The sequence below is a fragment of the Lithobates pipiens genome, unplaced genomic scaffold (assembly GCF_037356315.1).
Source record: "Lithobates pipiens isolate NorthernLeopardFrog02 unplaced genomic scaffold, aLitPip1_a1.2 Scaffold_18, whole genome shotgun sequence".
NCBI lineage: Eukaryota > Metazoa > Chordata > Amphibia > Anura > Ranidae > Lithobates > Lithobates pipiens.
The window spans coordinates 215,870,224-216,446,939 of NW_027507758.1; the positions used below are offsets into that span (position 1 = coordinate 215,870,224).

General features: G+C 45.4%; 2 protein-coding genes across 3 annotated transcripts; both read left to right on the forward strand.

The window, feature by feature from the left end:
* The first annotated feature begins 141,240 nt into the window (after positions 1-141,240).
* On the forward strand, positions 141,241-398,747 carry AGT (angiotensinogen). Of its 2 annotated transcripts, XM_077486567.1 has the most exons (6): positions 141,275-141,389; positions 142,311-142,369; positions 260,196-260,987; positions 338,640-338,913; positions 338,990-339,134; positions 398,436-398,747. In XM_077486567.1, exons 3-6 carry the CDS (start codon positions 260,210-260,212, stop codon positions 398,625-398,627), a joined length of 1,389 nt encoding a protein of 462 aa, XP_077342693.1. In that variant the 5' UTR covers positions 141,275-141,389; positions 142,311-142,369; positions 260,196-260,209; the 3' UTR covers positions 398,628-398,747. The 2 variants fall into 2 exon arrangements, with proteins under 2 accessions (XP_077342692.1, XP_077342693.1); XM_077486566.1 differs by lacking the exon at positions 142,311-142,369 and having other exon boundaries at positions 141,241-141,389.
* On the forward strand, positions 352,255-354,129 carry LOC143987668 (uncharacterized). Its single transcript, XM_077486568.1, has 3 exons — positions 352,255-352,965; positions 353,256-353,396; positions 353,492-354,129. The coding sequence occupies exons 1-3, from the start codon at positions 352,545-352,547 to the stop codon at positions 353,647-353,649; spliced, it is 720 nt and encodes a 239-aa protein (XP_077342694.1). The 5' UTR covers positions 352,255-352,544; the 3' UTR covers positions 353,650-354,129.
* Positions 398,748-576,716: the final 177,969 nt, after the last annotated feature.

A 576,716-nucleotide genomic window follows, 5' to 3' on the forward strand; every position in this document is an offset into this window, starting at 1 on the left:
AAACGTGTTTTTTTTCTCACAATTTTTCGGTCTTTTTTTCTTTGTTGCGCAAAAAATAAAAATCACAGAGGTGATCAAATACCACCAAAAGAAATCTCTATTTGTGGGAACAAAATGATAAAAAATATGTCTGGGTACAGTGTTGTATGACTGCGCAATTGTCATTCAAATTGCTACAGCGCTGAAAGCTGAAAATTGGCTTGGGTAGGAAAGTGTCTAAGTGCTGGTATTGAAGTGATTAAGCAGCCCCAAGACTGTTAAAACCTTTCCGGTATACTACCTTTTTGAAGTCATATGTATGGAGACTGAAAAATGATTCACTTCTCCCAAGCACTTATAGCTGCTGAGGATGCACCAGTGTTAAGAGCCCATTGACAAATGTTTCAAAGCCCTTTCCAAATCATTGCTTCCTTTAGCGGGATCTGCTTTGCAATCTGCCATCAACTGTGATGTCAGTCTGACAAACCTGAAGGAATTGGACTAAACTAAAGCCGCGCACACACGGGCGGACTGTCTGGCCAACTAAGTCCGTCAGACAATCCGACGGACAGTCCGTCCTACTTTTGAATGAACGGACTTGACCACACACGATGAACAGACAGTCCGCTGAAAGCTTGCGCTAAGACGTGTACAGCACGTACGACGGGACTAGAAATACGACGTCCAATACACTGCAATGCAACCTTCGGCCGTGTAAATCCTTTCTGAGCATGCGCCATACTTAGTCCGTCCAACTTGCCTACTCACGAGCGGACTGTCCGCTGAAACCAAAGTTGGACGGACTGTATTACGGAAATTCCGAAAGACTTAGTCCGCCAGACTGTCCGCTGAAAAAGTCCGCTGAAGCCCACACACGAGCGGACTGTCCGCTGAAATGTGTTTCAGCGGACTAAGTTGGACAGACAGTCCGCCCGTGTGTACGCGGCTTTAGGCTGGTCATACATTATACAATTTTTTCTTTTTTTTTTTTCAATTTGTATGCAATCAGGCAGGCCCTTGCACTACATAGTTAAAGGTAAATCTGAGACCCCTTTCACACTGTGCGCACCATAGCGTTGATGGGAAAAACACTGCCATTTTTAGTGAACTTTTACCGTTGGATATTTCGGCCACTAGCGGGGAGCTTTTAACCCCCACTTGCATCCAAGAAAGGGTTAAAACCACCCGCAATAGTGACGTTTTGCCGGCAGTATAGCTCCACTGCCCCATTGATTTACATAGTTACATAGTAATGAGTGAGAAGAAAGGGGGGTAAAGGTGCGCTAAGGACCCTGGACTGTTTTAATAGAACAAAAACAGTATGCGAATAAATAATACCAAAGATAAAGTGTAAACGAGCTATGTGTTATGGTGAAAGGGGCTGCCACTACCTAATATATTCACCTAAAAGGTGAAAGACATAAATGAATACTAGGGTGGTAGTTACGGCGCACACCTGTTGTTCTTTATATTTGCGGGCAAACCCGCCTACTGATCCTTGTGTCTAATTATTTGCAGGAGTGAATATAAAGATAGAAATAAATTAAAAATAAAAGTGAAACGTGGAAAAACACATACAAAATGTGTATGAAGTATGCAAAAAATACTCAAACAAAACCCCTTGTTTCAATAATTAATAATTAAAGTGCTTCTGTAAATATAAATGTGCAAATATGCAAAAAGGATGCTCAAACGAACCTCTTCTAGCAATATTAAAGTGCTTATATAAGTTGTGCAAACCATACAAAAAAGTGCTGCGTGCTTAACAAAGTGCCATAATAACAATGTCAGCTATGCAAAAAAGTGTCACTTGCTCCTAAAGTTGCCACAGTACATAAATCCAGTCTATTTAATTCATACATTGGCTAAATTGAGGCATGCGATTATTTCAAAATCGCTAAAAGGAAATATGCGGTTAATTGCACGTTTAAAGTTGGTAAAAATCTCGGCAAAAAAAACAGTAATGTCTAAACTGAAAAATTCTGCTAAAGGCAGGTGCCAATATGCTTCCGTGTCAGTGAATTCCTGAGTTACAACCGGTGCGACTTCCGTGTGTAAGACAAATGACCGCACTCACCAGCTCCCTCTCCCCATAAGGGGTTAATGCGCCTTCACAGTGTGAGCCCCTGTGCCGCTTTGCAGAGCTGATCTGGCTGACATCCAGTACTTTCAACAGTTTATCCTCATTGGAAGCAAAAAAGGGCAAACATAGTGTGATCCCGTTTATAATTGCGTTTTTATTAAATGCATAAAAAACTACTCACACAATAGAAGGTAAAAACCAGCGTGTCTGTTTATCCAGGTCACAGCTATTTTGAGCGTGTCTGTTATCCAGGTCACAGCTATTTTGAATCCACTGCCCCAGCCGCTGTACGAGAGTGTATCCACCTTAGGCCACGCCCTACGTGTTTCGTCATTGGATGTCCTCTGGAGCGGCCATCTTGGTGCTACACTCTCTTTATATAGGGTGTACTGTCATTACGGCGCATGTAACTTTTTTGTATTCACCTCCGCTGGATGAAAAAATAACAAGCCGCCCTTCAAATATGACACACCGGATGCTTTTATTTTCATTTATGCCTTCCTCTCTTCATAGAGGAGGATGGTTTGTGGTTTGCGCAAGCGCCACTCAATTATCAGTCCATTGTGGCATTAAAACTTCCTATTCCAGTAAGGAAAATGGCGTCTATGTGCTCACGCATGCGCCGTAATGACAGTACACCCTATATAAAGAGAGTGGAGCACCAAGATGGCCGCTCCAGACGATGTCCAATGACAAACCGCGTAGGGCGTGGCCTAAGGTGAATACACTCTCGGCAGCGGCGGTGGATTCAAAATAGCTGTGACCTGGATAACAGACACGCTCAAAATAGCTGTGACCTGGATAAACAGACACGCTGGTTTTTACCTTCTATTGTGTGAGTAGTTTTTTATGCATTTAATAAAAACGCAATTATAAACGGGATCACACTATGTTTGCCCTTTTTTTGCTTCCAATGAGGATAAACTGTTGAAAGTACTGGATGTCAGCCAGATCAGCTCTGCAAAGCGGCACAGGGGCTCACACTGTGAAGGCGCATTAACCCCTTATGGGGAGAGGGAGCTGGTGAGTGCGGTCATTTGTCTTACACACGGAAGTCGCACTGGTTGTAACCCAGGAATTCACTGACACGGAAGCATATTGGCACCTGCCTTTAGCAGAATTTTTCAGTTTAGACATTACTGTTTTTTTTGCCGAGATTTTTACCAACTTTAAACGTGCAATTAACCGCATATTTCCTTTTAGCGATTTTGAAATAATCGCATGCCTCAATTTAGCCAATGTATGAATTAAATAGACTGGATTTATGTACTGTGGCAACTTTAGGAGCAAGTGACACTTTTTTGCATAGCTGACATTGTTATTATGGCACTTTGTTAAGCACGCAGCACTTTTTTGTATGGTTTGCGCAACTTACATAAGCACTTTAATATTGCTAGAAGAGGTTCGTTTGAGCATCCTTTTTGCATATTTGCACATTTATATTTACAGAAGCACTTTAATTATTAATTATTGAAACAAGGGGTTTTGTTTGAGTATTTTTTACATACTTCATACACATTTTGTATGTGTTTGTCCACCTTTCACTTTTATTTTTAATTTATTTCTATCTTTATATTCACTCCTGAATAATTAGACACAAGGATCAGTAGGCGGGTTTGCCCGCAAATATAAAGAACAACAGGTGTGCGCCGTAACTACCACCCTAGTATTCATTTATAGTTACATAGTAAGTCAGGTTGAAAATAGACACAAGTCTATCCTGTTCAAACACAAAACATAAATAAAAATCATACAATCCCATATACCCAATTCTATACCCACAGTTGATCCAGAGGAAGGCAAAAACCCCAGCAGAACGTGATCCAATTTGCTAAAGCAGGGAAAAAATTCCTTCCTGATCCCCCGAGAGGCAATCGGATTTTCCCCGGATCAACTTTACCATTAAAAGGTTAGTACCCAGTTATATTATTTACACTTAGGAAATAATCCAGGCCCTTCTTAAAGCAATCCACTGAACAGGCCAGAACCACCTCTGCAGGGAGTCTATTCCACATGTTCACAGCTCTTACTGTGAAGAAACCTTTCTGTATTTGGAGATGAAATCTCTTTTCCTCTAGACGTAGAGAGTGCCCCATTGTCCTCTTTGTTGACAGTAAAGTGAATAACTCAACACCAAGTTCTCTATATGGACCCCTTATATATTTGTACATGTTGATCTCCTCTTATCAAGAGTGAATAAATTCAGTTCCTCTAATCTTTCCTCATAGCTGAGTTCCTCCATGCCTCTTATCAGTTTGGTTGCCCTTCTCTGCACTTTCTCCAGTTCCCCGAGATCCTTTTTGAGAACTGGTGCCCAAAACTGAACTGCATATTCCAGATGAGGTCTTACTAATGATTTGATCAGGGGCACAATTATATCTCTCTCTCTGGAGTCCATACCTCTCTTACTACAGGAAAGGACTTTGCTTGCTTTGGAAACTGCAGCTTGGCATTGCATGCTATTATTGAGCTTATGATCTACCAAAACCCCCAGATCCTTCTCCACTATGGATTCCCCCAGTTGCACTCCCCCATAAATGTTTGATGCATGCATATTCTTAGCCTCCAAGTGCATAACTTTACATTTCTCAACATTAAACCTCATCTGCCACATAGTCGCCCAATTAGAAAGAGCATTGAGGTCGGCTTGTAAATTGGAGGCATCCTATAAGGACGTTAATCTACTGCATAGCTTGGTGTCATCTGCAAAGATGGAAATGTTACTTTTGATCCCAGACCCAATATCATTTATAAAGATATTAAAAAGTAAGGGTCCTAGCACTGAACCTTGGGGTACACCACTAATAACCTTAGACCATTCAGAGTAAAAATCACTATTCTCCGAATTCTGTCTTTTAGCCAGTTTTCTATCCATTTACAAACTGATATTTCCAAACCTGTAGACTTTACCTCACGCATGAGGAACTTTATCGAACGCTTTTGCAAATTCCAAGTATACCACGTCCACCCCCACCCCTCTGTCCAAGGTTTTACTTACCACCTCATAGAAAGAAATCAGGTTTGTCTGACAACTTCTGTCTTTCATGAATCCATGCTGTCTGTTGCTTAAAAAATTTTTTTTCCTGCAAGAACTTGTCTATGTGGTCTTTTAATAATCCCTCCAGTATCTTCCCAACTATAGAAGTTAAACTAACAGGTCTATAGTTACTTGGTAAAGACTTTGTTCCCTTTTTAAATATAGGCACCACATTGGCCCTGTGCCAGTCTAGTGGTACTATTCCTGTTATTAATGAGTCCCTAAAAATTAGATACAATGGCTTTGAAATTACAGAGCTCAATTCTTTTAGGATCTGTGGGTGGATGCCATCAGGTCCAGGTGCTTTATCCACCTTTATTCTGTCCAAATATTTCTGGACCATATCACTTTTGAGCCATCGTGGATTTGGGGCTATCACTACCACCCCCATTATGGACATGAGCTCCCCCATGCTCCTTTGTATACACAGAGCTGAAGAAAGTATTTAATATGTGTCAGGAACCATGAAACAGACAGAGACAGAAGTACAATCAAATCACACTTGTTTATTAATAAAAAAAGAAAAAATTGGGGGAAAACACTGCGCTGAGGCCAAAAACTGTGGGTCAGCAGCTAACACCCAAACAAACAAAGTTTAGTGAAAATAAGAGAAAATTGGTGTAGCGCTGGTGAATCGATTAGTGAAAAACTCTAAAGCTGTATATTAAAGGGGTGATAATGAAACCAATACTAAAAAACACACATGTGACAAAATGTGCAAAATATAAGACAAAAATAAATGAAATTAATTATTCACTAAATATGTGGATACAATATATAAATGCGCACAGATCTTGATGGTTATCAGCAGCTGAAATATAAATCGCAGCAAACAGTCCACGTATGTTAGGTAGTGAAAAGTGTCAATATTGGTCTTCCCAGCAATGGAATCAAGCGACCACACAATTCAATTCAACCTGGAACAACGACTTGTCTGGAGTGAGTTAAAGAGAATTAAATACTCTTACCGGAGGAATTGGACACATCTGTCATATGACAGTGGGTCAAATGCGCTTGAAATCCTAGGTGGTATCAATCAGGTGTTATGCCCCGGTTGAAGACCTTTTGCTGTTGAAACGCGTCGGCCTCGCATTTTGTACCCCACATTGCTTTTCTTATGTTCGATTTTAATTTGTGATCACTTGTTGCCTTTATGTCATGATTTTTATGACTTTTTTTAATAAACCTATTGGTTACCGTCTGACCTGCACCATTTGGAGCCCTTCTTCTTTTTGAACCCCTTTTTTTATATGATCTACCATACTTTGGATGGCACCCCAATGTGAATAGTTGGACCTTGTTGATCCTGGAGACGTATGATCCAGCCACTCATATCAGGAGTCCCAGTGAACCGTGAAACCCGGAGACAGTGCGGTGACTAACGGGGACCTGCCAACAACGCATAACACCTGATTGATACCACCTAGGATTTCAAGCGCATTTGACCCACTGTCATATGACAGATGTGTCCAATTCCTCCGGTAAGAGTATTTAATTCTCTTTAACTCACTCCAGACAAGTTGTTGTTCCAGGTTGAATTGAATTGTGTGGTCACTTGATTCCATTGCTGGGAAGACCAACATTGACACTTTTCACTACCTAACATATGTGGACTGTTTGCTGGGATTTATATTTCAGCTGCTGATACCCATCAAGATCTGTGCGCATTTATATATTGTATCCACAGATTTAGTGAATTATTAATTTCATTTATTTTTGTTTTATATTTTTTATTTTTGCACATTTTGTCATGTGTGTTTTTTAGTATTGGTTTCATTATCACCCCTTTAATATACAGCTTTAGAGTTTTTCACTAATCGATTCACCAGCGCTACACCAATTTTCCCTTATTAATAAAAATAAAAAGGTAAATAGCAAAAAGCGTAATCAAGCATAGCCAGAGTCCAGTAGCCAGTTTGGGTAGTCAGCCAGTCCAAAGTTCATAAACCAGATCAGGTAATCAGCCAGTCCAGACGTCAGGGATCCAAGGAGAGCAACTGCAAGCAGGATAGAAGCCAGGAGGGAAGTCGGCAAGCCAGTCTTGAAACAAACAGCAGGAGATGGTTCCTAGTGATGTGACCAATGCAAAGGCAAAGAAAAGAGTGAGCTGGAAGGCTTTAAATAGGCAGGTCAGATGAGCATCATCGGGAACAGCTGGTAACTGGAAAGAGAAGAGAGCTGGCAATTAGCCGACAGCTGAGCGGCCAGCCCAGAGGAGGAAGGGCTAAGCCAGCCCTGACAATATGTTAGCCTTCTCTCTTGTCCCCAGTCACCCACTCCAGACTATTTTGTAAAGGGCCTACATGCTCAGACTTGACCTTTTTACTATTAATATATTTGAAGAATTTTTGGGGGTTTGTCCTACTACTTTTTGCAATCTGTCTTTCATTTAAAATTTTTGCATCCTTGATTTCCTTTTTACATATTATGTTATATTCTTTGTAACATTGAAATGACACTAGCATTCCTTCATTTTTATATTTTTTAAAAGCTCTTTTTTATAGTTTATAGCTTTTTTAACTTTGGCCGTGAGCCATATCAGTTTTATTTTTAGCCTTTTAAACTTATTGCCCATGGGAATATACTTTGCAGTGAGATCACAGTCTTTTTGAAGAATTCACATTTCTGTTCTGTGCCCATTGATGCCAATATTCTCTCCCAGTCTAGGTCCTGGAGAGCAGGAAAATTTGCTCTCTTGAAATTAAGTGTTTTTAACTTTCCCGTATGTAATTTTTGCTTACAGCTAACATCAAATGAAATCATGTTATGGTCACTGCTACCCAGGTGTTCCTTTATCTGAACATTAGTAATATGTTATGCATGGTTTGAGATTACCATGTCCAACAGAGCATCATTCCTATTTGGGGCCTCAATAAACCGGACCATAAAATTGTCCTGTAATAGGTTTATAAATTTTTGCCCTTTTAACTGTCCCAGCTGTGCCATTACTCCAGTCAATTTCTGGGTAGTTAAAATCCCCCATTATTATCACTGTCCCAGCCCTTGCAGCCCTTTCTATCTGTGCAAGGAGCTGAGACTCCACCTCCTCATTAACATTGGGTGGTCTATAACAAACTCCAATGATTAACTTTGAACTACGCACATCTGTATGCAGTTCCAACCATAATGCTTCAGACTCATCACACTCCGTCCACCAGGTCCTCTTTTTCACGCTTTGAGATCACTTCTCACATGCAGACAGACCTCTCCACCTTTTCTTTTTATTCTATCTTTCCAAAAGAGTGCATAGCCAGGAATATTAATAGCCCAGTCATGTGAGGAATGAAGCCAAGTTTCAGCAATACCGATTACATCATAGCTCTCCTGATGCACCAGAGCTTCCAACTCAATGGGATTTCAATGGGGAGCAGCGGTGGAGGAGCGGTAAACACACTGCTCCAAAGAAGCTGCTGGCAGGACTTTTCCTGATGCCCTGCCAGCACACCACTCCAGTGTGAAAAACCTTGGGCTTTCACACTGGAGACAATGGGGCATCTGTTTAAGGGCGTATTGCAGGTGCTATTTTTAACACTGTAGCGCCTGCAAAACGTCCTCAGTGTGAAAGGGGTCTAAAAGAGTTTGAACAAGAAAATTGTATAATGTATGGCCAGCCTTAGGCCGCGTACACACGGGCGGACTGTCTGCCCAACTTAGTTCGCCGAAACACATTTCAGCGGACAGTCCGCTCGTGTGTGGGCTTCAGCTGACTTTTTTAGCGGACAGTCTGGCGGACTAAGTCTTTCGGAATGTTGGAAAGACTGTCCATCGGACTCGCATTTCAGGGGACAGTCCGCCCGTGTGTGTGCCAGTCCGCCCTACTTTTGAAATGAGCGGACTTTTCCCGCCCGGAGAAAAGTCCGCTCATTTCGAGCGGGTATCCAGGTAGGCGGGGCCCGCGACGGAGACGTCGCTGGCCCCGCCGCCTGGTATGGACTTAAAGGGGAACCCCAACGCCGAAAAAAATCGGCGTGGGGGTCCCCCCCAAGTCCACAACAGACCCTTGTCCGAGCACGCTACCCGGCCGGCCAGGAAAGGGGGCGAGCGAGCGCCCCCCCTCCTGAGCCGTACCAGGCCGCGTGCCCTCAACATGGGGGGATGCCTTGGGGAAGGGGGACCGCGCGGCCCCCCCACCCCAAAGCACCTTGTCCCCATGTTGATGAGGACAAGGACCTCTTCCCGACAACCCTGGCCGTTGGTTGTCGGGGGTCTGCGGGCGGGGGGCTTATCGGAATCCGGGAGCCCCCTTTAATAAGGGGGCCCCGGATACCGGCCCCCCACCCTATGTGAATGAGTATGGGGTACAATGTACCCCTACCCATTCACCTGTGAAAAAAAGTACAAAAAAAACACAACACAGGGTTAAAATATTTTATTGCACAGCTCCGGGGGTCTTCCGTCTTCGGGGGTCTTCTCGCCGGACTCCTCCGCTATCTTCTTGTAGCTCTTTTGCTAGCGGAGGAGTCCGGCTTTCTTCCGCGCCGCCGGCCTCTTCTCCCGACTTCGGGGGTCTTGTCCCCCTCTTCGGTTCTTCTGCCGGGCCACCGCGCCTTCTTATAGCTCTTTTACAGGCGGTGGGCCGGTCTTCTGTCGCCGCCGCCGCCTTCCATTCTTCTTCTTCTTCTTCTTCTCCAGGAGATGTTGCCTCGACGATCTCTCCGGCCGGAATGCCAGAGCCGCGCTGCGCGGCCACTTATATAGTGACAATGGGGCGGTGTCACATGGTATATGTCACATGGGCTGGTCACATGGGTTGATGTCACATGGGGACTATGACATCGTAAGGGGGCGGGGTCACCATGTGACACCAACCCATGTGACATAAAGCCATGTGACACCGCCCCATTGTCCCTATATAAGTGGCCGCGCAGCGCGGCTCTGGCATTCTGGCCGGAGAGATCGTCGAGGCAACATCTCCTGGAGAAGAAGAAGAAGAAGAAGAACGGAAGGCGGCGGCGACAGAAGACCGCCTGTAAAAGAGCTATAAGAAGGCGCGGTGGCCCGGCAGAAGAACCGAAGAGGGGGACAAGACCCCCGAAGTCGGGAGAAGAGGCCGGCGGGGAGGAAGAAAGCTGGACTCCTCCGCTAGCAAAAGAGCTACAAGAAGATAGCGGAGGAGTCCGGCGAGAAGACCCCCGAAGACGGAAGACCCCCGGAGCTGTGCAATAAAATATTTTAACCCTGTGTTGTGTTTTTTTTGTACTTTTTTTCACAGGTGAATGGGTAGGGGTACATTGTACCCCATACTCATTCACATAGGGTGGGGGGCCGGTATCCGGGGCCCCCTTATTAAAGGGGGCTCCCGGATTCCGATAAGCCCCCCGCCCGCAGACCCCCGACAACCAACGGCCAGGGTTGTCGGGAAGAGGTCCTTGTCCTCATCAACATGGGGACAAGGTGCTTTGGGGTGGGGGGGCCGTGCAGTCCCCCCTTCCCCAAGGCACCCCCCCATGTTGAGGGCACGCGGCCTGGTACGGCTCAGGAGGGGGGGCGCTCGCTCGCCCCCCCTTTCCTGGCCGGCCGGGTAGCGTGCTTGGACAAGGGTCTGTTGTGGACTTGGGGGGGACCCCCACGCCGATTTTTTTCGGCGTTGGGGTTCCCCTTTAAGTCCATTCCAGGCGGCGGGGCCAGCGACGTCTCCTTCGCGGGCCCCGCCTACCTGGAGACGCGCTCGAAATGAGCGGATTTTCCTCCGCGTGTGTGGGCGAGTCCGTTAATTTCAAAAGTAGGGCAGATTGTATGGCGGACTTAGTCCGCCGTATTAGTCCGCTCAAAAAGTGCCGTGTGTGGGCAAGTCCGTTCATTCGAAAGTATGACGGACTGTCTGTCGGATTGTCTGACGGACTTAGTTGGCCAGACAATCTGCCACGTGTGTACGCGGCCTTAGGCTATACTTACTGCTACTTTATTGTGCATTTAGAACTCATGAATTCAGCCCTACACTGTTCTGTGGATTAGTTAATTGATATTTTAGTGAAATGTTCCCTAATGCCCCATACACACAGTCGGACATTCCGACAACAAAATCCATAGTTTTTTTTTCAGATGGATGTTGGCGTAATCTTGTCTTTCATAAACACGGTCGCACAAAGTTGTCAGAATTTCCGACCGTCAAGAACGCGGTGACGTACAACACATACAATGGGACTATAAAAGGGAAGTTCAGCACCACGTGTGGCACCCTTTGGGCTCCTTCTGCTGATCTCGTGTTCATCGCGTGTTAGTAGAAGTTTGGTTAGAGATGATTCCCGCTTTTCAGACTTGTGCTTCAGATCGTTACTGCTCTTCAGTTTGTGCTTGTGGGTTTGTATCTGCTGTTCAGTGTGTGTATTCAGTTCGCATTTGTTTGTCAGTGCGTGCTATTTATAGTACCATATTTGATTTTCAGTGCGTTCTTGTCCGTGCGTTGCTGATTTTCAGTTCGTTCTTTCAGGCCTTGCTGTTTTTCAGTGCTTTCTGTTATTCCATTCTGACCAGCCGACTGTTGTCAAGCCATATTGCGTGTACGTACTCGTCCCAGAGTTCGTGCTGTGCAGGGGCTTGGTGTTGGGCTTTTAGCTTTGACACAAGCCCAGTCCATGAACAGGGCAAGGAGGAGTTCATGGAGCAAGAATTGGTTGCCCCAGCGTGACCAATTCTCACATGCCTTTACTTCTTGAGATCCAGGAGAATAATCCTGATTTCAGGAATTATCTCAGGATGATGTACCCCGTTTTTCACCGTCTGTTGGCCTTGCTGTCCCCTTATATCAGCAGGCAGGATACGCATGCGCAAGCCATCACTCCGGAGCAGAGGCTAGTTGCCACGTTGCAGTACTTGTTGACTGGGAGAAGCCTGCAGGACCTCAAGTTCTCCACAGGCATCTCCCCCAGGCTCTGGGAATCATTATTCCAGAGACCTGTTCTGCCATTATTCAGGTCCTGCAGAAGGACTATATTAAGGTAAGTTTTCTCCTTTAACATCACATTCTATGTATTTAATGTTTGCTAATGTATTGTATTTCTTTCACCATTCCCTAATTACCATGATTGTAATATGCTGTGCCCCTTTGTCCTCATGCATGCTGGAAGCGTTTAAAGTTCCTTTTTGTGTCCTTCATGCATATTTGCCTTCACTAACCTCCCTGGCATGCTCTCCTGGGCCCATATACACCTATAGCCTAGTCACTAGCAATGTATTTTGTCAGCTCCATAGTAGTGCTTTCCCCCAAACATCCCCTAAAATGTGTACAAATGTTATGTGTGTCCTTAAATTCATGCAGAGTGCCAGAGGTTTTTTTTAAACTCATTTGGAACCCCCCCTCCCCCCAACCGCTAAGTCAGCTGATTTTGCCAACCCATACACTATACCTACCTCTTTTGTGGTCATATTTTATGGATGAATTCACCAAAGCATGCAGTGCAAGGGCCTGTCTGAATACTTTCGAATGCTGCTATTTAAAGTTTGATTCTCCTATTATTATCTTGATAGGTAATAGCAGGATGTAAAAATGTGCTTCCATTTGTTAGGTGTGTATTTTTTTTTATTATGACACTTCTTACCTGTCCAGTGGGCTGCCAATAGTGTAAGTAAGGAGGGGCTGGCCAAAGTATCACACTTTTTTTATGCATTCAGCTGAAGTGGAGAGGGTACCTGTCCAAAACATCCCCCCCCCCCTAAATTTTTGCAATGGGCCATCAGATGGGTTGAGGAATCTGATAAGTGGACCTTATTCTTTTGTCTTTAACCAGTTAACGACCGGCCTATAGTCGAATGACGGCTACAGGGTGGTTGCTTAACTCTGGGAGGGCGTACTATGACGTCCTCCTAGAATTCCGCTCTCGTGTGCCCCCTGGGGCGTGCACTCGAGAGCATCCGTGACCGCCGGGTCCACAGGACACAGCGCATCACAGATCACGGTAAACGGCCATTCACTGACTGACACAGCTCCATTATTCTTGACCATAGGGTTGTTACGCCACCTTCAGGAGAGGACTAGGCAGAACATGTTACACATGTAAAAAAACAGAACTTTCTAGTTCCTCCCAAGGGGCAGCCCTTTCAGTACCAACCCACCAGCCTGCTTCCTGCAGCTTCAGTTTTTTTCTGCTTAGTGAAGGAAATGGACATAGGAACCCGGCGGGACTGTTGGCCCTGGGATTTTTTTGCAGAAGTTTGCCTTTTGCGCAAGATTTGAGATCCTGTGATCTGCTATCAACAGCCGGCTGGGTGACAGGCTGGATACTCTTGTCCTTGTAGTCTCCCCAGCCTGGCCATCGAGCATGCTCTTTGGGTGTGGCTCTGTGATGGAATGTCCCCAGCTCGTCCGGATGGTAAGTACAGCTCTCCCTGCCTCGGCAGGTTTGAGCAGCTGGGCTTTCCTTGGGAGGTCGATTCGGGGGTCCCTCTCCCTCCCTCTCTTCTCTCCCTGTCCCTACCCCCCACGTGGGTGATGCTGCCTGGTGGGCTGCTGAGTGGTGGGTGTGCCTATAGCCAGGGGTCCCCTGGGGGCTCTCACCTTGGATGGGTGGCTGTGTCCCTGGGTGTCTTTGGGCTCCCCGCTGGGTGTCTGGAGGTCTGCACATGCTGATCGCCATAGCGCTGTTCTGCTGCCATTTTTTCTGTCTTTTTTCACTGTCCTTCTCTGTGTACAGTTGTTTGTCGGCCATGTTGGGTGTGACTCAGTGGGAAGCATGGTCGGGAACCATTTTACTGTAGTTCGGCAGCCATTTTCCCTGTGAATATGTCCTTTATACTGGATGCCCGGCGGACATTTTATTGTAGCCCATCGTGGTTTTTAGGCTCAGCGCTGGTCCCTGAGGCTCAGGACAGCGCGTTTTTTTCACTCAGAACACTGGGAGCTGACTCAGGACACAGGCACTAGTAGCTGAATGGCGCCGAACTTGGTCAGGGAGGTGAGTCCTGCGGTGGGGGCCCCTCAGCCTGCAGCAGATAGTGGGGTGGGACTGTGCACCTGTCCTAAGTCCCCAAAGGTGGCAGACAGGGTGGGTCAGCATGGCTTCTTCCCCTGAACTCCCGGCAATTGCAACCGGCTCGTCTGCAAACAGTGCAGTGCCTTTGGACGTTTTGTCAGCGGTCCTTGATACGTTCGTTGCCAGGATGGAGGCGGTGCGTGGAAGCAAAGGTGGTAAAAAGCGGCCCCTGCCCCCCCATCCTCCGGTGAGAATTCTGATGTAGACTCGGGCCCCATTGAGGCTGGTTGCCCCTGCTCTGTTGTTTCAGATGGCGCTGACCAGGACCGATGGGACAGTGAGGATGATTCTCCGTCCAGGTACAAGCGCGACAAATCACTAGTTGGAGCACTTATCACAGCTGTGCATAATACCCTTAAGATTCAGGATACAGCAGACCCTGCTGCTGAAGTAGCGGCCCCTTTTGGGTCCCGTAAGCCAGCCCATACACCTAAGGTGTTTGCGTATCTTACTTATTTAGATAAGTTCATATACAAGGAATGGGGAAGACCGCAACGGACCTTTTCGGTCCCAAAAAGTATGGCGGTGCGTTACCCCTTTGAGTAGAGCCTTCTTAAAATATGGTCGGCTCCTCCAGTCTGGGCCCCTCAGTATCCAGGTTAAATAAAGTAACTACGATCCCGGTCGAGGGGGCTCCTGCGTTTAAGGACCCCACGGACAGAAAGGCCAAGGCAGTGGTCCGTTCCTTGTTTACGGTTGTGTGGTCAGCAATGTGACCAGTACTGGCCTCGGCACTTGTGTCACAGACACTGAGTGGGCAAAACGTTTGCACCATGAATTGAGGGAGCAACAGGCTTCTCCTGTCACGTGGAACTAGCAGACCAGTTAGTGGAAGGCCTTAAGTACGTTTGTGATGGGGCCCTGGATACCCTTCCTATAGTCCCCAAAAAGGAAGGGGTACATCCAATCTTGGACCTAAAAGCCCTTAATTGCTTTGTGAAAGTACAGAGGTTCAGAATAGAATCAGTTTGCTCAGTAGTCTCTGCACTCCATCAAGGGGATTCCTTGGCGTCTTTGGACATCCAGGATGCGTACCTGCACATACCTCTATGCCTCCGGCATCAGAACTTTCTGCGATTCGCAGTTGGGGAAGCCCACAACCAGTTTGTGGCTCTCCCTTTTGGCTTGGCATCAGCACCCTGAGTCTTTACCAAGACATTGGCTCCAATTTTGGCATTGTTGCGGCAATGCAGGATCGCGATCGTAGGTTACCTAGATGATCTCCTCCTGAGAGCATCTTCCGGCTCAGAATTAAGGGAAGATGTGGGGATCACCATGCAAACCCTGCAAGATTTTGGGTGGCTGTTGAACCTAAAAAAGTCGGTGCTTATACAGCGTTTGGAGTACCTAGGCTTTCTGCTGGACTCCAAGGAAGCAAGTGCGTTTCTCCCTTCAGACAAGCTGCAGACTCTCTGAAACTATTGCTGAACCACAGGTGGTTGTCACTACGCTGCTGCATGTGAGTCCTGGGGCTCATGGTGGCCTCCTTCGTGGCAGTGCCGTACGCCCAGTTTCATACCAGAGTCTTGCAGAAAGAGATCTTGACGAAATGGGACAAATCTCTGTTATCCCTGGATCGGCAGATTCAGGTGAGCCAGTCAGTCAGGGACTCCCTGCTCTGGTGGCTGAGATTCCCGGCACTTCAGTCCGGAAAGTCGTTCCTACCTCTACATTGGACAGTGATCACAACGGACGCCAGCCTGACCAGCTGGGGTGGAGTACTGGGAGCACAGTCGACCCAGGGCCTCTGGTCGGGGGAAGAATCCAAGTTGCCAATCAACGTGCTTGAGCTACGAGCGATCAGGCTATGTCTCTCCACATGGTCGATGAGACTACGAGGACGTCCAATCAGGATACAGTCAGACGACGCCACGGTGGTGGCATATGTCAATCATCAAGGAGGAACAAGAAGCTCAGCTGCAGCACGGGAGGTCGCTCACATCCTTCAGTGGAGAGAGGGACATGTACCAGCCCTATCGGCCATTTACATCCCAGAAGGGGAAAACTGGCAGGTGCTGCATCCGAAGGTGTTCAGGCTACTGTGCCTGCGGTGGGGCACACCAGACATGGATCTGCTGGCTTCCAGTCTCAATCGAAAGGTGCCGAGATTCATATCCAGGACAAGAGATCCTTGAGCAGATGCGTCAAATGCGTTGGTGGCTCCATGGGGTCAGTATCGACTGATCTACGCCTTTCCTCCGTCTGCTTCGCAGAGTGGAGACCAAGGGGATTCCAGTAATTCTAATTGCCCCAGATTGGCCTTGGCGTCCCTGGTACGCCGACCTAGTAAGCCTGGTTGTGGATGCTACCTGACGACTACCGTTGTGAGAAGACCTTCGGTCTCAAGGTCCGATTTTCCATCCTGCTTTACCATCGCTGGTTTTAATGGCATGGCTGTTGAGAGCCAAGTACTAAGGAACCAGGGCCTATAGGACTCAGTGATTTCAACTATGTTGAGAGAACGGAAATTTTCTTCTCTGAACATGTATCATCGTACCTGGAAGGCATACATCTCTATGTGTGAGGAGAAAGGACACACCTATTCAGTTTCCAGGATCCTGCTGTTTCTACAGCAGGGAGTAGACCAGAAATTGGCTTTGAGCACCATTAAAGGACAAATATCAGCCTTGGCTGTCTTTTTTCAGCGACCTCTGGCATCTCACTCTCTAGTGAGCACTTTTATTCAGGGGTCCGACATGTAGTTCCTCCAGGGTGTACCCGTGGGATCTGAACCTGTTGTTATCGGCGCTTCAGGAACCGCCGTTCGAGAACATCAGAGAAATTCCCCTGTTGACTCTTTCCCAAAAAGTGGTCTTTCTAGTGGCCATTACACCGGCCAGGAGGGTTTCGGAACTGGCAGCCTTGTCTTGCAAGTCACCTTATCTGGTTATCCATAAGGATAAGGTGGTGTTGCGTCTGCAACCTTCTTTTCTACTGAAGGTGGTTTCGGCATTCCACATCAATGAAGACATTGTGTTAGCATCTCTGTGTCCTTAATCGACACATCCTAAGGAGGTGGCCCTTCATTTCTTGTACGTGGTCCGGGCTCTAAGGGTGCATTTGTCTGCCACAGCTCCTTTTCGTAAGTCAGACTAGTTAGATTTGATAGCTGGTCCGAAAAAAGACTATGGCGCTCTCATCGGCCACCATTTCCGGGTGGATCAGACAGATTGTGGTACAGGCCTATGCCTTGAAGGGGCAGGTGCCCCCTTTTACTGCCACTGCCCAGTCCACCAGGGCAATTGGGACCTCTTGGGCTTTCTGACATCAAGCGTCAGTAGCATAAGTGTGTAAGGCGGCAACTTGGTCGTCCGTTCACACTTTTACCAAATTCTACAAGGTGGATGTAAGCGCATCGTCTGATGCCTGTTTTGGCCACAAAATTTTGCAGGTGGCCGTGTAATGTTGCAATTGCACTTATTTTTTTTCTGTTTTTTGAAAAGAAAATACAGTTACTTTTGAGTATAATGCACTGTTGCATTGTTAGCCGCAAGTTTTGATGCGGCGAGATAAGGTGGTGGCTCCCCTGTTAGGGAGCACTTCTGGTTGTGGGTGAAGTTTTTTATGCTGTTTCCCACCCCTTGTTATGACACTGCTTGGGCACGTCCCTATGATGGAGAAGAAGAATGATGGAGCTGTGTCACTCAGTGAACGAAATAGAAAATATGACTTTTGTACTCACCGTAAAATCCTTTTCTCTGAAGTTCACTGATTGACACAGCACCCTCCCCTCCTGATTACATTATACTGCTTGTTGACGTACTGAAGCTGCAGGAAGCAGGCTGGGGGGTAATTACTGAAGGGACCGCCCCTTGGGCGGAACTAGAAAGTTCTGTTTTTGTACATGTGTAACATGTTCTGACTAGTCCTTCTCCTGAAGGTGGCGTAACAACCCTATGGTCAAGAATAATGGAGCCGTGTCAGTCAGTGAACTTCAGAGAAAAGGATCTTATGGTGAGTACAAAAATTCTATTTTTTTAATCCAATCCACATGGTGGAATATAAGAAAAAGTCCCTTTGGGGTAAGGGTACCAAGAATAGCTGCTTGTACTGATCCTAAAGGTAACTCCCCCCCAAAAAGGGAATTCTTTTGAAAATTGGACTATACCGGTACTATCAAAAAAAAACAAATAACATTTAAAATATCATCCTGTTTAATAAACATATAAAGAGTACAAAAGACAAACAACACCTATATTAAAATTCAGATAATGCATATCACAGTAATAGCGTCTTTAATAACTTCTCTGAAAAGTGGGAAATTCAAAAGCGCATGGGGGTCTCCTCTACTAGTTTCGCGGTATAAAAAAACGCTTCCTCAGGAGGGTATCTATACAGAATATAATGAATTAGTATAAAACAACAACAGCAAAATGTAAATAAACATAGTAATCAATAATAGTCATTCCATAGAAAGGGAACAAAAGAATCAGCTCACACCTGACTTCAGGAGAATGGATCACATACAGCGAGATTCCCATATATATCTCCCCCACCGCGGACATGGGGGATTGGCCCAACGGCCCTAGTGGAGGAGAGGAAAACAGACTTCTTAAAAAAAAAAAAACAACACCTGTGGTGTAAGATTATAAGTTGAATGAACTCACCAGGAAAGGAGAAGATTCAATTTCTTCATGTATTAATTGTATTGGTCTATCAGTTAAAGATCACTGAATTGTGTTTAATAACTGGCTCTGTATTGCGGTTCCATAGGAATATCATATGCAGTCAGGTAGTATAAATGGGTTACCACCAGTATAGGTCTGCAGATAAAATAAGGTACATGCCATAATGAGCCAGGTAAAAACAAGAGCATCTAATGTTAAGCGTATGGAAAATAGTATACCTGGTAGTGAGGACTGCCAACACAAAAGTTTGTAAGAAAGTCTGTTAATCCGTCTGAAGCCTCCAACACAGCCGCGCGGTCTGCCCACTCAGCGGTCAATGCGATCGCTAAATTTTTTAGATCTCAAGAAACAAGGGAACTTGGATTCCTATGTCTAAAAACCAACACTAAACCCATCACAGATCCCCAACCCCACACCAACCACAATGTCATAAATTTAACTACTCATTCCCTGACAGAGGATGAAGTATCAGTGCTCCAATTGGGTTTAGGTTTCTGTCCTCTTGACAGATTAAAAGTAAATGAAACCATAAAAGATTTGTATTTATTTGCACGCAACCTCACATTTAAATTTATGTATGATAAAAACAGCACTAATCTCAATCTTGAACGACAACTTACTGAGCGTACTAAACACTTTACTATGGCAGAATTTAGGGCATTGAGGGACCTTATGCTCCTTTATGATGAAGGTGCTATTGAGGATTCCCCCTCTCCCCCTCCCCCTCCCCCATCTACCACATCCCAATTGACCTTGTCTCGCCAAATGGATATACCTACAAAAAAATTCCGACTACCCTCCCGTAGATTCCCGGATCTTATGACATGCCCTACTATTTGGGCCTTCCTCCAGACCACAATTAAAGACCTGAAACGACAACAATGGCATAAGATTACTCCTAACCTTGATTCTCGACAGTTTCGTGCACTAAAATCTTTACAAAAACGCCCAGACTTGGTCATCAAACAATCAGACAAAGGGGGCAACATTGTCCTAATGACACACCACCAATATCAAGCCATGTGTATGGCCCTCCTCAATAATCGCACTTGGTATCAGCTTATTGATCAATCTGTGACTTCTTCGTTTCATCAGGAACTCTGTGCCCTTTGCACTGAGGCCCTATTAAAGGGCCTTATTGACAAGGACACTTTTGAATTCCTGATTCCCAAATTTCCAATCACCCCTACCTTTTATGCTCTCCCAAAAACCCACAAAAATATACAATTACCCCCGGGCAGACCAATTGTCTCGGGGATGTGCTCATTGACAGACAACGCCAGTAAACTGGTAGATGCCTGTCTGATGCCCCATGTTCGAAGTCTACCCTTGTATACTAAGGATACTGCTGAATTGCTACAACACTTGGAGGGGACCCGATCCCACAAAAATATACAATTACCCCCGGGCAGACCAATTGTCTCGGGGATTGGCTCATTGACAGACAACGCCAGTAAACTGGTAGATGCCTGTCTGATGCCCCATGTTCGAAGTCTACCCTCGTATATTAAGGATACTGCTGAATTGCTACAACACTTGGAGGGGACCCAGATCCCTCCGGACGCCCTACTCGTGGCAATAGATATCGAGGCTCTTTACTCGAGTATCCCCCACGAGTTGGGCATCCTCCGGATGGCTGGATCCTTCCTATATCAACAGGATACGACCACTTGGCCCTTTAATAATTTTATTTTAACACTCTTGCAGTTTATCCTAACTAAAAATTATTTTGTATTTAATGAGCAATTTTATTTGCAGGCCCAGGGCGTCGCTATGGGGACGTCCTGTGCCCATGCATACGCAAACCTTTATTTGGGAGCCTGGGAGAGACAGTTACATTCGAACAAACGATTTGCCCCTTTTTTGGAAGATGCACTTTTGTGGTACCGATATCTGGACGACCTATTTATGGTTTGGACGGGCACACAAGAAAAACTTTTGCAATTTATACAAGAATTGAGCATAAATGACTAATCTTAAATTTACGTTCACCTTCGATTCTGAACGAATTTCTTTTTTAGATCTATTCATCATTAAACAATCTGATGTCACTTTATGCACAGACCTCTATCGTAAACCGACAGCAGGTAATACCCTTCTATTCGCTACCAGTGCCCACCTGGAACCCCTGATACGTAGTATCCCCTTTGCACAGTTCCTGCGTTTACGCAGAAACTGTAGCTTAGATACAGATTTTAAGATTCAGGGTGATGCCCTACGGGACCGATTGTTGGAGAGAGGCTATTCATCCACGAGCCTGAGAAAGGCATATAATAAAATAGTATCGCGTTCTCGTAACACACTACTACATTCACGCCCCAAAAATACTGATAGAGAATCAGTTAGATTCATCACCACTTATTCTGCCCACCATCAAACATTACTTAATATCCTCAGTAAAAATTGGCACCTCCTTACTGACCATTATATCCTGTCTAAATACCTACGCTCCACTCCAGAATTAGTTTTCCGAAGAGCAGTATCTCTTCGAGATAGACTAACATGTAGTCACTATACACCCTTCAATTCTTCAGATAATGCCCCAAGATGTACATTTAAATATAACAACTGTCCCCGTTGCCCATGGGTAATGGAAGGTAAACAATTTACCCTACCCAATGGAGAAATATTTTTTTCATGCACATATTCATATTGTAATACTAGAGGTGTGATCTACATGATGTATTGTAATTGTAAAGCATTTTACATAGGGAAGACGTTTCGGGAATTAAGACAACGTATTGGTGACCACCTTTATTATTCTGAAAGTGGTAAATTGACAACAATTGGGAGACATGTCGGTCTCTGCCATCGTTTTGACACTTGATTCAGTTCTTTATTTTGGAGGTTGTTCCTCCGGGGTGATTGGGACCGTAAGATCCTACAGAAGGAAACTCTATGGATTGAACGGCTCAATGCCACCCATCCCCCGGGCCTGAATGAAACGATCTCCTATAAACCTTTTTTATAAAGCAAGTTTAATTATGAACTCTCCCCCCCTTCCCCCCCCCCCCTCCTTTCCTTTCCCTTCTCTGTGTAAGGTTTGTCCAATTGATAATGAAGTTACTTGTATACCAGGGTATTATAATAACCCGGTTATTTAAATTGTGCATTGTTAAAATCATTTTTTGCAAAAAAAAATCCTTTTTTTGTATGATTTTTACATTTATTTACTATACTTAAGTTTGGCTCACCCTTGACGAACATTGGTGGCTCTCCCCACGGCGAATTGCTTTTCCCCTTTGTTTCCCCCTGGCGGACATGTGTTCCTCCGGGCTGGCTAGGTAAAATTTTCCTTTGCTGGCTTGCAGGGGTTAATGCTGGGACCTACGGGTCCGTCAACGTCTCCCTGCGCATTTCCGCATTTGCGTTAACAGTACCGCATATGCGTAGTGTAGAGGAACTGACCACATGACGTCGGACACCGCCAAACGTTCTGCGACGTCACAACGCATGTGTGTTGGGGAGCCTATTTAAGCAATCGCATTGACCGCTGAGTGGGCAGACCGCGCGGCTGTGTTGGAGGCTTCAGACGGATTAACAGACTTTTGTGTTGGCAGTCCTCACTACCAGGTATACTATTTTCCATACGCTTAACATTAGATGCTCTTGTTTTTACCTGGCTCATTATGGCATGTACCTTATTTTATCTGCAGACCTATACTGGTGGTAACCCATTTATACTACCTGACTGCATATGATATTCCTATGGAACCGCAATACAGAGCCAGTTATTAAACACAATTCAGTGATCTTTAACTGATAGACCAATACAATTAATGCATCAAGAAATTTAATCTTCTCCTTTCCTGGTGAGTTAATTCAACTTATAATCTTACACCACAGGTGTTGTTTTTTTTTTTTTTTTTTTAAGAAGTCTGTTTTCCTCTCCTCCACTAGGGCCGTTGGGCCAATCCCCCATGTCCGCCGTGGGGGAGATATATATGGGAATCTCGCTGTATGTGATCCATTCTCCTGAAGTCAGGTGTGAGCTGATTCTTTTGTTTCCTTTCTATGGAATGACTATTATTGATTACTATGTTTATTTACATTTTGCTGTTGTTGTTTTATACTAATTCATTATATTCTGTATAGATACCCTCCTGAGGAAGCGTTTTTTTATACCGCAAAACTAGTAGAGGAGACCCCCATGCGCTTTTGAATTTCCCACTTTTCGGAGAAGTTATTAAAGATGCTATTACTGTGATATGCATTATCTGTATTTTAATATAGGTGTTGTTTGTCTTTTGTACTCTTTATATGTTTATTAAACAGGATGATATTTTAAATGTTATTTGTTTTTTTTTTGATAGTACCGGTATAGTCCAATTTTCAAAAGAATTCCCTTTTTGGGGGGGAGTTACCTTTAGGATCAGTACAAGCAGCTATTCTTGGTACCCTTACCCCAAAGGGACTTTTTCTTTTTTGCTGGATATAATGACTTGTGGATGATGGTACTGATTATAAACAATACTTATTAGAGGTGACACTCTTAATTTGTGTATGGTGGAATATAAACTGAATTATTGTCAGAAACCATGAAACAGACTGAGACAGAAGTACAATCAAATTACACTTGTTTATTAAAGATTTTTTTGGGGGGAAAAAGACCAAAGGAATTCATACATGGAACATCATAACCATGGTTCGCCTTAAAGTCACCCAATAGAATGATGGACTGTCTTGATACCAAGTTTATATAAAAAATACAAATATTTATTATTACTTATAAAAGAGTTTTGTTACAAAAAAAAGGGAAAATTTATACATACAAAAGTAAATACATATTATGACTATAACATAGACAAAATTTGTTACGACAATATTTTGTGTCCAATACGGTCTTTGGTTTCTCTACTAGTTTCGCGACTACTCTGTCGCTTCTTCAGGAGACCTTTTTTGTCTAGAACGAAATTTATCACATATTACTTAACAAACAACAATATTTATTTCAAAGTATTTGATGTATTGTTTATAGTCAGTTTAATAAGAGAAGGGAAAAGATATGAATACGAAGCATGTAGCTCACCACCATGCAGATATCGGAGGACAACTGGAGTTCGGGTAGTCCTTACCAAGTTAGGCAATTGACCACCCTTTGGGGCGGACACGGGAGGTTCAAAATCAGCTACAAAACAATAGTAGGAAATTTTTAAATAATAGATATATATACGTAAACGACTTCAGCATGGACATTTATGTCACAGTTTGGGTATAAAGATTACATACCAATATAGCCAGGAGCTTTGAAAGAAGCAGCATGGGTAAAAGTGAAGCAGTGCGGCAGTTCCGATGGACATTGAAGTCCGGGTACAATTGTCGGTATGCCAGGAAAGCCCAGAAGGATATATCTATTGGATCTAATGCACGGTGGACATTGTGTCTATGTCAAAGGGAGAGTCCAAATCTTTGCCCAAACTGTCGCCGGTGTGCGGTGTTGACCTAGTAAAAATTTCGTTCGGTCAACCGAGTGTATAGATTTAATTCTGGGGTACATAATGTATAAGGGAATTCATACCGATCGACAGCGTCTCTCCTGCACCTCCTTCGTCCGAACGACGGTTTTGTCCTGAAAGCTCCCCGTTCTTCGTTTCGCACGCTGTAAAGGAGCGCCATAATTGCGCGCCTTTAACCTCCAACCCGGCGGCGTCACGAACACGGCGCGAGCTCCGGGCTATGACGTCGCCGGGTCCGCCGCTCCTACTGCGCATGCGCCAATACGTGGCGACGCATATCAGCCATAGTCACCTAGGAAACCATCGGTGACTACTTGCTGAGGCGGACCTGTTGCCACCCACTGTGTGGGGGCCTATCAGGACCGCCGGAGAGGCGCATGCCCGCCCCTGGGAGTCTCCTCCCATACTCCATACTAGGTCCTACAACAGCATGATTAGAGCATTACATGCCTCGTTTTACACTGTGAATAGACATTAAGAAAGAGGGGGGTAAACAAAAAAGCATTACAACTATTACAATGGCAACATTTTGTTACACCGTGTTCGTGACGCCGCCGGGTTGGAGGTTAAAGGCGCGCAATTATGGCGCTCCTTTACAGCGTGCGAAACGAAGAACGGGGAGCTTTCAGGCCAAAACCGTCGTTTGGACGAAGGAGGTGCAGGAGAGACGCTGTCGATCGGTATGAATTCCCTTATACATTATGTACCCCAGAATTAAATCTATACACTCGGTTGACCGAACAAAATTTTTACTAGGTCAACACCGCACACCGACGACAGTTTAGGCAAAGATTTGGACTCTCCCTTTGACATAGACACAATGTCCACCGTGCATTAGATCCAATAGATATATCCTTCTGGGCTTTCCTGGCATACCGACAATTGTACCCGGACTTCAATGTCCATCGGAACTGCCGCACTGCTTCACTTTTACCCATGCTGCTTCTTTCAAAGCTCCTGGCTATATTGGTATGTAATCTTTATACCCAAACTGTGACATAAATGTGCACGCTGAAGTCGTTTACGTATATATATCTATTATTTAAAAATGTCCTACTATTGTTTTGTAGCTGATTTTGAACCTCCCGTGTCCGCCCCAAAGGGTGGTCAATTGCCTAACTTGGTAAGGACTACCCGAACTCCAGTTGTCCTCCGATATCTGCATGGTGGTGAGCTACATGCTTCGTATTCATATCTTTTCCCTTCTCTTATTAAACTGACTATAAACAATACATCAAATACTTTGAAATAAATATTGTTGTTTGTTAAGTAATATGTGATAAATTTCGTTCTAGACAAAAAAGGTCTCCTGAAGAAGCGACAGAGTAGTCGCGAAACTAGTAGAGAAACCAAAGACCGTATTGGACACAAAATATTGTCGTAACAAATTTTGTCTATGTTATAGTCATAATATGTATTTACTTTTGTATGTATAAATTTTCCCTTTTTTTTTGTAACAAAACTCTTTTATAAGTAATAATAAATATTTGTATTTTTTATATAAACTTGGTATCAAGACAGTCCATCATTCTATTGGGTGACTTTAAGGCGAACCATGGTTATGATGTTCCATGTATGAATTCCTTTGGTCTTTTTCCCCCCAAAAAAATCTTCAATATACAAGGATGAGGATACCATATACCTTTCTTTTATAATTAGGCACAATCTCATAACTATACACTTGTTTATTAATAAAAAATAAAAAGGTAAATAGAAAAAAGCGTAGTCAAGCATAGCCAGAGTCCAGTAGCCAGATCGGGTAGTCAGTCAGGCCAAAGTTCATTAACCAGATCGGGTAATCAGCCAGGCCTGAAGTCAGGGATCCAAGGAGAGCAACTGCAAGCAGGATGAGAAGCCAGGTGGGATGTCAGCAAGCCAGTCTTGAAACAAACAGCAGGAGATGGTTCCGCGAAGGCAAAGGAAAAAGTGAACTGGAAGGCTTTAAATAGGCAGGTCAGACGAGCATCATTGAGAACAGCTGCTAACTGTGGAAAGAGAAGAGAGCTGGCAAATAGCCGACAACTGAGCGGCCAGCCCAGAGGAGGAAGGGCCAAGCCAGCCCTGACAATCATATACTGCTTTCCTGCTGCATTTTGCCCAATTATCTAAAAAAAACTCACCAAACTATGTGGCCTCAGTTGGGCCTGAGGCCAACTTTTCAGAACTTTCCAACCTGATGGCACTTAAAGCTGGCCGTCCTGGCATGCCCCCCCAAAGCGCCCGCAAGGTCAGAAACAGATACACGGAGTATTTTGCGGGTAGGGAGACCATTGCCAGACATGTCTGAGAGACATTTTTTAAATAAATTTATATTTGAAACTGTAATAATATTTATTTTCATTTACTGCTTGGGTTTTATTTTTTTGGCCTTTTTCTTCAACAGTGCAAACCAAATTTCTTTGAGAGATAAGGTGACAGTCTCTTCTTCAGATAATATTATATTGTGGGTCTGCCACACACACCTGTTTTTGTTGTTAATGTATGTAGTGCATTACTGACAAAAATATTCCCAATTTTCAGCACCATGATAGAAATGTGTGGAGTCATGAAAATGAAAAAATTTGATTGGGGCAAATTAAAAAGCACTGTGTGTGTTATTTACTAAAGGCAAATCCACTATGCACTACAAGTGCACTGCAAAAGTGCACTTGAAACTGCACTTGGAGTGCAAAGAAAACACCAAGTTTACTACAAAAAATGCTTTTGAGCATTGAAAGAAGAAGCCACACATTGTTGATGATAATAAAACTTTTTACTCAAAGCACATTCACATGTGCGTTTTATAAAAGGGTTTTTAACAAACCAACATTTGGTGTATACAACATTATTTTTGGTAACATTACTATAACTAGCCATTTTTTTAATAGAACAAGCATGTTTCAAAGCAAAACATACACAACTCAGGAACTTACGAAGTTCAACTTTGAAAAGTGAAGACAATATCAGACATGAGTATGTCCGAACTGTGTTGATATTGCCTTCATCAGATGGGATGAAGTCACCCCTGTAAAAGCCAAATTTGGAAGATGCACACAAATTGTGATTCAAACTGGGCATTTTCCTCCTGATCCAATGCCTAATGTCAACATGTGCTATCTCCCATCATGGGTGATCAATGTACGTATTTTGGGGGTGCAACCCCTTCATCTCAGTCACTTTAGTAGTGAGAAAGGGGTTGCACCCACAAAATGTGTACATTGATCCCCCATGATGGGATATAGCACATGTTGACACACTGTGAGCATCTTCCAAATTTGGCTTTTGAAAAAATATAAAACTGGTTTGTAAAATCGCAAATCAATGCTAGCTAGTTTTGTGTGTTTCAGATTCTCCCTAAAACATCATTGATGTTCTTCATTTTTTGTTGAACATCATTGATATTTTTCTTGAGATTATCTAAATCGCCATTGCACCCCATTATCTCCCGATGAGGATCTGGGCACTTTCACTGGTAAAATTACATTCTTCTTCCACAACATTCACATCACCTAAAAAAAAACAAATAAACACACCATGTATTATAAAAAATGCAGGCATACATCTATTACCTGAAGCTGTGGTCTCAGACACCCGTTGTGGTGACAATTTTGCCAATTTCAACAACCTCTCCTTCCTCCTCCTCCTCTGCTTCTGGTGTTGGGATTTCCCCTTCTTTGGGAGGTGTGGGGCCCCTGGTGTCCTCAGCTGTCCCGAGTCTTCTCTCCCCTATGAGAATTTAAAATAGGGATACTTAGCACACCAATATTTGAGGGCAGAAATAGGAATATGAAACATTGCTTGGAAGTGTCGTACAATTGTGTTTTTTTTGGCAGAGTTCAAAGCTGAAAACATTATTTTTTACACTTTCTAAAGCTGGAATACTTACCTGTTTTGTGCAAGTTTCACAGATGGAGACACCCCTATAGTATCCACTGGAGCACGTGTGTAGGACACCCTAATAAAAAGGGTGTTCTGGTGTCCCACACTAGTGCTCCTGAGTCCAGATGTGTAAACAGCTGCTGAGTGTCCTCTCCTTTACACTGAATCAAGTTTGCATTTCATTCTAGTTACAAACCCCTCTAGACAACAAACTTCTTTGACTAGAAATAGGCCTGAACAAATGTAGTTAACTGCAACTTCCCAAAACATCGTATTTTAGTGGGCGAACTAACAATGTTTACTACTACCGATTGAACCCATGAACATGAAAGTGGCCATTTTAAACTGTACAACTCTAAGGAAAAGCACATGGAACAGTATGCAAGCAATAATAATAATATGAACACATGACAACTACTTACCTTTTTGAAGAACTCGCTTAATCTTTTTGTACTGATTGTGCTCCCTCAGTTTCAGGTCTGACCAGTGTTTCCTCAGTTGATCCTTGGATCGTCATACCCCGAAATTCTTCTGCAGACTCTTCACAACTTTAGTCATGATCTTGGCTTTTCTCATATTTGTGTTTGGGTAAGGTCCATACTTCCCATCATAGTCGTTCCTCTTCAATATGTTTAACATCTCTACAAAAGACATATTTGAGGCCTTAAATCTTCTCCTCCGGGGTCAGGACGTTGTATATAAAACGTAACATGCGTGCATCGTACATACGATCTGTGAGTGGAGGACGGAGTATCGGAAGCGACGATCGTTAGAACAAAGGTACAATTTAAACTTGGAACATCACTGGCCTATACTTCTTATAGTTTGAGGCCAATATTGGGTCAGGATTAGGAGAGTTTAGCCTGACGTTAGGGTTTGTCTTGTGTTGCAGAGAAAATGGAAGGGTTCAAAGACCACAGTTTTCTGCCTATTTTCATAGACAAGTACGGGGAGCTGCCCTATCTATGGCAGGTGAAGCACCCCCATTACAACAATGGATTAAAGAGGCAGGCAGCGCTGGAGAAAATGCTGGAGTTGGTGAAGCCGGTGGTCCCCACGGCAAATATCCCCTATTTAAAAGCCAAAACTGGTTGCCTGAGGAGCACATATCTGAGAGAGCGCAAGAGGGTCCAGGATTCCATGAGATCAGGAGCTGCAGCAGATGACGTTTATGTCCCCAGTCTGTGGTACTATGAAAGACTGTTAGACCAGACTGAAATCTGGGAATCCCTCTCAACTCTTCCTTCCACGCTTCGTTCCACCCCAGCTGAGGCTTCCGATGCCCACCCTGGGCCTTTCCGGCCAGGAAGAAGTGGAGGAGCCTAGTTTGAGCCAGGTATAGTATTGTTCTACATACTTTTTGAGTAAAAATTAATGAGGTTAACTAGATGTGATTATTGATCACTAATTGCTGATTTAATACACTGTTTTACATATCAATTGACAGTAGTAGCCAAAAATAATTGGGACACGAATGAAAAATGCTGGGGTCAGAATGATAGTCTTTTTCTATTTGTTAACATTCAATTTGCAACAGTCATGAGCTGAAAATTGTGTGTGATTGATGAACCAAAAACTAAAAGTATGTCCCTTTTTCATACACAGGAAGACCTCAGCCAGGAGGTGGCTGTGGAATGTGGCAGCGAGGAGGTGGCGTGGAATGTGGCAGCCAGGTTTGGGTAGGGATTGGTGGCAGCAAGGAGGAAGCGGGGGTTAGGGGCAACCAGAGGGTGGACAGGCCTAGGCGCCTCACAGAATCTCAGGTCCTTCTGCCTTCCAACCAAAAGGCCCAGAAAGGGGAGGAACGTGGAGGAGTCAGCACTGATTGAGGAAGCTTCTGTGGCCCTCAAAACCACCCCACTCATCAAGAGGCCTTTGCCTCCTCGGCTGCTTGCAAAGTGGAGAAAATGGAGGAGGGGCAATGCCTCATGTGTGAGGAACTAATTTATCTCACACTAAACAAGGGGTTGAGGGGCGAAATCACCAACAAAAATCACCTGTGTGAGTTGGAACCACCCTCCTCCTCCTTCTGCCACACCTCCAACACCACAGCCACAGCCTGGAAGGAAGTGTAGAAGGAAGACCAGAGTGTGATGGTCTGGGTTCAGTCTGGTCTGACAAAAGATGCAGGCTCTTGTATGACCACAGCCTGGGTACATAGATGTCATGTGCTGCTGTTCCTGATCTCTTGGACTTCTGGACCAGACTGTACTCCCTTATATATGGACTCCTCAGGCCACCAATTTTGCCTTTAAATAACTGATGTGTGCTCTGGGGTCCAAAGACTTCACCAATTTCACCAGTTTCTCCAGCGTTGCCTTCCGCTTTATTTGATTATGACCCCTAATAAATTAATTTTTTGGTTAAAGAAATACTTTCCTATGTGTTTTATTTAAAAAAGGACAGTTTATTTGTGTGTAGGTAAATTAACAAGGGACACCAACACCAACCAACCTCCTCGAGATTAAAAAATAAAACCATAAAATAAAAAGATAATAATGGTGTTGTGGTAAGTTGACACACAAGACACACAAAAACAATTATGGAGATCACCAAAATAAAAAAAGGAGATCTTGAGTAAAAAAAAAAAAACACAACATTTTTATAAATTATAAAAAATTTAAAAATGATTCGGGAAATCTGATGAATAAAAATATTCTATTCATGAAATCAGGAGAAAGAATAAAGAAAGAAGTTTGTGATAGTCTGTGTGAATATGAACAGCAAAACAACTGCATTCTTCTAGCAATAAAACAATTTTAACATTGCAGCGTGACAAATGTGCTATATCCATTACAAACGCTAGTTTTACCAGACTGAGCTCTTCCGTCTCCTAATTTATTCTGAGCATGCGTGGCACTTTGTGCATCAGACTTGTGTACACATGATCGGAATTTACACGATCGGATTTTGTTGTCAGAAAATTTTAGATCCAGCTCTCAAACTTTGTACATCAGAAATTCCAACGGAAAAAGTCTGATGGGGCCCACACACAATCGGATTTTCTGACAAAATTATCCGATCGCACATTTTCCATCGGAAAATACAACCGCGTGTACGGGGCATAAGTGTTTAACACTTATTTTAGTAGCTAATTCGTTTTATTTCTTGGGCTCTTACTGGTGTTGTTTTTTTTTAGTACCTATTCTTGTAGCCAGTTATTCCTGTCAGCAGCTTGATTTCCTAATGACTTTTTTTTTAGTACTTTATTTGCACATTTTCTTTTTGATGCAAATTTAGTATATTTTAACATTTTATATGTGCAGAACGGAAAAAAATTGTTTAGTTTTGGATAGATTTGTTATGTTACTAATCGTGTTTCATTGATTTTTTTTTTCAGAATTTGTTTTGTTAAATTCTGTTTATTAATATTATAACTTTCAGATTTTCGGAACAACATGAATCGATTTTAAAATGATTGACCAATCTGAATTCTGTGTGAAGAGTAGGGATGAGCCGAACACCCCCCGGTTCGCGCCAGAACCTGCGAACGGATCGAAAATTTGTGCGCACTTTAGAACCCCATTAAACTCCAACAATACTGCACCCTATCCTGCATCCATCCCAGCTGTCAGCAGGGTTACCCAGTGCACCGTGAAAGAAAGGTAACGTCACACACATAGGTTAGACTTGATGGACTTGTGTCTTTTTTCAACCTCACCTCCTATGTCCTTGTCCATGCCTGCTGGACCATGAGTCAGCGGTAATATGCACCTTACCACTGACCGCCCTGTCCAACGAGGCCAAGACATTGCCTTCCACATGTCGGTATAGAGCCGGAATAGCCTTCAGAGAAAAAAATTGGCATTTGGGAACCTGCCACATTACACAAATTCTCGAAAGAGGGCAAAGTCTACCAGCTGAAAATGCAGCAGTTGGAGTGCTAGAACTTTCACCAAACTAGCATTCAGCCACTGAGCATGTGGATGGCTGGGACCGAATTTCTTTTGCCGGTTTAGCAACTGAAGTAGGGAAATTTGCCTGCTACAATCGGATGTTGTTATACCGCTAGCAGATTGCCTGCAAGTGCCAATGGACTGCATGGGAGCTTGACATATGTCTGGTCAAGCATGTGGTGCCCAAGCAGCTGCTGTTTTGGACACCAGGAACGGTCTGCAGTGAGATCTAGCTAAACACTGTATACAGTGTGTATGTGTATATATATATATATATATATATATATATATATATATATATATATATATATATATATATACTAGACTGACTGTATAAATATATATATATTTATATATATGAAATACACTGCAGCTAACTGAATCAACTGACTGCCTGAAGTAAATTAGAAACAGTACAGCAGGAACAATCTACAGTGAGATCTAGCTAAACTGGATACAGTGTGTGTGTGTGTGTGTGTGTATAAATATATATATATATATATATATATATATATATATATATATATATATATATATATATATATATATATATATATATATATAAAATACACTGCAGCTAACTGAATCAACTGCCTGCCTGAAATAGATTAGAAAGAGTAGAGCAGGAATGGTCTGCAGTGAGATCTAGCTAAACTGGATACAGTGGAGATATATATATATATATATTGTGATGATCGGGGGTGATTAGGTTCAAGTGGTGCATTTAATTAAGTTTTATTTAAAGGAAACAAAAAAGTTCAAACAAACAGTAATCTTCCCTCGCAGGGGGTTCCACCATCACTGTATAAACAAACGATAGCTTCCTGTCTTACTCACTTTCAGCTTCGTGCCGCTTTAGTTATAGGCTACACCTGCCTGCTTCAGACATACACACATAATGTCACCTGCAGTCTTAAGCCTTGTACACACGGTCGGAGAATCCGTCGGAATGTGTCCTATCGGACTGTGTCGTCGGATAATCCGACTGTGTGTGGTATGCATCGGACTGATTCCCTCCGAATCTCCGTACCCAATTTTCCAACATGTTGGAAATATTTCCAGACCAACTGGACCGGTCGGACCTAATCCGATCATGTGTATAGCATTTTGATCGGACCAAGTGCCACGCATGCTTACATTCAAATTCCGACACGGAAGTGCTCGTTCAGGTAAAACTACTGCTCGTAAGCGATATAGCACATTCGTCACGCTGCAATGTTAAAAATTCTATAATCAAGCGCATTCTCTTGTTCTTTAACAATGCTGCAAGAACGAACTTCTTTTGAGTCTCATAGTCACACACACTTCTCCCGAACTGATTTCATTACTCTTTTTTAACCATTTCAGCAATACAATTTTAGTTTGCCTCACATCTACACAATTTTAGATTTGTTTTTTTATTTTTTGGATGTTTTTGGGGGGGGGGGGGATTCCCTAAAAATCTCCTTTAAAGACACTTTGCTCATTTCTCCTTATTTATTTTTATTTTTTTTGTGTGTAATCTTACAACAACATTATTGTATTTTTTATATTTTCTTTTTCTTTTTTAATCTACAGGAGGTTGTTTAGTGTTGTTACTCCTTGTTATTTAGTTCACTTTGTATTTTTGAAATGTACCTGCATGCTCACAAATAAACTCTACTTTTTGAAGGAAAACACATTACACAAGTATTTCATCAAAGAAAAAAAAACATTATTTTGTTCGCTAGAAACTAAAAATAGGAACGCAGCACTGGAGAAACTTCTTAACTTTGGTGCAGCCTTTGGCCCCCAGGGCAGACATGACTAAATGAGATATTAAAAAATTGGTGGCCTGAGGAGTAGATATCTCAGGGAGAGAAGTCTGGTCCCGAAGTCCTAGAGAGCAGGAAATTCAGATGCCATTTCTGTCCCCAGGATGTGGATCTTCAAGAGGCTGCATCTTCTGGCAGACCAGACTCAACCCAGGCCATCACTCTCTGGTCTTCCTTTGGGACTTCCCACCAGGCATCCTTCCAGGCTGTGGCTGGGCTCCTGTAGCTGGGGCAGGAGAAGGAGGGCGTTGGTCAACCTCCTGGCTGCCACTTGCCACAGCCTCCCCCCGACTGAGGTCATCCTGTGTATGAAAAGGGGACATAGTATTAGTTTTTTGATAATCAATCACACCATTTTGTGCTCCTGGCTTTTGCTAATTGAATGTTACCAAATAGAACAGACTATCATTCTGACACCAGCATTTTTCTTTCCCGTCCCAAACATTTTTGGTCACTACTGTCTCTTGAGATGTAAACCACTTGGAGAAATAATGGGGTGCAATCGGGATTTGGAAATTGTACAACAAAACATCAATGATGTTAAAAATAAAATGAAGAACATCATTGATGTTTTGGGGAGAGTGTGAAAACGAAAAAACTAGATAGGGTTTTATTTTTGCTTTTTAACATAAAAATGTTGTATTTTGCAAAATTCAAAATTTGGAAGATGCACAGAGTGTGTAAACATGCGCTATCTCCCATCATGGGGGATCAATGTGCGTGTTTTGTGTAAAGTGTCTGAGATGAAGGGGTTGCAGCCCCAAAGCATGTACATTGATCCCCCATGATGGGAGATAGCACATGTTGACACACTGTGTGCATCTTCCAAATTTGGATTTTTCAGGGGTCACACCCCATGTGATGAAGGCAATATCAGCCCAGTTTGTACATACTCAGGTCTGATATTGTCTTCACTTTTCAAAGTTGAACTTTGTAAGTTCCTGTGTTCTGTATTTTACGGTTTGATACATGCCTGTTTACACAAAAAAAACAAGTAAAAAAAAATATGATTAAACTCTGTTTTGGATACACAAAATCTCTTGGTTTGTTGTAAAAACCTTTAATAAACGCACATATGAATGTGCTTGTATTAAAAAGTTGAATTCTCAATAATGTGTGGCTTCCTTTTTCATTGGGCATAAAATGTATTTGTAGTCAAATTTGAGTTTGTGCTGAGAAGGAGTGCGATTTACTAAAGGCAACTCCACTTTGCACTCCAAGTGCAGTTTCAGGTGTACTTTTGCAGTGCACTTGTAGTGCATAGTGGATGTGACTTTAGTAAAAAGCACCCACAGTGAGGTGTAAATTTGGACAATCATGCCATTTTCCTGCCATGGTGCTGAAAATGAGCATGATTTTGATCAGTAATGCACTACATAATTCGTGAACATAATAACATTATCTGAAGAAGAGACTGTCCCCTCATCTCGCTCTGAACTTGGGTTTGCACTGTTGGTGAAAAAGGCACAACTTAAATAAAACTGGCAAAGTGGGAGGCCACAGTCTGCCATTCCTGTGGCGTTGAAGGACACTGTGTAGTGACACAAGAACAAAAACTAGTAATTTGACAAATCAACATTGCATGCAGATTAGACACCCACATTTTTTGACAAAATTAGTATAACATTTTTTTAACTGAGTATTTAAAGCCTAAAGTATAAGGTCCCCTTATGAGAGTCATACCCCCCCCCCCCATCTGATAGGCCCTTGCTAAACAATAAGGGGGGATGTTTAGGACAGGTAACCCTCTCCACTTGATTGAGAGCTGAATGCCTAAATAATGTGTGATACTTTGGGAAGCCCCTCCTTAATTACACTATTGGCAGCCCACGGGACAGGTAAGAAGTGTCATAATAACAAAATGGAAGCACATTTTGACATTCTGCTATTACATAGCAAGAAAATTAATGTGTTAAAAAAATCTAAATAGCATTTGAAAGTATTGAGGCAGGCCCTTACACTACATGCTTTGGTGAATTTGTCCATAAATGTGATCATGAAAAAGGTATTTAGAGTGTGTATTGGGTTGGGTCAAGTCATCAGATAGAAGATTGCTATCAGCTGAGGTAGCAGTTGGGGAGAGGGGGGTTACTAATGAGTTTGGCACAACTCCAAAAATCCAAAAAAGGTCACTTTGCATGAATTGAAGCACACACATCACATTTGTAGAGATTTTAGGGGGTGTTTAGGGGAAATCAATACTATGGAGCTGCCAAAAGACATTGCTAAGTGACTAGACTATAGTTTTAGGGGCCAAGAAGAGCATGGTGGGGAAGTTAGTGAGGCAAATATGCATGAGAGCATATGAATTAGAGCATATTGCAATGATGGTAATTAGGGAATGAGGAAAGAAATGCAAGACATTAGCAATCATGAAATACATAGAATGTGATGTTTAAGGATAAAACTTAGCATAATATAGTCCTTCTGCAGGAGCTGAATGATGGCAGAACAGGTCTCTGGAATAATGATCCCCAGAGCCTGGGGGGAGATGCCTGTAGAGAATTTGAGGTCCTGAAGGCTTCTCCCTGTCGCCAAGTAGCGCAACGTGGTGATGAGCCTCTGCTCCGGAGTGATGGCTTGCCACATGCAGGTATCCTGCCTGGTGATATAAGGGGTCAGCAAAGCCAGCAGACGGTGAAAAACGGGGTCCGTCATCCTGAGAAAAATCCAGAAATGATCAGGATTATTCTCGCGGATCTCACGGAGCAAAGGCATGTGGGAGAACTGGTGACGCTGGCGCAACCAATTCTTGGTCCACAAATGCCTCCCCTCCCTGTTCATGGACCGGGCTTGTGTCAAAGTCAAAGTAAGAACCCCAACATGAAGCCCCTGCACAGCACAAACTGTACGATGAGTACGTAGACGAAACATGTTTGGAAAACGGTCGGCTGGTCAGAACGGACACCAGAAAGCACCGATAAACAGCAAAGCCTGAAAGGACAACCTGAATAGCAGAAGCAAGCAGACAATAAAAAATGCCTTTCAAAGCGTACTATACCAAGATATAGTCCACAATGAGAAGCAAATACTTAATGACTGCACACACTGATTATCAGATACGCAAAGACAAGCACAAACTGAAGAGCGGTATCGACCTGAATCACTAATCTGAAAAGCGCGAATCGTCTCTCACCAAACTTCTACTAAAACACGAGATCAGCAGAAGGAGCCCAAAGGGTGCCGGACGTGGTGCTGAACTTCCTTTTTCTTGTCCCGCCGTACACGGCTTATGTCACCGCGTTCTTGGCAACCGCTAAATCAGACAACTTGGCCCGACCGTGTGTATGCAACAGTTTCAGACACAATCCGTCAGACTAAATCCGACGGACAAAATCCGACGGATTTGGTTGGCAAAATCTCCGGCCGTGTGTACAGGGGCTTAGACTCCGAGACCTCCTGTCTTTCTTCTGGAGCCGTCTCCTACTGGAACCCTCCTGGCCAGACTTCCTGTCTGCTGGGCGGAGCTGTCTCCAAGTCTGAGCACTGACTTATTTTCCTGGCATGTTTATGAACCCAGCCCACAGGTGTGTAATTAGTATTCCTGCCAAAATCAGGCATACACTGCTTATATGCACCTGTGACATGGAGTCACATCTCCACTATCTATCTATCTATCTATCTAATATATATATATATAAAAAGGCCAGTATGGTGGCCTAGAATTATGGGAGGAGCCCGGTGGGGTATATAACCAGCCCGTTCGCCTGTCTTCCTTGTCGGTTCCGGTGCGCGATATCTGATACGTCAGAGATCAAGGGCCGACTGTTCGAGACCATTCGCAGTGAGTTGTGTTCGTGAGTTCCCATGTTTGTTAGTCCCGATCGTGTCCGTGTTGTCAATGGTCTCGTCTTTCTAAGCGTTCGTGTGTTTTCCCCGTCTGAGTGTCGCATACTCAAAGGAATTGCCGTTGTCATACAACACATCTGGGCAGGCTGTCGCAGGTAGGGCTTCGGCACCCATTTTTTCATTTCATGTTTTCTATGTCACTTAAACACGATATCCTGAACTCACGAACCTCTCACTTTACATTTCACGAATGTTTTAAATCATGTCACCCTTACTTGTTACCTCATGTCACTACTCCTTCTCCTTTCGAAGAGAAGTCGTTATCACCTATTCGTGACATGTCGGTCATGCCATATCAGGCACTTCATATCGTAGGCTTTACATTTCTAGTCGAAACGACTCCCCAATCATTTCAAAGTATTTAAATCGTTCAAATCATTTCGAAAACACAACCGACTGCTCGTCATGTCAAAATCAAGCAGTCCGGATCAAATTTATTTCGAATCGTCTCATATCGTTACGAGTCGTCTCAAACCCTGTCGGGTCATTCCAAATCATTTCGTATCGTTTCATATAATTTGAATCATTTCAATCTTTTTCGTTTGAATCATTTCGATCATTTCATGTCATTTCGAATCATTTCAATCATTTTCATGTCATTTCGAATCATTTCAAATGATTTCATGTAATTTCCAAATCATTTCAAATCATTTCATATCATTTCGAATCATTCGCTCATTTCTGTCACTTACCGTGCTCCGGTTCGAATCCTGTTGCATCCCCGATGCACCGATTCGCTCCGAAGTGCCCCAGGTTTCAGCCTCATTTCGATACATGCTCCAGAGACGGAGTCACTCGCAGGTTCAGGCACAGACCCTGATTCCAGTCTTTGTCATGGCATATCTTTTCTGTCACTTATTACGCTCCGATTCGAATCCTGTCGCATTCATTGATGCACCGATTTGTTCCGGTGTGCCTAGCTGTTTACGCCTCATTTCAGTACATGCTCCAGAGACGGATTCTTTGTTACAACCATCAGTCCAGTCGTTGATTCTTGTCTCTGTCATGGCAGGTCATTTCTGTCACTTATCACGCTCCGATTCGAATCCTGTTGCATTTATTTAATGCACCGATTTGTTCCGGTGTTCCCAGCTGTTTATGCCTCATTTCAGTACATGCTCCAAAGACAGGATTCATTTTTCATTTCATGGGCTCACCCTCTGATTTTGTCTTTGTCATGGGTATCATTTCATCTCACCTATAATAGTCACACCTGTGTACCAAATTCGTCCCGGCGTGCCCTAGGACAGGCCTCATTTCAGTACATGCTCCAGAACCCGTTTCGTGCTCGGTCACAAGATTGCGGCATGGCGATCCGGACCTCTGTCATGGCAGATTCACTCATTTCACTGTCACGTACCGCTTCCCGGTTTGAATCCAGTTGTTTCTTCAATGTTTTGATTCCGGCCGGGGGGCCTTGCTCATCAGCCTCATTTCACTAAGGTTGCCTCAAATTTCAATACATGCTCCAGAGTTCGGTTCGCTGTCAGTTGCATCTGCGACGCGACCAAATCACATCTCTGTCATGGTAGGCGTTTCATTCAAAAGGCAACATTTCATTTGTTTGTTTGTCTCATTTCATTTATTTCATTTCATTTCCATTTCTAAATCTGACCTCCGTGAAGTCACTATTTAGCTAGCCATCTCTGTTTAGGTATTGAACTCTCAAACAAACTTCACCTTCATGTTCTCAGGTCAGTCGAGTTTCAGTAGGTCCACCCTGCACCTGGTCGGACGGTGCCTCCTTAGGTAAGAAAAAAAAAAAAAAACATCTGTGAAGGAAACGCACATGAGCGGAAGCGTCCTTCTCATCAAGTATGTATTTCTTCAGGAGTCACCAACGAGTCTTGTAATCCATGTCACCCTTATGTAGGTTCCGCTTAGAAGAAAACCCAAACCCGAGGACAAGTAGGCTCGCCTAGACCTGGATTACGCCACCATGTCCCGGGCCGGCAGTAAGGATCTCACAGCCCCATTATCTCCATCTCTAGTCTCAGAGAGTGGCAGCCAGCGGTCCCCCAGAGCATGGACCATTCCCAGACTGACAGCTGAGCTGAGGCGCAGAGGTGTACCCTTTCCGGCAACAGCCAGAAAGGCCGAGCTTTTGAGGCTCCTCTTTCCTCCCCCAGCTGTGGCAGAAGCTAGTACCCAGCAGGCCTCCCTGGGCTCTATCGCCTCCTCAATTTCGCAGCTACATACCCTGGTATCTTCCCTGGCAACCTCAATGTCAGAGGTCCAGAATCGGGTGGCCCTCCTTGAGATCCGCCCGCCCGTTTCTCCTCCAGTACCAGCAGCCCAGGCAGTGACTAGCCCACTCGCAGGTATCACCGGGTGTATGTCAGTTGTGTACCCTTCTCATCTGGTATCGGCTAGCATCAGTAAGGACATCCTAGAGGGCAAGGACGACAATCTGGCTTCTCTACTCATCTCCATCCACGAGCTTGCGGAGAACAAGGCTTATACGTGGGGGGACGTGTCAGTGGTCCTCAAGGCCAAAGACCCCAGGCTGGACAGAAAGCTTTCGGTCACCGAATTTACATTGGCCTTCGGCATGTTGAGGGATATCATCTGCTCAGCCTCCCCCAACAGGAGGGAGGAGCTGGATCGCTACCTCCATGCAATAGTAGATCTAGGTTACAAATACGGCGGTTTTTCATTTTATGACTACCACCGCTCCTTCTCCGCCAAAGCGGCCGCCAGGCTCTTCCAATTCCAGACGCCTACTGACTGGAGCGTCATGGATACCGAGCTATTTTGCCGCCACTTCGTGGGTCTACGGTCTCCCCTCTGTGCAATTTGCCAGTCGGCTACCCATACCGCGACCTGGTGCGCTAACTCAGTGACAGCCCGGCCCTCAGAGAAACCTTCTGCTTCAGGTACTGCTCAGGGCCCACAGGCGCCGGCGCGCCTGCCGCAGACAGATACATTTGGGCGCCCGGTCAAGACCATGGGAGGTGCAGCAATCTGCAACAACTACAATAGCGGGTCATGCAATTTTAGTCAATGCAGGCTGCTCCACATATGCACGCAGTGTCATAGGGCTCATCCCAGGCTTATGTGCGAGGTCAAACAGCTTAAGAAATCTTGACTGAGCCGGATCAACGTCTCATGGCTCAGCATCTACCTTACAGCTCATCCCACTCCCTCACTATCCATCTACCTTGTTCAGGGCTTCACTCAAGGCTTTCACACTGGACTTATCTCTCTCCCTCACCTCACGCACGAATGCCGGAACCTGCGGTCAGCAGCCATGGATGAACGAGCCATTGACCAACTCCTACAGACAGAGTTAGACCAGAACTTTATCATAGGCCCTTTCACACAGCCCCCATTCAACACCTGGAGAGTCAGCCCTATTGGGCTTGTCAAGGGCAAGTTCTCAAATAAACTCAGATTGGTGTACGATTTGTCAGCTCCTCATTCCTCTTCTGTCCCCAGTCTTAATTCCCTTATCCCCTCCGAGGAGTTCTCTTTTAAGTATGCATCCGTAGACACGGCCATCCAGGCCATTCTCGAAACAGGCACGGGCACCTGGCTCTCCAAGGCCGACATCTCGGATGCTTTCAAGCTCCTTCCCATCCATCCATTACTCTGGTGCTGGCATGGCATCAAGTGGAGGGAGCTGTACTATTTTGCCACCAAACTGACATTCGGGTCCAAAAGCAGCCCCTGGCTCTTTGACACTTTCGCGCAGTCACTCACGTGGATCTTGCTGCATGTAGCCCGGTGTCGGGGAGTCATACACTATCTGGATGACTTCCTGCTGATCGAGCCACCCGGCTCACCGCCAGGAGATCTGGATAAGTTAAGGGTGGTTTTCAGAAACCTCAACGTCCCCATTGCCGAGCACAAGGTGGATGGTCCAACGCAGTCCATCACCTTTCTCGGGGTTAACCTAGACACCAATAGTGATGGACGAACGTTTCGCCCGGCGGTCGTTTCGCGGCGAATTTCCGACATTCGCGGTCCGCACGTTCGAACGCCTTTTTCCGTCGTTCGCCGCGGCGGACTTACGTGTTTAATGTATACAAGAACTTTAACCTTTGGTGACACGTTTATCATGTGATACAGGACAGCCAATTGAGACATGACAGCACATGGACACTTGGACATTCCCCCTAACCTATAAATACACCCGATCCGGTGGCCATTTTACATTCTTTCTTCTGTTACGATAGGGACAGGTTCCTGTGTGGAGTAGGGAGAGATAAACCACTAGCTATTTGGTACACAAAAGTTCTTTTCAGGACTGGTATAGGTGTTAGGTGTTGATAGGTTTGCTGTGCTGCTGATTCTTGCAGCAGCCTGAGTGTCTTTTGTTAGTTTAGAGAAAGGGAAAGGACGGTGTATGCTACAGGGACAGCCAGATTAGTCTTTCATCATCATCATCATCATCATCATCATTAGCTGTTACTATCAAGGTCCACAAAAGAGCTGTTCCAGTAACCACTAATCGTTCTCTTTTTTTGCCAATTTGTATAGGGACAGGAAGGAAGCAGTGTTGTCAGGCAGTGAGGGTAATTTTAAAGACTTGCTGTTATTATTAGTTCCACAAAGGTTCTTTTCAGGACTGGTATCAGTGGTACAGTAATAGGCTTGTACATGTATAATATTCTTTCTTCCAAATATAGAAAGGATATTATACTTGACTGCTGCCCTTCTGCTGCAGTCGGCTAAACATTCACAACTCACTTGTTCCACAAAAGTTCTTATAAGGACTGGTAACTTGGTATAGGGTGCTACGGTACATAGGCTTGAGTGCGGTACAGTCTGCTGTTCTGTAAGGACCGCTATCGGTCCACAATAGATAGGGTTGACGTGCACCACTGCTGACCGCTGCCCTATACTGCAGCAGTCCTTCAGCGGTATAGGGACTGACGTACAGTCTGCTAATCACTAACACACAACCTGCTTGTTCCACAAAAGTTCTTATAAGGACTGGTAACTTGGTATAGGGTGCTACGGTACATAGGCTTGAGTGCGGTACAGTCTGCTGTTCTGTAAGGACCGCTATCGGTCCACAATAGATAGGGTTGACGTGCACCACTGCTGACCGCTGCCCTATACTGCAGCAGTCCTTCAGCGGTATAGGGACTGACGTACAGTCTGCTAAACACTAATACACAACCTGCTTGGTCCACAAAAGTTCTTATAAGGACTGGTAACTTGGTATAGGGTGCTACGGTACATAGGCTTGAGTGCGGTACAGTCTGCTGTTCTGTAAGGACCGCTATCGGTCCACAATAGATAGGGTTGACGTGCACCACTGCTGACTGCTGCCCTATACTGCAGCAGTCCTTCATCGGTATAGGGACTAAGAGTTTTGTCACAGGGTCATTTAAAAAATGACAGGCAGAGGAAGAGGCAGGCCCTTCCGCAGGGGTGGTAGGGGTAGGGCAGGAGCAACAGGCTTGAGCCAAAGTGGGAAGTTGCAGAAGGTGCGTTCAATTACTTTAAAGGATGCACCAGACTTGGTTGAGTGGCTCGCTCAGCCTTACTCTTCTGCACCCTCCTCATCCTCTCGATCTGCACCCTCTTCTTCACTCTCTGCTATGTGCACCCCCAAAGACACTACCACCAACAACACGACCACCACCACCACCACCACATACCTTCCGCTTGAGTCACTGGAATTATTTTCCGATCCATATCAAGAGGACATTTCTGATGCGCAGCCACTCTTGGTATTGGATCAGGAAGAGGAGGTAGCAACAAGCGCTACTCAGCAGTCTGATGACAGTACCCAGATCAGCCCAAGGAGGAGGTTGGTCCCCGGTGTTGCTGCCTACTCCGAGATCTCTACTTATAGCGGTGGGGAAGGTGACGTTGATGATGACGTGTCTAGTGATGTCACGTGGGTGCCCACAAGAGAGGAAGAGGAGGGGAGTTCAGAGGGAGATATGGACCAGCAGATAGGGAGGAGAAGCAGCAATGACTTACATTGCACAGCAGGGACAAAGCAGACTGCAAATGTATCAGGAGCGAGTCATCGACCATGTACGGTCACATCTGGCGCTCCCAGGACACCGGCACATGGCTCCGCAGTGTGGGCTTTTTTTAACGTGTCCGCTGCTGACAATAGCGTTGCCATCTGCAATCTTTGCAGTCAACGCGTTAGTCGCGGTAAGCCCAATACTCACCTAGGGACGACCGCCTTAAGAAGGCACATGAGCAGCCATCACCGAGCCCAGTGGGAGCAACGGAACACACAAAGCCACACTGCAGGCTCTCACCGTCCAGCCTCGTCTTCTACTTCTCCTTCTCCTCTCTCCTCACAATTGTCCTCCACTCCACCTTCCATCACGCCAAGCTCACATTTTTCTGCAAAAAGGCAGGCTTCCGTGGGCCTAATGTTTGAGCGTAAAAAAATGATGACGCCGGATAACCCTCTTGCCCAACGGTTGGCGGCTGGCTTGTCAGAACTCATAGCCCGCCAACTACTGCCATATAAACTGGTGGACTCGGAGGCCTTTCGCAAATTTGTGGCCATTGGAACACCACAATGGAAGGTCCCAGGAAGGAAGTATTTCTCAGAGAAGGGCATCCCAGAGCTATATGGCCATGTTCAGCGGCAAGTGAATGTATCTCTGGCACACAGTGTCGGTGCCAAGATACATCTGACCACAGACACGTGGTCTAGCAAACACGGGCAGGGAAGGTATATCAGTTTTACTGCCCACTGGGTGAACCTTCTGACGGCCGTCAAGCATGTAACCCGTGGCACCCGTGTAGATTTGGTTTTACCGCCACGGATTGCATGCAGGCCTGACTCTTCTTCTCCTCCTCCTACTCCATCCTCCTCCCTCTCCTCCTCAGCTGCCTCCTCCTTTTCCGCTGCTAGCGTCTCTTCCGCTGCACCGCCCAAGCTCCCCAGAACCTATTCCACATGCCAGGTGAGACGTTGCCATGCCGTGCTGCGTCTGTTGTGCCTGGAAGCAAAGAGCCACACTGGCCCGGCACTCCTTTCAGCTTTGCGTTCACAGGCAGATGAGTGGCTAACACCGCTCAATTTGACAGTTGGTAAAGTGGTGTGTGACAACGGTGCCAATCTGCTTAGCGCATTGAAACAGGGCAAAATCACGCACGTGCCGTGCATGGCACACGTCTTAAACTTGGTCGTGCAGCGATTCCTTGTCAAATACCCTGGGGTCCAGGACATCTTGCGGCAGGCAAGGAAAATCTCGGCCCATTTCAGAAGATCTTACACGGCCATGGCTCGCCTTGCTGACATTCAGCGGCGACACCATCTGCCGGTCAGACGTCTTATTTGCGATTGCCCGACGCGATGGAACTCAACCTTCTATATGCTTGATAGGCTGCTCCAGCAGAAACGTGCAGTTAACGTCTACCTGTATGAACTCTGCGAAAGAAACGGTTCTGGGGAGCTGGGTTTTTTTTCACCGCGCCAGTGGCTGCTCATGCGCGACACATGCAGACTTCTGCGGCCATTTGAGGAGATCACCAAACTGGTCAGTCGCAGCCATGGCGCCATCAGTGACATGGTACCTTATGCCTTCTTTCTGGAGCGTGCATTGCGTCGTGTCATTGATCAGGCTGTGGAGGAGCAGGAGCGGGAAGATGAGGAAGTCGCAATGCTGGATGAATTCCCAGGGGGGGCTACTCTATCTGAGACAAGTCAACAACAGGAGTCTGATGAGGAGTCAGAGGAGGATGGTGCCGGGGCGGATGAGCAGGAGCAAGAAGAGCATGCTTTAAACCTTTCTGGGATCCCTGTTGTGCGAGGATGGGGAGAGGAGAATGAAGAGGACGACATTATCCTGGATGATGAGCAGGAGCCAGGCCACCACACCGCTTCCACTTTAGTGCAAATGGGGGCCTTCATGCTCCAGTGTTTTAATAGGGACCCCCGTATAAAAAGCATGAGGGTCAAGGACCAGTACTGGGTGGCAACGTACTTAGACCCCCGGTACAAACACAAAATGGCGGAAATGTTACCGCCGTCGCAGAGGGCTGTCAGAATGCAGCACTTCCAGGCCTTGCTTCGAGAAATGCTGCATTCTGCTTTTGCGTGCGCTGGCAGAGGAGCAATTCCCACTCCCAGAGAAGGATTTGCGGGTACCAATCCAACAGCGCCTGCAAGAAGAGGCCGGTTTGAAGATGTGTTGGTGACTTCGGATATGAGGTCATTCTTTCAGCCGACCCATCGACAGGTGTCATCCGGATCCAGCATCAGGGAACGCCTAGACCGTCAGGTGTCCGACTACATTGGGTTAACGGCCGATGTGGACGCTCTGAGGAGTGATGAACCCCTAGACTACTGGGTGGGCAGGCTTGACCTCTGGCCAGAGCTTGCCCAATTTGCAATCGAACTGTTGGCTTGCCCCTCATCCAGTGTCCTGTCCGAAAGGACGTTCAGCGCAGCAGGGGGGATTGTGACCGATAAGCGTACTCGCCTAGCTCACGACAGTGTTAACTACCTCACATTTCTAAAAATGAATGAGGCATGGATCTCGGAGGAATTCAACACATGTGACCAGTAGACCATGTATATGTCTATAAACTATTTTTTTAATCAAGCACACAGACCTTCTTAATTCATTTGGCTCACTTCCTTGACCCAAAAAAGCACACCGTACTATATGCCCCTACCCTCCTCTTTGAAGAGGTTGAGCGGTGTCATATTTCTACTGGGGCTGCTTATGATATCCCTGTGCTGTGCTGACTTCCTCCTGGGGGTTCTTATTATGAAGGGATCACACTATCCCTGTGCTGTGCTGACTTCCTCCTGGGGGTTCTTATTATGAGGGGATCACACCATCCCTGTGCTGTGCTGACTTCCTCCTGGGGCTGCTTACGGTGCTGCTGTCAGTGCTGTATGTCACGGTGCTGCTGTCAGCGCTGTATGTCACGGTGCTGCTGTCAGCGCTGTATGTCACGGTGCTGCTGTCAGCGCTGTATGTCACGGTGCTGCTGTCAGCGCTGTATGTCACGGTGCTGCTGTCAGCGCTGTATGTCACGGTGCTGCTGTCAGCGCTGTATGTCACGGTGCTGCTGTCAGCGCTGTATGTCACGGTGCTGCTGTCAGCGCTGTATGTCACGGTGCTGCTGTCAGCGCTGTATGTCACGGTGCTGCTGTCAGTGCTCTGTATTACGGTGCTGCTGTCAGATGCCTCTATCACGGTGCATGTGTCATTCCGGTATGTCACGCTGCTGGTGATCATCTCCTGCACCCTCTTCTTTGCCTACCCTGGTCCCTGACCTTCCCTCTCCTCCATTGCCTTCATTAGCTCCATAGTCCTGAATTGTTAGAACAATTTCCCAAATAAAATAAAAATGCTTGTAGTTATCGATCCCAAATTCACCTCATACATGTATTATGTCATTGTCCAGATGGTGGGACTACGTTTTACCCCCTAATAATTACCACGTGGCCGCAAATTCGACATGAAGGTTTGCAAAGTTCGCCTCCCATTGAAGTCAATGGGGCCCGCGGCGAACGTGCGGTTTCGCGAACGTTTGGGTCCGTTCGCATTTCGCTTTCGCGAAACGTCCCGTCGGAAGTTCGTCCATCACTAGACACCAACACCATGCAGGCCAGCCTCCCCCCGGATAAACTGGCCCGCATCAGGACGGTCCTGAGGGACTTCACCCGTGCCAGAACTTGCACCAAGAAACAGCTACAGTCCCTACTCGGCATGTTGAATTTCGCCATGCGCATCATCCCTCAGGGTCGCGCCTTTGTGTCACTCCTATTGGTCTTACTGTCCCTCACACAGGACCCGGAGCAAGTCCTCAGCCTTGATCCCGCGGCGATAGCGGACCTCGCTATGTGGGAGGAATTCCTATCGTCTTGGAATGGCGTGTCCCTGTTCATTCCCTCCGTGTCTTCCCTTTCACCCCAGGTGGTGACCGACGCGGCGGCCTCCACAGGCTTTGCTGCAATTTATGGCCACCTCTGGCTCGCAGCTCCCTGGCCTCCCCAGATACTGGCGATACCTGGCTTCTCCGAAACATCCTCCCTGTTTGAATTATACCCCATCGTAGCTGCAGCACACACATGGGGCCGCAGTTGGTCGGGTCAAACTGTGACCTTTTCAACAGATAATTTAGCCACTGCAGAGGTCATTAATAAAGGCAGGTCCAGGTCTCTAGCGATGATGTCCTTCCTACGTCGGCTGGTTCAGCTCTCGTTATTATTTCAGTTCAACATCCACTGTTCCTTTATCCCCGGTAAATTCAATCAGGCAGCGGACGCCCTCTCCCGCTTTAACTTTGTCTCATTTTTCGATCAGGTGCCCGGAGCCGGACCAACATCAGCAGCTATCCCGGACTGGTCTCAGCTGACCCTGGACTAGCCCCACACCTCCTAGCGGCAACCCAGCTCATCGATCTCTCCCTCTCACGTAATACCCTCAAGGCCTACAAAACGGCCTGGAGGGCCTTTAACCACTTTATGACACGTCACAGCACAGAGACGTCCCGTGTCAAGCAAGTCCTGGCCTTCATTTCCTACTGCCACTCGGAGATGGCATTATCCTATAATACGATCCGGCTATACCTGTCCGGTGTACAACATTTCACGTCCCTCCAGGACCCTACCGAACCTTCCTTATTTTCTTACCACACCGTTCGGGCTATCATGCGCGGCGTCCAGAAGCGCCAGCCAGTGGCCAGCACCAGACGGCTGCCTATCACAGGAGATATTTTTAGAAACATGTCGGATATCCTGGCCACATCACCTTTCGGTCTCCGCCCTAGTGTCATCTTACAAGCAGCCATACATCTGGCCTTCTACGGCTTCTTACGGCCAATTGAGTTTACTTGTAACAGCCCCACAGCACGCATGCTGTGCAAACGCCACCTGGTCCGTTACGAAGACCATTTCATGTTACACTTAGCAGTCTCCAAAACGCAGCAGCTTGGCTCGGGTACGGACATACATTTCTATAAGACCAACAACTGCTGGTGCCCGGTCGCCACTCTCACCCGCTTGTTGACCCTTCTGGCCGATCAACCAGAAACTAGCCCGCTTCTGCCATTTCATACTAAACCTCTGAACGCTGCCCGGTTTATGGAACATGTCAGGATACTCCTGAGTATCCTTCAGCTCAATCCTACTCACTACTCCGGACATTCATTCCATATCGGAGCAGCCTCAACAGCCTCCCGCCAAGGGGTCCCGGACCATGTCATCAAGAAGTTGGGCAGATGGAAGTCCACCTGTTTTGCCCGTTACATACCCTATCCACAAGTGGAGATGGCCCAGGCCTTTGTCAAGCTCACCCAGTAACAAACTTGAAACAATAAAGCACAACCCCTACCTGAATGTTTTGCCCCCTTATTTTGGTATACCGTACGTTAGACCAGGGCACACTTTCAGGTCCATTTCAAGTAAGTGAGTTTATGTTAACCTTGTTTGTCATCCTTATCCGTATCTGTCAGAGGGCTCTGAACCATAAATATATATATATATATATATATATATATATATATATATATTATATGAAATACACTGCAGCTAAAGCCGCGTACACACGTAGCGGTATGTCCGACGTACTTAGTCTGGCGGACTTCCCGCCAGACTGTACGTCGGACTTTCCGAACGGGCTACTTGCCCACCCACACGGCACTTTTTGAGCAGACTAATACGGCGTACTAAGTCCGCCGTACTATCCGCCCTACTTTTGAAATGAACGGACTCGCCCACACACGCGGAGGAAAGTCCGCTCATTTCGAGCTCGTCTCCAGGTAGGCGGGGCCCGCGAAGGAGACGTCGCTGGCCCCGCCGCCTGGTATGGACTTAAAGGGGAACCCCAACGACGAAAAAAATCGGCGTGGGGGTCCCCCCAAAGTCCACAACAGACCCTTGTCCGAGCAAGCTACCCGGCCGGCCAGGAAAGGGGGGCGAGCGAGCGCCCCCCTCCTGAGCCGTACCAGGCCGCGTGCCCTCAACATGGGGGGTGCCTTGGGGAAGGGGGGGCTGCGCGGCCCCCCCACCCCAAAGCACATTGTCCCCATGTTGATGAGGACAAGGGCCTCTTCCCGACAACCCTGGCCGTTGGTTGTCGGGGTCTGTGGGCGGGGGGCTTATCGGAATCCGGGAGCCCCCTTTAATAAGGGGCCCCCGGATACCGGCCCCCCACCCTATGTGAATGAGTATGGGGTACAATGTACCCCTACCCATTCACCTGTAAAATAAAAGTACAAAAAAAACACAACACACGAGATAAAATACTTTATTGCACAGCTCCGGGGGTCTTCCGTCTTCGGGGGTCTTCTCGCCGGACTCCTCCGCTATCTTCTTGTAGCTCTTTTGCTAGCGGAGGAGTCCGGCTTTCTTCCTCGCCGCCGGCCTCTTCTTCCGACTTCGGGGGTCTTGTCCCCCTCTTCGGTTCTTCTGCCGGGCCACCGCTTTATGTCACATGGGTTGGTGTCACATGGTGACCCCGCCCCCCTTACGATGTCACAGTCCCCATGTGACATCAACCCATGTGACCAACCCATGTGACATAAAGCCATGTGACACCGCCCCTTGTCCCTATATAAATGGCAGCGCAGCGCGTCCCTGGCATTGCGGCCGGAGAGATCGTCGAGTCAACATCTCCTGGAGAAGAAGAAGAAGAAGAACGGAAGGCAGCGGCGGTGGCGGCGGCAGAAGAACCGAAGAGGGGGACAAGACCCCCGAAGTCGGAAGAAGAGGCCGGCGGCGAGGAAGAAAGCCGGACTCCTCCGCTAGCAAAAGAGCTACAAGAAGACAGCGGAGGAGTCCGGCGAGAAGACCCCCGAAGACGGAAGACCCCCGGAGCTGTGCAATAAAGTATTTTATCTCCTGTGTTGTGTTTTTTTTGTACTTTTATTTTACAGGTGAATGGGTAGGGGTACATTGTACCCCCATACTCATTCACATAGGGTGGGGGGCCGGTATCCGGGGGCACCCTTATTAAAGGGGGCTCCCGGATTCCGATAAGCCCCCCGCCCGCAGACCCCGACAACCAACGGCCAGGGTTGTCGGGAAGAGGCCCTTGTCCTCATCAACATGGGGACGACGTGCTTTGGGGTGGGGGGGCCGCGCGGCCCCCCCTCCCCAAGGCACCCCCCATGTTGAGGGCACGCGGCCTGGTACAGCTCAGGAGGGGGGTAGCGTGGTCGGACAAGGGTCTGTTGTGGACTTGGGGGGGACCCCCACGCCGATTTTTTTCGGCGTTGGGGTTGCCCTTTAAGTCCATACCAGGCGGCGGGGCCAGCGACGTCTCCTTCGCGGGCCCCGCCTACCTGGAGACCCGCTCGAAATGAGCGGACTTTTCTCCGGGCGGGAAAAGTCCGCTCATTTCAAAAGTACGGCGGACTGGCATACACACGGCCGGATTGTCCGCCGAAATGCGAGTCCGGCGGGAAGATTGGTGTGCAACACGGCATTCTAAGTCCGCCGTACTTTCGGGTCAAAAAAGTATGCCGGAGGCTACACACGCGGGGATTGTTTGGCGGACTTGAGTTTGCTGGACTTTTCCACCGGATTGTTTGATCGTGTGTACGCGGCATTACTGAATCAACTGCCTGCCTGAAGTAGATTAGAAACAATACAGCAGGAACGCTCTGCAGTGAGATCTAGCTAAACTGGATTAACTGCCTTTCTGAAGTAGATTAGAAATAGTACAGCAGTAACGTTCTGCAGTGCAATCTAGCTAACTGCATAAACTGCCTGCTCAAAGTAAATGAAATGACACACTCTATCTCTATCTCTCTCTCTCTATAACGCCAGCAACACACTACACAGGGCTGATGTGCAGGCGGCCTTAAATAGTGTGGAGCCCCGATCCATAATTGACCAAAGGCACCCTGTCACTTGATTTTGGCTCGAATGGTCCATAATGTTTGTTTTTCTTTGAACGATAGAACAGCCGATGTTCAAGTCGAACTCCAGTTTGACCCGAACAGGCAGCCCATATCTATCCACCATCAGCTGAAGTTGAGTTATAGTCTGTAGGTGAAGCTGATAGAATGCATCCAGTGCAGCCAGGAGGGATTCTGGCAACTCCTGAGAGTTGTATAGGGCACACACCAAGGAGTCCACATGGAACAATGACTGTGGTACCTGCTCTAACTTATGCAGTTCTCCCTGCGAGCCACCAGGGAATCAATGTCCATATTGAGGTTAGCAAAGAGCTCTCTGATTTCACTGCCGGTGCTTATGAGACTGAGAGTGTAAGGGTTGATGTTTTTTTGTTGACGCTGGGGTGATCTGTAGGCTATGCATTGAGTCTGCAGCAGGAGTGAGAGTGTCCAAGAGAGAGGAATGCAGCCCACAGCTATCTGCCTGCAGAGTGTGAGGCTTGGGGACTAGAGTGGCACCGAGTGGAGGAAAAAAAAGTACTTACCGGAGTGTTCCCACTTGAGTCTATAGGTCTTTCTGCTCTTGAGCATGTGGGGTTAAGGTCAAAGCTGTGTCTCGTAGCCTGTATTAGAGTCCACGGGGACCGGAACTCTCCTATTTGATACACTATAATTAAATGCAAACATTGATGGCCAATGCAATAGTTACCCATCCAAAAATACACAAAAATGGGACAGCTTTCTAAAATGTAGTTTTTTAGTATTAATGGTGCCAGCACAGCACAACCCAACACAAATATACCTGTAGAATATAGGATGTTACTGGCCAAAAAGTTAACATTCTTTGCAACTGTAAACCAGCTAATCTAGAATGATACAGAAAATACTTTAGTGAGAAAAATTCCCAAAAATGTAATCTGCAGAAGGAGCTTGGTAGTTATCACTGATTAATTTTAACAAAAGTCAGCTGCTCAACTGTGTTGGAGGACGGATGGACTTTTTGTTTGTCAGGTCAGCCCAGCAGCTTGTTTGCTTACTGTGCAAGCTCTAACCAGTTAACTGTACTCATTACCTTTCCACTGGAAGGATGTCAGTATATACCCTTGACCCTGTGTAATCTCCCACCATAGGATATAGCTGCTGCTCTGGGTGCTGGGTAAGGAAATTTTTTTGAACACCTCACTTTGGCAGCCACCCCTACTGCTGCTCCAACTCAGTGGTGAAGCTAGACATTCACCCAGGGGGAAAGACTTAATTCAGCCCCCGGGTGCTCAGTCGGGGAGGATAGAGGTCTTGGGGGCTCAGTGGGAGGAGATGGGGGGTCCTGGCACTCAATGGGGTTGAGATAGGGGTCCTGGCACTCAATGGGGTGAGATGAGGAGTCCTGGTGCTCAGTCAGGAAGATGAGGGGTCCTGGCACTCAGTAGGGGGAGATAGGGATATCTGGCGCTCAGTGTGGAGAAATGGGGGGTCCTGGTGCTTAGTAGGGGGCAAAGGGTCACTGGTGGTCAGTCAGGGGAGATGGAGGGGTCCTGGTGCTTAGTGGGGGGACAGGAGGGCACTGCTGCTTAATGGAGGAAGTTTCATATTGTCCTTCCACCCTGTGATACCAGTAAATCGGCATCGGCTCCAGGCTTCCCGGCCAATCAGGACAGGAAGACCCATAACCAGGAAAGAACACCAGGTCACAACAGAAGCCACGACATTGGGCACCAGGGGAGCTGTAACAGCTGGAGGACTCCAGTGTAGAGTGAGTACGGACCTGGAGGGGCCTGCCCACGCCCCCTCAAAATTCACCCACACCAGCAATCACTGGTAGCACGGATTCTTTCAAGGCTGACTCCCCGCCGAGTACTATATAGGGTTGTCACCTCATCCCTTTAACCCAGACCACATATGAATTACACAGGTTCTGAGGCTAATTTAATGCAGATTAGGCAACAAGTGAGTTTAGTTACCACCTTAGTCAGCCACAGAACCTGTGTAATTAACCGCTTGCTGACTGCCTCACGCCGATATACGTTGGCAGAAGGGCTCGTGCAGGCAAACTTTAAGATGCAGCCAGAGGAAGAGGAAGAATGGGAGATGCTAATGTAAACAAGCATCTCCCCGTTCTGGCTAGTGACAGTGTCACTGATCTCTGCTCCCTGTGATCGGGAGTAGAGATCAGTGACGTGTCACAAGTAGCCACGCCCTCCCACAGTTATACTCACTCCCCAGGACATACTTAACCCCTACACTGCCCCTTAGTGGTTAACCCCTTCACTGCCAGTGTCATTTACACAGGAATCAGTGCATTTGTATAGCACTGATTGCTGTATAAATGACAATGGTCCCAAAAATGTCCGATGTGTCCGCCATAATGTTGCAGTCACAATAAAAATCGCTGATCGCCGTTATTACTAGTAAAAATAAAATTATTAATAAAAATGCCATAAAACTATCCCCTATTTTGTAAACACTATAAATTTTGTGCAAACCAATCAATAAATGCTTATTGCAATTTTTTTTACCAAAAATATGTAGAAGAATATGTATCGACCTAAACTGTGGAAAAAAAAAAGTTTTTTTTATATATTTTTGGGTGATATTTATTATAGCACAATGTAAGAAATAATGCGTTTTTTTCAAAACTGTCGCTCTCTTTTTGTTTATAGCGCAAAAAAACAACCTCTTTTTTTGTGGAAAAAAAAAGGAAGTCAATTTTGTTTGGAAGCCACGTTGCACGACCACGCAATTGTCAGTTAAAGCGATGCAGTGTCGAATCGCAAAAAGTGCTCTGGTCAGAAAGGGGGTAAATTCTTCATAGCTGAAGTGGTTAATATGTGTTCGGTTGAGGTGGCAACCCTAGTACTACTGGATCCCTTCTTCAAGTCGAATTCAGACTCGCTTCCACAGGGTCCCGCTGAATCTCTTCAAGACAGCAAGGCAACACAGCAGGCTAAATCCCCTTTTCGGTGTCCATATCCTGTGAACAGTGGCAGTGTGGGCTTACAATGAACATCCATGCTAGGCTAAATTTCTGTCCAGGATCCGAATCATGACTTCCCGCTGCAATCAGCGGCAGTGGCCCAGCAGTACGGCTCACAAGACACTCGGGTCCGCCGTGTGGTGGCGGCATCCTGGCTGAGAGGAGACATGCTGCTGCTAAAGTGGATGGCGGGTCAGACAGAAGGATAGGAGAGGTCCGTGGGTGTTCCCCCTCACCCCCCTCAGGACCTCATATTCTGCTAACCTGATACTCCCTTCAGAAACCTCCAGGTGTGAGCCAACAGAGGGGTGAGTGATATACTTTGTATTTGCTCATATACTATATCTGCGCTGCAGTACTACTGGATGGATTAAAAATACGGATATAGAAAGACTCTTCCACTGGTACAAGGACTAAAACTGTGAAAAGGGATTAATTTCCTTAAAACCGGTAGCTGGGTCTTATGCTAGACTGGACTGTGTTCACAGGGGTGTTTTGTACAACTGTAAAAGTATGGGAAGAAAATAAGCAAGGCAATCCAGTTGAATAAAGGAGGATCTTGGATAATTAGTGGAAGCAGAGACTGGTGATAAGAGTTCCGGGAGAGCAGGGATGGTGGGACCCTCCCCTCACCAGCATACATGAGTTTTACAGCCCACTCTTACACCTGTCTCTAACAAAGGAAATGTGTCTGAATTTAAGATATTAGAACTGTAAGATAATAAGCATTGCGTTTGTAGCACTAACCCCCAAAGGAGCTGCTGGTTATTTTTGGGCTTACCGTTACCTTTCGTTCTCCTTGTGACACATCTAGGGGATGTCCCATGGTAGATGGCTCAGTAACTTGAGACTGACAATAGATCCAGTTGAATGGTTTTTATTTGCAAACGTCAACGATTGAACAGTCTTTTAACTTGGGATCAGAGGGTTGGAAAGGAAAACTCAGGTACTCTCAATGTCAGTCTATAAACATTAAGGAACTTGCTTACTTTGACTGCATCCAGAGAATAGCCATTCGCAGCTGGATGAAAACTCAGGTTGGACAGTCCCTCTCTCACAAGGCCTAGCAGCCAACAAGGTGCTTATTCAGGAACAAAGTCTTTATCACCAACGTTGTAGCAGAACACGTAGGGAAACTAAGCTGTAGAACACTTCTAGGATACCTGGATCTTTCAGCCCACTTGGCGATATCCCCAAGGCCGGATTCTCTCGGTTACTTCAGCCCTTCCAGGCTCTTGTTAAGAAACCTACCTCATGCGTGGTATTCTTCTAAAGAGTCCTCCCCTGGAATGCTCGAAGTATACTGGGTCTCTCCCAGACCGGAGACAGCACCCATCCACCTCAGAGTCCTTCCTCAGTTCCCCTGCCCTGGGATAGCCAGCCCTGAGGCCTCAAAGTTGGGTGGAACACCACCCCAGGCCATAGCCTTCCTGGGTGCTGGTCAGGATGACCAGGACTATATACTCAGCACAGCATACTGGACCGGCACCCCGAACCACGTGACGCCCGTGTCTTAAATAACCTCTCCCAGAGGGCACAGCGGGAGGGCCAGGGCCAGTGCCATTGACCCGACTCTGAGAGGAAATAATTAAAGCGCCTAACCAGACCATAGTTTCACACCTGCCACCAGAGGCAGTGCCCCCTGTGGCCAGGCTGAACATCCCACAGTCCAGTCAGACTGCCACAGAGCCAAATTTAGTCAAATAGGCCCAAACCTAACTGTAGTTTGGGTAAAGCTTTTAATTTTGAAAACATAGCGCATGCTCTTCAGGAGCCCGCCGCTACACGTTGTTCATTTAATTCTTGAATTACCGTTAAGAACACCCTGTATCAACCAGTACCAACCAGTGTGACAGCGGGAAGGTGGACTGGGTCACACACTAATTAAGCAGTCATTCACCATCCTCTCCCCACCTCACCAGACTCGATTGTGGCCAGCAGCTGATTTCTTCAAAATTACTGGGAAATTGTCAAGAGAGCAGGGATGGTGGGAGCCTCCCCTCACCAACATATATGAGTTTCATAGCCCACTCCTACATCTCTCTCTAACAAAGGAAAAGTGTCTGAATTCAATAAATTTGAACTGTAAGCTAATAAGCACTGTGCTGTTCACCTCATAGCAGTGAATCATTGAATTACCATTAAGAACACCTGTATCAATCAGAAAGAACCAGTATGACAGCGGAAAGGTGGATAAGGTTAAACATTAACTAAGCAGTCATCCAACTTCCCCCTTCACCTCACCGGACCCGTTTGTGGACAGCTGCTGATCTCTTCAAAAATTATCGGGAAACTGTCAGGAGAGCAGGGATGGTGGGACCCTCCCCTCACTAAAACATACGAGTTTCTCAGCCCATTCCTATATTTGTCTCTAACAAAGGAATAGTGTCTGAATCCATTATATTAGAACTGTAATAAGCATTGCGCTGTGCATCTGATAGCAGTGAATCATTGAATTACCATCAAGAACACCCCATACCAAACATTATCAATCTGTGTGACAGTGGGTAGGTGGATAAGGTTACACACTAACTAAGCAGCTACTTGCCCCCCCCCCCCCCACCTCACCGGACCTGTTTGTGGCCAGCAACGGATTTCTTTATAAAATTACTATATCGGACTGAGGGAGAAATCCATAAAGGGGGCAAGTGCGAATCCACCCAGAATGAGAGCGAGCCCTGGCTCTATAAAAAAAATATATGACACAGGATGGGGGGACAGCGAGCCCGGGGGAAACCAACAGGGGCTAAGAGTGAAAAACCCCCAGAAGGAGTACAAAAAAATGGACAGAGAAAACAACCAAAGGACCTAGAGACACCTGATATCTTGGTGAGCATCTGTGAGGACAGAAAGGAAGAACTGGCAACTGATCCTAGACAAAAAATAAAGTTGCCAACCAAAGGAGAGATGGCGGAGATGTTCGCAAAATTAGAAATATCTATTAAGGGGGAAATGGCCACCTTACATTAGGATTTGAACCACATCTTAAAGGGGTTGTAAAGGCCTAGGAGAAGGAGGAGGGCCTTGGAACCATGGGTCACAGGAAGGCCAATTATCCCAAAGGAAGGGGGGTGGGGGGAGGGTAGAAGTGAGAGGGGAAAAAGGAGGGGTTCCCAGGTAGCAAAGGATCAAGATTTAGATGAGGGGAGGGGGGTCTCTGCCCACTGTGCTCCCGGAAAAGAGGGAGAAGGGAAGAGATGTCCCAGAGCTTAGTGTGCAGAGAGATGACCACCCTTAACTTCATGATTTACAATGTTCATGATTTAAACGCTCCTATAAAGAGAAATAATGTAATGAGAACTTAAACATTATAAAGCAGACGTAGTCCTATTACAAGAGACACATATATCATATGACTCAAATTTAAAAATATTATCAAGAGACTATCCAGTATGGTATTACGGGACTCTCCAATAAAAAGAGCAAAAGGGATTGCTATAGGGTTTGCCCTGGAGGACAGAGTCACAGACCCGGAAGGGAGATATCTGTTTCTGAAGGGTAAAATTAATGAGGAAGAATACTCTCTGGCAAATATCTATTGCCCCAATAATAATCCATTAAAATATACAATTAAAATCTTAAAAAAGTTTATGGATTTTAAGAAAGGATATACCATCCTGGATGGAGATTTTAATCTTTGTATGACTCCAGGGATCGACAGTACATCAAGTGCATAGAGGACTGGGAATGTTCTGCGGAAGGCTTTAAAAAAGATCTTAAAACAGAACTAGCTGATAGAAGTGTGGCAAATACAAACTACTGAGATTATACATTCCACTCCTCAGTGCACGGGACGTACTCAAGAATAGATTTTTTCTTGGTAGATCATAGATTGCTCGATATAGTTGTTAAGGTAGCCACATTCTTGGATCATGCGCCGGTAATGATGGGAATTAAGCACAAGGAGAAGCCAAATAGAAAACCCCCCTGGAGACTAAATGAAGAGCTATTACAGGATGTAGAGGCAGAAGAGATGATCAGGCAGGAATTAGGGTGGTACTTTAAAACTAATAATAAGAAGAAATATCAGAAGCCACATCATGAGAAGCCCACAAGGCTTATGTTAGAGATATACTGCTCCAGATGGGCAGAGAAAGGAAAAAAGTGAGACTAAGGAGAAAGAATGCTCTGATAAAAGATATCGCAAGGATAGAACAGCAACACAAAAAAAAGGAAAAGCAGAGAATCTGGCGACTCTTATTCATAAATGGGAAGAATTTAAAGAACTAGTCGAGCAAGATACAATAAGATCAAAAAGGAAAGGTATCTGTGGGGCAATAAAATAGGTAAACCCCTGGCAAGGATGTTAAAAAAAGAAAATAGCTGTAAATTACATAGAAAAAATACAAGATAGTACAGGAACTATGATTTACAACACATTAGGGATAGCCAAAATATTTCAAGAATATTATGCCAAACTGTACACGATTAATAAAAATGAATCACCCGAGCAAAAAAATAACAGGATAAAACCAGGGTTTTCTTAGACGAGATAGAGCTAAATAAAATCTCAGAGGAACAAAGGATTGGGTTGGAAGAACCTGTAACAGAGGAAGAGATAAGGAAAACAATGAGAGAGACTCCGGATGGGCTGACAGCATTATATTATAGACAGTTTGGAGATATCCTGATCCCTAATTTATGTTCATACATAAACGGGATTGGAACGAAGTGGGCAATAAGGAAGGAGGCTTTAGAGGCAGTCATAACCATTATACCAAAAGAGGGGAAAGATACTTCTTTATGTTCAAGTTATAGGCCAATTTCCTTGCTGAATGACGATATTAAGCTGTTTGCTAAGGTAATGGAGGGTAGGTTGAAACCTTTAATGCACGAACTAGTACATACCGATCAGGCAGCGTTCATACCTGGTAGAGAATGCCGAGACAATGGAATCAGGACATTGTTGGTGGTGCATGAAATAAAGGAGTCCGGGACCCCCGGTCTACTCCTGTCAATCGACGCTGAAAAAGCTTTTGACAGGGTAGATTGGGGGTTCATGCAGGATGCCCTAGCAGGGCTGGGCATAGGTACTAGATATATGCAGTTGATAGGGGTGCTCTACAACTGTCCCACAACAAGGGTGAAGGTGAACGGATCAGTTTCAGACCGACCCTTTTGAAATGCATAACAGCACTAGACAAGGGTGCCTCCTGTCCCCCCTACTGTTTGTCCTGTCACTTGAACCATTACTGGCGAAAATATGACAGGATGCAGACATTAGGGGGATCAGGGTGGGAGAAGCAGAACATAAGATGGACGCATATGCCGATCATATATTGTTTTATGTTTCATGTCCCAGGATAACTCTGCTAAACTTGATGAAAGAACTGAAACAGTATGGTGATTGTTCAAATTTTAAAATAAACCCAGTTAAGTCAGAGATCCTGAATATAGGTGCCCCTTTTCATGAGGCACTTATATATCAGGAGAAGTTCCCATTTATTTGGAGAGAGAAAGAGAGCTAAAATACTTAGGAGTCAATATTACAAAGTCCACAGACATGCTTTACCAATCAAACTTCCTGCCCTTACTGAATGAAATTTAAAAGGACTTAAGTAAGATAGCGTCTAGACATGTGTCTTGGCTGGGAAGAATCAATATATTTAAAATGAGTCTATTGCCAAAGATCATGTATCAATTTCAGATGCTGCCGATACCACTCCCACAAGCGTATTTTAAAACTTGGAAAACAATACTCCTTTGGTTTATTTGGAAAGGGAAAAAGCCGAGAATAAGTTTACAAGTACTAACTAGAGACAGAAAGCAGGTGGGCCTCGGAGTCCCTGATTGAAAGAACTACTATAAAGCAGTTCTCCTCACGCAGGTTATCGTCTGGGCAAAAAACAATAAAAATAAAAGAAGTGTGTCTTGCCTACAGTCAGGCATGGTGGTGGGATTGACATGATCTGGGGCTGCATGAGTGCTACTAACACTGGTGAGCTACAGTTCATTGAGGGAACCATGAATGCCAACATGTACTGTGACATACTGAAGCAGAGCATAATCCCCTCCCTTCGCAAACTGGGCCGCAGGGCAGTATACCAACATGATAACGACCCCAATCACATTTCCAAGACGACCACTGCCTTGCTAAAGAAGCTGAGGGTAAAGGTGATGGACTGGCCAAGCATGTCTCCAGACCTAAATCCTATTGAGCATCTGTGGGGCATCCTCAGACGGAAGGTGGAGGAACGCAAGGTCTCTAACATCCACCAGCTCCGTGATGTCATGGGGGAGTGGAAGAGGACTCCAGTGGCAACCTGTGAAACTCTGGTGAACTCCATGACCAAGAGAGTTAAGGCAGTGCTGGAAAATCATGTTGGCCACACAAAATATTGACACTTTGGGCCTACCGTATATACTCGAGTATAGGCCGACCCGAATATAAGCCGAGGCCCCCAATTTACCCCCAAAAAAACTGGCAAACTTATTGACTCGTGTATAAGCCGAGGGTGAGACATGCCTGTCCATCCCTGTGTGTGTGTCCGTCCATCCCTGTGTGTCCGTCCATCCCTGTGTGTCCGTCCATCCCTGTGTGTCCGTCCATCCCTGTGTGTCCGTCCATCCATCCCTGTGTGTGTGTGTGTCCATCCATCCATCCATCCCTGTGTGTGTGTGTGTCCATCCATCCATCCATCCCTGTGTGTGTGTGTGTCCATCCATCCATCCATCCCTGTGTGTGTGTGTCTCCATCCATCCATCCATCCCTGTGTGTGTGTGTCTCCATCCATCCATCCCTGTGTGTGTGTGTCTCCATCCATCCATCCCTGTGTGTGTGTGTATCCATCCATCCCTGTGTGTGTGTGTCTCCATCCATCCATCCCTGTGTGTGTGTGTCCATGTGTGTGTGTGTGTGTGTGTGTCCAGCCTACCTGTGTCCCGAGCCTGTGTCCCGAGCCTCCGTCCCGTGCCTTGCCTCCTTGCCTCTGTCCCGTGCCGTGCCTTGCCTCCTTGCCTCCGTACCGTGCCGTGCCTTGCCTCCTTGCCTCCGTCCCGTGTCGTGCCTTGCCTCCGTCCCGTCCCGTGCTGTGCCTTGCCTTGCCTTGCCTTGCCTCCGTCCCGTGCCTTGCCAGGATCGCCGCTCTTCGTCGGCGCCTCGGCGGCCATTCTAAAATTCAAAAGCCGCGCCTCCGCCTTCGCCTGTGATAGGCGGAACACTGAATTTCCCAGCAGCCTGTGTTCCGCCTATCACGGACATCGTCTCATCCTCGTCCGTAGTACGAGGATGAGCGGATGTCCGTGATAGGCGGAACACTGACTGCTGGGAAATTCAGTGTTCCGCCTATCACAGGCGAAGGCGGAGGCGGAGGCGCGGCTTTTGAATTTTAGAATGTCCGCTGTCTGTCTGCTCGACACGCTGATCGAGCAGGCAGACAGCGATGACTCGAGTATAAGCCGAGGGGGGCACTTTCAGCCTCAAAAAAGAGGCTGAAAATCTCGGCTTATACTCGAGTATATACGGTAATTTGAAAATTTTCACTTAGGGGTCTACTCACTTTTGTTGCCAGCGGTTTAGACATTAATGGCTGTGTGTTGAGGTATTTTGAGGGGACAGCAAATGTACACTGTTATACCAGATGTACACTCACTACTTTGTAGCAAAGTGTAATTTCTGCAGTGTTGACACATGAAAAGATAGAATAAAATATTTACAAAAATGTGAGGGGTGTACTCACTTTTGTGAGATACTGTAATTATTCAAAGTCATGTTGCACATTTGTAGGCCTTGCAGGCCGTTTTCAATTAGAGAAGCAGAGACATGTCATAGACGTCATAGGGACTCTGTTGTTCCTGTCCTGCATTCAGCATATTTATGTTAGCCAGTAGTTCTATTGTCGAGAGCGTTCATGGAAGGCTTCCTAGGACCCTGCAAGCCAAGGAGCCACACCTGCAATGGAAATTGGGCCATTGGGGGACAGATTAAAAAAGGGTGATATAAATGCAGAAACATAAAAGAGGTTAATGTCACTTTAATATTCTAAAGTTATCCTATAATCTGGGGTTTGTGTGTTCCCTCTTTGGCATGAGTTGTACACGTGTGCTTCCCTGAAGTTTGGAATCTAAAGAGTGACTACACTGTCCAAAAACTGTATCCCAGGATGGATTATTTTACTATATGAGTAGTAGCAGCCAGAGGCGTAACTAGAACCTTCAGGCACCCGGTGCACCGAATCGTGAAGGGCCCCCCTGACCTCTGGTTCCAGGACCCTCTCCAAAGATCCTGGGATCCTTTTATCCCATTGCAGGGCCCTTGATTATGGTCCTGCAGCAGGACCACTTCCTGGTGTCTTGGGTAGGGTTGCCAGCTTTTCTTCAAGCCATTTTAAAAAGAAAGCTTGAATGGAAATGCCGGGTAGTCGCTCACACCAACCCCATAGGTAGTTCCATCCAGCCATATAATGAATTGGACTATACTGGTACTTGGTAATGGACAAAAACTAATGAAAATTTAAAATCAATATAATTTTAATAAAGACATAAAACAAAACAATGACAAAATATCACTTAAAAAGTACAGTAATATGCACATCACAGTTAGAGTATTCCTGAAAGGTTCTCCACAAGAAGAGTTCAAACATAGAGGTGCACAAAGTTTCCTCGACTAGTTTCGCGGGAAAAGGCCGCTTCTTCAGGAGGATATCTATACAAAAATATCGTAAACATTTTAAAATTGCAATTTCTGGATGATGGTACTTTATATGGTATTATAATGATATAGATCAGAGGCGATACTCATAGTATGTTATTTTCTTCAAGTCAAACGGGAGTATCTCAGATTTTTCGCCAGTGTCTAAGATGTTGGTCACAAGTGAAGATGTGCTTAACTCTCTCCCTCTTCACGAGGCTGAGCATTGAGGGAGAGCTAAAACAATGATCGGTGATGCTGGTTTCTTTCACCGCCCCTACACGGCGGCGGCTTTCAGGTCTCCTCCAGGCCATCCCTCCCTCGCACAGAATCCGATCCTGTCAGATCGGAGGACCGCGCTCGTGTGTGAAAACTCCTTTTTTGAAAGAGAAAGGAGGGGGGCGCGATGTGATGGAGGGTGCTTAGTGTGGCATTGGCGTCCTCCAATGCTGACGCGGGAATGTGGTGTTAAAACTCCATTTGTGCTGGCTGCAAAAATTGTCGGAGGGACACAAGAGTAAAGAGGGGCATGAAAGAGGTTTGTGACACAGGCATTTCTTATTTGACACATTTATTATTTGCATCAGGCTGAGCATTAATAGCAGTGTCTGACTATTGCTCAAGCAGTGGATGTGATTTCTTCTGGTAGTACTAATGCTTTGTGCTTTGGGCTAAGGTCAGAAGGGGGGTTGAAACACCCCCAAAAAAGAGCTCAAGCTCTGGAAAGCCTACTCATCTCTATAAATGGCATCCTCCCCTGAGAGGGGGTGGCTGGTCAGAGTGAGCATCAGGGCCATGAAATGTTTGCAATTGTTTTCAAAACTGCAGCCCCTCTTTATGTTATTAAAAAGATCTTTTTTTCCTCAGCCAGGATAGGATTGAAAAAAAAGGTTAGTGGCTTTAATCGCATCCCAGTCTGGGACTAAATGCAACAAACTCTCTTCCATTACCCAGGACCCTCAAACTGAGGAACTAGGGGCAGGAGAAGATGAATTCAGTCAGGGGACCGTGGTGAGGCTGATGACTCCTCTTCTGTGGTGTCAAATGCAGGAGGATCAGCATTCACAATCTGTAAGATAGATGGTGCAATTTTTTGCTAAATAGTCCGTTCCACATTTATGTACCCTTAACTGAGTGTTTGGGTTCCCTAAAGCCTCCTCAAGATGTGCATACCTTTTCCTGTCCACTCATTGCTGCAATTTTTTTGTATCTGAGTGGATCACTTATCTGTCTTATACCCCCCCCCCCCCCCCTTTCTTTTTGCATTACTGCCCAGGGTGTGATAATGTCTCACCAGCCCCATCAGGACACCCAAATCACACACCTCAGACATGTTTCATAGTTAGTAAGGTTGAATAAAGACACCAGTCCATCCAGTTCAACCTGAGTGTCTACAATTGTGCCTATCCCTGTACATTGCACACTCTCATCGGTCCCTACCCTCAAGGAGCCCACAATCCAAGTTCCCCATTCATATACTAGGGCCAATTTTGGATAGAAGCCAATTAACCTACCTGCATGTCTTTGGATTGTGGGAGGAAACCGGAGTACCTGGAGGAAACCCATGCAAGCACAGGGAGAACATGCAAACTCCAGGCAGGTAGTGTTGTGGTTGGGATTTGAACCAGCAACCCTTCTTACTGCTAGGTGAGAGTGCTAACCACTACACCACTGTGCCGCCTATGTTGTTAACCCAAGAGAACTGGAATACTACCTACCAGCCCCAGGTTTTGTTTCTCTACACAATTTGACTTTTTATATGATCAACTTAAGTTCGTGCCCCTGGCTCAGCCAGGAGACTCCCGAGTTTCCCTATCCTGCTCCGTTGGTGGCATCTTTGCTGCACCCCTGGTGCTGAGGATTATGGTGGGGCCTTTTATTGAAAAAAAATAAAATCACACAAGGAGTTGATTGTAATCTCTTGTTTATTACTGTTTATTCAAAATTTACAATAAACATATTGAAACAGAAAAAAAATAAAATAAAATAATTAAAAATGTAAACATTTGTTGATGTAAAAAATTAAATTAAATAGAGAGAGGGAGGAAGAGAGAGGGAGAAAGGGGATGAGAGAGGGGTGAGGGGTAAGGGAGGGAGGATGAGAGAGAGGGGGGGGGGATTAGAGAGCGAGCAATGGGAATGAGCATGCGTGGAAGTGACGGCAACACAGCCCGGCTAAGGCAAGTGACGAAGGCACAGAACCTGGAAGGAAGACAGGATGAAGATGGAACAAATGTGTGCCCATTCTAGAGCTGGTAACATTGAGGATTTTCAATATCATTTTAAAGAACTGTTTTTGTGTGTAAGAGGCATAGGGGAAGAGTATGGATGTTATAAAAGTGGGAAGTATGTGCAGGTGAGGGAGAGGAATGTGAAGGGTATAACAGTGGGCACTATGTACAGGAGAGGAGTGTGGAGGGTATATCAGTAAGCAGTATGTACAGGAGATGAGTGTGGAGGGTATGACAGTAAGCAGTAAGTACAGGAGAGGAGTGTGGAGGGTATGATAGTGGGCACTATGTATAGGGGAGAAGTGTGGAGGGTATGACAGTGGGCCATATGTACAGGAGAGAAGTGTGGAGGCTATGACAGTAAGCGGTAAGTACAGGAGAGGAATGTGGAGGTTATGACAGTGAGCAGTATGTACAGGAGAGGAGTGCGGAGGGTACTTTATGACAGTAGGCACTATGTATAGGAGAGAAGTGTGAAGAGTATGACAGTGGTCACTATGTACACGTAAGGATGATGTAGAAATCTGGGAAGGAAAAATGGAAATGTTTGTGGAAGGATGTTTAGGGACTGCGTAGTGGTTAAGCGGGCCAAACATGGATTGAAATTAAGCCAATTAAGCGGAGACCAGCTATAATCAATCTATGTATGGGCTAGCTGGTTGTACACAAGTCAATCTATTAATCAACTTGAATACAACCAGCCTGTCAAGTTAAAGGGAGGTGGCTAACATGGAAAGTGGCTTGGGAGTGACCTGGTTGGTGGGGAGTGACCTAGTTGGTGGGGAGTGTGAAATGGATGATGTTTCAAGTTTCTTTCATATTTGCAGTAAAGCTTACTGCCCGCTGAAAAGTGAGAGTCAGTATTTTAATTCATAAATCTCTCCTGTTTATACTCCTGGACCTGCATCTGGACCCTGAGGGCAAATATGTGGTTCTACACGCGAGTATCGATGGCATGCCTTTAAAACTGGTGGGATTGTATAATCCTCCCCCAGCCTCCATTGGACTCCTCCATAAGATAGCACAGATACCGCCATCCCATTCGGTCGCCGCTGTGATATTGGCAGGGGACTTCAATATGGTCCCATGCCCCGATATGGATAGATTGTCTCCTGACTCAGCTAGGGACTCTCCACTCTCCCATTGGGCGGCAACACTAGGCCTCACGGATATTTGGAGATGGAAATACCCAGGGACAAGGAGCTACACATGTAGCTCTGCCACATACATGGCTATGTCACGTATCAACCTTATTTATGTCAGAAGCCCTGTCTTAGCTAAGGTGCAAGAAATCTCTGTTTTACCTAGAGGGATTTCAGACCACACACCTATCCTCCTGAAGCTACACACGAAGGTGGCAACGGGTGACTGCCTGTGGCGCCTATCCAGATAATGGATTTCAGATGAGGGGGTTGAGCCAGTGGTGGAATCGGCCATTACAGAATATTGGGCCCCTGACTCTGGTGGCACGGAGACACCTGCCAGACGGGAAGAATTTAAATGCTATATTAGGCAGAAGTATAGATCGCCCATAGGGTCGGCGCGCTCATATTCCTGGGCTTCGCTTGCCCAGGCTGAAGTCAATGTCCAGAGACTAGAGACTGAATATGTCAGGGATGGGGGAGAGAACCGGAGAAATTACCTGCTTGTGGCCCTGAGGGAGGTTCAGCTCATCAGACTCTCTGCAGCAAACAAGCAGCTACTTTTTCAGTTGCAAAGGGTATTTGAGCAGGGAGAAAGATCGGGACACATGCTTGCCTGGCTCTCTAGAGAGCCTACAGATAATACACACATCGCTAACATTAGAGAAGGGTCGGGGAGGTTGCTATCAGGCCCCGGGGATATAAACACATGCTTTGCAGCATACTACAGGGATTTGTGTTCCTCCAGAGTTGAGTACATACCAGTAGAATTCCAATCCTTTCTGGACAGTATACAATTTGGAGTGGGACTACCTGTGGAATGTACTTCAGAGATTTGGCCTGAGCCCAACCTTTATATCATGGCTCCAGATGCTATACTCCGAACCAACAGCCAGGGTCCGGACAAATTACCTTCTCTCTGCACCATTCCCCCTCCACCGAGGCACAAGGCAAGGGTGCCCTTTCTCCCCGGCCCTATTTGCCCTTGCTATTGAGCCCCTGGCAATCCTCCTCAAGGACGATTGCTGGCATATCAGTACACCCCATTGTCGAGAAAGTGTCTATGTATGCTGATGATACTCTTCTCTACCTTAAAGCGGTAGTAAACCCGCTATTTATTTTTTTTTTTTTTACACCTGCAAAGCAAAAGGCATAATGAGCTAGTATGCACCGCATACTAGCTCATTATGAAATACTTACCTTAGAACGAGGCCCCCACATCTGGCCCGATCCACGCCGAGGGAGCCGACATGCTCCCTCTGCGTTTCTTCCGGGTATCGCGGCTCCGGCCACTCATATCGTCACTCCCGCGCATGCGCATGGGAGATTTCATTCCGGCCGGCCGGACACTGCCGGATTTTCAGGCCGAGAATCCCCTTGTGCGCATGCGCCGCTGCAGTCAGCGGCGCATACCGAGGGGGATATCTCCTAAACCGTACAGGTTTAGGAGATATTTTTTTTACCTACAGGTAAGCCTTATTGTAGGCTTTCCTGTAGGTAAAAGTACCAAAAATGAGTATACAACCACTTTAAAGCTGCCAGATCCTGGGCCTGCTGAGGATAACCTTGAACACATGTTTAAACTGGTCTCACAACGATTAACCAATTACTGTCAGCACAGGCTGAGACACTCAATCTGCCAGAGAAAAAAAGTGTTTTTTTTTTCTTAATAGGAATTCCAACTTTTTATCCGTTGGATCCCTAAGCATTTGAGCATTGCCTGCCGGACAAGTCAAACTCTCTTTTTTTTAACATAGCAGGTGTCGCAGGCTACAGTAATAAACAATAACAATATGGCTTCCCAGAAGATTCATGTTGCAAGACTAAAGAAAAAGAACAAGATACATCTATTAAGCATATTACCTCAAGGTTATATCTCAGGAGGGCCTGAAAAAATTGTAACATCCCAGGTCAAATCCAAGGAATAATTCTTCTCATTTGGTATATTAGTGTACAATTTTCCAATCTAAAGTAAACTAATAGCGGGCGCAGTTGATGCGATCAGTGGAGGAGAAGGGGGTGGGGAGAGGAAGGGGAAAGGGAGGGAACGATTCTAACATTGTCTGAATTTACTAGACAGGAGAGCCCCTAGGGGTAGGGATATGGGTGGTGGGAAGGCATCTCCATCCACAACTACACCGTAAGTCGCCTGGCCTCCACCCATGCTGACCACATTTTATAAAATTTCTTAGGGCAATTACAGCCCACGTACGACAGCTTATAAAGAGGGAGTGCAGCGTTCACCAAGTCTCTTCAGGTGGAAACCCGGGGTGGCTCTGCTGTTTCGTAGCCAGCAGTTGTTCCTGGGAGAATGGTTCCTTCACTCCGATATCTTCCTGTCAATATGTCAAAGATGGGGATCCTAGACCTAGATCTGTTCATGTCCAGGTTCAACAAAGAAATTGACAACTTTGTGTCAAGAACAAAGGATCGACTAGCATGCGGAACAGATGCCTTGCTATTCCTGTGGAATCGGTACTTACTGATTTATGCATTCCCTCCTATTCTGCCTGCATCCATAATGACTTTGCAGGATTAAGCAGGAAGGGGCCCAGGAAATCTTGGTATGCAGAGATCGTAAAGATGGCAGTAGGGGACCCATGGACCCTACCGCCATGGCCAGACCTTCTCTTGCGAGATCCAGTATTACATCCTACTTCACAAACGCTAAATTTAACAGTTTGGCTATTGAGACCCAAACTCTGGGCTGTCAGGTTCAGTGGTTTCTACCTTGGTTAAATATTATGGAGTCTGGGAAGCATATGTCTCCTGGTGTGAAACCAGGGGCTGCACCCCAGGAAATACTGTAAGTCAAAGGTCGAATCCTTGACTTTCTGCAGATGGGGTTAGAAATAAAGCTGGCCTTGAGTGATTTCTAAGGACAGGTCTTGGCCACTTATTTCAATGACCACTTGCTTTTCATGCTTTGGTTCATAACTTGATTCAGGGGGTAACCCGGCTTTTTCTCCAGTTAGGTCACCCCTGAACCCTTGGGACTTGAATTTAGTTTTGACGGCATTACATAACAGTTTTTTTGGGCCGATACGACATATTCCCTTGGTCCTTTTTGACAAGGAAACGATTTTTTTTGGTAACCATATCTGCTGCAAGAAGGGTAGCAGAATTGTCTGGTCTTTCTTGTAAAGAGCCATATTATTATTGTTTTCAGGGATAAGGTAGTATTGCGTCCTCATCCCAACTTTTTACCGAAGGTAGTATCAGGGTTTTATCTAAACCAGGATATTGTTCTACCTTAATTTTTTTCCAAAACCCTGTTCTATGGAAGAAAAATCACTACATTTTCTTGATGTGATGAGAGCAGTCAAAGTCTATTTAAGGGCGATTGCTCAGATTCGGAAAAGGGATGTTTTATTCGTGTTGCCTGAAGGTCCTAAAAGAGTACAGGCAGCATGGAAATGTAATATTTCTAAATGGATTTGACATGTAATCATTCAAGCTTCTGGTTTAAAGAGGTAGTTTCTACCCTCTCAAATCAAAGCGCACTCCTCTAGGGCTGTTAGTGCTTCGTGGGCAGTACATCACCAAGCCTCTTTGGCTCAAACTTGCAAGGCCGTAACTTGGGCTTCAATCCATACGTTTACCAGGTTCTATCAGGTGGATGTAAAAAAACATGAGGATGTCGCCTATTAATTACTATGGCTCTGTGTCCTGTGATGTACGATTAAAGAAAATAGGATTTTTATAACAGCTTACTTGTAAAATAATTTTCTTTTGAAGTACATCACAGGACACAGAGGTCCCGCCCCTCGTTCTAGTATACACGTGTATTGCTTTGCTACAAAACTGAGATACTCCTGGTATGGGAGGAGTTATATAGGGATTCAACTTCCTGTTTAGGGTGTGCCAGTGTCCAGCACCTGAAGGTGGACTATATACAATTCTAATTGTGTATAATTAATCACAATTACATCAGCGTCCACAGAGTTTCCCTTTTACATCTGAATTTACAGAGTTCCCTTATACTGTAAGAGGGTAACGTGCAGACTCTTTATGTGATAGACCAACACAAAGTGGAAGGAAAATGATAAATGGTTTTCAATTTTTTTTACAAATAAATATCTAAAAAGTGTGGCGTGCATTTGTATTCAGCCCCCTGTGTCAATACTTTGTAGAACCAACTTTCGCTGTAATTTCAACTGCAAGTCTTTTTGGGTATGTATCTACCAGCTTTGCACATCTAGAGTGACATTTTTAACCATTCTTCTTTGCAAAATAGCTCAAACTCTATCAGATTGGATGGAGAGCATCTGTGAACAGCAATTTTCAAGTCTTGTCACAGATTCTCAGCTGGATTTAGGTCTGGACTTTGACTGGGCCATTCTAGCACATGAATATGCTCTGATCTAAACCATTCCATTGTATCTCTGGCTGAATGTTCAGGGTCGTTGTCCTGCTGGAAGGTGAACCTCCACTGCAATCTCAAGTCTTTTGCAGACTCTAGCGTTTTGTCGGAAAATGCGTGTGTATGCTTCATCGGAATTTTGCTGGCAGAATTTCTGCCGGCAAAAGATTGAGAGCATGTTCTCAATTTTTCCGACAGAAAATGTTTCTATTGGAAATTCCGATCATGTTTATGCAATTCCGACGTGCAAAAAAACACGCAGCTCAGAATCAAGTATGAGACAGAATCGCTTGGTCTTGCAAAACTAGTGTTCATAATGGCGAAAGCACATTCGTTACACAGATAATTTTTAAATCTTTCAATGCAGCGCATTTTCTTCTTTATAATGCTAGAAGAATGAAGTTGTTTTTTTTTTTTTTTGCCAAATTATTTTATAGTGACCTCCATTTTTTTTGTATGTCACGTTTCCACAACAGCATTATTATCTTGTATTTGTAAATCTCAAGGAGGTTGTTTGGTGTTGTCCCTTGTAAATTTGACATTGTATTTTTGAAATGTACCTGCCTACTCACAAACTGTCCTTTTGAAGAAAAACACATAGGCAAGTATTGCAGAAATCAAAATAGCCATTTATTCTGGGTTATAACAAAATAAAGAGGAAGGCAATGCTGGAGAAACTGGTAAAATTTGCGAAGCCTTTGTACCCCAGGACACACATCAATTATTTTACAGTCAAAATTGGTTGCCCGAGGAGTCCTTATAATAGTGAGCACAATCTGGTCCAGGACTACAAGAGATCAGGAACAGCAGCAGATGATATATCTGTCCCCAGGCTGCGGTTATACCACAGTCTGCATCTTTTGCCAGACCAGACTAAACCCAGGCCATCACTCTCTGGTCTTCCTTAGACGCTTCCTTCCAGGCTGTGGCTCTGGTATTGGAGGTGTGGCAAGAGGAGGAGGAGGACCATGGTTCAACTCACAAATGTGGGTTTGTCTTGTGAGTTGGCCCCTCAACCCCTTATTTAGGGTTTGCAAGATCCCTTCCTCACATAAGAGGCATTGGCCTTTCTCCATTTCCAGCATTTTGCATGCTGTAATGTAGGCAAAGTCCTCTAGAATACTGTGGGGGGTTGTGAGGGCCACAGTAGCCTTTAGAAATAGGCCCATTGCTGCCTCCTTCACGTGACTCCTCTTTCTGACACTTTTTTGTGGAAGGCTGAAGGGAGGGATCTGCGATTCTGGCAGGCTATTGGGCCCAGCCACCTCCTGGCTGCAACTTTCCTCGTCCTGGCTGAGGCTTTCGGTGTCTGTCCCCAGCATTTTTCATTCTTGTCACAATCATTTGTGGCCACTACTGTCTACTGATATGTAAAACGCTTTGTGAAATCAGAAATTAGTGATCAAAACTAACATATATTTCACATCATTAATTTGATAAACAGAAATATTTTGAAGAATGCTATACCTGACTCAAGCTGGGCTCTTCCACATGTTGCTGCCTGGAAGGCCCAGGTTGGGCGTCGGAAGCCACAGCTGGGGGGGAAAGAAGACTGGAGAGTGCTGGCCTGGGTTCAGTCTGGCCTGCCAGAAAATGTAGTCTGTCATAGTATCACAGCCTGGGCACATGTCATCTGCTGCAGCACCTGATCTCAGGGAATCCTGGACCTTCTTGTGCTCCTATTATAAGTGCTCTTTAGGCCACCAATTAGGGATTTTAAATAGGGGATGTGCCGTGGGGATCACTGGCTTCACAAATTCCACCAACTGATTCAGTGCACAAGACAAAACCTAATTTCAGGCGAAACTCTCCTAATCTTGACCCAATATAGGCCTCAATTTATAAGCAGTATAGGCCACTGAGGCATTAACTTCAAATTGTACCTTCATTATAACGATCGTCGCTTCCGTAACGTCATCCTCCGCTCACAGATCGTACGCATGACACATGCGCGTTCTGCTTTATATACACCACACATGCGTGAAACTCCACCCGCAGCACCTGTCCCTGACGTTCTTTCTAGAATATTCCCCGCCCCTTCTCTTTCTTTGCAGTGGGAGATGACATGGCGGAGACACAGCAGGTGCTTAATAGCAGTAATGAGAAGGAAAGCCCGGAGCAAGAAACATCCTGATACCGGAGTAGAAGATTTAAGGCCACAAATATGTCCTTTGAAGAGATGGTGGGCACATTGAAGAGGGCCGACTATGATGAGAAGTATGGACCATACCTAAACCCAAATGTGAGAAAGGCCAAGATCATGAATAAAGTTGTGAAGAGTCTACGGTGGAATTTTGGGGTACGACGATCCAAGGAGCAAGTGAGTAAACACTGGTCAGACCTCAAATTAAGGGAGCAGGATCAGTACAGAAGGATCAAGAAAGTTTTTCTAAAAAGTAAGTAGTTGTCTTGTGTTCCTATTATTATTATTACTTGCATGCTGCGCCATGTGCTTTTCTTTACTGTTTTACAGTTTAAAATGGCACTTTCATGTTTGTGGGCGGCACAGAAATCGTTCGTAGTAAACATTGTTCGCTTGCCAACTAAATACAATGTTTCTCTTATATTCACTGACCGACACAGCTCCTCTCTGTAGCCATTAGGAGAACTAGGCTAAAATTGTAACACAATACACAGAACTTTAGTCTGTGTGTTGTGGCGGACCCTGTGCTAACAACCCTCCCTGCTGCCCAGGCAGAACTCAGTTTTATTTTGCTAGTGAAGGAGAATGACCTAGGAACCCTGTGGGCCCTTTGGTCCATTTTTTTGATGCAGGTTTGATGTTTTTGCGCAAGATGAAAGATCTTGGGATCTTCTATCAACTGCCGGCTGGGTGACAGGCTGGTTAAGTTATCCTTGTAGTCTCCCCAGTCCGGCCATCGAGCGTGTGCAGGCCGCAGCTAAGGCTTGGCAGGCCATGACATACCTCAGCTCCAGAGGTGGTTGGTGAGCTTCGATGCTACTGATGTCTGGACTACTGATGTCTAGGCTACTGATGTCTGGATCACAGTATACCGGGCCAATGGCTACCTTGTAACTGCGCAGGAGTAGGTCTGTGATGGAATGTCTCCCAGCTCTTCAGGACTGGTAAGTATGGCTCTCCCTGCTTCGTTGGGGTAAGCAGCTGGGCATTCCATGGGAGGTCGATTCGGGGGCCACCTCACCTCCTTCTCTTCTCTCCCATGTCCCTATTTCCCCTCCTTCCCCCCTCCGGGGGAGGGGGGTGGCTGCATGTGCTGCGGGTGGTGTGTGTTTGGGGTTTGTTGGGTCTCTCACCTGTAGGGGGCTCTGTGCGGCTAGCGTTGGTCCTGGTCCCGATCTGGGGGGTCCCAAAAGGTGTCTGTGGAGGTGTTCTTGCTGAATGCAGGCAACACTGTTCTGTGATTTTTTTCCTGTCACCTCATGGCGCTGTCCAGCGCCCATTTTGACTGTGGGCAAAGCAGGTTCCCCTTGTGAGTCTCAGCAGCCATTTTCTATTAGTTGTGTTGGCGGCCATTTTTTTGAAGCCTGAGCGCTCTTTTCACCTCAGTTCTCTTGTGACAGCATTACATGTGCTCTCACATGCTGTTTCCTGTGTCCACTGTGTATACAGGACGCTGGATAGCTCTTCACTGAATGCTGGTGCAAGCTCTGCAAATCGTTTCACAGCTATTCTATACAGCTGCTGCCAACACAGTTTCTTCACTCTGAAACTGGGTAACCTCCTGGGGACTACAGGCACGGCTAGTAACAATCACAGAACGCACCAGGGTGGTGAGTCTGGTGCTAGGTACCCCTTCCCCCCACGCAGCGGCAGCAGGAGGGTAGGACCTTCACTGTCCTAAGTCCCCTTGCAGGTGGCAGACAGGGTAGGGTCAGCATGGCTTCAGAAACTGGTGTTTCTTCCCCCGAAATCCAGACTATTGCAACCGGGTCACCTGCGGATAGTGCTGTGCCCATGGACACCCTGACGGTGGTCCTTAACTCTTTTGTTGCTAAAATAGAGGCGGTGCATGGAAGGAAAGGTGCGCGTAAAAGGCCCCTACCCCCCTTCCTCTGGGAAGAGCTCTGATGCAGACTCAGGCCCTGCTGCGGCTGGTGACCCCTGCTCTGACCTATCAGACGAGGCTGACCAGGACCATTCAGACAGTGAGGATTATTCCCCGTCCAGGTCCGGGCACAACAAAGCGCTTGTTGGAGCACTTATCACAGCTGTGCGTGATACCCTGAAGATCCAGGAGCCAGCGGATCCCTCTGCTGATGTATTGGTCCCCTTTGGGTTCCGCAAGCAAGCACGTTCACCTAAGGTGTTCCCGTATTTGGCTTATTTTGACAAGTTCATCTACAGGGAATGGGGTCAGCTGCAAAGGACCTTTTCGGTTCCCAAAAACATGGCGGTGCGTTACCCCTTTGAGGAAATCCTTCTCAAAAAATGGTCGGCTCCTCTGGTCGTGGACCCCCCAGTATCTAGGTTAAATAAAGTAACCACGATCCTGGTTGAGGGGCTCCTGCATTCAAGGACCCCACGGATAGGAAGGCCGAGGCAGTGGCTCATTACTTGTTTATGGTTGTGGGGTCAGCTGTGCGACCAGTCCTGGCATCCGCACTGGTGTCGCAGACACTGAGTGGGCAAAACTTTTGCACCACGAATTGGGAGAGCAAAACGCCTCCCCTGTCTGTGTGGAACTAGCAGACCAACTAGTGCAAGACCTTAAGAGTATGTTTGTGAGGCGGTCCTGGATACTCTCCCTCTGTAATCCAGGGCTTCAGTGTCAGCTGTGGTGCTGAGGCGCCTGATTTGGCTTAAATGCTGGTCTGCTGACCAGGCATCCAAAAAAGCCCTTCCTTGGCGACCGGCTCTTTGGAGCTTCGTTGGATGACATTATTAAAAATGCCATGGGTGGTAAGTGTAAGGGTAGGGAGAGTCACCCTTTAAGTTCAAGCAGAGTCTAAATGTAATAAGACAAGTTTAAACAGATATTTACTGAAGTTTAGTGAAACACCATGCTTTGCAAGTTACTTCTGAAGTCTGCAAGAAACAGGATGCATTTGTGGTCAGAGCTAGCTGTTAGAATTTATAGGAAGTAGGAAATATTCATAAGGTGAAATGACGCTATGTGGTTTAATTATAGATGATTTCTTAAGGTCATTTATATAAATATATGTCTGTATGTCTGGAGACTTTTGATCAGAATTCCCCTAAAAAAGTCCACTAACTGTATGACGCACTAGATGTTAATGTTTCATGATTGGTCAAATGTTTAGAAATGTCTTGTCTAAATCTGATTGGCTGACAATGCAATTTGAAGCACATAAAAAGTAGTATACAGGAAATAAAGAACTCGTAGTCATGATAATCCTCAACTCGTGTGATTGTCTGATTTTACCCAATCGATTGAAAGGGCTTTCCAGTGGTCACTAAAGTCCAGCCCGGGCTAATCAAAGGAAGAGGGGCGCGCCTTACAAGTGGTACCAGAAGTGGGGTGCAGTCATTTGAACGGGTAGGTTTTCTTTGAAATTACTTTTTATAAGTCTTTTTGAGAAACTTGCCTGTTTTAATGCTGTACCTAGAACACTTGATGTACTTGATTGTGGTTTTCAAGACAATGATATAATTTGTCTCTGTCTTTGAAAGAAGGTAGCTCGCTCAGTTAAAGAGTTATAAGTGTTGAGACCCTCGCTAGGCGGGCCGGGGTCAGGAATAAGATAAAGAAAAAATCCTCGCTAGGATGGCTGGGATGAAACATAAGAATATAGACAAATAATTGAAAATTTAAGTTTTCAATTACAAAGGACTGGTCACTGGAAACCTCTAAAATTAATGTCAGGACATTTTCCTGGGTATTTGTTGGCAGGACGCTGCCCTGAGTGTTTAACAGGCTTATTATTTGTATACAAATAATCTCAAACCTATTTGGTTGCTAATGTTGATGATGGTTATTATCACAAGGTGGGAAAAAGGGTCTTTTGTTCCGTGAAGGTGCACCACGGATACAAACATTAAGGTTTAATAATAATAATAATAATGTTGTGTTTCAAGAAGGTTTAACTGTTAAAGGTGTCAGGAATATTATTGAATTCAGAACAAGTGAACAATTTATAGTCTGTCCAAAATCATTAAGAGTGTGTTCTGCAACTAATGTATATAAATAGAAGTCATATTATAAGTTAAAGTATAAGAATTGAACATGGGAAATCAGCTGGGTAAGGGAGGTCCAGGAGGTAAGCTGGAACAGCCTACCCCATTTGATTTAGTGTTGGGAAATTATGGAAAACATTGTACTGAACCCTTTTGGGCAAACATACTATCCAGAGCTCATATTCTTCAAGTTCAAGGTTTAACTACTGACGGCCCTTGTTGCCAAGAGAATTGGGAGGAGGTTACTAAATTTTGTGAGCAACACAAACAGTACAATTTTCCACCATTTCCCCATAATAATGATTACGTGATTGAATGTTATAAAGTATGGTCTAAAACATTGAAGGAATATAGAAAACGGTTTCCTTATCCCCTAGATGCATGCCCCCTGTCCCTTACGTAATGACCCCCATTTTATCACTGAGAACTATACCAAGGGCTGCTCTATGGGAATAAATGGGACTGATGTTACAGAAATACATACATACATAGTTCTAGAAGTCATTCTCGCTCTCTTGTCAGAGCGAGGAAGAAGAAATAGAGGAGTCACAAGATGATGACCTCTCTTTAAAAATGAGTCACCTTAAAATGCCTCTCCAAAAGTCTGTAAATGAAACAGAATTAGTGTCAGAAGATGTAACAGGGGAAGATTTTTATTCCTTTGTGTCACAGTTGTTTAAAATTTAAACATCCTGTGAAATTGATAGCCCACTATTGTTTGTCAGTACAGCCATGAATAATGGAGACCCTGAAGTCACACAAATTATAAAATTTGTTAATTCTGATTGGGCTACACAGAGTCCTAAATATTTTATGGAGGACGTTAAAAAAAAAAAAAAACGAGCATCCTCCGGGGTTTTTCATACAAAAGGGGGATTATTCACACAAACCACACTTGAAATCTCCCCTGGTATTTCTGCCATGTTTCCTGCTCTCAATGACTGACCACGAGGGTCATATCCTCAGCCCTATGACAATCAAGGGTGTTTTAACTGTGGGGATCCTTCCCACTGGAAATCTGATTGTCCTCAAAGGAAGGGCTATAGACCACGGTGAGGTGTCCAAGGAGAGCTGATTTCAGAGGCAGGTATCAGGGAAGGGGTCAACAACACCAACAGGGATATCCGCAAGAACGGAAACCTCCTCACATACAAAGTGAAAGTAGAACTCCCGGTCGTTCTCCAAATCAACCTAATGACAAACACCCCATAGAACCACTTCAGGTGTCAGACTTGCAGGATAGACCCTTAACCAAGCAAAGTTTTGCCATCCTCACTGATTTCCCTTTATGTCTAATGGGACGGGACCTTATGTCCTCATTGAGGATGGCGATAGCCATTAAATTTGACTTACAAGGGGGTATGACAGCTAAAGCAGTTAACTGTGACTTAACTATGCCTAAGCGAAGGGACCTGACATTTTACTTCATGCCCATACCAGCCCCCCCCCCCCCCCCCCCGGAGACTCACCCAATTTGGGCGTAGTCCAAGACAGATGTAGGACATATCAAATGCACTCCATATGTCCCTACTTTCAAGCCCGGCACCTCTTGCATCTTTCAGAAACAATACACACTGAACACTAAAAACTACAGAGTATACAGCCACAAATTGAAGAGTATTTACAAAGGGGAATCCTTAAACCCTGTCAGAAAGGCCAGTGGGGAGTGGAGGATGGTGCAGGACCTGCGGGGATTAAACAAATAGTTTCAGACATTACCGGGATCTTAAAAATTTCTGCCACATCAACCACTTATACGGTACTAGACTTATCCAATGTTTTTTGCTTTAGCATTGATGTACATGAGGATTTTCAGGAAATCTTCCCTTTTTACCTGGGGCCCCTGGCCAACAACTGACCTGGGCACATTGTCTCCCTCAGGGATGTGTGGACAGTCTGGCAGCCTTTTCAATGGTTTTGAAAGTCACCTTGGATGGGTATCACCCCAGGGATCTGTCCTACTACAATATGTAGATGACCTACTGTTGTGTAGTGTGAGCGGGATGCAGTGTGCAGCAGACTTTGAAAAGCCTGATGAATCACCTGTTTCTCAAGGTCCACTTGGCGTCTTGCAAAAAGATCCAGTGGTGCAGGGACAAGGTGGAATACCTAGGATGTATTATCTCAGGCGTGACACGACAGGTGTCACCTGAACAAGTCATAACCCTGACCTGTCTCGGTCCCCTGAAGGATAAGGCAGCGTTCTTTTCCTTCTTCAGCTTTATCATCTACTGTAGGCGATGGATCCCAGACTGTTATTTTTATGACTCAATCCTACGCCCTGCCACTGCATTGACTGCCCCAAAACAGGTCACATATTCTGAGGAAATGACACAAGCTTTTAACTCTTTGTTTCAGTCCTTGGCCAGTGCCCCAGCACTGGGCTTGCCAGATTACAGAAAATCCTTTGTAGTCAGGGACCCTGCATTCGCTGCGGTTCTAGCGCAAATGCCCGGTACTCACTACCGCCCCGTGGCCTACCTTTCAAAAAAAAAAAAAAAAAACTACCAATTCAAGTCCAGGGCCTGCCTGCCTGTCTACAAGCTGTAGCTGCTTTGCAATGACTGTAAAGGAGGCATGTAAAATTACTCTCGGCACTGACACAACTCTGTATACCACACACACTGTAGTGCATCTTCTACAAAACATGTAAACTCAACATCACTCCCACCCATGACTGTTCTAAAGAATTGACTAATACAACTTCACCAAGACTGACACTCTCAACCCTGAATTTTAAGACATTTTTGTTGACGAAAGTTGTTCCAGGCCCTCAGATAGCACGTACAAAACAGGGTATGCAGTAGTTACTTTGCCTGACCAGTTAAGCACAACAAGCTGAGCTACATGCCTTAACTAGAACATGTCAGTTATTTCAGGGACAGGAAGTGAACATTTACACATTTACACTGACACCAAATACGCTTTCAACGTGGCCCATGATTATGGAATGATCTGGACTAATCGGGGGTTTAAAACTGCAGACAACAAACAAATTGCCAACTAAAAATGGGTGGAAAACCTCCTCCAAGCACTCCGTTTACCATCCAAAGTTAATATTATAAGAGTGAAAGGCAATTCTTTTGACAAAACAGAAACTACTAAAGGTAACAATTTATCTGACAGAGCAGCCAACAAGATACCTTGTACAAAGAAAAGCACAACCCAAAGACATGGATTGCTGGGTTCATGCAGGTTTGACACGCAATCCGGATGGATTGTGGTCAAACAAGGAGGGAGTCATAGGGATCCCAGAAGATCATTGGATCAGTAGGTTTGGTTTACCTGCTACTCTGACCAGGGGCCTGCTTTCACAGCAAAACTCACCCAAGAGTTAGTGAAAGTTTTGGGGATATGGAAGTTCCACATTCCTTACCATTCACAGAGTGCAGGAGTAGTGGAAAGGATGAACAGGAACATTAAGGACAAGCTAAGGAAGGCCACACAGGGTACTATGAAGAACTGACTTCATTTCTTGCCAGGGGTACTCTTCCAGATAAGGACCACCCCTCATGCCAGGACAGGTCTCTCTCCCTTTGAAAACCTAATGGGTAGGCCAGCACAAAAGCCCTAAAATAGGTGAGGAGTCTAACTTATTTTCCTTACAGGAAGAGCACGTGAAACATTTGGTAGGTAGCCTTACTGAAAACTATGATAAGGTTGCTGGCACTTTCTCTCCTATTTTCACAGGGCTCAAGCATCCCTTCATACCAGGAGACAAAGTGTTGATCAAACAACTTTCAGTCCGCAAGCAACCGGGTCCTGTCTTCCAAGGTCCATTTGAAGTCTTCAAGGTCTCCAGGACAGCAATTCTGACCGAGCAAAGCCCGCAATGGATCCACGCATCAAGGATAAAGAAAGTGCCACAGCAGCAAGAACCAGAGATGGTCCCAGAACCAGAGATGGACCCAAAGCCAGGACCAAACGGATCTGAAGAGACACTGACCCAACCACTCCCTGCCACCCTCTCCCTCGTATTCGAAGAGACTCTGATCCCATCGCTCCCTGCCCCTCTCCCCTACAGCCCCTTTGTCCCACAGCCAAGCTGCTTTCCTTCTAGGGTCCCCCAAGCCCCAATTCACAAAGCCCAGAAGGTGCAATGTTAAAATTATTCTTATTTTGTCAATTGCATTAACCATGAAGGTATTCTTATTAACTGTTTTTGGGTGCTGGCTTACATCTTCATGCGGAATGAGTAGGAATAACAGTATAGGGGTCATGGGTAGAGCAACATTTACAGAAATGAGTTATAATTATCCCTTCTGTATATAGACAGGAGATATAATGTCAAAAGCACAAATTTCAGCAACAACTGAGTATCACATCCAGAGGAGGGATGGGACATGTAATATAACAGCAATCATATTGTTAGCAACATATAAAGGGACACAATGATGAAACAGCGAAATTGCAGGACCGAATGAGACGTCTGGGAGACTCCTGGAATCCATTCTCTGGTGTGGGAAGTTGGTTTGGTTCGTTCTGGGATAGTATCATGAATTTCTTTAAGAAAGTAGGAATGATCCTCATCATCATACTTATCCTGGGAATTGCAATTTATGCCACCATTAAGATTGTATTTTGTCTAAATGGGTAGAATTACCAAAATCAAACTTTCCACTTCAGACCCAGACACAGCCAGCCATAGGTGGTTCTGAGAATGATCAAGAAAGGACTTCGTCCTTCATGATCAAAGGAGGGATTGTAAGGGTAGGGAGAGTCACCCTTTAAGTTCAAGCAGAGTCTAAATGTAATAAGACAAGTTTAAACAGATATTTACTGAAGTTTAGTGAAACACCATGCTTTGCAAGTTACTTCTGAAGTCTGCAAGAAACAGGATGCATTTGTGGTCAGAGCTAGCTGTTAGAATTTATAGGAAGTAGGAAATATTCATAAGGTGAAATGACGCTATGTGGTTTAATTATAGATGATTTCTTAAGGTCATTTATATAAATATATGTCTGTATGTCTGGAGACTTTTGATCAGAATTCCCCTAAAAAAGTCCACTAACTGTATGACGCACTAGATGTTAATGTTTCATGATTGGTCAAATGTCTTGAATGTCTTGTCTAAATCTGATTGGCTGACAATGCAATTTGAAGCACATAAAAAGTAGTATACAGGAAATAAAGAACTCGTAGTCATGATAATCCTCAACTCGTGTGATTGTCTGATTTTACCCAATCGATTGAAAGGGCTTTCCAGTGGTCACTAAAGTCCAGCCCGGGCTAATCAAAGGAAGAGGGGCGCGCCTTACAGTAAGAGTACCCTACTCCCACAGGCCAGGAAGGCTAAGGAGGCCCTCTTTTTCCGCTCACAATCGACTTTTTCGTCCGCCCGGTGCTTCTACAAAACGTTCCCGGCCCGACAGGATGTCCACGGATGGTCAAAAGCGTCCTTGGAACCACAAGCCTGTGAACAAAAGTGCTACTGCATGAAGGTTTGCCCCAACCCACGTATAGGGAGTTTGCAGCCCGGTGGACATCCCGGTTATCCGACCAATGGGTCTGCGACCTGATTTCCACAGGCTACAAGACAGAGTTTCTCTCTTGGCCGCCAAACACATTCTTCCCCTCCAGCATACCCGCATTCGCCCTGTTAGGGGCAGTAAGGGACTTGCTGAGTTAGGGGATGATTGTACCAGTTCCGGAATCGGAACGCTTCCAGGGGTTCTACTCAAATCTGTTTGTGGTTCCCAAGAAGGAAGGGGTATGTCCAATCTTGGACTTAAAAGCCCTCAATCACTTTGTAAAGGTGCAAAGGTTCAGAATGGAATCAGTTCGCTCAGTAGTCGCTGCACTCCATCAAGGGGACTCCCTGGCATCTTTGGACATCCAGAATGCGTACCTGCACATACCCATATGGCTTCGGCTTCAAAAATTTCTGCATTTGGCAGTCGGGGCTGGCCCATTACCAGTTTGTGGCTCTTCCCTTTGGCCTGGCATCAGCCCCCCAAGTCTTTACCAAAGTACTGGCTCCAGTATTGGCGTTGCTGCGACAACGCAGGATCGCGATCATGGGTTACCTAGACGATCTCCTCCTGAGAGCATCTTCCACCTCAGAATTAGAGGGGGATGTGGCGCTCACCATGCAGACTCTGTGAGAATTTGGGTGGCTGTTGAACCTAAAGAAGTTGTGGTGGTGCATCTGGAGTACCTGGGTTTACTATTGGACTCCAGGGAAGCAAGGGTCTTTCTCCCCCCAGACAAATTGCAGACTCTCGGATCTGCGGTCAAACTAATGATGAACCGCAAGTGGTCATCGCTCCGCTTTTGCATGCGAGTACTGGGGCTCATGGTAGCCTCCTTCAAGGCAGTACCTTATGCCCAGTTCCACACCAGAATCCTTCAGAAGGAGATTTTGACAAAATGGGACAAATCTCCATTGTCCCTGGATCGACAGGTCCAGGTGAGCCAGCCAGTCAGGGACTCTCTGATCTGGTGGTTGAGGTCCCCAGTGATTCAGTCCGGAAAATCGTTCCTTCCTCTGAAATGGACGGTGATCACTACGGACGCCAGTCTCTCAGGCTGGGGTGGAGTGATGGGGATTCAGTCGGCTCAGGGCCTCTGGTCGATGGACGAATCCAAGTTACCGATCAATCTGCTCGATTTGAGAGCGATCAGGCTGTGCCTCCACACATGGTCGACGTGTCTTCAAGGCCATCCGACCAGGATACAGTCAGACAACGCCACAGGGGTAGTGTACATAAATCACCAAGGGGGAACAAGAAGCTCAGCCGCTGCTTGGGAGGTCGCTCACATACTTAGTGGGCAGAGCGACACGTTCCGGCCCTGTCAGCCATTTACATCCCGGGGGTGGAAAATTGGCAGGTGGACTATCTGAGTCGACAGATGCTGGACCTAGGAGAATGAGCGTTGCATCCGGAGATATTTAGGCGGTTGTGCCTGAAATGGAACACACCAGATGTGGATCTATTGGCCTCCCGCCTCAACCAGAAGGTGTCCAGCACAGGCGTGGCAACAGCCGAGGGAATCCCGGTGATCATGTTGGCCCCAGATTGGCCTCAGCGGCCCTGGTACACAGACCTGGTGCGTCTGGTGGCAGACGCTCCCTGGCGACTGCCACTGCGAGAGGACCTCTTGTCTCAAGGTCCAATCTTTCACCCTGCTTTACCATCGCTGGCTTTAATGGCATGGCTGTTGAAAGCCAGGTGTGACCCTCTGTATCCTGAATCATACCGCCCCATTTCCCTCCTGCAATTGGATGTCAAAATTCTAGCCAAAATTCTTGCCCTAAGATTAAATAAGGTAATACTCAGTTTAATCCATGCCAACCAAACTGGCTTCTAGAACACGGCATTTAACCTCAGAAGGTTATCCATGAATCTCCAAGCCCCCCACGACAATGCCGTTGAAAGGGCTGTAGTTAGCCTTTATGCCGCCAAGGCATTTGATTCAGTGGAATGGAGCTACTTATGGGAGTGTCTCCACAGATTTGGCTTTGGCCCCAGGTTCGTCAAGTGGCTCCAGTTCCTCTATCAAGCTCCCGCTGCCCGCATCCAGATAAATGGACTGACATCTGATTCCTTCCCACTGTCCCGAGGGACCCGCCAAGGCTGCCCTATTTCCCCCATGCTCTACGCACTTGCTGTGGAGCCTCTGGCCATTGCTGTTAGGGCTCACCCTGATATTCGGGGCCTCCGCATGGGCTAGGTGACCAAGGTGATCAGCCTTTATGCTAACGATATGCTGCTCTACCTGGAGGACGCAGGTCCCTCCTTGACAGCAGCCCTATATTTAATTCAACGTTTTGTGCTTTCTCGGGACTACAAATTGGTCCAATTCCCAAATTCTCCCCATAGACGTCACTGCCCCCAACGAACAAAGGGCCCTACCTTTAACGCAAACCAGCCAGATCATGTATCTAGGGGTACAATGCTCCCGCTCCCTTACAGACTATATACCACTGAACCTAGAACCACTGTTTGAACTCCTTAAACAAAAAACCCAGGTCTGCTCCAGACTCCCTCTTGGGGTCATGGGCCGACTTAACCTAGTAAAGATGGTTCTCCTCCCTAAACTACTCTACCTCTTCTGGCATGCCCCACTCTATGTTCCAGCCTGCATGTTTAAAAACATGGAATCTATTCTCAACACATTCATTTGAGGCTCCTCTAGGCATAAACTGGCATGGCAAACCCTTAAATGCCCTGTCCACTTGGGTGGTACTGCCCTACCTGACCTGGCACTATATTATCTATATTTTTGCAAGAAACTCTCTTTACTGCTAGAATGCAAATAGCTCAATTATGGCTCAGACCTACCTCTCCCACGGTTCAACAGTGGAAAAGGGCTTTGAATCTCACATTGCCATATAAAAAAGCCCTATACTCCCATCGTGGATGCCCGGGCAAATTTCAGAAGGTCTGGGATAGGTGGATAGAAGATTCTTCTACTTGTGATGATTAGGGTTGAGGGTACACCAATATTAGGATGTAAGGTCCACCTGACACTACCCTTACTGCTTATACCAGAAACACCCCACGCGCACTAATGCTCCTTGCAAGAGTAAGTGGGCTATGAAGACAATATGTCTAGATGCACTTGTCAGACAAATCTTGTATATCCTATTAACATGTATTGGTGCCTGTTGCACCCATTGCTTGTTGCACAATATCCTGTATTGACTTTTATGCTCAATAAACTTTACTTTTGATTTAAAAAAATTGGATGGCAAAGCAATGGTCCCCCTATCCATAAAATATTCTAAATATTTTTGCCCCACTTCACGGTCACTTTGGGGGGACAAGCCAGGGTGGCCTGCTTCCAGGGCCGTCAGTGTTTCATTACCAATAAGTTTGGCCTCAGGCCCAACTGTTGCTACATAATTAGCATTGTTTCTTTTTAAAAACTTGTGCAGGATGCAGCAGCTCAAAATTATATAGTTCAGTTTGTATTCCGCCATATTTATGGCCGTTTGAAACAGGCAGAACCGACTGGCCAGGATCCCAAATGCATTCTCCACAACTCTTCTGACTCTGGCCAGCCGGTAATTAAAAATCCCTCTTCTCCGGGGGGGAAGGCCCTCTGTGTGAATAGCCTCATCATGTGGTCACCCAGACCGAATGCCTCATCTGCGGCAAACACAAATGGCAGTCCTTCGATGTTCTCCTCTGGAGGTGGCAATTCCAAACCACCACTCTCGAGATGTCGGTAGAACCCGGTCCAGGCAAATACTCGTCCATCCGACATCCGTCCTCCCCACATCCACATACAGAAACATGTATGTCACCGTCACCACCGCCATCAACACAATATTATGAAACCCTTTATAGTTAAAATAGTATGACCCTGAATGTGATGGTGGAACAATGTGGACATGCTTCCCATCGATTGCCCCTCCGCAGTTAGGAAAATCCCAGCGCTGGGAAAATTAGGAAGCTACAGTCTGCCATTCCTGTGGTGTTGAAGGAAACTGTGGAGTCAAACAAGAAACATCAAATTAGTCATTTTTTAACACGTAAACATTGCAAGCAGATTAGACACAAACATTCTTGACCAACATCAGTAAAACATTTTTTGGAAGGAGTATTTAAAGGCAAAAATATAAGGCCCACTTATCAGATTCCTCGCCCTCTCTGATGGCCCCTTTGAAATATTTTAGGGGGGGGGGGGTATGTTTTGGACAGGTAACCCTCTCCACTAAAGTAATGGAGTAACAAAGTAATGTGTGTTATTTGGCCAGCCCCTGCTTGATTAAACTATTGGCAGCCCACTGGAAAGCTAAGAAGTGGCATAATACAATGATAAAAAAAAAATGGAAGCACATTTTTATATTCTGCAATTACCTATCATGATAATAGGAGAACAAAACTTTAAACAGTACATAGTTAGATTGAATAAAGACACCAGTCCATCCTGAGTGTCTACAATTGTCCCTATCCTTGTACAATGCACACTCACATTGGCCCATACCCTCAAGGATCCAACAATCCAAGGTCCCCATTCATATACTAGGGCCAATTGGGGACACAAGCCCACATGCAGACTCCAGACGGATAGTGTCATGGTTGGGATTCAAACCAGCGACCCTTTTTACTGCTAGGTGAGAGTGCTACCCACTACACCACTGTGCCGCCCATGATAATAGGAGAACAAAACTTTAAACAGTAGCATTTGAAAGTATTCAGGCAGGCCCTTACACTACATGCTTTGGTAAACTCATCCATAAATATGAACACAAAAGAGGTTGGTATAATGTGTATGGGTATGGCAAAGTTAGCAGGTAGAGGATTAGTATCAGCTGACTTACGGATACGGATACAAATACGGAAAGGTTTCTTCACAGTAAGAGCTGTGAAAATGTAGAATAGACTCCCTGCAGAGGTGGTTATGGCCAGCTCAGTGGATTGCTTTAAGAAAGGCCTGGATTATTTCCTAAGTGTACATAATATAACTGGGTGCTAACATTTATAGGTAAAGTTGATCCGGGGAAAATTTGATTGCCTCTCGGGGGATCAGGAAGGAATTTTTTCCTCTGCTTTAGCAAATTGGATCATGCTCTGCTGGGGTTTTTTACCTTCCTCTGGATAAACTGTGGGTATAGAATTGGGTATATGGGCTGGTATGATATTATTATATATATATATTTTTTTTGGTGGCTGAACTGGATGGACTTGTGTCTTTTTTCAACCTGACTAACTATGTAACTATTAAATACATAGAATGTGATGTTGAAGGCGAAAACTTACCCTAATATAGTCCTTCTGCAGGACCTGAATGATGGCAGGTCTCTGGAATAATGATCCCCAGAGCCTGGGGGGAGATGCCTGTCGAGAACTTGAGGTCCTGCAGACTTCTCCCAGTCGTCAAGTATCACAACGTGGCGACTAGCCTCCGCTCCGGAGTTATGGCTTGCCGCATGCAGGTATCCTGCCTGCTGATATAAGGGGTCAGCAAAGTCAACAGATGGTGAAAAATGGGGTCTGTCATCCTGAGATAATTCCTGAAATCATTAGGGTTATTCTCACGGATCTCACGAAGCAAAGGCATGTGCGAGCATTGGTCACACTGGAGTAACCAATTCTTCATCCATGAACTCCTCCCCACCCTGTTCATGGACTGAGCTTGTGTCAAAGTAAGAACCCCAACACCAAGCCCCCACACAGGACAAGCTCTACGACGAGCACGTATCTGCAACTTGGCTTCAAAGCGGTCGGCTGGTCAGAGCAAACTAAACAGAAAGCACTGAAAGAACGAGCTGAAAACCATAAACGATCAGACCAGAATGCAATGGGGATAAAATACGATACTACTATAAATAGTACGCACTGACAAACAAATGCGAACTGACTACACACACTGAAGAACAGATACGAACCCACAAGCACAAACTGAAGAGCAGCAACAATCTGAAAAGCAAAATCGTCTCTCACCAAACTTCTACTAACATGAGATAAACGCGAGATTAGCAGAAGGAGCCCAAAGGGTGGCACACTGGCTATTGAACCTGCCTTTTCTAGTCCCATCGTATGTGGTGTATGTAACCGCATTCTTGGCGGTCGGAATTTGGTGTGATCATGTGTAGGCTAGACTGCTTGAGTGGAATTCCGGTCGTGTGTACGTGGCATAACAGGTTTTCTTCTAAGATTGCCCTGTATTTGGCTCGATCCATCTTCCCATCAACTCTGACCAGCTTCCCTGTCCCTGCTGAAGAAAAGCATCCCCACAACATGATGCTGCCACCACCATTTTTCCCTGTGAGGATGGTGTGTTCAAAGTCATGTGAAGTGTTATCTTTCTGCCACGCATAGCATTTTACTTTTAGGCCAATTTTGGTTTCTGACCAGAGCACCTTCTTACATGTTTGCTGTGTCTCCCACAAGGCTTCTCGCAAACTGCAAACAGGACTTCTTTTTTTTTTTTACACAAATTTTATTGAAAAGTAACAGAGCATTACAATCAAGATTGAATCGCACAATGACGTTTACATTTCAGCACGTTATCGTAAATGTAAGCAAGGATACATAAGAAATTGCTATATTCACAGGGATTGAACAGCTACAACATGTGATGTTTTAGTCAAAAATGAAAAATTGTATTTATCAGATAAGGCAGAAAGAGAGTCAAAGCGTATATGAGGATAAAATAAGAATGATCTTGTGGAGGAAGGGGGAGGGAGGGGAGAGGAGAGAGAAAAGAAAAAAAAGAAAAAAAAAAAAAGGGGAGTTTATATTTAGGCGTAGTAGCAGGAGGGAAGATTAGGCAGAGAGGTTGGGTGGACAGCGGCCTGCGCTGATTGAACATCTTAAATACGAGAACATAAATCACTGACAGAGAATCGACAACAGATAATACTTAAATGGACGATTTGTATTCCTGAGTATCTTTAAAAGCTAGCCATTTTGACCAGGTTGAGGTGAATTGTAACATTCTTTCTTGCGAAATACTGATAAGCTCTTCAATAGTTTAATAGAGGTGATCCTTCTGAACCATTCTTTTTTCGTTGGGATTGAAGTTGACCTCCAATGGGAGGGGATGCAGTGTCTAGCAGCGTTTGTCATTATCATAATTAGGGATTTCAAATATTTTTTTGAGGGGATTGTGTTGTGGTGCAGTAGAAAGTGGGCTGGATCAAATTCTAACGGTTCTGAGGTTATGAATGTAATGGTTTCATGAACCATTTTCCAAAATGGTTGAATATGCGTGCAGGACCACCATAGGTGGAATAATGATCCCACTTCACCACTGCACCTCCAGCACTTGTTGGAGATCTGGGGGTTGAATTTCTGTATGGTGCTGGGTGTTCTATACCATCTAGTTAGAATCTTAAACCCACACTCCTGAGTAGCGACGTTGAGTGAGCCTTTATGAGCGTACATGAAAATAGTTTCCCAGTTTTTATTAGTGAATGAAAGATTGAGGTCTTTTTCCCAAGCTAGACAGGATGGGAAGGAGAACTCTAAACCCTCGTCAAATAGTGAGTTATAGATAATTGAAATATTGTGTCTTTGAGGGTGCGTTCCTGAGCATAGAGTTTCAATGGTCTTGGGGGATTTGGAACTCAGGCCGCGTACACACGCGGGGACTGTTCGCTCAACTTTGTTCGTCAAACAGTTTCAGCGGACAGTCCGCTCAAAATTAGCATGGACGGACTTGGCCACACACGACGAACGAACAGTTCGCTGAAACCGTGCGCGATGACGTACGTCACGTACGACGGGACTAGAAATAGGAAGTCCAAGACACAGCAAAGCACCCTTTGAGCTCCTTCTGCTGACTTTGCGTTAGTAGAAGTTTGGTTAGAGACGATTCGCGCTTTTCAGACTTCAGCTTAATTTGTCCGTTCACTACAGCGCAGTCTACCTGTGAGGTTTATATCTGTCTTTCGGTACGCATGGATCAGTTGTACCTGTTATTAGGCGCTTCTGGTCCGCTCGTTTCTGGGTTTCAGGTCGTTCTTCATAGGTCTGGCTGTTCTTCAGTGCGTTCAGTTGAGCTTGTCTGTCCATCCGACCGTTTGAAAGCCATGGAGAGTGGACGTACTCGGGAACGAGTTCGTGCTATATTGGGGCTTGGTGTTTTAGTTGTTATGAATTGTTTTTATTTAATGACTATTTACAGTGTCCTTCCACACCACAGGAATGGCAGACTGTGGCTTCCCAATTCGCTGCCCGTTGGGACTTTCCCAACTGCGGAGGGGCGATCGAAGGGAATCATGTGAGGATTGTGCCCCCACCCCATTCGGGGTCCTACTATTGGAATTATAAGGGGTTCCATAGTGTGGTGCTAATGGCGGTGGTGTCGGCACAATGTGACTTTCTTTATGTGGATGTGGGGAAGAACGGCCGGATGTCTGACGGAGGAGTCTTTAGGCAGACCGAGTTCTGCCACCGTCTTATCACTGGTGGCCTGGACTTGCCACCAGATGCCGAGAATGTGGAGGGTCTACCGTTTGTGTTTCTGGCTGATGAAGCGTTCGGTCTGAGTGAACATCTTATGAAACCCTTCCCCCAAAGGACCCTCACCCCGGAGAGGAGGGTTTTTAATTACCGGCTGGCCAGAGCAAGAAGGGTTGTGGAGAGTGCCTTTGACATTATGGCCAGCCGGTTCCGTCTGTTACTGACAGCCATCAACCTTGCAGAATATAAACTGAACTATGTGATTCTGTGCTGCTGCATTCTGCACAATTTTCTAAGGACATTTTCAGGTAACCAGTACCTGCAGCCTATTGGGCCTGAGGCCGGACTCAGGCTTCCAGAACTCACAGGGCTGGATCATGCCCTTCCTGGCTTAGCCCCCCAAACAGCACGTGAGGTGCGTGACCGCTATGTCAGCTATTTTAATGGTAGGGAGGCTATTCCAATGCCAGCTGACCAATAAAAATGTATTTTTCTGGAAATATGTCTTGTCTGTTCAAATTTTGAAGTTTGGTTCTTGTTTGCTTTTCACGTTGCTTGTATCCTACATTCTCCTAATTCAGGGATATGCAATTGGCCAACCTCCGGCTGGTGCAAAACTACAAGTCAATCATGCCTCTGGGTCTCATGCTTGTGGCTGTCAGTCTTGCTATGCTTCATGGGACTTGTAGTTCTGCAACAGCTGGATTTCCACTAATTGCATATTCCGGTCCTAGTGCATTTGTATAGCAAAGTGGTTTTTGACAATAGGAAATAAGGCCCTTTGTGACAGAAAACACAAAATGACTTCCCAAACTGGTATTGAGTATTGAAAGAAGTAGACACACACACACACACACCTTTTTTTTTTGATTTTTTAATAGTGCACATTCCAACCAGTGCCTCTTATTTAGATCTTTTTTTGTTTTTTGTGTCTTTTTTTTTTTTTTTTTTCCTAAATTCTTTTTTTTTTTTTTTTTTGGAATTTGTTTTTTAAAATTTTTTTTTTTTATATATATTTTTTTTTTTATAAATTCTTTTTTGTTGTTTTTTTTTTTTTTCTTTTTTGGTAAACATAGAAATATATAGATATATCAAAAATGCAATTATCACAAAAATAAAAAAAATAAAATCATATTTTTAACTATTTACATAAAACAAGGGGTAAAGCCAAATTTTGAAGATGCACACCAAAAATTGGTAATGTCAACATGTGCTATGTACCATCATGAGTGATCAATGGACGTGTTTGGTGTGTGCAATCCCTTCCTCTCACATACTAGAATGAGGAAGGGTTTGCAAACACCAAATGCGTCCATTGCGATCCTCTGATGGCACATAGCACATGTTGACACACCGTGTGCATCTTCAAAATTTGGCCTCTAAAAATCAAGTAAAAACCTTAAAAACTTTTTGGCAAGGAAATGAAGAACATGATCAATTGTGTTTTAGGGAAAAGGGGCTTAGATTCTCCCTAAAACATCAATCATGTCCTTCATTTCCTGCCTCATAGGGACCAGCTGTTGTTGTATAGCCTGGATTTGGTGTAGCATGGCCTGGATGTTGCTCTCCATCAAATCCATTCTTGCATTCCAGGCCATGACCTGCCCAATCAGCCTGTGGGCACTGTCCGAGGTAAATGGCTCGGCTTGTCCTTCCACAACCAGATCATCACCTAAAAACATGTGTAGATAAAAAATTGGTTAACATATACAGCCATTAATTGTTTACCTTAAGCTGGGTTGTCAGACACTCACTTTGTGGGGTGCGGATCTCCACCACCTCTTCCTCCTCCACATCTAGCCCTGGGCTTGTCTGCTCCAGCTGGGACACGGGGCTGGGAAGCTCCATCACTGACACGGGGCTGGATGGCTACATCACCGACACGGGGCTGGGGCTGGGGCTAATTGCCCAATCAGGCTGGCGAGGTCGGGGGGTCCTGGGCTGCTCTGCCTCTTGTCTGAGTCGTTGTTCCCCTATGAGAATGAAAAAAAAAAAAAAAAAACTTTTAAGCATAGTGATATTTGAGTTCAGAAATTTGAATATGAAACATTGGTTTGAAGTGGTGTACAATTATTAGCTGGTTATTACAATATCCTAGTTTAATACATCCTTAAAATGACTTTTTTTTAGTTAGGCTGTGTTCAGACTGCTGCGATGTGCGAACGCTGCAAATCTACTGTGGTTTCACGCATCGCATGCGCAGTTCGCACTGCCCTATGTGACCTGCTGGGAGTATCAGTGTAAAGTTTTATTGACACCTCCAAATTAGTTCTCATTTCACAGCGCAATCTTTAAACTCGGACAGGAATCGGACCACATGGTGTGAACACCCATGTGATCCGATTCGGCTTGGACTAAAAAAAGGGCCATGTACAAGTTTGGGCCGGATGCGATGCAAATTCAGCCATACTATATACATGGCTGAAATCGCATCACACAGAGATCACATGTGATTTGCACTGCAGTGCGGTGCAAATCACATTTGATCTCGTACATTGCAGCAATGTGAACTTAGCCTTTAACCAAACTGTGATACTGTATATCTTTTGTCCAAGTTTCACAGACGGACACACTCGAATCATCGCCTGGAGTACCTGTGTGTGATTATGTCAAAAATGTTCTATGATGGCCCAAACTACACTTATAAAAGTTTCCTAGTCCAGATGTTGAACCAGCATTTTTTTTTTTGGAAAATCTATTTATTGAATAGATCATAACATACAGCAGAAACAGCAGGTACATAGTATGTGTTACAAACAAGCCAGTACAATCTCAGTAGAAATTCTATTAAAACAACAGTACAAATTATTAAGAAATTCTAGCATATTTCTTCTCTTTGGAGATACAAAGGTTTCCACATCTCACTCCGTTTGATCTGTGACCAGGTCCAAGAAGGTAGCGACCGGAGTGTTCCATACAGTGTTATATGAATGCATTGGAAGAATACCCTAACTGTTCTACTAATTGGTTGCTGTACCTCTAAATTGCGCTATCGTAAGTGTCTGGAATGCTACGTCTAATATATGATGTCCAGCATCAAAACATAGGGGGAGGGAGGGGGGGGTGGAAAAGGAAAAGGGAGGGTAGGTGCACATTAGTATGTTAAGAATATTGCCTAAACCGATCATAACCTGTGGTGACCATAAAAGCGTCAAATAGCAACGACCTTCCGATTAATTCTTTAATCAACCATATACCGTTTATAGTCATCTGTTGTTTGGAAGTGTTTCCAACATGCCCAGGTGTTAGTGAACTTAGGTGATGTGTCAAGGATTCGATGCGTGAGTTCTTCCATGTCCATTATTCTGTTTACTCTACGTAGCCAATCCTTGACACAGGGGGTCGTAGTTGATTTCCAATAAACTGGAATGCACATCCTGGCTGCATTGACTAAGTGTATTATAACTGACTTCCTGTAATGGCGCTGAGACAAGGTCGTATGATGAAGTAAGTATTGGGCCGGTGTGAAATCTAGTGTGAAAGTCGTTATGGTAAAGATAAATTGGTGGATCGTCTGCCAGTATAAACGAAGTGCTGAGCATTCCCACCAGATGTGCAGGAAGGTTCCATTAGCTGTACCACATCTCCAGCATGCTGAAGGAACCGAAGGGTAGAAGGAATGCAGGATATCAGGGGTCCTATACCATCGGGAATAGAGCTTAAAACCATTTTCCTGTACTGATACATTCCTAGAACCTTTGTGAACATTTATTAGTATCCGTTCCCAATCGTCGTGTGTTAGGTCTATACCCGTGTCTGTCACCCATTTAGGGCGTAGTGATGTCACGGAGTCGTTCGTAGTAGGAAAGAAAGCAGTGTAGAGTTCAGAAACCAGATGTCTCTGTGGAGTTGTTTTAGTGCAAAGTTATTCAAACGGGGTCAGGTCCCTGCACCACGTAGTGGCTGGAGACTTCTGGAGTAAAAAATGTCGTATTTGTAAGAAATTAAAGAAAGGTATCTTTCTGTCCGGGAATCTAGTCAGTAGAGATTGGAATGTAATCATTCTACCGTTGTCGAAGAAGGATCCTGCTCGAACGTAATCTCTGGTTGTATCGTCAGTGGAAAATGGTGCTTGAAAACCAGGGGTGAAGTCCGGATTGTGCTCTAAGGAGGTGAGCGGGCCATGTGTGGAGGATATTTTGGTACTCCGGCAAACTGTTTTCCATGTATTAAGTGTGGTGCTAATCAAAGGGTGATCTGAGATCGCTGTCTGTATTGGGGCTGTGCCTATCCAAGGAAGTAAATGTATCGGTGCTTGTACAAATGCCTCTTCGATCGTCACCCAAGCTTTGTTTCGTCTATGTATGTGCCAATCCACGATTCTGGTCAATTGACATGCCCAGTGATATTTGCGTATGTCCGGGATTCCCAGACCCCCCCGTAATTTGGGGAGAGTCAGGGTCTCCCATTTGATGCAAGCTTTTTTGTTAGCCCATACGAATTGGGAGCAGAGAGTTTTGAACGTCGCGAAAAAAGTGGGGGGAAGTGTGATTGGAATCGTTTGTAGAAGATATAAGAACCGTGGGAGAATGTTCATTTTAAGAATCGCTGCTCTCCCAAACCACGAAATAGTAGGTATTTTCCAATTTAGCAAATCAGTCCGAACGGAATTAAGTAGTGGTAAATAGTTGCGAGGATAAAGGTCTGTTAGTTTGGTCGGTAATTGAATTCCCAAATATGTGATAGCATGCTTTTCCCAGCCAAAGGGGAAGTTCGTCTGGCAGTGTGTCAGTACGTCGTCGGGTAGAGTGATGTTGAGGGCCTTCGATTTATGGAAGTTAATTTGCAGGTTCGCTATTGTCTTAAATTGAGCAAAGTCCTTGAGTAAATTGGGTAAGGTGATAAGTGGGTCTGTGAGAAATAAAAGGATATCGTCCGCGTATGCAGCTATTTTATAAGTCTCATCCCGAATTCGGATTCCCTTGACATTGATGTTCGTGCGGAGTTTGTGGAGTAAGGGTTCAATCGTTAAAATGAACAGAAGCGGGGATAGTGGGCAACCCTGCCTCGTGCCGTTGGACAGGGAGAAGGCGTCCGACAAATGCCCATTAACTTTAATTCTGGCTGTGGGGGAAGAGTACAGTGCCGTAATATATTGTAAGGTACGTTCTTTAAAACCCATTTTCCTAAGGGTGGCCAGCATGTAATCCCAAGCCACTCGGTCGAACGCCTTCTCCGCGTCCAACGATAAAAAGAAGCCCGGACTGTGGGAAGCCGATAGCCATTTATGGACATTGATCGCTTTCAGCGTGTTGTCGCGCTCTTCACGGCCCGGAACGAAACCTACTTGGTCCAGGGAAACCAGGGAGGGCAAGAAGGGGAGAATACGATTCGCAATGACTTTCGCGTAGAGCTTCATATCTACATTTATCAACGAAATCGGTCTATAATTAGGGACCAAAGCGCCGTCTTTCCCTGGTTTCGGGATCATTGTAATGTGTGCCTCATGGAGATCTACGTGAAGCGACGGGGAGTCAGGAAGTTTATTAAATAGTTCAGTAACGTGCGGTATAAGTAAGTCCGAAAAGGTTTTGTAATATACAGTGGGGAAGCCATCTGGGCCGGGGCTTTTGCCCGGTTTTAGCTGTTTAAGGGCGGTCAGTATTTCTACGGGCGAAATTGGCTTCTCCAAGTCAGTGGCAAGATCGTCGGAGATATTCCCCGGGCAGTTCTCGGCTAGAAAGTCTGTTATCTGTTGAGTTCTGTCGTGTTGTGTGGCAGTCGAGGAATGTCTAGGGAGATTGTAAAGATTTGAGTAGAATTTTTTAAATTGTTCCACTATGCCAGATGGAGAAGAAATCTTAAGATCTTGCGGATCTAGGATGTGATGAATCGTGGACATTGCTTTTCGTAGTTGGATTGCTCTGGCTAAAAATTTCCCTGATTTGTTGCCAAATTCGTAATAATTGCGTTGCATGAGGGTATACTTCCTCCTGATTGGAATGTTAAGTTCCTCCAGGAGATCTAGTCTGGCCTGTTGTAATGCTGAACCAGCATTTTATCTATCTATCTCATTTTTTTAATTGAGTCTACATTGCACTGAATAAATTTATGAAACTTTAATAAAAATTTATATCCTATAAACTGAGCATGACAATTCAGTTTATCATGAACAATACAAAAAAAAATAATAACTAATTAAAATCTAATCCAACACCAGATAAATTTACACCATACACAAATTCATGCTATTTACGCCCACATATACGAACAACCATATGCGCTCATTACACGAACTATTAACTACACGAACGATCAAATCCGCCAGATTTACATAAACTACCTACACGAACGATTACGATCAAATCCGCCAGTTTCATACACTGCCTACACGAACGATTACGATAACATCCGCCAGATTTACATACACTACCTGCACGAACGACTACGATAAATCCGCCAGATTTACATACACTATCTACACGAACGATTACGATCAAATCCGCCAGTTTTCATACACTACCTACACGAACGATTACGATAAAATCCGCCAGATTTACATACACTATCTACACGAACGATTACGATCAAATCGCGGAGTTTACTCACTTTTTTTCAGGACCTTTTTGATGCGGTAATATTGGTCCGGCTCCCTGGACTTGATGTCGGACCATCGTTTCCGGAGCTGGTCCTTGCCTCTTCGTACCCCAAATTTGGTCTCCAAGGTTGTGACTACCTCATCCAAGATGGCGCTTTTCCGGACATTAGGTTTGGGGTACGGGCCATGTTCCCCATCATAATCCTCCCTTTTTAAGATAGCCACCATCTCCACCGTCTCTTCAAAGGCCATATTGGTGGCCTTATATCTCCTCCTTCCTCCGGAAGCATGGGGCCCATGGCTTTCATCCGCGCTGCTCACGCTGCTCATAGAATTTGCGTCCGCCATTTTCTCCTCTCATTCACCCACAGCGGAACGAGGGTAAAAGGGGCGGGGAAACACGGACGCAAGGAACGTCAGGGGCGGGCGACGCAGGCGGAGCCTGAGCACACCATGCGCTGTATATACAGCGTTACCACGAGGCCGTACGCTTGTCCGAACGGAAGCAGCGAGTGCTACACGCGACGGTAAGATAGTTATCGTTTTATTTTCGTTTAATTTAAAGCCTGCGTTAGGGATGTGCATATTGAATTTTATTCTTATTGATGTTTAATTGATTTTTATGTGGGTTGGTGGTTGAGTGGGGTTGGTGTTTTGTGTGGTAGTGTGGGGGTGGAGGTGGGTGTATAGGGGGGGGGGTAGTGTGTGTGTGGGGGGTAGCGTGTGTAGTAGTGTGTGTCTCGCCTACATTACATTGTCACAATATAGTGTGCATTTGGTCTGACTTTATTTTTTTTTATTTTTTTTATTTTTATTTTTATTTTTTTTTGTGTCTTTTTTTTTTCAGAAAATGCAAAGGTATACTGCAGACCCCTTTAAGGAGGAGGCCTTCCTCTCAACATTTCTCGATTTAGTGGAGTCGCACAGCAATCTTTGGGATACAAAACACCCCCAATATTCAAGCCGTGCTGCCCGGAAGAAGACACTGGAGACAGTTTTGGCGTTTGTGAAAACCCGAGTCCCCCAGGCAGACACTGACTTTGTGAACGCCAAAATTAAGAACCTGCGTAGCGTGTATAGGTAGGAGCAAAGAAAGATCCTAGTGTCCCAAACATCAGGATCAGCAGCAGGTCAGGTCTATGTACCTAAGCTGGGGTATTATGACAGGCTGCGTTTTCTGGATGACACGTCAGAAGCCAGGCCGTCACTTTCGACTCTTCCGTCTACCCATCCCTCCACCCTTCCCTCCGCCTCAGGTGAGCCATCCCTGGAAGATCCAGACCCTTCCTTGCTGGACGAAGTTGATGCGCCCAGCTGGAGCCAGGTATATTTTAGTTTCTAAAGTTTGGATTGCTCAAATATTAATGATGTCAAGTTCAATGTTTGAATTGCTTCCAAATCTAGGATTTCATCACAAATTAAATTACACAAATGTGGCTCAAATCTTGGTGAACTGATGGAAAAATGATGGTGTCAAAATGATAGCCTTTTGTATTTCAAGACAAATGTATTTGCAAGTGAGAACTGTAAAATTGTTAGTGATTGATGATTTCAAAATATAGACATATTTTATTTATTGATTTCTTAGTTTTTTTACACAGGATGAGCTCACCCAGGAGGAGGCCGGGACCAGTGGTATGGAGGAGGAGGCCGGGACCAGCCACACACAAGAGCTAGCTGGGCCCAGCAGGAGTCGGACTGAAAGCCAGGTCCCTCCCCTCCGCCTAGCCAGCAAAAGGCCCAGGAGGATGGGCCGTACAGAGGAGGAGTCCTTGGTGCTTATACGCCAAGCCACACAAATGTTGTCAAAACCCCCCAATCCGGAGGAGGCCTATGCCACTTATCTGGCTAGTAAGCTACAAGAAATGGACAAACCACAGCGAAACTTGTGTGAAGCAATCTTTTTTGATGCCATCCAACGGGGTCTGAAGGGTGAGCTCACACCCACCACTAAGCTTTACAACACAGACCCTACTGCTCCTCCTCCTCCTCCTCCTCCTCCTACCACAACTCCACCACCAGAGGCACAGCCTCCAGCGACGCGTGGAATGGAAGGCTAGACGGAAGAGTCGCAAGTGACTGCCTGGCTTCAGTCTGCTCTGAAAGAAGACGCAGGCTTTTGTAGTACCACAGTCTGGGGACATAGATCTCATCTGCTGCTGTTCCTGGTCTTTGGGATTCTAGGACCTGGTTGTGCTCCCTATGTACATGCTACGCAGGTTCGGAATTTTGGTGTCCACTCACTTGATGTGTGCCTGGGGGACAAAAGGCTTCACAAACGTCAAAATTGTCTCCAGTGTTGCCTCCCTCTTGATTTATTTTTGTTCTGAGGAAAAATAAAAATTTATTATTATCTATCTCTACTTGCATAGTCCTGCTTGGCCAAAAAAAATGTCCATCTTGTTTCAAACCCCCCACAAAAAAAAAAAAAAAAAATGACAATAGTAGTTCCAAAAATATATAGTAATAGATAAATTCCATATTTTTTTTTCAGAAATAAAAATATATATATACATTTTTGGTTTTTTTTTTTATTTTATAATTTTTTTTTTTAAGATAGACACACACAGATATATATATATATATATATATATTTTTTTTTTTTTTAGGTTTTTTTTTTTGTTTTGTTTTTTAATTTGGAATATATTTTTGCTATAATTGGAAGATTAATCATAGGATGAGGATGAATAAAAACATGTAGTATAACTCTGTGTGAATATAAGCAGCAAAGCTACTTCACTTTTCTTGCATTACGAAGAAGAAAAGAACGGGCTATATTAAAAAACCACAAAATTAGCAGCATGACGAATATGCTAGCTTCAATACGAACACTAGTTTTACAAGACCGAGCGCTTCCGCCCTGTAAATTCTTTCTGAGTATGCGCGGAACTTAGTTTGACGAACAAGCCTACACACGAGCGGACTGTCCGCTCAAACCAAGTTTCAGCGGACAGTTTTTCGGGATTTCCGAAAAACTTTGTTCGTCAAACTGTCCGCTGAAACTGTCCGCTGAAGCCCACACACGAGCGGACTGTCCGCTGAAACACTGTTCAGCGGACAAAGTTGGACGAACAGTCCGCCCGTGTGTACGCGGCCTCAGAGTTGCCAATACTACCGTGGAGAGAAAATGTCTTATTTGGAAGTATGTCCAGTGTGAGATTAGTCTAGGGTCATTGTCTTTATTGATTTCCTCGAGGGGAAGAGGTTTCCCATTGCGTAAGAAATGTTTAATCAGTACTGCTTTGTGGGGCCAGTTTGCTAAGAAAGATTTTTGTTTGTTTCCTGGGGGGAAGTCGGGGTTGTCTCTGAGAGGCGTTAGGGAACTGATCCAAGGGGTGGGGTCACTTTTCTTATATGTGTCATGGAATATTGCTAACGTGGGACCAATAAGAGGATGAGATTTGATCTCTTTTGAGTGGTATTTGGGGTTTATCCATGGAAGATGATTGATTGGGAAGGGAAATTGGGCTTGCTCTAGTGATACCCAATCCTTGATGGGCTGGTGTAAATTCCAGTCAACTATTCGTGTGAGTATAGTTGCTTGGTGGTACTTTTTCAGGTCCGGGAGGGCTATTCCACCTTTATTTTTTGGGAGAATTAATCTTGTGTATTTGATTCTAGGAGGTTTACTCCTCCATATAAAGGCGGTACACGCTTTGCGAAAGGCGGCAAAGAAGGAAGATGGTAATCTGATGGGGATCGTTTGCATAGCGTAAAGGAATCTGGGCAGAATAGTCATTTTTATCAATGAGGCCCTACCAAACCATGAAATATTGAGGGAGTTCCATCTTTTAAGGTCTTCCTGTGAGTCTTTTAGTAAGGGTAGAAAATTGAGTTTGAAGAGGTCAGTTAAATTTGAGGGTATTTCTATCCCAAGATAGGTCATTTGTTTAGGAGACCACGTGAATGGGAAATTTTGCTTACATAGTTCAACATCTTTGGAGGGTAAGGATATGTTCAGTGCTACCGATTTGGAGTGGTTAATTTTTAAATTGGATATTGATTGGAACGCTTCAAGTTCTTGAATTATATTAGGCAGTGAGATGAGGGGTTGCGATAGAAAGAGTAGCATGTCATCTGCGAAAGCAGCGATTTTATAGGAATGGTCTTTTATTTCAATGCTTTTTATGTCCGGGTTGGATCTGATTTTATTAAGAAGCGGTTCCAGGGTGAGAACGAATAGTAGCGGGGACAAGGGACAGCCTTGTCGCGTCCCATTTTTAAGGGTGAAGGCATTCGACAGGTGGCCGTTGGTGCGAACGCGAGCAGTTGGATTTGAGTATAGTGCGGCGATGTAGGCTCTCATCTGAGGCAGTATGCCAATGTTTTTAAGGACTGCATCGATAAAGTCCCAGGCCACTCTGTCGAATGCCTTCTCAGCGTCGAGAGAGAGGAAGAATCCCTGTTTCTTTTTGGAAGTCAGCCAATTGTTTATGTTCAGGGCCTTAATGGTATTGTCCCGACCCTCCCTGCCCGGGATGAATCCCACTTGGTCAAGGGAGATTAGAGATGGAAGTAGGGGTAATAATCTATTGGCGAGGATTTTGGCATAAATTTTAATGTCTACGTTTATTAAAGAAATTGGGCGGTAGTTCGTGACGAGGGTTGGGTCTTTTCCTTCTTTGGGAATGACTGCTATGTGCGCTTCCAGGACCTGTTTGGGGGGTTTCGTTCGGAATGGAGTGATTGGAAAGTTTTCAAGAATTTGGGTTTAAGAATGTCGAGAAAAGTTTTGTAATATTGAAGTGGGAGACCATCTGGACCCGGGGCTTTGCCAATTTTCATATCCTTTAAGGCTCTATCAAATTCTTCTCCATTAATGGGAGATTCGAGTTCCTGAGCGATATTGTATGCTATTTTTGGGGGACTGTGTTTGTCCAGATACTCTTGAATGATTTTAGTTCTAGCCTCTGAGTTTGGGGGAAACTTGGGATTGGGAGGGATATTATAAAGTGATTGATAGTACTGCTCGAACTGGGTGGCTATCTCCTTGTTCGAGGAATACGACTCTCCTTTGTTATCTTTTATTTGGTGTATGGTGGAAGCGGCTTTCTTACTCTGAACTGCTCTTGCAAGAAGTTTTCCACTTTTATTGCCTTGTTCGTAGTATATTTTATGTCGTAATATATATTGCCTTTTGGCCTTTAGATTCAGTTCGTCGGTAAGTGAGTCTCTAGCTTTAGTCAACTCCTCAAACGTGGAGACAGCCACATTTTTTTTATGTTGAAGTTCGAGTTTGTGTATGTGATCTACTAGGGATTTGATTCTAGCTTGTTTTTCCTTTTTGAGTTGGGTCAGCTTCCTAATAAATTCGCCTCTGATGACACTTTTGTGGGCTTCCCATTGAATGATGTTGGAGGTATCGTCAGTGTCATTACGAGTAAAATAATCGGTGAGTATGTCTCTAAAGCGGAGAATATCTATAGGGTCCTTAAGTACAGTGGTGTTCATTCTCCAAGTTTTAGTTTTAGTAATTTTTTCCGGGAAAGTCAAAGTTAGTGTAATTGGGTGGTGGTCAGATAAAGTCATTGGCTCTATAGTTGTGTTCGTCAGGAGTGGTAGGTCTGATTGCGTGATGTAGAAGTAGTCGATTCTGGAATATTTTTGATGGATTGTTGAAAAGTAAGTATAATCTCTGGATTGAGGGTTGAGAGTTCTCCACGTGTCGTGTAGCGTTAGCAGCTGCAGCTGTAATTTTATTTGTTTCAGAGCCCTGAAAGGAATGCTCGAAGAGCCATTCGAGGTGTCGGCAATAGGGTTGAGGGGAACATTGAAGTCGCCTCCCAGTATTAGGATACCGGAAGCAAAATTTGTTAAAAGGTCCTTGATCTTAAGAAAAAAAGCTACCTGTTTCGTGTTGGGGGCGTAAATTTTGGCAATCGTGACCGGGCGGGATGACACCTCTCCCTTAAGGAAGATGTATCTTCCCCCCGGGTCAACCATTGTGTCTTGTATCTGCAGTGGAGTGTGTTTCGAGATGAGGATGGAGACTCCTTTCGTCTTCCCCTCAGGGTTGGTGGAGTGGAAAACAGTGGGGAATCGTCCATCCGAGAATTTAGGAATATTGTTAGATTTGAAGTGAGTCTCTTGGATACATACTATGTTGGCTCTGTATTTATGAAACTCAGAAAGGAATTTAGTTCTTTTAGTTGGGATATTGAGCCCTTTGGCATTAATAGATAGTAGTTTGAGAGAAAGGGTTGAGGTATGCGGTCCCTGAGACGGCATCACTGTAAGTATCTGCTGTCAATGTTGGGAAAGAAAAAAGAAGAAAGAAAGTAGTAAAAGAAAAAATAAATAAAATGAGGGGGGGAGGGAAAGAAGGGGGGGATGAAGGGAGTACCTAAAACAGGTAGGTAGAACACACACCGGAGGAAGGATTAGACCAGCTAAGCCAACCTATATGTATATGCCGGTAGGGTCAAGGAGCGATATGGGGGATCACTCCTTGTGTGGGTTCAATGACCAAAAGGGGGGACGAACAAGTGTCAGATGTTGTATCACAAAGTGAGGTGTTAGAGATAAGGTAAGAGGGATCGGCACCCAGGGAGCTCAAATGCGCATTGGTAATTTAAAACTAGACAGGGTTGTGATGCAAGGAGGTGGAAGGGGTGTAGCGTGGCAGTATCGCGTAGTGCGGTCAGAGCCAGCCAAGCCTATGTTGCAGTAAGATGAAGTGTGATTAAGTGATCACCCTTGGGCCGTGGGTGAGCATTTCTCTCTGTAATGACCATCGAGACAAAATCAGTGAGAATGTTTTGTATGTGTTATGTATTGATGCGTCAGGGAGTTGAAACCCTTTCACCCTTAGGAGGGGTTGACTAAATATGTTACTTGGTAGTAGTGTGCGATAAAGGAATCCTCTGAACAACAATCTTGATAACAATACCTTTAACCTTATATAAAGAAGAGAGAGGGCGCACCGAGAATCCCGCCAGGCATCACCAAGTTCGGAGCTAAAAATGAACAACAAATAGTTGTATCAGTTGTATCAGTGAATTTGGAGACTGTTAGCAGAAGGGTTGTGTCTATACAACAAGTAGGATATTTAGGATGAGTTTTTCTTGGACCCAAGGGGGGTGTGCACTAGCGGGGTTCTCCGTGCGCCCAGTTAACATGAGCTTTAGCGAAAGAGAGGAGGGGTTATACCCCTTGCAGAAACCTCTGACTGGTAACAAACAAAAGCTATATTCAAGCACCGACTTAAACTTTATGTATATAATGGTAGAGAAGAAGGAAGAACAAGAAAAAAAAAAAAAATTCTCCTCAATAACCTTAGTGGAATGGGAGTCGAGCCAGACTATGAGAAACCTTTAAACATGGCTGGTATTGGGATAACCCAGTCCCTAGGGACCATAAGAGAGACAAACCTAAAATAATTAGAGCCGTGAGGCTCTTGTATGTTGTCATAAGGAAAAAAAAAGAAAAGAAAACTAGCTAACTTCCATATGGTAGACAGTGAACAAACTGGTTAAAAGAAACAAACTCAAAATTAGACTGCCCCCCTAGTGTATGCATATAATAGCCCATTTCAAGATGGGTATGGGGATAGTGTTCGCCATCTGGTTATGAGTCCACCTGTAAAAAAAACTTTATTATAAGATACTCAGTTCAGTCTTTTCCCCAGAAAACAAGAAAAGAAAAAGAACAAAGAAAGCACGAAAAAAAAAGCATGGTTTGAGTGGGCAACTGTAGATCAATGTGAGTGCAGGCCCAAACGCTGACTAGGTTCCAGCAAAGCCATACAGTATGCATTTTACTCAGAAGCCGGGAAACCCTGAATAAGGGCCCAAAAGAACCCCCTGGAGGGGCTTACCTTTTGGGGCAAACCTGTTTTACCCAGACTTGGATGGGGGTAACGAGCGTTTTCTGGGTATAGTTTCAAGCTGCCAACAAGGTGTGGTCTGGCGGAGTAAGATCATTGGAAGATATGATGGTGGGACAGTTGGAACAACGGAGAGTTGGCGAGGAGGAGGATCAAAAAGGGTCTTGGGGCTTCTACAAGATAACTGTTTCAGGTACTTTCAGCGTGAAGTAGGCGATGGACTGCGGTTTAGGTGTCCATAAGATCTGGTCTGTCGATTCGGTCTCGTCTTCTAGGTGGGGAGATGCCTGGGCTTCCGTGTTCTGCTCCCCTTCCATGGTGCGGCGCTGATGGAGACCTTCGTCTGCGGTCTCTGTTTCTCTGCGCTCTGGGAGTCGAGTTGTTTGTTACTTCGAGCCATGTGTCGTGGATCTGGAAGGAGTTGTAACAGTCCGGTACCTCCGTTACAGGGAGGTTGAGCGATTCACAGAATGAATGCAAGTCGTCAGGAGTGCGTAGAAGCGCTGTGTGACCTCTCCATGTTGCGGACAAGCAGAATGGAAACTTCCATCTATAGGGAATGCCTCTGGTCCGGAGTTGGTCCAGTAGCGGGCGAAGGGCCCTGCGTTGCTGTAGGGTAATGTTGGAGAGGTCTTGGTACAATTTGATTTCGTGACCGTTGAAAAGCACTCTGTTCTTTTCTCTAGCTTTTTTAAGGATGGCTTCCTTTAGTGGAAAATTTACCAAGCAACAGACAATGTCTCTTGGTGGGTCAGTGTCTCTTCCCCTCGGTCTGAGAGCACGGTGAATTCTTTCAAAGTCAATTGGGGAGTCAGGGGGTCTCTCCAGCAGGTCATTAAAAATGGACGTTGCAGTTTGCATTACAGGGGTTTGGTCTGTTGTCTCGGGGACCCCACGGATTCTGATGTTGTGGCGCCTTCCTCTATTGTCGAGGTCCTCGATGTGGCGTTGCATCTCTATAAGGTGACAAAGGTGATTATCAGAGGATCTTTGTATTTGCTTCAGGGCATCAGAGTGACGTGATGCAGTTTGTTCAGCTGCTCCAATTCTTGCTGCCATGTGCTGAATGTCAGATTTCAGATCTGTAATGGCTGCTGACAGTGTAGCCTTAATATCAAGTGCTACAGCCTGGAGATCTGCAAGGCTTAGGGCCTGTGTGGCTGGGGAGGCTTGGGGGGATACAGCCTGGGTCAGTGGGGGGAAACTGTCCTTGTTTAGGCCTAGCGGACCGTTCGCGCCGCCCGCCGCACCTCCGGAGGTGCCGAGCGGGGAGGATGGCTTAGGCGAGGCCGCGGCTTTGAGGCCTTCCCCGTGCGCCGGGCGAAACATCGCCGGAATGCTGGTGAGAGGGGACTGACCTGCTTCAGCAGTTTCCCTGGATCCCGGAGTGCTCCGATCCCCCTTCCCCATGGTCGGATGGCGGCGGATTGGCCCTGTATGATGCTTAAGAGCTCCCTGTACGCCGGAGGAAAGGGCTCAGGCGTCCATCTCTGTCCCCGGTTAGGCCACGCCCCCCAAACAGGACTTCTTATGGCTTTCTTTCAACAATACCTTTCTTCTTGCTTGTCTTCCATAAAGGCCAGATTTGTGGAGTGCATGATTAATAGTTGTCCAGTGGACAGATTCTCCCACCTGAGCTGTGGATCTTTCCAGCTCCTCCCGAATTACCATGGGCCTCTTGGCTGCTTCTCTGATTAATGCTCTCCTTGCCTTGCCTGTCAATTTAGGTGGATGGCCATGTCTTGGCAGGTTTGCAGTTGCTCCATACTCTTTCTATTTTCAGATGATGGATGAAACAGTACTCCATGAGATGTTGAAAGCTTGGGATATTTTTCAAAACCTAACCCTGCTTTAAACTTCTCCACAACGTTATCCCTGACCTGTCTGGTTTGTTCCTTGGCCTTCATGATGCTGTATTTTCATGAAGGTTCACTAACAAACCTCTGAGGGCTTCACAGAACAGCTGTATTTATACTGAGACTATGTGTGTGTGTGGGGGCTTGGGGAGAAAGCAAATTAGAGGCAGATTCTGCATCGCTGTGCCCACTATGTCGGCAAGACACATTTGAACTGATACACTCGCAGGGCCGCTGTTGGGAATCATGGGCCTCCACCCCCTGAGGGGACAAAAGAGGTGGGGGGAGGGAGGTGAGAGAGGAGGAGGTAAGGGGGGTGAGTGAAAGGGGGAGGAGGCAGGAGAGGTGGCTGACATGGGGAGGGGGGTGCTGACAGAGGGGGGTACACTGCTGACAGAGAGGGGGGTGCTGACAGAGAGGGTGTGGTCTGACAGAGGGGGTGCTGACAGAGAGGGGGGTGCACTGCTGATAGAGAGGGGTGGGCTGACAGAGGGGGGTGGGTTGACGGGGGTGGGCTGACAGAGGGGGGGGGGTGTTGACAGAGGGGGTGGTGCTGACAGAGGGGGTGGGCTGACAGAGGAGGGGTGCACTGACAGTGGCTGGTGAAAGGGGAGATAACAGAGAGACCTCAGTCAGGAGGAGACACAGCACGCCAGACAGGGAGGTGGGGCTCCGGATGGCCACGATCACCCACAGTCCAGCCCCGCCTTGCCTCCACATGTGACCAGTCAGCAGCTCCACCGGGCCAATTACAGACCCTTATGTCTGCCGCCTGTACAGCCAATCACAGAGTGCCCTCTGCCCAGCCCAGCGCTTGTACAGGCTGTATGTGACAGTATAACACTGATTGCACGGGAATTGGGATGCGCCACTCTAGATCGGGGCCACTGATCACAGGACGGCTGAACAGTTATGTGCCTGGATTTCAGGGGGCTTGAAAACCTGGCACATGTGGGCTCCTTGAGGGTAGGGACCAAAGTGAGTGCAATGTACAGGGATAGGGACAATTGTACACACTCACTCAGGTTGAACTGGATGGACTGCTGTCTTTATTCAACCTTACTATGTGTGTAACTATGTGTCCAAACCGGACAGGTGGCAACCCTACTGCAGGACCCGGCGCTTAGACACTCAGGGCTATTGGTCCCACATTTGGGGCTCAAGTCTCAATAGCCACCCCTTAACGACGCCTATGGGAAGCTCTGTGGATTGTAATGTGATGTGAGGGGGTCTCGCTCACCTAAGCCTCTACTTATATTAGAGTCCCCCATAAAATTACAGTCCACAGAGCTCTCTCGTACATTAGTGTGCTCAGAGGCTGGGTAAATAAGAGAAGAAGGGAGGGACACTTCACTTACCATAGATGGAAGTTTGGGCCCTGGAGTTCTGTCACTGTGGTCAGCAAAAAGGCCTACTAGCCTGTGCTATACATACACATAGGCTGGCAGAGCATGGTTGGGCGCAGGGCCGGTGCTACCACTAGGCGGATTAGGCAACCGCCTAGGGCGCACTGCTGCCTAGGGCGCCTGGCCGCTGGCTATTTTATTCCCGCACTGTCCTCCATAGAGTCATATCAAGCAGCCCTGACTCTCCGCCCTTATGTGTTCCCAGTCCAGACAGTAATCCCCCCTCTGCTCTTCTATCAGCCAGCGCAGCGAGTGTCATATGTCCAGCAATCCCCAGGGCGCTCTCTGACGTGTGACGTTGGGGAGATGTGGGGGCGGCCGGGCATCCATTGCTACATGCCAGTGAAGAGCGAGGGGCTGGCCGAGGGCAGATAAGCCAGAGAGCCCGGGACTCTGGAGAAGAGCTCCACCGTGGCACCGCCTCCTCTTTGACCTCGCCCCCTGACCCCGCCTCCCCCAGGCGCAGCGTACCCCATGCTTCCCGAGCATGGACTGTTCCAAATTCCTCTCCACTCTCTGATGTGAGGCACGAATCTGGAGGACAGTCTCGCCGCTCACTGGGGGCACAGAGCTGTCACAGACGAGGGGCAGGAGGCACAGGCTGCTGCGGGAGCCACTGGAACTGGACGGATAAAAGCAGGAGACTGGCATCATGTTATGGAAGGTACTGTCCTCATACACACCTGCAGACAAAGACTGGGACAGAGGTGGAACTGCAGGAGCAGGGCTAGGGGTCTCTCATCTCCCCCCAACTCCCCCTCCCTCTCTCTAAGCCCCCCTTCCCCTCTCTCAGCCCTCCCCCTCTCTCTCAGCCCCCCTCCATTCTCTCTCAGCGCCCCCTCCCCCTTCTCTCTCAGCCCTCCCCTTCTCTCTCAGCCCTCCCCTTCTCTCTCAGCCCTCCCCCTCTCTCTCAGCCCTCCTTCCTCTCTCAGCCCCTCCACTCTCAGCCCTCCCCCCCTCTCTCAGCCCTCCCCCCTCTCTCTCAGCCCTCCCCCCTCTCTCAGCCCTCCCCCTCTCTCAGCCCCATCCCTTCTCTCTCAGCTCCCCCTATCTCCAAGCCCCCTACCCCTCTCTCAACCCTCCCCCCTCGCTCTCTTGGCCCTCCCCCTCTCAGCCTCCCTCCCTTCTCTCTCAGCTCCCCCTCTCTCTTAGCCCTCCCCCTCTCTCAGCCCCCCTTCCTTCTCTCTCAGCTCCCCCTCTCTCCAAGTCCCCCTCCCTCTCTCAGCCCTCCCCACTCTCTCAGCCCACCTCCCTTCTCTCTCAGCTCCCCCTCTCTCCAAGCCCCCCCTCTCCCAGCCCCCCTCGCCTTCAGCCCCCCTCCCTTCTCTCTCAGCTCCCTCTTTCTCCAAGCCCCCCTTCCTTCTCTCTCTGCCCCCTCCCTTCTCTCTCTGCCCCCTCCCTACTCTCTCAGTCCCCCCTTTTCTCTCAGCCCCCCTTTCTCCAAGCCCCCTCCCTTCTCTCTCAGCCCCCCTCTCTCCAAGCCCCCTCCCTTCTCTCTTAGCCCCCCTCTCTCCAAGCCCCCTCCCTTCTCTCTTAGCCCCCCTCTCTCCAAGCCCCCCTCCCTTCTCTCTCAGCCCCCTTCTCTCCAAGCCTCCCTTTCTCTAAGCCCCCCTTCCCTCTCTCTAAGTCCCCCTCCCTTCTTTCTCAGCCCCCTCTCTCTCAGCCCCTCCCCTCTCAGTCCTCCCCTCCTCTTAGCCCTCCTCCCTCGATCAGCCCCTCCTTCTCTCTCAGCCACCCCCCTCTCTTAGCCATCCTTATACTCTCAGCCCCCCTCTCTCTCTCTCAGCCATCCCCCTCTCTCAGCCTTCCCTATTCTCTCAGTCCCCTCTCTCTAAGCCCCCCCTTCTCTCCTAGCCCTCCTTTTTCTCTCAGCCCCCCTCTCTCAGCACACCCTATTCTCTCAGCCCCACTTTCTCTAAGCCCCCTCTCTTTTCTCTCAGACCTCCCTATTCTCTCATCCCCCCATTCTCTATCAGCCCCCCTCTCAGCCCCCACTCTCTTAACCCCCCTCTCTCTCAGCCCACTCGTCACTCTCAGCCCACCCATCTCTCTACCCCCCTCTTTCGCCCTCCCTCAATTCTTAGCCAGCACTTCCTCTTTCAGCCCCCACTATCTCAACCCCCCTTCTCTCACAGCATCCCTCTCTTTCAGCCCTCCCTCCTACCCCCCTCTTTTTCAGCCCCCTCTCAGTCCCCCTCTCTCCCATCCCCAAGTCACATGTGTTACAGGGTCACGGGCGGAACCAAAGTGGGGGGGGGGGGGGGCGGCAAAATGAGATTTCGCCTAGGGTGTCAAAAATTCTTGCACCAGCCCTGGTTGGGCGTGGAGTTCACCATACCAGGGAAATACCAGTGGGTTTCTGTGTTGGTAGAGGGGCTCTAGAGGTGACAACTGACAACACACTATCTTCAGTAGGGATGAGCCGAACACCCCCCGGTTCGGTTCGCACCAGAACTTTAGAACGGACCCCAAATTGGAACGAACTTTAGAACCCCATTGAAGTCTATGGGACTCGAACGTTCGAAATGAAAAGTGCTAATTTTAACGGCTAATATGCAAGATACTGTCCTAAAAAGGGTTTGGGGACCTGGCTCCTGCCCCAGGGGACATGGGTCAATGCCTAAAATGTTTTTAAAAATGGCCGTTTTGGCGGGAGCACTGATTTTAATGACGATTAAAGTGGAAAAAAAAAGTGAAATATTCCTTTAAATATGGTGCCTGGGGGGTGTCTGTAGTATGCCTGTGAAGTGCCACATGTTTCCCGTGTTTAGAACAGTCCCTGCACAAAATGACATTAAACGGAAATAACACCATTTAAAACTGCTTGCGGTTTTAATGTTATATCTGGTTCCTGCAATATGGTTGAAAATCATTGAGAAAAATGGCATGGGTAGCCCTCCCTGCCCATTACCAGCCTATTTGGGTCTTGTACGCATATTAAGGGGAACCCTGTACCCATATTAAAAAAAGGAAATGCGTGTGGCCCCCAGGCCCTATATACTCAGAACAGCAGTATACAGGCGGTGCAAACAAGACAGGGACTGTGTAGGTTTGTTGTGTTAAGTTGAATCTGTTTGTAATTTTCAACTGGTACATTTTTAAAGTGTAGCTCCAGTCAAAAAAACTATTTTTAAGCTTTTTGGAAAACATAGGGAAGGGTTATCACCCCTGTATAATTTGTTTTGTCGTCCATCTTTTTTCATCTCACTTGCTGTTGTTTCCTTCCGTTTGCAAGTAGGAGATGTTTGTAAATTGGATGTTTGAAAGTAGGGGCCTGCCCTATATGCTCTGCAGAAATGGCGGAACAAGGTGTTGGTTTTGCCACAACATTGTAAGCCCTCAAAGTGACTCTTGGTGGGAGCTGGAGCGCCCTGCTGTGAACGATTATATCAAGAATTGTAATTACATGCCATTGTTGAACAGTGGTAGAAAAATTGACCTTTGGTGGTTGTGGTGCTGGTGCCACAACACTATAAGTCCTCACCGTTACTCTGGGTGGGCACAGGAAGGGGCCCTCCTGTGAAATATTATATCAAGAATTGTAATTACATGTCCCTGTTAAACAGGGGCAGAAAAATTGGGCCTTAGGCACTGGTGCTGGTGCCACCACACTGCAACCTCTGCCATATACTCTAGTTTTATTGCAGGAATTAGCCTTGCTGCAAAGCATTGCATCAAAAATTGTAATTAAACGCCCCTGTTAAACAGGGGCAGAAAAATTGGGCCTTAGGCACTGGTGCTGGTGCCACCACACTGCAACCTCTGCCATATACTCTAGTTTTATTGCAGGAATTAGCCCTGCTGCAAAGCATTGCATCAAAAATTGTAATTAAACGCCCCTGTTAAACAGGGGCAGAAAAATTGGGCCTTAGGCACTGGTGCTGGTGCCACCACACTGCAACCTCTGCCATATACTCTAGTTTTATTGCAGGAATTAGCCCTGCTGCAAAGCATTGCATCAAAAATTGTAATTAAACGCCCCTGTTAAACAGGGGCAGAAAAATTGGGCCTTAGGCACTGGTGCTGGTGCCACCACACTGCAACCTCTGCCATATACTCTAGTTTTATTGCAGGAATTAGCCCTGCTGCAAAGCATTGCATCAAAAATTGTAATTAAACGCCCCTGTTAAACAGGGGCAGAAAAATTGGGCCTTAGGCACTGGTGCTGGTGCCACCACACTGCAACCTCTCCCATATACTCTTGTTTGATTGCAGGAATTAGCCCTGCTGCAAAGCATTGCATCAAAAATTGTACTTAAACGACCCTGTTAAACAGGGGCAGAAAAATTGGGCTGATGGCATCAACCAGAACCAGAAATGTTCTTCCAACATATCAGCGGAGGAGGAAGAGGATAGACAATCAACATAACAGGACAGTCACTCAGCATCAGCATAGGCAGTCTTGAAGGGATGTGATATTTTAAAAAAAATTATTCGGTTACATCAGCTTCAGGTGCTTGGTAGCTGTGGGTGATCCAAGACTGATTCATCTTGATGAAGGTCAGTCGATCAACTGATTCGGTGGACAGGCGCACCCTGTGATCGGTAACAAAGCCACCAGCAGCACTGAAGGTGCGTTCCGAAAGAACGCTGGATGCAGGACAGGCCAGTAGCTCAATTGCATACTGTGCAAGCTCTGGCCAGTGATCCATCCTCAAGACCCAGTAAGCCAGAGGATTTTCGGTGGGAAAAGTGTCCAAGTCTGACCTTGCCCCTAGGTATTCCTGCACCATGTAAATCAGACGCTGGCGATGGGTGCTGGAACCGATCATACCTTGGGGCTGCGGACTAAAAAATTGTCTGAAAGCATCAGTCAGACGGCCACCTTCTCCACCGCTCCTTCTGACCGATGCCTCAGCAACACGTTGTCCAGGACCAGGAGTTTGTAACCTCCCAGTCTCTGGGAACGCGTTGCACAGACCTTTCTGCAAGGCCTCCCGGAGATGTCTCATCCTCTGCTCCCTCTGCGATGGCAAGATAAGGTCGGCAACCTTACCCTTGTACCGTGGATCAAGGAGAGTGGCCAGCCATTAATGGTCCCTCTCCTTGATCCGAAGAATATGAGGATCCTTCCGCAGGCTTTGCAGGATCAGGGAGGCCATGCAGCGTAGGTTAGCTGAGGCATTCGGTCCGGAGTCCTCTGAGTCACTAAGGACAACATGATCCGCAGCTACCTCCTTCCAGCCACGTACAAGTCCACGTGTTTCTTGGGACTGTAAATCATCCCTACAAGACTGCTGCTGCTGCTGATGCTGATGCTGAGTGCCAGCCTCCACCTCCATGCTGACACAATCATCCTCCTCCTCCTCATCCTCTTCCTGTGTGATGGGTGGCACAGCAGGAACACTGTCTGGATAAAGGGGGCCTTGAGAGGCAAGGAAGTCCTCCTCTTCCTGCCTCTGTTCTGCCTCAAGTGCCCTGTCCATTATTCCATGCAGCGTATGCTCCAAGAGGTGGACAAGAGGTACAGTGTCACTGATGCATGCACTGTCACTGCTCACCATCCTTGTGGCCTCCTCAAACGGTGACAGGACAGTGCATGCATCCCTGATCATGCCCCACTGGCGTGGTGAGAAAAAACCGAGCTCCCCTGACCCTGTCCTGGTGCCGTAGTCATGCAGGTACTCATTGATGGCCCTCTGCTGCGTGTGCAGCCGCTGCAGCATGGCCAATGTTGAGTTCCATCTGGTGGGCATGTCACATATAAGGCGGTTCTTGGGCAGGTTCAACTCCTTCTGGAGCTCAGCCAGCCGAGCACAGGCATTAAATGATCGGCGGAAATGCACACAGACTTTCCTGGCCTGCTTCAGGACATCCTGCAAGCCTGGGTACCTGCCCAAGAACCGCTGCACCACCAGGTTAAGGACGTGAGCTACACAGGGCACATGGGTCAGTTGTCCCTGTCGGAGGGCGGAGAGGAGGTTGGTGCCATTGTCGCAAACCACCATTCCTGGCTTAAGCTGGCGTGGCGTCAACCACCTCTCGGCCTGCCCCTGCAGAGCTGACAAAACATCCGCCCCAGTGTGGCTCCTGTCCCCCAAACAAACCAGCGCAAGCACGGCATGGCATCGTTTTGCCTGCGTACTTGCGTAGCCCCTGGAACGCCTACGGAGCACCGCTGGTTCTGAGGACAGAGCACTGGAAGAGGCCATGGAGGAAGAAAAAGAGGAGGGGGTGGAGGAGAGAGGTGTGTCACAACCAATAGTAGCATTTTGGAGGCGTGGTGGCTGAACAACCTCCAACACTACTGCACCTTGTCCTGCATCCTTCCCAGCTGCCAGAAGAGTGACCCAATGGGCCGTGAAAGACAGGTAACGTCCCTGTCCATGCCTGCTGGACCATGAGTCAGCGGTAATATGCACCTTACCGCTGACCGCCCTGTCCAGCGAGGCAAGGACATTGCCTTCCACATGCCGGTAGAGAGCCGGAATCGCCTTCCGTGAGAAAAAGTGGCGTTTGGGGACCTGCCACTGAGGAACCGCACATTGTACAAACTCACGGAAGGGGGCCGAGTCTACCAACTGAAAAGGCAGCAGTTGAAGTGCTAGCAATTTAGCCAAGCTAGCATTCAACCGCTGGGCATGTGGATGGCTGGGAGTGAACTTCTTTCGCTGGTCCAGCAGCTGGGGCAGGGACATTTGCCTGCTATAATCGGACGTGGGTGTACCGCTAGCAGAGTTCCCGGAAGCACTTGGCTGTGACACACCTAATTCTACACCTTCATTCCTCTCAGAGCAGGTTTCAGAGAGGACTGAAGGTATAGTGGGGTTGGAGATGCCAGCTGATGAGGAGCAAGGAGAGGTCCGCTTTGTTCTTTGGTGTGGGTCTTTGAGGTACGCTTGCCAACGAGCTGCATGGCAGGTCAACATATGTCTGGTCAAGCATGTGGTGCCCAAGCGGCTGATGTTTTGGCCACGTGAGATACGCTTGAGACATATGTTGCAAATAGCAGCGGTGCGATCTGATGCACTCGTCTCAAAAAAGGCCCACACCAAAGAACTTTTAGAATAACGCGCAGAGGCAGCGCTCTGCACAGGCGGAGCTCTGCGGTGTGATTCAGTCGGTGTGCTGCCCCTAAGCTGGCCCCCGGAGGGCATCCTGCCTCGTTGGACATGTGCCTCCTCCTCCTCCTCCTCCTCCTCCTCCTCCTCCTCTCTCCTTCCAGGCACCCACGTGGAGTCAGTGCCCTCATCATCCCTTCCCTCTTCATCGCTGTAGCAAACCTGGCAGTATGCTGCAGCTTGTGGAACATGACTGCCAGATTGCTGTCCTTCTTGAGCATCCCCTCTCTCTGCGCTCACGCTACTGCCTTCCTCTAGCTGAGTGTCATCATCAGAGCCCACAAAACACTGGGCATCCTCCTGGAGCATGTACCCAACACTGTGCTCAAAGAGTTCAGGAGACTCCTCAGGAGGACGTGGTGGGTCTAGGGAAGGAGTCACTGATGATGACATTGAGAGGAGGGAAGACGATGCGTTGGCAGCTGCTTTGCTAGTACCCTGAGACTGGGTGAGAGAGGATGAGGAGGATGAAGAGGGCTTGGTCATCCACTCTACCAAGTCGTTGGCATGTTGCGGTTCAACATGTCCAGCTGCCGAAAAGAAGGACAAGCGTGTCCCATGGCCACGTGCTGATGACAATGCACCGCGTCCACGACCAGCACTGTTGTCTCTAGACACAGAGCCTGCTTGCCCTCTTTTATCGGCTCGCGCCTGTCTGCCTCTCCTTGCTGGCCTTCCAGACATGGTAATGGCCTGAAGGGAGTTGGGTAAAAAAGCAGTTGGGTAGTGTATATTGTGCTAGATGCACACAACACCCACTAACTCCTGCAGATGCCTTTATTATAGAACACCAGATGTATACTGTGCTGTGCTGGAGGCACACACAACTTCCAATAACTCCTGCAGATGGCAAGTGGGCTCAAATAGAGAACAGCTATGTAGGTGGATATAGCGGTATGTACTGGGTACAGAGCACGCAGACAGCACGCACTATCTCCTAACACTACTGACTGCAAGCTCTATTATAAAAGATAGATCACTAGCTATATAGGTGAGGTGAATATAGCAGTGTATACTGTGGTCAGGGCACGCAGACAATAACCACTACACAACAGCAAGATCGAAAATCGGCCGAAAACGATCGGTGTGTACTGTGTTGAAGGTACACAGAACACCCACTGCTTGAGACGCCAACACACTACACAAGGCCGCCGCGCTGGCGGCCTTATATAGTGTGGGGCGTGCACTACACAGCCTGAGCTATGATTGGCCACAGGCATCCTGCCTGTGGCCAATCATGGCTCTCCTCGCTGCTGGCGCTGCGATTGGCCAAGCATGCGGGGTCACAGTGCATGCTTGGCCAATCATGAGCCAGCAATGCACTGCGCCATCGCAGTGCATTGTGGGCCGCGAGCGCCACACGAATTTGGCGCGAACGGACCAAAATGTTCGGACTTCCCCCGAACGGACGAACAGCCAATGTTCGAGTCGAACGTATGTTCGACTCGAACACGAAGCTCATCCCTAATCTTCAGTCCCCTCAATGACTGACCCACCAGTGTGCTACTGAGATATATATTAGGAAGGAAGGCGATTGGCTGTCCTGGAGAGCTGTGGATCCCTTGCGGAGGGTTGCAGCATCCATGGCACATGCTGGCCTTTCCTGCATCTTCCTGCAGGCTATTGGACTTTCCCTTTGCGAGGCAAGGAGCTTCCAGGATTGGAATGTCGGCAGCGCCTCGGGGACACACAGGAGAAGGGGAAGATCCTGCTCTCTCTATCTCTCCTCTCCTGTCCATGCGAGGGGGGGTTGAGGTGCGATGTCAGTGCAGTGTGAGAGAGAGTGTAAGGAGAAACTCTCTGCTCGTAGCTACAGCCAGAAACCCTGGAGCCACACCAGGACTTTTGGGCCCCTCACAGTGGCAGAACTCCAGGGCACAGTCGCAAGAGTAACTGCTGCAACCCTGGTGGTGCCACCATTAGTAGCAGCATTCATAGAAGAAGGCAGGCTGTAGACATTGTTTGACTATCAATGCAGACTGTGATGTTAATCTCTTTAAAGTATATTTAATCTCTTTAAAGTATAGATAAGAAGATATTTTGTCGGCACCCAATGGAGCCATATTCAATAATCCAAATGTTTATTTTAAGGGATCAAAAGATATGGAAAGCTGTGCGTTGCCAGGGGGACATTCACCAATGAAAAAAAAAGAAAACTTTTCAGAGGGGAGCAGCGCTTTTTAGGTCTTTTTAATAAATTAAACTTTAAAAATGGACAATTTCTTTAACCACTTTGCTTCCAGGCTAATTCTGACATTTCTTGCTTGCATGTAAAAATCAGCATTTTTTTGGTAGAAAATGACCACCAAGCATTATATATTTTCTGAAATAAAGGGCCATCGAGAATAAAATGGCAGTTGCAATTTTTTATGTCATACAATATTTGCTCAAACTTTAATGATTTTTGGTGCAAATAAACACAACATAATGCCCAATTTTTGTTAAAATATAAAAGATGATGTTATGCCCAGTAAATAGATGCCTAATATGTCATGCTTTAAAATTGCGCACACAAACCACAGTACCTAAAAATCCCCAGTTTTCAGTTAAACAGCAGGTCTGATGCTAGAATTTTTGCTCTCACTCTGATGTTCGGTTCATGGTGATACCTCACATGTGTGGTCGGATAGAAACATAGAAGAGTGACAGCAGAAAAAAGACCAACTGGTCCATTGAATCTGCCCCATTTTTTTTAAATGTATTCATTTTTTTTTCTGAATATAGATCTATGTTTGTCCCAAGCATGTTTGAATCTACCTACTATTGACTGAAACACTACCTCTGCTGCCTATTTCAAGTCTATTTCAAGCATCAACTGCTCTTTTGGAAAAAGAATACTTTCTAAGATTAGTTTTGAACTTTCCTCTGCTAGTTTGAGGAGACGTCCCTGTATTCTTGATTTTGACTTTATATGAAAAATACTGCCCTCCTGAACCTTATTTGCCCACTTGATGTTTTGAAAGGTATTAATGATGACTCCCCTTTCCCTTTTTTACCTCCAGACTGTATATATTAATTTCCTGTTTCCTGATACGTTTCGTCTGTCAGGCCTTTGTCTCTTTTGACATTTTTGTTGCCTGTCTCTGGACTCTATTCTTATCAGTAGATAGAAATGGCCCTGACACTAAATTAGGGGGAAGGCCGACATGACGAGGGTGGGGGCTGCGAGGATCAGCTGGGTGAAGGAAAATGTATAGGAGGCGGGCCCTTGAGCGGAGGGGATGACGTAAGAAGGGGGCGGAGCCGGCGCGCAGAGTCAGTTCGCGCTGAGGAATAGGAAGCAGGAGAGTTTTTCAGCTCTCCCCTGCGTTTTGATTATAAAGCCCTGCGAACCGGCGTTTTTTTGCTAGGTAAAGCATGGACGTGGATGCGGTGCTGTTGCGGCTGCGGGAGGAGGCGGTGGCCCGTGGTGCTGGCTGGTTGGATGCCTCTGTAGCAGGCTTGCTGCAGGGCCCCCGCCAGGCCTCGTGCGTGGTACTTGGCGGCCCCCCTCCCCCTCTCTCCCCCCTCAGCCTCCCAGCCGCCTCAGGGCCCGCAGATCCCAGCCTCCAGAGCGGTACAGCCCTGAGCTGGCCACTGACAGGGCTGGGGGGAACCCAGATAGGGACACTGCTACCCCGCCGCCTAAGCGTAGGCCGGTGGTGGTTGGGGGAGTGCCAGTTTGCGGCGTGCGTGGGGGGTGGCTATCCAGGGGGCCAGGTTGCTCCAGCCCCGGCGCTGGAGAGGGGTCAGATGGCGGCTGCCTCGGGGGGCCTCTTGCCTGCGGTGAGGGCAGCTCGGCGTGGGAGAGAGGCTTCGGCGGGTGCTGGCCAGTCGCCGGGCACGGCCGGGGCCTGTAATCCTGATGGATGGGGCGGAGCAGGACGGCCGGGACGTCGCGGCTCCATCGGGGGGACCGGTCCGAATTGCGGTCTAGATCTGCGGCTAGGCGGGCTTCCCCGGCCCGGCCCAGGGCTCGTCGTGGTGAAAACTCTGAGCGGGGGGTGAGGACCCCCACGGCACGCAGTGCGGACGGCACTGCAGGGCGCTCTACGCCGGCGAGGAATCCTGACCCACGGCCTGGTGTGGCGGAGCGATCGGAGGCTGGGAGTTCCCAAGACAGCTTGTCGGAGGGGGAGCTGGTCGAGCCGGAGGAGGATGCGGTACCGAGGACGGCACAGGGCACGGGACCTACGACTTGATGTCCCCTTGGGCAGCAGCAGCCAGGTAAGAGACCTTCTACTCTGTCTTCTTCATCTTCTTCTGTCATTCCTGAGGGGGTTCCTTTGGGAGGGGTGGGGGGTGCTGGGGCGTCCGGTGTCCTCGGGGTTGGCCCTGGGGGGTGAATCTGGGGCCGGGTTCCCTGTCCTTGAGGGTAGCGGGTTCTCAGGCTGTGGGGGTAGTTCACACCTTGTTGGCAGGGTTGCGGGAGGTCCTGGCGCGCTGTGATGCTGGTTTGCGGCCGGCGGCGGAGGCATCTCCAGTTGCTGCGTGGGCATTGGGTGCACAGACTGGGGTTCGGGGTTTGCCGTCGGGGGTTCCCCCAGTAGTGGTGGCCGTGGTGGACGGGCCGGCGATCGGCCCGCTCGCAGCTGCTACTGGGCCGGCCGTTTCAGGGGTTGTTACTGCGACTTCGACGGCAGTGGTTGCTGTGCCGACAGCGGTTGGGGAGGCTGCAGTGACCGCTAAGGGGATGGCGGGAGGAGATGGCTTGCGTCTGGCAGACGCGGCAAAATGTGAGGTCTACGTCTGTTTTGAGGGGCCTTTGGGCGCTCACTTGAAGACTGAGGTGAGAGACCGCATTTGGAAGGGGGAATATGTAGAGATTTTTTCCTTGCTACCTCTGGAGAAGTTTAACTTGGACAAAGTTAAGCCGGATGAGAGCAAGAAGGAGGAGGAAGAGAAGCGGGGGTACAGGCTGATCCCGCGCATGTTTGCAAACTGGTTGCAGGCGTTTGCGATTCTGGCAAGTGTTATTGGGGAGAAGGCGCCGGAAAACTGCTCGCCGAGTTTCTGCTACCTCGATTCCATCGGGGAGGTGCAGAGGGTCTACGGGGGGACTGCTTGGTTGCGCTATGATGAGCAATTTAGGCAGAAGAAGGCGGTCCGCCCGTCCTTGCGAAGGACCACAAGGACATTAGTCTTTGGATGAAGCTGATGTTCTCCCCGAGGGGCTCCTTGCCTCCCTTTCAGGGAGGGGCCGGGAGCCCATCGGCCGTCGGAGAACCGGCCGGGAACCGCATGGGTTTCTGTTGGCAATTCAATACTGGCACTTGCAAATTCAGGGCCAAGTGTTGATTCCGGCACGAGTGTTCCACGTGCGGGGGTTCCCATTCCCAGTCCCGGTGCTTCAAGCAGGGATGGGGAAAAGGGGGGGACACTGGAAAAGGGGGTGACGCCGGTGAGGGTAGGAAGGATGGTGCCTTTTCTAAGGCGCTATCCTGATCAGGTTGCGGCCAAGTTGCTGGAGTTGGGGTTTGCGGAGGGTTTTTGGTTGAATAGTCAGTTTCAGGTGGTTCCGCCGGTTGCGAACAATTTGAAGTCGGCTAGGGAGCATGCGGTTGTTGTCACAGACAAGTTGCTCAAAGAAGTTGCATTGGGGCGCATGGCTGGTCCGTTTGGGGATCCACCTATGTCTAATTTAGTGGTCTCCCCGTTGGGCGTAGTTCCTAAGAAGGAGCCAAACAAATTTCGGCTCATTCATCATTTGTCCCATCCCCGGGGGGGATCGGTTAATGATTCCATTGATCCCAGCCTCTGCACGGTGTCTTACACTTCTTTTGATACGGCGGTTGTATGGGTGCAGCGTTTTGGCAAGGGGGCGTTGTTGGCAAAAACGGATATAGAGGCGGCCTTCCGCCTCTTGCCGGTTCATCCGGATTGCTGCCACTTGTTGGGTTGCCAGTGGCAGGGCAAGTTTTATGTTGATCGGTGTTTGCCCATGGGGTGCACAATTTCTTGTTCGTTGTTTGAGCAGTTTAGTTCTTTTTTGGAATGGGCGGTGCGGGATGTTTCGGGTTTATCCTCTGTCATCCATTATTTGGATGACTTTCTGTGTATTGGGCCTGCGGACAGCCGCGTTAGCGCGTCTCTCTTGGCTACTATTCAGCAGTTGTTCGAGGTTTTTGGGGTCCCGTTGGCCCCGGATAAAACAGAAGGTCCAACAACAGAGCTCAGTTTTTTGGGGATTGTCATAGACACCATGGCGATGGAGTGCCGTTTGCCGATGGACAAGTTGGAGGATCTGCAGCGGGAGGTGGCCGGGGCATTGCAGGCGAAGAAGATTCAGCTTCGGGCCCTGCAATCGCTCTTGGGGAAGTTGAATTTCGCCTGCCGCATTATGCCAATGGGGCGTGTTTTCTGCCAGCGATTGGCGGCGGCCACGGCCGGCGTGTGGGCTCCTCATCATTTCATCCGCTTGGGCCAGGAACACAAGGCTGATTTGTTGGTGTGGGATTCTTTCTTGGCCAGTTATAACGGCCGCTCGCTTTGGTTGGATAGGGTGGTTTCTAACTTTGACATGGAACTGTTCACGGACACGGCTGGTTCAGGTGGTTTTGGGGCTTTCTTTCAGGGTAGGAGCGCTGGGGAATGGCCGGTGTCTTGGAGAGAAGCAGGTTTGGTTCGCAATCTGGCGGCACTGGAATTGTTCCCCATTGTACTGGCGGTCGAGTTGTGGGAGGGGGATTTTCGGAATCATCGCATTCGCTTTCATTGTGATAATCTGGGGGTGGTGCAAGCCATTAATAACAACACTGCATCTTCTCCTCCTGTGGTGCGTTTGCTGCGCTATCTGGTTCTTAAGTGTTTGTGTCTTAATTGATTTGTGACTGCTGTGCATGTTCCTGGAGTGCTAAATTCAGTGGCTGATGCGTTATCTCGTTTCCAGTGGGACAGATTTCGTCAATTGGCACCAGAAGCGGAGGCGCACGGGCTTCAGTGCCCTGAGAGGTTATGGAGCATCGCATTACCACTGCACAGCTGTTGATTCATAAGTCAGTATCGGTGGCTACCTGGTCGGCATACAGTAAGGTCTGGAAAGAATGGGGTGCTTTGGTGCAGGAGGTAGGGGATTGCAGTAGCGAGAAGGGTAGGGTTCATTTGCTGCTTTATTTTATTGGTCGGAATTTTGAAAGTGGGGTGTCGGCGTCTTATATGTCGCAAAAGCTGGCCGGGCTGGCTTTTATGTTTCAGTTGGCTGGCCAGAGGGATGTTACTAAGGTTTTTATGGTTCGGCACGCTATGCACGATTACCGCGCAGGTCGCTCGGCGGCTGATACCAGACGATCAGTTTCGTTCCAGCTTTTGGGCGAGGTGGTGAAACAGTTGCAACGTGTTTGCGTTTCACAGTTTGAGAGGGTGTTTGTTCTGGCCTTATTCGGGGGATTTCGGGTGGGGGAGATTGTGAGTAGGATTAAGAGAGGTGATGGGGGTTTAGAGGTGAGCGAGGTGTTTGTGCGGGGTGGGGCATTGGGTGTGTTCTTGCGCAGGTCCAAGACGGATAGGTTGGGCAAGGGTGTGTGGGTGGAATTGCGGTCGATTCCGGGTTCCCCTGTGTGTCCGGTGGCGTCTGTGGGGGAATTTTACTGTATCAGGCCCCAGGGGGAGGGGGTTTTCTTCCGACATGAGGATGGCACGGCCTTGTCTAGATTTCAATTTCAGGCGGTATTTAAAAAGTGTTTGGTGGCTGCGGGGTTGTCGGTAAAAAACGATTCCTCTCACTCTTTCCGCATTGGGGCTGCCACTTAGGCTGTCCGGTGGGGATTGGATGACAAAGCGGTTCAGAGCATTGGGCATTGGGAATCGGCGCGATTTAGGTTGTACGTCCGCCCTCATTTGTTGTAGGTACGGGGGGACGGTGGGTCTAAGCCGGATTGGGGGGTGAGGTTTTTTCGGGGGCGGGCCGGGATGGTACGTTCTTTTCTTCAAAAAAGCGTTGTGCAACCTTGCTCTGCCATTCTATTCCTTTGTGTTTTTTCTTTTCTTTCAGAATCGGAGGCCTGTCTGGTGTGGATCCTCGGACACTCATATGTGTATTGGGGTGCCAGGAGGGCTGAGGTCCGGCGGGATAGGAGGTTGTTGGGTTTGTCTAGGGAGGAAGGCACGGTTCGCTGGTTGGGTATCCCGGGAATGCTGTGGTCTAGGGTGTTGCCAGAAATACACAGGTACGCTCGCTTGGATCGTCCCCCTAATGTGGTTTTGTTACATGTGGGGGGTAATGATCTGGGTTTGCGGTGTGCCCGGGAGTTAATCAGGGATATAAAATTTGATCTGCTACGGTTACAAGCCTCTTTCCCTGATACAATTTTTATTTGGTCCGATATTGTGGCCAGGACTGCTTGGCGTTTGGCGCGCTCTGTTGCGGGCTTAAATAGGGCCAGGGGAAGGTAAACAAGGCGGTGGCCACGTTTTTTGTCCGGAATGGGGGGCTGGCGGTGCGTCATCGGGATTTAGAGGAAGAAACTTGGCGTTTTTTGCGCTCTGATGGCGTGCACTTGAATGCCATTGGGCTTGACCTTTGGCAGCTGGGGGTGCAGGACGGTGTACAATGGGCAGTTAGGATGTGGTGGGCGTCACGCATGTAAGGTGTCACATGCGCATGCTGTGGTGTTCGGTCTATGGGGTCTTTGAAGGTGGTGCTGGAAAAAATAATGGAGGTTTAAGGGGGTTGGGCACAGATGGAGGTATGGATGTCCTTTTTTCTCCCTTAAAATGTTAATGGAATGGAGGAGGTTGTATCTGGAAGGAAGTTGCTGGTTTGTCCCTGAGCTTGCGTAATTACACGGCGGGGGGCCTGTTTATGGTTTACCGATACAACTGGTGGGTTAAAATTCTAATTTACCTTCAAAGACCTCTAGATCAAAAATGGGTTAATGCTGGATGTATATATATTTGGTTTGTATATGTTTTGTTGAAAATGTATTTATATGCATTTAAGTTATGTTTCAGAGTATTTTTGTATTTTTTCATATGTTTGTAATAAAAAATGGGCTGCTATGGCCATTAGACTCCAAAGAGAATAACGTGTCGTCTGGTCATTTGTTAGATAAGTAATTCAGAGTATAAGTGGTTATAGAAGAGCCTCACAAATGAGCACATCCCCTAGTCATGAATGATTACTGTTAACATTTGCATATGGAACCCCTTGTGATAGGAGAACCCGGGAATGGTGGCAAAGGGTGATTTGTACAAGTGATTGGGTGGTTGTAAAACCACTCAGATCACTTCTACAGGAAAGCCCATTGCTGGCTGAAAAAACATATCAGAGCTTGTTCCTGAAGAAGTAGAGGTACATCCTAAGGATAGAAAGTGTTAAATAACATGCTTGGGGTATTCCTTAAACCTGTGAAGTGGCCCGCCCGTAGAAGGTACAAAAAGAAAAGTGACAGCTGTCCAGCTTCATTGTAAACCGTTTTCACCTATTAACGACTATTAGGCAAAGAATTGTCAAAGGGACAAGAGCTGGACAATGCTCTTGTGCAAAAAAATAAAAGTACCATTCGGTGGGGAGCAGCTCTTTAAATCAAATTCAGAGAGAGTGTGTGTGTGTGGGGGGGGTTGAACCCACACATTAAGTGGCGCACCTACTAAAGCAAAAGTGAAATTTTAAGAGAAAAAAACACTATTTAATTGGGCTCCAATATTCCCCCTTCCGCAGACCCCCCACCACATCCACTGGGCCAGGATGTCGGGAAAAGAGGCCCATCTCCCCATCTAGTTGAGGGTAAACCTGATATAGTTTGGGAGGGGAGGGGGGGCATACGCTCTCTGCGCCCTCTTTCCTGGCCAGCCAGATGCTCCTAGCACCTAATGACTCTGTGTGGCTGCATTCATCTTAGCAGTCAAGGACATTTGTTGCCCGCACAGTGGGAAGTGTTAATTTAATGGAGGTAGTAATACTGCCACAAAATAAATGGTTTGTGGTTGCAGTAGCAGCCAAATCTTCTCATTGAGCTTGCCCATTTGAAGGATTGCGACCAAGTTACGTTCGCTGCAACAAGCTTGAACCGCATCCCTGTTAGAAACATTACCCTGCTTCCTGCCAGGTTAAACTGTTCTGACCAGGAGAGTAAGTAAGGAGAAATCTCTAATATACCCCTGGACAGCAGTTCATAGCTGAAATTAATCTTAATCTTTCTCCACACTGCACCTCCAAAAAAAGGTTTTTGTCAGGACATATATTTTAGATGGACTAAAATGTCCAATCATATCAAACTCAATCTTCTTATAAGATTAGATGTACATTTAACATTTAACATTTTAGCCATCAGAACTTTTGGGGCCCCTTACATAGCTTTAGGCCTGGGCCCATCTCAGATCTGACCACCAACATTCCCCAGGGCCCGCCCACTGGCCGCCCCACCGAATCCACCCACTGGCCATCCCACAAAGGCCTATCCCATGTCATCCTCATTTGCCTGCAATCCCATCTCCTCCATCCCATGTAATCCTACTCCAGTCCGATCTCCTCCATCCCACATCCTCCCCCAGTCCTATCTCCTCTATGCCATGTCCTCCTCCACCTCTTCCAGTCCCATCTTCTCCATCCCATTCCTCCTCCAGTGCGGGCAGCAGGACAGGAGGGGGAAGTGTTATGAAAGGGGGCAGCGTCACAGGTGGGGGGCAGTAGAACAGGTTAAGGGGCAGCAGGACAGGTGAGGGGCAGTAGAACAGGTAAAGGGGCAGCAGGACTGGTGGGGGGCAGTTTCAAAGGTAGGAGGCAGTGTCACACACACCTTGGGAAGCTCCAGTACCTCCAGGCTCTCACCTGTCCAGCAGTACCATCAGGGGTAGCTGAACCTGTGTCCCATCTCCACCAGGCTCTCCGGTGGCAGCTGCAAGAAAGAGCAGGAGCTCCTCCTCCTTGACCTCCTCCTCCATGGGGCCCTCCGCTGACTCCAACTGCCCCCCCCCCCCCACATAGAGAGGTGCACGCTGTGTTATGTGACCGGAGTGGAGCCTGTCTGACAGCGGGCCCCATCTGCACACATGTGGAATCCACCCACCTCTCCACCTCCTCTACATCCTGGCAGCTCTGACGGCAGCTGCCATGTGTTAAAGCTGGCACGGGTTGTGACCCGTGGTCGGGCCCCTCGGACGCCCAGCCCCTTACTTGTGTACTGGCTGTTCCCCCCCTGATGGCGGCCCTGTATTTTACATAAGTTATTTACCTGTAGAGTTAGCTACCTTGCATAGACAACCAAAAGTCCTGAGACCACTGCTGGACAATACCATCTTGGTTGTGATGTCACTAACCCCAGCAGAATCACAGATGTTATTCAAATGACATAATGGCCTCATGCACACTGCTGCTGGTAAACAGAATTTAGAGGAAGTTGGCTGCCTTTTTCAACTGCCCCTGAACTTATCCAATGTTATCTTGTGTGTAAATGTACACAGGTTTGTTTAATGTCGTTTTTAGGCAGTTGCGTTTCTAGGCTTTTCCTTGAAGGCAAAAAGTTAGTTCAGACACCGAAGTCTCCGACATTTCAGACATTTCAGATGTTTACAGGCATTTTTAATTTTTGGCTATTTTGAAAAAAAAAAAATATATATAATCCAAACATGGCAAAACGCGGCATGTAAACGCGGCAAAATTTACATTTTAAATGTGAGTTATTATCTGTCAAGTTAAATCGTTCAGGAGAGTTTGTAAAAACGTCCCATGTACATTAAGCCAAAAGGTTATGTAAGAAGAAGGGGTGGAGGAGCTTGGCCAGCACAGACAGTAATTAGACACTTCTAGAAGAGGAGTGTGCTATGGCGTGCAAGGAGAAAGGGAGGCTGTACTTAGGAATTTACTCTTCTTGAAGTAGTCAAGTTAATAATTTCAAAGGTCGATTACAAGTCATTAAAGAATTTTTGTGTAAAGGAAAAATCTGCTTATAAGCATTAAGATATGCTTGATTTTTCTGTGCTTTTACCTGCAATGTATTGAAGTGGTTGTAAACTCCCATACATCATTTTTACCTATAGGTAAGCCTATAATAAAGCTCACCTACAGGTACTATAAATATCTCCTAAACGTGCAGTGTTTAGGAGATATTTACTGTATATACAGCCGATGATGTCATCGGCGCATGCGCTCTGAAGGAATGGCCACCCGTGCTGTTCCTTCAGAGTTTTGTGCCATAAATGGCAGCTCTCCCACCCATGTGTGGGAGTGGCTTTAAGTGGCTCCGGCCAGTGTGACTGGCCAGGGTCCGTGGACCCGGAAGGAAGATGAGTGAAGATCAACGCATCAGTGGAGGGCTCTGTTTGCAGGCCATTTTCACATAATGTGCTAGTATGCAATGCAATGCAATGCTGAACATGTTCAGCAGCATGCCAGAGAATCGGCAGTGGAAACTCCGGAGATTGTCATCCCCAAACCTGAAGTTCTCACAACAGGGCAGAGTTCTGCTAACTTCTGTCCAGCACCAACAGTGGCTTTGGCCTTCTTGAGAGAAGAGGTAGTCGGCCTTTCTCCCACAACAAACAGGGGACAGATTTCCTGTAAAGTTGGATGGGACTTCAGTCTCCACCTGTATACCCCAGGGATTCTGGGCAGTTGGCCCAGATGCCCAACAGAATGGCGGACTGAGCCCAATCACCCTGTCTTCTCTCCAGTGGCTGAAAGGACTCCAGGGAGAAGGGGCGGTCCACACCTCTCCCCAGCATCACGCATGTTCTCTGAGAGAGGCAGAGTTTGGCTGGGTGAAGAATACTCTGTTTGGGACAATTTCTTTGGGGTACTGTGTGGATACCAGCATTAGAGGACTGGAACCCCTGACTTACTTCGGAGTCAACCCGTTTGGGGTCTCCTCCTGTGTTAGTCTCCTGCCGAAAGGGGAGATGTGTGACAGACCTAGCCAGGACACAGTTTTTTTGAGAGGACTGAATGCGAGCCTCTTGCCGACTGATTATGGGCCCTGGATTTTAAGGGGCACAGGGTGAATGAGAACCCCACTATAATCTGTGCTCGTCAGATACAATGCTGTATATATGTATATATAATGTGTGTTGCCTCATGCTGTTGGGACGCACACGGTCAGATGCTAATGTCATGAACTCCAGCCACCTGTCTGTTGGCTTGTATAATGTAAATGAGTCTAATCTGGCTTGTAATAGTATTCCACATATTGTTGTTTGGGCTAATTAACCCTGTATTGATGTTTATCGTAATGTTTATTGAATTGTTAGTGAGCTAGGAGCCGAAAAGTCTTATCCCTCAGTCAACTAGTCTGAGTGTTGATTTAGATAATTAGCTCACGCTAATTAGGTTAGGTTTTAGTCTTCTACTGTATTATAAATATTTGGCATTTTGGTTCTAATAAATCAGTCCATGTTGAGCAGCTAAGCAAGTGTCATCTTGTTTTGCGCTTGTGAGCGGTTGGAATATCTGATATCTATATTCAGAAGCGGTATACTGACGGAAGCACTCAATCGGAGTGTGGGATTGGTTCCGTCACACCACTGATAACCCCCCTGGCACCACCACTACTGCCACTGATAACCCCCCCGGCACCACCACTACTGCCACTGATAACCCCCCCGGCACCATCACTACTGCCCCTGATAACCACCCCTGGCACCACCACTACTCCCACTGATAACCACCCCTGGCACTGCCACTGATACCACCCTGGCACCACCACTACTGCCACTGATGCCACCCCTGGCACCACCACTACTGCCACTGATACCCCCCTGGCACCACCACTACTGCCACTGATACCCCCTGGCACCACCACTACTGCCACTGATACCCCCTGGCACCACCACTATTGCCACTGATACCCCCTGGCACCACCACTATTGCCACTGATACACCCTGGCACCACCGCTACTGCCACTGATACCCCCTGGCTCCACCACTACTGCCACTGATACCCCCCTGGCACCACCACTACTGCCACTGATACCCCCTGGCACCACCACTACTGCCACTGATACCCCCCTGGTACCACCACTACTGCTACTGATCCACCCCCCACGGCACCACCACTACTGCCACTGATCCACCCCCACGGCACCACCACTACTGCCACTGATCCACCCCCCACGGCACCACCACTACTGCCACTGATCCCATCCTGCAACCACCATCCTTGCCACTGATACCATTGCCCTCCCCACCACTCATCCCATCCCAACCCCCAACCACCACCCTCACCACGGATCCTATCCTCCCACCACCACTGCCACTCATCCCATCCCCCTCCAACCATCACCCTTGCCACTGATCCCATTCCCACCACCACATCTGCCACTCATCCCATTCAACCCCCCATCACTGATCCCACCCCCCAACCACAACTCTTGCCACTCATCCCATTCGCCCACCACCACCACTACTACTGATCCCATCCCCATCCAGCCACCACCGCTGCCACTGATCCCATCCTCCCCACTGCTGCCACTCATCTCATCTCTCCCTCACCACTGCCACTCATCCCAGTCAAGTGCCCCCCCTGGAATCCCCAAGGTGTTGCAGCCGCCATGCTGCATTTTTTTTTACACCGGCGGCTGCATCCTCCGCTCTCTCCTCTGGATCACAGAGCGGGCTGCCTCTGTGCTCAGCGGCCGCTCTGTAACATGGCCCGCCCCCCCAGACCTGCTTGTGTGATAGTAGAGAGAATCAATGTTCCGCCTATCACACGGCCGGTCTGGGGGGGCGGGGCCATGTTACAGAGTGGCCGCTGTACACAGCCATTGCTTTTATCCATAGGAGGAGATGCTGCAGGTACAGCCCGCCCTGTGTGCCACAGTGCCTGGATAGGAGGATGGGGGGGGCATGGGCGTCCGCAGAACTTTTTCCAAGGGAGGCATAATTTTAAGGCCGCTCATGCTCTGCCCCTTTTCGACAATCTCATGAAAATCTTTCTACTGGTAATACATATGTGTTATATAAGAGATAATTCATCTTCACTTTGTATTGAAAATTACTCTGGCAGCTGTGTTCCATGCCCATATAGCCTAGAGAATGTACATCTTTTTACATTGCAATATATCTGTTGTGGCCATATTTTGATCTCATACTGTCACTGTATAGGCTGTTTTCATAAAGATAAAAATATGGCAACAACAGATGTATTGCAATGTGAAAAGATGTACATTCTCTAGGCTATATGGGCATGGTACGCAGCCACCTGAGTAACCTTGCGGACGACCATGCTTTCAAAAACCAGCCCTGGAAAAAAATTCATACCAGCCTCACAGCATTATTATACCAGTCCAACAGCATAACGTCATTATTTTCTTGTTCATGAAAGGGAAAACCATACATTTTACCAGTTAATAGTGGTAAGTGATCAATCATCAAGGGGGACCCCAGGAACTCAGAACGTGGGGGGGGGGGGCCACCTTCTGCAGAAAGAATACTCGAAGGTAAGGGGGGTGGGTTACTAATATAAGGAGGAAACCCTTTATATCAGTGCCCCTTACATTATCGTATTCACTCCCCCTTACATCAGTAACCCCCCCCCCCCCCGACTGGCCTGGCGGTGCTTTCACTGACCTCCTCTCAGGTGCACTGTGCAGGGCTCAGTCAGTCGGCTCCAGCTTGGTGGCTCTGGTTTCATCCTAAAGTCTCCTGTCCACAGTTCACACAAGTCTGACTTCTCCCATGACCCCCATCCTGGCGGTGCTCCCACTCTTGACTCCTCTCCAGAATCCCTCAGAGACTGCAGACATGCTACAGGAGATGGTCAGAGACTGCAAACTTGATGCAAGAGCTCAATGCAGCCTCACCAGTGCCCATCAAATGCAGCCTCACTGTGCCCACCAATGCAGCCTCACTGTGTCCATCAAATGCAGCCTCACTGTGTCCATCAAATGCAGCCTCACTGTGTCCATCAAATGCAGCTTTACTGTGCCGTGAATGCAGCCTCACTGTGTCCATCATTGCAGCCCCTCCTCTGCCCCATGTCCCAGTCTGCAGACCCTGTCTGTGGGAAGGTGTGTTGTTGATGCTTGGTACGGTACCGTGCATGCCAGCAGGATATCCATGACGGCCAGCAGCAGGCAGGGTCTGTTCTCGTTTTGGATGGGGACGGTGCTCCTTCCAGAGGATCTGTCTGCTGTGAGATGGAGTGGTCCCTAGCCACCTGCACCTTCAGCCGTCCTCCTTTTCCAGCCCCAGTCAGCCTGTCCTCTGGTCCTGGGGAAGTGGAGAGCACTGGGTGGTAGTTGGAGAGAAGGGGGAGCAAAGAGTACTGGCGGGGTTGAAGAACACATGGTTGGGGGCAAAGAGCGAGGGGGAGTGGAGATCACAGGGATGGGGAGCAGAGAGCGCTGGGGGGAACTTGAGAGCACTGGGGGGACCAATAAGAACAGGGGTAGAGAGCACGGTAGGCTGAGAGCACTGGGGGGGGGGCTAAGAGTGTGGGGTGGTGAAGACCACTGGGGGGGCATAAAAACAGGGGTGGAGAGCACGGGGGCTGGAGAGTACTGGGGGGGTACAAAGGGCAGGGGGGAGTGGAGAGCAATGGGGGGAGTGGAGAGCACTGGGGGAGAGCACTGGGGGGGAGAGGAGAGCATTGGGGGGAGGAGAGCACTTGGAGGGAGAAAGAACAGGGGGGAAGAGCACTGGGGGAGAGCACTGGGGGGAAAGAACAGGGGAGAGCACTGGGGAGGAGAACAGGGGGAGAGCACTGGGGGGAGTGGAGAGCACTGGGGGGAGAGCACTGGGGGGGGGAAAGAGCAGGGGAGAGCACTGGGGGGGGGAGAGCAGGAGGAGTGCACTGGGGGGAGAGGAGAGCACGGGGGGAGAGGAGAGCACTGGGGGGGAGAGCACTGGGGGGAGAAAGAACAGGGGGGAAGAGCACTGGGGGAGAGCACTGGGGGGAGTGGAGGGCACTGGGGGGAAAGAACAGGGGGGAGAGCACTGGGGAGGAGAACAGGGGGAGAGCACGGAGGGGAGAGGACTGGGGGGAGTGGAGAGCACTGGGGGGAGAGCACTGGGGGGGGAAAGAGCAGGGGAGAGCACTGGGGGGGGGGAGAGCAGGAGGAGTGCACTGGGGGAGAGGAGAGCACGGGGGGAGAGGAGAGCACTGGGGGGGAGAGCACTGGGGGGAGAAAGAACAGGGGGGAAGAGCACTGGGGGAGAGCACTGGGGGGAGTGGAGGGCACTGGGGGGAAAGAACAAGGGGGAGAGCACTGGGGAGGAGAACAGGGGGAGAGCACGGAGGGGAGAGGAGTGGGGGGAGGGGAGAGCACTGTGGGGGGGAGCGGGGGGGAGCACTGGGCGCAGTGGAGAGCACTGGGGGAAAAGGGGGGAGAGCATTGGGGGGGACAGGGGGAGAGCACTGGGATGGTGGCTAGAGAAGGATGGGGAGAGCTGGAGAGCAGGGGGGGGCAGCAAGAACAGGGGAGGAGAAAACTGTGGGCGGGCAGGAGAGTGTGGTGGAGAGCACTGGGGGGGACAAGTGGGAGAGCACTGGGGGGAGTGGAGAGCACTGTGTGGGGGGGCACTGGGGGGAGTGGAGAGCACTGGGGCGAGAACAGGGGGGAGCACTGGGAGGTGAACGGGGGGAGTGGAGAGCACTGGGATGGTGGCTAGAAAAGGATGGGGAGAGCAGGGGGGCAGCAAGAACAGGGGAAGAGAGAACTGTGGGGGGGGGCAGGAGAGTGTGGTGGTGGAGGAGAGCACATGGGGGGGGGGGGGCAGGAGAGTGTGGTGGTGGAGGAGAGCACTGGGGAGGCAGGAGAGTGTGATGGTGGAGGAGAGCACTGGGGGGGAAGGAGAGTGTGGTGGAGGAGGAGAGCACTGGGGGGGTGGCAGGAGAGTGTGGTGGTGGAGGAGAGCACTGGGGGGGGGGGCAGGAGAGTGTGGTGGTGGAGGAGAGCACTGGGGGGGGCAGGAGAGTGTGGTGGTGGAGGAGAGCACTGGGGGGATGGAGAGTGTGGTGGTGGAGGAGAGCACTGGGGGGGGAGGAGAGTGTGGTGGTGGAGGAGAGCACTGGAGGGGGGAGGAGAGTATGGTGGAGGAGAGCACTGGGGGGGGGCAGGAGAGTGTGGTAGTGAAGGAGAGCACGGGGGGGGCAGAAGAGTGTGGTGGTGGAGGAGAGCACTGGGGGGAGGGGCAGGAGAGTGTGGTGGTGGAGGAGAGCACTGGAGGGGGGCAGGAGAGTGTGTTGGTGGAGGAGAGCACTGGGGGGGGCAGGAGAGTGTGGTGGTGGAGGAGAGCACTGGGGGGGGGGGGGAGAGTGTGGTGGTGGAGGAGAGCACTGGAGGGGGGAAGCAGAGTGTGGTGGAGGAGAGCACTGGGGGGGGGGGGGGCAGGAGAGTGTGGTAGTGAAGGAGAGCACGGGGGGTGCAGAAGAGTGTGGTGGTGGAGGAGAGCACTGGGGGGGCAGGAGAGTGTGGTGGTGTTGGAGAGCACTGGGGGGGGCAGGAGAGTGTGGTGGTGGAGGAGAGCACTGGGGGGGCAGGAGAGTGTGGTGGTAGAGGAGAGCACTGGGGGGCAGGAGAGTGTGGTGGTGGAGGAGAGCACTGGAGGGGGGGGGCAGGAGAGTGTGGTGGTGGAGGAGAGCACTGAGGGGGGGCAGGAGAGTGTGGTGGTGGAGGAGAGCACTAGGGGGGGCAGGAGAGTGTGGTGGTGGAGGAGAGCACTGGGGGGGGCAGGAGAGTGTGGTGGTGGAGGAGAGCACTGAGGGGGGGGGCAGGAGAGTGTGGTGGTGGAGGAGAGCACTGGGGGGGCAGGAGAGTGTGGTGGTGGAGGAGAGCACTGGGGGGGCAGGAGAGTGTGGTGGTGGAGGAGAGCACTGGGGGGGGGGCAGGAGAGTGTGGTGGTGGAGGAGAGCACTGGGGGGGCAGGAGAGTGTGGTGGTGGAGGAGAGCACTGGGGGGGGCAGGAGAGTGTGGTGGTGCAGGAGAGCACTGAAGGGGGGGCAGGAGAGTGTGGTGGTGGAGGAGAGCACTGGGGGGCAGGAGAGTGTGGTGGTGGAGGAGAGCAATGGGGGGGGGCAGGAGAGTGTGGTGGTGGTGGAGGAGAAGAGCACTGGGGGGGGGCAGGAGAGTGTGGTGGTGGAGGAGAGCACTGGTGGGGGAGTGTGGTGGTGGAGGAAAGCACTGGGGGGCAGGAGAGTGTGGTGGTGGAGGAGAGCACTGGGGGGGGCAGGAGAGTGTGGTGGTGGAGGAGAGCACTGGGGGGGGGGGCAGGAGAGTGTGCTGGTGGAGGAGAGCACTGGGGGGGGGGGAAGGAGAGTGTGGTGGTGGAGGAGAGCACGGGGGGGGAGGATAGTGTGGTGGTGGAGGAGAGCACTGGAGGGGGGGAGGAGAGTGTGGTGGTGGAGGAGAGCACTGAGGGGGGGCAGGAGAGTGTGGTGGTGGAGGAGAGCACTGAGGGGAAGGAGAGTGTGGTGGTGGAGGAGAGCACGGGGGGCAGAAGAGTGTGGTGGTGGAGGAGAGCACTGGGGGGGCAGGAGAGTGTGGTGGTGGAGGAGAGCACTGGGGGGGGGGAGTGTGGTGGTGGAGGAGAGCACTGGGGGGGCAGGAGAGTGTGGTAGTGGAGGAGAGCACTGGGGGGGCAGGAGAGTGTGGTGGTGGAGGAGAGCACTGGGGGGGGCAGGAGAGTGTGGTGGTGGAGGAGAGCACTGGGGGGGAAGGAGAGTGTGGTGGTGGAGGAGAGCACTGGGGGGGGAGTATAGTGTGGTGGTGGAGGAGAGCACTGGAGGGGGGGAGGAGAGTGTGGTGGTGGAGGAGAGCACTGGGGGGCAGGAGAGTGTGGTGGTTGAGGAGAGCACAGGGGGCAGAAGAATGTGGTGGTGGAGGAGAGCACTGGGGGGGCAGGAGAGTGTGGTGGTGGTGGAGGAGGAGAGCACTGGGGGGGGCAGGAGAGTGTGGTGGTGTTGGAGGAGAGCACGGGGGGCAGGAGAGTGAGGTGGTGGTGGAGGTGAGCAATGGGGGGGCAGGAGAGTGTGGTGGAGGAGAGCACCCCCTGCAGCCCCCCCCAGATCCTCCTATCCAGGCACTGTGGCACACAGGGCGGGCTGGTGGTGGAGGAGAGCACTGGAGGGGGGGGGGCAGGAGAGTGTGGTGGTGGAGGAGAGCACTGGGGGGGCAGGAGAGTGTGGTGGTGGAGGAGAGCACTGGGGGGGGGAGAGTGTGGTGGTGGAGGAGAGCACTGGGGGGCAGGAGAGTGTGGTGGTGGAGGAGAGCACTGGGGGGGGGGCAGGAGAGTGTGGTGGTGGAGGAGAGCACTGGGGGGAGGGCAGGAGAGTGTGGTGGTGGAGGAAAGCACTGGGGGGGGGGCAGGAGAGTGTGATGGTGGAGGAGAGCACTGGGGGGGGGCAGGAGAGTGTGGTGGTGGAGGAGAGCACTGGGGGGCAGGAGAGTGTGGTGGTGGAGGAGAGCACTGGGGGGGCAGGAGAGTGTGGTGGTGGAGGAGAGCACTGGGGGGGGAGGAGAGTGTGGTGGTGGAGGAGAGCACTGGGGGGGCAGGAGAGTGTGGTGGTGGAGGAGAGCACTGTGGGGGCAGGAGAGTGTGGTGGTGGAGGAGAGCACTGGGGGGCAGGAGAGTGTGGTGGTGGAGGAGAGCACTGGGGGGTCAGGAGAGTGTGGTGGTGGAGGAGAGCACGGGGGGCAGGAGAGTGTGGTGGTGGAGGAGAGCAGGGGGGGGCAGGAGAGTGTGGTGGTGGTGGAGGAGAGCAATGGGGGGGGCAAGAGAGTGTGGTGGAGGAGAGCACCCCCTGCAGCCCCCCCCCCATCCTCCTATCCAGGCACTGTGGCACACAGGGCGGGCTGTACCTGCAGCATCTTCTCCTATGGATAAAAGCAATGGCTGTGTACAGCGGCCGCTCTGTAACATGGCCCCGCCCCACCAGACCGGCCGTGTGATAGGCGTAACGTTGATTCTCTCTACTATCACACAAGCAGGTCTGGGGGGGCGGGGCCATGTTACAGAGCGGCAGTCGAGCACAGATGCAGCCCGCTCTGTGATCCAGAGGAGAGAGCGGAGGATGCAGCCGCTGGTGGGAAAAAAATGCAGCATGGCGGCGGCTGCAACACCTTGGGGATTCCAGGGGGGGCACTTGACCCCCCTTGCCCCCTGCTGTGGACGCCCATGGGGGGGGCTGCAGGGGGTGCCATCCTCCACCACACTCTCCTGCCCCCCCATTGCTCTCCTCCACCACCACCACACTCTCCTGCCCCCCCTGCTCTCCTCCACCACCACACTCTCCTACCCCCCCAGTGCTCTCCTCCACCACCACACACTCCTGCCCCCCCGTGCTCTCCTCCACCACCACACTCTCCTGCCCCCCAGTGCTCTCCTCCACCACCACACTCTCCTGCCCCCCCCCCAGTGCTCTCCTCCACCACCACACTCTCCTTTTTCATGAGATTGTCAAAAAGGGGCAGAGCATGAGCGGCCTTAAAATGATGCCCCCCTTGGAAAAAGTTCTGCGGACGCCCTTGTGCACGCATATCGTCCTTCTTCAGCAAAGAAGTCCTTACCCACGGACGATACGCATGTAGGAGGGCTACGTGACGTCAGTACAGCACCTACCTGTTTTTTTATGCATGCTACATGATCCGTATCCAAGCACTGGGATTCATTGCCACTTTTGTGAGTAGTATTTTATATTCACATTCATATATATACACTATAAACTAGTGTTTTTTTTACAAATGGAGAGCACTATATATGTTTTATTAAATTTTACATGGATAAAGAATGCTTAAGAAAGTGACCTGTAATTATTGCATGAATGTGGGGATCGATTGAAGGAGCATACAGGAAGTCAGCTCTCTCTACTCTGTCATTACCCTTTAAAAGGGACTGCATGAATGACCTTTCTGTTAGTTCAGAGGTCCATTCATTAAAGTGGTTGTAAACCTTTAAAGCCACTTTAAACTACAGGCCAGCCTATAATTCGGCTGGCCTGTAGCTGCACTGGATATCTCCTAAACCTGCACGTTTTAGGAGATATCCCTGTATTTGCATGTGCCGACGTCATGCGGCACATGCGCACGTAAGCCAAGCAATGGCAGTACGTGCTGTTGCTTCCGTTGTACTGTGCCTTTCGTGGCAGCTCCCGCGCATATGCGTGGGATTTATGTAATCGCAGCTCCAGCCAATCACATCGCCGGAGCCATGATACCTGGAAGCAAGCCCTGGGTGACATGTGGGCAGCCTGTGGGAGAGACAAGGATGGCATGGGGAGGATTCGTTCTCAAGTAAGAAATTCATAGTAAGCTAGTATGCTAGTTTTTTTTTTTTGCAGGAGGGTTTACTTCCTCTTTATCCACTGAAAAGGATGCACAGTGATTAATACCATTTTCAAGCACCCTGTTCAATATCAAGGGATCCTTTTTTCTTCCTGTCTGTGTGTCAGTGGTTGACACTTATTTTATTCAGAACTCCACGATCTGGGACACTTTTTTGCTTTATGTGCTAAAGTAGTTTTATTCAACCACTGCTTTTTTACTTAATCTAGAGTGGGTGACTGGGGACAAAGAGAAAACACATTTCTTAAATACTTTCTTCAGTTCTCTGTATACAAAGAAACCTGGGGGAGCTCAAGTCCATAACAGGGATGATATTGACACAGCCCCAAGCGATCCACAATGGCTCAAAAGTGATATGGTCCAGAAATATTTAGACAGAATAAAGGTGGATAAAGTACCTAGACCAGATGGCATATACCCACGGATCCTAAAAGATATAAGCGCTGTAATTTCAAAGCCATTGTATCTCATTTTTAGGGACTCATTAATGACTGGAATAGTACCACTGGATTGGCATAGGGCCAATGTGGTGCCTATATTTAAAAAAGGAACAAAGTCTTTACCAAGTAACTATAGACCTGTTAGTTTACTTCTATAGTTGGGAAGATACGGGAGAGTTTAATAAAAGACCACATAGATGAGTTCTTGCTGGAAAAAAAAGCAACAGACAGCTTGGGTTCATGAAAAACAGAAGTTGTCAAACAAATCTGATTTCTTTTTATGAAGAGGTAAGTGGCCGTGGTCTACTTGGATTTTCCAAAATCATTCAATACAGTCCCCACACATGGCTAATGTGTAAGGTAGTCTACAGGCTTGGAAATATCAGTTTGTAAATGGATAGAAAACTGTCTAAAAGACAGAATTTAGAGAGTAGTGGTTAATGATTTATACTTTGCATGGTCTAAGGTTATCAGTGGTGTACCCCAAGATTCAGTGGTGCGACCCTTACATTTTAATAACTATTATAAATGATATTTGGTCTGGGATTAAAAGTACCATTTCAGTCTTTACAGATGGCACCAAACTATGCAGTGGAATAACGTCTTTAAAGGATGTCTCCAACTTACAAGCCAACCTCAATGCACTGGTAAATTGGGAGACTATGTAGCACAGTGGCAGATGAGGTTTAATGTAGATAAATATAACGTTATGCACTTGGGCACTAAGAATATGCATGCGTTATACATAATAGGGGCAGTACATCTGGGGTGATCCATAGTGGAGAAAGATCTGGGGGGTTTTGGTAGATTATAAACTCAATAATGGCATGCAATGCCAAGGTGCAGTTTCCAAAGCGAGCAAAATCCTTTCTTGTATTAAGAGAGGTATGGACTCCAGAGAGAGAGAGATATCATTGTGCCCATGTACAAATCATTAGTAAGACCTCATCAGGAATATGCAGTTCAGTTTTGGGCACCAGCTCAGAAAAAGGATATCTGGGAACTGGAGAAAGTGCAGAGAAGGGCAACCAAACTGATAAGAGGCATGGAAGAACTCGGCTATGAGGATAAATTAGAGGAACTGAACTTATTCTCTCTTGAGAAGAGGAGATTAAGGGGGGGGGGGGGGGTATGATCAACATGTACAAATATATAAGGGGTCCATATAGTGAACTTGGTGTTGAGTTATTCACTTTACGGTCAACACAGTGGACAAGGGGGAACTCTTTAAATCTAGAGGAAAAGAGATTTCATCTCCAAATATGGAAATGTTTTTTTACAGCAAGAGCTGTAAAAATGTGGAATGGATTCCCTCCAGAGGTGTTTCTGGCCAGCTCAGTAGATTTCTTTAAGAAAGGCCTTGATTCTTTCCTAAATGTAACTAATAGTTAAAAGTTGACCCCTCTCGGGGGAACAGTAAGGACTTTTTTCCTCTACTGTAGCAAACTGGATCATGCTTTGCTGGGTTTTTTGTCTTCCTCTAGATCAGCTGTGGGTATAGGACTGTGTATATGGGATTGTATAATATTATTTTTTATTTATTTATTGTTGTGGTTGAACTAGATGGACTTGTGTCTTTTTTCAACCTGACTAACTATGTAACTATGTGGCCCTGACACCACCACTGGACTTGCTACAGTGGGGAAAATAATTATGTTATCCCCTGCAGAGTTTGTAAGTTTGCCCACTTACAAAGAAATGGTCTATCATTTTTACCATAGGTGTATTTTAAATGATAGAGACAGAATATCAACCAAAAAGCCCCCCCAAAAAAAAACACATAATACAAATGTTATAAATTCAGTTGCAGTTCAGTGAGTAAACAGAATAACTCCATAAATATTCTATAGAATTAAGGCCTGGAGACTGGCTAGGCCACTCCATGACCTTTAATGTGATTCTTCTTGAGCCACTCCTTTGTTCCCTTGGTGGTATGTTTTGGGTCATTGTAGTGCTGGAAGACCCATCCATGACCCATTTTTAGGGTTCTGGATAAGGGAAGAAGGTTTGTATCCAAGACTTTACAATACATGGCCCCACCCCTTTTTTTCTTCTTCCAAACACTGCAAGTCCCCCTCCTCAAGAAGGCAAATGTATAGTCATGCCAATGGCCATCTAAATAATTCAGAGGATTGGGAGAAAGTGCTGTGGTCAGATTAGACCAAAATTGAGCTCTTTGGCATTAACTTGACTGGAGGAATAAAAATACTGACTATGACCCTAAAAACACCATCCCTACAGTCCAGCATGGAGGTGGAAACCTGATAATTTGGGGCTGTTTCTCCACTAAAGGAATATGCTGACTTTGTCACATTGAGGGGCCAATGGATGGGGCCATGTATTATAAAATCTTGTATGAGAACCTTCGTCCCTCGGCCAGAACACTGAAGATCGGTCGTGGATGGGTCTTCCAGCATTACAATGACCCAAATCATACCGCCAAGGAAACTAAGGAGTGGCTCAAGAAAAATCACATTAAGGTCTAGTCAGGAGTGGCCTATTCAGTCTCCAGACCTTAAATCTATAAAAAAAATTATGGAGGGAGCTGAAACTTCGAGTTGCCAAGCATCAGCCAAGAAACTTTAAGAATTTACAGAAGATCTGTAAAGAAGAGTGGACCAAAATCTCTCCTGAGATGTGTGCAAACCTGTTCATCAACTACAAGAAACGTCTTACCTCTGTGCTTGCTAACAAGAGTTTCTCCACCAAGTACTATGTTATGTTTTGCTTGGGGATTAAATACTTATTTTATTCACTGAACTGCAACTTAATTTATAGCATTTGTTATATGTGTTTTTTTCTGGATTTTTGGTTGATATTCTGTTTCTATCATTTAAAATACACCTATGATAAAAATTATAGACTCTTCATTTCTTTGTAAGTAGGCAAACTTACAAAATCCACAGGGGATCAAATAATTATTTCCCCCACTGTAATTGTGAGGTGAACCATAGAAATATTGTAAATAATTTGGCTTGACAAATTTACTTTTATTAAATGTTCTTTGTGCATAACTGTACTTGTGTTATGAAACTGTACTAAACACCAGAAACAAGTTTTGTGTAAAAAAATGCTTATAACAGACAAGAAGACACATTTTCACTCTTTTTAAACAACTCTGTTTATTTTGTTTTGTGCATCATGCCGAGATAATCTGAAACAAAAGGTTCAACATTTGATGTTTGTTCTCTCTGCAGTTCATGAGGTCAGGCGGATGATGATGCAAAAAAAAAAAAAAAGACATATATAAACAGCAAGTGTTCACAGAACATTCTGAGCACATAGGGGGCCCACTAATCTGGGCTAATAAGTAACTGGAGTTATGCAACTTTTCATATAACATTTGAAGCTAGCACATTTTCCCCAGTTTTCGAGAGAAAGAAAGGACACTTAATTGAAAGGAGAGATTTCTGAAAAGTAAGTAGAAGCATTCATGTTTTCATACTATTACATTTTAGTAGTGTGCAGAGCTAATGAACTCAGAACAAAAGTACATGTTTCAAGGGATGCATCATATGTGAGTCAGTGTAAGAAGATTACAAAAGCATCTTAATCTTGCCGAAATAATTTTTTTACATGAAGAGAGTCTCTCTGATGAATATGATGTATATTAGATACATGTGGTAAGATATTATGTTTCCCTCTCATTCCGTTACCAAAAATGGTTATTTATGTTCATATGGGTGTGAGAAACCAAATAATTGCATTGTATATTTACATGTATAACAATGTACTAGTTCTAAATAGATGCTCTAACATTTCATGTTTTTATATATATTATTTTTGTTACTTTTCTAAATAAACACTTTAAAATTATTCATATTTGTCATTTAAACCTTTTTGATTTAATCTGTACCTTAAAAGTCCACCACACAGGGGATCTCTTTTTAATTTATGTTCATATATGTTGCACTTGTTTTTTAATATATATATATTTTTTTCTATATATACCGTATTTATTGGCGTATGACACGCACTTTTTTCCCTTTAAAATCAGGGGGAAATCGGCTGTTCTCTGCGGCTTTCGGCTATTTTCGGCTGGTTTTGGCTATTTTTGGCCGCACTCGAGCCTGCAAAAGACACTGACAAGGCTACAATGGAAGACTGTAAATGACTGACAAGGCTGCAATGCCAGGCTGCAAATGACACTGACAAGGCTGCATTAATGGGCATTTAAATATAATTTGTTTTCCTTAAACTTCCCTCCTAAAAGTTTTTTTCTTTAAAATTTCCTCCTAAACTTGGGGTGCGTGTTATACGCCGATAAATATGGTATATATAAGGTTATAATTGTGGTTTATTGTTCTTGTTCCTTCATTCTTTTCTTTTTTTTCACAGAAGGAATTTTTATTGAAATATTCAGTCAGTTACATGTTATACATATCAAGTGTTACAAGGTACAGTGATGATCAATGGACAGTATAATTACTCAAAAGAGTCATATATTAGGTCTACATAGAGAGTGTTGCCTCAGGGTTATTTCTCAGAATGGTTCATAATTGTAAGTTCCAAAATCTAGTTCACTGAAACCTGATCACGTTGATAGGGTAGATATTCTACATTATATAACTGTTAAAGCTAAATGACCCAAGTCACAAGAACAAGTATTATAGTTTGCAGGGGAAAAGGGTAAGGTTTAGGGCTGCAACTAACGATTATTTTCATAATCGATTAGTTGGCCGATTATTGTTTCGATTAATCAGTTAATAACCTTTAAAAAAAAAAGTGGGTCAAATTGGCGTTCATTTTCAACCACAGTGACAGGAAAATTTGGAAATAATAGAAAACTTCTTAGTCAAAGGAATTTTCAGACAGTGGATGTGGTTTTCGTTCAGAAATTACATTCATTTTAAAAACAGAATGTTAAAAACAAGTGAAAATCTCAAACAAAATTCTTTCATTCAGCGAAAGTACAAAGATTTTTCATCTGAATATTCTCATCCAAAAATTGATCTGTATGGCCAGCATAAGGCTCGGTACACCTATGCAGTTTGCTTTTGATCTGTTTCTGTCATGCTTTTTGCTGTACGTTTTGATTTTTGCACACGTGACTGCAATTTGTATTTTTGCATTTTTTTGGGCAGATTAAAAAACACAAATTGATGCAAAAATGCATTACATCTTTTCTGCAGCTTCTCCATTGAAATATATTCAACCAATAAAGCACCATTTTGCGTTAAAAGTCCCTGACCCTTTCAGATGTGAACGTGTCCCATAGGAAACCATGTAAATGAACTGTAGTGCATTTCTGCAAAAAGCACCAATAAACACAGATGTGAACCAGGTCTAAGACGTTTACTAACATAATGGGGTTAAAAAAAACTAAAATTAGCCCTTTATAATAGAAAAAAGCAGATAATCACTACTGTAAGGGGTTCATTTTTTTACTGTAGAACAGTGAGTAATATTTACAGTAGCAATTATTTGCTCTTTTTGTACTATAAAGGGCTACATTTTTTTTAACCCATTATGTTACTGGCCGATTAAGCGATTATGAAAATAGTAATCGATTAATTTCATAATCGATTAGTTGTCGATTAATCGATTAGTAAGGTTATGGGGGAAGAAGAGGGGGGGACATTCGTGGCAGCATCTGATTATAGTAAATAGGGGAGCCAGAGGGGGGGAACTCCCATAAGGGTAAGTAGGGAATGGCAAGAAAGAATCTCCTTCTATTTCTATACTGTGAGACCTCTGGCCTCCACCTATGCTGACCATATTTTATGAAAACTTTTAGGGCCGTTATGACCCAGGTAGGTCAGTTTATAAAGAGGGGGAGGGCAGCTTTACCAGGTCTCGCCTGATGGAAACCTGAGTTGATTCGGCTGATTTCCATTGGAGCAAAATAGTTTTCCTAGCATAGAATGCCATATAGAAGATATACAGTTTTTTATGGGTGTTAGTGGGTAGATTGTCTGTGATACCCAGCAGTAGGATCAAGGGATCTAGCCCAACAGATATTCCACTTATTGAAGTGATGTCATCAGCCACCTTTTGCCAGAACTCTTGTATTCATAGACAGAGCCACACCATGTGTATGTAGTTGCCAATATCTCCATCACATTTGGGACATATATCAGATGTGTGATACATTAGTGCCAGCCTTTGGGGCATGTAATATACCCTATGAAGGGATTTTAACTGTACAAATCTGTCCTTTGCGGATATCATAAGAGGAATAAACTGTTGTAAGCCCTCAGACCAGTCCTGCTTGGTCAGTGTTGGGAGGTCAGGTTGCCAGGCCGAAAAGGCCCTAGCCGCCCGTACAGGTAAGTCTAAGATAGAGAGAAGATAGTGTTCTGTCTATGATGCTTGATGTAAGCAGCCTTTCTACTTGGTGTCGTTCGATCTTAATAGAGCCAGGGAACTGTGCCCTGGGGGCGTGTCTTAACTTTAAAAATCTAAAGTACTTCCATGGGAAAAGCCCAAATTTACTTTTCAGTTGTCCGAAAGGGAGCAACCGCCCCTCTGGCATGACATCCCTCACTCCATATCTGGCCCATACCTGTGGGACAGGCACCATCCACAGGTGGGGCAGTGACAGATTGCCCCATAAGGGTATATGGGGAGAGAATGCCTGCGGTTCCTCTATATATTTTGAGATTTTCTTCCATGCTTTTACCGTGGTTCTCATGGGAGTAGTGGTTTTCGTGGTGGATCTAGGCCCTCTGTATACTATATTGCTTAACTCTGAATAAGAACCCAATATAGCCGCCTCAAGGTTAACCAAGGGGTTGGATTGGTCTTGTGTGAACCACTACCACCACACTGATGTAAGGACCACAGCCCAATAATATTTCTTAAAGTTACGGAGAGTGAGGCCACTCTCAGACAGTCCAAGCTGAAGCATGGACCTTGCCACTCTCGGTACCGACCCCTGCCATATAAATGATGTGACAGTTTGCTCTAATTTGGTGAAGAAGGAGTTGGGTATGCTAATGGGGGTGTTCCTAAAAACATATAGAAATTTAGGGAGAAAGGACATTTTGACTAAATTGACTTGGCCTATAGGGGTGAGTGTTAAGTTCTTCCAGACAGAGGTCCTCTGTACAAGCTTTTGAAGGACCGGGTATACATTGGTATCTAAGTACTTAGATACATTTCTATGGATCTGGATACTTAAATATTTAAAACTATCTACCCACTGAAGAGGGGCCGGGAGGCTTGATGGAGGCCCACCTTGGTGTAGAGGGAAGAGGACCAACTTATTCCAGTTAATTCTAATACCTGAAAATTTGCTGAATAAATCAAATAATTCCAGAGCCACCAATAGAGAGTGGTGGGGATCTTTAAGGTAAAGGAGAGTATCGTCAGTATACATAGATACTTTCACCTCTTTCACCTCCACCTCTGCACCTCTCTCAGGGCCACAAGCATATAATTTCTCCAATTCTCCCCTCCGCCTCCGACATGCTCATGCTCCAGCCTCTGGGCAACGGCCTCAGCCTGAGCAAGTGAAGCCCGAGAGGACGAACGTGCTGACCCTATGGCGGATTTGTAATGTTGCCTGATACTAAATTTAAATCTTTCTGTCAGGTCACTATGAGGCGAGGTGACAGGTGCACACCGTAGGATCAGGAGTGCACCGCAAGGTTGTGGACCCTACACCTGACTGCTGCAGACGGGGGACAGATCCCACTGGGGTTAGAGCGTAAGATTCCCTGGGCGCGGAGTCTAAGAGCCAGCAGGTGTTCACCAGCGCCTCTGGTGGTGAGGATGGACTTGGCTGCAACTGGCTCCAGGTCGCGACCCCCAGGGTCCCCCAGCTCACACCCACAGTAGGCAACAGGAGGATAGGGATGGTGAGGGACAAAGCCAAGGTCAGGGCCACAAGCAGACAAGAATAGTCGGGGACATGCCAAAAGGTCAGGATCACAGGCAAACAGGGATAGTCAAAACACGCCAAAGTCGGTAACGGAAAACAGTAGCAGAGCACACGGCAGGAAACAGGAAGCTAACACACAAAGGAATACACAATGGTTGATCAGCCCTCATGGCCTGCAGTGCACAGGTTAATATAGGGCTCCCTGATAGGGCCTGGGGTGGAGCCATGCTTAGAGGAGAGGCTATAAAAACCACCAGGTGGAAGTGGCTGGCCTCTTAGTCTGAAGACATGAGGGGAGGTAAGCAAACACAGGAAGATCACTGCATAACCATGACACTTTCCTGGCTGCGGTCTCTGTACCCTCAGGGTCAGGAGCCCAATACTCCGTAATGGCCGATTCCCCTACAACGCTCATCCAAGATCCAGTATCTGGATAGGTGCCACAGTTGGTTTCGCCCCGGGGCCACTTTTGTGTGTAACTTCAGGAGAATGGGTATGTGGTCAGAAATCCCTCTCGGGAGAGCAGAGACTTCCTGTACCCTAGCCAGGATTGGGCTGCCGACGTAGATCTTTACGGGACGTAGCTGTGTATGTGGCCGAGCTACAAGTGTAGCTCCTAGTTTCTGGGTATTTCCATCTCCAAACATCCGTGAGGCCTAAAGTTGTCTCCCAACGGGAGAGTAGAAATATCGTGGCTGGGTCAGGAGACAGTCTGTCCGTATTGGGGCACGGTACCATATTGATGTCCCCAGCTATAATCACAGCGGCAACCGAATGGGACATCAGTATCTGTGCTATCTTATGGAGGAGTCCAATGGAGGCTAGAGGAGGGTTGTACAATCCCACCAGTAGTAAGGGTAGGCTATCAATACTCGCATGGAGAGCCACATATTTACCCTCAGGATCCAGATGCAGGTCAAGAAGTATAAATGGAAGGGATTTACGGATTAAGATACTAACCCCCCTAGCATGAGTTGAGTGGGTGGCATGGTAGTAGTGACCAACCCATGGTTTCTTAAGGCTAAGGACCCTTGAAAAGTTTCTTGAAAAATGCATATATCAGGGGAATATTGTTTAAGGAACTTAAAGACTAGGGCAAGTTTGATTTTGGAATTCATCCCACGGACATTCCACAAGATTAATCTCAGGGGGGCCATGAAGGAAGGCACAGAAATGTGTGGGAGGACCTCAGTCCTGCATTTGGACCCATGTAGACAACCCCCTGGGGGGACATCCACCACCAGTAACCCATTGACAATTGCAAATGTACCTGTAGCATCTGTCACATACATGTATAATTCACTCCTTCATTAACAAGCATGTAACTAAAAAAAACTTAAGGCAGAAAAAACAACAGAAAAAAAGCAACAGCAGACATAAACCCCAACCCCCCTCCCCACCCCCCCCACCCTGTGCATCCATTCAAACTTGAGTGCACCTGGATCCCTTTAACAAACATGGTCAATGACCAAATGGGGTCGTGAGCATGTAGCAAGCAGGCGAAGGGGCACCTGGTATATAGGGGGGTGCAGCAGAAATGCTGCCAATGGAGCGGAATACAGGAACACATGAGTCTCCTGGCTGAACCAGGGGTACAGTACTTAAATTGGTTGTGTAGATTGTCAGATTGTAGAAATAAACATGTGAGGAACCCTCCTGGGACATGCACTTATCTCTCTTGTGTTAGTGATATACCTGGAGATGTAGGCTGTGTATTCCCAGAGTCAGATACATCAGTGGGGCAGGAGAGAGACTGTCGCGTCTGGCACAGCAGCATGGAGAGGGATATAGAACGATGGGCGATCTTCTCTGGGTCACAAGGGAAGACGTCACTCCAGTAGCTGTCTGTGCAGAGATTCAGTGTGGCAGGTGCATGTGCTAATCAACTCACCCCACCCCCAGACACGTTGAGGAAAGGAGGGGGGAAGTGGAACACTGAAAGCAGGATACAAAGACATCCATTCTTCCCACAATGTCAGCTGCAGTCAAGCGACAAACAGAAAATGAGGGTATGGGACATGCTGCTTATTATTACGTTTCCTAGTCTCCAGGGGCAGAAAGAGGAAGCTAAAGAGTTCACAGAAATAAACTCACGTGGCCCTGAATTCAATCAAAACTCCATGGTCACGGGGTCTCCAGATCACCCATGCAGGAGCGTGTTCACCCATTGTGCTGCATCCTCAGTTGTGTTGAAGAATCAAACCGATTCGGGGTCTCCAGATCACCCATGCGGGAGCGTGTTCACCCATTGTGCTGCATCCTCAGTTGTGTTGAAGAATCAAACCGATTCGCCATCAGCCACCCAATAAACTCACGTGGCCCTGAATTCAATCAAAACTCCATGGTCACGGGGTCTCCAGATCACCCATGCGGGAGCGTGTTCACCCATTGTGCTGCATCCTCAGTTGTGTTGAAGAATCAAACCGATTCGCCATCAGCCACCCTCAGGCGTGCAGGAAACATCATGCTGTATTTGATGTTCTGGGATCTGAGGGATTGTTTGACCGCATCAAATGATTTCCTCCTTTTTTGGGTGTCCACAGAGAAATCCGGATAGAACATAAGGTGGGCGGCTTTGTGGCGGATAGTATCCATCTTCCGTGCCTCGCGGGGTATAAGGTCAAGATCCCTAAAGTTCATCAATTTGAATATAAATGTACGTGGAGGTGCTCTGGGAGGTCTGTGGATTTGAGGCATCCTACGTGCCCTCAACAAAGTGGGGGAGAATGGCGTCTGTGGGAAGTGTGCGGAGGAGGCGTTCGGTGAAGGCCGGAGTGTCAGGTCCCTCAGACCTTTCAGGGATCCGTAAGTTATTGTGCCGGTTAGGGTTCTCGGCGTCTTCTGACTTGGCCTCCAGGTGTTTCAGCCAGATCTGAACTGTGTGTAAGGTGGCTGTATGGTCTCTCACTGCATCCTCCGTGTCCAACCCTCATCCACCCGCCAACGGAGCTTTTCACTATTATTCCGCATCAATCCCATCTCAATCTGTAAAGAGTCAATTTTGCTAGTAAGTGTGGCTTGACAGCCATTAATAGCCTGCATAAGTGCTGAGAATCTATCATCCTCAGTGAGGGCAGGATCGGCTTAAGAGGTTTGCGTCGCCATGTTGGAGGTTCCTTCCACGTGTGCGGCCGCACCACCAGAGGAACAGTGTCGGGAGTCCCTTGGGCTATGACCTTTGAAAATGATCTCCCTTGCTTCTCCGAGACAGGACCATCTACATGAGCCTGTGGATGGATTTAGAGGGGTCCCAAACAGGTCAGGATAAGGTAACAGGATGAATTCCCCTCTGTTGGTGCAGAGCTCTGCTCCTAGACGTCCGACCCGATCGCATCTTGGCCACTCCCCCCTTCATTCTAGCTTTATTGTTTTAGTATAACGTATTTATATTGTAAAAGTATATAGAAGCCCATGTATTAAATGTTCATAAAACTAGGTAATGACCAATAAAAAGGTCCTCTTAAGATTCCAATACAATATAACATTCTGGCTGGACATAAATTATACAATTCTCCTTTAGATTTCCCAAAACCATATAATATGAGATCAAGCCTAAACACTTTCAATTTGCCTGCAATCAGGCAGGCCTTTGCACTACACAAATGAAGGTAAATAAAATTGAATAAGAAAGATGTATAATATATTGCCAGCTTGGGAATATTTTAGATATTTGGATACCATATATTCCTATATTCCTATTTGACTCAAAAGACAAATTTTGGTTCTATGCATAGTTGAGGGGCCTGAGCTATAATTAGTCATCCATCAGCATGTTCATTTAAACAGCATTCACAATGGGTCACCTTTCAGGCCTTTTTAGCGCTATAAATAGTGCCTCTCAAGCCACTCTAGTGTGAAAGCCCAAGTGCTTTCATCATGAGGCGGTGCACTTGCAGAACAGTAAAAAAAAAGTCTAGCAAGCAGCATTTTTGGGACAGTGCGGGAGCGGTGGCACCGCTCCTCCACTGCCCCTGCCTATTGAAATAAATGGACAGAGCTGCTGAAAGGTCCTGCAAAGCACTTCGCCAGTGCCACAAAACGGGGGCTATTAACCCTTTCCTCGGCTTTTAACTCCTGCTAGCGGGCGAAAAGCATCGCTATAACAGCAGTAAAGCACCACTAAAACTAGTGCCGCTTTACCGCTGACGCCCGCACCGCCCAAGTGTGAAAGGGGACTCTCAATTGGGAGGTCCCCCCAAAGCACCTTGTCCCCATGTTGATGAGGACAAGGGCCTCTTCCCCACAACCCTGGCCGATAGTTGTGGGGGTCTGCGGGCGGGGGGCTTATCGGAATCTGGAAGCCCCCTTTAACAAGGGGACCCCCAGATCCCGGCCTCCCCCCTGTGTGAAATGGTAAGAGGGTACAAAAGTACCCCTACCATTTCACCAAAAAAGTGACAAAAGTGTTAAAAAAGACAGGAGACGGTCTTTGACAAGTCCTTTATTAAAGTCTTCTTTCAGCCTTCTTCTGTTCTTCTTCCTTCTTCTTTTCTTCATCCTTCGGTTGCCTCATCTTCTTCCTCCATCTTCTTCTTCCTCTGATCCGCTTCTTCTTGCTCCGGTGTTCTCGTCCGGCATCTTCCTCCACGGCGTCTCTTCTTTGTTCTCGGGCCGCTCCGCGCAATTTGAGGTTCCCGCTGTGTGACTCTTCTCTTCTTCTGACAGTTCTTATATAATGGAGGGTGGGACCGGAGTCACCGGGTGGGCCGTGCAGTCGTGCCATACTTTTTGCATTTTCGGATGATGGATTGAGCAGAGAAAGCTTGGGATATTTTTTTATAACCTAACCCTACTTTAACCACTTACAGACCGGACCATTTTGCTGGTCAAAGACCAGATCACTTTTTGCGATTCAGCACTGCGTCGCTTTAACTGGCAATTGCGCGGTCGTGTGACGTGGCTCCCAAACAAAATTGATGTCCTTTTTTTCCCACAAATAGAGCTTTCTTTTGGTGGTATTTGATCACCCCTGCGGTTTTTATTTTTTGCGCTATAAACAAAAATAGAGCGACAATTTTGAAAAAAACGCATTATTTTTTTACTTTTTGTTATAATAAATATCCCCCCAAAAAAAAAAAAAAAAAAAAAAAATATATATATATATATATATATATATATATATATAAAAAATTTCCCTCAGTTTAGGCCAATACGTATTCTTCTACATATTTTTGGTAAAAAAAATCACAATAAGGGATTATTAGAAAAAACTGGGCATATAGCTCAGAACAACCAAGAGGAAACAGCCTCAAAGAGATGGATTTCCAATTGGTTCAGTGGGAACAGGGACTATTGCGGTATCAGAAAATATTGTGAAACAATCGTTAAAATACAATTACATTTTATTATAATTTAATCCATATAACAGATAATACAAAGACATTGCTGTAGCAGAACCACATTATTAAATCCAATCACAGGACCCAATTGGTTCACATTCTAAACAATTAAATGTTTTACGGAGATACAGGGATGACGCATAAATCCGACCGGTTTCGCGGTACTAAGAACACCGCTTCCTCAGGGAACGTCACTTTTAAACAATCCCTGGAGCTCCCAACCCACAGCACACGAGCGACCTATTTCGAGACACCCTCAGAACAGGGTGCCCCCCCTAAGGGCGGACACGGGGGGCAAGGTGGAGAGACTCAGAGCAGCGCAAACAGGGACCCAAATACATTGGATAGTTAGATCAAAAACTTCTAAGGTGTCACCAAATTTTCTATAAGGGATGTCCAGAAATTCAATTACAGATTTTCCCTGAAGCTCAAAGGTCCTACGCATTGCTCGTCTCCACACAGGCAGCGCTGTGAGCGCTGCCTGTGTGGAGACGAGCAATGCGTAGGACCTTTGAGCTTCAGGGAAAATCTGTAATTGAATTTCTGGACATCCCTTATAGAAAATTTGGTGACACCTTAGAAGTTTTTGATCTAACTATCCAATGTATTTGGGTCCCTGTTTGCGCTGCTCTGAGTCTCTCCACCTTGCCCCCCGTGTCCGCCCTTAGGGGGGGCACCCTGTTCTGAGGGTGTCTCGAAATAGGTCGCTCGTGTGCTGTGGGTTGGGAGCTCCAGGGATTGTTTAAAAGTGACGTTCCCTGAGGAAGCGGTGTTCTTAGTACCGCGAAACCGGTCGGATTTATGCGTCATCCCTGTATCTCCGTAAAACATTTAATTGTTTAGAATGTGAACCAATTGGGTCCTGTGATTGGATTTAATAATGTGGTTCTGCTACAGCAATGTCTTTGTATTATCTGTTATATGGATTAAATTATAATAAAATGTAATTGTATTTTAACGATTGTTTCACAATATTTTCTGATACCGCAATAGTCCCTGTTCCCACTGAACCAATTGGAAATCCATCTCTTTGAGGCTGTTTCCTCTTGGTTGTTCTGAGCTATATGCCCAGTTTTTTCTTATATACGTATTGGGACGATGGTATCCTATCGATTTTGGAGGCTTTTTGACTAACTATCAATAAGGGATTATTGATTGGTTTGCGCAAAAGTTATAGCGTTTACAAAATAGGGATAGTTTTATAGCATTTTTTATTATTTTTTTTTTTACTAGTAATGGCGGCGATCAGCGATTTTTATTGTGACAGCGACATTATGGAGGACACATCGGACATTTTTGACACATTTTTGGGACCATTGTCAGTTATACAGCAATCACTGCTATATAAATGCAGTGATTCCTGTGTAAATGACACTGGCAGTGAAGGGATTAACCAGTGGGTGGCAGTGTAGGGGTTAAGTGTTCCTAGGGGTGTGTTACTAACTGTGGGGGGTTGGGCTTTCATTTAGTCAACAGAGATCAGCGTCACTAGTTGCTAGGCAGAATGGAGAAATGCTGTTTACAACGGCATTTCTCCATTCAGCCATCCCGTGAGACGATCGTGTGTATGCCTGCGGCGATCGAGTCCGCTGGACCCGCGATCGGACTCACGGGGGTCCTGAGCGGGACGCCAGCGCTCCGCCAGCGTGCCGCCAGCGGCGCACTCGCGATGGCAGGGCGGAATTGAAGATTGGACATACCTGTATGCCAATATGCCTGCCCGTGCCATTCTGCCGACGTACATCGGCGTGCGCTGGTCGGGAACTACTACTCCACAACTTTATCCCTGACATGTCTGGTGTGTTCCTTGTCCTTCATAATGCTGTTCAATAAGGTTCTCTAACAAACCTCTGAGGGCTTTACAGAACAGCTGCATTTATACTAAGAATAAATAACACACAGGTGGACTATATTTACTAAATGTGGAAAATTTCAAGGGGTATGAATACTTTTTCAAGGCACTATAGGTAAAACAAAGTGACATATAATCACACACATGGACTTGATGGACTTGTGTCTTTTTTTCAACCTCACCTACTATGTAACTATATATGTAACAGGTGAAAGCCTACTAGTGCAAATCAAAACTTGGTTCAGATGACTATTAGATATTGTGGATATATGGAGAATAGGTAATCTGGGAAAAAAAGGATTATACTTATTATTCCTCAGTACATGATATGTATGTGAGATTGGACTACATATTTGTAGACCATGAAACACTGGAAAGCGTGGTAGACGCGGAGATTGGAAGTCTCACCTCGTCGGACCAGGCACCTATGAAACGGAGGGTAGAAAAGGCACTTGGAGACTTAACGAGGCTCTAATAGAAAATGAGGAAGTAGAGAGAACTATAAAAACAGAGATAAAACAATATTTTAAAACCAATGACACAATAAATGTGTCTAATGCAACACTCTGGGAGGCTCATAAAGCCGCGTACACACGGGCGGACTGTATGGCCTACTTAGTCCGTCGAAACACATTTCAGCGGACAGTCCGCTCGTGTGTGGGCTTCAGCGGACTTTTTCAGCGTGCAGTCTGGCGTACTAAGTATTTCGGAATTTCCGTAATACTGTCCGTCATACTTTGGTTTCAGCGGACAATCCGCTCGTGAGTAGGCTAGTTCGACGGACTAAGAATGGCGCATGCTCAGAAAGGATTTACACAGCGGAAGGTTGCATTGCTGTGTATTGGACTTCCTATTTCTAGTCCCGTCGTACGTGCCGTACACGTCATCGCGCAAGCTTTCGACGGACTGTTTGTGCATCCGTGTGTGGTCAAGTCCGTTCATTCGAAAGTAGGACGGACTGTCCGTCGGATTGTATGACGGACTAAGTAGGCCATACAATCCGCCCGTGTGTACGCGGCCTAAGGCCCTGATACGGGGGAAATTAATCTCCATAGGTGCTGGGGAAAAAAAAGAAAGTGAACAGAAATTGAATAACATAAAAAAGAACTATATGAGTTAGAGCTAAAACATAAGAGACAATTAGATAGAAATATATATATAAGGAGATCATTAAAAAGCGTGTACAATTAAACGATATGATGGAACAAGAGACAAGAACAGATTTTAAGAATGTAGCTAAAGAAAGGTACATGTGAGGAAATAAGACGGGGAAACATCTGGCAAGGTTATCAAGGGAAAAAAAAAACTTTAAACTATATTGAAAGGATCAAAAACGAGTATGGGGAAATGAAATATAGAACATCGGAGATAGCAAATACTTTTAAAACATGGAAAAAAAGGGGGAAAAGAACTGCGCAATCCCTAATATCTCATAATAGGATATAAATATCTCAACAGTGAAGTACAAGAGTGCTCAATATTACATGAAACATACCATAAACACCAAAATTAAATACAATGACTACATGCAAAAATAAATGTATGTATAATGTCAACAATTGGTATAAACATAACCCTATTATCGTAACCACTGAATCTCAGTAATGCTGGTGCTCAAAAGAAAGGACATGCAGAAAGAAGCCTTCAAGAAACACGAATTACATAGATGGTTGATGTGACAACATTATAAAGTCCTTGTGAATAAACTGAAAAAACACCACGTGTCCAAGGTGACTGTCTAATCTCTAAAACATATGTTGACGTGAAGCAAATTAAGGTGCACCACCACCATACGGATAACAATGGCTCCTTACCAGATGCCCCAGTAAGGAGTGCTTGTCTTAAAATCAGGTCAGGCTGTACGTCAATCTTGAGTCATCCAAGACAGAAACCCCTTAGAGCAGGACTCGAATATGTTCCAACAGAGAGGCAAATGGTCCACCATAGGAAGAAAGAACACTCCAAATAGTGTAAAACCATTTATTAAAAGTAAACATAAAAAGAAGTGCACTTACAGGAGTAAATAAACACAGGGCATATCATCAATGGAAAAGCGTCGGCCGATCGCGAACTCCAAACAATATCCTGTTCTGCTATAATTCTGTTGAGGCCAAAAGCGTGTCACGCCACCCAACGCGTTTCGTGAAAAGATCACGTAGTCCTGGGGTGTGGGTGACACGCCATAATGCCTCAGTTTTATAGTGAATTGTGGCCCAAGTCACCTCCTCCATTGGACCACTCCGCTGCACTTCCGGGTATATACCGGAAGTGACGCATGTAGGTCATTGATTACTAACATTAAAAAATACCCTAAACCATCAAGAACGGAGAGCGAAAAAAAGGGAAGCCCATACTTACAATTGGACCCTTAATATAAGGACCCAAAAGTGTAGTTACATTGAGAATTGAGGCCAATTGGCTCCATTTCCATAAAACGGAACCAAGCCTCCATATCAGTGCCAATAGAGTGCAGGGTCAAAGATCAGAGCGACGGAAGTGACGCGCATCAGCGCAGTCACCCGTCCCTCTATAGTAGACTAAATGATAGTCACGCCCCATCCTCTAGTATGATGCTGGGTTGTGTGCGTAAGGCAAACACAATCCGTCACCGCCCACCACGGAGGTGTGAGCGCTCCACCTGGGCCAAGCCTCGTTTTCATTACGTAAGTGGAGCGGTGATATATACATGCGCTCCTCTTCGGCCAGGCCTCGTTTCCACTATATACGTGGAGCAGCGGTGAATACACGGGGCTCCTCCCCTAAATGGCGGAAAAAACAGTCGGCAACCCGACCTATACGGATCTGTCCCCAAATCTTAAAGACACTTTTTTTTTTTATTTTTTTTTATTATTATTTTTTATGTAATTTTCTTTTTGGGTTTATGTGATTTTTATATGAATAAATTTGTGCATATGTAGAGATGGGATAGCCCCAACTAGATTTTGGGAGCATAATATCTATGGAGTTTGATGTATATTAATGAAACATTTGTCAAACTCACTAGTATTCCACCCACTATGTGGCTGTGGGGGGTACTTTAGATGTGCGTTTAGATTTTAATCTGCAATATGTATAGTAAAGTGGGATATGTATATCAATTTAATATTTGATGTTGGATTCATATTCTACTCGTTTTTGGGGATTGTGTTTAACCTGTTCATCATTGTTATTTGCACTGGGACAAGCCCCCTCCTCCCTTTGTTTTTTTTTTTCTTGGGTTATTTGAACATAAGATGCAGAGTTCAGCACCCGAGGCTCTGTCTCTTTAAGATTTGGGGACAGATCCGTATAGGTCGGGTTGCCGACTGTTTTTTCCGCCATTTAGGGGAGGAGCCCCGTGTATTCACCGTTGCTCCACGTATATAGTGGAAACGAGGCCTGGCCGAAGTGGAGCGCATGTATATATCGCCGCTCCACTTACGTAATGAAAACGAGGCTTGGCCCAGGTGGAGTGCTCACACCTCCGTGGTGGGCGGTGACGGATTGTGTTTGCCTTACGCACACAACCCAGCATCATACTAGAGGATGGGGCGTGACTATCATTTAGTCTACTATAGAGGGACGGGTGACTGCGCTGATGCGCGTCACTTCCGTCGCTCTGATCTTTGACCCCGCACTCTATTGGCACTGATATGGAGGCTTGGTTCCGTTTTATGGAAATGGAGCCAATTGGCCTCAATTCTCAATGTAACTACACTTTTGGGTCCTTATATTAACGGTCCAATTGTAAGTATGGGCTTCCCTTTTTTTCGCTCTCCGTTCTTGATGGTTTAGGGTATTTTTTAATGTTAGTAATCAATGACCTACATGCGTCACTTCCGGTATATACCCGGAAGTGCAGCGGAGTGGTCCAATGGAGGAGGTGACTTGGGCCACAATTCACTATAAAACTGAGGCATTATGGCGTGTCACCCACACCCCAGGACGACGTGATCTTTTCACGAAACGCGTTGGGTGGCGTGACACGCTTTTGGCCTCAACAGAATTATAGCAGAACAGGATATTGTTTGGAGTTCGTGATCGGCCGACGCTTTTCCATTGATGATATGCCCTGTGTTTATTTACTCCTGTAAGTGCACTTCTTTTTATGTTTACTTTTAATAAATGGTTTTACACTATTTGGAGTGTTCTTTCTTCCTATGGTGGACCATTTGCCTCTCTGTTGGAACATATTCGAGTCCTGCTCTAAGGGGTTTCTGTCTTGGATGACTCAAGATTGACGTACAGCCTGACCTGATTTTAAGACAAGCACTCCTTACTGGGGCATCTGGTAAGGAGCCATTGTTATCCGTATGGTGGTGGTGCACCTTAATTTGCTTCACGTCAACATATGTTTTAGAGATTGGACAGTCACCTTGGACACGTGGTGTTTTTTCAGTTTATTCACAAGGACTTTATAATGTTGTCACATCAACCATCTATGTAATTCGTGTTTCTTGAAGGCTTCTTTCTGCATGTCCTTTCTTTTGAGCACCAGCATTACTGAGATTCAGTGGTTACGATAATAGGGTTATGTTTATACCAATTGTTGACATTATACATACATTTATTTTTGCATGTAGTCAATGTATTTAATTTTGGTGTTTATGGTATGTTTCATGTAATATTGAGCACTCTTGTACTTCACTGTTGAGATATTTATATCCTATTATGAGATATTAGGGATTGCGCAGTTCTTTTCCCCCTTTTTTTCCATTTTTACACGTATATAGCATTTTTGGTATATATTTGAATTGCTGCATCACATATAATTTTGGTGTTTTTTTCACTGTAGTGCAGATTTTCTTTCTTTTTTTCTTGTTTGTTTTTCCAAAAATAATTTTTGCTGCTTCAGAAGTCAGGTGCAGTCCTGCATTATGGATATTTTTGAATTTAGAACCAACAGGGTGATAGATACCGTTGGAGTTTTTGACTCCTCATCTGGGTCTGTGGGTACGGATATCAAAGGTCTATTTACCAGATTAAAAAATCTTACTACCTCTGAGATTCATGCCAAGTGGGACATTGCTTTTTTCGAGACATATCTCAGAGAAAATATGGTCCCTAGGAGCCTCAGGTGGGAGTTGAGCCCACACAGGGAGGAACCCAATTTAGAGGGCTGGTTCAAATTCTTTAATGACTCAGGGCTCTGTCTATTGCGATTTTTAGCTCAGAGGAAGAGCGAGAAATTAGCCCGCCTTGATGAAGAAATTAAACTGATCAAGGAATCGTTATTACCTTTGAGCACAAGCGAAGAATATAAGGAGTGTTCTAAGAACCTCCTTAAAACTCTTGAGAAAGAGGAAAAAGACCAAAAACTAAAAAAGAAAAACAAGTTTATTAGGGATAAGGAGGATTACCAGTCTGGTATGGTTTTTTTGTGGCAGAAGAAATTGGCCATGGAGAAGGAACAGATGGATACTCTTCCTCACAATGTCCCTAATAACACCCAGAGGGGCCCCTCTGATGATGTCTCAAGGGAGAATATAGTTCGTTATCCCACGGAATGGCTGCAGGGAGCAAGAGATATGCCGAACAATCAAGCCAATTTTGGCAGGTTTCCACGGCAACCATCAGGGGGTACTCCCCTCTGGCCATCCCCAAGACCCACAGGAGGGACTTTGGGTAGGGGACCTAACAATGCTAAAAATAAAAATAGGAATAAGAATAATAAGGGTTCTCATCAGAATAATAATCAGAGACCCACCCCTAGTCAGGGACCAGGTAACCATGGAACATGGGGTTCCATCCAGGGGTTTGACCAAGAGAGATCGGTCTATTTTAATAAAAGGGACCAGGCCTATGATGTCCCGACCCAGAATCGTTTTTTTCCATTGTCCGTTTTCGAAGCCCCCAATACAGGGAGACAGAATGAGGACAATTTCCAGCAAGCATTCTACCCAAATAGACGCCGTGAGGTGGACTATAGCATAGGATCTAGATCCTCCCAGCCAAATTATGACCCCAGGAATAATCGCAGGTGGGATTTTCCCCGGGACAACAGAGGCCTGAAAAGGCCTATAGAACCAAGAGTCAAGTCAAGTCAAGTCAGAGGGGGGAGGCGCGTACAATCAGTTAAAGCGAAAAAGGCCCTAGGTGAGGGTATCTTTAATCTTAGCACACAAGTACTTTCTGATTCCGAAAAACGACTTTTGGATAAAGGTCTGAAATTTGCTCCACCTAGGAGTCTGAGCAAGTTTCAGACCTACATGGATGTGCATAAGTTTGTACGCAGACTTAACATCAAGAGGTATATGTTAGGTAATCCTATCCGAGAGAGCAATGGACCGAGATCAGTTTTTCAACACTCTGGCCTCGCCAATGCATCACTCTTCAATCCCCCAGGGACATTGGCACCCAACATTAAAGTTTTTAAGGACATGGTGTTAAAAGATCTAGAAAAGATGGAGGTGAAGAAACATAAACTACGGGGCGATTTACAAAAGGGTTTGGATACCCTCTGTAATAATAAGTCCCTTGTTATCAGACCTGCCGATAAAGGGGGAGAGATCGCTGTCCTTGATAGGAGTGACTACCTGAAAGAGTTACATCGAATCACTGACGATAGGAAGACCTACACTGTACTCAACAGAGACCCAGTGGTTAAATATAAAAAGGAGTTAATGGGGATAGTAGAAGAGGGCTTCCGTAAGGGGATCCTCACGGAGAAAGAAAAGCTTTTCTTAGTACCCATGGCCCCGAGAACACCAGTCATTTATTATCTCCCCAAATTGCATAAGAGCACCACCTGCCCCCCTGGACGCCCAATAGTCAGCGGTATTGATTCGGTGACGTCCAGGGTGGGCAAGTATATAGATTATTTTCTCCAGCCGCTTGTGCGAAAAATTCCATCATATGTGAAGGATACTAAGCAAATTCTTAATATGCTGGGTACTATCAAACCAAAACAGGACCTGTGGCTTGTGACGGCTGATGTCACATCACTATACACCATTATCCCCCACGGTCTGGGTTTTGAAGCCGTCAGATTCTATTTGGAGCGAGATTCTAACCTGAGTCAGACTCAGATAGATTTTATTTTAGAGCTTTTAGAATTTGCCGCAAGGCACAATTATTTCTGGTTTGATAACCAGTTTTTCCGTCAGGACAAAGGGGTTGCCATGGGGGCTAAGTATGCCCCGTTTGGCCAATCTGTTTATGGCCAAATGGGAGGAGGACGTGGTTGACTCTCCCAGAAGATCGGAGATAGTGCTTTGGGCACGATATATTGATGACGTCCTCCTCCTATGGGATGGCGGTGAACATGAGCTCCGTGGATATATGGAAGAGTTAAATAACAACACTAGAGGCATCAAATTTAGTTATGAAGCCAGTAAGGAAGGGGTGAACTTCTTGGATTTAAATATCAGGGTGAGTGGTGATAGCTTCATTACCTCTACCTTTTTCAAGTCCACGGACAGGAATTCCTACATCCCTTTAGGAAGTTGCCATCAAGATTTTTGGCTAAAGTCGGTTCCTTTAGGACAATATTTACGCCTAAGGAGAAACTGCACGGACATCACCACGTTCGATGAACAGGCCAAAATTTTGTCTCAACGCTTTCGGGAAAAGGGATATGCAGTGGATCTGCTAACCAATGCGTGTCTTAATGCACGAAACAGAGATAGGTCAAGCTTGCTGACGGATAGGGAGAGTAATAAAAATAAGGATCAGATGACATTGCCCTTCGTCACTACCTTCTCAATGCAACATCAGAAGGTCAAACAACTTATTCGTAGACATTGGCATATCTTGACCAGTGATCAGATTCTAGGAACCACCTTACCTGAAGTCCCTAGGGTTATTTTTAAAGGGGCCTCCACATTAGGCAGTAAGGTTGCCCCCAGTGTGCAAAATCCCCCCGAAAAAAATAGGTGTTTTTTTCAGAATCTTAAAGGGTTTTTCAGATGTAAAAACTGTCAAGTTTGTTCTTGCAATGTGAATAAAAACTCTAAGATCCTTAATTTTGTTTCTACTAGTACTCAGAGGAGATATACAGTTGAGCCGTTTATTACCTGCTCTTCGGAAGCAGTTGTATATCTCATTCAATGTCCTTGTGGACTTCAGTATGTAGGGAGAACTAAGAGGGCCCTAAAAGTTAGATTGAATGAGCATATTGCTAATATCAAATGGGGTTTTGACAAGCACCCCCTATCAAGGCATTATGATGAGAAACATGGTAGGGATCCATCTAACACATTGTACATGGGGATAGACAAGTACAAACCGCACTGGAGGGGTGGGGCTCTGGTGAGAGAGATCTCACGGTTAGAAATGTCCTGGATTCATAAGTTAAAAACTTACGCCCCTTTTGGTATGAACATAGACACTGATGTGAATGCGTTCATAAATAACGCCTAATGGGGATTGTAGCGATAAGTTTATCTTGGATTTAAAAAAATAATAATTTTATTTTTTTTTTAATTATTTTTTATGTAATTTTCTTTTTGGGTTTATGTGATTTTTATATGAATAAATTTGTGCATATGTAGAGATGGGATAGCCCCAACTAGATTTTGGGAGCATAATATCTATGGAGTTTGATGTATATTAACGAAACATTTGTCAAACTCACTAGTATTCCACCCACTATGTGGCTGTGGGGGGTACTTTAGATTTGCGTTTAGATTTTAATCTGCAATATGTATAGTAAAGTGGGATATGTATATAAATTTAATATTTGATGTTGGATTCATATTCTACTCGTTTTTGGGGATTGTGTTTAACCTGTTCATCATTGTTATTTGCACTGGGACAAGCCCCCTCCTCCCTTTGTTTGTTTTTTTCTTGGGTTATTTGAACATAAGATGCGGAGTTCGGCACCCGAGGCTCTGTCTCTTTAAGATTTGGGGACAGATCCGTATAGGTCGGGTTGCCGACTGTTTTTTCCGCCATTTAGGGGAGGAGCCCCGTGTATTCACCGTTGCTCCACGTATATAGTGGAAACGAGGCCTGGCCGAAGTGGAGCGCATGTATATATCGCCGCTCCACTTACGTAATGAAAACGAGGCTTGGCCCAGGTGGAGCGCTCACACCTCCGTGGTGGGCGGTGACGGATTGTGTTTGCCTTACGCACACAACCCAGCATCATACTAGAGCATGGGGGGTGACTATCATTTAGTCTACTATAGAGGGACGGGTGACTGCGCTGATGCGCGTCACTTCCGTCGCTCTGATCTTTGACCCCGCACTCTATTAGCACTGATATGGAGGCTTGGTTCCGTTTTATGGAAATGGAGCCAATTGGCCTCAATTCTCAATGTAACTACACTTTTGGGTCCTTATATTAACGGTCCAATTGTAAGTATGGGCTTCCCTTTTTTTCGCTCTCCGTTCTTGATGGTTTAGGGTATTTTTTAATGTTAGTAATCAATGACCTACATGCGTCACTTCCGGTATATACCCGGAAGTGCAGCTGAGTGGTCCAATGGAGGAGGTGATTTGGGCCACAATTCACTATAAAACTGAGGCATTATGGCGTGTCACCCACACCCCAGGATGACGTGATCTTTTCACGAAACGCGTTGGGTGGCGTGACACGCTTTTGGCCTCAACAGAATTATAGCAGAACAGGATATTGTTTGGAGTTCGCGATCGGCCGACGCTTTTCCATTGATGATATGCCCTGTGTTTATTTACTCCTGTAAGTGCACTTCTTTTTATGTTTACTTTTAATAAATGGTTTTACACTATTTGGAGTGTTCTTTCTTCCTATGGTGGACCATTTGCCTCTCTGTTGGAACATATTCGAGTCCTGCTCTAAGGGGTTTCTGTCTTGGATGACTCAAGATTGACGTACAGCCTGACCTGATTTTAAGACAAGCACTCCTTACTGGGGCATCTGGTAAGGAGCCATTGTTATCCGTATGGTGGTGGTGCACCTTAATTTGCTTCACGTCAACATATGTTTTAGAGATTGGACAGTCACCTTGGACACGTGGTGTTTTTTCAGTTTATTCACAAGGACTTTATAATGTTGTCACATCAACCATCTATGTAATTCGTGTTTCTTGAAGGCTTCTTTCTGCATGTCCTTTCTTTTGAGCACCAGCATTACTGAGATTCAGTGGTTACGATAATAGGGTTATGTTTATACCAATTGTTGACATTATACATACATTTATTTTTGCATGTAGTCAATGTATTTAATTTTGGTGTTTATGGTATGTTTCATGTAATATTGAGCACTCTTGTACTTCACTGTTGAGATACTTATATCCTATTATGAGATATTAGGGATTGCGCAGTTCTTTTCCCCCTTTTTTTCCATTTTTACACGTATATAGCATTTTTGGTATATATTTGAATTGCTGCATCACATATAATTTTGGTGTTTTTTTCACTGTAGCGCAGATTTTCTTTCTTTTTTTACTTTTAAAACAAACCATAGAGCACTATATTCAATTAGAAGTACAGAGACAGGAGAAGAGAAGCAGATTAGGAAAGCTAAAATACAAAAATAGCTGCCTGAAATAAATTTACTTAAAATAACAATAGCAACTGCCAAGAGATTAGAAGAGCCTATTACGGTAGATGAAATTTATAAAGCATTAAAGGAAACCCCTAATGGGAAAAGTCCGGGCCCGGATGGCTTTCCAATTAAGTATTATAAAAAATTCAAAGAGCAACTAGCCCCAGAATTGTGTAAATATCTGAATAAAATAGGGGAGAACGAAGATATGAGGAAAGAATCGCTGTGGGCAAACATAACGGTTATACCAAAGCCTGGAAAAGACAAATCAATTTGTTCTAGCTACCGGCCTATAGCGCTGTTGAACACTGACACAAAGCTATATGCGAAGGTCTTGGCAACAAGATTGAAAAATCTTATGCCTGAACTAATAGATGGAGACCAAGTAGGGTTTGTATCAGGCAGAGAGGGGAGAGACAACAGTTTAAGAACTCTGTTACTCATGGGTAAAGATAAGGAAATTAACCTTCCAATGATATTAATATCGATCGATGCCGAAATCCACCAGAACATTTATTTAGGTCTCAAACAACTAAAAAGAGGAAGTCAGCGCTGGAGAAACTTGTTACTTTGGTGCAGCCTTTGGCCCCCAGGGCAGACATGAACTAATTAGGAAAAGAAAAATTGGTGGCCCGAGGAGTACATATCTCAGGGAGAGAATTCTGGTCCAGAAGTTCTAGAGATCAGGAAATCAGATGCCATCTATGTCCCCAGGATGTGGTTCTTCAAGAGGCTGCATCTTCTTTCAGACCAGAATGAACCCAGGCCATCACTCTTTCGTCTTCCTTAGGCACTTCCCTCCAGGCATCCTTCAAGGCTGTGGCTGGGCTCCTGTAGTTGTTGCTAGACATGTGCATTTTGTTTCATTACGAATTGAAATTCGGACGAATTTTCATTATTCGGATGCATCCGAATTACCGAATTGCAATGCTAACGAATTCAAACAAAATTCGAATCAAATTCGAAAAATGAAATTTTGCGACCCGACTTTGGGGCCATGTATCTTGGGGCCACTTATAGCTAGGAACCCCAAATTTGGTATGCAAACACAGTAGAACTAGCACTACAACATATCCAATTTGGGGTTGCTAGATGTAAGTGTCCCCGAGATACGTGGCCCCAAAGTCAGGTCGCAAAATGTCATTCTCTGCTTCAGAAAAGTGCTTGACATTTTGAGACCCGAATTTGGGGCCCCATAACTCTGGGTCACTTGGAGCTAGAAACCCCAAATTTGGTATGCAAACAAATTAGAACTAGCACTGAAACATATCCATTTGGGGTTGCTAGGTATAAGTGGCCCCGAGATACGTGGCCCCAAAGTCGGGTCGCAAAATGTCATTCTCTTCTGCAGAAAAGTAATATAAATGAAATAAGATGTGTGTTTTTTTGCACTGGTACACTGCAAGTATGAGAAGTTGATGTGACAGATGTATATAAGTAACTAACCATCTTCCAAAATGTATAATTCAAATAGAAAAGATTAGAAAAAAATATAATTTAATAGAATAAAATATATATATATAAATTTTTGTCATATATTTATGGTATCAATGAAGTTGTCAGCATGCCTGATTGAAGAAGTCATGGATGTCGATCGCAAGGCAAGTGCATATGCTGTATGTCATTGTCCACTTGCCAAAAGTTGTGTATTGTATGTGTCCACTTGCCACGTCAACTGCCACAAGTTCTGTATTGTCCAGTTGCCACATCACCTGCCACAAGTTGTGTATTGTCCACTTGCCACGACACCTGCCACGAGTGCCACGACACCTGCCACGAGTGCCACGTGACCGGACACGAGTGCCACGTGGCCTGACACGAGTGCCACGTGACCTGACACGAATGCCATGTGACCGGCCACGAGTGCCACGTGACCGGCCACGAGTGCCACGTGACTTGACACGAGTGCCACGTGGCCTGACACGAGTGCCACGTGACCGGCCACGAGTACTATGTGACCGGCCACGAGTGCCACGTGACCAAGTTGTGGATTGTCCACTTGCCACGTCACCTGCCACCAAGCGACCCCAGATATGGGCAATATGAAAGTACTTTTCTGCAGCAGAGAATGACATTTTGTGACCCGAATTTGGGACCACATATCTCGGCGTCACTTATAGCTAGAAACACCAAATTTAGGGTTTCTAGCACCAAGTGACCCCGAGATACATGGCCCTAAAGTCGGGTCGCAAAATATTTTCGAATCCGGTTGAAATAGTTTTGAATGCGGTTGAAATAATTTTGAATCATGTTGAAATCATTTCAAATTCAGTAGAAATATTTTCGAATTTGGTTGAAATATTTTCAAATGTGACCAATTTTTCGAATTCGGCAGAAAACTAAACGAAATACGAAAATGAATTTAAAGAATTTAACGAATATAACTAAACAAAATTAATTAACGAATTAAAACGAAACTAAACTAAACAAATTTTTTCCTTTTGCACATGTCTAGTTGTTGCAGGAGGAGGAGAAGGAGGGCGTTGGTCGACCTCCTGGCTGCCACTTGCCACAGCCTCCCCCGGCTGAGGTCTTCCTGTGTATGAAAATGAGACATAGTTTTCGTTTTTTGCTCATCAATCACACCATTTTTATCTCATGACTTTTGCAAATTGAATGTTACCAAATAGAACAGACTATCATTCTGAGCCCAGCATTTTTCATTCTCGTCCCAATCATTTTTGGTCACTATTGTCTATTGATATGTAAACCACGTTGTTAAATCACAACTTACTGATCAATAAGAACATCTAGTTAACATCATTAAATGTACCACAAGAAATATGTTCAACAATGCAATAACTGTCTCAAGCTGGGCCCCACCACATGTTGCTGCCTGGAAGGCCCAGGTTGGACGTTGGAAGCCTCAGCTGGGGGTGAAGGAAGCCTTGAAGGAAGACTGGAGAGTGGTGGCCTGGGTACCCCCCTGGTCTACCAGAAAATGCAGCCTCTGGAAGTAAACCATCCTGGGGTAATAAATGGCATCTGGATCTCCTGATCTCAAGGACTCCAGGTGCTTCTTTCTCTCCCGAGATATGTACTCTTCATTACACCAATTTTCCTAGTCACATAGGCCATGTCTGCCGTGGGGACCATGATCTGCACCAAAGAAAGAAGTTTCTCCAGCGCTGCGTTCCTCTTTCTTCTGTCGTAATAAAACTGGTTGTTGATCTGCCACAGGCAGGGCATCTCCCTGTACAGTTCCAGGAATAGACCCATAAAATTGTGGTTTTTGAATGGATCCATCTTCTCTGCAAGATACAACACAAGACAAACCTTAAAATACTAATAATGCCATGATAAACCCTTCTAATCTTGTCCCAACATCGGCCTAGATAGAAGCAGTCTAGTGATGTACCAAGTTAAAAATTTTACCTTCATTTGCACGATCATCACGTCAGCTCCTCACTCTGTTCCCAGATCGTACGGATGACACACGCGTGTTTTGCGATTTATATACAGTGCGCATGCGTGAAACTCCGCCCGCCCCTGACGTTCTTTCTAGACTATTCCCCGCCCCTTCGCTTTCGGCGCATTGGGGAGAGCACATGGCGGAGAGAACGCAGGTGCGCAATCAGAGTTCCACTAACGAGGAGGAGGGTGAGGAAAGCCCGGAGCCTGAAACGTCCTGATCCAGGAAGAGAAGATTTAAGGCCTCAAATATGTCTTTTGGAGAGATGTTGGAGATGGTGGACATATTGAACAGGACTGACTATGATGGGAAGTATGGACCTTACCCAAACCCAAATATCAGAAAGGCCAAGATCATGACTAAAGTTGTGAAGAGTCTTCAGAAGAATTTTGGGGTACACCGATCCAAGGATCAACTGAGAAAACGCTGGTCAGACCTGAAACTGAGGGAGCATGATCAGTACAAAAGGATCAAGCGTGTTCTTCAAAAAAGTAAGTAGTTGTCGTGTGTTCATATCATTATTCTTGCTTGCATACTGCTCCATGTGCTTTGATTTCATATTGTGCATTTTAAAATGGCCACTTTCAAGTTCATGGTTTCATTCGTTCGTAAGAAACATCCTTCTGCAGGTAAGTATTCCAGCTTAACAAAGTTTCCACAATAATGTTCTCACCTTGGAACTCAGCCAAAAAACACAATTGTACAACACTTCCAAGCAATGTTTCATATTCCTATATCTGCCCTCTGTGTGCTAATTATTCTTTTTTTACATTCTTATAGGGGAGAGAAGACTCGGCAAGTATGAGGACACCAGGGACCCCACCCCTCCCAAAGAAGGCAAAATTCCAAAACCAGAAGCAGAGGAGCAGGAGAAGGAGGAGGAGGAAGGAGAGATCGTTGAAGTTGGACAAATTGTCACCACAACAGGTGAGTGTCGGAGAACACAGCTTCCGGTAAGCTCATCAATGTATGTCACCATATTTATAATACATGGTGTTTTTTTGCTTTGTTTTGTAGGTGATGTGGAAGAAGAATCCAATTTTACCAGTGAAAGTGCCCAGATCCTGATTGGGGAGATAATGGGGTGCAATCTGAATTTAGAAAATATACAGCAAAACATCAATGATGTTAAAAATAAAATGAAGAACATCACTGATGTTTTGGGGAGAGTGTGAAACAGCCCAAACTAGCTAGGGTTTTATTTTTTGGCTTTTAAACCACAACTTTTGTATTTTTGCAAAATCCAAATTTGGAAGATGCACAGAGTATGTCAACATGCGCTATCTCCCATCATGGGGGATCAATGTACGTTTGTACATACTCATGTCTCATATTGTCTTCACTTTTCAAAGTTGAACAAAGTTGAACTGTAAGTTCCTGTGTTCTGTATGTTACGCTTTGATACATGCCTGTTTACACAAAAACACCAAGTAAACAAAAATTACCTGAAATAATGTTTTTGATACACCCAAGTTGTTGGTTTGTTGTAAAACCCTTTTCTAAACGCACATGCACTCTAAGTACAGTTTCAGGTGCACTTTTGCAGTGCACTTGTAGTGCATAGTGGATGTGCCTTTAGTAAAAAACAACCACAGTGATGTGTTAATTTTGTCAATCATGCCATTTTCCTGCCATGGTGCTGAAAATGAGCACGATTTTGGTCAGTAATGCACTACATACATTAGTTACCAAAAACAAGGTGTGTGTGTAGCAGACCCACAACATAATAAGATTATCTGAAGAAGAGACTGTCCCCTCATCTCACTCAGAACTTGGGTTTGCACTGTTGGTGAAAAAGGCACAACAAGAAAAAAACATACATTTACATAGGAGACACCTAAAAGCAAGCCAAGCAGTAAATGAAGGAGTTTCAAAGAAAAACTTATTCATAAAATGCCGCTCAGACATTGTCTGGCATATCAATGGCCCCCCTACCCACAAAGTAGTCCATGTATTGGGTTCTAACTTCACAGGCACTTTGGGGGGGGGGGGGCAAGCCAGGATGAGCAGCTTCAAGGCCCGTGAGGTTATCATTTTCCAGCAAGTCTGCTTCTTGTTGGACAACTGAGACCGCATAGTTTGCAAAATGTCTTTTTAGAAAATTGTGAAGAACACAGCAGGCCAGCACAATGTGATTTAGTTTGTATTCCGCCATGTGGATAGGCATTAAAAAAAGGCGGAACCGGCTGGCCAGTATTCCAAAGGTGTTCTCCACCACTCTTCGGGCTCTGGACAGGCGGAAATTAAAAATCCTCTGGTCCAGGGTGAGGGTCCTCATCGGGAAAGGCCACATCAGATGGTTCGCCAGGGCAAACGCCTCATCCGCAACGAAGACGAACGGGAGTCCTTCCTGATTCTCCTCTGGGGGTGGCAAGCCCAGACTGCCACTCTGGAGACGCCAGTAGAACTCCGTCCGGGAGAACACTCCACCATCCGACATCCGTACGTTTTGCCCCACGTCCACATACAAAAACTGAAAAACTGAAACCCCTTGTAGTTAAAATAGTACGACCCCGAGTTGGGTGGTGGGACGATGTGGACGTGCTTCCCATCAATTGCACCTCCACAATTGGGAAAGTCCCAACGACTGGCAAAGTAGGAGGCCACAGTCTGCCATTCCTGTTGCATTCAAGGACACTGTGGAGTGAAACAAGACCAAAAATTTGTAATTTTAAAAATCAACATTGCAAGCAGATTAGACACAAACATTTTTGGCCAAGATTAGTATAACATTTTGGGAACTGAGTATTTAAAGCCCAAAGTGTAACGTCCCCTTATCAGAGCCATCACCCCCCCATCCCTCCCCCACCCCCCCATCTGATGGGCCCTTGCTAAAAAATGAGGGGGGGATGTTTTTGACAGGTAACCCTCTCCACTTGATTGAGAGCTGAATGCCTAAATAATGTGTGATACTTTGGGAAGCCCCTCCTTACTTACACTATTGGCAGCCCACCGGACAGGTGATAAGTGTCATAATACCAACAAAAAAAAATGAAAGCACATTTTGACATTCTGCTATTACATATCAAGATAATAATAGGGAAAAAAATAAAAAAATTATAGCATTTGAAAGTATCGAGGCAGGCCCTTGCACTACATGCTTAGGTGAATTTATCCATAAATGTGACCATCAAAAAGGTAGATATAGTGTGTATTGGGTTTGGTAAAGTCAGCAGATAGAGGATTGCTATCAGCTGAGCTAGCAGTTGGGGGGAGGGGGGTTCCTAATGAGTTTGGCACAACCAAAAAAAAAAATGTCACTCTGCATGAATTGAAGCACACACATAACATTTGTAGACATTTTAGGGGGTGTTTAGGGGAAAACAATACTATGGAGCTGACAAAAGACATTGGTAAGTGACTAGACTATAGTTTTATGGGCCAAGAAGAGCATGGTGGGGAAGTTAGTGAGGCAAATATGCATGAGGACAAAGGGGCAGAGCATATGAATTAGAGCATATTGCAATGATGGCAATTAGGGGATGAGGAAAGAAATGCAAGACATTAGCAATCATTAAATACATAGAATATGTAAGGATAAAACTTACCTTCATATAGTCCTTCTGCAGGACCTGAATGATGGCAGAACAGGTCTCTGGAATAATGATTCCCAGAGCCTGGGGGGAGATGCCTGTAGAGAACTTGAGGTCCTGAAGGCTTCTCCCAGTCGCCAAGTAGCGCAACGTGGCGATGAGCCTCTGCTCCGGGGTGATGGCATGCCGCATGCAGGTATCCTGCCTAGTGATATAAGGGGTCAGCAAAGCCAGCAGATGGTGAAAAACGGGGTCCGTCATCCGGAGATAATTCCTGAAATCATCAGGATTATTCTCCCGGATCTTATGGAGCAAAGGCATGTGCGAGAACTGGTCACGCTGGCGCAACCAATTCTTGGTCCACAAACGCCTCCCCTCCCTGTTCATGGACCGGGCTTGTGTCAAAGTAAGAGCCCCAACATGAAGCCCCTGCACAGCACAAACTCTACGATGAGTACGTAGACAAAACATGGTTTCAAAACGGTCGGCTGGTCAGAACAGACAACAAAAAGCACTGATAAACAGCAATGCCTGAAAGAACGAACTGAATAGCAGAAGCAAGCAGACAATAAGCAATGCAAATCAAAGCATACTATACCAAGATATAGTCCACAATGAGAAAAAAATACTTACTGACTACTAGGGATGAGCCGAACACCCCCCTGTTCGGTTCGCACCAGAACCTGCGAACAGACCTAAACTTCGTGTGAACTTTAGAACCCTATTAAAGTCTATGGGACTCGAACGTTCACAATCTAAAGTGCTCATTTTAAAGGGTAATATGCAGGTTACTGTCCTAAAAAGTGTTTGGGGACCTGGGTCCTGCCCCAGGGGACATGGATCAATGCAAAAAAAAGTTTTGAAAACGGCCGTTTTTTCAGGAGCAGTGATTTTAATAATGATTAAAGTGAAACAATAAAAGTGTAATATTCCTTTAAATTTCGTAGCTGGGGGGTATCTATAGTATGCCTGTGAAGGGGCGCATGTTTCTGGGGCTTAGAACTGTCCCTGCACAAAGTGTCATTTGTGCAGGAAAAAAAGTCTTTTAAAATCACTTGCGGCTAAATTGTCGGGTCTCCGTAATACAGAGAACACTCAATGAGTGTTCTCTGTATTAGCCGACAATTCATTCATTCATTGATTAAAAAAAAAAAAAAAAAAAAAAGCGTGGGGGTTCCCCTAAATTCAATTACCAGGCCCTTCAGGTCTGACATGGATATTAAGGGGAACCCCGTGTCAAATTAAAAAAAAAAATTGACGTGGGGGTCCCCCCAAATATCCATACCAGACCCTTCAGGTCTGATATGGATATTAAGGGGAACCCCGCATCAAATTTAAAAAAAATTGACGTGGGGTCCCCCTTAAAATCCATATCAGACCCTTTATCCGAGCACGCAACCTGGAAGGCCGCAGGAAAAGAGGGGGGGACGAGAGAGCGGCCCCCCCTCCCTCCTGAACCGTACCAGGCCACATACCCTCAACATTGGGAGGATGCTTTGGGGGTCTGTGACCCCTCAAAGCACCTTGTCCCCATGTTGATAAGGACAAGGGCCTCATCCTCACAACCCTGGCCGTTGGTTGTGAGGGTCTGCGGGCGGGGGGCTTATCAGAATCTTTTGGTTAAATGGTTAAATAAGACAAACACACTTTTGAAAAATTCCTTATTTAACCATTTTGACACTTTCTTTGTGAAATGGTAGGGGTACTTTTGTACCCCCTTACCATTTCAAACAGGGGGGGCCGGGATCTGGGGGTCCCCTTGTTAAAGGGGGCTTCCAGATTCTGATAAGCCCCCCGCCCGCAGACCCTCACAACCAACGGCCAGGGTTGTGAGGATGAGGCCCTTGTCCTTATCAACAAAGCATCCTCCCAATGTTGAGGGTATGTGGCCTGGTACGGTTCAGGAGGGAGGGGGGGGGCGCTCTCTCGTCCCCCCCTCTTTTCCTGCGGCCTGCTAGGTTGCGTGCTCGGATAAAGGGTCTGATATGGATTTTTAGGGGGACCCCCACGTCAATTTTTTTTAAAATTTGATGCGGGGTTCCCCTTAATATCCATATCAGACCTGAAGGGTCTGGTATGGATATTTGGGGGGACCCCCACGTCAATTTTTTTTTTAAATTTGACACAGGGTTCCCCTTAATATCCATGTCAGACCTGAAGGGCCTGGTAATTGAATTTAGGGGAACCCCCACGCTTTTTTTTTTTTTTTTTTTTTTTAATCAATGAATGAATGAATTGTCGGCTAATACAGAGAAAACTCATTGAGTGTTCTCTGTATTACGGAGACCCGACAATTTAGCCGCAAGTGATTTTAAAAGACTTTTTTTCCTGCACAAATGACACTTTGTGCAGGGACAGTTCTAAGCACCAGAAACATGCGCCCCTTTACAGGCATACTATAGATACCCCCCAGCTACGAAATTTAAAGGAATATTACACTTTTATTGTTTCACTTTAATCATTATTAAAATCACTGCTCCTGAAAAAACGGCCATTTTTAAAACTTTTTTTTGCATTGATCCATGTCCCCTGGGGCAGGACCCGGGTCCCCTAACACTTTTTAGGACAGTAACCTGCATATTACCCTTTAAAATGAGCACTTTAGATTTCTCCCATAGACTTGTATAGGGTGTTCCGGCTTTTCGAATTTGCTGCGAACAGCCCAAATTGTTCACTGTTCGCTGAACAGGCGAACAGGCAATGTTCGAGTAGAACATGAGTTCGACTCGAACTCGAAGCTCATCCCTACTGACTACACGCACTGATTATCAGATACGCAAAGACAAGCAGAAACTGAAGAGCAGTAGCGATCTGAATCACTAATCTGAAAAGCGCGAATCGTCTCTCACCAAACTTCTACTAACACGCGATACACACGAGATCAGCAGAAGGAGCCCAAAGGGTGCCGGACGTGGTGCTGAACTTCCCTTTTCTAGTCCCGCCGTACACGGCTTACGTCACCGCGTTGTTGGCAACCCGAAATTCAAACAACTTGGTCCGACCCTGTGTATGCAACATCACTTCCGGACCTCGTCAGGAATTAATCCGTCAGAATAACTCAGACGAATTTGGTTGTCGGAATCTCCGACCGTGTGTACAAGGGCTAAGAGTTACATTACAGTTTTTTTTGGGCCAGGATTGACTCATAATGAGCTTGGTGTTGAGTTTAATAATAACCTCCGTAAGGTTAGGAGCTTTAGCCGAGTTCCACAATTTAGTTATTGTAAAACTAGCGGCTATAAGTAAGTTGGCCACTAATATTCTGTGATGAGCCAAAAAAATGTCAAGGTTAATACTTAGAAGTGCCATGGCTGGAGAAATGTTCACTAGGTTAGCTGTTAGGGAAACGATGAACACTGATACTGAGTTCCAGGAGCTAAATTCTTACAGCTCCATAAGGTGTGGTACAGGGAAACTATTTGGTTATTACATCCCTAGTATAATGGGGTTAATAAAGGGAACATTTTGGAAAGTTTGTATGGAGTTAAATACCATCTTTTCAGTATTTTTGGGGAATTATCCCAATGATCGATACAAGAAGTTATTGATTATCATAGCTTTATACCAGCATTCTTTAGAGAATGTTTGAGCCAAGTCTTTTCCCCATTTAATCATATTATGGTTTTTCCCATATTCAGGATATTGGAAAAATATCTTATAGAAAAACTGTATACCCTTATGCCGCGTACACACGATCGGAATTCCGGCCAGAAAAAGACAGATGAGAGCTTTTCATCGGAAAATGCGACCGTGTGTATGCTCCGTCGGAATTTAGCTGACCGAATATCCGCCAGCCAAAAATGTATAGTATGTTCTCAATTTTTAAGACGGAAAAACTTTCTATCGGAAATTCCGATCGTGTGTATGCAATTCTGACACGCCAAAAATCACGCATGCTCAGATTCAACTACGAGATGGAAACTATTGGCTACTGGCTATTGAACTTCCTTTTTCTAGTCCCATCGTACGTGTTGTACGTCACTGCATTCTAAACAATCTGAATTTGGTGTGACCGTGTGTAGGTAAGACAGCTTGAGCGGAATTCCGTTGGAATTCTGTTGCGAAAATCATCAGAGCTTTTTCCAACTAGAATTCCGATCGCGTGTACATGGCATTAGACTTCATTTCTTTATTACATATGAGATGTTTCTAAATAGAAGATGGTATGTTAAATCCCTTATTTGGGCTGAATTGCTTCCACTGTTCATATTTGTGAAGTTTTTTAAACCAAAGTTTCTTTATTCTCTGAGGGGAGATTTTCATAGAAGTTAAAATCCTGATTAATCCAGTTATTAATCGAAAGTCGGGCTTTGCTGTAGTCTAAGGTTCTCAAAGAAATAGGTAAGTTATGTACTTCAGATATGATAGATAAATACAATCAGCGCAAGCCTTAATGAATAACATAAAAAATGAAAAAGATAACGCAAGCTGAACACCTGGGAAATTCTGAAACACTAAGTAACATTGTAAAAATAAATGGTGCAGCGCATAAAATACAAAATGTCCATATATAATAAAAAGGACAGATAAGGTACTGTAACTCCTTTGTGAAAAGACTCCCAAGCCAGACAGGACACACCAGATTCCATTGTGCAAATGAGCCCTCCACCGACACTCATATTGCATTGCTCACCTCAATGTATTGACCCCTGTAGTCACAGATAGGTAAAAAAGAAAGCAGTTTTCCCAATCAGGGGGTGGGGATGAAGCCAGTGGATATTGCCCTGTCACAAGATCTTTCAAAGGGTATCCGTCATCCTGGGTTCATGAAACATTAAGAACACACAGACTAAGTGCTCTCTGTCTTAAGCAAAACACTTTATTAGAAATGCACTTGGATAAAGCCTTGTAAAAAGCCGAACGATGCTCGGCGGTACACACTCTATCCAGATGGCAGCGGGTGACACCAGCAGAGCGTGACTCCTCCTCCCATACTGGTTATGTGCACAGCACTTTGTCAGCGGGGTGGAGTCACAACATCACCTGATTCTATATAAAGATAATCGTTACCATAGAAACACTGATGCCTTCTCCACTGCGGCTGCATGATTTCTGTGTCTATTGTTATTGGACAGTTTACCCCGCCCTGAATCCAAGGAAGGGGGGGAATGTCCCTGAGTTGTATGTCTGTTATTACTTGAATAAAGAGTCTGATTTTTTTTCACCCTACACTGAGTTACGGCTAGTGACTGGATGGGCTAAAGGGTCTTGGATCGTTTGGTACCAGACCGAGGAAGCATTTATGGTAGACATAGTCCTGTTGAGGATGGAGGCCCGTTACAGTCACATCGCCTGCGGCCATTCGATAAGTGAAAAAAAGCAAATGTCATCAAATATAAAAATTAAGTAAATACTGAAACATAATAAAAATAATATTTTTCATAAGAAATCAATAAAATATTCAAATATACAGAAAGAGGAGAGTAAATCCTTACTTATTAATTTTAAAAATGAATACAATATGTTTTTTTAATTAAATTACTACCTATCTGAGATGAAACAGTTGAGATCAAACTCAACGTTTGATCCTAAGAACTTTGTCTTGGAGCCCAGTCATCCCTACAGGCCCAGGAGAGGAAGCATACATGCTGGTGTGATTGAGAGAAATATCCTTGGTTTGTGAGTGACACTTCTTTATTTTATGCTTTTAAATTGAATAAACTATATTAAACTAGGGCAGCCATGCACGCTCTCTCCTTTTATATATGTGTTAACAAATATGTACGAAGTCTCAATATAATTTTTTTTTTTGTCTAAACCATTGAGAGATCAGCCCAGATTTTACCAGGGGCTCACTTGAACTTGGGCAATAAATCTGTATTTAACCCTCTCAACCCTGACAATAAACATCTGGATGTTTTTAAAAGAGTGGTCCTCAGTGATGTGAAGGGATTAAAAATCGGAAAGGTTGCAGACCCCCTGTTCTTTAAAAAAAATTGATTGTCTCATTGGAAAGTAAAAAGGAGGCTGTGATTCACCTGCAGATAAGGGAGAGGGACTTGTGATATTAACCAAATCTTTCTATAAGTAATGGGACATCTATTGGGAGTTTTTGAATACAAAGAGGAGTTACATCTTCTTGTTGAAAGAGGAAAGGAGAAGAACATTCTCACAAAAAAGGAAGTTTTATACCTTGATTCCTTGATGTGTCAGACACTGATTATATATCTCTTACCCAAAATTCACAAGGATGCCTTTTTTCCACCTGGCAGGCCCAAGAGATTCTAAGCATATAATACAAAATATAGAAACTCTTAATTGTAGTTCCAGTAATATATTGGTCATGGCGGATGTTGGTTCCCTATACACCATTATAGGACATCAAGATGCTGTATCTTATGTGAAATGGGCCTTAGAGAAACCCCCCCCCCCCCCCCCGTGTCCCGTACACACAAATAGTTTTTGATTCAGTGTTTAGAATATTGCGTCAATTGGAATTATTTCTGGTATGATAAACAATTTTACCTCCAAGTTAAAGGAGTATCAATATGGGCCCGGTTTGCTCCCAGGTGATATGGACAGTCTCCAGCAATTCCAGGATAGCCTTAATTGTAATAATAAAAACATTACTCTTTCCTGAAATGTGAACAGGGATCATATGGTTTTCTGGGCTCTCTAAATTTATAGAGAAGGGGCACATTTCAGAACTTGTACCTAATAGTAATACTAATAGTAATTTTGCAAATTGGGAAGATTCATTCCTCCTTTATATTTAGAGGATGTTAAAATAGTGAACGCTACTCTAGGTTTCTTTACATTTCTAATAAGATTTCCTAATCTAGTGTTTACTTGCGTAAAAAATCATGGTGTTTTTTGAAAGTTTTAAAAAACTTTATTGATCTGATTTAATAGATTAGGATAATTGACATCATATAGTTTATATGTGAGAAAAGTGAGGTTAATACCTAAATATAAAAAGTAAATAAGGAGATGAGTATGTGGGTACTACACGCTGCACAGAGCAAAGCATACAGCCAGGGTCGGTGCTACCACTAGGCAAACTAGGCAGCCGCCTAGGGCGCACTGCTGCCTAGGGGCGCCCGTCTGCTGGTTTCCCTCTGCATCTGCATGCTCTGCAGGCTGCAGCATGTAACTAACTCAGTCTCAGGCAGATGCTCCATCCGACCAGTAGTGTAATTAGAGGTGCAGCACATCACTGGAACCAATGCATCCTGTATAGCAGCGCCTTCTGTCACATGGGCAGGGAAAAGGGGGTGGAGTCAAGGGTGAAGCCAATGGGGGAGGCAAAATTAGGTTTTGCCTAGGGTGCCAAAAATCCTTGCACCAGCCCTGCATACAGCCAAACCGTCTATGGGATTTCCACAAAGTGCATGAAAGCTGCTTTTTAGGGCAGGAGGGGCTCAGTGAAACCCAGACACACATGGTCCTCGTTGGAATTGTCCGATACAATGGAGAAAATGTCTAAGATCACAGATCCAGCTGGAGAGAAGTTCAGAAACCCTTATATCAAATACAGTGCCAATGGGTGATCCTGTGTAGGAGAACATACAGACCCAGAGAAAGGCCTTGGCTGAGCTAAAGCCACAAGCGCAATATGATCCCTTGTAATGAGGGATCAATTGGAGCTGGTAAGTGAGCCTTTCAATTGTTGCTGTAGGCACTGATGTTTTAATGATCACTATAGTGGTGGACGGTGCAGATTTGTATAATATGATGGATTGGCGCAACCTATGTTTTTTTTATGTTTTATCACTGTGTATATGTCTCGCATTTAGTATGTTAGATTATTGCATAGTGCAGTTTTTTACATGTTTTTAATAATACCTAAATATGAAAAAGCCTGGTGCGTCCCAGTTATATTTAAATTGTTCATAGGGAGCTGTAGGGAGCTTAACCTTAGAAAGGAAGGAGAGGTTTAACCAGGACTTGAGTGCCATTGTTATAGGATTTTTCCTGGAGGTGATTTCCTCTGTGGGAGGTCCGCATTAATAGGTAGTAGTTTTCAATAAATTTAGTTCTTCAGCCATTGTGTATATGGAGTGTGATATGTAATTTCAATTGATGAGTAGCTTAGTTGGAAATCCCCAATTTGTAAGTGATATTGTGATTGCGTAAAATTTTTGTAATAGAATTCAGGTTTTCCCATACTAGTAATGTTGCTTTTGAGAGATCTGAATAGAGGTGAATGCCCAAATACGGGTCTGGGAGTGGGGAGTGTTGGTGTGCATATTGCATCAGGAGGTCTTTAACATTGTAGAATTACAATTACAGCTCTTGGTAGGTTTTCTGTAATGTGTGAGGGTTTTAGGCAGCCTGTGTGCTCTGTCAATAGCTATTTCCTGATGAGGAATTGTGGGGAGAAATTGTTTTAAATCCGCATTTTTTAAATTTTCTGGAATTCCTCTGAATTTGATATTATTACATCTGGACCTATCCTCAAGGTCTGCAACGTTTAATATGAGATGTTTTAATGCTTGCTCAACTTCAAAACTAGCATCCACTAGGTTATTGTGAGCTTCTGTGATAGCTTCCATTTTATTTTCTATATAATCCACTCGCTCCCCCAGCTCCTCTATTTCCACATTTTTATGCATATTTGACTGCATGTCTTGCTGAATTGCTCCTCTTCGAGACAGGAGCATTTCTTTAATGTCAGTGTCAATTTTGGGTTGCCCAGATGTAGGAAAGGCAGTTCATTTATCAGCATAAGGATTTTTAGATAATACAGTCATAGTAGATGGATGGCTTACAGTTTTCCCCTGGCAGAGAAATCCTCCTTCTTTGTTTTAGAGGGCTATTGATTTAGTGCACGGCAGGATCAGTAATGTGTGTGATCACTGCAGCCTGACTGCTCTCCCCTTCCCTGAGGAGCGATGCCTGTCTCCCAGCATACGTGTGCTGTGACGATCCGGCGGTCTTTTTTCTCTAGTGTGGTGCCCGGGCTTCTAAATTTAGCCAGTGTGCGCGGTGCTTCCTTTTCCCCATCCTGACCCACCGGATCGCTGGTTCTACAGGAGCAGGTTTGTGTCCTTAGGGGATGCTTTCAGCCTCTATAGGGAGACTCTGAGCTGCAGAGCTCTGCTGAGCACCATCGCTGCCAGCCACACCCCCCCAACATTAAAGATTGTTGATCCTGGGAATATTGAATTGCCTTCAGGGGATTCAGGAATAGAATTGGTCCATGCTTTGGGTTTTTTCCTTTTTCTGGATCAACTGTGGGTATAGGATATTTTTTTTCTATCGGTTTACCGTTTTTTTTCTACCTATACCTGTATACATGACATATCTGCCATTCTCCCTCGTATACATGTTGTTGAATATGAGTGTAATGAGCATTTTTTACACATTGTGATTTATTTACTAAAATTGGAGCGTGCAAAATCTGGTGAGGATGTGCATGGTAGCCAGTTTCTAACTTCAGCTTGTTCAATTAGGCTTTGACAAAACAACCTGGAAGCTGATTGTTTTTTTGCAAAACTTCATTAGATTTTGCACTCTCCAGTTTAAGAAAATCTACTCTATTCTGTTTGTAACAATGGACTTTGACAGCTTTTTTTTTTACAAGATCCAGAGTGAAAATTGAGCACCATGTATCTATGTCAAGTGCAAATACTGCTGCTGAGAGTGTTTTGCCACTCTATATCAAAATGTACTACTAATGATTTCTGAAGATAGGCATAATTGAGCATAATGGGTAGAGCACATGGTTAGAGGCTGGGTTCACACATGCTGCGGCCGCTGCTCACAGCAGGGGTCCGGTATGTCCCTGTTCACTGATTCAGGTGATAATCTGGTCCCAATTTTTGCCTGAATTCACACCTGAATTGGAACCAAAGACGCACAGGACCCTTTCCAAATCTGGACCGAGGCCCCCCTGGAGCTGCATGAACCAGCTCCATTGAGAGCCGGGCACACTCTCCTGTCATGCAAATTTGATGCAGGGAAACCCGCATCCAGTTCGCGTATATGTGAGCCCATCCTAGAAATTCTACGGAGAACACTGTTTTTGTGTTTCTGTCTGGTGTAAAGAAACCTACAGTACCTGTGCCCCTTTCAAGATACCTACTTACATCTTCCAGACATAAAAACATCTGCCTGCATCCATGGGCGTCTGCAAATAGGGGCGGGGGGGCAATTGACCCTCCCCCCGGAATCATCAGTGCAGTTGCACTGTGTCTGTGTGTTGTGTTGGGATGTCCGCCGCGGCCACTGCAGACTTTTTTTTCTTAGGTCTGCTACTCTACCGGCTGTTCTCTCTGCTCTTTCCTGACACTGATACTGTTCCGTCTTCTCCGCTCTGCAGCTCAGCCTTTCTGCCCTCCTCCTCAGTTATTGGCTGCCTGTGTAGTATGTAGGTATGTCTCATGTTGTGTAGATGGATACGCCCACTCAAGTGTGAGGCGCTATAGTTTGCCACTATGTAGATCCGGACCGACCACCAAACACTCAAGTGCAAGCCGCCCAGTGATATGCTACCCACCTGTGCCTAGGCAACATAAGAACCACGAGGAACCACAGGTAACAGCAGTTAGGAGCAGCCATGACTCCCAGGAGGAAGAGCATTTTGATTTATTTATTGCTAATTTGCTGGAAAAATATGTTAATGAGATGCATGTCTTCTTCACTTTGTATTAGAAGTTACTACTCAGGCCAGGCAAACCAGACCAGTCCATGCCCATATAATTTATAGAGCCTAGAGCAGTGATTCTCAACCAGGGTTCCGTGGAACCTTATGGTTCCTCCAGAGGTTGCTAGGGGTTCCCTCAGCATTAGGCCATTTCTGCCTCTCGGATAAGTTCCCACCAACACTATTGATCTTTTTAGCTATCTGTAAGGAGGCAATTCTTCCCAATGACAAAAAGTGTAAGGACCATTATTCCCACTGACCATCACACTAATGTATCATGAGCTGTAGATTTCTCATTTTTAACAGGGGTTCCCCAAGACTGGAGAACTATTTCAAGGGTTCCTCTGTGTTGAAAAGGTTGAGAGGCTGGCCTAGAGAAGGCAATGTACATCTTTTTTTATTGCAATACATCTGTTGTGGCCATATTTTGATCTTGATGAAAACAGCTGTTTTTTTAGCACCTGATTAGAGCCATAGGCATGGGTGTTCATAAAATTATGCCCCCCCCCCTGAAAAAGTTTTGCGGACACCTATGCCTGCATCCCCTAATCCCCTACTCCCTGGACTGATGGCTGCCTGTATGCATCCTGTACTGAATAACACCATTAGTACTCCCAGTGATGATTATCCGCACTCTCTTGTCTCATACTATAACATGTAACCTGTTCCCCAGTCTTATAGTAACTCTATTCCATCCTTCACATATGCCATCTTTCCTGTTAAAAGTACTGACCACTAACCCCAATCTGAAATCTGACAATCAGATCCAAAACTAAACTGGCAACATGCCCTTTACTAAAGGCAACTTCAAACTCTACCTCAAATTGAAAGCCACTTGCACACATGCTCCCTGATGATCACACAACCTTTATGCCCCATACACACAGTTGGACATTCAGACAACAAAATACATTGGATTTTTTTCCAACAGATGTTAGCTCAAACTTGTCTTGCATACACACAAAGTTGTCGGAATTTCCGATCGTCAAGAACGCATTGACGTACAACACGTACCACAGGACTATAAAAGGGAAGTTCAGCACCACGTGTGGCACCCTTTAGGCTCCTTCTGCTGATCCTGTGTTTATCGTGTGTTAGTAGAAGTTTGGTGAGAGACAATTAACGCTTTTCAGACTTGTGCTTCAGATCATTACTGCTCTTCAGTTTGTGCTTGTGGGTTCGTATCTGCTTATCAGTGTGTGTAGTCAATTCGCATTTGTTTGTCATTGTGTGCTATTTATAGTACTGTATTGATTTTCAGTGTGTTAATGTCCGCTCGTTGCTGATTTTCAGTTCGTTCTTTCAGGCCTTGCTATTTTTCAGTACTTTCTGTTAGTCCGTTCTGACCAGCCGACCGTTTTGAAGCCATGTTGCGTGTACGTACTCATCGTAGAGTTCATGCTGTGCAGGGGCTTGTTGTTGGGCTTTTAGCCTTGACCCAAGCCCAGTCCATGAACAGGGCGAGGAGGAGTTCATGGAGCAAGAATTGGTTGCTCCAGCGTGACGCAGTCTCTCACATGCCTTTGCTTGATGAGATCTGGGAAAATAATCCTGATGATTTCAGGAATTATATCAGGATGACGGACCCCATCCACAGACCTGTTCTGCCATAATTCAGGTCCTGCAGAAGGACTATATTAAGGTAAGTTTTCTCCTTTAACATCACATTATATGTATTTAATGTTTGCTAATGTATTGCATTTCTTTCCCTAATTACCATGATTGGAATATGCTGTAATATGCTGTGCCCCTTTGTCCTCATGCATGCTGGAAGCTTTTAAAGTTCTTTTTTTTTGTTCCTTCATGCATATTTGCCTTCACTAACCTCCCCAGCATGCTCTTCTGGGCCCATATACACCTATAGCCTAGTCACTTAGCAATGTATTTTGTCAGCTCCATAGTAGTGCTTTCCCCTAAACACCCCCTAAAATGTGTACAAATTTTATTTGTGTCCTTAAATTCGTGCCAGAGGTTTTTTTTTTTGGTGTTCCAAACTCATTTGGAACCCTCCCTCACCCCAACCGCTAAGCCAGCTGATACCAATCCTCTATCTGCTGACTTTGGCAGCCCATACACACTATAGCTACCTCTTTTGTGGGCATATTTATGCATGAATTCACCAAAGCATGTAGTGCAAGGACCTGCCTGAATACATTCAGATGGTACTGTTTAAAGTTTTTTTCTCATATTATTATCTTAATACCTAATAGCAGAATGTAAAAATGTGCTTCCATTTGTTCAGTGTGTATTTTTATTTTTTGTATTATGACACTTCTTACCTGTCCAGTGGGCTGCCAATAGTGTAACTAAGGAGGGGCTGGCCAAAGTAACACACATAATGTATGCATTCAGCTCTCAATGAAGTGGAGAGGGTTACCTGTCCAAAACACCCCCCCCCCCAAATTTTTGCAATGGGCCATCAGATGGGGTGAGGAATATGATAAGTGGACCTTATACTTTTGTCTTTAAATACACATTTAAAAAAATGTTATACTTATGTTGGACAGAAATGTTTGTGTCTAATCTGATTGCAATGTTGATATGAAAATGACTATTTTTTTTTCTTGTTTGACTCCACAGTTTCCGTCAGTGCCACAGGAATGGCAGACTGTGGCCTCCCACTTTGCCACCTGTTGGGACTTTCCCAATTGTGGAGGTGCAATTGATGGGAAACACATCCCCATCTTCCCACCCCCCAACTTGGGGTCCTACTATTATAATTACAAGGGGTATAATAGTATCGTGATGTTGGCGGTGGTGTCAGCTACTTACAAGTTCCTGTATGTGGACGTGGGGGAAAAAAATGGCCGGATGTCGGATGGTGGAGTGATTGCACAGAAGGAGTTCTACTGGTATCTCCAGAGTGGCAGTTTGTGCTTGCCACCTCCAGAGGAGAATGTGGAAGGACTCCCCTTCGTCTTTGTCACGGATGAAGCATTTGTGCTGGGGGACCATCTTATGCGGCCATTCCCGATGAGGACCCTTAACCCGGACCAGAGGATTTTTAATTACTGGCTGGCCAGAGCCAGAAGAGTGGTGGAAAAGGCTTTTCGGATAATAGCCAGCCGGTTCCGCCTATTTTTGACACCGATCCACATGGCGGAATATAAACAGAACCATATAGTGCTTTCCTGCTGCATTTTGCACAATTTAAAAAAAAAATACTAAACAAACTATGTGGCCTCAGTTTGGCCTGAGGCAGACTTTCCTGAACTTGCCAACCTGACGGCACTTGAAGCAGGCCATCCTGGCTTGCCCCCCCAAAGCACCCACAAGGTCAGAAACCGATACATGGAGTACTTTGCCGGTATGGGGGGGGGGGGGCATTGATATGCCAGACAATGTCTGAGAGGCATTTTTAAATACATTTTTCTTTCAAACTGCAATAATATTTGTTTTCATTTACTGCTTGGGTTTGTTTTAGGTGTCTCCTAGGTTTTTTTTTTTTTTTGGGGCCTTTTTCTTCAAACAAAACCAAATTTCTGGGGAGATGAGGTGACAGTCTCTTCTTCAGATAATATTATTATGTTGTGGGTCTGCTACAGACACCTTGTTTTTGTTGTTAATGTATGTAATGCATTACTGACAAAAATATTCCTCATTTTCAGCACCATGACAGAAATGGAGTCATGAAAATGGCGTGATTGGGGCAAATGAAAAAGCACTGTGGGTGTTATTTACTAAAGGCAAATCCACTATGCACTACAAGTGCACTGCAAAAGTACACTTGAAATTGTTCTTGGAGTGCAAAGTGGATTTGCCTTTAGTAAATAACACCCATTGTCACAGAAACCAACAACTTTACTACAAATACTGCTTTTGCACATTAAAAAAGAAAGCCACACATTGTTGATAATAAAACCTTTTACTCAAAGCACATTCACATGTGCGTTTATAAAAGGGTTTTACGACAAACCAACATATTTGGTGTATACAACATTATTTTTGGTAACATTAATATAACTAGCCATTTTTTAGAAAACAGGCATGTTTCAAAGCATAACATTCACAACTCGGGAACTTACAAAGTTCAACTTTGAAAATTGAAGACAATATCAGACATTAGTATGTCCAAACTGTGTTGATATTGCCTTCAGCAGATGGGGTGTCACCCCTGTAAAAGCCAAATTTGGAAGATGCACACAAATTGTGATTCAAACTTGGCATTTTCCTTCTGATCCCATGCCTAATGTCAACATGTGCTATCTCCCATCATGGGGGATCAATGTACGTGTTTTGGGGGCGCAACCCCTTCATCTCAGCCACTTTAGTAGGAAGGGGTTGCACCCACAAAACACGTACATTGATACCCCATGGAGGGAGATAGCACATGTTGACGCACTGTGTGCATCTTCCAAATTTGGCTTTTGTCAAAATATAAAACTGTTTTTTAAAAGATAAAATCGATGCTAACTAGTTTTGTGTGTTTCAGATTCTCCCTAAAACATCAATGATGTTCTTCATTTTTTGTTGAAAGTCATTGATGTTTTTCTTGACATTATCTAAATCGTAATTGCACCCCATTATCTCTCCGATGAGGATCTGGGCACTGGTAAAATGCGATTCTTCTTCCACAACATCCACATCACCTAAAAATAAACCAAAAAACACACCATGTATTATAAAAATGCAGGCATACATCAATTACCTGAAGCTGTGGTCTCAGACACTCATCTGTTGTGGTGCCAATTTCGCCAATTTCAACAACCTCTCCTTCCGCCTCCTCTGCTTCTGGTTTTGGATTTCCCCTTCTTTGAGAGGTGTGGGGTCCCTGGTGTCCTCAGATGTCCACAGTCTTCTCTCCCCTATTAGAATGTAAAAAAGGGATAATTAGCACACAGATATTTGAGGGCAGAAATAGGAATATCTAACATTGCTTGGAAGTGTCATACAATTGTGTTTTTTTGCAGAGTTCAAAGCTGAAAACATAATTTTTGAGACTTTCTAAAGCTGGAATACTTTACCTGTTGTGTGCAAGTTTCACAGATGGAGACACCCCTATAGTATCCACTGGAGCATGTGTGTGGGACACCCGAATAAAAAGGGTGTTCTGGTGTCCCACACTAGTGCTCCTGAGTCCAGATGTGTAAACAGCTGCTGAATGTCCTCTCCTTTACACTGAATCAAGTTTGCATTTCATTCTAGTTACAAACATATCTACACAACAAACTTTCTTTGACTAGGAAATAGGCATGAACAAATGAATGAATGAATGAATGAATGAAATACTTATATAGCGCACAATGCGAACTGAATCGCCTCTAGTTAACTAGTAATGTAGTTAACTGCAACTTTCCAAAACATTGTATTTGAAGTGGGCGAACAAACAATGTTTACTACGAACGATTGAACCCATGAACATGAAAGTACCCATTTTAAGCTGTACAACACTAAAGAAAAACACATGGAGCAGTATGCTAGCTAATAACACATGACAACTACTTACTTTTTAGAAGAACTCGCTTGATCTTTCTGTACTGATCATGCTCCCTCAGTTTCAAATCTGGCCAGTGTTTCCTCAGTTGATCCTTGGATCGTCGTACCCCAAAATTCTTCTGCAGACTCTTTACAACTTCAGTCATGATCTTGGCCTTTCTGATATTTGTGTTTGGGTAAGGTCCATACTTCCCATCATAGTCGTTCCTCTTCAATATGTCCACCATCTCCAACATCTCTACAAAAGACATATTTGAGGCCTTAAATCTTCTCCTCCGGGATCGGGACGTTTCTGGCTCCGGGCTTTTCTCGTCTTCCTCGTTGCTGTAATAATTAGCATGCATCTGCTGTTTCTCTGCCATGTGCTCTCCCCACTGCGCTGACAGAGAAAGAGTGGGGAATAGACTAGAAAGAACGTCAAGGGTGGGCAGAGTTTCACGTATGCACACTGTATATAAAACGTAACACGCATGCGTCGTACGTATGATCTGTGAGCGGAGGAAGCAGTAGCAGAAGCACCGATCGTTCAAACGAAGGTAGAGTTTTAACTTGGTACATCACTGGCCTATACTGCTTCTAGATTGAGGCTGATATTGGGACAAGATTAGAAGAGTTTAGCCTGACATAAGGGTTTGTCTTGTGTTGTGTCTTGCAGAGAATATGGATCCCTTAAAAGACCATGAATTTGTCCCCATCCTCACTGATCTGTTCAGAGAGCTGCCCTGCTTGTGGCAGGTGAACCACCCCTTTTATAAGGACCTAAGAAAGAGGAAGGCAGCGCTGAGAAACTGCTTGCTTTTGTGAAGCCGATGGTCCCCACAGCAGACATCACCTATTTGAAGTCCAAAATTGGGATCATGAGGAGTACATATCTGAGGAAGCGCAATAAGGTCCAGATTTCATTTTCTGACAGACTAAAGGGAACCCGGGCTAGTACTCTACAGTCTTCTTTCAAGGCTCTCCCAACCCCCCCACCCCCCGCTGAGGCTTCTGACGTTCAACTTGGGCCTTCCAGGCAGCAACATGTGAAGAAGCCCAGCTTGAGTCAGGTATAGCATTGTTCAACATATTTACTGTTGTAAATGTAATGATGTTAACTAGATGTTATTATTGATCAGTAAGTTCTGATTTAACAAAGTGGTTTATATATCAATAGACAGTAGTGACTAAAAATATTTGGGACAAGAAGGAAAAATTCTGGGTTCAGAATGATTGTCTGTTCTATTTATTAACATTCAATTTGCAACAGTCATGAGCTCAAAATCGTGTGATTGATGAACAAAAAACTAAAACTATGTTCCATTTACATACACAGGAAGACCTCAGCTGGGAGGAGACTGTGGCAAGTGGGGGCCAGGAGGTGGCAGGGGTAAGTGGCAGCCAGGAGGTTGATCATCGTCGTCGTCCTCCTCCATCTCCTGCCACAACTACAACAGCCGAGCCACAGCCTGGAAGGAAGTGTCTAAAGAAGACCAGAGAGTGATGGCCTGGGTTCAGTCTGGTCTGACAAAAGATGCAGGCTGTTATATGACCACAGCCTGGGGACATAGATGTCATCTGTTGCTGTTCCTGATCTCTTGGACTTCTGGACCAGACTGTACTCACTTATATATGGACTCCTCAGGCCACCAATTTTGCCTTGAAATAGTTGAGGTGTGCCCTGTGGGCCAAAGGCCTCACCAATTTCACCAGTTTCTCCAGCATTTCCTTCCTCTTTATTTTATTATGACCACCTAATAAAGGTATATTTATTTTTCAGAAATACTTGCCTATGTGTTTTATTATTTCAAAAAGCCCAGTTTATTTGTGAGTAGGCAGGTACATTTCATAAATGCAATGTGAAATTAAGGGACACCAACACCAGCCAATCTCCTTGAGGTTTCAAAATACAAGTGTCATGGTTATGCAGTGATCTTCCTGTGTTTGCTTACCTCCCCTCATGTCTTCAGACTAAGAGGCCAGCCACTTCCACCTGGTGGTTTTTATAACCTCTCCTCTAAGCATGACTCCACCCCAGGCCCTATCAGGGAGCCCTATATTAACCTGTGCACTGCAGGCCATCAGTGCTGATCAACCATTGTGTATTCCTTTGTGTGTTAGCTTCCTGTTTCCTGCCGTGTGCTCTTCTACTGTTTTCCGTTACCGACTTTGGCGTGTTTTGACTAGCCCTGTTTGCCTGTGATCCTGACTTTTTGGCGTGTTCCCGACTATTCTTGTCTGCTTGTGGCCCCGACCTTGGCTTTGTCCCTCACCATCCCTATCCTCCTGTTGCCTACTGTGGGTGTGAGCTGGGGGACCCTGGGGGTCGCGACCTGGAGCCAGTTGCAGCCAAGTCCATCCTCACCACCAGAGGCGCTGGTGAACACCTGCTGGCTCTTAGACTCCGCGCCCCAGGGAATCTTACGCTCTAACCCCAGTGGGATCTGTCCCTCGTCTGCAGCAGTCAGCTGTAAAGTCCACAACCTTGCGGTGCACTCCTGATCCCTACGGTGTGCACCTGTCCCCTCGCCTCAAGGTGACCTGACAACAAGATAATAATGGTGTTGTGGAAACGTGTCACACAAATCCCCCAAAAAATTATGGAGATAATCCCAAAAACAATTTGGAGATCTTGAATAAAAAAAACACACAAAATAATTAAAAATATTAAAAACATAAAACTAAAATAATTATTCGGCAGATCTGTTGAATAAAAATATTCTATTCATGAAATCAGGAGAAAGAATAAAGAAAGAAGTTTGTGAGAAGTCTGTGTAAATATGAGCAGCAAAACAACTTCATTCTTCTAGCATTATAAAGAAAAAGAGAATGCGCTGCATTAAACAATTTTTAATATTGCAGCGTGATGAATGTGTTATATCAATTAGGAACGCTAGTTTTACCAGACCGAGCGCTTCCATCTCGTTAATTTATTCTAAGCACGCGTGGCACTTTGTGCGTCGGACTAAGCTACACACGATCGGTATTTATGCAATCGGATTTTGTTGTCAGAAAATTTTAGATCCAGCTCTCAAACTTTGTGCGTCGGAAATTCCGACGGAAAAAGTCTGATGGAGCCCACACAGTCGGATTTTCTGACAACATGATCCGATCGCACATTTTCCGTCAGAAAATCCGACCGCGCGTATGGGGCATTACACTACCAGTACTAAAAGTCTTACCTTGTGCCTCCCACTTACCCACAAGCATCTTTCTTCTATCGTAAAAAAATAGACATACAATTCCTACAGAACACCCCAGTTCTTTTTTTGTTTGTTTATTATTTATTTTAACTACCGTATATCCACATACAAAAACAAATTCCATAGATTCAACATGACTACATTTAGTGTATATGTTTTACATCCCCCTGAGAATCCTCCCCACAGCGACACCCCCCCCCCCCCCCCCCCACCTCTCTATCTGTCCCCATCCTGTTATCTGAATTTTCTCCCTTTCTTCCAGTTCTCCCATTTTACCCTGTCTTATCCTCCTACAACCTCCACATACCTCATCGTCTTCTTAAACGCCTTCCAATCATTCCATCTATTTTTATTCCCTCTCTTCCCTCTTCTCCAAAATATCTCAGATATTCCATGTTATACAGTATGTCTCTTCTACCCTTCCGAACCAATTATTTATTGTGGGGCTTTCTGTTTCTTGCCAGTGTCTTGGTATCTGACTTTTAGCTGCATTGATTAGGTGAGGTATCTTTATATTGTTTTATTGAACTTTCTATCCCATGAAACAAGTACGCTCAAGGTTCTTCCAATATCTCTCTCTTGGTAATTTATTAACTGTAAATCTCCTTCCAATAACTTTTCATTTTTGGGCAATCCCACCATAAATGTGCCATTGTTCCCTCTACTTTACATCAGCACAAACGATATGATTATTTCCCTGTTTGATATTTACTTATTTTGTCTGGGGTTATATACAACCTTTTAATGCATTTATAGTTCATCTCAGCTGTGTTAGTGTCAACTGCAGAGCTATGTACCAATCTCAAATTTTTTCCTAGTTTTTTTGTTCCCAATTCTCTTTCCCATTTTTTTTTAATGAATGGCGGGGCCTCCAGCTCTTATTCTGCCATTAGAATTTTATAAATCCCTGATATACCATTTTTATATTTGATGCCATACTCAGCAGCTCCAGCAGCCTAAGATCTTCTGCTGATCTTAATGGTTGTGGCAAAGTCATGACAAAGTGTTTCAACTGGAGATACCACCATTCATCAATCACCATCAGATCTGTCTTGTGTTTTAAATCTTGAAATGTGCATATTTTCCCCTTTTCTATTTTATCCTTTAGTCGTGCATATTAAGTTTTTATCTAATCTCCAAATAATTTCCCTTTTACCAGTATAAAATAATTTGTTTCTTTCAGTGGTATTAGTGGGGAGTTATATTTCCATTTACTTTGTTTACTTAGATCCCAAATTCTAAATACATTTTGTGTTTGTACATGTGTATTCTCACCCGGTGCTCTATATTTAGGTGGGATCCAAATAATTCTACCCTACCTTGTATCATGTTCTTGATTTGTACCCATCTTTTTTTTAAAATGTCTCCCTTGTCCACTCCATTAATCGTGAAATTAACACCGCATTATACTAGTCTAGTTCCTTTAGCCCACCTTGCGTTTTATCTCTCCTTAATACCGAGAATTAAATTCTGGGTTTCCCATTCTGCCAAATGAACTTGGTTATTATATTTTTTATTGTTTTCAAATATGTCTGAGGGAGGGGTTTAGGCAATATTTGAAATTTATATATTACTTTCAGTATTATTACCATCTTTATGGTATTTATTTGTCCTATTCATGAGTGAGGCCTTGTTGCTATTATTCTTATTTCAATTTTTAATTCATTTAATAGTGGGATGCAGTTTACCTGGTATAATTTCCCTGGGGATGATGATAATCTTATTCCTAGATATTTTAGTTCTGTCTTCCATATGACTTGAAATAGCTGTAAACACCTTTCTTCCTGTTTATTTACATTTATATTTAAGTTCTCTGTTTTAGAAAAATGTATTTTTAATTTTGATAATTCTCTATAATATTTCAGAGTCTTCATTAGATTGGGCATTTTAATCCTAGGTTTAGAAATATAAAATAATACATCATCAGCGTAAGCTGCTAGTTTATGCTCCTGCTCTTCTATCTTGATTCTTCTTATGTCTGGGTTGTTGTTTATTGTTGCTAGCAGGGGTACTAATGATAGTACAAATAAGAGGGTTGATAGGGGACACCCCTGTCTTGTGCCATTGTACATCCCAAGGGGGAAGATAAAGTCCCGTTGACATTCACATTTGGAGTAGAATGCTTATATAATATTTTAATCCATTGGACCGTCCTTGGGCCCATCCCCATGGCTTCCAAGGTGAAGTCCCCAGTCTACCCTGTCAAAAGCTTTTTTGGTGGCAATCGACAGGAGTAGATCTGGGGTATTTTCCTTTCTAATTTTCTTAAGCAAGAGCAATGTTTTCACCCCATTGTCTCTTCCTTCTTTGCTGGGGATGAAACCCACTTGGTCCGCATGTACCAAATCGATCATCAGCTCTTTCATCCTAGTAGCTAATACTTTTGTGAATAATTTCATGTCTGCATTCAATATAGATATTGGTCTGTAACTTGAACATAGTGTACTATCTTTTCCATCCTTTGGGATGATTGCAATTGAGGCCGACTGGGCTTTTCTTCCCATCTCATAATTCGTTCCCAGTCCGTTAATATATGAACATAATTTAGGTAATAGGGTTTCTTAACCACTACAATACAGGGCACTTTCACCCCCTTCCTTCCCAGCCCAATTTTCAGCTTTCACCGCTCTCGCAGTTTCAATTACAATTGCGCGGTCATGCTACGCTGTACCAAAATTAAATTGTTAGCATTTTGTTCGCACAAATAGAGCTTTATTTTGGTGTTATTTATTAATGACTGTTTTTTATTTTTTGTGATACAAGCGAAAAAAGAGCGGAAATTTTGAAAAAAAACAATATTTTCTATTTTAAAAGAAATCCAATAAAATCAAATTTTGTCATAAATTTAAGCCAAAATGTATTCTGCTACATGTCTTTGGTAAAAAAAATTTGGTTAAGTGTATAATAATTGGTTTGTGTGATCACGGACATATGTACGCAAATGATCATTTACATATGTGTGCAGGTGATCACGGACATATGTGTACAGATAATCATTGGGACATGTGATTTTAGTGGGACATATGTGGGGGACATGTTTTTATTATTTGGGGACATGTATGTTTTGGGGACATGTGTGTTTTGGGGACATATGTGGGGACATTGTGTTTATACTGTGTGGTGTGTTGTGTGTTTACACTAGGCTGGTGATCAGTGAGTAAAAATCTGTAAAAAACAGCTCATACTCACTGATCATCAGCTGGCTGCAGCAATCTGCTCTCTTCTCCTCAGCGATGACTTCTGTGTGAGGAGAGGAGGAGCCGATTGCCTAGCAACCGGCTGTTTGTTTACATCACATGACGGCCGTGATTGGATACGACCATCATGTGATCAGAAGGGCCAATCACAGAGCCCTCCTGCCGATCCGAGATGCGCCTTGTCCGGGTGACACGAGCGCATCGGGTTTGCGCCGCTGCGTGAGCGCGATCCCCCTGCTTCTGAAGAACGTTCCTGAACGTCCTCTCAGAAGTAGAGAGCTCCCACCCGGCCGTATATGTACATTGGCGGGGTGGGAAGTGGTTAAAATTATTTGTAATAGTACGTTGTAAACCCATCAGGCCCTGGACTTGTTCCCGATGCCGATTCCTTTAATGCTATATTGTTCGCCTCTTCTTTTATGGGTTTTTCTAATGTGATTAGCTTATTCTCGGCTACTTGAGGTAGTCTAGCACTTTTTAGGAACTCTTTTATCTTTTCCAATCTTGCTATTTCTTGTTGACCCTTTTGTTTGATTGAGTATAAGGACCCATAATAGTTCTGGAACACTTTTGCTATTTCTGTTGTTGAAAATACCATCTCCCCAGTACTATTCTATATTTTTCTATATAGTTTAATGATTTTTTCTTCTTCAATACTCTTGCCAGATGTTTCCCCATTTTATTTCTCCATACATATCTTTCTTTTGCGATTCTATTGAAGACCTTATCTCCTGATCCAATAGTTCTTTTAGTTTGTTCCTTTTTATTACTAATGCCCTGGAGCCCCGTCCCTTCTCTCTTTTTTTTTATGCCTCTGTTCTAATTCATAGATTTTTTCTTTCTTGATCCTTTCTCTATCAGGATGCCCCTGATATAGGCCTTATGGGCCTTGCAACCAATGGCCTCCATGATCTCTTTTGTGTCATTTAATTTAAGAAAATTCAATTTCTTCTTTTAGTTTATTTTCCTCTTCTATACCCTGTATTAGTTCTTCATTTAACCACTTTCAGACCGGACCATTTTGCTGGTAAATGACCAGAGGTCTTTTTATAATTTGGCACTGCGCTGCTTTAACTGGTAATTGCGCGGTCATGCAATGTTGTACCCAAACAAAATTTGCGTCCTTTTCTTCCCACAAATAGAGCTTTCTTTTGATGGTATTTGATTGCCTCTGCGATTTTAATTTTTTGCGATATAAATGGAAAAAGACCGCAAATTTTGAAAAAAAATGATATTTTCTACTTTTTGTTATTAGAAAAATCCAATAAATTCAATTTTAGTCATACATTTAGGCCAAAATGTATTCAGCCACATGTCTTTGGTAAAAAAAAAGTCAATAACTGTATATTTATTGGTTTGCGCAAAAGTTGTCACATCTACAAACTAAGGTACGTTTTCTGGAATTTACGCAGCTTTTAGTTTACGACTGCCTATCTCAGTTCTTGAGGTGCTAAAATGGCAGGGCAGTACAAAACCCCCCCAAATGACCCCATTTTGGAAAGTAGACCCCCTAAGGAAATTGATAAGTGGCATGTTGAGCCCATCGAATATTTTATTTTTATGCCTCAAGCGATTGAATAATGACAAAAAAATAATTTTTTTTTTTTTTTTTACACAAAGTTGTCACTAAATGATATATTGCTCACACATGCTATGGGCATATGTGAAATGACACCCCAAAATAAATTCTGCTGCTTCTCCTGAGTACGGGGATACCACACGTGTGGGATTTTTTGGGAGCCTAGCCGCGTACGGGGCCCCGAAAGCCAAGAACCGCCTTCAGGTTTTCTAAGGGCGTAAATATTTGACTTCACTCCTCACTACCTATTACAGTTTTGAAGGCCATAAAATGCCAAGATGGCACAAAACCCCCACAAATGACCCCATTTTAGAAAGTAGACACCCCAAGCTATTTGCTGAGAGGCATTTTGAGTCCATGGAATATTTTATATTTTGCCACAAGTTGCGGGAAAATTACAAACTTTAAGTTTTTTTATTTTTTTTTCACAAAGTTGTCACTAAATGATATATTGCTCACACATGCTATGGGCATATGTGAAATGACACCCCAAAATAAATTCTGCTGCTTCTCCTGAGTACGGGGATACCACATATGTGGGACTTTTTGGGAGCCTAGCCACGTACGGGGCCCCGAAAACCAAGAACCGCCTTCAGGTTTTCTAAGGGCGTAAATATTTGACTTCACTCCTCACTACCTATTACAGTTTTGAAGGCCATAAAATGCCAAGATGGCACAAAACCCCCACAAATTACCCCATTTTAGAAAGTACACACCCCAAGCTATTTACTGAGAGGCATGTTGAGTCCATGGAATATTTTATATTTTGCCACAAGTTGCGGGAAAATTACAAACTTTTTTTTTTTTTTTTTCACAAAGTTGTCACTAAATGATATATTGCTCACGCATGCCATAGGCATATGTGAAATGACACCCCAAAATAAATTCTGCTGCTTCTCCTGAGTACGGGGATACCCCATATGTGGGACTTTTTGGGAGCCTAGCCGCGCACGGGGCCCCGAAAACCAAGCACCGCCTTCAGGCTTTCTAAGGGCGTTACAGTTTTGAAGGCCATAAAATGCCAAGATGGCACAAACCCCCCCAAATGACCCCATTTTGGAAAGTAGACACCCCTAAATTTAGGGGTACACTAGTGAGATTAGGTAATAAATGGCGGGTGCCCTGAAACTATAAAAAAAATAACTAACCAACCAGCGTCACCTGTAACAGTTATATGGTGATCACTGGTGAAAGGGTTAACTAGGGGGCAATCAGGGGGCTTTATGCGGTAGTATATGGGGGTCCCTGGCGCTATAAAAAGCTGCGGCGAACCTAAATACCTACCTGCCTAACTAGCGTCACCTGTGACACTAATACAGTGATCAGAAAAACGATCGCTTATTAGGCTGGGTTCACACTGGAGCGATGTGGGAACGCCACGAATGCGCGGCGGGTTCCCGCATCACATGCCTCCCGGCGGCAGTTCACACTGCCCTATGCGAACTGCTGGGAGTGTCAGTGAAATGTTAATGACACCCCCAGATCAGTTCGCATATCGCAGTGCGATCTGCAAACTCGGATCGCATGGTGTGAACACCCATGCGATCTGATTCTGCTGCGGACCAAAAAAAGGGTCCCGTGCGAGTTTGCGGCGGGTGCGGCGGGTGCGACACGAATTCAGCCATACTATCTGTATGGCTGAACTCGAATCGCACAGAGATCGGATGTGATTTGCACTGCAGTGCGGTGCGAATCACATCCGTTCTCATAAACCGCTGCAATGTGAACCCAGCCTTAGTGACACTGGCGACGGGGGGTGATCACGGGGTTAAACCTTTATTGGGGGGGTTAGGGGGGTACCTTAGAACTAAAGGGGGCTAACCCTAACTGCCCTAACAGTTATTACAGTCACAAATGACACCCGCCGGGTGATCAGGGGGTTAAACCTTTATTAGGTAATAAATGGCGGGTGCCCTGAAACTATAAAAAAATAACTAACCAACCAGCGTCACCTGTAACAGTTATATGGTGATCACTGGTGAAAGGGTTAACTAGGGGGCAATCAGGGGGCTTTATGCGGTAGTATATGGGGGTCCCTGGCGCTATAAAAAGTTGCGGCGAACCTAAATACCTACCTGCCTAACTAGCGTCACCTGTGACACTAATACAGCGATCAGAAAAATGATCGCTTATTAGGCTGGGTTCACACTGGAGCGATGTGGGAACGCCACGAATCCGCGGCGGGTTCCCGCATCGCATGCCTCCCGGCGGCAGTTCACACTGCCCTATGCGAACTGCTGGGAGTGTCAGTGAAATGTTAATGACACCCCCAGATCAGTTCGCATATCGCAGTGCGATCTGCAAACTCGGATCGCATGGTGTGAACACCCATGCGATCCGATTCTGCTGCGGACCAAAAAAAGGGTCCCGTGCGAGTTTGCGGCGGGTGCGGCGGGTGCGACACGAATTCAGCCATACTATCTGTATGGCTGAACTCGAATCGCACAGAGATCGCATGTGATTTGCACTGCAGTGCGGCGCGAATCACATTCGTTCTCAAACCGCTGCAATGTGAACCCAGCCTTAGTGACACTGGCGACGGGGGGTGATCACGGGGTTAAACCTTTATTGGGGGGGGGTTAGGGGGGTACCTTAGAACTAAAGGGGGCTAACCCTAACTGCCCTAACAGTTATTACAGTCACAAATGACACCAATGCAAAAAAAAAAAAAAAAGCAATTGGTGTCACTGTGACTGGGGGGGCAGGGGTAATTGGGGGGGTGATCGGGGGGTAAAGGGGGGGTGTGAGTGTGCCTGGCATGTTCTACTGTATGTGGGGTGTGTTGGTGCAACTCACCGAACCTCTCTCCTCGGTGCCGGAACGAAAAATACCGGCACGGAGGAGAGAATACATCACTTCCTCTCCTGTGTTTACATTACAGGAGAGGAAGTGATGTCACGGAGGATTTCCATTCGTCGAGAGCGATCGCGAGGGGGTGGCCATGAATGAATGGCCGCCCCCTCATCCCGGATCGCTCTCGAAGGAATGCCGACCGCCGCAGGCACCGGGGGGGGCCCGATCGGGCCCCCCACCTGCGGGCAGGCAGGGACTTATATATACGCCCATATGCCTGCCCGTGCCATTCTGCCGACGTATATCGTCGTGCGGCGGTCGGCAAGTGGTTAATCTCCATGAATTTAATTGTATTTGGGCACCTGGTATCTTAATTTCCATGCTCACCAGGGAATGGTCTGACAGTGTTGTTATTTCAATATTCGTCTTAGTCACCAACTCTAGTAAGCTATGTTCGACCATTATATAATTCCCCATTGACAACGTCCGGTATGACGAAACGCGTCTGGGAAGGCACGCAGTGACGCCACCACGTTGTAGGAGAGGAGGACGGGCTCCTGTTTGCTGGCTGGCTTTTTACATTTGCTCCTATATGCTGTATTTTATCTACAAACCTGTAAGTGCATTACTTTTATTCATTAAACTGTTCCTACGTTATTACGCTATGTCAGTCCCTTTCTTTTCTGTGGGCCTCTGAGTGCTTCATATCGAGACCACTGAACAGATTATTATCTTGGAAACACCGCTAAGAGATGGAGTGCTGACCCAGCTGAGGAAGGTTAACCTGGACGTCATCCATTTATCATTTATATATGCTCCATTCCATATATTTTCTGGTAAGCGCATTCAACATATGGTGACGGGTATCTCACGCGCCTTGGAAAGTGTTGAACCACTGTGGTGCTGTCATTTAAGAACACTTATGTCCGTTATTTGGATTCACCTGTGAACTTTTCTTAAATTGGACTTTTTATTTTTATTTTACGCCATTTTTGGCTTTTTTGGTCATCTCCACATTTTTTGAAGTCTTTTGCTTAACTGTACTAGTCTTTATTTTTAATTTGAATTTATATTATATATGTAGGGGAGGGGTGGTGCGGCTTTGTATATACTTCATTATATAATGGATTCTTGAGTACATCGCGTGCACAGGGGAGTAGACCATATAATCCTGTGTCTCGGGGTGCTGCACTCTCCATATGTCCATCAATTGACACTGATACATTTTCCTTTTTATTGTTTTCAACTGTACATTCCTAGTCCCCTCTGGCCACGAGGTACTATCAATACTTGGTCCCAAGCAAAAATGTAGGTCTCCTGTCATAAGCACACTTCCCTTTTCAAAGTCTATTAACTTTCCTATAACCTGCCTCAAATAATTTTTTCGGTTCTTATTGGGGCAATAGATGTTTGCCAGTGTACATTCCATTTCATAAAGTTTTCCTTTTAGGAAGAGGTATCGCCCTTCTGGGTCTGTCATCCTTTCCTCCAATATGAGCCACACCCCTCTGGCCACTCCAATGGCTACCCCCTTTGCTCTGCTTTTTGTAGAATCCCCATAAACCATGTTGGGTCTCTCAAGAACAGCTTTACATTGGTCTCATGGGAGATATGCATCTCCTGAAGGAACACTACCCCAGCTTTATATTGTTTGACCTCCTTTAAGATTTTATGCCTCTTTGTTGGTGTATTAAGCCTGCAAACATTATTTGATATATATTTTATTGATGTCATCTTAGATCATAGCATCACAGCACTCTAATTAACCTATCAGGGAGAAAAAACATCTGATTAATGTGGTTCACATAGAAAGGGATCTCCGGACACCCCCCACCCTCTTCCCTCCCCACCTCACCCCTCCTCCTCTCTCACCCCCCTTTGGCCCCTTTCAAGCCTTAGAGCCATGGGTGGAAACGCGATCCGTCTCCACCGATGATTCTCTTATCCCGGGGGAGACTCTGACCACACCTCCCCTCAAACCCCCCCAGAAAAGGGGGGGTGGGCCGGGAGCGCATCAGTGATCCACAAGTACAAACTCTATACACCCCCTTGATCCCACTAATTCCCACCCTCCATTTCTGTTCCTCTTCACGCTTACCCCAACCTATTTTTGCTTGAAACCTTTTCCCCTTTCCGCTTATGTTTCTGCACATTCTGGTTGAGCTCTGACTATCTAATCCCAGTTTCTTTACACCTGTTTCTATTCAGTCTTTAGGGTAATTCTTAAATTTTATCTTTGTTTTAAAGTCTTCCTAGTGTCTGTGCAATTTTTGTCAAAGTTCATATTCCTTCGGTATTAATCTTTCTTCTTCTGCCCATCCTGGGATAACTGGAGCTTGTAAGTCCAATTTATTTTTTTGTTTACAAAAAGTTTTTATTGAGGGATCATAAAAAAGAATACAACAGTTGTGTCAGACCAGATTAGATCTATAGAATGAGACAAGATATTCATGTACAAGGTGGAATACATTGATCTAGTTAGTAAGAAAGTCGACCTGAAGATACAAATAGCAAAACAATTAATAAAGGATGTTAGTTAGGAAAACCTACAGAAGCCTTCAGGGGGTGTCCTATAAATTACGGTAATATTGTGTTCCAGTGTTTCCATTTATTGTCGAAAATCTGCATAGTATCAAATAAAATGTGATGGATGCGTTCAGATAATTTAATAGTTTCCATCCTTGCCATGACCTGAGGCCAGGGGAGAGCTGAAGAACGCCAGTTAAGGGCAATGACCCAATGAATCGCAACAAAAAGTGTGTATATAAGCTTTCTACAGTGTGTTGTGTGGTAGAGCGAGGCTCTGTCCTTATGAAATTGGGGGAAAAAGAGACACAGACACAGAGTTTGCATATCTGCGGACTGCAAGACTACAGAGTGTAGCGTTTAAATGGAGAAAACTGCTCTGTCAGTTTTCTCCAGGTTTTGCTAGCTCCAAATGGGATTCTGTAGTTTGGAGATCCCTGAGAGTCATGGGTGGGACGGGATCTCCAACCCTGTGTTTAGGTCTTGACGATAGCGAGCAGGGTGTGTGCCCAGCTGCACACAGCCCATATAACGAGGGGCTGTTGGGAGGATGGTGGAGTGTGAGCAGCTTGCTGCTGCTTGAAGACAAGCCTGTGTTTGGAGAGTGGTCTGCCCTGTGGGAGACTGTAGTCCGTGTAAGGGACTGGGAAAGGCTGACAGCCTTGAGAGTCAGGAAGACTAAGGAAGTCGGTGAGTCCAGGGGGCTGGAAAGAATTGATAAATCTGTTGGGAGCAAGCAGAGGAACTGCTGACAATTGAGAGCCAGGTGGCTTGGTATGTTTTCATTTGTATGATGAATGAAGTTAACCCCCTGTGTGGGATTCCTGGATGGACTATTGTATGTTTTTCCTTTAATAAACGTGGGCTACCAGGCCCTTAACTATAAATGCCTGTCCGATGTGGACTGAAAATGCATCTAACCACTTGAGCTAAACACCCCAATGTCACAGTTGGTATATCAGGGATGGAGGAGAAGCATAGGCAGATTTGCATCGTGAGAGTAATAGGACGACCTGCTATAGAGGCAACTATGGCAGAGGTCTTCTGCCATATTGGGTTAAGGTGGCTACAGCTCCAAAAAATATTTGATAGTGTGCCTGTTTTTTCATTGCATCCACGAAAACAAAGTGGGGAAACTGCAGGGTATATTGAGTGGATTTTTGTGGGGGTCATATACCATCTCGTGTGAAGTTTCACAGCAGTTTCACATATTGAGTATGATCTTGTGTTCTTAAGCATGTTGGTCAGCATTTCCTGCCATTCAGTTGGATCAAATGATAAGCCTGTATCAATTTCCCATTTAAGCATTGGTTTGGTTTTATCATCTAATGTAGTCTCAATAAGTGAGCGGTAAATATTGGAGATAATACCTCTATCTCTAGGGGAATGGGAGCATAGGCATTCAAAACGAGTGCTTTGCATTCGCATGTCCAGGGAGCCTCTGAGTTGAAAGAAATGTTTGATTTGTGTATAATTATGTAGTTCTGTGGGGGGGGGGGGGGGGCGGGATTGTATTGTGCTTGTAACTGAAGAAAGGTCTTAAAGTGAGGTCCTGTCTTAAAGTCTTGGAATGTGGTTATGTTGGCCTTACGCCATAAGGAGAACTGTGAGATGTCATGGAACGCTTGGGGGAACTCGGGATCTCCTAGGTAGGATAGTAATGGCGAAAAAGAGGAGGCTAGATGGAATTTCTTTCCATAAAGTGACCATAGATAAACAGATTGATATACTATTGTGTTGAGAGAGGTGAAACAATTGGGTTTAATTGATTTTGACCATAGTAATCCCGAAGGTAGAAAGGGATAAATAGAATGGGTTTCAAATATGAGCCATGGAATGTTAGCTGGAGGACTATGCCATTGAGCTGAATGGGCCAGTCTGGCAGATAAATAATAGAGCCAAAGGTTTGGGAGGCCTAGGCCTCCAAGGGGTAGAGGTCTATATAGTATGGATTTATGAAATGTAGGTTTTTTATGGTGACAAATACATTTATTAATGTCTCTTTGGATGGAATCTATGTAGACTTTTGTGATATAAATAGGGAGGGACCTGAAAAAAAAAGTAATTTAGGTAATATAGCCATCTTTATGGCCGTAACTCTGCCAAGGAATGAGATATGGTATTTATCCCAAGTAAGTAGGAGTGATCTGACGTTTGAAACTATAGGGTGGTAATTTGTTTGGAATAAGGTTTTAAATTCAGGGGTAAGTTGTATACCTAAGTAGCGAAATGATTGGGTGCACCAAGCAAAGGAGAAGTGGCTTTGCAGTGATAAGGCTAAGTCGTTCCAGATATTGATGAGCATGGCAGAACATTTAGCTAGATTAACTCCTAGGCCTGAAATAGTATGAAAAGAGTCTAATAAGGTGATTAGGTTGGGTAGTGCAATTAGAGGGTTAGTGATAAATAGGAGTACATCATCTGCAAATAGACTTATTTTGAACTCATCTGGGCCTTTATGATAACCTTGAATGTTTGTGTTTTCTATGATGGCGCGGGCTAGAGGCTCTATTGCAAGAGCAAAGAGGAGGGGGCATAAAGGACACCCTTGCCTGGTGCCTCTCTGCAGTGGGAACAATTGGGAATTATTCCCTGGTAATTTTATTCTGGTTTGGGGACCTCTGTATAATGCATGAAACCCATGTAAAAATTCGCCTGAGATACCAAATTTAGGTAATAGGTGGTCCAGGTAAGACCAGCTGACGCTGTCAAATGCCTTATGGACGTCAAGGCTAAGCAGGAGTGTTTGGCTAGAGTGGAGATTAGCGTCCTGAATTATATTGGTGACCAGGCGAATACTGTTGGTAATTTGTCTGCCTGGGATAAACCCAGTTTGATCTGGTGAGATTAGGGAAGATATAACAGAGGCCAACCTATTGGCTAATAATTTGCCAAAGATTTTTAAATCATTATTTATAACTGAGATAGGGCAAAAGTTTTGGGGAAGGGAATGGTCTTTGTGGGGTTTAGGGATAAGGGACATGTTGGCTAATAACATTTCTGCAGGAAAGTTATTACCTTTTAATATGTGGTTATAGAGAGAAGTCAGTTTGGGCGTTAAGATGTGTGCGAATTTCTTATAGTAGGAGGCTGAATATCCGTCTAGACCTGGTGCGGTGAAAGATTTAAGTGATTTGATAAGCATCAAGATCTCTAGATCCGAACATGGGGCGTTTAAATGTTCCATCTGTTGGGGTGACAGAGATGGCAATGAGAGGTTCGAGAATCAAGATTGGGTGGATGGGTCTTTAGTAGGATGAGGAGCTGCAAACAGCTTTTCATAGTAATCTACAAAGATATTCATTATATCGTTTGGGTGTGAAACCAAAGCACCTGCTGAGTTACGGAGTTTGTAGTTATGGGTCGGTTTGATAGTTTGGTTGAGTTTGCGAGCAAACATTGTAGAAGCTGAGTTGCTGTAAAGCAGGAATTTATCTTTTGCCCACCGCAGGGATTTTTCTGTTTTGTCTGATAGTAAACAGTCGCAGGTTTGCTTTTTGCTAGTTATCTGCTGTAGGAGGTCGGGGGTAGGTGATTGATTATAACAGTTGTATAATTTATCAAGAGTTTTTGTGAGTGTTCTAAGTTCTAATAGCTTAGCTTTGTTCTTCTTGGAAGCTATATTGATGAGATGACCACGCATTACTGCTTTGTGGGCAGTCCATAAGGTGCATGGTTGGGTGTCTGGAAGCTGGTTGTCAGTAAAATAGTTATTAAGGTGTGTTGTAAGAGAGTCTATAGTCGATGAGTCAGTTAACAGAGAGTCATTTAGTCTCCAGGTGAAAGTGGTGGGCTTGAGGCCTAATCTAGAAATGTTAAAGGCCACAATCTGGTGATCTGACCAGGGGCAGACATGTATATCCGCACTGGAGGAATTTGCAAGTACTATGGGGGTGCAGAAAATGTTATCTATACGGGCTGAGCTATCATGAGGGTTTGAATAAAAAGTATATGATTTGCAGCCAATATTATGTGCTCGTCATATGTCTAAAAGTTGATGAGTATTCAGACTGTATGTGAGAGATTTAGGGAAGGCCTTGGAGAAGGGAGTAATTTTACTTCTATCAAGGGTTGGGTGTGCAGTGAGATTAAAATCTCCACCTACTATCATGTGGGGAGATATATACAGTGGTGTGAAAAAGTGTTTGCCCCCTTCCTCATTTCCTGTTCCTTTGCATGTTTGTCACACTTAAGTGTTTCGGAACATCAAACCAATTTAAACAATAGTCAAGGACAACACAAGTAAACACAAAATGCAATTTGTAAATGAAGGTGTTTATTATTAAAGGTGAAAAAAAATCCAAACCATCATGGCCCTGTGTGAAAAAGTGATTGCCCCCTTGTTAAAACATACTATAACTGTGGTTGTCCACACCTGAGTTCAATTTCTCTAGCCACACCCAGGCCTGATTATTGCCACACCTGTTCACAATTAAGGCATCACTTAAATAGGAGCTGCTTGACACAGTAAGGTCCACCAGAAGATCCTTAAAAGCTACACATCATGCCGAGACCCAAAGAAATTCAGGAACAATTGAGAAAGAAAGTTATTGAGATCTATCAGTCTGGAAAGGGTTATAAAGCCATTTCCAAAGCTTTGGGAATCCAGCGAACCACAGTGAGAGCCATTATCCACAAATGGCGAAGACATGGAACAGTGGTGAACCTTCCCAGGAGTGGCCGGCTGCCCAAAATTACCCCAAGAGCGCAGCAACGACTCATCCAAGAGGTCACAAAAGACCCCACAACAACGTCCAAGGAACTGCAGGCCTCACTTGCCTCAGTTAAGGTCAGCGTTCATGCCTCCACCATCAGGAAAAGACTGGGCAAAAATGGCCTGCATGGCAGAGTTCCAAAGAGAAAACCACTGCTGAGCAAAAAGAACATCAAAGCTCGTCTCAATTTCTCCACAACACATCTTGATGATCCCCAAGACTTTTGGGACAACATTCTGTGGACCGATGAGACAAAAGTGGAACTCTTTGGAAGGTGTGTGTCCAAGTATATCTGGCATAGAAGGAACACTGCATTTCATAAAAAGAACATTATACCAACAGTAAAATATGGTGGTGGTAGTGTGATGGTCTGGGGCTGTTTTGCTGCTTCAGGACCTTGAAGACTTGCCGTGATAAAAGGAACTATGAATTCTGCTGTCTACCAAGAGATCCTGAAGGAGAATGTCCGACCATCTGTTCGTGTACTCAAGCTGAAACGAACTTGGGTTCTGCAGCAGGACAATGATCCTAAACACACCAGCAAGTCCACCACCGAATGGCTGAAGAAAAACAAAATGAAGACTTTGGAGTGGCCTAGCCAAAGTCCTGACCTGAATCCTATTGAGATGTTGTGGTATGACCTTAAAAAGGCCGTTCATGCTCGAAAACCCTCTAATGTAACTGAATTAGGACAATTCTGCAAAGATGAGTGGGCCAAAATTCCTCCAGGACGCTGTAAAAGCCTCATTGCACGTTATCGCAAATGCTTGGTTGCAGTTGTTGCTGCTAAGGGTGGCCCAACCAGTTATTAGGTTTAGGGGGCAATCACTTTTTCACACAGGGCCATGATGGTTTGGATTTTTTTTCACCTTTAATAATAAACACCTTCATTTACAAATTGCATTTTGTGTTTACTTGTGTTGTCCTTGACTATTGTTTAAATTGGTTTGATGTTCCGAAACACTTAAGTGTGACAAACATGCAAAGGAACAGGAAATGAGGAAGGGGGCAAACACTTTTTCACACCACTGTATATATCTCCCCACATGATAGTAGGTGGAGATTTTAATCTCACTGCACACCCAACCCTTGATAGAAGTAAAATTACTCCCTTCTCCAAGGCCTTCCCTAAATCTCTCACATACAGTCTGAATACTCATCAACTTTTAGACATATGACGAGCACATAATATTGGCTGCAAATCATATACTTTTTATTCAAACCCTCATGATAGCTCAGCCCGTATAGATAACATTTTCTGCACCCCCATAGTACTTGCAAATTCCTCCAGTGCGGATATACATGTCTGCCCCTGGTCAGATCACCAGATTGTGGCCTTTAACATTTCTAGATTAGGCCTCAAGCCCACCACTTTCACCTGGAGACTAAATGACTCTCTGTTAACTGACTCATCGACTATAGACTCTCTTACAACACACCTTAATAACTATTTTACTGACAACCAGCTTCCAGACACCCAACCATGCACCTTATGGACTGCCCACAAAGCAGTAATGCGTGGTCATCTCATCAATATAGCTTCCAAGAAGAACAAAGCTAAGCTATTAGAACTTAGAACACTCACAAAAACTCTTGATAAATTATACAACTGTTATAATCAATCACCTACCCCCGACCTCCTACAGCAGATAACTAGCAAAAAGCAAACCTGCGACTGTTTACTATCAGACAAAACAGAAAAATCCCTGCGGTGGGCAAAAGATAAATTCCTGCTTTACAGCAACTCAGCTTCTACAATGTTTGCTCGCAAACTCAACCAAACTATCAAACCGACCCATAACTACAAACTCCGTAACTCAGCAGGTGCTTTGGTTTCACACCCAAACGATATAATGAATATCTTTGTAGATTACTATGAAAAGCTGTTTGCAGCTCCTCATCCTACTAAAGACCCATCCACCCAATCTTGATTCTCGAACCTCTCATTGCCATCTCTGTCACCCCAACAGATGGAACATTTAAACGCCCCATGTTCGGATCTAGAGATCTTGATGCTTATCAAATCACTTAAATCTTTCATCACACCACTGTATATCTATCCAAGATAGTAAAAAATTGTTGAAAGAAAGTTGCTTGTGCAGCATTTGGGGCGTAGACAGAAGCAATTGTGGTGGCTTGACCTTGGAGTTTACCTTGAAGGATTAGAAATCTACTACCAGGATCTCTATAAACATGTTCAGGATCAAAAAGTAATGAGTTTTTTATGAATATGGCCACTCCACGGGATTTGGTGGTATAGGAGGTTAAATAGAGTTGTTTGTATGATTTGTCAAAGTATTGAGGGTGGTTATTGGCAGAAAAATGGGTCTCTTGTAATAAGAGGATATCTGCGCCAAGGCTTTTGTATTGATAAAAGGCTTTCTTGTGTTTTTGTGGAAGGTTAAAGCCTTGTACATTATGTGATATAATTTTAAAAAGCCATTGGTAAATTAAAATTTTCTTAAGTGAAAAATTATTATAGGGGTAGAGTGTACGTATGTACCATGGAGTGGCCAAATCCAGATTGCATACATTGTAAGGGAAAAAATAAGGAAATATTTGTCTCAATATTGCAATGATTCCTATCTGACAATCTGAAATATTTAGTGCAAATAAAGACACGTTAACATTATGTGATGACACAACTGACATATGGGGTTTCATTGAAAAAAACTGAGAAAAGTAAAAACCTAAAATAAAAAAGTAGCTCAGTGAGAGGCAGGAAAAAGAATTGTATCTTTCTCTCATTTACTTGTGAGCAATGGGGTCAGAAGAAAAAAAAAGTTCTTAATGACCAAAAAATAGAAAGGGGGGTGGTAAAAAAAAAGGGGGGGGAGATCACAACGTTGGTAAGGGACAAAAGGATTGGTTGCATGGGTTGAGTGGTGAATGATTGGGCCTAAATGGCAAACGGTAAAAGTTCAGCTGAGAGGAAAAGATAAAAGTTTAATTTGAACTAAAGTCTGTGTTGAAAAAGAATGTAGATAATGATGTGATTTAGCCTGGCTTATCCCGGAGAGATTGGCGCCAACTACTTTGACCACGACGAGAAGAGGGTGTGTTCCAAATAGGACTAGGTGCCGGTGTAGAAGGACGGCGGATCAGGGTGTCTGGTTCAAAAAGTCCCAACTTGATCAGTATCTCTTTTCCTTCTGAGGCATTGTACGCTGTATACGTTGAGCCGTTATGTGGTACAGTGAGCTTGAATGGGAATCCCCATCTGTAGCGGATACGGGCAGATTGAAGCACAGATGTGATCTCTTTCATTTTCCGTCTACGGTCTAAGGTAGCCTGGGAGATGTCTGGATAAATTTGAATTTTAACTCCCTCTAACTCAATGTTGGTGGAGTTTCTTGCTGAGCATAGAATATCTTCCTTAGTTAGTCTTTCAGACAAAGTATGATATCACGCGGTGGTTTATCAGCAGGAGGCTTGGGACGATGTGCCCTGTGGATCCTGTCGCATGTAAATGATGAGGAAGGGGTGGTAGGGAGAAGTGATTGAAATATTTTGATGGCTGCTGCAGGGAGGTCAGTAACCGATTCAGGAATGCCACACAATCTGAGATTGTTCCTGCGGTTACGGTTGTCAAGGTCCTCGACCTGTGATTGAACCATTTGGAAATTTTCAGCCAAGGATTCATAATCCTTGCGGATATTAGCGTGTGCTAACGCCAGTTCATCATGTTTCGTCTCTAGGATATCAGTGCGGCTGCCTAGATTAGTGATTTCCGATGATAGAGTATTTGTAGCTTTGTGCAACTCTGATTGGAAAGTCCCAGCTAGCTTCTCATACATAGATGTCAGGCTATCCTCCAAGTCTGCTTTAGTAAGATATGCGGGGCACTCACCATCATCCTGAGCTGGGGTGGAGATTCCTGAGCAGATCTCTGGGGATGAGGCGTCCTGCTGTGTCTGGGCGCCATCTTTAGCCATGCTTGTTCTGGGAGTTGTGCGGAGGAGATAAGTTGTAAGTGACCCTTGCGGCTTGTTGTTCTTCGTTTTTTTGCGGGATGGCATACACCTGGAACTCCCGCAGGGGTGCCTGTTAATTTGTGCTGAGTTCGGTGGGTTTTTAGCCCTGCGGGAAGGCAAACTGTCTCTGTGCCTCTGGAGCTCCTTCTAAAGACGTCCGCTCTCCATCGCTCCGCGCATGCGCCCCTCGTAAGTCCAATTTATTACAGAATTCTATTAGATCTTCTGGAAACCTTAAAGAGGAAGTAAACTCTCCCACTCTGATGCTTCTTTTAATTTCAGTCCATTATAATAAGTAAGTATCAAACTATAGCCACTGTAATCCAGCCCAAATCGCATATTACTTACTGTTTAAAGAAACTTTAAAAAACTTGTTTCCAGGGGTTAGGCAGCACCATCTTAACCACTTGACCACTGGGCACTTAAACACCCTTAATAACCAGACCAATTTTCAGCTTTCGGTGCTCTCACATTTTGAATGACAATTACTCAGTCATGCAACACTGGACCTATATGAAATTTTTGCCTTTTTTTTCACACAAATGGAGCTTTCTTTTGGTGGTATTTAATCACCGCTCATTTTTTTTTGTGCTATAAAAGAAAAAATACAGAAAATTCTGTAAAAAAATGAATTTTTCTTTGTTTCTGTTATAAAATTTAGCAGATTAGTAATTTTTTCTTCATAAATTTTGGCCAAAATTTATACTACTACATATCTTTGGTAAAAATAAGTACAAATTGTTGGATATTATTTGGTCTTTGTGAAAGTTATAGAGTCCACAAGCTATGGTGCCAATATCTGAAAATTGATCACACCTGAAGTACTGGCGGCTTATTTCAATTCTTGAGACCCTAATGCCGGCCATACACGGTTCGAATTTCGAAAGAATTTTCTTTCGAAAATCGTATCTAAGAATTTTCGTATGAATTTCGCACCATTAGTGGGCTGCAGCAACAGCCGATTTTCGTGCAGAAATAAAATTTGAGGAATCGGACATGTTGGAAATTTTTAGAAAAACGAACGATTTTCTAATCAATGATGGGAGAATCGTGCGAGAAACGTAAGAAAATGTACGGAGATAAAAGAAAATGTACGGAGATAAAAGAAAATGTACGGAGAGAAAAGAAGATTCCCAGCCAAGAAAATTCTTTTCTGTAGCAACATGAGGTGAAATTGAAGGCTTGGTCGGCCGAATTTCGAAAATCAATGGTGGCATCATCGGATCACAAAAAAAACGAATTTTCTGATTTTGAAAAGAAAATTCGTTCGAAATTCGACCGTGTATGGCCTGCATTACATGCCAGAAAAGTACAAATGCCCCCCAAATAACCCCTTTTTGGAAAGAAGCCATTCCAAGGTATTTAGTAAGAGGCATGATGAGTTTTTTGAAGTTGTCATTTTTTCCCACAATTCTTTGCAAAATCAAGATTTTTTTTACTTTTTTATTTTCTCAAAAATTGTCATATTATCAGTTTATTTCTCACACACAGCATATGCATACCACAAATTACACCCCAAAACACATTTTGCTATTACTCCCGAGTACAGCGATACCACATGTGTGAGACTTTTACACAGCGTGGCCACATACAGAGGCCCAACATGCAGGGAGCGCCATCAGGCGTTCTGGAGCACCCAGGACAATTCTGACATTTCTCTCCTACATGTAAAAATCATCATTTATTTGCTAGAAAATTACATAAAATCCCAAAACATTATATATGTTTTTTTAGCAAACACCCTGGAGAATACAATGGTGGTCATGCAACTTTCTATCTCGCACGGTATTTGCGCAACAATTTTTCGAATGTTTTTTTTTGGAAAAAAAACAGTTTTGTGCTTAAAGAAAAAAAAAACACATAATGTGAAAGATGAAGTTACACTGAGTAAATAGATACCTAACATGTCACTCTTCAAAATTGCACACGCTCGTGGAATGGCGCCAAACGTCGCTACTTATAAATCCCCATAGGTGACGCTTTAAATTTTTTATACTGGTTATATGTTTTGAGTTACAGAGCAGGTCTAGGGCTAGAATTATTGCTCTCGCTCTAACGTTCGCAGCGATACCTCACATGTGTGGTTTGAACACCGTTTTCATATGTGGGCGGGACTTACGTATGCGTTCGCTTCTGCATGCGAGCACATGAGGACAGGGGCGCTTTAAAAAAAAAATATTTTTTTATTGTTCATTTTACTTTATTTATTTTAGTTTGACATTTTTTTTCCCCAAAAATAAAATTTTTTGATCACTTTTATTCCTATTACAAGGAATGTAAACATCCCTTGTAATAGGAATATAGCATGACAGGTCCTCTTTACAGTGAGATATGGGGTCAATAAGACCCCGCATCTCACCTCTAAGCTGGGAAGCCTGAAAAAAAAAACACAGTAAAGTTAGCCCAATTTTTGCATAATGTGAAAGATGAAGTTACGCTGAGTAAATAGATACCTAACATGTCACTCTTCAAAATTGCACACGCTCGTGGAATGGCGCCAAACGTCACTACTTAAAAATCCCCATAGGCGACGCTTTAATTTTTTTCTTACTGGTTATATGTTTTGAGTTACAGAGGAGCTCTAGGGCTAGAATTATTGCTCTCGCTCTAACGTACGCAGCGATACCTCACATGTGTGATTTGAACACCGTTTTCATATGTGGGCGGGACTTACATATGCATTCGCTTCTGCATGCGAGCACATGGGGACAGGGGTGATCAAAAAAAATAATTTATTGTTCATTTTACTTTATTTATTTTAGTTTGAAATTTTTTTCCCCAAAAATATTTTTTTTATCACTTTTATTCCTATTACAAGGAATGTAAACATCCCTTGTAATAGGAATATGGCATGACAGGTCCTCTTTACAGTGAGATATGGGGTCAATAAGACCCCGCATCTCACCTCTAAGCTGGGAAGCCTGAAAAAAAAAAAGATTCTGGCTTTGATCGTATTGGCGAGTCGGTAGAAGCACCGGAGGGCGGCGGGAGGGGGGGTAATGTCTATGGCTGGGTATTGCAGGGTATCACCGACAATGGCTGGGTATCTCCGAGTATGGCTGGGTATCTCAGAGTATGGCGTTGCAGAGTATTGCGTTGCAGAGCATTGCAGGGTATTGGCGGGTGTTGCAGAGTATTGCAGAGTGTTGGCGGGTGTTGCAGAGCATTTCAGAGTGTTGCAGGGTATTGGTGGGTGTTGCAGAGCATTGCAGAGTGTTGCAGGGTGTTGGCGGGTATTGCAGAGTGTTGCAGGGTATTGGCGGGTGTTGCAGAGCATTGCAGAGTGTTGCAGGGTATTGGCGGGTGTTGCAGAGCATTGCAGAGTGCTGCAGGGTATTGTCGGGTGTTGCAGAGCATTGCAGAGTGTTGCAGGGTATTGGCGGGTGTTGCAGAGCATTGCAGAGTGTTGCAGGGTATTGGCGGGTGTTGCAGGGTATTGCAGGGTATTGCAGAGTGTTACAGGGTATTGGCGGGTGTTGCAGAGCATTGCAGAGTGTTGCAGGGTATTGGCGGGTGTTGCAGGGTATTACAGAGTGTTGCAGGGTATTGCAGAGTGTTGCAGGGTATTGCAGAGTAATGGCAGGGAATTGAGGGGTTAAATTTCGGTGAGCAGCGATGTGGGCACTGCAGATGCAGCCCACAGCGCTGCTGACACTGATCTCTTCCCCCTCCGCTGTACTGATCGGTACAGAGAGGGGGAGGGAGGAACCGGCGTCATAACATGACGCCGGTTTGTTTACAAGTGATCACTCCATCATTTGACGGAGCGATCACGTGGTAAACGGCCATGATGAGCGGCCGTTTACCGTGATCCGTGATGCGCCGGGTCCTGTGGACCCGGCGGTCACGGATGCTCTTGAGTGCAAGCCCCAGGGGGCGCGCGAGAGTGGAATTCTGGGAGGACGTCATATGACGGCCTCCCAGAGTTAAACAACCGCCCTGTAGCCGTCATTCAGCTATGGGCCGGTTGTTAAGTGGTTAAGTATTGTTTTCTGAATCCACAGTGGAGTGTATTTCCGCCCTTACATTGAGCACTTCCTGTACTGTTAACCAAGCCTCCTTCTCAATCCAATGTTTCTATGGCAACCCTGATTCCCTGTTCATAGCTGACTTGTTTTATTTCATAGTATTTACTTGTGCCAATGTCTAATGTTTGCATTTGTGTCAGAAACCATGAACCAGACCGAGACAGAAGTACAATTAAATCACACTTGTTTATTAATAAAAATAAAAGGTAAATAGAAAAAGCGTAGTCAAGTATAGCCAGAGTCCAGTAACCAGATTGGATAGTCAGCCAGGCCAGAAGTCAGGGATCCAAGTAGAGCAACAGCAAGCAAGATAAGGAGCCAGAAGGGATGTCAGCAAGCCAGTCTTTAAACAAACCGCAAGAGATGGTTTCTAGTAATGAGACCAAGGCGAAGGTGGAGGTGAAGTGAGCTGGAAGGCTTTAAGTAGGCAGGTCAGACGAGCATCATCAGGAACAACTGGTAACTGTGGAGAGAGAAGAGAGCTGGCAATTAGCTGACAGCTGAGCGGCCAGCCCAGAGAAGGAAGGGCTAAGCCAGCTCTGACAGTAGCCCCTCCTCAATGACTCCTCTCCCTCGGAAGGGCCACTGGGCTTGAGGGGAAACCATCTATGGAACTCGCGGAGGAGAACAGGGGAATGTATGTCAGAGGATGAAACCCAGGAGCGTTCCTCCGGACCGTACCCCTTCCAATGCACCAGGTACTGTATGCGCCCTACGGGAGTCAACAATGGATTGTACCTCATACTCCTCATGGTTCTCAACCTGAATAGGGTGAGGACGTGGCACCGAGTAGTGATGGCCGAACGGTTCGCCCGGCGGTCGTTTCGCGGCGAATTTCCGACATTCGCGGTCCGCACGTTCGAACGCCTTTTTCCGTCGTTCGCCGCGGCGGACTTACGTGTTTAATGTATACAAGAACTTTAACCTTTGGTGACACGTTTATCATGTGATACAGGACAGCCAATTGAGACATGACAGCACATGGACACTTGTACATTCCCCCTAACCTATAAATACACCCGATCCGGTGGCCATTTTACATTCTTTCTTCTGTTAAGATAGGGACAGGTTCCTGTGTGGAGTAGGGAGAGATAAACCACTAGCTATTTGGTACACAAAAGTTCTTTTCAGGACTGGTATAGGTGTTAGGTGTTGATAGGTTTGCTGTGCTGCTGATTCTTGCAGCAGCCTGAGTGTCTTTTGTTAGTTTAGAGAAAGGGAAAGGACGGTGTATGCTACAGGGACAGCCAGATTAGTCTTTCATCATCATCATCATCATCATCATCATTAGCTGTTACTATCAAGGTCCACAAAAGAGCTGTTCCAGTAACCACTAATCGTTCTCTTTTTTTGCCAATTTGTATAGGGACAGGAAGGAAGCAGTGTTGTCAGGCAGTGAGGGTAATTTTAAAGACTTGCTGTTATTATTAGTTCCACAAAGGTTCTTTTCAGGACTGGTATCAGTGGTACAGTAATAGGCTTGTACATGTATAATATTCTTTCTTCCAAATATAGAAAGGATATTATACTTGACTGCTGCCCTTCTGCTGCAGTCTGCTAAACATTCACAACTCACTTGTTCCACAAAAGTTCTTATAAGGACTGGTAACTTGGTATAGGGTGCTACGGTACATAGGCTTGAGTGCGGTACAGTCTGCTGTTCTGTAAGGACCGCTATCGGTCCACAATAGATAGGGTTGACGTGCACCACTGCTGACCGCTGCCCTATACTGCAGCAGTCCTTCAGCGGTATAGGGACTGACGTACAGTCTGCTAATCACTAACACACAACCTGCTTGTTCCACAAAAGTTCTTATAAGGACTGGTAACTTGGTATAGGGTGCTACGGTACATAGGCTTGAGTGCGGTACAGTCTGCTGTTCTGTAAGGACCGCTATCGGTCCACAATAGATAGGGTTGACGTGCACCACTGCTGACCGCTGCCCTATACTGCAGCAGTCCTTCAGCGGTATAGGGACTGACGTACAGTCTGCTAAACACTAATACACAACCTGCTTGGTCCACAAAAGTTCTTATAAGGACTGGTAACTTGGTATAGGGTGCTACGGTACATAGGCTTGAGTGCGGTACAGTCTGCTGTTCTGTAAGGACCGCTATCGGTCCACAATAGATAGGGTTGACGTGCACCACTGCTGACCGCTCACCTATACTGCAGCAGTCCTTCAGCGGTATAGGGACTGACGTACAGTCTGCTAATCACTAACACACAACCTGCTTGTTCCACAAAAGTTCTTATAAGGACTGGTAACTTGGTATAGGGTGCTACGGTACATAGGCTTGAGTGCGGTACAGTCTGCTGTTCTGTAAGGACCGCTATCGGTCCACAATAGATAGGGTTGACGTGCACCACTGCTGACCGCTGCCCTATACTGCAGCAGTCCTTCAGCGGTATAGGGACTGACGTACAGTCTGCTAAACACTAATACACAACCTGCTTGGTCCACAAAAGTTCTTATAAGGACTGGTAACTTGGTATAGGGTGCTACGGTACATAGGCTTGAGTGCGGTACAGTCTGCTGTTCTGTAAGGACCGCTATCGGTCCACAATAGATAGGGTTGACGTGCACCACTGCTGACCGCTCACCTATACTGCAGCAGTCCTTCAGCGGTATAGGGACTGACGTACAGTCTGCTAATCACTAACACACAACCTGCTTGTTCCACAAAAGTTCTTATAAGGACTGGTAACTTGGTATAGGGTGCTACGGTACATAGGCTTGAGTGCGGTACAGTCTGCTGTTCTGTAAGGACCGCTATCGGTCCACAATAGATAGGGTTGACGTGCACCACTGCTGACCGCTGCCCTATACTGCAGCAGTCCTTCAGCGGTATAGGGACTGACGTACAGTCTGCTAAACACTAATACACAACCTGCTTGGTCCACAAAAGTTCTTATAAGGACTGGTAACTTGGTATAGGGTGCTACGGTACATAGGCTTGAGTGCGGTACAGTCTGCTGTTCTGTAAGGACCGCTATCGGTCCACAATAGATAGGGTTGACGTGCACCACTGCTGACCGCTCACCTATACTGCAGCAGTCCTTCAGCGGTATAGGGACTGACGTACAGTCTGCTAATCACTAACACACAACCTGCTTGTTCCACAAAAGTTCTTATAAGGACTGGTAACTTGGTATAGGGTGCTACGGTACATAGGCTTGAGTGCGGTACAGTCTGCTGTTCTGTAAGGACCGCTATCGGTCCACAATAGATAGGGTTGACGTGCACCACTGCTGACCGCTCACCTATACTGCAGCAGTCCTTCAGCGGTATAGGGACTGACGTACAGTCTGCTAATCACTAACACACAACCTGCTTGTTCCACAAAAGTTCTTATAAGGACTGGTAACTTGGTATAGGGTGCTACGGTACATAGGCTTGAGTGCGGTACAGTCTGCTGTTCTGTAAGGACCGCTATCGGTCCACAATAGATAGGGTTGACGTGCACCACTGCTGACCGCTGCCCTATACTGCAGCAGTCCTTCAGCGGTATAGGGACTGACGTACAGTCTGCTAAACACTAATACACAACCTGCTTGGTCCACAAAAGTTCTTATAAGGACTGGTAACTTGGTATAGGGTGCTACGGTACATAGGCTTGAGTGCGGTACAGTCTGCTGTTCTGTAAGGACCGCTATCGGTCCACAATAGATAGGGTTGACGTGCACCACTGCTGACCGCTCACCTATACTGCAGCAGTCCTTCAGCGGTATAGGGACTGACGTACAGTCTGCTAAACACTAATACACAACCTGCTTGGTCCACAAAAGTTCTTATAAGGACTGGTAACTTGGTATAGGGTGCTACGGTACATAGGCTTGAGTGCGGTACAGTCTGCTGTTCTGTAAGGACCGCTATAGGTCCACAATAGATAGGGTTGACGTGCACCACTGCTGACCGCTCACCTATACTGCAGCAGTCCTTCAGCGGTATAGGGACTAAGAGTTTTGTCACAGGGTCATTTAAAAAATGACATGCAGAGGAAGAGGCAGGCCCTTCCGCAGGGGTGGTAGGGGTAGGGCAGGAGCAACAGGCTTGAGCCAAAGTGGGAAGTTGCAGAAGGTGCGTTCAATTACTTTAAAGGATGCACCAGACTTGGTTGAGTGGCTCGCTCAGCCTTACTCTTCTGCACCCTCCTCATCCTCTCGATCTGCACCCTCTTCTTCACTCTCTGCTATGTGCACCCCCAAAGACACTACCACCAACAACACGACCACCACCACCACCACCACATACCTTCCGCTTGAGTCACTGGAATTATTTTCCGATCCATATCAAGAGGACATTTCTGATGCGCAGCCACTCTTGGTATTGGATCAGGAAGAGGAGGTAGCAACAAGCGCTACTCAGCAGTCTGACGCCAGTACCCAGATCAGCCCAAGGAGGAGGTTGGTCCCCGGTGTTGCTGCCTACTCCGAGATCTCTACTTATAGCGGTGGGGAAGGTGACGTTGATGATGACGTGTCTAGTGATGTCACGTGGGTGCCCACAAGAGAGGAAGAGGAGGGGAGTTCAGAGGGAGATATGGACCAGCAGATAGGGAGGAGAAGCAGCAATGACTTACATTGCACAGCAGGGACAAAGCAGACTGCAAATGTATCAGGAGCGAGTCATCGACCATGTACGGTCACATCTGGCGCTCCCAGGACACCGGCACATGGCTCCGCAGTGTGGGCTTTTTTTAACGTGTCCGCTGCTGACAATAGCGTTGCCATCTGCAATCTTTGCAGTCAACGCGTTAGTCGCGGTAAGCCCAATACTCACCTAGGGACGACCGCCTTAAGAAGGCACATGAGCAGCCATCACCGAGCCCAGTGGGAGCAACGGAACACACAAAGCCACACTGCAGGCTCTCACCGTCCAGCCTCGTCTTCTACTTCTCCTTCTCCTCTCTCCTCACAATTGTCCTCCACTCCACCTTCCATCACGCCAAGCTCACATTTTTCTGCAAAAAGGCAGGCTTCCGTGGGCCTAATGTTTGAGCGTAAAAAAATGATGATGCCGGATAACCCTCTTGCCCAACGGTTGGCGGCTGGCTTGTCAGAACTCATAGCCCGCCAACTACTGCCATATAAACTGGTGGACTCGGAGGCCTTTCGCAAATTTGTGGCCATTGGAACACCACAATGGAAGGTCCCAGGAAGGAAGTATTTCTCAGAGAAGGGCATCCCAGAGCTATATGGCCATGTTCAGCGGCAAGTGAATGTATCTCTGGCACACAGTGTCGGTGCCAAGATACATCTGACCACAGACACGTGGTCTAGCAAACACGGGCAGGGAAGGTATATCAGTTTTACTGCCCACTGGGTGAACCTTCTGACGGCCGTCAAGCATGTAACCCGTGGCACCCGTGTAGATTTGGTTTTACCGCCACGGATTGCATGCAGGCCTGACTCTTCTTCTCCTCCTCCTACTCCATCCTCCTCCCTCTCCTCCTCAGCTGCCTCCTCCTTTTCCGCTGCTAGCGTCTCTTCCACTGCACCGCCCAAGCTCCCCAGAACCTATTCCACATGCCAGGTGAGACGTTGCCATGCCGTGCTGCGTCTGTTGTGCCTGGAAGCAAAGAGCCACACTGGCCCGGCACTCCTTTCAGCTTTGCGTTCACAGGCAGATGAGTGGCTAACACCGCTCAATTTGACAGTTGGTAAAGTGGTGTGTGACAACGGTGCCAATCTGCTTAGCGCATTGAAACAGGGCAAAATCACGCACGTGCCGTGCATGGCACACGTCTTAAACTTGGTCGTGCAGCGATTCCTTGTCAAATACCCTGGGGTCCAGGACATCTTGCGGCAGGCAAGGAAAATCTCGGCCCATTTCAGAAGATCTTACACGGCCATGGCTCGCCTTGCTGACATTCAGCGGCGACACCATCTGCCGGTCAGACGTCTTATTTGCGATTGCCCGACGCGATGGAACTCAACCTTCTATATGCTTGATAGGCTGCTCCAGCAGAAACGTGCAGTTAACGTCTACCTGTATGAACTCTGCGAAAGAAACGGTTCTGGGGAGCTGGGTTTTTTTTCACCGCGCCAGTGGCTGCTCATGCGCGACACATGCAGACTTCTGCGGCCATTTGAGGAGATCACCAAACTGGTCAGTCGCAGCCATGGCGCCATCAGTGACATGGTACCTTATGCCTTCTTTCTGGAGCGTGCATTGCGTCGTGTCATTGATCAGGCTGTGGAGGAGCAGGAGCGGGAAGATGAGGAAGTCGCAATGCTGGATGAATTCCCAGGGGGGGCTACTCTATCTGAGACAAGTCAACAACAGGAGTCTGATGAGGAGTCAGAGGAGGATGGTGCCGGGGCGGATGAGCAGGAGCAAGAAGAGCATGCTTTAAACCTTTCTGGGATCCCTGTTGTGCGAGGATGGGGAGAGGAGAATGAAGAGGACGACATTATCCTGGATGATGAGCAGGAGCCAGGCCACCACACCGCTTCCACTTTAGTGCAAATGGGGGCCTTCATGCTCCAGTGTTTTAATAGGGACCCCCGTATAAAAAGCATGAGGGTCAAGGACCAGTACTGGGTGGCAACGTACTTAGACCCCCGGTACAAACACAAAATGGCGGAAATGTTACCGCCGTCGCAGAGGGCTGTCAGAATGCAGCACTTCCAGGCCTTGCTTCGAGAAATGCTGCATTCTGCTTTTGCGTGCGCTGGCAGAGGAGCAATTCCCACTCCCAGAGAAGGATTTGCGGGTACCAATCCAACAGCGCCTGCAAGAAGAGGCCGGTTTGAAGATGTGTTGGTGACTTCGGATATGAGGTCATTCTTTCAGCCGACCCATCGACAGGTGTCATCCGGATCCAGCATCAGGGAACGCCTAGACCGTCAGGTGTCCGACTACATTGGGTTAACGGCCGATGTGGACGCTCTGAGGAGTGATGAACCCCTAGACTACTGGGTGGGCAGGCTTGACCTCTGGCCAGAGCTTGCCCAATTTGCAATCGAACTGTTGGCTTGCCCCTCATCCAGTGTCCTGTCCGAAAGGACGTTCAGCGCAGCAGGGGGGATTGTGACCGATAAGCGTACTCGCCTAGCTCACCACAGTGTTAACTACCTCACATTTCTAAAAATGAATGAGGCATGGATCTCGGAGGAATTCAACACATGTGACCAGTAGACCATGTATATGTCTATAAACTATTTTTTTAATCAAGCACACAGACCTTCTTAATTCATTTGGCTCACTTCCTTGACCCAAAAAAGCACACCGTACTATATGCCCCTACCCTCCTCTTTGAAGAGGTTGAGCGGTGTCATATTTCTACTGGGGCTGCTTATGATATCCCTGTGCTGTGCTGACTTCCTCCTGGGGGTTCTTATTATGAAGGGATCACACTATCCCTGTGCTGTGCTGACTTCCTCCTGGGGGTTCTTATTATGAGGGGATCACACCATCCCTGTGCTGTGCTGACTTCCTCCTGGGGCTGCTTACGGTGCTGCTGTCAGTGCTGTATGTCACGGTGCTGCTGTCAGCGCTGTATGTCACGGTGCTGCTGTCAGCGCTGTATGTCACGGTGCTGCTGTCAGCGCTGTATGTCACGGTGCTGCTGTCAGCGCTGTATGTCACGGTGCTGCTGTCAGCGCTGTATGTCACGGTGCTGCTGTCAGCGCTGTATGTCACGGTGCTGCTGTCAGCGCTGTATGTCACGGTGCTGCTGTCAGCGCTGTATGTCACGGTGCTGCTGTCAGCGCTGTATGTCACGGTGCTGCTGTCAGTGCTCTGTATTACGGTGCTGCTGTCAGATGCCTCTATCACGGTGCATGTGTCATTCCGGTATGTCACGCTGCTGGTGATCATCTCCTGCACCCTCTTCTTTGCCTACCCTGGTCCCTGACCTTCCCTCTCCTCCATTGCCTTCATTAGCTCCATAGTCCTGAATTGTTAGAACAATTTCCCAAATAAAATAAAAATGCTTGTAGTTATCGATCCCAAATTCACCTCATACATGTATTATGTCATTGTCCAGATGGTGGGACTACGTTTTACCCCCTAATAATTACCACGTGGCCGCAAATTCGACATGAAGGTTTGCAAAGTTCGCCTCCCATTGAAGTCAATGGGGCCCGCGGCGAACGGTCGGTTTCGCGAACGTTTGGGTCCGTTCGCATTTCGCGTTCGCGAAACGTCCCGTCGGAAGTTCGTCCATCACTAGCACCGAGGTGATAAAGCGGTTACAGACCAACTGTTTCAAAAAGGAGGCATGAAACACATTTGATATGCGCATACTAGGAGGAAGATACAACGCGTAAGCCACTGGGTTAATCCTGCAAAGGATATGGAAAGGCCCAATAAACCAAGGTGCAAACTTCAGTGAGGGAACACGAAGCTGGAGGTTGTGAGATGACAGCCAGACCCTGTCCCCAACCTGGTAGGAAGATGCAGGCAGGCGTCTGTGGTCAGCATGGAGTCTGTACCTATCATTAGCATGACACAAAGCCTCCTGGACTTGTACCCAAGTGGAAAGAAGACCACAGAGATGCTCCTCTAATGCAGGAATACTCTGCGGAACAAACGAGTCAGGCAACATGGAAGGTTGAAAACCATAATTCGCCATAAATGGAGACAATGGGGAGGCAGAATTCAAGGCACTGTTGTGAGTAAACTCTGCCCAAGTTAATAGGTCAGACCAGTTGTTATGATGGTCAGAAATATTGCAACGTAGCAATTGCTCCAAGGACTGATTGGCTCCTTCTGCAGCCCCATTATACTGCGGGTGATACGCAGAAGAGAATGCAAGGTGGATTCCCAACTGTGCGCAAAAGGCTAGCCAGAACCGGGAGACAAACTGACTGCCCTTGTCCGAGACAATCACCTTGGGTAGCCCATGTAAGTGAAAGATTTCCCGAGCAAAAATAGAAGCCAGTTCTTTAGAGGTGGGCAACTTCTTAAGTGGAATGCAATGGCACATCTTTGAGAACCGGTCAACCACCATAAGGATAACAGTGTTGCCTTTGGATTTGGGCAACTCCACAATGAAATCCATAGACAGGTGAGTCCACGGCCTCTCTCCATTGGGTATGGGTTGTAGGAGGCCCACTGGAAGGTGTCGTGGAGTCTTACTCTGAGCACACACAGGACAGGCAGCTACGAAGGCAGTAACATCAGCCCGTAGACTAGGCCACCAGAATTGTTGGGAAATGGCCCAAATGTGTTCATTCTTCCCAGGATGGCCAGCTGCCTTGGGAGAATGGTAAGTCTGGAGCACAGCAGTACGGAGACTCTCTGAGACAAAGCAGCAGTCACAAGGTTTATCAGGAGGAGCATGGACCTGAGCAGCAAGAATTTTGTCACCCTAAGGAGAAGTAAGACTGGTGTGAACCGTGGCCAAGATACGATCAGGAGGAATCATAGGAACCGGAACCGACTCCGACTTGGAAGTGGAGGAAATTGTCGTGACAAGGCATTGGCCCTTACATTCTTAGTACCGGGTAAGAATGAGACAATGTAATTAAAGCTCGACAAGAAAAGAGCCCATCGTGCCCTTCTGGGACAGAGTCGCTTAGCCTCAGACAAGAATGTAAGATTCTTATGGTCAGTAAGAATAAGAACAGGCACAGTGGTACCTTCAAGGAGATGCCTCCATTCTTTCAGGGCTAAAATGATCGGCAACAGCTCTCTGTCACCAATCTCATAATTGCACTCAGCAGGTGACAATTTCTTGGAAAAGTAGCCACGCGGATGCATAGCGCTCTCAGAGTTAAGACGTTGAGACAGAAGGGCACCAACTCCAGTCTCAGAAGCATCAACTTCTAGGATAAAAGGCAATGTAGGATCAGGATGTGCCAACACAGGAGCAGAAACAAAGGCAGCCTTGAAAGTCTCAAAGGCCTTAATGGACTCCGGAGACCAACTCTGTGGGTTACCGTCCTTTCTGGTCATATCAGTCAGGGGCTTGACCAGAGACAAGAAGTTACGAATAAACTTCCGATAGTAGTTGGCAAAGCCCAGGAAACGCTGCAAAGGACGTAAACCCATGGGTCGAGGCCACTGTAGGACTGCCAAAAGTTCCTCTGGGTCCATCGAAAAACCAGCAGTGGAAATGACATAGCCAAGGAATGTAATCTGTTCACGATGGAACTCACACTTCTCCAGTTTACAATAGAGATTGTTCTCTCTTAGTTTCTGAAGCACATGACAGACATCTGTGTGGTGGCTCTCCAGGGACTTGGAAAATATGAGGATATCATCGGAATAAACCACCACACACAACTGCAACAAATCTCGGAGGACATTGTTAATAAATTCCTGGAAAACTGCCGGGGCGTTACAAAGGCCAAAAGGCATTACCAGGTATTCATAATGGCCTGTTCTGGTATTAAACGCAGTTTTCCACTCGTCGCCCTCCTCCGGCCATGAGGAGTTATGGCACCAGGTTGAAGGTCAATTGCGCAATCATAAGACCGGGGTGCAGGCAAACTACCGGCTTGACCTTTATTAAAGACATCGCTAAAATCACAGTACTCCTCCAGCAGGGAGGGGAGTGAAGAGGTACACAGGACCTTGGATACCTTCAGGAAGCATGTCTCACTGCATTGTGGTGACCAGGAGAGAACATCAGCACGGAGCCAATCAAAAGAGGGGTTGTGTCTCTGTAACCAAAGATAACCAATAACCAGCGGAAACCTGGGTGAGGAAATAACTTGGATTTGGATTATCTCATGGTGAAGAGCCCCTACAACCATGGATAACGGAACCATCTCATGAGTCACATGGGCAGGCTGTAAAGGTCTCCCGTGAAGAGCCTCAATGGCAAGTGGAGTGTCACACAGCTGCAGCGGAATCGAGTGCTGCGAAACAAATGCAGCATCAATGAACAGGCCTGCATCCCCAGAGCCGATTAGAGCCTGTATCTCGATGGACGACTCAGCTCAAGAAAGGGTGACCAAAACCAGGGGATTATCCTGCTGGATAACTGGGGACGAAACAACGCCACCTAAGGTCTGTCCATGACAGGACCTCAAGGTTCGGGTGTTCCCTGGACGGGTAGGACAAGACTTCAAAAAGTGACCGGCCTGGCCACAAACTGAGGGTAACTCAAGACAGCGGGTCTTTGTGTCTCCCATAGAGGGTTAGCCCAGGCCAAAGCTCTTTCAGAAAGCAAAGATATCATGAAACCTACTTTGCTTCTGTCCGTGGGAAACGCCTGGGGCAGCATCTCAAAGTATATCTCAACCTGATTGAGAAACCCTCTGCATTGAACTGGATCACCCCCAAATCACTGAGGAAGCGGAGCAGAACCAGACATACCTCTTATCGAGGTAATACTCAAGGTGGGTGCCTGCACAGAGACTGGCGCAGCAGCAGGGATGGCTTGCGACTCAGGTTGTACTGGAGCAGCCACCGTGGGGAATTCCAGGTGAGCCGTGTGATTGAGGACCGTTTGTAATGCTATGGCAAACTTATCCATGTGATGATCTTGCTCATCCAATCTGAAAAAAATATTACCAACAAGAGGATTGACTGTATCTTCTGAATTAATGGCCTTTGCCTACTGTCAGAAACCATTAATCAGACTGAGACAGAAGTACAATTAAATCACACTTGTTTATTAATAAAAATAAAAAGGTAAATAGAAAAAGCCTGATAACAGATAGACAAGCACATAGGGAGTGTGCCGTAAATCAGGGGAGATCTGGGCATGTCCAGTGATGTCGTTCTAAAGAACAAAAAGTATTACAACAATACTAAGCAAGTAAGGAGATTTCTTGATCATACATCACGGGACACAGGAGCTTCATTACATAGTGGGTTATATAGGCACCTCTGGTGATTGGACACTGGTTGACCCCAATTAAGGAGAATTCCTCCCCTATATAACCCCTCCCATCTGGGAGGCACCTCAGTTTTTTCGCCAGTGTCTATGGTGATGGTCACGTAAAACTTTAGCTCTATGCAGGTCCCTGTGAGGGCCTAAGGGCTACAACAAACCGGATCCATACCTCGGGCCGATATTTGACTCCCAAGATGGTATGGTACCCGGGCCTCGTCAACCGAAGAAGCGAGGTTTTGCCTGTAAGTCTTCTCCATTGGAAGACTGGGCTCTGGGAAAACTAGACTTGGTGTACTGTTTATACAGAGCGCACAAAAGTTTCTGGCAGAGCTTTCTACATGGCCCAGGTAGGTGGTTTCTTCCGAGAAAGAGCCCCAGATAAACCTGAAGGTTGGCTAACAATTCCCGCCGTGATGGGTGAAGGCTGGAATTTGTCTGGTTCAGCAATTCCTGCAGCGAGGACAGGTAAGGGAAGTTAATCCTGTATATATAAATATATGAATGGATTTCTTCATTGTGAGTAGTTGTATGTCTTACCTGGTTTCCACCACTAGAGGGAGTAAGAGCAGCCTGATGCATACTTACATGCCTTTCAATACACACGCTCAGTGAAGCCTGGTTCTCCAGCTGACTCATGTCTCCATTGCAGTCCCTGCCACAACAAGGTAAAACAGGGGTCCCACGTAGTTCGGGGGTCCCACACAGCTCCGTTTTGGGTTCTCCTCCCCCCCCTGGATCCCGCGGTCCTCGTGCACGCGCGCGGGCGCGTGCACGCGTGCCGGGCACGTTCTCGGCCTATTGGAGGAGGGGGGGGTGTGGTTGCGAGCCGTGCACGTCAGTGTGCACGGCGCTGTACTGCGCAGGCGCCAGGCGGCAATTTTAAAAGCCCAGAGCGTCAGGGGGCTGTAATTGTGAGACACAGGAGCTGTGGGCAGTAAGCATTCGTGGGGATTGGATCCAGGCAAACCTAGACACCTACTCAGCATCAGGTTGTGCAATTTAAGCATATATATTATTGTGAGACTTTAAGCACAACAGTGATTGCACTTGTACTAGTACCTCTGCTTTGTAGCCTAGTACTATGTCTCCTCGTAAGAGGGTCTCAGGGGGAGGTAGCAAAGGCACTGGTAAATCACCGCCTAGGTCCAGGGGTTCCAAAAGTGCCTGTAGGTTACCATCCCCCCCTGCAAGACTGGAGCCAGCCTCTCAAGACGAGTCAGTGCCCCTGTCAGGTTTTGCAGCCTCTCCTAATGTCGCAGCCCCGGTCTATGTCACTGAGGACTCCCTTAGGGCTACATTGGAGGGTTTTGAAGGGAGAATTATGAATTTTATTTCTGCTTCCCTGAAAGATAGCAGGAAATCCCTCTCTCAGATAATTCTTCTGAAAATGAGGAGGGATCCCTATCTTTGGATAGGGATCATGAGCAGTCGGATGAGTCAGAGGAAGAGGAGATAGTCCCCTCCTCCCAGGCGCTCAGAAAACAGGTGCAGTATTATACTGAATTGGTGCGTACCACATTCAGAATGCCTGCTGCTGAAGTCGCTACATCCTCTGTCTCTTCCCTGGGAGTCAGGAAAGCCCCACAGACTGCCTATTCCTTCCCAATTCATCCCTTAATGGATAAATTGGTGTATGAGGATTGGGGACATCCCGATAAACTGTTTGCTCCTCCTAAAAGGTTTTCTATGCATTATCCTATGGAGGAAAGTTTCACCAAGAAGTGGGGGGTCCCATCTGTCGATGCGGCTGTTTCTTGTGTGAATAAAAACCTGACTTGTCCATTGGATAATGCGCAGGTATTCAAGGATCCAACTGATAAAAAGCTGGAAACCTTATTAAAAGCCTCCTTTTCCATGGCTGGCACTGTGGTGCAACCTACAGTCGCAGCCGTGGGGTTGTGTCAGTTCCTCAAGGAACAGGTTAAGCAGATGCTTGGGCTCCTTCCCAGTGAGGAAGTAGAAAATTATGCAGAATTGCCTCACATTCTGTGTTTCATAATTGATGCGATTTTGGATTCCGTCCAACAAGCATCACGTTTGTCTCTCATGTTGGTTCACATGCGAAGGGCCCTATGGCTAAAGAATTGGGCAGCTGAGCTGTCATGCAAGAAGCATTTGACTGGGTTCCCGTTTAAAGGGGAACGGTTGTTTGGAGAAGAATTAGATAAATTCGTCCAAAATATTTCAGGGGGTAAATCTACTCTCCTTCCAGTCAAAAAGAGCAAGCGTCCTTCATTCAGGCATGCTCTCTCTCCCGAAGCATCAAGCTCTAAGCAGTGGCGACGGCCTTCTCAGTCCTCCTCTACTAGAAAGGCTCAAGGCCGAGCCCAGGGGCAGAAAAAGACTTGGGGGCGAAAGCCTGCCAAGCAAAGCCCAAAAACTTCCTTGTGAAGGGGCGCCCCCGCTCGGCAGAGTGGGGGGAAGGCTCCTGCAGTTTGCAGGAGCCTGGCGGGAAGAGATCCAGGACAAGTGGGTGATCTCTTCAGTATCTCTGGGCTACAAGCTAGAGTTTCAGGAGATTCCACCTTCTCGTTTCCTAAGGTCAAGGATCCCCAGGGATCCAGTAAAGCAAAAACCGCTATTTCTGGCCTTAGATCAGTTACTATCCCAGGGGGTGATAGTAGAAGTGAACCCGAAAGATCAGGGTTCAGGATTTTACTCAAATCTCTTCACCGTTCCAAAACCAAATGGAAGTGTCAGACCTATCCTGGATCTGAAGGATCTGAACCGGTTTTTACACATCCGGTCCTTCCGAATGCAGTCAATACGCACTGTGGTCTCCTCCCTGCAAGGGGGAGAATTCATGGCATCAATAGATATCAAGGATGCATATCTCCATGTGCCAATTTTTCCCGCACACCAAAAATTTCTAAGGTTCGCGGTAGAGCGGCGCCATTTTCAATTTGTGGCCTTGCCGTTCGGGCTTGCTACAGCCCCTCGAGTCTTCACAAAGATTCTGGACCCTCTCTTAGCAATCTTAAGAGCTCAGGGCATAGCCGTCATGGCTTATCTAGACGACTTGCTTCTCATGGAGAAAACAGCAGCGTTCCTAAGTCACAGCGTCACCAAAACGCTAGAACACCTAGAACGCCTAGGTTGGATCATAAACCTAGAAAAGTCGTCCCTACAACCGACCACCAGGTTAGAATACCTAGGTATGATCATCGACACCACTCAGGGCAGGGTGTTTCTTCCAAGGCTAAAAGCCTTGGCCATTGGGGATCTGGTGCGCCTGATTCTGGGCAGAAGATCTTCCTCCATTCGGTTGTGCATGAGACTGTTAGGGAAAATGGTCGCCTCCTTCGAGGCTGTCCCATTCGCCCAGTTCCACTCAAGGCCTCTGCAAGGATGCATCCTTGTGGCTTGGAACAGGAAGCCCCAATCTCTGGATCTTCCTATGCGTTTATCCCCAGGGACACGCAAAAGTCTTGTCTGGTGGTTACAAACCAAGAATTTGCTGAAGGGCAAAACTTTTCTTCCTCTCCCATGGAAGATTATCACAACAGATGCCAGCCTGACAGGCTGGGGAGCTGTATTGGAGGAAACATGCTCGCAGGGGAAATGGTCTGCGACCGAGAAACTACTGCCCATAAATATCTTGGAGATCCGGGCAGTTTACATGGCTCTCATAGAGTGGTCTTACAGACTGCGAGGTTTCCCGGTTCGGGTTCAGTCCGACAATGCCACAGCAGTGGCTTATATCAATCACCAGGGCGGTACCAGAAGTCTGGTGGCCCAAAAAGAGGTGAATCGCATACTTGTCTGGGCAGAGAAGCATGTTTCATGTCTTTCTGCAGTCTTCATCCCAGGAGTGGAAAATTGGCAGACGGATTTTCTCAGCCGCCAGCAGTTGTGCCCAGGAGAATGGGCTCTGCACCCCGATGTGTTTCAGAATATATGTCACAAGTGGGGTACTCCAGACGTAGACCTGTTTGCATCCAGGTTCAACAGGAAGCTGGACAAATTTGTATCAAGGACAAGAGATGCACTTGCTCAGGGGTCAGATGCTCTGACAGTTCCCTGGGATCAGTACAATCTGATCTATGCCTTCCCTCCGAACCCGCTTCTGTAGCGGTTCCTGGGAAGAGTCAAGAGGGAGACAAAGTCGGTCCTTTTGGTGGCCTCGGCTTGGCCCAGGCGACCATGGTACGCGGAAATCATGAAGTTGGCAGTAGGCAGGCCATGGACCCTCCCTCTCCGGCCAGATCTGCTCTCACAGGGTCCAATCTACCATCCTGCTTTACACAGTCTGAATTTGACGGTTTGGCTGCTGAGACCCACATTCTGAGAGACCGTGGCCTTTCGGGGCCAGTCCTTTCTACTCTGGTCAATGCCAGAAAGCCGGCCTCCAGGCGTATCTATTACAAGATCTGGAGGACATATGTTTCCTGGTGTGAACTCAGGAAATGGCATCCTAGAAAGTATGTCATTAACAGAATCTTGGCCTTTCTCCAGTCAGGCCTAGAAATGAATTTGGCCATAAGCACTATCAAGGTGCAGATTTCGGCCCTGTCAGTATTTTTTCAAAAGCCGCTTGCATCACATTCCCTAGTACGGGCTTTTATCCAGGGGGCCATGCGGACAAAACCGCCAGTTAAACCTCCGGTATGCCCATGGGATCTGAATTTGGTTCTCTCGGCCTTACAGGGGCAACCATTTGAACCTTTGCATCTGGCTTCTTTAGTTCTCCTGACTAAAAAGCTGGTCTTCTTAGTAGCCATATCTACGGCTAGAAGAGTATCAGAGTTGGCAGCTCTTTCCAGTAAGGAGCCGTATTTAATTATCCATAAGGACCAGGTGGTCATGCGTCCCAACAGGTCCTTTCTACCTAAGGTGGTTTCGGGTTTCCATTTGAATCAGGATGTAATCCTACCATCCTTTTTTCCGGACCCTCAGTCCACAGAGGAACAATCTTTACACACTTTGGATGTGGTTAGAGCAATCAGTATTTATCTTCAGGCAACTACTCAGATAAGGAAAACTGATTGCTTATTTATTCTGCCGGAAGGCCCTAGAAAGGGCCAGGCGGCGTCAAAATCCACTCTCTCAAGGTGGATCAGACAAGTTATTTCTCAGGCCTATGGTTTAAAGGGGAAGATTTCTCCTTTTCGGGTGAAGGCGCACTCTACTAGGGCTGTTAGTGCTTCTTGGGCAGTGCATCACCAGGCCTCCCTGGCTCAGATCTGTAAGGCTGCGACTTGGTCATCAGTCCACACATTCACCAGATTCTATCAGGTGGATGTCAGAGGGCAAGAGGATATCGCCTTCGGGCGCAGTGTACTGCAGGCTGCAGTTTGGGTCCTCCGGTCCCTGGCGGTCTATATTTATGATCTGTGTCTCCCTCCCCTCAATCTGAGCATTGCTATGGGACATCCCACTATGTAATGAAGCTCCTGTGTCCCGTGATGTATGATCAAGAAAATTGGATTTTTATATACAGCTTACCTGTAAAATCCTTTTCTTGAGAGTACATCACGGGACACAGGGCTCCCGCCCCTCTTGGGTTTTACGTGGTTTCTTATTGCTTTGCTACAAAACTGAGGTGCCTCCCAGATGGGAGGGGTTATATAGGGGAGGAATTCTCCTTAATTGGGGTCAACCAGTGTCCAATCACCAGAGGTGCCTATATAACCCACTATGTAATGAAGCTCCTGTGTCCCGTGATGTACTCTCAAGAAAAGGATTTTACAGGTAAGCTGTATATAAAAATCCCATTATCTACAAGCAGTATTCATTAGGGATTTTTATGCTGATTTACATGGGACAAAGTTGTGGCGGAGAGTTTTCAACCACTTTAATCTCATTGATCTTCCGTCCTTCTGTCCTATTAAACATGCTGGAAAACCCCAACTTTATTTAATATTCTTTGTTCACATTTGTTCAAGTAAGGGTGTAAGGAGTCTTCGCCTGCCCAGTGTTTCTGCGCTAGGTCTGTAGAAACTAGAAGGTCTGCTCCATCATATTTTAGTGGTTGTCGTCCTCTGAGTTTTCCACAAATTTGTGCTTTTTCTTCATATAGTTGAAATCTTACTATAATATCTCGGGGTAAGTCTGTTGCTATCTTTTGAGGTTGTCTGATCCTGTGAACTCTTTCCATCTTGAGGCCACCTGCTATCTGCTACATTCTCCAGGAGAGGGTTAAATATTTTGTTTATTACTTTTCTTAGGTCTTCTCCTCTTTCTTCTGGTAAGGCATGGATCCTTAAATTCCTTCTTCTGTTTTGGTTCTCCTGATCCTCTAGTTGTATAACATTCGCCTCTGCTCTAATTTCATATCCTTAACTTGTTCTTTTAGTTTTATTACTTCTTGAGCTTGCTTGTCCATTTTTTCTTCTGTCTCCTCTACCCGTGTCAATAACTGACTTAAATCGGCCTTATGAATATGTCTGTCAGTTTTGTTGGCTTTTAGGCACCTGCTCCTTGTTCCTCCATTTTACATATTTCCAGTTCACTTTCTGTGCTTATATCATCTTTGGATTGGTCTGAGATCTCTCCTTTCTTTTTCCCTGGGTCTTTTTTCCTATCTTTATTTCCATGTTGCTGTTTATCTGATCCTGGACTCTTTGGGCTTCCGTCCTTTGTCAGATATTTCTTGATCGTACTTGTGTTGGCATTTTCTTTTGGAATTTTCGGTTCGTTGCCTTTTATAGATCTGCCTCTCATCATGGTTTTTAAAATTTTTCGTTTCCCCAGGTTGATTTTCAACTTGATGTACTTTCCACACCTTCCTGAGGGATAAATATTTCTCGATCTTGGATGTAAATAATAGAGTTTCAGAGCCGTACTTATAGTAATTCATGGAACCCTTCTTTATCACCGGTCCCTCCCCCTTTTTTTTTTATCCAACTAAATAGTTGCTTATAGCACAGTTCAATAGGGAGGTATATAATGTTATTCGGGAATACCTTTCCCTAAACCCTTTTTTGGCTGTTTACAGGCCGTTCATACACAGTTTCAGATGCGATTCTTAAGCGGTCGTTCACCTGCAGTTTCTGTACGCTGTTCAAATGTTGCTTTGAACGAATGAAAAAACAATATTAACACCATTTAATAAGAAATATATAGGACTATTCATAAATTACCTTATCTCAGACCAATCCTAGACAGTTCATAGACAGATCATCAACAGTTTCATAGGCAGTTCATACGTGGTTTCATGGGTAATTCATGAGCAGTTTTATTGCCGGTTTATAAACCGTTTCAGGCAAAATACATATATGGTTTCCCTTGCCAGTCATGTGCAGTTTCCTACTGCATACCTATGCTCTTTTTTTTCATATGCAATTTATAAGCAATTTCATAAGCAGTTCATATACTATTTTCCTAGGCAATTCAAAAGCAGTTTTATAAGCAGAGCATAGGCATTTTCAGAGTGTTTCAAAGCTGTTTCATAGGCAGTTCATTCCTGAATAAAACTGAGTTTGTCAATTTTAGGTGTAAGTTATCACTCACTCTTTCTTCTCCACTTCCTTCATTCCAGCTTCTCAGGAAACTACGCACGCAGAGGCTTTGCCTCTCTTTTCTCCCCTCTTCAAGATCTTCGGGGAGAGGAGTAGATAGGTTAAAAGAAAATGGGGGGGAGGCAAAAAAAGAAGGAGGAGAGCAGTAAAGAGCAGTGGCACCGATAAAAGCACACCAAGGGTGCAAGGCTGTGTACTTTAGGCTGTTTGCCTTATCATCTTGGCTTCTGAGGTTCCCCCCTCTACTCAGGCTCCACATATATTATGGCTCAGCGCTCACTGTTCTCTATTCTCTCTCAATCACTGACATGCAGGCCAGCTCTGATGTTACCTAACAGTCTATTCACACAGCACTTTACTTTCTCTCCCCCTGACTTTTCCTCCTCTGTCTTCCATCACCACAGAAATCAGCATAAGCTTCGGCGTCTGCAGTCACTGCTCCGCTCTCCCCCACTTACTTGGCTCCTGGGACGCTGACAGAGAGCTCCAGGCTAAATATCTGCTGGATCCCTCCTTTGTATGATTCCCCAGCTCCCCAACTCAGCTCCCTCTCTCCCAGGCAGTCAGTGCCACCCTGTTCAGGCAGGGGAGGGCTTTGCTTTTTACCACTCAGCACGCTTTCCCGCTGAGACAACACAGCTGTGCAGTAGTTTTCAGCCACGAGCCGACATCCAGCATAAGGGAGGTCAGCAGGATCCAGCGAAGGTCAGGACTGTTCCGAGGTGGGGGGCCTGCAGCCTTTCACACCACGGTTCTCCCATTGGTCGTCCTCGTATCACCTTCTCGTGCTCCCCCTCTGCGCCATGTTCAAGGCCCCGCCCCCAGCTGAGGAGCGTTCCATCAAGTCCTTCACAGGTGCTGCTCATTCCAGTTATAATAACAAAGTATACATTCATAGAGCTTACCTTCACCTGCCTACACAAACGCTACAAATTGACAGCTATCATTGTGCACCCCTTTAAAATGCACATTGTTACTAAAGTGCACATTGTTACTAAAATCCAAGTGACTTCATAAACAAGTGAATAGATGTGAAGGTTCAATCTCAAGTGTAGCTCTTTAAGAAAAAGGGTAAAATGCCACCACCACCGTGATAAGAGGGAGGCTTACCAGATGATGTTGACCTGGCGGGGCTGATGTTGACCTGATTAATATATTTGTGTCTTTAAACCATCAACAGCAGGCACCATACAATTCGAGGACTTCAAATAGGAGGTAGAAGCTTGGTATTTCACGCATAAGTCATGCAAACAAAAAACTCACATAGCGTGATCCCATTTAGAAATAATTTTAATAAATAAAGTAGAGTACTCACATTTCTATAAACATATACAGCATGTAAAATGGTAGTAAAGCGATATCTGCTGGCAGGTCCTCCCGACGCGTTTCAACTCACACAGTCGTCATCTGAGGTGTGGACCCCCCCCAGCAGCATCGCTTAAATAGGAATGGTGACCTCAAAATGTTCAAACCACCACAGGACTTCCGTATAGCGTCACTTGCGGTATCAGCCCTGGAAATGAAAAACGTATACTCTATATAGTCATCAAACAAAGTGTCCAAAGCGTCAAAGAATAATTTACATGCTGATTTAGAGATCGCCTGAATCAAAAATGTAAAATTTAAAAGGAAGCCTGAAGAGCTGCAGCGATGTATGTGATGTTAATAAAGGCATTAGCCAAGCCTCGCCACGAAAGAGAGGCTTGGTCATACGATAAATGCGTTGACCGAGCCTCATTGTAAACATGAGGCTAGGTTTAGTGACACCTACGAACCAAGCCTTGCTATGAAAGTGATGACTGGCATGTGAGAGGACGCACTTCTCACAGCTCCTGCCTGATCCGTCCATCGATCCTTCCCCAGCAGCTAAAATCCTGCTTCTTTCGGCTCCCCAGCTGGCTACCGAGCACCAGCACCTCCCGGACCCACCGCTGGCCCTCTGCACCCGTGGGAAGACCCGTCAAGGCCCATTGAAGATGGCAGGACCGGACTCCCAATATGGCGTTGCAGCATCGGCGGCCATGGCAAAGCACACTCTGCGGACTACAGACAAAGTCAGAGAGGGATGCACCAAGAAAGCCCCAAAGACTCAGGGTAAGGAGCAATACATGGACATACTGTACTATGCCCAAAAACTACAGGGCCCTGGGGCTCCCGGTGCAGTGGAGGAGGCGCAGGGGGGAGACAATGATCTGTTTATACAGGCAGATTGGGGACATGATACAGACAGTAACCCTAGCCATTCTATGGAGGATGCAGCACATCCTCCCTCTCCTTCCCCCTCAGAGGATGCAATGGAGCCTCTGGAACAACCCACGCTGGCTACAATACTGAAAGCTGCCCATGTATGCATCGGTTAATGACATGAAGGAGCAGTTTGGGGGGCATGAGGGAAGAAGTCTCACTTCTCAGACAAGACCTGCAAAAACTCAGAGAAAGGGCAGCTGCAGTTGAGAGCAGAGTAAGCGTCATAGAGGATAAGCTATCCCCTCTGGCATGTGAGGCCAGGGCAGCACACCGCATGGCTCAAGACACATACAACAGAGCTGAGGACACAGAAAATCGCTTACACAGGAACAATGTCCACATTGTTGGTCTCCCCAAGAAATCAGAGGGAAAAGACCCCACCCTATTTGTGGAAAATTGGCTTGTTGAACTTTTTGGGCGCGACTCATTCTGTCAATTTTTTACAGTGGAAAGGGCCAACAGAGTGCCTGGCAGGCCTCACCCACAAGGTACGCCCCCCCAGGTCTATGCTGGCCAAAATGCTACACTACAGAGACAGAGAGGAAATACTTCTTTTTTCGAGGGAGCATGCGAATGTTAAATTCAACGGTGTCAGGGTTTCATTCTACCCAGACTTTTCAGCTGAAGTCCAGAAATCCAGAGCAAAATTTGGAGAGGTGAAGAAACGCTTGAGGGCCTTACAGCTACCCTACGCCATTCTTTACCCAGCAAAGCTGCACGTGACAGCGGACGGGCACGCACAGTTTTTCGAGTCAGCCAGGGATGCAGAAGCCTGGCTGGATCACAATGAGTAAGCCCCGCGCCGCCACCGGGCAAATGCAGATGGTGATTGATCATATCACAGAAGTATGGGAACAACAAAAAGGAAATAGCTATCGCCCTCTCCTTTCAATACCTAGGGATACAGGTGACCCCAAGGATCAGAGACTCTAGTGCTTTAAACATTGCCCCGCTGCTGACCAGGTTCCGCTCAAGGACCAAGACTTGGTCCTTGAGTTTAGGTATCCAACTTGTCTTGAAGGGAAGTAGCTTTCCTGAAAACCAATTCAGGAATGGGTCTCACATATTTTCCAATAATGTGGTGTTCTGACAGTAAGTGCCAATGTTCGGATAAGAGATGTCGAACTTGCTGATGGTGTAAAGAGTATTTAGTTACTATTTTTACTGTAGAAGATTGTTGATCACGTGGAGGCCCGTAAAGTAAGGATTGACGACTACGAGAAAAAGCCCTATTGAAGGCCTTTCTCAGGTTGGTACGACTATAGCCTCTAATTAAGAGGCGTTCACGCAATGCATTTGCTTGAACATGAAAATCCCTGTCCTCTGAGCAGTTCCGTCTCAGTCTCAAGTACTGAGCATACGGAATACTGCGAACCAGAGGACGAGGATGTGAACTTGCAGCATGTAAGATAGTATTGCCAGCTGTTGGTTTGCGGAATAGATCGGTGATTAGTTTACCAGATGGGTGTTTAATAATGTTTAAGTCAAGAAATGAAATGTTAGTTTTATCCACCGTAAAAGTGAAGTGTAAATTAAACTGATTCTGATTTAGCACACTAATGAAGGTCTTCAATTCTTGTTTGGTACCAGTCCACAGGACGAACAAGTCGTCTATATATCTGTACCAACAAAGAATCAAGTTTAGGAACTGTTGGAGGGTTTCGTCACCAGAAACCGATCTTTCCCATGCCCCTAAGTAAAGGTTAGCTTATGGCGGGGCACACGAGGTGCCCATAGCCACGCCTTGAACTTGTAAGAACCACTGATCCATAAAGAGGAAATAATTTCTAGTTAAAATAAATTCAAGTAATTTTAAGATAAAGTTGTTCAGGGTCAAGTGGTGTGATCCTGTTCTTTAAGGAATGTCTCTAACATCCGGACGCCCTGCTCGTGGGGGATGATTGAGTAGAGTGCCTCAACATCAACAGCCACGAGAAGGGCATCCGGAGGGATTTGAATATCCTCAATATGTTTAAGAAGGTCAGTAGTGTCTTTAATAAAAGACGGCAATCCCATAACATATGGCATGAGGAAAGTGTCCACAAATCTACTAGCATTCTCGGTAAGAGAACCCATGCCTAAAACGATAGGTCGTCCAGGGGGAGTTAGGAGGTTAAGCACCAGTCACTAGCTGCCGAAATTCCAAAATAAAGGATTCAATCAAAGTGGGCTCAATAGGGGAATACCATAACTTATTGTGCAAAACCGTATTGCACATAGTCTGGTATTGTGAATGTTTAATGACTAAATTCGGATGGTTTTGAAGTTTCTTAATGGCTAGTTTTTGTTTGAAAGTTAGATTCGAAGGTAATTCTGACCATTTATGTTTTTTGAGAGACTTGATGGATTCGTATAAAAAGGCCCAAATAGAGGGGCAGGTCATCAGGTCAGGGAATGAACGAGATTTTAATTTAAATTTCTGTGTGTTTATATGGATGACTTGTGATGTAAGAGGGATAGGGTTTTGGTTCATACCCAAAAAGTCCTGTCCTGTGTCCTCTGACTCAGTGAGATCAGTGGCGCTTTCATCATACAATAGCATTAGGTCTCGCAGTGCCCTGAACTCCTGCATGGTAAAGCTTTTGGTTCGTTCAGCCAGTTCCTTCTCTAAATTACGTTTTTTCCTGTCAGAATCATAAATAAATCTGTAAGTAAGTTTAAGTAATAAACCAATTATTACCTGGTCATCCAGGACGGCGCCTACTATTTGGGCAGAGATTGAAATGAGTATCACTACACCAGTACACATTTGTGCCATGATTTGGACAGATCTCAAATCCTCCATGTGTCCACTTAGAAGCATATGTCTGGCCCCAATGCTGTTTTCTCTGGACATATGGAGGAAATGCTCGCAACAATTTCCCCTTGCCTCTTCAATCCCACCATTGATAAACATATTGTTCAACCCAGATATCCCCGACAGCTTAGCATACGACAGAATGCTCCCTTGTCTCGTGGATGTCAAGATAATGGCAATAGGCAGTATCAGGGCTGTCTAGCGTCCGGAGAGCCAGAAAACCTGAACCGGAAGTGGGTCTCAGCGTGGAGCGCAAGCGCAAGCTCCGTATACCGGAAGTGATGTGTCGACCAATCAGAAGACGCGTTTCACAATATCCATTGTTTCCTCAGTTCTAACTGCCAGAGCAGCAGGGGAAGCATTTATATTGAGAGCAGGATTGTTTCACACAGCACGTTGATAAATATATATACATACATAATTGCATAGATAAATAAGCTGAATTGATTACTAAAATACAGAATGGAAATTAAATAGGAAAAAATAATGAAAAAGATAAATAAATGAGAAAATAAAAAATAGTAAAAAATAAAGAATGAGAAAAAGAAAATAATAAAAAATGAAAAATAATGAATAAAAATGAAAATAAAATAAGGTAAATAAAGGGAGGAAGAGAGAAATATATGGCTAAATAAATGCTAATATAATATAATATAAATGATAATATAATCTAATGATGATAGTAAATTATATATACGAAATATATTGCTAAAGAAGTCTAATAATTACACAGGCCAATATTATTTGTTAGAAGAGATAAATTGGGGATACCACAAGCACCATGGATTTTTAAGATGATTAGTTCATTTGTTATTAATATATAAAGTATAAAATATCAGGCTGATTGACTATTTATGATATATCAGATCAATAGGAAAATTTAGGTAGAGTATTTCAATGTATTTTTGGGGAACAGGATATGGAGTCATTCAGGTGTATATATATGTGGAAATATGGATAAAGAAAGTGAAGATAAAATAAAAAATAATAACAAATAATAATAAAAAATGATAATAATGAATGAATAAAGAAGAAAATAATAATAATAATAATAATAATAAAAATAAAAGATAAAAATAATAATAAATATAAAATAGATAGTATATGATAGTAATGATGATAATAACAAAAAATTATATATCAAATAATAACAAAGATAAGAAAAAAAAATAATAAATAATAATAACAAAAATATAGAAAATTATTAATGAATAATAGTGATAATAATACATAATAAAAACAAAACAAAAAAATGAATAATATAAATAATAGTAAGCAATATATACACATGCTGAACTCAATAAAAAATGTATGAATCTATATGCACATGTGTAAATGCACGTACGCATGCACACATATGCATACACACACGCATACGTGTGTATGAGGACGAAATATATAGGGGTGAACAAGCCCATAATGCTAATGGGATGGAGATAAGGTAGGAAAAGAAAGCACTGAAAATGATAAGAATATTATGAAGATATAGAAGGACTATGGGGGCGTACCAGCACATACGCTCCGAATGGATCCATAGTTCATAGGGGCATATATGTATGAAAATGTGTATGTAAAAAATATATAGATAAAAATCTACCATCTAAATATACCTCAAAATCTAGATTACCGTATTAATTTCTATTTCTTAGTTTAAGCCATGGGGGGACATCGTATTCAAAGAATATATCCAATATGTCTCCTGTTGGCAAAGACGCCTAAACCTCTCAGCTGGGGTGAATTTGTCCGGAATTGATTCAATTATCCAGACATTGAGGTCTGTGATGTTCTTATGATGGTGTGCAGCAAAGTGTCGGGCGTCACTGTACTTAGGATTACCTGCTTGAACGGCGCGGTGATGATCGCCGAACATTGCCCTTAGGGCCCTGATGGTTCTACCTACATACAAGAGACCACATGGGCACGAAATGCAGTACACCACAAATGAAGTGGAGCAATTAAAGAAGGAGCTTAAGGTGTAGGTTTTGCCATTAGTCTTGAAAGATTTTTTTACCATGGGTGACATGCTTACACGTGAGCCAAAGTGATTTTTTACACTGAAACATGCCTAAGAGTGGAATTAATGTGAGCTGTTTCAGGATGCCATTTTTGTGAGAAATAGAAGATTTAATTTTACTAGGGGCGATCTTGCTCTTAATGTTTGGGGCCCTACGATATGCGAACTTGGGTTTATCAGATATGCACTGGGATAAGTGTGGGTCTTGTTTGAGAATAGACCAATGTTTTTTGAAGATTGACTCAATTTTTCTGTAGCTTGAATTATATTGTGTAATGAATCGAGTGGTGGGTGCTGTACTCTGTTTTTTGGGGGAAGGTAAATTTTCATTTTTGTACATAGTGCAGGCCTCGTTTATAAGTTTGGGAGGATAGCCCTTTATTTTTCTTGCAGTGTAGTACTTAGAGAAATATAATCATCCAGTCTGGTACAATTGCATCTTAGTCTGTGAAATTGCCTTTTTGTCACATTGTTTATCCATCTCGGGTGGTGACAGCTGGAATAATGCAGGAATGAATTTCCTGCTGTCGGTTTTGTGTAATTTTTGGCTATGATAGTGTTGTCGGAATGGGATAATTCCAGGTCCAAGAAAGATAATGAGTCGGGATCCATAACAGAGGTAAAAGATAAACCAAAATGGGGGCATGGCCTGACTGAGCATGGGGTAGGACCTGCATGCTAGGAGCTCCACAAATAATCCTGTTTCCAGTGATCCTGCACTCTAAAGATCCCCCCATCCGAACGGGCAGCCTCTCCGGGACCCCTCCACACACCCCACTTATCCTTTTGCCCTCCGGTGATTCGCACGGAGCGGCGTTTTCCCGCGGGCGGCGGCGGAGCTCAGGCGAGTCCCCGGCTTCGGCCTACACACGGAGGCTGCGGCCATCTTGGTACACCCATCCCCGGGACCAGCGCTGAGCCCTGAGCGGACTGACATTCTCCCGCCCTGCCTGACCCCTCGGCGCTGCTAACCTTTCGCCCAGAGACTAGAGGGGTGGCCCTGCTATACGGGCTCTACGCAGAGGCGGCACCCAGGCGAGCTCCTGGCTTCGGCCTGGCCACGGCCATCTTGGAACACCCGTCCTCGGATCCAGCACTAGGCCCTGTGCGGACCGGCGTCCCTATCCCCTGCCTGGACACCCTGCATTACTGGCCATCTGCCCACAGAGTAAAGGGGTAACCCTGTGGACCTGATTCTGCTCCCGGGCAGGGCCACGGCCTGTACATAGAGACCCGCCGCCATCTTGGTGCACCTGACCCGCAGGTAGGCTCTGGGCTCTGTCTCTGCTGCCCTCTGTTCATTCTCCCTGACCTGTGTTGACGTGCCCACACCATCACCGAACCTGATATCATGTCCCCCCCGAAGAGCCTAAAATCATCTGCAGCAAAGCTTGCGCAGTACCGACGGAACGAAGGAGAGGAGACGGAGGAGGATGGCGGTGCTGGGCGGGCAGGAGGGGGGCGTGAGCAGGGAGACACGGATAAACTTCTGGAAGCGTTCACACTCTGCAGGACGTCCCTCACCGCCCAGATTGAGGGGGTTAAGATGGACGTGTCCTTGATTAGACAAGATTTTCAGAAAATCCGCGACCGGGTCACAGAGGCGGAAACCCGCATCAGCACAGTTGAAGATGTCCTCCCACCACTGCAGGCCGGATCTGAACACATGCAAAGACAGATTAACCAGCTGCTCGCCAAACAAGACGACATGGAAAATCGCCTGAGGAGGTGTAATCTCCGCTTCATCGGTCTCCCGGAGGGAGCGGAGGGCAAAGACCCAACTTTGTTCCTGGAACAGCTGCTGGTAGCCACCTACGGTCGGGAGGCCTTCTCCCCTGTGCTGGTGGTGGAGAGGGCGCATAGAATGCCCGCTAAACCCCCTCCTCAGGGGGCTCCCCCCCCGCACACTTATTGCAAAGCTTTTAAACTACAAGGATCGGGATGCCGCGTTGAGACTTGCGAGAGAGAGAGGTAATATCCCAGTGGGAAACGTGAAGGTGGCAATATTTCCTGACTTCTCAGCCGAAATACAGAAGCGACGTCAGAGCTTCATGGAAGCCAAATGCAGACTACGCGACTGTCACCTGAAGTATTCCATGCTTTTCCCTGCACGCCTGAGAGTGGAACATGATGGCCGAGTGTTGTTCTTTGAGGACCCTCGTGAAGTCATCTCGTGGCTGGAACGTGGGCCTGCGCACGACGAGAGAGACCGACGACACATTCAGTGAATGGAATGGTGAGATCACCTTGTTTTATGTTTCCGCCGGCACTCGGCCCTCCTAATTACCCTGGCCACATTTCCACATTGTTTCCCTTTTTTTTCTTTTGGATGTTTAGAGTGGACTTGCTGAATTTCATTGCTCCCCTCATGGGAGTCTTTCTCTTTTTTCTTTTCTATTTTTTTTTTTTTTATATATACCCCTGATCGTATCCGCCGCACGGAGCTTCGGAGATGTGTTGGTCTTACCGGCCGCATGCATAGTGCAGCGAATTTACGCCCCACTAGCCACTGGGAACCATGACTTTGTAGATGAACGTTGGATCTGGGCTTTGCTGCCTGTTTTTTATACCAACCTGCAGGGGCACGTAACTTGGCCCCATTTTCATCCTCCTTCACGGTGGTGGGCCCGGGACCACTGTTTGATCCAGCAACTAAAACTGTTCCTCATCCTCGTTCTAGATGTGCAGTTACTGTTTTTCCCAGCTGACAGTTCGGAGTTGTTAAGGGATGATGCCGACACAAGTTGGGGTGGGTGTACGGCGGGGAGGGGGATGTGGGTTGTTCAACAGTTGATTTTACAATGTTTGCATGTGCATGTGGTGCCTCAGGAAATGCCTATGGGAAAATGTTCAGGGGCTGTGGGGGTGCTAGATGTGGTGAAACATGTGCTTCGGCCCTACTGTATAATATATTTCCCATTGGCCCGTAAGATGCAGCGAGGTTCGGCCTCACTGAACCCTGGAGTTCACCACCACCAAAGTTATGGAAGGACAGTTAGTTTACAACTGTCGGGGGATGAGGCCCGCACATGTGGGGGTAGGTGTAGGGTGGGGGGGGGGGGGAGGGGAACGTTATATTGTTATTTTCTCAATGTCTCAGTGCACATGTGTTGTCGCAGAGGGGGACCACGCCAATAGGTATGTCTCCTCAATGGTTATCACATGTATGGTACGATCTATGCCAGTGTCTGATGTTACTCAAGTTCTGGATACTCCATGCTGCTTTACTAGATGATCCGTGGTGTTATTTTCTACAAGACATGCTATGACAACTATAAAATTCCTGACATGGAATGTGAGGGGCCTGCGTGAGAAGGTTAAACGCTCTGCAGCCCTCTCATTCCTAAAGCAACAGAGAGCGGATGTGGTGGCATTGGTGGAGACCCATATAGAAGGGAGGCTGCAGATGGCCCTCCGACGCCCGTGGGTGGGGTGGGCATACCATTCCACGCACACTACCCACGCCAGAGGTGTCTCAATATTAATTGCTAAATCTGTGCACTTTGAGCTATGTGAAGTAATTACGGACCCTCAGGGCCGATATGTATTTCTTCATGCTAAATTATATGGCGAGCAATTTCTCCTCATGGCCTTTTACATTCCCCCACCATTCAGTATGACTGTGATCCTCGAGGGACTTGCCCTTATGACCCGACATCCCACAATACCAGTGATCTGGATGGGAGACTTCAATACCACCCTGCGGCCGGCATTAGATAGACTCCAGACTACACAGGGGATGGACGCGGCTAACAGGGAGACAAAATTTTAAAAACTGATTCCCACTGTCCACTTAATAGACACTTGGCGCTACAAATTTCCCCTCACAAAAGCCTATTCCTGCTTCTCACCATCCCACAACTCCATGTCCCGCATTGACTTTATTCTTGTATCGAGCTCCCTAACGCCACGAATATTAGAAACAGCCTTTTGCCCAAGACTACTATCTGACCACAGCCCTTACTGGACCTCACTGAGCATCCCCGTGGGTAAACCCCATAAGCCCTGGCGCCTAAACCCATTTTGGTTGTCCCTGTTACCGGATGATGACGAGCTCCCAAAACTATGGCAACAATACTTTGTGGACAACGACCAAACTGCCTCTGTTGCGGCAATTTGGGACTCATTCAAACTGTACGCGCGCGCGACCCTTACCTCCTACATAAATGTAATTAAGACAAAATCCGCAGATATCTTTGACAGGGCGCTAGCAGAACTAAGCTCCACAGAACAGGAGTATGCCATCAATCCTACCCCAGCGATAGCAGCTCGACTCAAGCTGCAATCCAGAGTGGCAACTCAACTTCAGTTTACAAAGGCCAGACAAAAACTGTTTTTCACGAAGCAGAAATTCTTTGAGCATGGAGAAAAGGCAGGCAAGCTGTTGGCTTACCTGGTGCATGGTGAGGATAGACCCCCCGTGGTCATCACGCTACATGGACCAGGGGGCCATCAGATAACAGATCCTCAAAGAGTAACCGCTAGATTTAGAGACTTTTTTGCAGATTTATACAAGACGATGACTACAGACCCAACGGACCAGAGAACGGCCTTCTTACGTAGCATTACCCTCCCTCAACTGACAACAGACCAGCTTGACCTGCTTGAGGCGCCCCTCACTACAGACGAAATAGCCACGGCTATAGCCAGTTTTGCCAGATCCAAATCCCCTGGTTCAGACGGTCTCCCAATCGAGTTTTATTCTCAGTACAGTGAACTGCTTATCCCAAAACTGCTCACGCTATACAACCACCTATTTGAAACCTTTTCCTTACCACCATCCATGAGAGAGGCAGTAATAGTACTCATTCCCAAACCAGGGAAAGACCCGGGATATCCAGAATCATATCGTCCAATCTCCCTACTCCAGGTAGACATAAAAGTTCTCGCCAAGGTACTATCCTTGAGATTGAACAAAGTTATCCTGTCCTTAATACATGTCGACCAGGCGGGATTCATGCCGGGTCGCAACACATCCTTTAACCTGCGCAAATTGTTCATCAACCTACAGGCTACGCACATGGAGGCAGGCTCTAGGGTGGTGGTTTAGATACGGCGAAAGCCTTTGACTCGGTGGAATGGGAGTACTTATGGGAGTGTCTGGAGGGGTACGGCTTCGGCCCTAAATTCATCAAATGGGTACAACTGATGTATCAGTCGCCCACAGCCAGGGTAATGGCGAACGGATGGCCTTCCGAGCAGTTTGACCTCACGAGGGGCACAAGGCAGGGCTGCCCTCTCTCGCCGCTGTTATACGCCCTGGCTGCTGAGCCGCTAGCCATATCCATCCGGAATAATCCAGAAATCAAGGGACTATGCTCAGGTAATCTGATTGAAAAAATTAGTATGTACGCGGATGACACCCTTTTATACCTGGCAGATCCGGGTTCCTCCTTGCGGGTGGCACTACATACAATCGAACAATTTGGGACCTTCTCTGGTTTAAAAATTAACTGGGAAAAATCGCAAATATTACCAATAGACAGTTTCCCACCAACCGAGTCACAGGCCAGTCTGCCACTTCAGAGAGTTAGTACCATCAAATATCTTGGGATCCATGTATCCAGAATGTCGACAGACTTTGTACATCTTAATATTGAACCCCTCACGTCCTATGTAAAAACTAAGCTGAGGACCTGGGCTCACTTGCCACTGGGGGTATGGGGCAGAATAAACTTAATTAAAATGGTTCTACTTCCCAAAGTATTATATGTTATGTGGCACTCCCCAACATACTTACCTTTAAAATACTTCAAGACTCTAGAAGCCCTCCTCAAATCTTTCGTATGGGGTCCTAACAGGCACAAACTGGCATGGCAGACGCTAAAAAACCCACCTGACCTGGGAGGTATGGCACTACCAGATTTCAACCTATACTATATTTCGTCCCAATTATCACAACTATACCATATTGACAAGACAGACAGGGAGCGGTTCCTTAAGCTGATGTGCCCCAAGTGGGCCAGATGCACTAAAGACCCTATTTATGCGATAACAATAAGCACCGGAAATACTGATTTGAGGACTGGTGAGCTGGCCCTGCTGCGTCAATACAGACGCATATGGGACATTGCCTCCACTAAACTAGAGATTCCCCAATATAACGACTTCACCCCGTTATGGCACAACAAGGTCCTACCTGAATTCTTGCTAATTCCTGATGTAGATTGCTGGTCCACCTATGGAATCTTCTATCTCCATCATTTACTTACCAATGGGACTCTAAAAACCTTCCACACACTCCAAGTGGAGTACAATCTTCCCAATCATATGTTCTTTCGATATCTCCAAATCAAGCATGCAATCCGTACACAAAATTCCCATTGTCCCCCCCTAAGCCCACTTCAAATGTCGCTATGGCAATCATCAAAAACACTGATCCTCAAAAACTAATTTCAGCCTTCTACAATCTACTCTCCACCCCCGTAGCAACCAAAATAGCTTATGGACCTAAACCTCGCTGGGAAAGGGCGGTGGGACCTATCGAGGATGGGGAATGGGAGGAAGCTCTGGAATCCTGTAAGACAGTTTCCCCAAAACTGTCGGACAGGCTGACTCAAATTTACATACTCCATCAAGCGTACCTTACCCCCCTCAGGGTTGCCAGGTACAGAGGCTCCCAATCCACCTTGTGCGAAATGTGTGGTAGGGAGACAGGAACATTCATGCACTTACTGTGGTCATGTCCCAAAGTACAGGGACTATGGACACAGATTGTAAGATTCCTCCATGACGACATGGGCTCTCCAGCCACACTGGACCCAAAAATGTGCCTTTTAGGACTCTTGCCAGACTCGACCGACAGGTACATGAAGACATTTCTACACGAGACGTTATTCACAGCACGAAAGACAATAGCTCAAAAATGGATGAGGACTTATCCCCCGAGCACTGCAGAATGGAAAGCTGAAATAAACAACACCCTCCCCTACAAAAAATTTATATACACCAATAGGGGTTGTCCTGAGAAATACTACAAAATCTGGGACAGGTGGCTGCAGGAGTCTAGCACTTGTTCATAGCCGGTCTATGCACCATACATAGTAATGTAAATGACAAATAGATCCTCCGGCCCCTGGGTAGTGAAGGAACTCAAACCACTGACACAAGGTACCTTTTTGCTTTATTTATTTCATGCATAAAACGTGATGTGCCATTGAAGATTTGAGATGGTTATACAATTGTTATTTGAGGAGCTGTACGATCTGTAGCATTTTTGTAAATGTAATCTGTAACATGTTTGCACTGTAAATCGCAATAAACCTGGTTGATTTAAAAAAAAAAAGATAAACCAAAATCATTATTATTGCAATAGGCCACAAAATCGTTAACCAAGCTTTTGGGACCATCCCAAATAACAATAATGTCATCAATGTATCGGCCGTAGAAGACCAGGTGTGCCGCGAAGGGGTTGTCCTTCCCTACACACCTGGCCTCCCACAGCCCCATGGTCAAGTTAGCATAGCTGGGGAAAAAATTTGCCCCCATTGCTGTGCCTTGTTTTGGCAAGTAAAAAACACCTTAGAATGTAAAATAATTATGCTCTAGACAGAAGCAGGTGGCCAAAAGAATAAATTCAATTTGTTGTATATTGAGAGGGGGTCCTTGTCCAAAAAATAAGCTACCGCCTGGAGGCCTACCGTATGGGGTATCGAGGTGTATAGAGAACATACATCTAGAGACACCCACCTGTATGTCGGCTCCCAAGTGTATGGGTTTAACAGATCTATCAAATGGGTCCCATCTCGAATGAAGGATGGGAGACCCTGAGCCAGGGGTTGGAGAAAATGATCTATATAGAGTGAATAATTGGTAGTGATGCTATCCATGGAGGCTACTATAGGACGACCTGGCGGGTTATTGGTGTCTTTGTGTATTTTTGGTAAGTGATATAGATATGGTATTTAAAAAAAAGGTTTCTGGAAGAAGGCAGCCTCAGTTTTATTAAGTATACCTTCAGCAAGAGCGCGTGCAATTATGGTATTAGATTCCTCTATGAATCTCGGTAAGGGGTCTGATTTCAATTTTTCGTAGGTGTTACTATCAGAGAGTAGGCGGAATGCTTCCGTCATATAGTCAGCCTTATTTTGTATTACTATTCCTCCACCTTTATCTGCTGGTTTTATAATGATGTCTTGGTTATCACTCAGCGACCTTAGGGCTTGATATTCCAGAGGACTAAGATTATTACTGAAATGAGAGGACCTGGAGGATTCAGATTTACAGAGATTTTGGAGTTCAGAAAAAAAATAACTTGGTAAAAGGTAGATAAATACGGACCTTTTGATTGGGTGGGGTTAAAAATCAATTTTGGCTTGAAAGTGGTATGTACTGCCATGTCCCCCACGGAGCAGTTCCGATTTCACCAGATAGCTCACTTCTTACGCACTCTTCTGCCCACCAATTCAGATCGCCTCGGGGTTACTCCCTATGAACAGTGGTATGTGTCGGCCATGGACATGAAGGGGAGAATCTCCCTGATCTACTCAGCTCTGTCCACCCCCTCGGAGAAAACAAGTTATATGCAGAGCTGGGAACGAGACCTCGACTTGGAATGGGACATGGACACTTGGCACTCCTATTTTATGAGGGCCTTCGCAGGGATCCTTAATGTCTCTCTCATTGAAGCAGACGTTAAGGTCCTCACTAGGGGGTATTTGGTCCCGACCCGCTTGGCTAAATTCTACCCTCAATCCTCACCTCTATGCTTTCGAGGCTGTGGCCACTTGGGCTCCCTTCTTCATATCCTGTGGGAGTGTCCTCGGGTCAGAAGCTACTGGAACAAGATCTTCTCCTTGATCCGCAAGGTCACTGACGTTGCGGCCCCCCAAATTCCAACTATAGCACTCCTGAACCAGCCAATTCCTAAAATCTCCAAATACCAACAATGTTTGATCCACTACATACTCATAAGTGCCAAGATGACCATAGCCCGGTCTTGGAAGTCCCCAAGGGTCTCGTTCCCGGCAGCTAAACAAAAAATCTCCTGGATTATGTTCCAAGAAAAGACCTCTAGTCTCATCATTGATAAATCTAAAAAATTCAAAAAAATCTGGGAACCCTGGGCTCCTCTAGAACTAGAACTGAACGTAATCTTGACAACTAACACCACAGCGAGATCCCTGTCTTCCCTAGGGAGCTCCCCTTGACATAGGTACCTCCCCGACCCACTCCTCCCCCTTCCCCCCCTTCCTCTTCTTTCCCCTCTACTTCTGTCTTGGCTTTCTCCCCCTCTTTACTCCGTCCCTCCCCTCGAAATCTTTCGTCGGGAGGAGGTGGATATATGGCACAAGATCAGAGCCTAGCCTGAGCAAGGGTACTCGCTCCTACCTATCTGCCTGCCATGGCACTGCTATCTTCTTGCCTGTAGGGCCAATCCCACTCTGCCCCCCCCTTTTTTTGGGGTCCAGAGTCGGACCGCATTAATTACTATGTTATTATTCTCTTAGTTTGTATTGTTGACACTCTTCCTTTCGAGTTGCCCTATGTCAGGTTTGATGCACACGGTAATCCTAGGGGGTTGGGGGTTCGGGGGGCTTGAGTTCCAGGCACAGTCTGAGCCCATTTGGGGTGTCTGGAAGCCGGGCTCCCCGAAGAAACTTGGATATTCCCTCTACTACTAAACTGCACCCCTTCCCCCCTCTCCTTGACTTTTCCTTAGGTAGCGGAATCCCATGTGCATCACTCTCTCACCTCTAGTTTATACGAGCCCTGCACCCATAGCCTTTAACCTCATGGATATTGTTCACAGGTGCTACCCTGCCCCCTTTGTATTGTTTCCTTGGCATACTGTTTCTTACTCCTTAAAATGTGCCTTACTACTGACTCTCCTGCGTGAGAGCGGTCTGTTCCATGTATCATTTTTGTTTCAATAAATACCTTTTAAAACAAGAAAGTGGTATGTACTATGGGGGGAGTAGATGTAAACAAACCAGCGTCATGTTATGACGCCGGTTCCTCCCTCCCCCTCTCTGTACCGATCGGTACAGCGGAGGGGGAAGAGATCGGTGTCAGCAGCGCTGTGGGCTGCATCTGCAGTGCCCACATCGCTGCTCACCGACAATTTAACCCCTCAATTCCCTGCCATTACTCTGCAATACTCTGCAATACCCTGCAATACCCTGCAACACTCTGCAATACCCTGCAACACTCTGCAATGCTCTGAAACACCCGCCAATACCCTGCAACACTCTGCAATACTCTGCAACACCCGCCAATACCCTGCAACACTCTGCAATGCTCTGCAACACCCGCTAATACCCTGCAACACTCTGCAATGCTCTGCAACACCCGCCAATACCCTGCAACACTCTGCAATACCCGCCAACACCCTGCAACACTCTGCAATGCTCTGCAACACCCACCAATACCCTGCAACACTCTGAAATGCTCTCCAACACCCGCCAATACCCTGCAACACTCTGCAATACTCTGAAACACCCGCCAATACCCTGCAATGCTCTGCAACACAATACTCTGCAACGCCATACTCGGAGATACCCTGCCATACTTGGAGATACCCAGCCATAGTCGGTGATACCCTGCAATACCCAGCCATAGACATCCCCCCCTCCCGCCACCCTCCGGTGCTTCTACCGACTCGCCAATACGATCAAAGCCAGAATATTTTTTTTTTTTCAGGCTTCCCAGCTTAGAGGTGAGATGCGGGGTCTTATTGACCCCATAGGGATGTTTACATTCCTTGTAATAGGAATAAAAGTGATCAAAAAATTTTTGGGGGAAAAAATGTCTAACTAAAATAAATAAAGTAAAATGAACAATAAAAAAAAAAAAAATTTTTAAAGCGCCCCTGTCCTCATGTGCTCGCATGCAGAAGCGAACGCATACGTAAGTCCCGCCCACATATGAAAACGGTGTTCAAACCACACATGTGAGGTATCGCTGCGAACGTTAGAGCGAGAGCAATAATTCTAGCCCTAGACCTGCTCTGTAACTCAAAACATATAACCAGTAAAAAAAATGTAAAGCGTCGCCTATGGGGATTTTTAAGTAGCGACGTTTGGCGCCATTCCACGAGCGTGTGCAATTTTGAAGAGTGACATGTTAGGTATCTATGTACTCAGCGTAACTTCATCTTTCACATTATGCAAAAATTGGGCTAACTTTACTGTGGTTTTTTTTCTTTAAGCACAAAACTGTTTTTTTTTTTCAAAAAAAAAACATTCGAAAAATTGCTGCACAAATACCGTGCGTGATAAAAAGTTGCAATGACCACCATTGTATTCTCCAGGGTGTTTGCTAAAAAACATATATAATGTTTTGGGATTCTATGTAATTTTCTAGCAAATAAATGATGGCGCTCCCTGCATGTTGGGCCTCTGTATGTGGCCACGCTGTGTAAAAGTCTCACACATGTGGTATCGCCGTACTCGGGAGTAATAGCAGAATGTGTTTTGGGGTGTAATTTGTGGTATGCATATGCTGTGTGTGAGAAATAAACTGATAATATGACAATTTTGTGAAAAATAAAAAAGTAAAAAAAATCTTGATTTTGCAAAGAATTGTGGGAAAAAATGACAACTTCAAAAAACTCATCATGCCTCTTACTAAATACCTTGGAATGGCTTCTTTCCAAAAAGGGGTCATTTGGGGGGTATTTGTACTTTTCTGGCATGTTAGGGTCTCAAGAATTGAAATAGGCCGTCAGTACTTCAGGTGTGATCTATTATTGGTGTAGTCATCAATGTCCCGTCTGAATTTTCCTAGTTTTCCTTGTATCATTAAATCTTCACTTTTCTTAGTGTTCATTTTAAACACCTTTAACCATTTACTGGGTACAGAAGAATGGGTCGAATATAGCTGGGAAATATTATTGGCAATCTTATTATGGAGAATGTGGTATCTTTGTTCTCTATGACTAATAAGGATTTGAATCCATTTCTGGGTACAGAAATCAGCAATCCCCTGCCACTCTATGCGCAAGTCTGTATCACGAAAGGAACAGTTTTTTAGAATCCGAAGTCCCCGAGGTGAAATTTTAGTTTGAAAGTACTGTTTCAGAAAGAAACAGTCCCACCATTGTTGATTGCCAGATTTTGTTAAGTCTTCTATTTGTTTCATCTGAGTACATGTGTCCCTGTACTTGGCCTCTGGCCACGTTCGGGAATGGACTTTAGAGCAAAAAAAGTTGGATGGGAAGAGGGTGTATATGTCATCTAATATATCATATTTATATTTTTCTATATGATCTATAATTTCCATCTTTAAAAATGCAATCATATATATGTATACATACACAAGATCTGTATGAAACAATATTGTGGTCGCTGTAGCAACAGAAAAATCAATAATATCAAAATTTGTATATATAGAGATATATAATATAGTAAAAAGAGGTAATGCAAGAGATACATGTACAGGGTTGATCTGCAGCACATCAAAAGAACTTTAAAGGGTATCTGAGAAATAGTAATAAGATGGAGCAAAAATCAATCACAGTCAAAAACCTCTATAATAAAAGGGGGGGGGGGGAGAAGGGAAAAGGGATCAAGGGAAATAAAAAAAAATATATATATATATATATATATATATATATATATATATATATATATATATACACACACACACACACACATGCACACACAAAAATACAGATAATGTCCACAAAGTTCCTTAGGTATGGTCCATAAAAGTTCAACTTCCTAACACCAGTGGCAGCAACTGTCTTGAGAGGAGAAGGACAACTCTCTAGGAAATATAATGTAGAAAAGACAAGAAGTGCGCCAAACTAAGTGTAGTATATAAAATTAATAACATTTAATATGATAAAAACCGCCGCCTCGTGGATGTCAAGATGATGGCAATAGGCAGTTTCAGGGCCGTCTAGCGTCCGGAGAGCCAGAAAACTGGAACCGGAAGTGCGTCTCAGCATGGAGCGCAAGCTCCGTATACCGAAAGTCTAGACGCGTTTCACAATATCCATTGTTATTATCATTTATTTATCAATATATTTCTCTCTTCCTCCCTTTATTTACCTTATTTTATTTTCATTTTTTATTATTTTCTATTTCTCATTCTTTATTTTTTATTTTATTTATCTTTTTCATAATTTTTTCCTATTTAATTTCTATTCTTTATTTTAGTAATCAATTCAGCTTATTTATCTATGCAATTGTGTCTATTTATCAACCTGCTGTGTGAAACAATCCTGCTCTCAATATAAATGCTTCCCCTGCTTCTCTGGCCGTTAGAACTGAGGAAACAATGGATATTGTGAAACGCGTCTTCTGATTGGTCGACACGTCACTTCTGGTATACGGAGCTTGCGCTCCACGCTGAGACGCACTTCCGGTTAGGGTTTTCTGGCTCTCCGGACGCTAGACGGCTCTGATACTGCCTATTGCCATCATCTTGAAATCCACGAGACGGCGGTTTTTACAAAACTAAGACTGCTACACTGAAGCCTCTACTGCTTAACATCTTTAACGGCCGTTCCAGCAATTTACCATTTTCGCTCCTCCAGATAGAAGTGGCTGTGATTACCCTCCCCTCCGCTATATTTTATGCCAGACTACTATGTCATTTTGTGAGTAGCCAATTGGCTGTGTGCTTTTATCATATTAAATGTTATTTCTTTTATATACTACACTTAGTTTGGCACACTTCTTGTCTTTTCTACATTATATTTCCTAGAGACAATGATCACCTTTGCTCTAGGTAACCCCCGCCCGATAGCTGAGCAAAAAAGCGCTTGCACTAAATAGCGTGCTTCCTGACTGGGAGCTGTGGAATTTTAGCAGCTGTATTAAAAGGTTTTAAATATAAAAATAAAACCACTACAAACGTCAAAAGAAAATCTACGAGATGAATGAATGAATCAATCCACCCATAGAAAAAACAGCGCGTATTACTCTATTAAAAGAAATGTTGTTCTGGTGCAATCTCATATTCTACGGTAAACATATGTGTATACTCCAATTATATATAAATAAATCATTCATATACAAAATTATTATTGTCCATAATAACTATCCATATGTCCAGTTTATACTATATACTAAAAATCGTCCCAGTGAGAAAAAAACTGAAACAAAGTTTTCTATTACAGTTCATAGGAAGCAAAACTGAAACAAAGTTTTCTGCCACAGTTCATGAGGGGTATACAGTGTAATCCTTCCTTAGCGTGACTAGACTTTCAACCATGAAATACAGTGTTCCCAAATTGCTGGGGGGTAATTAAAAGCCTGAAGCAACCCCCTTTAGTTTTATTCTTACCAGATCTGCCTGGTTTCACAAGCTTTCAGATATCACTCTTCATCGGCTGGATCTCATCCGCATCATAAGCACCAGGTGTTTCAAGATCTCGGAAAAAAGCAATTGCAAAGAGCACACATAGCGTAATTCTGTCTCGTAAAAAAAACTATTTATTTAAATAAAGAATATTGCACTCACAAACAAACAGTCCTTTAAAAACATTGGTTCATTCTACATGCATAGTTCTTTGCGATAGTCAGGAATAGGGAGAATGTTAACATCAGCCGCTACAGGTTGTTGCTATAAGATAGCTCACGGTTTTAGCTGTGCGTCTTTCCTCCCTCCTGTCAGTCTCTCTATGCTGCTATCGTATTCCACTATTCCACTATTAGGGTGGAAGTATACGATAGCAGCATAGAGAGACTGACAGGAGGGAGGAAAGACGCACAGCTAAAACCGTGAGCTATCTTATAGCAACAACCTGTAGCGGCTGATGTTAACATTCTCCCTATTCCTGACTATCGCAAAGAACTATGCATGTAGAATGAACCAATGTTTTTAAAGGACTGTTTGTTTGTGAGTGCAATATTCTTTATTTAAATAAATAGTTTTTTTACGAGACAGAATAAGGGTCCTTTCACACGGGGCGGATCAGTTCTGATCCGCCCCGTGGATGTCCGTTTGCTCAGCGGGGATCACTCCGCCGATCCCCGCTGAGCAGGGAGATGACAGGTCTGTCTCCGCACACTGTGCAGGGACGGACCTGTCACAGCGCCGCTCTCCCCTATGGGAGATCGGATGACGACGGACCGCAGTGCCCGTCGTCATCCGATCCGATCCGCAGACGGATGGAAAAATAGCTTTTTCCTCCGTCACACTTTTTCGGATCGGAGCGGGTCGGATGTCAGCGGACATGTCACCGCTGACATCCGACGCTCCATAGAGCTCTATGGAGCACCCGTTCAGGTCCGCCTGAAAAACTGACAGGCGGGCCTGAACGGGACGTTAGTGTGAAAGGGGCCTTACGCTATGTGTGCTCTTTGCAATTGCTTTTTTCCGAGATCTTGAAACACCTGGTGCTTATGATGCGGATGAGATCCAGCCGATGAAGAGTGATATCTGAAAGCTTGTGAAACCAGGCAGATCTGGTAAGAATAAAACTAAAGGGGGTTGCTTCAGGCTTTTAATTACCCCCCAGCAATTTGGGAACACTGTATTTCATGGTTGGAAGTCTAGTCACGCTAAGGAAGGATTACACTGTATACCCCTCATGAACTGTGGCAGAAAACTTTGTTTCAGTTTTGCTTCCTATGAACTGTAATAGAAAACTTTGTTTCAGTTTTTTTCTCACTGGGACGATTTTTAGTATATAGTATAAACTGGACATATGGATAGTTATTATGGACAATAATAATTTTGTATATGAATGATTTATTTATATATAATTGGAGTATACACATATGTTTACCGTAGAATATGAGATTGCACCAGAACAACATTTCTTTTAATAGAGTAATACGCGCTGTTTTTTCTATGGGTGGATTGATTCATTCATTCATCTCGTAGATTTTCTTTTGATATTTCCTAGAGAGTTGTGCTTCTCCTCTCAAGACAGTTGCTGCCACTGGTGTTAGGAAGTTGAACTTTTATGGACCATACCTAAGGAACTTTGTGGACATTATCTGTATTTTTGTGTGTATATATGTATATATATATATATATATATATATATATATATATATATATATATATATATATTTTTTTTTTTTTTTATTTCCCTTGATCCCTTTTCCCTCCCCCCCTTTTATTATAGAGGTTTTTGACGGTGATTGATTTTTGCGCCATCTTATTACTATTTCTCGGATGAACTTTTATGTGCTCAGGGACCATATCAGGCCCATTTGATCACTGACATCTATAGATTCCTTCATGACTCTACGCCTATTACAGACACATCCCACTCTTATATATGTGAAAATGGTCCCAGGTACTAAAACGTCCCATACTACTCCTGCAGAGGCAGAAAATCTGGGAAACTATTCCCAGGTGGTCGCAATGTGTGAACAGAAAGAGACTATAAGATACTACTTTTCTGGTATAAAATGCCTGAAATTATCCACAAATATGACCCTAAAACCCCTAGGGTGTGTTGGAGATGCCAGGGAGATATAGGTTCCCACTTCCATATTTTTGGGGAATGCCCCTTGATTCACTCATTTTGGTTGATGATTCAGACCTTTATCCAAGATCTGTTCGATATATCCCTCCCATTGGACCCTATGCACTTTTTATTGAGCCTGCCTATCCCTGGACTCTCCAAACATGCCCCAAAACTCGCTATCCTTATCCTACTAGCGGCTAAAAGAGCCATTCCTGTGTGATGGCTCTCTCCTACACCACCCGCTCTTTCCCAAGTCCTACAGGGACTAGAACAAATTTGCCGAATGGAATGTCTCACTGCAATAGTCCACAATACCCTTCCACAGTTCTCTAAAACTTGGGCTCTATGGGACCGTTCTGCACTTAATCCTGGTTCTAATGCCATGTACACACGACCGGACTTTTCGAGGGACAAGGTCCGACAGACTTTCGACGGAGTTCTGACGGAGTTCTGACAGAGTTCTGACGGACTTTCCAAATGAACGGACTTGGCCACACACAATCACACCAAAGTCCGACGGATTTGAACGTGATGACGTACGACTGCACTAGAATAAGGAAGTTCATAGCCAGTAGCCAATAGCTGCCCTCACGTCAGTTTTTGTCCGTCGGACTAGCATACACACGAGCGGATTTCTCGGTAGGAACTGGGTCCGGCGGAGTTCTGTCGGAAAAATTTGAAACATGTTCCATTTCTAAAGTCTGTCAGACTTTTGCAAATCAAAAGTCCGCTGCAGCCCACACACAATCGAATGGTCTGCCGGAATTGTTCCGTCGGACTTTTGATGTTGAAAAGTCTGGTCATGTGTACGCGGCATTACTCTATGCCCTCTAATGATATGTTAACTACCTGAATCTGTGTACCTACCTGCTAAACACTCTTCTACATGATAGCAATGTCCTAATTTCCCACCTCTATTGACATGCGTTTTTGCAGCGAACTGTGATATATGATGCAAGGTTCTACTGTTCCAGTAGTGCGATGACTGTACTGAATTTTTTTTTCTTTTTTTTATCTTTCCTTTTCATTTATGCTTTGTATTGTTTGCAAACCCTAATGTTCAATTGCACACCTTTAAATGTGTATTACTGTTATGCTATTGTTTTCAATAAAAATTATAATTAAAAAAAAAAAGACCTTCAGAATAGTAAACACAATATTCCGCGAGTTAATATGGAAAAGTTGACCCCCTAGGATAAATTTAGAACATTTCCAACGCCAAAAGGTGGAAGGTGACCTTGCGTTGCCAAACCCCTGGCTGTACTATTTGGCTTCTCAGTTGCAGCACTTGATAGGCACCAGGCACCATGGTCCCAGAGGGGAAACACACTAATGGAACCCCCAGCGCCTCAGAGAACATTATGCTGCATACAGTGGGTGGGAAATCTATTCCAACTTCCCTTGAGGCACTGGCCTTCGGTATATGGGCTAACGATTCTTACCCCGAACTAGCAAAACTACCGCATAAGGAGAGGTGGCGGAGGAGTGGCGTGCTCTACCTGACACAAATAATCAGCAATGGTAAACTACTGCCCTTTGATATCTTGAGAGAAAAATATAAGTTGCTGGCGCATATGCATTTTTACTATATGCAACTCAAGCATGCCTTTATAGCCCAATCAAGGGTCTCCAAGTGGCGGGTGGATGTAGCGCCCTTTCTCTCCCAGCTTAAAGCGGCGGAAAACTCTAAAAGGTTCATCTCGCAAAGCTACACCACACTTCTAAGCAAGTTTCTGGTGAAACACCCCTTGACAGTCAAAAGAAAATGGGAATTAGATGTAGGACCCCTGGAGGACGAACAGTGGGCGGAAGTACTACAGTCAGTGGCGCAAAGACTTACACAACTGTACACACTACTGAGCGTATACTACACACCTCACAGGTTGCACTCTATGGGACTAACACCGACACCTATGTATACTAGATGTGAAAGGGACCATGGGGACTTAATACACATGATGTGGCGCTGTCCCAAACTCCATGTATATTGGAGGGGGTGATTGGCACCCTGAGCACAGTGTTCCTGTTGTCAGTCCCCTGGGACCCCAGGTGCTGCATTTTGGATTTGCTGGATGAACTGGAGTGGGAACCCCATACCAGAGAGGCCTTGTCTAGGGAGCACTTCATGGCCCGCAAATTGATAATGCTACACTGGAAATCAGATTCACCTCCGATGGTCAAGGAATGGACCACTACACTAGGCAATATGCTAAGAATGGAAAAAATCATATATCAGCATAGAGGATGTTCACATAAATTTGAAAAACCGTGGGGGCCATGGCTGGATACCCCAGGTCTCGCTCCAGATGACCTTGTCATGGACAGACTTCTTGGTCCTGGTGTGGGCTAACTGCAATACTAAAGCCATATTACCACTTGTATGGATAAGATACAGTGCATTGTTTGGTATACTGGATGAATAACGGTTCAAGGTTGTGGATATTGTGGTGCGGGGGGGGGGGGGGAATTTACATGTACTCAAGAAAACTATATCTTCGGTCTTCGGGTCACTTGGTACTGTATTTCACTGTCATGTGCATTCTGAATATGGATAACTGGACTGTATGCCTTTATTACCGAATAAAGTTACCGAATAAAGTTCATTATATCACCCACCGCGCCTCGATTTCAAAACAAGGCATGGTGGTGTCTATTGGTGTAAACACAATGCATCTCTCATAGGAAGACCGGAACTCAACAGCCTTCACATAGGGAGACTCCACCCACCTCAAAGGATGTCAATAAAGCGCAACCATCTTTCAGATAGACATCACAAAAAATAGGATATCGTAAAAAATATGAATATTAGAACGATAAGAATAAAATGAAAAGAAGCACATTTTACATTGGTAAATGTACTCCAGTTGCGGCCATACTACAAAGAGGGGTCATCATTTCATAGCAAGGCTTAGTTCGTAGATGTCACTAAACCTAGCCTCATGTTTACAATGATGCTCAGTCAGCGCATTTATCATATGACCAAGCCTCGCTTTCGTAGCGAGGCTTCACTAATGCTTTTATTAACATCACATCCGTGAAGCTCTCCAGGCTTCCTTTTAAATTTTAAATTTTTGATTCAGGCGATCTCTAAATCAGTATGTAAATTATTCTTTGACGCTTTGGACACTTTGTTTGATGACTATATGGAGTATACATTTTTCACTTCCAGGGCTGATACCGGAAATTACGCTATACGGAAGTCCTGCGGTGGTTTAAACATTTTGAGGTCACCATTCCTATTTAAGCGATGCTGCTGGGGGATCCACACCCCAGATGACGACTGTGTGAGTCTAAATGCGTCGGGTGGACCTGCCAGCAGATATCGCTTTACTACCATTTTACACGCTGTATATGTTTATGGAAATGTGAATAATCTACGTTATTTATTAAAATCATTTCTAAATGGGATCACGCTATGTGAGTTTTTTATTTGCATGACTTATGCGTGAAATACCAAGCTTCTATCTCCTATTTGAAGTCCTGGAATTGTATGGTGCCTGCCATTGATGGTTTAAAGACACAAATATAGTCATCGGGTTCATTCAATTGACAAGCCTTTTTGACTTGGGTGGTGTAAGCCCCGCCAGGTCAACATCATCTGGTAAGCCTCCCTCTTATCACAGTGGTGGTGGTGTTTTCCCCTTTTTCTTAAAGAGCTATACTTGGGATTGAACCTTCACATCTATTCACTTGTTTATGAAGTCACTTGGATTTTAGTAACAATGTGCATTTTGAAGAATGTGCGTTGAAGGACTATTTGGATATTCCTGATAGACTTTTTTGCATATGTTCACTTTTTTGGTGGATTCACTTGTTATTCTTTGGAGATTCAAATATTGTTTTGTATTTATATGCTTTTTCAATGGTTCACGTTCACATTGTGCCATTATAGAGAATTGTAACATAGCGTTGCACTTTTTTTCACATTTATATTGATGCTTTTGGTCTATAGCAGTGTTGGCTGCTAGGTTAGATAATATAATTTCGTTTTGATTCCACTGTGCAGTATATACACATTTTTTAGTTTTCACAATTATAATGTTTCTTAACCACTTGCCGACCGCATCAAACCGATATACGTAGACATAAGGGCTTGTACAGGTAAACTAACGTACCTGTAAGTGGCCCTTTAAAAGGGGGCCAGTGGACACGTGCATGCCTGCTACAAGCTCCGTGAGTCGGGTCGCAGGTCCCATGGACTCGATCGCCGTGGGGATACCCCCGATTCCCTCATTGAGAGAAAGAACGGGGAGATGCTAATGTAAACCAGCATCTCCCCGTTCTACCTAGTGACAGTGTCACTTATCTCTGCTCCCTGTGATCGGAAGCAGAGATCAGCGACGTGTCCCATGCCCCCCACAGTTAGAAACACTCCCCAGGACACACTTAACCCTTACACTGCCCCCTAGTGGTTTATCCCTTCACTGCCAGTGTCATTTACACAGAAATCAGGGCATTTGCATAGCACTGATTGCTGTATAAATGACAATGGTCCCAAAAATGAGTCAAAAATGTCCAATGTGTCCGCCATAATGTCGCAGTCATGATAAAAATTGCTAATCACCGCCATTACTACTAAAAAAAATCCATAAAATTAATAAAAATGCCATAAAACTATCCCCTATTTTGCACACGGTATAACTGCGCAAACCAATCAATAAACGCTTATTGCAATTTTTTTTTACCAAAAACATGTAGAAGAATACGTACCGGCCTAAACTGAGGAAAAAAATGTTTTTTATATATTTTTGGGGGATATTTATTATAGCAAAATGTAAAAAAAATGCGTTTTCAAAATTGTCGCTTTTTTTATTTATAGAGCAAAAAATTAAAACCGCAGGGGTAATCAAATACCACCAAAAGAAAGCTCTATTTGTGGGAGAAAAAGGGCGTCAATTTTGTTTGGGAGCCACGGCGCATGACTGCGCAATTGTCAGTTAAAGCAACGCAGTGCCGAATCGGTCAGGAAGGGGGTAAATTCTTCTGGGGCCGAAGTGGTTAAGAAATCATTTTAACAACACCAATTTGCAAATGAAATGCTAACACATGTCTGCTTGATATAATGTATATTTTTTAATATATTTACTGTTTTATTTTTACAGATCTGCATTTAGCAATGTATCTCCAAAATATTCTCCTGTGCTTGATTGCGTCCCTTGTCTTATCCACATGCAATCGCGTCTATGTTCATCCGTTCAACCTATTTGCATACAACAAAAGTGAATGTGAACATATACAAACACAAAATGACACAATTGAAAAAACATTCCTGCCAATCCCTATTGAAACAGAGATCACATCTGAAGAAAAAATCTGGAAAGTCAAGACATACCAGGGAAAATATCATTTTGGTTACCTTGAAAGCTTTCTGACTTCACTTATTAATGATTTGGGTCTTCGAGCCTTTGAGGCTTTGAAAGGAATACATACAAGTAACACTATCCTTCTACCCTCAGCAAATTTTTATTGGTCAATGGTGTCCTTTTATCTTGGAGCTTCTGGAGAAACTGCTATCAGTTTGCAGAAACTTCTAGGGTTTGAACATCCATCTGGAAGCACAAGCTGCACTTCTCAAGTAAATGGTTTGAAAATAATATCAAAATTGAAAACCATTGACAGTGCTCTCTTTTCTAAAAATGGCAGCATTTCAGTGTGGAAAACAGTCTCCATTTTTGTCTCTCCAGGGGTTCCTTTGTCTGAAAATTTTATTCATGACTTGGGACCATCTGCTGATCATTTGTATACAAGAGCTGTAAACTTCACAGATTCAGCAACGTCAGTACATTTAGTCAATGAGTTTTTGGATACTCGACTACCCAAAAAAACTAAATCTGGACTGACATCGTTTGATGAAGCATCTAATGTTATGTACATTAGCCATGTTTATTACAAAGGTAGGTAAATCTGTTTCCAAGTTCTGAATAATTAAGACGGATTTTAGCATGGTCAGCACAATGTAAGAATGATAATCAAATCTTGTAATAGTTTATCAATATACATGTATATGAAGAAAACCATTAAAGTGCACATAACCAATGACTTCTTCAACAGACTAGCTACATTTAATACTTGAGTAAATTCTTTGTGTAGAAAGGACTATGATACTCATACCAATAGATCACATCTATGGTATGTCTCAGAAAATATCAGATTTCCTTCCACTGAGATGTTGGCTGTTCAGTCACTGACCAGAGGAGGAGCTGTGAGGAGGGCGCTGCACACCACAGGAGAAGCAGCTAAAGTTTCTGGGCACGGGAGCATGGGCACCGGGGAGCGAGAGGACTGAGGCTCAACTTACTGATTGGTGGAGCAGTGCGGGAGTGGGAGCTGAGGAGGCAAAGGACAGGGGCAGAGACACTAACAGGAAGAGCTGCATACCACGTGAACAGGTGTGCAGTGGGAGCAGGGACACACTGACAGGTAAGTGTGGGGATAGGGACTGAGGAGCAGCCGACAGGAGAATGTGGGTGACTTTGGATAACTTGGAGTACTGAATATCGACTCTGAGTACTTGTTATTGACTTGGAGTACTGGGTACTTACTTGAAGTGCTAAGTAGTGACTCGGAGTACAGACTGATAAGTTGGGTACTAGATAGTGTTTTGGAGTTCTGGGAGTGTCTTAGAATAACATGGAGTATTGGGGGTAACTGTGAGTAATTTGAAACAATGTGGATTACTGGGAGTAACTTAGAGTAGCTGTAGCACAAGGAGTAACTTAGAGTACTGTAGAGCAGTGTTTCTCAACTCCAGTCCTTAAGGCGCCCCAGCAGGTCATGTATTTAGGCTTTCCATTATTTTGCACAGGGGATTTGATCAGTTTCACTGATTAGTAATTACCACAGCTGTTTCATATGAGGGAAATCCTGAAAACATGACCTGTTGGGGCACCTTGAGGACTAGAATTGAGAAACAATGGTGTAAAGTATTGAGAGTAACCATTTAATATCCCCATTAGTGTAGTGGGTAAAATGCCCAACAGGATTGGTGATGTGACCCAGTGCCAGGGGCGGATCCAGAGTCTAGTCTCGGGAGGGGCACTGCTATAAAATATGTTTTTTTGGGGCAATTTATATGGGAAATGGCTGGTATTGGCGCTTTAATCATTACGGCACCATGGTTGTTATGGTGTCAGGATGATTGAAGCGCATTATTTCTATTAATACATTGTAATATAAAATTAAATGGTTCAACTCACCATAATGCAGAATCAGTGGGAGCCCTGAGGGTGTCATTTGCCATGTCGCCTGTCACCAAATGCGGATTGTCACTTGCCACGTCACTTGTCACCAAATGCGGATTGTTACTTGCCACGTCACCTTCCACACATTGCGGATTGCCACTTGCCATGTCACCTGCCACACATTGCGGATTGTCACTTGCCACGTTGCCTGCCACACATTGCGGATTGCCACTTGCCACGTAGCCTGCCACACATTGCGGATTGTCACTTGCCACATCACCTGCCACACATTGCGGATTGTCACTTGCCACGTCGATTGCCACCAGATGCGGATTGCCACGTAGCCTGCCACACATTGCAGATTGTCACTTGCCACGTCGCCTGCCACCAGATGCGGATTGCCACGTAGCCTGCCACACATTGCGGATTGTCACTTGCCACGTCACCTGCCACACATTGCTGATTGTCACTTGCCACGTCGCCTTCCACACATTGCGGATTGTCATTTGCCACGTCGCCTTCCACACATTGCTGATTGTCACTTGCCACGTCGCCTTCCACACATTGCGGATTGTCATTTGCCACGTCGCCTTCCACACATTGCAGATTGTCACTTGCCACGTCACCTGCCACACATTGCGGATTGTCACTTGCCATGTAGCCTGCCACACATTGCAGATTGTCACTTGCCATGTCGCCTGCCACACATTGCGGATTGTCACTTGCCATGTCGCCTTCCACACATTGCAGATTGTCACTTGCCACGTCGCCTTCCACACATTGCGGATTGCCACTTGCCACGTCACCTGCCACACATTGCGGATTGTCACTTGCCATGTAGCCTGCCACACATTGCAGATTGTCACTTGCCACGTCGCCTGCCACACATTGCGGATTGCCACTTGCCACGTAGTCTGCCACACATTGCAGATTGTCACTTGCCACGTAGCCTGCCACACATTGCGGATTGTCACTTGCCCAGTCGCCTTCCACACATTGCGGATTGCCACTTGCCACGTAGTCTGCCACACATTGTGGATTGCCACTTGCCACGTAGCCTGCCACACATTGCGGATTGCCACGTAGCCTGCCACACATTGCGGATTGCCACTTGCCACGTAGCCTGCCACACTTTGCGGATTGTCACCTACTGTGTCACTTTTCTGCTAAGGTGTTCTTTTGTTGAGTCCAGAGGGAAGATAGGCAGCAGAGAGATGATGTAATCTCTCTGCTGCACACAGCTTCCCGCACAGTGAGGGTGGAACTGGAGGGATGCAGGGCGGTGAGAGATGATGTCATCTCCCTGCTCCCCTGCCTGCTGGCTTCCTGATTGGCCAGCAGCCCTCCTAAGCTGCCCAGCTGCCCCCCCCCTCACCCGTCCACTCAGCGCAATCACCCACGGAACCGGCCGCGCTGGCACCTGCGGAACCGGCCACGGAACCGGCCGCGCTGGCACCCGCGGAACCGGCCGCGCTGGCACCCGCGGAACCGGCCGCGCTGGTACCCGCAGAACCGGCCGCGATTGCACCCACGGAACCGGCCACGCTGTCATCAGCTGGCGGTATTCTCGGAGGGGGCAATTGCCCCATTGCCCCCCCTGGATCCGCCCCTGCCCAGTGCACATCTTGCTCCATGTATGCGTTCCTTGAAGAGCCATTTGTTCGAGGGTGAATACTGCTATGCGAGATGTCAGCGAGTTGTTTTTATGGAATCCCAAATCTTGCATCTAGAGAATCACGTGGCAACACTGCGCAGCATCAACAAAAGGAGTTTGGGCATTGCCCAGCAGGTGCTGGTAGAGGCCAGTATAGATCGGGGTGGAGATATGGAGGTACAGTATGTAGCTGGGTGAAAGTTAGAAGGAGGGGTAGAGGGAAGAGCCTTGGGGAGGCCAGTCCTGAGTTGGTATAGCCCAACAAATATGCCAAGTTGCATGATGTTGGGGATATCAGCTCAGGGGTGGCATTGCCAGAGTCAGCGCCCTCCCCTAGCTACCAGGAAAATGACTGCTCAGGTCAGGAGGGGGCCAAGCATACAGGCAAGGTTAGACAGGTACTGGTTATAGGGGACCTAATTATTAAAAGGACAGATAGGTTGCCAGACGGTATGGTGTTTACTGGGCACTCGAGTTTGACACGTCACAGATCGGATGGGCCGATTATTGGGTGGTGCTGGGGAGGACCCAGCTGTCATGGTACACATTGGTACCAATGACAAAGGAAGAGGAAGGTGGAACATCCTTAACACACACAAACCACCATCCTCGTCCTTTATCGATAACTGCTACAATAGATTAAATAAAAACATATCTCCACACATGAGAACACTGAAAATAACTGTCTTTAATTGTACAGACTGAAAATACTCTGTAATGCAGAAAATACCTTTTAAAGATTATAGCAGTAAGAAACTCCCTACAATTTTTTAGTTCTAACTTTTCTTTTGGTAAACTCATCGACAATATCTTTGTAGGACCAAGTATTTAAAAGTTCTGACGCAATGGCAAGTAAAGCTAAACTGTTCAGTCTTTCTTGACCCAAAGATGATCGTAAATAGTTCTTTATGCAAATACATTCATTCATTTTTATGCACCACAGCTCAGTTGCAGTGCATAGAAACAGTATGCATTTTCACCACACTGCTCAGGACGCGGTGGCGCTGTTGCAGTGTGAACAGGACACATAGAAAACAATTGTTTTCTATCGCCATTTCAGAGACCTGTGTTTTGCTAGTGCAAAAATCATAGACCCCCTTTTACATCAGTGTCTTCAGCCGTCCCTTCACGTCACTGACCCCCTTTTACATCAGTGTCATCAGTCCCCCCTTTACATCACATACCCTCCTTTACATCACATACCCCCCTTTACATCACGACCCCCTTTTACATCAGTGTCCTTACCCCCCCTTATGTCACATCCCCCCGCCTCATCACAGACCCCCCATCACAGACCCCCATTACAGACTGACCCATCACAGACCCTCCCATCACAGACTGATCCCTCAAATCACAGACCCCTCATTACAGACTGACCCATCACAGACTGACCCCCATAACTGAGTGACCCATCACAGACCCTCCCATCGCAGACTGACCCCCCAAATCACAGACCCCTCATTACATACTGACCCCCCATCACAGACCACCAGTACAGACTGACCTGACCCATAGCAGACCCCCATCATAGACTGACCCCCCCATCACAGACCCCCCATCACAGACTGACCCCCCATCACAAACTGGTCCTGACCCATCCCAGACTGACCCCTAAAATCACAGACTGACCCCCCACATCACAGACTGAGCCCCCATCACTGTCCTCTCTCAATATCAAACTCCTTTACAGCACAGTACTCCCCTCTCCCCAAAGAACCCTACTTTATTCACACAAGACATGGAGCCTGGCCGCTCTGGACAATGGGTGGGACTTTTCGCGTTAAGTGAGTGATTTATTGCAGGGACCACCCCGCCTACCAACCAATCACCCACTTCTTCATTTAAAAAGTCCTGCCCTTTTTCTAGAGAGGCCGCACTTCATGTTTTGTGTGGATAAGACAGGCAGTGTGGGGAGGGGGCAGTGCAGTGATATTAAAGAAGACACGGATCTGCCACACCTGCCATGCTGCTATGTTAGTGCGGGGGGCAGCCGAGAAGGTGCCGCCACCGCCCCTTTACCACTGCGTCCCCAAGGCCTGGCCTCGGTGGCCTTGTGGGATATCCAGCCCTGAGTGTATATGCTGTGAGTCACATAAAACATAGTTGCCAACATTTCAAAAAAGTTCCAGTGACACCTTTTTTGCTGTGCATTCAACAAGCCATTGTAGTATGTACTTTGTGTTTTTATGAGAGACATTCACTTCACTGCAGAGGGTATGATGGTATGTGTAGGAAAGGATTACGGAGTGTATGACAGCGGGTAGTATGTTTAGAAGAGGACTGATTAGGGTGCAATGGTGACCAGTATTTTCAGGCGTGGAGTGTGGAGGGTATGGTGGCGGGTAGTATATGATGGCAGTTAGAATGTGCAGGTGAAGTGTGCACACCACATGCCTAGGCTCATCCTTGCACCTTAACACCCCCCCCCCCCCCACACACACACACACCTCCTCCTTGCACATGTTTGCACTCCGAACTGTAATCCCTTCACGTTTACCATTGGACATCCCATTTACTCACCTTTTGCAGGACAGGCAGATATCAGACTCAGTGACAGGTAGGGTGTGTTTACATCCCCAATGTTGGCAGCATTCAGCAGAGGTAATGGTAGAGTTTGATATACCTATGAATGCGCCCTTGATTCACATATCAATACCGCCTGCAGCCCGCAATTTACATATCAATGCCTTCTGCTGCCCACAATTTACATATCAATGCTGCCTGCCATATGCAATTTACATATCGATGCTGCCTTCCATCCGTGATTTATATATCAATGCTGTCTGCCGTACGTTATTTGCATATCAATACAGCCAGCGATTTAAATATCAATCATGTGTGCACCCACAGAGCAGGGCAGCATCGGTGGGTAACTGGGCATCTTAAGGTAGGGTCCTGGAGCTACAGCTCCAATAGCCCCTATGTTAATCAGGCCCTGGGGATGGATGGCACCTTAATGGGAAGTGTGCAGCTCAGGTGAGGAAGAGGATGGGCAAGAAGTTGGATGGGTTTTTAAACTAGGGGTTTTAGAAGAAGAGATAGCCGGAAGTGAGCAAAGGACAGAACGTATTAGTGGAGACACTGTGATATTATATATCCATAACATCTAATCCCAGCGTGAATGAGTGGACAAATCAAAAACGTAGCCTCAGAATACCTAAGGGGAAAAATATGCACCCGTACAAAACTCAGGGGCATGTTCACAAATGCCAGGAGCATAGCTAAAAAAAAAAAAATAGAGGAACTGGAGCTTCTGTTACATGAGGAGGATGTGGACTTCGTGGCAATAACATAAACTTGGTTTGATAGCTCATATGACTGGCTGGCAAATATCCATTGGTATTCCTTGTATCAGAGGGACAGGGAGGGTAGAAGAGGGAGAAGGGTATGTCTATATATCAAGATTGATTTACTGGTGGAAGAGAGGAATGACATCAGTGATGGGGTAAGGGGGAGGTAGAGTCCATATGGGTGGAACTCCAAAGAGAAGTAAGTGGGAAATTAATAGAGGCGATATGTTATAGGCCCCCTAACCTGAAGGAATATGAGGAGTTGGATCTCCTTTCACAGTTAGAAACAGTGGTGAGGCAGGGAAATGTCATTGTGATGAGGAACTTCAACTACCCCGATAATGACTGGGCAGAAGGGACAGCCCACTCATTGAAGGCACGTCAATTCTTGAATGTCTTACAGGACAATTTTATGTCCCAATTGAATGAATGGGTGCAAGGAGACAATTCCCAATAAGAGAGTCTCCACGACAAGGGAAAAATAGACTATCGTGGTACCCTGAACAGATATAAATAAAAATCCTTTATTAATATAAATTCAAAATAAAGTATCTAGATATAATAGTAATCGCTGTGAAAAATTGTACAAATTTGATAACATGACACTGGTACTCAAATACACTATATGATGGTGATTGGGAGTTGTATGATTGGCCTCAGTGCACGATCGTCCTCAACATGTTTTGTGGCCATAAACTGCTTCGTCAGGAGGAGCACAATATACAGTCTATAAATAGGATGATAAGATTGACATATTAACCACTTTCAGACCGGACCATTTTGCTGGTAAATGACCAGAGGTCTTTTTACACTTTGGCACTGCGCTGCTTTAACTGGTAATTGCGCGGTCATGCAATGTTGTACCCAAACAAAATTTGCGTCCTTTTCTTCCCACAAATAGAGCTTTCTTTTGATGGTATTTGATTGCCTCTGCGATTTTTATTTTTTGCGATATAAACGTAAAAAGACCGCAAATTTTGAAAAAAAATGATATTTTCTACTTTTTGTTATTAGAAAAATCCAATAAACTCAATTTTAGTCATACATTTAGGCCAAAATGTATTCAGCCACATGTCTTTGGTAAAAAAAAAGTCAATAATTGTATATTTATTGGTTTGCGCAAAAGTTGTCACATCTACAAACTAAGGTACGTTTTCTGGAATTTACGCAGCTTTTAGTTTACGACTGCCTATCTCATTTCTTGAGGTGCTAAAATGGCAGGGCAGTACAAAACCCCCCCAAATGACCCCATTTTGGAAAGTAGACCCCCTAAGGAAATTGATAAGAGGCATGTTGAGCCCATTGAATATTTTATTTTTTTGCCTCAAGCGATTGAATAATGACAAAAAAAAAATTTTTTTTTTTTTTTTACACAAAGTTGTCACTAAATGATATATTGCTCACACATGCTATGGGCGTATGTGAAATGACACCCCAAAATAAATTCTGCTGCTTCTCCTGAGTACGGGGATACCACATATGTGGGACTTTTTGGGAGCCTAGCCGCGTACGGGGCCCCGAAAACCAAGCACCGCCTTCAGGCTTTCTAAGGGCGTAAATTTTTGAGTTCACTTCTCACTACCTATTACAGTTTTGAAGGCCATAAAATGCCAAGATGGCACAAAACCCCCACAAATGACCCCATTTTAGAAAGTAGACACCCCAAGCTATTTGCTGAGAGGCATGTTGAGTTCATGGAATATTTTATATTTTGCCACAAGTTGCGGGAAAATTACAAACTTTTTTTTTTTTTTTTTTTTTTTCACAAAGTTGTCACTAAATGATATATTGCTCACACATGCCATGGGCATATGTGAAATGACACCCCAAAATAAATTCTGCTGCTTCTCCTGAGTACGGGGATACCACATATGTGGGACTTTTTGGGAGCCTAGCCGCGTACGGGGCCCCGAAAACCAAGCACCGCCTTCAGGCTTTCTAAGGGCGTAAATATTTGACTTCACTCCTCACTACCTATTACAGTTTTGAAGGCCATAAAATGCCAAGATGGCACAAAACCCCCACAAATGACCCCATTTTAGAAAGTAGACACCCCAAGCTATTTGCTGAGAGGCATGTTGAGTCCATGGAATATTTTATATTTTGCCACAAGTTGCGGGAAAATTACAAACTTTTTTTTTTTTTTTTTTTTTTTCACAAAGTTGTCACTAAATGATATATTGCTCACGCATGCCATGGGCATATGTGAAATGACACCCCAAAATAAATTCTGCTGCTTCTCCTGAGTACGGGGATACCACATATGTGGGACTTTTTGGGAGCCTAGCCGCGTACGGGGCCCCGAAAACCAAGCACCGCCTTCAGGCTTTCTAAGGGCGTTACAGTTTTGAAGGCCATAAAATGCCAAGATGGCACAAACCCCCCCCCAAATGACCCCATTTTGGAAAGTAGACACCCCTAAATTTAGGGGTACACTAGTGAGACTAGGTAATAAATGGCGGGTGCCCTGAAACTATAAAAAAATAACTAACCAACCAGCGTCACCTGTAACAGTTATATGGTGATCACTGGTGAAAGGGTTAACTAGGGGGCAATCAGGGGGCTTTATGCGGTAGTATATGGGGGTCCCTGGCGCTATAAAAAGCTGCGGCGAACCTAAATACCTACTTGCCTAACTAGCGTCACCTGTGACACTAATACAGCGATCAGAAAAACGATCGCTTATTAGGCTGGGTTCACACTGGAGCGATGCGGGAACGCCACGAATGCGCGGCGGGTTCCCGCATCGCATGCCTCCCGGCGGCAGTTCACACTGCCCTATGCGAACTGCTGGGAGTGTCAGTGAAATGTTACTGACACCCCCAGATCAGTTCGCATATCGCAGTGCGATCTGCAAACTCGGATCGCATGGTGTGAACACCCATGCGATCCGATTCTGCTGCGGGCCAAAAAAAGGGTCCCGTGCGAATTTGCGGCGGGTGCGGCGGGTGTGGCGGGTGCGGCGAATGGCTGAACTCGAATCGCACAGAGATCGGATGTGATTTGCACTGCAGTGCGAATCACATCCGTTCTCAAACCGCTGCAATCTGAACCCAGCCTTAGTGACACTGGCGACGGGGGGTGATCACGGGGTTAAACCTTTATTGGGGGGGTTAGGGGGGTACCTTAGAACTAAAGGGGGCTAACCCTAACTGCCCTAACAGTTATTAGTCACAAATGACACCCGCCGGGTGATCAGGGGGTTAAACCTTTATTAGGTAATAAATGGCGGGTGCCCTGAAACTATAAAAAAATAACTAACCAACCAGCGTCACCTGTAACAGTTATATGGTGATCACTGGTGAAAGGGTTAACTAGGGGGCAATCAGGGGGCTTTATGCGGTAGTATATGGGGGTCCCTGGCGCTATAAAAAGCTGCGGCGAACCTAAATACCTACCTGCCTAACTAGCGTCACCTGGGACACTAATACGGCGATCAGAAAAATGATCGCTTATTAGGCTGGGTTCACACTGGAGCGATGCGGAAACGCCGCGAATCCGCGGCGGGTTCCCGCATCGCATGCCTCCCGGCGGCAGTTCACACTGCCCTATGCGAACTGCTGGGAGTGTCAGTGAAATGTTACTGACACCCCCAGATCAGTTCGCATATCGCAGTGCGATCTGCAAACTCGGATCGCATGGTGTGAACACCCATGCGATCCGATTCTGCTGCGGGCCAAAAAAAGGGTCCCGTGCGAATTTGCGGCGGGTGCGGCGGGTGTGGCGGGTGCGGCGAATGGCTGAACTCGAATCGCACAGAGATCGGATGTGATTTGCACTGCAGTGCGGTGCGAATCACATTCGTTCTCATAAACCGCTGCAATGTGAACCCAGCCTTAGTGACACTGGCGACGGGGGGTGATCACGGGGTTAAACCTTTATTGGGGGGGTTAGGGGGGTACATTAGAACTAAAGGGGGCTAACTCTAACTGCCCTAACAGTTATTACAGTCACAAATGACACCAATGCAAAAAAAAAAAAAAAAAAAAAAAAAATGACATTGGTGTCACTGTGACTGGGGGGCAGGGGTAATTGGGGGGGTGATCGGGGGGTAAAGGGGGGGTGTGAGTGTGCCTGGCATGTTCTACTGTGTGTGGGATGTGTTGGTGCAACTCACTGATCCGCTCTCCTCCGTGTCGGAACGAAAAATACCGACACGGAGGAGAGAATACATCACTTCCTCTCCTGTGTTTACATTACAGGAGAGGAAGTGATGTCACCGGGGATTTCTATTCGTCGGGAGCGATCGCGAGGGGGTGGCCATGAATGAATGGCCGTCCCCTCGTCCGGGATCGCTCCCGAACGAAAACCGACCGCCGCAGGCACCGGGCGGGGGCCCGATCGGGCCCCCGACCCGCGGGAGGCAAATCACGTACATGTACGTGCTTATGCCTGCCCGTGCCATTCTGCCGACGTACATCGGCGTTAGGCGGTCGGCAAGTGGTTAAGCACCAATCTATAATGCTTTTATACATTGAAAAACATTTAGTTGGGGAAATGTAAAGATTACATCGCTTACAAGTGATGTCCCATGGGGGATCAAAGGCCAAACAGCAGAGTCATCAGAATTTCCCAACGGCGGACATGGGGGGACCGGATTGGTGATGACTATAGCTAGGGCTGGTAAGCCACTATAGTAGAGAATTTATACAAAACATCTAAATTAACATATGCACACGCATATATATATATATATATGTATATATATATATATATATATATATATATATATATATATATATATATAGAAAGGCCAGTATGGTGGCCTGGAATTATGGGAGGAGCCCGGTGGGGTATATAAGCAGCCCGTTCGCCTATCTTCCTCGTCGGTTCCGGTGCGCGATATCTGTTACGTCAGAGATCAAGGGCCGACTGTTCGAGACCAAACGTAGTGAGTTGGGTTCGTGAGTTCCTGTGTTTGTCCCGATCGTGTCCGTGTTTGTCAGTCGTCTTGTCTTCGTTAGCGTTCGTGTGTTTCCCCATCCGAGTGTCGCAATACTCAAGGAAATTGCCATTGTCGTACAACGCATCTGGGCCGGCTGTCGCAGGTAGGGCTTCGGCACCCATTTCATTTCATGTGTTACCATGTCACTTAAGCACGATATCCTGAACTCACGAACCTCTCACCTTTTCATTTCACGAACGTTTTAAACCATGTCACCCGAACACATTACCTCATGTCGCTACTCCTTTTCTTTTCGAAGAGAAGTCATTATTACCTATTCGGGACATGTTGGTCGTGCCACATCAGGCACTTCATTTCGTAGGCACTTCATCGTTAGCTGAACGACTCCCCAATCATTTCTTAAATATTCGAATCGATCGAATCATTTTGAAATCACAGCCGGCTGCTCGTTACATCAAGTCAAGCAGTCCGGACCATTTCTAAAAATCATTTCGAATCGTTCAAACCGTTACGAGTCATTTCAAACCGGTCGGACCATTCCAAATCATTTCGAATCATTTCATATAAATAAGTCATGTCAGTCATTTTATATCGTTCGAATCATTTCAATCATTTCATGTCATTTCGAATCATTTCAAGTCATTTCATATAATTTCGAATCATTCGATCATTTCTGTCACTTACTGCGCTCCGGTTCGAATCCTGTCGCATCCCCGATGCACCGATTCGCTTCGAAGTGCCCCAGGGTTCGGTCTCATTTCTGTACATGCTCCAGAGACTGAGTCACTCGCAGGTTCAGGCACAGGCCCTGATTCTAGTCTTTGTCATGGCATATCATTTCTGTCACTTATTACGCTCCGATTCGAATCCTGTCGCATTCATTGATGCACCGATTCGTTCCGGTGCGCCCAGCTGTTACGCCTCATTTCAGTACATGCTCCAGAGACGGATTCTTTGTTATAACCATCAGTCCAGTCGTTGATTCTTGTCTCTGTCATGGCATATCATTTCTGTCACTTATCACGCTCCGATTTGAATCCTGTTGCATTTATTGATGCACCGATTTGTTCCGGTGTGCCCAGCTGTCACGCCTCATTTCAGTACATGCTCCAAAGACAGGATTCATTTATTTCATTCATGGGCGCATCCTCTGATTCTTGTCTTTGTCATGGGTATCATTTCATATCACCTATCACGCTGCGGTATGAATAGTCACACCCGTGTACCGAATTCATCTCGGCGTGCCCTAGGACAGGCCTCATTTCAGTACATGCTCCAGAATCCGTTTAGTGCTCGGTCGCTAGATTGTGGCATGGCGATCCGGACCTCTGTTATGGCAGATTCACTCATTTCACTGTCACGTACCGCTTCCCGGTTTGAGTCCAGTTGATTCTTCAATATTTTGATTCCTACCGGGGGACTTGCTCATCGGCCTCATTTCACTAAAAGTTGCCTCGAAATTCAATACATGCTCCAGAGTTCGGTTTGCTGTCAGTTGCATCGGTGACGCGACCAAATCATATCTCTGTCATGCTAGGCATTTCATAAAAAAAAAAAAAAAAGCAACATTTCATTTGTTTGTTTGTCTCATTTCGTTTGTTTTATTTCATTTCATTTCTAAATCTCACCTCCATGAAGTCACTATTTAGCTAGCCATCTCTGTTCAGGTGTTGAAACTCTCAAACAAACTTCACCTTCATCTCCTCAGGTCAGTCGAGTTTTCAGTAGGTCCACCCTGCACCTGGTCGGACGGTGCCTCCTTAGGTAAGAAAAAAAAAAAAAAACACGTCATCTGGGAAGGAAACGCTCAGGAGCGGGAGCATCCTTCTTGATTAAGCATGTATTTCTTCAGGAGTCTCCAACGAGTCTTGTAATCCATGTCACCCTCATATAGGTTCCGCTTAGGAGAAAACCCGAACCCGAGGACTAGTAGGCTCGCCAGGCCTGGATTACGCAACCATGTCCCGGGCCGGCAGTGAGGACCTCACAGCCCCGTTATCTCCGTCTCTAGTCTCAGAGAGTGGCAGCCAACGGTCCCCCAGAGCGTGGACCATTCCTAGGCTGACAGCTGAGCTGAGGCGCAGAGGTGTACCCTTTCCGGCAACAGCCAGAAAGGCCGAGCTTTTCAGGCTCCTCTTTCCTCCCCCAGCTGCGGCAGAAGCTAGTACCCAGCAGGCCTCCCTGGGCTCTATCGCCTCTTCAATTTCGCAGCTACATACCCTGGTATCTTCCCTGGCGACCTCAATGTCAGAGGTCCAGAATCGGGTGGCCCTCCTCGAGACCCGCCCGTTTCTCTTCCAGTACCAGCATCCCAGGCAGTGACTAGCCCTCTCGCAGGTATCACCGGGTGTACGTCAGTTGTGTACCCTTCTCATCTGGTATCAGCTAGCATCAGAAAGGACATCCTAGAGGGCAAGGACGTCAATCTAGCTTCTCTTCTCATCTCCATTCACGAGCTTGCGGAGAATAAGGCTTATACGTGAGGGGACGTGTCAGTGGTCCTCAAAACCAAGGACCCCAGGCTGGACAGAAAACTTTCAGTCACCGAGTTTACGCTGGCCTTCGGCATGATGAGGGATATCATCTGCTCAGCCTCCCCCGGCAGGAGGGAGGAGCTGGATCGCTACCTCCATGCAGTAGTAGACTTAGGTTATAAATACGGCGGTTTTTCATTTTACGACTACCACCGCTCCTTCTCCGCTGAAGCGGCCGCCAGGCTCTTCCAATTCCAGACGCCTACTGACTGGAGCGTCATGGATACAGAGCTATTCTGCCGCCACTTCGCGGGGCTACGGTCTCCCCTCTGTGCGATTTGCCAGTCGGCTACTCATACCGCGACCTGGTGCGCTAGCTCAGTGACAGCCCCGCCCTCAGACAGTCCTTCTGCCTCAGGTACTGCTCAGGGCCCACAGGCGACGGCACGCCTGCCGCAGACAGATAAGTTTGGGCACCCGGTCAAGACCATGGGAGGGGCAGCAATCTGCAACAATTACAATAGCGGGTCATCCAATTTTAGTCAGTGCAGGCTGCTCCACGTATGCACACAGTGCCATAGGGCTCATCCCAGGCTTATGTGCGAGGTCAAACAGATTAAGAAATCTTGACTAAGCCGGGTCAACGTCTCGTGGCTCAGCATCTACCTTACCGCTCATCCTACTCCCTCACTATCCGTCTACCTTGTCCAGGGCTTCACTCAAGGCTTTCACACTGGACTTATCTCTCTCCCTCACCTCACGCACGAATGCCGGAACCTGCGGTCAGCAGCTATGGAGGAACGAGCCATTGACCAACTACTACAGTCAGAGTTAGACCAGGACTTTATCATAGGCCCTTTCACACAGCCCCCATTCAACACCTGGAGAGTCAGCCCTATTGGGCAAGTTCTCTAATAAACTCAGATTGGTGTACGATTTGTCAGCGCCTCATTCCTCTTCTGTCCCCAGTCTTAATTCCCTTATCCCCTCCGAGGAGTTCTCCCTTAAATATACATCCGTAGACACGGCCATCCAGGCCATCCTCAAAACAGGCACGGGCACCTGGCTCTCCAAGGCCGACATCTCGGATGCCTTCAAGCTCCTTCCCATCCATCCATCTCTCTGGTGCTGGCATGGCATCAAGTGGAGGGAGCTGTACTATTTTGCCACCAAACTGACATTCGGGTCCAAAAGCAGCCCCTGGCTCTTTGACACTTTCGCACAGTCACTCACGTGGATCTTGCTGCACGTAGCCCAGTGTCGGGGAGTCATACACTATCTGGATGACTTCCTGCTGATCGAGCCACCCGGCTCACCGCCAGGAGATCTGGATAAGTTAAGGGTGGTCTTCAGTAACCTCAACGTCCCCATTGCCGAGCACAAGGTGGATGGTCCAACGCAGGCCATCACCTTTCTCGGGGTTAGCCTAGACACCAACACCATGCAGGCCAGCCTCCCCCCGGATAAACTGGCCCGCATCAGGACAGTCCTGAGGGACTTCACCCGCGCCAGAACTTGCACCAAAAGACAGCTACAATCCCTACTCGGCATGTTGAATTTCGCCCTGGGGATCATCCCTCAGGGTCGCGCATTTGTGTCACGCCTGTTGGTCTTACTGTCCCTCTCACAGGACCCGGAGCAAGTCCTCAGCCTGGATCCAGCGGCGATAGCGGACCTTGCTATGTGGGAGGAGTTCCTATCGTCTTGGAATGGCGTGTCCCTGTTCATTCCCTCCGTGTCTTCCCTTTCACCCCAGGTGGTGACCGACGCAGCGGCCTCCACAGGCTTTGGCCACCTCTGGCTCGCAGCTCCCTGGCCTCCCCAGATACTGGCAATTCCTGGCTTCACCGAGACGTCCTCCCTGTTTGAGTTATACCCCATCGTAGCTGCAGCACACACATGGGGCCGTAGTTGGTCGGGTCAAACTGTGACCTTTTCAACAGATAATTTAGCCACTGCGGAGATCATTAATAAAGGCAGGTCCAAGTCTCTAGCGATAATGTCCTTCCTATGTCGACTGGTCCAGCTCTCATTATTATTTCAGTTCAACATCCATTGTTCCTTTATCCCCGGTAAATTCAATCAGGCAGCGGACGCCCTCTCCCGCTTTAACTTTGTCTCATTTTTCGATCAGGTGCCCGGAGCCGGACCAACATCAGCAGCTATCCCGGACTGGTCTCAGCTGACCCTGGATTAACCCCACACCTCCTAGCGGCGACCCAACTCATCGATCACTCCCTCTCACGTAATACCCTCAAGGCCTATCAGTCAGCCTGGAGGGCCTTTAACCGCTTTATGACATATCACAGCACAGAGACGTCCCGTGTCAAGCAAGTCCTGGCCTTCATTTCCTACTGCCACTCGGAATTGGCGTTATCCGTTAATACGATCCGGCTATACCTGGCCGGGGTACAACATTTCACGTCCCTCCAGGACCCTACCGAACCGTCCTTATTTTCTTATCACGCCGTTCGGGCTATTATGCGCGGCGTCCAGAAGCGCCAGCCAACGGCCAGCACCAAACGGCTGCCTATCACAGGAGACGTTTTTAGAAACATGTCAGATATCCTGGCCTCTTCACCTTTCGGTCTCCGCATTAGTGTCATCTTACAAGCAGCCATACATCTGGCCTTCTACGGCTTCTTACGGCCAGGCGAGTTCACTTGTAACAGCCCCACAGCACGCATGCTGTGCAAGCACCACCTGGCCCGATACGAAGACCATTTCGTCTTACACTTAGCAGTCTCCAAAACGCATCAGCTTGGCTCGGGTACGGACATACATTTCTATAAGATCAACAACCGCTGGTGCCCGGTTGCCACTCTCACCCGCTTGTTGACCCTTCTGGCCGATCAACCAGAAACTGGCTTCTGTCATTTCACACTAAACCTCTGAACGCTGCCCGGTTTATGGAACATGTCAGGATACTCCTGCGTATCCTTCACCTCAATCCTACTCACTACTCCAGACATTCCTTCCGTATCGGAGCAGCTTCTACAGCCTCCCGCCAAGGGGTCCCGGACCATGTTATCAAAAAGTTGGGCAGATGGAAGTCCACCTGTTTCGCCCGTTACATACCCAATCCACAAGTGGAGATGGCCCAGGCCTTTGTCAAGCTCACCCAGTAACAAACTTGAAACAATAAAAAATACAACCCCTACCTGAATGTTTTTGCCCCCTTATTTTGGTATACCGTACGTTAGACCAGGGCACACTTTCAGGTCCATTTCAAGTAAGCGAGTTTATGTTAACCTTGTTTGTCATCCTTATCCGTATCGGTCAGAGGGTTCTGAACCATAAATAGAAAGGCCAGTATGGTGGCCTGGAATTATGGGAGGAGCCCGGTGGGGTATATAAGCAGCCCGTTCGCCTATCTTCCTCGTCGGTTCCGGTGCGCGATACCCACCCACCCATCCCCTTTTCAGGGCATTTCTCAAGCATTATACTCCTCATGAGAGTACTCATTTCACTCCATTTCATATTCATCTCATTTAACATCCACTTCTCTATTTAGGGTATGCCCCCTTATTTTGGTATACCGTACGTTAGACCAGGGCACACTTTCAGGTCCATTTCAAGTAAGCGAGTTTATGTTAACCTTGTTTGTCATCCTTATCCGTATCGGTCAGAGGGTTCTGAACCATAAATATATATATATAAACACACACACACACATACGTGTACATACATATATAGTAGGGGTGTGGAATTTAATCAATGCATCGCGATTCCGGGTCCTCAATGCGACATCGATGCATGCAACTCGAAAAATCGATGTCGGGTGACGTTATCCTGACTTGCCCCGCTCCTCCCGGAAGAGCGCTCCGAGGGTTTTTGTCAAAATGCATTTTGATAATACATGCAATGATCATCCATTAAGTGGCCACCGATGTATGTGTTTTTTTTTTTTAAATATATGCAGCTTTATACCTCGTTTTTTAGTGTGTGTATATAACTGTATACACTGCTCATGTGACTGCTGGGTTCAGCCAGCCCCTCTCCTCTCACATCTCTCCTGACACCTCTCTTCTAATCTGATAGCTACAGTCAGTGGGCGGGGCTGAGAACACCCACTGACCTGACAAAAGACTGAGCTGGAGAGACGAGTGAGGCGGGCCAGAACGAGGAGAGCAGAGAGCAGTCACATGAGCGGCTTATACAGTTATACACACACTAAGAAACGAGGTATAAAAAGCTGCATATATTTTAAAATGCACATACAGCGGTGGGCACTTAATGGATTATAATTGCATTTATCACCAGTCTCACCACACAGGCATTTTTTTTAGCAGCAGTATGTAGAGTACAAGTATGTTTGTACTCTACATACACTGGCTCCTACATGTGCTCTGTGATGACATTAACCCGGCCACCCCTCGTTTGCACATTCCACTGTGTTAACTCCTAGTGTGCTGGAAGGTACAAACAAGGGGGGCTAGGTGAATGCCATCACAGAGACAGTACAGGGCTGTTTGTCAGTTGTGGATTTGAATTCTAATCCCTCCTGACCTCCCAGCAGCTGGGTGTGTGTGAATTCCTGTACCCTGTAGTGCACCATATTAGTGCACTTAGTAAATCGGAGTTCCACCCGTTTTTTAGGTTATTAAAAGTCAGCAGCTACAAAAAGTTTAGCTGCTGGCTTTTAATAATCAGACATTCACCTGTCCCACGGTCCATCGATGTGGCCGCACAGAGCATCGCTCCTCTCCCCCTCTCCTCAGCGCTATTATAACATACTGTGGGCAATGACACCTGCCCGTGACAGCTTACGGCTTTACAGCCAGGCGCGCACTGTGCTCTGCCATTGGCCAGCCAATGGTCCCAGAAGATTGCTGGCAGAAAGGGGCCTCCTAGTAATTTTTTTGTTTATTAAAAGTCAGCCGCTACAAAAAGTTTATCTTCTGACTTTTTTTTTTTGCAATAAATTTTTATTGTGGTATGCAAGAGTAAATAAAAAAAATATATATAATGGAACAATAAAATAACAATACAAACTTACAATAAGCATAAATAAAATGGACATGCATTTAAGAAAAATAAATAAATTAAATAGGAACTTTAAATATCAAAATGCAGTATATGACAATAAAGATTCGCTAAATTATCGTAAGGATAATTGCGCATAGTCAGAGGATTTACAAAAGCAATTCCAAGAATCCCAAATCTTCCTAAAGATATCAGTAGTATCATTCGCTTGATGAATCAATTCTTCCATGCATTTAATTTTTTCTATACGATTAAACCAATCCAGAATGGATGGGGGAGTAGTAATGTTCCATAGAGCTGGAATACACATTTTTGCTGCGTTAATTAAGTGTAGAGTAAGAGATTTATGATACATTTTTCTAGGGATATGAGAGTGATGTAAAAGCATCTGTGCTGGCCAGAAATCAATCGGGAATGTGGAAACTAGAGAAGTGATACGGTAGACTTCTTTCCAGAAAGGTTGAATAAGGGGGCAAGATCAAAAGATATGAAGTAAAGAGCCTTCTAAATCCATACATCTACAACAATGAGAAGGTATGGAAGGAGAAAACTTATGTAGGGAAAGTGGAGTTTTGTACCACCTAGAGAAAATGTTAAAACCATTTTCCTGAGTAGAAACATTAATGGAACCTTTATGTATATAGGAATAAATCTTACTCCATTCTTTACTTGAAAGATCGAGAGAGAGATCTTGCTCCCATCGTTGACTGGCAACATTGGATTTGGAGTCAATATCAGAGAAAAAAAAAGAATACATTTTAGAAATAACGTGTTTTTGAGGTTCAGTTTGAGAGCATAGTACTTCAAAGGAGGTTAGTGATTTTGTAAAAGCTATACGTTTGAGAGGGTTATTTAAAAAATGTCTTATTTGAAAGTATAGCCAGAAAGGGAAAGAACAACTTGAAGTCTGTAAATGTAAATCTGATAAATTTAAAAAGGAACCATCATGAAAAAATTGCATGGCCCTAACTATTTTATGGGGCCAATTAGACTTGAAAAAAGAGTTTAAAATACCTGGCGGGAAGTCAGGATTATCACAAATGGGTGTGAAAGGACCCGGAGAAGAAGAAATATTATGTTTTTTACAAGCTTGATTGAATATTTGTATAATATTGTGAATGACAGGATGTAGTCTGCAAGTGTGTGGTATATGAGCGGGAGAAATCCAAGGTAGTTGGTGAAGAGGAATATTAGTAAATGAATGTTCAATGGATACCCAATCTTTAATAGAAGAGTGAATATTCCAGTCAACTATTCTTGATAGGTGACAGGCCCAATAATATTTAGAAAAATTTGGAAGACAAATACCCCCTTTCAATTTAGGCATGGTCAGTCTATCAAAACGAATTTTCGGTCTGAGTTTACCCCACAGAAATAAAGAGCAAGCACTTCGGAGTGAGGCAAAAAAGGCGCGTGGTAGCTTAATGGGTATAGTTTGAAAAAGATAAAGAAGTCTTGGAAGGATGTTCATTTTTATTATAGAAGCTTTACCAAACCAGGAAAATATACCAGTGGACCAAGAATGTAAGTCTTTTTGTATATTTTGAAGGATGGGAACGTAATTTTTAGAGTAGAGTTTAGACAAATGAGAGGGTAATTGTATACCAAGGTAAGTGATTGAATCAGTATTCCATTTAAAAGGAAAATTTGATTTACATCGGGAAATATCATCAGCTTCTAGAGATATATTCAGAGCTTCGGATTTATTGAAATTTATTTGAAGATTAGATAGAAGTTTAAATGTGGCAAAGTCTTTAAGCAAGGATGGAATAGAAATATGAGGATTAGTAAGAAATAACAGAATGTCATCAGCAAAAGCTGCTAGTTTATAAGTGTTGTGGGCGATAGTAATTCCATGGATGTCAGGATTAGAATTGAGACAATGAAGTAAAGGTTCAAGAGTGAGTACAAAAATTAAAGGGGATAGGGGACATCCTTGACGAGTGCCATTGGAAATTGGAAAGGCGTTCGATAGGTGGCCATTAACTCTCACTCTTGCAGTCGGGGAGGAGTATAATGCATGAATAAATTGCAACATGCGTTCGGGGAGACCAAACATTTTGAGAGCTTCAAACATATACCAGGCCACTCTATCGAAAGCCTTCTCCGCATCCAAAGATAAGAAAAAAACACGTTGTTGTGAGGAAGACAACCAATGATGTAGATTAATAGCTTTCGTTGTATTATCTTTTGCTTCTCTACCTGGAATGAAGCCTACTTGGTCTAATGAAATTAATGTGGGCAAGAAGGGTAAAAGACGATTGGCCAAAATTTTTGCATAAATCTTCAGATCCACATTCAGCAATGAAATTGGACGGTAATTAGAAACAAGGGATGGATCTTTATGAGGTTTAGGAATAGCTGTTATATGAGCAGTAAGTAAATCAGGTGTAGGAGATTTGTGTAAAGATAAGAAATTAAAAGCATTTAGAAAATGTGGGCGGAGGATTTCTATAAAAGATTTGTAATAGCCCGAAGTTAGACCATCAGGTCCAGGACTCTTTCCAGGTTTTAACTGTTGAAGAGCCATATCAAGTTCTTTAGAAGAAATAGGTTGTGCTATAGTGAGAGAGTCTTGTTCAGAAAGTTTTCTCGTGGTATATTTAGATAAAAAAATCTTGAATTTTTTTTATTCGGGTGTTTCGTTCAGAGTCTGAAATGGAGGGCAATAAATTGTATAGACGTGTATAATAATTAACAAAGTGATTAGCAATATCAGTATTAGTAACTAATTTGCGTCCCGTGGAAGTGGTGAGGGAATGAACAGTAGAACGTCTCTTCTTGAGTCTCAAAGCATTTGCTAATAGTTTTCCTGCTTTGTTCCCGTATTCATAAAAATGTTTTTGATTTAATATGTAATTGCGTTTATATTGATTGTGCAATTCGGCTAACAAATCTTTTCTAGCTTGAATAAGATCATTTAAAGAGGAAATAGCCTGTGAAGATTTATGTGCCATTTCCAAATGGCGAATACGAGATGTCAAGTTATTGATATATGATTGTTTTTCTTTTTTGCGTTTTGTGGAAAGTGCAATAAAGTAACCTCTTATAACGCATTTGTGCGCTTCCCAGGACACCAAAGGTGAAACATCAAGAGAGGTATTTTCAGCAAAATATTGATTCAGTCTCTCAACAAGGACGGGAGCAAATCTTTTATCTGTGAGAAGGGAGGGATCTAGACGCCAGATAGATGGTGTTGAAAGTACATCAGGGAATGACATGGACATGGAAATAGGGTGATGATCAGATAAAAACATAGGATCAATAGTGGCAGAAGTGAGGAAAGGTAGGTCTTTCTGAGAAAGAAATAGATAGTCAAGTCTAGAGTAACGTTTATGTGGTGCAGAATAAAAGGTGTAATCTTTCATTGTAGGGTATAGTGTATGCCATGTATCATGTAGAGATACATTTTGAAGTTGAGTTTTAATGGAGCGTAAAACTGTATAAGGGAGTGATGAGGAACCGGTAGACGTATCCTGAATAGGTATCAAGGGAACATTAAAATCACCTCCTACAATGAGAATACCAGAATAAAAATCAGACAGTTTCTGCAAGGTTGATTTAAAAAATAGGGATTGTTTAGAATTAGGAACATAAATATTAGCTAAAGTGATAGGTTTACCATGAAGTGATCCTTTCAAAAAAAGATACCTTCCCTCTATGTTTATACAGGAGTCCAAAATTTGGAAAGGACATTTAGCAGCAATTAAAATAGAAACCCCCTTGGATTTCGAATGGAGATTAGTGGCATGAAAAAAAGATGGATTTCGGGCATCATGAAGTTTAGGAGTGGAATTCGTTTTAAAATGTGTTTCTTGTAAGAAAATTATATCAGCTTTGTTTTTATGCATATAGGAAAGCAATTGTGAACGTTTCTCTGGTACATTAAGACCTCTAATATTTAAGGAAATAATTTTAATGGTCGGCAAAGAAGATTTAATATGTGAATAAGCCATTGTACGATATGAGATGCAGGAGAAAAAGAAGATAAAATATTATACTGCAAGTAAAAAAGAGAAAAAAAAAAAATTAAACAAATAAATAAAATATAAATAAATAGGTATGAGATCAAAAAGGGGTAAAACCGGGGATAAACAAGAACCCGCTTGTTGATCCGTGAATGGTAGATAATAAATCTACCAAAATACCGGATATCGATCAGTGGTATGAATAATAATTAAATATTTTTTATTATGAGTGAGAGTAGCGTATACCACTGTGAGAGAACGAGGTTGGACACAAAAAAGAGGTGTCTTTTAGTAATTAATAACAAATTTCCCATTGAACAGAGATAATGAACAACATAAAATGGAGGAGGTATATACATAAAAAAAATGAATAGAGTATTCGAAGAGTATCACAATGTAAAATATGGGTGTCATTAAAAAGTATGCTATGTTAAGCGCAATTTCTGTTTTTCCACTTGTCCATATCGTACAAAGGTTAATATTTTTCAAAAAGAAAAATTGTAGTCCCAATATTTTATCATATTCCACCCAAACCTTTACTCCTTCCTCCCTCTCTCCCCCCCCCCCCCACTTCACTCTCCCCTATGGTAATAGCCATATAATCATAAATACAATAACTTCCTATAGGAAAGCAAAAGTTAATAATGATAAAATTAATATCAATTACACAGATATAGATAAACCAACAAATCCCGGAGGTCTACATGCCAAGGAAAAATAAATAAATAAAAATAACATTTGAAACATCCGACGATACTTCATAGAGGAACTAAACCACGCAAAGGAGAAAAATGTGGCAGTGAGATCAGGTTGATTAAAACGTGTAAAGAAAAGAAACAGATATAATTCATTACTAATGTATCGAGAATGAAATACAATGTATCATTTATCATAACAAGATCAGGAGAAGGGAGAAGAAAAATAAATAAATAAAAAAGAAAGGGAGGAGGAGAAAAAGGAAAGAAAGAAAAACAAAAGAAAATATCAAGCAGAGCAGGTAAATAGAAACAGCATTGGAAATCAAAGTAAGAAGTAATAAGCAGAGCATTAGAAAGTCAATGAAAGTCAATGACCCCTGCGGGCTCGGCGGGAATGAGGTGCTCTCGTGGAATGTGAATCACCGCCAGTATTAGCAGAAGCAGGATCCAAGGGACGTTGTTCCGACGGTGATCGTTGTCTGACAAATTGTTTGGGTATCCATCTGTTCGCAATGAAGCTGGGCTGAGCCTGTGATCCGTGGACGAAAGTCCGCATACCAATCCGAAACTGCAGTAAAAGGGATATCCAGTGTAGAGCAGAAATGAGGCAGATCTTCAGGCACTCTGAGTAGGGCTGTGCGGCCTAGTGATGACGCAGATAAATAAAAGGTAAATTTCCAGCGGTACGGAATACCACGTTTACGGAGAACATCAAGAAGGGGTTTAAGTTCCCTGCGTCTCTGTAGTGTAATACCGGAAAGATCCTGGAATAGATGCAATTCTGTGCCATTAAAAAGGATTTTAGAATCATTGCGAGCTTTTCTGAGAATGTCTTCTTTAAGCTGAAAGTCAATTAAGTGACAGATGACATCTCTAGGCGGATCAGATTCTCTGCCTTTAGGTCTGAGAGCACGATGGATTCTGTCTATTCCTAGAGGAGTTGCAGGGGGCTTTCCCAATAGATTATTGAATATAATCATAACAGTAGACTTAAGGTTGTCTGTATCAATTGATTCAGGAAGGCCTCTTAAGCGTAAATTATGACGTATGCCACGATTGTCGAGATCTTCAATGTGTCTATTGAGGTCGCGTAGTTGAAGGGAGTGTGTATCAATATATTGATGAGCAGAGTTAATAGTAATAGAATGTTAATCTTGTATTTTTTCTATTGTAGTAACACGTCCAGCAATAGATTGGATATCAATGCAAAGATCAGATATAGCTGCCGTTAACGTAGTTTTAATATCTGCCGCAACTAAATGTAAATCCGAAATGCTGGGGTGTTGATTTTGCATAAGCATAATGTTATTATCAGACGACTGTGATAGGGAATTATCAGCCATAGGTATACCGGAATTTGATTGCGCAGTTGAAGATGAATCAACAGCAGTGGTATTGGACCGGAACATAGCCGGGATTGTAAGAGAGGAATAACAGCTCAGATTTCAGGGAGACCGAGACCTTGAGGTGGAGGAGTTCCTAGACGATGTACCCATGTCAATTTGGGTATAAAAAGAATGAATAATACCTCCGTATTTTTAAGGTAAGCAGCCCTGTCAGCGGGAGTGGAGGAGTTAAGCGGCCATCTTCATCAGCGTCCAAGCCACGCCCCCCATCTTCTGACTTTTAATAAAAAGACACTCACCTGTCCCACAATCCAGCGATGTGACCACACGAACCCTCCATTCTCTACCCTGCCTGTCCACGGTGCTGGCAATACTACTGTGGGCATCCAGGTGTAACATCTTGCAGCTTCGCAGCCGGGTGCGCATGTCTCACTGCGCTGTCCTGCACAGCTGGGCAATCTTCAGGGAGCTGTGATGTGTCCCAGAAGATTGCAGAGAGGAAGGGCTGCCTAGGTTGCCCAAGCGGAAGTGGGAGCGTGTCAGTAATCGTGATGTGACGTGATGCATTGCGGAATCGAATCGAATCATTGACCAGATAATCGTAATCGAATCGAATCGTGAGACCAGTGAAGATGTGCAGCTCTAATATATAGACACACATGTACATATATGGCCATCCAAGGACCCACATAGGCACAATGCTCAATAAATAAAGCCCCTTTCACACTCACTGGGGCGGTGGGTGCGTCAGCGGCAAAGCACTGCTATTTTTAGTGGCGATTTACCGTCAATTACACTGCGCTATTTGGCCGCTAGCAGGGTGCTTTTACCCCCGCTAGCGGCCGAAAAAGGGTTATAACCACCGCAATGCGCTGCTGTAGCAGAGCTATGCCAGCTGTATAGCCGCGCTGCCCCATTGATTTCAATGGGCAGAAGTGGTTTAGGAGCGGTGTATAAACTGCTCCAAAGATGCTGCTTGCAGGAGTTTTTTTAACGTCCAGCAAGCACACCACTCCAGTGTGAAAGCTTTCGTGCTTTCACACTGGAGAGACAGGAGCGGCTCTTTACAGGCGCTATGCAGGCACTATTTTTAGCGCTGTAGCCCCTGTATAGGACCTCAGTGTGAAAAGGGACTAATCCATAATCTGTTTGGACCAGAGTCTAAAGGCTCAAATAAGGTATTGTTATCTCCAGATACATACAAACAGCTCCAAAGCAGGTGCCATATAAGTGTGTCAATGCTTCAGCAAAATTAGCAGTATAGATATAACTGATGGACACCCATGACTAGGGATGAGCCGAACACCCCCCCCCCCCCCCCGTTCGGTTCGCACCAGAACTTTCTAATGGACCTAAAATTCGTGCAAACTTTAGAACCCCATTGAAATCTATGGGACTCGAACGTTCAAAATAAAAAGTGCTAGTTTTAATGGCTAATATGCAAGATATTGTCCTAAAAAGGGTTTGGGGACCTGGCTCCTGCCCCAGGGAACATGGGTCAATGCCTAAAATGTTTTTAAAAATGGCTGTTTTTTCGGGAGCACTGATTTTAATGACCATTAAAGTGAAAAAAAAAGTGAAATTATACGTCGGCACAATGGCACGGACAGGCACAAGCACGTACCCGTATGTGCCTGCCTTCCAGCGGGTGGGGGGTCTGATCGGACCCCCTCCGGCTGGCTGCAGCAGTCCGTTTTGCTTCAGGAGCGATCCGGGATGAGGGGATGGCCGTTGGTTTCTTGCCATCCCCTCTCGATCGCTCCTGGCAAATGAGAAGCTTCCCCTGCCTGTGTAGTGTAAACACAGGCAGGAGGAAGTGATGTCACTCTCCTTGGGGCGGTCTTTTTGACCGGACGGCGAGGAGAGAAGACATCCTAGTAAGTGCACCAACACTACACTGACACATAGGTACACATAGGCACACTCTAACCCCCAGTCACCCCTCGATCACCCCCCGATCACCCCGCCCCCCCCCCAGTCACAGTGTCACTGATTGCAGTGATCATTTATTTACTGATCACTGCATTTAGTGTCAGTTGTAACTGTAAAAACTGTCAGGGCAGTTAGTGTTAGGTCCAGGGTAGCCCCCTAACCCCCCCCAATAAAGGTTTAACCCCCTGATTGCCCCCCAGGTAACCCTTTTACTCCCTTTTGCCAGTGTCACTAAGCGATCGTTTTTCTGATCGCTGCATTAGTGTCACTGGTGCCGCTAGGTAGCTAGTTATTTTTTAGGTTTACCGCCAGGTTTTTATAGCGTTAGGTACCCCATATACTACCTAATAAAGGTTTTAATCCCCTGATTGCCCCTAGAGTTAACCCTTTCACCAGCGATCACCGTATAAGTAAGTGTCACTGGTGACGCTGGTTAGCCAGTTAGTTATTTAGGTTCCCCGTCAGGTTTTTATATAGCGTCAGGGACCCCCACATACTACCTAATAAAGGTTTTAATCCCCTGATTGCCCCTAGTTAATCCTTTCACCAGTGATCACCGTATAAGTGTTACGGGTGATGCTGGTTAGTTAGTTTGCTTTTTATAGCATCAGGGCACCCACCATTTATTACCCAAGAAAGGTTTAACCCCCTGATCACCCAGCGGGTGATATCAACTAAGTTTTAGGGTCTGCGTCGCCCCAGGCAGCGCTAGGTTAGTGCCAGTACCGCTAACACCCACACGCAAAGCATACACCTCCTGTAGTGGTATAGTATCTGAACAGATCAATATCTGATCTGATCAGATCTATACTAGCACCCCCAGCAGTTTAGGGTTCCAAAAAAATGCATTGTTAGCGGGATCAGCCCAGATACCTGTTAGCACCTGCGTTTTTCCCCTAGCCCAGCCCACCCAAGTGCAGTATCGATCGATCACTGTCTCTTACAAAACACTAAACACATAACTGCAGCATTCGCAGAGTCAGGCCTGATCCCTGTGATCGCTAATAGTTTTTTTTGGTAGCGTTTTATATTTAAATCCTGAAGGCGGTGCTTGGTTTTCGGGGTCCCGTACGCCGCTAGGCTCCCAAAAAGTCCCCCACATGTGGTATCCCCATACTCAGGAGAAGCAGCAGAATGTATTTTGGGGTATAATTTCACATATGCCCATAGCATGTGTGAGCAATATATCATTTAGTGACAACTTTGTGCAAAAAAAAAAAAGTTTGTAATATTCCTGCAACTTGTGGCAAAATATAAAATATTCCATAGACTCAAAATGCCTCTCAGTAAATAGCTTGGGGTGTCTACTTTCCAAAATGGGGTCATTTGGGGGGGAGGTTTTGTGTTATTTTGGCATTTTATGGCCTTCGAAACTGTGATAGGTAGTGAGGAAAAAAAAATTGCACCCTTAGAAATCCTGAAGGCAGTGATTGATTTTCGGGGTGCCGTACGCGGCTAGACTCCCAAAAAGTCCCACACATGTGGTATCCCCATACTCAGGAGAAGCAGCAGAATATATTTTGGGGTGCAATTCCACTTATAACTATGGCATGTGTGAGCAATATATCATTTAGTGACAACTTTTTGTAAACTTTTTATTTTAATTTTTTGTCATTCAATCACTTGGGACAAAAAAAAATATTCAATGGGCTCAACATGCCTCTCAGCAATTTCCTTGGGGTGTCTACTTTCCAAAATTGGGTCATTTTGGGAGGGGGAGGTTACTGCCCTGCTATTTTAGTACCTCAAGAAATGAGATAGGCAGTCATAAATTAAAAGCTGTGTAAATTCCTGTACTCTAGTTTGTAGACACTATAACTTTTGCGCAAACCAATAAATATACGCTTATTGACATTTTTTTTACTAAAGACATGTGGCTGAATACATTTAGGCCTAAATGTATGACTAAAATTGAGTTTATTCGATTTTTCTTATAACAAAAAGTAGAAAATATTTTTTTTTTCAAAATTTTCAGTCTTTTTCCATTTATAGCGTAAAAAATAAAAATCGCAGAGGCAATAAAATACCATCAAAAGAAAGCTCTATTTGTAGGAAGAAAAGGACGCAAATTTCGTTTGGGTACAACATTGCATGACCGCGCAATTACCAGTTAAAACAGTGCAGTGCCAAATTGTAAAAAGACCTCTGGTCCTTAGGCTGACAATTGGTCCGGGGCTTAAATGGTTAAATATCGTGCCTGGGGGGTGTCTATAGTATGCCTGTGAAGTGGCACGTGTTTCCCGCGTTTAGAACAGTCCCTGCACAAAATGACATTTAACGGAAAAAAAGGCATTTAAAACTGCTTGCGGTTTTAACCACTTTCAGACCGGACCATTTTGCTGGTCAATGACCAGAGGTCTTTTTACAATTTGGCACTGCGCTTCTTTAACTGGTAATTGCGCGGTCATGCAATGTTGTACCCAAACAAAATTTGCCAATTTCCCACAAATAGAGCTTTCTTTTAAAGGTATTTGACTGACTCTGCGATTTTTATTTTTTGCGATATAAACGTAAAAAGACCGCAAATTTTGAAAAAAAATGATATTTTCTACTTTTTGTTATTAGAAAAATCCAATAAACTCAATTTTAGTCATACATTTAGGCCAAAATGTATTCAGCCACATGTCTTTGATAAAAAAAAAAGTCAATAACTGTATATTTATTGGTTTGCGCAAAAGTTGTCACATCTACAAACTAAGGTACGTTTTCTGGAATTTACGCAGCTTTTAGTTTACGACTGCCTATCTCATTTCTTGAGGTGCTAAAATGGCAGGGCAGTACAAAACCCCCCCAAATGACCCCATTTTGGAAAGTAGACCCCCTAAGGAAATTGATAAGAGGCATGTTGAGCCCATTGAATATTTTATTTTTTTGCCTCAAGCGATTGAATAATGACAAAAAAAAAATATTTTTTTTTTTTACACAAAGTTGTCACTAAATGATATATTGCTCACACATGCTATGGGCATATGTGAAATAACACCCCAAAATAAATTCTGCTGCTTCTCCTGAGTACGGGGATACCACATATGTGGGACTTTTTGTGAGCCTAGCCACGTACGGGGCCCCGAAAACCAAGCACCGCCTTCAGGCTTTCTAAGGGCGTAAATTTTTGATTTCACTTCTCACTACCTATTACAGTTTTGAAGGCCATAAAATGCCAAGATGGCACAAAACCCCCACAAATGACCCCATTTTAGAAAGTAGACACCTCAAGCTATTTGCTGAGAGGCATGTTGAGTCCATGGAATATTTTATATTTTGCCACAAGTTGCGGGAAAATTACAAACTTTTTTTTTTTTTTTCACAAAGTTGTCACTAAATGATATATTGCTCACGCATGCCATGGGCATATGTGAAATGACACCCCAAAATAAATTCTGCTGCTTCTCCTGAGTACGGGGATACCACATATGTGGGACTTTTTGGGAGCCTAGCCGCGTACGGGGCCCCGAAAACCAAGCACCGCCTTCAGGCTTTCTAAGGGCGTTACAGTTTTGAAGGCCATAAAATGCCAAGATGGCACAAACCCCCCCCAAATGACCCCATTTTGGAAAGTAGACACCCCTAAATTTAGGGGTACACTAGTGAGACTAGGTAATAAATGGCGGGTGCCCTGAAACTATAAAAAAATAACTAACCAACCAGCGTCACCTGTAACAGTTATATGGTGATCACTGGTGAAAGGGTTAACCAGGGGGCAATCAGGGGGCTTTATGCGGTAGTATATGGGGGTCCCTGGCGCTATAAAAAGCTGCGGCGAACCTAAATACCTACCTGCCTAACTAGCGTCACCTGTGACACTAATACATCAGAAAAACGATCGCTTATTAGGCTGGGTTTACACTGGAGCGATGCAGGAACGCCACGAATCCACGGCGGGTTCCCGCATCGCATGCCTCCCGGCGGCAGTTCACACTGCCCTATGCGAACTGCTGGGAGTGTCAGTGAAATGTTAATGACACCCCCAGATCAGTTCGCATATCGCAGTGCGATCTGCAAACTCGGATCGCATGGTGTGAACACCCATGCGATCCGATTCTGCTGCGGACCAAAAAAGGGTCCCGTGCGAATTTGCGGCGGGTGCGGCGGGTGCGGCGCGAATTCAGCCATACTATCTGTATGGCTGAACTCGAATCGCACAGAGATCGGATGTGATTTGCACTGCAGTGCGGTGCGAATCACATCCGTTCTCATAAACCGCTGCAATGTGAACCCAACCTTAGTGACACTGGGTTAAACCTTTATTGGGGGGGTTAGGGGGGTACATTAGAACTAAAGGGGGCTAACCCTAACTGCCCTAACAGTTATTACAGTCACAAATGACACCAATGCAAAAAAAAAATAATGCAATTGGTGTCACTGTGACTGGGGGGGCAGGGGTAATTGGGGGGGTGATCGGGGGGTGAAGGGGGGGTGTGAGTGTGCCTGGCATGTTCTACTGTGTAGTGTCGTGTTGGTGCAACTCACCGATCCTCTCTCCTCGGTGCCGGAACGAAAAATACCGACACGGAGGAGAGATTACATCACTTCCTCTGCCTGTGTTTACATTACAGGAGAGGAAGTGATGTCACGGAGCATTTCCATTCGTCGGGAGCGATCGCGAGGGGGTGGCCATGAATGAATGGCCGCCCCCTCATCCCGGATCGCTCCCGAATGAATACCGACCACTGCAGGCACCGGGGGGGGCCCGATCGGGCCCCCCACCCGCGGGAAGGCAGGGACGTACAGGTACGCCCATATGCCTGCCCGTGCCATTCTGTCGACGTACATCGTCGTGCGGCGGTCGGCAAGTGGTTAATGTAATATCTGGTTCCGGCAATATGGATGAAAATCATTGAGAAAAATTGCATAGGCAGCCCCCCTTCCCATTACCAGCCCCTTTGGGTCTTGTAGGGATATTAAGGGGAACCCCGTACCCATATTAAAAAAAGGAAAGGCGTGGGGCCCCAGGCCCTATATACTTAGAACAGGAGTATATAGGCGGTGCAAACAAGACAGGGACTGTGTAGGTTTGTTGTGCTAAGTATAATCTGTTTGTAATTTTGAACTGGTACATTTTTAAAGTGTAGCTCCAGTCAAAAAAATCAATTTTTAAGCTTTTTGGAAAACATGGGAAGGGTCATCACCCCTGTATAGTTTTTTTGTCCGTCAGTCTTTTTTCATCTCACTTCCTGTTGTCTCCTTCCGTTTGCAAGTAGGAGACGTTTGTAAATTGGATGTTTGAAAGTAGGGGCCTGCCCTATATGCTCTGCAGAAATTTGCGCCTAAGGTGTTGGTGTTGCCACAACACTGTAAGCCCTCAAAGTGACTCTTGGTAGGCACTGGAGAGCCCTGTTGTCAACAATTATATCAATAATTGTAATTACATGCCATTGTTGAACAGTGGTAGAAAAATAGGGCCTTTGGTGGTTGTGCTGGTGGTAGTGGTGCTTGTGCCACAACATTGTACGTCCTCACAGTTACTCTCAGTGGGCGCAGGAACGGGCCCTGCTGTGAAATATTATATCAAGAATTGTAATTACATGCCCCTGTTAAACAGGGGCTAAAAAATTGGGGCTTAGGCACTGCTTGCTGGTGCCACAACACTGCAACCTCTCCCAGATACTCTAGTTGGAGTGCAGGAATGAGCCCTGCTACAAAGCATTGCATCGAAAATTGTATTACATGCCCCTATTAAACAGTGGCTGAAAAATTGGGCCTTAGGCGCTGGTGCTGGTGCCACGACACTGCAACCTCTCCCATATACTCTATTTAGTAGTGCAGGAATGGGCCCTGCTGCAAAGCATTCCATCAAAAATTTTAATTACACACCCCTGTTAAACAGGGGCTGAAAAATTGGGCTGGTGGCATCACCCAGAACCAAAAATGTTCTTCCAAGATATCAGCGGAGGAGGAAGAGGTTAGACAGTCAACATAACAGGACAGTCACTCAGCATCAGCATAGGCAGTCTTGAAGGGATGTGATATTTCAAAAAAAACTATTCAGTTACATCAGCTTCAGGTGCTTGGTAGCTGGTGGTGATCCAAGACTGATTCATCTTTATGAAGGTCAGTCGATCAACCGAGTCGGTGGACAGGCGCACCCTGTGATCGGTTACAAAGCCACCAGCAGCACTGAAGGTGCGTTCCGAAAGAACGTTGGATGCAGGACAGGCCAGTAGCTCAATTGCATACTGTGCAAGCTCTGGCCAGTGATCCAGCCTCAAGACCCAGTAAGCCAGAGGATTTTCGTTGGGAAAGCTGTCCAAGTCTGACTTTGCCCCTAGGTATTCCTGCACCATGTAAATCAGACGCTGGCGATGGTTGCTGGAACTGATCATACCTTGGGGCTGCGGACTAAAAAATTGTCTGAACGCATCGGTCAGACGGCCACCTTCTCCCCCGCTCCTTCTGACCGATGCCTCAGCAACACGTTGTCCAGGACCAGGAGTTTGTAACCTCCCAGTCTCTGGGAATACTTTGCACACACCTTTCTGCGAGGCCTTCCAGAGATGTCTCATCCTCTGCTCCCTCTGCGATGGCAAGATAAGGTCTGCAACCTTACCCTTGTACCGTGGATCAAGGAGAGTGGCCAGCCAGTAATGGTCCCTCTCCTTGATCCGAAGAATATGAGGGTCCTTCCACAGGCTTTGTAGGATCAGGGAGGCCATGCACCGTAGGTTAGCTAAGGCATTCGGTCCGGAGTCCTCTGGATCACTAAGGACAACATGATCCGCCGCTACCTCCTCCCAGCCACGTACAAGTCCACGGGTTTCTTGGGCCTGTAAATCATCCCTACAAGACTGCTGATGCTGAGTGCCAGGCTCCACCTCCATGCTGACACAATCATCCTCCTCCTCCTCTTCCTGTGTGATGGGTGGCACAGCAGGAATACTGTCTGGATAAAGGGGGCCTTGAGAGGCAAGGAAGTCCTCCTCTTCCTGCCTCTGTTCTGCCTCAAGTGCCCTGTCCATTATTCCATGCAGCGTATGCTCCAACAGGTGGACAAGAGGTACAGTGTCACTGATGCATGCACTGTCACTGCTCACCATCCTTGTGGCCTCCACAAACGGTGACAGGACAGTGCATGCATCCCTGATCATGCCCCACTGGCGTGGTGAGAAAAAACCGAGCTTCCCTGACCCTGTCCTGGTGCCGTAGTCGCACAGGTTCTTATTGATGGCCCTCTGCTGCATGTGCAGCCGCTGCAGCATGGCCAACGTTGAGTTCCACCTGGTGGGCATGTCACATATAAGGCGGTTCTTGGGCAGGTTCAACTCCTTTTGGAGCTCAGTGAGCCGAGCACAGGCATTAAATGATCTTTGGAAATGCACACAGACTTTCCTGGCCTGCTTCAGGACATCCTGTAAGCCCTGGTACCTGCCCAAGAACCGCTGCACCACCAGGTTAAGGACATGAGCCACACAGGGCACATGGGTCAGTTGTCCCTATCGGAGGGCGGAGAGGAGGTTGGTGCCATTGTTGCAAACCAGCAATCCTGGCTTAAGCTGGCATGGCGTCAACCACCTCTCTGCCTGCCCCTGTAGAGCTGACAAAATATCTGCCCCAGTATGGCTCCTGTCCCCCAAACAAACCAGCGCAAGCACGGCATGCCATTGTTTTTCCTGTGTACTTGCGTAGCCCCTTGAACACCTACGGAGCACCGCTGGTTCCGAGGACAGAGCACTGGAAGAGGCCATGGGGGAAGAAGAAGAGGAGGGGGTGGAGCTAGCATTCAACCGCTGGGCATGTGGATGGCTGGGACTGAACTTCTTTCTACTGTCCAGTAGCTGGGGCAGGGAAATTTGCCTGCTACAATCGGACGTGGGTGTACTGCTAGCAGAGTGCTGTCAAGCTCTTGGCTGTGACACACCTAATTCTACACCTTCATTCCTCTCAGTGCAGGTTTCAGAGAGGACTGAAGGTCTATAGTGGGGTTGGAGATCCCAGCTGATGAGGCGCAAGGAGAGGTCTGCTTTGTTCTTTGGTGTGGGTCTTTGAGGTAAGCTTGCCAACGAGCTGCATAAGATACACTTGAGACATATGTTGCAAATAGCAGCGGTGCGATCTGATGCACTCGTCTCAAAAAAGGCCCACACCAAAGAACTTTTAGAATAACGCGTAGAGGCAGTGCCCTGCACAGGCGGAGCTCTGTGGTGTGATTCAGTCGGTGTGCTGCCCCCGGAGGGCATCCTGCCTTGTTGGAGATGTGCCTTCTCCTCTCTCCTACCAGGCACCTACGTGGAGTCAGTGCCCTCATAATCCCCTACCTCTTCATCACTGGAGCAAAACTGGCAATATGTTGCAGCTTGTGGAACATGACTGCTAGATTGCTGACCTTCTTGAGCATCCCCTCTCTCTGCGCTCACGCTACTGCCTTCCTCTAGCTGAGTATCATCATCAGAGCCTACAAAACACTGGGAATCCTCCTGGAGCATGTACCCAACACTGTGCTCAAACTGTTTGGGGGACTCCTCAGGAGGATGTGGTGGGTCTAGGGAAGGAGTCACTGATGATGACATTGAGACGAGGGAAGAGGATGCGTTGGCAGCTGCTTTGCTAGTACCCTGAGCCTGGGTGAGAGGATGAGGAGGATGAAGAGGGCTTGGTCATCCACTCTACCAAGTTTTCGGCATGATGCGACTCAACATGTCCAGCTGCCGAAAATAAGGACAAGCGTGTCCCATGGCCACGTGCTGATGATGATGCACCGCGTCCACGACCAGCACTGTTGTCTCTAGACACAGAGCCTGCTTGCCCTCTTTTATTGGCTCGTGCCTGTCTGCCTCTCCTTGTTGGCCTTCCAGACATGGTAATGGCCTGCACGGAGATGGGAAAACCATCAATTGGGTAGTGTATATTGTGCTGGAGGTACAAAACACCCACTAACTCCTGCAGATGCCTTTATTATAGAACACCAGCAATAAAGGGCAGATACAGGTGTATATTGTGCTTTGCTGGAGGCACACAACACCCACTAACTCCTGCAGATGCCTTTATTATAGAACACCAGCAATTAAAGGGTAGATACCGGTATATACTGTGCTGTGCTGGAGGCACACAGCACCCACTAACTCCTGCAGATGCCTTTAATATAGAACACCAGCAATTAAAGGGTAGATACTGGTGTATACTGTGCTGTTGTCAGGAACCATGAAACAGACAGAGACAGGAGTACAATGGAATCACACTTGTTTATTATTAAAATAAAAAGGTAAATAGAAAAAAGCATAGTCAAGCATAGCCAGAGTCCAGTAGCCAGATCGGGTAGTCAGCCAGTCCAAAGTTTATAAACCAGATCAGGTAATCAGCCAGTCCAGACATCAGTACTGCTGGAGGCACACAACACCAACAAACTCCTGCAGATGGCAGATGGCTCAATTAGAGAAGAGCAATAAAGGTAGATACAGGTGTATACTGTGCTGGAGGCACACAACACCAACTAACTCCGGCAGATGGTAGATGGCTCAATTAGAGAAGGGCAATATAGGTAGATACAGGTGTATACTGTGCTGGAGGCACACAACACCAACTAACTCCTGCAGATGGCTCAATTACCGAAGAGCAATATAGGTAGATACAGGTGTATACTGCGCTGAAGGCACACAGACAACACCCACTAACTCCTGCAGATGGCAGATGGCTCAATTATAAAAGAGCAATATAAGTAGATACAGGTGTATACTGCGCTGGAGGCACACAACACCAACTAACTCCTGCAGATGGCAGATGGCTCAATTAGAGAAGAGCAATATAGGTAGGTACAGGTGTATACTGCGCTGAAGGCACACAGACAACACCCACTAACTCCTGCAGATGGCTCAATTTTGACAACAGCAATAAAGGGTAGATACAGGTGTATACTGCGCTGAAGGCACACAGACAACACCCACTAACTCCTGCAGATGGCTGATGGCTCAATTAGAGAAGAGCAATATATGTAGATACAGGTGTATACTGCGCTGAAGGCACACAGACAACACCCACTAACTCCTGCAGATGCCGGAACACTACACAAGGCTGCCGTGCTGGCGGCCTTATATAGTGTGGGGCGTGTACTACACAGCCTGAGCTATAATTGGCCACAGGTAATCATGGCTCTTCTCGCTGCCGGTGCTGTGATTGGCCAAGCATGCGGGGTCACAGTGCATGCTTGGCCAATCATGAACCAGCAATGCACTGCGATGGCGCAGTGCATTGTGGGCCGTGAGCGCCACATGAATTTGGCGCGAACGGCCCATAACGTTCGGTATTCCCCGAACGTGCAAACAGCCGATGTTCGAGTCGAACATACGTTCGACTCAAACACCAAGCTCATCCCTACCCATGACCTAAAGATGGAGAAAAGAGCAGGGCCCCCATAAGTTGGTAATGTAACGATCAAACAAATAAAAAATAAATCCTCAGAGAGGTTACTGGAGTTACCTATGCACTCCATAAAACTTCTACAACAATCCTTTTCCTCTCTCTGACCACCACCTTATTAGTTTCTCTCTCTCCCTGTCTTTCAACACCCCTCCCTCCAATTGCCTAATCATCACCTGTAGAAACCTTTGCCGCTTCAAACCATCTCTCCATCTCTCCTCTATTCTACTACTGACCACCTCTATGACAAAATCTCACCCCTGTCCTGCCCCAACCAAGCCACTTCCATCTACAATACATCCCTGTGCTTCACCCTGGACAAGCTCACTACCCTCACTATACACAGAATCAGGCCTCGACCCCTACAATTCTGGAAAACAGATGACACCAGAATTCTCCAAAAAATGTAGTCTTGCTCTTGAGCATCTGTGCACAAGACTAAAGCCGCGTACACACGGGGCGGACTGTCTGGCCAACTTAGTCCGTCAGACAATCCGACGGACAGTCCGTCATACTTTCGAATGAATGGACTTGCCCACACACGGCACTTTTTGAGCGGACTAATACGGCGTACTAAGTCCGCCATACTATCCGCCCTACTTTTAAAATGAACGGACTCGCCCACACACGCGGAGGAAAGTCCGCTCATTTCGAGCGCGTCTCCAGGTAGGCGGGGCCCGCGAAGGAGACGTCGCTGACCCCACCGCCTGGAATGGACTTAAAGGGGAACCCCAACGCCGAAAAAAATCGGCGTGGGGGTTCCCCCCAAGTCCACAACAGACCCTTGTCCGAGCACGCTACCCGGCCGGCCAGGAAAGGGGGCGAGCGAGCGCCCCCCCTCCTGAGCCGTACCAGGCCGCGTGCCCTCAACATGGGGGGTGCCTTGGGGAAGGGGGGGCCGCGCGGCCCCCCCACCCCAAAGCACCTTGTCCCCATGTTGATGAGGACAAGGGCCTTTTCCCGACAACCCTGGCCGTTGGTTGTTGGGGTCTGCGGGCAGGGGTCTTATCGGAATCCGGGAGCCCCCTTTAATAAGGGGGCCCCCGGATACCGGCCCCCCACCCTATGTGAATGAGTATGGGGTACAATGTACCCCTACCCATTCACCTGTAAAATAAAAGTACAAAAAAAAACACAACACACGAGATAAAATACTTTATTGCACAGCTCCGGGGGTCTTCCGTCTTCGGGGGTCTTCTCGCCGGACTCCTCCGCTATCTTCTTGTAGCTCTTTTGCTAGCGGAGGAGTCCGGCTTTCTTCCTCGCCGCCGGCCTCTTCTCCCGACTTCGGGGGTCTTGTCCCCCTCTTCGGTTCTTCTGCCGGGCCACCGCGCCTTCTTATAGCTCTTTTACAGGCGGTGGCCCGGTCTTCTGTCGCCGCCGTCGCCGCCGCCTTCCGTTTTTCTTCTTCTTCTTCTTCTTCTTCTTCTTCTTCTCCTCCAGGAGATGTTGCCTCGACGATCTCTCCGGCCGGAATGCCAGGGACGCACTGCGCGGCCACTTATATAGGGACAATGGGGCGGTGTCACATGGCTTTATGTCACATGGGTTGGTGTCACATGGTGACCCCGCCCCCTTACGATGTCATAGTCCCCATGTGACATCAACCCATGGGACCAACCCATGTGACATAAAGCCATGTGACACCGCCCATTGTCCCTATATAAGTGGCCGCGCAGTGCGTCCCTGGCATTCTGGCCGGAGAGATCGTCGAAGCAACATCTCCTGGAGAAGAAGAAGAAGAAGAAGAACGGAAGGCGGCGGCAACGGCGGCGACAGAAGACCGGGCCACCGCCTGTAAAAGAGCTATAAGAAGGCGCGGTGGCCCGGCAGAAGAACCGAAGAGGGGGACAAGACCCCCGAAGTCGGGAGAAGAGGCCAGCAGCGAGGAAGAAAGCCGGACTCCTCCGCTAGCAAAAGAGCTACAAGAAGATAGCGGAGGAGTCCGGCGAGAAGACCCCCGAAGACGGAAGACCCCGGAGCTGTGCAATAAAGTATTTTATCTCGTGTGTTGTGTTTTTTTTTGTACTTTTATTTTACAGGTGAATGGGTAGGGGTACATTGTACCCCATACTCATTCACATAGGGTGGGGGGCCGGTATCCGGGGGCCCCCTTATTAAAGGGGGCTCCCGGATTCAGATAAGCCCCCGCCCGCAGACCCCGACAACCAACGGCCAGGGTTGTCGGGAAGAGGCCCTTGTCCTCATCAACATGGGGACAAGGTGCTTTGGGGTGGGGGGGCCGCGCGGCCCCCCCTTCCCCAAGGCACCCCCCATGTTGAGGGCACGCGGCCTGGTACAGCTCAGGAGGGGGGGGCGCTCGCTCGCCCCCCTTTCCTGGCCGGCCGGGTAGCGTGCTCGGACAAGGGTCTGTTGTGGACTTGGGGGGGACCCCCACGCCGATTTTTTTCGGCGTTGGGGTTCCCCTTTAAGTCCATACCAGGCGGCGGGGCCAGCGACGTCTCCTTCGCGGGCCCCGCCTACCTGGATACCCGCTCGAAATGAGCGGACTTTTCTCCGGGCGGGAAAAGTCTGCTCATTTCAAAAGTACGGCGGACTGGCACACACACGGGCAGATTGTCCGCCGAAATGCGAGTCCGACGGACAGTATTACGGAAATTCCGAAATACTTAGTCCGCCAGACTGCACGCTGAAAAAGTCAGCTGAAGCCCACACACGAGCGGACTGTCCGCTGAAATGTGTTTCGGCGGACTAAGTAGGCCAGACAGTCCGCCCGTGTGTACGCGGCTAAAGTCTCTCAAAGACTTCAACCAATACAAATCTGCCTTCCAAAAATACTATTATTTCCTCCACACTGCCAAGCAGACCTATTTTACCACTCCCATTAACACCTTCTCACTCAGTCCCTGTCAACTTTCCTCTACCTTCAACTTTCTACTTCGTCCTGAACTGCCTCCACCCACTGGCTCACTCGCTGCCCAGGAGATTGCTAATCACTTCAAAAACAAGATCGATAGAATTCGTGATGAAATCTTCACTCTACAGGTATCTTCCCCAGTTAAGATCCCATGTTACATTTACAACTGACATTCCCCTTATTCAAACCTGCTACTATAAACAAAGTTGCTAAACTCCTTTTTAACACCCACCTAACCACCTGTCCCCTGGACTTTATTCCCTCTCAAATACTACGGTCACCCTCTGACTCTATCCTACACTCTCTAACCCACATCTTCAATCTCTCCCTCTCTTATTCCATTTCCCCAATGCTCTAAAACACGCATTGGTCAACCCCATACTTAAAAAAACATCCTTGGACCCTACCAAACTACGCCCTATCTCCACGCTCCCCTTTTCCTCTAAACTCCTTGAACGCCTGGTTTACAACCAACTGAGTGACCACCTCACTAAGAATAACCTTCTCAATCTCCTTAAATCTGGATTTTGCCCTCAACACTCCACAGGAACTGCTCTTTTAAAACTCACAAATGACCTACTAACCACAAAAACCAACAGACGCTGTACTCCTACTTCTGGACCTTTCAACTGTTTTTGATTGACCGCCCCCTCCTCTTCAAAAAAAAACTTTACTTCCTTGGTCTCTGTGACTGCACTCTTCATTGGCTCTCATCCTACCTATCCCCTTTAGTGCCACTTACAATTCTACTTCCTCCTCTCCCCTTCTCTTCTCTGTCGGGGTCCCCAGAGGTTCTGTTCTTGGACCTCTCCTATTTTCAATCTACACCTCTTCCCTGGGTCAGTTGATTGCCTCCCATGGCTTTCAATATAATTTCTACACTGGCGACACCAAAATCCATCTCTCCAAGCCTCAACTCACTACATCAGTTCAGTCTCCTCACACATCACTAACTTACTAACAGACATATCTGTCTGGATGTCACACCACTTCCTCCAACTCAACTTGTCCAAAACCAAGCTCATAATATTTCCTCCCCCATGTGCCCCTTTCCCTGATTTCTCTGTCAAGAGCAATGGCACAACCATCCACCCATCCCCCACATGTCACGGTGCTAGGTGTTATCCTGATCTTTGAACTCTCCTTTTGGCCCCACATCCAATCATCCAAAACTTGTCGCCTCAACCTCAGCAACATATAAGATATAAATTAGGATAAAATCTTAGGAACAAAGAACATGGAGGAGAGATGGGTTCGCTTTAAGAGCATATTAAATAAGGGCTTTAGCCAGTGCATCCCATTGGGTAATAAATTTAAAAGAGCAAACAAAAGTCCTGGATGGCTTAATGCCAATGTAAAAAAAAAGCATATAAAAGCAAAAGAGAAGGCCTTCAAAAATAAAAAAGGTTGAAGGATCATCATCAGCATTCAAACTTTATAAAGAATGTAACAAGAAATGTAAGGGAGCAATTAGAGCGTCTAACATAGAACCCGAAAGACAAATAGCAGAGAACAGCAAAAAAAAATCCCAAGAAATTCTTTAAGTATGTAAACAGTAAAAAAGGAAGGACAGACCATATTGGCCCCGTAAAGAATGAGGAAGGACATCTGGTTACAAAGGATGGGGAGATGGCGAAGGTACTGAATTTATTCTTCTCCTTAGTCTTAACGAGAGAATAGGGGGGCTTTAGTAAACAAAACTGCAGTGTTTATCCTCGTGACACATCACACGAAGCACCTTCATGGCTAGCAGAGGACAACATTTTAATTAAACTTGGGAAACTTACCATTAATAAATCACTGGGACCGGATGGCTTGCACCCGAGAGTACTTAGGGAACTCAGTCAAGTAGTTGCCAGACCATTGTTCCTAATTTTTCCTGATAGTCTACTGGCTGGAATGGTACCAGCAGATTGGAGAAAAACCAATGCAGTACCTATATTTAAAAAGGGCCCAAAATACATCCCTGGGAATTACAGACCAGTTAGCCTAACATCAATAGTATGCAAGCTCTTGCAGGGGATGATAAGGGACTATATACAAGATTTTAGTAATTAAAACAGTATCATTAGCAGTAATCGGCATGGATTCATGAAGAACCGTTCTTACCAAACCAATCTATTAACCTTCTATGAGGAGGTGAGTTGCCATCTAGATAAAGGAAGGCTGTAGATGTGGTGTGTCTGGATTTTGCAAAAGTATATGACACAGTTCCCCATAAATATTTACTGTACAAAATAAGGTCCGTTGGCATGTACCATAGACTGTGTACATTGATTGAAAACTGGTTACAAGGGCAAATTCAGAGGGTGGTGATAAATGGGTAATACTCGGAATGGTCAGTTGTGGTTATTGGGTTCCCATAGGGTTCTGTGCTGGGACCAATCCTGTTTAATTTGTTCATAAACAACCTGGACGATGGGGTAAACAGTTCAATCTCTGTATTTGCGGACAATACTAAGTAAAGCAGGGCAATAACTTCTCCGCAGGATGTGGAAACCTTGCAAGAAGATCTAAAATAGATTAATGGGGTGGGCAACTACACGGCAAATAAGTTTAATGTAGAAAAAGGTAAAATAATGCATTTGGGTGGCAAAAATATGAATGCAATCTATAAACTAGAGGGAGAACCTCTGGGGGAATCTAGGAAAAGGGACCCGAGGGTCCTAGTAGATGATAGGCTCAGCAATGGCATGCAATGCCAAGCTGCTGCTAACAAAGCAAACAGAATATTGGCATGCATTAAATACTGTAAGGGATTAACTCCAGGGATAAAGCGATAATTCTCCCACTCTACAAGACTCTGGTCAGGCCATACCTGGAGTATGCTGTCCAGTTCTGGGCACCAGTACTCCGTAAAGATGTACTGGAAATGGAGCAAGTACAAAGAAGTACAACAAAGCTAATAAAGGGTCTGGAGGACATTAGTTATGAAGAAAGATCGCAAGCACTGAACTTATTCTCTCTGGAGAAGAGACGCTTGAGATTTCAATTTACAAATACCATACTGGTGACCCCACAAGTGGGATAAAAACATTTTGTGGAACTGAGTTTAACAAGACACGTGGCCACTCATTAAAATTAGAAGAAAAGAGATTTTACTTTAAACTACGTAGAGGGTTCTTTACTGTAAGAGCGCCAAGGATGTGGAACTCACTTCCACAGGCAGTGGTCTCAGCGAGGAGGGGGCATCGATATTAGATGAGCACCAGAACGACCGCAACATACAGGGATTTACAATGTAATACTGACATATAACCACACACACATAGGATAAACTTTTCTCAACCTCACCTACTATGTAACATCTCTAAACTGCATCCCTTTCTAACCAATGAAAACCACAAAGGTCCTGATTCACTCCCTAGTTATCTCTCGCCTTGACTACTGCAACTCCCTCCTATTTGCCTTACCTTTAAATAGACTACCCTCCCTTCAGTCCATCATGAATGCTGCTGCCAAACTCATACACCTTACAAACCACTCAGTTTCTGCTACCCCTTTCTGCCAATCCCTCCATTGGCTGCCACTCACCCAACAAATTCAATTCAAAATACTAACAATAAGTTACCAAGCCATCCACAACTCTGCCCCCAGCTACATCACTAGCCTAGTCTCAAAATACCGACCTAATCGTCCTCTTGGTTTCTCCCAAGACCTCCTGCTCTCTAGATCCCTCATTACCTCCTCCCATATTCACCTCTAGGACTTCTCCTAAGCCTCTCCCATCCTCTGGAATTCCCTACCCCAATCTGTCAGACTGTCTCCAAATCTTTAGGCGATTCCTAAAAACTTTTCTCTACAGAGAAGCCTAGCCACCCTCCACCTAACAACTGAACTATTTTCTTCATCATCTCACCCCCCCATAGCTATTACCCTTTTGTATCACTTGACCCTCCCTCCTAGATTGTAAGCTCTAACAAGTAGGGCCCTCTGAATCCTCCTGTATTGAATTGTATTGTACTTGTACTGTCTGCTCTATTGTTGTAAAGCTCTGCGCAAACTGTCAGCGCTATATATAAATACTGTATAATAATAGAATTAAACATCCAGACAGTACAATTGCCACAGACCGCTATTATAAACCAACAGCAGGAAACACTTTGCTGCATGCACCTAGCGCACACCCAATATCTTTGGTGAGCAGTATCCCTTATTCCTAGTTTCTCAGATTGCGGAGAAACTGCACAGAGGAAGAACATTTTCATTAACAGACCAATGCCCTGCGCAAGTGCCTTTCACTCAGGGGTTACTCTCACACGGGCCTCAGAAAGGCATTCAATTGGGCCTTGTCTCATACAAGGACTTCCCTTCTTTATGGTCCCCCAAAACTAAAAGGCAAGACACAATTAAATTAGTTACCTAGTTTTCGGCCCACCATCAACAACTGCACAACATTCTGTCATAGCACTGGCACCTTCTATCAGACAATCATATTCTCAACAAATATGTCAGAAACACACCTTAGTTGGTGTTTTGGAAAGCAACTTTCGTTAGAGACTGTCTTATAGACCTGTTGTGCAGTCCCCTCCTGGCCCTCGTGGCACCTTTCCTTGTGGACAGTGTCCACGGAGTCCCTGGTTTAGGAGGGTTTATGAACTATAGAATGCCCAATGGACAGATGTTTTCACCCCTACACATGCTGATTGCTAGACATGGGCGCCGTCAATAAATTTGTTTCGTTCTGTTCCGTTTCGATTCGTAATAAAATTGATTCGTACTTCGTATTTCGTGTCCGAAATTCCGTTCTGTTTCGTACGAAATACGAATTGTCGTTAGGTTCGTTAACGTGTACGAACGTTCTTTACGATTAATTTAAAGGCAAAAACATTGCTCATTATGCTTATTATGACTTGCGAAAGACTTCTGTAATAGAAGTCAATGTAAGTTGCCTGAAGACATCAGTGAATGACTTTCCTGCTCTCTGGGCAGGCTGCCAAGAAAAGAACAAAATGATACAATGTTTCTTCTTCAATGGGCTGAACTCCGTGTGTAGAAGTTCTCAGTTTAACCATTTTTAAAGACTAAATCTTTTCTGACACTTGTTGCTTACAAGTAAAAATCCAGTATTTTCTGCTAGAAAATCACTCAGAAGCCCCAAAAATTATATATATTTTTTTTAGCAGAGACCCTAGGGAATAAAATAGCGGTTGTTGCAATATTTTATATGACACGGTATTTGTGCAGAGGTCTATAAAAATGCAAGTTAGCCCTTTTTTTTCGGTCGACCTCTAGAGAGCACTGACATTAGCAGCGTGACATACAGCAATGACACCTGCACCGTGATAGAGTGATCTGACACCAGCACCGTGATAGAGAGCACTGACATCAGCAGTGTGACATACAGCAATGACACCTGCACCGTGATAGAGTGATCTGACACCAGCACCGTGATGGAGAGCACTGACATCAGCAGCGTGACATAAAGCACTGACACCAGCACCGTGATATACAGCACTGACACCAGCACCGTGATATACAGCACTGACACCTGCACCGTAAGCAGCCCCAGGAGGAAGTCAGCATAGCACAGGGATGGTGGGAGCCCCTCATAATAAGCAGCCCCAGGAGGAAGTCAGCACAGCACAGGGATGGTGGGAGCTCCTCATAATGAGCATAGCACAGGGATGGTGGGAGCCCCTCATAATATGCACAGCAGAGGACGGTACAGCCCCAGGAGTAAGTCAGCATAGCACAGGGATGGTGGGAGCCCCTCATAATAAGCAGCCCCAGGAGGAAGTCAGCATAGCTTAGGGATGGTGGGAGCCCCTCATAATAAGCAGCCCCAGGAGGAAGTCAGCACAGCACGGGGATGGTGGGAGCCCCTCATAATGAGCATGATCACGGTGCAGGTGTCAGTGCTCTATATCACGGTGCTGGTGCTGGTGATCATCTCCTGCACCCTCTTCTTTGCCTACACTCACCTTCCCTCGCCTCTATTGTCTCAAGATTCCTGAATTTTCAGAATTTCACATATAAAAAAAGAATGCTTGTAGTTGTCGATCCCAAATTCACCTCATACATGTGTTATGTCATTGGCCATGTGGTGGGACTATGTGTGCACAGCTAGTAATTATTTTGTGGCTGCAAATATGACCTGTAGGTTTGTAAAGTTCACCATCCCTGTGATGTGCTGACTTCCTCCTGAGGCTGCTTATTATGAGGGGCTCCCACCATCCCTGTGGTATGCTGACTTCCTCCTGGGGCTGCTTGCGGTGCAGGTGTCAGTGCTGTATATCACGGTGCTGGTGTCAGTGCTTTATGTTACGCTGCTGATGTCAGTGCTCTCTATCACGGTGCTGGTGTCAGATCACTCTATCACGGTGCAGGTGTCATTGCTGTATGTCACGCTGCTAATGTCAGTGCTCTCTAGAGGTCGACCGAAAAAAAAGGGCTAACTTGCGTTTGAAAGACCTCTGCGCAAATACAGCGTCACATAAAATATTGCAACAACTGCTATTTTATTCCCTAGGGTCTCTGCTAAAAAAATATATATAATTTTTGGGGCTTCTGAGTAATTTTCTAGCAGAAAATACTGGATTTTTACTTGTAAGCAACAAGTGTCAGAAAAGATTTAGTCTTTAAATGGTTAAACTGAAAACTTCTACACAAGGAGTTCAGCCCATTGAAGAAGAAACATTGTATCATTTTGTTCTTTTCTTGGCAGCCTGCCCAGAGAGCAGGAAAGCCCTTCACTGATGTCTTCAGGCAACTTACATTGACTTCTATTACTGAAGTCTTTCGCAAGTCATAATAAGCATAATGACTGAGTCGTCGTCCGAAATCCGGAATTCGTAAACAAAAGTTTGTATTCTGTACAGAATTCGGACGCACGGCAATTCGTATTTCGGATCCTCCCGAACGTACGAATTTTGGGAAATTCGTGCGAATTTGCGATTCGTACGAAACTAATTGCACATGTCTACTGATTGCGGGACTATTTGATGACCTGTATGCGTAGTGCCTTTTACGTGGGGAAAAACTATACGAGAGCTGCTCCAGCGAATTGGTGACCAGTTATATTATTTGACAAATGGCAAATTTACTATGGTGGGACGCCATATTGGCCTCTAGCATAGATTCAGCCCTGAGGCGGTCCAATTTATGGCCCTAGAGACCATCCTGGAGGATCCCAGAGGTAGCAACTGGGATGCTATCATTCTACAGCGGGAAACCCTGTGGATTGAGACGCTCAATGCCACCATTCCACTGGGCCTCGAGGAGGTGTTGTCCTATAGACCATTTCTGTGATGGGATGAAGTGTGGGATAAACTGATAGGATATTTGTTTGATTTATTTATTTTTCTTCTTTTTTAACCACTTAACAACCGGCCCATAGCCGAATGATGGCTACAGGGCGGTTGTTTAACTCTGGGAGGCCTTCATATGACGTCCCCCCAGAATTCCGCTCTCGCGCACCCCCTGGGGCGCGCACTCGAGAGCATCCGTGACTGCCGGGTCCACAGGACCCGGCGCATCACGGATCACGGTAAACGGCCGCTCATCATGGCCGTTTACCACGTGATCGCTCCGTCAAATGATGGAGTGATCACTTGTAAACAAACCGGCGTCATGTTATGACACCGGTTCCTCCCTCCCCCTCTCTGTACCGATCAGTACAGCGGAGGGGGAAGAGATCGGTGTCAGCAGCGCTGTGGGCTGCATCTGCAGTGCCCACATCGCTGCTCACCGAAATTTAACCCCTCAATTCCCTGCCATTACTCTGCAATACCCTGCAATACTCTGCAGTACCAGCAAATACTCTGCAAATACTCTGCAATTACTCTGCAATTACTCTGCAAATACTCTGCAAATACTCTGAAAATACTCTGCAATTGCTCTGCAAATACTCTGCAAATAGTCCGCAAATACTCTGCAACACCCGCCAATACTCTGCAACACACCCGCCAATACTCTGCAACACCGCCAATACTCTGCAACACCTGCCAATACTCTGCAATACCAGCTAATACTCTGCACTACCTCCAATACTCTGCAGTACCCACCAATACTCTGCAGTAAAATTCCAGCCAATACTCTGCAATACCCTGCCAATACTCTGCAATACCCTGCCATAAATTGCCATACTCGGAGATACCCAGCCATACTCGGAGACACCCTGCAATACCCAGCCATAGTCGGTGATACCCTGCAATACCCGGCCATAGACATCCCCCCCTCCCGCCGCCCTCCGGTGCTTCTACCGACTCGCCAATATGATCAAAGCCAGAATCTTTTTTATTTTTTTATTTCAGGCTTTCCAGCCTAGAGGTGAGATGTAGGGTCTTATTGACCCCATATCTCACTGTAAAGAGGACCTGTCATGCCATATTCCTATTACTATTATTAAGGGATGTTTACATTCCTTGTAATAGGAATGAAAGTGATCAAAAAATTTATTTTTGGGGAAAAAAATGTCAAACTAAAATAAAGTAAAGTAAAATGAACAATAAAAAAAAAATATTTTTTTTTTAAAGCGCCCCTGTCCCCATGTGCTCGCATGCAGAAGCGAACGCATCTGTAAGTCCCGCCCACATATGAAAACGGTGTTCAAACCACACATGTGAGGTATCGCTGCGAACGTTAGAGTAAGAGCAATAATTCTAGCCCTAGACCTCCTCTGTAACTCAAAACATATAACCAGTAAAAAATTTTTTAAAGCGTCGCCTATGGGGATTTTTAAGTAGCAACGTTTGGCGCCATTCCACGAGCGTGTGCAATTTTGAAGAGTGGCATGTTAGGTATCTATTTAGTCAGCGTAACTTCATCTTTCACGTTATGCAAAAATTGGGCTAACTTTACTGTGTTTTTTTTAAGCACAAAACTGTTTTTTTTTCCCAAAAAAAGCATTCAAAAAATTGCTGCGCAAATACCGTGCGAGATAAAAAGTTGCAACGACCACCATTGTATTCTCCAGGGTGTTTGCTACAAAAACATATATAATGTTTTGGGATTCTATGTAATTTTCTAGCAAATAAATGATGATTTTTACATGTAGGAGAGAAATGTCAGAATTGTCCTGGGTGCTCCAGAACGCCTGATGGCGCTCCCTGCATGTTGGGCCTCTGTATGTGGCCACGCTGTGTAAAAGTCTCACACATGTGGTATCGTCGTACTCGGGAGTAATAGCAGAATGTGTTTTGGGGTGTAATATGTGGTATGCATATGGTGTGTGTGAGAAATAAACTGATAATATGACAATTTTGTGAAAAAAAAAAAAGTTAAAAAAATCTTGATTTTGCAAAGAATTGTGGGAAAAAATGACAACTTCAAAAAACTCATCATGCCTCTTACTAAATACATTGGAATGTCTTCTTTCCAAAAAGGGGTCATTTGGGGGGTATTTCTACTTGTCTGGCATGTTAGGGTCTCAAGAATTGAAATAGGTTGTCAGTACTTCAGGTGTGATCAATTTTCAGATATTGGCACCATAGCTTGTGGACTCTATAACTTTCACAAAGACCAAATAATATCCACCAATTTGTACTTATTTTTACCAAAGATATGTAGTAGTATAAATTTTGGCCAAAATTTATGAAGAAAAAATTACTAATCTGCTAAATTTTATAACAGAAACAAAGAAAAATATTTTTTTTTTACAGAATTTTCGGTATTTTTTCTTTTATAGCACAAAAAATAAAAAACCGAGCGTTGATTAACCACTTGCTTACTGGGCACTTAAACCCCCCTCCTGCCCAGACCAATTTTCAGCTTTCAGCGCTGATACATTTTGAATGACAATTGTGCGGCCATACAACACTGTACCCAAATGACATTTTTATGATTTTTTTCCCACAAATAGAGCTTTCTTTTGGTGGTATTTAATTACAGCTGGGAGTTTTATTTTTTGCTAAACAAACAAAAAAAGATGCAAAAAAAAAAATAATCAAAAAACAACCACTGATAGATGGGACTGATGGGCACTGATAGGTGGCACTGATAGGTGGCTCTGATAGGTGGCACTGCTGGGCACTGATGGGCGGCACTGATGGGCACTGATGGGCACTGGTAGATGACACTGATGGGCACGGATATGTGGCACTGGGGTGCAGCACTGTTGTTGAGGCAGATTGTGGGCACTGATGGGTGGCACTGTGGGCACTGATGGGTGGCACTGTGGGCACTGATGTGTGGCACTGTGGGCACTGCTGGGTGGCACTATGGGCACTGCTGGGTGGCACTGACGGGGGCACTTATTTATTCATGAGGTGGCACTGGCAGGGGGCAGGTGGGCACTGGTAAAGCTGGCCGTGATGTCCCGATCACGGCCGCCGGTGATCGGCTCTTATTTTTTCTCCTCGCGCTGACAGCGCGAGGAGGAAAAATAGCCGATTACCAGCTCCATTGTATCACATGATCAGCTGTCATTGGCTGACAGCTGATCATGTGGTAAGGGGTCGGGATCTCGGATCCATGATCAGGCGAGTCTCTTTGACTCGCCGATCACAGAGCGCGCTGCGCGCGCCTCTCAGGGGGCGCGCAGGCCGCTCATGCACAGGACGACGTCAATAGACGTAGTCCCGGCAAAGGAGGTCCGCGCTGTAGCCGTCATTTGGCTATAGCGTGGATCTCTAGTGGTTAAATACCACCAAAAGAAAGCTCTATTTGTGTGAAAAAAAGGACCAAAATTTCATATAGGTCCAGTGTTGCATGACTGAGTAATTGTCATTCAAAATGTTAAGTGCCCAGTGGTCAAGTGGTTAATTATGTTTTGATTCCAGGTCATTAGTATGTAATTTACCATGTTGTGGCATTGGATCTATTTTTTTAACAAAGACTGTTTTTCCTGTAAACACATGCATGAAATACCCTATGATGTCCTAAAATGCATTTGCTCTTGGTAAATTTTTTGGGATTTTCAGACCTCTCCCAATACCCAAACATTTTTACAGCTCTCCTATGTGAAAACATATTTGGCTCTGGGAAATTGACCTAAAAATGATTTAGGAAATCTGTCCTTATCCTAGCTAAAATGGATTACTAAAGTAAAATCCGCTCTCTGTTTTGGAACGGTTCGTAAAAAGCAACCACAGACAAAACTTCAATTTTGTGCAATGGGGAAGAGTTAGAATCTATATAAGGCTTTTATTGGTACCTGTGACCTCCTTGGGTAGATTTCCCCTTGCCTCCCATTACATATTTACATAATTACAGTTAGTCAGATTGAAAAAAGTCCATCTAGTTCAACCATAAAAATAAATAAAAAGTAATATTATACAATTCCATATACACAATCCTATACCCACAGTTGATCCAGAGGAAGGTGAAAAACCCCAGCAAAGCATGATCAAACTTGCTACAGCAGGGGAAAAAAATCATCTTGGCAATCGGATTTTCCCTGGATCAACTTTACCTATAAATGTGGGTACCCATTTATATTATGTACATTTAGGAAAGAATCCAGGCCTTTCTTAAAGCAGTCTACTGAGCTGGGCAGAACCACCTCTGGAGGCAGTCAATTCCACATTTTCTCAGCTCTTACTGTGAAGAAACCTTTCTGTATTTGGAGATGAAATCTCTTTTCCTCTAGGTGTAAACAGTGCTCCCTTGTCCTCTGTGTTGACCATAAAGGGAATAACTCAATATCAAGTTCCTCCATGCCTCTTATCAGTTTGGTTGCCCTTCTCTGCACTTTCTCCAGTTCCCTGACATCCTTTTTGTGAACTGGTGCCCCAAACTGAACTTCATATTCCAGGTGAGGTCTTACTAATGGTTTGTACAGGGGCACAATGATATCTCTCTCTCTGGAGTCCATACCTCTCTTAATACAAGAAAGGATTTTGCTCACATTGGATACCGCAGCTTGCCATTGCATGCTTTTATTGAGCTTATGATCTACTAAAACCCCCAGATCCTTCTCCACTATGGATCCCCCTAGTTGCACTCCCCCTAGAATGTATAATGCATGCATATTATTAGCCCCCAAGTGCATATATTTACATTTATCTACTGTACATTAAACCTTATCTGCCTCATAATCACCCAACACTGCATTGAGGTTGGCTTGTAAGTTGGAAATATCCTCTAAGGACGTTATTCCACTGCATAGTTTGGTATCATCTGCAAAGACTGAAATTATACTTTTAATCCCAGACCATATATAATTTATAAAGATATAAAAAAGTAAGGGTCCCAACACTGAACCTTGGAGTTCACCACGATAACCTCAGACCATTCAGAGTTTGAATCATTAACCAGTACTCTCTGAATTCTGTCTTTTATCCAGTTTTCTATCAATTTACAAACTGATATTACCAATCCTATAGACTTTACCTTACACATTAGCCGTGTCTGCCACATATTCACCCAATTAAACAGTGTATTGGGGTTGGCTTGTAAGTTGGAGATATCCTGTAATGCCCCGTACACACGATCGGAATTTTGGTCGGAAAAAGCTCTGATGGTTTTCCCGAAGGAATTCCGATGGGATTTCGCTCAAACTGTCTTGCATACACACAGTCACACCAAATTCCAACCATCAAGAATGCGGTGACATATAACACGTACGACGGGACTAGAAAAAGGAAGTTCAATAGCCAGTTGCCAATAGCTTCCATGTCGTAGTTGAATCTGAGCATGCATGAGTTTTTGCGCGTCAAAATTGCATACACACAATCGGAATTTCTGACGAAAAAAATTGAGAACCTGCTCTCAAACTTCGGCCAGCAAAATTCTGAAGGATCATACACACGGTTGCATTTTCCAACGAAAAACTCTCATCTGTCTTTTGCTGGTTGAAATTCCATCCGTTTGTACGCGGCATAAGGACGTTTTTCCACTGCATAGTTTGGGGTCATCTGTATAGACTGAATGGTAATTTTAATCCCAGACCCTATATCATTTATAAAGATATTAAAAAGTAAGGGTCCAAAAACACTGAACCTTGGGGTACACCACTGATAACCTTAGACCAGATTATGAATCATAAACCACTACTCTGAATTCTGTCTTTTAGCCAGTTTTCTTTCCTAAATAGATAGATAGATATTTCCATGCCTGTAGACTTTACCTAACACATTAGCTGTGTGTGGGGAACTGTATTGAACACTTTTGCAAAATCCAAATATACCATGTCCACAGCCACCCCTCTGTACAAGGTTTCACTTACTTCTTTATAAAAAGAAATCAGATTTGTTTGACAACTCTCTTTCATGAACCCATGCTGTCTGTTGCTTAAAATATTTTTGTAGCGGCCATAACCCTCAATGGGGCGGCCTTGACTTTTGGGCTTACTGGTTACCTCCGCTTGGCTTGTTCTTCTTGGTCTAGGGGTTCCCAGGGTTAGTACCCAACGGCTTTGGACACTGACACCATAAAAGTCCTTTAGAAAGGTTTTTATTTGCAGGTGTAACATCCAACAAACACAGTCTCGTATGGGAACAGAGGGCCAGGGTGAAGAAACTTGGGCACCTTGAACTGCTAATCACTAGAAAGTCTCTAATACAACTCTGAGAGTAGCCACTTGCAGCTGGGCATTTCTAAGCTGAACAAATCTCTAGCCAGAGATTATGGCAGTCAGCACTGTAATCCAGAACTTGCAAAGTCTCTAACCTTGAACAAATTTGCAACGGAAAGTGAACAGGAACCTTTCCTCAGTACCTGGAACGTTCTCTGTCTCCTTGGCAGTACTAGAAAAGCGTGGATTCATTAATGTCCTTGACAACCCAGCAACCAAGCACTTCTTGGGATGTCAGCTTGTTGGCCCTCCTCCGAAGAGTCCTCCCCCGATCGCTTACACGGGCTGTGGTGCCCCTCCAAGTTCAGAGCACACCCAGACGCCTTGAATCCTCCCTCAGTTACTGTGCCTCAGACCAGCTCGGGAACAGATGGATCCTTACCCCAGACCATGCGGGTCTAATGGGGTTAGTCTGACCATGTTGCAGGGCAGCACACGCTCCCATGACCGGGACCCCTCGTGGGGCTACCCCGGTCTGGATTTAGGAACAGGCAGCTCTGGCCTAACGAACGAATCCCAAACACGTAACTTCAGCCCCTAAAGTACCCTTCCCCAGACTCACCCACTGATTGGCTCAGAGGAACGCTGATACCCAAAGCGTCCAACCAGGCTGGTTCTGGTCCTGTCATGTGCACCTAACTGTACACATGACCAGGCAGAACCCTAACACAGCCCAGCCAAACTGAGGCCAAAGTTAAACCTGCACAATCAACCCTCAGAACCCCTTTACTGTTCTGAGGAAAAAACTAAATGTGCACATAGCGGACACTTTGACAAAGTGTCGCTGCTACACATCCCCCCAGTCATTTAGACGATGTCCTCATCGTCTAGGCAACAACCAGGGCAAAAATCCTAACCTATTTACAAAAAGGAAGAAAAACCCTATGCAGTGCCTGAGTTTTTTTAAATGGGTGTTGAGAAAGGGAAAAAGAGGAAACACATTTAAAACATTTAACGTTTTCATAACAACAACATTCAAATGTTGTACATGTACCACCCAGCTAACTGACTAACCCACCCAATCTCCCATGAGCTTGACAGTCGATCTCGGTGCATCCTGAAAAAGAAAAACACAACATACAAGGCAACACTGTACACTATACATTTTGTTTTAAAGAGCAAAATTCTACTGCTGCTTCAATGGAAAGTCTTTCTTCAAAGACATGTAAAAAAAAAATTGCAAAAAAGTATAAAATTTGTGCAAGGTGAAGCATTTTAAATGCTGCCAAACGTCCCATCCATGAAAATTCATGGGATGCTAGTTTAGTGAGATTTTCTTGTAATGCATTACGAAGTGGAATATAATTATATTGGAACAGTGTTTTACATGAATTTGATAATTGAATACCCAAATATTTAATTGTACTTTCAGTCCATGTATAAGGGAATTTTAATTTAAGATGATTAGTAGTATTTTCATCTATCCCCAAGTTCTATATACTAGATTTATTCGCGTTAAGCCTGTAATAAGAAACTTTGGTGAATCCGTAGTATACACTCGAGCCGAGGGGAGAGAGTACAGGGCTAATATTGCTTTGTTGATTTGACCTGTTAAGCCAAATTTAGTCAGAACGGATGACAGGTATCCCCAATGAACTCTATCAAACGCTTTTTCAGCGTCAAGCGACAGAAACAGGGATGGCGATTTGGTGAGTTCTACATGGTGTATTATATTTATCATTCTTCTAGTAGCATTCAATGCTTGTCTCCCTTTGGTGAAACCCGAGTGATCTCTATGGATAAGAGAGGGTAACAAACTATCTAGTCTTTTGGCTATAAGTTTCGCATAAATTTTAACATCTAAATTGAGTAAGGAAATTGGTCTAAAATTTTTAGGTGAAGATGGTTCCTTATTTGGTTTTGGAAGAGTTACAACAAGAGCATTCAGCATTTCATTGGGAAATGATGAAGAATTGGCTGCTAAATTATAAATGTCACATAGTATAGGTGCTAGAGTACTTATTTTTAAAAATATTCCCCTGTAAAGCCATCTGGACCAGGTGATTTCAAGTTAGGAAGAATATGGATAGTTTGTAGAATTTCAGGGATAGTAAAGGGAGAATTGAGAAATTCTAATTGTTGTGGGGAAATAGATGGAAGTTTGACACTCTCCAAAAAGGTGTCAATCTCCTCCTGAGAAGGTTGATGGGTATTGCCATCGTTCTTAATGTTATATAAATCATTATAATATGAGCTAAATGCTTCAGCTATTGAAGAAGGCTTAAGCAATTTTTCATTAGTGTGAGGATGATAGAGAAAGGGAATTTTAGTCTTAGATCGATAACCTTTAATGCGTAATGCCATTGTTTCCCTGTTTTGTTCCCTGTTGCATAAGTGGTAGCTCTGAATTTTTTATAGGATTTCTCATGTGTCTCTAGAAGTTGGGTTCTTAATTCATTACGTAACTGGAAAATTTGTGTTTTAATGAAAGGAGAAGGATCATTTTTATTGTTGTCCTCAGCTTTGGCTATCTCCTTAGTAAGTTCATCCATTCTCTGAGTTCTCTTTCTTTTAGCTTTAGAACCTAATTGCATAAACACCCCTCTCATAACAGCTTTATGAGCATTCCATAATATCATTGGGTCAGATATAGATGTTGAATTAATTGAAAATAATTCAGTAAGGTGGTGTTGGAGTGTTGTGGAGTAATTTTCATTTTGGAGAATATAGTTATTAGCTCTCCATATATATGAATTTGGTTGGGATGATGTGGTTGTTATAGACATGCTAATGGGAGCGAGATCTGACCACGTGGCCGTATGTATATGGGAGGATGAAATCTTGTCAAGCGGCCATTTATCTGTCAAGAATAAGTCAATTCTGGAGTAGGTATTGTGCCGTGGTGACAAATATGTGTAATCTCTTTCATTAGCATGTCCACATCTCCACAAATCAAATAGGTCGTTTGAAGTTATGAACTTATCAAGGGGAGAAGCATAGCGTTAGGACTTAGCAGAAGAATCCATATCATTGTTTGGAATCAAATTGAAATCTCCACATATCAGGAGGTGTCCTTTTTGAACTTTCTTCGCCTCCTCTATAGTTTTTTTTATGAAATGCATTTGCCTCATATTCGGAGCATAAATAGATACAAGGGTGTATTGAATAGTGTTAATAGTACAAATCAAAGAAATATAGCGACCTTCAGGGTCAGTGATACAATTATCTAATTGAAATGTAATAGTATCTCTAAGGCCTCATGCACACAGACGTTTTTACAGCTGCTTTTTTGAGCTTTTTTTGCAGCTTAAAAATGGCTGTCCATGTTAGTCTATGGCTTCATGCCCACCTAGGCGTTTTTGAGCTGCAAATGGCATAGGCGTTTTTAAGCTGTAAAAAAAAACCAGGACCGGTGCGTTCTGTGGCGTGGAGCTAGAGCTGTAAAAACGCGAATCGCGGGAAAACGCGCAAAAACGCACACAAACGCGCAAAAACGCGCATAAACGCGCAACATATTTTCTTTGTTTTCTGAGTGCTATAGCCAAGAGATGTGTTTCTTAAAAAACGCTACTTGAAGCTAACGCTAAAAAACTCGCAAAAACGCCAATGCAAAACGCGGTAAAAATCACGTTTTTAACGACGATTTTTCCAGGCATCGGAACTAGCTTTGCAGCCAGTTTTTTAAAATGTCTGTGTGCATGAGCACTAATAGCTATTAACACCCCTCTTTGTTTTTTGGAGAATTTTGTTTGAAAAATATGATGAAAATGTTTATGTTGACATTTGGGAGATGCATCTTTAGCAAAATGTGTCTCTTGAACACATAATATGTCACAATTAAAGGATAAGGCAGACCTCCACATAGAGGTTCGTTTCGCTGGGTGATTCAGTCCCCTTGCATTTAGGGACAATATTTTGAAAGACATATTAATATATATCAAAATTAGATGTTACTATAATTCTATATATTCCTAAAAGAATATTCTGTAGTTTCTATAACACTTAAACTAAATATCTAAGTATTTGTTATACTGTATGATCAGTTCACAGTTACTATTAAATCATGCACACAATGTAGATTTTTTATTTTTTTTCAAACCTATGAAAAAACGAGTTATTACTCTATTAGTAGTTATTTGGCAATATATATTGCAAGAGGGAAAATAAATAAATAATTAATTAATAAAAAAAAAAAAAAAAAAAAAAAGGAGAGAATAAAAAATAAAAGAGTTGAAGTTCAAGTAGTAAGGTATTGAGCATCAAACCAGACCGTATATGTCAGTAATGCATTTAACAGGCAGGAGTAGTTCATTTGTATTTAATTCTATTTTGTTCACGTTTTTGTCCAAAGTGGAACAAATTAGGTTTTTCCTTCAAGGCAGGGGTGTTATGTGGAAGATCAACTATAATACCCCATGTTTGGAGTAATTGCATGCCATCTTCAATGGTAGATATAGCAAAATGTTTCCCATTGTAAGTGGTCAAGATAGTGGCTGGATGTCTCCATTTGTGATCTTATGATTAGATAATGCCTTTGTTACAGTTTTGAGCTGTCTTCTCATTTGTAGTGTAAATTGCGAGAGATCGGCGAATAATTGTATATCTGAGTATGGTGGTGGCAGAGTAATTAGCTCCCTCGCTTTGGAGAGAATTTGCTCTTTAGCTTGATAAAAATGAATTCGCAGAATAACATCTCTGGGAATTGATTCTTCTAGATGTTTTGGTTTGGGAATTCTATGAATACGATCGATTGTAAGTTCAATTGGTGATAATTCTGGCAATAATGTAGAAAATAGTGTATTTGCATAGTTACGTAAGTCCATAGGTAGAACTGACTCTGGTATTCCTCTCATTTTAATGTTGTTTCGACGTGAGTGGTCCTCGAGATCTGCCAGTTTCATCTTGACCCACATGGAATCATCTTTTTGTTCTGTACATGCATCCACTAGCTCATTCACTGTTTCAGTGCATTCCTCCATTTTGTTTTCAACGTATTGCATTCTACCATCCATATGTTTCATATCAAGAGAGAATTTATGAATCATGGAGGATAGCTTAGATATAATAGAGGATTGTAATGACACAAGCATTTCTTTCATTGTGGAATCTAGTACTGGCTGACCTGATGTTGGGAAAGCAGCTATAGATGTCTGTAATGAGGACATAACATTATCACTATGCAGAGCTGTGTTCACAGTATCAGCTGCCTGACAAGATAAATCCAGCTTCATCCGCGATTTTGCGGGTCCCTGAGATGTTGGGGATAGTTGAGAGGAGCCATTAGAATATGAGGATGATAATTCCTCATCCATTTCAGGTGGATGGCTGGCAGAAAGGTTTGTGTGAGTTTTATTATTTTTCCTCACAGCTCCGGCGGCGCCATCTTGGATTTTAGTCAGCTCACTGCTCTGTTTAAATGTAAATGATAACAGCTTTTTTGGTCCCCTTTCTTGTCCTCTTTTGGGAGACATTATTGCCCCTACTGTCCCAGGAGTACTGCAGAGTATTTAGGTATGTTTTTAGAGGAAAATACCTGCCTGTTTTTTGCTGTTAAACGGCTGTGGAGAGCTCTAGGCTTAAGCAGCCATCTTCTTCAGCGCGCAAGCCACGCCCCCCTCAAGACAGAAATTTTTGAAAAATAAAAAAACATGTTTCATAGTTTGTTAGAAAAATTTAGCAAACAGGTAATTTTTCTCCTTCATTGATATTCGCTGATGAGGCGTCATTGATGGGCATTGATGGGCTGCACTGATAGGCACAGATAAGGTTAGGCACTGATAAAACGGCACTGATGGACCCTGATGGGTGTCACTGATGGGCAGCACTGGTGATGAGGCACTGATTGGTGACATTTATAGGTGGCACTGTGGACACTGGTAGGTGGCGCTGGTGGACACTGGTAGGCGGCACTGTTGTGCACTGACAGGTGGCACAGCTGATCGGCTTTTTTTTCTCCTCATGCTATCAGCGTGAGGAAAAAAATAGCTCTGTTTACATCACTTGATCAGCTGTCATTGGCTGACAGCTGATCCCGTAGTAAGGGGTTGGGGGCTCATAGACTCGCTGATCACAGAGTGCGCCGATCGTGCCCTGCAGGGAGCATGCAGGCCGCTCTAGCATGAGAGGACGTCTATTGACGCCCTCCTGGCAAAGTAGGTCCGCACTGACAATTGCGCGGTCGTGTGACGTTGCACCCAAACAAAATTGACGTCCTATTTTACCCAAAAAAAGAGCTTTCTTTTGATGGTATTCGATCACCCCTGCGTTTTTTTTGTGCATAGCGGACACTTTGGCAAAGTGTCGCCTCTAAATTTTTTTGGGGGGGGGGGACAAGATGCTTTGGGGTGGGGAGCGAAAGAGCCCCCCATGCCCCAAAGCATCCACCCCTCCATGTTGAGGACATGTGGCCTAGTATGGTTCAGGAGAGGGGTGCACTCCCTCGCCCCCCCCCCAGCCTGTCCTGCCAAGGCTGCATGCTCAGATAAGGGTCTGGTATGGATATTTCTGGGGGGGCACACCATTTTCTTTATTTTAGTGTGGTGTTCCCCTTAACCACTTGCTTACTGGGCACTTAAACCCCCCTCCTGCTCAGACCAATTTTTTATCATTTATTTCACACAGCTTTATTTTGGTGGTGTTTAATCACCTTTGCGGCTTTTATTTTTTTGCGCTATAAAACAAAAAAATAGGGACAATTTAAAAAAATAAAACGCTATATTTTTTACTTTTTTCTATAATAAATATCTCCCCAAAAAAATGGAAATAAAATGTTTTTTTTCCTCAGTTTAGGCCGATATGTATTCTTCTACATATTTTTGGTAAAAAAAAGAAAAATCGCGATTAGCGTATATTGATTGGTTTGCACAAAAGTTATAGTGTCTACAAAATAAGGCATAGTTTTATGGCATTTTTATTATAATTTTTTTTATTAGTAATGGCAGCAATCTGCATTTTTAACGGGACTGCGACATTATGGCAGACACATTGGACACTTTTGACACTATTTTGGGACCATTGTCATTTATACAGCGATCAGTGCTATAAAAATGCACTGATTACTGTGTAAATGACACTGGCAGGGAAGGGGTTAACCACTAGGGGGCGATGAAGGGGTTCAGTGTGTCCTAGGGAGTGATTCTAACTGTGGGGGGATGGACTTACAGTCACATGACAGCAATCACTGTTCCCGATGACAGGGACCAGTGATCTATGTCATGACACAAGGCAGAACTGGGAAATGCCTTGTTACATAGTCACTTCCCCCCTTTCTGCGGCTCCGTGACATGACCACCGGGAGAGTGGCGGATAGCGAGTCCGTCGGTCCCGCAGGCATTGGTCACGCTGTACGTAGCACACGCGTGTCTGCTATCCCCACCTCTTAAAAGGGGATGTACAGGTACGCCCATTTGCCCACTGCTGCCATTGTGCCGGCATATATTGGCGTGCAGCGGTCGGCAAGTGGTTAAAGGAAATTTTAATTTTCATTTCATTTCATTTTAAGCATCATTAAAATCACTGCTCCTGAAAAAACTATAGTTAAAAAATAAATAAAAAAATGATGATACATGTCCCCCAGGGCAGTACCCAGACCCCCATAATCCTTTTATGGCCAATCACTTGCATGTAATGCCATTTTTTTTCTTTCTTTTTTACCTGCACTTTTTTTTATTGGTTGTTAAGGACACCGAGGTTGGCTTCCCGGCCCCGTTCCTTAACAACCAGCTTAAACTTTGCCCTGGTTGGGCAAAGCTTTGCACTGGGCAGCGCTCAGTGCATTGAAGGGTGTTCGGGCGACAATCTGAAAATTCAGGCTCGTGCCGAACCGTTCACCCTTACCTGTTAGACATCCTTGTCTGTAAATTATATAGAAAATAAATACATTTGCAAGAAAGTATTGTCAAAAGAAAATCGTCAGCCCCCCCCCCCAACAATAAGTTGTACCTATTACTTTGTTGTGGTAAAGGGGAATTAAACCCTCCTCTACTCTTCAGCCAAGGACGCTACCATCTTGCCTCTGTTGATCTGTAGTGGAGATGGGTCGAATACCCCCCTGTTCAGTTCAAACCAGTACTCCCGAAGAGAGAAAGTTCTGACCTGAACGGCAAACTCTATTAAAGTCAATGGGACCCGAACATGAAAAATCAAAAGTTCCCATTTTGGAGGCTTATATGCAAGTAATTGATCATAAAAAGGGTATGGGGTCCTGGGTACTAACCTGGGGGACATGTATCAATATAAATTTTGTTCACGCAAATCGCCATACCCATACGTCAGTATTTTCATGCTAATTACCATTGTTATGGCAGCAGCTAGCTGCTATAACCCCAGTGTTTTCAAGGTTTTCAAGTTGCACCCGCATATGAAAACGGTGTTAAAACCACACATGTGAGGTATCGCCGTGATTCTTAGAGTGAGAGAAATAATTCTATCTCTAGACCTCCTCTGTAACTCAAAACTGGTAACCTGTAGACATTGTAAACTTCGCCAATGGAGATTTTTATGTGCCAAAATTTGTCCACGAGAGGGTGCAATTTTGCAGCGTGACATGTTGGGTATCAATTTACTCGGCGTAACATTATCTTTCACAATATAGAAAATAATTGGGCTAACCTTACTGTTGTTATATTTTTTAACAAAAAAAAACGCTTGTAAGACTGCTGCGCAAATACGGTGTGAGGCAATGACCACCATTTTATTCTCTAGGGTGTCTGAAAAAATATATATAATGTTTGGGGGTTCTAAGTAATTTTCTAGGAAAAAAAAAATTATTTTAACTCGTAAACAAGTGTCAAAAAGAGGCTTGGTCCTTAAGTGGTTAATGACGCGTAAAGTGCAACAATAAAAATTAACAAATCATTAAATATAGCACCTGGGGTGCCCCCTTAGACTGCCTGTAAAGTGGTGCATCTGTAGCATGTATAGAACATGCTGCAGCAAAAATAACATTTCTAAAGTAACAAAATGTATGAAATTACATTTAAATTGCCAGCAATACAATACCATTGCTGGCAATAGATTTTTTTTTTTTTAAACGGCATAGAGCCCCCCCCCCCAAAAAATCCATATCCGACCCTTATCCGAGCATGCAGCCTGGCAGGCCAGGAAAGGGGCGGGGGACGAGCAAGCATCTCCCCCCTCCTGAACATAGCTGGCCACATGCCCTTAACATGAGGGGGTGGGTACTTTGGGGCACCTTGTCCCCATGTTGATGGGGACAAGGAATTAATCCCCACAACCCTGGGCTGTGGGGGTTTGTGGGCAGAGGGCTTATCAGAATTTGGAAGCCCCCTTTAAGACTGGGTCCCAAGATTTTGCCCCCCCCCCATTTGAATGAGTATAGGGTACATAGCACCCCTATCATTTCACCAGAAAAGTGTCAAAAAGTAATAAAAACACAGACAGTTTTTGACAATTCCCCCAATTAACGTTAATCACGCCGTCCGCCGCCAGAGCCAAAAAAAAAGAAAACAAAAAAATCTGTCAACTAAAGCAAACCGACAAATTTTATTGATTATTTTTATTTTTCATTTCGTTTTTTCTTTATTTACAATTAGTTTTTACCTACCTTTATTTTTCTGCATTGGTTAATATCATTATTAGGACAGCACTCTAGTAAGTTATTTATCATTGTACATTTTTCATTTTAAACCATGCGGCACCTGTATGGCTTTTGGTTTCTTTTCTGAGTTTTCCATTCATTATTAAAATATTTTTCTATTAGGTGATTTTACATTTCTGCCACTACATGGCAGGGTTCTTTTCTATTTATATTTTTTGTCTTTCCTAATTCCTTGTTCTTATTGTTTGAATGGGTGGCCTGCAGTTAAAATGGTGGTGCCGCCTTGCATCTATTACCATACAAATCCAGCGGCCAGTAGTTAAGATGGCACCATGGGATTATATAAATGGCATGCGTGATGACACAGTCACCTGCCCAATCCCCAGACAACATCCTGTAGTGACAAAACGCGTAGGGTGAAGCCTGCGATGGTGATGTCATCACATTTTTTCCTCTCAGGAAGTTGATGAACAAACGAACCAGGAATTGAAGCAAAGTCTGTGGAAACGTTGCAGTTCTTATCACAAGGCAAGCTGCTGTATTGCTGATGAATGAGTCTTACTAGCAAAACTGCAGTTCCAGACAATATTAAGGGTCCTGGGGAGACTGATTTCCCTGAGCTGACTACTATTCTAGTGGTCACGGAGAGCTGGAAAGCAGGCTACAGTGCCTTGCAAAAGTATCCCCCCCCCCCCCCCCCCATTGGCTTTTTACCTATTTTGCTACATTACAGCCTTTAGCTCAATGTTTAATCTGAATTATATGTGATGGATCAAAACACAATAGTCTAAGTTGGTGAAGTCAAATTAGAAAAATATATACATAAAACTATTTTTCAGAATTAAAAAACTGATAATTGGTATGTGCATATGTATTCACCCCCTTTGTTATGAAGCAGAGAAGAAAAGCAAAATAAGTCACATAATTAGTGAAATGATGTCCACCTGTGCGCAATCTAAGTGCCACATGATCTGTCATTACATATACACACCTTTTTGAAAGGTCCCAGAGGCTGCAACACCTAAGCAAGAGGCACCACTAACCAAACACTGCCATGAAGACCAAGGAACTCTCCAAACAAGTAAGGGACAATGTTGTTGAGAAGTACAAGTCAGGATTAGGTTATAAAAAAAAATCATCTAAATCATCAAAATCTTTGATCCCTAGGAGCACCATCAAATCTATCATAACCAAATGGAAAGAATGTGGCACAACAGCAAACCTGCTAAGAGATGGCCGCACACCAAAACTCACGGACCGCGCAAGGAGAGCATTAATAAGAGAGGCAGTACAGAGTTCTAAGGTAACCCAGGAGCTGCAGAGTTCCAAAGCAGAGACTGAAGTATCTGTACATAGGAAGACAGTAAGCTACACGCTCCATAGAGTTGGGCTTTATGGCAGAGTGGGCAGAAGAAAGCAATTGCTTTCAGCAAGAAATAAAAGTAGCACGTTTTGAGTTTGCGAAAAGGCATGTGGAAGACTCCCACAATGTATGGAGGAAGGTACTCTGGTCTGATGAGACTAAAATTGAACTTTTTGGCCATCAAAGAAAACACTATGTCTGGTGCAAACCCAACACATCACATCACCCAAAGAACACCATCCCCACAGTGAAACATGGTGGCAGCATTATGCTGCAGGCATTTTGTTCAGCGGCCAGGACTGGAAAACTGGTCAGAGTTGAGGGAAAGATGGATGGTGGTAAATACAAGGATATTCTTGAGCAAAACCTGTACCACTCTGTGTGATTTTAGGCTAGGACAGAGGTTCACCTTCCAGCAGGACAATGACCCCAAACACACTGCTAAAACAACACTTGAGTGGTTTAAGGGGAAACGTGTAAATGTGTTGGAATGGCCTAGTCAAAGCCCAGACCTCAATCCAATAGAAAATATGTGGTCAGGCTTAAAGATTGCTGTTCACAAGCACAAAACATCCAACTAGAAGGAGCTGGAGCAGTTTTGCAAGGAGGAATGGGCAAAAATCCCAATGGTAAGATGTGTGCATGTTCTGTAAATTAAATGATGCAAATCCTCAAACAATCCATGTTAATTCCTGGTTGTGAGGCCGCAAAACATGAAAAATACTTACTCACTTGGGTGCAGAGCTGGACGCACATTGTCTGAAGGATTTTTCACGGTTTCCTCCTTTACAGCTTATTATCTTCACTTAACACGGATGGTTGTTGTCATTTTATCATTTATGGACTAAATTTTTTGGGACTCTGCCTTAGCTTTTCTTTTTACCTTTTTTTCCACTTGTAAATTGTATACTCTTGCTATATCACTAGTGCTGCATCTATTTTGAATATATGAATTTGTTTGTATTAGACATTGGGGTGCTAGCAGCTGTGTTTACACACATTATATATAAACACATACACGCAGACCCCCACAACCACATTTCATGGGCACTGGTAACTATTTTAGTACACTATTTTCGTTTCAGAATATTTTTTTTCTTGTTTTCCTCCTCTAAAACCTAGGTGCCTCTTATGCCGCGTACACCCGATCAGACTATCCGGCGGACTTAGTCTGGCGAATAAACCGCCGTAAAGTCCGCCGGACTGTCCGAACGAGCGAACCTGCCCACACACGTGACAGAGGATGCTGGGACTGTGACATCATAATGGGCAGGGACATCATCCGGCGATGTCCCTATATAAGTCGCGGCAAGCCGCGTGCCTGTCATTGTGGCCAGAAACAGCGACGAGGCAACAGCTCAAGAAGAGAAGAACAGAAGGCCAGAAGAACAGAAGGCGGCAACAGAAGACCGGGCCACCGCTTGTAAAAGAGCTAGAAGAAGGCGCGGAGGCCCGGTCAAGAAGAACCGTAGAAGGGGACAAGACCCCCGAAGAGGGGGACAAGACCCCTGAAGTTGGAAGAAGAGGGCGGCGACGAAGAAGAAAGCCGGGCTCCTCCGCTAGTAAAAGAGCTAGCAAAAGAGCAGAAGATAGCGGAGGAGTCCGGCGAGAAGACCCCCGAAGACAGAAGAAGACCCCCGGAGCTGTGCAATAAACTATTTTAACCCCGACAACCAACAGCCAGGGTTGTTGGGAAGAGGCCCTTGTCCTCATCAACATGTGGACAAGGTGCTTTGGGATGGAGGGCCACGCGGCCCCCCCGTCCCCAAAGCACCCCCCATGTTGAGGACACACAGCCTGGTACGCTCAGAAGGGGGGGCGCTAGCTCGTCCCCACCCCCTTTCCTGACCGGCCAGATTGCGTGCTCGGATAAGGGTCTGATATGGACCTAGGGGGGGACCCCCATGCTGTTTTTTCGGCGTAGGGCTTCCCCTTTAACTCCATACCAGGTGACGGGGCCAGCGACGCTGCCTTCGCTAGTCCCGGCTACCTGGAGCTGTGCTCAAAATGAACAGACTTTTCTCCATGCGGGAAAAGTCCGTTCATTTCAAAAGTACGGCAGACTAGCACACACACGGCCGTATTGTCCGCCGCACTTTTGGCTAAAAAAAGTCCGCCGAAGCCCACACATGGGGGGATTGTCCGGCGGACTTGAGTTCGCCAGACTTTTCCACCAGATTGTTTGATCGTGTGTACGCGGCATTAGGGAGAGAAAAATACGGTAATCATTCATGACACCAATTGGATGGTTTGACAATTTGATTGAGATTACAAGCAAATGTGACAGTTATCATTCATGACATGTCCTGAAAGTAACTGTTTTTAGAACCTGTTAAATCAGTGGGTTTAATTCTGCTTAAAGAACTACTAAACCCATCAATTTATGTTTAAAAAAACAAACAAAAAACTTACATTTCTGGCATACTAACTGTCACATTTGCTTGTGTTTTTCAGCCATGCTGTCAAACCATCAAATGGCTGAAATAACTGATTACATGTGCAACACCATGGTAATTGTAGATCAAACAGAGGCTAAGATGGCAGCCTCTTTGGTTGAAAAGGATGGGAGGATTTAGTTCAGCTTTATTTACTGTCTGTTTAAATAGAACAAATTATAGAGTAAAATAAATACATTTTATCTACAGTAACACTACACATTTTAAAACTAACATTGGTCATACCAGAAAAAAAAAATGGAAAATTTATATCAAATACTTACCGTAATTTTCCTTTCCTGATGGGCTCCATGGCAGCATACGTGTGGGTTAGCCCCGCCTCCATAATTACCCAATAGGACCTCTACTCCCATAAATCTTTGCTCCAAGCTGCTATCCGTGTTCCGTAACTAGCCTACTCCAACATTTGGGAGGGAACTCCTGCTGCCATGGAGCCCATCAGGAAAGGAAAATTACGGTAATTATTTGATATAAATTTTCCATTTTCCTGACAGGCTCCATGGCAGCATACGTGTGGGTAATAACTCGCCAAACACACCCGGGTGGGCTAAAAATGTTGAGCAAAGAAACTAGAATTTTATTTTTCATTGTCCACTGACAATACTTGTAAACCAAAATTAACAGAAGAAAGCGCAGCTGGCTCTACACAATAATGGGAAACAAAAGTATTAATTGAAGACCAGGAAGCTGCTCTACAGATAACTTCTGGTGCGACATGTCAAACTGCTGCCCAAGAGGTCGAGATGCCCCGAGTTGAATGAGCCGTCACTGCCTCAAGAGGAACCATGCCCTTTGCCTTGTATGCCCTTTGAATCGTTTGGACCACCCAAGATGAGATTGATCTTACTGATGCTCGCATCCCTTTATTTTTGCCATGGAGAAGGACAAAAAGAAAGTCTGTTCGTCTGAACGAGGCTGTAGCGACCAGATATTGTTTCAAGGTGCGACCAACATCCAGGGGATGAATCTCTTGGTTGTCTGACATTCTAAACGTAGGTAGCACGATCTCCTGATTTTCATGAAATACTGATGTAACTTTTGGATTTGACCCAAGCATAGGGATCAGGACCACTCTGTCCGGAAAGAAAGTTAGAAATGGTTCAACAGACCCAAGATTCCTAATTTCCGACACTCTTTTGGCTGAAGTTATTGCCACCAGAAACACTGTCTTGATAGTGAGATCTTCTAAAGACAGGGGAGCATCCAAACCTTTCCCAAGATCAGAAAGAAAGTCCAATACTAACGGAAGGTCCCATTTGGGAAACCTGGGCCTCTTTTGAGGCCTAAGCCTGATGGCTCCTTTAAAGAATTGTTGAATTAAGGTATGATTCGCCCACGAAACTCCTGTAAAGGCTGAAATGGCTGAAACTTGTACTCTAAGAGAACTAACTGCCAGAGACAAGTCTAACCCTGACTGAAGGAAAGACAAGATATCTTGAACTGCCGGAGAATTATATGAATTTGACCTAGAAGACATGTGGCCCATAAACCTGGCCCATATACGTTCGTACACTTTATTGGTACTCTTCCGTCTGGCACTAAGAAGGGTTGGAATCGCTTCTTCTGGGCAACCCAGAGCTTCTAGCCTTCCCCTCTCAAGAACCATGCCCTGAGGTGTAGACAGGATGGGCACGGGTGTAACAGTGTGCCCTGAGACAGTAGATCTGGCCTGAGAGGCAGGGGAACTGGATCCTGATAGCTGAGGAACAACAGCAGAGGAAACCAAGGCCTGTTGGGCCAGAATGGTATTATCGCAATGATCTCCACCTTCTCCCCTCTGAGCCTCCGAAGGAACTGTAGGATTACAGGAACTGGAGGGAAGGCGTAGGCTCTCTGGAACTTCCAACAATCCGTGAGAGCATCTATCCCAAACGCCTGAGGATCCCTGAACCTCGAGTAGTATCTGTGCATCTTGCGATTGTATGGCGAAGCGAACAGATCGACCTCTGGAGATACTCCCAGAGTCAGAAGCCACTCGAAGACATCCCTGTGAAGGGACCACTCGTTGTTGTCTATTTTGACCCTTGACAGAGAATCTGCTTGAACATTCTGGACCCCTGGGATGTATACAGCAGAAATGTTGACCACATTCTTCTGAGCCCAGTTCATTATCGGTTCTACTTCTCGTAATACAGACCAACTGCGAGTCCCTCCTTGTTTCTTTATATAGGCCACCGCAGTTGTGTTGTCCAGTCTTAACATTACTGACGACCCTGCCACCAGATGGCGAAATGCTATGAGTGCTTGAAAGGCTGCTCTCAACTCCAGGATGTTGGAGACCACACACAGCGACGGGAACGACCACCTTCCTTGAGCTACTTCTGTAAGGCAGTGAGCGCCCCAACCTTTGTTGCTGGCATCTGAGGTTACTATTACCCAGGAAATGGGGACTATCGAATGATGGATGCGTAGATTCTTCCCTTGAAGCCACCAGAGGAGAGACATCCTCATCGCTGGTGTAAGGAGTATGTGCTGTGTATGATTGGACGATTCCCACTGTTGCAGAAACCCTTTCTGGAAGGGACGAGTGTGCCACTGGGCCCACTTCACCATAGGGATGGTGGCCGTCATTGTGCCGATCACTTTCAAGCATTGTAGAGCCGAAAGATGAGATGATTCCCAAGCCTTGTGAATCCTGTCCCGGATCACACTGATTTTTTCCTCCGGCAGAGAGATAGTGCCTTTTAATGTGTCGAACTGAGCCCCTAGAAACACGATCACTTGAGTTGGAACCAGATGGCTCTTCTCTAGGTTCAGGAGCCAACCAAACGTCTGTAGAGTGGAGATGACTAAACTCTTGTGTTCCAGAATTTGATCTCTGTCCTGAGATAATAGGAGCAAATCGTCCAGATAATGAGGGAGACGAACTCCTTTGACTCGTAAAAGAGCTACTATCGCTAGGAGTACCTTGGAGAAGACCCAAGGAGATATCGTCAACCCGAATGGGAGACAGGTAAACTGGAGGTGTTGATCGCCAACTGCGAAATGGAGAAATTGCTGGAAATCCCTTGCTACTGGCACGTGAAAGTATGTGTCCTTCAAATCGATTGAGATTAACCAATCCCCTAGCTGCACCGACTGTTGGATTGTAAGAAGAGACTCCATTTTGAACGTTTCCTTGCAAATGAAGGAATTGAGGAGGGTCAAATCTATCACCGGCCTCCATGCGCCATTTCTTTTCTGAACCATAAACAGAGGAGAATACATGCCTTCACCACGTTCGTCTTCTGGCACGGGCACGGCTGCGCCTTGATCCAGCAAACAACTTACGTAGGTCAATAGGACCTGTTTCTTTTCCTCTGAGCCTGGAATTGTTGTGGGAATGAACCTTAATCTCGGAGTGTTGATGAAAGTCCACTTGTGACCCGAGGAAACCGTCTTGATGGTCCAATAATCTTGAATTGAGGCCGCCCAAACATGTCGGTAGTGAAGAAGGCGAGCCCCCACCTGACATGTTTGAGCGGGCCCAATTTCAAAAAGATTTGGTAGAATCTTGATTACCTGCGGAAGCCCCTTTTGAGGTTTTCTTAAGGGAGGATTGTCTGGACCTCCAAGATCTAGAGAACTCCCTGCCGGATCTATAACTGCGCGCTTCTCTAGCGCGATCCGAGGTCTGCCTTCTTGGAAAAATACGTTTTTGGTTTTGAAGACGTCTGTCTTGAGGGAGGAACCCAGACCTCCCACCTGTGGCCCGGGATATGGCGCTATCTAGTTTATTACCAAACAAGGAGGTTCCCTCAAATGGTATACGACACCATGCCTGCTTAGATGTTGGATCCGCCAACCAGGAACGGAGCCACAAAGCACGGCGTCCCGAGACTGCTGCCAACATAGCCCAAGACAGAAGGCGGGTAATGTCAATAGATGCCTCCCCCAAAAAGGCTGATGCCATTCTGATCTCCTGAATAGGAGAGTCTTTAGCCGTATTCACTGAGATACCTCTCAAGAACTCTTCAACATTGTCGGCCCATGTTTCAATAGCCTTTGAGACTGCGGCTAAAGCCAAAGTTGGTTTACAAGCCATCCCTGAAGTTAGATAAATTCTTTTCAGATCTGAGTCAATTCTTCTCTCTAACGGATCTTTGAAAGATACTGTGTCTTCCAAAGGGAGAGTCACGTATTTGACTAAACGCATAAGTGCTGCGTCTACCAGAGGAGCTGATTCAAGGTGCTTCACATCATCCTCCTTAAAGGGGTACAATTTAGACACCTTTGATTGCATGGAGCTCTTCCTATCAATCTTGCTCCACTCTTCAGTAATGATTTCTCCCAATTCAGATAGGAAAGGAAAATGTAGCCGTTCCTTTTTAAGTTGTTTGAAAAACTTTCTTTGTTTGGGGAGGGGAGAAGTAGTGGGTTCTTCCCATTTTAAAGCTTCTTTCACTGCCTTGACAAGAGCAGGTACTAAAGCATAATCAAATCCTACTCCTGGATTCCTGGATCCGATTCGCTGTCAGACAAGAGCACAGAGTGGTGGCTTGGTTGAGAAGATTCCCTAGTCTCTTGTAAGAGCCCTTCACCTCCTGAAGGACATAATGGGTCTGAGGGGGATTCCATAGCGTGATGAGCTTCCCTCTGCTGCAGGGATTCCTTTACCACTCTTCTCACCATAGATTCCAAGCGTTGATCCGCACCATCTCTTTCATCTGCGACTTTAGAGAAGCAATGATCACAGAGCGATTTGTCTGATGGGATGGGCATCTTACAGCCCCAACATGAATTATCTGGTCCTCTGCTTGAGTGCGAGTGACCACTGCGTTGTTCAGATCTGGAAGACCTACGGTAACCAGACTTTGACGATGATTTGCGGTGGTGCGATTTTGACGATCCACTGCGACTATGCGCACTGTAATGAGGTTCAGACCTAGAAGGGCTATAAGGAAATATACAAGAAAGAGAGAGAGATACAGACCAGGCTGGTATCAAATGCTAAGGAATACTCCACATATACACAGCAATCCAGCCATGCACATACCTGTTACAAGCGGGCAGGTCACTAGTAGGCAGTGAGGCATCCATGACTAAGAACGCTGACTGTAACAACAATAGACCCTCATAAGCAGCCATACAAAACACAGGAGCAACAATACATCAGAGCAGATCATAACCTACCTTACACCAACCAGAGAATGGCCCCGGGAAGTCGCTGAATTTCCTGCAATCATTCCCAAATTCTGACATCTCCCACTGTGTTTTAAATATGGCGCCCATGACGTCATCAGCGGCGTCAGACGCGAGATGCCCGCGCGCATGCGCGGGAACCAAGCCTCGCTTTGGATTTGGGTCCGCGCATGCGCAGAACGCAGCGCTGGACCCGGAAACAGGGGGAGAAAGGCTGCTGGAACGCGGAAGCATCAGCGCCTATGCACAAGAACCAGCTGGCATATGAAAAGACACAGGTAGAAAAAAGAAAACACATAAACACTGCTGCCATGAAAAACTGAATTTTTACAGCTCACCACTCCACCAACGATCATCTGGCCGAACAGGTTCAAGCACACACCACCGATCCACTGGGCAGATAATGGCCACCTTACATAGCAGGTAATAAGCCGTGCGCACTTATCTTCGGACAAACCAAGCCTTCAGCGCTACTCTGCCATACACTCCATACCCATGCTTAACAGACAGGGCCTATCGGAGGAACAAAATCTTGATAGTCGGCCGACTTGATCGTAGTGAAGATCTCTTCAGATAGGAAACACCTGTCCTATGGAGGAGGACAAACAAGGAACACGGATAGCAGCTTGGAGCAAAGATTTATGGGAGTAGAGGTCCTATTGGGTAATTATGGAGGCGGGGCTAACCCACACGTATGCTGCCATGGAGCCTGTCAGGAAAAATATTTATCTACATCTTTTTGTCTATAGAGTATATAAAAAAAAATTTTTTTGCATGACAGTAAGGCCAAAAGAAAGCCTAGTTCATGACAAAAATTGAAAACTGTGTTATCTTAAAGTGTTACTAAACCCAGTAATCTGAAAATAGTTCATGTGCACCCACCACCCCACAGTGCCCACCCCACCCCACAGTGCCCACAGCTTATAAATCTTCTTTTTTCATTCAAATACTGCCACTATATACCATTTATGAATGATCTGTATGCCACAGTTACATGATAAACCGCACAGTTTCTCCAGTGCTGAGAGTTCAGGTAGGAGGAGATTCCCACTACAGCCTGTATACATGCCCACATGTGTGATATCAATATCATGTGACCTGGCTAGCTCTGAGAACAAGTAAATGTTCTCTCCAGCATAAAAGACACAACTGAGCATGTGCAGGTTGGCTACTGTGCTGTGCTGGATCTGTGCATACAGGATAAAACAGCATTTTTACACAATGCAGAGGATTAACCTCTTAAGTACCACAGCGAGTATAACAAGCATGCTATGCTGCATATACAGACTGATTTTACTGTTGTGGGTTTAATAACACTTTAAGTAATGATAAAGGTATTGCTAAATAAATAAGCCCACAGCAGAGATGTAAAAAACTGCTCAGGTCAATAAGGGTAGATAATAAAGCCCAACTCCAGGCTGAACTATTATTGTCTAAATGCATGAATTGTGTATTCTTAGTTGAATCTGTGTCGCATAACAGCGCAATTGTCAGTTAAAATAACGCAGTGCATATCGCAAAAAATTGCCTGGTTATGAAGGGGGGTAAATCTTCCGGAGGATGGTGGTTAAAGTGTTAGGCTACATACACATAGGCAGGCAGGTATATCAGTTTGCTGAATTAAAAGGTGGATAAACACCACAGCAACACGCAGTGCTATGGTGGCATACAAACTGGCAGATTAACTTCAGACAGTTTGTGTGCTGCTAGAAATTCCACAGAAACTCCAACCCTGGGTGCACAGGGTCAGATTAGAGTCAGTCAGAGGTTCTGTTCATATGTAATCACTACAGCGAGTGTTTACATTCCTAACAGCAGTAGCTCTGTACATTAAAGAGGGATTCCACCTACAAAAAAAATATTAAAAGCCAGCAGCTACAAATACTACAGCTGCTGACTTTTAATAAATGGACATTTACCTGTCCTGGGTTCCAGCGATGCCGGCAGCCGAGGCCGATCGATCGCTCGGCCCTCGGCTGCTGCCGCCACCATTCTAGGTGAGGGAATCAGGAAGTGAAGCGAATCGGCTTCACTTCCCGGTTCCCTACTGCGCATGCGCGAGTCGCGCAGCGCAATAGGAATTGTCCCCACTGTCTCTGAGACCCATGTGTGTCCCAGCAGACAGCACGGCAGGACAGGAAATGGCGTAGACTCCCACGGGAGTCTATGCCCGTAAGAGGGTGTAAATACCTGTCTTTGACAGGTATCTCCACCCCCCTCCCCCCTGAAAGGTGCCAATTGTGACACCGGAGGGGGGGAGGGTTCCGATCAGCGGAGGTTCCACTTTAGGGTGGAACCCCGCTTTAATTTGTACAGAGTACAAATATTACAGCGTACACTGACCGCTGCCTGCTGGTTCCCTGTGCAGCCATTTGACCTAATTCCAATCACAGTTTTTTTTTTTATGTTTTGGGTACAGCAATGGTTAGATCCTGTGTCTAATTTTTGTTGCCGTTTGACACTACTGAAGGGATTCTCCCTCATTCCTCTACAGAAGAAAATGGTAGCTGGGATAAGACAGGGCAGAGATAGCAAAACAAATCTGACAGATTATTTGTCTATAATGTTACAAAATGTGTATTTATTGCTGTTGTGTTCATGTTAGAAAATTATATAGTCACTGAGACAAAAAGTCTTGTAAACAAATGTATGAATACTTGACATGGGTTCACATCCTTTCCAATACTATTCACAACTTAAATTAAAAATATATATACCCTCCGCAAAACAAACGGTAGATCTGTTACAATACCAGGCAAAAGATGCATTGCAAACATGTAGGAAACTTACATACGAGTCAGGGAACAAGTGTGGGAAACTCCTGGCCAGAACAGTTAGATAATAGAGACTCCGAGCGTATATTCCCCAAATCATCTCTCCCTCAGGACAGAGGGAAGCCTTACCCACTCAGATCGCCAATGCATTCCGGGCCTACTATTCCTCCTTATACAATCTCCCGAAACAGTTACCCAATGATGCTACAGTAGGGGATTATCTTATTCAATCTAATATCCCCAAACTCTCAGAAGAACCCATCACATTGATGGAACTACAATGCGCCATCAAAAACATGAAACTGGGGAAAGCATCGGGACCGGATGGGTTCACTTCAATATTACCAAACCCTTTCACCAATCCTAGGCCCGCACATAATAAAACTCTTTAATAATCTCACAAACGGTGCCCGACTCCAAAGAGACACATTAAGTGCCCACATCTCCCTCATACCCAAAGAAGGAAAAGATCAGTCGGCCTGCGGCAGCTATAGGCCCATATCACTCCTAAACATAGATCTCAAACTCCTTAATAAGGTACTAGCCAACAGACTATCCCGACATATGACAGACTTGATACATTTGGATCAGGTGGGTTTTGTCCCCACAAGTGAGGCTAGGGACAACACCACCAAGACAGCATGTGTTTTTCTCAGTACAGACGCCGAAAAGGCATTCGACTGGGTTAGCTGGGAGTTTATGGCCTTGGTCCTTAAACATATAGGACTTGGTAGGCACATGCTTAACTGGATCTTAAACGTATATTCGATATCTACAGCTCAGATCAAAGCCAACGGAGTCCTCTCTGACCCCTTTTCCATCTCCAATGGTACCAGACAGGGTTGCCCTTTATCACCCCTGCTCTATGCCTTGGTACTGGAACCCTTCTTATGCACGATACGGCAAAACCCAGATATTTCAGGAATTACCATTGCTCAAACTCAGTATAAGATTTCCGCATATGCTGACGATCTATTGTTTTCCCTGACAAACCCGGTCATTTCCCTCCCAAATCGAATTAAAGGATTTCAGAGATATGGAAACCTATCTAACCTAAAAATTTACTTCGACAAATCCACAGCTATGGGCATTAATATACCAGCTGAAAAATGTACCCCCCTGCAGTCTAAATTTAATTTTAAATGGTCCGACAGTCACTTCACCTACTTAGGAACCAATATGCCCAGAGATTTAAAGAGCACATTTGAATTGAACTTTCCACCAATGCTATCCAAAGTAAAGGGACTGCTCGAGGAATGGGGAAAAGGCCTACACTCATGGTTCGGGAGATGCAACCTTCTTAAAATGTGCTTCCTCCCGAAATACCTGTATTTGTTCCAAGCATTGCCGATCAGAATTCCTTCTCTATATTTCAAAGAAGTACACTCATTGTTCATAAAATGTATTTGGTCACACTCGAAACCTCAACTACGTAGCTGTTACCTGACGCTACCAAAGCATCAAGGCGGTCTAGCCCTTCCAGAGTGAAACACTACCACCAAGCAGAACATCTAGGGAGGATCATTGACTGGAACAGACACAAACAAACCAAATTATGGGTCCACATAGAACACACCCAGGCAGGGGTCCCGTTGAAAGGGGCAGTCTGGTGCTATGAAAGACTCCCTCCAGACATGATGAAACACCCGATCATAGGCGCCACACTATATATAGGCTCACTAATAATAAAGTCCACACCCTTGACCTCCACGCAGTTCCCTCTGTTCCCTCTTCTGGGCAATCCAGCGTTTGCACCAGTTCTGGATCGCTTGGAGTACGGCACATTATGGACTGAGGGTAAAGATTGCGCACTACATTACGTAGAAGGGGAACACTGGGCCTCGATCCAATCATTGACAAGCGACACTGGGGGATTCCAGTTACCATTTTGGAAAGCGATCTGTCTACACCACTTCATCCACTCAATTCCAGACCCTGCACATTTTAAACGGAACCTGACGACTCTAGAGGAATATTGTAGAGATGAAGGTACATTATCCCAGGTACTTTCCATAACATATACATTGCTCAATACCACAGCAGCACAGCCCGATCTACTGTTCATGCAGAAATGGGAAAATTACCTACAATGTGCTTTTACAGCCATACAAAAACAAAATATTCTCCAATTCTCCCTGAAGTCATTTATCTGCACAAAAATTCAGGAGACAAATAATAAAATCCTAACCAGGTAGTACTATACACCTCAGTTACTACATAGATTCTTCCCCAATACTTCAGATAAATGCTGGAGGTGTCAGACAGACAAAGGGACACTTCTACATATATTCTGGACTTGTCATTCAGAGGATGATAGATCACGTAATTCAGAGGGACCCCGTGTTCTTTCTGTTGCACGCAACCGCAGTTCAGGCACAGTCGTACAAGAAATCCGTGATCAGACATTTGCTAAATGCCGCAAAGTTGTGCATCCCAGCTACATGGAAGCAAAACGTGCCTCCGTCAGTGGGATTGTGGTTGCGCAGAGTAGAAGATATTAAATCACTGGAAGACTTGTTGCTTACAGCCCAACACAAACAAGACAAACACTCCAAAACGTGGTCATTATGGAATATGTTTATTTTCTCTGACGAAGGACAGACTCTACTGAACTCTTTAATTTAACGCTGATATAGTCCAGTGACATGACAATTCCACTGTCGTGTCCGTCGTGCTCGCGTTAAGCAGGTACCCACCCCCTACCCATTCCTCCCTTACCCTCTCTATACTGCACCCCTCCCTTTTTCCTTTACCAAGGGTCTTATCTTCAATGGGTCTTCCTATGCCCCCAATGCTCTAAAGCCACAGAGCAGTTAGTAGCCAGATGGAGTACACCATCCATTACTTATAGTAAGAATATGCAGATCTAAACATTTATATAAAGGATACGCTTTGATTTATAATCTAGACGATATATGCATACGAGGACTTACCTCGTCTTTTACTCTGGTTGACAGAGGTAATGCTATCCCTTTCAGGGACTGAATGTGCATCTCTATTGCAGACCCACATATATGCTGGAAAAACATATTTGACCATTGTTGTACTGTATTTTTCTGTATTTCTTGTCTATACAATTTTCAATAAAAATTTATATTTGAAAAAAATAAAAAATATATATATATATATAAATAATTTGGCTGGTATTTATTTTAACCTATTTATAAATAAAATACCAGTAATTACTATTAATTTATTTTTTCATATTTTATTCAAGGTAAAGTGGCTAAGTCTTTCTTAATTCCGGAGCTTCAGCAATTTTGGATTGAGCCAAATAGGCAAATCTCAGTCCCAATGATTTCAGCATCAGGAATATTTCAGTTCAAAGATGACAGCATTCAAAATCAATTGGTTGTAAAGATTTATCTTGGTGAAAATGATTTCCTGTTGCTTATCCTACCAACTAATGGAAATACCATTGAGAACATAGAATCTTCCATCACAAGCTATAACTGGCAGACTTTAAACTGGCTAAATGGTTTATCAAACAGGTAAGCTTCAGCATTTCAGCAGTCTTGTGGTATACATAATTGCATCTATAAAACAACCTTCTTTTTTATTTTACAGATACATCCATTTATCCATACCAAAGCTTGAAATAGAATGTTCATATGATGCCAAAGACATTCTTACTTATATGAAACTGTCCAGCCTGCTGCAAAAAACTTCACATTTTGGCAAACTGAGTAATGAACAAATAAACATTGGAAAGGTAATCTACTATATCATTTTGCTATTTATCCCTAAAAACCGTTTTGAACTGATAACTTGTCAGAATGGTGATTGCACTGATCTGGCCCTTTTAGTTACACTGTATGGAATAGCCAATGAAAGGAGATAGGCACACCTGGGATGCGTAGGCAAACAGCCAGCTTATGGTTGGACATAGCTCCACCAAACAAGTCAGACCATGGGATCCACCCCTGCAGTGCAGAGTTTAAGTGCACTGCAGGTGACAGTGACATGGAATAGGTCACCAGATTGAAGTGCAGATGGTTAGGATACAAGCCAATGGTCAGGGCAGACATGGATAGCCAGGAACCTTCCAGAGGTCAGGGCAGACAGCAAGGAAATCTGCATTTACATGCAAGTAGCCATGACATACAGAACAATAATCTTACCTCTGTACATTAGAAATGGCATAGAAGAATTTTGTAGTCTATGCGAAAGAAGTACTGGATCTATTTTTGCTAGATTGTCAATGTCCAAGATTGTAAGTGACTGTCTAATTTATTAACCACTTCAGCCCCGGAAGATTTTACCCCCTTCCTGAGCAGAGCACTTTTTCCAATTTGGCACTGCGTCGCTTTTACTGACAATTGTGCAGTCATGCAATACTGTACCCAACCAAAATTTGCGTCCTTTTTTTCACATAAATAGAGCTTTCTTTTGGTGGTATTTGACAAACTAGGGTACATTTTCTGTAATTTACGCAGCTTTTAGTTTATGACTGCCTATCTAATAGACATGTGCATTCGTTTTCGTCCGAATGCATTTTCGTCCGAATTTCAGCTATTTTCGTTTTCGTTTTGACAAACAGAATCCGAAAAACGAAAGATCCGACATAAATAAATACTTTATTTTCGTTTTCATTGTTACAACAGTTCAATATAGAATAGGAGATTCGACGTGACTCTGACAATAACAAGCTGTCTATAGAACCTGTGGTCGAATGTGCCTAACCTTACCTCTATTAGTCCAAGATTATATAGAGAAAATATTCGACAGAGAAAAAAGATTTGACAGAGAGAAAAGATTCTGCAAGCTACTGTCCTAAAAAGTGTTTGGGGACCCGGGTCCTGCCCCAGGGGACATGTATCAATGCAAAAAAAAGTTTTAAAGACGGCCGTTTTTTCGGGAGCAGTGATTTTAATAATGATTAAAGTGAAACAATAAAAGTGTAATATTCCTTTAAATTTCGTAGGGGGGGGGGGGTTGTCTATAGTATGCCTGTGAAGGGGCTCATGTTTCTGGTGCTCAGAATTGTCCCTGCACAAAGTGTCATTTATGCAGGAAAAAAAAAGTCCTTTAAAATCACTCGCAGCTATTATGAATTGTCGGCGCCGTAATACAGAGAACACTCATTGAAAGTCATTGATAAAAAAATAAATAAATAAATAAATAAATAAAAAAGCGTGGGGGTCCCCCAAATTTAATTACCAGGCCCTTCAGGTCTGGTATGGATATTAAGGGGAACCCCGCGTCAAATGTAAAAAAAAATTGACGTGGGGGTCCCCATAAAAATCCATATCAGACCCTTTATCCGAGCACGCAACCTGGCAGGCCGCAGGAAAAGAGGGGGGGACGAGAGAGCGGCCCCCCCTCCCTCCTGAACCGTACCAGGCCACATGCCCTCAACATTGGGAGGATGCTTTGGGGGTCTGTGACCCCTCAAAGCACCTTGTCCCCATGTTGATGAGGACAAGGGCCTCATCCTCACAACCCTGGCCGGTGGTTGTGAGGGTCTGCGGGCGGGGGGCTTATCAGAATCTGGAAGCCCCCTTTAACAAGGGGACCCCCAGATCCCGGCCCCCCCGTTTGAAATGGTAAGGGGGTACAAAAGTACCCCTACCATTTCACAAAGAAAGTGTAAAAAATAGTTAAATAAGACAAACACACTTTTGAAAAATTCCTTTATTAAAAATAAAAAAAAATAAAAAAAAGATTCCAGCGGTGGTAATCCACTCTTGCTATCCAGCGACGGACGGTCATCTCTCCAGCGATGGCTCATCTCATCCAGCGCAGCGTATCCATCCTTCTTCTGTCTCCGCGGTGGAGACACTGCAAGGATTCCGGCGGCCTGACGTTTCTTATATACGGAGGGCGGGGCCACCCGTCACCTGACCCCGCCCCCCTCTGAGGGAAGGGGAAACCCGGGGTTCCCTGTGACGTATGGGTGACCCCGCACCCCTCTGATGTAACACAGGCAGGTTTCCGTTACATCAGAGGGGGCGGGGTCACCCATACGTCACGTGGAACCCCGGGTTTCCCCTTGCGTCAGAGGGGGCGGGGTCAGGTGACGGGTGGCCCCGCCCTCCGTATATAAGAAACGTCAGGCCGCCGGAATCCTTGCAGTGTCTCAACCGCGGAGACAGAAGAAGGATGGATACGCTGTGCTGGATGAGATGAGCCATCGCTGGAGAGATGACCGTCCGTCGCTGGATAGCAAGAGTGGATTACCACCGCTGGAATCTTTTTTTTATTTTTTTTTATTTTTAATAAAGGAATTTTTCAAAAGTGTGTTTGTCTTATTTAACTATTTTTTACACTTTCTTTGTGAAATGGTAGGGGTACTTTTGTACCCCCTTACCATTTCAAACGGGGGGGCCGGGATCTGGGGGTCCCCTTGTTAAAGGGGGCTTCCAGATTCTGATAAGCCCCCCGCCCGCAGACCCTCACAACCACCGGCCAGGGTTGTGAGGATGAGGCCCTTGTCCTCATCAACATGGGGACAAGGTGCTTTGAGGGGTCACAGACCCCCAAAGCATCCTCCCAATGTTGAGGGCATGTGGCCTGGTACGGTTCAGGAGGGAGGGGGGCCGCTCTCTCGTCCCCCCTCTTTTCCTGCGGCCTGCCAGGTTGCATGCTCGGATAAAGGGTCTGGTATGGATTTTTAGGGGGAACCCCATGTCAAATTTTTTCTTAAATTTGAGGCAGGGTTCCCCTTAATATCCATACCAGACCTGAAGGGCCTGGTAATTGAATTTGGGGGACCCCCACGCTTTTTTATTTATTTATTTATTTATTTTTTTATCAATGACTTTCAAAGAGTGTTCTCTGTATTACGGAGCCGACAATTCATAATAGCTGCGAGTGATTTTAAAGGACTTTTTTTCCTGCATAAATGACACTTTGTGCAGGGACAGTTCTAAGCACCAGAAACATGAGCCCCTTCATAGGCAAACTATAGACAACCCCCCCCCCCCCTACGAAATTTAAAGGAATATTACACTTTTATTGTTTCACTTTAATCATTATTAAAATCACTGCTCCCGAAAAAACGGCCGTTTTTAAAACTTTTTTTTGCATTGATACATGTCCCCTGGGGCAGGACCCGGGTCCCCAAACACTTTTTAGGACAGTAACTTGCAAATTAGTCTTTACAATTAGCACTTTAGATTTTGAACGTTGGAGTCCCATAGACTTTAATAGGGTTCTAAAGTATGCTGTATACTAGCTCCATCGAATTTTCTTTATACATTCGACAGACACCATAAGCCTTCAAAGACAGATTCGATCGTAATTCATGTGGATTTTCGGACGAATGCAATTTTTGAACGAAAAACGAAATAAATAAAAACGAATTTCGGGAGTAACTAAATAAATTAAGTTTTCGGACGAAAACCAAATTACGAAACAAAATATTTTACTCTGCACATGTCTACTAATTTCTCGAGGCGCTAAAATGGCAGGGCAGTACAACCCCCCCAAATGACCCACTTTTGGAAAGAAGACACTCCAAATAATTGGCTGAGAGGCTTGTTGAGCACATTGAATATTTTATTTTTCTGTCATAAGTGATTAAAAAATGACAAACTAAATTTAAAAAATGTGCACAAAGTTGTCACTGAAATGATATATTGCTCAAATGTGCCATGGGCATATGTGAAATTACATCCCAAAGTACACTCTGCTGCTTCTCCTGAGTACGGGGATACCATATGTGTGGGACTTTTTGGCAGTCTAGATGTCTACAGGACCCTGAAAACCAATCACTGCCATCAGGCTTTCTAAGGGCATACATTTTTGATTTCACTCCTCACTACCCATCACAATTTCGGAGGCCATGAAATGCCCAGATAGCATAACCCCCTCCCAAATGACCCCATTTTGGAAAGTAGACACCCCAAGCTATTTGCTGAAAGGCATGTTGAGTCCATGAAATAATTTATATTTTGCCACAAGTTTCGAGACAATACATTTTTTTTTTAACAAAGTTGTTACTAAATGATATATTGCTCAAACATGCCATGGGCATATGTGAAATTATGTGTGAAAATATCCCACATATGTGAACCTATTGGCAGAGACTTTGGTCTGCACACAGTGGAATGTGATATTCTTTACTTGTGGCAAAAGTTTTTCTCTATTGTTACCATTAAGCAGAAGGAATTTTATATATTCTATATATTTTTTTTTATATATTATCATTTTTTTTATATATTTTTTTATATATTATATTTTGTATGGTTTACTATAACCAAAACATAAAAAATAGCTGCACATAAAATTAAGTTAAAATAATGTAATAATATATGACAATAAATGACACCAAGAAATCACCATAATATATATAAAATCATAATCATGTGATTAAATAAATATGTAATACGTGATAAATACATGATAGAATAACAAGTCCTAAAATAAAATAAATAATGTGTTATATCAAAGTCCGGTGAGTAAAGTGAAAGTGATGACTTAATCAAATCCTTCTGTGTAAACAGAAATACCAGTGCCTGTGAACCTCACCACACAAACTATGCGCTTACCAGAGGGAAAGCGATACTGGGCCTGTAGTATTAAATCTGTAGCGTCAAATCAACCTCCAGACATCCATTGGAAATGGCAGGAATCAGCTGTGGTTAAAATGAGGACAAGCCAAACGATCCAAACTCAAAGGGCAGACCAGTAATTCTGACCCTAAGAGCCGATTCCCACAGGGGCAACACGACTTCCAACGCAACTTTTGTAGGCAACTTGGACACGACTTGTCAACACGACTTGGGGCGACTGGCCAAGCAGAGAATGAGCTCTTAAGGGGGAATTCCACTGCAAATAAAAAAAAAAAAACGGCATGGGTTCCCCCTCCGGGAGCATACCAGGCCCTTAGGGCTGGTATGGATTTTAAGGGCAACCCCCTACACCGAAAAACGGCGTGGGGGTAACCCCAAGGTCCATACCAGACCCTTATCCGAGCATGAAGCCAGGCCGGTCAGGAAGGGGTGGGGACGAGCGAGCGCCCCCCCCCCCGGACCGTACCAGGCCGCATGCCCTCAACCTGGGGGATTGGTGCTTTGGGGTGGGGGGGCCGCAGGTGACAAGGGCCTCTTCCCGACAACCCTGGCCGTTGGTTGTCGGGGTCTGTGGGTGGGGGGCTTATCAGAATCCGGGAGCCCCCTTTAATAAGGGGCCCCCGGATCCTGGCCCCCCACCCTATGTGAATGAGTAAAGGGTACTTCATACCCCTATCCATTCACCTGGGGGGGTCTTCTTCTGACTTCTCCGCTCTGTCCGGCCTCTTCTCCCGGTGCCCGGCCTCTTCTCCCGCTCACCGGCATCTTTTCCCGGGCTCCTCCGCTGTCTTCTTGGAGCTCTTTTACTAGCGGAGGAGCCCGGTCTGGTATGGACCTTAGGGGGGACCTCCACGCCGTTTTTTCAGCATAGAGGGGTTCCCCTTGAAATCCATACCAGACCTAAGGGCCTGGTATGCTCCCAGAGGGGGAACCCACTCCGGATTTTTTTAAATAAATTTGGCGTGGAGTTCCCTCTCGAGAGCTGATTATTCTGCGAGATTCACCTCAATATAGATGGAGATCTGACTTGGAGGCGACTTCCATTGAAATCAATGGGTACCAGTCGCCTAGGAGTCGGATAGAAGTAGTACAGGAACCTTCTCTGAAGTCGGAGCGACTTCAGTAGTGTGCATTAAGACGGCTCTCATTCACTTACATTGATTTTTACATGTAGCGTGACTTGAGGCGACTAGGGGCGACCTGAAGTCGGATCCTGAGTTGCCCCTGTGTGAACGGGCTCTCAAGTTTGTCAATTGTAGCAATGAACAGTAATGTTATAGAGGTTATGGGGAGGTGATAATAAAAGCCAAAACCACCAACGTTTTCAATATGTTCTTCTAGCAGCAAGGAGGAACCTGAACAACTCAGCCAGACACGTCCTGGGCGATGTGCAGCTGCTGGAGCCGATGAATTTGAGACTTGTTTTGAACCTCTCCCTCACACCACACCAGTCCATTATATATATGAACTATATGTTAATAATCATTCACATAATTTGGTGGTACACTGGGCAATATTAGTAGGTTAATATTAGTGCAATTATTTTAAAACATATGTGAAATTACACCCCATAATACATTCTCCGCATTCTCTGTTCGCGGTGATACCTCACATGCACGGTGCAATTGCTGTTTTTACATATGACTCGAGACTGACGCTTGCATTCACCTTTGCGTGCGAGCATAGCAGGGTGCTTTGTTTTTATTGATTGATGCTTGCGATCACCTTTACGTGCGAGCATAGCACATGAGTAGTGAAGTATAAAATAATTACATACCTGAAAAGCAAACATGATAAAACATAGTAACAATAAAACATTGCAGTTAAAAAAAATACAGTAAAAAAAGCTGAACAATAGCGATAGAACAATATAGAGATAACAATATAACGACAACTATTTTTGGCTTTTTTATTTTACATACTTTTATTTTTTTTATACTTTTATTTGTAACTATAACAGTTCCAGGTTTGGAGACCCTGTGAAAGTGTACCCTAGACTGTGCCATGCTGTACCCTGCGCTAATATTCCGCTAGTGTGTGGTAGCGTTCAAAACATTCACCAATGCTAAGACCAGGTTGGCCAGTACAGGAGGGACAGTGATAGCAGGTATCACACCTATATCCATGCTTGCTACAGACACATCTTCTTTGGGGTGATCGTTGGGTAGGGGTACCAGGGAGGAAGGCACTCACTGCATTTGGATTGGGAAGTTGGGCCACAGCACCGTCTGGAAACAGGTGGGCTGTGATGATCTCTTCCTGGAATTTAAAGGATCCCATTAGTCCTGACACTTTGTATAGCACATAAGCATTCAGCAGAGCCAATTGGAATAACTATACAGACACTTTTTTGTACCAGCGTCTGGCCGTACGGGCAATTAAGTTTGGCGCCATCAGCTGGTTGTTGAGGTCCACCCCTTCCATATTAAGGTTGTATTCGTTGGACACAGGGGGGTTTCTCCACAACAACAGTTGCCTTTGGAATTTGGACTGCCGTATCTGTGTGCAGAGAGGACAGAACAAAAACATTCCGATTATCCCTCCACTTCACGGCAAGAAAATTATTACTTCTCAAGCAGGCTCTCTCCCCCAGTCTAAGTCTGGATTCTACAAGCTGCTTGGGTATGTCCCTGCAATTAGATAGCACGGTGCTACATGCGCCAATACCATAGTCAAACAAGTGACTAAAAAGGAGGCATAATTGTCCACGTGCAAGGTGGTACCCCTTTGCGAATAAGGGTGACACCAAGTCCCAAACAATCTTGCCAGTGCTCCCTATGTAGTCTGGGTAGTTCTCGGGCTCCACGTGACTTTCTTTTCTCTTGTAAGCCATAAAACTATATGTATAGCCTGTTGCCCTGTCACAGAGCTAATACATCTTGACCCCATATCTGGCTTGCTGGCTGGGAAGATACTATTTGAAAGACAAGTGGGCAGAAACTTTAATCAGGGACTCGTCAACGTAGACAACTTGATCAGGAGTAAACAAGGTTCAAACTGTCGGTTTAAGTGGTTTAGGAGGGGCTGAATTTTGTGGAGACGATCGTATTCAGGATCACCTCGAGGACGACAGAGTTTCTTTGTCTTTAAAATGCATGAACTGCAAGAGCTGCTCGTATCTAGCCCTGGTCATGGATGCAGAGAGCACGAGCAACTCACTTTCTAACTATGCCCATGAGAAGGGATAGGCCCAGGAAGGTCTTAAATTCGAAAACCATAATAGGTTTCCAATGTCTGGCAAGGGTCAACTGGGGAATAGCGCAGATGAATTGACCAGCATACAAAGAGATCTTAGAGAGAGATCTTCCGGGAAAAACAGCGAATAAAAATCAAGTGACATAAAATCAACTGTTTCCACCTGGTTGGCCAGTGAATGGGGAAAGTGCGGGTGCTGCAGAAGTGGTGGGCTCCCAATTAGGACTGGCATATTCTGCAGGGAGGGCACTATGGGCTGGACAGACCTGTGTTTGTCTTCTTGATGGCTGTGGGGTGCTAGCCACTGCACCAGCTTGAACTGCACTTATGGGGCTCGCCACATCACCACGTGATACTGCAGTGCTGGATGTACGACCAGGGTGCACTAGGCCACTGGTTCTTGCCAGTTCACCAGAAAGATCAGCAGCACTAGTACTGGCTCTCTGCTCCATACGAGAGCCCCGTGTTTCTTGCACCTCAACAACAGAAAAAGAATGTGGTCAGGTATGCCTGATAGGGTTGCCACCTGTATGGTTTTCTCCCAGACAGTCCGGTTTTAGAATGATGTGTTCGGGTTTTGATCCGGACACATCATTCACACTCACTGCACTGACATGTCTACCCTCTCCCTGACAGCAGCTTGGTTCAGCAGAGCAGAGTGTCAGTGTATCAAAGCTCCTCCCTCCTCCTCCTCCATTCTGTACACACAGGATATCAGGTCTGTAGAAAGTTTTTATTATGCTCTGTAGATGGCGGGGGGAAGATACAAAGCCTTGAAAAAGTATTCATACCCCTTGACATTTTCCACATTTTGTCATGTTGCAACCATAAACATAAATGTGTTTTATTGGGATTTTATGTGATAGACCAACACAAAGTGGCACAAAATTGTGAAGTGGATGTAGGATGGGCACAGACGCTGCATATGATGGACACAGTGGATGTATGATGGGCACAGAGGCTGCATATGATGGGCACAGAGGCTACAGATGATGGGCGCAGAGGCTGCATATGATGGGCGCAGAGGCTGCATATGATGGGCGCAGAGGCTGCATATGATGGGCACAGAGGATATATGATGGGTACAGAGGCTGCATATGATGGGTACAGTGACTGTATGATGGACACAGAGGCTGTATATGATGGGTACAGTGGCTGTGTAATTGGCACAGAGGCTGCATATGATAGGCATCAAGGCTGCATATGATGGGCATAGAGGCTGCATATGATGGACACAGTGGATGTAGGATGGGCACAGAGACTGCATATGATGGACACAGTGGATGTATGATGGGCGCAGAGGCTGCATATGATGGGCGCAGAGGCTGCATATGATGGGCACAGAGGATGTATGATGGGTACAGAGGCTGCATATGATTGGTACAGTGGCTATATGATGGGCACAGAGGCTGACTATGATGGGTACAGTGGTTGTATAATTGGCACAGAGGCTGCATATGATGGGCACAGTAGCTGTATGATGGGCATAGTAGTTGTATAATTGACACAGAGGCTACCTATGATGGGTGCAGTGGCGACATATGACGGCACAGAGGCTGCATATGATGGGCACAGAGGCTACATATGATGGGCACAGAGGCTGCATATGATGGGCACAGAGGCTACATATAATGGGCACAGAGGCTGCATATGATGGGCACAGTGGTTGTATGATGGGGCAGAGGCTGCATATGATGGGAACAGTGGATGTATGATGGGCACAGAGGCTGCATATGATGCGTACAGAGACTGCATATGATCGGCGCAGGGGCTGCATATGATCGGCGCAGAGGCTGCATATGATCGGCGCAGAGGCTGCATATGATCGGCGCAGAGGCTGCATATCATGGGCACAGGGGCTGTATAATTGGCACAGAGGCTGCATATGATGGGCGTAGTGGCTATATGATGAGCACAGAGGCTGCATATGATTGGCACAGAGGCTGCATATGATGGGCACAGAGGCTGCATATGATGGGCTGCATTTTATGGGCAAAGAGGCTGCATTTGATGGGGCACAGCGAGGCTTCATTTGATGTTTTTTTTCAGAATTTTTCAATTTGATGTCAAATCAGTACTGATGTCTCAATTTTTAAGATGGTATTAAACTACAACGTCCAGCATAAAAATTTGAGAAGATAGTACTGAATAATTGGTCCATTTTGAAACAGGATAAGGTATTACGCCCTCTATTACCGCAGCGACCATTATTCATATACAAAAAGCTCCTTCCTTACGGGACCGTCTAACCCCAGGAGTCATTGACCCACTGATTCAGTCAGAAAGCCAGTTATTTTCCTTCCTTTCTGGATTTTATGCCTGCGGGCAGTATACTGCCTGTAAACATTCAAAGTGTAACATTAAGAAGAGGAAATAATTTCAGGCATCGGGACAAATAAAAAATGCAAGATTCAACAACAAATTACTTGTTACTAATTACTTGTGCTATTGGTGTTGTTTACATGCTTTAACGTAAGTATGGCCTGCAATATATTGTTAAGGGCATCTAGACCTCTTCATGTCAGATTAGAAAGGACTAAAAACACACAATGTATCCAGGCATTACAAATTGGTTCATAACCAGAACCCTAGGGGTTTGAGATTCTGGGGCATTGAAAGAGTCACAAAGCATTGGAGAGGAGGCAACTTCATAGCTGCAGGGAATCTCATTGAATACATGAGACAAAAGTTTTAGTACCTGCAGGCTTGAACGTTGATTTTGGCATAAATTGTTTTTGTTCTGACCGTTAAGTTTATAATTTATGCAAACACGTCAATATGTGCATTTGTGTTGTTTATGGAGGATCAATGAGGACGCGGGTTGATGTGCAATTATAATGAATGATCATTATCTTTTTATTATCACAATTAGTTGTATGATAGTTTTTTTTATTTAATTACTGTGTGCCTTTGTGTCCATTTAAATACATGAGTTATAGTGTAATTTTTGTCCTCACCTTAGGTTTTGATAACCATTTGAGAGGTACGATATGCCTTCTTTCAGTCTTGATGGACTCCGTTACGTACACTAGTTGCACCTTGACAGATATACTTGTCACTGACCTTTTGTTTTTTTGTTACTCTAAGCCTTTGTACACACGGTCGGAGATTCCGTCGGAATGTGTCCGATCGGAGCGTTTTGTCAGATATTCCGACTGTGGGTGGTCTGCATCGGACTGTTTCTGTCGGAATATCCGTCGGACCAACTTTTCCAACTTGCCGGAAATATTTTCCGACAAAATGCTCCGATCGGACATACTCCGATCATGTGTAGCCTACTCCGACGGACAAGGTGCCATGCATGCTCACAATCAAATTCGGACACGGAAGCGCTTGCTCAGGTAAAACTACCGCTTGTAATCGATATAGCACATTCATCACGCTGCAATGGTAAAAATACTTTCATGAAGCGCATTCTCTTGTTCTTTACAATGCTGCAAGAAGGAACTTCTTTTGATGCTCATAGTCACACACACTTCTCCCGAATGTATTTCCTGACTCTTTTTTACTCAATTCAGAAATATAATTTTTTAATTCGTCACATCTACACAATTTTATTTTTATTTTTTTTGTGTGAATTTTGTTTTTTGTTCTTTCATAAACATCTCCTTTTTTGTCATTTTGCTCATCTTTCTATTTTTTGGGGTGTGTTTTGTGTGTAAACTTACCACAACAACATTATTATATTTTTTTATATTTTCTTTTTCTTTTTTAATCTACAGGAGGTTGTTTAGTGTTGGTGTCCCTTGTTATTCATTTCACTTTGTATTTTTGAAATGTACCTGCCTGCTCACAAATAAACTGGCCTTTTTGAAGTAAAACACATACGCAAGTATTTCTTAAAAAAAAAAAAACCCTTTATTTAGGTGTCAGTAACAAATAAAGAGGGAGGCGGCAATGGACAGATTGGGGAGATTAGCGAAGCCTTTGGCCCCCAGGGCACGCATCAACTATTTAAACGCAAAACTTGGTTGTGTGAGGAGTACACGTCTGAGGGAGAGAAGTCTGGTTCTGAAGTCCAAGAAACCCGGAACAGCAGCAGATGACATCTATGTTCTCAGGCTGTGGTACTACAACAGGCTGCATCTTCTGTCAGACCAGACTGAACCCAGGTCATCACTCTCTGGTCTTCATTCCACGCTTCCTTCCAGGCAGTGGCTGTGGTGCTGGAGTTGGGGCAGAAGGAGGAGGAGGAGGAGGCTGGGCATGGGCCAAATCACACAAGTGTGTTGTTTGTGTCATTTGGCCCAACAAACCCTTGTTGAAGGTGTGTATAATAACCTCCTCACACAAGAGCTGTTGCCCCTCCTCCATTTTCTCAAGCTTGCACGCAGCCAAGGCGGCAAAGGCGGCAAAGGCCTCTTGATAGGTGGGTTTGGCTTGGAGGGCCGCTGATGCCTCCCCAACCAGCCTAAGGGCCGACTCCTCCACATTCCCCCCCTTTCTCACCCTTTTTTCGTGGAAGGCGGAGGGGAGGGACCTGGCATTCTGTGAGGTTCCTCTGCCCGCCCACCGCCTGGCTGCCGCTTACCCCCGCCTCCTCCTGGCTGCCACTTTCCACAGCCACCTCCTGGCTGCTGCATTCCACACCCTCCTCCTGGCTGAGGTCTTCCTGTGTATGAAAAAGGGACATAGTTTTAGTTTTTGGTTCATCAAACACACACAATTTTCACATCAAGACTGTTGCAAATTGTTAACCATTAGAAAAGACTATCATTCTGTGCCTGGCATTTTTCTTTCTTGTCCCCAAGGTTTTGTACAACAATACTATACCTGGCTCAAGCTGGGCTCCCCCAGTTCTTCCTGAGTGGAAGGCCCAGGTTGGGCGTCGGAAGACTCAGCGGGTGTGGAATGTAGCATAGGACGCATTGGAAGGAAGAGTGATTCTCTGACCTCAGCCTGGTCTGACAGAAACTGCATCCTGTTATAATACCACAGCCTGGGGACATAAACGTCATCTGCTGAAGCTCCAGATTGCATGGACTTCAGCACCTTGGTCCTCTCCTTCAGATATGTACTCCTCAGGCCACCGATTTTCTTTTTTAAATAGTTGACGTCTGCCCTGGGGACCACCGGCTTCACAAACTCAACCAGTTTGTCCATTGCTGCCTGCCTCTTTTGTCTGTTACTATACTGAGGGTGTGTTGGTTGCCACAGGCAGGGCATCTCTCTGTATTTATCAATGAACAGAGGGAGGAAGCTATGATCATTGAACCAGTCCATAATGTCTGCAAGACACAACACAAGACAAACCCTAATGTCAGGCTAAACTCCACTAATGCAGGCCTCAATCTAGAAGCAGTATAGCATAGTGATTTTACCTTCATTTGCACGTTCGCCGCCTCAGCTTCTCCCTCTGTTCACAGATCGTACAGACGACACACGCTCGTTGCGTTTTATATACAGTGCGCATGCGTGAAACTCCGCCCGCCCCTGACGTTCTTTCTAGACTATTCCTCGCCCCTTCGCTTTCGGCGCAGTGGGGAGAGCACATGGCAGAGAGAACGCAGGTGCGCAATCAGAGTTCCACTAACAAGGAGGAGGGTGAGGAAAGCCCGGAGCCTGAAACGTCCCGATTTAAGGCCTCAAATATGTCTTTTGGAGAGATGTTGGAGATGGTGGACATATTGAACAGGACCGACTATGATGGGAAGTATGGACCTTACCCAAACCCAAATATCAGAAAGGCCAAGATCATGACTAAAGTTGTGAAGAGTCTTCATAAGAATTTTGGGGTACGCCGATCCATGGATCAACTGAGAAAACGCTGGTCAGACCTGAAACTGAGGGAGCACGAGCAGTACATAAGGATCAATCGTGTTCTTCAAAAAAGTAAGTAGTTGTCGTATGTTCATATGATTATTCTTGCTTGCATACTGCTCCATGTGCTTTGATTTCATGTTGTGCATTTTAAAATGGCCACTTTCAAGTTCATGGTTTCATTCGTTCGTAAAAAAACATCGTTCTGCCGGTAAGTATTCCAGCTTAACAAAGTGCCCACAATAATGTTCTCACCTTGGAACTCGGCCAAAAAACACAATTGTACAACACTTTCAAGCAATGTTTCATATTCCTATTTCTGCCCTCTGTGTGCTAATTTTTTTTTTTTTACATTCTCATAGGGGAGAGAAGACTCGGCAAGTATGAGGACACCAGGGACCCCACCCCTCCCAAAGAAGGCCAAATTCCAAAACCAGAAGCAGAGGAGCAGGAGGAGGAGGAAGGAGAGATCGTTGAAGTTGGACAAATTGTCACCACAACAGGTGAGTGTCAGAGAACACAGCTTCCGGTAGTAAGCTCATCAATGTATGTGACCATATTTATAATACATGGTGTGTTTTTTTGCTTTGTTTTGTAGGTGATGTGGAAGAAGAATCCCATTTTACCAGTGAAAGTGCCCAGATGCTGATTGGGGAGATAATGGAGTGCAATGGGGATTTAGAAAATATACAGCAAAACATCAATGATGTTAAAAATAAAATGAAGAACATCATTGATGTTTTGGGAAGAGTGTGAAACAGCCCAAACTAGCTAGGGTTTTATTTTTTGGATTTTAAACCACAACTTTTGTATTTTTTGAAAATCCAAATTTGGAAGATGCAGAGTGTGTAAACATGCGCTATCTCCCATCATGGGGGATCAATGTATGTGTTTTATGGAAAGTGGCTGAGATGAAGGGGTTGCAGCCCCAAAACATGTACATTGATTCCCTATGATGGGAGATAGCACATGTTGACACACTGTGTGCATCTTCCAAATTTGGATTTTCCAGGGGTGACACGCCATGTGATAAGGGCAATATCAGCCCAGTTTGTACATACTCCTGTCTGATATTGTCTTCACTTTTCAAAGTTGAACTTTGTAAGTTCCTGTGTTCTGTATGTTACGTTTTGATACATGCCTGTTTACACAAACACACAAAGTTTAAAACAAATTACCTGAAAGTCTGTTTTTGATACACACAATTTGTTGGTTTGTTGTAAAACCCTTTTCTAAACGCACATGTGAATATTCTTGGATTAAAAAGTTAAATTATCAACAATGTGTGGCTTCCTTTTTCATTGCGCAAAAGATGTATTTGGAGTAAAATTGTTGTTTTCAGTGAGAATGGGTGTTATTTACTAAAGGTAACTCCACTTTGCACTCCAAGTGCAGTTTCAGGTGTACTTTTGTAGTGCACTTGTAGTGCATAGTGGAAGTGCCTTTAGTAAAAAACACACACAGTGATGTGTTAATTTTGACAATCATGCCATTTTTCTGCCATGGTGCTGAAAATTAGGACGATTTTGGTCAGTAATGCACTACATACATTAGTTACCAAAAACAAGGTGTGTGTGTAGCAGACCCACAACATAATAAGCTTATCTGAAGAAGAGACTGTCCCCTCATCTCGCTCAGAACTTGGATTTGCACTGTTGGTGAAAAAGGCACAACAAGAAAAAAACATAAATTTACCTAGGAGACACCTAAAACCAAGTCAAGCAGTAAATGAAAACAAATCTTGGAGTTTAAAAGAAAAATGTATTCCTAAAATGCCGCTCAGACATTGTATGGCATATCAATGGCCCCCCTACCCACAAAGTAGTCCATGTATTGGGTTCTAACCTCACAGGCGCTTTGGGGGGCCAAGCCAGGACGAGTAGCTTCAAGGCCCGTGAGGTTCTCATTTTCAAGCAAGTCTGCTTCTTGGGCAACTGAGACTGCAATGTCTTTTTAGAAGATTGTGCAGAACACAGAACGCCAGCACCATGTGATTTAGTTTGTATTCCGCCATTTGGATAGGCGTTAAAAAAAGGCAGAACCGGCTGGCCAGTATTCCAAAGGTGTTCTCCACCACTCCTCGGGCTCTGGACAGGCGAAAATTAAAAATACTCTGGTCCGGGGTGAGGGTCCTCATCGGGAAAGGCAGCATCAGATGGTTCGCCAGGGCAAACGCCTCATCCGCGACGAAGACGAACGGGAGTCGTTCCTGATTCTCCTCTGGGGGTGGCAAGCCCAGACTGCCACTCTGGAGATGCCAGTAGAACTCCGTCCGTGCGAACACTCCACCATCCGACATCCGTCCATTTTGCCCCACATCCACATACAAAAATTCATAGGTTGCAGACACCACCGCCAACATCACGATACTATGAAACCCCTTGTAGTTGAAATAGTACGAATCCGAGTTGGGTGGTGGGACGATGCGGACGTGCTTCCCATCAATTGCACCTCCACAATTGGGAAAGTCCCAACGACTGGCAAAGTGGGAGGCCTCAGTCTGCCATTCCTGTGGCGTTGAAGGACACTGTGGAGTGAAACAAGACCAAAAATTTGTAATTTTTGCAAATCAACATTGCAAGCAGATTAGACACAAACATTTATGGCCAAGATTAGTATAACATTTTGGGAACTGAGTATTTAAAGCCTAAAGTATAAGGTCCCCTTATCAGAATTATCTCCCCCCCCCATCCCCCCCATCTGATGGGCCCTTGCTAAAAAATGAGGGGGGGTGTTTTGGACAGGTAACCCTCTCCCCTTGATTGAGAGCTGAATGCCTAAATAATGTGTGATACTTTGGGAAGCCCTTCCTTACTTACACTATTGGCAGCCCACCGGACAGGTAAGTAGTGTCATAATACCAAAAAAGAAAACAAAATGGAAGCACATTTTGACATTCTGCTATTACATAGCAAGATAATAATAGGGGGAAAAAAAAATATAGGGGAAAGCAATACTATGGAGCTGACAAAAGACATTGTTAAGTGACTAGACTATAGTTTTATGGGCCAAGAAGAGCATGGTGGGGAAGTTAGTGAGGCAAATATGCCTGAGGACAAAGGGGGCAGAGTATATGAATTAGAGCATAGTGCAATGATGGTAATGAGGGAATAAGGAAAGAAATGCAAGACATTAGCAATCATGAAATACATAGAATGTGATGTTAAAGGATAAAACTTACCTTCATATAGTCCTTCTGCAGGACCTGAAAGATGGCAGAACAGGTCTCTGGAATAATGATCCCCAGAGCCTGGGGGGAGATGCCTGTAGAGAACTTGAGGTCCTGAAGGCTTCTCCCAGTCGCCAAGTAGCGCAATGTGGCGATGAGCCTCTGCTCCGGAGTGATGGCTTGCCGCATGCAGGTATCCTGCCTGCTGATATAAGGGGTCAGCAAAGCCAGCAGAAAAACGGGGCCCGTCATCCGGAGATAATTCCTGAAATCATCAGGATTATTCTCCCGGATCTCACGGAGCAAAGGCATGTGCGAGAACTGGTCACGCTGGCACAACCAATTCTTGGTCCACAAACGCCTCCCCCACGTCTCTCACCAAACTTCTACTAACACGCGATACACATGAGATCAGCAGAAGGAGCCCAAAGGGTGCCAGACGTGGTGCTGAACTTCCCTTTTCTAGTCCCGCCGTACGCGGCTTACGTCACCGCGTTCTTGGCAACCGGAAATTCTGACAACTTGGTCCAACCGTGTGTATGCAACATCACTTCCGGACCTCGTCCGGAATTAATCCGTCGGAATAACGGATTTGGTCGTCGGAATCTTCGACCGTGTGTACAAGGGCTAAGTGTTAGGTCACTTCCTGGTTGTTCCTGGGAGTCAGCAGGGTTACCATGGTGATTTCTCATGTGCAATACCCCTAACAGCCTTAGGTGTCAGTCCATGATATATAAAGTGTTTATCTCACATCATTTCATCACCACTGATGAAGTCCCGCCTCTTGGTATTGTCATTGATCCTTGAGGATTTTTTTTTTCACTACCTGCCCTATTACCTTGCCCTGAGGAACAGTGCTATATTTGTAAGTGCACGTTTTTATTTTAAATAAATTCTTTTACCAAACAGAGAGCTCTATATTCTGCTGCTTCTATTCCATGTATGAATGAACTGGAGCCTATGGTCAGAGCACAAGGGATCTCACAACCATTAGTATGCACTACTCTCCAGCATTCAGCAAATCCAGTGACCCAGCCATTATACCCTTGTGAGGGAACTGTCAGTGCAACCTGTCTGATTTACCCAGGGGTCCATTTATGGAGGTGAGCTGCTAGGAATATCGCTGGTGGAGGTTGTCACACGATCACCTTGTATCTCATCCATAGAAGCACTTATTTGGACACTTGGTGGTGTTTGTTGTTCATCTTGAATGTGAACATTATGGACTCTATGATTTAATATTTTAACCGCTTCGCGCCCGCCCTATAGCCGAAAGACGGCTACAGAGCGGACGGCCTCCTGTTTACTTCCACAATGCGCGCTCCCGCGAGCGCGCATGGGGTAAGTTCTGTGCTGGCCGTGCCCCTCGGACACAGCCAGTCACAGATCGCTGTAAATGCACAATCACAGCGGCCGTTTACAGTGCGATCGGCCTAGCCAATGAGGGATGATCTCATATAAACATGTAAACATATGAGATCATCTCTCAGCGCCGCTCTCCCTGCTCACACAGACAGCGTGTGAGAAGGAACAGATGAACGGCTGCAGCGGCCGTAAGTAAAAAAAAGTGCCATCCGCCCCAGTGCCATCCGCCCCAGTGCCATCCTCGCCCAGTGCCATCCTCCCCAGTGCTACCTGCCCCCAGTGCCACCTGTTAGTGCTATCTGTCCCCAGTGCCACCTGTTAGTGCTATCTGTCCCCAGTGCCACCTGTTGTCAGTGGCACGTATAAGTGCCATCTGTCATCAGTGCCACATAGTGCCATCTGTCATCAGTGCCACATATTAGTGCCATCTGTCATCCGTGCCACGTATCAGTGCCATTTGTCATCAGTGCCACCTGTCAGTGTCACGTGCCATCTGTTGTCAGTGTCACGTGTCATCAATGCCACTTATCAGTGCCATCTGTCATCAGTGTCACGCGTCATCGGTGCCACGTATTAGTGCCATCTGTCATCGGTGCCACGTATTAGTGCCATCTGTCATCAGTGCCACGTATTAGTGCCACGTGTCATCAGTGCCACGTATAAGTGCCATTTGTCATCAGTGCCACATATTAGTGCCATCTGTCATCAGTGCCACGTATAAGTGTCATCAGTGCCACGTATCAGTGCCATCTGTCATGAGTGTCACGTGTCATTATCCTGGTGCTCCAGGGCCTTCAAAAGTGTAATAGGTAGTCAACAAGTTAGATGTGTAATTTATGCTCCTAGAACACATGATGGCACTCCCTGCATGTTGGGCATCTCTATATGGCCAGGCTGTGAAAAAGTCCCACACATGTGGTATCGTAATACTCAGGAGGAGTAGCAATTTTGTGGAAAAAAAATTTAAAAAATAAAAAATCTTAATTTTGCAAAGAATTGTGGGAATAAAATGACAACATCAGAAAGCTCACTATGCCTCTTACTAAATACCTTGGAATGTCTACTTTCCAAAAAGGGGTAATTTGGGGGGTATTTGTACTTTCCTGACTTGTTCGGGTCGCAAGAAATGAGATAGGCCACCAGTACATCAGATGTGATCAATTTTGTATGATTCGCACCACAGGTTGTAGACTCTCTAACTTTCACAAAGACCAAATAATATCCACTAATTTGGGTTATTTTTACCAAAGACATCTAGCAGTATAAATTGTGGCCAAAATTTATGAAGAAAAATTAATAATTTGCATAATTTTGTCACAGAAACAAAGAAATATGCGTTTTTTTTCAAAATTTTCGGTCTTTTTTCATTTATAGTGCAAAAAATAAAAACCCCAGAGGTGATCAAATACCACCAAAAGAAAGCTCTATTTGTGGGAAAAAAAGGACAAAAAATTAATTTGGGTACAGTGTTGCATGACTAAGTAATTGTCATTCAAAGTGTGAGAGCACCGAAAGCTAAAAATTGGTCTGGGCAGGAAGGGTGTTTAAAGCGGAGGTCCACCCTAAAGTGGAGCTTCCGCTCATTGGAACCCCCCCCCCGGCGCCACAATTGGCGCCTTTCAGGGGGGAGGGGGGTGCAGGTACCTGTACAGTACAGGTATCTGCACCCACTTCCGGCATAGATATCTGCAGAAGGTACGCCCCTTTCCGCAGAATCTACGCCCCTTTCCGAAGGTCCCCCGCTGTCTGCTGGGAAACACAGGGATCCCAGAGACAGCGGGGACCATCCTTATTGCGCAGCGCGACTCGCACATGCGCAGTAGGGAACTGGGAAATGAAGCCGCAAGGCTCCACTTCCTGATTCCCATACCCAAGATGGCGGCGGCAGCAGCACCCGAGAGACGATCAAGAGATCGGCTTCGGGTGCCGACATCGCGGGCGTGCTGGGCGGGTAAGTGTGATTATTTTAAAAGTCAGCAGCTGCAGTATTTGTAGCTGCTGGCTTTTTTTTTTTTTTTAAATGGCGGACTCCTGCTTTAAGTGCCCAGTAAGCAAGTGGTTAATATGTTATTGTATGTTTCTGAGCTGCACTGCTTTTCTACTTTTGTAACCAGAACTAGACTAGTGTTCCCATTGGAGGATTTATTCTCTACTCCTGTTCAGGTGACAACTCAAAATTTGGGATTTCTTTTCACTCTCACTCTAAACACAAATAGAGAAGGTACATTTCCCCAGAGGGGGACACAGACAATAATAAAAACTTTACAGTTTTCTAATCGTCAGTTAAACTTAATTAAAAAACTGGGAATTTTAACTTACCAGTAAATTCCATATTTTGGAGTATAGTACAGGTCAGGAAGTCATATGCCGCTACCTTCAGGTGATTGGACACTGGTGAAATCTTTGCTGGGAACACCCCCCAGTGCACTCTCATGTAAAACCACACACTCTGTGGGACTTTAGTTTTGTAGTATAGAGGGAGGAGAAACAGAGGACAGAGGGGAGGGAACCGTGCCCTATACTGTATTTCAAGATTCATGGAATTTACTAATAAGTCTAAAATTTCCATTATCTTATTTGTACAGTATATAGGACACAAGACAGGAAGTCAAAGACTATATGATGTCCCAATGCAATAAACTGAGAGGTGGTCAACAACATAGCATCTTTTCTCAGATCCCCTGTGCCCTTTTTCCCCATCATTGCTAGGTGGGTGAATCCTCTCTGGGGTACTTACAAAATAATTACAGAATAAGAAGTTATTGGATCGACTGGGAAAGGATGGCTTATGGATGTGTCTCTGGAACAGCAAGCAACTGGGAGACCAGCAAATGTGCTTCTTGCATGCATGGCAGAAATGGTGGATGGAAGTGCATAATGCAACTAAATTTAACAATTTGACCTTCAGAAGGTTTTATCCCTTCATTACCAGGGCATTTTTTGCTATTCAGCACTGTGCTACCTTAACTGCCAATTTCTTAGTCATGCAACACTGTATTTACCGTATTTATCGGCGTATAACACGCGCCGGCGTATAACACGCACCCCAAGTTTAGGAGGGAGTTTTAAGGAAAAAAACTTTTAGGAGGGAAATTTAAGGAAAAAAAATGTACATTTAAATGGCCATCAATGGGGGGCGTGGCCAAGAGCGGCACGTGAGCGGACGTGTCTCACAGAGCTCCCTATAGATATCCTGTCAACGATCCTTCTCCTGACCGACCCGGGGCTTATACTGGGCACCGGAACACACTGACGCCTCCGGGAACCCAACAGGCACCATCCAGACCCTCCGGCTGCTACGGACTCGCCATGCCGGCCCGAAAACAGCAGAAGGGAGAAGAGAGCCTCTCACAAGATAACCAAAATGGCGCCGCGTTACCCCAGCGTGCACGAGGGGACAGGAAAGATCAGGGTAAGACGCTTCCTAAAACACCCATGCCGTTAAGGCGCAGGCAGGAAATAATCCCTGGATACAATCTCCCACCCCAATCTTTCGCTATGTGATAGAAGTCACCAGTTACAAGGGTTTTATATCCAGTTCATACAATATGTTACTTAATGCATTTGTACCTGGTTTCCCCGCAAGGGTAACTGCCTCATGGGAGAGAGATGTAGGAGCATTTGAGGAGGACCAATGGGCTGAGGCCCTACAGGCAATACAGGGTTGCTCGCTGAATACGGCACAGCGATTGTCACAACCGTACATTGTAATGAGGGTGCACCGCACGCCGGCCAGACTGTACAAGATGGGGATTGGGGAGGGGGATCAATGCACCAGGTGCGCCAGGGACCGGGGAGATCTCATTCATTTACTATGGCATTGCCCCAAATTGCATATATATTGGTCGGGAGTCATTGATACTCTCAATGGGGCCTTCAGGGTAAAGGTGCCACAAGATCCAAAGGTGTGTCTCTTAGGTATAATGGACCACCTCCCATTGGAGGCGTTCTCTAAGGAGGCCATAGGTAGAGCCCTCTTTCAGGCATGTAAACTTATCCTTCAACACTGGAGTGCGAGTGACCCCCCGAGGTTGAAGGAATGGATATCCCAGATGGGGAACATGTTAAGCATGGAAAAGTACATTTATCAGCACTGGTCGGGCGGGAAGATTTGAACGGCTATGGGGTCCTTGGCTTGATGCCCCCGGGTTGTCCCCCCTGGAGCTGTTTATGGATAGACTGTTTATTTAGGAAGTGTAAGGAGAGATATACCGGGGAATATAGAGTTATAGAGAAATAACAACTGACGTGGTAAGGGCAGGCCCGGTTGCAAAGGGGCTGAGGCCCGAATGGACCATACTATTTCTTTAAATTGGTATGCTGTTTATATAGGAGAATATCTATACCAATAGTGGTACATGACATTGACAAGTGAAAAGTACCTTTCTTTGTATGCTGCATGAACATGTATGTTATGCTGATTCTGTGATTGTCATTTGTATTTTGTACCAAAAAAAAAACGTTTTGAGTTAAAAATAAAAATGGCCATCAATGCAGCCTTGTCAGTGTCATTTGCAGCCTTGTCATGCAGCCTGTCCATCATTGCAGCCTGTCCGTCATTGCAGCCTTGTTATGCAGCCTGTCCATCATGCAGCCTGTCCGTCATTGCAGCCTTGTGCATCGTTGTCCCCTCAGTGATGTCAGCTTTAATTTTTAAAAATGGCGCCGCCGAGATGTCCTGTGTATCTCGGCGGCGCCCGGTAGTTCTCGGCAGCTTTCGGCCGCCTTTGGCCGCCTTTGGCCGCCTTTGGCCGTACTTGGCGGCTTTCGGGCGGCTTTCGGGCGGCTTTCGGCCGCCTTCGGCCGTACTTGGCGGCTTTTGGCCACCTTCGGCCATACTTGGCGGCTTTCGGGCGCTCTCAGCGGTTTTCGGCCGCCGAGAAGGGTCGAAGGCCGCGAGAAAGGCCGAAGGCGGCTTAAAGCCGCCCAGAGCCCAGAAATTGCTGAGGATCGGCATATAACACGAACCCGCGATTTTCCCCTGATTTTAAGGGGAAGAAAGTGCGTGTTATACGCCGATAAATACGGTAAATGAAAATTATATAATTTTTTTCACACAAATATAACTTTCATTTGGGGGTATTAATTCACCACTGGATTTCCTATTTTTGTTTGCTATATAAATAAAAAATACCTTCCTGTTATAAAATGTGTGAAACAAATACATTTTCTTACTGTGGTAAAAAATAAACCAAATCGGTGTTTACATTTACTGCTACAGGGCAACACAGGATCATGTATAAATATAAAATACGTGATCCTGCACTTTCAGGTATCGGGTGCAAGTGCACACTCCCGGCGGCTCACTTCTGCTATGAATCTACACAGTGAGAGCTTTTCAGCGGGTCCCGTGAACCTGATGGCCATTGGCACCTGCTGATCATACTGTACACTATGTAAACAAGGCAGATTGCTGTTCTGTCAGTACAGAATGCATGGATCCTATGTTCTTTTAAAGCAGGAACACTGATCCATGTCTTCCACTAGTAAAATCACCTCCCCCACTACACTGAAACACCAACTAGACACACAGTTAACCCTTTGATTGCCCCTGATGTTCACCCCTTCCCAGCCAGTGTCATTGATATAGTGACAGTACTAGAGGTCGACCGATATATCGGCCGGCCGATATTTGCCGTTTTTTAATTAATCGACATAGGCAGATTGAGCTGATAAAACGATTTAGAACTACAGCGCGACTTGGAAATTACCTCTGTAATAGAAGTCAGTGCAAGTTGCCTGAGGCTCGGTTCACACAGGGGCGACTGCGATCCGACTTCAGGTCGCCCCTAGTCGCCTCAGGTCAGACAACATTTAAAAATCAATGTAAGTGAATGAGAGCCGTCTTAATGCACGCTACTGAAGTCGTCTCCGACTTCAAAAGAAGTTCCTGTACTACTTCAATCCGACTTGTAGGCGACTTGTATCCATTGATTTCAATGGAGGTCGCCTCCAAGTCGAATCTCTGTCTATACGGAGGAGAATTATTAGCTCTGAAGGGGGAACTCCACGCCAAATTTCTGAAAAAAATTTGGCGTGGGTTTCCCCTCCGAGAGCATACCAGGCCCTTAGGTCTGGTATGGATTCCAAGGGGAACCCCCTACGCCGAAAAAAAGGCGTGGGGGTCCCCCCCAGATCCACACCAGACCCTTATCCGAGCACGCTACCCGGCCGGCCAGGAAAGGGGGTGGGGACGAGCGGGCGCCCCCCCTCCTGAGCCGTACCAGGCCGCGTGCCCTCAACATGGGGGGGTGCCTTGGGGGAGGGGGGGCGTGCGGCCCCCCCACCCCAAAGCACCTTGTCCCCATGTTGATGAGGACAAGGGCCTCTTCCCGACAACCCTGGCCGTTGGTTGTCGGGGTCTGCGGGCGGGGGGCTTATTGGAATCCGGGAGCCCCCTTTAATAAGGGGCCCCTCGGATACCGGCCCCCCACCCTATGTGAATGAGTATGGGGTACAATGTACCCCTACCCATTCACCTGTAAAATAAAGTACAAAAAAAAAAACACAACACACAAGATAAAATCGTTTATTGCACAGCTCTGGGGGGTCTTCCGTCTTTGGGGGTCTTCTCACCAGACTCCTCCGCTATCTTCTTATAGCTCTTTTGCTAGCGGAGGAGCCCGGCATTCTTCTTCGTCGCCGCGGCCTCTTCTTCCGACTTCGGGGGTCTTGTCTCCCTCTTCGGTTCTTCTGCCGGGCCACCGCGCCTTCTTATAGCTCTTTTACAGGCGGTGGCCCGGTCTTCTGTCACCGCCGTCGCCGCTGCCGCCGCCGCCTTCCGTTCTTCTTCTCCTTCTTCTCCTGGAGATGTTGACTCGACGCTCTCTCCGGCCGCAATGCCAGGGACGTGCTGCGCGGCGACTTATATAGGGACAAGGGGCGGGGTCATCGGTTGATGTCACATGGGTGGATGTCACATGGGTGGATGTCACATGGGTTGATGTCACATGGTGACCCCGCCCCCTTACGATATCACAGTCCCGGAGGATGCTGGGACTGTCGCCATGTGACATCAACCCATGTGACATCCACCCATGTGACATCAACCGATGACCCTGCCCCTTGTCCCTATATAAGTCGCCGCGCAGCGCGTCCCTGGCATTGCGTCGAGTCAACATCTCCAGGAGAAGAAGAAGAACGGAAGGCGGCGGCGGCGGCGGCGACAGAAGACAGAAGTACTTTATTTTACAGGTGAATGGGTAGGGGTACATTGTACCCCATACTCATTCACATAGGGTGGGGGGCCGGTATCCGGGGGCCCCCTTATTAAAGGGGGCTCCCGGATTCCGATAAGCCCCCCGCCTGCAGACCCCGGCGTATCGAATGCGGATTTACTTGGTGTCCTTTCAGCTCAGCTTCCAGGCTCTTACAGAGCAGCCAGCCTCGTGCATGGCCCTCTTCTGAAGAGTCCCCCCCGGTTGCGTTTTGAGTTGCTGGGCCTCTCCAAACCTGAGACGGCACCGGACCACCTTGAAATCCTCCTTCCGGTTACTGCGCCTCGGACTAGCCAGCCCGAGACTCGGAAAATGGATGGATCCGCACCCCAGGCCATGTGAGCCTTTGGGGGCTGGTCGGGAGGACCAGGACCATGGAGTCAGAACATACTTCTGGACCGGAACCCAGAACCATGTGACCTCAGCACCTTAAGTACCCTCTCCTGGAATACACAGCGAGACAACGCACCCATTGATTGGCTCCAAGAGAGAGATTGGTACACAATGCGTCCAACCAGACTGCGCTCCAATGCCTGTCAGAGATGATACATGCATCTATGACCAGGCAGAACATAGTACAGTCCAGCCAAACTGATGCCAGAATCACAATTTAGTGAAATTAACCCAAAGACCCAACTATAGTCTTAGGAAAAAACTAAATTTACAAACATAGCACATACTCTTCTGTACCGGTGCTACATATCTTATAAATTGTAGACAAGATAACTTTAGCGCAAACCAATCAATATACGCTTATTGGCATTTTTTTTACCAACAATATGTTGCAGAATACATATTGGCTTAAATTGATGAAGAAATTAGATTTAATTTTTATTGGATATATTTTAGAGCAGAAAGTAAAAAATAATGTTTTTTTTTTTTTTTTTTTAAATTGTCCATCGTTTTTTGTTTATAGTGCAAAAAGTAAAAAAACTGTATCAAATACCACCAGAAGAAAGCTCTATTTGTGGGGAAAAAAGGACATACATTTTATTTGGGTAGAGTGTTGCATGACCAGGCAATTGTCAGTTAAAATAAAACACAGTGCCGCATCGCAAGAAATGGCCTTGTCATGAAGGGAGGTAAAACTTCCCAAGCATAAGTGGATATTATTTAGTTTGTGTGAAAGTAAAAAAAAAAAAAAAAAAAAAGACATGGAAGTGACTCATTTACTTACATAGTTACATAAGAGACACCAGTCCATCTGGCTCAACACGTGTATATATATATATATATACATGGGCCTCCGCAGCAGGGGGCAAGGGGGGCCAAGTCCCCCCCCCCTGGAATCCTCAAGGTGTTGCAGCCGGCGGCTGCATCCTCCGCTTTCTCCTCTGGATCACAGCACTGGCTGGCTCTGTGTTCGGCAGCCGCTCTGTAACACAGTCCCGCCCCCCCAGACCGGCTCATGTGATAGTAGAGAGAATCAACGTTCCGCCTATCACATGAGCCGGTCTGGGGGGGTGGGACTGTGTTACAGAGCAGCCGCCGAACACAGAGCCAGCCAGCGCTGTGATCCACAGGAGGAGATGCCCATCCGTACAGCCCGCCCTGTGTGCCACAGTGCCTGCATAGGAGGATCGAGGGGTGGGGGGGGCTGCAGTGCTCTCCTCCACCACCACACTCTCCTGCCCCCCCAGTGCTCTCCTCCACCACCACACTCTCCTGCCCCCCCCCCCAGTGCTCTCCTCCACCACCACACTCTCCTTCCCCCCCAGTGCTCTCCTCCACCACCACACTCTCCTGCCCCCCCCCCAGTGCTCTCCTCCACCACCACACTCTCCCCCCCCCAGTGCTCTCCTTCACCACCACACTCTCCTGCCCCCCCAGTGCTCTCCTCCACCACCACACTCTCCTGCCCCACCAGTGCTCTCCTCCACCACCACACTCTCCTTCCCCCCCCCCACAGTTTTCTCCTCCCCTGTTCTTGCTGCCCCCCTGCTCTCCAGCTCTCCCCATCCTTCTATAGCCACCATCCCAGTGCTCTCCCCCCCTGTCCCCCCCCCCCAGTGCTCTCCCCCCCTGTTCCCCCCCAGTGCTCTCCCCCCTGTTCCCCCAGTCCTCTCCCCCCATTCTCCCCCCAGTGCTCTCCCCCCTGTTCTTTCCCCCCCAGTGCTCTCCACTCCCTCCAGTGCTCTCCCCCCCATTGCTCTCCCCCCTGTTCTCCTCCCCCCAGTGCTCTCCCCCCCTGTCCTTTCTCCTCCCCCAGTGCTCTCCCCTCCCCCAGTGCTCTCCCCCCTGTTCTTTCCCCCCCCAAGTGCTCTTCAGCTCTCCCCATCACTCTCCAGCCCCCACCCCAGTGCTCTCCAGCCCCCCATTCTCCACACCCCTGTTATTTCTCCCCCCCCTCTGTGCTCTCCAGACCCCCCAGTGCTCAGTCTCTACCCTTTTTGGCTTCCCCCCAGCACTCTCCACTCCCCACCTCTGTACTCTCCACTCCCCTTGCATTTTGCCCCCACACATGTGCTCTCCACCCCCCATAGTGCTCTCCAGTCCCCCGTGCTTTCCACCCCTGTTCTTTCTGGCCCCCACTGGTGCTCTCAAGCTCCCTCCATTGCTCTCCACTCCCCCTTGCTCTTTGTACCCCCCAGTACTCTCCAGCCCCCGTGCTCTCCACTGTTTTCTTCCCCCTGCTGTTTTTCTGCCCCCCAGTGCTCTTTACCACCCCACACTCTTAGCCCCCCCAGTGCTCTCAGCCTACCGGGCTCTCTACCCCTGTGTTCTCCAACAACGCCAGTACTCTTTGCTCCCCCTTCTCTCCAACTCCCACCCAGTGCTCTCCAATTCCCCAGGACCAGAGGGCAGGCTGACTGGGGCCGGAAAATTAGGACGGCTGAAGGTGCAGGTGGCCAGGGACCACTCCATCTCACAGCAGACAGATCCTCTGGAAGGAGCACCGTCCCCATCCAAAACGAGAACAGACCCTGCCTGCTGCTAGCCATCATGGATATCCTGCTGGCATGCAAGGTACCGTACCAAGCATCAACAACACACCTTCCCACAGACAGGGACTGCAGACTGGGACATGGGGCACAGGATGGGCTGCAATGGTGGACACAGTGAGACTGCATTCACAGCACAGTGAGGCTGCATTTGATGGGCACAGTGAGGCTGAATTTGATGGGCACAGTGAGGCTGCATTTGGTGGGCACAGTGAGACTGGATTTGGTGGGCACAGTGAGACTGCATTGGTGGGCACAGTGAGGCTGCATTTGATGTGCATTGGTGAGGCTGCATTGAGCTCTTGCATCAAGTCTGCAGTCTCTGTCCATCTCCTGTAGCATGTCTGCAGTCTCTGAGGGAGTCTGGAGAGGAGTCAAGAGTGGGAGCACCGCCGGGATGGGGGTCATGGGAGAAGTCAGACTGTGTGGACTGTGGACAGGAGACTATAGGATAAAACCAGAGCCACCAAGCTGGAGCCGACTGACTGAGCCCTGCACAGTGCACCTGAGAGGAGGTCAGTGACAGCACCGCCAGGACAGTCGGTAACAATACGATAATGTAAGGGGCACTGATATAAAGGGTTTCCTCCTTATATTAGTAACCCACTCACCTTACCTAAGAGTATTCTTTCTGCAGAAGGTGGTCCCCCCAACATTCTGAATTTCTGGGGTCCCCCTTAATGATTGAGCACTTACCACTATTAACTGAAATTTGAATATATATATATATATATATATATATATATATATATATATACAGTATATATAGCCCTATGTGATTTCATATCTATATCTAATACTCTCTTCATCAAATGTGCTTTAAAATGAAATGTATGGTTTTCCCTTTCATGAACAAGAAAATAAGGATGTTATGCTGTTGGGCTGGTATAATAATGCTGTGAGGCTGGTATGAAATTTTTTCCAGGGCTGGTTTTTGAAAACATGGGCATCCGCAAGGTTACTCAGGTGGCTGCGTACCATGCCCATATAGCCTAGAGAATGTACATCTTTTTACATTGCAATACATCTGTTGTTGTCATATTTTTATCTTGATGAAAACAGCCTATACAGTGACAGTATGAGATCAAAATATGGCCACAACAGATGTATTGCAATGTAAAAAGATGTACATTCTCTAGGCTATATGGACATGGAACACAGCCGCCAGAGTAACTTCCAATACAAAGTGAAGATAAATTATCTGTTATATAACACATATTAAGTAAAAAAGTAACAGTACATCGCATACATAAATAATATAAGTGAATAATAAAGTGACACTCTATTAATGCATCTAAAAACAAAAGTCCATAGATACAACAAAACAACACATAGAGTTGTCAAGGAAAAGATCCGCTTGTGCAGTGTGCCTTCAATCGACAAAACAAGTGATGATGTGATTCCTTCACCAATAAGCAAGATGGACTTTCACCTCAAAATATGGACCCCTGATTTAACAGACAGGTCAGAAAACGCATGTTCCCATCATGGGTTAATCACAGCATTCAGTAGATGTAGCGGTAGTGCTCAAAGATTGAATCCTTTTCAGTATCCTCAAGTTAATATGATTCCATATAAAAACATAAAGAACAAAATCTAGTGCTCTCCGTTTAAACGAATTTATTTTAAAACAGAAATGAAAGAGATACACTCACATTCTGGTGCACTGATCTCCAGTGCTGAGTGCTGGGCATGAAAACAAATGTAGCACAACGTCCATGCATGGATCAGTATAACAGCTTGCGGATGACGTCACTGCTTAGGTCACGTGGTCCGTACGCGTTGCGTCCCCGAAAGTAGGCGGGACTTCATCAGCGGCGACGGCGTGACGTCGAACAGCTGCTTTTAAGCTGGTATACTGATAATAAGCCAATGAGAGAGAAGATAGTGCGCAAGGCAGTTTCACAGAGACAACACGCATCAAGCGTGACTCCGGAAGCCAAATTAACACTTAATCGATTACCGGAAAGAGAGAAAACATTATAAAAACTAATAAAACTAATAACAAAAAGGGGTGCATATGAATTGAACCACATCAGTAGCAACATACATACGTTACACAACCCATTGCCATCAAATAGAGCATATTAGATAGCAAGAAGAATTCCTAATAACCATAAAAAAGCAGTATTATAGCGCCGATGTGGGGACACATAAGTGTCTCTCAGCCCATCGTTGCACCCCTGCAGAACATAAAATAAAACCACAAAGCCGCCGACGCCATCAGCAAGCAACACTGATCCATGCATGGAAAAAACAATTAATACAAAAATAATGAATTACATAATGAAAATGAATCCCAAAATAAATATCTAAATAAAATAAAAATAAATAAATATAAAAATAAAATAAAAATAAAATTGAAAATAAAAATAAATAAAAATAAAAATAAAAATAAAAATAAAATAAAAATAAAAATAATAAAAATAAAAATAAATGTGAAAATAAAAATAAAAATAAAAATAAAAATAAAGATGGTACATACATGTATAAAGTTAGCAAAATCATCTGTCCGAAATGAAGCAGTTTAAATCAAAATCAACGTTCAAGCCGCTCGGGGCAAGAACCCTTGTTTCATGAATCCAATGCGACTCACGTCTGCTCAGTTGGCGTATGAAGTTACCCCCACGCCAATGTTTCGTAACCTTCTCTATCCCCCAGAAACTCAAACTTTTGGGATTCTGAGCATGTACCAATTTAAAGTGTCGAGATACATTGTGTGTCCTCAGACCCTTCTTGATATTATTTACATGCTCACCTAATCTCACATGGAGAGGCCTGGACGTCCTGCCAATATATTGGAGGCCACATCCACATTGTAACATATATACCACCCCTACCGTAGAGCAAGTGATCAATTGATCGATCTTGTACTCCCTATTGTTACTAGTAGCAACAAAGGATTTCCTCTTTATTACATTACATCATGTTCCTCCCTCCCCTCTCTGTACCGATCGGTACAGCGGAGGGGAAAGAGATCAGTGTCAGCAGCGATGTGGGCTGCATCTGCAGTGCCCACATCGCTGCTCACTGAATTTAACCCCTCAATTCCCTGCCAATACTCTGCAATACCAGTGCATACTCTGCAGTACCCTGCCATTACTCTGCAGTACCCCGCCATTACTCTGCAGTACCCCGCCATTACTCTGCAGTGCAGTACCCTGCCATTACTCTGCAGTACCCGCCATTACTCTGCAGTACCCCGCCATTACTCTGCAGTACCCCGTCATTACTCTGCAGTGCAATACCCTGCCATTACTCTGCAGTAGCCGCCATTACTCTGCAGTACCCCGCCATTACTCTGCAGTGCAGTACCCTGCCATTACTCTGCAGTACCCGCCATTACTCTGCAGTACCCCGCCATTACTCTGCAGTACCCCGCCATTACTCTGCAGTGCAGTACCCTGCCATTACTCTGCAGTACCCGCCATTACTCTGCAGTACCCCGCCATTACTCTGCAGTGCAGTACCCTGCCATTACTCTGCAGTACCCTGCCATTACTCTGCAGTACCCCCCATTACTCTGCAGTAACCCCCATTACTCTGCAGTACCCTGCCATTACTCTGGAGTACCCCCCAATACTCTGCAGTACCCTGCTATTACTCTGTAGTACCCCGCCAATACTCTGCAATACCCTGCCATAAATTGCCATACCCAGCTATACTCGGAGATACCCAGCCATACTCGGTGATACCCTGAAATACCCAGCCATAGACGCCCCCCACCCCTCACCGCCCTCCGGTGCTTCTACCAACTCGCCAGTACGATCAAAGCCAGAATCTTTTTTTTATTTTTTATTTCAGGCTTCCCAGCCTAGAGGTGAGATGTGGGGTCATATTGACCCCCAGATTTCACTGTAAAGAGGACCTGTCACCCCATATTCCTATTACAAGGGATGTTTACATTCCTTGTAATAGGAATAAAAGTGATCAAAAATATATTTTTGGGGAAAAAAAATTCAAACTAAAATAAATAAAGTAAAATGAACAATAAAAAATAAAAATAAAAATTAAAGCGCCCATGTCCCCATGTGCTCGCATGCAGAAGCTAACGCATGCGTAAGCCCCGCCCACATATGAAAACGGTGTTCAAACCACACATGTGAGGTATCGCCGAGAACGTTAGAGCGAGAGCAATAATTCTAGTCCTAGACCTCCTCTGCAACTCAAAACATGTAATCAGTAAAAAAAAAATTAAAGCGTCGCCTATGGGGATTTTTTAAGTAGCGACGTTTGGCGCCATTCCACGGGCATGTGCAATTTTGAAGAGTGACATGTTTGATATCTATTTACTCAGCATAACTTCATCTTTCACTTTATGCAAACATTACGCTAACTTTACTGTTTTTTTTTGTTTGTTTTTTAAGCACAAAACAGTTTTTTCCCCCCCAAAAAACGCGTTTGAAAAATTGCTGTGCAAATACCGTGTGAGATAAAAATTTGCAACGACCACCATTGTATTCTCCAGGGTCCTTTGGTATGCATATGCTGTGTGTGTGAAATAACCTGATAATATGACAATTTTGTGGGAAAAAAAAAAAAAAAGGAAATAGGCCGTCAGTACTTCAGGTGTGATCAATTTTCAGATATTGGCACCATAGCTTGTGGACTCTATAACTTTCACAAAGACCAAATAATATCCACCAATTTGTACTTATTTTTACCAAAGATATGTAGTAGTATGAATTTTGGCCAAAATTTATGAAGAAAAAATTACTAATCTGCTAAATTTTATAACAGAAACGAAGAAAAATTCATTTTTTCGCAGAATTTTCGGTCTTTTTTCTTTTATAGCACAAAAAATAAAAAACTGAGAGGTGATTAAATACCACCAAAAGAAAGCTCTATTTGTGTGAAAAAAAGGACAAACATTTCCTATAGGTCCAGTGTTGCATGACTGAGTATTAGTCATTCAAAATGTGAGGGCACCGAAAGCTGAAAATTGGTCTGGTTATTAAGGGTGTTTAAGTGCCCAGTGGTCAAGTGGTTAATAATAGAGCTTGCAGTCAGTAGTGTTAGGAGATACTGCGTGCTGTCTGCATGCTCTGTACCCAGTACATACCGCTATAATATAGGGCAGGCCCCTACTTTCAAACATCCAACTTACAAACATCTCCTACTTGCAAACCCAAGGAGACAGCAGCAAGTGAGATGAAAAAAGATGGACGACAAAACAAATTATACAGGGGTGATAACCCTTACCTATGTTTTCCAAAAAGCTTAAAAATAGTTTGTTTGACTGGAGCTACACTTTAAAAATGTACCGGTTGAAAATAACAAACAGATTCAACTTAACACAACAAACCTACACAGTCCCTGTCTTGTTTGCACCGCCTGTATACTGCTGTTCTGAGTATATAGGGCCTGGGGGCCACACGCATTTCCTTTTTTTAATATGGGTACGGGGTTCCCCTTAATATGCGTACAAGACCCAAATAGGCTGGTAATGGGCAGGGAGGGCTACCCATGCCATTTTTCTCAATGATTTTCAACCATATTGCAGGAACCAGATATAACATTAAAACCGCAAGCAGTTTTAAATGGTGTTATTTCTGTTTAATGTCATTTTGTGCAGGGACTGTTCCAAACACGGGAAACACGTGGCACTTCACAGGCATACTACAGACACCCCCCAGGCACCATATTTAAAGGAATATTTCACCTTTTTTTTTTCACTTTAATCGTCATTAAAATCAGTGCTCCCGCCAAAACGGCAGTTTTTAAAACTTTTTTTTGCAGTGAACCATGTCCCCTGAGGCAGGAGGCAGGTCCCCAAACCCTTTTTAGGACACTATCTTGCATATTAGCCTTTAAAATTAGCACTTTCCATTTCGAACGTTCGAGTCCCATAGACTTCAATGGGGTTCTAACGTTCGTTTCGAACGCGGGGGTCGTTCGCAAGTTCTGGTGCGAACCGAACCGGGGGGTGTTCGGCTCATCCCTACACTCTATTAATGCATCTAAAAACAAAAGTCCATAGATACAACAAAACAACACATAGAGTTGTCAAGGAAAAGATCCGCTTGTGCAGTGTGCCTTCAATCGACAAAACAAGTGATGATGTGATTCCTTCACCAATAAGCAAGATGGACTCTCACCTCACAGCATTCAGTAGATGTAGCGGTAGTGCTCAAAGATTGAATCCTTTTCAGTATCCTCAAGTTAATATGATTCCATATAAAAACATAAAGAACAAAATCTAGTGCTCTCCGTTTAAACGAATTTATTTTAAAACAGAAATGAAAGAGATACACTCACATTCTGGTGCACTGATCTCCAGTGCTGAGTGCTGGGCATGAAAACAAATGTAGCACAGCGTCCATGCATGGATCAGTATAACAGCTTGCGGATGACGTCACGGCTTAGGTCACGTGGTCCGTACGCGTTGCGTCCCCGATAGAGAAGGTTACGAAACATTGGCGTGGGGGTAACTTCATACGCCAACTGAGCAGACGTGAGTCGCATTGGAGTCATGAAACAAGGGTTCTTGCCCCGAGCGGCTTGAACGTTGATTTTGATTTAAACTGCTTCATTTCGGACAGATGATTTTGCTAACTTTATACATGTATGTACCATCTTTATTTTTATTTTTATTTTTATTTTCACATTTATTTTTATTTTTATTTTTATTTATTTTTATTTTCATTTTTATTTTAATTTTATTTTTATTTTTATTTATTTTTATTTTATTTAGATATTTATTTTGGGATTCATTTTCATTATGTAATTCATTATTTTTGTATTAATTGTTTTTCCATGCATGGATCAGTGTTGCTTGCTGATGGCGTCGGCGGCTTTGTGGTTTTATTTTATGTTCTGCAGGGGTGCAACGATGGACTGAGAGACACTTATGTGTCCCCACATCGGCGCTATAATACTGCTTTTTTATGGTTATTAGGAATTCTTCTTGCTATCTAATATGCTCTATTTGATGGCAATGGGTTGTGTAACGTAGGTATGTTGCTACTGATGTGGTTCAATTCATATGCACCCCTTTTTGTTATTAGTTTTATTAGTTTTTATAATGTTTTCTCTCTTTCCGGTAATCGATTAAGTGTTAATTTGGCTTCCGGAGTCACGCTTGATGCGTGTTGTCTCTGTGAAACTGCCTTGCGCACTATCTTCTCTCTCATTGGCTTATTATCAGTATACCAGCTTAACCAGTTGCCGACCGCCGCACGACGATGTACGTCGATAGCATGGCACGGGCAGGCATATTGGCGTACATGTACGTCCCTTGCCTCCCGCGGGTCGGGGGCCCGATCGGGCCCCCGCCCAGTGCCTGCGGCGGTCGGTATTCGTGCGGGAGCGATCCCGGACGAGGGGACGGCCATTCGTTCATGGCCACCCCCTCGCGATCGCTCCCGACGAATAGGAATCCCCCGTGACATCACTTCCTCTCCTGTAATGTAAACACAGGAGAGGAAGTGATGTATTCTCTCCTCCGTGTCGGTATTTTTCGTTCCGACACGGAGGAGAGCGGATCGGTGAGTTGCACCAACACTCTACACACACAGTAGAACATGCCAGGCACACTCACACCCCCCCTTTACCCCCCGATCACCCCCCCAATTACCCCTGCCCCCCAGTCACAGTGACACCAATGTCATTTTTTTTTTTTTTTTTTTTTTTTTTTTGCATTGGTGTCATTTGTGACTGTAATAACTGTTAGGGCAGTTAGAGTAATGCCCCGTACACACGAGCGGACTTTTCGACATCCAAACTCCGACGGACTGAGTCCGTCAGACTATCCGATCGTGTGTGGGCTGCAACGGACTTTAGCTTCGCTAAAGTCTGACGGACTTTAGAAATGAAGCATGCTTCAAATTTTCCCGACGGAACTCCGCCGGACCCGGTCCCCTTCGAAAAATTCGCTCGTGTGTGTGCTACTCCGACGGACTAAAACCGACGCTAGGGCAGCTATTGGCTACTGTCTATGAACTTCCTACGTCGAATCCAGTCGTACGTCATCACGTTCGACTCCGTCGGAGTTTGGTGTGATGGTGTGTGGTCAAGTCCGTTCGGTCGAAAAGTCCGCCAGAACTCCGTCGGAACTCCGGCGGAACTCCTTTGGAGGTCTGTCGGAATTAAGTCCTCTCGTGTGTACGGGGCATTAGCCCCCTTTAGTTCTAATGTACCCCCCTAACCCCCCCAATAAAGGTTTAACCCCGTGATCACCCCCCGTCGCCAGTGTCACTAAGGCTGGGTTCACATTGCAGCGGTTTATGAGAACGAATGTGATTCGCACCGCACTGCAGTGCAAATCACATCCGATCTCTGTGCGATTCGAGTTCAGCCATTCGCCGCACCCGCCGCACCCGCCACACCTGCCGCACCCACCGCAAATTCGCACGGGACCCTTTTTTTGGCTCGCAGCAGAATCGGATCGCATGGGTGTTCACACCATGCGATCCGAGTTTGCAGATCGCACTGCGATATGCGAACTGATCTGGGGGTGTCAGTAACATTTCACTGACACTCCCAGCAGTTCGCATAGGGCAGTGTGAACTGCCGCCGGGAGGCATGCGATGCGGGAACCCGCCGCGGATTTGCGGCGTTTCCGCATCGCTCCAGTGTGAACCCAGCCTAATAAGCGATCATTTTTCTGATCGCCGTATTAGTGTCACAGGTGACGCTAGTTAGGCAGGTAGGTATTTAGGTTCGCCGCAGCTTTTTATAGCCCCGGGGACCCCCATATACTACCGCATAAAGCCCCCTGATTGCCCCCTAGTTAACCCTTTCACCAGTGATCACCATATAACTGTTACAGGTGACGCTGGTTGGTTAGTTATTTTTTATAGTTTCAGGGCACCCGCCATTTATTACCTAATAAAGGTTTAACCCCCTGATCACCCGGCGGGTGTCATTTGTGACTAATAACTGTTAGGGCAGTTAGGGTTAGCCCCCTTTAGTTCTAAGGTACCCCCCTAACCCCCCCAATAAAGGTTTAACCCCGTGATCACCCCCCGTCGCCAGTGTCACTAAGGCTGGGTTCACATTGCAGCGGTTTATGAGAACGGATGTGATTCGCACCGCACTGCAGTGCAAATCACATCCGATCTCTGTGCGATTCGAGTTCAGCCATTCGCCGCACCCGCCACACCCGCCGCACCCGCCGCAAATTCGCACGGGACCCTTTTTTTGGCCCGCAGCAGAATCGGATCGCATGGGTGTTCACACCATGCGATCCGAGTTTGCAGATCGCACTGCGATATGCGAACTGATCTGGGGGTGTCAGTAACATTTCACTGACACTCCCAGCAGTTCGCATAGGGCAGTGTGAACTGCCGCCGGGAGGCATGCGATGCGGGAACCCGCCGCGCATTCGTGGCGTTCCCGCATCGCTCCAGTGTGAACCCAGCCTAATAAGCGATCGTTTTTCTGATCGCTGTATTAGTGTCACAGGTGACGCTAGTTAGGCAGGTAGGTATTTAGGTTCGCCGCAGCTTTTTATAGCGCCAGGGACCCCCATATACTACCGCATAAAGCCCCCTGATTGCCCCCTAGTTAACCCTTTCACCAGTGATCACCATATAACTGTTACAGGTGACGCTGGTTGGTTAGTTATTTTTTTATAGTTTCAGGGCACCCGCCATTTATTACCTAGTCTCACTAGTGTACCCCTAAATTTAGGGGTGTCTACTTTCCAAAATGGGGTCATTTGGGGGGGGTTTGTGCCATCTTGGCATTTTATGGCCTTCAAAACTGTAACGCCCTTAGAAAGCCTGAAGGCGGTGCTTGGTTTTCGGGGCCCCGTACGCGGCTAGGCTCCCAAAAAGTCCCACATATGTGGTATCCCCGTACTCAGGAGAAGCAGCAGAATTTATTTTGGGGTGTCATTTCACATATGCCCATGGCATGCGTGAGCAATATATCATTTAGTGACAACTTTGTGAAAAAAAAAAAAAAAAAAAAAAAGTTTGTAATTTTCCCGCAACTTGTGGCAAAATATAAAATATTCCATGGACTCAACATGCCTCTCAGCAAATAGCTTGGGGTGTCTACTTTCTAAAATGGGGTCATTTGTGGGGGTTTTGTGCCATCTTGGCATTTTATGGCCTTCAAAACTGTAATAGGTAGTGAGAAGTGAACTCAAAAATGTATGCCCTTAGAAAGCCTGAAGGCGGTGCTTGGTTTTCGGGGCCCCGTACGCGGCTAGGCTCCCAAAAAGTCCCACATATGTGGTATCCCCGTACTCAGGAGAAGCAGCAGAATTTATTTTGGGGTGTCATTTCACATATGCCCATGGCATGTGTGAGCAATATATCATTTAGTGACAACTTTGTGAAAAAAAAAAAAAAAAAAAAAAGTTTGTAATTTTCCCGCAACTTGTGGCAAAATATAAAATATTCCATGAACTCAACATGCCTCTCAGCAAATAGCTTGGGGTGTCTACTTTCTAAAATGGGGTCATTTGTGGGGGTTTTGTGCCATCTTGGCATTTTATGGCCTTCAAAACTGTAATAGGTAGTGAGAAGTGAACTCAAAAATTTACGCCCTTAGAAAGCCTGAAGGCGGTGCTTGGTTTTCGGGGCCCCGTACGCGGCTAGGCTCCCAAAAAGTCCCACATATGTGGTATCCCCGTACTCAGGAGAAGCAGCAGAATTTATTTTGGGGTGTTATTTCACATACGCCCATAGCATGTGTGAGCAATATATCATTTAGTGACAACTTTGTGTAAAAAAAAAAAAAAAATTTTTTTTTTTGTCATTATTCAATCGCTTGAGGCAAAAAAATAAAATATTCAATGGGCTCAACATGCCTCTTATCAATTTCCTTAGGGGGTCTACTTTCCAAAATGGGGTCATTTGGGGGGGTTTTGTACTGCCCTGCCATTTTAGCACCTCAAGAAATGAGATAGGCAGTCGTAAACTAAAAGCTGCGTAAATTGCAGAAAACGTACCTTAGTTTGTAGATGTGACAACTTTTGCGCAAACCAATAAATATACAATTATTGACTTTTTTTTTACCAAAGACATGTGGCTGAATACATTTTGGCCTAAATGTATGACTAAAATTGAGTTTATTGGATTTTTCTAATAACAAAAAGTAGAAAATATCATTTTTTTTCAAAATTTGCGGTCTTTTTACGTTTATATCGCAAAAAATAAAAATCGCAGAGGCAATCAAATACCATCAAAAGAAAGCTCTATTTGTGGGAAGAAAAGGACGCAAATTTTGTTTGGGTACAACATTGCATGACCGCGCAATTACCAGTTAAAGCAGCGCAGTGCCAAAGTGTAAAAAGACCTCTGGTCATTTACCAGCAAAATGGTCCGGTCTGAAAGTGGTTAAAAGCGGCTGTTCGACGTCACGCCGTCGCCGCTGATAAAGTCCCGCCTACTTTCGGGGACGCAACGCGTACGGACCACGTGACCTAAGCCGTGACGTCATCTGCAAGCTGTTATACTGATCCATGCATGGATGCTGTGCTACATTTGTTTTCATGCCCAGCACTCAGCACTGGAGATCAGTGCACCAGAATGTGAGTGTATCTCTTTCATTTCTGTTTTAAAATAAATTCGTTTAAACGGAGAGCACTAGATTTTGTTCTTTATGTTTTTATATGGAATCATATTAACTTGAGGATACTGAAAAGGATTCAATCTTTGAGCACTACCGCTACATCTACTGAATGCTGTGATTAACCCATGATGGGAACATGCGTTTTCTGACCTGTCTGTTAAATCAGGGGTCCATATTTTGAGGTGAGAGTCCATCTTGCTTATTGGTGAAGGAATCACATCATCACTTGTTTTGTCGATTGAAGGCACACTGCACAAACGGATCTTTTCCTTGACAACTCTATGTGTTGTTTTGTTGTATCTATGGACTTTTGTTTTTAGATGCATTAATAGAGTGTCACTTTATTATTCACTTATATTATTTATGTATGCGCTGTACTGTTACTTTTTTACTTTGTATTGTGGGATTTGGTATTTTGACCTATAGTATTCTAGCTGCATATTGTTTATCATTTCATTTATTTGTTGTGTTCAGCGCTGATTGATTTTTCGTTTTATATAACACATATGTATTACCAGTGGAAAGATTTTCATGAGATTGTCGAAAAGGGGCGGAGCATGAGTGGCCTTAACCACTTGAGATCCGCGCTATAGTCAATTGACGGCTACAGCGCAGATCTCCTTTTCCGGGGCTACGTCTATTGACGTAGTCCCGTGCACGAGCGGCCTGCGCGCCCCCTGAGGGGCGCGCGCCGCGCGCTCTGTGATCGGCGAGTCTACGAGACTCGCCTCATCACCGATCCATGCAAGGGGTCGATCCCGACCCCTTATCACGTGATCAGCTGTCAGCCAATGACAGCTGATCATGTGATATAACGGAGCCGGTAATCGGCTATTATTCCTCCTTGCGCTGTCAGCGCGAGGAGAAAAAAAAAAGCCGATCACCGGCGGCCGTGATCGGGACATCAGTCCCGATCATGGCCAGCACTGCTAGTGCCCACCTGCAACCCTGTCAGTGCCCACCTGCCCCCTGCCAGTGCAACAATAAAAAAAGTAAGTGCCACCCAGCAGTGCCCATAGTGCCACCCAGCAGTGCCCACAGTGCCACCCAGCAGTGCCCACAGTGCCACCCAGCAGTGCCACCCAGCAGTGCCCACAGTGCCACCCAGCAGTGCCCACAATCTGCCTTAACAAAGGTGCTACACCCGTGCCACATATCCGTGCCCATCAATGTCATCTACCAGTGCCCAGCAGTGCCGCCCATCAGTGCCCAGCAGTGCCACCTATCACAGCCAACTATCAGTGCCACCTATCAGTGCCCATCAGTCCCATCTATCAGTGGTACCTATCAGTGCCCATCCGTGCCACCCATCCGTGCCACCCATCTGTGCCACCCATCCGTGCCATCTTATGTGCCCATCTTTGCCCATCAGTGCCGCCTTATCTGTGCCCATCGGTGCTGCCTTATCTGTGCCTATTTGTGCCGCCTTAACTATGCCTATCAGTGCCCACCAGTGCAGCCTATCAGTGCCCACCAATGCAGCCTATCAGTGCCCACCAATGCAGCCCATCAGTGCCCACCAGTGCAGCCTATCAGTGCCGCCTCATCAGCGCACTTCAATGAAGGAGAAAAATGACCCGTTTGCAAAATTTTATAACAAACTTTTAAACATGATTTTTTTTATTTGCATCTTTTTTTGTTTGTTTAGCAAAAAATAAAACTCCGAGCTGTAATTAAATACCACCAAAAGAAAGCTCTATTTGTGGGAAAAAAATGATAACAATTTCATTTGGGTACAGTGTTGTATGACCGCACAATTGTCATTCAAAGTGCATCAGCGCTGAAAGCTGAAAATTGCTCTGGGACTGAGGGGGGTTTAAGTGCCCAGTAAGCAAGTGGTTAAAATGATGCACCCCTTGGAAAAAGTTCTGCGGACGCCCATGTATATATGTAAGAAGGCCAGTATGGTGGCCTGAATTTATGGGAGGAGCCCGGGGGGTATTTAACCAGCCCACTCGCCTGTGGTCTTTGTCGGTTTCCTGTGCGCAATACTACGTCACTAGGCTGACTGCTCGAGTTTCGTTGCCATTCAGATAACTTCTCTCTACTAGAAGTCTCGTGGTTTTCGTTCCCGTTCGTGTTTTGTACAACGTCTCTGGCTCGACTGCCGCAGGTAAGGGTCTCGATTGACCTTCCTTTACTAGAAACATTTCTATTTTTGAGTATCGTTAAAACCTGAAAATCTCGAGTCATTTGTTACGAAACCGGGTTGTTATCACTCAAAACGCACCATTTTCGCAGCGCCCTTCATTTCACGGGCCTCATTTCAGTAGAAATTGCTTGAAGGAAAAACTGCACTGTTTTCGTAACTTGTTATGTTGTCTGCCTCATCACCGTGTTCCACAGACAAATCGTTACCAGTCGCATCACACGGCACAACGATTCGTACCTCTGCCACAGCTGGCTCACGTAGGTCATTTCATCATTTCACTCATTTCTGTCACACACTGCGCTCCGATTCGAATCCAGTCGTTCCGGTGTGCCCCTAGTTGCTCGGCCTCATTTCGGTACATGCTCCAGAGCCCACTCGTTGCTAATCGATCCGGGTCTCTGTCATGGGAATCATTTCACTGTCACCTATTACGTTCCGAATCGAAACCAGTCGCATTCTCAACGCACAGGTTCGATCGACGTGTCCCAGTTGCGTTGGCCTCATTTCAGTACATGCTCTAGAGCCCGCTCGTTGACGGTCGCAGGCTGCGTCCTCTCCGATTCGTAGCTCTATCATGGGAAACATTTAATTGTCACGTAGTGCGTTCAGTTCGAATCCGGTTGCATCCCTGTGCATCGATTCATCCGGACGGCCCCAGGTATTTTTTCAGCCTCATTTCAGTGCATGCTCCAGAGACCGGTTCGGTTCCAGTCTCAGTTCGCGGCCGGCCGATCCAGGCCTCTGTCATGACAGAAGTTGTTCATTTCATTTCACTGTCACGCTCCGCGCTCCGGTTCGAATCCAGTCGCACCTTCACATGCACCGATTCGTTCCGGTTCGCCCCAGGTTATTTTCCACATTTCAGTACATGCTCCAGAGTCCGCTTTGTTGTCAGTCGCACTTGCGACACGACCATTTCGTGCCTCTGTCATGGCAATCATACTTCATTTCACTGTCACTTACAGCGCTCCGACTCGAATCCAGTAGCATCCGTGATGCATTGATTCGGTTCGGTGTGCCCCAGAGGGAATGGCCACATTTCACTTTCTCCACAGGTTGCCTTATTGTACGGTCACAAATTCAGCACTTATTTACGCTCCCGCATTGGACACAGGTCATCCCACACTTTATCCTTTACGCAAATGATACGTCGGATTGGGACAGCAAAAAAAAAAAAAAAAAAGGAAAATGATGAACAAATGGTGGTGATAATGAAAGGAATTATGACGAAACTGTCTACTCACCGGTGCACCTCGCTCGTATTAGCCAACCGTTTGTGTCACTCTTCAGTTTACTTGTTAGGCTCCTGACCAGTTTGTCATCTGTTATTTCTCTCTCCAGGTCAGTCAAGTTCAGTAGGTCTACCCTGCACCAGCTTGGACGTTATCTTCCCAGGTTTCGGTCGTCCATCCTTCGTCCCCAGAGAGATAGGACATCACTCCTAGGGCACGATTCACCTGGAGCCATGTCCCAAGTCGGCAGCGAAGACCTTACCGCCCCCTTGTCTCCTCGCCCGCCTTCAGTGAGCGACAGCATACAGTCCTACAGGGGTTGGACTATCCCCAGGCTGACAGCAGAGCTGAGACGCAAGGGCATTCCCTTCCCCGCTACCACTAGGAAGGCAGAGCTTTTCAGGCTCCTCTCTACCCCGCCAGCTACAGCCGGGCCCAGTACCCCACCTCAGGCTTCTCTCCAGTCAATCTCAGCGGCTATTTCTCAACTGCACTCAATGGTGTCGTCCTTAAACAATGCGGTCACGGACGTCCAGACCAGAGTGGCGCTTCTAGAGGCTCACCCAGCCACAACCACCCCTGTTCCAGTTTCGGTCCCGCTACCACTGCCGACAGGTAACGCAGGGACATGTCCTGTTGTCCACCCAGCACATCTGGTGCCGGCCGGCATAAGGAAGGACATCTTGGACGGCAAGGATATCAACCTTGCCTCCCTGCTTATCTCAGTCCACGACCTTGCAGAAAACAAGGCCTACACATGGGGAGACGTCTCCGTAGTCCTCAAAGCTAAGGATCCTAGGCTGAACCGCAAACTCTCCATCCCAGAGTTTGCCCTAGCCTTTGGGATGCTTAAAGACGTCATTTGTTCAGCATCCCCCGCCAGAAGGGAAGAGCTGGACTTGTACCTCCACACAGTGGTGGACCTAGGTTACAAATAAGGAGGCTTCGCCTTCTACGATTACCATCATTCCTTCTCCGCCAAAGTAGCCGCTAAACTGGCACAGTTCCAATCACCCACGGACTGGAGCCTTATGGACACCGAATTGTTCTGCCGGCATTTTGCCAGCCTTCGTTCACCTCTGTGTGCCATCTGCCAGTCCTCCACCCATACCGCCTCCTGGTGCGCCAACGTCACGGCTAGCCACCCAGTAGAGTTCCCCTCCACCTCTGGCACAGGCCAAGGCTCATCAGGCCCTACACCAAAGGCTCAAGTGGACAAGTTTGGACGTTCGGTCCGAACCATGGGGGGTGCGGCCATTTGCAATAATTACAACTATGGCTCATGTAATTTTAGCCAGTGCCGCCTATTGCACGTCTGTGTCATATGTCACAGAGCGCACCCCAGAAACCTGTGTGAGGTTAAAGCTCGCAAGGGCTCATGACTGAGCTGCATAGACGTCCTATGCTTGGGCTTCTACCTCACCATGCACCCCACTCCTTCACTAGCCACCTTCCTCATCGCTGGCTTCACAACAGCCTTCCACACCGGCCTCATCTCCCTGCCCCACACAACCTACGAGTGCGGAAACCTCCGCTCAGCAGCTTCCGACGAGCAGGCCATTGACCAGTTGCTGCAAACCGAGGTGGAACGAGGCTTCGTCATAGGCCCCTTCACACAGCCCCCCTTCAATATGTGGAGAGTTAGCCCTATTGGGCTTGTCAAGGGCAAGTTTTCAAATAAAAATCGTTTGGTGTACGACCTGTCTGCGCCTCATTCTTCCCACATTCCCAGCCTAAATTCCCTGATTCCTTCAGAAGAATTTTCGTTAAAATACGCCTCTGTGGACATGGCGATTCAGGCCATCCTTGAAGTAGGCACAGGTGCGTGGCTGTCCAAAGCCGACATATCCGATGCCTTTAAGCTGTTGCCTATTCACCCATCCCTCTGGTGCTGGCACGGCATTAAATGGAGAGACCAATATTATTTCGCCACTAAATTAACATTTGGCTCCAAGAGCAGCCCCTGGCTGTTTGACACGTTCGCACAGTCTCTTGCTTGGATCCTTCGGCACAAGGCCTGTTGTCAGCAAGTTATCCATTACCTGGATGACTTTCTATTGATTGAACAGCCGGGCATACCTCCAAGGGACCTTGGTAAGTTAAGGACCGTCTTTGGGAATCTCAACGTCCCCATCGCCGAACATAAGGTTGACGGGCCCGCACAATTTATCACCTTCCTCGCAGTCAATCTCGACACCAGCACCATGCAGGCCAGCCTGCCCCTCGACAAACTGACCCGCATCAGGGCAGTCCTCCACGAATTCACCTGCACCAGGGGATGTACAAAGAGGCAGCTACAGGCGCTATTAGGCATGCTCAACTTTGCCATGCGAATAATTCCACAAGGTCGCTCCTTTATCTCACGCCTGTTGGTCTGCCTTTCTCAGGCACAAGACACGGATCAAGTCCTTAGCCTGGACATCGCAGCCATAGCAGACTTATCAATGCGGGACGAGTTCCTGTCCACCTGGAACGGTATCTCCCTGTTCATCCCGTCCATCTCACCTCTCTCGCCACAGGTAGTAACAGATGCCGCAGCCTCCACAGGATTTGCGGCTATTTTTGGCCACCATTGGTTCGCCGGACCCTGGCCTTCTCAAATACTCTTGATCCCTGGGTTTAGTCAGTCTTCATCCCTTTTCGAGCTCTACCCCATTGTAGCAGCCGCCCAGCTCTGGGGTCATACCTGGACAGGACAAACCGTAGGTTTTACCACTGATAACCAGGCCACAGCCGAAATTATCAACAAAGGCAGGTCTAAGTCTCTCTCCGTGATGTCCTTCCTTCGCAGGCTGGTGCAGCTGTCTCTGCGACATCAGTTTAATGTATACTGCACATTTATCCCAGGAAAGTACAACCTTGCAGCTGACGCACTGTCTCGTTTTAATCTCCTGTCCTTCTTCCGGCAGGTTCCCGGAGCAGATACGGTGTCAGCTCCTATCCCACATTGGTCTCAGTTGACCCTGGACTAGAGCCGCATCTACATGGAGCCACTCGGCTCATCAACCGATCACTCACAGACAACACTCTGAAAGCCTACCAGGTAGCCTGGAAAGAATACATTTCTGGTTGCCTCCTCAGTAGGCACCCCAACAGATGCCAGGCATATACTAGCCTTCACCTCGTACTGCCATAGTCAACTGGCCTTGTCCTTCAACACCATCCGGTTATACTTAGCTGGCATACAGCACTACCTCTCATTACAGGATCCTACCAAACCATCCATCTTCTCGTCTCACGCTATCCGAGCCGTCCTGCGCGGCATTCAGAAACAGCAACCACCAGACAAGGTCAAACGGCTCCCCATCACCAGTTCCATCTTCAGGGACATGTCCACCATGCTTATCAGCTACCCCTTTGGTGTTCTCCCCAGTCTAGTCATACAGGCGGCCATTCATCTAGCCTACTATGGCTTTCTACGGCCCAGCGAGTTCACCCATAACAGCACACACAGTCCAGTCCTTTTCGCAGACGTCATCTGATCCATCACCAGGACCACTTCATTCTCCACCTCTCGGTAACCAAGACTCAGCAGGCAGGCACCGGCGTAGATATCCACCTCTACAAAACCAACAACGCCTGGTGCCCGGTCGCTGTACTTTCGCAGTTACTCTCTCTACTACCCGAGCTCCCGGACTCTAGTCCTCTGTTGCCCTTCCCGGTCAAACCATTAACGAACCGCCAGTTCATTAAGCATGTCAGGATTCTCCTCCGCAATTTGCTCCTCAATCCCGGTGAGTACTCCGGCCATTCCTTCCGCATCGGAGCAGCTTCATCCGCATCCCGGCACGGGGTCCCGGACCACGTCATCAAAAGATTGGGCAGGTGGAAATCGGCCTGCTTCGCTCGATACATCCCTACCCCACAGCTAGAAATGTCTCGGGCATTCACCCAACTGGCTCAATAAAGATAAAGCTGAAAACAATAAAACTCTCTTACCCCTACCTAAGTGTTTTTGCCCCCTTATTTTGGTATACCGTCCATTAGACCAGGGCACACTTTCAGGTCCATTTCATATAGGGTATCTTATGATAAACTAGTATTGTTCAGATACGTATCGGCCATAGGGCTTCGGCCATAAATATATATATATATGTATGTGTATGTGCCAATAGTAAATTCTATATCCCCTGTATGGTGTGATTGTTAGAATGCCCATCTAATAGTTTTTTAAAACTATTGACGCTCCCTGCTGATACCACTGCTTGTGCAAGAGAATTCCACATCCTTACCTCTCTGACAGTAAAGAACAATTTCAGTGAAAGGCCACATGTTTTTTTAAACTCCCTTCCACTGTAAAGTTTTTTTTTTCCTATGCTGGGGTCACCAGTAATGTATTTGTTTATCGCTATCATATCTCCTCTCAAGTGTCTCTACTCCACAGAGAATAAGTTCAATGCTCGTAGCCTTTCCCCATAGCTAAGGTCCTCCAGTGCCTTTATTAGCTTTGTTACTCTTCTCTGAACTATTTTCAGTTCCAGCACGTCTTTCTTGAGGACTGGAGCCGAGAACTGGAGGGCATATTTCGAGTCTTATAGTGGAAGAATTATCGTTTTATCTCTGTAATAAATCCCCTTTTTAAATCATGCTAATATGCATTCCATTGCTGAGCAAGTCATCTACTAGGACCCCAGATCTTTTTCCATCCTGGATTCCTCCAGAGGTTCTCCCCCTAACGAGTAACTTTTTAAGCACCCAAATGCATTGCCTTACATTTTTCAACATTAAAACTCATTTGCTATGTAGTTGCCCACCCCATTATTTTACTTAGGTTGTCTTGTAAAGTTTCCATACCCTGCACAGAAGTTGCTGCCCTGCTTAGCCTTGTATCATCCACAAATACTGAGATTGAGCTATTTATCCCATCCACTATATCATTTATAAATAAATTAAACAGAATTGGTCCCAGGACAGATCTTTGGGGGATCCCACTTACCACCCCGGGCCATTCGGAGTACTCGCTATTTATCACAACCCTTTGGACCCGCCCTTGTAGCCAGTTTTTAATCCAGGTAAGGTACATACCCTATGGTCCATACCAAAAACCAAACCTCAGTTTGTAAAGTAAAAGTTTGTAGGAAACTATATCAAATGTCTTCCACAGCTACAGGCCTTCCTTTATCAGGATGGCAGCTCATTTTCTCATAGACTGTTAATAAATTGGTCTGGCAAGAAAGATCATTCATAAATCCATGCTGATTATTACCGTTTTCATTACTAAAATCTTGATTATAGGCCATTATCCCCTCCAATAGCTTACAGACTATTGATGTTAGGCTGACTGGCCTGTAGTTTCCTAGGATATATCTCAGCCCTTTTCTTATGAGTTCTTAAGAGTTTTTTAAGGACCTTTGTACCCTGCTGATTTATTTGTGTCAGGTTTTTTTAAAGTCTATTTCTAATACCTTTGTGAAAACTGAGGAAAAGAATGCATTTAAACCTTTGCCTTGTCCTTTTCTTTCGTAAAAAAATCCCCTGATCATCTCTCACGGGCGAATATGCTCTGGCCTCACTTTCTTACTGTTAATATATTTAAAAAAAAGTCTTTGGATTTTTTTTATTCTCCTCCGCTATGTACCTTTTGTGGTCTATTTTAGCTGCTCTGATTGCGCTGTTAATTTTTTTATTGCATTTTTGCATTGTTGCAATGCTGACAATATTTTTTGAAGCCCTTTTCTTTTGCCTTTATGTGCATTTTTACGTTAGCGTTTAGCCACCCTGGTTTAATTTTAGCTCTTTTATACTTATTACCCATTGGAATGCACTGGCTAATAAATGTAGTGCTCTTAAAGCACTCCCATTTTTTCTCATTGTTCCTTGTTCCTAGGATTTTATCCCATTTAATATCATGTAGCAAAGAGAAGTTGGAGAAGTTGGCTCTTTTAAAATTCAGTTTACTTGTATTAGCTTTGTGCTTCTTATTTCTGTGATTTATGCTGAATTGACCTGTGGTCGCTGTTTCCTAAGTTGCCCTGTATTTCCACACCCACAATCAGGTCTGTGTTGTTTGTAGGGATGAGACAAATTCCTCCCTGATTGGGTTGACAGGCAAAAAGTTTTAGTAAACATTCAAACCCTATTAACTACTTCAGCCCGGGAAGGATTTGCCCCCTTAATGACCAGTCCATTTTTTGTGATACAGCACTGCACCGATTTAACTGACAATTGCACTGTTGTGCAATGTTATACCCAAACAAAATTGACGTCCTTTTTTCCCACAAATAGAGATTTCTTTTGGTGGTATTTGATCACCTCTGTGGTTTTTAATTTTTGCACTATAAACAAAGAACGACAATTTTGAAAAAAATATTTTTTTTTTACTTTTTGCTATAATACATATCCCCCAAAACATATATATAAAAAAAACTAATTTATTCATCACTTTAGGCCAATATATAATCTTTGTAAAAAAAAAAAATTGCAATAGGCGTATACTGATTGGTTTGTGCAAAAGTTATACCGTCTACAAAATAGGGGATAGATGGCATTTTTATTATTATTATTATTATTATTATTATTATATTTTTTACTAGTAATAGCGGTGATCTGCAATATTTTAATGGGACTGCGACATTACAGATCGGACACTTGACACTTTTTTGGGACCATTGACATTTATACAGTGATCAGTGCTATGAATAGCCACTGATTACAGTATAAATGTCACTGGCAGGGAAGGGGTTAACACTAGGGGCGATCAAGGGGTTAAATTCTAACTGTAGGGGGGATGAGCTTACTGGAACATGACAGAGATCCCTGTTCCCGATCACTGGGAACAGAAGATCCCTGTCATGTCACCTGACAGAAAGTGTAATCATCTTGTTTACCAAGGAAGTTCCCCATTCTGCCCCTGTAATAGGCAATCACAGGTCGCCGGCAGACATAGAGTCTGCCCGACCCACAGGCAAGTTCCTGCAGTGTGCAGCAGGCATGAGTGTGCGCATCCGAGCCGCCGTACAGCTACTGCAACTTGTGTAGGAGAGCCGACCTGCCACCATATAACGACATCTGATTGGCAAGCGGTTAAAGTCTATGGGACACGAACATGAAAAATCAAAAGTGCTCATTTTAAAGGCTTATATGTAAGTTATTGCCATAAAAAGTGTATGGGGGCCCGGGTACTGCCTCAAGGGACATGTATGAAGGCCAAAATAGTTTTTAAAACAACCGTTTTTTCAGGAGAAGTGATTTTAATAATGCTGAAAGTGAAACAATAAAAATGAAATATTCCTTTAAATATCGTGCCTGGGAGTCCCCTTAGTCTGCCTGTAAAGTGGTGTATCTGTGCAATGTGTAGAATAGTGTCGCAGCAAAATAACATTTCTAAAGGAAAAAAACGTAATTTAAAACTTGCTTGCGGCTGTAATGTATTGCCAGCTACTGGCAATATAGATTAAAAATCAAGGGAAAAAATCAGGGTAGGTTCCAGTTCATACAAGGCCCTTTGGGTCTGGTATGGATTTTAAGGGGAACTCCACACCAACATTTTTTAAAAATTGGCATGGGTTACCCCCCCAAAAAATTGGCATGGGTTACCCCCCAAAATATGACAGCTGTTACAGCCAAGAGACAGCAGATGCCTGGAGGCCTCCCATCGAAACGTAGTCTTTTTTTCTACTTTTCGGGTCCGTCGGGCGGCGTGATTGAAGAAGTGTTTTTTAATGAAGAATGTCAAAAACTATGGTTTTATTTTATTTTTTTACACTTTTTTGGTGAATGGGTACTGGTACAATGTACCTGATTGTTAACAGGGGCTTCCAATTCCAATAAGCCCCCTGCCTGCAGACCCCTGACAACCAATGGCTAGGGTTCTCGGGCAGAGGTCCTTGTCCCCATCAACATGGGATTAAGGTGCTTTGGGGGGAAAGTGGCCCTTGTATGGTTTAGAAGGGAAGGCTCACTCATCCCCCCCCCCCTTTCCTGGCCTGCCAGGCTGCTTGCTCAGATAAGGATCTGGTACGGATTGTGGGGCGACCCCATGCCAATTTTTTTTTTTCGCGTGGAGTTCCCCTAAAAATCTATGCCAGACCTGAAGGGCCTGGTATGGATTTTGTGGGAACCCCATGATGTTTTTTTTTTTTTTATTCTGACATAGGGTTCCCCTTAACGACTTCAGTGCACTGTATTATATACTTTGCACTGTGTGTGTGTGTGTTTGTGTGATATATATACAGTATCTCACAAAAGTGCACTCCCATTTTTGTAAATATTTTCATGTGACGACACTGAAGAAATTACACTTTGCTACAATGTAAAGTAGTGAGTAGACAGCTTATATAACAGTATAAATTTACTGTCCCCTCAAAATAACTCAACACATAGCCATTAATCTTTAAACCGCTGGCAACAAAAGTGAGTACACCCCTAAGTTAAAATGTCCAAATTGGGCCCAAAGTGTCAATATTTTGTGTGGCCACCATTATTTTCCAACACTGCCTTAACCCTCTTGGGCACGGAGTTCACCAGAGCTTCACAGGTTGCCACTGGAGTCCTCTTCCACTCCTCCATGACGACATCACAAAGCTGGTGGATGTTAGAGACCTTGCACTCCTCCATCTTCCATTTGGGGATGCCCCACAGATGCTCAATAGGGTTTAGGTCATGCTTGGCCAGTCCATGACCTTTACCCTCAGCTTCTTTAGCAAGGCAGTGGTCGTCTTGGAGGTGTGTTTGGGGTCATTATGTTGGAATACTGCCCTGCGGCCCAGTTTCCGAATGGAGGGGATCATGCTCTGCTTCAGTATGTCACAGTATATGTTGGCATTCATGGTTCCCTCAATGAACTGCAGCTCCCCAGTGCCCACAGCATTCATGCAGCCCCAGACCATGACACTTCTACAACCGTACTTGAGTATAGACAAGACACACTTGTCTTTGTACTCCTCCCCTGGTTGCCGCCACTCATGCTTGACAACACCAGAAAATAAGTTTATCTTTGTTTCATCAGACCACAGGACATGGTTCCAGTAATCCATATCCTTAGTCTGTCTTCAAACTATTTTCAGGCTTTCTTGTGCATCATCTTTAGAAGAGGCTTCCTTCTGGGACGACAGCCATGCAGACCAATTTGATGCAGTGTGCGGTGTATGGTCTCAGTACTGACAGGCTGACCCCCCACCCCTTCAACCTCTGCAGCAATGCTGGCAGCATTCATACGTCTATTTCCCAAAGACAACCTCTGGATAGGATGCTGAGCACGTGCACTCAACTTCTTTGGTTGACCATGGCAAGGCCTGTTCTGAGTGGAACCTTTCCTGGTAAACTGCTGTTTGGTCTTGACAATCTTCTTTCTTATTGCTTAGGCCTCCTTTTTCTAGAGCAACAATTCTTTGTTTCCGTTTCTCAGAGAGTTCTTTGCCACGAGGTGCCATGTTGAGCTTCCAGTGACCAGCATAAGAGAGCGAGAGCGATAACACCAAATTTAACACACCTGCTCCCCATTCACACCTGAGACCTTGTAACACTGAGTCACATGACATGGGGGAAGGAAAATGGCTAATTGTGCCTAATTTGGACATTTTCACTTGGGGTGTACTCACATTTGTTGCCAGCGGTATAGAAATGAATGGCTGTGTGTTGAGTTATTTTGAGAGGACAGCAAACCTACACTGTTGTATACTCACTACTTTACATTGTAGCAAAGTCATTTCTTCAGTGTTGTCACATGAAAAGATAAAATAAAATATTTACAAAAATGTGAGGGGTGTACTCTTTTTTGTGAGATACTGTGTGTGTTTGTAATAAATATATATATATATATATATATATATATATATATATATATACATATATATCCACAATGTGGGTGTTAGATAGGAGAACATAAAGACTGAAGGGTTTTCTGCTTGCACAATAATAAGTATATCTCCTTTTCATATATACATGTGACTGTTGAAGCATTTGAGGAAGCTGCTATATGTAATACTGTACATTCATCTTTTGGCAAAAGAACTTTCCATTCATATGGATAATCCACTATATGCTATCTATCACTAATCAATCGCACTTATCCATAGTGTGAGGAAGGTTTTCCCAAGTTACAACCATCTTCACTGGGAACATACTAGCACCTCCTTTGGACCACCATAGATCCTGCCATTATCTACATGGGCTCTTTTTCAGATGGTCAGCATAAGGACTGAAGGATTTAGCTTGTACAATGACTGATGACTGATGAGTAGATTTCCTTTCCACATATATGTGACTGTTGAAGCATTTGAGGGAGCTGCTATATGCTGTATATTCATCTTTTGGTGAAAGGACTACCTATTCATATGGATAATCCACTATATGCTATCCATTACTAATTAATCGCACTTAACTATGGTGTGAGGGAGTTTTTTTTTCCAAGTTACAACCATCTTCACTGGGAACACTTGTAGCTCCACTGGACCACCAAAGATCCTGCCCTTATCTACTTGGGCTCTTTTACTGGACATCACAGGATTTAGTCACTACTACACTTTAGTGTTTTTTGACTTAAAGTGGAGGGCCACCCTAAAAAAAAAAAAAAAAAGCATTAATATTCTTTAAAAAAAATGTGAAATTTTTTTTTTTTTTACCTAGCCTGAAATCCCTGTTGCCAGGCAATCTTCCTAATCTGCCTTCTTCCTGCTCCTCGGTGATCTTCATCTTCTACCCTCCTTCGCGTTGTCTTCTGGGTAACGGGGCGCGCTGCGTTCTGGGAATTGTGTGTTCCGTAACACAGCGCGTCCCATTCACAAAGCGCAGCGCGACTCACGCATGCGCAGTAGGAAACGGGCAGTGAAGCCGCAAGGCTCCACTGCCTGTTTCCCTTAGTGAGGATGGCAGCGCTGGGAACCGAGAGCCGAGGGACATGTCAGCCTTGGCGGCCAACATCGGAAAGGTAAGTCTGGAAAGGTAAGTCTCCTTATTAAAAGTCAGCAGCTACTTTTGTTTCAGCTGCTGACTTTTAAAAACATTTTTTTAGGGCTGAAACACCGCTTTAAATGCTGGTCTGTTGCAGATTGCACTCGTGATATATAAATCTCTTAGGCCGCGTACACACGGGCGGACTGTTCGCCCAACCTTGTCCCCTGAACAGTGTTTGGGCGGACAGTCCGCTCGTGTGTGGGCTTTCAGCGGACAGTTTCAGCGGACAGTTGGACGGACAAAGTCTTTCGGAAATTCCGAAAAACTGTCCGCTGAAACTGTGTTTGAGCGAACAGTCCGCCCGTGTGTGGGCTTGTCCGCTGTACTTTCGAAATGAGCGGACTGTTCCCGCTCGGAAAGTCCGCCCATTTCGAGCGCGTGTACAGGTAGGCGGGGCCCGCGAAGGAGACGTCGCGGGCTCCGCCGCCTGGAATGGGCTTAAAGGGGAACCCCAACGCCGAAAAAAATCGGCGTGGGGGTTCCCCCCAAGTCCACACCAGACCCTTGTCCGAGCACGCTACCCGGCCGGCCAGGAAAGGGGGGCGAGCGAGCGCGCCCCCCCTCCTGAGCCGTACCAGGCCGCGTGCCCTCAACATGGGGGGTGCCTTGGGGAAGGGGGGGGCCGCGCGGCCCCCCCACCCCAAAGCACCTTGTCCCCATGTTGATGAGGACAAGGGCCTCTTCCCGACAACCCTGGCCGTTGGTTGTCGGGGTCTGCGGGCGGGGGGCTTATCGGAATCCGGGAGCCCCCTTTAAGAAGGGGGCCCCCGGATACCGGCCCCCCACCCTATGTGAATGAGTATGGGGTACAATGTACCCCTACCCATTCACCTGTGAAATAAAGTACAAATAAAAACACAACACAGGGGGAAAAAATATTTTATTGCACAGCCGGGGGTCTTCCGTCTTCGGGGGTCTTCTCGCCGGACTCCTCCGCTATGTGTGTGTAGCTCTTTTGCCAGCGGAGGAGTCCGGCTTTCTTCCTCCCCGCCGCCGGCCTCTTCTCCCGACTTCGGGGGTCTTGTCCCCCTCTTCGGTTCTTCTGCCGGGCCACCGCGCCTGGTCCGGTGGCCCGGTCTTCTGTCGCCGTCTTCCGTTCTTCTGTCGCCGCCTTCGGTTCTTCTGCCGGGCCACCGCGCCTTCTTGTAGCTCTTTTACAGGCGGTGGCCCGGTCTTCTGTCGCCGTCGCCGCCTTCCGTTCGTGTTCTTCTTCTTGTTCTTCTTGTTCTTCTCCTGGAGATGTTGACTCGACGAGCTCTCCGGCCGGAATGCCGGGGACGCGCTGTGCGGTCACTTATATAGTGACAATGGGGCGGGGTCACATGGTATATGTCACATGGGTTGGTCACATGGGTTGATGTCACATGGGGACTATGACATCGTAAGGGGGCGGGGTCACCATGTGACATCAACCCATGTGACATATACCATGTGACCCCGCCCCATTGTCACTATATAAGTCACAGCGCAGGGCGGCTCTGGCATTCCGGCCGGAGGGAGCGACGTGTCAACATCGCCTGGAGAAGAACAAGAAGAACAAGAAGAAGAACACGAACGGAAGGCGGCGACGGCGACAGAAGACCGGGCCACCGCCTGTAAAAGAGCTACAAGAAGGCGCGGTGGCCCGGCAGAAGAACCGAAGGCGGCGACAGAAGAACGGAAGACGGCGACAGAAGACCGGGCCACCGGACCAGGCGCGGTGGCCCGGCAGAAGAACCGAAGAGGGGGACAAGACCCCCGAAGTCGGGAGAAGAGGCCGGCGGCGGGGAGGAAGAAAGCCGGACTCCTCCGCTGGCAAAAGAGCTACACACACATAGCGGAGGAGTCCGGCGAGAAGACCCCCGAAGACGGAAGACCCCCGGCTGTGCAATAAAATATTTTTTCCCCCTGTGTTGTGTTTTTATTTGTACTTTATTTCACAGGTGAATGGGTAGGGGTACATTGTACCCCATACTCATTCACATAGGGTGGGGGGCCGGTATCCGGGGGCCCCCTTCTTAAAGGGGGCTCCCGGATTCCGATAAGCCCCCCGCCCGCAGACCCCGACAACCAACGGCCAGGGTTGTCGGGAAGAGGCCCTTGTCCTCATCAACATGGGGACAAGGTGCTTTGGGGTGGGGGGGCCGCGCGGCCCCCCCCTTCCCCAAGGCACCCCCCCATGTTGAGGGCACGCGGCCTGGTACGGCTCAGGAGGGGGGGCGCGCTCGCTCGCCCCCCTTTCCTGGCCGGCCGGGTAGCGTGCTCGGACAAGGGTCTGGTGTGGACTTGGGGGGAACCCCCACGCCGATTTTTTTCGGCGTTGGGGTTCCCCTTTAAGCCCATTCCAGGCGGCGGAGCCCGCGACGTCTCCTTCGCGGGCCCCGCCTACCTGTACACGCGCTCGAAATGGGCGGATTTGCCTCCTCCTTACGTGGGCGAGTCCGTTCATTTCAAAAGTTGAGCGAACTGTTTGCCCAACCTTGTTCGTCAAACAGTCCGCTCGTGTGTGGGCAAGTCCGCTCATGCAAATTTTGAGCGGACTGTTTGACAAACTGTTTGCCGAACAAGATTGGGCGAACAGTCCGCGCGTGTGTACGCGGCCTTAGTCCCATCAATTGCCTTTTTGCTTTTTTCCTTCCCACCTTATTGTATCATTAAGGACAGCTGTTCTATCCAAACACCCACATTGTGGCCTTGTATGAATATGTATATACAGTGCCTTGCGAAAGTATTCGGCCCCCTTGAACTTTTCAACCTTTTCAGGCTTCAAACATAAAGATATAAAATTTAAATTTTTTACTGAAGAATCACCAACAAGTGGGACACAATTGTGAAGTGGAACGAAATCTATTGGATATTTTAAACTTTTTTAGCAAATAAAAAACTGAAAAGTGGTGCGTGCAAAATTATTTGGCCCCTTTACTTTCAGTGCAGCAAACTCACTCCAGAAGTTCAGTGAGGATCTCTGAATGATCCAATGTTGTCCTAAATGACTGATGGTGATAAATAGAATCCACCTGTGTGTAATCAAGTCTCTGTATAAATGTGCCTGCTCTGTGATAGTCTCAGGGTTCTGTTGCAGAGAGCATCATGAAGACCAAGGAACACACCAGGCAGGCCCGTAATACTGTTGTGGAGAAGTTTAAAGCTGGATTTGGATACAAAAAGATTTCCCAAGCTTTAAACATCCCAAGGAGCACTGTGCAAGTGATCATTTTGAAATGGAAGGAGTATCAGACCACTGCAAATCTACCAAGACCTGGCCGTCCCTCTAAACTTTCAGCTCAGACAAGGAGAAGACTGATCAGAGATGCAGCCAAGAGGCCCATGATCACTCTGGATGAACTGCAGAGAACTACAGCTGAGGTGGTAGAGTCTGTCCATAGGACAACAATCAGTCGTACACTGCACAAATCTGGCCTTTATGGAAGAGTGGCAAGAAGAAAGTAATTTCTCAAAGATATCCATAAAAAGTCTCGTCTAAAGTTTGCCACAAGCCACCTGGGAGACACACCAAACATGTGGAAGAAGGTGCTCTGGTCAGATGAAACCAAAATCGAACTTTTTGCCCACAATGCAAAACGATATGTTTGGCGTAAAAGCAACACAGCTCATCACCCTCAACACACCATCCCCACTGTCAAACATGGTGGTGGCAGCATCATGGTTTGGGCCTGCTTTTCTTCAGCAGGGAAGATGGTTAAAATTGAGGGGAAGATGGATGCAGCCAAATACAGGACCATTCTGGATGAAAACCTGTTGGAGTCTGCAAAAGACCTGAAACTGGGACGGAGATTTATAACAAGACAATGATCCCAAACATACAGCAAAATCTACAAAGGAATGGTTCACAAATAAACGTATCCAGGTGTTAGAATGGCCAAGTCAAAGTCCAGACCTGAATCCAATCGAGAATCTGTGGAAAGAGCTGAAAACTGCTGTTCACAAACGCTCTCCATCCAACCTCACTGAGCTCGAGCTGTTTTGCAAGGAAGAATGGGCAAGAATTTCAGTCTCTCGATGTGAAACATTGATAGAGACATACCCCAAGCGACTTGCAGCTGTAATCGCAGCAAAAGGTGGCTCTACAAAGTATTAACGCAAGGGGGCCGAATAATTTTGCACGCCCCACTTTTCAGTTTTTTTATTTGCTAAAAAAGTTTAAAATATCCAATAGATATCGTTCCACTTCACAATTGTGTCCCACTTGTTGGTGATTCTGAAATGTGGCAAAAGGTTGAAAAGTTCAAGGGGGCCGAATACTTTCGCAAGGCACTGTGTATATATATATATATATATATATATATATATATATATATATATAATACACACACACACACACATATATATATATATATATATATATATATATATATATATATATACCCTGTTTCCCCGAAAATAAGACCTAGCGTGATTTTCGGTCACTGTATATATACATCATATATGGAATTGTATTGTGGATTGTTTTTTAATTGCACATTTTGTGTAGTTTGTCTAGTATGGTACCATTGTATATTTTAAGATTTTCTACTTGACATTAATAAATACTATTTTAATTGATCCAACAAGTTCATATAACTTTCACAGGGATGGCTGAACTCAATTCAGGTCTTTTATTTCATTTTTTTCATATATCATTTTCCCGAAAGCTCCCGTTCTTTTTTGCTTGTCTGTCTTTTTGAAGCAGACATTGTGTGTGTTAATTATATGGACAAAGGTGTCGGTGTCTGGAGGACCCAACTCCCCTGTAGTATGGGTATCAAATTTAGAAACTCACATTGCGGTATTCTATATACTGTTTAACAAATTAAAAATGGCCTATCTTCCATACCATTTTTTTAAGCTTTATTATAAAATATAAAAATAAAAAATATGAATAAAACATCTGCAATGATTTTGTTTCCAAATTGCTACAATCAGATCAAACTCACTGCAGTAGGGCTAAGCACATTCAATGCTTACTTTAATTTTATAGGAACTGTGTAATATAATGTTCTTCTTACATGGTAATGAAATGTTTAATCACATAACAGGGATCAATTACTTTGTTTTTTTCAATTACAGATACTTAACATTGTGCATTTTGAACTGGAGGACAGTGGTGAAAATGAAGCCAATCATATACCAGAGAAAAATAAAGGCCAGGAGCCTCTAGAAGTAAATGTCAACAAACCCTTCATTCTTGTCTTTTTTGAAGGGACCACAAAAGCGTTGATACTACTTGGAAGAATTGTAAATCCACTTACCATCATTTAATATTTGTTATGTGTGTGTTAAAAGACAGATTTGCTAACCATTTTTGTTATTCATATACATTTTTTTTTTAATTAAAGCCTATCTACACTCAAAAATAAATATGTAATATATTGCACCATACACGTTTTAAAATGTGGTGGCTCTATTAGTATTCTTTTGCTTTTTTAACCTGGTAATCCTGTGAATAACGAACCTGTCCCTTTGGAGGGAGCAGTGGTTGCCACCCAGGCTGGATTTCAATAACGTCTGTCTTTGTACATACATGGGGATTAGAGTTGCCGTCTGCTATCCAGCTAACAGGAAGTGACAAGTGTTGTGATTAAAATGGTATTTCTATATACCTGACAAAGACCAGCTAGAGGTATAAATAACGCAATTACAATACTCACGAAACCCTTTACTTAACACTGCAGTATAGGAGACAACAAAAAGGGACGAGTCAAGATTATAGTTCAGCAGTTGTCTGGTGTATTGTGGGAGGGGCTGCATTTTATATGCACCCTTATCAGCCAATCATTGTATAGAACATGGGTGTGGTTAATACAGAGGCGTACATTACATATCATCATTACATATCATCATTACATATCATTAATTATGTCATCTGCTTCTGAATCACAGTCATGGGATATGTGGCCCAGACATATTGTGACACAATTTCTTTATTTAGACAGTACAGAATAAAACTGCCTATGCAAGCTATATTTTCTTATATGCATGTCCACAGAAAACCTGCCATAGTCTGCAGATACAGAGTCTAAGCTAACTAATAGGTTAACCCCAGTTAATCGTATGTGAATTTATAAAGATGGAGTCACTCTGGTTCAGCCATATCACAACAATCCCCTCTAAGTCATGAAATCAAACCATGAACATGACTTACTTCTTCTCACTGTGACATACTCATCCCGGTGGCCATAGTAAAAGTTAAGATATATCCTATTAGCTGCAGCTGGGTTGGAAGGTCAAGTACCTCGGAAACCATGCACATACTAAACTTGAAGCAGGCATATAAAAGTAATACCATAAGCAAAATCAGTACAACACACATTGCAATATCCCTAATCCAGGATTAATCCAGGATTCAGCATTGAGACCAAACCCCCCATGTTACCCAGGGGGCTCCCAAGCAATTATTTTGCTTTTTCATCATGTCAATATCCCCCTAGGCTCCTGAGAGGAACCATGCCCAGGTCATGTTCTTTTCCAGAAACAATGACCCAGCATAACGGTGTTTGAGGGGGCACCCAGGATGAACACCAGCCTTGAGCAAGTGACGTTCCTCACTGTCCCCGAGAATCACCACCATCGGAACCAATGAGGCCAAGTAATATTATCCCTTGGAATCATTCAGAATCTATGGATAGCATGTTCTTCCACAACAAATGTACGTGCTGTTGTCCAAGGCCAGTGGCTGTCTGCTTAAGGACCTGTTGGGCGCCTTCAGAGAATCCTGCAAAAGCAAGCTGTGAAAGTAGCTTGGCCATCTCAGTATGGGGGTCAGAGGCATGCATGAAGTGTGATGTAGGGCACGATCTAAGGTGTCAAGCACTGTGGAGTTCCTATAGACTCTGAATGCACATCCCCTCTATGTCCAAGGAGTGTGTTACTACTGATTTTGTCGGGTAGGCCACATATAACCTTAAGGCTCCCCCCTAGAACACAGAGGCTGGTAGATGACGTGTGAACCAATACATATATAATACAGTGCCTATGCCAGCATCCCTTCAAACAGTATATACACTGAAATGGTCAAGCATGTCCTGGGCACACTACAACAACAATCCCAATATGCCCCCCGACCCTCACCCGGACCACCTTCTAAGCATGCAAAAATAGAAAAACAACAAACATGTAATCTCAGCTGTATAGCAATTGTCCATGGAATGCAAAAGGGAGGAAGGGGCATGACAGTCCATAGAAAAAAGTGGGAGGGGCATGACAGCCTTTAGGCCAAATGAGAATAGCCCCAAAGGAAAACTCAAAAAGAAAAGTCTCTTGGATGGCTTCTGAATGTCCATTACATTCGCAGAAAAGGAAGGAAAAGGAAATGTCCACATTAGAACTCTCATTCTGCTCAACTTTTCCCAAAACCTTTTGGTTCAATTCTGTGATCACTCATATGTACAGACATGAATTCTCTACCCCAAAACACTGCCTCTTTGTAAGGACAGAACTTGATATCCACAGACAGACTGGAACTGATGCGTTGGGCGAGACTGGGGACTTTCGGCTGGCACATCTTAATCTTTTTCATGTGGTGCTAACGGGAATTTTGTACCCCAGGTTTGCGTCATGTGGCTCCCCTTTGAGGTATCATTCGCAGGAACATTTTCCAGCCGGAGTCCGCCTTTAGTCATCTGCGCACCTCCTATGGTATTTGAACAACAAAGATGAACAACAAAGATTTCCATGTTAAAGCTGTAGTCGTCACTTCATCTGGATAGGATATAGGGCAGGGTATGGATGGGGTGTAGAGTATGACTGGGGTGGGCATTTCTTCATGTGAATAGGGCTGTGGGTGAATGCAGGCTGGCTGGGGCAGATACTCCTCATCTGACATGAGTAGTCACAGAATCTACCTGATCAATTCAGGCCTTAACCATTGGAGATATTAAAAATAATATTCTTAATTGACTCAAACATAAGTAAAACATGCAGGAATGAAGATGTTTCTCAGCAAGGGTTTTCATTTTATAGATTCAATATATTTAACTAAACATTTTTCCAAATCCAGTATTATAGCAGAACTTCGACAAAACGTAAACCTCTTTAGTTTATTCTATTCCCGGGATCCAAGTGGACCCAAAGGACTTAGGACAGAACATTTTACCCAAACACATATTCTGACTCAGAAGTCTCCCGACTTCGCAAATATGTCTGATCATCAGCAACAAACAAAACTTTGATGGATAAACAACATTTCATCACCAACACTTCATGACTGACACCCTGGGAATTCAGAAGGTAAATATCCAGAATAGTCATTCTGATTGCTTATTTCAAATAAATCCTTCCCATCACATCTTAGTACCCCATGGACTCAATATATGCAGCAATGTATCTTGATTACCAAAATCCCTTTATAATTTTTTTTCATTTAACTCCAAACTTTTAGGGAAAATATAACATGGGCCTAAACACAATATGAGACACCCTGTTGTGCACATTCCAGACACACACTTAAAATATTTCTAATCAAAATGATACCCTGTGTGTTTATTAGACACAATACAACAACTCTCTCATCCCACATTCATTTGGCCATTCCATTCTTCCTTCATTTGTCCATAACACCTTCAAACCTTAATATTTTTCTCTCTAGTGTCCGGAATTACACAACACAGTTACTTCTCTTTTTCTTTACCAACCACAATTCCTCTGGCGTAGCGCCTGGAATATACAACTTCCTTTTATTTACTTTTGAATTCTGGACTCTTAATTATAATATTCTCAACCCTGTCAAAATCAATATTTTAAAAATCATTGTTAATACAGCTTAAACACTATTAAAACAATTTGCACAAATATAGCACATATGCTATTATCAGAAAAAAAAAACACCTTTTAACTTTAATAATGTAAGGATAGGCAACCATACCCAAAATAGTCTTAAAAGTCAGACTCTAAAAATTTGTATCTGATCAGATTCCTTTAAAAAACATTTGGTACCAGCGCATACATATAATTTTATCAGTGACATGACACATTCCCCTTTTAATGTTCCCAATTTACTATGGAGTGGATATGGGCTTAATATGTGCCCAACACATTTCATGAATAGACTGACACTAGTTGCAACATTTTAACAATAAACATGTACCTTTTATAGATAACTTTTCTGAATCAGATCCTTCTTTAACATTCATTTTCCACCTCAGCAAGTCTCTGACTCGCTGACTATGGAATGCAAATGTAGAAGTATGCTCCCTACACAAAAACCGTGGTAAAAGTATGGTTGATGGTTTGTTCCCCTCTTCCACCCGAAACAAAATAGCAGATCTCTGCACTGTGCTAAACAGTATTTTGGACAGGAGCAATCACTCAAATAGTAATCCGTCCTTGTCCAAATCTGCGATTCAATCCTCTTAAAGCACCACATACAGATGAGTACCTTACTCTGTCCCTTTCACCTGCCCACTTTAGCAATGCTCTCTGTCTTGGCAGGATCATAGGACATATATCAACTACCCAACAATTTATCTGAATTCAGAAAACAAAAACAATCTTATACTCTAAATTGGAATTTCAAGACAAGACAAAAATTCACATACACATAAAATTAAGCATTTCTCTCTATTAACCAGTTTCCTCTACCCAGGTGTCTGTCTTATGAAACTGCGAACAGGGCGACCCAAGGACTGCCACTGACCATAGTCCACAAACAGTCCATGAAACAGAGACAGTCGTGGGAGAAGTGTTTAAACATGTTCTCCCTCCGATGATCGCTGCACTCTGAGAATCCTCACTGATCAACACAGAAACAGTCAGTCCATGAAGCTACGACCCTAGCGCCTCACCGGAGATCCGTGTCAGAATTCACACCCCCAAAGCCATCAGCTCAGAGGTGGAGAATCCGGGATCGATGAGGGAATCTGGGGGAATTCGAGGGGGAAGGAGGAAGATTCATAATCTCCCTCTACCTCATTCAGACCCCCCAAAACAGTGACCATGTCCCCCTGTCAGTGCATCCAGCAGCAATTTAATCACTGCCCAATAAACCAACATTTTGCTGTCTCCATGAATCTCCAGTACCGTAATCCCGCAAAAGTCTCACGAGACCCCAGCACCAGGGCTGCTCATTTCACGACGTGGGGTGCTTTCAACAAGGTTTCTAGCCTCCCCACCAGCTCTCTCTCTTTTTACCCTTGGTTGACCCTTTTTCCTGTGCCCGTTGCCAAACAGTGATCTGCACTTCTCTGCACATTCTACCAACCCACCTGTACCGGCTCATTATAACTTCAGCAAACAACAATAAACAAATAATCAACAAACAGACAAACAAACAAAAAGACAAACAAGGTAACAGGGTAAGTCTACAGTAAAAAATCCCTATTTTAACAACACCTTTTATCTGATAATCCAAATGAAACTAGCTGTGACACTTTAAAAATCCTTATTCTAAACAAAACTCTCTCTGTGTTCATTTCCTTACCTGCCCAAAACCTCCTATCCCGGCTGTCCTTTAAAATCGTTTCCTCAACGCAAGTAAAATGTCCCCTTTAAATCTCAAAACAAACTCTGCTAACTTCCCCTTTTTAAATGTACTTTCTATTCACTTATTTTTCCTTTCTCTGTGTCAATTCTAAAATGGCTTTGAAACCTGCTTGTCTAAAAAGAACAATGCATTGAAAAACCTTGCAAAATGCACAGCTTCCTTTAATAAATAACTCAAATCTCTCCTTTACCTTCTTACTTCACTTGCTTTACCCTCAACAATTGTAGGATGCTCTTAATTAACACCTTACTCACTTACTTAAATCTCATCACTCCTGAGCATACCAAATACCCACCTGTCAAATCAACCACCTGTCTTCCTAACACATATCTTTTACAACCTGCAAAAAATACCATTCCGATACCCTTCCAAGAGTTACCAAAACACATGTTAAACATGCCCAAACATATTATGCACTTTTCAAGCAGAATCAAGCACCTATCATTCCAGAGCTCTATAACCAACATACTAGCAAATGGGAGAAGTCATATTATTCATATACTATACCATTGTCTCTTCAAAGAATACCATAGCAAACTTATATGAACATGCATATAACAGTACTCACCCTTTCCACGATACCTAAACATAACAAGGGAAATTTACTTCACTCTAATCTAATTTTCCCCTTTTGGGACATCATATAACAGTGAAAACAGGGGCTGCCTTACCTCACAACCATGTTTCAAACAACAAATATCATATTACTTTAATGCAAATGCGATAGACAAGAAAAGCCAGATAGAGCAAAAGTTTTGTGGGTTCCGGTAGTAATTGGTAATTGTCCTATTACCCTTTTCTTATTCTCTTTCCCAAAAAGAGCGTAATATTACGTTTTACACACAGTCCCACAGGACACAGGCTTCCCAAGAGCCTCTTCTTAATAGCCTGGTCCGTCTCACAATTCTCGTCTTAACTAAAATTTATCTGGCCAGGGTTGTGTCTGTCAAAGCTTCAACGTTTGACCACACCCTGCCAAGTCCTAAATTCCTAAATCCCTAAATTCCAAAATCTCAGCGAGTGCCTCCATTCTGTTGTGATTAAAATGGTATTTCTATATACCTGACAAAGACCAGCTAGAGGTATAACTAACGCAATTACAATACTCATGAAACCCTTTACTTAACACTGCAGTATTAAGGAGACAACAAGAAGGGATGAGTCAAGATTATAGTTCAGCAGTTGTCTGGTGTATTGTGGGAGGGGCTGTATTTTATATGCACCCTTATCAGCCAATCATTACATAGAACATGGGTGTGGTTAATACAGAGGCGTACATTACATATCATCATTACATATCATTAATTATGTCATCTGCTTCTGAATCACAGTCATGGGATATGTGGCCCAGACATATTGTGACTAGTGATGGACGAACTTCCGACGGGACGTTTCGCGAGCGCGGACCGCGAACGCGGCCGATAGTTCGCGAAACGTAACGTTCGCGGCGGGCCCCATTGACTTCAATGGGAGGCGAACTTTGCAAACCTACAGGTCAAATTTTCAGCCACAAAATAATTACTAGCTGTGCAAACATAGTCCCACCACAGGGCCAATGACATAACACATGTATGAGGTGAATCTGGGATCGACAACTACAAGCATTCTTTTTTTATATGTGAAATTGTTGTGACAATTCAGGACTATGGAGCGCATGAAGGCAATGGAGGAGAGGGAAGGTCAGGGTAGGCAAAGAAGAGGGTGTAGGAGATGATCACCAGCAGCGTGACATACAGCAATGACACCTGCACCGTGATAGAGTGATCTGACACCAGCACCGTGATAGAGAGCACTGACATCATCAGCGTGACATAAAGCACTGACACCAGCACCGTGATATACAGCACTGACACCAGCACCGTGATATACAGCACTGACATCAGCAGCGTGACATACAGCAATGACACCTGCACCGTGATAGAGTGATCTGACACCAGCACCGTGATAGAGAGCACTGACATCAGTGTGACATAAAGCACTGACACCAGCACCGTGATATACAGCACTGACACCAGCACCGTGATAGAGAGCACTGACACCTGCACCGTAAGCAGCCCCAGGAGGAAGTCAGCATAGCACAGGGATGGTGGGAGCCCCTCATAATGAGCATAGCACAGGGATGGTGGGAGCTCCTCATAATATGCACAGCAGAGGTACAGCCCCAGGAGGAAGTCAGCACAGCACAGGGATGGTGGGAGCCCCTCATAATAAGCAGCCCCAGGAGGAAGTCAGCACAGCACAGGGATGGTGGGAGCCCCTCATAATGAGCATAGCACAGGGATGGTGGGAGCCCCTCATAATATGCACAGCAGAGGTACAGCCCCAGGAGGAAGTCAGCACAGCACAGGGATGGTGGGAGCCCCTCATAATAAGCAGCCCCAGGAGGAAGTCAGCACAGCACAAGGATGGTGGGAGCCCCTCATAATAAGCAGCCCCAGTAGAAATATGACACCGCTCAACCTCTTCAAAGAGGAGGGTACGGGCATATAGTACGGTGTGCTTTTTTTGGACAAGGAAGTGAGCCAAATGAAGAAAGAAGGTCTGTGTGCTCGATTAAAAAAATCGTTTATAGACATATACATGGTCTACTGGTCACATGTGTTGAATTCCTCCGAGATCCATGCCTCATTAATTTTTAGAAATGTGAGGTAGTTAACACTGTCATGAGCTAGGCGAGTACGCTTATCGGTCACGATCCTCCCTGCTGCGCTGAACATCCTTTCGGACAGGACACTGGACGAGGGGCAAGCCAACAGTTCGATTGCAAATTGGGCAAGCTCTGGCCAGAGGTCAAGCCTGCCCACCCAGTAGTCCAAGGGTTCATCACTCCTCAGAGCGTCCACATCAGCCGTTAACCCGATGTAGTCAGACACCTGACGGTCTAGGCGTTCCCTGATGCTGGATCCGGATGACACCTGTCGATGGGTCGGCTGAAATAATGACCTCATATCCGAAGTCACCAACACATCTTCGAACCGGCCTCTTCTTGCAGCCAGCGTACGCAAAAGCAGAATGCAGCATTTCTCGAAGCAAGGCCTGGAAGTGCTCCATCCTGACAGCCCTCTGTGACAGCGGTAACATTTCCGCCATTTTGTGTTGGTACCGGGGGTCTAAGTACATTGCCACCCAGTACTGGTCCTTGACCCTTATGCTTTTTATACGGGGGTCCCTATTAAAACACTGGAGCACGAAGGCCCCCATTTGCACTAAACTGGAAGCGGTGTGGTGGCCTGGCTCCTGCTCATCATCCAGGATAATGTCGTCCTCTTCATTCTCCTCTTCCCATCCACGCACAACAACAGGGATCCCAGAAAGGTTTAAAGCATGCTCTTCTTGCTCCTCCTCATCCGCCCCGGCACCATCCTCCTCTGACTCCTCTTCAGACTCCTGTTGTTGACTTGTCTCAGATAGAGTAGCCCCCCCTGGGAATTCATCCAGCATTGTGACTTCCTCATCTTCCCGCTCTTGCTCCTCCACAGCTTGATCAATGACACGACGCAATGCACACTCCATAAAGAAGGCATAAGGTACCATGTCACTGATGGCACCATGGCTGCGACTGACCAGTTTGGTGATCTCCTCAAATGGGTGCAGAAGTCTGCATGCGTCGCGCATGAGCAGCCACTGGCGCGGTGAAAAAAACCCCAGCTCCCAGAACCTGTTCTGCCGCAGAGTTCATACAGGTAGACGTTAACTGCACGTTTCTGCTGGAGCAGCCTATCAAGCATATAGAAGGTTGAGTTCCATCGCGTCGGGCAATCGCAAATAAGACGTCTGACCGGCAGATTGTGTCGCTACTGAATGTCAGCAAGGCGAGCCATGGCCGTGTAAGATCTTCTGAAATGGGCCGAGATTTTCCTTGCCTGCCGCAAGATGTCCTGGACCCCAGGGTATTTGACAAAACGAATCGCTGCACGACCAAGTTTAAGACGTGTGCCATGCATGGCACGTGCGTCATTTTGCCCTGTTTTAATGCGCTAAGCAGATTGGCACCGTTGTCACACACCACTTTACCAACTGTCAAATTGAGCGGTGTTAGCCACTGATCTGCCTGTGAACGCAAAGCTGAAAGGAGTGCCGGGCCAGTGTGGCTCTTGGCTTCCAGGCACAACAGACGCAGCACGGCATGGTAACGTCTCACCTGGCATGTCGAATAGGTTCTGGGGAGCTTGGGCGGCGCAGCGGAAGAGACGCTAGCAGCTGAAAAGGAGGAGTCAGCCGAGGAGGAGAGGGAGGAGGATGGAGTAGGAGGAGGAGGAGGAGAAGAAGAACCAGGCCTGCATGCAATCCATGGCGGTAAAACCAAATCTACACGGGTGCCACGGGTTACATGCTTGACGGCCGTCAGAAGGTTCACCCAGTGGGCAGTAAAAGTGATATACCTTCCCTGCCCATGTTTGCTAGACCATGTGTCTGTGGTCAGATGTATCTTGGCACTGACACTGTGTGCCAGAGATACATTCACTTGCCGCTGAACATGGCCATATAGCTCTGGGATGCCCTTCTCTGAGAAATACTTCCTTCCTGGGACCTTCCATTGTGGTGTTCCAATGGCCACAAATTTTTGAAAGGCCTCCGAGTCCACCAGTTTATATGGCAGTAGTTGGCGGGCTATCAGTTCTGACAAGCCAGCCGTCAACCGTTGGGCAAGAGGGTTATCCGGCGTCATCATTTTTTTACGCTCGAACATTAGGCCCACGGAAGCCTGCCTTTTTGCAGAAAAACGTGAGCTTGGCGTGATGGAAGGTGGAGTGGAGGACAATTGTGAGGAGAGAGGAGAAGGAGAAGTAGGAGACGAGGCTGGACGGTGAGAGCCTGGAGTGTGGCTTTGTGTGTTCCATTCATCCCACTGGGCTCGGTGATGGCTGCTCATGTGCCTTCTTAAGGCGGTCGTCCCTAGGTGAGTGTTAGGCTTACCGCGACGAATGCGTTGACTGCAAAGATTGCAGATGGCAACGCTATTGTCAGCAGCGGACACGTTAAAAAAAGCCCACACTGCGGAGCCATGTGCCGGCATCCTGGGAGCACCAGATGTGACCGTACATGGTCGATGACTCGCTCCTGATACATTAGCAGTCTGCTTTGTCCCTCCTGTGCAATGTAAGTTATTCCTGCTTCTCCTCCCTATCTGCTGGTCCATATCTCCCTCTGAACTCCCCTCCTCTTCCTCTCTTGTGGGCACCCACGTGACATCACTAGACACGTCATCATCGACGTCACCTTCCCCACCGCTATAAGTAGAGATCTCGGAGTAGGCAGCAACACCGGGGACCAACCTCCTCCTTGGGCTGATCTGGGTACTGTCGTCAGACTGCTGAGTGGCGGTTCTTGCTACCGCCTCTTCCTGATCCAATGCCAAGAGTGGCTGCGCATCAGAAATGTCTTGATATGGATCGGAAAATAATTCCTGTGACTCAAGCGGAAGGTATGTGGTGGTGGTGGTGTTGTTGGTGGTAGTGTCTTTGGGGGTGCACATAGCAGAGAATGAAGAAGAGGGTGCAGATCGAGAGGATGAGGAGGGTGCAGAAGAGTAAGGCTGAGTGAGCCACTCAACCAAGTCTGGTGTGTCCTTTAAAGTAATTGAACCCACCTGCTGCAACTTCCCACTTTGGCTCAAGCCTGTTGCTCCTGCCCTACCCCTACCACCCCTGCGGAAGGGCCTGCCTCTTCCTCTGCCTGTCATTTTTTAAATGACCCTGTGACAAAACTCTCAGTCCCTATACTGATAAAGGACTGCTGCAGAATAGGGCAGCAGTCAGCAGTAGTGCACCTCAACCCTATATATTGTGGACCTATACCAGTCCTTAAGGAATAGCAGACTGTACCTCACTCAACCCTATGTACTGTAGTACCCTATACCTTACCAGTCCTTATAAGGACCTTTGTGGAACTAGTAGGTTGTGAATGATTAGCAGACTGTACCTCAGTCCCTATACTGATAAAGGACTACTGCAGCAGAAGGGCAGCAGTCAAGTATAATATTCTTTCTATATTTGGAAGAAAGAATATTATACGTGTACAAGCCTATTACCATACCAGTCCTGAAAAGAACCTTTGTGGACCTAATAGTAACAGCTACTGATTAAACTGACTGTCCTTCACTGCCACACACAGCTTCCTGCCTGTCCCTATTTAAACTGACAAAACACAGGCTGCTGGAACAATAACTTGAATAGCACTCAAAACTATATCCTGTACTACTTTACCATACCAGTCCTGAAAAGGACTTTTGTGGACCTAATAGTAACAGCTAATGATTAAACTGACTGTCCCTGCTGCACACAGCGTCCTGTCCCTCTCTCTACACTGACAAAAGACAGGCTGCTGCAACAATCACTAGCACAGCGGTGCCTCAAACCTATATCCTGAACTACACCTAACACCTATACCATACCAGGACAGGACAATACAGGACAATTTTATGGTACAGTTTATTGAGGCCCCAACTAGGAATGATGCTCTGTTGGACCTGGTAATCTCAAACCATGCAGAACGTATTACTAATGTTCAGATAAAGGAACATCTGGGTAGCAGTGACCATAACATGATTTCATTTGATGTTAGCTGTAAGCAAAAATCACATACGGGAAAGATAAAAACACTTAATTTCAAGAGAGCAAATTTTCCAAGGATGAGGGCTGCTCTCCAGGACTTAGACTGGGAGAGAATATTGGCACCAATGGGCACAGAACAGAAATGGGAATTCTTCAAAAAGATTGTTTGTGATCTCACGGCAAAGTATATTCCCATGGGCAATAAGTTTAAAAGGTTAAAAATAAAGCCGATGTGGCTCACGGCCAAAGTTAAAAAAGCTATAAACTATAAAAAAAAGAGCTTTCAAAAAATATAAAAATGAAGGAACACTAGTGTCATTTAAATGTTACAAGGAATTTAACAGAATATGTAAAAAGGAAATCAAGGATGCAAAAATTCAAAATGAAAGACAAATTGCAAAAGACAGTAGGACAAACCCCCAAAAATTCTTCAAATATATTAATAGTAAAAAGGTTAAGCCTGAGCATGTAGGCCCTTTGCTAAATAATCTGGAGTGGGTGACTGGGGACAAAGAGAAGGCTAACTTATTAAATACTTTCTTCAGCTCTGTGTATACAAAGGAGCATGGGGGAGCTCATGTCCACAATGGGGGTGGTACTGACGCAGCCCCTAATCCACAATGGCTCATAAGTGATATGGTCCAGAAATATTTGGACAGAATAAAGGTGGAGAAAGCACCTGGACCTGATGGCATCCACCCACGGATCCTAAAAGAATTGAGCTCTGTAATTTCAAAGCCATTGTATCTAATTTTTAGGGACTCATTAATGACAGGAATAGTACCACTGGATTGGCGCAGGGCCAATGTGGTGCCTATATTTAAAAAGGGAACAAAGTCTTTACCAAGTAATTATAGACCCGTTAGTTTAACTTCTATAGTTGGGAAGATACTGGAGGGATTAATAAAAGACCACATAGATAAGTTCTTGCAGGAAAAAAATATTTTGAGCAACAGACAGCATGGATTCATGAAAGACAGGAGTTGTCAGACAAACCTGATTTCTTTTTATGAGGTGGTAAGTAAAACCTTGGACAGAGGGGTGGCGGTGGACGTGATATATTTGGATTTTGCAAAAGCATTCGATACTGTTCCGCACACACGGCTCATGTGTAAGGTAAAGTCTACAGGTTTGGAAACATCAGTTTGTAGATGGATAGAAAACTGGCTAAAAGACAGAATTCAGAGAGTAGTGGTTAATGATTCTTACTCTGAATGGTCTAAGGTTATGAGTGGTGTACCCCAAGGTTCAGTGCTGGGACCCTTACTTTTTAATATCTTTATAAATGATATTGGGTCTGGGATCAAGAGTAACATTTCCGTCTTTGCAGATGACACCAAGCTATGTGGTGCAATAACGTCCTTACAGGATGTCACCAATTTACAAGCAGACCTCAATGCTCTGTCTAATTGGGCGACTATGTGGCAGATGAGGTTTAATGTTGAGAAATGTAAGGTTATGCACTTGGGGGCTAAGAATATGCATGCATCATACACGCTAGGGGGAGTACAACTGGGGGAATCCATAGTGGAGAAGGATCTGGGGGTTTTGGTAGATCATAAGCTCAATAATAGCATGCAATGCCAAGCTGCGGTTTCCAAAGCGAGCAAAGTCCTTTCTTGTATTAAGAGAGGTATGTACTCCAGAGAGAGAGATATCATTTTGCCCCTGTTCAAATCATTAGTAAGACCTCATCTGGAATATGCCGTTCAGTTTTGGGCACCAGTTCTCAAAAAGGATATCGGGGAACTGGAGAAAGTGCAGAGAAGGGCAACCAAACTGATAAGAGGCATGGAGCAACTCAGCTATGAGGAAAGATTAGAGGAACTGAATTTATTCACTCTTGATAAGAGGAGATTAAGGGGGGATTTGATCAACATGTACAAATATATAAGGGGTCCATATAGGGAACTTGGTGTCGAGTTATTCACTTTAAAGTCAACAAAGAGGACAAGGGGGCACTCTTTACGTCTAGAGGAGAGGAGATTTCATCTCCAAATACGGAAAGGTTTCTTCACAGTAAGAGCTGTGAAAATGTGGAATAGACTCCCTGCAGAGGTGGTTATGGCCAGCTCAGTGGATTGCTTTAAGAAAGGCCTGGATTATTTCCTAAGTGTACGTAATATAACTGGGTACTAAAATTTATAGGTAAAGTTGATCCGGGGAAAATCCGATTGCCTCTCGGGGGATCAGGAAGGAATTTTTTCCCCTGCTTTAGCAAATTGGATCATGCTCTGCTGGGATTTTTTGCCTTCCTCTGGATCAACTGTGGGTATAGAATTGGGTATATGGGCTGGTATATGTATGTGTGTATATATATATATATATATATATATATATATATATATATATATATATATATATATATATATATATATATATATATATATATATGTGTGTATATATATATATATGTATATTTTATTTTATTTATTTTTATTTTATTTTTTTTGGTTGAACTGGATGGACTTGTGTCTTTTTTCAACCTAACTATGTAACTATGTAACTATGTAACTATACCAGTTCTGAAAAGAACATTTGTGGACCTAATAGCTAGCGATTTGGGTCACTGAAGTCTCTCCCTGCTCCACACAGCAACCTCTCCCTATAGTGACATATGAAAGAATGTAAAATGGCCGCCGGATCGGGTCTATTTATAAGTTAGGGGGAATGTTCAAGTGTCCATGTGCTGTAATGTCTCAATTGGCTGTCCTGTACCCCATGATGGATGTGTCATCATAGGTCAAAGTTCTTTTACACAGTAAACACGGAAGTCCGCCGGGCGAACGGCAGCAATAGTCCGCCGATCAGGCGGACGGCGAACAGCCGAAATTCGCCGCGAAACAACCGCCGGGCGAACCGTTTGGCCATCCCTAATTGTGACACAATTTCTTTATTTAGACAGTACAGAATAAAACTGCCTATGCAAGCTATATTTTCTTATATGCATGTCCACAGAAAACCTGCCATAGTCGGCAGATACAGAGTCTAAGCTAACTAATAGGTTAACCCCAGTTAATCTTATGTGAACTTATAAAGATGGAGTCACTCTGGTTCAGCCATATCACATCAACAAGGACACTGCATTTTGGCAAGATTAACAGGTATTTTTCTGTACTTGCTGAAAAGTGAAAACTAATGTACACCACATCTAAGAATTAGTAAGGTGTAAGAAATAACATTTTTCTTCTTGGGCAAGTTATACTTTAAGTAGTTTTAGTCATTAATCAAACAACCTACTTTTTGTACAAAAGTTGTGTAACCAAAATAGTATTTTCTATACCTAAACAGGAAAACTGTGCTTAAATAGTTTCATCAGGGTTTTAGGTAAAATAAGTACCCAAATATATTTCTGGCTGGAGAATTATCATGAAAAATAATGAAAAAACTGGGTAGTGGTGAGCAATTATCTATAGTTTAAACAGTGTAACCTCTAAGGCCGCGTACACACGCGGGGACTGTTCGCCCAACTTTGTCCGCTGAACAGTGTTTCGGCGGACAGTCCGCCCGTGTGTGGGCTTTCAGCGGACAGTTTCAGCGAACAGTCCGCTGAACAAGGTTTTTCGGAATTTCCGAAAAACTGTCCGCTGAAACTTTGTTTCAGCGAACAGTCCCCTCGTGTGTAGGCTTGTTCGTCAAACTAAGTTCCGCGCATACTCAGAAAGAATTTACAGGGCGGAAGCGCTCGGTCTTGTAAAACTAGTGTTCGTATTGAAGCTAGCATATTCGTCATGCTGCTAATTTTGTGTTTTTTTTAATATAGCCCGTTCTTTTCTTCTTCGTAATGCAAGAAAAGTGAAGTAGCTTTGCTGCTTATATTCACACAGAGTTATACTACATGTTTTTATTCATCCTCATCCTATGATTAATCTTCCAATTATAGCAAAAATATATTCCCAATTTATATAAAAAAACAAAACAAACCAACCCAAAAAATAAAATAAATATATATATATATATATATATATATATATATATATATATATATATATATATAGAAAGGCCAGTATAGTGGCCTGAAATTATGGGAGGAGCCCGGTGGAGTATATAACCAGCCCGTTCGCCTGTCTTCCTCGTCGGTTCCGGTGCGCGATATCTGATACGTCAGACATCAAGGGCCGACTATCCAGACCAGATGCAGTGAGCCTGTTCGTGAGTTCCCGCGTTATTCGTTCCGTCTTGACAACTCGTCTTCCCGTACATCAGCGTCCGTGGGTTTCGCCGTCGGAGTGTCGTCGTACCCATCGAATTTGTCGTTTCACGTTGGGCCGGCTGTCGCAGGTTTGGCTTCGGCACCCCCTTTTCAATTATGTATTTCGATGTACCATCAACATTCCCTGTACTCTCGACCCGCTCGCTTCTTTTAAATCGAATGTTTTACTGTGGCCCTCGTACGCATGTCACTATTTTCTATTTTCGATGTAGTCGTTATCACTTTTCGACACGTTCGATTACGCCACGTCAGGCGATTCATTCGCAGGTACGGCATTCGAAACCATTCGTGCATTTCTATTAGTATCGGTCGAATCGTTCGACTCACAGCCGACTGCTTGTTACGACAAGGCAAGCAGTCCACACGTTTTGCTTTGTCTGCTCCAGTTCGAATACATGTCTCTTCATTCATGCAGTTATGTTATGTATCTTATTTTATCTCATGTCAAATCATTTCACTCCCAGTCATTTCTACCGTTTCAAATCATTTCTGTCACTAGTCGCGCTCCGGCGCGAATCTTGTCGCACCTCTGGTGCACCGATTCGCTTTGAAGTGCCCCAGGGTTCGGCCTCATTTCTGTACATGCTCCAGAGACTGAATCACTCGCAGGTTCACGCACTGATTCTCGTCTCTGTCATGGCATACCATTTCTGTCACTTATTACGCTCCAAATTCGAATCCTGTCGCATTCCTCTATGCACCGATTCGTCCTGGTGTGCCCAGCGGCTACGCCTCATTTCGGTACATGCTCCAGAGACGGATTCTTTGTAACCTACAGTCCAGTCGTTGAATCCTGTCTCTGTCATGGGACATCATTTCTGTCACTTATTACACTCCAATTCAAATCCTGTCGCATTTTTTATGCACCGATTCGTTCTGGTGTGCCCAGCTGCTACGCCTCATTTCAGTACATGCTCCAGAGACGGGTTCTTTATTGCTACCATCAGTCCAGTCGTTGAATCTTGTCTCTGTCATGGGATATCATTTCTGTCACTTATTACGCTCCGATTCGAATCCTGTTGCGTTTATTTATGCTCCGATTCGTCCCGGTGTGCCCAGCTGCTACGCCTCATTTCAGTACATGCTCCAGAGACGGATTCTTTGTTGTAACCATCAGTCCAGTCGTTGAATCTTGTCTCTGTCATGGCATATAATTTCTGTCACTTATTACGCGCCAATTCGAATCCTGTCGCATTCCTTATGCACCGATTCGTTCTGGTGTGCCCAGCTGCTACGCCTCATTTCAGTACATGCTCCAAAGACAGGATTCATCTGTTTGGTTCAAAGGCTCGTCCTCTGATTCTTGTCTTTGTCATGGGTTTTTCATTTCATTTCACCTATCACGTTCCGGTACGAATAGTCACATCGGTGTACCAAATTCGTCTCGGCGTGCCCCAGGAATGGCCTCATTTCAGTACATGCTCCAGAATCCGTTTCGTGCTCGGTCGCAAGTTGTGGCATGGCGATCCGGATCTCTGTCATGGCAGGTTCTCTCATTTCACTGTCACATACCGCTTCCCGGCTTGGGTCCAGTTGATTCTTCAATGTTTGGATGCCTGCCGGGGGGCCTTGCTCCTCGGCCTCATTTCATTATAGATTGCCTTCAAAAGGGAAACACAGCTTCGTTTAGGCGTGTCTCGCTGTTTTCTCCACATACAAGCGCAGACTTCGTGCAATCGTTGCAAACACACATCCAAGCGTAGACTTCTTGCAATCGTTGCAAGCACGCATCCAGACATAGACTTCTCGCAATCGTTACAAGCACGCATTCGTGCATAGATCTCTCGCACTTATTACTAGCACGCATTCGAGCATAGACCTCTTGCAATCGTTGCAAGCACGCATTCGGGCATAGACCTCTTGCAATCGCTGCAAGCACGCATTCGAGCATAGACCTCTCGCGGTCATTACAAGCACGCATTCGAGCATAGACCTCTTGCTATCGTTGCAAGCACGCAGTCGAGCATAGACCTTTTGCATTCATTACAAGCACGCACTCGGGCATAGACCTCTTGCAATCGCTGCAAGCACGCATTCGAGCATAGACCTCTCGCGGTCATTACAAGCACGCATTCGAGCATAGACCTCTTGCAATCGTTGCAAGCACGCATTCGAGCACAGACCTTTTTGCATTCATTACAAGCACGCATTCGGGCATAGACCTCTTGCAATCGCTGCAAGCACGCATTCGAGCATAGACCTCTCGCGGTCATTACAATTACGCATTCGAGCTTAGACCTCTTACACTCATTACAAGCATGCATTCTAGCATAGACCTCTTGCAATCGTTGCATGCAGGCATTCGAGCATAGACCTCTGGCGATCATTGCAAGCACGCATTCGAGCATAGACCTCTTGCACTCATTACAAGCACGCATTCAAGCATAGTTCTCTTGCAATCATGGCAAGCACGCATTTGAGCATAGACCTCTTGCAATCGTTGCAAGCAGGTGTCCAGGCACAACTTGTTGCAATCATTGCTGGCAGGCACTTCTGGCTTGCTCAATAGATTGCTTTAGGGAAGACCTGGATACCTTCCTAAATGTACGTTGTATTACGGGGTACTTATATTTATAGGTGTAGTTGATCCAGGGAAAAATCCGATTGCCTCTCGAGGGGTCAGGAAGGAATTTTCCCCGGCTGTAGCAAATTGGCCTATGCTCTGTCGGGGGTTTTTTGCCTTCCTCTGGATCAGCTGCGGGCGTAGAATTGGGTGTCGGGTTGTGTGATACCTTATTTATTTTGATTTGGTTGGACCGATGGACTTCTGTCTTTTCCGGCCTGGCTACCCATGAAGCCTACCATAATTCCTTGCAGTCGTTGCAGGCACAAGTCCTGGCACAACTCCTTGCATTAGTTGCAGGCACGCATCCTAGCATAACATCTTGCAGTCATGGCAAGCACGCATCCTGGGTAACATCTTGCAATTATCGCAAGCACGCATCCAAACATGCGTTCAAGCACAACTCCTGTAGTCTTCGCAGTGCACATGCGGTAACACGAATGGCTCACAGTCACTACGTATACATCTCCAGTGACAAACTCCCGGGCAATTGTCGCAAGCACATGTTTAAACACAACTTAGTCACGCCAAGGCTCATGACTTAGCATAACTTCTTGCAATCATTCATTGGCAAGCACGTTCTCAGTGGCACACAAACTGGCTACACGTCATTTTCAGCAGCACTTAATTGGCCTCTCGTCTCCCGTGGCTTTCTTACAAACCATTCACTGTTGTCTGTCTATCCGTCTCTTCCTTAGGACAGTTGAGTTCAGCTTCCGTCCCGCACCAGGATCATGTTGTCACACGCAACTGGCTTCTTCCTGTAGCACGCCCAGGCTATTTCTAGCCAGCGTTCAACATTTCTTATCCTTACAGGGCACGGAGAGCCATCTGTCGTTACGGCCCATACAGCAAGATCCCCACCTCGGGGCATCCAGAGGCATCAGCCCATAGCCAACGGCAAACGCTCGCCATCACAACTACCATCTTTAGGGGCATATTATATCCTCGCATGTTCTCCAGTCTAGTCGTCCAAAGACACCTACAGTCCCTACACGGCATGTTGAGTTCGCTATGCGCATCATCCCTCAGGGTCGCGCCTTGTGTCACACTTATTGGTTTTACTGTCCCTCTCACAGGATCCAGAGCAAGTCCTCAGCCTGGATCCCGCGGCAATAGCAGTCCTTGCTATGCGGGAGGAATTCCTATCGTCTGGGAATGGCGTCTCCCTGTTCATTCCCTCCGTGTCTTCCCTTTCGCCCCAGGTGATGACCGACGCAGCGGCCTCCACGGGCTTGCGGCTGTTTTTGGCCACCTCTGGCTCGCAGCTCCCTGGCCTCCCCAGTTACTGGCAATTCCTGGCTGCGCCAAGGCGCCCTCTCTGTTGGTTATGTCCTTCCTACGTCGACTGGTCCAGCTCTTGTTGTTGTTTCAGTTCAACATCCATTCTTCCTTTATCCCCGGTAAAGTCAATCAGGCAGCGGACGCCCTCTCCCGCTTTTAACCTTGTCTCGTTTTCGTTCAGGTACCCGGAGCCGGACTAACATCAGCAGCTATCCCGGACTGGTCTCAACTGACCCTGGATTAGCCCCTCACCTCCTAGCGGCTACCCAACTCATTTGATCACTCCCTTTCCCGCAATACCCTCAAAGCCTATCAATCAGCCTGGAGGGCCTTTAACCAACTTCATCACGTATCACAGTACAGAGACGTCCCGTGTCAAGCAAGTCATAGCCTTCATTGCCTACTGCCACTCGCAGTTGGCGTTATCCTTTAATACGATCCGGCTATACCTGACCGGTGTACAACATTTCACGTCCCTCCAGGACCCTACCGTACCCTTCCTATTTTACCACGCCGTTCGGGCTGTTATGCGCGGTATCCAGAAAGCGCCAGCCAATGGCCGGCACCAAAACGACTGCCTGTCACAGGAGACGTTTAGAAATATGTCAGATTTCCTGGCCACTTCACCTTTTCGGTCTCCACATTAGTGTCATTTACAAGCAGCCATACACCTGGCCTTCTACGGCTTCTTACGGCCAAGCGAGTTTTATTTGTTGTAGCCTCACAGCACGCATGCTGTGCGAGCACCACCTGGTCCGATACGAAAACCATTTCGTCTTACACTTAGCAGTCTCCAAGACGCAGCAGCTTGGCTCGGGTTCGGACATACACCTCTATAAGTCCAACAACCGCTGGTACCCGGTCGCCATTCTCACGCGCCTGTCGGCCCTTTTTGGCTGATCAACCAGGAGTTAGTCCTCTTCTGCCATTTCTCACTAAACCTCTGAACGCTGCCCGGTGGAACGTGTCAGGATACTCCCGGGTATCCTTCACCTCTGTCCTACTCACATTATCAAGAAGTTGGGCAGATGGAGGTCCACCTGTTTCGCCCGCTACATACCCAATCCGCAAGCGGAGATGACCCAGGCCTTTGTCGAGCTCACCCAGTAACAAACTTGGATCAATAAAATGCAACCCCTACCTGAATGTTTTTGCCCCCTTATTTTGGTATACCGTACGTCAGACCAGGGCACACTTTCAGGTCCATTTCAAGTAAGCGAGTTTATGTTAACCTTGTTTGTCATCCTTAACCGTATCGGTCAGAGGGCTCCACACCATAAATATATATATATATATCTCTATATATATATATATATATATATATATATATATATATATATATATATATATATATATATATATTTCAGAAAAAAAAAAGAATTTATCTATTACTATATATTTTTGGAACTACCATTGTCAAATTTTTTTTTTTTTTTTAAGATAGACACATTATATATATATATATATATATATATATATATATATATTTTTTTTTTTTTAATTTATATATATATATATATATATATATATATATATTTATTTATTTATTTCAGAAAAAAAAAAATATCTATTACTATATATTTTTGGAACTACTATTGTTTTTTTTTTATTTTTATTTTTTTGGGTGGGGGGTTTGAAACAAGATGGACTTGCATTTTTTTGGGCCAAGCAGGACTATGCAAGTAGAGATAGATAGATAGATAGATAGATAGATAGATAGATAGATAGATAGATAGATAGATAGATAGATAGATAGATAGATAGATAGATAGATAGATAGATACCCAAACCAGCATTTTAGCCTACACATGATTGCATGTTCAAAATCAGCAGAGCTTCCCCTCATTTCAAATGTTAAGCCTCAAATTTACAGCGAATGCACTTCCAAGTGCACTTGCAGTGCTTTAAAAATTGCACTTGAAGTTAGCATATTTACATGAACATGTGTTTTGTAAATAACCCCCAGAGTCTTTTGACATGTATCTGCCTACTCACAAATAAACTTTGTTTTTTTAACCCAAAATTATACAAAAATATTGATTAAAAAAAAAAAAAAAAGAAAACATACAAGATTTTTTTGAAATAATAAATTTTTATTTTTCCTCAGAACCAAAAAAACAAAACAAAAGGGAGGCAACACTGGAGACAATTTTGATGTTTGTGAAGCCTTTTGTCCCCCAGGCACACATCAAGTGAGTGGACACCAAAATTCCGAACCTGCGTAGCATGTACATAGGGAGCACAACCAGGTCCTAGAATTCCAAAGACCAGGAACAGCAGCAGATGAGATCTATGTCCCCAGACTGTGGTACTACAACAGCCTGCGTCTTCTTTCAGAGCAGACTGAAGCCAGGCAGTCACTTGCGACTCTTCCGTCTAGCCTTCCCTCCACGCTTCGCTGGAGGCTGTGCCTCTGGTGGTGGAGTTGTGGTAGGAGGAGGAGGAGGAGGAGGAGGAGGAGGAGGAGGAGGAGCAGTAGGGTCTGTTTTGTAGAGCTTAGTGGTGGGTGTGAGCTCACCCTTCAGACCCAGTTGTATGGCATCAAAAAAGATTGCCTCACACATGTTTCTTTGGGGTTTGTCCATTTCTTGGAGCTTGCTAGCCAGATAAGTGGCATAGGCCTCCTCAGGATTGGGGGGTTTGGACAAAATCTGTGTGGCTCGCTGTATCAGCACCAAGGACTCCTCCTCTGTACGGCCCATCCTCCTGGGCCTTTTGCTGGCTAGGCGGAGGGGAGGGACCTGGCTCTCAGTCCTACTCCTGCAGGGCCCAGCTAGCTCCTGCGTGTGGCTGGTCCCGGCCTCCTCCTCCATACCACTGGTCCCGGCCTCCTCCTGGGTGAGCTCATCCTGTGTAAAAAAACATATTTAGAAATCATCAATCACTAACAATTTTACAGTTCTCACTTGCAAATACATTTGTCTTGAAATACAAAAGGCTATCATTTTGACACCATCATTTTTCCATCAGTTCATTAAGATTTGAGCCACATTTGTGTAAACTACTGTATCCTTCTATCTAATTTAATTTGTGATGAAATCCTAGATTTGGAAGCAATTCAAACATTGAACTTGACATCATTAATATTTGAGCAATCCAAACGTTAGAAACTAAAATATACCTGGCTCCAGCTGGGCGCATCAACCTCGTCCAGCAAGGAAGGGTCTGGATCTTCCAGGGATGGCTCACCTGAGGCGGAGGGAAGGGTGGAGGGACGGGTAGACGGAAGAGTCGAAAGTGACGGCCTGGCTTCTGACGTGTCATCCAGAAAACGCAGCCTGTCATAATACCACAGCTTAGGTACATAGACCTGACCTGCTGCTGATCCTGATGTTTGGGACTCTAGGATCTTTCTTTGCTCCCGCCTATACGCGCTACGCAGGTTCTTAATTTTGTTGTTCACAAAATCAGTGTCTGCCTGGGGGACTCGGGTTTTCACAAACGCCAAAACTGTCTCCAGTGTCTTCTTCCGGGCAGCACGGATTGGATATTGGGGGTGTTTTGTATCCCACAGATTGCTGTGGGACTCCACTAAATCTAGAAAGGTGGAGAGGAAGGCCTCCTCTTTAAAGGGGTCTGCAGTATACTTTTGCATTTTCTGAAAAAAAAAAAAAAAAAAAAAAATAAAACCAACAAAAAAAAAAAAAAAGTCAGACCAAATGCACACTATATTGTGACAATGTAGGCGAGACACACACTACTACACACGCTACCCCCCCCCCCCACACACACACACACACTACCCCTCCCACATACACACTACCCCTCCCACACACACACACAAACACTCCCCCCCCCACACACACACTCTACACACACTACTGCCCCCCCCCCCCCCCCACACACACACACACACACACACACACACACACACACACACACACACACACACACACACACACACACACACACACACTAGCCCCACCCCCTATACACCCACCCCCACACTACCACACAAAACACCAAGCCCACTCAACCACCAACCCACATAGAAATCAATTAAACATCAATAAGAATAAAATTCAATATGCATATCCCTAACGCAGGCTTTAAATTAACCGAAAATAAAATGATAACTATCTTACCGTCGCGTGTAGCACTCGCTGCTCCCGTTCGGACAAGCGTACGGCCTCGTGGTAACGCTTTATATACGGCGCATGCGCTCAGGCTCCGCCTGCGTCGCCCGCCCCTGACGTTCCTTGCGACCGTGTTTCCCCGCCCCTTTTACCCTCCTTCCGCTGTGGGTGTATGAGAGTAAAAAATGGCGGATGCAAGTTCAATTAGCAGCGTGAGCAGCGCGGAGGAAAGCCATGGGCCCCATGCTTCAGGAGCAAGGAGGAGATACAAGGCCACCAATATGGCCTTCGAAGAGATGGTGGAGATGGTGGCTATCCTTAAAAGGGAGGACTATGATGGGGAACATGGTCCTTACCCAAAACCGAATATCAGGAAAAGCGCCATCTTGGACGAGGTGGTCACAGCCTTGGAGACAAAATTTGGGGTACGAAGAGGAAAGGACCAGCTGCGGAAAAGATGGTCGGACATCAAGTCCAGGGAGCCGGACCAATATGACCACATCAAAAAGGTCCTGAAAAAAAGTGAGTAAACTCCGCGTTTCTCGTGACTGTCGGACATAATCGTTTGATTTGATCGTAATCGTTCGTGTAGATAGTGTATGTAAAACTGGCGGATTTGATCGTAATCGTTCATGTAGATAGTGACTGAAACTGGCGGATTTATATTAATCGTTCGTGTAGGCGGTGTAAATCTGGCGGATTAGATCGTAATCGTTCGTGTAGATAGTGTATGTAGAACTGGCGGATTTGATCGTAATCGTACGTATAGATAATGTATGTAAAACTGGCGGATTTGATCGTAATCGTTCATGTAGATAGTGACTGAAACTGGCGGATTTATATTAATCGTTCGTGTAGGCGGTGTAAATCTGGCGGATTAGATCGTAATCGTTCGTGTAGGTAGTTTATGAAAATATGGCGCATATGGTTGTTCGTATATGTGGGCGTAAATAGCATGAATTTGTGTATGGTGTAAATTTATCTGGTGTTGGATTAGATTTTAATTAGTTATTTTTTTATTTTTTTTGTATTGTTCATGATAAACTGAATTGTCACGCTCAGTTTATAGGATATACATTTTTAATAAAGTTTCATAAATTTATTCAGTGCAATGTAGACTCAATTAAAAAAATGAGATAGATAGATAGATAAAATGCTGGTTCAACATCTGGACTAGGAAACATTTATAAGTGTAGTTTGGGCCTTCATAGAACATTTTTGACATAATCACACACAGGTACTCCAGGCGTTGATTCGAGTGTGTCCGTCTGTGAAACTTGGACAAAAGATATACAGTATCACAGTTTGGTTAAAGGCTAGGTTCACATTGCTGCAATGTACGAGATCAAATGTGATTTGCACCGCACTGCAGTGCAAATCACATGTGATCTCTGTGTGATGCGATTTCAGCCATGCATGTAGTATGGCTGAATTTACATTGCATCCGGACCAAACTTGTACATGGCCCTTTTTTTAGTCCACAGCCAAATCGGATCACATGGGTGTTCACACCATGTGGTCCGATTCCTGTCCGAGTTTAAAGATTGCACTGTGAAATGAGAACTAATTTGGAGGTGTCAATAAAACTTTACACTGATACTCCCAGCAGGTCACATAGGGCAGTGCGAACTCCGCATGCGATGCGTGAAACCACAGTAGATTTGCAGCGTTCACACATCGCAGCAGTCTGAACACAGCCTAACTAAAAAAAAAGTCATTTTAAGGATGTATTAAACTAGGATCTTGTAATAACCAGCTAATAATTTTACACCACTTCAAACCAATGTTTCATATTCAAATTTCTGAACTCAAATATCACTATGCTTAAAAGTATTTTTTTTTTTTTTTTTTTTTCATTCTCATAGGGAAACAAAGACTCAGACAAGAGGCGGAGCAGCCCAGGACCCCCCGACCTCGCCAGCCTGATTGGGCAATTAGCCCCAGCCCCAGCCCCAGCCCCAGCCCCGTGTCAGTGATGGAGCCATCCAGCCCCGCGTCAGTATTGGAGCTGCCCAGCCCAGTGTCCTCGAGGGAGCAGCCAAGCTCGGTATCCTCCGCTGGACCAAGCTCCGTAGCTCCACTGGATGAGCCCAGCCCAGGGCTAGATGTGGAGGAGGAAGAGCAGGTGGAGTTACACACCCCACAAAGTGAAAGTGAGTGTCTGACAACCCAGCTTAAGGTAAACAATTAATGGCTGTATATTTTAACCAATTTTTTATCTACACATGTTTTTAGGTGATGATCTGGTGGTGGTAGGAGAAGCTGCGGAGCCCTTTTCAGCGGACAGTGCCCAGAGGCTGATAGGGCAGATCATGGCCTGGAATGCCAGGATCGACTTAATGGAGAGCAACATCCAGGCCATGCAACAACAAATCCTGGCCACGCAACAACGAATCCAGGGCATTCAACAACAACTGGTCCCTATGAGGCAGGAAATGAAGGACATGATCGATGTTTTAGGGAGAACATAAGCCCCTTTTCCCCTAAAACACAATCGATCATGTCCTTCATTTCCTTGCCAAAAAGTTTTTAAGGTTTTTAGTTGATTTTTAGAGGCCAAATTTTGAAGATGCACATGGTGTGTCAACATGTGCTATGTGCCATCAGAGGATCGCAATGGACGCATTTGGTGTTTGCAAACCCTTCCTCCTTCTAGTATGAGAGAGGAAGGGATTGCACACACCAAACACGTCCATTGATCACTCATGATGGTACATAGCACATGTTGACATTACCAATTTTTGGTGTGCATCTTCAAAATTTGGCTTTACCCCTTGTTTTATGTAAATAGTTAAAAATCGGATTTTATTATTTTACATTTTTGTGATAATTGCATTTTTGATATATTTATATATTTCTATGTTTACCAAAAAAAAAAAAAAAAAAGAAAAAAAAAATAATAATTTATAAAAACAAAAAAAAAATATAAAAAAAATTATTTTTTAAAAACCAATTTCACAAAAAAAAAAAAAAAAAAAGAATTTAAAAAAAAAAAACACAAAAAAAAAGATCTAAATAAGAGGCACTGGTTGGAATGTGCACTATTAAAAAATCAAAAAAAAAAATATGTGTGTGTCTACTTCTTTCAATACTCAATACCAGTTTGGAAAGTCATTTTGTGTTTTCTGTCACAAAGGGCCTTATTTCCTATTGTCAAAAACCACTTTGCTATACAAATGCACTAGGACAGGAATATGCAATTAGTGGAAATCCAGCTGTTGCAGAACTACAAGTCCCATGAAGCATAGCAAGACTGACAGCCACAAGCATGAGACCCAGAGGCATGATTGACTTGTAGTTTTGCACCAGCCGGAGGTTGGCCAATTGCATATCCCTGAATTAGGTCAATGTAGGATACAAGCAACGTGAAAAGCAAACAAGAACCAAACTTAAAAATTTGAACAGACAAGACATATTTCAAGAAAAAAAAATTTTTTATTGGTCAGCTGGCATTGGAATAGCCCCCCTACCATTAAAATAGCTGACATAGCGGTCACGCACCTCACGTGCTGTTTGGGGGGCTAAGCCAGGAAGGGCATGATCCAGCCCTGTCAGTTCTGGAAGCCTGAGTCCGGCCTCAGGCCCAATAGGCTGCAGGTACTGGTTACCAGAAAATTTCCTTAAAAAATTGTGAAGAATGCAGCAGCACAGAATAACATAGTTGAGTTTATATTCTGCCAGGTTGATGGCTGTCAGCAACAGACGGAACCGGCTGGCCATAATGCCAAAGGCACTCTCCACAACCCTTCTTGCTCTGGCCAGCCGGTAATTAAAAATCCTCCTCTCCGGGGTGAGGGTCCTTTGGGGGAAGGGTCTCATGAGATGTTCACTCAGACCAAACGCTTCATCAGCCAGAAAAACAAACGGGAGCCCCTCCACATTTTCGGCATCTGGTGGCAAGTCCAGGCCACCAGTGGTAAGACGGTGGCAGAACTCGGTCTGCCTAAAGACTCCTCCGTCAGACATCCGGCCGTTCTTCCCCACATCCACATAAAGGAAGTCACATTGTGCCGACACCACCGCCATTAGCACCACACTATGGAACCCCTTATAATTCCAATAGTAGGACCCCGAATGGGGTGGGGGCACAATCCTCACATGTTTCCCGTCGATGGCCCCTCCGCAGTTGGGGAAGTCCCAACGGGCAGCGAACTGGGAAGCCACAGTCTGCCATTCCTGTGGCGTTGAAGGAAGCTGAAACAAAAAAAAAAAAATTAGTCATTAAATAAAAACAATTCATAACAAAGAAAATTCAAAAACATTTTGGAACAACAGTTAAACAGAAATCTTGCTAATTTGTTTTCTGCCAAGAAAAAAAAAAAAAGTAGGCGGACCAATTCACAGATTAATCAGCCCTCTGATGGACCAGGGGACATAAATTAGGTGGGTAAGTGGGGTGGGGGGGGGGACTAATTACTAAGTATACAACACATGAACCAAATTTGAGTGGGGTGGGGACTAATTACTAAGTATACAACACATGAACCAAATTTGAGTGGGGTGGGGACTAATTACTAAGTATACAACACATGAACCTAATTTGAGTGGGGTGGGGACTAATTACTAAGTATACAACACATGAACCAAATTTGAGTGGGGTGGGGACTAATTACTAAGTATACAACACATGAACCAAATTTGAGTGGGGTGGGGACTAATTACTAAGTATACAACACATGAACCAAATTTGAGTGGGGGGAATAATTAATGAGTTGACAATCCATATCTCTCTCTATATATCTCTCTCTATATATCTCTCTCTCTATATCTCTCTCTCTATATCTCTCTCTCTATATCTCTCTCTATATATCTCTCTCTCTCTCTCTCTCTCTCTCTCTCTCTCTCTCCCCACACACAGGATGTATACACAAAAAAGGTAAAAAGCTAAAAAAAATGACACAAAAAAAAAAAAAAAACATTTAAAGAAAAAAAATGACACCAAAAAAAAAAAAAAACATTTAAAGAAAAAAAATGACACCAAAAAAAAAAAAAAAAAAGTGCATGCATTCATATAAAGGGGACATTCACATCATATTCCTGTCATGGATATTAAAAGTCATGATGAAATTAATACAAACATACAATGCAATATTAAAATAACAAACTTACCTTAATATATTCCTTCTGCAGGACCCGAATAATGGCAGAACAGGTCTCTGGAATAATGATCCCCAGAGCCTGGGGGGAGATGCCTGTCGAGAACTTGAGGTCCTGAAGGCTTCTCCCTGTCGCCAAGTAGCGCAACGTGGCGACGAGCCTCTGCTCGGGAGTGATGGCTTGCCGCATGCAGGTATCCTGCCTGCTGATATAAGGGGTCAGCAAAGCCAGCAGACGGTGAAAAACGGGGTCCGTCATCCTGAGATAATTCCTGAAATCATCAGGATTATTCTCACGGATCTCACGGAGTAAAGACATATGAGAGAATTGGTCACGCTGGCGCAACCAATTCTTTGTCCATGAACTCCTCCTCACCCTGTTCACAGACTGGGCTCGGGTCAAAGTATTAACCCCAACACCAAGCCCCCATATAGCACGAACTCGTTCCCGAGTACGTCCACACTCCATGGCTTTGAAACGGTCGGCTGGACAGACAAGCTCAACTGAACGCACTGAAGAACAGCCAGACCTATGAAGAACGACCTGAAATCCAGAAACGAGCGGACCAGAAGCGCCTAATAACAGGTACAACTGATCCACGCGTACCGAAAGACAGATACAAACCTCACAGGTAGACTGCGCCGCAGTGAACGGACAAATTAAGCTGGAGTCTGAAAAGCGCGAATCGTCTCTAACCAAACTTCTACTAACGCAAAGTCAGCAGAAGGAGCCCAAAGGGTGCTTTGCTGTGCCTTGGACCTCCTATTTCTAGTCCCGTCGTACGTGACATACGTCATCGCGCACGGTTTCAGCAAACTGTTCGTTCGTCGTGTGTGGCCATGTCCGTCCATGCTAATTTTCAGCGGACTGTTCGCTGAAACTGTTTGACGGACAAAGTTGGGCGAACAGTCCCCGCGTGTGTACGCGGCCTAAGAAAAAATTGGCATAAAAAATAAAAGTGGATAAAGGGAGTACATGCAAAATATCAAAATAGTTGCTGGATGTCCTAGAATCATTGGCACCACATTCCTTAACCACCTCAATACAGTGCACTTACACCCCCCTTCCTGACCAGACCAGTTTTCAGCTTTCAGCGCTCTCACAGTTTGAATAAAAATTACTCAGTCATGCAACACTTTAACCATATGAAACTTCCATCCTTTTTTCCACACAAATAGAGCTTTCCTGACAGACTCCATGGCAGCAACGTGTGGGTTAAGTCCCGCCTCCACTACCCTATAGGACACTACTCCCATAAATCTTTGCTCCCTGCCCCTGGCCGTGTTCTTTTTTTGTCCTCCCCCAAAGGACCCAGAGGTGGTCTTTCTACCTGAAGATCTATCATCCCCACGATTGAGGTCGGCCTGTCTGCGACTCATAGTTACATAGTTACATAGTTACATAGTTAGTCAGGTTGAAAAAAGACACAAGTCCATCCAGTTCAACCTTAAAAACAAATAAATAAAATAAAAAATAATCCTACAATCCAAATACCCAATTTTATTCCCACAATTGATCCAGAGGAAGGCGAAAAAAACCCCCAGCAGAGCATGCTCCAATTTTCTACAGCAGGGGAAAACAATTCCTTCCTGATCCCCCAAGAGGCAATCAGATTTTCCCTGGATCAACTTTACCTATGTTAGTACCCAGTTATATTATGTACATTCAGGAAAGTATCCAGGCCTTTCTTAAAGCAATCTACTGAGCTGGCCAGAACCACCTCTGGCGGGAGTCTATTCCACATTTTCACAGCTCTAACTGTGAAGAAACCTTTCCGTACTTGAAGATGAAATCTCTTTTCCTCTAGATGTAAAGAGTGCCCCCTTGTCCTCTGGGTTGACCGTATAGAGAACAACTCAACACCAAGTTCACTATATGGACCCCTAATATATTTGAACATGTTGATCATATCCCCCCTTATTCTCCTCTTCTCAAGAGTGAATAAATTTAGTTCCTCTAATCTTTCCTCATAGCTGAGTTCCTTCATACCTCTTATCAGTTCGGTTGCACTTCTCTGCACTTTCTCCAGTTCCCCGATATCCTTTTTGAGAACTGGTGCCCAAAACTGAACTGCATATTCCAGGTGAGGTCTTACTAATGACTGGGTCTGGAAAGTCGCATTACTCTGCTAAGCTATTAGCAGGGTATGGAGTGGGCAGTGGAAGAGGCGCTGTGAAGAAGCCCATGTCCTGGCCACTGGCAGGCAGGCTGCGCATTGGTCGGATAGCCAGCTATTAGCAGGTGACCTGTTTTGCCCCCTGGAAAGTCCGGTGTCATCTTACCTTACCTTCGGCCGAGTGATCGATCGTGGTGGGAGTGGTGAGAGGTTCTATAGTTCATTATGGCAGCAGTTTGTGTATCTTTTATCTGTCCTCGTTTTTTCTGTTTGTTTGTACGTGCAGGCATGGCGGCTGGTTCTTCCGCGTTCCAGCCGCCGTTCTACTTCCGGGTTTGTGTTCTCGGCCGTACTGCGCATGCGCGAGTGCGGTTTGAGATCAAGGCTTGGTTTCGCGCATGCGCGATAGCGGCAAATTTTCGCTATTTCGCGCATGCGCACAGGCACGGCGGTGACATCACTGGGGCGGGCTATTTAAACAGGGAATTAGTCTGCAAGCTTTGGGAATGCTTGCAGGCTGTTGCGGTGACTTCCCCCTGCCTCTGTGTTGCATCTGTTGGTAAGTGGCATTCTGGGATAGGGTGGCTATCCCTTCCCTGTCCCTTGCACTGATCCCTTGTCATCTTTTCAGCGCGTATGGATATCGCTGAGGACATGGATTCTCTACCGCCTGTCTGTGGCCAGCCCTCTCATAAAAGGTATTTTTAATGATCACCTGAAGGTCTGGTGGGGGAGGGGTATGTATCTGTTAGCTCTGTCCTGATATCTTGTCTCTTGTGGTTTCTTGTCTTGTTCCTGTTTTCAGCCCTTCCAGGTCAGAACAGCATCGCAGCTCTCACAGAGGGAGCAACTCTTCCAAGTCGCATCACCGGCACTCCTCTTCCAAATCAAAACATTATGGTTCCTCCTCAAGATCAGGACACCGTAGTGAGGAACGGTCGCATTCCTCGAGGACTCAATCTAGTCACTCAGCTAGTGCCTGCTGGGGGTGCAGAGCTCTTGTACCGGCAGGAAAATCTTTGTGCGATCCTTGCTACGCCAAGGCTTCCAATGAAAGGGGTGATGCGGATCAACAACTTAAAACCCTGGTGGAAAAAGTTGTTAAGGAGTCCCTCAGAAATATTGAGGGCCAGTCCTATGTTCCCCCGGCAGAGCCGCCACTTTCTCCAGGAAGGGAGACTCAGCTGCAGGATACTTGGGAATCCTCTGCGCATAGCCACCCCTCAGCTGCCATATCTGACAGTGACTCTGATGAAAGTGATCCCTGTGTGGGTTTTGATTTTGCTCTACTTCCTCCTCTGGTCAGAGCTGTTAGAGAGACACTGAACTGGGAAGATTCTGTGGCTGCTCCTTCCAAACAGAGAAAATTCTTTAAGCAATTAAAGAAGGAACGGATTAATTTTCCTTTTATCTCTGAGCTAGGTGAGATTATCACAGATGAATGGGGCAAGGTGAGAAAGAAAAATTCCATGCTATCTAAGGTTTCGAAACTCTATCCTTTCAATGAAGAAGAGGTGAAGCATTTGGAGTCAGCGCCATTGGTAGACGCAGCAGTCATGAGGCTGGTGAAACATGTCACACTTCTCTTAGAGGATACTGTTTCTTTTAAGGATGTTCTGGACAGACGGATTGATGCCGATTTGAAGAGAGTGTATCTCACAGCAGGAATGGCCTGTAATGCCGCGTACACACGATCATACAAGCGGATGGAAAAGTCCCCCCGTGTGTAGCCTCCGGCATACTTTTTTGACCCGAAAGTACGGCGGACTTAGAAAGTAGTTTTGCACTCCAATCTTCCCGTCGGACTCACATTTCGGAGGACAATCCGGCCGTGTGCGTGCCAGTCCGCTGTACTTTTGAAATGAGCGGATTTTTCCCGCCCGGAGAAAAGTCCGCTCATTTCGAGCGGGTCTCCAGGTAGGCGGAGCCCATAAAGGAGACGTCGCTGGCCCCGCCACCTGGTATGGACTTAAAGGGGAACCCCAACGCCGAAAAAAATCGGCGTGGGGGTCCCCCCCAGGTCCACATCAGACCCTTGTCCGAGCACGCTACCCAGTCGGCCAGGAAAGGGGGGGACGAGCGAGCGCCCCCCCCCCCCTCCTGAGCCGTACCAGGCCGTGTGCCCTCAACATGGAGGATGCCTTGGGGAAGGGGGGCCGCGCGGCCCCCCCCCAAAACACCTTGTCCTCATGTTGATGAGGACAAGGGCCTCTTCCCGACAACCCTGGCCGTTGGTTGTCGGGGTCTGCGGGCGAGGGGCTTATCGGAATCCGGGAGCCCCCTTTAATAAGGGGGCCCCCGGATACCGGCCCCCCACCCTATGTGAATGCCCCTCGCCCGCAGACCTCGACAACCAATGGCCAGGGTTGTCGGGAAGAGGCCCTTGTCCTCATCAACATGGGGACAAGGTGCTTTGGGGTGGGGGGGCTGCGCGACCTCCCCTTCCCCAAGGCACCCCCCATGTTGAGGGCATGCGGCCTGGTAGGGCTCAGGAGGGGGGGGCGCTCGTTCGTCCCCCCTTTCCTGGCCGACCGGGTAGCGTGCTCGGACAAGAGTCTGATGTGGACCTGGGGGGGACCCACACGCCGATTTTTTTCAGCGTTGGGGTTCCCCTTTAAGTCCATACCAGGTGGAGGGGCCAGCGACGTCTCCTTCGCGGGCTCCGCCTACCTGGAGACGCGCTCGAAATGAGCGGACTTTCCTCCACGTGCGTGGGCGAGTCCGTTCATTTCAAAAGTAGGGCGGATAGTACGGCGGACTTAGTGCGCCGTATTAGTCTGCTGAAAAAGTGCCGTGTGTGGGCAAGTAGCCCATTCGGAAAGTCCGACAGACAGTCTGGCGGGAAGTCTGCCAGACTAAGTCCGCCGGATAGTCCGCTACGTGTGTACGTGGCATAAGCCAGCGTTAGCTCTGGCCGCTATGTCCAAAGCAATGGAGATATGGACGGATAGTGTAGATGAGACACTTAGAAATATCTCTGAAGATACGGCTAAGAGCTTGCCTATCCAAGAACTTAAGCTGGCCTCCGCCTTTCTTGGGGAGGCCCCTATCGACATCAAAAGCCTGGTGGAACGGGTGTGAATTTTCCAGGTCCTGGAAATCAAGACAATCCTCTTTTAAAAAATCTACAAAAAGTGATTTGAAGGGAGAGAGGGAACCGACTAAATCCTTTTGAGGTTGGGCCCGTTCAGACAGGGCAGGTGGGGGCTCGTCTTTTCCACTTTCGCCATGTCTGGGCGGCCTCGATCCAAGACTTCTGGACCGTCAAGACTGTCTCCTCAGGTCATGTTTGGACCTTCAAGGAATCTCCCAGGCTCAGATGGGTCCCCACCTCTCTTCCGGCTTCAGACGAAAAAGGGCTAATTCTTCTAGCCTATGTGGAATCTTTGTTGGCTCAAGGCGCCGTTATCCATGTTCCCGTCATTCAGCAAGGCATGGGAATCTACTCTCCTCTATTTATGGTCCAGAAAAAGAGCGGGGCCTGGAGGCCAATCATAGATCTAACTCACTTGAACAGTTTTATCAAAAAAGAAAAATTCAAGATGGAGACATTATCCACAATTCAACAATCTGTTTAAGCAGGGGACTGTATGGTCTCGATAGATCTCAAGGACGCCTATTTTCACGTCCCAGCTGCAGAAAATTACCAGCAGTATCTCTGCTTCTCCGTGGGCGAAAGCCATTTTAAATTCACATGCCTTCCCTTCGGGCTATCAACTTCTCCTCGTGTATTTTCAAAAGTACTGTTGGCAGTGGTGGCTCTTCTGAGAACCAAAGGGATTCGTCTACATCACTACCTAGACGACCTTCTGTTGTTGGCTCAAGACAAGGATCAACTTCTGGTACACAGAGAGCAGGTCATCTCCACCCTACAGGAGTTTGGGTGGATTTTGAACTTGGAGAAGAGTCAGCTGGACCCATCTCAGCGGCTGGTGTTCTTAGGGGCCCTATTCAACACTGTCAGAGGCACCATCTCATTACCAGAAGAGAAGTTGTCAGTGGTCAGGGACAGAATCCGAAACCCGAAACCTTCTGTCTCAAGGGTCAAGATTACATCCTTGCCCGGATCACCTGCGCCTAAAGGCTTGGTTTTTGAAAGGGGACGGTTGAAGGCTTTAGGCTGTCCTGAAGAAGTCATTCCCACTCTTCTTAGTGCACGAAGAAGTAGTACTAACCGGGTATATGAGAGAATTTGGGCGAAGTTTACAGATCACTTGTTTTCAAGGTCCAGTTCCTGTAATACCCTGACAGTCCGGGACGTTTTAAGCTTTTTACAATCAGGATTGGATATCTCCCTTTCGGTTAGTTCTCTCCGGGTCCAGGTATCAGCAATTTCAGCTTTTTCTGGAGTCGCATGGGCCAATCATCCCTTGGTCCAACAATTTTTCAAAGGAGCAGTCAGGCTTAGGCCACAAAGGAAGGCTAGATTCCCTAAATGGGACCTTCCATTGGTTCTAGATTTCTTCTCTCAACTTGACAAAACGCTCTCAATCAAGGAATTAACCCTTAAAACCTCTTTTCTGGTAGCCATAACTTAGGCGAAGAGAATCTCCGAAATTCAGTCTCTAGGTGCAAAAGAACCTTTTCTCACCTTCTTTCCAGATAGGGTAGTCCTAATTCCAATGTTGGGGACAAATCCCAAGGTTACCTCTGTTTTCCATGAAAACCAGGAAATCACTCTTCCTACCTTCAATTCTGATGGAAGTCCGGATCCACATCCACTCGATTTGGGAGTTACTCTAAAACAATATCTGGATGTTACAGCTTCTTTTCATCAATCTGACTTCCTCTTCGTGTTATTTAACGGGAAAAATAAAGGCGCTAAGGCCTTCATTGCTGCTTGGGTGGTCCAGGCAATCCAATGGGCTTATAGAGAGAAGGGCTTGGCTCCTCCTGAGGCGGTTACAGCTCACTCTACCAGAAGTCTATCAACCTCATGGGCAGCTTTGCGTCATGTTGCGCCTGATGTAATCTGCAGAGCGGCTTCCTGGTCTTCAATTCATACCTTCATGTCTCACTATTGTGTTGAGCCAGCATCTTTATCCTCTGTTGATTCTGGTTTGAAAGTCCTGTCGGCTGACAGTGTTAAATAAATCTTATGTTCAGCATTTTGCCCACCCGGGTGTGTTTGGCGAGTTATTTCCCACACGTTGCTGCCATGGAGTCTGTCAGGAAAATAGAAAATTCCTATCAAACTACTTACCGTAATTTTCCTTTCCTGATGGACTCCATGGCAGCAGGAGTTCCCTCCCAAATGGCTGGAGTAGGCTAGTTACCGAACACGGCCAGGGGCAGGGAGCAAAGATTTATGGGAGCAGTGTCCTATAGGGTAGTGGAGGCGGGACTTAACCCACACGTTGCTGCCATGGAGTCCATCAGTAAAGGAAAATTACGGTAAGTATTTTGATAGGAATTTTCCATTTTCTTTTAGTGGTATTTAATCACTAGTGGATTTTTTATTTTTTGTGCTATAAATAAAATAAAACGTAAATTTTGTGAAAAAAATGCCCTTTTCTTTGTTTCTGTCATAAATTTTTGCTAATTAGTAATTTTTCTTCATAGATTTTGGCCAAAATTTATACTGCTACATATCTTTGGTAAAAATAACCCACATTAGTGTATATTATTTGGTCTTTGTGAAAGTTATAGAGTCTACAAACTATGGTGCCAATCGCTGAAAATTGATCACATCTGATCAGGCCTTCAGTACATCAGGTGTATCTAATTTCTTGAGACACTAACAAGTCAGGAAAGTACAAACACCCCCCAAATGACCCCTTTTTACAAAGTAGACATTCCAAGGTATTAAGTAAGTAGCATGGTGAGTTTTTTTAAGTTGTCATTTTTTCCCACAATTATTTGCAAAATTAAGATTTTTTTTTTTTTACAAAATTGTCATATTATCAGGTTATTTCTCACACACAGCATATTCATACAACAATTTACACCCCAAAATACATTCTGCTACTCTTCTCGAGTATAGTGATACCACATGTGTGAGACTTTCACACAGCCTGGCCACATACAGAGCACCAACATTGATGTAGTACCTTCAGACATTCTACGAGCAAAAATGACGCATCTCATTTCTCAACCACCTATTATACTTTTGAAGGCCCTGGCGTACCAGGACAATGGAATTTCCCAAAAAATTACCCCATTTTGGAAAGCAAACATCCCAACGTATAATCTGTGAGGCATGATGAGTCTTTTGAAGGGTTCATTTTTTTCCAGAAGTTTTTGGAATATGTGGAAAAAAATGAAAACGCATTTTTTTTACACAAAGTTGTCAATTTATAAGATATTTCTAACACATAGCATGTATAAAGCAAAAATTACACCCCAAAACACATTCTGCTACTCCTACCGAGTATGGCGATACCACATGTGTGTTTTACACAGCCTGGTCACATAGAGAGGCCGAACATTGAAGTAGGACGTTCAGGCGTTCTAGGAGCATAAATGACACATCTCATTTCATTCCTACCCATCACACTTTTGAAGGTCCACCAGGACAGGGAAATTACCCACAAAATGGCCCCATTTTGGAAAGCAAACACCCCAACGTATATTCTATGAGACATGGGCTGCAAATAGATACTCTGGTACTCTGATGGGCTGGAAATAGGTACTCGGGTACTCTGATGGCCTGGTGACAGGTACTTGGGTACTCTGATGGCCTGGTGACAGGTACTCGGGTACTCTGATGGCCTGGTGACAGGTACTCGGGTACTCTGATGGCCTGGCAATAGGTATTTGGGTACTCATATGGACTGTGACAGGTACTCGGGTACTAAGATGAACTGTGACAGGTACTCAGGTACTCAGATGAACTGTGACGGGTACTCAGATGGACTGGGACAGGTACTCAGGTACTCAGATGAACTGTGACAGGTACTCGGGTACTCAGATGGACTGGGACAGGTAGTCGGGTACTCTGATGGGCTGTGACAGGTACCCGGGTACTCGGATGAACCGTGACAGGTACTCGGGTACTTTGATGGGCTGTGACAGCTACTCGGGTACTCGGATGAACCATGACAGGTACTCGGGTACTTTGATGGGCTGTGACAGGTACTCGGGTACTTTGATGGACCGTGACAGGTACTCGGGTACCCTGATGGACCGTCACAGGTACTCGGGTACTCTGATGGACCGTGACAGTTACTCAGGTACTCTGATGTGCCGTGACAGATACTCGGGTACTCTGATGGACTGTGACAGATACTCGGGTACTCTGATGGACTGTGACAGGTACTCGGGTCTTCTGATGGACTGTGACCGGTACTCGGGTACTCTGATGGCCTGTGACAGGTACTCTGGTACTCTGATGGACTGTGACAGGTTCTCTGGTACTCTGATGGACTGTGACAGGTACTCGAATATTCTGATGGACTGTGACAGGTACTCAAATACTCTGATGGACTGTGATTGACAGGTACCATGAGGGTTGGTGACAGGTCCTCTTTATTGGGGGGGTAATCAGTATGATTGGTGTACACTGAGCGGTAACGAGATGTTACCGCAATCTCCTCCTCACACACGATCGGTGTGTGAGGAGGAGAATCCGATAACATCTCGTTACCGCGGTTTGTTTACATTTTAGTGATCGGCTGTGAAAGGATCACAGCCGATCACGTGGGTAAACAGCCGGCCAATGGCTGTTTACCAGCGTCGGTGACGAGCAGTGTTCCTGGGGAACACGCCACCACCGACGTGCGGTCGCGCACATGCGCCGTGCACAGTGGGGGTGTGACCATCTGTGATCGGCCGTGACTTCATCACGGCCGATCACGTGGTAAACAGCCATAACCAATGGCTGTTCACCCCCTTTGGTGGCGAGAGGTGTCTCCGTGACACGCCGCCATCGAAGAAACAGGGATGCGCGTGCACAATCGCGCGCATTCCCTGTTTAAACGGGAGGCCATCATATGACGGCCTCCGGCCACAATAGGTGTGCCGCCTGGCCATCATTTGACTGCCGGCGGTCAGCAAGTAATTAATTAATGAAGTTATAGCAATGAAAACAAGTGTGGGATTTTAAAAAGGTGTCAAAAAACACAACATAGATATAGAAACTATCAAAATTTTACTGAAAACATTTAAAAATCGCCATAATGCTATTATACAATATCCATACAATAACGGAAAAATCCTGTAAATTCCAGCTCTAACCTGCCAGTCTGCCACTATACCACTCTAGCCTGCCACTATACCACCCTATACTACTCTAACCTGCCACTATACCACCCTAACCTGCCCTATACCACACTAACCTGCCACTATAACACCTGATACTAACAGTTACATGGGCCGGTTTGGGGTGTATCCCGTGACCGTGCACTGCCTGCAGGGCGCTGGGCAGCCTAGACAGAAGGGGGGGTGACACCATGTTTTACCGCACCAGGTGACGCACTGCATATGTATAAGCTTGTACATTATTCCAGGGTTTCCCTTACCTTAATACTGATGAATCGCTTAAAAACCAATACGATTGGGCTCCAAAATCACAAGGGCAGATAGAAAGATAATTGGTGAAGCCACAGAGGAAGGCATATTGATACCAGAAAAAAACTGTCTGAAAGGGAAATTCAATATAAATACACCTTATAATAATTTAAATATAGATTGACCTGATATTACTAGATAGATTTATTACCCACCAATATGACCAACAACAATGGGTCACTAAATTTCCAATTTTCAAAGCTGACACAGGGAACATGCAAGTTCTACTGACCATGCATGAGTACTTGGATTGAATATTTGCACATACGATTAAATTTAGCATATTTGTCTATTATCCTAAAGCCCAACTCCATGAAAATAGAAAAAAAAAAAAAAAAAGAAAAATCATCACTATTGCAGCAAGAGCCCCTCTGCACTGCAAGGGTTAATTGCTCATTCAGTCTAGGGGCAGAGGATTAAGGAGAAAATACTTACCTTAATCCTCATTCCAGCAAGGTCACTCCAGTGGTTGTATAAATTGTGACCTGCTCCAGTCACAATCAAGCCTCCAAAATGTACAATACGGGGTTAATATTCTTGCACTGTATGTGATGACACAGAGGATAAGCCTACAGTTCAAAGCTGGCCGGTGTCCGATCAGATAGTGTCCCCCATCACATAGTGTCCGCCCTGTACTGCGCTTGTGCAGTATGGGGGACAAGGAGAAGCCGAACATCTCCGAAGATGAATGGCGCCTGCGCACTGTGTCCAGGTTCAAGCCCCACCATCCAAGTGGAATTAGAATATAAAAGAGCCAAACAAAGCGAGGCCATGCCCAAAGCGTGGCGAGCAAAGCCAGACCATGAGGGTCCCTTTCCCACTGACGGATGAACGCTGGGGGGGGCCCGTCATCCATTGAGGTCAAGAGATTGTACAGTAGAGAGAGAGTATGTCGTATAGGCTCAGTCTTATGGCAGATGGTCTCAAACGAGGTCATGGCCCTCGGTGTGTAGGGGGCCCGCCGAACCGCCAATAAGAAATGATGAAGCTGGTAAGCGCTGAAAACGTCAAGTGGCGGCTCCGCCAGCCGCCCCACAGCCTGTAGACTTGGGAATGTCCCAGAAGGCCACACCTCCCCTAGTCTGTGCCTGCCCATTCCCACCAGTCGTCGAAGTCTAGCGTTAGTGAACCCTGGGGGAAAGTTTGGATTCCCGATTATCTGGGTCATGGGGGAGGGAAGAGGTGAGAGATCTGTGGTGCTGAATAGCCTCCTTGTCTCGGACAATGTTGCCCCAATAAGCGGGTGATCCCGCATGTCTTTTGGCAAGGACGTCAGGAGCCACGGGGAGGTCAACAGAGGGAGAGATGCGTCCTCAATTTCCATCTCCACCCACTGTTTGTGTGATTTATTACAGTGATAGTCCACGATTCTGGTCAGAAGGGTCGCCCTATAGTACCTACGCATGTCGGGCAGACCCACGCCTCCCTGGTCCTTGGGTATGGTAAGGGTCTGTAACTTAGTCCTAGGTGGTCTCTGCACCCATATGAATTTCCTAAGGAGGGACTTCAATTGCATAAAAAATTTCAGAGGGACGCGGATCGGTAGGGCCTGGTAGACATATAGAATCCTCGGCAGTGCCGTCATTTTAAAGGCGTTGCAGCGCCCAAACCAAGTCAATGACAGGTCTATTTTTAGTTTCTGTAACAGAGGAACATATTTGTGCAGATACAACTGCGCCAGGTCCACGGTGAGATTAATGCCCAGGTATCTAATGGAGTCAGCTGCCCAGTGGAATGCAAAAGCCGAGCGCAGGCCCTGGACCTCGACCTCCGGGACAGAGACATTTAAAACCGCGGACTTGGCGCAATTGACCTTATAATTTGAGAGGGCCCCATAGACTCGCAGCACCTCTAAGATATTTGGGAGGGAGACGGCGGGGTTGGAGACGAAAAAAATAAGATCGTCCGCATAGGCCGCGAGCTTGTGATGAGCTGAAGATTTCCGAAGGCCCGTTATATTGGGGTCTTTGCGTACATGACACATGAAGGGTTCCAGCGTCAGGATAAAGATTAAAGGGGACAGGGGACACCCCTGCCGTGTCCCGTTAGTGATCGAAAAGTAGTCCGAGCGCCAGTCGTTCACCCGCACCGCTACCGAAGGTTTAGAATACAACGCCAATATCCAACTCTGCATGCTGAGACCTAGACCCACATGTGCCAGGGTGGCCTTCAAAAAATGCCAGGCTACCCTGTCAAAGGCCTTTTCTGCGTCCGTGGAGAGAAGGAGAAAAGGCCTCCCCTCCCCACGGGCAGCATGAATCAGATTAAGAACTCGGGTCGTATTATCCCGTGCCTCCCGCATGGGGACAAACCCCACTTGATCAAGATGTATCAAGCTTGGGATATGTGACACTAATCTGTTCGAAAGAATCTTAGCAAAGAGTTTCAGATCCACATTCAAAAGTGCAATTGGGTGGAAATTCCCGCATTGTGAGAGGTCTTTCCCCTCCTTAGATATTAATGATAAGAACACCCGTAGCGAGTCAGCCTGCAGGTCACCCCCCTCTTTCACCGTATTAAATGCTTTAAGAAGGTGCTGCGTCAGTTGCTTTGTGTAAGTACGGTAGTAAGTCAAGGTGAAGCCATCAGGCCCGCTGCCTTCCGTGGTTCCATTTGGGCAAGGGCCACCTGGAATTCTTCAGCTGTAATGTCTGCTTCCAAGGAGTCGCGGACCTCTACAGACAAAGTAGGCATACCAGAAGCCCTGATGTATTCCCCCGCCGCCGCTTTCCTAGACGCTATGGTCTCCGTGTCTGCCCCTGGTTGGAGGTTGTAAAGTTTATGATAGTAACGAAGGAATTCCTGCGCTACTTCTATTGACGTGTTGGCTCTGGAGCCCTGTCTAGTGGTGATAAATGGAATGAAGGTGCGCTGTCTCAGACCCCCCAGGGCCCTCGCTAACATCGCTCCAGGCTTGTTTGAGAATTCAAAGAACGAACGCTTCACCCAGGCAAGGCATTGGACCGTCTTCTAGCAGGTCTCGCAGCCTCCCCCTGGCGCCAACTAGTGCTTCCAGGTTAGATGCTGCAAGGGATCTTTTGTGGCGGAGTTCGAGCGAGCGCACCTCCTGCACCAATGCTTCAATCTGCCTGTCTCTCTCTCGCTTCCTCTGCGACCCAATTCGGATCAATGTCCCTCTCACCACACACTTGTGGGCCTCCCAGACACACGAGGGGCTGAGGGCTGGATCCAAATTGTCCCTGAAGTAGAGCCTGAACGCCTCCCCCACCTCCCTTTGGACCTCAGGGTCCTGCAGGAGGGATTCATTAAGCCTCCACGTGGGGGGCGAGCGGGAGTCTAAATCCCAGGTCAGCGTCAAGTGGATTGGGGCATGGTCAGAAAAAGAGATGTGGTCAATTTGAGCCGAGGTCACCCTGGGGAGATCCCTGTGTTGGAGTTGAAAGAAGTCAATCCTGGAGTAAGTACGGTGGACCGGGGAAAAGTACATAAAGTCCTTCTCCTCCGGATTCAGGACCCTCCAGGGATCGACCAGATTCAAGCCATGCAGTTCCGCCTTCAGGTTTTTAAGGCAGGAGTACGTGAGGTGAGACGCTCCTCTTGATACGTTCCAGTATTGGTTCTTGGGCATAATTGAAGTCTCCCCCCACCAAAAGGACCCCCTCGCCCACTTCCATGAGATAGGGGTCAGGGTTCTCATGAAATCGAAATGACCCGTGTTCGGGAAGTACATGTTCAGCATAGTTATAATGTTGTTCCTGAGCCTGCCCTTGACCAGCAAGTAGCGACCCTGCGGGTCTGCTCTCATCTCCAGTAAGGTCCATGGCACAGATTTCGCTATTAAGATGCTGACCCCTTTGGATTTTGAAATAGGGGAGGGAGCGTGGTACACTGTAGGAAAGCCGCGGTTACCAAGCCTGGGGACTGTCTGCTGCCTAAAATACGTCTCTTGTAAGAACGCGATCTGGGTGTTTGACTTTTTAAGATCGGAGAGGAGCCTGGACCTCTTTTCGGGGTGGAAAGGCCCTGTACATTCAAGGAGGTGAATTTGACCCCCGTGGGGGTCCGCCCACTGTGGGATGTGTCACTGATGACATGTTGTTGCGAAAAGGACGGGGGAGTTGAGCTCGGTAGGGGGCGGGTAGAAGAGAGGAAAAAAAAGGGAGGGGGGGGAGACGGAGTGCAGGTAAAGGAGAAGAAAAGGGGAAGAAAAGAGTGAGAGAATGGCAACAAAGAAGTGCAGTGGCAAGTGCTACCGCCTTACTAAATCACTAGTGTTCAAGCGCAAGTTAGCACAACCTATAGATGGAACGTGAAAGACTGGCTCAGTCAAGAAGTTGGGACACGTGCGGGCCAGTCCGACCCACCATGTTAAACAAATATAATAAATAAAACCAGATACCAACATTAACCAAAACAACTATGCCCAGAGGGAATAACCACCCCTGCCAACCCGTGTGACCACCCCAGACCCCGCTATCTCCTCTCATTGCCACCCCTAACTGTCATACCATACACCCAGGGGAATGGGGGGTAGGCTCAGCAAGAATCAACCCCCTATAGACCCAATCCTCTGCTAGTCCCAGGGCAAGCAAGTGATCCTCGTCCCTCCTTCCCCACCGGCGACTGGGCAACCTGCCCCTTGCAGCTTCCCAAGTTGAACACACAAAGTGTCGCCAGTGGGGATGGAACGGGGGAGCACCACTCCCACATACCAAGTCAAAGGGCCTCTTCCCACCACCTCCAGACAAGGTCCTGGCAGAGTACCCCGGGTAACTTGCTATCGGCCCAAACCCCAGAAATAGCCCGATCACAGATTACACAAAAAAGTCCCCACCTCCCCCCTCAAGATCTGAAACAAGTTCCATATGTCAAAACAGGACCCCTGCCCTAAATGGGAGGCAAGTAAAGTTCACTTATCACGGGTAGCATTCCTGCAGCCGGGTAGGTCAAGGTTCGGGAGAGGCAAAGTCAGCCCTAGGTTCCTGCCTAGATCTGGAACGTCTGCATCTTCTGCTGAGTCTCTGGGGTCTGGGTGGCAGCATCCGGCAGGGGTAGACAGTCCAACCAATTTGGGATGGGGGTCTCAGGTACCCCCAAGAAAGCAAACAGGTCCGGGAGTTGATCTGGCCACCGCAAAATGTAAGATGCATTGTCCTTAAGAATGATCAGATGAAAGGGGTGGCTCCACTTGTATGTGGCCCCTACACTCCTGATGGCGTCCAACAGTGGACGCAATGCTCCTCGCATCCGCAACGTAATACGGGACAGGTCCGGGAACACTTGCACCGTGGCACCGTTGAAGTCTATCTGAACTTTTGTCCAGGCCTGGCACAGGATCTCCTCCTTAATAGAATAAAAATGCACTCTGGCCAGCACATCCCTTGGGGCTGCAGGGTCTCCGCCTCTGGGGCCCTGCACGCGATGGACCCGGTCCAGTTCCAGCTCCTCCGTCGGGGGTTTGTCACGAAACGTGTTTAAAATGGCCATCACTGTTATCCGACAGGGGTAGACAGTCGGTAGACAGTCCAACCAATTTGGGATGGGGGTCTCAGGTACCCCCAAGAAAGCAAACAGGTCCGGGAGTTGATCTGGCCACCGCAAAATGTAAGATGCATTGTCCTTAAGAACGATCAGATGAAAGGGGTGGCTCCACTTGTATGTGGCCCCTACACTCCTGATGGCGTCCAACAGTGGACGCAATGCTCCTCGCATCCGCAACTTAATACGGGACAGGTCCGGGAACACTTGCACCGTGGCACCGTTGAAGTCTATCTGAACTTTTGTGCAGGCCTGGCACAGGATCTCCTCCTTAATAGAATAAAAATGCACTCTGGCCAGCACATCCTTTGGGGCTGCAGGGTCTCCGCCTCTGGGGCCCTGCACCCGATGGACCCGGTCCAGTTCCAGCTCCTCCGTCGGGGGTTTGTCACAAAACGTGTTTAAAATGGCCGTCACTGTTATCCGACAGGGGTAGACAGTCGGTAGACAGTCCAACCAATTTGGGATGGGGGTCTCAGATACCCCCAAGAAAGCAAACAGGTCCGGGAGTTGATCTGGCCACCGCAAAATGTAAGATGCATTGTCCTTAAGAACGATCAGATGAAAGGGGTGGCTCCACTTGTATGTGGCCCCTACACTCCTGATGGCGTCCAACAGTGGACGCAATGCTCCTCGCATCCGCAACGTAATACGGGACAGGTCCGGGAACACTTGCACCGTGGCACCGTTGAAGTCTATCTGAACTTTTGTCCAGGCCTGGCACAGGATCTCCTCCTTAATAGAATAAAAATGCACTCTGGCCAGCACATCCCTTGGGGCTGCAGGGTCTCCGCCTCTGGGGCCCTGCACGCGATGGACCCGGTCCAGTTCCAGCTCCTCCGTCGGGGGTTTGTCACGAAACGTGTTTAAAATGGCCGTCACTGTAGCCTTAAGGTCCCTACCTGTGGTTGCCTCCGGGAGGCCATGGATTCTCACATTGTTCAGTCGGCTTCGGTTCTCTCCGTCGTCAGCGGACAGCTGCAGGGAGATCAGGCGTTGTGCATGGGACAGCTGGGTGTTCTCCAGTGCAAGTACCCTAGCTTCAAGGGAACCTGTGACATGCTCCACAGCGGTCACCCTTGTATCAACAGAGTCTATGTGCTGCTTAAGTTCATTGATCTCTCTAGACAGGGTACTCACTATGGTAGCTGTGTATTCAGCGATGTCCTGCTTTGTAGGAAGAAGTGCCATGAGCTCCTTCCAGGCCTCTGCTGGCGGTTGCCCCTGTGAGGTGGATCCAGGCACCATGTGCAGTCCGTCGGAGCTCGGGATGTCCGGGGAGGGGATCGGGGAGTCCACGCTCGATTCCGGTGAGCGTTGTCCCGGCTGCGCCTGCTGTGACCCCTTCTTCTTGTCATGGGCTGTGGACGCCGCGGATGTGCGCGGAGGCACCATGTTGGCGGCATGTGGCCTGTGGCGGAGCGGCCGGATTGCGGAGGAAATACGCCGCGATATCTGTGTGTCTGCGGGCGGTCGGTGTCCCGGGAGCGGGATCTACCTCTGACATAGGCTGGTCCGTGGATTCGCCAGCTGTATGCGGTGGACAGCCGGGTCCCAGCACGGAGCTCCCTAAAGCTACGTCTCTACAGCGCCATAGTCAAGCCACGCCCCGTGTAATGTGCTTTAACCAGATGCTGACTGCCCACATAAATTTACTGTGGCAGGACAGCCGCTCTGGGCAGAATCACGTTCCTGTACATAATTCTGAACGTCTGGAGCCAATTAGCAGGTCCAGTGGAAACAATGCTCACGGGGCAGCCCGATCGTTCGGAAAACAGGAAAGGTGATCTGCTATGTAAACAAGACAGATCGTCGTTCGTTAGGAGGGGAGGTAGAGATCTTGTGTTTTGCCAAGTAGAAACACGGATGTCTGCCTTCCCACAGTACAAGCACCCCCCACACAGTTAGTAAGCACTCTCTAGGAACACATTTAACCCTTTGATTGCCCCTGATGTTAACCCTCTTCCCTTCCATTGTCCTTAGTACAGTGACAGTGCATATGTTTTAGCATTGATCACTGTATTAGTGTCATTGGTCCCCAAAAAAGGTGTCAAAAGTGTCAGTTAGGTGTCTGATTTGTCTGCCACATTATCGCAGTTGCTGATATTGCTGATTTCCGTCATTACTAGTAAAAAAAATATATAATCTAGTTTGTAGACACTATAAATTTTGCGCAAACCAATCAATATACAGTTGTGCCCATAAGTTTACATACCCTGGCAGAATTTATGAATTCTTGGCCATTTTTTAGAGAATATGAATGATAACACAAAAACATTTTTCACTCATGGTTAGTGTTTGGCTAAAGCCATTTATTATATCAATTAACTGTTTACTCTTTTTAAATCATAATGACAACAGAAATTACCCAAATAACCCTGATCAAAAGTTTATATACCCTTGTGATTTTGGCCTGATAATTTGCACACAAGTTGACACAAAGGGGTTTGAATGGCTATTAAAAGGTAACCTCTGATCTGTTTGCTTGTATGTGTGTGTACAAATAAAAGGTCAATACGTTTCTGGAGTCCTGACAGACCCTTGCATCTTTCATCCAGTGCTGCACTGACTTTTCTGGATACTGAGTCATGGTGAAAGCAAAAGAATCCTCAAACGATCTGCGGGAAAAGGTCATTAAACTGCATAAAAACAGGAAAGGGATATAAGAAGATATCCAAGGAATTGAGAATGCCAATCAGCAGTGTTCAAACTCTAATCGAAAAGTGGAAAATTATGGATTCTTTTGAAACCAAACCATGGTCAGATAGACCAACTAAAATTTCAGCTACAACTGCCAGGAAAATTGTTTGGGATGCAAATAAAAATCCACAAATAACTTCAGGTCAAATACAGGACTCTTTGAAAACACGTGGTGTGGCAGTTCCAAGATGCGCAATAAGGAGGCACTTTAAGAAAGATGGGCTAAATGGTCCAGTCACCAGAAGAAAGCTTACTATGCAAATGCCACAAAGTATCCCACTTACGATACGCCAAACAGCACAGAGACAAGCCTTAAACCTCCTGGCACTAAGTCATTTGGAGTGATGAGACCAAAATGTAGCTTTTTGGTCACAACCATAAACACTACATTTGGAGAGGAGTCAACAAGGCCTATGGTGAAAGGTACACCATGCCTACTGTGAAACACGGAGGTGGCTCGCTGATGTTTTGGGGATGTGTGAGCTACAAAGGCACAGGAAGTTTGGTCAAAATTGATGGCAAGATGAATGCGTTATGTTATCAAAAAATACTGGAGAACATTTGCATTCAGCCAGGAAGCTGCACATGGGACGTATTTGGACATTCCAACATGACAATGATCCAAAACACAAGACCAAGTCATCATGTCATTGGATAAGGCAGAATAAAGTGAAGGTTCTGGAGTGGCCATCTCAGTCTCCTGACCTCAATATCATTAAGACACTCTGGGGAGATCTCAAACATGCAGGTCATGCAAGACAGCCCAATAATTTACAGGAACTGGAGGCTTTTTGCCAAGAGGAATGGGCAGCTTTACCATCTGAGAAGATAAAGAGGCTCATCCACAAATACCACAAAAAACTTCAAGCTGTCATTGATGTTAAAGGGGCAATACACGGTATTAAGAACTGGGGTATGTAAACTTTTGATCAGGGTCATTTGGATAGTTTCTATTTCACTGATTTAAAAAGAGTAAACACAGTTGATTAATAATAAATGGCTTCAATCAAACACTAATCATAAGTGAAAGAAAATTTTCTGTGCCATCATTCATATTCTCTGAAATATGGCCAAGAAATTCTGCCCGGGTGTGTAAACTTATGAGCACAACTGTATGCTTATTGGGATTTTTTTTACTCAAAATATGTAGCAGAATACATATTGGCCTAAATTGATGAAGAAATCTGATTAAAAAAAAAAAAAAAAAAAGATTTATTGGGTATGTTTTATAGCAAAAAGTAAAAAATATTGTTTATAGTGCAAAAAATAAAATATAAAATACCAGAAAAAGAAAGCTCTATTTGTGGGTAAAAAAAGGACATACTTTTTTTTTAGTATAGCATTGCATGACCACGCAATTTTCAGTTAAAATAGCAGTGCTGTTTTGCAAAAATTAGCCTGGTCATGAAGGGAGGTAAATCTTCCTGAGCTGGTGTAGTTAAACGATACAATAAACAAATGTGCAATATAGACAAAGTGTCTAATGTAACGTGCTTAAACTATTCATATATGGAGGTTTCCACCATTCCTCATCAATTTGGCAATTGGTTAAATCTTCCTCCTCCACATGCAAGAATCAATAAAGTGTCTAGTGCTAAAAAGTGCTCTGTGTCTGTATTTGTGCAATTGTTCAAATGTGGAGGTTTCCACCATCTCTCCTCAATCAACATCCACTGGTGAATCTTACACTTACATGAGCAAGATCAAAGCACGTTGAGTACTTTGTTTTATATTGCACAAGTTGTTTATTATATCATTTAATGTACACTGTGCTTTATTTTTACAAAAAAGGTATATTTGAAAAGGTATAAAAAGCTACACAAAGCATCCATAGCGCTGAATTTGTAACCATGCAAATTGAGAGATGCGTACACTTCTAATAACATGCAAACTTCCCCCATATGAGAGGTCCTCCTGGTTGAGTAACAATTAAGGGTCAATTTTAGATAAGTAACCTTAGGGTCTGAAGGCTGGAAAACATGCACTAGCCAGACTTCAAATCAGAACCATTGGCTGCAAGAACACTGGAATTTGACAGGCAGATGAGGAACCCATGTTTTAGATAAGATAAAATGCCCAAAACACAAAAGAAAGGAAGGAGGCTTTAGGCCTCAACATCAATCCATCCCTGCATAGACTCATTGAGAACATAAAGGACATAAAGCTTATAAAACACGCCTTGAAAAAGGTACTGGATACCAGGAGTGTCAAGGTGAAAGGAAAAACCTGCTTCATAGGTTTAAAGGAGTAGGAGGCGCAAAATAACCAAATGCAAATTAAACAAAGTCACAGGAGGGATGACAGGAGGAACTACAATGGAGACCCCTATGCAAAAAACCTTGCCAAGGAACAAGAAGAAGAAGAAGAAGAAGAAGAAGTAGTAGAAGGAATGTAAGCACACAATCACTGATGAAACTCTAAATGGTGATACAACATGATATGAGTTCAAGGTCAAGGGAGAATTTCCCATATATATATATATATATATATAATTTAACTAAAACTTCGGTGCAAAATAAAATCAAATATAATTGGTGATAATACAAAAAAATATATAACTTCAAATATTAAATATATGGGTGATACAGATGAAGTGAAATTCTACCACAAGCTCTTGTTACAAAATTCCATGTCTCAACACTTCGTGACGGCTTAGTAAGTAGCTTTACGTGACTTTTCAGACTATGAAAATAAACTAGGTGTTTATTTTAACGTGATTTCTTCTTAAAATAAAGAGCTTCAAGCTAAAACCTCTTTTACAGTATATGTACAATTTTGTTAACCACATACAAACTTTGTAATTTAACCAGCACTCATTTTAAAATAAAGATACATGTTAGAACGAATCTATGGTTCAACACAGTTTTGTTGAGATATAACAAGATATGTATCTCTTTGTTTAAAAGGGAGTCAAATTCATACTGCAGTTAGAATTCAACTCACTCCAAAACTGACACTACCAACATTGAGTGGGTTAGCTAAGCATAGGCTCAAACAACTTCAATTACCAAAAAGGTAAAAGTATTTATTAATAATTTGCCAGAGAATTAAGAAATCTGTTATTTTGAGAGGTATCAACTGGTTGTCCCCAAAGGACTTCTCTACCATTTCTACATTTTTCCACCTGCTCACTCTCCTTTCGTTGTTTCCATCCATCTCTTGATTCCACTCACCGTAGGTGTAAACCCTATATTCCCCCTAGAATGTGGGTGTGGAAATGCCTTTCATGTCATGAGTAGGGATGAGCCGAACACCCCCCGGTTCGGTTCGCACCAGAACTTTCGAATGGACCCCAAATTCGTACGAACGTTAGAACCTCATTGAAGTCTATGGGACTCGAACGTTCCAAATTAAAAGTGCTAATTTTAACGGCTAATATGCAAGATGCTGTCCTAAAAAGGGTTTGGGGACCTGGCTCCTGCCCCAGGGGACATGGGTCAATGCCTAAAATGTTTTTAAAAATGGCCGTTTTGGCGGGAGCACTGATTTTGTTGACGATTAAAGTGAAAAAAAAAGTGAAATATTCCTTTAAATATCGTGCCTGGGGGGTGTCTGTAGTATGCCTGTGACGTGCAATGCGTTTCCCGTGTTTAGAACAGTCCCTGCACAAAATGACATTTAACGGAAATAACGTCATTTAAAACTGCTTGCGGTTTTAATGTTATATCTGGTTCCTGCAATATGGTTGAAAATCATTGAGAAAAATGGCATGGGTAGCCCTCCCTGCCCATTACCAGCCCCTTTGGGTCTTGTACGCATATTAAGGGGAACCCCGTACCCATATTAAAAAAAGGAAATACGTGTGACCCCCAGGCCCTATATACTCAGAACAGCAGTATAGAGGTGGTGCAAACAAGACAGGGACTGTGTAGGTTTGTTGTGTTAAGTTGAATCTGTTTGTAATTTTCAACTGGTACATTTTTAAAGTGTAGCTCCAGTCAAAAAAAACAATTTTTAAGCTTTTTGGAAAACATAGGGAAGGGTTATCACCCCTGTATAATTTGTTTTGCCGTCCGTCTTTTTTCATCTCACTTGCTGTTGTCTCCTTCCGTTTGCAAGTAGGAGATGTTTGTAAGTTGGATGTTTGAAAGTAGGGGCCTGCCCTATATGCTCTGCAGAAATGGCGGAACAAGGTGTTGGTTTTGCCACAACATTGTAAGCCCTCAAAGTGACTCTTGGTGGGCGCTGGAGCGCCCTGCTGTGAACGATTATATCAAGAATTTTAATTACATGCCATTGTTGAACAGTGGTAGAAAAATTGACCTTTGGTGGTTGTGGTGCTGGTGCCACAACACTATAAGTCCTCACAGTTACTCTGGGTGGGCACAGGAACGGGCCCTCCTGTGAAATATTATATCAAGAATTGTAATTACATGTCCCTGTTAAACAGGGGCTGAAAAATTGGGCTGCTGGCACTGGTGCTGGTGCCACGACACTGCAACCTCTCCCATATACTCTAGTTGTAGTGCAGGAATGAGCCCTGCTGCAAAGCATTGCATCAAAAATTTGTAATTAAACGCCCCTGTTAAACAGGAGCGGAAAAATTGGGCCTTAGGCACTGGTGCTGGTGCCACGATACTGCAACCTCTCCCATATACTCTAGTTGTAGTGCAAGAATTAGCCCTGCTGTAAAGCATTGCATCAAACATTGTAATTAAACACCCCTGTTAAACAGGGGCAGAAAAATTGGGCTGATGGCATCACCCAGAACCAGAAATGTTCTTCCAACATATCAGCGGAGGAGGAAGAGGATAGACAATCAACATAACAGGACAGTCACTCAGCATCAGCATAGGCAGTCTTGAAGGGATGTGATATTTAAAAAAAAATTCTTCGGTTACATCAGCTTCAGGTGCTTGGTAGCTGTGGGTGATCCAAGACTGATTCATCTTGATGAAGGTCAGTCGATCAACTGATTCGGTGGACAGGCGCACCCTGTGATCGGTAACAAAGCCACCAGCAGCACTGAAGGTGCGTTCCGAAAGAACGCTGGATGCAGGACAAGCCAGTAGCTCAATTGCATACTGTGCAAGCTCTCCATCCTCAAGACCCAGTGATCCAGAGGATTTTCGGTGGGAAAGGTGTCCAAGTCTGACCTTGCCCCTAGGTATTTCTGCACCATGTAAATCAGACGCTGGCGATGGTTGCTGGAACCGATCATACCTTGGGGCTGCGGACTAAAAAATTGTCTGAAAGCATCGGTCAGACGGCCACCTTCTCCACCGCTCCTTCTGACCGATGCCTCAGCAACACGTTGTCCAGGACCAGGAGTTTGTAACCTCCCAGTCTCTGGGAACACGTTGCACAGACCTTTCTGCAAGGCCTCCCGGAGATGTCTCATCCTCTGCTCCCTCTGCGATGGCAAGATAAGGTCTGCAACCTTACCCTTGTACCGTGGATCAAGGAGAGTGGCCAGCCAGTAATGGTCCCTCTCCTTGATCCGAAAAATACGAGGATCCTTCCGCAGGCTTTGCAGGATCAGGGAGGCCATGCAGCGTAGGTTAGCTGAGGCATTCAGTCCGGAGTCCTCTGGGTCACTAAGGACAACATGATTTGCAGCTACCTCCTCCCAGAGAGGTACAAGTCCACGGGTTTCTTGGGACTGTAAATCATCCCTACAAGACTGCTGCTGCTGCTGATGCTGAGTGCCAGCCTCCACCTCCATGCTGACACAATCCTCCTCCTCCTCCTCCTCCTCTTCCTGTGTGATGGGTGGCACAGCAGGAACACTGTCTGGATAAAGGGGGCCTTGAGAGGCAAGGAAGTCCTCCTCTTCCTGCCTCTGTTCTGCCTCAAGTGCCCTGTCCATTATTCCACGCAGCGTATGTTCCAAGAGGTGGACAAGAGGTACAGTGTCACTGATGCATGCACTGTCACTGCTCACCATCCTTGTGGCCTCCTCAAACGGTGACAGGACAGTGCATGCATCCCCGATCATGCCCCACTGGCGTGGTGAGAAAAAACCGAGCTCCCCTGACCCTGTCCTGGTGCCGTAGTCGCACAGGTAATCATTGATGGCCCTCTGCTGCATGTGCAGCCGCTGCAGCATGGCCAACGTTGAGTTCCACCTGGTGGGCATGTCACATATAAGGTGGTTCTTGGGCAGGTTCAACTCCTTTTGGAGCTCAGCCAGCCGAGCACAGGCATTAAATGATCGGCAGAAATGCACACAGACTTTCCTGGCCTGCTTCAGGACATCCTGTAAGCCCGGGTACCTGCCCAAGAACCGCTGCACCACCAGGTTAAGGACATGAGCCACACAGGGCACATGGCTCAGTTATCCCTGTTGGAGGGCGGAGAGGAGGTTGGTGCCATTTTCGCAAACCACCATTCCTGGCTTAAGCTGGCGTGGCGTCAACCACCTCTCGGCCTGCCCCTGCAGAGCTGACAAAATATCCATCCCAGTGTGGCTCCTGTCCCCCAAACAAACCAGCGCAAGCACGGCATGGCATTGTTTTGCCTGCGTACTTGCGTAGCCCCTGGAACGCCTACGGAGCACTGCTGGTTCTGAGGACAGAGCACTGGAAGAGGCCATGGAGGAAGAAGAAGAGGAGGGGGTGGAGGAGAGAGGTGTGTCACAACCAATAGTAGCATTTTGGAGGCGTGGTGGCGGAACAACCTCCAACACTACTGCACCTTGTCCTGCATCCTTCCCAGCTGCCAGAAGAGTGACCCAATGGGCCGTGAAAGACAGGTAACGTCCCTGTCCATGCCTGCTGGACCATGAGTCAGCGGTAATATGCACCTTACCGCTGACCGCCCTGTCCAGCGAGGCAAGGACTTTGCCTTCCACATGCCGGTAGAGAGCCAGAATCGCCTTCCGTGAGAAAAAGTGGAGTTTGGGGACCTGCCACTGAGGAACCGCACATTGTACAAACTCACGAAGAGGGGCCGAGTCTACCAACTGAAAAGGCAGCAGTTGAAGTGCTAGCAATTTAGCCAAGCTAGCATTCAACCGCTGGGCATGTGGATGGCTGGGAGTGAACTCCTTTCGCCGGTCCAGCAGCTGGGGCAGGGACATTTGCCTGCTATAATCGGACGTGGGTGTACTGCTAGCAGAGTGCCCGGAAGCACTTGGCTGTGACACACCTAATTCTACACCTTCATTCCTCTCAGAGCAGGTTTCAGAGAGGACTGAAGGTCTAGTGGGGTTGGAGATCCCAGCTGATGAGGAGCAAGGAGAGGTCCACTTTGTTCTTTGGTGTGGGTCTTTGAGGTACGCTTGCCAATGAGCTGCATGGCAGGTCAACATATGTCTGGTCAAGCATATGGTGCCCAAGCGGCTGATGTTTTCGCTACGCGAGATACGCTTGAGACATATGTTGCAAATAGCAGCGGTGCGATCTGATGCACTCATCTCAAAAAAGGGCCACACCAAAGAACTTTTAGAATAACGCGCAGAGGCAGCGCCCTGCACAAGGCGGAGCTCTGCGGTGTGATTCAGTCGGTGTGCTGCCCCTAAGCTGGCCCCCGGAGGGCATCCTGCCTCATTGGACATGTGCCTCTTCCTCCTCCTCCTCTCTCCTACCAGGCACCCATGTGGAGTCAGTGCCCTCATCATCCCTTCCCTCTTCATCGCTGGAGCAAACCTGGCAGTATGCTGCAGCTTGTGGAACATGACTGCCAGATTGCTGTCCTTCTTGGACATCCCCTCTCTCTGCATTCACACTACTGCCTTCCTCTAGCTGAGTATCATCATCAAAGCCTACAAAACACTGGGCATCCTCCTGGAGCATGTACCCAACACTGTGCTCAAAGAGTTCAGGAGACTCCTCAGGAGGACGTGGTAGGTCTAGGGAAGGAGTCACTGATGATGACATTGAGAGGAGGGAAGAAGATGCGTTGGCAGCGGCTTTGCTAGTACCCTGAGCCTGGGTGAGAGAGGATGAGGAGGATGAAGAGGGCTTGATCATCCACTCTACCAAGTCGTTGGCATGTTGCGGCTCAACATGTCCAGCTGTCGAAAAGAAGGACAAGCGTGTCCCATGGCCACGTGCTGATGATGACGATGCACCGCGTCCAAGACCAACACTGATGTCTCTAGACACAGAGCCTGCTTGCCCTCTTTTATCGGCTCGTGCCTGTCTGCCTCTCCTTGCTGGCCTTCCAGACATGGTAATGGCCTGAAGGGAGTTGGGAAAACCAGCAATTGGGTAGTGTATATTGTGCTGGACGCACACACAACTTCCAATAACTCCTGCGGATGGCAGATGGCTCAAATAGAGAAGAGCTATGTAGGTGGATATAGCGGTGTATACTGGGTTCAGAGCACGCAGACAGCACGCACAATCTCCTAACACTGACTGAAAGCTCTATTTAAAACGAGCAAGATAGTTAGCTATATAGGTGGATATAGCGGTGTATACTGCGTTCAGAGCACGCAGACAGCACGCACAATCTCCTAACACTGACTGACAGCTCTATTTAAAACGAGCAAGATAGTTAGCTATATAGGTGGATATAGCGGTGTATACTGGGTTCAGAGCACGCAGACAGCACGCACAATCTCCTAACACTGACTGCAAGCTCTATTATAAAAGATAGATATATCGCTAGCTATATAGGTGAATGAATCGGTGTATACTGCGGTCAGGGCACGCAGACAACAACCACTACAGAAGAGCAAGAACGAAAAATCGGCCGATAACGATCGGTGTATACTGTGTTGAAGGTACACAGAACACCCACTAACTGCTACAGACGCCAACACACTACACAAGGCCGCCACGCTGGCGGCCTTATATAGTGTGGGGCGTGTACTACACAGCCTGAGCTATGATTGGCCACAGGCATCCTGCCTGTGGCCAATCATGGCTCTCCTCGCTGCCGGGGCTGTGATTAGCCAAGCATGAACTGTGACCGCGCCATCGCAGTGCATTGTGGGCCGTGAGCGCCACACGAATTTGGCGCGAATGGCCCATAACGTTCAGAATTCGCCGAAAGCTCATCCCTAGTCATCAGTAACGTCAAACACACATCATTTTTATGTTATTTTACATTTCAAGAATCAATCTCCATATAATCCTTAACTTAGGCTTAACAGAATACGACACTAAAACCTCATGTATTATTTTACAAGTATAGTTTCTATACTTTAAAACTTTTCATAGCCTTACAAACATGTTATATTCATTGTTACTATACCCATGAATAATAATTTTATATATATATACACACACATATATATATATATATATATAGATATCTATATATATAGATATATGTATATATATAATATATCCTGAAGAGCAAGCGCTATGCGTTTTTCTAAAGTCAAAGTTGCCTAAACTGCAGTTTGGTTTGGGTACAATTATCTAAATTGGGCCTTGGCATCAGTCTGACTGGATTGTGAGATGTTCAGCCTCGCCACAGGGGGCACTGTCTCCTCTGGCAGGCATGGAACTATGGTCTGGTCAGGTGCTTAAAGCGGTAGTAAACCCGCAAATTTTTATTTTATTTTTTTAAACCTGCAAAGCAAAAGGCATAATGAGCTAGTATGAAATACTTACCTTAGAACGAGGCCCCGACATCTGGCCTGATCCACACCGAGGGAGCTGACATGCTCCCTCGGCGTTTCTTCCAGGTATCGCGGCTCCGGCGCTGTGAGTGGCCGGAGCCGCGATATCGTCACTCCCGCGCATGCGAGCGGGAGATTTCATTCTGGCCGGCCGGCCACTGCCGGATTTTCAGGCCGAGAATCCCCTTGTGCGCATGCACCGCTGCAGTCAGCGGCGCATACCGAGGGGGATATTTTTTTTACCTACAGGTAAGCCTTATTATAGGCTTTCCTGTAGGTAAAAGTAAAAAATTCGAGTATACAACCACTTTAAGTTACTTTCTCTCGGAGCCCGCCCAGTGGGAGTGGCTCTCTCGCTGTGCTTCTGGGAGAGGGTATTTAAGATGCGGACATCACGTGGTTCGGGGTTCCGGTCCAGAATGATGTGCTGACTTCATGGTCCTGGTCCTGGCTAGCCCGAGGCAAGCAAACTAAAGGAAGGATTCTGAGGTGGTTGGGTGCCGTCTCCAGTTCGGGAGAGACCCAGTGTACTTCAAGTATTCCAGGGGAGGACTCTGTACCCCTACCCATTCACCTGGTGAAAAAATGTAAATAAAACACAACACAAGGTTTTAGAATAATTTATTGCAAGCTCTGGGGGTCTTCTTCCGTCTTGGGGGGTCTTTTCGCCGCACTCCTCTGCTATTTTCTGCTAGCTCTTTTACTAGTGGAGGAGCCCAGCTTTCTTCTTCTTCTTCGTCGCCGCCGCTGCCCGGGCGTCTTCTTCCGACTTCGGGGGTCTTGTACCCTCTTCGGGGTCTTGTCGCCCTCTTCGGTTCTTCTTGCCGGGCCCTCCGCTTTCTTCTCCAAGCTCTTTTACTAGCGGTGGCCCGGTCTTCTCTCGTCACCTTCTCTTCTTCCTTGAGATGTTGACTCGACGCTGTCTCTGGCCGCAATGACAGGGACGAGTTGTGCGGCAACTTATATAGGCACAATGGGCGGGGTCACCAGGTGATGTCCCCGCCCCTTATGATCTCACAGTCCCGGAGGATGTTCAATTGTTTGAGTTTTGCAAATAAAATCCATTCAAGTGGATCTATTGTCAGTCTCAAGTTATATATATATATATATATATATACACACACACACCGTATTTATCGGCATATAGCACGCACCCCAAGTTTAGGAGGGAATTTTAAGGAAAAAAAAAAAACACATTTAAATGCCCATCAATGTCCATCTGTAACCTTGTCAGTGTCATTTGCAGCCTTGTCATGCAGCCTTGTCCATCATTTGCAGCCTTGTCAGTGTCATATGCAGCTTTGTCATGCTGCCTTGTCCATCGTTGCACCCGTGTCATTTGCAGCCTTGCCTTTTAAAAATGGCGATGCCGAGATACAGAGCTGGATATTAGACTTGTGCACAATGGAAAATTTCGTTTAGTTTCGGTTCGTTGTCATTTGTAAAATACATCATTTCGTTATGTTATATTCGTTATGTTATGGTAATACGTTTTCAGGTTAAATTCGTTATTATTCATATAGTGTCAAATTTATTCGTTCGTATTCGTTGAAATTCGCTATTCATGTATGTATAGACATTCGTGATAATGATTCGTAGTTTGGAAAGTCATTTGTTTATTGAATCTTTTAACACACAAGATGACAACGTCTCTTCTCCTCGGCTCAAATACAATACTTCTCACTTCTCACTCAGGAATGCACTTTACCAGTAATCCATCCTCTGGCACAAAATTAATTAGCTGATTGGACTATAGGATTTACTTTAAAGAATTACCAAATCATGTCGAATTCATTTGTTATATTTCTTTTGTATTCGTTGTTATTCGTTATTTTTTTATTCGGACATTCGGATGCATCCGAATGTCCGAAAGATGTAAAATTCGGCCGAATTTCGATTCGTTACGAAACGAATTGCACAAGCCTACTGAATATCCTGTGTATCTCAGCAGCGCTCGGTAGCTCTCAGCAGCTTTCACCAGCTCTCGACCACCTAAAGCAGCCGAGAAAAAGTGTGTGTTATACGCCGATGAATTCGGTACACATTATTATATCTTTTCATGTGACAACACTGAAGAAATGACACTTCGCTACAATGTAAAGTAGTGAGTGTACAGCTTGTATAACCGTGAAAATTTGCTGTCACCTCAAAATAACTCAACACAGCCATTAATGCCTAAACCGCTGGAAACAAAAGTGAGTACACCCCTAAGTGAAAATGTCCAAATTAGACCCAAAGTGTCGATATTTTGTGGCCACCATCATTTTCTATCACTGCCTTAACCTTCTTGGAAATGGAGTTCACCAGAGCTTCACAGGTTGCCACTGGCGTCCTCTTTCACGTCTTCATGATGACATCACAAAGCTGGTGGATGTTAGAGACCTTACGCTCCTCCACCTTCCGTTTGAAGATGTCCCACAGATGCTCAATAGGGTTTAGATCTGGAGATATGCTTGACCAGTCCATCACCTTTACCCTTGGCTTCTTTAGCTAGACAATGGTCATCTTGGAGGTGTGTTTGGGGTCATTATGTTGGAATACTGCCCTGTGGCCCAGTCTCTGAAGGGAGGGGATCATGCTTTGCTTCAGTTTGTCACAGTACAGGTTCGCATTCATGGTTCCCTCAATGAACGGCAGCTCCCCAGTGCCGGCAGCACTCATGCAGACCCAGACCATTACACTCCCACCACCATGCTGGACTGTAGGCAAGACACACTTGCCTTTGTACTCCTCCCTAGGTTGCCACCATACACGCTTGACAATATCTGAACCAAATACGTTTTTATCTTGGGCCCATCAGATCACAGGACATGGTTCCAGTAATCCCCTAGTCTGCTTGTCTTCAGAAAACTGTTTGCAGGCTTTCTTGTGCATCATCACCCTCCCCACCCCTTCAACCAGGGGCGGATCTTGAGTCTAGTCTCAGGAGGGGCACTGTCAAAAAATATGTTTTTTTGCAGGCAATTTATCGGAGAAATGGCTGGTGTTGGCACTTCAATCATCACGGCACCATGGTTGTTATGGTGTTAGGATGATTGAAGAGCATTATTTATATTATTACAGTGTAATATAAAATGAAATGGTTCAACTCACCATAATTCAGATTAAGTGGGAGCCCCGAGTGTGTCACCTGCCACACGTTGTGGATTGTCCACTTGCCACGTCACCTGCTACATGGTGCGCATTGTTACTTGCTATGTTGACTGGCACACGTTGCAGATTGTCACTTGCCACAAGTTGGGGGCGGAGAAGGAAGAATGCTGGCGCACTGCCACTGACAGTGGGTGCTCGACATTTTAACTAGTCTGTCTAAATTCTAAACTGCAGCAACAACTGTTCTCCTATTTGTGGCTCCAGCTCCTGTCACATCGGCTGAGACTCGAGTCCAATGTGACTGACTGACCCCACTCATCTGAGAATCGAGTCCGACGTGAATCTAACTGAATCATTGCTAGACACCAGGCGGCCCAGGCGCTAGCAACGAGTGACGAAAGACTCAGGCAGAGGCAGAGCAAGTGCAAGTGATGGTATTTTCGGGGGGGGGGGGGGGCAATTGCCCTGTTGCCCCTCCCTGGATCCACCCCTGTGGTTGACCAGGCTCCATGCACACTAAAGCTCAAAAAAGCTTTTTCTGGACGCCAGATTGCTGACAGAAAACCCTGGTTGAAAAACCTGCTTTTAATAGCGTTTTGTACTAGCGTTTATGAGCGTTTATGAGCGTTAATGTTTATGGGTGTTTTTAATAAAAATACACAGAGCACACTCCAAAAATCCCACAGAGCATTCCAAACTCTCACAATGCATTGAAAAAATAGAATGCCAAACACTAAGCAACGCGTGTTTATGAGCGTTTATGCACGTTTATCTGCGTTTGTCGTTTTTTGGCGGTGAAAAACGGCACATTGAACGCAAATTTCTGGCATTCAGAAAAAAGCCCATAGACTCCCACTGCTCATTAAAGCTAAACAATTTCCATGTGTGCATGGACACATAGGCTAACATAGAGTGGAGTTTATGGGCTTTTAAAAAAAAAATGCCCAAACTCCAATAAACTGCAGTTTATGATCTCCAGTGTGCATGGAGCCTAAAATTACAACTTAAAAAAACTCACCATACATCATGCTAAATAAAACAAAAAGTAACTGCGCTACCCTGCAAATCCCCACCCCACTAATATTTCAACACCTGTATTAACCACTTGCCGCCCGCCATATAGCAAAATGACGGCTGCAAAGTGGTTGTAATATCCTGACCGGACGTCATATGATGTGATCAGGATATTAAGCCGCTGCGCGCCCCCAGTCTGACACCCCGCAACTACAATCTCAGTAATCTCAGTAAAGAGTCTCCGACGGAGACTCTTAACCATGTGATCAGCCGTGTCCAATCATGTCTGATCACAGTGTAAATAGGAAGAGTCGGTGATCGGCTTTTCCTCACTCGCGTCTGTCAGATGTGAGTAGAGGAGAGCCGATCGGCTGCTCCTCTGACAGGGGGGGTCTGTGCTGATCGATTATCAGCACAGCCCCCCCCCCCCCGAGGATGCCCACACTGGACCACCAGGGATGACACGAGACCACCAGGGATGCCCAGCAACAGGTATGCCCCCTAGGCCACAAGGGATGCCAGCCAGTGCCGATAATGAATGTCAATCGGTGCCCATAATGGATGCCAATCAGTGCCCACAATGGGCATCACTGATTGGCATGCATTATTGTTTGGCGCTGATTGGCAACCATCCCTACAAAACTTTAAATTACAATGCTGCCTATCAGTGCCCATCCATGCCGCCTATCAGTGCCCATCCTAGCTGCCTATCAGTGCCCATCCATGCCAATCTGTACCGCCTATCCATGCCCATCCGTGCCACCTATCTATGCCCATCCGTGCCGCCTATCCATGCCACCCATCCATGCCAATCCGTGCCACCTGTCCATGACAATTCATGCCACCTATCAGTGCCTATTTGTGCCACCTATCAGTGTCTATCTGTGTCGCATATCAGTGCCACCTATCATTGCCGCCTATCAGTGCCACTTCATTGGTGCCACCTCATCAGTGCCCATCAGTGCCGCCTTATCAGTGCCCGTCACTGCAGCCCCGTCAGTGCCCATCGGTGAAGGAGAAAACTTACTTATTTACAAAGTTTTGTAACTGAAACAAAAAAAAACTTGTTTTTCTTTCAAGATTTTCAGTCTTTTTTTATTTGTTTAGCAGAAAATAAAAATCCCAGAGGCGATCAAATACCACCAAAAGAAAGCTCTATTTGTGGGAACAAAATGATAAAAATTTAGTTTGGTTACAGTGTAGCATGACCGTGCAATTGTCATTCAAAGTGCGACAGCGCTGAAAGCTCAAAATTGGTCTGGGCAGGAAGGTGTATAAGTGCCCAGTATTGAAGTGGTTAATATATGGTCATATGATCTCCTGCAATATTTGATATGCAAATGTATGTTAATCTTTAAACAATAATAAAGTGGACAAATTATACTGGTCCCTCAATAATATAAATAAATACATATACTCCTCATAATTGATATAAAAATTGTGATACGTGACAATAAATAAAAATTAATAAAGATATAAATATAACATTCAAAATTGTATTCTAAATAAATAAATCTTATTGAATTAATTGAAATCGTGATAATGGTTATTTACCTTATCACGTTTGGACTCTAAGAACATTTTTAAATTAATTCATATTTTTAATTATTCTATTTATTTTTTCACCATTATCACGATTTCAATTTCAAGATAGCCATGAACGGCAGAGTGCGGCCGAAAATACACAGAAGCCGCAGATAGCGGCAGAAAACCCTAGCAACAGCGGGTGATCAGCGTATAACACGCACCCCCGATTTCCCCCTGATTTTAGGGGGGAAAAAGTGCGTGTTATACGCTGATAAAAATGGTAAATGTTAGTTTTGCATGTGTGCGCTGTAATATTTTTGTTCTGGTGTATGGTCTTCTGGCAGCACCATCTTTATGCATTTTTTTAGGGTGTGCCCCCCAAATATCTTGTTTGTCTATTGTATGGATTCTGACCAAATCCTTTTGGGTGAAGCACCCCATTCCCTCAGTAAGTACCTCTCATTAGTGACCACCTGTGTCATGGTAGAGACCTCATGTTCTCCCATATAGAGGAGTATAGCTCCCACACTATATAAGGCTGCCTGCACGGTGGCCTTCTGTAGTGTGTTGCAGGGTTCAGAGAGATAGGATAGGCAGGGACAGTTGGTGTATTGTGCCTCCTGCAAAGTATACACCTGAAGCTACGCCCAATTGCTAGTGTTGTTCTGTTCCTATACCACAGGCATCTGCAGCAGTTAGAGTTGGTATATTGTGCCTCCTGCACAGTATACACCTGAAGCTCCCCCAATTGCTGGTGTTGTTCTGTTTCTATACCACAGGCATCTCCCGCAGTTACAGTGGGTGTATTGTGCCTCCTGCACAGTATACACCTGAAGCTACCCCCAATTGCTGGTGTTGTTCTGTTCCTATACCAGAGGCAGCTGCATCAGTTACAGTGGGTGAATTGGGCCTCCTGCACCGTATACACCTGAAGCTACCCCAATTGCTGGTGTTGTTCTGTTCCTATACCACAGGCAGCTGCAGCAGTTACAGTGGTGTATTGGGCCTCCTGCACCGTATAACCCTGAAGCTACCCCCAATTGCTGGTGTTGTTCTGTTTCTATACCCCAGGCATCTGCAGCAGTTACAGTGGGTGTATTGGGCCTCCTGCACCGTATACACCTGAAGCTACCCCCAATTACTACTGTTGTTCTGTTCCTATACCACAGGCAGCTGCAGCAGTTAGAGTTGGTGTATTGTGCCTCCTGCACAGTATACACCTGAAGCTCCCCCAATTGCTGGTGTTCTGTTTCTATACCACAAGCATCTGCAGCAGTTACAGTGGGTGTTTTGGGCCTCCTGCACAGTATACACCTGAAGCTACCCCTAATTGCTAATGTTGTTCTGTTCCTATACCACAGGCAGCCACAGCAGTTAGAGTTGGTGTATTGTACCTCCTGCATGGTATACACCTGAAGCTACCCCCAATTGCTGGTGTTGTTCTGTTTCTATACCACAGGCATCTGCAGCAGTTACAGTGGGTGTAGTGGGTCTCCTGCACCGTATACACCTGGAGCTACCCCCAATTGCTAGTGTTGTTCTGTTCTTATACTACAGGCAGCTGCAGCAGTTACAGTGGGTGTATTGGGCCTCATGCACCGTATACACCTGAAGCTACCCTCATTTTCTGGTGTTGTTCTGTTTCTATACCACAGGAATCTGCAGCAGTTACAGTGGGTGTATTGTGCCTCCTGCACAGTATACACCTGAAGCTACCCCTAATTGCTAGTGTTGTTCTGTTCCTATACCACAGACAGCTGCAGCAGTTAGAGTTGGTCTATTGTGCCTCCTGCACAGTATACACCTGAAGCTACCCCCAATTGCTGGTGTTCTCCTCTCCCTGCAGGCCATTAGTATGTCTGGAAGGCCAACAAGGAGAGGCAGACAATCACGAGCCAATAAAAGAGGGCAAATAGGCTCTGTGTCTAGAGACAACAGTGCTGGTCGTGGACGCGGTGCATCGTCATCAGCACGTGGCCATGGGACACGCTTGTCCTTATTTTTGGCAGCTGGACGCGTTGAGCCGCAACATGCCGAAGACTTGGTAGAGTGGATGACCAAGCCCTCCTCGTCCTCCTCTTCCACTCTCACCCAGGCTCAGGGTACTGGCAAAGCAGCTGCCAATGCAGCCTCTTCCCTCGTCTCAATGGTCACTCCTTCCCTAGACCCACCATGTCCTCCTGAGGAGTCCCCCGAATTGTTTGAGCACAGTGTTGGGTACATGCTCCAGGAGGATGCCCAGCATTTTGAAGGCTCTGATGATGATACCCAGCTAGAGGAAGGCAGTAGCATGAGCCCAGAGAGAGGGGATGCTCAAGAAGGACAGAAATCTGGCAGTTATGTTCTACCAGCTGCAGCCTACTGCCAGGTTTGCTCCAGTGATGAAGAGATAGGGGATGATGAGGTTACTGACTACATGTGGGTGCCTGATAGGAGAGAGGAGGAGGAGCAGGTACATCTCCAATGAGGCAGGATGCCCTTCGGGGGCCAGCTTAAGGGCAGCACACCGAATGAATCACACCGCAGAGCTCCGCCTTGTGCAGGGCGCTGCCTCTGCGCGTTATTCCAAAAGTTTTTTGGTGTGGGCTTAACCAGACATATGTTGACCTGCCATGCAGCTCGTTGGCAAGCTTACCTTAAAGACCCACACCAAAGAACAAAGCAGACCTCTCCTTGCTCCTCATCAGCTGGGACCTCCAACCCCACTATACCTTCAGTCCTCTCTGAAACCTGCACTGAGAGGAATGAAGGTGTAGAATTAGGTGTGTCACAGCCAAGTACTTGCGGGCACTCTGCTAGCAGTACACCGATGTCCGATTGTACTAGGCAAATTTCCCTGTCCCAGCTGCTGGACCGTAGAAAGAAGTTCACTCCCAGCCATCCACATGCCCAGAGGTTGAATGCTAGCTTGGCTAAATTGCTAGCACTTCAACTGCTGCCTTTTCAGTTGGTAGACTCAGCCCCCTTCCATGAGTTTGTGCAGTGTGCGGTTCCTCAGTGGCAGGTTCCCAAATGCCACTTTTTCTCACGGAAGGCAATTCGGCTCTCTACCGGCATGTGGAAGGCAATGTCCATGCCTCGCTGGACAGGGCGGTCAGCAGTAAGGTGCATATTACCACTGACTCATAGTCCAACAGGCATGGACAGGGACGTTACCTATCTTTCACTGCGCATTGGGTCACTCTTCTGGCAGCTGGGAAGGATGCAGGACAAGGTGCAGTAGTGTTGGAGGTTGTTCCACTACCACGCCTCCAAAATGCTACTACTGGTTGTGACACACCTCTCTCCTCCACCTCCTCCTCCTATTCTTCCTCCATGGCCTCTTCCTGTGCTTTGTCCTTGGAACCAGCGGTGCTCCGTAGGCGTTCAAGGGGCTACGCAAGTACGCAGGCAAAAAGATGCCATGCCGTGCTTGCGCTGGTGTGCTTGGGGGACAGGAACCACACTGGGGCAGATATTTTGTCAGCTCTGCAGGGGCAGACTGAGAGGTGGTTGACACCACGCCAGCTTAAGCCGGGAATGGTGGTTTGCGACAATGGCACCAACCTCCTCGCCGCCCTCCGACAGGGACAACTGTCCCATGTGCCCTGTGTGACTCACATCTTTAACTTGGTGGCGCAACGGTTCTTGGGCAGGTACCCGGGCTTACAGGATGTCCTGAGGCAGGCCAAGAAGGTCTGTGTTCATTTCCTTCAGGTCATATAATGCCTGTGCTCGGCTGGCTGAGCTCCAAAAGGAAATGTACCTGCCCAAGAACCGCCTTATCTGTGACATGCCCACCAGGTGGAACTCAACGTTGGCCATGCTGCAGCGGCTGCACACGCAGCAGAGGGCCATCAATGAGTACCTGTGCGACTACGGCACCAGGACAGGGTCAGGGGAGCTCAGTTTTTTTTCACCACGCCAGTGGGGCATGATCAGAGATGCATGCACTGTCCTGTCACCATTTTAGGAGGCCACGGAGGATGGTGAGCAGTGACAGTGCATGCATCAGTGACACTGTATCTCTTGTCCACCTGTTGGAGCATACGCTGCGTGGAATAATGGACAGGGCACTTGAGGCAAAACAGAGGCAGGAAGAGGAGGACTTCCTTGCCTCTCAAGACCCCCTTTATCCAGACAGTGTTCCTGCTGTCCCGCCGATCACACAGGAAGAGGAGGAGGAGGAGGAGGATTGTGTCAGTATGGAGGTGGAGCCTGGCACTCAGCATCAGCAGCAGTCTTTTAGGGATGATTTTCAGTCCCAAGAAACCCGTGGACTTGTACGTGGCTGGGAGGAGATGGCTGCGGATCAAGTCGTCCTTAGTGACCCAGAGAACTCTGGACCAAATGCCTCAGCTAACCTATGCTGCGTGGCCTCCCTGATCCTGCAAAGCCTGCGGAAGGATCCTCATATTTTTCGGACCAAGGAGAGGGATCATTACTGGCTGGCAACTGTCCTTGATCCACGGTTCAAGGGTAAGGTTGCGGACTTTATCTTGCCTTCGGAGAGCAGAGGATGAGACATCTCCGGGAGGCCTTGCAGAAAGGTCTGTGCAACACGTTCCCAGAGACTGGGAGATTACAAACGCCTGGTCCTGGACAACGTGTTGCTGAGGCTTAGGTCAGTCACAGAAGGAGCGGTGGAAAAGGTGGCCGTCTGACCGATGTGTTCAGACAATTTTTTGTCCGTAACCCCAAGGTATGATCGGTTCCAGCAACCATTGCCAGCGTCTGATTTACATGGTGCAGGAATACCTAGGGGCAAGGTCAGACTTGGACACCTTTCCCACCGAAAATCCTCTGGCTTACTGGGTCTTGAGGATGGATCACTGGCCAGAGCTGGCACAGTATGCAATTGAGCTACTGGCCTGCCCTGCATCCAGCGTTCTTTCGGAGTGCACATTCAGTGCTGCTGGAGGCAGTAACCAATCACAGGGTGCGCCTTTCCACTGACTGATCGACTGACCTTCATAAAGATGAATCAGTCTTGGATCACCACCAGCTACCAAGCACCTGAAGCTGATGTAACCAAATTATTTTTTTTGAAATGTCACATCCCTTCAAGACTGCCAATGCTGAGTGACTATCCTGTTATGTTGACTGACTATCCTCTTCCTTGGAAGAACTTAACCGTGGCATTTAATTACAATTTTTGAAGCAATGCTTGGCTCATTCCTGCACTCCAACTAGAGTATTTGGGAGAGGTTGCAGTGTCGTGGCACCAGCACCAGTGCCTAAGGCCCATTTTTTCAGTCCCTATTTAACTGCGGCATTTAATTACGATTTTTGATGCAATGCTTTGCAGCAGGGCTCATTCCTGCTCTCCAACTAGAGCTTCTGTGCGGTGTTGCAGTGTTGTGGCACCAGTGCCTAAGGCCCAATTGTTCAGCTCCTTTTAACAGATGCATGTATTTACAAATCTTGATATAATATTTTACAGCAGGGCCCATTCCATCGCCCACCGAGAGTAACTGTGAGGACTTACAGTGTTGTGGCACCAGCACCACCACCAAAGGCCCAATTTTTCTACCACTGTTCAACAATGGCATGTAATTACAATTCTTGATATAATAGTTCACAGCAGGGCGCTCCAGGAGTCACTTTGAGGGCTTACAGTGTTAGCTTGTGGCAACACCAACACCTTAGGGCCAAATTTCTGCAAAGCATATAGGGCAGGCCCCTACTTTCAAACATCCAATTTACAAATGTCTCTTACTTGCAAACGGAGGGAGACAACAGGAAGTGAAATGAAAAAAATGACGGACGGCCAAAAAAAATTATACAGGGATGATAACCCTTACCTATGTTTTCCAAAAAGCTTAAAAATAGATTTTTTGACTGGAGCTACACTTAAAAATGTACCAGTTCAAAATTACAAACAGATTCTACTTAACACAAAAAACCTACACAGTCCCTGTCTTGTTTGCACCGCCTGTATACTGCTGTTCTGAGTATATAGGGCCTGGGGGCCCCACGCCTTTCCTTTTTTTTTTCCTTTCCCATTACAAGAGGCTGGTAATGGGCAGGGGGGGCTACCCATGCCATTTTTTTCACTGATTTTCATCCATATTGCCGGAACCAGACATTACATTAAAACCGCAAGCAGTTTTAAATTACTTTCTTTTTGCAGGGACTTTTCTAAACCCCGAAAACAAGTGCCACTTCACAGGCATACTATAGACACCTCCCAGGCACAATATTTAAAGGAATATTTCACTTTTTTTTCTCTTTAAGCGTCATTAAAATCAGTGCTCCTGAAAAAACGTCAGTTTAAAAAAAAAAATAAAAAAAAAAAAATTTGCATTGATCCATGTCCCCTGGGGCAGGAGCCAGGTCCCCAAACCCTTTTTAGGACAATAACTTGCATATTAACCTTTAAAATTAGCACTTTTGATTTTCAACGTTTGAGTCCCATAGATTTTAATGGGGTTTTAAGGTTCGTACGATTCGGTCCGTTCGAAGGTTCTGGTGCGAACCGAACCGGGGGCTGTTTGGCTCATCCCTACTCACTGCTTCCGAAGATATTAATTGGAATCGGTGAGGCCCGGGATGACTCACACTGGGGCTGGTACACAGGACAGCTGCGTGGAGCACAAGGTTTTTTTCTTGAGGCGAGGGTATATAGCCTGTGAAGGAATTCTACATCTTTGAGGGTTCACGGAGCACTACATTCACTTTATGGACTGCTTTTTTTAAAATTTTATATAATTGTGTGGTGCATGTATGACATTTCTGCCACTTTTTCACACTTTAAACGTCTGTGGTCAGATGTATTTTAACCACTTCAATACCCGGCCATAGTCATATGACGGCCACAGATGGGATCTCCCATCCTGGGTCAACGTCATAGGATGGCCTCGGTATTCCATCGCTCCTGCGGGCCCCCGGGGGCCTGCAGCGCGGCGATCGTGGATGAGGTGTGCCCCATCCACCCCCCGATACATGTGACCGGCCGTGTCCAATCACACATGCAGCGTGCAGAGCAGCGATCGGGGATGCGGTTTGTCACCCTGACACAGCCCAACCCCGATCGCAGTAAAGAGCCAATGAAACTGGCTCTTTACCAAGTGACTGGCTGTGTCCAATCACAGCCAGTCACAGAATGTAAACAAACCGCGATAACGAGATGTTACCGGGTTCTCCTCCTCACAAACTGATTGTGTGTGAGGAGGAGATTGCGGTAACATCTCCTGATTACCCCCCCAATAAAGAGGACCTGTCACCGCCCATCAAAGTACCTGTCATCACCCATCACAGCCCATCTGAGTACCCGAGTACCTGTCCCAGCCCATCTGAGTACCCGAGTACCTGTCAGCCCATCTGAGTACCTGTCAGCCCATCTGAGTACCCGAGTACCTGAGTACCTGTCCCAGCCCATCTGAGTACCTGAGCACCTGTCCCAGCCCATCTGAGTACCCGAGTACATGTCCCAGCCCATCTGAGTACCAGAGTACCTGTCCCAGCCCATCTCAGTACCCGAGTACCTGAGTACCTGTCAGCCCATCTGAGTACCCGAGTACCTGTCAGAGCCCATCTGAGTACCTGAGTACCCGTCACAGTCCATCTGAGTATCCGAGTACCTGAGCACCTGTCAGCCCATCTGAGTACCCGAGTACCTGAGCACCTGTCAGCCCATCTGGGTACCTGAGTACCTGTCCCAGCCCATCTGAGTACCCGAGTACCTGTCACAGCCCATCTGAGTACCCGAGTACCTGAGTACCTGTCACAGCCCATCTGAGTACCCGAGTACCTGTCACAACCCATCTGAGTACCCGAGTACCTGAGTACCTGTCACAGTTCATCTGAGTACCTATCATGGTTCATCTGAGTACCTGAGTATCTGTCACAGTTCATCTGAGTACCCGAATGCCTGTCACCAGCCCGTCGGAGTACCCGAGTACCTGTCACCAGCCCGTCTGAGTACCCGAGTACCTGTCACCAGCCCGTCGGAGTACCCGAGTACCTGTCACCAGCCCGTCGGAGTAACGGAGTAACTGTCACCAGCCCGTCGGAGTAACAGAGTACCTGTCACCAGCCCGTCAGAGTATCCAAGTACCTATTTGTAGCCCATGCCTCAAAGAATACACATTGAGGTGTTAGCTTTTCAAAATGGGGTCATTTTGGGGGTAATTCCACTGTCCTGGTGCTCCAGGACCTTCAAAAGTGTGATGGGTAGGAACGAAATGAGATGTTTAATTTATGCTCCTAGAACGCCTGAAGGTACCACTTCCATGTTGGACCTCTGTATATGGCCAGGCTGTGTAAAAGTCTCACACATGGTATCGCAATACTCAGGAGGAGTAGCAGAATGTGTTTTGGGGTGTCATTTTTGTTATATACATGCTATGTGTTAGAAATATCTTATAAATGGACAATGTGTGTAAAAAAAAAAGATTTTAATTTTCTTTCCACGTTTTCTGAAGACTTGTGTAAAAAAATTAACCGTTCAAAAGACTCATAATGCTTCATAGAATATACATTGGGGTGTCTGCTTTCCAAAATGGGGTCATTTTGTGGGTAATTCCATTGCCCTGGCGCTCCAGGGCCTTCACAAATGTAATAGGTCGTTAGGAAATTAGAGGTGTCATTTATGCTCCTAGAACTCCTGACGGTGCTCCCTGCATGTTGGACCTCTCTGTGTGGCCAGCCTGTATAAAGGTCCCACACATCGCCATGGTATCGCCATACTCGGGAAGAGTTGCAGAATGTATTTTGAGGTGTAATTGGAAGTATGCATATGCTGTGTATGAGAAATAAGCTTGTTATTATGACAATTTTGTAAAAAAAAAAAAAAAAATCATTCTTCTTTTTCCCAAGAATTGTGGGAAAAAATACAACTTCAAAAAACTCACCATTCCTCTTACTAAATACCTTGGACTGTATACTTTTCAAAAAGGGGTCATTTGGGGGGTATTTGTACTTTCCTGACATTTCAGAGCCTCAAGAAATGAGATAGGCCATCAGTACATCAGGTGTGATCAGATGTTTTCAATGATTTGCACCATAGTTTGTAGACTCTATAACTTTCAAAGAGACTAAATAATATCCACTAATTTGGTTTATTTTTACCAAAGAGATGTAGCCGTACAAATTTTGGCCCAAATTTATAAACAAAAATTACTTATTTGCAAAATTTTATTATAGAAACTAAAAAAAAGTGTTTTTTTTTTCAAAATTTTCCCTCTTTTTTCACTTATGTCGCAAAAAATAAAAAATACTACCAAAAGAAAGCTCTATTTGTATGAAAAAATGACAAAAATTGTGTTTGGGTACATTGTTGCATGACTGAGTAATTGGCATTCAAAGTATGAGAGCACTGAAAGTAAAAAATTGGTCTAGGAAGGAAGGGTGTATAAATGTCCTGTACTGAAGTGGTTAAAAAATACAAAAAAATACACTAAAATCATTATATCATTATTAGTATATTATATATATATATATATATATATATATATATATATATATATATATATATATATATAGCAAATCTTTCATAATTCCTGATAAATTCCAACTAAATATAAAAGCTAAAACTGTATTGAGTTGATAAATAACAAATATTATGGTGTTAATATGGTGTTAATTTTTCATTTACAGCATTCAGTGTTTGGAAAGGACTCCCCCCAGACAATACATTCTGAAAGTACATGACCTGTACCATAAAAATAATGTGCTACTGAGTTTTTTTAAGGCCCTGCAATATTATCAAATCACTATTTTCACAAAAATACACTAAAATGAATATTACCAGACACAATCACAACATAACTTAGAAAATTCCTGCTAAAAAAAATCCTAATAAAATTCTTAAAAAATTTGAGGACACAGATATTTGTTTAGGGTTTTTAACCACTTGCTGCCCTCCATATAGCAAAATGACGGTGGCAAAGTGGTTGTAATATCCTGACCGGACGTCATATGAGAGGGTGTGCATCACGATGATTGTTGTTGCGGGGTGTCAGTCTGACACCCAGAAAATACGATCTCAGTAAAGAGTGTCTGACGGAGACTCTTTACCACGTGATCAGCCGTGTCCAATCACGGCTGATCACAGTGTAAATAGGAAGAGCCGGTGATCGGCTTTTCCTCACTCGCGTCTGTCTGTCAGACGTGAGTAGAGGAGAGCCGATCGGCTGCTCCTCTGACAGTGGGGGTCTGTGCTGATCGATTATCAGCACAGCCCACCTGAGGATGCCCACACTGAACCACCAGGGACACCACCAGACCACCAGGAGATGCCCAGCACCAGGTATGCCCTCTAGACCACCAGGGATGTCAGCCAGTGCCCATAATGGATGCCAATCAGTGCCCACAATGGGCATCACTGATTGGCATGCATTATTGTTTGGCACTGATTGGCATCCATCCCTACAAAACTTTAAATAACAATGCCGCCTATCAGTGCCCATCCATGCCGCCTATCAGTGCCCATCCTAGCTGCCTATCAGTGCCCACCCTAGCCGCCTATCAGTGTCCATCCATGCCCATCCGTGCCGCCTATCCATGCCCATCTGTGCCGCCCATCCGTGCCACCTATCCATGCCCATCCGTGCCGCCTATCCATGCCCATTTGTGCCACCTATCCATGCCACCCATCCATGCCAATCTGTGCCACCTATCCATGACAATCCATGCCACCTATTAGTGCCTATTTGTGCCACCTATCAGTGTCTGTGTCGCATATCAGTGCCATCTATCAGTGCCGCCTATCAGTGCCACTTCATTGGTGCCACCTCATCGGTGCCCAAAAGTGCCGCTTTATCAGTGCCCGTCACTGCAGCCCCGTCAGTGCCCATCAGTGAAGGAGAAAACTTACTTATTTACAAAGTTTTGTAACTGAAACAAAAAAAACATGTTTTTGTTTTAAGATTTTCTGGCTTTTTTTATTTGTTTAGTAGAAAATAAAAATCCCAGAGGTGATCAAATACCCCCAAAAGAAAGCTCTATTTGTGGGAACAAAATGATAAAAATTTAGTTTGGGTACAGTGTAGCATGACCGCGCAATAGTCATTCAAAGTCTGACAGCGCTGAAAGCTCAAAATTGGTCTGGGCAGGAAGGTGTATAAGTGCCCTGTATTGAAATGGTTAAGTCCAAAATGGGGCGAATGCCTCCTCTCGGTTTTGAGACCATGAACAGGTTTGAGTAAATCACTATGAATTTTCTTCTGAAGAAAAACTAGGATTACTGCTCCTTGTGCCTGATGTTGATACAGGGTAGCCCATGTCTGTCTGTCTTTGAGGTGAAGCTGGTAGATTAGACAGTAGAAATTGAGGAGGTGGCAGGGTTAGAAATTCAATTTGACAGATTGGACTCAAATGTCTGGGATGTCCCTGCTCCAGACTGGCGCAAAGGCCACATGGAAGAGAGAGGGTGCTCCTTCATTGTGGAGAATGCTTCTTTGTAGCTTAGAAAGTGGTTGATTGCTATGCTCTAGGGTGGCAATCAAAACACCCTGAATATCAATGTGCCACATCCTGATACATAGAAATTGAAGAGTAAGGAAAAATGGACTTTGAAGGCGCATATAGAAAAATATAACACATTTTAATAGTTCACATGAAATAACTACATATACAGTGCACACTTATTAAAACACTTTAGATATTACATAAACATATAGGAACCCCTTGATCAACCCGAAATAATCTGAATCACTAATATATTTCCTGTGGGGTTATAATGATTTATGCCGGAAAGCCCACACTGGGATCTGGCATTCGTTGTTGGGGTGTTCAAGAGTCCTTGAAGAATTCAAAACTGCTCAACATGTTTTGCAACCAAACAATATATTACTTCTTCAGGAGCTTCTACATCTCGAATCAAAAAAATGATTCATCATTAGAATACACATTTCAAATCAAACAATATATATATATATATACATTGTGATACATGTTACATGTGCATGACTATAGATGTGTGTCATATGAACTCACCACACTTGGTGTTTATGAAAGGTCTCGCTCACCCCTGTTGATGGGACACTGCTACAGACCATAAGGCCTCTCGCGGTGGATATACGAGAGGATGACCAAAGATTTAAACCTCAGCTATATAAGGATGGCAAACAAGATGCAGTTTGAGACATGGGGGTGCATCTGGTAAATACATTTATAAGATGCACCAGTTGATTAGATTAACCCTATTTTGAATTTGGAAATATCCTAACATAATGGCATCAACAAACAGTTCCATACTCACGTATATATTGTAGTCTGTTTTTCATACAGGCCTGTTGGGCACAATATGTAGCCAGAGACACTGTACTCTCTAAAAAGACATGTAATATTTAGATTTTTTTATATATTATACTGCCTGAAACTGTTTGAATAGCTATTAAAGCCATTATAATACATTGCATTTTTACCTATATCTACCTGCCAGAAAGAAAATATATGTACAATCATAATCTTCTGCTACTTATAAGTACAGTCAGGTCCATAAATATTGGGACATCGACACAATTCTAATCTTTTTGGCTCTATAAACCACCACAATGGATTTGAAATGAAACAAACAAGACGTGCTTAAACTGCAAACTGTCTGCTTTAATTTGAGGGTGTTTACATGCAAATCAGGGGGAACGGTGTAGGAATTACAACAGTTTGTATATGTGCTTCCAACTTTTTAAGGGACCAAAAGTAATGGGACAATTGGCTGCTCGGTTGTTCCATGGCCAGGTGTGTTATTCCCTCATTATCCCATTTACAAGGAGCAGATAAAAGGTCCAGATTTAATTTCAAGTGTGCTATTTGCATTTGGAATCTGTTGCTATCAACTCTCAATGTGAGATCAAAAGAGCTGTCGCTATCAGTGAAGCAAGCCATCATTAGGCTAAAAAAACAAAACAAACCCATCAGAGAGATAGCAAAAACATTTGGTGTGGCCAAATCTACTGTTTGGAACATCCTTAAAAAGAAAGGACGCACCAGTGAGCTCAGCAACACCAAAAGACCCAGAAGACCATGGAAAACTACTGTGGTGGATGATTGAAGAATTCTTTCCCTAGTGAAGAAAACACCCTTCACAACAGTTGGCCAGATCAAGGCAGGAGGTAGGTGTATGTGTGTCAAAGTCAACAATCAAGAGAAGACTTAACCAGAGTGAATACAGAGGGTTCACCAGAAGATGTAAACCATTGGTAAGCCTCAAAAACAGGAAGGCCAGCGTGAAGAGTATCGTTAATCAAAAAATGTGCGCACATATATATATATATATATATATAGAAAGGCCAGTATGGTGGCCTGAAATTATGGGTGGAGCCCGGTGGTATTTAAGCAGCCGTTCGCCCATCCTTCCTCGTCGGTTCCAGTGCGCGATATCTGATACGTCAGATATCAAGGGCCGACTATCCAGACCAGACGCAGTGAGCCTGTTCGTCAGCTCCCGCGTTATTCGTCTCCAGGTTTTTGACAAACCGTCTCTCATCCATCAGCATCCGTAGGTTTTCGCCGTCGGAGTGTCGTTGTACCCGTCGAATTTGTCGCTACGCCTCGGGCCGGCTGTCGCAGGTAGGGCTTCGGCACCCTCTTTTCATTATATTTTCGATGTACCGTCATCATGCTTATACTCACGAGCCGCTCGGTCCTTTCATATCGAATGTTTTCGGTGGCCTCGTACGCATGTCACTATGTTCTACTTTCGATGTAGTCGTTCGACACGTTCGATTTCGCCACGTCAGGCGATTCATTCGCAGGTACGGCAGTCGAAACCGTTCAACTGCCCGAGCATTTCTATTTGTAGCGGTCGAATCGTTCGACTCACAGCCGACTGCTTGTTACGACAAGGCAAACAGTCCGCACGTTTCGCTTGGTCTACTCCAGTTCGAATATGTCTCTTCATTCATGCAATTGTGTTATGTGTCTCATTTTTATCTCGTTTCATTCATTTCAGTCCCAGTCATTTCTACTGTCTCAAAATCATTTCTGTCACTAGTCGCGCTCCGGCGCGAATCCTGTCGCACCTCCGGTGCACCGATTCGCTTTGAAGTGCCCCAGGGTTCGGCCTCATTTCTGTACATGCTCCAGAGACTGAATCACTCGCAGGATCACGCACGGTCCCCGATTCTTGTCTTTGTCATGGCATACCATTTCTGTCACTTATTACGCTCCAAATCGAGTCTTGTCGCATTCCTCTATGCACCGATTCGTTCTGGTGCGCCCAGCTGCTACGCCTCATTTCGGTACATGCCCCAGAGACGGATTCTCTTGTAAACCTACAGATCAGTCCTTGAATCCTGTCTCTGTCATGGGACATCATTTCTGTCACTTATTACACTCCAATTCGAATCCTGTCGCATATTGTTATGCACCGATTCATTCTGGTGTGCCCAGCTGCTACGCCTCATTTCAGTACATGCGCCAGAGACGGATTCTTTGTTGCTACCATCAGTCCAGTCGTTGATTCCTGTCTCTGTCATGGGACATCATTTCTGTCACTTATTACGCTCCGATTCGAATCTTGTTGCATTTATTGGATGCACCGATTCGTCCCGGTGTGCCCAGCTGCTACGCCTCATTTCAGTACATGCTCCAAAGACAGGATTCATCTGTTAGGTGCATGGGCTCGTCTTCTGATTCCAGTCTTTGTCATGGGTTTCATTTCACTTCACCTATCACGTTCCGGTACGAATCAATCACATTTACGATCCAATTCGTCCCGGCGTGCCCCAGGATTGGCCTCATTTCAGTACATGCTCCAGTTTCCGTTTCGTGCTCGGTCGCAAGTCTGTGGCATGGCGATTCGGATCTCTGTCATGGCAGATTTACTCATTTCACGGTCACGTTTCGCTTCCCGCTTCGGGTCCAGTTGATTCTTCAATGTCGGATTCCTATCGGGGGGCCCTTGCTCGTCAGCCTCATTTCACAAAAAAAAAAAAAAAAAAAAGAGGGGGGAAAATATATATATAATAAAGGGGGTAGGGGGGAAGAGAAGAGAAATTTCATCTGTTTTCTTTCATTGGTGTCATCTCATGTCTGAAGTCTCACCTCCACTGTTAGCTAGCCTTCATCAGGTGCGAGTCTCAAACAAAACTTCACCTTCATCTCCTCAGGTCAGTCGAGTTCAGTAGGTCCAGCCTGCACCTGGTCGGACGGTGCCTCCTTCGGTAAGCATAAATCATCTAGGGGGAAAACGCCCTTCAGCAAAAGCATCCTTCCTTAAAACAGGTATTTCTGTAGGAGTCTCCAACCAGTTATAATCCATGTCACCCCTTGTAGGTCCATATTAGGAGAAAACCCGGATCACAGGGCGTAGCCTCATCAGACCCACGTTCCGTTACCATGTCCCAGGCTGACAGCGAGGACCTCACGGCTCCATTATCCCCATCCGTTTCAGAAAATGGCAGTCAAAGGGCATTCAGAGCATGGACCATTCCCAGGCTGACAGCCGAGCTGAGACGCAGGGGCGTCCCCTTTCCAGCAACAGCCAGAAAGGCAGAGCTTTTCCGGCTCCTGTTTCCTCCCCCCGCGGTGGTGGAGGCTTCGGCTCAGCAGGCCTCATTGGGCTCCATCGCCTCCTCTATCTCGCAGCTCCACACCCTGGTGTCGTCCCTCACTACCTCGATGTCTGATCTACAGGGCCGAGTGGCCCTCCTCGAGACCCACCCCTCTGTTTCTCCGCCAGAGCCAGCATCCCAGCCAGCTGTTAGTCTTCCCGCAGGTATCTCCGGAGGTGCACCAATAGTGTACCCATCTCATTTGGTGTCAGCAAACATCAGAAAAGATATATTAGAGGGCAAGGACGTCAACTTGGCTTCTCTTCTGATCTCGATTCACGAGCTGGCAGAGAATAAGGCGTATACTTGGGGGGACGTATCAGTGGTCCTCAAGGCCAAGGATCCCAGACTAGACAGGAAACTCTCTATCACCGAGTTTTCCCTGGCCTTCGGCATGATGAGGGACATCATTTGCTCAGCCTCCCCTGGCAGAAGGGAGGAGCTAGATCGGTACCTCCATGTGGTAGTTGACCTGGGGTACAAGTACGGCGGGTTTTCATTCTATGACTATCACCGCTCCTTCTCCGCTAGAGCAGCTGCCAGGCTCTCCCAGTTCCAGACCCCTACGGACTGGAGCACCATGGACACCGAACTGTTTTGCCGCCACTTCGCGGGGCTACGGTCCCCTCTGTGTGCAATATGCCAGTCAGCAACACATACTGCGGCCTGGTGCGCTACCTCAGTGGCAGCCTCTCCCTTCGACGGTCCATCTACCTCGGGTACCGCTCAGGGCCTGCAAGCACCAGCTCGCCCGCCACAGACCGATAAGCTAGGGCGCCCAGTTAAGACCATGGGCGGTGCTCCGATCTGCAACAACTACAACAGCGGGTCGTGTAACTTCAGTCAGTGTAGGCTGCTCCATGTGTGCACCCAGTGCCATAGAGCTCACCCCCGGCTCATGTGTGAGGTCAAGCAGCTCAAAAGGTCCTGACTGAGCCGACTCAATGTCGCATGGCTTAGCGTCTACCTTTCCAGTCATCCTACCCCCTCACTGTCCACCTTCCTCGTCCAGGGCTTCACAGAAGGTTTTCACACTGGACTTGTCTCCCTCCCTCACTGCACGCATGAATGCCAGAACCTACGGTCAGCAGCCACGGATGAACTAGCCATCGACCAACTGCTGCAATCTGAGCTAGATCAGGACTTTGTCATCGGCCCTTTTGAACAGCCCCCTTTCAGCACCTGGCGAGTCAGCCCTATTGGGCTTGTCAAGGGCAAGTTCTCTAATAAACTCAGATTGGTTTATGATTTGTCAGCGCCTCATTCCTCCATGGTTCCCAGCCTCAATTCCCTTATTCCCTCTGAGGAATTCTCCCTTAAATATGCATCAGTAGACATGGCCATCCAGGCCATTCTTAAAACAGGCACAGGTACCTGGCTTTCCAAAGCCGACATCTCAAACGCTTTTAAACTTCTTCCCATCCATCCGTCCCTCTGGTGCTGGCATGGAATCAAGTGGAGGCAGCGGTACTACTTTGCCACTAAACTCACGTTCGGGTCCAAAAGTAGTCCTTGGCTCTTCGACACCTTCACGCAGGCTCTTGCTTGGATCCTGTTACACGTAGCCCAGTGTCAGGAAGTCATTCATTATCTGGATGACTTCCTGCTGATAGAGCCACCCGGCTCTCCTCCACGAGATCTGGGTAAGTTGAGGGTAGTCTTCAACAATCTTAATGTCCCCATCGCCGAGCACAAGGTGGAGGGTCCGTCGCAGGCTATCACCTTCCTCGGGGTCAGCCTAGACACCAACACTATGCAGGCCAGCCTTCCCCCGGATAAACTGACCCGCATCAGGACGGTCATGAGGGACTTCACTCATGCCAGAACTTGTACCAAGAGACAACTTCAGTCCCTTCTTGGTATGCTTAATTTTGCTATGCGCATCATCCCCCAGGGGCGCTCGTTCGTGTCACGCCTGTTAGCCTTGTTATCCCACTCCCAGGACCCGGAGCAAGTACTCAGCCTGGATTCCGCGGCTATGGCAGACCTAGCCATGTGGGAGGAATTCTTATCTTCTTGGAACGGAGTGTCCCTGTTCGTCCCCTCCGTGTCCGCCCTTTCACCTCGGGTGGTGACCGACGCGGCGGCCTCCACTGGCTTTGCGGCGATCTTTGGCAACCTCTGGCTCGCAGCCCCCTGGCCTCCACAGATACTGGCTATTCCTGGCTTCACTGAAACGTCCTCCCTGTTTGAGCTATATCCCATTGTAGCCGCTGCACACACCTGGGGCCGCAGCTGGTCGGGCCAGACGGTGGTCTTTTCTACAGATAACCTGGCCACTGCGGAGATTGTTAATAAAGGCAGGTCCAGGTCTCTACAGATTATGTCCTTCCTGCGGCGACTGACCCAGCTCTCATTATTGTTTCAGTTCAACCTTCATTGTTCCTTTGTTCCCGGCAAATTTAATCAGGCGGCGGATGCTCTCTCCCGCTTTAACTTTGTTTCATTTTTTAATCAGGTACCCGGAGCCGAACCAACATCAGCAGCTATCCCGGACTGGTCTCAACTGATCTTGGATTAGCCCCACACTTGTCAGCAGCAACGCAACTCATCGATCACTCCCTCTCAGACAATACCCGCAAGGCCTATCAGTCGGCCTGGAGGGCCTTTAGTCGCTTCACATCATCTCACAATACAGAGTCCTCCCGGGTCAAACAAGTCCTTGCCTTCCTTTCCTACTGCCATTCGGACTTGGCATTATCCTTTAACACAATCCGCTTGTACTTGGCCGGGATACAACACTTCACGTCCCTCCAGGACCCTACCAAGCCCTCCTTATTTACCTGTCACGCCGTCCGGGCTCTCATGCGCGGCATTCAGAAACGTCGGCCAGTTTCCAGCGTCAAACGGCTGCCCATCACAGGCGAAGTGTTCAGGGACATGTCAGACATTTTGGCCTCTTCACCTTTCGGTCTCCATGTCAGTGTCGTCCTGCAAGCAGCCATACATCTGGCCTTCTACGGCTTCCTGCTCCCAGGCGAGTTTACCTGCAGTAGCCCCTCGGCACGTATGCTGTGCAAGCACCATCTAGTCAGGTTCGAGGACCACTTCATCTTGCACTTAGCGGTTTCCAAGACACAGCAGCTTGGCCCAGGGACGGACATACATTTCTATAAGACCTACAACCGCTGGTGTCCGGTTACTGTCCTCTCCCGCTTGTTGACCCTTTTGGCCGATCAACCAGGGACTGGCCCACTTCTACCCTTTCACTCAAAACCTCTCAACGCAGCCCAGTTCATGGAGCATGTCAGGATACTCCTGGGCATCCTTCACCTCAATCCTGCGCACTACTCAGGACATTCGTTTCGCATCGGGGCAGCTTCAACGGCCTCCCGCCAAGGGGTCCCGGTCCATGTTATAAAAAAGTTGGGCAGATGGAAGTCCTCCTGTTTTGCACGTTACGTACCCAATCCGCAGATTGAGATGGCCCAGGCCTTTGTCAAGCTTACCCAGTAACAGTCTGTGTTCAATAAAATGCTTCCCCTACCTGAGTGTTTTGCCCCCTTATTTTGGTATACCGTACGTTAGACCAAGGCACACTTTCAGGTCCATTTCAAGTAAGCAAGTTTATGTTATCCTTGTCTGTCATCCTTATCCGTATCGGTCAGAGGGCTCTACACCATAAATAGAAAGGCCAGTATGGTGGCCTGAAATTATGGGTGGACCCCGGTGGTATTTAAGCAGCCGTTCGCCCATCCTTCCTCGTCGGTTCCAGTGCGCGATACCCGCCCACCCGCCCCTTTTATCAGGCCTTTACTCTAGCACACTCCTCATATGAGTACTCATTTCACCCATTTCATATTTATTTCATTTTAAGGTATGCCCCCTTATTTTGGTATACCGTACGTTAGACCAAGGCACACTTTCAGGTCCATTTCAAGTAAGCAAGTTTATGTTATCCTTGTCTGTCATCCTTATCCGTATCGGTCAGAGGGCTCTACACCATAAATATATATATATATATATATATATATATATATATATATATTGTGAGGGGTTAGCTCGGCAGCGGGTGTGTGTGACCCCCTGGGTGGGTTCACAACACAAAATCAGGCACAGCAGACAGCGTTGTAGGTGGAAACAACAAAAGGTTTATTTATGCTACATGCAGTGAAAAATATAACAGCCAAAAAAATGAAACAAAAAGATGAAAATAAATCCTGGTCAGCTTGACCTCTAATTACACACATAGATTCCCTGTCTAACAACTGAGTGCAGCCTTGTGCTGCACCAGTCCCTGTCTCTGTTGTAGAGGTTTGCCACACAGGCGTTAACTCACCGCACAGAACAGGTGTCACACTCCCCAGTCTATACAAACACAAAACTGGTTCCAGGATGGAGCATCTCCCTAAGCATGCTGGGGTTTTTTGTAGAGGCCTTAATGAGCCCACTTACTTCAGCTGGGCTTATTAACTCTTCCCCTATAGGACTCCCAGCACTCCCCTCTAGTTGTACAAGTCCGCATAAAGCCTGAATCTAGGGCATACATATTTTCCATCCTGGATACAACCAGGTGATTTTACCTGCCTGCTGCCACACCCCCCCCCCCCCTCTTGTTTCAACCTTGGGGTTGTAACACAAGCAGTCAGACACGCATGTATCCGAGACAAAGCATCCACATTCCCCATTTTAACACCAGGGCGATGCTTAACTGTAAAGTTAAATTCCTGTAGGGCCAGGAACCACCTATTTACCCTTCTATTGGTCTCCTTGTTCTGAGCCATCCACTTTAAAGGAGCGTGATCAGTCACCAGGTCAAAGTGCCTACCTAACAGATAGTACCGAAGGGAATCTAGAGCCCACTTCACTGCTAAACATTCCTTCTCAATCGTGGCGTAATTTACTTCATGGGACTTCAACTTCCTGCTGAGGTAAATGACTGGGTTCTCTTCCCCGTTCCAGACCTGGGATAACACTGCTCCTAACCCAACGTCTGATGCATCAGTTTGTACAACAAAGTCCTTAGAGAAGTATGGTGAGTACAACACTGGCTGGCTACATAAGGCTGTTTTTAAGGACTGAAATGCTTCTTCAGCCTCTGGGGACCATTTAACCATGACAGTCTCTTTCCCTTTTGTCTGGTTGGTGAGGGGCACAGCCTGAGAAGCAAAATGGGGAATGAATCGTCGATAATAGCCAGCAATTCCCAGAAAGGCTCGTACCTGTTTCTTGCTGTTGGGACGTGGCCAACTCTGTATGGCCTCGACTTTATTGACTTGGGGTTTTATCACCCCCTCCCAATAGTGTACCCAAGATATTTGGCCTCCTCCTGTCCAATGGTACACTTCTTTGGATTGGCCGTAAACCCAGATTCCCGGATAGAGTCTAGGACTGCTTGTACTTTTGGCAAATGTGAGACCCAGTCTGTGCTATGGATAATCACATCATCCAGGTAAGCTGTAGCATATTTATGATGCGGCCTCAGAATCTTATCCATTTTCCGCTGGAATGTTGCCGGTGCATTCTGTAACCCAAACGGCATTCTCTTATATTGGAATGCCCCATCTGGGGTTACAAACGCAGTTTTCTCCTTGGCCGACTCGGCCAGGTGAATTTGCCAATACCCTTTGGTGAGATCAAGAGTTGTCATATATCGGGCTGTTCCCAGCCGATCAATCAACTCATCTATACGCGGCATGGGGTAGGTGTCAAATTTTGTAACTTTATTCAATTGTCGAAAATCGTTACAAAACCGCCAGCTTCCATCAGGTTTGGGCACTAGTACGATAGGACTGGACCAGTCACTCTGGGACTCCTCTATCACACCCAATTCCAGCATCCTTTGAACCTCCCCGCGTATTCCCTTCAGTCGGGCCTCTGGTATTCTATAAGGTTTTAGTTTTACCCTTTCTCCTGGCGGGGTGATAATGTCATGCTCTACGCCAGATGTTTGTCCCGGCAGATCAGAAAAAATCTCTTTGTTACGAAGTACAAACTCTTTAACCTCCTGTTGTTGGGGTTTCGATAAGGTGACTGCTATTCCAACCTCAGGAACTAAGCAATCAGACTGGGCTTGTGACCAAGTCTCTGCGACTAGGGATTCCCTATCCCTCCAGGCTTTCAGCAGATTGACATGATAGATCTGTTCCGGCTTTCGCCTTCCTGACTGTCTAACCCTGTAGTTCACCTCACTAATTTTTTCAATTACTTCGTATGGACCTTGCCATTTGGCCAGAAATTTGCTTTCAACTTAGGGACTAGCACCAAAACCCTATCCCCCGGGGAAAAAGTACGGGTCTTGGCCCCACGGTTGTACACTCTCTGCTGTGCTAACTGCGCTTGGGTCAAATGTTCCTTTACGATTGGCATTACTTGTGCAATTCTATCTTACATCCGGGCGACATGCTCAATCACACTCCTGTGAGGAGAACTCTCATTTTCCCAAGTTTCCTTGGCAATATCCAGCAGCCCTCTTGGGTGTCTCCCATAGAGCAACTCGAAGGGTGAGAAACCCGTAGAGGATTGGGGTACCTCCCTAATGGCAAACATCAGATAGGGTATTAGACAGTCCCAATTCTTTCCATCTCTATCCACCACCTTCTTTAACATTTGTTTTAGGGTTTTGTTGAATCTTTCAACCAACCCATCTGTTTGGGGGTGATACACAGATGTACGCAATTGTGTCACTTTGAACAACTTGCATAGTTCTTTCATAACCCGGGACATAAAGGGTGTACCTTGGTCTGTAAGCAGTTCCTTACAAATACCCACGCGGCTAAAAACAAGAGATAGCTCTTTGGCTATGGTTTTGGCCGAGGTATTTCGAAGAGGAATTGCTTCCGGATAACGGGTGGCATAGTCCAATATAACCAAAATGTACTGATGCCCCCTAGCGGACTTCATTATCGGACCTACCAAATCCATTGCGATCCTCTCAAAGGGGACCTCAATGATAGGAAGAGGTACCAGTGGGTTACGGAAATGTGGCATAGGTGCCGACTTCTGACACACAGGGCAAGAGGAACAATAATTTTCTGTTTCCTTCATGACCCCATGCCAATAGAATCTCTGCAATACCCTCTCTCTGGTTTTCTCGGTCCCCAGATGACCTCCCAGAATGTGCCCATGGGCCAATTCTAACACCAACTTCCTGTAAGGTTTGGGCACCACAAGTTGCTCAATGGTTTCTTCTGCCCTTTGAGCCACTCGATACAGCAGGTCCCCTTCCATAGTGAAGTACGGGTAAGTGCAAATCTTATCTAGGTTCACTAACTCGCCATCTATTTTCACCACATTTTCCTGTGCCTTTATTAGGGTGGGGTCTTTTAACTGTTCTGTGGCAAAATTTTCCCTGTGAACCTCAAGATCCGAAAACTCCACAGACGGCATGTTTTCATCTGAGGAGGTTGGCTCCTCCCCAGTTTCTCGAGTTTTCCCCGCCAATACCGACAAGGGAATTTCAGGAGAGTCCTCACCACTCCCAGAGGAATTCTGGTCATCTTCCTGGTCTATAGGGGCACCCGTGGGGGGCTCAGGACAATCCCAGAGTTCCCAGAACTTTGGAAAATCCCTTCCCACAATAGCATCATGTGGTAACTGAGACACTAACCCCACCTGATGAGAGAGGTTACCTTTGGGGGTCTCAAAAAACACTGAAGTTACAGGATACTCTCGGGTGTCCCCATGCACACAAATAACAGCCACCTTGTTCTTCCCAGAGACCTCTGTAGTAACTAATTCAGCTTTTATCAATGTTACCAGGCTACCTGAATCCAGCAACACATCAACATTTCTACCATTAATACACATTTTACATAAAGGTTTCTCAGGTCCCCGAATGGCAGTGCATGCAACTGTCGCAAACAGCGACTGACGTCTCTCCCTTATAAAGTCACATTGCATAGGCTCATCCACAACTGGGCAATTGGCTGCGGTAGCAAATAATCTTTTTCGCTGCCTCTTGCAGTCTGGGCTTCCCGGGCTGCTCCCGCCAGACCTTAGGTAGAACTCCCACCATCTCACTCTCTCCACCCTCACCCCTTGGAGTCATCTTACCCGCCACTGGGGATGATCTGGTCTTAGGGTGGAAAGTCCGTGAGTCCCTGGAAGAGGTGGTCAGGTTCTCTGTAGCCAAGTACCTCTTAACCAGATCCACAAGTTTATCTGCATTTTCTGGGTCTCCATGGCATACCCATTTTTGGATGGCAGTAGGAAGAGCTCTCAGGAAACGATCCATAACAACACGTTCCACAATGTTTGGTGCAGTCAAAGTCTCTGGCTGCAGCCACTTCCTGCTCAGGTGAATGAGATCATACATTTGAGACCTGGGGGGTTTTCCAACCTGAAAAGTCCAATTATGCACACGCTGAGCCCGGACCGCCAGGGTGACACCCAGCCGTGCCAATATTTCTGTTTTTAGCACCACATAGTCTTTTGCTTGGTCAGGCTCTAGGTCATAATAAGCTTTCTGCGATTCCCCAGTTAACAGAGGGGCCACCAGTCCAGCCCACTGCTCCTTAGGCCACTTTTCCCTTTCAGCAGTCCTTTCAAATGTGGTCAAAAAAACCTCCGGATCATCCTCTCCAGTCATTTTTGTCAGTAAACGGCTCACACCAAAGGATGCGGTATTAGTGTAACCACTTGCCTCATTGGTCTGCGGACGTTGCTGTATTAATGTCTCTATTTGCTGTTGAAAACTCTGCTCTTGCTTCTGCAACAGGTCTATGAAGCGGGCTTCAGATTGCTGCTGGGCTTGTTGCTGAGCTTCCAGACTCTGCTGCAAAGTTGCATTTGTCTGCTGCTGGGCTGCAAGGCTCTTTTGTAAACCTGCATTTGTTTGCTGCTGATTTGCATTTGCTAGAGCCAGCTGTCTCAGTATCTCCTCCATGCTGGCCTTAAAAAAAAACTGCCCGCATTCTCCACCAACTGTGAGGAGTTAGCTTGGCAGCGGGTGTGTGTGACCCCCTGGGTGGGTTCACAACACAAAATCAGGCACAGCAGACAGCGTTGTAGGTGGAAACAACAAAAGGTGTGGTTTATTTATGCTACATGCAGTGAAAAATATAACAGCCAAAAAAATGAAACAAAAAGATGAAAATAAATCCTGGTCAGCTTGACCTCTAATTACACACATAGATTCCCTGTCTAACAACTGAGTGCAGCCTTGTGCTGCACCAGTCCCTGTCTCTGTTGTAGAGGTTTGCCACACAGGCGTTAACTCACCGCACAGAACAGGTGTCACACTCCCCAGTCTATACAAACACAAAACTGGTTCCAGGATGGAGCATCTCCCTAAGCATGCTGGGGTTTTTTGTAGAGGCCTTAATGAGCCCACTTACTTCAGCTGGGCTCATTAACTCTTCCCCTATAGGACTCCCAGCACTCCCCTCTAGTTGTACAAGTCTGCATAAAGCCTGAATCTAGGGCATACATATTTTCCATCCTGGATACAACCAGGTGATTTTACCTGCCTGCTGCCACAATATATATATATATTTAAAAGGATAGAACTGCTTATTCGTATGCCAGTGCTGGTCAACTCACACCATCATGTGCAATGATAGTTGCAATAAGGATTGTTGTCCTAGAAGCATAGATATAGGGAGTAGATAATTAGTTGAATGTGGGAGCGGAAAACTCCCAGATAAATCCTATATTAGACCGCCGAGCTAATTTCCAAAAACAGCATACCTGCCAAGGGATTAATTTGTTTTTAGTCCTGCCTGCAGGGGTAACGATATGTATGTCCACGAAGAATCGTGGGACCCCTCCGTCCCACAGAGTACCTGCGGAGCAGAGGTCCCACCGCGCACTTTAGTGCACCCCGTCTGACATCACTGACGTCTGACATCACCTCGGACCAGTGTCCTATCATATTGTGTCCCCATCGCATAGTGTCCTCTGTGTACTGCGCATGCGCAGTACACAGCACACACAGATTCTGAAAATAGCCGAAGATGAACGGCGCCTGCGTCGTGAGTCCAGGTTCTAGCCCCACCATCCAAGTGGACATAGCGTTAGAATAAGAGCCGAGCGCAGCGAGGCTGTGCCCAAAGTGTGGCGAGCAAAGCAAGCCCGCGAGGGGCCCTCTAATATCGGCAGCCCTATGTCCACTTGGGTGGTGGGGCTACCACCTCGACTCAAGGCACAGGCGCCGTTCATCTTCAGAGATTTTCCGAAGCTCCTTCTGCTCCATACTGCGCAAGCGCTGTGCCTGCGCAGTATGGGGCGGACAGCATCCGATGCCCAGACGGTATATGCCAGAACACCGGCCGCCAATACATTACACATGCGCACTGGACAACAACAATAGTCATCTCAGTGTGTATCCCCTGGAGGACAATCCGCAGACTTACAATGGAGACACTGGATCGGCGTCTTCATGGTTGCCGCAGATCAACAGAGGTACCATGCTCCTCCCTCACTCGGTTATGAGAGTCGGGTGACCAGCACATGATGTCACGGCTTGGGCGGCTGCATGTCTCACTACATCAGGTGCCATACAATGGAGACGCTGGATCGGCGTCTTCATGGTTGCCGCAGATCAACAGAGGTACCATGCTCCTCCCTCACTCGGTTATGAGAGTCGGGTGACCAGCACATGATGTCCACGGCTTGGGCGGCTGCATGTCTCACTACATCAGGTGCCATCCAGCCGGGTCATGCTCCAGTGGTTATATGTATGCCTGCACCAGTGCCCTTATTTGCAACATGGGGATGAGAAAAAGAGACATCACATTAATTGTCAGAAATACATGGTAAACATGCTATACATATTAACACTGCTGAGAATAAGTCAGCTCCAGTGTGGTAAGTATTTTGGAGAAAACTTGCAGGTATACTGAGTTCTTGCTTTATAACTCAATTCTGCATGTACAAATATGGTTCAAATTTAAATCTGCTATTATGCTTAAAATCCTGGCAACGATGCTATTGAAAAAATGGTTAAGGGGGGGTGTGACCGACCAGGGATGGCTGAAGATGCACATTATGTATATAAGGGCTCCTGCGCTATATGTAAAAAAGGATAAACAAGTCTATTCTAATAGGTGCAGCACACACTTTATGAGTTGACTCATTAATTTACAAACTGAAAGAAAGGAGGGGATGTGTTGGGCTTCCTATATTAAAGACCAATATTGAGCTATCACAAACGATAATACATATTTCAATACTAACATGGAAACAGCAAAAAGTGCAATCGTGCTAAAGCAAACAAAAAACTAGTGAATCAAAGTGTGTCTGTGCATAGTATATAAAATGTGTACACAACATTAGATATATAAAAGTGTTACGTAAATCATCTAAGTGGCACCAGCAATGGTGCTGTGATAAAAAAACTACAAGTGCATATATCCAAATATATATCCAAAAATGAATGCAAGTGAAATCAACGTAACAAACCAAATAATAAAAACAGCAGCAGCAGAAAAATAAAAATAGAAAAAATAGCAGAAAAAACGATTAAATCTGATCAAAGTGACCCATACATATTCCAATCGTGAAACATGTAGTGTAATGACACCATCAAATAGTGAAGTGCAGAATGTGCCAAGCCAACTCTCTTCCGTACGGGTGATTTTCTGTGTAAATGCTGATCACACTAGGTAATTACCTTACTGCTGTAAGGTATACAGCGAAGAAATAACCTTTTACAAGGAACACCAGGGGATGGATGGAGAGGGGACTTCACATTTCTCTATCGTCACCATATATCATCTGATTCCTCCGTGAGTACTAGCAACATGTATACTCAAGGGATAGACAAAGAGGAATCCACCATAGTGCCATAGTGTAGTATGTTAAAACAATTTTCAGCTTTATTAGACAGAGAATAAAACTACTCACAAAGGTGGATAATGGCAGAGCGTACAGCAAACAACAGACCAGCGAACGATTCGTTCGCGTGTAAACGTCACTTCCGGGCTCCTACGCGTTACGTCATGAATTGACTTCAACTGGGATCAATTCATGACGTAACGCGTAGGAGACCGGAAGTGACGTTTACACGCGAACGAATCGTTCGCTGGTCTGTTGTTTGCTGTGCGCTTTGCCATTATCCACCTTTGTGAGTAGTTTTATACTCTGTCTAATAAAGCTGAAAATTGTTTTAACCACTTGCTTACTGGGCACTTAAACACCCTTCCTGCCCAGACCAATTTTCAGCTTTCGGTGCTCTCACAATTTGAATGACAATTACTCAGTCATGCAACACTGTACCCAAATGAATTTTTTATCCTTTTTTTCCCACAAATAGCGCTTTCTTTTGGTGGTATTTGATCACCTCTGGGGTTTTTATTTTTTGCGCTATAAATGAAAAAAGACCGAAAATTTTGAAAAAAAACGCATATTTCTTTGTTTCTGTGACAGAATTATGCAAATTATTAATTTTTCTTCATAAATGTTGGCCACAATTTATACTGCTACATATCTTTGGTAAAAATAACCCAAATTAGTGGATATTATTTGGTCTTTGTGAAAGTTAGAGAGTCTACAAGGTGTGGTGCGAATCGCACAAAATTGATCACATCTGATGTACTGGTGGCCTATCTCGCTTCTTGTGCCCCGAACAAGTCAGGAAAGTACAAATACCCCCCAAATGACCCCTTTTTGGAAAGTAGACATTCCAAGGTATTTAGTAAGAGGCATAGTGAGCTTTTTGATGTTGTCATTTTTTTCCCACAATTCTTTGCAAAATTAAGATTTTTCATTTTTTTTTTCTCCACAAAATTGTCATTGTAATAGGTTATTTCTCTCACGTGGCATGTGTATACCACAAATGACACCCCCCAAAAAATTCTGCTACTCCTCCTGAGTATTACAATACCACATGTGTGTGACTTTTTCACAGCCTGGCCACATAGAGAGGCCCAACATGCAGGGAGCACCATCATGTGTTCTAGGAACATAAATTACACATCTAACTTGTTGACTATTTATTACACTTTTGAAGCACCAGGACAATGACACGTGACACTGATGACAGATGGCACTGATACGTGGCAATGATGACACTTATACGTGGCACTGATGACAGGTGGCACTGATGACAGATGGCACTAATATGTGGCACTGATGACAGATGGCACTAATATGTGGCACTGATGACACGTGGCATTAATACGTGGCACTGAAGACACATGGCACTAATACGTGGCACTGAAGACACGTGGCACTAATACGTGGCACTGAAGACACGTGGCACTAATACGTGGCACTAATACGTGCCACCGATGACAAATGGCACTAATACATGGCACTGATGACGCGTGACACTGATGACAGATGGCACTGATAAGTGGCATTGATGACACGTGACACTGACAACAGATGGCACGTGACACTGACAGGTGGCACTGATGACAAATGGCACTGATACGTGGCACTGATGACAGATGGCACTATGTGGCACTGATGACACGTGGCACTGATGACACGTGGCACTGATGACAGATGGCACTGACGACACGTGGCACTGACAACAGGTGGCACTGGGGGCAGGTAGCACTGGGGTGGATGGCACTGGGGGCAGGTAGCACTAGGGTGGATGGCACTGGGGGCAGGTAGCACTGGGGTAGATGGCATCGGGGGCAGGTAGCACTGGGGTGGATGGCACTGGGGTGGATGGCACTGGGGCGGATGGCACTGGGGCGGATGGCACTGGGGCAGATGGCACTGCTGGGGGCGAATGGCACTGCTGGGGGAGGATGGCACTGCTGGGGGAGGATGGCACTTTTTATTTTATTTTTTACTTTTTTTTTTTACTACAGGCCGCTGCAGCCGTTCATCTCTCCCCTCTCACACTGTCTGTGCGAGGAGGGAGAGCGGCGCCGAGAGATGATCTCATATGTTTACATATGAGATCATCTCCCATTGGACACGCCGATCACGCTGTAAACGGCCGCTGTGATTGGCCGTTTACAGCGATCTGTGTTTGCCTGTCCCCGGGGGACACGGCGAACACAGAACTTCCGCGATGCGCGCCCGCGGCGGCGCGCATTGCGGAAGTAAACATCAGGACGTCCAGGGACGACCAGCCGGACGAACGCGCCTGCTCTACGGCCATCATTCGGCCATAGGGCGGGCGCGAGGTGGTTAACATACTACACTATGGTGGATTCCTCTTTGTTTATCCCTTGAGTATACATGTTGCTAGTACTCACGGAGGAATCGGATGATATATGGTGACGATAGAGAAATGTGAAGTCCCCTCTCCATCCATCCCCTGGTGTTCCTTGTAAAAGGTTATTTCTTCGCTGTATACCTTACAGCAGTAAGGTAATTACCTAGTGTGATCAGCATTTACACAGAAAATCACCCGTACGGAAGAGAGTTGGCTTGGCACATTCTGCACTTCACTATTTTATGGTGTCATTACACTATATGTTTCACGATTGGAATATGTATGGGTCACTTTGATCAGATTTAATAGTTTTTTCTGCTATTTTTTCTATTTTTATTTTTCTGCTGCTGCTGTTTTTATTATTTGGTTTGTTACGTTGATTTCACTTGCATTCATTTTTGGATATATGCACTTGTAGTTTTTTATCACAGCACCATTGCTGGTGCCACTTAGATGATTTACGTAACACTTTTATATATCTAATGTTGTGTACACATTTTATATACTATGCACAGACGCACTTTGATCCACTAGTTTTTTGTTTGCTTTAGCACGATTGCACTTTTTGCTGTTTCCATGTTAGTATTGAAATATGAAGACGCACATTGTTGAGCTCCGTGCCAACTGCCATCCCGACAGTAACACACCATAGACCCACGATTCTAATGGCAGCGGCAAGCTATCAACCCGCTGAGCCCACTGACCTACAACAAGGCACCATACAGCCCTACCTGCTTAGAACAGCACCACTCGATCTACGGACCCCTAAAGAAAAGATGGCGCCCGGCCGTAGCACAGGGAAGACCAAGCCTCCTCCTCCCACTCCAGCAACAGCTCACCCATGCGAGGACAGCGCCAATGGACTCCAGGATCCCAGAGGAGAGACTTCAGCCTCCTCTGTGCCGTCAGTAACACCACACGAACCAGACACAGGCAGTGTGTCCCAGGCAGGCATACATCCTCTAACAGGGGGGCCTATTAGATCTGAAGCCATAGCTCTCCTCTCTGCCTTTAGAGCAGACTTTGAATCATGGGCAAGTAAAATGGAGGATTCCCTGCATGTGGAACTAAATGCTCCGAAACAAAAGGTACAGCTAATGAGGTGGCAGTATCAGCTCTAACTACTACTCAAGATAACTATGAGGCACGTATAATAGCACTTGAATCCTCATCCGCAACACATCTCCGTCTCTTGCACCACCAACAATTCCACATAGGGGACAGCGAATATTGCAGTCACAGAAACAACATCTGACTGCAAGGCATACCTGAAGCAACATCTGGAGCTGATCTGAAACCCACTGTCATAACCGTCCTCAATAAAGTTTTGGGAAGAGAGACCTCATCACCAATTGAGCTGGATTGTGTACACAGAGTGGAGGGGCCGGGGGGGGGCCTGAGATGGATGCCCCTGAGATGTTCTATGCCGGGTCCACTATTACAACCTAAAAGAGGTAATAATGTGGAGACTTCTTCGGAGCCTCTATCCACCTGTACCCAGATCTGTCTCGCAATACGCTGTATATGCGCCATATGGTGCGCCCTCTTCTTGATCTCATACGGCAAGCCAGGGCTTCCTATACCTGGGGCCACCCCTTCAGCCTCAAGGTGACTCAAGGAGACAGCAGATTTGTACTATTAGACCCAGACCAGCTACCTGAATTCTTTCTCGTCCTTGAACAAGAACCGATCGAAGTCCTGAATTGGTTGGATCCCCCAGACGACCGATCAAGACAGATGGGACTTGGCCCATACTCGCAACACCGTAGATGTCCTAGGTTCAGATTATCCTCAGGCCCTGGAATAAGACAACCTACCTCTCCAGAAGATTGACCCAGAAGTACATTTACCTTTTACGTTTACCTCATCGGGGGATTCTAACGGCTCAAACGCATTCCTGCCAGGTTTGCTCTGCCCTCTGATCCCCTGCCTGTGACATTTCCCTTCCGATCCGTGTCCTCCAACATACTTGGTCAGGTACTGTCTGACTATAGGAGATAGAACTATCAGTTCTTTTCCTGCCCTCTGCAAATACAATTGTCTGGCTGGGGTTCGGGAGAGAACACAGGTATTAGACACTTTTTTTTCCACACTGTGATGGGCTTTAGGTCACCCCAGAATACACTGAATGTTTTACATAGGACTTCCACTCAGTTTTAGGTTGTCCCCCCACCCCTCATATAACACATGATTGTGGATATTCACAGAAGTAGGGGGATTGACTCTGGGAGGAGACATGGCCTCCGATCATGATAATTCTTTGCTGCAGGTGAGGCATGTATGTATAGCCTCCGCCGGTTGATCCTCCAATACCCCTTTCTTCCTTTTATTTTTTCTCTGTCAGTTGGAGCCAATATAATTACCTATTGTATATCCTCTGTGACAGTACAGTTCCCTGTCCTAGTAATTGTCGCCCAGGGTTCTCAAATAGGCAGGTTGAGGGGCTCCAGGAGTATTTAATGTGGAGGAATCTGTTTTATCAGTTTCCTCCAAAGTTTGTAAAATCCACTTGGGGACCTGGAGCCCGGAGATTCCATAGCGTTATGGGTGGGATGGAATCTCCAATCCTGGGACCGGGTTTTTGGAACAGCCTGGAGTCTGGCTGGTTGATTGAGCAGGTGGGTCCTGGGCTTATAGCAAAGTTAGTATTAGGGTTCTGGGCTCCACCCAGAGAGACAGGAGGTCTCCACTCGAGTAAACCAGAGACCCAAGTCTGAGGATCAGAGCAGTGAGGGGCTGCTTTCTAGAGAGACACTGTGTGTGTTAAAACTGTGTGCATCTGAGACAAATGAGAGCCTGAAGTGGAAGGCCTGGGCAGCAAGGAAGCTGAAAAGAGGTACAGTAGTTGTGCAGGAACCCTGTTATAAGGCCAAGAGGGCTAAATTGTAAAGCCTAGGTGGCAGTGCTGCTGAAGAGAGCCAGGTGACTTGGCATTTTTCATGTATTGTTTTTTTGGCAGAAGAACCCCTGTGTGGGCAACCAAGTGCATGTATGAACTTTATGTTCCTTTTTAATAAAAGCGGGCTACCATGCCCTTAAACGAAAGTTCCTGTTCGCTGTGAACTTACTGTAAAGGCATCTGCCACTGAGTTAAACATGTTACACCTCCTAGGTTAAATAATCAGACTTAATACACATATCTTGTTGAATGTCATTATCTGTTGTTCTAATAACTGAGATTATATGTATGTAATGGAAATTTGTAGGTTCTGTATATAATTGTATTCTATTTTGTATGTATTGCACAATGCCCTCACTGTGCACATGGCACTAATAATGTTTTCAGTACATGTTTTGCATTCTTTCGAGTCCTGATTAGAATTAGCCTGCCTATGTAACACCCCTTGTTACCATACACGTACAATTGTAATAATGTGATACCTACGTAATCATGTGTATAAAAACCTTCAAATGCGTCATAATAAAGAACGGTTATTTGGAAAGATGCTGAGCGTATCTTTTGCGTCTGTTCCCTACTGCAGTAGTTATTATTAATTTGGAACCACTAATCAATATGAGGATAGGAGTTGCCTATCTATAAAAAATCCATTTCAATGTACTATGTTAAGTTGGAAAAAAAAAAAAAATTATACACACACACAATCCCTAAAACACTGGGTCAATCTATTTAGACTCTGGGACTGTGACATCATAATGGGCGGGGACATCACCCATTGTCCCTAATATAAGTCGCCGCGCACCGTGTCCCTGCCATTGCGGCCAGAGAGCATCGAGTCAACATCTCAAGGAAGAAGAGAAGGCGGCGGCAACAGAACACTGGGCCACCGCTAGTAAAAGAGCTGGAAGAAGGAGCGGAGGCCCGGCAAGAAGAACCAAAGAGGGGGACAAGACCCCTGAAGTCGGAAGAAGAGGCAGCGGTGACAGAAGACCGGGCCACCACTAGTAAAAGAGCTGGAAGAAGAAAGCGGAGGCCTGGCAAGAAGAACCGAAGAGGGGGCCAAGACCCCGAAGTCGGAAGAAGAAAGACGGGCTCTTCCGCTAGTAAAAGAGCTAGCAGAAGATAGCGGAGGAGTCTTGCGAGAAGACCCCCGGAGCTGTGCACTAAATTATTTTAAAATTGTACAGCTGACAATTTTTTGAGTCAAAACTACTTTCCAAGTCCACTGGGCAGTCTGATTGTGTGTGTATGCAGCATTAGAGGCTTCTCCTTATGCTGTGTACACACGATCAGACTATCCAGCGGACAACCCACCGGACTTTGCAATGGAGGTCCGCCGGACTTTCCGAACGAGCAGACCTGCCCACACACGGCCGGGCTTTTGAAATGAACGGACTTGCCCACATGGAGTAAAGTCCGTTCATTTTGAACGTGGCTCCAGGTAGACTGAACTAGCAAAGGAAGTCAATGTCGCCGCCTCCATCGGTGAGATTGACACCTCGCGAGCCTCGTCACCTGGTATGGATTTAAAGAGGAATCCCTACGCTAAAAAAAAACATAGCAGACCCTTCTCAGAGGATGCTGGGACTGTGACATCATATGGGGCGGGGTCACCATGTGACATCACCCGTATCCCTGCCATAACGACAGAGCGTCATGCCAACATCGGAAGAAGCAGAAGGCAGTGACAGAAGACCGGGCCAATGCTAGCAAAAGAGCTGGAAGAAGAAAGCGGAGGTCCGGCAAGAAGAATCAAAGAGCGGGACAAGACCCCAGAAGTCGGAAGAAGACCCCCGGATGGCGGCGGAGACGGAGAAAGCCAGACTAGTGGAGGAGTCCGAAGACAGAAGACCCCTGGAGCTGTCTAAGTATTTTAAAAACCTGTGTTTTTTTTTTGTTTTTTTTTTGTTTTTTATGTATACTTTTTTCCCCAGGTAAATGGTTAGGGGTACATCGTACCCCATACTCATTCACATAGGGTAGGGGGTCGGTATCTGAGCCCCCTTATTAAAGGGGGCTCCCAGATTCTGATAAGCCCCCCCGCCCGCAGACCCCAACAACAGCCAGGGTTGTCGAGAAGAGGCCCTTGTCCTCATCAACATGGGGACAAGGTGCTTTGGGGTGGGGGGGCCGCAGGGCCTCTCTCCCCAAAGCACCCCCCCATGTTGAGGGCACACGGCCTAGTACGGGTCAGGAGGGCTTTCCTGACCGGGCTGCATGCTCGGATAAGGGTCTGCTATGGATTTTGGGGGGACCCCCATGCCGTTATTTCGGTGTAGGGGTTCCCCTTTAAATGCATACCAAGTGATGGGGCTCGCGAGATGTCAATCTCGACGATGGAGGCGGCGACATTGACTTCCTTCGCTAGTTCTGTCTACCTGGAGCCACGTTCAAAATGAACGGACTTTGCTCCATGTGTGGGCAAGTCCGTTCATTTCAAAAATCCAGCGGACTAGCACACAGACGGGTGGATTGTCCGCCGGACTGCCGAGTCCAGTGGACAATTTTGAGTCAAGACTTCTTTCTAAGTCCGCCGGACTTTTGGGAACAAAGTCCGCCAGAGCCAACACACGGGCCAGAGTCCACCGGATAATCCGATCGTGTGTACGTGGCATTAGGTGTCTTTCCATCTAAACTCTACTTCCTCGCTTATCCCTACCCTTTCCTCTCCCCCCCCCCTCTCGAAACATGGGCAAATCTAAGGGAGTGTCTATTGCTTTCCATAAATCACTCCCTATCGATTTACTCGATTATTTGGTGGACCCCCAGGGAAGATACATTTTTGTGAAAGTTTGTATGTATATGAGGGACTTGCAATACTTAAAGACCTTGGAGGGTTTCATGGAGGGCAAGCTCATACTCAGAGGAGATTTTAACGCTCCCCTGGATCCACTTCTGGATTCCTTGACTTACTGTTCTTCTATATCTTTTCCTAAGCTATGGGCTCTGAAACGTGCCATCTATAATATGTATCTTATTGATGTCTGGAGGATACTGTACACTAAATCCTGAAACTACACCCATTTCTCTCACATTCACCAATCATATAGTCCCCTTGGTTATTTTTTGATTGACCATAGCTGTCTAGATTGGTCCCCGGAATGTGAAATTGACCCTATGTTTAGGTCCGACCATTCTCCCATATACCTGACATTCTCGATCCCCCTCCACCCCAGTGAAAGAGTGGACAAGCCGGATAAACGACTCGCTATTAACAGATCCAATGTGGGATGCATGGATCTTGGAGATCATATCAAATTTTTTTCGCGGATCACGCCGCTTCTTACGACACTTCGCCACCCATTAAATGGGAGGCGTTAAAGGCAGTTTTGCGGGGCAGCTTTATAAAAATGGGAGCTCGTCTGAAGAAAGAGCGCTCGGCTGTGAAAGATACCACAGTACATAAGCTTAGGACACTAGAGACTACCCATAAGCATGCTCCAATGGTGGAAACCCTTACAGAGGTTTCTTATGCCCGTACCCAGCTCCGGGAATTATACAAATCATCACCCGCATGTTTGCGAACAAACTTGCCTTTCATCAATACCAATTTCAGGACAAATGTGGTAGATCGTTGGCTCGCACCCTACATATTAAACCTCCTATCACCTTTATACCCTCACATACAGGACAAATCTGGGGATACTTCTAAAATGGGCCAGATATTCAAGGATTTTTATCAATCCCTGTATAACATACCTGCTACAAGCCCTATCAACTCTCCCTCTAATATGGGGGAAGCCCAGGCCTTATATATTTCACAAACAGCATTACTTACTCTAAATGATGAAACGATAGAGGACCTTGAAACACCGATCACGGAAGACGAAGGTGCTTGTGCCATCGCTGCTACCCCATCTGGTAAAAGTCCAGGCCCTGACAGCTTTACTCCGAAATTCTACAAACAATTTGCCCCCCTTCTTAGCAAAAGTGTTTAACTCCTTTCCGAGGGATCAGTGTTCCCTCCGCAAACACTAGAAGCGATCTTCTCTCATCCCAAAGCCAGACAAAGACCCGACTCTGTGTGCAAACTACCAGCCTATATAATTGACAGAAGTGGATCTAAAGGTGTTTGCTAAGGTGCTTGCTAATAGAATGCAGCCATTGTTGCCCCACTTAATACACTTGGATCAGGTTGGCTTTGTGAGGGCACGAAAGGGATGCCCCTTGTCCCCCCTTCTTTAAGTCCTTATGGAAAATTTGGCCATCGCCCTTAGGAACAACCCAGCTATCCATGGTATTAACGTAGGTCCTGTCCATACTGAAATTACTCTCTTTGTGGATGACTTGCTAATGTTTGTAACCCAACTGCAAATATCCCTGCCCTCAATTATACAGGAGTTACGGAGACATGGGGACGTAATTAACTTCAAAGTTAACCATAGTAAGTCAGAAATCCTCAATATTTCACTTCCAAAGGAGACCCTTCAACAACTCTCGTCTTCTGTCCTTTCAAGACGAGCTCCCCCTCTATTCGCTATCCAACAGAAGCAGCTCAACTCTTTTCCAGTAACTTTACCGCTCTACCCCTCAAGTAGATCTGACTATCTATGCATCCAAACGGCTTTGTTGGTTGGGTAGGGTGAATACTTTGAAAATAGATTTTCTTCCTCGGTTCGGTTATATCTCTTTCAAACCATCCCTATCTATATTCTCACCTCGTTCTTTAAGAGACTACATCAGATTTTCTTCAAATTTTATATGTAAGGTGGACCGCCACAGGATAAGATATGATACAATGATTCTTTTGAAGGCCGGGGGAGGATTGGGGGTCCCAGACGCCTCTGTATATCACAAGGCGGCGGTACTCACACGTATCATAGATTTGTTTAATCATCCCTCGACCAAACTCTGAGTTCAAGTGGGGAGTCATCTAAATGAGATTGATCTTTGCATAACATAAAGAAGCCACACTCTCTACTGTGCTTACTCGTCAGACAGTTCATGTGTGGGACCATATGGTCTCAGCTGGTAAAATGTCTAAACTACAGGGCCCTATGACTCCTCTCTTTGGGACCCGGCCTTTCGCTCCAGCTGTAAGTGGGAGGAGATTCGGACCCTGGAATAGGGAGGATCATAGACCCTAACTCAGGTCCTCTGCAGGGACCCATCTCTAAGAACGGACACACCTCCCCAAACAGCTTTGAGGCATCCAACAATGTGGCTACAGAGAAGCCAAGTTGTGTCCTACATCCACACCTTTTCTTCCTTTATCGGATATCCTATCTGACCCTTCGAATTTGGACGAGATGCTTTTACAGCCCGACCCACCGACCCATGAGGTATCTCTACTACTGAACATATCCACCCCTGACCTTCCACCATACACGCAGAAATGGGAAGTAGGCTTACAACACTCTCTCACCTGCTGATTGGCAAAAGTGCTTCATCCCGACGAATAAGATTTGCCTAGCAACACAGACTCAATATAAAGGGTTTAAACTGTTGACGAGATAGTACAGATGCCCTGCGACTATACAACACTTGAACCCTTCTTTGCCAGATACATGCTGGCGATGCTTGTCCTCTAGAGAGACAATGCTTCACATTTGGTGGACTTGCCCTTCTATTCAGAAATTCTGGCAGAAGGTCTTTGACTTATACTGCAGGCTGATGGTGACCTAAATTAAGCCCACACCAGAGGTAGCCCTCCTATCTATGATCCCAGGAACCCTCAAGTCAATTAAAAAGGATAAATTGCATCACTTTCTGGCTGCAGCTAGGCCGGTGATTTCCGTCATTGGAAAACAGCGGACGTACCTTACTTTATGGGCTGGAGATGACCCAACCTCATCTACTAGATAGCCATGCTGGAGTCTTCTTTAACTTCCCTTATTCCTTTCTTTTGATGTAACTTTTCTTCTCTCTCAATACTTGCTTCCCGTCCCACCTTGAACCAAGCACCCAAGCATGTGAACTGAGGTCTTATGCCCAGTATAGATCTGTGAATTAGGTACTGTGTATACCCTAAGACAATGAGGGATCCCTACAGCAAACCATCCCGATTAAGATGGACCACATTACATCATAGATCTGTGTTCGCTTGTAATTGTATTTTGGAACCCCCCCACATGTTATTATTCCTTCATCTTGGTGGCATGTAATTATACTGTGATGTACCACTATTCCATCAGGAATACTAAAGATAAAAGACTGCATATTCTGTAAAGGTTTACTTCAATGTTGTATGTAAGATACATGTTTATAATGTACTGTAACGTGATTATTATTACATGTTTTATTCCTTCACCTTTTAATAAAATAAGATTGAAAAGAAAAAATGGTTAAAGATCTGCAAACCACCTGCAATGTATTTTAAATGGAATCGCAGCTAGTGACCTAACACATCAAACAATTAAATCCCCCTCAATGCATCAAATCCTGATCTAGACTGATATCCTCTGATATCTTGGTTTCTAAATTGTATATAGTATACTGGATGATACCTGGGAATCGTATGTGGTACCATACAGGTCCCTCACAAGAAGGGCCGATATGATGGCACCTCACTGATTCCCGGCGGGCTGGTTGCCTCCAATCTTTCAATCCAGTAGGTCTCTTTTTGGAGAATACACTTGTCCCAGTTGCCGCCACGTGGGTCCTGAGGAACAACCTCTAATACCACAAACTGGACCATCATGGAGTCGAATCTGTGGTATAGGCCCAAGTGACGAGTCACCAGAGTGAGCATTTTGGCAAACTGGGAATAATAGATATGAGCATATATGCATTTTTTTCAAAGGGCGTATCGTCTTGCCAACGTAAAAAGCCCCACACATCATTAGTTAACTCCCGGAGTATTACAGGTGGCATAGAAACGTGGGCTAAATTTCTCTACATTAGGCAAGTGAAACCTAGTGCCTGCCTGTATCCAGGGACAGTAAGAACACTGTCCACATGGATATATCCCCCTTGTAGATATATCTACATGATAACTGGGTCTATAGTGGCTCGCTGTTAGCTTATCACCTATGGATAGACTTTTTTGAAAAACTATTTCTGGAGTATCTCTCACGTGCTGATGAAGTGTGGGGTCATCGCTAAGTAAATGGCAGTGCTTGGCCATGCAGGTATGGAGTTGATGGTGATGGGCTGAGTATTTTGTTATACATTTCGTAGTATTTTGGTCAGAATTCATTTTGCTTTCAGAATAGAGTAGGGATGTTCTGTCTATAGTCATGCACATGTAACATGTATCACAATGTATATATATTTTTTGATTTGAAATGTGTATTCTATTGATGAATCACATTTTTGATTTGAGATGTAGAAGCTCCTGAAGAAGCGATATATTGTTTGGTTGCGAAACATGTCGAGCATTTTTTTAATTCTTCAAGGACGCTTGAAGAACAAGGACAATGAATACCAGATCCCAGTGTGGGCTTTCTGACATAAAACATTATAACCCCACAGGGAGTATATTAATGGCTCAGGTTCTTTGGGGTTGATCAATGAGTTCCTATTACATAAACATATATCTAATGTGTTTTAATAAGTGTTCACTGTATATGTAGTTATTTCATGTTAACTATTAAAATCTGTTATATTTTTTCTATACGTGCCTTGAAAGTCAATTTTTCCTTACTCTTCAAATTCTTTCTTTGTAGGTTAAGGATGGTTTTAGGGGTCTAAGACTTGTGATGATAGGAGAGACTCGCCTTTAACTTAGAGGACGACTCCTGGGAGAAGTGTAGTAGTAGTAGTAGTAGTAGTAGTAGGCTTAGGCTTATTTTGTGGCGTAGAAGTGCTTTCTCCCCAGTAACTTCTTTCATAAATGTATTAAGGGATTCAATAAACAGGCAAACACCATTGAAAGGCATGCATAAAAGATGCCTTTTACAAGCAGGTTCAGCAGTCTAAGCCTTTAACCACAAAATTCTATGCATGTGCACAGAGAGCAGTGTCACCCTAGAGACCTGGTGAATTACATTCTCCAGGGCATCAACACAAAATAAGAGCGTCAAAGGCATTATCTGCAATTGTTCTAGGATAGTGATGGGGAACCTTGGCATCAGTTAACTACAGTCTGACAAAAGGACATGGTCGATTATAAGGTAGGACCCAGAAGAGAAAAGGGTGTCTTCAATAATGATTGAAAGTGCCTGATGACTGAAACCTTGAAGGAGGATACATCCTCAGCAGAAAAGTGAGATGCTTGTTAAGAACTGAGATGGCAGGAGAAGAACATGGCATGGAGCAGGACAGTTCAATCTAAGGAGAGCTCCAGTCACTCAGGGCTCTAAAGCCACAAAACGGGGCCATTAAAGAAATGCAATCCGCACAAAATTCACCACCCTCATTCCACAAGCCCTGTGCATGCCAACTTCCAAGCAGAAGAAGCACGGAGGGGCTAAGAAATCTCTAACCCCCACCTCCTAAGATCGCAGGAGGTATACAGCTTGGCTAAAGATGGTGCTGACACCCTGCCCACTACTTCTGCTGCTTCTCTTACCCAGGCTGAACAACACCCACAGAACATGGGAACCCAGGAGAACTGTGAGTACCTTCCTCTCACTAAATCATACCTGGATATAAGCCTTGATACCATGTGCTCAAAACCTATAGCAAAGTTTCCAGTCAGTACTATAGAAATCTACCAATACATTGACACAGGAAATTTCTGAACTTGCAAAGACCTATTGGAAAATAAGCATGGAAAATTAGCCATAGCTTACAATTATCTTTCCAGAGAACATTAGGCTTTATCCTCAGCTTTTGTCCAACTTAATTCACATGTAGAAGAATTGGACAATAGAAACAGGAGGAATAACCTCAGAATAGGGGTGCCCCAGAATCTATTAAAGATTTACCCTCATATGCTGAAAAATAGTTTCACTCTCTTTTGCCAGATTATGATCCGCGTTCATTTATAGGCAATCATATTCATCCTGCATTGAGGGATAAACCCCCTCAGGATAAACCCCCCAGGGGGATAGTCCTATGCATGAAGGATTTCTCGGTTAAAGAAGAATTTATGCGTGCTGCTCGCAATACCAGAAACATTCTGTTGAAAGGGGCCCCCTTACAAATATATGCAGATATATCCCAAGCCACTCTACAAAGATGCAAGAAAATGAAGGAGATCACCTCAGTGTTAAATACAGTGAGGGTCCGATATTGTTGGGGCCTCCCCTTCAAATTGATTATCCCTCATAGTGGCTCAACTTAAGTCGCCACTACCATTCCAGAGGGTCAAGACATCCTAATTAAACTTGGGCTTTTGGATCCTGCTAACCTACCTGGTACTCCTTCTTCTTCCCACCTGGCTCCCATCTGGGGCTCCACATGATAATAGAAGAAGAGTCTGTCATGAAGCAGGTCATTCCAGCACAAATTTAAAATTTGTAATCCATTTTGAAATTCCAAGAGCATCTGCATTTCCGTTCTGGAACATTGCTGACATCTGCTGGCTGAAGTTGGTACTCAACTAGTTCTGTTTTCTACCTAACAAGGTTTCTATAAGTTACAGGGTTTATTTGGACTGCATAATTCTGCTACAGTTGTTCTACATAAAATAACTATTTCTACTCTACAGTTAGAAATTTATTTAGCTACCGTTTGGATGGCTACTCAGCTCTACGTGGCCATGTTTGCATCCCACTCAGTCTCCAGTGCTAATTTATTTTTCTTACAGGACTGCTCGTGCCTTTTTTTTTAAGGTCATCTTTTTCGTTACTTATCGTAAGTATTAAGAATATGAGTTCAATCTCATTTCATTGCCTGAAGAAAAATAGACTGAGTTTTGGATCACTAGATTTATGTTGGTTGAGGAACATCTTGCTTCCCAACCCCATGTTCTCGATTTGTTTTGTTTTTTTATTTATTTTTGTTTTTTTTTAACCTCATTCATTAAGCTTTATCTTTATTTTTTTAACTTGATGATCACTATTATAATGGTACAATACAATTTTTTGTTCTTTTTTGTTTTAAGACGATTGAAGGGAAATTATTGTCGTTTATTTGGTGTTATGCTAAACAGGCTCTGTGGTCGAGGAACGACGCCCGAAGTCAGCCCTCAAACCCTGGTTGTGTTCAGTTTGTACAGCACCCTTGCATTGAAATGAGCTTCCCTTCCCTCGATTTATAAAATTACGATTAAAATAATTTCTCTGTAATGTAATTTCTTTGTAGTGAACAGGGATGTAATTCCTTAAACAAAAGGAAGAAAGCTTTTATGCAATATACTAAAGTAAAAGCCAATATAATTCTCCTTCAAGAAACCCATTTTAAGAAGGATAATCACTCCTCTTTCTTCCACAAATCGTACAACCAGGCATTTTATACACTCGCCTCTTCTAAGACGAGGGGTTGTGGTCTTTTTGCATTATTTATTTCCCATGTCCAACAAGTATACAAAGACCCTGATAGCCATTGTATTATTATTAAAGGCTACCTGATAGGTAGGGAAATAACCATTGCTAACATATATGCCCCTAGTGAAACGCAATCATTCTTTTTTTCCCAATTTTTTTACACATGGCAACATTGTCACTCCCTCCACATGATACTAGGCTGTGATTTCATTACAGTCGCTCAACCAAATTTAGACCCCAGTAAGCAAGCCCTAATTTGAAGACCTTCTCTAAAACAACTTGCACACACTTAAATGCACTGCAGCTTATTGATTCCTGGAGAGTTCTAAATGTTGGAGAATGTGAATATACCTTTTTATTCGCACCCCCATGACTCATAGTTGAGACTGGACTATGTTTTTTGCACACCCAATATACTTGCCAATTCCAGTGATGCTTCAATATACCCATGCTCATGGTCTGCTCATCATATATTTACATTAGATACACAATTTATAGGCCTCACACCCACACCTTATTCCTGGAGGCTTAATGAATCCCTAATAACTGCCCCCATAAGACAACAAGAAATAGCTTCCACAATTGAAGAATACTTCTCTGAATACATCTCCTGAAACCTCACCTACAACTCTTTGGCTAGTGCATAAAGCAGTCTTAAGAGACCATCTTATTAAACACTTTAGCCCCGGACCAATTTTCAGCCTAAGGACCAGAGGTCTTTTTACAATTTCGCACTGCACTGCTTTAACTGGTAATTGCGCGGTCATGCAATGTTGTACCCAAATGAAATTTGCGTCCTTTTCTTCCCACAAACAGAGCTTTCTTTTGATGGTATTTGATTGCCTCTGCGATTTTTTTTTTTTTTTTTTTTTTTTGCGATATAAATGGAAAAAGACCGAAAATTTTGAGAAAAAAATATATTTTCTACTTTTTGTTATAAGAAAAATCGAATAAACTCAATTTTAGTTATACATTTAGGGCAAAATTTATTCAGCCACATGCCTTTAGTAAAAAAAAATGTCAATAAGCTTATATTTATTGGTTTGCGCAAAAGTTATAGCGTCTACAAACTAGAGTACATTTTCTGGAATTTACACAGCTTCTCTCATTTCTTGAGGTGCTAAAATGGCAGGGCAGTACAAACCCCCCCCCCCAAATTACCCCATTTTGGAAAGTAGACACCCCAAGGAAATTGCTGAGGGGCATGTTGTGCCCATTGAATATTTTTTTTTTGTTTTGTCCCAAGTGATTGAATAATGACACAAAAAAAAAAGTTTACAAAAGTTGTCACTAAATGATATATTGCTCACACATGCCATAGTTATATGTGGAATTGCACCCCAAAATATATTCTGCTGCTTCTCCTATGTATGAGGATACCACATATGTGGGAATTTTTGGGAGTCTAGCTGCGTGCGGCACCCCGAAAACCAATCACTGCCTTCAGGATTTCTAAGGGTGCAAATTTTTTATTTCATTCCTCACTACCTATCACAGTTTCGAAGGCCATAAAATGCCAAAATAGCACAAACCCCCCCCCCAAATGACCCCATTTTGGAAAGTAGACACCCCAAGCTATTTACTGAGAGGCATGTTGAGTCCATGAAATATTTTATATTTTGCCACAAGTTGCAGGAATATTACAATTTTTTTTTTTTTTTTGCACAAAGTTGTCACTAAATGATATATTGCTCACACATGCTATGGGCATAAGTCAAATTACACCCCAAAATAAATTCTGCTGCTTCTCCCGAGTACGGGGATATCACATGTGGGGGACTTTTTGGGAGCCTAGCCACGTACGGGACCCCAAAAACCAAACACTGCCTTCCGGATTTAAATGTAAAACGCTACAAAAAAAAACTGTTAGCGATCGCAGGGATCAGGCCTGACTCTGCGATCGCTGCAGTTATGTGTTTAGTGTTTTGTAAGTGACAGTGATCGATCGATACTGCACTTGGGTGGGCTGGGCGGAGGGACAAAACCCAGGTGCTAGCAGGTATCTGGGCTGATCCTGCTAACAATGCGTTTTTTTTGGAACCCTAAACTGCTGGGGACGCTAGTATAGATTTGATCAGATATTGATCTGTTCAGATTCTATACCACTGCGGGAGGTTTATGCTTTGTGCATGGGTGTTAGCGGTACTGGCACTAACCTAGCGCTGGCTGGGGCGACGCAGACCCTGACCCTAAAACCTAATTGATATCACCCGCCGGGTGATCTGGGGGTTAAACCTTTATTGGGTAATAAATGGTGGGTGCCCTGATGCTATAAAAAGCAAACTAACCAGAGTCACCTGTAACACTTATATGGTGATCACTGGTGAAAGGGTTAACTAGGGGCAATCAGGGGGTTCAAATTTTTATTAGATAGTATATGGGGGTCCCTGGCGCTATATTAAAAACCTGACGGGGAACCTAAATAACTAACTGGCTAACCAGCATCACCAGTGACACTTATACTGTGATCGCTGGTGAAAGGGTTAACTAGGGGCAATCAGGGGGTTAAAACCATTATTGGGTAGTATATGGGGGTACCTAGCGCTATAAAAACCTGGCGGTGAATCTAAAAAAATAACTAGCTACCTAGCAGCACTAGTGACACTAATGCAGCGATCAGAAAAATGATCGCTTAGTGACACTGGAAAAAGGGGGGTGAAAGGGTTAACTCTAGGGGCAATCAGGGGGTTAAACCTCTATTGGGGGGTGGTAGGGGGCTACCCTGGACCTAACACTAACTGCCCTGACAGTTTTTACTGTCACAACTGACACTGAATGCAGTGATCAGTAAATAAATGATCACTGCAATCAGTGACACTGTGACTGGGGGGGGGGGGGCGATCGGGGGGGTTGTGTGCCTAAGTGTTACTGTAGTGTTGGTGCACACTTACTTTCACTTCTCCTCGTAGTCCGGTCAAAAAGACCGCCCCAAGGGGAATGACATCACTTCCTCCCTGCCTGTGTTTACTATACACAGTGGGAGGAAGCTTCTCATTCGCCAGGAGCGATCGAGAGGGGATGGCCAGAAACCAACGGCCATCCCCTCATCCCGGATCGCTCCTGCAGCGAATCGGACCCCCCACCCGCTGGAAGGCAAGCACGTACATGTACGTGCTTGTGCCTGTACATGCCATTGTGATGACGTACATTGGCATGCGGTGGTCCTTAAGTGGTTAAAATTGCAGCAAATAATAAAGAAAATGGAGAAGAATTCTTACTCTCACCAAAGAACTTCAAAAAATGTATAGATCACATATAAATATCCAAGATCCAATTATCAACACTATTATGCAAAAATGCACTGAATATGGACACTTTACTCTCATATTAAGTGGAAAAGATGCTTTGTTGGTTGAAAACAACATTCTATCTTTTAAGTAAATCATCTTCCAGCATGTTTGCCCGTAAATTAAAACAATTTGCCCCACACATGTTTATAAACTAAAAAATAACTCAAATCAAATAGTCACACATCCACAAGAAATAATGACCATATTTAAAAATGTATTCCGACCTTCTCTCTAACCCTAACACACATACCCCAGCATTCGCACATTCATGGATGGAAAATATCTCTATACCTTCCAATGTACAAACAAAAACTGGGTTTAGTCCAACAAATGGGTAAATGGATGGCATTTGAAAGCAATTTAAATTCCTACCTGATAGGTAGGGAAATAACCATTGCTAACCTATATGCCCCTAGTGAAACACAATCATCCTTTTTTTTTTTTTTTCCCAATTTTTTTTACACATGCCAATGTTGTCACTGGCTCCACATGATACTAGGCGGTGATTTCATTACAGTCGCTCAACCAAATTTAGACCCCAGTAAGCCAGCCCTAATTTGAAATCATCTCCCAGCATGTTTGCCCATAAATTAAAACAATTCGCCCCACACATGTTTATAAACGAAAAAATAACTCAAATCAAATAGTCACACATCCACAAGAAATAATGACGATATTTAAAAAAATGTATTCTGACCTTCTCTCTAACCCAACACACATATCCCAGCATTCGCACACTCTTGGATGGAAAATATCTCTATACCTTCCAATGTACAAACAAAAACTGGGTTTAGTCCCATATATCACCTACACAACTTAGGAATTTCAATGCCCCTTGCACAGAAGAAGAAATAGAGGAAATCATTAATCACTTAAAAAAGGCTCAGCCCCAGGCCCAGATTGTTTTACCTCAGTCCTCCATCTGACTTTTTTTTTCAAAAATTTTGACAGACCTCGAAATAGAACATGTTCTAAATATTTCTGACGGAACCAATTCCTATCAAGAAAACCGCTCGTCTGTATGCTGTTCTGGCAGACCAAAAAACATTGCATGCTCTGAAGCAAGTACAAGACAGAAGCGCTCGTTGTGGTAAAACTAGTGTTTCTATTGGAGATAGCACATTCCTCACGCTGCTAAATCTGTGATCTTTTAATTCAGCGCATTCTTTTATTTATAATGCTAGAAGAATGAAGTTGTTCTCACAAACTTATTTCTTCATTATTTATCCTGATCTCATGAATAATCTATTTTTTAAAAGCCAGATCTCCATAATAATGTTTACAATTATTTTTTATAATTTTTTATTTCATCAAGATTTTTTTTTTTAGGATTACTAGTGATCTCCTTTTATAATTTTTTTTTTTTTTTTTGTGTGTCAAGTTACCACAATAACATTATTATCTTGTATTTTTTATTAACCTCAAGGAAGTTGGTGTCCCTTGTTAATTTGACATTGTCTTTTTAAAATGTACCTGACTACTCACAAACAAACTGTTCTATTTGAAGACAAACACATAGGAAAGCATTTTTTGAAAATAAAATATCCATTTATTCTGGGTAACAAAATAAATAGGAAGTCAACACTGGAGAAACTTTTGGAGTTTGCAAAGCCTTTTGGCCCCCAGGGCACACATCAAGTCTGTGGAAAAGAGGAGACGTTGGCCCTTCTTCAATTCTAGCAACCTGGTGGCTATAGAGCAGCCATTGGCATCTTCAGCTTTGGGGGGGCTCCTGAGGAAATCACTGGCTTTCCTAATGAGGCCCAGTGCTGCCTCCTCCATCATCATCCCCTTCCTGGGCCTTTTGGTGGTAAGGCAGAGGAGAGGCAACTGGGATTGGGTGAGGCTCCTACTGGGCCCAGCCACCTCCTGGCTGCCACTGGGCACAGTCTACTCCTGGCTGATGCTTTCCAGACCCTCCACCTGGCTGAGCTCATCCTGTGTATAAAAAAGGGACATAGTTTTAGTTTTTGCTTCATCAATCGCACACACAATTTTTAGCTCCTGACTTGCAAATTAAATGTTATTAAATAGAAAAGACTATCATTCTGACCCCAGCATTTTTCTTTCTTGTCCCAAACATTTTGGCCACTACTGTCTATTCATATGTAAATCACTTTGTTTAAAATCATTAATTAGTTATCAATTATAACATCTAGTTAACATCATTAAAATTAGGACAATAAATACACTTCCAAGCAATGTTTCATATTCCTATTTCTGGACTCAGATATCTGTGTGCTAAGTATACCTTTTGTTTTATTCTCATAGGGGAGAAAAGACTCGGAGGACACCACTCAGAGGACACCAGGGACCCCCCACATCACCAAGAAGGGGAAATCAGCCCAAGACCCCCTGAGGATCTGGAGGAAGGAGAGGTGGAGGAAGTGGACGAGATTGTCACCCAAACAGGTGAGTGTCTGACACCCCAGCATCAGGTAATCTATGTATGCCTGCATATTTATAATACGTGTTTTTTAACCAAGTTTTAGGTGATGTGCTGGTTGTTGAAGAGCAAGCTGAAGCTTTCACAAGTGACAGTGCACAAAGGCTCATCCACGACATTATGCTGTGAAATGGCGAAATGGACATTATAAGGAAGAAACTGAATGTAATGGAACAACAAATGAAGAACTTGATCGATGTGTTGGGGAGAATATAAATTGCTTTCAAATCCCATCCATTTACCCATTTATTGGACTAAACCCAGTTTTTGTTTGTACATTTTAAAAGCCAAATTTTGAAGATGCACACGGTGTGTCAACATGTGTTATCTGCCATCAGGGCATCTCAATTTTCACGTTTTGTGTGCAACCCCTTCTTAACTCTAGTAGGTGAGAGGAAGGGGTTGTACCCCCAAAACACGTCCATTGATCCCCCCGATGGAAGATGGCACATGTTGACATTAGGCATGGGATCAGGAGGGAAATACCCATTTGGACTCCCAATTTGTGTGCAACTAAATTTGGCTTTTACAGGGGTGACATCACCCCATCTGATGAAGGCAATTCAAGACATTTTTAACACTATAATGTCTGATATTGCCTTCAGTTTTTATATGTTGAATTTTGTAAGTTTCAGAGTTGTGTATGTTATGTTTTAAAACATGCCTGTTTCTAAAAAAAAAAAAAAAAAATTGAGAAAAAAAAATATTTTTCTAAAAATGTTTCTAATGTACATATGAAAAGCGCACAGAGTAAAATTTTATTTTGAGAATCAACAATGTGTGGCTTCTTCTTCTTTCAATGCTCAATACCAGTTTTGTAAGTAATTTTGTGTTTACAGTGACAATGGGGCTTATTTACTAAAGGAAAATCCACTTGCCACTACAAGTGCACTAGGAGAACCTAGGAGACAGTCAAAAAGAAACCCAAGTAATAAAGAAATCTCAAGATTTGATCAGATCATTTTTTTTATTATTAAAAATTAGACATTGTCTGGCATTGCAATTACCCCCCCTACCCGTAAAATAATTAACATATTTCTCCTTCACGGGCACTTTGGGGTACCAAGCCAGGATGGGCAGTATCCAGGCCCGTAAGAGGATAGGAAGTAAGTCCAGCCTCAGGCCAAAAGTTGTGCAATATGCAGCAGCTTAAGATTATGTGGTTGAGTTTATACTCTGCCATGTATATGGCTGTCAGAAACCGGCTGGCCATTATCCCAAAGGCATTCTCCATGACTCTTCGGGCTCTGGCCATCCGGTAGTTAAAAACACTCCTCTCTGGGGTGAGGGTCCTCTGGGGGAATGGCTTCATCAGATGCTCACCCTCACACCGAGTGCAAGCAAGAAAGACGAATGGGAGTCCATAAACGTTGTCCGCATCAGGTGGCAATCCCAGGCCACCACTTTGGAGCTGTTGGTAAAACTCCGTCTGGGTGAAGAATCCTCTATCCAACATCCGGCCATTCTTCCCCACATCCATATAGAGGAATTCATATTGTGCCGACACCACCACCATTAACACGATATTATGAAACCCCTTATAGTTAAAATAATATGACCCCAAATGGGGAGTGGCGCAATGTGGACATGCTTCCCATCTATAGCCCCTCCACAGTTGGGAAAGTCCCAACAGTTGGAAAAATGGGAGGCCACAGTCTGCCATTACTGTGGTGTTGAAGAAAATTGTGGAGTCAAAACAGAAAAAATATTAGTACTTATTACATAACAAGCAGATTATTACTATTACATAGCAAGCAGATTAGGCACAAACATTCAGCCAACATCAGTAGAATATTTATTTTTAGGAGTATTTAAAGACAAAAATATAAGGGCCACTTATCAGATTAATTCCCCCCTCTGATGGCCCATTGTGAAAATTTTAGGTGGGTGGGTAGGGTTCAAGATGAGTTTGGGCCCCCCAAAAAAAGCCTCTGGCACTCTGCCTGAATTTAAGGACAACGATAACATTTGTACAGACTTTAGGGGATGTTTGGAGTAAAGCACTACAATGGAGCTGACAAAGTACATAAAATACATGGTTAAGTGACTAGGCTATAGTCGATTTGTTTTGTTTTTTTATTTATTTTTGTTTTTTTTTAACCTCATTCATTAAGCTTTATCTTTATTTTTTTAACTTGATGATCACTATTATAATGGTACAATACAATTTTTTGTTCTTTTTTGTTTTAAGACGATTGAAGGGAAATTATTGTCGTTTATTTGGTGTTATGCTAAACAGGCTCTGTGGTCGAGGAACGACGCCCGAAGTCAGCCCTCAAACCCTGGTTGTGTTCAGTTTGTACAGCACCCTTGCATTGAAATGAGCTTCCCTTCCCTCGATTTATAAAATTACGATTAAAATAATTTCTCTGTAATGTAATTTCTTTGTAGTGAACAGGGATGTAATTCCTTAAACAAAAGGAAGAAAGCTTTTATGCAATATACTAAAGTAAAAGCCAATATAATTCTCCTTCAAGAAACCCATTTTAAGAAGGATAATCACTCCTCTTTCTTCCACAAATCGTACAACCAGGCATTTTATACACTCGCCTCTTCTAAGACGAGGGGTTGTGGTCTTTTTGCATTATTTATTTCCCATGTCCAACAAGTATACAAAGACCCTGATAGCCATTGTATTATTATTAAAGGCTACCTGATAGGTAGGGAAATAACCATTGCTAACATATATGCCCCTAGTGAAACGCAATCATTCTTTTTTTCCCAATTTTTTTACACATGGCAACATTGTCACTCCCTCCACATGATACTAGGCTGTGATTTCATTACAGTCGCTCAACCAAATTTAGACCCCAGTAAGCAAGCCCTAATTTGAAGACCTTCTCTAAAACAACTTGCACACACTTAAATGCACTGCAGCTTATTGATTCCTGGAGAGTTCTAAATGTTGGAGAATGTGAATATACCTTTTTATTCGCACCCCCATGACTCATAGTTGAGACTGGACTATGTTTTTTGCACACCCAATATACTTGCCAATTCCAGTGATGCTTCAATATACCCATGCTCATGGTCTGCTCATCATATATTTACATTAGATACACAATTTATAGGCCTCACACCCACACCTTATTCCTGGAGGCTTAATGAATCCCTAATAACTGCCCCCATAAGACAACAAGAAATAGCTTCCACAATTGAAGAATACTTCTCTGAATACATCTCCTGAAACCTCACCTACAACTCTTTGGCTAGTGCATAAAGCAGTCTTAAGAGACCATCTTATTAAACACTTTAGCCCCGGACCAATTTTCAGCCTAAGGACCAGAGGTCTTTTTACAATTTCGCACTGCACTGCTTTAACTGGTAATTGCGCGGTCATGCAATGTTGTACCCAAATGAAATTTGCGTCCTTTTCTTCCCACAAACAGAGCTTTCTTTTGATGGTATTTGATTGCCTCTGCGATTTTTTTTTTTTTTTTTTTTTTTTGCGATATAAATGGAAAAAGACCGAAAATTTTGAGAAAAAAATATATTTTCTACTTTTTGTTATAAGAAAAATCGAATAAACTCAATTTTAGTTATACATTTAGGGCAAAATTTATTCAGCCACATGCCTTTAGTAAAAAAAAATGTCAATAAGCTTATATTTATTGGTTTGCGCAAAAGTTATAGCGTCTACAAACTAGAGTACATTTTCTGGAATTTACACAGCTTCTCTCATTTCTTGAGGTGCTAAAATGGCAGGGCAGTACAAACCCCCCCCCCCAAATTACCCCATTTTGGAAAGTAGACACCCCAAGGAAATTGCTGAGGGGCATGTTGTGCCCATTGAATATTTTTTTTTTGTTTTGTCCCAAGTGATTGAATAATGACACAAAAAAAAAAGTTTACAAAAGTTGTCACTAAATGATATATTGCTCACACATGCCATAGTTATATGTGGAATTGCACCCCAAAATATATTCTGCTGCTTCTCCTATGTATGAGGATACCACATATGTGGGAATTTTTGGGAGTCTAGCTGCGTGCGGCACCCCGAAAACCAATCACTGCCTTCAGGATTTCTAAGGGTGCAAATTTTTGATTTCATTCCTCACTACCTATCACAGTTTCGAAGGCCATAAAATGCCAAAATAGCACAAACCCCCCCCCCCAAATGACCCCATTTTGGAAAGTAGACACCCCAAGCTATTTACTGAGAGGCATGTTGAGTCCATGAAATATTTTATATTTTGCCACAAGTTGCAGGAATATTACAATTTTTTTTTTTTTTTTGCACAAAGTTGTCACTAAATGATATATTGCTCACACATGCTATGGGCATAAGTCAAATTACACCCCAAAATAAATTCTGCTGCTTCTCCCGAGTACGGGGATATCACATGTGGGGGACTTTTTGGGAGCCTAGCCACGTACGGGACCCCAAAAACCAAACACTGCCTTCCGGATTTAAATGTAAAACGCTACAAAAAAAAACTGTTAGCGATCGCAGGGATCAGGCCTGACTCTGCGATCGCTGCAGTTATGTGTTTAGTGTTTTGTAAGTGACAGTGATCGATCGATACTGCACTTGGGTGGGCTGGGCGGAGGGACAAAACCCAGGTGCTAGCAGGTATCTGGGCTGATCCTGCTAACAATGCGTTTTTTTTGGAACCCTAAACTGCTGGGGACGCTAGTATAGATTTGATCAGATATTGATCTGTTCAGATTCTATACCACTGCGGGAGGTTTATGCTTTGTGCATGGGTGTTAGCGGTACTGGCACTAACCTAGCGCTGGCTGGGGCGACGCAGACCCTGACCCTAAAACCTAATTGATATCACCCGCCGGGTGATCTGGGGGTTAAACCTTTATTGGGTAATAAATGGTGGGTGCCCTGATGCTATAAAAAGCAAACTAACCAGAGTCACCTGTAACACTTATATGGTGATCACTGGTGAAAGGGTTAACTAGGGGCAATCAGGGGGTTCAAATTTTTATTAGATAGTATATGGGGGTCCCTGGCGCTATATTAAAAACCTGACGGGGAACCTAAATAACTAACTGGCTAACCAGCATCACCAGTGACACTTATACTGTGATCGCTGGTGAAAGGGTTAACTAGGGGCAATCAGGGGGTTAAAACCATTATTGGGTAGTATATGGGGGTACCTAGCGCTATAAAAACCTGGCGGTGAATCTAAAAAAATAACTAGCTACCTAGCAGCACTAGTGACACTAATGCAGCGATCAGAAAAATGATCGCTTAGTGACACTGGAAAAAGGGGGGTGAAAGGGTTAACTCTAGGGGCAATCAGGGGGTTAAACCTCTATTGGGGGGTGGTAGGGGGCTACCCTGGACCTAACACTAACTGCCCTGACAGTTTTTACTGTCACAACTGACACTGAATGCAGTGATCAGTAAATAAATGATCACTGCAATCAGTGACACTGTGACTGGGGGGGGGGGGGCGATCGGGGGGGTTGTGTGCCTAAGTGTTACTGTAGTGTTGGTGCACACTTACTTTCACTTCTCCTCGTAGTCCGGTCAAAAAGACCGCCCCAAGGGGAATGACATCACTTCCTCCCTGCCTGTGTTTACTATACACAGTGGGAGGAAGCTTCTCATTCGCCAGGAGCGATCGAGAGGGGATGGCCAGAAACCAACGGCCATCCCCTCATCCCGGATCGCTCCTGCAGCGAATCGGACCCCCCACCCGCTGGAAGGCAAGCACGTACATGTACGTGCTTGTGCCTGTACATGCCATTGTGATGACGTACATTGGCATGCGGTGGTCCTTAAGTGGTTAAAATTGCAGCAAATAATAAAGAAAATGGAGAAGAATTCTTACTCTCACCAAAGAACTTCAAAAAATGTATAGATCACATATAAATATCCAAGATCCAATTATCAACACTATTATGCAAAAATGCACTGAATATGGACACTTTACTCTCATATTAAGTGGAAAAGATGCTTTGTTGGTTGAAAACAACATTCTATCTTTTAAGTAAATCATCTTCCAGCATGTTTGCCCGTAAATTAAAACAATTTGCCCCACACATGTTTATAAACTAAAAAATAACTCAAATCAAATAGTCACACATCCACAAGAAATAATGACCATATTTAAAAATGTATTCCGACCTTCTCTCTAACCCTAACACACATACCCCAGCATTCGCACATTCATGGATGGAAAATATCTCTATACCTTCCAATGTACAAACAAAAACTGGGTTTAGTCCAACAAATGGGTAAATGGATGGCATTTGAAAGCAATTTAAATTCCTACCTGATAGGTAGGGAAATAACCATTGCTAACCTATATGCCCCTAGTGAAACACAATCATCCTTTTTTTTTTTTTTTCCCAATTTTTTTTACACATGCCAATGTTGTCACTGGCTCCACATGATACTAGGCGGTGATTTCATTACAGTCGCTCAACCAAATTTAGACCCCAGTAAGCCAGCCCTAATTTGAAATCATCTCCCAGCATGTTTGCCCATAAATTAAAACAATTCGCCCCACACATGTTTATAAACGAAAAAATAACTCAAATCAAATAGTCACACATCCACAAGAAATAATGACGATATTTAAAAAAATGTATTCTGACCTTCTCTCTAACCCAACACACATATCCCAGCATTCGCACACTCTTGGATGGAAAATATCTCTATACCTTCCAATGTACAAACAAAAACTGGGTTTAGTCCCATATATCACCTACACAACTTAGGAATTTCAATGCCCCTTGCACAGAAGAAGAAATAGAGGAAATCATTAATCACTTAAAAAAGGCTCAGCCCCAGGCCCAGATTGTTTTACCTCAGTCCTCCATCTGACTTTTTTTTTCAAAAATTTTGACAGACCTCGAAATAGAACATGTTCTAAATATTTCTGACGGAACCAATTCCTATCAAGAAAACCGCTCGTCTGTATGCTGTTCTGGCAGACCAAAAAACATTGCATGCTCTGAAGCAAGTACAAGACAGAAGCGCTCGTTGTGGTAAAACTAGTGTTTCTATTGGAGATAGCACATTCCTCACGCTGCTAAATCTGTGATCTTTTAATTCAGCGCATTCTTTTATTTATAATGCTAGAAGAATGAAGTTGTTCTCACAAACTTATTTCTTCATTATTTATCCTGATCTCATGAATAATCTATTTTTTAAAAGCCAGATCTCCATAATAATGTTTACAATTATTTTTTATTATTTTTTATTTCATCAAGATTTTTTTTTTTAGGATTACTAGTGATCTCCTTTTATAATTTTTTTTTTTTTTTTTTGTGTGTCAAGTTACCACAATAACATTATTATCTTGTATTTTTTATTAACCTCAAGGAAGTTGGTGTCCCTTGTTAATTTGACATTGTCTTTTTAAAATGTACCTGACTACTCACAAACAAACTGTTCTATTTGAAGACAAACACATAGGAAAGCATTTTTTGAAAATAAAATATCCATTTATTCTGGGTAACAAAATAAATAGGAAGTCAACACTGGAGAAACTTTTGGAGTTTGCAAAGCCTTTTGGCCCCCAGGGCACACATCAAGTCTGTGGAAAAGAGGAGACGTTGGCCCTTCTTCAATTCTAGCAACCTGGTGGCTATAGAGCAGCCATTGGCATCTTCAGCTTTGGGGGGGCTCCTGAGGAAATCACTGGCTTTCCTAATGAGGCCCAGTGCTGCCTCCTCCATCATCATCCCCTTCCTGGGCCTTTTGGTGGTAAGGCAGAGGAGAGGCAACTGGGATTGGGTGAGGCTCCTACTGGGCCCAGCCACCTCCTGGCTGCCACTGGGCACAGTCTACTCCTGGCTGATGCTTTCCAGACCCTCCACCTGGCTGAGCTCATCCTGTGTATAAAAAAGGGACATAGTTTTAGTTTTTGCTTCATCAATCGCACACACAATTTTTAGCTCCTGACTTGCAAATTAAATGTTATTAAATAGAAAAGACTATCATTCTGACCCCAGCATTTTTCTTTCTTGTCCCAAACATTTTGGCCACTACTGTCTATTCATATGTAAATCACTTTGTTTAAAATCATTAATTAGTTATCAATTATAACATCTAGTTAACATCATTAAAATTAGGACAATAAATACACTTCCAAGCAATGTTTCATATTCCTATTTCTGGACTCAGATATCTGTGTGCTAAGTATACCTTTTGTTTTATTCTCATAGGGGAGAAAAGACTCGGAGGACACCACTCAGAGGACACCAGGGACCCCCCACATCACCAAGAAGGGGAAATCAGCCCAAGACCCCCTGAGGATCTGGAGGAAGGAGAGGTGGAGGAAGTGGACGAGATTGTCACCCAAACAGGTGAGTGTCTGACACCCCAGCATCAGGTAATCTATGTATGCCTGCATATTTATAATACGTGTTTTTTAACCAAGTTTTAGGTGATGTGCTGGTTGTTGAAGAGCAAGCTGAAGCTTTCACAAGTGACAGTGCACAAAGGCTCATCCACGACATTATGCTGTGAAATGGCGAAATGGACATTATAAGGAAGAAACTGAATGTAATGGAACAACAAATGAAGAACTTGATCGATGTGTTGGGGAGAATATAAATTGCTTTCAAATCCCATCCATTTACCCATTTATTGGACTAAACCCAGTTTTTGTTTGTACATTTTAAAAGCCAAATTTTGAAGATGCACACGGTGTGTCAACATGTGTTATCTGCCATCAGGGCATCTCAATTTTCACGTTTTGTGTGCAACCCCTTCTTAACTCTAGTAGGTGAGAGGAAGGGGTTGTACCCCCAAAACACGTCCATTGATCCCCCCGATGGAAGATGGCACATGTTGACATTAGGCATGGGATCAGGAGGGAAATACCCATTTGGACTCCCAATTTGTGTGCAACTAAATTTGGCTTTTACAGGGGTGACATCACCCCATCTGATGAAGGCAATTCAAGACATTTTTAACACTATAATGTCTGATATTGCCTTCAGTTTTTATATGTTGAATTTTGTAAGTTTCAGAGTTGTGTATGTTATGTTTTAAAACATGCCTGTTTCTAAAAAAAAAAAAAAAAAATTGAGAAAAAAAAATATTTTTCTAAAAATGTTTCTAATGTACATATGAAAAGCGCACAGAGTAAAATTTTATTTTGAGAATCAACAATGTGTGGCTTCTTCTTCTTTCAATGCTCAATACCAGTTTTGTAAGTAATTTTGTGTTTACAGTGACAATGGGGCTTATTTACTAAAGGAAAATCCACTTGCCACTACAAGTGCACTAGGAGAACCTAGGAGACAGTCAAAAAGAAACCCAAGTAATAAAGAAATCTCAAGATTTGATCAGATCATTTTTTTTATTATTAAAAATTAGACATTGTCTGGCATTGCAATTACCCCCCCTACCCGTAAAATAATTAACATATTTCTCCTTCACGGGCACTTTGGGGTACCAAGCCAGGATGGGCAGTATCCAGGCCCGTAAGAGGATAGGAAGTAAGTCCAGCCTCAGGCCAAACTGAGGCAAGATAATTGTGTGAATTTTTACATAAAAAGTTGTGCAATATGCAGCAGCTTAAGATTATGTGGTTGAGTTTATACTCTGCCATGTATATGGCTGTCAGAAACCGGCTGGCCATTATCCCAAAGGCATTCTCCATGACTCTTCGGGCTCTGGCCATCCGGTAGTTAAAAACACTCCTCTCTGGGGTGAGGGTCCTCTGGGGGAATGGCTTCATCAGATGCTCACCCTCACACCGAGTGCAAGCAAGAAAGACGAATGGGAGTCCATAAACGTTGTCCGCATCAGGTGGCAATCCCAGGCCACCACTTTGGAGCTGTTGGTAAAACTCCGTCTGGGTGAAGAATCCTCTATCCAACATCCGGCCATTCTTCCCCACATCCATATAGAGGAATTCATATTGTGCCGACACCACCACCATTAACACGATATTATGAAACCCCTTATAGTTAAAATAATATGACCCCAAATGGGGAGTGGCGCAATGTGGACATGCTTCCCATCTATAGCCCCTCCACAGTTGGGAAAGTCCCAACAGTTGGAAAAATGGGAGGCCACAGTCTGCCATTACTGTGGTGTTGAAGAAAATTGTGGAGTCAAAACAGAAAAAATATTAGTACTTATTACATAACAAGCAGATTATTACTATTACATAGCAAGCAGATTAGGCACAAACATTCAGCCAACATCAGTAGAATATTTATTTTTAGGAGTATTTAAAGACAAAAATATAAGGGCCACTTATCAGATTAATTCCCCCCTCTGATGGCCCATTGTGAAAATTTTAGGTGGGTGGGTAGGGTTCAAGATGAGTTTGGGCCCCCCAAAAAAAGCCTCTGGCACTCTGCCTGAATTTAAGGACAACGATAACATTTGTACAGACTTTAGGGGATGTTTGGAGTAAAGCACTACAATGGAGCTGACAAAGTACATAAAATACATGGTTAAGTGACTAGGCTATAGGTGTATATGGGCCTAGGATAGCATGCTGGGGAGGTTAGTGAAGGCAAATATGCATTAGACATGTGCATTCGCTTTCGTCCGAATGCATTTTCGTCTGAATTTCAGGTATTTTCGTTTTCGTTTTGACAAACGATAACGAAAGTGCAGAATCCGAAAAACGAAAGATCCGACATAAATAAATGTTTTTTTTTCGTTTTCATTGTTACAACAGTTCGATATAGAATAGGAGATTCGATGTGACCGTTCGATATATAGGAGATTCAACGTGACTCTGACAATATCAATCTGTCTATTGAACCTGTGGTCGAATGTGCCTAAGTTTCGTTTACCTCTATTAGTCCAAGATTATATAGAAAAGCTTCGACATAGAGTAAATATTCGACATAGAGAGAACAGATTCGACAGAGAGAAACGATTCTGGAATTGGGTGGGGGAAGTAAAATAAAAAAAATGATGATGATGATGATGAATGTTATTGGCTGTAACCAAAGAGGAGGAGCAGTAAAATAGCCGGAACTAACAGTACACGTGTACAGCCAACTTACATTCACTTACGATTTTCTAGCAGAGAGAGACATACACTGAATTATTTCAGTAGACAGTCAATCTTAGCTAGTCCGTTTGTGTTCCTGAATCATTTAGCAATCAAGCATAAGCACAGCAGCAGAACAATAGTGAAGCAAGCTACAGTTGAACTTAGCTTTTTCCTAAAAATCTGATGCTATAGTGTTAGTGTGAGAACCTTAGTGATTCTAGTGTTGCTGTGATAGCCTCAGAGGCTGCATGTGTTGTGTGGGGATTTATTAGACTTGTTACCTGTCTGATCAGTGATCGCTATCACCAGTCCACTAGTTTCTGTTTGAACGGGTATATAATATATATACAGAAACAGCAATGTACCGTTCTACTGGAAATGCGAAGGCAGGTAGAGGTAGTGGTCGCTGTGCTGGTGCCACCACCACTGCCACCAGCAAAGCTAGTTTCACCACCAGTTCTACTAGGAGTTTTCCTGCCAGACCACCATCTGCTGTTGCTGTTGCCAGTGCAGTGCTTCCTTCTGCTTCTACAGGTGTCATGGCTTCTTATTTTTATGGGATAGGCAAGAAACCTAGTATAAAACAAGTGGAGTTGCCTGTACACTCACAACCACCAATCACACAGCCAGTGCCACTGCCCAGCTCCCCAAAGAAGCAATTGAGGGAGACAGCAGCAGAGACAGAGTGTGAGACTTTTTTGTCATTGGCCCAAGAGAATGATTCTGAATGTGATGCTCCTCTTTCCCCAACCACTGCAGACGTTTTATACACTCTTACCCCACAAGAGTTGCAGCATGACGTAGAGAACGTGCAAGAGGAATATTCTGTGAGGAGTAGGACAGGTAGCAGTCCACTTTTTTCATCTGCTGCTAACTCCCCTTCTCCTTCTGTTATTATGGAGGAAGAATCCTGTGATGATGATGATAACACCAACCTCCCCAGCACCCCTGCAATTAGCACTAGTTCACCAAGTGTAACTGTAGTGGCAACAGCTTCCACCACTGGTGTGCTACCTGCTGCAGCCATATAAGCCCATACTACTACTACTAGTGATCAGGGTAAAGGGGCTGCATCCCGCTGCAGCAATATGTGGAAATACTTCCAAACAGTGGAAGGCGGGTTCTTTGCAAAGTGCAAGTTGTGTGGGAAGCAAGTCAGCAGGGGTAAAAAGTTGGGACATTTAACCAACGCTGGCATGAACCTACATCTCAGAAATCACCACAGTTCTAGCTTACTGCGGGCAGAGGCATAAAAAAGATGGTAGCGCAGGAAGCAGCATAACAGACTCTGACTGTACTGGTGGTACCTCCTCAACCATACCACAGGCTCAGAGCACAGCCCATAGAGAGGATTCAATTAGGACAAACCGTCCACATGCAGTAGTTCCACTGCAGGCCCAATCAGGCTCCTCATCCTCCCAAGGACATTATCAGCCTACCCTAGACAGTTTTGTTGGCTTTAGTTCCAAGGGCATGTCAAAACAGCAGGCCAACAAGATCACCCTCCTCATTGGCCAATTCATTGCTGTTGGAGGAGCCTCTTTTCGCATGATTGAAGGGGAGCCATTTAAACAGCTGATGCATGCCCTTGCTCCACGATACGTTGTTCCTGCACGAACAACTTTCAGCAGAAAGATTGGTCCAGCACTATACCATTTGTGTGTTGCATTATTAAAGGGAAAAATGGCCAAAGCTGAGGGTCAGACAATTCATTTGACCACTGATTTGTGGACAGCTCCCAGCGGTCAACATGCTTTCCTGTCTTTGACTGCACACTGGTGGCAGGCCACTGTGCCTGTTGGTGGTGGCACTACTGCAAGAGCTCAAACTTCATCAGGAAGCAGGTCTGCAGCTCAAGACCAGCAGGGTTATCAAGATTTCCTGCTCCACACAGAAGTCCGTGATGATAGACACAGCTCTGCCAACATATTGCGGGCAATTAGAACGATGTTGGCCAATTGGTTTGGAGAGCGGGCAGTCACCAATGTTTCTGTTGGGTTCATAGTAACAGACGGAGGTTCAAACATGGTCAAAGTGCTCCAAGATGGATCTTTTGTCGGTGTGCGATGTTCTGCACACATACTGCATTTAGTGGTCAAGGGTGCAATCCCAGTGGAGAAAAACAACAAGATTGCTCAAATCTTGGACCTTTGCAGGAAAATTGCAGGGCATTTCCACCGCAGTGTAGTTGCTAGTCAACTGTTGAGGGAGGAGCAAGAACAATCAGAGCTTCCCATACATTGCCTAAAACAAGATGTCAGCACCCGGTGGAACTATACCCTGGAAATGCTGGAACGCATTTTGGAGCAAAAGACAGCCATCCACAATCTATCATCTCACCACAGCATTGGGATTGATTCCACACTGGAACATGATGACTGGTGTATAATTGGGCAGCTTGTTTCTGTCCTAAAACCTTTTCCTAATTTGACGGAAAACTTGAGTCAGAGCAATGCCAGCCTAGGACAGGTCATACCCTTGTTTACCTATCTCATAGATAAGATGGGATCATTCCTAGAAAACAGTGAGCCTGTTTGTGGCAGCCCACTTCATGCCGATGTAGCGTCTTTCATCAGAAAGCTACAAGACAATTTAAAAGATCGGCTAAATGACCGTGTCTGCAAAAGCCCTGAACTCATGCTGGCTACCCTGTGTGATCCCAGGATCAAAGGTAAACTGGCACTCAGAAACAACAGCCTTTCCTACTGGAAAGAAAAACGAATTGAAAGAGTCCATAATTTGCAGCAACAAAGAGGTATGCTGAATAAGGCCGATTTGGAACATTCACCTGCAATGTCTGCTATTCCAAGGCCTGGCACCATCACTCAAAAACAACTGAGTGGAGCATGTGCATGTTGGGTAGAGGCACTTGACAATCTGGTGGATGCAGGTCAAGCAGCAGGTAATCGAGTGCCTCTGAAATGGTCAGGCCTACCTATATGAACCCCCTTTGCTTCCTACAGAGGACCCTTTGACCTATTGGGATGGTAAGAAAAGTGTGTGGCCTGGTCTTTGCCTGGTTGCCCAGAAACTACTATCCTGTCCTCCAACCAGTGTGCAAAGTGAGAGAGTTTTCTCTATTACTGGGAACATCCTTAATCCACACCGTGCACAACTAACACCCCATTTGATGGAACAAATAACTTTCCTCAAATTTAACCTCCCCAAGCTGGGTTACCCTACCCTTAACTTGTGAGACCCGAATCATTGCCATGGGACTCATCCAAATGTTGAGGAAAATCATTATTTTTTTCTTACCACTTGAATTTGACATTGACAATAGCAGTTCTCTTCGGTGTGACCCCAAGATTTAAATAGAATTAGATTTTTTCAAACAATCCTAATTACTCCCTTTATTCCTTCCATCACCCTTTTTTGTAATGAATGTGTATCAGAGGCGGACTAAGTGGGGGCGGGGGGCGGGCCGCCCCGGGTGCCACACATTGGGGGGGTGTCAGGCCAGCGCCCTCCCCCTCCGCAAGTGAAGAGGAGACAGCGCAGTGGGTTCACAGCCCACACAGAGAGCCCGATGCACTGGCAGTGGGCGGCATTGCAGGGGGGAGGTGCGAACAGCACCCCGAGTGGAGTGACACCTGTCGGCTTAGTGATCCCGGACCCGGCGCAATAATCCCGTCTCTCTGTGGTCGCGTGACTCATGTCGCGCCGTTCTGATCAGTCTCAGCAGCGGCTGTCACTCACAGCCGAGCAGAGTGAAGCCGCCTCCCCCCCTCCTCCTCCATGCACAGCACTGTGTAGACATAAAGGAGGAGGGGGATCAGACTGATCAGAACGGCGCGACGTGAGTCACGCGATCACAGAGAGACGGGATTATTGTGCCGGGTCCCGGATCACTGAGCCGTCAGGTGTCACTCCACTCAGGTGCTGTTCGCACCTCCCCCCTGCAATGTCACTGCCTTGGGCTCTTCATGTGTGTTCAGGTACATTATGGGCCTGTGGGGGGGGGCTGTATTGTAAGGGGGTCTGAGCACTGTGAGGGGGTCTGCACTGTGGTGGGGGGGTCTGCACTGTGGTGGGGGGTTCTGCACTGTGGTGGGGGTCTGTGCACTGTGGGGGGGGGTCTGCACTGTAGGGGGGTCCTGCACTTTAGGGGGGTCCTGTACTGTAGGGGTGTCTGTACTATAGTACTATAGCGGGGTCTGCACTATAGGGGGAGGTGTCTGTACAGTAGGGGAAGATTTGGCACTGTAGGGGGGTTCTTTACTGTAGGGGGGTCTGCACTGTAGGGGGGTCCTGCACTGTAGGGGAGTCATGCACTGTTAGGGGGTCTGCACTGTTAGAGGGTCTGCACTGTGGGGGGGGGGGGTCCTGCACTGTAGGGGGTCCTGCACTGTAGGGGGTCTGCACTGTAGGAGGGGTCTGCACTGTAGGAGGGGTCTGCACTGTAGGGGGATCCTGCACTGTAGGGGGGCCCTGCACTGTAGGGAGGTCTGCACTGTAGGGGGGGTCCTGCACTGTAGGGGGTCTGCACTGTTAGGGGGTCTGCACTGTGGGGGCGGGGGGGTCCTGCACTGTAGGGGGGTCCTGCACTGTAGGGGGGTCTGCACTGTAGGAGGGGTCTGCACTGTAGGAGGGGTCTGCACTGTGGGGGGGGGGTCCTGCACTGTAGGGGGGTCTGTACTATAGGGGGTCTGCACTATAGGGGGAGGGTTCTGTACAGTAGGGGGAGAATTGGCACTGTAGGGGGGTCTGCAGTGTAAGGGGGTATGCACTGTAGGGGGAAGGGGTCTGTACTGTAGGGGAGGATTCTGCACTGTAGGGGGGGTCTGTACTGCAGGGGAGGGGCCTGCACTGTAAGGGGGTCTGTACTGCAGGGGAGGGGCCTGCACTGTAAGGGGGTCTGTACTGTAGGGGAGGATTCTGTACTGTAGGGCGAGAGGTCTGTACTGTAGGGAAGTCTGTACTGTAGGGGGGTCTGCGCTGTAGGGTGGAGGGGTCTGTACTGTAGGAGGGTTTGCACTGTAGGGGAGGATTCTGTACTGTAGGGGGGTCTGTGATGTAGGGGGGGGCTGCGCTGTAGGGTGGAGGGGTCTGTACTGTAGGAGGGTCTGCACTGTAGGTGAGGATTTTGTACTGTAGGGGGTCTGTACTGTAGGGGGTTCTACACTGTAGATGGGGGGCCTGTACGGTAGGGAGGTCTGCACTGTAGGGGGTCTGTGTAACATGCAGGGGGTCCAGAGGTGCAGGGTGCTGTGTAATGTAAAGGGGTCCAGAGGTGCAGGGTGCAGTGTAATGTAAAGGGGTCCAGAGGTGCAGGGTGCTGTGTAATGTAAAGGGGTCCAGAGGTGCAGGGTGATGTGTAATTTAAAGGGGTCCAGAGGTGCAGTTGTGGAGAGGGGGGTACACAGTAGTGAAAAAAATATATTGAAGGATGCAGAGGTATGCAGGGGGCACAGTGGGGTGTTTTTACATTTTAAGGTGGGGGGTGCCAGATATAGGATCCGCCCCAGGTGCCAAATGCTCTAGGTACGACCCTGATGTGTATGTGTAGAGTGACTAGAGTGTATGTGATTGCATGATTGAATGTTGTGTGAATGGACAGTAGCAAGGGTTGAAGCCTTGCCGTGGCGCTACTGCTCACGTGTTGCTGTCTTTGTACATACAAATAGCAACGTGTGCTAATTTAACCATTTTTTGTATGATGGTCTGGAAATAAGAGACAATGATTATTATTGATGGAGCGACTGTCAACTCAAGGATCAGAATATGTTACCAACACAACATAGAACAAAGAAACATACAGCTGGAAACGTGATTCTATGCAAGATAGATTAGTTGGTCACTGCTGAGCTGCACCCAGATGCCCATGACCCCTCCTATTTGCCATCTCTGACCCTGGGGACACCAGGGCCCTCGCTGATCCTCCGCCATGTCAGGTCACCTGAGACCAGGTGACAGATGCACTCCGTAGAAGTCAGAAGTGCACCGCTAGGTACAGGTAGCGGACCATAGGACTGACTGCTGCGGATTGTACCCAGGGAGATTCAGGACACAGGTCTACAGGATCACTAACACAGATCCCAATGGGAGCTGGAGCATAGATTCCCCCTGGGTGCGGAATCTAAGAGCCAGCAGGTGTTCACCAGAGCCTCCAGTGGTGAGGATGGACTTCGCTGCAGTCTGGCTCCAGGTCGCAGCCCCTAGGGTCTCACAGCTCACGCTCTCAGTAGACAACAGGAGAAGGAAGCAGCAGGCTGGGACGACAATGATAGTAAGGGCATAAGGCAGAGTTCAGGGCAACTAGCAGACAGGAACAACAGAGTACACGCCAAAGGTTCCGGGTCACAGGCAGACAGGGATGGTTGTGGACATGCCAAAAAGTCAAGGTCACAAGCAGACAGGAATCGCTGAGAACACACCAATGTCAGTAACAGATACAAATGTATAGCACACAGCAAGCAGGAACCAGGAAGCCAAACACACCTTGGATAGTGGTTGATAATCACCGCTAGCTTGCATTGCACATGTTAACATAGGGTTCCCTGATAGGGCCTAGGGTGGAGCCATGCTTAGATGAGAGGTTATAAAAACCACCAGGTGGAAGTGGCTGGCCTCTTAGTCTGAACACATGAGGGGAGGTAAGCAGACAGAGGAAGATTACTGCATAACAATGACACCGCCTATTTCATGACCATCTGCAATTGTCTGAAGTCACCGGTGTGAGTAATCTACCCTGCTGCCAAGTTACTCAAGCCCTGGAAATTATGCCTGCCCTTTGAGCTGTTGCCCCTTGTGATTGCGCTAGCCTCAGCCTGTGAACCTCTGTCCAGTTAACTGTTGCCCTCATGATTGCAAGCTTTCAACCTATGCCCTGTAAACTGTTGAGGGCTGTATGGTTAACCCCTGCTTTAACTATCTGCTGTGTATTCTGGTGGGGGGAAAGCTGGAACGCGTGACTGGACACCAGAGGCGTAACTAGAAACCTCAGGGCCCTGGTGCAAGAAATCATGAAGGCCCCCCCCCCCTAAAACCCCCCACCCCCGAAAAGCATTATTTTGATACTATGTTTTTTTTACAATGTATAACAAAGTAAAACATTTCTGTTTCTGATTTAAACTTACCATAACTGTCAAGAGGAAGCTTCTATGAACAACAACTTTATCCATGCCCAAAAAATGCAGCCTGCCGTGTCCACCATTGCAGCCTATGTCCCCAATACAGCGTGTGACACCAGTGCAGCGTGTGTCCACCAGTGCAGCCTGTGTCCCCCTGTGCAGCGTGTGACACCAATGCAGCCTGTGTCCCCAATGCAGCATGTGACACCAGTGCAGCCTGTGTCCCCAATGCAGCATGTGACACCAGTGCAGCCTGTGTCCCCAATGCAGCGTGTGTCCACCAGTGCGCGTGTCCCCAATGCAGAGTGTGTCCACCAGTGCAGCATGTGACCCCAGTGCAGCCTGTGTCCCCCAATGCAGCCTGTGTCCCCAGTGCAGCGTGTGACACCAGTGCAGCCTGTGTCCCCAATGCAGCCTGTGTCCCCAATGCAGCATGTGACACCAGTGCAGCGTGTGTCCACCAATGCAGCCTGTGTCCCCAATGCAGCCTGTGACACCAGTGCAGCGTGTGTCCACCAGTGCAGCGTGTGTTCACCAGTGCAGCCTGTGTCCTTCAATGCAGCCTGTGTCCCCCAATGCAGCCTTTTTCCCCAGTGCAGCGTGTGACACCAGTGCAGCGTGTGTTCACCAGTGCAGCCTGTGTCCCCAATGCAGCGTGTGTCCACCAGTGCAGTGTGTGTCCACCAGTGCAGCCTGTGTCCCCCAATGCAGCCTGTGTCCCCAGTGCAGCGTGTGCCACCAGTACAGCCTGTGTCCACCAGTACAGCCTGTGTCCACCAGTGCAGCGTGTGTCCCCCAGTGCAGCGTGTCCCCCAGTGCAGCCTGTGTCCCCAGTGCAGCCTGTGTCCCCAGTGCAGCGTGTGACACCAGTGCAGCCTGTGTCCCCAATGCAGCGTGTGACACCAGTGCAGCGTGTGCCACCAGTACAGCCTGTGTCCCCCAATGCAGCCTGTGACACCAGTGCAGCATGTGACACCAGTGCAGCCTGTGTCCCCAGTGCAGCCTGTGTTCCCAGTGCAGTCTGTGTTGCCAGTGCAGCCTGTGTCACCAGTGCAGCCTGTGTCCCCAGTGCAGCCTGTGTCCCCAATGCAGTGTGTGTCCACCAGTGCAGCCTGTGTCCACCAGTGCAGCCTGTGTCCCCAATGCAGCGTGTGTCCCCAATGCAGCGTGTGTCACCAATGCAGTGGTGGTACTGCAGGGGGGCAATGGTGGTACTGGAGGGGGACCTCTTACTGATCCCATCCCCCCACCACCGATCTCATCCCTAAACACTGCGCAGTCGCAGAGGGGAGAGCTCCTCCGCCACCTTCACTGAATTGGTCTGCTCGGTTTTTTCAGTGTCTGCTCCACCTCCCTTACAGTCTCTCTGCCTGTGGATAGGCGGGGGCGGAGCGCTTCTCTCTCACGGTCTCTCCCCTCGCAGTGGGTGAAAGCCCCCTCCCTGCGGCATGAACCCGACAGACACAAACCCCGGACAGGCAGGTGGGCCCTTCACGCGTCGGCCGGGCGGCCAGTGGGCCCCCTGAAGTGGTGGAGAACTACAGGGCCCAGTCTGTTGCGACTGTTGCGACCCTGATAAATCCGCCACTGCTGGACACATTATACATGGGATTACCCTCTGCACAGTGAAATAGTGTAGAGAGAAATCTCTTAAATTTTTTAAGTTCAGCCTGATGGTTAAATGTAGACTGGTGAAGGTGGTATCGATAAAACAACTGCAAGCCCCAGAATCAATAATGGCGCTGATGGAGACGGTCTTTTCCTGGAGCTGTAATGAAAGAGGAAAAGCAATGTGGGTGGTGTTGGCTGGCAAAGATACAGGGCTGGCAGACACAGAGGAGAGGCACTTACGTGTCTTAGCAGGGCAGTTATTTACGTAATGTCTGGACCCACCATAGTAGAGGCATAGGTTCAACTGCCGGGAACGCTCCTCCGGCGATAAGGTGGGTCGCATCAGTCCAAGCTGCATTGGTTCATCAGTGGCAGGGGCAGAGCTGGCAGTACCCCCTTGTGGGACAGATGAGTAGTGGGTAGCAGGAGTAGGGACTCTCGCAGTCATCCAAGCAGGGTGATGGAGTTGCGAGGAACTCTCAGATCTGCTTTCCCGGAGCCGGCGGTCTATTTGGATGGCAAGCGCGATCAGATCCTCCAGAGAGTTAGGAATACCGACACGGGCAAGTTCATCTTTGAGCTCTTCAGAAAGGCCCATGCGGAACTGGTGCCTCAGGGCTGACTCATTCCACTGGGTGTCTGCGCTCCAGTGTCTGAAGTCCGTAACATAGTCCTCAGCCTTTCTGCGGCCCTGTTGGAGCGCAGATAGGGCGGATTCAGCTGTGGCAGTTCGTTGGGGGTCGTCATACAGCTGTGCCATGGCCTCAAAGAAAGAAGGAAGAGACTAAGTCAGAGCACTGTTATTCTCCAAGAGATGATGGGCCCAGGTCTGAGGCTCTCCTTGCAACAGGGAAATTACAAATCCCACCTTGGTAGCTTCCAAGAAAAAAGTTCTAGGCTGGAGAGCGAAGTACAGCTGGCAAGCATTGCGGAAGGCCCAGAACTTGGAACGATCTCCCGAGAATCTCTCAGGAATAGGCACCCTTGGTTCTGGTGGAAGCATCATAACAGCAGGCCGGGAGGTGGATTGAGCAGGGAGAGAAGGAGGTACTGCGACCGTGGGACTGGAACTGGAAAGATGTTGAACCCGCTCCTCCAATGTGGTATATCCTTCCTGGAGAGACTTTACGGCCAGAGTGAGAGCCGAAAGATGTGAACAGATTTCCTTCATAGCAGAGGCTTCTTCCGCGAGCTCAGTCATGGCTATTTGTACTGTTAGGTACCTGGGTGGTGAGCCTGACCTGACAGAAGACCTCTCTTACGGCTCTGGTTCAGGTCCCACTGGAATGAGAACAGTGGTAACGTGAGCGCAGCGGGGTAGGAGCGTCTGAGCTGGATGCAGCAGCTGATGCAGGCAGAGTAGGTGGTCCTCCAGATGTCTGGAACCGCAGGAACTGGTAGAGGCTGGAGACAGCTGGCAAGGCTGGCAGCAGTAGGCAGGGCAGGAGGACCAACAGCAACTGTTATAGGAGAAGGCCCTGGATGGCAGCAGCAGCGGATTCTGGAAGGACTCAGAACGCTAGGCACAAGCAGACGGATAATCAGGCAGGAACGGTAGGCAAAGGCATAGTCACTAGCAAGCAAGGGTTTAGCAGCAATAAGCAGTCCGTAGCAGAGTCAGGCAGGCCGAGATCGGGGCAGGAGAGATCAGCAGAGTCAAGGGTGAGCCCGGTCGGTAACGGTAATCAAACAGACAGGTAGCAGGGTTTTCAGGTACTAGCTGCAGACAAACAGCACGGAACATATGCGGCTGTACCTTTAAATAGGGCCACTGGCGCCAAACCGTGCTAGCACGCACATGCATGCTCGCGGGGTGAGTGCACACATGTGCGCACGGGGTGCTCCTGAGGTGCACACTGGCACACACGCAGATGCCCGGGCTGCCTAACGGCGTGCGGGCACGGCGATTTGCTCGCGCAGCACCAGCAGAGCCCTGACAGATGCCTTACCACATGCAGGTATCCTGTCTCCTAATATAAGGGGTCAACAAGGCCAACAGATGGTGAAAAATGGGGTCCGTCATCCTGTAATAATTCCTGAAATCATCAGGATTATTCTCCTGGATCTCATGAAGCAAAGGCATGTGCGAGAATTGGTCACGCTGGAGTAACCAATTCTTGGTCCATGAATTCCTCCTCACCCTGTTCATGGACTGGGCTTGGGTCAAAAGTATAAACCCCAACACCATGCCCACACACAGCACGAACTGTACGACGAGTATGTACCCGCACCATGGTTTCAAAACGGTTGGCTGGTCAGAACGAACTTAACAGAATGCACTGAAGAATGTACTGAAGAACAGCATGGCCTGTGAAGAGCGAGCTGAAAATCAGCGACGAGCGGACAAGAACACACTGAAAAACAGATACGAACTGACTGCACGCACTGATAACCAGATACAAACCCACAAGCACCAACTGAACAGCCGTAAAACGATCTGAAAAAGCAGGAGTCTGAAAAGCACGAATCCTCTATAACCAAAAGTCTACTAACACAAGATTAGCAGAAGGAGCCCAAAGGGTGGCACACTGGGTACTGAACTTCCTTTTTATAGTCCCGTCCTACAGTTTCAGTGGAATTCCCTCAGAAAAACCTTCAGAGTTTATTCCGACAGGAAAAGCAGTTGTGTGTACAGGGCATAATACAAAAATTAAGAAGCCTGATCAAAATGTAGAGATCCTACCATATATCCTTTTTTGGGTAGAATAACAGCCATAAAAATGTAAGTTCTCCCTAAATTATTATATTAACCAGTTAGGTTAAATAAAATGGTTATTACAAAATTCCAATTAGAGATCCACAAATTTATTTTGCTGGACTCACAGCCTCGCCTCTGTAAAGCTGTAAATCACAAAGCAGAGGAGGATTAGGGGTTCCAGAGCTCTGGTTATACTATCTAGCTTCAAGGTTTTCACAAATAACTGTTGCCTTATGAGGAGTTTATGAGTAATCTCCATTAGCAACTGGGAATATTTGTATTATAGATGTATATATTAGGATAAGAGAAGATAAAGAAGGTTTATAATAGTTTTAGCTTAACATGGCTATATGTTTTCAAATACAGGAACAGACTTCTGGTCAGCGTATATAATTCAATTAAAAATCCCTTTGTCTTACAGGTATGCTAAGTGTGTGTGTGAGGGAGATGTCCTGCTGTTTACCTAATGTGGTAGTCAAAGGCCCAGGAACAGATACCATTTGGGTGTGTAGTCGGTACGGAGCCGAATTAATTTGCTAGATAAAGGCTTGTGTATTCTTCCGTGCTAATCAACCATTTATCCATTTCAAAGGGTGTGGTTGATAGGCTTAAAATATTTCTTTGATCTGTTCAGGAATGGACAATTTACCCCGGCTAGGACTATGCATAGTTAAGTGCCCTATTCAAGAGCAAACTTCCTCTTTAATTAAGTGGGCTTCAGACTAATTATCACTAACCAATTAAACCCAAAAGAGGAGGTGCTATTGAGGGGAAATTAAGTTATGAGAAAATGGACCAATCTTGCAAGAGATACGCCCAGGGGAGGAGAGGGCTAACCAATCAGGGTGGTCCTGTGCAAGTCAATGAGAGATGGCCCTTTATTAGTGGGACCCAAACCAACATAGCTGGCAGATGAAACTGACCAGGGCTATGGACCAATATTAGGTAAATTATCAGATCATCTCCCAGCACTTAAAGGTATACCTGCTTGTCATATGTCTTCTTTTGTAATGTAATGAATGTAATCTGTACTCTTGTTGTATTTTAACCTAATATTTTACTCCCTCACTTAAAGACTATAGATATTTTCTGTGTATTAGATAGACCTGTAACTTACTCTAATAAATGGTGTTATGTTAAACCTTTCTTTTCCTTGTCAATAGAATTCTCTTTTAACCCATATCATATCTTCTGATTAATAAATCAGAAATATAGATTTTAAAGGTTAACAGTGGCGACCACGAAGTTGAGTACAGGACTGAAAGTATTTAATATAATACCACAATTTGTGTATTAGAGATTAAGCTTATTAAGGGAATTTAAGCTGAGTCCGCTTATTCAATCTATCTAGATAAAAAGGTTATTAGGGGGAATTTAAGCTGAGTCAGCTTATCCAATCTATATAGGGAAAAATATAGGTAAATGTTTTTTTTTATGTTATTTTTTTTTATTATTATTATTAAGTGGGTATTAGATTAACTCTAAGGAGAGAATATACACCACAAGTTATTTTTTTTTATTTTTTTGGGGATTTTTTTTATTTATTTTTTTATTATTATTTTTTTTTTTGTGTTTTATTAATATCCCAAAATTATAATTGAAAAAGTTATTTGGATGTACCTTTATATACCGGTCGATGTAAGGGGGAGGAAGTAACTTTGTGGGAAAAGTTTTATTATTATTTTATTTTTTATTTATTTTTTTATTGCATTCTTTGGTGCTCACCAAGCTTCATTGCTCTCTCTAACTATTGTTTGAGAGTCCTGCATGGTGAGTACATTTATTTTATTGAAAAGACGCCAATTGAGTGTGGTCTTGGTTTTGTTGAAAAGGTTCAACAAATTTTTGTTTTAATTTAAATGGTCTATCCACTAAATGCATAACATTTGTGTATAAGACAGTGAAAATAGCTACAAGAAAGTAGTTTGTTTGTTTTTACTGTGGAATTTTACAAGCAGTAATATTCTCATTGTTGTCAGTTAAAGTACAGAACTGTGGAAGTCTTGTTGCTGAATACTGAAGCTAATCTTTGAGAAAGATTATTATTAGTGTATTAGTGTCAAATAAGGTGCACTGAGCATAGTATAGTAGACCTTGCAAAAGTTTTTGTTGTTGGTTTTTTTTGTATTATGGAATTGAGTTACAAATACTAGTGTAAACACGGCTGTGTTTACCTTACTATTGTCAGCCTAGAGGGCTATTCACCATAAGTGATCCTTGGGGGCTTACAGTACACACTCTCAAAGCTCTTGGTTCTATTGTCCCCTGGCTCCATTATTGTATTGAAGGCTCAATGCTATGGTGAGTATAATTAGTGTTTCCCCACTAATATAAAAGAGTGTTTTATTGTGAGCTGAAAATATTGTTTTATTTTTACTGTATTTTCTGCATTTTTATTTAATTTGAGTTTCTTTATTGTTTTTTTTGTTTTCCTTCCCTCCTTCTATACGGTAATCTCAAATTGACTGTTTAGTACAGGGCAACAGTTAACTTAATTTAGCTTACACATTTTGCATTGTATAGATTGGTAATGGCTGCCATGTCCTGTCTAGAAAGTTTTGTAGCAACTTATACTCTTAAAAGGAAGAGCAATGAATTTGCCTGTGATGCCAAGTTAAAAGCATCCCCTTGGACTTATGTCCAGGAGTTATTTGAGGAACAAGCAAAAACAACCAAAAAAAGTAAGCTCAAAAGTCTAGCCTTAGCAGGCATGTATGCAGCTTGCATGGCTATGAATGCTAAAATGCAGAAATGAGAAGATATAGTCTATAATAAAAATATTACAATTTCTGAGAAGGAAAAAGATAATACAGCTTTACAGAACCAGGTACAAACATTAACTACCCTTAATCAATTAGTTAATGCCTCACAGGAGGAAAATGTTAAAAGTGTAAAATTGGCCCAGAAAGAAGTGGTACAATATAAAAGCATGCTAACTAAAGTTGAGACTGAGCTGGACCACATAACTACTGCATACAAAGTAGTCCAAAATCAGTTACATGAAGCTAAGAAAGGAACATTTATAGATCACACACACTGCACGCAAACCAAGTCACAGTTGCTACAAACAATTTCAATCCTTAACCACTTCAATACAGGGCACTTAAACACCTTCCTGCCCAGACCAATTTTGAGCATTCAGCGCTGTCGCACTTTGAATGACAATTGCGCGGTCATGCTACACTGTACCCAAATGAAATTTTTATCATTTTTTTCCCACAAATAGAACTTTCTTTTGGTGGTATTTGATCTCCTCTACGGTTTTTATTTTTTGCGCTACAAATAAAAAAATACCGAACATTTTGAAAAAAAAAAATTTTTTTGTTTCAGTTTCAAAACTTTGTAAATAAGTAAGTTTTCTCCTTCACTGATGGGCACTGATGGGGCTACACTGATGGGCACTGATAAGGCGGCACTGATGGGCACCAATGTGGCACCAATGAAGTGGCACTGATGAGGTGGCATTGATGGACACTGATATGTGGCACTGATAGGCGGCACTGATAGGCGGCACTGATGGGCGACACAGATGGGCGACACGGACGGACACTGATAGGTGGCACAAATTGGCACTGATAGCTGGCACAGATTGGCATGGATGGGCGGCACAGATGGGCGGCACAGATGGGCGGCACAGATGGGCATGGATAGGCGGCACAGATGGGCATGGATAGGCGGCACAGATGGGCATGGGTGGGCATGGATAGGCGGCACAGGTGGGCACTGATAGGCGGCACAGGTGGGCACTCATAGGCGGCATTGGTGTTATACTGTAGTAATGGATGCCAATCAGTGCCAAACAATAATGCATGCCAATCAGTGATGCCCATTGTGGGCACTGATTGGCATCCATTATGGGCACTGATTGACATCCATTGTGCTGACTGGCATCCCTGGTGGTCTAGGGAGGATTACCTTTTCCCTGGTGGTCTGGTGGCGTCCCTGGTGGTCCAGTGTGGGCATCCTCGGGGGGGCTGTGCTGATAATCGATCAGCACAGACCCCCCCTGTCAGAGGAGCAGCCGATCGGCTCTCCTCTACTCGCGTCTGACAGACGCGAGTGAGGAAAAGCCGATCACCGGCTCTTCCCATTTACACTGTGATCAGCCATGATTTGACACGGCTGATCACGTGGTAAAGAGTCTCTGTCGGAGACTCTTTACCGAGATCGTAGTTGCCGGGTGTCAGACTGACACCCTGCAACAACGATCGCCGCGATGCGCGCCCCCGGCGGCGTGCAGCGGCTCATAATCCTGATCACGTCATATGACGTCCGGTCAGGATTATGCAACCACTTTGCAGCCGTCAATTGCCTATAGGGTGGGCGGCAAGTGGTTAAAGGACAGGCGGCTGTGGCCTACAGATGCGAACAAGGTAATGCTATGGCACCTACTTGTGCCTATGAAATTGGGGACACTGAGGAATATGAAGAATATTGGGGAGAGGAAGATATGGTTTCCGATTCCACATTTCCTGTGGCGATGGGAGAAATCGCAGAGCCACAGGAAAATCGAGAATGCACCATTGTCATAGACCCACCAGACAATGGGGACCAGCTATCTACAAATGAGGAGCATGACAAGTTCCCCACCATGGGTAGGACCCATATTTCCTCCTCTACTGAAGGAAATCAAACGTTTTTGGGCTTTGATAGTGAAGGAAATTAGATGATTTCCAATGTATATCCAATTCAACCTGTAAAAACCCTTATGAGTGTGGCGGATTTCATTGGCAAAATTAAAACGAATGAACACATTACTTCACATGCAACCAATGTACAACAGAGGTGTGAGCTCTTAGGTGTGAGAAATCCTAGTGACCAAGTTAAGGTGTTACAATTAACCCTTGACGCCCACACCTTGAATGTACTCCCAGATCAAATTAAGGAAGGCAAAGGGAGCTACAAAGTAACCGTGGCCGAATTGCAAAAAGTCATAAACCCATCAGCTATAGGTTTGATGGTGGCCTATCAAATTAAACAAAGTAATGAGGAAAACCCTTTAGTTTATGCCAATAGATTGTGGGCAGCATATAACACTAACAATGGTAAAACCACTAGAGAGGACATGGAATATAAGAACCTATTGATACACAATGCCCATCCCGCTATTCGAATAAAATGTGAGCATTTGATAGATCCAAGAAAACACAGCTATGAGGAAGTCATTGGATTAATACATAGATCATTCCATGCCATCCAAGCATATAAACAGCACAGGCTTAAGGAAAGAGAAGAGAAACAGCTGTTTAGGAAGGTGGCTGCAGTACAATGCCGGACTACCCCCGTAGAAGGCCCCCATGCCCCAGGAGAAGCCAATCCTCCATACAACCCTAACTGGGACAAAAGTTTACAAGGGAGGGGGAGGGGATATAGGGGGAAGTCAGGTTATAGAGGCAGAGGCAGAGGAAGAGAAAACTCTCATAGCCACCCATCACAGGGCAAGCATGTCAGTGACACAGAAAGAGCTCCTACTTATGCAGAGTTACGACAACAATTACAGGCCTTTCAAGTAGGCCCTGGAAAGGAAGTACAGGTAGCTTCCCAGACAGAGGCTGACCGTCATCAATGGTGACAACTACAAGGCCCCAAAATTTTAGCACCTATTTCTATGGATAGGTGTGGGCGCCCTGTAGTGTCAGCATTGATTAGGGGCCGGCAATGTACTATGCTAATAGACACAGGGGCTGTCATATCAATTATGCATGACAAAGATCCCTTAAACTCAACACTATCTTCAGGAAAGCCACTGAATCTCCAGAGCTTTGCTGGACATAATGTTGAGTCTGCCTTGTCCAAGCCCCTGACAATCCAAATTGGTGAGTTAACCCTAAAACAGCCATTAGCATTAATGTGTTTGCCAAATGAAACCAGCCTGCTGGGTTCAGATTTCTTAATTCCCAATGGATGTATGTTGGATCTGACCAACCTGTTACTATTGCAAGGGGTTCCAACTGATCAGAATAGCACCATTGTGATACCTGATTCTCACACAATTGCAGCCATCAAACGCAATGATTTAAAATATGACATACTAGAGATCATTACAGATCACCCAGAACATCAGCTTCTGCAGCCTGTGATAGAAAGACATCAGGGATCCTTTGCAACACACAAACATGACTGTGGAAAGGTAAATATGGTAATACACATCAGTGGGCCAGACCCAGTTCCGCAAAAACAATACCCCTTTCCAAAGGAAGCTATCAGCTACATACAGGAAACCATAGAGTCACTGCTTGACCAAAAGGTCATCAGACCATGTGTATCCACAACAAATGCGCCAATATGGCCGATTCGCAAAAGTACTGACAATTCGTGGAGATTAACAATCGATTACCGCAAATTGAACAGTGTTACAAACAATTGCGCCCCCACCGTTGCATCTGTCCCGGATGTCTTGAGCATGTTAAATCCCAAACACAAATATTTCACAGTGCTGGACATATCAAACGGTTTTTGGTCATTACCGTTGTCAGAAGAATGTCAATACAAATTTGCATTCATGTTTCTGGGAAAACAGTATACTTTCAATTCTGTCCCTCAAGGATTTCATAACTCTCCTACGTTATTTCATGCAACCATGAGAGATATTTTAATTGATTTTTCTTCTCCAAAGAATCTTTTCCAGTACGTTGATGATTTGTTGCTAGCCACATGCAACAAAGAAGAGCATTTGCGGCTATTGGAGGAACTTCTGCAGATCCTAGTGTGGCAGCACGCAGGTAAAATCACCTGGTTGTATTCAGGATGGGAAATATGTGTGTCCTAGATTCAGGCTTTATGCAGACTTTTACAATTAGAGGGGAAGAGTTAATGAGCCCAGCTGAAGTAAGTGGGCTCATTAAGACCTCTACAAAAAACCCCAGCATGCATAGGGAGATGCTCCATCCTGGAACCAGTTTTGTGTGTATAGACTGGGGAGTCTGAGATCTGTTCTGTGCGGTGAGTTAACGCCTGTGTGGCAAACCCCTACAATAGAGACAGGGACTGGGGCAGCACAAGGCTGCACCCAGTTGTTAGACAGGGAGTCTACGTGTGTAGTTAGAGGTCAAGCTGACCAGGATTTATTTTCTTGTTTTATTTTGTTTGGCTGTTATATGTATCACTGCATATAGCCTAAATAAACCGGACCTTTTGTTTTTTGCACCTACACCGCTGTCTGCTGTGCCTGACTTTGTGTTGTGAATCCATCCAGGGGGTCACACACACCCGCTACCGAGCGAACCCCCTCACAGTTGGTGGAGAATTTTGGCAGTTTTTTTTTTTTTGTTAAGGCCAGCATGGAGGAGATACTGAGAGAGCTGGCTCTAGCAAATGCAAACCAGCAGCAAACAAATGCAAATCAGCAGCAAACAAATGCAGCTTTACAAAAGAGCCTTGCAGCTCAACAACAAGCCCAGCAGCAGGCAAATGCAAATCAGCAGCAGACAAATGCAACTTTGCAGCAGAGTTTGGAAGCTCAGCAACAAGCCCAGCAGCGATCTGAAGCCCGCTTCATAGACCTGTTGCAGAAGCAAGAGCAGAATTTTCAACAGCAAATAGAGACATTGATACAGCAACGTCCGCAGACCAATGAAGCAAGTGGGTACAATAATACCGCAACCTTTGGTGTAAGCCGTTTACTGACAAAAATGACTGGAGAGGATGATCCGGAGGTGTTTTTGACCACATTTGAAAGGACTGCTGAAAGGGAAAAGTGGCCTAAGGAGCAATGGGCTGGACTGGTGGCCCCTCTGTTAACTGGGGAATCGCAGAAAGCTTATTATGACCTAGAGCCTGACCAAGCAAAAGACTATGTGGTGCTAAAAGCAGAAATATTGGCACGGCTGGGTGTCACCCTGGCAGTCCGGGCTCAGCGTGTGCATAACTGGACTTTTCAGGTTGGAAAACCTCCCAGGTCTCAAATGTATGATCTCATTCACCTGAGCAGGAAGTGGCTGCAGCCAGAGATTTTGACCGCACCAAACATTGTGGAACGTGTGGTTATGGATCGTTTCCTGAGAGCTCTTCCTACTGCCATCCAAAAATGGGTAAGCCATGGAGACCCAGAAAATGCAGATAAACTTGTGGATCTGGTTGAGAGGTACTTGGCTACAGAGAACTTGACCACCTCTTCCAGGGACTCACGGACTTTCCCCCCTAAGACCAGATCATCCCCAGTGGCGGGTAAGATGACTCCAAGGGGTGAGGGTGGAGAGAGTGAGAGGGTGGGAGTTCTACCTAAGGTCTGGCGGGAGCAGCCCAGGAAGCCCATGCTGCAAGAGGCAGCGAAAAAAATTATTTGCTACCGCTGCCGGCAAGAGAGACATATTGCAGCCAATTGCCCAGTTGTGGATGAGCCTATGCAATGTGACTTTATAAGGGAGAGACGTCAGTCGCTGTTTGCGACAGTTGCATGCACTACCATTCGGGGACCTGAGAAACATTTATGTAAAATGTGTATTAATGGTAGACATGTTGATGTGTTGCTAGATTCAGGTAGCCTGGTAACATTGATAAAAGCTGAATTAGTTACTACAGAGGTCTCTGGGAAGAACAGGATGGCTGTTATTTGTGTGCATGGGGACACCCGAGAGTATCCTGTAACTTCAGTGTTTTTTGAGACCCCCAAAGGTAACCTCTCTCATCAGGTGGGGTTAGTGTCTCAGTTACCACATGATGCTATTGTGGGAAGGGATTTTCCAAAATTCTGGGAACTCTGGGATTGTCCTGAGGCCCCCATTGGTGCCCCTATAAACCAGGAAGATGACCAGAATTCCTCTGGGAGTGGTGAGGACTCTCCTGAATTTCCCTTGTCGGTATTGGCGGGGGAAACTCGAGAAACTGGGGAGGAGCCAACATCCTCAGATGAAAACATGCCGTCTGTGGAGTTTTCGGATCTTGAGGTTCACAGGGAAAATTTTGCCACAGAACAGTTAAAAGACCCCACCCTAATAAAGGCACGGGGAAATGTGGTGAAAATAGATGGCGAGTTAGTGAACCCAGATAAGACTTGCCCTTATCCTTACTTCACTATGGAAAGGGACCTGCTATATCGAGTGGCTCAAAGGGCAGAAGAAACCATTGAGCAACTTGTAGTGCCCAAACCTTACAGGAAGTTGGTGTTAGAATTGGCTCATGGACACATTCTGGGAGGTCATCTGGGGACAGAGAAAACCAGAGAGAGGGTATTGCAGAGATTCTATTGGCCTGGGGTCATGAAGGAAATAGAAAATTATTGTTCCTCCTGCCCTGTGTGTCAGAAGTCGGCACCTATGCCACATTTCCGTAACCCACTGGTACCTCTTCCTATCATTGAGGTCCCCTTTGAGAGGATCGCAATGGATTTGGTAGGTCCGATAATGAAGTCTGCTAGGGGGCATCAGTACATTTTGGTTATATTGGACTATGCCACCCGTTATCCGGAAGCAATTCCTCTCCGAAATACCTCGGCCAAAACCATAGCCAAAGAGCTATCCCTTGTTTTTAGCCGTGTGGGTATTTGTAAGGAACTGCTTACGGACCAAGGTACACCCTTTATGTCCCGGGTTATGAAAGAATTATGCAAGTTGTACAAAGTGAAGCAATTGCGTACATCTGTGTATCACCCCCAAACAGATGGGTTGGTTGAAAGATTCAACAAAACCCTAAAACAAATGTTAACCACTTTCAGACCGGACCATTTTGCTGGTAAATGACCAGAGGTCTTTTTACACTTTGGCACTGCGCTGCTTTAACTGGTAATTGCGCGGTCATGCAATGTTGTACCCAAACAAAATTTGCGTCCTTTTCATCCCACAAATAGAGCTTTATTTTGATGGTATTTGATTGCCTCTGCGATTTTTATTTTTTGCGATATAAACGTAAAAAGACCGCAAATTTTGAAAAAAAATGATATTTTCTACTTTTTGTTATTAGAAAAATCCAATAAACTCAATTTTAGTCATACATTTAGGACAAAATGTATTCAGCCACATGTCTTTGGTAAAAAAAAAGTCAATAATTGTATATTTATTGGTTTGCGCAAAAGTTGTCACATCTACAAACTAAGGTACGTTTTCTGGAATTTACGCAGCTTTTAGTTTACGACTGCCTATCTCATTTCTTGAGGTGCTAAAATGACAGGGCAGTACAAAACCCCCCCAAATGACCCCATTTTGGAAAGTAGACCCCCTAAGGAAATTGATAAGAGGCATGTTGAGCCCATTGAATATTTTATTTTTTTGCCTCAAGCGATTGAATAATGACAAAAAAAAAATTTTTTTTTTTTTTTTACACAAAGTTGTCACTAAATGATATATTGCTCACACATGCTATGGGCGTATGTGAAATGACACCCCAAAATAAATTCTGCTGCTTCTCCTGAGTACGGGGATACCACATATGTGGGACTTTTTGGGAGCCTAGCCGCGTACAGGGCCCCGAAAACCAAGCACCGCCTTCAGGCTTTCTAAGGGCGTCAATTTTTGATTTCACGCCTCACTACCTATTACAGTTTTGAAGGCCATAAAATGCCAAGATGGCACAAAACCCCCACAAATGACCCCATTTTAGAAAGTAGACACCCCAAGCTATTTGCTGAGAGGCATGTTGAGTCCATGGAATATTTTATATTTTGCCACAAGTTGCGGGAAAATTACAAACTTTTTTTTTTTTTTTTTTTTTTTCACAAAGTTGTCACTAAATGATATATTGCTCATGCATGCCATGGGCATATGTGAAATGACACCCCAAAATAAATTCTGCTGCTTCTCCTGAGTACGGGGATACCACATATGTGGGACTTTTTGGGAGCCTAGCCGCGTACGGGGCCCCGAAAACCAAGCACCGCCTTCAGGCTTTCTAAGGGCGTAATTTTTTGAGTTCACTTCTCACTACCTATTACAGTTTTGAAGGCCATAAAATGCCAAGATGGCACAAAACCCCCACAAATGACCCCATTTTAGAAAGTAGACACCCCAAGCTATTTGCTGAGAGGCATGTTGAGTCCATGGAATATTTTATATTTTGCCACAAGTTGCGGGAAAATTACAAACTTTTTTTTTTTTTCACAAAGTTGTCACTAAATGATATATTGCTCACGCATGCCATGGGCATATGTGAAATGACACCCCAAAATAAATTCTGCTGCTTCTCCTGAGTACGGGGATACCACATATGTGGGACTTTTTGGGAGCCTAGCCGCGTACGGGGCCCCAAAAACCAAGCACCGCCTTCAGGCTTTCTAAGGGCGTTACAGTTTTGAAGGCCATAAAATGCCAAGATGGCACAAACCCCCCCCCCCCAAATGACCCCATTTTAGAAAGTAGACACCCCTAAATTTAGGGGTACACTAGTGAGACTAGGTAATAAATGGCGGGTGCCCTGAAACTATAAAAAAATAACTAACCAACCAGCGTCACCTGTAACAGTTATATGGTGATCACTGGTGAAAGGGTTAACTAGGGGGCAATCAGGGGGCTTTATGCGGTAGTATATGGGGGTCCCTGGCGCTATAAAAAGCTGCGGCGAACCTAAATACCTACCTGCCTAACTAGCGTCACCTGTGACACTAATACAGCGATCAGAAAAACGATCGCTTATTAGGCTGGGTTCACACTGGAGCGATGCGGGAACGCCACGAATGCGCGGCGGGTTCCCGCATCGCATGCCTCCCGGCGGCAGTTCACACTGCCCTATGCGAACTGCTGGGAGTGTCAGTGAAATGTTAATGACACCCCCAGATCAGTTCGCATATCGCAGTGCGATCTGCAAACTTGGATCGCATGGTGTGAACACCCATGCGATCCGATTCTGCTGCGGACCAAAAAAAGGGTCCCGTGCGAGTTTGCGGCGGGTGCGACACGAATTCAGCCATACTATCTGTATAGCTGAACTCGAATCGCACAGAGATCGGATGTGATTTGCACTGCAGTGCGGTGCGAATCACATCCGTTCTCATAAACCGCTGCAATGTGAACCCAGCCTTAGTGACACTGGCGACGGGGGGTGATCACGGGGTTAAACCTTTATTGGGGGGGTTAGGGGGGTACCTTAGAACTAAAGGGGGCTAACCCTAACTGCCCTAACAGTTATTAGTCACAAATGACACCTGCCGGGTGATCAGGGGGTTAAACCTTTATTAGGTAATAAATGGCGGGTGCCCTGAAACTATAAAAAAATAACTAACCAACCAGCGTCACCTGTAACAGTTATATGGTGATCACTGGTGAAAGGGTTAACTAGGGGGCAATCAGGGGGCTTTATGCGGTAGTATATGGGGGTCCCTAGCGCTATAAAAAGCTGCGGCGAACCTAAATACCTACCTGCCTAACTAGCGTCACCTGTGACACTAATACGGCGATCAGAAAAATGATCGCTTATTAGGCTGGGTTCACACTGGAGCGATGCGGAAACGCCGCGAATCCGCGGCGGGTTCCCGCATCGCATGCCTCCCGGCGGCAGTTCACACTGCCCTATGCGAACTGCTGGGAGTGTCAGTGAAATGTTACTGACACCCCCAGATCAGTTCGCATATCGCAGTGCGATCTGCAAACTCGGATCGCATGGTGTGAACACCCATGCGATCCGATTCTGCTGCGGGCCAAAAAAAGGGTCCCGTGCGAATTTGCGGCGGGTGCGGCGGGTGTGGCGGGTGCGGCGGGTGCGGCGAATGGCTGAACTCGAATCGCACAGAGATCGGATGTGATTTGCACTGCAGTGCGGTGCGAATCACATTCGTTCTCATAAACCGCTGCAATGTGAACCCAGCCTTAGTGACACTGGCGACGGGGGGTGATCACGGGGTTAAACCTTTATTGGGGGGGTTAGGGGGGTACATTAGAACTAAAGGGGGCTAACCCTAACTGCCCTAACAGTTATTACAGTCACAAATGACACCAATGCAAAAAAAAAAAAAAAAAAAAAAAAAATGACATTGGTGTCACTGTGACTGGGGGGCAGGGGTAATTGGGGGGGTGATCGGGGGGTAAAGGGGGGGTGTGAGTGTGCCTGGCATGTTCTACTGTGTGTGGGATGTGTTGGTGCAACTCACTGATCCGCTCTCCTCCGTGTCGGAACGAAAAATACCGACACGGAGGAGAGAATACATCACTTCCTCTCCTGTGTTTACATTACAGGAGAGGAAGTGATGTCACCGGGGATTTCCATTCGTCGGGAGCGATCGCGAGGGGGTGGCCATGAATGAATGGCCGTCCCCTCGTCCGGGATCGCTCCCGAACGAAAACCGACCGCCGCAGGCACCGGGCGGGGGCCCGATCGGGCCCCCGACCCGCGGGAGGCAAAGGACGTACATATATGTGCTTATGCCTGCCCGTGCCATTCTGATGACGTACATCGGCGTGAGGCGGTCGGCAAGTGGTTAAAGAAGTTCTCCTCACAGGAGTGTGATTGAGCATGTCGCCCTGATGCAAGATAGAATTGCACAGGTAATGCCAATTGTAAAGGAACATTTAACCCAAGCGCAGTTAGCACAGCAGAGAGTGTACAACCGTGGGGCCAAGACACGTACTTTTTCCCCGGGGGATAGGGTCTTGGTGCTAGTCCCTATGGTTGAAAGCAAATTTCTGGCCAAATGGCAAGGTCCATATGAAGTAATTGAAAAAATTAGTGAGGTGAACTACAGGGTTAGACAGCCAGGAAGGCGAAAGCCGGAGCAGATCTATCACGTCAATCTGCTGAAAGCCTGGAGGGATAGGGAATCCCTAGTCGCAGAGACTTTGTCACAAGTACAGCCTGATTGCTTAGTTCCTGAGGTTGGAATAGCAGACACCTTATCGAAACCCCAACAACAGGAGGTTAAAGAGTTTGTACTTCGTAACAAAGAGATTTTCTCTGAGCTTCCGGGACAAACATCTGGCGTAGAGCATGACATTATCACCCCGCCAGGAGAAAGGGTAAAACTAAAACCTTATAGAATACCAGAGGCCCGACGGAAGGCAATACGTGGGGAGGTTCAAAGGATGCTGGAATTGGGTGTGATAGAGGAGTCCCAGAGTGACTGGTCCAGTCCTATCGTACTAGTGCCCAAACCTGATGGGAGCTGGCGGTTTTGTAACGATTTTAGACAATTAAATAAAGTTACAAAATTTGACACCTACCCCATGCCACGTATAGATGAGTTGGTTGACTGGCTGGGAACAGCCCGATATATGACAACTCTTGATCTCACCAAAGGGTATTGGCAAATTCCCCTGGCCGAGTCGGCCAAGGAGAAAACTGCGTTTGTAACCCCAGATGGGGCATTCCAATATAAGAGAATGCCGTTTGGGTTACAGAATGCACCGGCAACATTCCAGCGGAAAATGGATAAGATTCTGAGGCCGCATCATAAATATGCTGCAGCTTACCTGGATGATGTGATTATCCATAGCACAGACTGGGTCTCACATTTGCCAAAAGTACAAGCAGTCCTAGACTCTATCCGGGAAGCTGGGTTTTACGGCCAATCCAAAGAAGTGTACCATTGGACAGGAGGAGGCCAAATATCTTGGGTACACTATTGGGAGGGGGGTGATAAAACCCCAAGTCAATAAAGTCGAGGCCATACAGAGTTGGCCACGTCCCAACAGCAAGAAACAGGTACGGGCCTTTCTGGGAATCGCTGGCTATTATCGACGATTCATTCCCCATTTTGCTTCTCAGGCTGTGCCCCTCACCAACCTGACAAAAGGGAAAGAGTCGGTTATGGTTAAATGGTCCCCAGAGGCTGAGGAAGCATTTCGGTCCTTAAAAACAGCCTTATGTAGCCAGCCAGTGTTGTACTCACCAGACTTCTCTAAGGACTTTGTTGTACAAACTGATGCATCAGACGTTGGGTTAGGAGCAGTGTTATCCCAGGTCTGGAACGGGGAAGAGCACCCAGTCATTTACCTCAGCAGGAAGTTGAAGTCCCATGAGGTAAATTACTCCACGATTGAGAAGGAATGTTTAGCAGTGAAGTGGGCTCTAGATTCCCTTCGGTACTATCTGCTAGGTAGGCACTTTGACCTGGTGACTGATCACGCTCCTTTAAAGTGGATGGCTCAAAACAAGGAGACCAATAGAAGGGTAAATAGGTGGTTCCTGGCCCTACAGGAATTTAACTTTACAGTTAAGCATCGCCCTGGTGTTAAAATGGGGAATGTGGATGCTTTGTCTCGGATACATGCGTGTCTGGCTGCTTGTGTTACAACCCCAAGGTTGAAACAAGAGGGGGGGGTATGTGGCAGCACGCAGGTAAAATCACCTGGTTGTATTCAGGATGGGAAATATGTGTGTCCTAGATTCAGGCTTTATGCAGACTTTTACAATTAGAGGGGAAGAGTTAATGAGCCCAGCTGAAGTAAGTGGGCTCATTAAGACCTCTACAAAAAAAACCAGCATGCATAGGGAGATGCTCCATCCTGGAACCAGTTTTGTGTGTATAGACTGGGGAGTCTGAGATCTGTTCTGTGCGGTGAGTTAACGCCTGTGTGGCAAACCCCTACAATAGAGACAGGGACTGGGGCAGCACAAGGCTGCACCCAGTTGTTAGACAGGGAGTCTACGTGTGTAGTTAGAGGTCAAGCTGACCAGGATTTATTTTCTTGTTTTATTTTTTTTGGCTGTTATATGTATCACTGCATATAGCCTAAATAAACCGGACCTTTTGTTTTTTGCACCTACACCGCTGTCTGCTGTGCCTGACTTTGTGTTGTGAACCCATCCAGGGGGTCACACACACCCGCTACCGAGCGAACCCCCTCACACTAGTTAAGGCGGGACTGAAGTGTAATCCCATTAAGGCACAATTGTTGAAGGAATCTGTGTCTTTTCTTGGGATTACAGTGACAGCAAACGGACGTAAGATAGCAACTGAAAAGGTAAAAGCCATTCTACAATTACCACTGCCAGTGAGCATCCCGACTCTGAGGTCTTTTCTAGGATTGGTAAATTATTCACGGGCTTTCATCCCTGAATTTGCACAAAAATCTGCACCACTGTATGATTTGTTGAAAAAGGATACCCAATGGCAATGGACTGAGCAACACACCAAGGCAGTGCAGGAGCTTAAAGAAGCTTTAGCGCAAGCGCCAGCATTAGCCAACCCAGAGTACCAACTGCCCTTTCACATTGAGACTGCCATGTCAGAGACAGCCATGTCAGCTGTTCTGTCACAGGAAATCCATGGGCAACAGAGACCCATTTCATATGCGTCTAAACTATTATCTCCTGTGGAAATGAAGTACTCTCTATGTGAAAAACACCTCCCAGTTACGTTTTGGGCAGTGAAATACTTCACATACATCATAGGACTTAACCCAGTCATCCTGCACACAACTCACACTCCCACTAAATTTTTACTCACAGACCGAGTGAAGGATGGCAATGTATCCAATGCCAGATTGGCCCATTGGGCTTTGTTGCTTCAAGAACGAGACATTAAAGTTCAACACACAAATAATCCGTCCACTAGAGCCCATGGCCTCCTTTACCAGGGAGTAACACATGAATGTGATATCACCCCACAATCAGCGGCACAACAATTCTTTAGACCTTTGTCAGTAAAGGAAACAGTCCCTGCAAATGCAGGCCAAATTTTCACAGATGGATCATGTTTTTACGTGGAGGGTTCTCCATGTGCAGGATTTGGAATATATCAATACACAAGCAAAGACCCAAACATCAATCTTTCGGTCATGTAAAGTCAAATCAGCACAATTTGCGGAGATGGCTGCAATCGCTCATGCCCTAGAACTGATGAAAGGGGACCAAGAAATTGTTTTATATTCAGATTCTGCGTGGGTCTGTAATGCTCTTACAGAATTTCTGCCCTTCTGGCACACCCACCAGTACATGTCCTCAGATGGGTCTCCACTTAAACATGAATCCCTGTATCATTGGTGCAAAAGTTGCCAGTCAAACCATGGGTGTGCAAAGTAAAAGGTCATTCAGGTACTGCCCCATACTGGGAACAAAATGAGGTGGCGGATTGCTTGGCCAAACAAGGAGCACAGGGAGGGGAGATCTGGGAAATTCAGTCGAATTTACCGGACCTAGTCTTGTGCCCCAGTGTTTGTGCCCTCACAAAATCCTGCATAGTAGTTCCGGATATTTCGGACATACAAAGGCAGGATGACAACATTAAGGAAATAATGCAAAAACTGCAAAATGAGACTGGGGAACTCTCTGAGGGGAATACTTTGGCAAAGTATATAAAACACCTCACATTATCAGAAGATAAAAAGGTATTGTTACATCATGGAGATGAAGTAACTTGGGTGGTTCCTGAAAAATACCAAAATGAAATGATTTACTTAGTGCATGACCTGCCTACTGGGGGTCATCAAGGGTCAGAGAAAACAGGTGAGCGGCTCAAGAACATAGGTTGGTGGCCTTCCATGATGACAGATGTGAAGCAGTATTGTGACAATTGTATTGTCTGTGCACAGGTTAACCCCGCACCAAGGAAGATCAATGCCCCTTTACGAATTAGACTGAAAGAAGGGCCATGGAATGCCTTACAAATGGATTACATGGGACCCTTGCCAGTCACTTCTAGAAACAACAGATTCATCTTCGTAGTCACAGATCTATTTTCTAAATGGGTAGAGATCTTCCCAACCAAAAGTAACACTGCACAAAATACGGCTAAGATTTTAGTGGAACAGGTGTTCAGTAGATGGGGGCTCCCAGGATCAATAGAATCAGATCAGGGGACCCATTTTACTGGAAAGGTGGTAAAAACCTGCCTACAGATGTTAGGGGTGGAGCAAAAATTTCACATTCCATATCACCCAGAATCTTCAGGCCAGGTTGAAAGAGCCAATCGGCAGATTAAGACAATGCTAAAAAAATTTGTACACATCAATGGTAAGAACTGGGATAATCTGCTGCCATTACTGGCCATGGCCATCCGAGCAACCCCCTCATATGCTACCCGGCTGACACCCTTTGAAGTGCTGACAGGTAGACAGATGAGACTCCCTGAACATCTATGGCTAGAGATGCATACACCTACCATAGACAGACTTTCAATGGACCAATACCTCCTTAAACTCCAAAAAGCGGTAAAAGAGATCCATGTATTTGCCGCAGCACAAATGGGTAAAAGTCAAAAGAAAGCCAAGGCGTATTTTGACAAAGGGGTTCGAGAATGCACTTGGGCCATAGGAGGCTGATATATGTTCTTGGAACTACGTCCCCTGGATCACAGTCTAAGTCAAAAATGGAGAGGTCCATTTTCTATTATTGATAAATTAAGTCCTTCTGTATATAAAATCAGAATAGAGGCGGGCAAAAAGACACAAGATAAATGGGTTCATGCGAACCAACTGAAACAGTTCCATGGAGCCAAATAAATCAACTAAAATGTGCTGCTTTCTTTCCTTTTAGAGCCATGAAGTCGATGTGGATCGTTATCCTGCTCCAGCTGATCACAACTACCAAGGAAGAGGAGACTGGACCACTCATCAGCGTGAGCGTTGACAAGAATCCTGTCTACTGCCTAGAGGGGGAATCCGTTTTATTACCTGTGGCCATTGTAGGGACTGTGGGGAAGCAAGTATATTGGTGGAGTCCCATTGATAATCATCTCGTCTGGGGTAACGGCGTCGCAGGGAATATCACTGACTAACGGGATAGAGTCATGAGTTTTCAGAATGGATCCTTGTTGATTCAAGAGACACGGTTGAGTGATGCCGGAGAGTGGAAATATTCTTTTGTTATCTCCATCCCCTTGTCCAGCAACACACAGGCATCCACTCTTCAGTACGTCCCAGGAAAAGTCACCTTGCACGTGTCCCCAAAGACTAACACCCCTGCTCCTACAACTTTGCCCAAAAATAAAGCTGCAATCCCCTACTATGAACCAACATCCTTGGAATGCCCATCACTGCAAGAGGGACCACCTAGTGGCCTAACGGCAACATCAATCCCTGGAATTCTGTTCAATAACGTTAAGTTCATTCATGTACCCGTGGTACTTAATTTGTCCCAGTGGAACATGGCTGAATTCGGCTCATGTGCCCGGACAAATGTGTCTCTGTTTTACTCCTCCTTGCTGGTAGATTTGATTGCCTCCCATGCAAGCCGAACTCAGGACCCATTTGTAGAACCAAACCTCACTCCCCATAGGGGCATTTTCAGATCCAGAAAGTTAAAGGGGTTGGACAGCATACTTGGGTCCATCCCAGGACTTTTTGGATCTGGCATGTCAATTTGGAACCGAGCCGATTTGTCAGCGATTCGCAGGCATATCGGAAATTTTGAACAGAAAGAGGGTCGGCAAGTGCTGAAACCAGTTCTACAGGGTGTTGAGGGGCTTGCAGAGGAGGAAAGGTTTACGGTGTATAACATGAAAGATATTGCCCAGTTGTTTGAAAAGACACAACAGAAAATCAACGAAATCATAAACATAAATAATCAGAAAGCTAGAGAGGATGGTATGGGGAAAGAGGTAATATGCACTGCGTATGAAAATTTTGTTTTAACCAAGGTCACTAATATCATCCGAGATATCCAAGCAGGTAAAATCCCTGATATATTAAGAGATACCGACCTTACCCAATGGTATTGTACTCACACTAATATTAGTGGTGGAATGAATGTACATTCTGGAGACAAGTGCAAACCTCTGCCAGTTTCCACAATTCGAAATATAGGGATAGTAACACCACACCCAAATAGAGGGCCATTTGCTTGCAAGAAGAGCCCGTCCCTGTGCGCCTACCGGGACCTAATGTATGTTTCCTTCACCATGTCGCTGCCAGTGTTCCATCCACAAGATGACTACTTTAACACAATGGCGTCCATACACTCCCTCGGGTACCTCAAAAACGACGTGTACAAGGAAAGGTTGCACCTCCCCGAAAAGCTTATTCAAGTTCAAGGGCGATGGAAAGCCCCACACACTGCCTGCTGCACTGTCAAAGACAATAGGTACTTATGCCGTTGTGATGTGTTTGAAATTGACACTCCAGGCTGTGGTCTAAGCAATGACCCGGATCCCACCGCCAAAGTAGCGAGGGACCCCCAACTGGAAAGTCCACGCCAACCACCTCAAGAAACCAGTACAAGTGAGATGGAAGCTAACTGCCCAGTGAAGCTGTCAAAATGGAGAACACCTAGCACAAAGGTCACCTACCACATGGATGGACTGTACTATGTCGTTACCAATCACCAGACATTTCTCTATGGGGGTCAGCCGTGTCCAATACCCTATCCAAATTTTTGCTTCATTCCACGCGAGTACACTATTATTGGGGAAACTGTAGTAACCCCCATACCAGTGTTAACAGAAGACTATATCATTGAGAGTCCCCCTGATGTCCCAGATCCTATAACCTATCTACCCCATTTTGATATAAAAATTGATACTCTGTCAGTAAACCTTCACAATCTGCTCGCAAGGAAGGATACCCATATAATTCAAATTAGTAATGATATGGTGAAAACAGGGAAAAGGTTGAATGAACTTTTACATGATGGGGATTGCAGTTTGGTCACCACCAGGACCTGGGTGGAAATGGGAATAAAAGGTCTTCTCATATTGCAGTGTGGGGTACTGTTATTTATGACGGGCATGGTGATATATCTCGGCCGACTTCTAAGATGGCAGAGGGAGAAACTGAACTCACTAATGGAGATTAGACATAAACAATTACTCACTTAAGTGTGGCGTCATTTCATCGGACTCAACTTGCCATAAGGGGTCATCTGTTGCCTTATGAGGAGTTTATGAGTAATCTCCATTAGCAACTGGGAATATTTGTATTATAGATGTATATATTAGGATAAGAAATAAAGACGGTTTATAATAGTTTTAGCTTAACATGGCTATATGTTTTCAAATACAGGAACAGACTTCTGGTCAGCGTATATAATTCAATTAAAATCCCTTTGTCTTACAGGTATGCTAAGTGTGTGTGTGAGGGAGATGTCCTGCTGTTTACCTAATGTGGTAGTCAAAGGCCCAGGAACAGATACCATTTGGGTGTGTAGTCGGTATGGAGCCGAATTAATTTGCTAGATAAAGGCTTGTGTATTCTTCCGTGCTAATCAACCATTTATCCATTTCAAAGGGTGGTTGATAGGCTTAAAATATTTCTTTGATCTGTTCAGGAATGGACAATTTTCCCCCGGCTAGGACTATGCATAGTTAAGTGCCCTATTCAAGAGCAAACTTCCTCTTTAATTAAGTGGGCTTCAGACTAATTATCACTAACCAATTAAACCCAAAAGAGGAGGTGCTATTGAGGGGAAATTAAGTTATGAGAAAATGGACCAATCTTGCAAGAGATACGCCCAGGGGAGGAGAGGGCTAACCACTCAGGGTGGTCCTGTGCAAGTCAATAAGAGATGGCCCTTTATTAGTGGGACCCAAACCAACATAGCTGGCAGATGAAACTGACCAGGGCTATGGACCAATATTAGGTAAATTATCAGATCATCTCCCAGCACTTAAAGGTATACCTGCTTGTCATATGTCTTGTTTTGTATTGTAATGAATGTAATCTGTACTCTTATTGTATTTTAACCTAATATTTTACTCCCTCACTTAAAGACTATAGATATTTTCTGTGTATTAGATAGACCTGTAACTTACTCTAATAAATGGTGTTATGTTAAACCTTTCTTTTCCTTGTCAATAGAATTCTCTTTTAACCCATATCATATCTTCTGATTAATAAATCAGAAATATAGATTTTAAAGGTTAACATAACCCATAGGCAGATATACCAACCAAAAGTCCCTTGGGTCAGGTTTGAGATTGACTCAATATCCCCCATTACGATTTCTGGAAATTTATGGGGAAATAACATTCCTGTACAAACACTTACTAAAAGAAATATACTGGTAGCTCAATCATATCAGCTATGTAAATTATATAACACAAAATTCAATTTAGTTTCAAATACCCGTCCGCCCCCCCTCCCCCAATTAGCCACCTTTTTAGGAGATCCTAAACTCAGGGCATGTTAATCCATTAGACTTTAACTGGTGGTTAAACAATAACATTACCACCTTATCCAAATTGATTGAAAATACTAATGTTACATCTTTCTTGGCCCTACAAGTCAAATATCAAACTCCTAACAACAAGCACTATAGATTTTTGAAAAATCTGATATTTTTTTTACAACACACTTCCACATTTTAAATCCCAATCCCCCCTCATTCTATGAAAAAATGTCAGAAATACCCTAGAGGTCAGGGCTTGATCTCCAGAATATATTGTAACCTGGTAAACTGTTACACTAATTTTAAATTACCATACATGCAAAAGTGGGAAATAGAATGTGATTTATCTCTATCTATCAAAGACTGGAATAACAGTATAATACATCTTCGTAAGTGCATAAGGTCACTTACAATCAGTGAGACAGCCACTAAACTGTTTACTAGATGGTATTATACTCCCCCAAAATTGCACGCAATGTTTCCCTCGTCACCAAATACATGTTTTAGAGGTTTCAACGCAATAGGCTCTTTCTCTCATATATTATGGGAATGTGAACACACTTCTAGAATCTGGAAACAACTGGAGAAACTAACCTCATCTCAGGCTCTCAAATCCATCTCACGCTCCCCAATTGCAATCTATTTACAAAGAAGAAAAAATGGTATGTCCACCCCCCACATGAGATTGATACACACTTTCTGTGTCACTATATACTGGCTCATAGTCTTCCAGTGGAAATCTACATCAGTGCCTATATATCAATTGAAAACCAGAATAAACACTATCAATCTTAAGATATTTCATACACTGTATAATATTATGCAATTTTATAACAAAAAATGTGATCCTTGGTTCATTCATAGTGATATTTTATTTAATTTGATGGACCACTAAGTTGTTTACAGATTATTCTATCATAATATCACATATCAACTATGTGTACCAAAACAATTTTTGATTACATTATAGTAGTACTTTGATATATCAACGTTTTCCCTTTTGCACCAGAAGTATTGAAATAACACATGTACAACATATATTTTATTATTTTACATTTGGATATGAGTTATACATTTCTCTTTATACTGTATATTGTGTATTTTTTGAAACTTGTGTCTCAAAAAATGTAGAAGGTGCAAATTCCTCTGCAGAATCGTCTACTATGTCCACCTTACCCTCCTCAATACCTTCCTTGAAGAGGTTAGGGCCCTGGAGACCAAAGGTTCCAGAAGGGCACAGCTTTTCCAAAAGAAATGAGACAAAGCTACAGTAAAAATCTACCTCAGAGAGGCTGCTTGTTGTATGCCTGAGAGGGATCCAGAATTTGAAGGGAGATTTTTCTAATAATAATCTAATACTTTATCAAAACAGAGACCAAAAAGGAAAAAAAAAAGGGGGGGGGTGGGGGGCAGGGAGGAGGAGTGAAGGAAGAAAAGAGATGAATAAGAGTACATTCTGTTGGCTCTACCCTTGGGACCACTTCAGCTCCAAACAATTTACCCCCTTAATGACCAGGCCATTTTTTGCAATACGGCAATGCGTTACTTTAACTGACAATTGCACAGTCATGCAATGTTGTACCACAACAAAAATGTCCCTTTTTTCCCACAAATAGAGCTTTCTTTTGCTGGTATTTGATCACCTCTGCCGTGTTTATTTTTTGCGCTATCTCTCTCTCAGCTGATCTCTCTCTCCTCCCCTGTCAGAACAGAGAGCCACCTAGTTTACATAGGCAAATCCCCGTTCTGCCTCTCCACCACAATCGAGGGTGGCCGGCGGACATCAAGTATATTTTGTGTATTGTGTATGTATTTTGCAAGTGGTTGATGCAGCCAATAGAAACATACTTCCATTGGTATGTAAACATTTTTTTTTTTTTTTCTCGTTCAAAAATTTTTATTTTATGTTAAAATAAATTACATGTACAGAATATAAGACAAATTATGTGATACCAGAAATAAAAGGTAGACATATTGAAGTACGGATGATACACAGCAAAGAAGAATTTCAAGATATTCTCGTGGGAATGACAATAAATGGCCTTATATATTTTAGAATTTGAAAACATTCTTATAGCTGAGTTTTAAACATTTTAATCCCAAGAAAATATAAATATGTCTAAAAGAGAATATATGATTTTAAAGTTTTGACCATAACTTCTAAAGTATGTTTATAGTATTATATAGTAAGGGAATAACATAAAAGGTATATAGGATGGGAAGGGGAGGGAATAATTCTCCGGAGGAGGTTTTATATATCATCTAATGTTGTAATTCTATAAAAAATCGTAATCACCATAACAATAAAACTCAGTTGTCAATATTATCTGACGTATATTATTTAATCCAGGGTTTCCATATGATATCAAACTTTGTCATCTGGTTTTTATCTATAGCATCCATTTTAGCATGGATGAAAGATTGATTCATTCTACGTTTGGTTTCTGCAATATCCACCACATCTGTTTTCCACGCATTGGCTATAGTCTGCTTTGCGGCTATCAGGAGTGTAAGAACTAATTTGAATTGTTTCTGATTCAGAAAGGCTGGTTTTAAATTAAGGAGAGCTATAATTGGGTCTGGAAAAATTGGACGATCAAAAAATTTTGTAATTATCAGAAAGATCTTTTTCCAAAATGATTTTACAATTGAGCAATGCCACCAGGTATGTATATAGGTACCTTTTTCTGGACAGCCACGAAAGCAGAGGCCAGTGTTGTCTGTTGAGAATTTGGCGATTCTCGCAGGAACCAAATACCAGCGTGTGAGAACTTTAGATGATGATTCAGACGCCAATATATTTATAGAGGAAGATTTTGTGAAAGACCATATGTTGAACCAAGACCTAGAATCGATCGTACAATCCAAATCTTTTTCCCACTTGGCCACATATTTAGGTATAACAGTATTAGAATTAGATATCAATTGTGTATACAATGATGTAATACGACCTTTAGCATGTGGTTCCTTGAGACAAAATCTTTCAAATTGAGAAATATTATGTAAGTTTACATTTAAATTGAAAAGAGGAGTATAAAAATCTTTGATTTGGAGATATCTGAATATTTCTGATTGTGGAAGCTTATATAATTCACATAGATCTGTAAAAGATTTTATTGATGTAGTTGAAGTTAAATTATATAGACAAGTGATACCAGCCTTAGACCAAGCTTTAAAGGTTTTGGGATATTTCCAGGCTGGGTAAAAAGTCGGATTCTTGTGGAAAGATAATAGCGGATTTTGTGGAGATTGCAGACCATGTGAATTTCTATACCTATCCCATATAGATAGAGAGTGCTTAGAAATGGGGTTATTTATAGACTTACGATCCGCAGGTTGTAACCATAATATATTGTTTATAGGAAGAGGATCACAGTCTACAGCTTCAATGAGGACCCATAAAGGAATCTCTGTAGAAGAGTGATATTTTGTTAATTGAGATAATTGAGCTGCCTTATAATATAAGTTAAAGTCTGGGAATCCCAAACCACCCAAAGCTTTGGGGAGAACAAGTGTTTTTTTGTGAAGTCTGGGTTTTATTTTCCCCCAAGTAAATTTCGTTACTTTTTGTTGAATCAGCCTAAGAAAATATGCAGGAATATGAATTGGGAGAGTTCTGAATAAATATAAAAATTTCGGAAGGACAGACATTTTTATGATATTCATTTTCCCAAACCATGATATCGGCATTGATGACCAATTAGATAACGACCTTGTAATATTTTTTAATAGAGCTGGGTAATTGGCTGCAAATAAATCGGAGGGGTTAGGAGTAAACTGCACACCCAGATATGGGAGGCTATGATCTACCTATTTAAAGGGTAGTGAATTTTGTAAAGATTGTTTATCTTTTTCGACAAGTGAAATGTTTAATGCTTGTAAACATTTTTTTACAAAAGCTTTAGTGATACAAAATGTTAAACTTAATACATCCTAAAAACACAGGCTCCAGTAAGATAACCAACTGTAATGTGATACACACTAATACCCCTATACTCCAGGCAGGAAAATATATATCAAGGTTGTACAATACAATTTCTTAGAAAATTATATTAAGAAATTCAATTGTAAAACCATTATAGTTAGTTATATGGTTATACAGGTGCATCTCATAAAATTTGAATATCATCAAAAAGTTATTTCAATAATTCAATTCAAAAAGTGAAACTCATATATTTTATATAGATGTGTTACACACAAAATGATATATTTCAAGCATTTTTTTCTTTTAATTTGGATGATTATGGCTTACAGCTAGTGAAAACCCAAAATGTAGTATCTCAGAAAATTAGAATATTACATCAGACCAATAAAAAAAGGACTTTTAATACAGAAATGTTGGCTTACGGAAAAGTATGTCCATGTACAGTATAGTATGCACTCAATACTTGGTCAGGGTTCCTTTTTCATGAATTACTGCATCAAGGCAGCGTAGTATGGAGGCAATCAGCCTGTGACACTCCCGAGGCCCAGTTTTCTTTGATAGGGGCTTTTAGCTCATCTGCATTGTTGGGTCTGGTGTCTCTCATCATCTGCTTGACAATACCCCACAGATTCTCCATAAAGCTGGTCAGCAGAGGGAAGCATGAAGTGCTCTAGAGTTTCCTGGTAGGGGGCTGCACTGACTTTGGACTTGATAAAAACACAGTGGACCAACACCAGCAGATGACATAGCTCCCCAAATGATCACGGACTGTGGAACATTTTGCATTTCATTTTTAAATCAAGTTCCCAGAGTCTAGAGAAAGAGTGGAGAGGCACAGAATCCAAGTTGCATGAGGTCCAATGTGAAGTTTCCACAATCAGTTATGATTTGGGGAGCAATGTCACATGCTGGTGTTGATCCACTGTGTTTTATCAAGTCCAAAGTTAGCGCAGCATTGGCTATGGCCATGAGTTTCTCCAGCAGTTTGATATTGGTAATGTTTGCAAACCACAGACTCATAGGTGGTGCAGATGTTTGCTTCAAGCATTCTGGGATACAAGCCTTCGTGGTATTGAGTAGGTGTATTAACAAGTGTTTGTACTGTTTCAAAAATAGAGGGTTGAGGTGGAGGAGAAATACGGCCGCATCATCAGGCATATGAATGTCTAAATGAATAAATCCTGTATTTGACCTGTGACCAGAAATCCTGAAGCTTGTTATAAGTTTAGAAGATGTGAAGCATGGTACCCTCCTACTCCAGACACCGCCAGCAGAGTAGAGAGCACTGAGGGTATAACTTATGAAGGGTCTTTGGGAACCTGTACTATTTAGATTTTATATCCTGTTTTCTGAACACTGCATGAAACAGAAGCCTTATGTGTCATTTGTATAGCCCTGTCTCATTGCTGGTTGGTAAAAGGTACAGTAGTGTGGAGGACAGCTTCCCACTGTGTGAGGTATTTAGGAGACAATGAATCTGGGGGGCAGGATAATATATGGTATGATTGAGATAAGCTGTAGGATTGGGTAAAATTGTCATCTTGCCCCAAGTATGGGAGAGGAAATGTCATAATTGCACTGTTGGTAGAGGCGGATCAACATTATTATTATACAAGATTGCCAACAGTTTACAACTTGAGGGTAGACAGTACAAATACAATACACTTTAATACAGTAGGAATCAAAGGGCCCTGCTCCTTAGAGCGTACAATCTAAGAGGGAACGTCAAGGGATACAAGAGGTAATAACTGTGGGGGGATGTGCTGATGGAGAAAATAAATGTACACTTATTAGGAGGGGGCCAGATAGTTTTTTCTGAAGAGATGAGCTTTCAGGGACCGCCTGAAAATGGACAAAGTAGGAGAAAGTCAGACAGATTGGGGTAGAGCATTCCAGAGGACGGGAGAGGCTCTGGAGAAGCTCTGAAGGTGAGCATGGTATGAGGTGACAAGGGAGTTAGAGAGCAGGAGGTATTGGGAGGAGCAAAGAGAATGTTTAGGTTGGTATTTTGAGACTAGGTTAGTGATGTAGCTGGGGGGCAGGTTGTGAATGGCTTTGTAAGTTATTGTTAGAATCTTGAATTTAATTTGTTGGTTGCGTGGCAGTCAATGAGGGGGCGCTGAGTGGTTTGTGAGGTGGATGAGCCTGGCAGCAGTGTACACGATGGACTGAAGTGGGGATAGCCCATTTAGAGGTAAGCCAATGAGGAGGAAGCTGCAGTAGTCGAGGCAAGGGAGGACCAGGGAGTGGATTAGAAGCTTTGTGGTGACATTGGTTAGGAAGGGGCGTATCTATGTTGCAGAGGTTGAGACGGCAAATTTTGGATATCGATAAGATGTGGGGCCGAAAGGTTAGTTCGGAGTCCAGGATTACACCTAGGACCTTGGCGTGGGGGACAAGTTGATAGTTGAGCCGTGGATATTGAAAGAGAAATTGGGGGAAGTGGCACCTGGGGGAGGAAATATCATGAGCTCCGTTTTGGATAGGTTGAGTTTGAGGAAGTGATGTAAAATCCAGGCTGACATGTCTGCTAGTAAGCTGCTGATGTGTGAGGAGACAGATGGAGAGAGATGGGGGTGATATGATATATAGATGATATTGAAACCCATGTGAGGCAATCAACTGACCCAGGGAGGTGGTGTAGATTGAGAAAAGGAGAGGTCCAAGAACAGAACCTTGGGGGACCCCGACAGAGAAAGGAAAAGGAGAGGAGGAAGTAGAGTTGTAAGTGACACTGAAGGAGCAGTGGGATGGGTAGGATAAGAACCAGCAAAGAGTGCAGTCACGGAGACCAAAGGAGTGGAGTTTTTTGAGGAGAAGTGGGTGGTCCACTGTGTCAAAGGTAGCAGAGAGGTCCAGGAGAAGTAGTACAGAATAGTTTCTGTTGGTTTTAGCCAGTAGCAGGTAATTTGTGAGTTTAAGGAAAGAAGTTTCCATGGAGTGTTAAAGGTGAAATCCAGACTGAAGAGGATCAAGAAGTTTGTTCATGGTCAGATGGTCGCTCAGTCAGTTGTAGATCAGTCTTTCAAGAAGTTTGGAGGAGAAGGCGAGTAAGCAGATGGAGCATAAGTTGTTAAGAGTGGTGGGGTCCAGTGAGGGTTTTTTAAGTATGGGGGTGACTAGCGCATGTTTTAGAGAGTTTGGGAAGATGCCACAAGAGAGGGAGGGGTTTAAAATGTGAGTTAGAGACTGTAGAATCGAGTCAGAGGCTGAGCATAGCATTTGAGAGGGAGCAGGATCCAGGGGGCAGGTGGTTAGATGAGTGTTAGAAAAAAGTTTAGCAACCTCGTTAATACTAGCAGGGTTGAATTTATTTTGATAGATAACATTGTAATATATTGCCCTCTTCCAGTGAAGGACATTCTCTGCTACACCCAAGTACTTGAATACCTTCATCATATACAAACCAATGCCTTTTCATCACCTGTTGAGAAGAGCATGATGGCGAGATTTGTGATATCTGTCAAGTGTATGGTGTTAATGGCCCTGATCAGGTTATCTTTAGCTTTTCTACGTTGTACAAAGCCAACTTGGTCTTGGTGAATTATTTTCTGTATCAGGTGTAGGAGCCTATTGCCCAATATTTTCATGAACAATTTTAAATCGATAAGATTACATAGTTACATAGTTAATCAAGTTAAAAAAAGACATAAAATCCATCCAGTTAAACCACAAAAAAAATTAAATTTAAAATATCATACAATCCCATATACCCAATTCTATACCCAGAGTTGATCCAGAGGAAGGTGAAAAACCCCAGCAGAGCATGATCCAATTTGCTAAAGCAGGGGAAAAAAATCAAAAAGGCAATCAGATTTTCGCCGGATCAACTTTACCTATAAATGTTAGTACCCAGTTATATTATGTACATTTAGGAAATAATCCAGGCCTTTCTTAAAGCAATCTACTGAGCTGGCCAGAACCACCTCTGCAAGGTGGTGGTGCTAAAAACATACAAAATGAATATGAACAAAACTAAGAAAAAGCATATGGTAATTGAAAAAGCAAATACATATATGAAGTCCAAAGTGACAATCCCAACACCATAAATAAATTAAATCTTCTGGTTTGATGTTCCTTCAAAGCTTCACCATGAGTGCTCATGAGGTAGATGGCAACTCACCAAAGGTGTCTGACCACTTTTTACAGTAGGTCAAAATGCATTTAAGTTGAATGGTTTATTTATGATGTTGGGATTGTCACTTTGGACTTTATATATTTATTTGCCTTTTCAATCACCATATGCCTTTTCTAAGACCCCTTTCACACTGCCAGCGTTTTTCAGGCACTACAGAGCTAAAAATAGCACCTGTATAGCTCCATTCACTCCAGTGTGAAAGCCCGAGGGCTTTCACACTGGAGCGGTGCGCTAGCAGGGCGTCAGAAAAAGTACTACCAGCAGCTTCTTTGGAGCGGTGAACTTACCGCTCCTCCACCGCTGCTCCCCATTGAAATCAATGTTAAAACTGCCCCGGTGAGGTCTCTTAAAGGGGAGTTCCACCCCAAAAAATAAAAAATAAATGAATTAATGTGCTTAAAAAAAGTAAAAAAAAAAAAAATTTGGAGAATTTTTTTTTTTTACTCACCTCTAAATGCCTGTTGCTAGGGGGTCTCTCGTAGTCTGCCTCCTTCAGTGCCTGGGCTCCTGACGTCACTTCCCTCAGCGCAGGAAGAGAGATCACCTCTCCCCCCTCCCTCTAGGCAATCATCTGGGACACGTGACAGGTCCTAGATGATTGTGTGGCCAGTCATGGTGCGTGGCTCGCACATGTGCAGTGGGTGCCCGGCTGTGAAACCACAGCCGGGCGCCCATAGTTAAAATTCCGGCACCGCCGGGCAGAGGGGGAGGTGAGCAGGGCTAACATCCACTGCATCGCTGGACCGTGGGATAGGTAAGTGTTCAATAATTAAAAGTCAGCAGCTGCAGTATTTGTCGCTGCTGAATTTTAATTTTTTTTTTTTATAATGGGAACTCCATTTTAATATTGTTCACATTCATTCTGTATGTTTTTAGCACCTTTACTTTAGATTTTTTTATACGGTTCAGTGCTTACACTTTCTTAAAGAGGCAGCTATATTTTAAAACAATACACTAGGTGCCATTTTCAACCCACTCATTATCAAATTTTAAATCGATGTTGAGTAAGGAGATAGGGCAGTAATTACCACATTGTGTATGATCTTTTCCTGGTTTTGGTATCATTGTGATTGTGGCTCATAGTGTGTCAGTCTGGATGCATTCACCCTTTTGGATGGCGTTGAAACTATCAACAAATAGTTATACAACTGAGCACACATTTTATAATATACTAAAGAAAAGCAGTCTAAGCCTGGGGCTTTGTTCGATTTTGTATTCTTTAATGCCTGGTACCATTTTGTTCTCATAGAGTTTGGCTGTCTACCCCTCAGAGCTTTGGCAACCACATTTGGTCAGGATGTGGATGTGGTCAGAATTCTGTCTGGTTGATCTTAAAGCATCTGTTGTGCAATCATGGGTGTACAGGTGAGAGGAGGAGTTATAAAGCTCCCCGAAGAAATCCCGAAATCTGGCTGCAATGGCCTGCATCATGTGTATCAGATTCCCTCTACCAGAGTCTATACATGGGACATAAGAACAGACTTTTGCGGCTCACGGGGAATTTGCCAGGAGTCTGCCTAGTTTATTGCTCCATTCATAAAACCTGTGTCGCAGTTTGGTGGCATGAAGGAGTAATTCATCTAGTTGGTTGCGGTGGAACTGTAGGTCACTAAGAATCTTAGTAGCTAAGGTTTTTTTTGCGTAGGGTTTCTAACTGGCAGATCCTGGCAATAAGTGTGTCAATCTGTGGTCTTTTTTTGATCTGGAGTGATGGGAGATTAATATTTCTCTGAAGACACATTTATGTGTTTCCCATACAGTCAATGGGGGTGGTATGGGTGTTGGCATGGTTTTGGAGGAAAGCCCTAAGCTCTATCAGGGCCCTGATGTAAGGACTAAGGTAGGAAGGGTCAACGTGTCATAGAAGGAGGAATTCTAGTTGAGATTCCTTCTCTTTGCAGTGCTGCAAATGCCACACATCTACTAATTGTCTGCCATTTAAGAGCTATTTGAAATAATGTGAAAAGGCATATGAAAAATTAGATGCTTTATGTAAAACACCTAGGAAGGGATCTGGAGTAGAGGTCTATGATATTTGAAGTTTTTTTATTATTCGGCATCGGCTGATTGTGCTGTTAAAAAAGGCCGATGATATCTTCAGCGGGACTTGCAAATGACTTCAGTAATAGAAGTCAATGCAAGTTTCCTGAAGACATCAGTGAAGCGACTTGTTTCCTCTCTGGGTAGTCTGCCAAGAAAAGAGCAAAGAGATACAATGTTTACACATCTGAATGAATTCAACTCTGTGTGTAGAGTTCTCAGTTTAACCATTTAAAGACTAAATCTTTTCTGACACTTGATGCTTACAAATAAAAATCCTGTATTTTCTGCTAGAAAATCACTTAGAACCTCCAAAACGTATATATATATTTTTTTTAGCAGAGATCCTAGGGAATAAAATAGCAGTTGTTGCAATATTTTATGTCACACGGTATTTGCGCAGCGGTCTTTCAAACGCAATTTTTGAAAGTTAGCCCATTTTTTTCATCCAAAAGTTTTGATTACCTGTTTCTGTGTATTTAATATATATATATATATATATATATATATATATATATATATATATATATATATATATATATATATATATATATATACATATATATTAATCTAAATTATACATACAAGTGAACTGATTGGATGTTTGTCTTGTTTAATAAATGTTTAAATGTAAGAAATTTTCTGTATCACTTATTAAGGCTGCTTTCACACTGGAGCGGGCAGGCGTTGACAGTTAAACGCTGCCAGTTTTAGCGGCACTTTACCATCATTTTAGCGGCGCTATTCGGCTGCTAGCGGGGCACTAGATAGCGGCCGAGGAAGGGGTTAAATGTGCCCGTGAAGCGTCTCTGCCAAATCGCATTGCAGGTGCTTCAGCATTGGTGCCCATTCATTTCAAAGGGCAGGAGTGGTGGAGGAGCGGTATACACCACTCCAAAGATGCTGCTTGCAGGACTTTTTTTTTTAACGTCCTGCCAGCACATTGCCTCAGTGTGAAAGCACTCGGGCTTCCACACAGACTGCAGGGGAGCCGTTTTGCAGGCACTTTACAGGCACTATTTTTAGCCAAAAAGTGCCTGAAAAACACCCCAGTGTGAAAGGTTTCTAAGGCCGCGTACACACGGGCGGACTGTTCGCTCAACTTTGTCCGCTGAACAGTGTTTCAGCGGACAGTCCGCTCGTGTGTGGGGCTTCAGCGGACAGTTTCAGCGGACAGTTTGACGAACAAAGTTTTTCGGAAATTCCGAAAAACTGTCCGCTGAAACTTGGTTTGAGCGGACAGTCCGCCCGTGTGTAGGCCACTTTCGAAATGAGCAAATGGTTCCCGCTCGGAGGAAAGTCTGCTCATTTCGAGCGCGTCTCCAGGTAGGCGGGGCCCGCGAAGGAGACGTCGCGGGCCCCGCCGCCTGGTATGGACTTAAAGGGGAACCCCAACGCCGAAAAAAATCGGCGTGGGGGTCCCCCCAAAGTCCACAACAGACCCTTGTCCGAGCACGCTACCCGGCCGGCCAGGAAAGGGGGGCGAGCGAGCGCGCCCCCCTCCCGAGCCGTACGAGGCCGCGTGCCCTCAACATGGGGGGTGCCTTGGGGAAGGGGGGGCCGCGCGGCCCCCCCACCCCAAAGCACCTTGTCCCCATGTTGATGAGGACAAGGGCCTCTTCCCGACAACCCTGGCCGTTGGTTGTCGAGGTCTGCGGGCGGGGGGCTTATCGGAATCCGGGAGCCCCCTTTAATAAGGGGGCCCCCGGATACCGGCCCCCCACCCTATGTGAATGAGTATGGGGTACAATGTACCCCTACCCATTCACCTGTAAAATAAAAGTACCCAAAAAAAAAACACAACACACGAGATAAAATATTTTATTGCACAGCTCCGGGGGTCTTCCGTCTTCGGGGGTCTTCTCGCCGGACTCCTCCGCTATCTTCTTGTAGCTCTTTTGCTAGCGGAGGAGTCTGGCTTTCTTCCTCCCCGCCGCCGGCCTCTTCTCCCGACTTCGGGGGTCTTGTCCCCCTCTTCGGTTCTTCTGCCGGGCCACCGCGCCTTCTTATAGCTCTTTTGCAGGCGGTGGCCCGGTCTTCTGTCGCCGCCACCTTCCGTTCTTCTCCCGGGCCACCGCGCCTTCTTATAGCTCTTTTAGAGGCGGTGGCCCGGTCTTCTGTCGCCGCTGTCGCCTTCCGGTCGCCTTCCATTCTTCTTCTTCTTCTTCTTCTTCTCCAGGAGATGTTGACACGTCGCTCTCTCCGGCCGGAATGCCAGAGCCGCGCTGTGCGGCCACTTATATAGTGACAATGGGGCGGTGTCACATGGTATATGTCACATGGGTTGGTCACATGGTGACCCCGCCCCCTTACGATGTCATAGTCCCCATGTGACATCAACCCATGTGACCAACCCATGTGACATATACCATGTGACACCGCCCCATTGTCGCCCGTCGCGGGCCCCGCCTACTTGCACACGCGCTCGAAATGAGCGGACTGTGGCCTCGTGTGTGGGCGAGTCCGTTCATTTCAAAAGTTGTGCGGACTTAGTACGACGAACAAAGTTTGCCGTATTTGTCCGCTCAAAAAGTGCGTGTGTGGGCGTGTTCGTTCATTCAAAAGTTTGAGCGGACTGTTTGACGAACTTAGTTTCGGCAGACAGTCCCCGCGTGTGTACGCGGCCTAACTGTTAGATTTTTTGAGATGAAGGAGAAAAAAAAATTAAAAATCGGCCTAACATTTCGGCCCAAAAAAATCGGCATCGTATATCGGCCACGGCGATTTCTAAATATCGGCATCGGCCAGAGAAAAACCTCTAGTCTGGAGCTGTATAAGTCACCCCCATGACCAAAACTCCTTCTACAAAAGGGAGCCAATTCCGACATGTAGTGTCTTAGAAAAGGAATTTGGTCTGAGTTCGAAGCCAAAGTCACCATAATAGCTGCCAATGTGCCCTTCAAAAAAAAGAATCTGCCTGCCCATCCATCCTCTAGCCTTTAAACATCCAATGAGCTAAATGTGATATGAGAATACATAATACTTTGGACTTTGAATCTAAGGAAGTGCTGAAGGGTACCAAAAATTCCATATATGTGGGTGATCATTTCCATTAAATTGTGTCTCCTGTAAGAACGCCACGTGGTGTTAGGGAATTGGCCATAGGAGAACTGACAATAGTGCCAGTACTGGTAATGGACGCTTTCGGTGTGTCATGCACACTAGTGCAAGAAGAACAAATGGGCATTACCGGGTTAGCGATGACGCTAATGTGCAAACGCAGCAGTGCTAATTGATGTATGCAATAGGTGCACAGTGTGACAGATGCAGCCACTTACTGGCCTATATAAGACTGCTGCTAAACCCTTCATATTTCTGGATTGTCATCAGCCTTCCTGTGTTCCTGAGCCTCTGTGCATACTATACTTGGATTTCCTGTCTGGACCTGGCTTGCTACTGACCTGTCGGATCTGCTCTCCTGGTTTGACCCCCTTTCTGTGACACGTGGGCTTGCTTTCCCCATATATAAAGAATGGCCTCAAAACAAGACAGCATAGTTTAACAAAGATATATAATAAGCACCATCATCCAAATTTATATGAAACAAGAACTGGGAGCTCTGGTCCCCCACCAGAGAAACCACAAAAGAGAAAAGAGCTAGTGGACTATTGCGGTGCAGATAACACTGTGTAGGTACAATTAAAGGGCAAGTTTAAAATAATATAACAATTTATTAAAGTATAAAATTACAAAGTTAATACAAACAATCAAAAGCTGGTATGAGGAATGGTGTATTTCGACTAGTTTCACTTAACAGCTTCTTCAGGAAATACATACATCTTAAAAATACATAACAAAAGTAAATGTACATAAACAGATCATATGAAATACATTAGAGAATAGGGGAAAAAAACATACATAGCAATATACAACAATACTAAGTCTCAGGATCTTAACCTACAACCCAGGCCGCCAAGGCAGCTCAAGCACAGAGTAGGGTCTCCACCGGCGGTTGAGTCCGATATTCACCAGGACAAGGCCGTATCTGTATAGAGTTATGTAAAAAAAAAATTGAAATGCGCATCAGTGGGAAGCAGGAAACGGATAAGGGTAAAGTGCCTGTGAGTCAAAAATTGACTGGTGGGAGCGTGAGTATGAAGGAGAAAAGCACCAGCGTGGAAGATGCTAAAATAGCAAGTGAATGCATACCACAACTGAAGAGGTCATTAATAGCATAACAACCAGATGTGAAAGTGGAGAGCAATATATGAAATGTGAGTAATGAAGTGCCAATACAGACCAAGGTAAAAACACCCATGAGAAAAAAAATTATAATTACCCTTTCAGCTCTGCTGTGAAAGTGAAGTAATGGAGATAGAATATATCTTCCATAAACTGAATTTAACCCCGAGGGAGGGGGCGTGAGACCACCCTCAAGCAGAGGGTGTAGGCTCAGCCATGGCAGCCAGACAATGTGTAGAGGATAAACCATACAACACAACAGACGGTCAAGTGGGGTAATATGAAAGCCTGAGTAGAAATAATAAAAAATGATCGAGTGACCAAAAGGTAACAATGTAAAGGATAAATGATATAAAATAAAATATAATCACAGGAACCCCCATAACAAACTCATATATAGATGTCTGATATGTCAGATCCCCTCTGGGTACGAGCGGTGAGTGGATTCAGCACTGTAGTGGCTACACGTCAATTTATCTTTTAAAGATCGGGCCCTATGAAGGACCAGGTCAGGTGCACTCCATACATACTTGGTTAAAATATGATGCTCTGTCAACAGATGCCAATGTTTGGACAGTATGCACCTGAGCCGGTCATGGTGAGGCGAATATTATGTGATAATCTTAACGGTCTCGGTACTAGACTCACGCAGGCGGGGGTATAGAAGAGAATCTCGGGTGCACGCAAAAGCTTTGTTAAAAGCTTTACGTAAATTGGTTTTAGAGTATCCCTCTGGAGAAGTCGTTCCCGAAGGGCCACAGATTGAGCAAAGAAATCACTGTCACATGCACAGTTACGGCACAGCCGTAGATACTGTGCATAGGGAATACTCTGTACAAGGGGTTGAGGGTGAGCGCTGGAAGCATGTAACAAAGTGTTCCCAGCTGTGGACTTACAGAATAAGTCAGTGCCCAGGGAACCATCAGGGTTTTTGTAGATGGAGCACATCTAAAAAAGAAATTTGCTTAGGGTCAGATGTCACGGTAAAATGTAGGTTCAGGTCATTCACATTGATGATACGAATAAATTGTTCCAATTGAAAGCTGGAGCTCGTCCAAACCAAAAACAGATCGTCAATAAACCTGAACCGAAACAAAATGGAGTCAAGGTAAGTTTGAAATTGGTCACTGGAGAAAATGGATTGTTCCCAAGCGCCAAGATAAAGGTTGGCGTAGGGTGGTGCACAGGACGTGCCCATGGCAACGCCCTGTATTTCTGCTACCCAGACAGGACGCTTGTACCCGGAGGGGATCTGATATACCAGACATTTATATGTAAGTTTGTTATGGGGGTTCCTGTGATTATATTTTATTTTATATCATTTATCCTTTACATTGTTACCTTTTGGTCACTCGATAATTTTTTATTATTTCTACTCAGACTTTCATATTACCCCACTTGGCCGTCTGTTGTGTTTATCCTCTACACGTTGTCTGGCTGCCGTGGCTGAGCCTACACCCTCTGCTTGAGGGTGGTCTCATGCCCCCTCCCTCCGGGTTAAATTCAGTTTATGGAAGATATATTCTATCTCCATTACTTCACCTTCATAGCAGGGCTAAACGGGTAATTATTATTTTTTTTATTTTTTTTCTCACGGGTGTTTTTGGTCTGTATTGGCACTTCATTACTCACATTTCATATATTTCTCTCCACTTTCACATCTGGTTGTTATGCTATTAATGACCTCTTCAGCTGTGGTCTGCATTCACTTGCTATTTTAGCATCTTCCACGCTGGTGCTTTTCTCTTTCATGCTCACGCTCCCTCCAGTCAATTTTTGACTCACGGGCACTTTACCCTTATCCGTTTCCTGCTTCCCACTGATAGGTGCGCATTTCACATATTTTACATAACTCTATACAGATACGGGCCTTGTCCTGGTGACTATCGCCCCCAATCGCCGGTGGAGACCCTACTCGGTGCTTGAGCTGCCTTGGCGGCCTGGGTTGTAGGGTAAGATCCTGAGTCTATGTATTGTTGTATATTGCTATCTATGTTTTTTTCTCCTATGTATTTCATATGATCTGTTTATGTACATTTACTTTTGTTATGTATTTTTTAGATGTATGTATTTCCTGAAGAAGCTATTAATCGAAACTAGTCGAAATACACCATTCCTCGTACCAGCTTTTGATTGTTTGTATTAACTTTGTAATTTTATACTTTAATAAATTGTTATATTATTTTAAACTTGCCCTTTAATTGTACCTACACAGTGTTATCTGCACCGCAATAGTCCGCTAGCTCTTTTCTCTTTTGTGGTTTCTCTGGTGGGGGATCAGAGCTCCCAATTCTTGTTGCTTTCTCCATAAGCATCCTAACACCCTTGATCTCGGGGGTATTTAGACCCTGTACATTCCATGAAGTCATCTAGAGCAGGGATTGAAGAATCAAGTGTTGAGATTAGGAGAGGTAAAAGTCTAAAGGGGGGGGGGGGGGTTGTTAAGAAGCCTAGTTGGCAAAAGAGGCCAGAAAAAAAACCTCTCTTATAAAAAGCATAAGTAGCTCTGCATCTTACGAAGAATAAAAAAAGCTGTGGCCTTTTTGGGAAAAATAAAAAAAGGCACAGTCTGAAAATATGGAACCCTGGAGATGGACCAATACTGCTGATTCATAAAACAGAACATAAAAGGTTCCTAAAGCTTATTATTAATAACACACTGAATAGCTAGCATAGCCAGCACAAAACTGAATCATGTCTGAAAACTATTAACATATACCCAGCAGAGCTATAGCAGAGGGTTGTGTGCTAGGATAAGAAAAAAGTAGGGTAAGCACCGCCATCTAAGCGCAGTATATTGTAACAAATGTAATGGTATGGATAACAATATGCACTCACATTTAAAAGAAGGGTTAAAAGCATTACATCCTGTTGAAGAGACTGCAGAGCTCAACAGGGTCTCCACGATCAGGCTGTAGGAGCCCCTGGATGATGGTGTAGGTCTGGCAGTGGAGGCAAGTCAGCCAAAAGGCAGAGAATTGGCGGTAGTCAGCTGGCAGGCTGGAGCAAGGGATCATGTGTCCGTGTTTGCAGCAATCGGCCGGGGGGGGGGGGGGGGGGTGGAGCAGAGAAGCTTATGTCTGGGAGTGAGTTGGGGAAGAAGCTGAGGCAACAATGCAGGCAAACTGACAGGAAGGCTCGGAAGGCGTGGGGGTGTAGCTACGCATTTTGAGGCCATAAGGACCACCCCTTTGTCAAACATTGTGATGCTGTTAGCTCAAGTGCGTTTTAAGGGCAAAAAGGGAGGGGACTGGGTGGGGATTATGCAATAAAGAAAAGGACAAACTGAAAAAAGCTTTCAGCATCTCAATCTCATGGCAAAACAGAGAAGTGGATGAATTGTATATCAATAAACATAATCTTTAAAGTGGATGTAAACTCATCCATGACATTTGACCTGGGCACTTATCTCTGTAGTGTTTACTTATCTCTCTCAAAAGACCTACAGTAATGCCCGGTACACATGACCGGACTTTCAAGCAGACTAGCTCTGATGGACTTCCCGCCGGAATTCCAGCAGAGTTCCGACGGACTTTCTGAATGAACGGACTTACCCACAGATGACCGGACTTTCTGGCAGACTAGGTCAGCCTGTCTTCCCGATGGAGTTCCGGCAGACTTCCAAATGAGTGAACTTGACCACACATGGACTAAAGTCCATTCATTTTGAACATGATGAGTTACGACGGGACTAGAAAAGGAAGTCAATCTCGCTGCTTTTATTGGTTAGATTGACAAATTGCAAGCCCCGTTGCCTGGTATGAATTTTAAGGGGAAACCCCTACACCAAAAAACGGTGTTGGGATCCCCCCAAGGTCCATACCAGACCCTTATCCGAGCACGCAGCCCAGCCAGTCTGGAAAGGAGGTGGGGATGAGCGAGCGCCCCCCCCCCCCCAAACCATACCAAGCCACATGACCTCAACATGGGGGTGGGTGCTTTGGGGAAGGGGGGAATCTGCGGGCCCCCCACCCCAAAGCACATTGTGCCCCTGTTGATGAGGACAAGGGCCTCTTCCCAACAACCCTGGCCATTGGTTGTCGGGGTCTGCGGGCGGGAGCTTATCAGAATTCGGGAGCCCCTTTTGGTAAGAGGGCCCCCAGAACCCTCCACCCTATGTGAATAAGTATGGGGTACATCGTACCCCTACCCATTTACTGGGGCAAAGAAAGTCAATAAAAAAACACACTAGACAGGTTTTTAAAGTAGTTTATTAGGCAGCTCCGGGGGTCTCTTCCGTCTTCAGGGGTCTCTTCTGACTTCTCTGCTCCCTCCGGCCTCTTCTCCCGCCCCTTGGCCTTCTCTTCCAGTCTCCAGGTCTTCTTCTGCTCTCCGGCCTCTTCTCCAGGTCTCCGGTTCTTCTGCTGGGCTCCTCTGCTACCTTCTGCTCTTTTGCCGCTCTTTTGCTAGCGGTGACCTGGTCTTCTCCGTTGTCTTGATCCCTCTTCTGTTCTTCTGATGTTGACACAATGCTCTCTCCTGCTGTAATGTCGTGTGTGAGGTCCGCAAAGACTTATATAGGCATGGGGAGTGGTCACCTGGTGACCCCGCCCCTTATGAGGTCACAGTCCCAGCATGCCCTGGGACTGTGACATCATAGATAAGCAGAGAGCTGATCTATTCACAGCACAGCTCTGCAAGTTCAGGCGTGCCTGCAGCCAGCCTTCCCATTTATACTCTGAGTCTCTTGCGGATAATCAAGAAAATGTAATAGAGGAACATGGGAAAGTGACATGGGGTGTGCTGTGGTCAGTATGCCTAAAAGGTGGCAAAAATCAAGTCAGTAGGATGAGCATGGAAAGGAGGTTTACTTGAAACAACTGCACAACAGATTAATCAGCCAAGTGTGCAAATGCATGGGACATCTTGACCAGCAGATCTGAACTATACCTGGCGTAGCATGATGATTCCTACCTACCTAACCTCTTGATGATGTGACTGGGAACCCCCTGGCAAGAGGCTGCTGAAACCCCTATCCTGAAACATGACCTGAGTATGACTTATGGTCCAACCCTAAGTTCATCCGAAGAGTGCAGTAATGTTTGATGAAGAGCGCTGTTGTAAGGCCGTGGTAGGAGGGTCACCCAAACTAGATATCTTTAAGAATGGTCCCACTGGAATGTGCAGTGAATAAAGATAGCCTATCGGAGTGCCGTAAGGACACCAATAGTTGGATTCCTGCCAAGTATGTCATAACAGTGTTGCGGGACAGTCAAAGCCGTGAGTGGCAGTAGGCCACAAAGCCAGAAGGTATTGAATGTTGTAACAGCCAGGCCTAGTATTCCAGGCCGTGCGCACAAGCCTTCCCCATGTTGGCGGATAATGATCTGTCGACAAAAACCCTACCTCGATAACCCAGCGAGTCTCTGATCCATGGTGAAGCGAGAAGTGTGGGGACAGGATGGCCCAGGCATCTGGAACCTGCTGCAAAACAACTGATAACTACAATGGATGTAGAGTATCCGCAGCTGCATTCTGTATACCAATTAACAACCCTATGGAGCAGCTGAAATTTGATCTGGAGAGACAGCCAAAAGAGCCTGCGTATGGAAGCCATGATGAGTAATGAGCTGGACCTACCTAGGTGAAGATCTCAGAGGTAGCCTGGCTGTCCATGGTAAACTTGGTGTTACCTGTCCATAAGTGACCCACGCCTGAGCTGCCGACACTATAGGGTAATCTCAAACAAAGCTGACATCTGTGCAAAACCTTGGATTAGCCAGACATTTGCCGGCCATGGTCCCATTAACCAGTAAGTGACAAAAAATAGCTGCATAGCCCTAGGTGGCTGCAGCATCAGTAAAGACCTGAGAAGACAACGGCGCAACAGCAGGGATGCACATGGTGATGCTGTTCCAGTGCTGGAGGAACTCGTCCCAAAAGTGTAAATTGGGAAAAGCCATGGAATCTAGTTCCCAAGAAATGGATTCGGGGGCTAAGGGTAACAGTACCAACAACTGAGAACCAAAAAACCCACCTTGGGAAATGAACCTCAAGGCAAAGTTGCAAGCTTAGCAGTGATAGCAAACCCTTCCTGGAACAGACTCGGGAGATCATAACCCAAGGATATGGTCTGATTCTAGCTAACTTATCTGCAGGCAGGCAAGCCTGCATAGACCAAATTTCTTACATGGTCCCCAGGAAAGTGAATGAAGTAGCCAGGCTTCAACATTCTTACTTACCAGCGGGATATCGAGTGCAGAAAACTGCCATAAACTTCTGCAGATCAGCTGGGGTCTGTCTTGCACTCACTGAGCAAAAAAGTCCCTGGAGACCCTAAGGAAAAGACTCAATCCAGAAGGAGAGCTTGCGGTTAAGCCTGTGGTCCCTAGTCTTGACACTATGAAGACCACACCCCAAACATGATTGTCCGTTATAACGTGGGCCGCTAACAGGAGACGCTAAATTCATGTCTTATCATGAAGAAAATCTTCTTGCTATCCGCTGGAACGAACTGAGCCAGAGAACAAAAAGAGAAACTTGTGTCATTACCTGAGGCTAAAGGTCCAACCAAGGGGGACCCGAAACCGCTGATGTGCTGGCACCTATGGGGCCGGGCATGACTGGCTTCCCAACATCATGACCCCGGCTTGTAGCTCCTGACAGGAGGTTGCCAATGAGCTTGGGGTGGAGTAAATTGCTAGAGGAATGACCCAGCCGAACGAAATGAGACTTGCTCAGGACTTGGAGGCCAATACACTGGGAACTGATCTGTTTAAATGACAAAATACGTAGTGCAGGACTGACAAAGTGTCAGTCCCCTGAATTGCCACGGCCAAGTTACCTGTGGCTTACCAGACCAATTAAAACAAAAACCCAGGCCTCTGAAACCTGAAAACGTGTCAGACAACGAAGTATAAACTCAGTCTGTACACTGGGGGGAAAACCTCTAGAGGAATCTAACATGGAAAAGAACCTGGAGGTCCTAGTAGATGCAATGCAGAGCTGCTGCTAACAAAGCAAACAGAATAGTGTCATGCATAAAAAAGGGGATTAACCCCAGAGATAAACAAAAATTTTCCCGCTCTACAAGATGCTGGAGAATGCTGTCCAGTTCTGGGCACCAGTCCTCCGGAAGGATACACTGGAAATGGAGTGAGAACAAAGAAGGGCAATAAAGCTAATAAAGGGTCTGCAGGATATAGTTATAAAGAAAGGTTGCGAGCACTGAACTTATTCTCTGGAGAAGAGACGCTTGAGAGGGGATATGATTTAATTCACAAATACCTTACTGCAGACCCCACAATAGGGATAAAACCCTCCGTGGAAGGGAGTTTAACAAGACACGTGGCTACTCATAAAATTAAAAGAAAAGAGGTTTACCTTAACTACGTAAGGGTTCCTTACCGTGAGAGCGGCAAGGATGTGGAACTCCAAACAGCACCCAGTGGTCTCTGCAAGGAGCATTGATGGTTACAAAAATCAGATAAGCATCTGGATGACCACAACATACACAATGTAATACTGACACCAAAAAAAACACATACTGTACATAGATTGGACCCGATGGACCTGGGACCTCTCTCACCCTCACCCACCATGCAACTGTATAACCAGAATAATGACACAAAGTACCCATGTCTCACTTAACATGGAAATTATGTTTTTTTTTTCCCATGGAGACTGTACTGCAAATGGAGCGAGTACAGGCAAATGATGAAGGGCACAAAATGCAGGACTAAGCATGAGGAAATCTCACAGATCATTCTGTATAATACATTTTCCTGCAGGAGAACATATTTATCACAATAAAAATACTAAAAGACAAAGCCGCGCTAAGGTAAGTAATGGGTTGCTGCCATCCCACAAGTCCTCGGCCCCCAATAAGAGGCCCTGGACATACAACTAGTTTATAAATAATAATAGGGCCCTAGGCGCTACCTCAGAAAATGTTTTATGAGCTACACCCGTATTATATAGAAGTATTCTGAGATCTCTCTGCTGTGCAAGGTCAATGGCCCGCCTATGCCAAGGAGAGAATCTTCTCCAGTAATAACATGTCACTAATATATTTTAAAAGGACTATATGGTGCAGTAGGGGCTAAGACGATTATATGTACTACTCCCTTAATTAAGGTGTATAACAGCCAACATAGAGGATAAGCCGGGATAAA

Excerpts from the sequence above, each read along its gene's own strand:
- AGT (XM_077486566.1), top strand. The coding sequence starts at position 260,210 with ATGTATCTCCAAAATATTCTCCTGTGCTTGATTGCGTCCCTTGTCTTA. Across the intron at positions 260,988-338,639 it reads TAGCCATGTTTATTACAAAG|GTAAAGTGGCTAAGTCTTTC; the intron begins GTAGGTAAATCT and ends ATTTTATTCAAG. Across the intron at positions 338,914-338,989 it reads CTAAATGGTTTATCAAACAG|ATACATCCATTTATCCATAC; the intron begins GTAAGCTTCAGC and ends TTTATTTTACAG.
- LOC143987668 (XM_077486568.1), top strand. The coding sequence starts at position 352,545 with ATGCGTGAAACTCCGCCCGCCCCTGACGTTCTTTCTAGACTATTCCTC. Across the intron at positions 352,966-353,255 it reads CAATCGTGTTCTTCAAAAAA|GGGAGAGAAGACTCGGCAAG; the intron begins GTAAGTAGTTGT and ends ACATTCTCATAG. Across the intron at positions 353,397-353,491 it reads ACAAATTGTCACCACAACAG|GTGATGTGGAAGAAGAATCC; the intron begins GTGAGTGTCAGA and ends TTTGTTTTGTAG.